At 43.5% G+C, this 509,515-nt stretch overlaps 7 protein-coding genes, 1 non-coding gene and 1 pseudogene across 17 annotated transcripts in view; 4 read left to right on the top strand and 5 right to left on the bottom strand.

Moving 5' to 3' along the window:
• Positions 1–127: 127 nt before the first annotated feature.
• Positions 128–25,463, bottom strand: Mall (mal, T cell differentiation protein like). Of its 2 annotated transcripts, XM_027421865.2 has the most exons (4): positions 25,353–25,463; positions 5,150–5,317; positions 3,789–3,911; positions 128–1,562 (listed from the first exon to the last, which is right to left on the bottom strand). In XM_027421865.2, exons 1-4 carry the CDS (start codon positions 25,461–25,463, stop codon positions 1,500–1,502), a joined length of 465 nt encoding a protein of 154 aa, XP_027277666.1. In that variant the 3' UTR covers positions 128–1,499. The 2 variants fall into 2 exon arrangements, with proteins under 2 accessions (XP_027277666.1, XP_035302648.1); XM_035446757.1 differs by lacking the exon at positions 3,789–3,911.
• A 9,645-nt stretch (positions 25,464–35,108) lies between these two features.
• Positions 35,109–82,197, bottom strand: Nphp1 (nephrocystin 1). 5 transcript variants are annotated; one of them, XM_027421861.2, is made up of 20 exons: positions 82,061–82,197; positions 77,299–77,372; positions 76,475–76,535; positions 72,524–72,648; positions 70,624–70,828; positions 68,243–68,344; positions 66,174–66,286; positions 65,022–65,064; positions 64,261–64,348; positions 61,239–61,336; positions 58,536–58,664; positions 56,199–56,273; positions 54,304–54,414; positions 52,751–52,833; positions 51,130–51,206; positions 49,044–49,143; positions 43,208–43,320; positions 40,338–40,411; positions 37,125–37,169; positions 35,109–35,570 (listed from the first exon to the last, which is right to left on the bottom strand). In XM_027421861.2, exons 1-20 carry the CDS (start codon positions 82,127–82,129, stop codon positions 35,298–35,300), a joined length of 2,058 nt encoding a protein of 685 aa, XP_027277662.1. In that variant the 5' UTR covers positions 82,130–82,197; the 3' UTR covers positions 35,109–35,297. The 5 variants fall into 5 exon arrangements, 4 of the variants coding, with proteins under 4 accessions (XP_027277662.1, XP_027277663.1, XP_027277664.1 ...); XM_027421862.2 differs by having other exon boundaries at positions 61,239–61,333; XM_027421863.2 differs by having other exon boundaries at positions 64,261–64,345.
• A 2,612-nt stretch (positions 82,198–84,809) lies between these two features.
• Mtln (mitoregulin) lies at positions 84,810–86,070 on the bottom strand. Its single transcript, XM_035446081.1, has 2 exons — positions 85,784–86,070; positions 84,810–85,264 (listed from the first exon to the last, which is right to left on the bottom strand). The coding sequence occupies exon 1, from the start codon at positions 86,015–86,017 to the stop codon at positions 85,847–85,849; it is 171 nt and encodes a 56-aa protein (XP_035301972.1). The 5' UTR covers positions 86,018–86,070; the 3' UTR covers positions 84,810–85,264; positions 85,784–85,846.
• Positions 86,071–89,348: 3,278 nt separating this feature from the next.
• On the bottom strand, positions 89,349–120,639 carry Bub1 (BUB1 mitotic checkpoint serine/threonine kinase). Of its 2 annotated transcripts, none has more exons than XM_027421859.2 (25): positions 120,512–120,639; positions 118,483–118,542; positions 118,258–118,396; positions 115,879–116,075; positions 113,506–113,549; positions 112,410–112,510; positions 111,083–111,135; positions 110,813–111,000; positions 108,587–108,741; positions 106,416–106,642; positions 105,280–105,338; positions 104,045–104,173; positions 103,841–103,951; positions 103,008–103,104; positions 102,053–102,134; positions 99,475–99,649; positions 97,319–97,406; positions 95,962–96,167; positions 94,139–94,282; positions 93,082–93,197; positions 92,619–92,780; positions 92,279–92,436; positions 92,010–92,178; positions 91,075–91,181; positions 89,349–89,669 (listed from the first exon to the last, which is right to left on the bottom strand). In XM_027421859.2, exons 1-25 carry the CDS (start codon positions 120,535–120,537, stop codon positions 89,474–89,476), a joined length of 3,189 nt encoding a protein of 1,062 aa, XP_027277660.1. In that variant the 5' UTR covers positions 120,538–120,639; the 3' UTR covers positions 89,349–89,473. The 2 variants fall into 2 exon arrangements, with proteins under 2 accessions (XP_027277660.1, XP_027277661.1); XM_027421860.2 differs by having other exon boundaries at positions 106,416–106,600.
• A 33,940-nt stretch (positions 120,640–154,579) lies between these two features.
• Positions 154,580–422,626, top strand: Acoxl (acyl-CoA oxidase like). The gene is given in 19 exon segments (XM_035446222.1): positions 154,580–154,732; positions 164,795–164,878; positions 167,869–167,955; positions 168,496–168,594; positions 174,722–174,836; positions 175,634–175,720; positions 177,391–177,463; positions 181,316–181,448; positions 207,478–207,512; positions 267,516–267,632; positions 276,555–276,708; positions 310,780–310,869; positions 331,052–331,161; positions 337,997–338,108; positions 365,892–365,979; positions 376,816–376,886; positions 401,712–401,813; positions 419,326–420,091; positions 422,421–422,626. Coding segments are annotated over 18 exon segments (1,899 nt in total). The 3' UTR covers positions 419,515–420,091; positions 422,421–422,626.
• On the top strand, positions 217,540–217,611 carry LOC113834098. The gene has a single exon (XR_003486636.1). It is a non-coding gene; the product is annotated as a small nucleolar RNA SNORD50 (small nucleolar RNA).
• LOC113834095 lies at positions 380,498–380,648 on the top strand (annotated as a pseudogene).
• Bcl2l11 (BCL2 like 11) lies at positions 419,998–462,381 on the top strand. 4 transcript variants are annotated; one of them, XM_027421855.1, is made up of 5 exons: positions 423,986–424,209; positions 425,007–425,143; positions 425,312–425,401; positions 446,029–446,138; positions 457,821–462,381. In XM_027421855.1, the coding sequence occupies exons 1-5, from the start codon at positions 424,001–424,003 to the stop codon at positions 457,920–457,922; spliced, it is 648 nt and encodes a 215-aa protein (XP_027277656.1). In that variant the 5' UTR covers positions 423,986–424,000; the 3' UTR covers positions 457,923–462,381. The 4 variants fall into 4 exon arrangements, with proteins under 4 accessions (XP_027277658.1, XP_027277657.1, XP_027277656.1 ...); XM_027421857.2 differs by lacking the exon at positions 423,986–424,209 and adding an exon at positions 419,998–420,091 and having other exon boundaries at positions 425,007–425,401; XM_027421856.2 differs by lacking the exon at positions 423,986–424,209 and adding an exon at positions 422,493–422,626 and having other exon boundaries at positions 425,007–425,401.
• A 46,428-nt stretch (positions 462,382–508,809) lies between these two features.
• The window catches only part of LOC103160491 (40S ribosomal protein S18-like), a 183,651-nt gene continuing 182,945 nt past the window's right edge, over positions 508,810–509,515 (bottom strand). The window contains 1 exon segment of the mRNA XM_035446112.1: positions 508,810–509,515. This exon segment is cut by the window's right edge and continues 62 nt beyond it. The gene's annotated coding sequence lies outside the window, so the exon portion shown is untranslated.

Here is a 509,515-nt window from a genome sequence, read left to right as displayed (position 1 = left end):
AAAAAAAAAAAAAAAAGATGGCTGGGCCCAGCTTCTAGCAATATCAAGGGGACAGACTCCACACTTGCCACTATACAAACATGTTTTATTTGCATGTGGCCATTCAGTAAATATTCCATGGTGAACATCACAGACAGCTGCCAGGCTACAAAATAAGAGATAGGTGTTGACTTTTCAAGATATCAGGGCAATTAGTGGGTGACTGGTAAATAGTGAAGCCACCTTGCACCTCTCCTACCTCCCAACACACCCGAATGGAGAAAAGCTAGATTCAGTTAATTACCTTTTGGCAATTATCTATTTAGGCAGCCATAGGGCTGTGTCCTGTTGGCCTGTTGGGTGAGGAAACCCAGTCATGCAGATACCCTTGGCAAGGGGCTGAGACCCTCCCAGGTGGTGATAGGACAGAGAGCCCAACTTGCTCTGGGAATGTTGACTTGACTTCATACTTTTCTTCTCATAAGGCCTGTTCTTAGAAATATGACCCCAAACACAAACTCCCTTCCATGATGAATCCTGAAGACTGGTCCCACCCAGAGGGTCCCTAGGAAGAGTTGGGGCCACACAGAAGTGAGCACAGACCTCCAGAGGGGTCCTTTCAGAGCCCATGCAACAATATAGCAACTGCTTCTTCCCACTGTGTTTCTGGGAGGAGCTGGAAGGTGAATCCATGGTTGTAACATCCTATCTCCTTTGTTGAAGTCTTTCTTGAAGGAGGAGGAATCTTCTGGTCTTTAGGTTGGTCTGTGAGACTCCACGCAGGCGCGCTGAGCCCAGCAGTTTCTGAGGGACCTGGCTAACACATTAACTGGCTATGTCTTTCCCATTCTGACTCCCCAAACCCAACTGTGTATTTCTCCCATAAACTTACCCTCAGAATTGGTTTTATGTACATTTTCCTTGGATCTTTAATGTGGAGGAAGTAGGGGTGGGGTCAGAGGAAGTAGGGCTGGACAACTGCTCCAGGGCAGCAGCAGAGGCTACAAGGAAGGTCTACCACAAGGGCATTAGACCTCAGGCCTTCATGGAGCTTTGCCTATTTTAGAAAATAAGATCTGATATTCCTAAACCTATTGTGGGGAGCACCATTGCCGAGACAAAAGATCCTAAACAGGTGTGATTGGCAGAGCTGGTATTTTGAACCATGAGGGGTTCAAAGCTGGCTTTCTCAAAAAGTGAGTTCATGGTCAGGAAACTTCAAGAGGCAGTCATCTTCAGGCGTGGGTGGGGTGAATCTTCAGGGTAGGGACCAGTCATCGATGGTGGCAGAATAGTTTCCTCATAGTCACCATGAGGAGTAAGAATGTCCAAAGAGAAAAAAGCCAAAGTGAGTCTCCTCACGTGTTCCAGAAAAAGATAGTCTGTCTGTTGACCCCGTGGGTGGCTTGGTGGATCTTCCATTTATCACCTGAATGACAAATGGCAAGACCTGCTTTGGGGGATAATCACACACGGCCTCCAGAAAGGGAGTCTCTCACTGGGTTTGTTTCTCCTGTGCTTCAGTGGTAATAGATGCTGAAGGCATGCAGAATATAGAGCAGGGTGGTGAGGAAGGCGAAGAACTGGAGGAAGACAGGGAGAGTTAGAGAGGGTCAGTGTAGGACCCAACCCCAACCCCAACAGCTCCAGATCCCCACTGGGCTTGTGCTCCCTGCATGGCCTGAGAGCAGCAAGCACCGGGCAGTCACTCCTTCCTCTGGGATCATCTCTCCTTAGGTATTGCTAGGGCTATGTTTTCCAGTTGTTCCATGCCTGAACCCCCTCCAGTTATACAACCTGGGCCTCTTTACCTGTCCATAAATCTACCCTCCCTCCCTCCCTGCCCTGGGACCTGTGACATGCCGAGCTGTCTCCCTGAGCCCATTTCCAATATGAGCCTCTGTGCTCAGGCCAGTCCCACAATCACTGGCCCAGAACTCTGCTAGGATCACCTGTCTGTGAAGTCTCAGGTTCTCCTAGAGCTCTTAATGGCCCACACTGGTCTCCTAAAGCCACTAAGCTTAGTCAGCCCAAGGACCTCCATCCCTTCCAGCTACCAATGACAAAACCTGTGATCCTTCTCACTCCTTCCGTCTGTTATGGCCAAAGCCAGCCTCAAAGTCTGCTGTCTGACTAGCTCTTGGTACATCCCCACCTCCTTTGTCTTGGCCACCATCGTCCCTCACTAGGACTTCTCAGGTCCTCAGTTCATCTCCTGCAGAGTCTGCCTCTTCTATTCTGTTCCATCAGAAAAACATGACCATGATTAAAACTGGGCTTAAAATGACACAGTGGCTCTCCTTAGGATGGAGGTCACTCCACCCTCACTGTCCTTCTGTTCATCAACCCTCTGTTCCTATCTGTCATCCATTCACACACCCATTCATCTGTCCATCCATCCACCCATCCACCATCTATCCATCCATCCATCCACCCACCCATCCATCCATCACCCACTCACCATCATCTATCCATCCATCCATACACTCACTCATCCACTGGCTCATTGATGCATCCATCCATCCATCCATCCATCCATCCATCCATCCATCTATCAAGTAGCTTCAAAGCACAGTAGTGCTTCAAGAATAGCTATTGCTAAAGTAGTAAGCAAGACATGAAAAAGTTCTTGCCTTTAAGACATATGTGGTGACACATGCCTTTAATGCTGCACCCAGGTGACTAAGTCAGGAGAATGACAAGTTTGAGGCCAGCCTGGCTACATGGTGAGACACTGTCACAAGTATGAAAATAAGTAAAGAAATAACACCTGCCTCACAGAGGTTACATTTATCAGCAGGAAGCCAGGTGAGCAGGTCCTCTACAAATAGTCCAGATAGGGATTAGGCCAGGAGAGTACGAGGCAGAGAGGGCAAAGGGGGGGATGTTGGGTGAGGGTTGTGGAAGGGTAGTGTTTGGGGGGAAATGAGCTTGCCTTGCTAATCTGAGATGTGGACAACCTTGTCTAGATCCTGAATGAGAGAGTATGTGTTTCTGGGGACAGCAATGAAGCCTGTGTAGTACAGGACTGATTGGGAGCCAGCAGCAGTAGCAAGGCTACCCGAATACCATCTTTGGGACTAGGAGTTTAATGAAATCCAAGAGCCTTGACAAAAAAAGAAAGGGGCCAGGGAGGCTGGAAGGCAGCTGGGAAATGCTGTGGCCTTCCCAGAGGCCCACAATATCTGTCTGGTACCCTGTTCTGACAGTGCCCCCCAATGCAGCCTTTGCCTGTGGCACGGCGTGGGAGCCTGTAGAAGCCAAAGGGTGACATGGGTCATTTCACACTTGGCTTCCTGTCACAAGAGGGCATCATTTCACAGTAGAGAAAGAGACAGGTGGGCTCAGAAGCCTACCGCTTGGGTGCCACCACCTGGGCATCACGCTTTTTCCACAATTTACTGTGTCCATCTGGCCTTGGCTTCCATTACTTAGCAATGACATTTCTGTGGACTTTTCTGTCATTGAAACAAAAGGACCCAGAATAGCTGACTGTGTGCAGCAGCTCAGGCTCCATTGCAAGGCAGCTGAACCACTTAGCAGACGTCAGCGAGAAAAGAAAAATGTGGTCCTGTTTATCAGGAGAAAGAACAAGATTTTGATGACTGTGGGGAGCAAGCTGAGTGGGACAAACACAAGACAAGAGGTGGCCCTTGTGCGTTTGGATGCATCCACACACACATACTGTCCTTCCTTCAGGCCCCTGTAACTTGACACAGTTGTACAAAACACTCATGACAGCATTGAGGGCATCAATGCCCTCCATGTGCACATGTCTGTGTCATTGCCATAGGCATGCAACTACTCACTGAGGCTGCAGTGTTGATGTAGTATTGGCTTGAGTTACCACCTTCAGAAATGATAGTGGCGTGTGCTTGCAGGACAGCGGCACTCATGTACAGGATGCCTGTGGTTCCGTGGTACAGACTGTCCTGGAAATGCAGAGCAGAGACAGGGGCCAATGTTATTCAAGCGAGCAACTCCTCTCTCTCTTCCTACACAGCAGGGAAGAGGGGGAGAGAGAAGCAAACCCATCCCCTACTGCCCTTTCTTTGCTGTGTGTGTGTGTGTGTGTGTGTGTGTGTGTGTGTGTGTGTATGTGTGTGTTGGGGAGGGGACACAGCACACGTGTGGAGGTCAGGGGATAACTTGTGGCAGTTACTGCTCTCCTTCCACCATGTGAGTTCCAGGGATTGAACCCAGGTTTCCAGGCTTGGCAGAAGACCTTTTCACTTGCTGAGACATCTCGCTAGCCCCTGATTTCAGTTTTGATTCTCTATGTTCTGCTATAAACACAACAGGAATGTCCTACAGAGACTGAGATGCTCACTAGCTCTTGAGGGAATGTACATCATCGGATCAGCATTTTGTAACCTCCAAGAAAGTGTAGGTCACACGTGCTGTGGCATGCCCTTGGAAGGCAGAACTTCTCCTGTCCCCAATGCCCATCTCACCATGGGATCACTGAGGTTACAGATGTGGCCCACTGCACGGGGCTTTTTGTAGGTTGTAGAGATCAAATGTAGGTCTTCACACTTTCACTTTACCCACCAAGCCATCTCCCCAGCCCAGAATTACTTTTAAGAAACAGGGCTTTCCTATGTTGCCCAAACTGGCCTTGAATACCTAGGTTCAATATATCCTCTTGTCTCAGCCTTTTAAGTTACTGGGAGACTATAGCTATACACTGCTTTACTATATATATATATATAATATATATATATATATATATATATATAATCTGTGCACCACATACATGCCTCGTCCATGGAGGCCAAAAGAGGGATGTCAAGATCCTCCTAGACTTGAAGTTACAGAAGGTTGCACACCTCCATGTGGTTGCTGGGAACTAAATCTGGGTCCTCTGCAAGAGCAACAAGTGCTCTTTACTGCTGAGCTTTCTCTCCAGGTAATATTCTTAACTTCAGGAAAGTGTGTACAATCCTAACTAGGATGGCAGTGGAGAGAAATACAAGGAAAGGTTTACAAATGTGTTTTCACTTTGAATTAGTAATCAACACAGTAATTTTGATTCTGTGGTTTTCTAGGAATCTATTTCCAGTAGGGTCTCTAATCCCAGGACTTCCATTCTCCCTCTCCACCTGGAGAAGCTCACGGTCCTTTCAAACCCAGGACACCAGTACAGGGGGTGCCACCCTCTGGTTCTTACCAGGACCCTCCATGACTCGAAACGTTTGTAAAATCCCAACAAGTAGGACATCAAGAACATCAGGGAGATGAGAAATGAGGTGAGGGACACATATAGCACCCATCCGTGCAGCAAAGGATTCGCTATGTGTGTGGCAGCCACCAGAGTCCAGACCAAGAACCCAAACACCTGTAAGAAGAGAAAAGCACAGACGGGCTTTGTTTGTGTCTTAGTTAGGGTTTCGACTGCTGTGAAGAGACACCACGTCCATGGCAGCTCTTACAAGGAAAACATTTAATCACTTATGGTTTCAAAGGTTCACTCATCAGGCAGGGAGCATGGCGGCATGCAGGCAGCGGTGGTGCTGGAGCTGAGACTGCTAGATCTTTCAGGCACCAGGAAATCAACTAACTGGGCAGTATCCTGAGTATATGAAACCTCAAAGCCTGCCTCCACAGTGACCCACTTCCAACAGAAGGCATGGCCCAGATTAAAGGTGTGCCCTCCAGCCTCAAGGTCTGGATTAAAGGTTTGTGTCATCCAGTCTCCTTCAACAAGACCGCACTTCCTCCAACAAGGCCACACCTTCTAATAGCGCCACTCCCTATGAGTTTATGGGGGCCAAATACATTCAAACTACCGCAGTTCGCTAGTGTGTGGGTAGGAGGAGTCCCTTTGCAGAGCTTCCCTGGCTAAAAGCTGAGCTGGGGGTCAGAAAGTGGACTGAGGAGTTTCCACTCAACCCTAACAACCAGAGTTTGATCTCTGGAACCCACAGCGAGCACCAACTCTCCCAAGTTGTTCTACACATGTGTCCGTGTGCACACAGAGGAAGGCTGGCCTCACTGAATCATGGTCAAGTCCAATCCTGTAAAATTAAAGGCATTGACCAGTTTTGCAAAAGGAGAGAACTCCAGTCAAGTCTGACCATGTCTTTTAGCCTAAGCAGTGTTGATAAGTAGTAGTTTTTAAGACTGTCTGAACAAGTTGTCAATATCTAAAACAGGGATTTTCACATGAAAAGATTACGGGTTTTTTTTTTTCTTGAGAAATCCATGACTTAGTGACTCAGAATAAGTTGTGACTGCATCTTTTAAAAGGACCTGGAGGAGCTGGAGAGATGGCTCAGCAGTTAAGAGCACGGCCGCTCTTCCAGAGGACCCAGGTTTGAGTCCTAGCACTCCCATGATGGCTCACTATCAGGGGATCTGACACCCTCTACTGGACTCCTTGGACACCAGAAATGCCTGTGATGCACAGACACATGTGCAGGCAAGACACACATATGTATAAATAAGAGAACCTACAGTCCATAGCAAGCCTCGTCCTCTCCACCAACCCCATGTCACCCTGTGGCAGGCTCCAATCGGTTGCTTCTTCCCCTACCTGCCTTTGCCCACTGAGGGCCTTCCTGGCCCTGGAAGCACTTGGCTCGGGGTCCTCAGGTCATAGTGACTGATGTTCTGGGATCAGTTGCCAGTGTTTAGTGTAGTTTCAGTTAATAGCCTCTAACTCTGTCCAGGTATTTGTTGTTCCCTTATCAGGGACACTCACCCTATCTCCCTCTTCTTTCTGCAAGTGTCTCCTTTGCTCTAAACTGCTCTCAGCTGTGGTGGGTGCTGCAGGCCTGTGGGGTGGGGGGAGCCAGGACTGTGTGGGGAAGCCAGGGCTGTGGGGTGAGGGGATCCAGGTGGGTGATCCCCTGCTGTGGTGGGTGATTCAGGGCTGTGGAGTTGGGGGAGCTAAGACTGTGGTTGGGGAGCCAGGACTGTGATGGGTGATCTCAGGCTATGGTGGGGGAGGGTCAGGGCTGTGGTGGGGGACCCAGGGCTATGGGGTGGAGGGAGCCAGGCCTGTGGGGTAGGAAGAGCCAGGGCTGTGGTGGAGGGAGCAGGGCTGTGGTGGAGGGGACAGGGTTGGAAGGTTCACTTGAAAGCCTGGAGGGAGAGAGTCCACATAGGCACTACATGGTTTTGTTGGTTTATCTCATTTTCTTAGCAGATCTGCTTCTAGGTGCCTCTCTGGTGGGCCACTGAAGTGCCCTTGACTCTTCATCTCTTCACTTTCATTAAAATGGGGCCTTTTTGTAAACGTTCATTTACTTTTGTTTTACATGTATGGGTGTTTTACCTGCATGCTATGTCAGTGTGCTATGTTTGCAGTGCCCTTGGAGACCAGAAGAGGAGAGGATGTTAGATCCTCCAGAAATGGAGTTACAGACTGCTGTCAGCTGCCATATGGCCGCTGGGAACCAAACCCCGGTTCTCCGGAAGAACAGCCTGTGTTAACGTCAGAACCGTCTCTCCCTCCCTAAACTGTGCTATTAAGGAGAACATTGACTTGTGACATCCAGAACTTGTCTCTGTCCCTTTCTCTCTGTGACCTTCAATACCACACTTGCACCTGTCCACTGGAGGTCTCTTTTTAGAACTCCCTCTAAAGAAAGGGCTGACTCACATAGGGACTCGTTCACTTCTGTCTAGTTCAGCTGAAAACTATGCTGCCTTCAGGCTCTGCTTCTCCCAAAACATCATCCACCTTCAGGAACTAGCTTGGCCCACAACTAACCAGAATGCAGATATGGATACCTGTTACAATAGATCTTTCTGCCATAAGCCCCCGAGCCCCACTGCCACGTGTGCGCTTTACCCCCGCCCACCTGAGTTAGGGCCCAAATTAATACACAGAGAGACTTGTATTAGGTTCAAATGCTGCTTGGCCAATGACTAGGATTCTCATCTGTTAGCTCAGTCTTAATTATCATAAATCTATATATTTTATAAGACATCTTATTGTACGCCTTATTGGCGTCCCTCCTTGCCGGTGGCTCACATGGCGCCGCTGGAGGAAGAAGGGGAAAAGGGGACACGTTGCGATGCCTCAGAAGCAGAATCACTCCAATCTGAGGCACCTACTCCACCCAGGTATCATGACTATTCCTCTAAGGTTGTTACTCGTACACCATTAGTGTACCCAGCTACCATGGTAGAAAAGCCAGCTTCTAAGAAACACCCTCATGGACTTATGGCTTATGAATGGCAACCTATACAACTGAAGGATCTTAAGAATATTAAAGAATCAGTTGTCTCATATGGTCTCCATAGCCCATACGTAAAACAGCTATTATATTCATGGGCAACCTTTAACAGGGTGACACCCACAGATTGGGGACAATTGGTAGCAGCTGTACTTGAGAATTCATGCCAAATCCAGTGGAAGGCATTGGTGAGGAAAGAGGAGAAGCTCCTTGAGTGTCAGGGCGTAAAAGAAGGTTTTGAAGCCCCTCTAGATAAGATTCTTGGTGAGGGTATTTATGCTGACCCACAGGCTCAGGCTGAATATGATGATGATATACTGTCCCTATGCATTAAAGCAGCATTGTACCTAATACAAGTCTCTCTGTGCATTAATTGGGACCCTAACTCAGGCGGGAGGCTGGCGTAGAGCGCACACGTGGCGTTGGGGCTCGGCGGCTTTTGACGGAAAGATTTATCATAACAGATACCGCCACTCAGGCTATCCCTTGTAAGATTTTCATGACTGCTGCCTTGAAGAAAAGTACTTTTGTCTTTACAGAGAACCCTGGGCTCTTAAGGAGAAAACAGGATGAGGGGGGTGAGAAGCGACCTAGGACAAGAAGCTGACCACAGGCGAGGAGTGAAAGTGCCCTCTCACAGGGTGGGACCAGCTCCAGCATCCTGGCTGCCTCTTAAAACACACGTTCTTTGTGAAGATGCTGAGAACAAGAGACTGTTGTACTCCGTCCTAAATGAGACATCTACATCACCTGCTTTAAGACCCAAAGAACATGGTGCATGAGGGGTGCGGAAAAAGTGTAGGAGGTCGAGGAAGGGGAGGAGCGTTGTGAACTGTGGTCTTCCAGACATGACACAGTCATTGCAGTCATGAATGCATCACCACTATAATTGCCTGCACAAGACCTACACAAGAACGGGCCCATCCATGCTCTGTCATAGACAAGGAAGGGACTCACAAAGGTCTGTCCTTGCCTGTGGAGCTACTAGTAGGTAATGGTTGCTGGGGGCGGGGTGGCGTTTTCATCAGCAGTGTAGCTCATGTTCTGGCAAATAATCCTCCCACCCATGCTTCTGTAAGCCTCCCTGATTAAACTCAATTAGTGACCAAAAGCTAAACAAAGCGCAGGAGGGATCCTGTTTGGGAAGATGACCAGTAGGAGTGGAGCGGGAAGTGACAAGAGGGCAATGTGGGGTGGACGTGTCCAAAACACACTGCATGTGAGTATGAAATTTTCCTAAAATTTCAAATTCAACTTAAAAGGCCATTAACTCTGGGAACAAATTCCTCCCACCTTAAACAATCAATGTCCAAGTGAGGTTTTGGAAGTTCTGGACTGGATCTGGAAGTGTCTATGGTGAACAGTGTTGACTTGTCATAGGGGAAGGGTGTCTGGGCACCGGAGGCCTGTCCTATGCTCCCCCACCCCTGCCACATCCCCACTAATGAAACCACAGGGAGAGGATAGCACTCCAAGGCACTTGACAAGTGTCCTTCCTGACAAGCTGAAGGAGTGCTGGCATCACAGCAACACCCACACTGTGCTTCCTGTTAGTGGGAATACTATTTGGGGCTTGTAAAACCAGTGCTTACACCAGGACACACATTAGACCTTAGAGGCAGCAAGTGGTCTGTGTTACTGACTATAAACCCAGGAAGGGGCCTGAACTGGAACAAATCATATATAAGGGTGAGGGCATGTTTGGAGTACACTGCCTGAATGAATCTATAAGAAAAGCATCCCTACCTCACACTCACTAGGATCTTACAGTTTGTAAAAATCTATCCTCTCAAACCATCTCATTTAATCTGTTGTGAAACTCTCAGCCCACCTGTATCAGGCTTGGCCATCAGCCAGGCTGCCTCTGTCCCCCTGCCCCTGTCCAAGCTGAAAAGGACTCCCCAACCCTTTCTTGCCATCAGAAGCTGCCTTGGTCATCACCGCTGTGTGTACATTATTTGTCCTTGTGAATTTGGTCACCACCACCATCTAGAGGGCCTATTTGGACCTTTGTCCTCAGGTTTCCAGCCAAGGATTGGGAATCCCTGTTCCCACTATTCAATTTTACACCAGTCAAAGACCTCCAAGTGTGCGGAATCTACTCAAGTTACACGGAATTTTTTTTTTTTTGAAATAGCCCTGCTGTAAAATTGCAATACAGAGGAATGTTGTTTGGCTCTTACTTCCACACCCCTCTGCCTTCTACACTGCAGATGGGATCAGGGCCAGAGACTAGCTCCAGGTGAGTGAAAGTCCAGAGGTGTTTGGTGTCTCACCTGTACCCCAAGAAGTCTGGGTTGGGAACTTGATTTTCCACTTCTCTTTAAACGCTCATATTTAACTTCACAGATTCTCTTGGCCGCCTACATTGTTCTCCCATTTTAGCCCCCATTTTACATTTCCCAAGAGCAGGGCATATTTTTAGCTAGTGTGACCACACACACACACACACACACACACACAGAGAGAGAGAGAGAGAGAGAGAGAGAGAGAGAGAGAGAGGGATATTATATTACAGTTAGACATTTAGAGTAAGTGTGCCTCAAGTACAACCCTGGCAGGGTCTTTTTCTTATGAAGAAAATGTACTTTCCTCGTAGATATCCTTCCAAAAGGACTAAACTCAAAGGCCCTTTTAAGGCCGCATGGTAGCTCATGCCTTTAATTCCAGCACTCAGGAGGCAGAGTGGATCTCTGAGTATGAGATCAGCCTGGTCTACATAGAAAGTTCCAGGAGGGCGAGAGCAGCATACTAAGACCCCATCGCAAACAAAGAAATGTAGAATAGAGTTGAACCAAAGGCTTGGTCTTGTATCTTAGAGTATAACCCCTGTTGTTGGGAGCTGGTGAGGTGGCTCAGTGGTTCAGAACACACACTGCTCTTGCAGAGGACCTGAGTTCAGTTGGACCATGTTGAGTAGCTCATACTTTTGCTACTCCAGGGAGAGGGGCATCCAACACCTGTGGCCCCAGTGGGCACTCATGAGCATGTACCTGCCTATCTACACATACACACTTCGGGGAATGTCGAGGAGTGGGTGAGATTGAGGGGGCAAGTCTGGGCACGGTATCAATAGATAGTGAGAAAACCCCTAGAGGCTCATGGGTTCAGACCAAACATAGGGCCCTTTAAGGTTCTATTGGACACAATAGCTGCAAGTGTCAGCATCAGTTAAGTTGAAATACAAGAGTTCAGAGAATAAGAATAATTGTTTTTGTTTTGTTTATTTTTTTTTGAGACGGGTTTCTTTGTGTAACAGTCCTGATTGTTCTGGAACTCAATCTGTAGACCAGGCTGGTCTCAAACTCACAGAGATCCACCTGCCTCTGCCTCCTGAGTGCTGGGATTAAAGGAGCATGCCACCATGTGTGCCACTTTTGGAACATCCTTACTATCTTTGAAAACAGCTTAATGAAGGAAAAGAATCCAAACATGGCACAGTGATAAAGAGCTTCTAATATATTGGGGGGGGATGGGATGCAGCTCAATAGTGACATCATCTCTGCTGTGGGTTCAGTTCCCAACACCACAAAACAAAACAGAAAACAACAAAATCAAAACAGAAACCCGGAGAAGCTTGGCACCACCTTAGGGCAGGGCTCTGAGTCCTGTGGGTTCCTGGAACTCTCTGGGGACTCAGACAGCTCAGCAGTCTGGATCAGGTCCTACAGATGCTGCCTGAAGTGGCCAGGGAAGCTGTGTTGTTGGAAGCTCTCCAGATGGTGCTGCTGAAACCAAAACCCTCCGCCAGTTTTGTTTGCTTCCACTTTGCCCCATTCAGTTCTCTGCACGTCATACGTCTGGGTTGGAATCCCAGCTCTACCAGGGGGTTGTGTAACCCACCTGTGCCTCTGCATCCATCAGACAGAGGAGGGGGTCTCTCTGGTTCTGGCCATTAGGGCTCTTAGATAAAGCTAACTAGTCTGACTTTGGCTTGTGGAGAGTGTCAGATAACCACTAGCCAAGGCAATTACAACCACTTGAAGGGCACACGAGGACAAGAGGAATGTTGCATGGGAAAGAACCAGAAGAGCAGGTGCCCTAGCTGGTATTGTTGAGGGGTGGGAAGTTGGCATCCGAGGGTGGGGGTGAGTGCAATATTATTTGGGGGGGGGTTAGACCCCTTTCTCAGAACAGATGAAAGTCTTTAAAAATGCACTTATGTATACACACACATATGCTTGCACACACACAATTTTTTGCCTATAAATTTAAGAGACTCACAGACCACCCCCCTTCCTCCATGCCCATCTGTAACCTGTAATTAAAGTTCAGGTTAAAACCTGATTTTTTGTTTTTTGTTTGGTTTGTCTTTTTTTTTTTTTTTGCTTGTTTGTTTTTGTTTTTGAGACAGGTTTTTACTATGTAGCCATAGCTATACTGGAATTTACTAGGTAGACCAGGCTGGCCTCAGGTTCACAGAGATCCTCCTGCCTTTGCCGAGTGCTGGGATTAAAGGCCTGTGCCACCATGCCTGACAAACACCTGTGTTATTAGCAACCCTGCTACTTTGGAAACATTGATCAACACATTAATTTGAATTGTTCCACTCAGTAACTTCACTTTTCAAAGCTGTCCTACACATGGTATGGGTAAACAAACAAAGAATGGACATGGTTTCTTGTTGCGTCTTGGTTAGATACAGAAAAGCTAGGAATTAACCCAAATGCTCATCTAGAGGACACCAACTAAATCAGCCATGCCTGCCAGAGCGGGACCCTCTGCAGCCTTCCGAAAGAAGAAGGAAAATGTTTACTTCCGGAAATGGAACCAGACCCAGCAGATCACAGCATGCCCAGTAGGTTCAGATTTATGTGCAACTGGAGGAAAAGGAACAGAGTATTTCTGGACTGAGACCTTGTCTCGGCTTCAGGGAGAACCAATTGGTTTGAGTTCAGGCTTCTCTCCCTCTCCCCACAACCAGCAAGCAGGGGACAAAGTTTTCAATATGGGACCACGGTCATGTTTAAAATGATCCAAAACAAATAACACACACACACACACACACACACACACACACACACACACACACACAAAAATTAAAAGCATGAGAAGAGAGTAGCTATGCTACATGAAGGGGGGTCCTAAAGTACCCCAGATGAGATCTGCCTTCCCAGGCAGGAGTGAGTAGTGGTGTTGATGAGGGCCCTGTCCAGTCAGTCAGTCAGTCTACCTGAGCCGTGGCCCCATGAGGGGCCCAGGATGTGGCAGGGATATACAGATCTGCACCATGGGGTTCCAAGCCAGGGTGGCTTCAGTGTGTGGCAGACAACGGGCTGAGAAGGGGAGGCACATGGAAGGTAGAGACACTGGTGGCAGGTTTCTCTGCATAGCTGGGTGGCATTTCAGTAGGGTAGGTCTCACGAACTGCCAATACCACATTCCTTTCTTTCCTACCTGTCTTAGTTCCCAAGACAGATTCCTCCCTTACTTGGTTCTTGGGTGACAACATAGTTTACCATGAATTCCCATGAACTGAGAGGAAAAAGTCAAACCAAATTATGGGTGAGGCTCATCAAATAGGGTCAGGGTTCCCATAACTACTGACAGCATGGGAGGAGTGGATCCCATATAGAACTCATTCAGGTGTGGTTCACAGTGGGAACCCCAATGCCCTGAAGGCTCCCTGTGATACTGCGATTCTTCAAGATAAAGAAAACTATGGTTCCTTGAGCTGAGGCTGATGGGATCCAGGGTCTTTGGGATATTTCCTTTAAAAAAAAAAAAAAACTGTACTAAGTTACATTGATTCTCAGCCTCTGGGCTAAAATAAAGTGTAAAAATCATACTAAAATACACAAAATCCCTCCTGAACTATTTGGTAGATTGCAATTTAGTGGCATTATGTACACACACACACACACACACACACACACACACACACACACACACACACACACACACACACACACGTATGCTTTATGTAACCATTGCTGTAGCCCAGCTCCTGATCACAAAACAGAAACCAACCTCCTGCTTCCTCCGTGTCCAGCCCCAGCAGCCATCACCTGACCACTCCGGGTCCCTCAGATAAAAGAAGTCACACAGAATTTCTCTCCTGTGACTGGCTGATTTCACTTAGCATATTTCTTTCAGGCTTTGTGTTTAGCATGTGTCAGAATTTCCCTTGGTTTTAAGGCAAACTAATGATCCATTACATAATGTAGTCCTTGCCTGAGAACAAGTCAAAGCTTATGATTTCCCGGCTTTACCACGTGCAAACATGACAAGCATCTGGGAGAAACTTTCAGTTTTGCAGTTATAGATCTCCTCAGCCTAGTGCTCTGTGATTGGATGGGTTTTCTGCCTTCCCCTCAGGCAGCAAAGTGAGTCAAGGCTCCCAGAAAGCCAGGAACTCATGGACACTCTGCAGTGGACCCATGCTATTAAGTTAGAATGTGCTGAAGGTGACGCATACTCTGTGAATTTTCAATTTAAGGTAGTTTGAGCTTACATGGTACTCAGCAGTGCAAGACTCCCACATAAACCAAGAGGCATCGTGTTGCTCTTTGTTTATCCTCTCATCTGTGTGGGTTGCTTCCACCTCTTGGCTACTGGGAATAATACTGCTATACACAAAGGTGTGCAAATATTCCTTTGGTGGAAGAATGAGGCACCATTGACCCTGGGCTGTGTCTAGTACTCATCAGGTAGTGCCCTTGCAAAAGGTCTGGAGAGTGGTGATCCATCAAACAGGTATTCCTGTTGCTGTGGACGTTGCTTGAAGGTTTGTGACATCCAATCAAAATGCTTCAACCCCAGGGAGACTTTAATGAAAGCAAACAGCAAGAATTTCCATGGAACAATGAGATTTTACACTGAATGGTAAAACAGTGTGAATGGTAAAGGAATTTTTCATCATGTCTTGTTTTTCCCTGGCACATTTTTTATGAATATATATTTTCCAGAGCTGGAGAAGAAACCCAGGGCTTTGTGTGTGCCAGGTAGTATTCTATTACTGAGCTATGTACCCGGCCATCCCCCATTTAAAAACTTACTTTGTTTTAATTATGCATATGTGTGTGGGTGGGTGCAATGTACACTTGGGAGTTCAGTACCTTAGGAGTCCAAAAAAGGATGTCAAATACCCTGGGGCTGAAGTTACAGCAGTTGTGAGCTGCCCAGTGTGTGTCCTGGGAACAGAACTCAGGTCCTCTGCAAGAGCAACCCAGGCTCTTACGTGCTGAGCCATCTCTTCAGACCCCTGGTTACAGTGAACATTAAGCCTGGCACCTAACCAGGGAGGAGTTAGGTGCCAGACTCCTCAACTTCCAGCAGTATCCTCTCTGTGTAGCCCTGTCCTGAAACTGTCTCTGCAGAACAGGCTGGTCTGGAACTCAGAGATCTGACTGCCTCTACCTCCTGAGTGTCGGGATTAAAGTTGTGCACCACTGCATCCAGCTCCACACTGGAGCTTTCAAATGTGGACCCATTTGAAGGTTATGACTTCATGTTAATGCTTCATTGACCAACATGAAGAAATCAAACAGACCAGAATGGAAAGTATGGGAGTGCAATGTCCAAGGAAAAGGAAATACTGTTTCCTGAGTCTTTTGTTTCAACACACACACACACACACACACACACACCAGTTGCCATGGAATTATGTCTCTTTCTGTGAAGCACAGTCAACTGTGGAAGACCATTCTCTGGCATGCCTCCCTGACTCTAAGCCAAGGGCTTTTGTAGTATCCTGCCTTAGCCAGCCTACCCTGGATGTGTCTCCCTCACAACAGTAACCCTGTGGGTAAGGATCTCAGGGCCAGGGGCATGAGGGTGGAGGGGTTGGTGGGAGGATGAGAAATGCTGGGACTTGGATGACAAGAGTGAGCCACCCACAGGGTGGTAAAGGTAACCAAAGCCAGAGCAATGGGAGGGGCCCTGGAGTGTGCGCTTTCTACACATGTCATGGAATGCAACACGTTGGCTTCTTGAAAGAAGCAAAGCCAAAATATAAACGTGGAGAGTTACAACCTGCAACAGACAAGGAGAGTGCCGGGGTCATGTCTACAGCTCCATCTGAGCGTAGGAAGCCTGGGGATTTTATTCAGGGCACTTACATATGTTCACATGGGGTGGGTCCACACTCAAGCACTCTCAATTTAAGGTCATAATTTAAAAAGAAAAGAGTAGGCACATTATGATAGGGGTTGGTATTTAGCTCAAAATCCCAGAGCAGGTAAGCAAAGATTAAAAGGATGGACAGGAAAGCCCCTGAGCATGCTCAGTTAACACCAGAAAGCTTTAGCTGGAAAATAAACAGTATTTTGGAGGTGCATTAATAGAGGTGACTGACTTGCTTAGTCATTAACCCAAGGACTACACGCAATGGAATGGCCCCTGGTGGAGGCAGAGGCCCACAGGCAGCACTGGCCTTCTTCAGAGGAGCTGGGTGTTCCTGGGCAGGCCCTGCTCACTGCAGGCCTCTGTGGAGTAGATAGCTCTGAGACATTAGTCTCCACTGTGTATAACCTAACACACAGCTTTCCGAAGCATGTGGTCAGATAGCCACATTTCCTTTGCCTGGGAGGAAAATAGCTCTGAGAGGCCAAGGGACTTCGCCAAGGACCTCACCTCCATCAGGGTCCCAAAAGAGCAATCATTGTATGGCATGTCCATGTTCAGTAGATACACACAGGACTTGCAAATTCTGAGTCATTCTGCCCTGACTCATGGGGAGAGCATTTTTCTCTTTGTGGCTTTAAGGTTAGCAGGAAATTGCCTGCCCAACTTGCCCAGGCCTCCTGTGAGGCCATTTCTTATTCTGGCCTCTTCAGATAGTGTGGGCTGGAGCCCCATGAGCCACTGCTTCTTACAGAACCTTCACATAAGGGCCCTGTAAGTGCTCTCCAGACCTGGCTGCAAGCCCAGGAAACCTGGAGCAAACCGGCCTGCACTTCCTCCCTGCTCTGGGGGCTTCCTGCTCCAGGACCACACCCTCTCATTCAGACCCAGACTGACCCGAGTTTTATTGATCAAAATGCACAGATTTACAACGTAGCATAAAATAGAATGATAAAAACAGTCTTATCTACCCAAAGGCTGAGGGCACTTTCTTTCGTGATTCTTCAAAATAAATTAAAAATAAAACATTAGGTGTTAAAGAGGACTGTTTTTAATTTTTCTTGTCCATTTGTGGATTTTAGGGAGTTAAATTTGCCCCTTGTTTAGGGCTTCGCCCCTCCTAGCCTTCCCACCTACACTAATCCTTTCTCACTCTTTGGCCCAGGTTCCATGACTAAGTTCTCAGGAAACCCTGGGCTGTGCTCTAGACACCCACCGTCTCTGGGAACCCAGGCATCCTTTGTGACAGGGACTCTTCTACTTTATTCCATCAGGCACTGTGTCCCCAACCACTGCCACTGATGCACCCCCAAAACCACCTCTGCTCAGCTGTGACCAGACCTTAGAGGGCAGGGCCAGCTGAAGTCACCTCCAGAAAGCCCCCCTTTAAGCCCAATCTTTTACTATTACTCTTTGCTTTGTTTCTTTACTCTGCTGGTTGTCAGGGTCCTGAGTTTCTGAGGCAGGACTGGGTCTTGAGATCTTCATGTCCCCAGCATCAGGCACAAAGCCCAGCGCCAAGCAGTCCCAAGCAGAGATTGTCACCTTAAGGAAGACAGGTCTCTGGGTACACTCGTCTGGCAGTACCACCTGATATCTTCTGGGCCTGCCTCTGTGGTCCAGCTATAAACCAGCACTTCTTCCAAGAGCCTCAATTGATGGATGGATGGATGGATGGATGGATGGATGGATGGATGGATACAGAGGCTTATTTGCTTCACTGTCATCCACATCCTGCTCTGTTCCCTCCCAGATCCCTGAAATTCTTAGAGAATGGCTATAAGTCTGTGTTTGGATTTTCCTTCTCCAACTGCCTCTTCCTCGTCCATTCCCCACATCCTTCCCCATCCTAAGTTGACCCAAAGTCCTGGCGTAAAATTGTGCTATTAAAGATGATGGTGTTTAAATAAATCACTTGGGCAGAGGACATCTAGATGGGTGGGGGTTGAGGGCTATAAACTCTTCTGAGGCAGAATCGAAAGGAAAGCTCAGAAAAACCCACCCACGGCAGGAATTTAGATGGGCTTGTCTAATATAGATCAGAATACTCTAGGGCAGTGGTTCTCAACCTGCCTTATGCTGCTACCCTTTAATACAGTTCCTCATGGTATGGTGACCCTTAACTATAAAATTATTTTCACTGTTACTTCATAACTGTAGTTTTATTACTGTCATGGATTTGCACCTGTGCTTTCTGATGGTTTTAGGCAACTGTTGTGATACCCCCACAGACTCCAGACTCTAGAGCCTACAGCCTAAGACCTCTGGCTGGGAATCCCCCTGAGGCTTCACTCTGGGAACCTATCTGGTATTTTGTAGGTGCAGCAGTGGCCAGGCAGTGGGAATCAGGAATCCAGATGGAGAAGGCCCAAGGGGGTGCAGCTGCAAGGCTGGCTGGCAGGGATGGAGGACAAAGAGGAAGAATGGCAGAGGCAGAGACCAGAGTGTAGTTGGGGGCAAAGACCAAAGTCTTGGGCTTCTCCTTAGTCTGGCTTGCTTCCTCCTTTTACTAATCTGGACAACTTTCTAGAAACTCTCCTGACTCTCCCAGTTCTGCTGTGACTGAGGGGGAAAGTCACATAGTGGAATGAATTAAGTGCCTAGGCTAGCCCTTCTTAACTCTGAGACTACATCCTGGGCCCTCTGATCCTGGTCCCAGGTTATTTCCTTCAAGTCTGATATTTGCATGAAATCATTCTAACCTACTGGCCGGATTCCAGAACTATCCACGGCTGTCTGTCTTGCTTGTACTGAGGCAGACCACTTACTTAGAGAAAGTTACTGGTGGTTAGTTGGATCACGAGGCCAAAACAGACCTAGAAATTTCCAGAAGGTAGGAGGGGTGGTGGGATACATGTTGAAACAGGCAGCTTCCTAGTGTATCTCTGCTTGGATCCTGCCCCTACATCTTCCTCAGGTCACAGACTTTCTGGGGCATCCTTGCCATGTTCTGGTGATGGGGAGCTGGAGGGAGGCAGGTGAGCAGGTTCTTTCTGTGACCTTTCCCAGTCTTTCCTTTTCTTTCCATCAGCAGATGGCTTCACCCCTAGGACCCTGTCTGGGTGAACACTGTTTTACAAGAGTAGCCCTGGGCAGTGATCTGAACATCACAAGTCAAAGGTTCCTTCCAGAGTTAAAGCACCAGCCACTACTTCCCTTTTGTTCACCTAATCTGGAGGTAGGCAGTGGTCTCTTTCTGTGTTTGCTATTCTCTGGATTGCTTTATTAACCTTGGGGTGCTCTTGGTGTGTGTGTGTGTGTGTGTGTGTGTGTGTGTGTGTACAAACATGCTCTTGTGTGCTCCCATTTGGAATCCTGGTGTTTGGCACTGGGAAGTCTTCATCAGTGGTTTCCTTACTTTTCTGAGATAGTCTCTGCCTGAGCCTATAGCTGCCTGAGCCTATACCTTAGCCAGTGAGCTTCCAGATCCACACATATGCCCCTCAGTGCAGGGGTTGCTGGTGCTGCTCCTCTCGCCTTTTACCTGAGTCCTGAGGATTGAACTCGGGTCTTCATGCTTTCCCAATGAACACTTTGCCCCAATCCATCCATCCATCCATCCATCCATCCATCCATCCATCCATCCATCCCCCACTATAGAACAGAGCCTGAAGCTCAAGCTGAGGTCACTGTAGAAATGACAAAGTCAGTCTGTGAGGAACAGGCTTCACTATAGCTGCTTGCATGAACCAGGGCCATTGGAAGGGGAGCATTGGATAGCTAAAGACAAAAAAAAATCCCAGCTTCTAAGGAAATCCCCCTAATTATTTCTCCCTGCAGACCACCCGGTCAGCTTCAGTCCTGGCAGGGTTGGCTCTAGCTGGGCTCTGCACAGTTTCAAACTCTTAAGTATGGCGAAATAGAAGAAGGAACAAAAGCAAGTAGATTGGAGTCAAGGGGAAACCGGGGGAGTAGAATAGAATGAACTTCTGGGGCATCTCAATGGAGGTGAGCAGTGAGCAGAAAGAGCTTCCAGCATCAAACAGCAGGCTCGGGCCTCCTCTCCTTTTAACTAGCTGGCTCTCTAAGAATCTTCTCACTCTATGCTTTTTAATTAGGCAAAAATCTAATTAAAGTGTAAGCTAATGAGAAGGGTAAAGTTCAAGTGACTTCCTTAAACTCCCATTCATAAAACATTCCCCAAGGACAGCCACTGGGGTGAGCTCTCAGCGGCCACCTTTCAGCTTGCCAAATAGCTCAGGAGTCAACTGATACCACCCAGGTCATGATGTGATGGGCTCTGTGCTCTCACAGTCATTAGCCCTGCAGAGAGAGGCAGGGCTGGCTGCCATGCCTACCCCCGGCTTAGCCCCCAGTGCTGGCATGACCCAGAGCCCACACTCTGCATGGGGTGGGAAAATAAGTGGATGTCTGTTCTCATCTCAAAACCCACTGAGTTCCTCACCCTCAGAAGTTATTTTCTTTCTTTTTCCTTTTCCCTCTTTTTGTTTTTGTTTTTTAAAGACAGGGTGTCTTTGTGTAGCCTTGGTTGTCCTGGAACTCACTCTGGCCTCAAACTCATGGAGATCTGCCTGCTTCTGCCTCCTGAGTGCTGGGATTAAAGACATGCACCACTACTGCCCAGCTAAGGTTGTTTTCAAGCAATACTTTTTTTTTTTTTTGGCAAAACAAAATTTTGTATTTAAAATTTTTTCATTTTACATACTAGCCTCAGTTCCCCTCCCCCCTCCTACCCTCCACCTTCTTTCACCCCTCTGAGGGGCTTAAGGCCTCCCTTGGGGAATCAACAAAGTTTGGTATACCAAGTTGAGGCAGGACCAAGCCCCTCTCCCCTGTATCAGGGCTGAGCAAGATCATAGGTAATGGGCTCCAAAAAGCCAGTTCATGCACCAGGAATAAGTCCTGGCCCCACTGCCAGCTCCCCACAACAGATTAATCCACATAACTGTCACCCACATTCAGGGGGCTTTGTTCAGTCCCGTGCAGGTTCCCTTGCTGTCAGTCCAGGGTCTGTGAGCACCCACTAGCTTGGGTCAGTTTTCTCTGTGGCTTTCCTAATCATGATCTTGACACCCCCCCCCTTGCTCATATGATCCCTCCTCCCCTTCTTCAACTGAATTCCAAGAGCTCAGCCCAGTGCTTGGCTGTGGATCACTACATCTGCTTCCATCAGTTACTGGATGAAGGTTCTATGATGACAATTAGGGTAGTCACTAATCTGATTATAGGGGAAGGCAAGTTCAGACATCCTCTCCACAATTGCTAGGAGTCTTAGCTGGGGTCATCCTTGTGGATTTCAGAGAATTTCCCTAGCACCAGGTTTCTCCCTAACCCCACAATGGCTTCCTCTATCAAGACATCTCTTTCGTTGCTCCCTTCTCCATCCCTTCCTCAACTCGGCCATCTCTAGCCCTCATGTTCCCATCCCCCATCCCCTTTCTTCTACTCCCCTTCCCAGTTCACCCAAGAGATCTTAACTATTTCCCTTTCCTGGGGCCCTCCATGTGTGTCCCTCTTAGGGTCCTCCTTGTGACCTAGCTTCTCTGGGGTTGTAGGTTGTAGCCTGGTTATCCTTTGCTTTATGTCTAATATCCACTTATGAGTGAGTACATACAATGTTTATCTTTCTGGCTCTGGGTTGCCTCGCTCAGGATGGTTTTTTCTAGTTCTATCCATTTGCCAAAGTAGTACTTTTAAATAAGAAATCTAGATTCTCTACTATATTGAACAAAACCTCAGTTATGTTAAAGTTTCATGCCATGCTAGGGAAGAAGTAAAAATGTAAAACAAACAACAAAACATTTTCCAACCACCCTGGAAAACAATTTGTTAGTCTCTTAATAACAACAAAACAGACACACACTCTTCCACCTAGCAAGCTACGCTTAGGCCTTTCCCTCCAGAGAAGTGAAAAATGTACTCCAACAAAAGCCAGAACATGAATGCCAACAGCAGCTCTATTCGAGACTGCCCAGAACTGCAAACATTCAATAGAGGTGGTTAGATTATGAAAAATCCTTATCGTGGAATATTACTCAGCAATAAAAAGGAACAAACTGTGAATCCAGTCTCAAAAGGTCCTATGCTGTTCAATTACATTTATTTATATAACTTTCTTGAACTAAAAAAATTATCCGTAGAAGTACTTATTTCTAACAAACTGTTGGAATAGTGATAAGGAACATGGGATGGGTTGGGGTCCCCAGAGAGTAGCAAAAGGGGGGCTTCTGGTGTGATGAGACAGTCCCGAACCTTGCTCTCGGACAAATCTACAGGGGTAAACTGAAGATTTGTCTCGCCAACCTCAGTTTCCCAGTTTTAAAACAACTCTAGTTAGGAAAGACATGGCCACTGGGGAACTGTAGGGAATGCAAGTTCCTATAGAACCACCATTATCACAGAATAAAAAGTTTTAAAATGCAAATATTAATGCTGAAGATCGGTAAATAAAGCATTGTAGGCAAAGGTCCTTAGAGTAAGCTACTGGAAGCCTGAGCTACCCTACCTGGCCTGTCATCTTCAAGAGCCACAAAGAGCCAGAGGCGTACCTCCATGATAGCCAGAGTGTGGCTTATGGCCATCAGGGAAGATCCCAGCTTGTTGGATTTGATCTGACAATGAATCTGCCCACCGGCTCCATGTGGTGCTCCACAACAGCTGCTGGTGGCTGGGAAGGTCACTGAAGACACCATTGTGTGATGTCACCCCGAGCTACTCCACCGCAGAATCACTGCACCCTAGTTCCTGGGTGTAGGGGACACAGTAACCACGCCTCCTCGGGGCTGGCTACAGGTGTGCCTGACCACGTCCTGGCAGGCATGGTCAGGGTGACGTGAGGGACGCGCACCTGGGAGCCCCTTCTTTTTCCCTGCTTCATTGGTTTGCTCTGCTTACTCCGTTTCTTTCCGGCTGGCTAGGTTGCTCTGTGAGTAAGGCTCTCCCTAATAAATATACCCTAATATCTCTACTGGCTCCGTATCGGTATTCACCTTATACCTGGGTATTGCTTTCTGTGCTCTGCAATGGTGTCCTGGCCTCGCTGCTTTCTAATCCATTCTATAGACCCTTGTCTCAGACCAGAAGACTAAGGAAGGGTCAGGAGTACCTGGAGGCATGGTGCTTTCACATCGATCACATGGATAGCAGAGGGGGATACATCAGACTGCCCAAGCCAAAGACCGGTCTGAGCCAAACTGGCTCAGCACAAATACACGTTTTCCTAGCTTCCGTTCATGGAATCAAAAGTTGATCCTTTCCCCAACCTGGTCCCCTCTTTCCCCGTCTTTCATCCAGGCACACATGATTCTGGAGTCCTTGCTCACAGCGGGTACAAGTAGCATGTGCAGAATGATGCACTCAACACACACACACACACACACACACACACACACACACACACACGCTGCACATGCTCCACCTGTGAACACATGCATACATACAGGTCCTGCCCACTTCTGTATTTTCTAAGTTTTAAACAATGAATAAGGTTGACTTGCAAATTAAAAATTTGGGGCAAGGCTAACTGGAAGGGTACTGCCCTAATGGACTAATCCCTTCTCTAGAACACCAAGATGAAGGCAGGGGAGCCGCCCCAGAATGAAGGGAAAAGGACAACCAAACACAATGAGGAGTTTTAGCCTGGACCCTGGGTCAGAGAAAGGCCATTAGTGGGGAAATGAGCAAATATGACAACAATGGTCAACAGCAGAGTGCTAATGTTAACTTCCTGGCTTGGGGAGATCTGTGGGGTTCAGAGTGATACACACTTCCTGTACTGCTACTGTGTCTTTAAGAGAAATCTAAAATTATTTAAAAATAAGTCAAGAAAACCAAACCAATGACAATGTCCTCTTTTCCTCCAAGTCCCAGGACACCTTGATAGTACTCTTCTAGGAATCCACTGCAGAAGGAGGACAGGTGGGGACATTTGTGGGCCCCTCAAGTGCCAGTTCTCTACCTGGCTGCTTTGCTGCCTCAGCCATCCAGCCTTCTTCGAGTGGCAACTCCCAGGGACAGCCCTGGGCCCTCCCTGACCTGGGACTGGCCATCTCTTCTTGCTGGTGCTGCATTTAAGCCACCCAGAAAACACTCACAGAGACCCCTGGGAGGTAGCCGCCATTCCTACAATGATTTGTGTGACTGGCAAGAATATGCTCAATAAAAAGTGGCAGAGACAGCTCTGTCCTGTCATACATGTGGCTGCTCCAAAGTGAGGGCCACACCCAGGGCCTGGCACACAGAGTTCAGAATGTGATCAGCCTGGCAGGATGCCCACGTTTGTGGGGGATTGAAAGAAACCTATCTCTTAGGTGGGGTCTCTGCCAAAGCCACCCAACTATGGGGCTCAGCTAGCTTGGCTTCCCTTTCTTGATGAACAAGAATGGCTGTTTTAACCAATTTGCCTAAAATTCACTCCATCAGTCCCAGCCTTTCGAGGAGACCAAGAGAGTGGAAAAGGTTGGCCACTGGTGCCAGTTTTATGTACTATTCTGAGTCTTCCTCCCGACACAGAGGCAGCACTGTCAAATTCAGAGCTCAGAAGAAAAAATCACGCACAATCTAGATACTGCAGGAGCAGAGGGAACCTGTTTTCTACTGGATGCATGGCTGAGCCCAGGCAGGGAATAAAGCCCAGTTCTGCTGTGGGGTGCCCCAGAGTCCGGCAATAACAAGTTCTCTGGGGTAACTTGGGCGTTTCAGGAGATTGTTTTATGGACGGTGCTGTCATGAGCTCCCTCCTCTGTGGAGACACATAAATCAAAGTTCAAAGTCAGCTGATGTACTTTGAGAAATACTCGGAGAACTTCTTTTAGAAGGCCTTTTAGAGAGAGAGTCCTCTGGTTCTTTGAACTTTAGGAAAGTACAAACAGCTAGGTGGAAAGAAACCAGGTAATAGAATATTCCGAGACGTCTGGGTAATCTAGAAGGTGGCTGCACACCTTCAATAAACGAGTGTCCTGGGGAAGGTTCCTCTTTGGGAAGGAGGAAAGTTCGCTCTAGAGGGACACAGCCTGGGGTCAGGCAGATAGTATGGAAAGTGGGCACCCGTAGCTAGCTGCCTTACCCCATCCCCGGATGGGGGGTGGCGGGTGGCGGTAGGTCGGTAGCACAGGAGTGGTTCCCAGCCCCTCCCTCCCTGCTGGTGGCCGAAGCCGCACTCACCAGCTCCGGTAGGAAGAAGGCAAAGGGGATGGTGAGAAACACAGCAACGACCCCCGAGGGCACGTCGGGCGGGGCATAGCTGGTGGCCGGCGGTGTGTCCCGGGAAGCCATGCTGTCACCTATGCCGGTATCCTTGCTCCACAGCACTCGCCCGCGCCCGCAGCTGTTCAAGTATCACCTCCCGCCCGACAGACACACCCATCGGACGAGGGACGTCGCCTGGGAGGGGAAAAGAAAGGTTCCAGAAGAGCAGGTCCTTCTGCACAGAGCCGGCCAGCCAGCCAGAGAGAGGGAACTGGTGCTGCCTCGTGAAGGCTCTTTTCTAGACTTTCCCTGGAGCAAACGACTCCAGGAGGTATCCAGCCATGCCCCTGCTGATCTTTACACTCAGGATGTAAGCAGTGTTTTTGTTTTTGTTTTTGCTGATATAAAATACATTTATTGAGGACCTACTATGTGTAACCATCCACAGACACCTCTGGAGCTCAGACAGTCCAGCACGTGGCTATGTTATACTTTTCCAAGAGAGGAGACTGGATAAGAAAAAGGTACAGTCAAGGTCACAGAGTGGTCACACAGATTGCCTTTCTTCCCATCAAGGCGACCCTGGGATTCTAATTGAGGGATTGAAGCAGCCAGGCATTACACCTCCCCTCTTCAGGGATTTGGTGTTGTCCCAACTGAATCACTCTTTGGGGTCTTGCTCTTGCTGTCTTCCTAGTCGAGCTAGGACCCAGGGTTGGGGCCAAGCAGTTCCTTCCCGAGTAGAGCCCAGGGCTGGCTGCCTTGCTGTGTTTCCACACAAAGCTGTTTCTTTCACACGCAAGCCAGGTCTGGAGACTGGACCGATTTCTTCTTTACCTTCCAACCCACTAACCTTCATTTTTCCACCGCCCTGAGGGAAGGCCTGGCGCCCCAGAGTCTTCTTCCTTCCCTCCTTGGCTCCAGCAGGCCAGCTGGAGAGCCTCCCCGGGCAGAGGAGAGGATGCACGGGAGAGTTGTCCCGAAGACTGGGGTGACAGGATGTGTCTTGTTCCTTAGCAACAGCAGGGAGTTCCAGGGCCTGTCCTGGGCAAGGTGGGAGGAGTAGCCAATTGTCTCTGCCAGCCAGGGAGGTGGATTAAATGAAACTCAAAGCCAAAGCCTTGCAAGGAAAGGCAACAGGTAGCCCCCAAACAGCCTATCCTCAACTCTTTCCAAGTCCCAGAGCTTACAGGCCACTCTCAGGTCCCTACACTGTTGACAGGATGGTGCCAAAGCTACTATGTTCTGCTGGAATCTCACCTCTCACCACCTTTTCTGAATATCAGGGACAAGCAGCACACCACTCTTTGGGGCTGTGGGCCCCCTTTGATCTGACCATAATCTACATGGGGCAGTGGGAAGCTGCTATTAAGCTGTAAGAAGTTATACACCGGCTCTAGGGATAGAACTAGGGTCATCAGGCTGTAGGGACAAGTGTCTTTACCTGCTGAGCCACCTCCCTGGCCCAGAAACTATTTGTTCTGAGTCTACTGTGACGTTAGCTATGCACATCGTACTTCCTAGAGCAGCTTCTAAACAAATACTAATGACACAGATCCAGAGAGTCACTGGTGCTTTTGGGGATGCCAGCCTCACTGCAGAGTCACTGAGAGAACCAGTCTCAAGGGAATATGGCAGTGCATGATAGAGCCAGCATAAGTGTGTGTACACATATGCACATTGTGCACTTGGGTACAAGTTCCTGAATACAAACACACACACACACACACACACACACACACACACACACACTCACACACACACACACACACACACACACACACACACACACACAAAAGTTCTGGCAAGGGAGATTATTCCAATAGGGAGCTTGGGACGGTAGAAATGAAGCAATAGAGACATGGACGGGAAGTATCTGGGTAAAGTATGGTTGAAAGCAAAAGCTGTAGTTCTGTTGGTGATATTTTTTAACTTAGATATATCTAATACAATGACCTCCTCATGGGGCAAGTGAGAAAGGGATCATATGATAATAAGGTTTTTTTATTCTATCTGAAGTGGGAAATATTTTTATTTATTTATTCTTCTCTCATACAATACATACCAACTGCAGCCTCCTCTCTCTCTACTCCTCCTAGCCGGCCCCCACCTGTCCTTTCCCCCAGATCCACTGCTCCTCCATTTCCCTTCAGAAAAGGGCAGGCCTCCCAGGGATATCAACTGACACAGTATAACAAGATGCAGTAAGACTAGGCACAAACCCTGGTATCAAGGCTGGACGAGGCAACCCAGGAGGAGGAAAGGGTCCCAAGAGCAAGCAAAAGAGTCAGAGATACCCCGCTCCCACTGTTAGGAGTCCCAAAGACACCCCAAGTACACAACCACAGCATGTATGTATGTGGAGGGCCTGTGCAGGCTCTGTGATTGAAGCCTCAGACTCTGAGCCCCTATGAGCCCTGCTCAGTTAATTCTGTAACATTTTTATATGTGTTTCCATCTCACACACTGTTACTGTGCGTGTATGTGTTTGTGAGCATGGAGGCTTGCCATTTTTAGAGCAGTTTCTTTTTCTAAAATTCAGTTTGGTTCCTGGTTTGCACTTTATGCTCCCTGTTGAGATGGTTTGTCTTCTGCTAGCTACAGGTGGATTTGCTGTTCCTTCTTGGAGCACGGTTATAATAGCTGCTTTGATGCTTCAGTTCCAGGAGCTACACTGTCTTGGACTTGTTATTGCTTGGTTTTCTTCTTGTCTTTTGTTTTCACAAGTGTTGATATTTTCTCCCATCTTCAAAAATGAAGTGATTTCTGGATTGTCTCATGGACATCAGCAGTCCTGGGATCTGAGTCTTGTTTAAATCCTATATTGAATACTAATCTGTTGTCTTGTTTTATCAGGCAAGTGAGCTTTGTGCCTCCTTTGGGCTGTGGTTTCAATGTTGGTTCAGTTTTGAAGGTTTTGCAGTGGTGTGCTAGCCTTGAACCCACAACCAGTCTGAGGTGCTCTAGTTCTTTTGTGTTTTGTTTATAGTCAGTTTTGGGGTGCACTCAGGCCATACAGACTATTTTAAAAAAATTCTTCTCATAAAATACATCCCGATCACAGCCTCCCCTTCCTCCACTCCTCCCAGTCTCCCCTCATATGGACTATCTTACGGGGTGATTTTCTTGAGCTATCTCTCCGCTCTGATCTAATGCCTTCTAGAACCCAGAAGACTTCAACTTCCACTTTCATCTTGATCTTCTGGGTAAACCCAGTTTTTTTCTTTTTCTCTGTTATCTTGAGGACCAAAAACACAGTAAGACTGAAGTGGGTGAGAGTGTGAGTGCCCAGGGGCTGGGGCAGGAGAGGTGACAAGCGCTAGGGGGATAGTCAAAATTGTTGATGTAAAAAAAACACAGCTCTCATGCCCTCCCCTGATAATGAGATTGATGACTAACTTATATGCCACCCGATAGCCTTCATCCAGCAGCTGGTGGAAATAGAAGCAGACACCTACAGCTAAACACTGAACTGAACTGGAATCCAGTTGCAGAGAAGGACGAGTGATGAGCAAAGGGGTCCAGACCAGGCTGGTGAAACCCACAGAAACAGCTGATCTGAACAACGGGGAGCTCTTGGTCCCCAGACTGATAGCTGGGAAACCAGCAAGGAACTGATCCAGATCCCAGGAATGTGGGTGTCAGTGAGGAGACCTTGGAAATCCATGGGGCCTCCTGTAGTAGATCAGTACTTATTCCTAGCATCACAGGATGTTAGGTCCGACAGAGAAGTGGGCAAGGAAATGCCTGTTTAGAAGGCTAAAGCTGAGAGACAGGATAAGATATAATTAGGCTGTGAGCCTGCAACATCCCAACCTTTCCTTGTCACTCAGTTCCAATCACTCAGTGTTTGCAGTCATGGTTTCTTTCCAGGAATTCTTCATAGTACTGATTGCCATCTCACCAGAATCTACTCAGAAGACAAATCACCTCTGGGTATGTCTGTGAGGGAGTTTCTACATTGGTTGAGGTGGGAAGACCTGCCCTAAAAATGGTGCCTCTTCGATGGGTAGGGTCTTGTGCTGAATAAAAAAAGGGGAAAGTGAGCTGAGCACCACCGTTCTTTGATCTGCTTCCTGCCTGCTGATGCGATGTGGCTGTCTGCCTTATGCCCTTGCAGCCATACTTTCCCTGTCATGATAGACTTTCTTCTCAAACCATGAGCCAAAGCAAACAAAATACTTTCTTCCTTCCTTAAGTTGCCTTCGTCAGGCATTTTGTTGAAGCTCTGCACATGCTCTCTGGTTCCTAGGTTCTTTCTTCTCACCAGGCCAGGCATCCTTGACTGTTTTTGGAGATGTCTTTGCATCCCATATCCAGCTCTGGGTTTCAGAAGGCCTCTGTGTCCTAGTTGGGAGGTAGCAGAGGAAAGAAAATGGGAAGGTCAGGTGGGTATGGTGGTTTATAGCTATAATCCCAGACCTTGGGAGGCTGAGGCAGGAGAATCGTCCATGAGCTCAAGGCCTACCTAGGCTACAGAGTGAGTTTCCTTGGCTACAGAGTGAAACCATGCCTCAGAAAAAACAAAAACCAACCAACTAAACAAATAAATAAAACCTACCAAAGGAGAGAGAGAGAGAAAGAGAGAGGAGAGAGAGAGAGGAAAGGCCCCCAACACCTAAGAAATACTTTGAATTCTGCCTGTCTTCCCCTGTCCCCCACTCACTGTGTTTGTTGGGTCCTGATCTAGAGTCTCAGCTCCACCCAGTGGGCAAGAAAAGGCAGACTAACCTTGGCTTGAGCTAGTGAATTCTCTGCAAACACTCACTGTGAGTTTCTTCTACTTATTTACTACTGGCTGTTTGTCTCTGACCCTTGACCCTTGCCCTTCCTTAGGCTGTGGGCTTCAGGAGAGCAGGAGAGTGGGAGTATTCTTGTGGCTGACCACTGTGCTGTCTTGAATGCTGCCTGGCAACACGGAGGACCCCAATCGATGTGCTGAATGATGAGCTCTCTCATTTCTCTAGTCATAAACATTCTAGAGACAATTTTTCCCTTCTCATTTCCCCCTTCCTCCCTTTCTCCTCCTCTTCCACTTTCTCTTCCTTCTCCTCCCCTTTCTCTCAATATTTTGTTAACCTCCAGGTTGGCCTCTGAGAAAGGGCAAAGTTCTGCATTAATCTTTGCTGTCAGCGTAAGACACAGATGAACAGGGTAAGGTCCAAGTGGCCTTGTAGAGTGGAAGAGAGAGACTAAGGTAGAGTGTGCTACTAAAGTCCTGAGTGCGAGCTGCATCCCGTTAATAATTTCCATCTTATATTGCTGCCTGCAGCTCCACACACCCTCATTAAGTGTCAGCCACCACTGAGTCAGACACCATAGGCCACCAGTGTCCTACCTGTGTGGCAGTTCTGGCCTGCCCTGGTCATTCACTTATCCCTTACCCATCCCTCCCCAAGTTGATGCGATTACTGTGCTGGATACCAGGAGCTCAGCTGAATTTTGACAGCTAGTGCTATCAGACTTACGTGGTCTGGAAACGGTTTTGGAGTGTGGATGTTGGAGTTGAAATGGCCCCATGGAAAGGGAGTGCCCCCCCCATAGGAATGTATATTGTACATATACTGATGGCTGTGCTGCCATCCGGCCATTGATGCCTCGGTTATAGAACTATTGCAATTGATTGACCTTGCAGGTATATATGGATATGCACATGATACCCAGAGGGCGACCTCAGGCGCTGTCTACCTTGCTTTAGAGACAGTCTTTCCTTGGCCTAGAGTTCACCAAGTGGGTCAGACTGGCCTTTCCAGACAGCATTTTCCATGTTGTTGCTGTACTTGGCACTTTTTTATGCGAGGACTGAACTCAGGGCCTACTGTTTGTGTAGCAGCTGAGCCACAGCCCAAACTATTAGAATTTAAATGCCACAAAAATGAGACACCAATGTAGGACCTCATAGCCATCATGCCCTTCCTTTTGAGGTTGTTTCATGTGGTTACTGGCCACTTGTTGAGCACGCCTAAGATAAGACAGAAATAGCACTCAGCTTGGTAGTATAGTAGTTGCCCCAGCAACTTTCTGAATAAACAAGGGAGTACACGATGACACCCCTCAGATGTGCAGGCACCTAAGGAAGTAGGGTTCTGTCTCCAGCTCTTTGTATTGGTGAAAGAGAATACACGGCAATGAGCCAACAACAGTCTGGTCACTGCCCCTGCCAGAGAACTCCTCTGCCTTGGGAATGCTGTTCACAAAAGGAAGTGTGGGCACTCTGCAGAGGATATCCTATCACACTAGAGACAGAAAACGCACTCCCCTCCCAGATGACACCTCTGCCTCCTTGTTTCTTTGTTGAGATGCTGGCTTTCCAAGATGCTCCTGGGATGGGCAGGCAAAGCTGCCCTGTTCATTGGGATGCTATAGAGTCTGGAGACTCCACAGGAATCTACAAGACCACAGAATCATCAAAGTCCTAGACTTCCTGCCTTTAGCATAATCTCAAGCACCCAGACTTGGGGACCTCCAGCAGACCTGATGATAGAACACTCAACAGTGGCCAGAGGGGCAGAGGAAACAGCTCAGTGCTTTCTGTGCAGGTGTGAGGCTCTGGGTTCAGATCCCTAGGACCCACATAAATCCAATGCACTGTGTATCTGTAATCCCAGCACTCCTAAATTGAGTTGGGAGGCAGAGGTGGGAGAATTCCAGTAAGATCATAGTCCAGCTAGCCTAGTATACAGAGCAGAGAAAGAGAGACCCTCCCCAAACGAGGTGGTCTAGGACTGACATCTGAGCATCGTATACACGCACACACGCACGCACGCACGCACGCACGCACGCACGCACGCACTCTAAAAGGCAGTAGTAATAAAGACACTGAGGAAGAACAGGCCTTGTGATTTAGTTTATATGCTTCTGCTGTAGGTAGCCTCCTCACCTTCCTGGGAGGCCCTGAGGAGAAGGCTTGTCCTGGCCTGCCTTCTCCCACAACTCCTCTCCCCTGCAGGCTTAACTCAGCCTGCTGCTGAGCTCACTTCTTGACACACATGCACCAGGACTGTTTCCAGGATGTTTTTGGCTCCTTGACAACCCTTTCCTGTTTTGGAAGCTAAAAAGTGACATTTAAAAAGCAAGAGAGGTTTTGCTGAAAAAACAAGATTCCACTGACTGAAAAGGAGGAATTTCTCACCGGCAGGGGTGTAGTACGTCACCCCATAGTGCTGTCCTCTGTATTCAGGCTGACTGACCATGTCTCTCCCTTTCTGACCCATCATCACCCAAATTGTCTGCAGCTGTCCCTGTACTTTCCTCATGTGTCAAAAACCATGAAACTGTCCACAGGTGTCAGGTGTCAAGTCCTGACACACTTCAAATGAGCAGGGGAGACAGACAGCCTGAGAGTTCTGAAAGCCACTCTTCCTCCTGGCCCCACATCCAGTGAAAGGAACTTGCCAGCATTTATTTTCATCCCAAATGTCCAGCCCAGGTCAAGAATAAGCCAAGTGGTTAAAACAAAAACCTGACTTCACAGTGGGTGTGGTGGTGAGGCAGGTCCTTTCAAAAGGGGCCTCCAGGAGACTAAGTGGGGGGCAACTCAGGGCTGGGTAGAACAGAATCCCTGGAGACCCTGTGCTCATCTGACCAGCAGGATCCCCAGGGAACAGCTTCTGGAGAGACCCTGGGAGGGAGAAGAGCCATCTAGGAAGTGTGGGTTAGAGTGATGGGCAGAAAGGTGTCCTTAACAGCCCCTTAAGGTTGTGGAATATTGCTTTAACTGTGTAAATATGCATTACTTTTGTTTATACTACATAATGTTACTTTAAATTGTGTAATGGTGTGTTACATTTGTTTATGCTGTATTTGTTTAGTCATGTAAAGATGTATTACATTTCTTTGTGCTGCATTTGTTTAATTATGTAAAGATGTGTTGCATTTGTTTCACCTTGCCTGCCCAAGGCACCTGATTGGTCTAATAAAAAGCTGAATGGCCAATAGCTAGGCAGGAGAGGGATAGGAGGGGCTGGTGAGCAGAGAGAATAGACTGCAGGAGAAATCTAAGAACAAGAAGAGAAGATGAGGGAGAAAGAGATGGAGACCCCCGGAGCCAGCCAGCAGCAGACACAGAGTAGGACACGCCCAAAGAAAGGTAAAAAGCCCCGAGGCAAAATGTAGATGACGAGAGAACCAGGTTAAGTTATAATAGCTAATGGGACAAGCATAAGATAAGGCTGAGAATTCATAATAAGAAGTCTCTGTGTCATGATTTGGGAGCTGTTTGGTAGTCCAAAATAAAAAAGAGGGCAGAAGGGGCTCACACAGGGGGTGCAGTGAATACTTCTTTTCAAGGCCAAGTTTCCATGTGTCTGTCAAATTTTGGGTCAGGAATCCTGCCAGACCATGTTAATTTCTGAGATTAAGGACCATGTAGTTTGGATATAATTTAAGTATGTCCCCCTAGATTTCACAGGTTGTAAGTTTAGTCCCAGTGTGGCAATGTCGAAAAGGATTGGGACCTTTAAGACCTTGGGCCTAGTGGAAGTTGGAATAGCTCAGAAGTGTCATACTATGACAGATTTCTAATAATAAAGGTCTCTTATAGGGCAATACACAATTTAAAATGTATTTGGGGACTCTAACAGTTTAGGTTGGCCTCTTCATTGACCCATATTTTTCTTCAAAAACCTTTCTTAAATTTTATGTGCATTTTTCTTTTAAAGAATATACTGCATGGGGCAGCAGGCTGGCAGAATAAGAACTGCTTTTATGCACATGTAATTCTTAAGTTTGCATGATGAGGTAGAGCCTGAGGCAGCAGGCATGATACATGGCACATCAGCTATGCTGCTCACCAGCTCTGACCTTATGCAAGTCACATAACCTGCTTGGATCATCTCTTCAGTGGCGATGATCTGCATCCTGCAGTAGCTCAGAGATCTCCTAGCTAACACCAGTACCAACAAGCACAATCAGGTACCCAGGAATGGCAACTGGTACTTCACTATTAACCAAGTTACCCGGCAGCACAACTAGGCACCCGAGTAATGCCTGGTACTATTATCACTAGTGATAAAGGTTTGAGACATTTTGCAGCACTTGTGAGTTTATCTGAAATGGACTAAGACCTGGGTGTTCCATGAAAAACCATGTCAGAACCACTCTTCAATGTGGATAATAATTTTTTTTTTGACAGAAGACATTTTAGACAAGGACTCTGCATTTGTTCCAATCTGGGGTAAATCAACCCAAATGTCAGACTAATTAAATAACACAATTTCTCAAATGAACCTATACATATCACTAGCAATATCCAGCAGTTTATATATTCTGCATATTAGAATGTTTGTCTTTGCAGTGTTGGGGTTGGAGCCCAGAGCCTGCCATGTACTAGACAAGCAGTCTACCACCGAGCCCCACCCTTGGACACTAAACTTTTAATTTTTTTTTTTTTTTTTTTGGTTTTTCGAGACAGGGTTTCTCTGTGTAGCTTTGGAGCTTATCCTGGCACTTGCTCTGGAGACCAGGCTGGCCTCAAACTCACAGAGATCCGCCTGCCTCTGCCTCCCGAGTGCTGGGATTAAAGGAGTGCGCCACCAACGCCCAGCGGACCCTAAACTTTTATCAGTCTTATGACTTGGAAATATTTCCTCCCAGTTGGTGGATTATATTTTCACTTTCTTGAATAATCACAAATTTAGCCTTTGATAAAAACTTTGCTTTCACAGACATCTGTACTTCAGCTTAATACTTTAGTGTTTTGAAAAAAGTAATTCAAACTTACATATAACAATATTCCTTATAAAATTTATTTTATTGCTTTACATACAATAAAATTATTAGATATTTCTTTGAAAATATAATTTGCACACAAAAGAAAACGACCTAAGTTCTAACCAGTCCATTTCTTTTGGTTCTATTATTTGAGCCAAGTCATCATGGGAGTTTGTGAGGTCCAGTGGGAAGCAGGAGCCATGGCCACTGTCAGGCTGAGTTCTTTCTTATTTCTCCCAAGAAGTCGTAGGTCTGCTCTGAAAGGTCAAATGGTTCATGAACCCCATCTGGTGACAGCAGAGCCTTCAGGGAACCCTCATTCTCTCTGCTCTGCTTGAGGAAGTCAGCAATGGCTTTCCATCGAGCAGCCTCGGTCTCTTCTTCCGCCCATCTGAACGGGGGCAGCAGTGTGGAATGCAGGAGAGGGAGCACACAGTCATGGTAGACCAGGAGGAACTCGGCCTTCAGGAGCTCTCTGTCTCTCTGGGAAAACATCACCACAAAGGAACTATGAACAGACTGGCATCATTGCTCGCTAAGTACAAAATCCTGTGAGCTGTCCCCTAAAAGCCATCCAGGAGTAGGATAGAGGACCTAGCAGGGAATGGGCTCTGAGCTGGTGGGAGTGAGAGTCACTGTGGAGAAGAGCTTAGCGATTCTCTGCAAGAACTCTGCAGAGGCTCTGAGAGACCAGGGTGCCTCCTAAGTGCCACTGAGAATGCCACATGTCACATGGCCAAGGAGACCAACGTGTTTCAATCTACTCTGCTCTCTCTCTCTCTCTCTCTCTCTCTCTCTCTCTCTCTCTCTCACACACACACACACACACACACACACACACACACCACAATGCAAGGTGTCTATGTAGACTTAGCTGTTCTGATATGCCAGAAATAACTGTCTCAATGTCAGAAAGAAATGGGGCTGGGCATGGTGGCACACACCTTTAATCCCAGCACTCAGGAGGCAGAGGCAGGTAGATTTTTGTGAGTTCAAGGCCAATCAGGCCTACTTAACAAGATCTAGGCCAGCCAGGTCCTGGACAGTAAGACCTTAACTCAGAAGCAAAACAAAGAAGAGAATTGGCAAACATTCTGTGGGATCTGGAGAAAAGAGGCCCAAGCAGGAGGAGACTACTGGGGAGGAGTGAGGGTTCATCAGTCCTGGGGCTCAGACCCTCCCCAGACAGTGAGAGGACCCACCTGGCCTGGAGCTCACAGGCTGGGGACCTCAGAGCACCACACTGCCGCTGAGCGCAGAGGGCTCTGCACACAGCCAATGCTCACATGGAGCACCCGTGCACACCATTTGTGTGGGGCAGCACCTCATTCACTGCTGTTCTAGATTGGGTAAAGTGCAGTGTTACGGCTGTGTGGAAGCTCAGGTAAAGACACAAGGGCTGTAATTCCTGCTCCTGCCCCAAGGTTTAGGCTTTTTTCCTTTTTTTTTGTTCTCCACCCCCCTTACAATTCTTGAAAGCAATTGACACTTTGAGGTGTATCCAGCCTTCTGACATTGGGATAGAATGTGTCATCTACAAAGTTAACTCTTGAAAACCATGCAAAGAATTCAAAAGAAAATATTGTGTATTTTGTGTTTGAGCACATCCATAGCTATCCCAGGGCACACGTGGCATATGGGCTGGGTACACCTGCTAGAAGTAGACAACCGTGGGCTAAATGTGCTGTTGCCTGCTTTTGTAAGCAAAGTCTGTAGAAACACAGAGCTCTGTGCTTCCCCACACTGTCCAGGGCTGCTTTTTCTCGATGACAGTAGTCTCACTGTGGGAGGGACAATGAGCCTTACAAAGCCTGTCTAAAGTCACTACCTGGTCCTAAACAGAAAACGCCTGTTGAACTTCCTGTTTAGTGGATTCTGGCAGCAACATCCCACCTTGCTGGTCAAGGCCAGGCTTGCCTGGCTAGACCATGTTTCTGTAGCGGCATAAGCCCGAGTCAGGCATTCCATTTAGTGCATCCTACCACCTTGTTACAAAGTGTGGGAAATCAGTTTTGAGGTCAGTGTGAAAATTGTTACCTTTTCTGATCGTTTTAGTGTGCTTTCTTTCTCGGCCCACGAACTCTGAAGATGAAAACAGAAATACTGTATTAGTCAGAACACTCACAAGTCCTGGCAGCACCTTCTGCAACTTCACCCTGTAGTTAAAGTTACAGGCAGGGTCAGGATTGCTGCACAGTGACACTGTCAATGGCATCTATTGCCAGCAATTCAGAACCAGCCTGACAGGGAGGGCAGGCAGGCACTTCGGTAAAGGACACCTCAGAAACCTGTGGTTATTATAAGGCAAAACCAACTTACAAAAAGAATGGGTAAAGCAAATGCCTGTGCCAACCACACACAATGCCTAGAAGTCATGAGCTTCCAAGGTGAGACAGCAACAAAAATAAGAAGCCCTGACAAGTACCCCAAGCCAGAGACACTGCCTGACATACTGGTGACAAGGGATAGGATGTGACAGACAAGTCAATTTGCAAGTAAACATTCCCAGCCTGTCCACAGGCTTCACAAAAAGCTTCTTTAAATAGAGAAGCCGGAGATAATGGGTCCCACACAGGGATGAACTGAAGACCTTGGCAAAGCAAGTCCCTGGCAGTCTGTAAGGCTGAGGTAATGTGCCCAGCCTCCAGGCTGTCTGTCCAGGGCTGATTATGTATATATTTGTAGGTAACTACCTATTGGTACCTAACTCTACAGGTAACCTGAAAGCATCAGCCCTTCCTGGGCAGGGCAGGCCCTAGTGCCTATGGTTACATGGTGCTGAGACAGGGGCCCCCTACTTCACCCCCTGGAGAAAGGATGTGCTGATGGGTTGACCATGAAGTCTTGGTATGTTCAGGGTTATTACTGACTCCTGGGACTGTGACATCCTACCCAAGTAAGTTGTACCTACGTGCCTCTGGGTTGAGAGAACACTTCCAAGGCCACAGCATTTTACAGCAGGCCAGGTGTCATTATTATTAAAACACTAATCACAAACTGAACTCAGCTAAGCAAAGTAGGGAGACTCACATACTTCAAATGTAAATCTTAAAAGACAATATGGCTCATTGTGAACACCATTTAGTAACTTAATCTGGAAAATTGCCAATTGTTTGTCAGTCAGGTAGGAAGACTCCACCTTAGCTTTTAGTCCACAGAAAGTAGTGCAGGATTTCACACAAAAGAACTTGGTGGGGATAGAAAGCCACATGTGTGGGGGGTCACTGCCACCTCACCAAGACCCAATCCCTTCCTTCTGAATCAAACTGAAGCCTAAGAAGATCACATGGCTGGTTCTGGCCAATGAAATGTGAGCAGAAGTGATCAGGCTCTTGAAGCAAAGATAGTGGAAATCCTAAGGTCAATGTTTGCCTTTTCCTGAGGGGCAAACAGCAAAAGAGCCACCTCATTCCAGGTGACTCGAGAAGAGAAGAGGGCCTTTATCGCCTTCACCCTTGGGTGGCTATGGAATGGAGTCTTGCTGGACGGCCACCAGGAGTGAGGGAAAAACCTTTTCTAAAGACACCCTTCTCAGACCTCCATTGTGAAGCCTGCCTGCTTTCTTGACCTCGGACTTGGAATGCACGCCTGGACCTTTCCCTCTTCCAACTCCCTCCTCCTGCATTGGCCAAGACCTCAGTTTGCTGGTCCTGTTGTTTGGTCTCTCAGACTCCAATAAGAAAATATTCTTGTTCTGCTGTTTCAAGCCAGCAGAGACATCTTCAACCAGAAAAGCCCCACTGTTCTAAAGGCTGTGCCATGAGATGGGATTATAACTGGGCCATGGCTTCCCTCTGGGAGATCTGCTATGTTCTTCAAGAAAGCTGTGTCCAAGAGCACTGGATACAGCTTATTTCATGAACAAACCCCCATCAATCTGTCCTCAAGTTTCCTTCCGGGTCTGTTTTAAAACTCTTTTACCTAAAGACAAAGAACCTACAAAGGGAGCCTATGCCTCTCTGCCTCATGATATGACTGCAGCATTTTCAACTGACATGGCCACGGTTGTAGGGAGTATCTCCACCTACCTGTAGCCCCATTTGGGTGTGGTCACAGGTACGCAGAAGGGATGGGATAAAAGGGACTAAGGAGGAGGCTCTTGCTGTCTTTTGGGGTTCATGCCAGGTCTCGGAGTGTGTCTGAGACTGGGCTGCTCGGAGTGCTAATCTGGTTATCGATTACAAGTGTGAGTTGTTTTCATCGTTGTCATTTATAATATACCATCAATAACCATATCTTGTATACAGTTGTATTCCTTTTCAGCTGGTTCAGGAGTGCCGTTCTGCCTCTCTGGACTGCCGGAAGAATCATCCCTCAGTGAAAAGTCCTGGTCGCCCATCACTCCCTTGCTCTCCACAAGCAGCCTCTGGTCTTGGCTATCTATGGCCCCTCCACATACATCACACCAACCTGGATCCAATCTGCCTCAAAAGGTTTCTGCTGATCTCCCCACACCTGTGGCATCATCCCTGTCAGCAGGTCAAACTGCAGCCCTAACCTTTTGTCAGGTCCCTCTCACCTAAGGATCTTTAACGAGACAGAGTTCTTATTGTCATTTGTTGCTTTCATTAAATCTGAGGCCTCCAAAACAAACTTGGCGATGGCACCTACTGTGTTATCTGTGTATGAGCCTTGCACCATCACAAGGCTTCTCTCTTTGTTGACCCTAAAACTTTCAGGTTGAGACACATAAAACAGTGGTTTTGGAAATTCAAATTCAGCTGAAAACTGGAGACAGGGTTTTCGAGACAGGGTTTCTCTGTGGCTTTGGAGGCTGTCCTGGAACTAGCTCTTGTAGACCAGGCTGGTCTCGAACTCACAGAGATCCGCCTGCCTCTGCCTCCCGAATGCTGGGATTAAAGGTGTGCGCCACCAATGCCCGGCTGTGAAAACTGGAGATTTCAAACTGTTCACTTTAATACCCAGCTGCCGAATATCCAGTGTGCCAAATTCAATTAAAGAATGCTATGTATGCCCTGACTCTCCTGAAAGCTCAGCTGACTGACCACAGACTGTTCTGGAGTTTTGCTCTTAGAGCACCCTCTTGGGCATCTCACATGGAAGAATATACCAGGCAGGAAAGTACAGTGCTGAACTCAGCAGTCCCCCACGGCCACTGCATCAGGAAGGTCGCCCCTGGGGAGTAATATTCACCATGCTTGGACGGATGAAGCTGAGTCAGCTTGACAATGAAGAGGGACTGGGAAATACCAGGCTACAGCAGGTTTCATCATGGTATATGGTACCCACCCTGAGAGCATCCATCACGTCCGGCTGCTCCAGGAGCATAGGGAAGGTGGCCAGCACTGGATGACTAATTAAATCTGAAACACACAACAGGAAGAATTCAAACTTCATTCTGATTTTACTATATATCTCAGTATATCCAGGTTAAAATGCTAATTATTTGCTGGTAACACTTTTTTTACACCCTTTGACCTCCAGGAGGCTTCAGAGGCTCAAAGCTATCCCCTTTAATCTCGATGTGTCTCTACATCTGATCCTAGGAAGTTCTGAAATGAGGTGTCCAATGAGGGTGGCTACACTGTGTCTTCTGTTGTGGAAGAAGGCAGAAGGGCAGTTAGGATTCCCTGTGTCTAGCCCTTCTACAAAGACGCCTAAGCCCATTCACAGGGTCATGAGCAGGGCTCTTGCCCTGATTACCTCTCAAAGACCCTTCCTCTTAATACCATCACAGAGGCAACACACGAATTTTTAAAAATTTATTTAATTTATTTATTTTTGTAATTTTATGTGCATTGGTGTTTTGCCATGGGTGTTGGGTCCTCTGGAACTGGAATTACAGACAGTTGTGAACTGCCATGTGGGTGCTGGGAATTGAACTAGGGTCATCTCAAAGAATAGTCAGTGCTCTTAACCACTGAGCCATCTCTCCAGCCCAACACACGAATTTTTAAAGAGACACATTTTAAACAGTAGCATTTGTTTCTGAAATGCCAAGTGCAATATATTCCACAATCCTGTGCCTCAGCAAAGAACCCTGGACAGAAGAACCTCCCTGTCTCCAGGAACAGCCAGTGAGCCTGCTCTTGAGCAGTGATGCTAGGGAAGGTTCCTAGTTGTTAAACCCAAGGGCAAGTGATGGGTAAAGCTCAAGTGTCACTCCTTGGAGTTACAAATATTCCTTTGGACATTTCTGTGCAGCTTTCGGCTCTGTTGTACATTACTGGGGCAGGACTCTGGTGTAGACCCCTTTCTAACAGGAACACAATTGACCACAGAGTGAGGCATCACTGGGCTGTCCTGCTCCATCTGCTCCGTCCATGCCTGGCTGACCTCAACGTCAATCTTGCCAGCACAGATGGGTTTCCTTGCCTTGGATCTCCAGGCACATCGGTTACTCTAATCGGGAATGCTTCTCTCACATCTCCCCGTGGATCTAACCCCTTGCTTGGGTTTCATCTTTGATATTATCTGTTCATAGAAGCCTTTCTTCTTGCTACATATTAATTCAGGTCTTCTTGGGGCATGTTCCCTCTGTGTATTTTCCTGATGACTAATTATTCTAAAAGGCTGAAGGGCGTACTCGTGCTATTTTACTTTAAACCTGGTTGTTCCATTAGGGTGGGTACAACCACACTGTTCTCATTCACCCCACAACAGCACAACATCATATACCCAGCAGGCAGCAGGTATCTGGACACTTATTGATTTCTGGAGTTTGGGTGAAACACAAAAGAATTAAGATGTTTTACCTTAGGGCTAAGTTCTTATAGCATATGCACTCCTCTGAGATAGTATGGCAGTTGGTTGATTTTTAAAATTATTTATTTTATTTTATTATTTCTATTAGTTCAAATTAGAAGCAAGCTTGCTTCACATGTCAATACCTTCTCCCTCTCCCTCCCCTCCCCCAACCTCCCCAACCTCCTACCTCATACCCTCTCTCTTCCCCAGGGAGGGTAAGGCCCTCCATGGGGATTCCCCAAAGTCTGTCATATCATCCTGGACAGGGCCTAGGCCCTCCCCCATGTGTCCAGGCTGAGGGAGCATCCAGACCCCTGAACGTGGACATCCATGAGGAGACCTCAGCACTCTATGGGGCCTATGGTAGTGGATCAGTATTTATCCCTAGTGTAAGAAGGGACTTTGAGAGCCCATTAAAATTATTTTTTTAATATTTTACTTGGAAAAAGTTTCGATCCCAAAACAAACAACAAGCAATGAGGGGATGGTTGAATGGTTGAATCACGTGCTATACAAATGTGAGGGCTGGAGTTAGGACTCCCCCGTGTATACCCATGCAAATGTCAGTTGAGTGTAACAGCCTACCTATATTCCAGTAGAGAGAGTGGATCCTAGAGCTAGCCAGTCAAGTTGTATGGGAGAGCTCTGGGCTGAGCTGAGAGGCCTCCCTCAGTGAACACAGTAGAGAGTGATGGACGGAGATGCCCAACACTAAGCTTGGACGGCCACATGCATGTGCATTCATGTGCACATGTACCCTTGCACATACACTATGCATACATAAAATTAACTTAAAGAGAAATACCAAGAATAAAAATAGTGCATAGTGGGCTGGAGAGATGGCTCAGAGGATAAAAGCACTGGCTGCTCTTCCAGAGGTCCTGAGTTCAATTCCCAGCAACCACATGGTGGCTCACAACCATCTGTAATGAGATCTGGTGCCCTCTTCTGGCCTGCAGTAGGTATACATGTAGGCAGAACACTATACATAGTAAATAAATAAATAAAAATTAAAAAAATAGTGCATAGTAACTAGAGCGCTATCTGATTTACTGACTTGTAACTGATAGATGGACACACTTCACTATTTTAAGAACAGCTATTTGGTATGATTGTGGCTTCTTCCTGAAAAGATGACATACATAGGTCACAGGAGAAAATAGGCGACTCCAAGGCCCAAAAGGAAACTGTTTCTACATAGGCTCAGGATCTTGAAGCCCCAGAATGGAAAAGAAATGGGAAAGAACAGAATACATGAGAGCTCACAAAGCTGTTCCTAAGTCATGTGTTGACTCCAGTGCTATTTAATGTCTTAGTCCATGTGCCATATCAGTAGGCAGGAGATAGAGGCTGGCACAGAACACATCCTTCAAGGTTGCAACATTAACACACAGGAAACAGCCCAAACTTACCAGCACTTTGCAGATTTGTCCTGTCTCTCAGGAGCACATCTCCAAGAATTTGTCGGTAAAATATCAGTAAGTGAGCGGAGCACATACTCCCCACCAAGGTTTCTGGCAGCAGACTAACAGGAGAAGATAGGCATTCATTAACAGACCCCTTCAATCCAACATCCTGGATTTTTCTTCCATATATTACTTGAATGAACAATTCCAAGTTTTACTTTATTATTGGGGAAAAAAGATCTTACAGTTTAAAGGAAAACTTACATCACAACTTGGGCACTTTGAACCAGAGATAAGTGGCCCTCAGATGTGTGTTTTTATGTCTCAGCACTGTGCTGCATGCCTGTGCTTCCATGCTAGCCCACACACCCATGTTTAAATGTCAAGTAAAAAGGAAAGTCATTAATGCGTTGTTTTGGAAAGGGACTAGTGAGCTACAAGCTTGAACAAAAACATGTTGCTGCCAAGCCTGGTGTGGTGGAAGAAGAGGAAATGCCAGTTCAGACTATTCATGGGCTGGGTGGGACACAGGAGGTGTGACAGATCTGAACTGAGTCCTGACTTTGCTACTTCCTACCAGTCAGACGAGGGATTAATTAATCACTCTCCATATGCTTTTGTTTTTTTTATTTGTAGGATGCCAAGAGTAATACCCGAATTTCAGGTTACTGAAAGAATTAAAATGAAGTGTAGCATTTAATATACTGTCTAGTATATTAAGCAAGGGCTTAAAAAACAATTTAATATTGAAGTTTAGATGGTATCAGTTTAAAATAGATTATTATAACTTTGGGATGTAATATGTAAAAGATCTCCATGGTATACACACACACACACACACACACACACACAAATACACAATCTACAGACTATATACCAAAGGAAGGGGAAAAGTATCAGTGCCAAAAAAATCATTTAAACAAGAAAGAAAAACAATACGAAAAAAAGCTACAAGACACATAGAAAATAAGTAACAAAAGTGCCAAAATGATTGCACTCTCCATAGGCAACTATATTAAATATAAGTGGATCAAAACTCCCCAATCAAAATGTATAGATTGGAAGAAAGAATTTAAAAAGATAAGTCCAGCCACATGTTATCTACAAGAGGCTTGTTTTAGACTCCAGAAAAACATAATTCAAAGGTTACAAAGGTTGTCTCAATTCTTATGATCAATCCTTTATTTTAATATCTAGTAAATTTTAGAAGGGAATGGGTGTGGCCAATGGGCTGGTGTGCAGGAGCAAAGGAGTCCACAGGTAACTAGCTTCATGGAATGAAGATGAGCACCCCCCCCAGACCACTCCCTATTCCTGCATTCCTAGGGTGTCTTACCATAGTCATATGCACTATTTGGTTCACCGAGGATGCCAAAATACTGATTTGTTATAATTAAAGCTAGATTTCATGGATTGAATGCCAAGGACCACTTACAGTGTCCCAATGACACCATACCCTATACGTTCATGTTGTGACTCCTACGGGTATTCTCCATCTGGCTGTGGCCTCTGTGGGCAGTGCTCCATGGCGTGCCAAGACAGGGCTGAAGACCTGTCACTGATTTTGCCAGGGGAAGGGGTGGACCCTTCCTTCCTTCTATTGCCCGCCCCCCTTTCTCCTACAGACCTGTCTGCTCCATCTGTCCGGAAGGCGTGAGTACCGCCTTAGTGTGGGCACTCCTTTCCTCCCACCTCGCTTCTGCTTGAGGCAATGCTATCTCATTTTTTTTTTCTTAGAAATTTTCTCTTTTTTTCCAAACCTAAGATGACCAGAAACTTCTAAGATACTAACGGCTGAGTCAAAGAAGTGAAAACAGGCTTTACTCTAACTCCACCTGGAGATGAGCACACAGGAACAGAGTGCTGGAAATGCAATGAATGGGTCCAGCAGGAACATTCTTACTGCACTTTTAACAAGAGTAAACTGTAAGTAAGAGAAGGGATGGGAATGCATCAAACAGACAAGGAAAGTAACTCCGTAGGAATTTATACAGACAACTGCTCTGGGCCAATGTTTCCTGATATGCAGAACCCCCAAGAGCCCAAACTCAGAACTCTTTCTCCTCAGGACCTCACAAGTATGCCTTTGGTCAACTGCATCTAGTTAGACCCTTTTGGAAAATGGCTCTAAGTGGGGGTGGGAGTGGGGTGGGGGTGGGGGTGGTCCAATGTTTTAATGTCAGCATTCGGGAGGCAGAGGCAGGTGGATCTCTGTGAGTTCAAGTCCAGTGTGTCCTACACAGTAAGTTGCAGGGACAATTCAGAGATACATAGTAGAGAGACCCTATCTCATGGGAAAAAACAAAGAGAAAGAAAGAAAATGGAACAAGTGTTGATGGAGTTGAACATGGACTTACGTCAGGCAACAGGCTTACCATAAACTGGGGCTGGGGACCCAGGGGGCAGGGCCCTTCCTTATTCAAAGAAACTGGTTCAAGAGGTGGGGCTTAGCTGGGTGGCGGCAGCACATGCTTTTAATCCCAGCACTTGGGAGGCAGAGATGGGAGAATCTGAGCTCAAGGCCAGCCTGGTCTACAGTTCTAGGACAGCCAGGGTTACACGGAGAAACCCTGTCTCAGACAAACCAAAAGAGGCGGATCTACACTTTGTATTTTCATGTCTTCTGATAGACAAATGACACCTAGGGCAAATGCAAGAACGCTGGATGTGTGAGAGGCTACAAGCACGCTGGAGCTGGGTCTTGGGTGAAAATGGGCGCCAATGAAAACTTCAGGCTGGGCTTCTCGCCAGTGGCCGAGTGCCTCCACTGTGTGAGCTCCACTGTGTGAGCTCCACTGTTGTGAGCTCCTTGGCATAGTGGAAAGAGTCCCATTAAGCATCTCTCAGCACTGAGCAGAACTAGTTAAACATGGGTGAAGCTGGTTAGCAGGGGAAATGGGTTAGATATGGGATATACCTTTGAAAGGGAGGAGAATAATGTGTGTGGTGTCACCACCCTTCTGGAACCCGTGGAGAGTGGCTTGTCAGGGAAGTAAGGATGCTGACCAGGATAGGCCTGCCTGTCTTCACAACCCTGGGGTGGAAGCTCAGAGAAGTGTGTGTAAAGCTCGCTGCTGGTGCCCAGCCTCTCACCTTGAACCCAGAGCACAGGTCTCGAGGCTCATAAGCCTCTGGCCCTAGAAAGTCCATGGCCTGGTTTCCATGAGAGCCAGCCAGTGCTTGAATCACACCGACAGGGTGCTCAAAGTAGAGTGGCAATTTCAAGATACAGCTCAAGTCTGTGGGGCTAAAAGAAAAGTACACACAGCAGACAGGCAGGAGAGGCTGGGGACAGCAGGAGTGAAGTCCCTGAGAAGCACAAGAAGACACAAGCAGGAAGACTCTACTTGGAAATCATGTCACATATCCATTTTCATGCCTATTGTGAGCTGCATTTTACACCCCTCGGTGGGCCCCTGACCTCTGGGGGCAGGGACTAAGGACTTTTGCCCATGACCCTACAACATGGGGCAGTGTTTAGTGCTTCAGACAGATGGCTGCCTTCCTGACCTCTGTGCCACACAGGCCAGTTTGATCCTGAGACAGTAAAGAGTATCTGAGATGCAGAACTGGAGCCAAGAAAGCAGCATTGGGAGCTGTCATGAGCCCTGGAGGTCTGGCCACAGGTGAGTGGTAGGGAGTAGCAAGAGGGAAAATGATGACAACAGGATTTGTGCGGAGCAGCAAGAGGGAGAATGACAGACGGGATTTGGCTTTTCTCTTACGAAGGCTGCTACTGTGAGCTTTTGTTTTCTTCACTTTGAAAAGGAATAATTTTTCAAATAAGATTGGCCAAACAGGAGGGTGGATTAGAGGCTCTATGGATATCTAGGGAGAGAAAGAGAAAGCCAAGAGTAAGTAATATCCACGAACACATTATTAATGGTTGCTGACAGACTGAACTGTAAAGTATACCTCACATTTCAGCACGAGGCTACAGCAAGGGCTGTCTGGACTCACAGGACTGAAAACAGCCATGTTCGAGGGGCAGACCAATCCTTCTTCCACTTCCCTACTTCATTGAAAATTTAAAATGATATTCACTTATTGTGTGTGTGTGTGTGTGTGTGTGTGTGTGTGTGTGTGTGTGCACACCATAGTATGCAGGAGAAGAAGATGATCTTTAGGAGTTGTTTCTGTCCTTCCACCACATGGACCCTGGGGATCAAACTCAGATGGTCAGGCTCAGCGGCAAGCACACTGACCTGCCGAGCTATCTTTCTGGAACCTCTTCCCCACTTCCTGTTGACTGGTGAGCAGTAAGCGGGTCCAGGCAGGGAGGTCCTATGCAGCAGGCTCTGCCTTACATGCCTTCTTCCCTTCCCCTGGTTCCCTGTGTGCCTCACAGTCCCTTCCCTTCAACCCTTCAAAGCCTATTTCAATTCCCTGACCTTCCCAGCTAACACAATGCTCATATGAACAAATCCTGGAATTGCATTTACATGTATCTAGCATAAAATAATATTAGCACACACAGAGAGCACCACTATGTTTTGGTGTGTCACACATTAGAAATAGGGGATAATTGCTTTTATATGCTTCCTTTTATTAAATCTCATTAAAGCTCTGTAGGGCTGACATCAAAGAGATCCTGGGAGAGATGCTTAAATGACCACAGGGCAGTGAGGGAGGCATTGGTAGACCTGAGATGCCACTCATGTAAGATCAATCTCCCTGAGGAAATCCAAATTAAAGCAAGGGGCAAACATTTCTCACATTTAGAATGGGCCATCCAAAACAAACAGAGAACCTGTGCTGTCAAGAATGCACAGTACTTGACACACTGATGCTTTGCTAGTGACAGTGTGAATGGCACAGCCATACGGACAACAGTCTGGCAGCTTCTTATCAAGTTAAAGCAATCCTGTATGAGCGAGCGATTCCATTCCTAGGTATTTTTACCCATAAGAAATATAGACATTCTCAGTATGCAAATATTATATGCAAATATTTGGACAAGTTTTATTCCTTCTGATCAGATTTAGAAACATCAGGTAAAGAATGGATAAGCCAAAAGTGGCCTATCTACCAAGAACAACACCATTTAGAATTAAAAAGATCAAGTTACCAACACACCCACAGCATGGCTGAGCCTCAAGTGCATTTCACCGAGTGAAAGAAACCAGATCCCAAGTCTATACAAGTACCATTCATGATGGTTTGGGAAACACAGGCACACTAAGGAAGAAGATGTGAGTGGCTGCTTGAGGCTGGGGATGGGGAACCTAACTACATGAGAGAACTTTTTTCCTTTTAAGAAAGAATGAGATGTTCTCCATCTTGCTTGCAGGGACTATTACATCATCATGTACATTTGAGAGCTGCTTGATAACAAGGTAATTTTACTACACAGGAACCAGGCCTACCTACACCTGACATGGAAAAGAAGGAGAGTCCTATCCTTAGGCTAAGACTACACGGGTAAGCCCCATCTATTCAAGAGTGTCTACATTATCTGGCATGGTATCCATCATCTAAAAATTTAGGTGTGTATATGTATGTATCACATGTGTGCAGGTGACCATGGAGGTCAGAAGAGGGCATTGGATTCCCTGGAGAGGGAGTGATGGATGTCTGTAAGCTACCCAACATGGGTGTTTGTTGGGAAACAAACCCAGGTTCTCTGGAAGAGCAGCAAGTGCTGTTAGCCACTGAGCCATTTCTCTGGGCCTTGCATCCACCATTTGAGCTAACTGGAGAGGTCAATCTAAGGTGTATTACTATTCTGTGGCCTGTCTGGATTTTGGCAGAGTATGCAAAGAGACAAAGACCAACTGACAAAAGTCAACCAAGAAGCCCCCATCCCAATTATTCCCCAAGAGAGGCCACACCAGCCACTCACCTGAGCACGGCCCTTGACCTCCTGTTCAGAGACCGAAGTTTTACCAGCAGTTGAGGCTGCCTCCGCATGCTTATCATCTGACGGAAAACACTGCCCTGTGCTAGGAAGACATCAAGAGTATGGCAGTTTAAGTGTTTGGGATGGTGTTCATTTAAACAAACAATGAGAATCTGCAGCCAGTGGTGCTGGATTACATGAAGGCCCAGCTTCTGCAAGCATGTCTTGACATGAATGCCTATGTGTCTCCAGAGGACACCTCACAGGCTACTGTGACAGGTGCTCTGTAACATGAAGAAAGAGAGCTGACAAAGCCTGCCTGGATCCAGATAGACACAGCAGATCCACAGACTCCAAAGCCCAGTCTGTTCTGAAAGGTGGGACCACACACTGTGCGGCAGTGGCAAGGGTCTGGAGCACCAAATCAGGACCAAGATGGTGGAGTGCCAAGGCACTGCATGTCTGTTGGACTCACGCTCTATGAGAAAGGACTGTATCTGTCTTATTGTCCATTTTCCTGCTTCTCCAGCACACTGCTGGGTAGATGGTATTCACTCAGTTTCTTTTGGAGGGCAACTTGGAATGCACTCAAATATCCTTTGAGTTAGCTTTTTCTACTCATTCTACATTTGTCACGCATATTACACTGGCAGTTTTTATGTCAACTTGATCCAAGCTAGAGTCATCTGAGAGATGGGAACCTCAGGCGAGAAAATGCTTCTATAAAATCAGGCTGCAGGCAAGCCTGCATGGCATTTTCATATTTAGTGATTGATGGAAGAGAGTCCAGCCCATTGTGAGTGGTACCATCCCTGGGCTGCTGGTCCTGGGTTTTATAAGAAAGCAGGCTGAGTAAGCCATAAGGAGCAAGCCAGTAAGCAGCACTCCTCCACGGCTCCTGCCCTGTTTGAGTCCTGTCTTGACTTCCTTCCATAATGGACTACTGTGGTGGTTTGAAAGAAAATGGCCCCCAAAGGGAGTGACACTATTAGGTGTGTCCTTGCTGGAGTAGGTGTGACCTTGTTGGAGGAAGTGCGTCATTGTGGGGGTGGGCTTTGAGGTCTCCTAGGCTTCAGCTATGTCCAGTGTGACAGTTCACTTCCTATTGTCTGAAGATCAAGATGGAGAGCTCTCAGCTCTTTCTCCAGCACCATGTCTGCCTGCGTGCTGCCATGCTTCCTGACATGATGATAATGGACTAAACCTCTAAACTCTAAGCCAGCTCCAACTAAATGTTGTTCTATATAAGAGTTGTCCTGGTCATAGTCTCTCTTTGCAGCAATAAATAGGAACCCTAACTAAGCCAAGCATCAATCCAGGTCCAGTAAAAAGGAACTGAGACAGGGTCCCCACGCTTCACAATTTCCTACCTTAGAGTTTCAGATGTGTTTACAAAAACAAACACTTAGAAACACATGGGGTAATTCCCATATAGATGACACATTAAAGACTGTGATTCCAAATGGAAAGTGTTATCCCTTTAGGATACAGTTGCATTTTCAACAGTTTGGATTTAGATGTCACTCAAAGGCCTATGAGTGCTGGAGAGATGGCTCAGTGGTTAACAGTACTGGATGCTCTTGCAGAGGACCCAGGTTCAGTTCCCAGCACCTACATGGTGGCTCACAACCATCTGTAACTCCAGTTCCAGGGCATATGACACGCTCTTCTGGCCTCCATAGGCACCAAACATGCATGAAATGCAGAGACACACATTCAGACACACGTAAAACAAATACACCTTAAAAAAAAAAAAAAAGACCTGTAAAGAAGAGGTGATGGGACTTTTGGGGGGTGGGGCCTTCAGAGACACATTTAGGCCACTGGGGCTGTGGCTATGAAGGAGATATAGGGACCCTTGCCCTTCTGCTTTGTTTCCCCGCTATCATGGGGTGAAAGACTTCACCACACACTTTACCGTGATGTTCTTTGCTAACAGAGGCCCAAAGCAACAGGGCCAAGTGACCACAGACTAAACCCTGTGGAAATGTATACCCAGATTAACACCCCCCCCCCCTTTAACTTGCTTGTTAAAGGCAGGGTCGTGGTGCTCAAAAGCCCCTGACAGAGGGTTACACATAGGCTGTACCTCTTCTGGACACTGAAGGGTCCACTTCAACACCTTTTTCATAAGGAGTGCCACCATTCAAGAAGAGTTCATATGTTCTGTAAAACAACAGCATACATGATGAGTACATGTCATGGGCATTTGTGAACTAGACTCAGCCAGGAATACTTTCCAGCACAAAGGTATTGATGGGCACTTTATTCAACTCATGGGTAAGTGAGAATCAAGGTGCTGACTCTTCCGTGAGTAGCATCTCAACAGACAGATGTCCCCCTCAGCACTAACTGCAGAAAGTATAGTTTTCCACACGAAGAGGAGGAAGATTCTGATCACTAAAATGATTTGACGTTAATGACATGTATTTCTCAAATGTACTGAGTCATTATGCGCAGTGAAGTCATTATGAATTTCTACTATATTCTTCTACCCCGCTTCCCTCCCTCTCTCTTGCTAGGTAAGCACTGTATCTCTGAGCTGTTGCCCCTGGGGTCCCATGTGCTTCTCTTTTATGGAAATGTAATTTATGTGCAGAGAGGAGTTACAAGTTATTCCCACTCTGCTCCTCGGAGCAGTTTACCTGGATCCACCCACACAGCCTTTATGAACAAGAGTCTAAGTGTTCATGTCATTCTGCAAATTTCCTTCACACGACACTCACTGGAGGTGATTAAAAATAGCTGTGACTCCACTTCTGCCAAGGGGACACGCACATTTCCTATTTCCTCTACTAAGCACAATGGAACCCTAAGCTATATTGCAATATAATTTATATATACTAAGCATAACATAAACTTTTTTTTAAAGTGTAAGAATTCAGGGTTCCCATAACACTCCAGTGGAAACAAATGTCAAGGTGATGTCAGACAACCAGAGGCAGGACTCTTAGCTCTGCCCAGTGGTGAGAAGGCCAGGGGGAAGTGTTGTACAAAGTAATCCTCACATGGGGCTCTGAGACAGGAAATAATCTCCAGATTAAAGATGGAGGAAACTGAGACCTGGAGATGTTAAGAACCCGAACAATCAGCCAGCTGGGCCCAGAGCTCTGGATGGTAGAACTTCCCATCCAGAATCCTAGTACCGGTTTGTCCCTCTGTCTGCCCACCTGTATCCCTCCTGTGAGTTTACTTCTCGAGTCCTTGACTTAGGTCTTTTATTTCCCCAGTTTAAAAATGAGATCATTAACTTTCTTGTTAGTTTATGAGACAGGGAAGCAATCCCCTCATCCTTGTGTGTGGAACACAGGTATTGGCCCAGTCTGCTTTTGCTCTTAGAGCTTCAATTTGTTTGCCGTTACCACTGCAATTTCAGGGAGCTGCCTGTTATGAAGGCAGAGGACTGCAGACTCAGCAGTGCGCCCCTTCTCTGAAGAACACCAGACTGTTTTCAGCATGGTGAGTGCGGCAACACCATGAGGACTACAGACTGAATGTTGTCAGCAGACAGCCCGTTCAAACAGCTTTTAAAACACTGACCTCTGAATGTGTCCTTTTTTCCCATGCTCCCTCAAACACTAAGATCAATATGAAAAGGCCCCTTCCCAAAACTTGTTGAAATATTAACAGAATAAACCTGAGGTTTATTATTCCCTAGGAATTGTCTGCACAGTTGCGAATTTGTGAGGAACAATAAATAAGTCACTTACTTTGCTGGAATGGGAACTCCGCTGGCATCGAAGAGCTTAAGAAATACCCAGCCACAGCTTAGCTCTCCTCGTTCGCCAGTAGACTAGGAAATAAAACAGGCACATAGACACATGTCTCAGCTAACCACTCACAGGCACACACCGAGTACTCTGGGAGGAACACAGTTAACACTCAAAGGCCTAAGCTGTCCCTCAAAGAAAATAAGAGGCATTACATGCCAGGGTTCCATTTTATCTGCAGGTCAGATGCTAAAAGTGGCTCTTCAAATGACAATCCTGCTTTGTCACGGTTGCTTTGAAAGTTCCCTTAAACCTGATCCTTAGGTAACTGTTGCTACTGGGTCTCCAGTGCTATACACAGTTTGGGGACAATGTCAAATCACAGGATTCCACATGACATTCTGAAGCTTTGTTTTGCAGGAGGATGGAATTCAGGAATCAATAACTCAAGGATCCCCTTGCTAGGAAGCTCAGCCCTCCTGCCAATTGCCAGGGACCACTGCTGCTCACGTGGCTCCTCTCATGTCCTACCCATCTGTCCTGAAGATGTACAGGACAATGCAGTAAATTAACATGATCTCCCGGCGACAGTGCTCTGTATAGCTGCAAGGCCAAGTTTATATGTCTACACCTCTCAAGCTATGACCAGAATATGGATATGTGGAGTCACCAGTGTGGTGCACACCAGTGGGTTTAGTATTTCTCATGACAAACATTAAAGCACATTTGTCATGTTCCGTTGCCACTCTCTCAAGTCCCTGAGCAAGAACTGTGACCTACAAAGTTAAGTGGACTTGGCCCCTGGAGGATAGGACTTTCTAATTACCTCTGGAAAGTCCCATGCTTTAGGGGTTTTTGTTCTTTAAAAGTAACTGGAGTTCTATGATGCTATAAATGCCAACAAATACCCCTTTGCCTTAAATACCACTTAACAGTACCACATAAAAATCAAGAATCAGGGCAGTAAGAAGGCTCAGTGAGTCCAGGTGTCTGTTGCCAAATCCGATGATTGGAGTTCGATACTTAAGACCACATGGTAAAAGGAGAGAGGTGATCCCCACAGCTTTTTTTTTTTTTTTTTTACCTTCATATTGTGCCCACCAATAAACATAATACTTTCTAAAAATGAGAATCATATCACTCTGGTTCCTTCATAGTTCCATTTCTGATACACAGAAATCCCCCATTGTGGTTTAAGTGTGAATGTCCCTAGGCATGTGTGTTTGAATACCTGATTCCTAGCTGGAGACGCTGCTTAGGACTGTGTGGGAGGAAGTGGGTCACTGGGGTGGGCTTTGAGGTTTCTAGTCCAGTGCCACTTCCTGTTCATAGTCTGATGCCTGGCATGCCTTCCCTGCCATGATGGAATGAGTCCCTAGAACTGTAAGTCAGAATAAACCCTTCCCCTAAGTTGTTTTTGTCAGGGCATTTTACCACAGCAATAGAGTATAGCTCACCCAACTTCTATTATTTTGCTTGTAAATCAGATACATTTCTAATTGTTCCCCTTTGATGCATCCAAACAGTTTGTCTTTCAACTTTGACATACATACATTTCGAATGTAAGAAATTCCAAGTTCAAATAATATCCCAAGGTCTGGAGTTGAAGAATTGGACCTGATGAAACAGTCACCATCCAGCAAGCAAGGTAAGATGCCAGTTACCTAGGATGATAAGGAAACCAAGTTACTGACAAAAGTGAAGAGTGGGCAGGGTTTCCTGCCGGCCAGCCGCATCCCTCTGCAAAGGGCTTGTGCCTCTGCACTATAATAGAGGGAGATGGGGGGGGCGCACACGGGGGAAGGCTCAGCGAGTACAGAGCTTGCTGCCAGGCCTGAAGACTTGAGTTTGATCTCGGCACCCACATGGTACAAGTAGAGTATTGACTCCTACAAGCTGCCCTCTGACCTTCACTTACATGCTGTGTCAGGCATGCCCACATGGATGTGCTAAAATAGACAAGTGTAAAACAAACAAACAAACAAAAACTTTCTTGAAAGTAGATGAACCAGATTCACATGTCAATGATTACAAGCAGAAACACTTAGCTTCCCTGTTGACAGGGAAATGACCTTCAACTTTCTTCATGTTTTGCTTAGAACAGGCAAAGAAGCAAACTACTATATATGTCAGTCCCCAGGGGTGTGACAAATAGATCCTGCATGTTCTATTTACACTAACTACTGCTGTTTGTAAGTAAAACTAAAGCCAAAGACCAAGGCATACTTGTCCTCATTCCTGCCTTACAGACTTCCCATTCCCTTTGTTCAGTCCAGTCCACCTCCCCGGACAACCATGACCTCCCTTCCTGCCTAGAAAACCCTATGCATTCCCCAAGGTTCCTTGTTCAAAATCTTCCTTGGGCCTAAGGAATGAACCCACTTTTTCTCTCATCGCCATGCTTCCAACATCCTTGGAGCCTCATAAGCACTGCACTCTACCGGAACGGTACACAGAACCCAACTCACAGGAGGCACCGAGAACTAAATACCACAGTGCATGTGGCCTGTCCATGTCCAGTGCTCATCAGTAGTGGAGACTGCGGCTATTTACAGATGTATATGTATGGATTGTAAACTCCCACATGACCAGAACATTCAATAGGATCACTCACACGTACTCACTCCTCCCAGCAGAGCATCCTCACATCCTTGGAAAACAGAAAATCCTACCCTTAACACTGCACATGTACAGCAACGAGGGAGAAAACCATAAAGGTCTGAACCAAGAGACAGGCAGTGCTCCCTGGGGCAGGTGTGAGGGGAACCAAAGGCTTGGAGGAGTTGTGCCACAGAGGAGGACACATGCCACATCAAGCAAGGTGGCTGAGCCTCCAGCATAGCCTGTGCCCTCTCTCTGACCCTACAACTTGTGCTAAGACCTGATACAGTAAAAGGGAGGGGAAGGAAGGGCTTCTAGAGTGCAGTGGAACAAAGGAGTTGGCTGTGGGAGGGGAGCGAATGCTAAAATAATGAGTCCTTGGAGGTAGGAAAAAGTAAACCACAAACAATACTGTAAAAAGTACAAGAAGACATCCTTGACTCACCAGCGTCTGTGTGAGACTGACTCAGGGGTCTGAAGCCCTAACCTCACCCCAGCCCTGACAGGATCTGGGTGTAATGCACCAGTCCCTGAGGCGTTGCCTTTGATTTTTATCTGAGGAAAATACAAGTGCCATTGGCACAATTGGAAGAGTTCATTTTTGAAAAATATTCCAATCCTAATCTTACTTTCTTGCTTTCTGATCCATCAAGGGACATTTCCTAAAATTGAAATCCACTGAGAGGTGACTCACAGTCTCAGTGATTCAGGGGCTTGGGGGATTTTTTTCAAAATCATCAAAGAACAATAGAGACTGTAAAGATTCCCATTTGACCCTATGTATTGCATGCTCCATGCACCACACTTTGAGAGCCTCATGCTGAGTCACACACTTCAGATGACTTACCTGGGGAGAAAAGGTCCATGTCTTGGGCTTTTTGGGCTGCCATACTGCTCGGACTGTGTGGATGTTGCTCAGAACCTGAAATGAGATTTTCTCATTTGAAACCACACTGTAGGAGCCTGAGATCCCCGCACTTAAGTCCCAAGGCGTCAAGAACGGCTGCACTGGATAGCACAGATGTACATTCTCTCATTCTCTGTCTGTCTCTGTCTCTCTGTCTTTGTCTCTGTCTCTCTCTCTCATCCCTCTCTGTATATAGAACAAAGAAAATCAGAAGAACAACAGATTAGGAAGAAGAGAAAAGCAAGCACACAGCTGAGGGTGGAAGCCCTGGGCAGAGCATGTGTTTAGCACATGGGAGGCCCTGGGCTCCATCTTTACCAACAAGACGAAATCAGCAGAGAAGTGTCCAGCTGAAAGCTGAGGCTCCTCTCCAGCGTGTGCCTGCTACCTTGGGCACTGCAGCCCTTTGGTGAACTGCTCAGAGAATTCGGCTGTGTCAGGAGGCTATCTCTACAAGTGCCATGTCCTTGCTTGGTATTAACAGCAGCACTTCTTCTTTTTGGCACTTAGATTTACAGTGGATGAAGTCAAGTAAACAGTGTGAGGATGTGCATTCCTACCAGATACACCTATAACATGAAATCTGTTATAAGTCAGTTTCACGAGTTAATATCTATGATTTTGGTATAAGTTTTACTACTTTGATGTATTAGTAAAAAAAAAAAAATCAAACTTCAAACTGAAGCATGGTGTGGTGGTGTCTACCTGCAATCCCAGCAGAAGCAAGAGGATGAATTCCAGGCTAGCCTGGGCAGGACACTGTCACAAACAAACAAACAAACAAAGCTGGGATCCTAGTTCTTAGGCGAGGACAGACTGGGGGTGTGCATCTGGGAGACTGTCTCTAAAACAAACAAACAAACAAACAAACAAACAAAGTAAAAGGCAGTTTGTCTCCTTTGGTCACCAGTGGTCACTAGTGACACCTACTGGCAGTGTTCTGAACAGAAGTATGGAAATGAGGATCTCAGTTATACACTCCAAGGTCACATGTGGAAGTCTAAGGCGTCCTGCCCGCTCACCACTCTGTCCTCCCAACTAGTCCACCACATTTGGCTCAGTCATGCCTCCTCCATCTCCCTCTGCAGCACCCTCCTTCTAAGTTGTAACTCCTGTGCTCTGAGTGTGGTCCTAAGTGCTTCACTCCTATGAACTCACTTGCTCCTCACATCAACCCCTGAGGACAGTGTGAGAATGGCCATGCCATTTGGCCAAGGTCTCATGACAGCAAATGGTGGAGCTGGGTTAATCATCCTAAGTGAGCTGGCTCCATATTTTGTTCACTTGACAATGACAGCTGGCTGTCCTGACCGCCGAGTATTGCAGGATTTCTCTACTTATCATTCTGTTATTGTTGCTTATAGCAGTTACATTTCTCACTGCTGTGACAAAGCAGCTGACAACAGAGATGTAGGAAAGCAGGGTTCATCTTGGCTCAGTGCTTGAGAGTGCAGCCCACCATGCAGGACTGTGGTGGTAAGAAGTGTCTCTGGATGTGGCCACAAGATCTTGAGGCCATTGGTCACACTGTGACCTCAGCCAGGGAACAGAGAGAGCCCCATTGCTGCTCAGCTCACATTCCCTTCTCCCTTTCATTCAGCCTGTGACCACAGCTACGGGATGTGCCACATCCATTCTGCAGGGCTCTTCCCTCTCTGGCTTACCTAACTCACTCTTCTACTCCTAGGTTTTTAAGTTAAGTTGGTTGCTTGGATAACTGACTTTGAGTCTTTATTCTTCGAAGTATTTGTAGGTAAAGCTACAAATTTCTATTTAGGCACTAAGAATTTTCTCATAAAAGATATATTTGTTTTAGAACAATCATGCAGACTCTTTTGGTACTGGATGAAAAGTAGTCTCTAGAATCAGGGAGAAATACAATGGGAAGCTTTGTTGTTTACACCGGTGTATATATTTATGAAAAACACAGTACTATAGTTAAACCCGGGCTTAACTATAACAGTAGGAGATAAGCATTAGTACCTTAGATACATTAGCTCAGATACATTATCTGTGATGTACTAATAACACATTCAACAACTCAAAGAACCAGAAGTTAAACCTACATAATCAGAACCAGTGTGGTGCATACGGATATGTGTATATATAATTAGGGGAAGGAGAGAAGGCAGTAGTTGCTTAATGTGTATACGTGTGTGTGTGTGTGTGTGTGTGTGTGTGTGTGTGTGTGTGTGTGTGACATACATGGTACTAATAAAATGCTTTCCCCTTACCCTGGAGTGACCTGACTTAGCTCCTAGCGGACTTAGTTCTTACCTTACTACCGTCAAACAGACAGAGGCGCACGTGTCTGCTGAGAACCTGTATGCTTGCTCCTGGGAGAGGAATCATTTTACAGCTCCACAGGGTCAGAATCAAAGAGACACGGCTTGGCCTTGACATAATCTGAAAAGAAAATTAAGCACACGTTTCATTATTATTGTTATTTATGATTTATAATAAAATCAATTTCACAAAACATCTTTTACAAATATAGCTTAAGAAAATAAACACAAATCTGGGAGTAGCAAGTCACTCTGGAAATCTCAGCACTTAGGAGGTGAAGGAGAAAGGCCAGCAGGTATAAGAAAGCAGACCACAAGGAGCAAGCCAGTAAACAGCACTTTTCCAAGGCATCTACTTCGGTTCTTGCCTCCAAGTTCCAGCCTCCAGGTTCCTGTCTTGAGTTCCTGCCCTGACTTTCCTCCATGTTGGAGTGTGACCCGAGAGTTGTAAGAAGAAATAAACCCTTTCCCTCTCCAAGTTGCTTCTGTTCATGGTGTTTTATCACAGCAACAGAAACCCTACTCAGAACAACCTCTCTCTGAAGTTATAAAAACTAAACCCATGCTGGGGTGTGGCTTTTCAGTGACATGGCTACACAAGTCACCCATGCTCTTGTAAGTGACCCCATAGACTGACTGGTTCACACTAGACACCACAGAATTATTTCTTTGGTCTGCGATGGCCCTCTTTATCTGGGGTGAGCAGACATATCTCCCCAGTAAAATCACACAACAGAGATACTTCAGCAAACTGTAACACTAACATTTATTGAGTTCTTATTGCCCAGCATTGTTCTTTATCATTCAATTCCCACAATAACTCAGTGTTGAAAGAATTATTGTTATTATTATCATCAATAACTCCTTTTTTACCTATGAAAAAATGAGGTAGAGAATCATTAAGATAGAGAGCTGGAGAGATGACTCAGAGGTTAAGAGCACCAGCTGATCTTCCAGGCATCTGTGGTTAGATTCCCAGCACCCCCAGGGTAGCTCACAACCATCTACAACTCCAGTTCCTGGGGACTCAATTTCCTCTTCTGGCCTCTGCAGGCACCAGACATACATGTGGTACACAGATATACATGCAGCCAAAATACCCATGCACATAAAAATTATATAAAATTTTTTTCTTCAGAAAAAAAATGACAGAATAGCCAGGGCTATTTGTCTCAAAAAAAAAAAAAAAGAATTAAAATATAAACCTAGATCTACTACAAGACCCAGCTTTACCACTCTTGGGAGTATACCCAAAGGATGCTTAATCATACCACAAGGACACTTGCTCAGCTATGTTCATTGCAGCTTTATTTGTAATAGCCAGAACCTGGAAACAACCTAGATGTCTGTCCCTCAGCTGAGGAATGGATAAAGAAAATGTGGTAATTTACACAATGGAGAATTACTCAGCTGTTAAAAAACAAGGACACCAGGAAATCTGAAGGCAAATGGATGGAACTAGAAAAAAAAAATCATCCTGAGTGAGGTAACCCAGACTGAGAAAGGCAAACATGGTATGTATTCAGTCATAAGTAGATATTAGCTGTAAAGCAAAAGAATAACTATACTATAATACACAGACCCAGAGAGACTAGGTAACCAGGAAGGTTCATGGGGGGGCCACCCAGAGCCAGAGCTCCCTGAGAAGGAGAAATACAAGAGATTTTGTGAGTGAATTTAGGGTGGGTGGGGATGGGAACATGAGCTACCAGGTTGGGGGGGTACAGAGGGGAGGGTGTTGAGGGAGACTGCTGGGGGGCACATTCTGGGGTCTGGTGGAAGCTTGGTGCTGGGGAATCTCCCAGGAGTCCGCAGAAAGGACTCCAACTTAGACTCCTAGCTGAACTAGGAGGATAAGTAGCCTGAACTGGCCATCTCCTGTGACCAGACTGATGCCTGGCTCAACTGTCATCAGAGAGACACCATGCAGCAACTGATGGAAATAGATGCAGACCCACAGCCAAACAATAGGAGGAGTTCAGGGACTCCTGCAGAAGAGTGGGGAGAAAGGATTGTAGGAGCCAGAGGGGTCAAAGACACCATAAGAAAACTCACAGAATCAACTAACCTGCATTTGTAGGGGCTCACAGTCTGAACTGACAACCGGGGAGTCTACATGGGACTTTCCTAGGCAATCTGCATATAGTTACAGATGTGTAGTTTGGTCCTTTTGTGGGATTCTTAACAGTGGTAACAGGGGCCATCTCTGACTCTTTTACTGGCTTTTGGGACCCTACTCCTCATACTGAGTTGCTTTGCCCAGTCTTAATACATGGGAAGGTGCTTAGTCCTACTGCAACTTGATATGCCATGTTTTGTTGAGACTCATGGGAGACCTGTCCTTTCCTAAACAGAAATAGAGGAGGAATGGATAGTGGGTGGGTACAGAGGGGAGATGTGGAGGGTAGGGGCTGGGAGGAGAAGAGGGAGGAAAACTTCGGCAGGGATGTAAAATGAAAAAAATAAATATACTTATTTAAAACAATTATATAAACTTAGAATTAATTCTTTTGTAATAAGAGAAAAACAATAGAAAAGTGAAGAAGATAAAGTTGAAATACGAAGTTCAAATTATAAAGCATCTTTCAGAAATACAGAGTGTATTCTCTGTGATGTATTTGTCAACTTCCATTTTACATGCTTGCCACAGGACAGACACTAGCACTCTCATTTGACCAACAGTAAACACACCTACCGTGCCTGCCTTAGCGTCCCACAACAGATCTCTGAAGGCCAGTTGTGATGTCGTGAGATCTGGCTGTAAGAAGTAGCTTGCTCGAAACTGGTTCCCTGCTAAAACAACACCCCTTTTATTTTCTCACAACAGAGAAATGAAAGCCAAACCCCCAAATCCATACTGTTACATGACAAACTTAGCAAAAAATTTCTGAAAAGCCATGAACTCACTAAGAAATCAATTTCCAAGGCAGATGTACCAGAATATGTTAGTATATTAAAATAAGGCACAAAACTTAAAAGATATAAATATATAAAGATCACCTCAAGGCAGCTCTAAGGGAATTCTAAAGATTTTTAGACAAAAAGCATGCCTGGTTATAATGACAATTCATTCAAATACTTGTGTAAAATGGAAGAAATCTGTAATCATGTTTAAGAGATTTGGGGAAAACATTACATAATTAGCTTTATTTTTAAGTTAATATTTGAGACAATGTCTTGTATAAATAGCAGGCTGGTCTCTAACTCTCTATGCCACCAACGATGACTTTGAACTTCTGGTTCTCTTACTTCTGCTTCCCACATGCTGGGATCATATGTCTACAACTGGACTGTTAATTATAGAAACCACTACTCACTCAAGAAATAGTTTTGGAGCCCCTGCTTTGTGCCAAGTGCTATGTTAAAAGCCAGAAACAGAATAGTGAACCTGAGAGATATGTCCTGCTCTCATTAGCTTACAGCTGAGTGAGGGACTGACAAACAAAGCCTATGCATGAGGTTTAAGGGTGCTCAAGTTGTTTCAAGGGTGCAGAGGAAACCAATACAACCATGGCAGGCATCCTGGGGAAGGATGGAAAGGACACAAGAAAGAGCCAGTCCATCAGAGGTGACCTCAAGAAGTCCTTCCAAGGATAACTAAACAGCTCAGGTACACATGAGACACCTATCACCATGGTTCTTCTTTACAAAAGCTCACAGACAGATGCCAAGCACTGGGAAAGCCCAAAGTAAACAAGGGAGCAGAAACACGAGGTGTAGAGAATGCTCCAGACAAGTCTTTCTACAAAGAAGGGCTTAATAGGATGGGGCTTGGGGGTTGGTCCTTAAAGGCTGCAGGACTAGGTGTCCTGTTAATATTGAATGGGCATGTACCAATAGGAGGAAGGCTAGGAAGGGTTGGTTAAAGATAAAGGAAAGGGCACCTGTCTTGGGGTTTCCTTATGAAGGAAAAACATTTGGCTTACATTTTCAGAGGTTTAGTCCATTATCATCATGGTGGGAAGCAAGGCAGCACACAGGAAGACACAGTGCTGAAGAGGGAGCTAAGCATCCTATATCTTGACCAGCAGGCAACAGGAAGTGGTCTGTTAATGGGGGAGGTCCTTCTGTATATATATGTTTGTCATATTGGTTGATAAATAAAGTACTGTTGGCCAATAGGAAAGCAAGATACGTGGGGCTAGGAGTCAAGGAGGATTCTGGGAAATGTAGTAACGAGATCCAGGCAGGAAGTGACATAGCAGGCAGACTCAGAATATAAGCAGGGACAAGAAGGAAATCGTCCTCTTTCTCTTCCTTTTCCTCTTGCTCTCTGCTCTGGAGCTACCATGTGAGCTTGGAAAGACAGGACGCATTCCGCCGGCATCCTTAATAAGATAAGCCTTATAAAATATATAGATTTATGATAATTAAGACTGAGCTACCATATAAGAAATCCTAGTCATTTGGCCAACAGCATTGTAATTAAAACGACTCTGTGTGTTATTTTGGGTGTCCACATGGCAGCGGGGCTTGGGCCACTGGCATAAAGATTTATCGTTACAAAATGGTGTTAGGAGTGGGATGATGGGGGAGGTTCTTCTGTGTATATGTTTGTCTTATTGGTTGATAAATAAAGTACTGTTGGCCAATGAGAAAGCAAGATAGGTGGGGCTAGGAGTCAAGGAGGATTCTGAGAAAAGTAGGAACAAGATCTAGGCAGGAAGTGACATAGCAGGCAGACTCAGAATACAAGCAGGAAATTGCTCTCTTGCTCTTGCTCTTCCTCCTGCTCTCTGCTCAGGAGCTGCTATGTGATCCCAGGAAGAAGATGCCAGCGGAAGGTGTCCTCGATAAGATAAGTCTTATAAAATATATAGATTTATGATAATTAAGACTGAGCTAGCAAATAAGAAATCCTAGTCAATTGGCCAGCAGCACTGTAAACTAATATAAGACTCTGTGTGTTATTCTGGGTGCCCATGTGGCGGTGGGGTTTGGGCGGATGGAGTAAAGACTTATCGTAACAGTCTGGCTCACTGGGCATAGCTTGAGCATATATGAAACCTCAAAGCCCAGCTCCACAGTGACATACTTTCTCCAACAAAGCCACACCTCCTGATAGCGTCATTCCCTTTGGGGGCCATTTTCTTTCAAACCACACAGCAGAAATTGTGTTTGTGAAACAAGGAAAGGGGCTGGAATCCAGAGCACCACACACAGCCTGGCATCCCTTAAAGCTACAGAGAGGACAAGGAAAAGGTGAATACTCAAGAAGGTGAGAATCAGGGCTGGGGAGACAGCTCAGTCAGTAAAGCACTTGCCACGTGAGCATAAGGACCTCAGTTCTATCTCTCAGAACCCAGGCAAGAGCCAGATGTAGTGCAGTGGTATACACCCGTGGTCCCTGTGCTGGAGGGCAAAAAGGGGGATCCCTGGGCTTGCTGGCTAGCAAGTCTAGGCACACTGAGTGAGCAGCCTTGCCTCAAAAAATACAGTAGGGAACAATTGAGGAGGGTACATGGTGTTCACCACTGGCCTCAGCATGTGTACACACAGGAACACACACAGGAACACACACATACACAGACACACACAGACACACACAGACACATACAGACACATACAGACACACACACACACACACACACACACACACACACACGGGGTGGGGGTAGATTCAGTATCTTCAACTTGTTTTGCCAATAACAGAAAAATTCAACTTCAGCATTGACTGCTTAACTACAAGAGTACAGAGGCTGAAAGTCCCATATTACCTTCATCTAGCAGCTGGGAGAGCGTGGAAGGCCGGAACCCTGCAGGAATAGCTCCCATTGTGGCTAGCACATCAATAGTGTTTATCTGCTGAAGAGAGGAAAATGAAATAGACTTGTTTCCATTCCTCTATTTGTCTCTGTAAGACTTCAACACCATTGCAACCATAACCCCAAAGAGGAAAACACAAAACACAGACAAAAGAAATATTGCAGTGTAACCCCCAATTGCTAGAAGGTGACACTCATCATGAACCCCGGTCTCTGTAATGACTTTGACCCTCGTGGAGACTAGTGTATAGAGCTCTGGGTTCTATGCCAGCTGCTTCAAGTGCATCCTGCACCAAAATGTCCCCACTCCTGTCCAGTTCCACAGCACATGCCACTGAACCAATGGCTATGCACTTTAGAGTCAGTGGATGTTCTGTGTATGTGGATATTTGCCCACCCACTCACACAAGCATGACCTTGTAACTGAGGAAGAGAGTAAAGAGTCAGGAAGATGACTCACTACACTGCTAATGGGGATGGTTTATGGGATTGACAGGAAGGATTTTCACTTAGTTGTATAATTTCTGGGTGATAGAATTATGGGTAATTTCTTACTCTGATGTCTTTCCAGCAGGAGATATGCCTTACACTCGGCACTTTGCACCTGCTGTGACCTCTGCTGACCTCCCGTCTCTATTCTGCTCTGAACCCAATGTATCTTGTCAATCACAACAATATTATTAGGCACAAAGCACTAGACAGGAGTCACCAACCTCTGAGATAGCTTTTCGGACAGCACTCCAGTGGGAATCGGTTCTAGGGAGACAAAGCAGTAAGGTCAGTGAGGAACCAGTTACACCTATTCTAACTGGGCAGTCACAGAGCAAAGTGTGTCATCATCAATTAGTTCTGAAAACTAAACAGTCATCTTCTCAGAGGAAGCCAAGCTAGGACTAGATGCCCTAAAAAATCATTACAAAATTAAAGTAGCAACACATGCCTCCATTTCAAGAAAGTGCTGAATTATTTGTGATAGTAAAAATAAAGTAAAAAAAAGAGTCAAAAGTTTTGAAGATGGTTTACTTGCTAAAATGCTTGCCATGCAAGTGTGAAGATCTGTGTTCAAGCCCCCAGAGCTGACAGAAAGCCAAGCTTATGCCTTATAATCTCAGAGTTGGGGAGGTGGAGACAAGAAGGTGTCTGGGGCTCACTGTTCACCCAGCCTAGCCTAATTAGCAAGCCCCAGGTCCCAGAGAGACCCAGTATCAAAAAGCATGGTTTCTGAGGAACAACATGCAAGGTTCCCCTCTGCCTACACACACACACACACAGACACACAAGACACACACACACACACAGAGACACACACACTCACACAAGACACACACACACACACAGAGACACACACACTCACACACACACACAGAGACACACACACACTCACACACACACTCACACACACAGACACACAAGACACACACACACACACAGAGACACACACACTCACACACACACACACACAGAGACACACACACACTCACACACACAGACACACACACACACACACACAGACACACACAGTGCACACACACACAGACACACACACAGACACACACACACACAGTGCACACACACACACAGACACACACAGACACACACACACACACACACACTCACACACAGAGACACACAAGACACACACACACACACACAGAGACACACACACACTCACACACACAGACACACACACACACACAGACACACACACAGTGCACACACACACACAGACACACACACACACACACAGTGCACACACACACAGACACACACAGACACACACACACACACACACACACACACACACACACACACACACACACACAGAGGTTTCTTTAGCTACCCGATGCCCTGTCTCCACTTCTTACCTCTGCTTGACTTCGGCTCCGTTTGCTGTTTCATCCACCACCTCCACATCCTCTTCACTGCCCTCCTTGCTGCCTTCTTCACTCGATTCTTGCTTGTCTTTTTCATTATAGGGCTGGAAAATCGTGGACATACAAAGTGATTTACAGTCAATACAAAATCAACCAACAAAAATGCCAGTATTTTAAGGAAAATTTGTATGTGATGGGGAAATCTTGTAACATGTGTTTGCTAATTTCACTATTTGAAAAAAAATGACAGGCATGGTAATTCCAAAACCTGAGTTTGGGAACCTGAGTTAGGAGGATCATGAATTCTAGGCTAGCCTGGGCTCCACAGCCAGATCCTGTCCAAGATGGGTGAAAAAGGAGACAAGTTTAACCAAAATTAATCACTTATCTGTTTATGTTCAATGGAATTTAAGTTAAAAATGGAAAAAGAATCAGTAAAAGTGCTGGAAGAAGATAATCTTGGAATAAGAAAGCCCTTTTCAGTCAGGTGGCACACACCTTTAATCCCGGCACTGGGGAGGCAGAGGCAGGTGGATCTTTGTAGCCTGGTCTACAAAGCAAGTCCCAGGATGGGTTCCAAAGCTACACAGAGAAACCCTGTCTCAAAAAAAGGCCCTTTTCAGAAATAATTTCAAATATAAAACCAAATTTCTAATTGAAAAGACTGACAGATTTCCCTAACAAAAATACCAAATACGAATGTCTGAAAGTTAATGTCCTCATTAATAATATTATAGTGAAGGGACCAGCCATGACAATAATACGTGCTCGCTATGACTTTGCCTTGGTCACTAGAGGTTAGGTGCCTGCCTCGTGACAAGGAACCAATCAGAAGTTAGCTGGTGGCACTATGCTTTATGGCTCTGGGTGTGCTTTACGGACAAGTGCACAGCAATGACTCGCAGAGCATAGCATCCACCCTGGGAGGGCCTATGGGCCATAACAACCAATTGGCCAATCAACACAGGTCAAGCCCTCCAAGCCTGGAGGCACACCAATCCTGAGCCTGTTCGTACCCCTAGACACTCCCCTTACGCTGCCCTACAAGATTGCTCAGCAGCCGGTTCGAGGGGTCTTTGCTAGCCATCCGCCATGGCAGGTGGGTGAAAGACCTGAGCTAACATGGGGTTAGCTCGTTAAAAAACAATAAAGCCTCATGCAGTTTGCATCAAGCACTCGAATCTGCCTGGTGATTGGGGTGACTGCTGTTGTGGCCTGGGACCCCGGATACCTGAGTTTTTCCGGGGGTCTAACAATAGCAGCTGTTAATTCAATAAGGAATGATATAAGTAGGAAACAAGGAGTATAATAAATGCAAACAAAACAATAATGAGATTGTTTTTGCCCCGCCCCCCTCCGCAGTCCACATAAAAACCACAAGTATATGGGTTCACCAGAGTAAGCTGGCTAGCTGGCTAGCTATATCAGCTAGATTTGGTGAGTTCTGGAGTCAGTGAAGGACCCTGCCTGTGTATGTAGAGTAGAGGTAACCTCACTGAAGACAATCAGTGTCAGCTTTGGGCATGAGATTGGTTTTGATGAGCCACAGCCAGCACTGTCAAACATACAAGAATACACTCTCAGGGAATGGCAAATTGGTGAAATAAATCAAATCCAAAGATGTCTGTGTGGATTATCACCACAGTGAATGCTTGTTCTCCAACTCTTCATCTTAGGGCTGAAAGAAATTTGGCCTGCAATAATGATCACTGGGCAGTGGGGAGGCTGAGACAGGCAGATCCCTCGGACTTGGTGATCTACTTGGCAACCCAGTCTCAAAACTGAGGTGGGCGGTACCTGAAAACAGCACTAACCCACAGCATCTTCATGATGGGAGCATTCCTTCCAGAGCTCATGTGCATGCCCCAGGGGGCAGGAGGTTAATGCACAACACTTCCCCTACTTACCATCTCATCAAAAAAAAAAAAAAAAAAAAAAAGCCAGTTCTCTATCTCAAGAACCATTCACTTGCTGACAATTCAGAAGTACAGCTCCACGCCTCATTACCATCTGAATGGGAATACTTTGTAGCAGGAAATGCATAAATGACCAGGACTAACCTCCAAGTAGGTTCTGGGAATGAGACCCTCATTTCCTTCAGCGTCCTTAGCCAGCCACCAACCATCAGGCTTTTTTTCAATTATATGGAGAATGTCCCCTTTCTTAAATAAAAACAAAGTAGAAACTGAACAAGAAGTCAATAACCATGAACAATATTTCATTACAAATGCTTCAAAATAAGTTTCTACAAAAGTAAAATAAGCTTTATTAATTAATTAGCCCCATTTAAAAATAAAGTCCATAATATTCTATTACTGACTCTATGTATAGACTATAAATGAACCAATTCATTTGGCTAGTTAGCACTACACACACACACACACACACACACACACACACACACACACACACAATGAAGAGGTGCTTCTCATTTGAATATAAGCTCTGTGTGTGTGTGTGTGTGTGTGTGTGTGTGTGTGTGTGTGTGTGTGTATTTTGCCTGTATGAATGTCTGTGTACAGCATTAGTGCCTGGTGCCCACGGAAGTGAAAAGGGCTTTGCATCTCCTAGAACTGGAGTTACAGGTGGTTGTGGGCCAGGTTTCCACCTGTGGGAGCTGGAAACCAAATCTGTGTCCTCTGTAAGAGCAGCAAGTACTCTTAACTGCTGAGTAATCTCTCCAGCTCCTCGCTATCTTTTTTAAGGCATCATGCTTATACCAACACTGTGATTATTAGATAAGAAACTCTGAATTTGTGGATCTCTCTTTGGAAAGCACATTCCAGAAGCAGCACGTGACTGATTGATGAAAATCAGTTCTATGAAATTAAGATTAAACTATATGTTGAGGTGAAAATAGTATTTGCCTAATACATACCAATTCATATTTTGAATGACATTGATCCATACATAAAAATATAATCCACCAGCCAGGTTTGGTAGTGCACACCTTTAATCACAGCACTGAGGAGGCAGAAGCAGGTGGATCTCTTGAGTTCCAAGCCAGCCAGAGATATACAGTGAGAACATGTTAAATATGTTTGTCCGTTTTTGTTTGGTTGCTTCTTCTTTTTTTTTTTTTTTTTAGAGACAGGGTTTCTCTGTGTAACAGCACTGGCTGTCTTGGAACTCATTTTGTAGACCAGACTGACCTTGAACTCACAGAGATCTGCCTGCTTCTGCCTCCTGAGTGCTGGGATTAAAGGTGTGCACAGTGCCAGGCTCCTGAAGAATTGCCTCTGACAGCATGAAGCATCCTATTGCTTCAAGCTACAGGCTCTGCCTGAGTTGAGTGATTTTATGCACACACAATTAAAAATGTACCCTTACTTAGGAGTTTTCAAAAAACTTTAGAAGGGGAAAATTTAATAGGAGAACCTCCAATTAGTGCTACTTATACGCTATGGTTATTTTCTAAAGAAAGGTTTGCTCTCAGAACTGTGACACAAGTGTGCACAGACAGTTCTCAGGACTATGACACAAGTGTGCACAGACAGCTCTCATGACTGTGACACAAGTGTGCACAGATAGCTCAGGACTGTCACACAAGTGTGCACAGACAGCTCTCAGGACTGTGTGACACAAGTGTGCACAGACAGTTCTCAGGACTGTCACACAAGTGTGCATAGACAGTTCTCAGAACTCTGACACAAGTGTGCACAGACAGTTCTCAGGACTGTCACACAAGTGCTCAAGACAGTTCTCAGAACTGTGACACAAGTGTGCACAGACAGCTCTCAGGACTGTGACACAAGTGTGCCCAGACAGTTCTCAGAACTGTGACACAAGTGTGCCCAGACAGCTCTCAGGACTGTGACACAAGTGTGCACAGACAGTTCTCAGGACTGTGACACAAGTGTGCCCAGACAGTTCTCAGGACTGTCACACAAGTGTGCACAGACAGTTCTCAGGACTGTCACACAAGTGCTCAAGACAGTTCTCAGAACTGTGACACAAGTGTGCACAGACAGCTCTCAGGACTGTGACACAAGTGTGCCCAGACAGTTCTCAGAACTGTGACACAAGTATGCACAGACAGCTCTCAGGACTGTGACACAAGTGTGCCCAGACAGCTCTCAGGACTGTGACACAATTGTGCCCAGACAGCTCTCAGGACTGTGACACAAGTGTGCACAGACAGTTCTCAGGACTGTCACACAAGTGTGCACAGACAGTTCTCAGGACTGTCACACAAGTGCTCAAGACAGTTCTCAGAACTGTGACACAAGTGTGCACAGACAGCTCTCAGGACTGTGACACAAGTGTGCACAGACAGCTCTCAGGACTGTCACACAGTGTGCACAGACAGCTCTCAGGACTGTGACACAAGTGTGCACAGACAGTTCTCAGGACCATGACACAAGCATACAGACAGCTCTTTGGAATTTTCTTACTGTTAGGGATGCACTTACCCTGGCTAAGTAGCAGACTAACTGCTTACCTTAAATGTCAGGTCTCCGGCCTGCTGAGCAGCGAAGTCCCCAAGAGCAAAGTACTGGACAATTTCTGCTTGTTCTGGGGAGGCTTGTTCCTGCCTTTCTTCCTCGTCTCCTTCTGATTCTTCTTCCTCTTCACCAGTTTCTTCAGTTTCTTCTTCATCTTCTTCAGTCAAGTCATCTTCCTCTTTGTCACTGTGTGCCCCATTTCTATGGAAAACAAATCTATCAATAGGAACTTGAAGTCACATCCAGACACAGAGTGAGTGAAGAAAGCTTTTATGGACAAAAGCTGCTCTTATTTGGAGCTGGAAGGGAAAATAAGCAGAAGAGTGTAGATGATGTTTCTACCATCGAGCTGAGTTCAGGGTTCTAGAGGGACTGAGGGTGAGGGAGAAACTGAGGCATGAGACTGTATTCAAACCCTGGAGTCATCCCTGCACACACTGCTCAAGCATCTTTATACAGTGCTCATAGCATGGGCATTATTTTTAAATTCTGCCTCTACCCATTCTCCCTTGAATAATCTTGGGTTAGGTTAGTTGGTCTTGTATGCTTATAGTGCTAGGAATCAAATCAAAGGAGATATACATATATATCCCAGCCCCGGTGCGTGGCCACTCACAGTCCTCTGACCTTGGCCTCCCAAGTGTCATGTGCCACCATGCTCAGAAAGAGTTGTAATTATTTTTCAAAATAAAACAAAAAAGAAACCAAGACTTCTGTCTTTGATGATCTGACCCATTGCTTATCTGTTCTCATCTTCATTGCTTTGTTTCCTTTCTTGGGATGTGTGGTTCCTTCCTTTCTTCTTTGGCTTTGTAAGTTAGAAGCTCTAATAATTGATTTTCAATCTTCTTTCCAAACTACTCATTCAAAGCTACACATTTCCCCCTAAGCACTACTTTGGCTATAACTCAAGTCGTATTCCTTTTTTATTCACAGTATGTTCTAATTGTCACTGCAGTATTTACTTTGACTCATAGAGTTATAATTATTTAATTTGTAAACATTGGTGATTTCTCCTTTTTTGTCATTGAATTTTAATGTAATTGTTGAGGAATAGCATTTGAAGAGCCTCAATAATTGTTTTTTTTCTCTCCACAGCTGGGTTTGTTTATACCTACAGGGTTTTTGTTCTATAATTTGTAAAAACTATTATTATTGTTCTTTTCAGTAAAAACAAAAACAAACTGCATGTTTCTGCTTTCAATGTTTCAGCAACCTTTAAGTTCTTTGAAAGAGGTAATGATGTAAGTAGACAATTTAAATCACTTCCCTTGTCAAGACTCACTTTAAAGACAACATGAGTATTTTCTAACACAGGCTTACTTGGCTTTTCAGATCTCCATCTATTGCCCCAGTTAGAATACAGTCTGAGTGTTAGTATTCAGGCATCTGTACTGGCCTCAACTTGAGATTCTGACAGGATACGCCCTCAGCTGCAGCCACTAAGAGCACCACCTGTGCACATTCGCTACATTCCTTTTTAAAAGGGCCCTGCCCACCTTCCATCTTTCTCTTTCTCTCTGCTTCTCTGTCTCTCCTTTTCTCTCCCTCTCTCTGCCTCTCTCTTTCCTGCTGCTCCTGTCTCCAGAGGCCAGTCTTCCCCCTCTCCTCTCTACTTTTCCCATTCCTTTTCCCCTAATAAGAAACCCCTCCAAGTGAGCTCTGTCACATGGCGTCATTTTCTCTCATGCCGCTTTTTAAAATTACCGCACGGAGAGCAGGGATGATGATGCCTCTCTGCATTGCTCACAGGAGCTAACATATTCTAAAATCCACCACATACACCTGTTAATTGCCTGCACTGTTTTTGACATTTTTGTTTGAGCTGCCATTGTCTCTATTTCTAACCAAATACAGAAGGTGGTGACACAGGCCTGAAGGGGAAAGGGAGCATACTTGAGTGTGTCCTTCTTGCTGACGCCCACAGCAAGCTCCTGCAGCTGGCAGGTCAGCTTCTCCAGAAGACTGTACTCCTCCTCCTTTCGCTTCTCATAGTTCCCGACAGGTGCAGATTCATCAGCCTGTAAGAGAATAGGAACCTGTTTCATTGGAAAGCCAACCCCAGGTCCCCTAAATATATTTAATTTAAAAGGACAACAACAGGGCTAGAGAGATGGCTCATTGATTGACTGCTTACTACTCTACAGAAGAAACAGGTTTGATTCTCAGCACACAACTCTCTATGATTCTAATTTCAAGGGATCCAATGGCCTCGTCTAGTCCCCAAGGGCACCGCAGACACAAGGGTCAACATACAGGCTGGCACACATTCATACACATTAAAGGTGTTTTAGAGCACATCGTTAATCCCAGCACTCAGGAGACACAGGCAAGCGGATCTGTGAATTTGAGGCCACTTCTGATCTACCTACTGAGTTCCAGGACAGTCAGAACTATATAGAGAGGACATATCTCAACAAACAAACAAACAACCTCAACAAACAAATAAATAAGTAACAGCAAAACTCCAATAAATTCTGTAAGACAAGATTATTTACCTAGGAGAATAAGAAACAGTTGTTGATTGACTTGGAATTCAAACCAAATGAAAAATAAAATTATACAACTCAAACCTTTTTGGGTTTTCTTGTTTCCTTGTTATATATTATAGATCTTGTATAGTCACTATGAAACATGTTTTGGTAGTAAGAAAAAAAAGAGAAAAAAAATGGGTATAGACAGTCATAGGAAAATAGTTTAAACATATAAGGAGACATATAAACATATAAACATTTAAAGAGAAAGTAAAATAATATAAAAGGAGTAAGCCACATAAAGATGGGAAATACACAGATGTCTGGATCCTGTATGGTACTTTGTTTTTTTAATTTTTAAAATACTAATGTAAAAAATCAATAGCTGCTGAGAGACATTGGATTATGAAAACTGCTAAATTAAACCAACCTATACATTTTAAGAATGTCTTAACTTTAAAATGGAAGTAAAAAAATATGTTGCATTGGAGGAGATGTTATGCCTTTGTTTCCATAGGAAACAAAAAATTATGGTTCTCTTCAAAATTAATAAAGACCAGATTTGATCAGGGGAGACCTCCTGAGGATCTTGGCTACAGACATGAGGGAAAAAACTAAGAAGACTACAGGACAGATGACATATATGTTGATCCTTCTATGTGGGAACAGCTCCGAACTGGACGAGATATCATAAATCCTGTTGGCTACAGAGTTCTCATAACTTTTATATGCCATCCTTTCATATGGCATGGATAGAGTTTTGGTTAAACAGTCCAAACAAACTTATAAAGTTAACAGATGCCTTTTACCTCCTCAAACATAGAACAATCATCTTTAACTGACTTATACATACCACACATTCCATACTTGTTTTAATGCAGATATATATGTTACTTTTAAAAGTTTATGTGTTTTGGGGGGGGAGGGGAGAGGACCAGATACCAATGAAGACAAGTAGCCCAGGTGATCCAGCCTCTCAGAATGCCTCTGTTAGTTTTCTCAAAGTTCTTCATCCAGAACAACTTCAAAGCTGCTGAGATGGTCAAGACTATTCAGTCTTGACAGACTATTCAGTCAAGACTTCAGATAAGCTCTACAGCTTCTCATCACACAGAGACTAAACAAAAAATAATATAGCTAGCTCTCCAAGGACTTCACCATTAACCCAGTTGTCTCAGGGTCCTCTAAAGATGCTACCACTCCCAAACAACAGGAACTATTCTGGAGAACTGCCCACATTCCCAAGAGGTGGAGTGGATGACTTTTGTTCATCTTGTGGGTTATGAGTATTTGTTATCATTTAGGGCAGCCGGCTGCCAATTGTTACTGGTCATGGTAAGGAAGGAAACTAAACAAAGGAGGCTGGATTCAAGGATCTCTTTCTGAAAAGAAAAAGAGGGATATAGAAATGATAGGATAAAAGAGTAGATTATTGAATTTACTTTAAACTAGAAAAGAAACTATTAATCTCAAATATTTTAGATTGGTATGGATTTTTGTATACTGAGACAAATTTAAGGTTGTTTTTGTTAGAACATACTCTATATATGTTTCTACTCTTGTTTAAGCACTCAGGAGGCAGAGCAGAGGCAGGCGGATCTCTGTGAGTTCGAGGCCAGCCTGGTCTGCAGAGCAAGTTCCAGGACAGCCTCCAAAACAATACAGAGAAACCCTGTCTCCAACCCCCACCCCCGCCCCCAAAAAGATATTTTTGCATATTGATGGGAATTTAAGATTATTTTTGTTACAATATATATATGTTACCACTCTTATTTAAGGTATTGTACATATGCAGCTCATTTAAAATTTTAAAGTATAATTAAGAAATACAGGTTAATACAGGTTAATAGTTAGTCATCTGTAATAAAACTTGTAGTCATGTCTGATATGTTTTCAAGGTTAAACAGATATAGATAGATAGTCTTCAAACACTTCAGAGACCTGTAGAATATGACATTTAAGATGTTTTAATAACCTAAGGCCCTTCATGCAATGAGACACATTGGCTACTGGCAGCACCAATTTACTTCAGAGAAGATATTGGACATCAAAGAACCTCCATATGGAGTTTGCTTTCACTGTGGCAAAGTTAGCCATGGGGCAAAGAAACTGTTCTTACCTTGACTGATGACAGTATTTGATACAAACTGGACAAGCAGGACACAGAGGAAAAAGATTGTTGAACTTTGTCAATGCAAGGTGGGATAGTCATTTAGAATTCTTTTTTTAACAGATATTCTAGGCTGTAGGTCAAAGATGGATGCCCCAATGTTACAGAGGAACCTTGGGTGACTGTCCAGGCAGACAGATGTTTCTGTCATTTCTATAGTTTTGGAAATTGTTTGATCTGAACTTCCTGTTTATTAAGGTAATATTATATTCTTCTGGGGTCTTTGATGGAGTTGAAGACTTCAGTTTTCCTAGTTACCAAATTCACAAAAGAAACTCACAAAAGAGGTATAAAGTATATAAGGTTAAGAGACATAAAAGCTTAAATTGTTTATCTAAGAAAATGTTTCTGAAGTTTAAAAAGATAGTTTTAGGACAGTAATACAAGCTATAATAAAAATGGTTTAGGTATAACACTTTGGACTCATCAAGATAGGGTAGATTATAGAGTGTTTTCTCTGAAATTACAAATACAAATAGACTGGCCATTGTAAATGTAATTCTTACCTGATAATTGTTCTTATTGTATATAGTTTTACTGTGTTAGAATTAAAACCAATCCTTTCATTTAGACAAAAAGGGGGAAATGTCCCAAGATATTTGAATACATTGTGTAAGGATGTGTCACTGTGATTGGTTTAATAAAAAGCTAAATGGCCAATAGCTAGGAAGGAAGAATAGGCAGAGAGTAACTGGGGATGAGTCTAAGCACACAGAAGATGCAGAACAAGTCAGAAGTACAGAAAAAAAAAGGTAAAAAGCCACATGGTAAGATATAGATTAATAAAAACAGGCTAATATAAGTTATAAGAGCTAGTGTGACAAGCCTGAGCTATAGGCTGAGCTTTCATAATTAATAATAAGTTTCCAGGTCATTGTTTGCAAGCTGGAAGCCCAAAGAAAAATTCATCTCCAGCATTTCTCTGTGGTCTCTGTTTGTTTCTGCTTCTGAGTTCCTGCCTAGAGCTCCTGTCTTGGCTCCTCTCTTGATGATGGACTGTAACCCATGAGTTAAATAACTTTCCTCCTGGAAGTTGGTTTTGGTCACAGCATTTATCACAGCAACAGAAGCAAACTAAAACAGCAATTCAGAGCTGACTGGTTAGACTTCCGCTCTAATGCAAACCCAGGAACTTCTCAACTGAAATTCATTCCCATTTAAAGTATTTGTATAAAAGGAGAGCTCTGTGATTATCCTACTTACCTTGTTTAATTTTTGAAGAGCACTTTTATTTTCATCTACTGCCTGTTTTAACTGGATACATCTAAATTTTTTAAAAGATAAAGTATAAGTCAGTTCTCTATTGTCAGAACTAGGCAGCTATTTTTATTAAATCATTCAGTCTCTGAGCAGCAAGGTGCACTGTTCACCTCAAATGCAGCTTGTCACATGAAATTACTATGCTGAGCAAAGACAAATGGCTTTTAGAGATTTGTGACCAGGTCACTAAATCTGGGCTCCTCAGGCCAATCACCTAGGGTAATTCTTCCTAGGCCATGGAGGGTCACTCTGAGCAGTATTTACAGTTTCTGTCATGAGGCATCAAGTCCACACTGTCAGGTGTGGTGTGGTTCTTCTAGATCTGTGCTACATCACTACATGCAAATTCTAGGCTCATTACCACACGGTGCCGCTAAGTACCTTCTTTCCCTTCATAGAACTCATCTGTCTCAGCTGCCATAAAACATTTGTATTGTCTTCCTACTTCCGTATCTAATTTGATTTTCTCATTCATGTTAACAGGCATCTCACAGTGTTATTGTGGAAATGAATGAAGAAAGTTTGCAAGTATCGAGTATGAGGCTTAGCACAGAGAACAAAATGTAAGCAGGCTTCCCTCTTTCTAACGCAATTCTGTCCTTACCTTCTCCATTCCAATACAGACCCGTTGAAAGTGATTTTTTTTTAAGATATATTTTTGAAAAGTTTGCCCAGTTACTTCCACATCATTCTCCATTATTACTTTATTTTGGGGGAAAGGAAAAGAGTAAGAGTTGGGGTGGGATTGAGCCTCACTGTTAACTTACCTTTGGAAAATGTCTCTCCTTTTACTCGGTTCCAGAGCACCTGTCAGTTGGCTTTCAGTAACCAAACTATCAACCTATGACAAATGGAGACAATTTAAGACATCATGTTAATTACTGTACAGCCTGAGGAAACAGAATTTTACTAGTCTCCCCGCCCCCAATATATAATGAACAGTTTTGAACATGGGCATACAATAAAGTAGAATTTTATAGCAAATCCCACTACTTGGATCCTATTAACATCTTATTATACCTGTTTGTTTTAATCTATCCAGTTTTTTTTCCTTGCAAGTCACCAATACACTGTCCTCAAATATTATACTATTGGCCTCACTGGCTGAAGTTCACTGCTTAATGTAAAATTTGCATGTGGAGAAGCACAAATCTGAAACACACACTTGCTGCACTTTAACAGATTTATACACTTTATAACCCAAACTTTATCAAGATAGAGTAAACTGACCTGAAAAAAGCGACTATTTCCTTCCTAATAAATCTTCATTCCATTTCTCCTGAGATAAGCATGCCCATTCATTTTCTCAGTACAAGTGAGTTTTCCCACCCCATGGACATTTCTGTAAAGGGAGTTGGCTAACAAGGCTCTGTCTATGCTTCCTGGGCCCTGTACTTTTGAGGTAGTTCACATTGTACGTCTCGGTATATTCCTTAATGCCAAGTAAGACTCATGGTCTTGACTGTACCAGGACTTTCTCTTGACAGCATTGTGCAATCAAGCACCCTCTTTACCTTTGTCAAGTACCCACAAAGAGACACACGTTCTTTTGTCTTTTCTGCAGTGTGTGGAAAAGGCAGTGTCAGGGAGGGGAGACATAAAACCGCACTAGCTTCCTCTTCATTCTTGGTGTTAGGTGCTCACAGAGTGCTATTAAAATTCACCCCCAGTGACAGAGCCAGCCATCAAAGGCCCAAATGACAGGTGATTCTTTGTTCTGTGGACATGGAGATGGAAATCTATTCTGGGTTTTCCCTTCAGGTATCCCTGTGGGAACAGGGAAAAACTAACGGCCAACACTATCAGCAAGTCCTTTCCAGACACAGTGTGATAAAGGGCTCCTCGCCCTGGACACTTCATTACAACCAAAAGACCATTACAGAAACCACAACAGATCAGAATGTAGAGTTGTGGAGCTCAGTCCCCGCTGATTTGTCTACAACACAGCTCCTGCTCCTAAGGCTCAGGGAACATTTCAGAACCGAGGACGGAAAGATTGCAAAAACCAGAGGAGCAGGAAGTTTGCTGTGAGACAGTGTCTCCTACATTGATGAAGTCTCACCAATATGGCTGCCAAAACAAGACCTGAACAACCAGAGGACACCAACAGACATGCTAATGTGAAAGGGGTAAAGCTTAGAGGCTTCAACCCTAGGGCTACAAAGAACTACACAAGGAATGCCGAGAGCTGGAGAAATAGTTTGTCTCCAGAGACGAGCACACCAATACTGTCTAATACCACCAAATGGTCAGCTCTGAAAATATATACAGGCAAGAAATGCTTTACAGACTGAGTAGGCTATATTTATATATTTAGGAACACACACACAGATGTAACAATGATTAAAGAAAAAGAGGCAAAGAAAGAAAGAATGGTGGTGGTACATGGGAGGATGGAGAGGGAAGGGGTAATTATAATCTCATATATATATATATATATATATGTATATATATATACATATATATAATTTAAATCAAATACATATAATTTAAATCATACACACAGATAGATAATAGACAGACAGACAGACAGACAGACAGATAATTTAAAAAGCAGGGCTCCTGAGCCAATCTGTTTCCAGATCAAATAACCCTGAAAATAGCAACTGATAGTGTCCTGCTGAAAGACTACATTACCCAGCTTCCCCTGTAGTCTGGGGAAGTCATTTCTACCTCGATATGGGCCCATGTCATCTTCTTGTATTCACATGGGTGACAAAGATGCCCCCTAGCTATGAATAAACATGGCCCCACCTGACCAGTCCAAGCCTTTCTTTCCACCTTCCATCTCTTTACAACTCTTTAAATAACCTAACATAATGGTGCCCAAAGCCAAGTTAGGAAATCGGAGCCTACCAGTCGCTCAAGCCCACACCCATGGACAAGCCTCCCTGGCTCTCATACGTTCCCTGGCCCTGGGCTTAGAGGGCCAGGCAGGGCCACCTGTTTCTCTCAAGCAGTCTTTTCTTTTCATTCTCTGTCTCTTCCCTTTTTCCTCTCACCTTACTGTCTCGCTCTGACTGGCCCTGTAGATTTTTTTTTTTTTTTTCGAGACAGGGTTTCTCTGTGTAGCTTTGGAGCCTATCCTGACACTCGCTCTGGAGAACAGGCTGGCCTCGAACTCACAGAGAGTTGCCTGTCACAGCCTCCCAAGTGCTGGGATTAAAGGCGTGTGCCACCAATGCTTGGCGGTCCTGTAGATTCTTAACCCTGGAATCCAGGCATGTTTGGTCATTTCGAGACTTAGAGGCTGCTCCAAGTGACTGAATATTGACCCCTGTTTTTGCCTGTGTCCCTCATCCACTCCAAGTTTCCAGAATTGAAACCAGCAATTCTCCTTTCTGTATTTTAGGAATTCTAAGTTCATTGACTATGATTTTAAAAGGATGTTTAGACAATCTTGATTTGTTATAGCATACCATGTATACAACCTGACTTCAACTCTTGTTTAGGAAAAGGGTAGTATTTTAGATAAAAAGTCCTTTCTAAACTCTTGTTTAGAAAAAGAGCCCTAATGGAGTCAACTTCGAGTACCATGTGGCTTGCAGCCATCCTGGTGACCTCATGAGGATGGGAACATGCCATGTAACTCCACCACCATTTGGTTAAGGTGATCATGTGATGCTCCTCTTCTTACTATTGTATCCCCCTTTTCACTCTAAGGAGGTGTTTTTGTTGTTGTTTTTTGTTTTTCAAGACAGGGTTTCTCTGTGGCTTTGGATGGTGTCCTGGAACTAGCTCTTGTAGACCAGGCTGGTCTCGAACTCACAGAGATTCCTCCTGCCTCTGCTTCCGGGGAGTGCTGGGATTAAAGGCGTGCGCCACCACCTCCCAGCCCAACACCAGGCTTCTAGGATGGTTTGTTTTAAAACACTTGTCTTGAAAAAAATATATATATATGCAAACAACCATTAGCTGTTTGCCCTACATACTATCCTGCCCTGCTTTCTTCTACATATTTTATGTATAATATACAAAACAAATGTCATTGGAGTAGAGTGTATTCTATTTTACGTTCCTTTTCCTATTCACATTTATTTATTTATTTTATGTGTGTATGAGTGTTTTGCCTGCATGTATGTGTGTGCCTGAATCAGGCATCAGCTTCTCAGGCGTTGTGAGTCACCGTTGAGGTTTGTGCTGGAAACTATGCTAGGGGCCTCTGGAAGAGTAGCCAGTGTTCTCAGCCACTGGGCCATCCATCTCTCCAGATCCTGACATTCTTTGGCTAACTTGATATCTTATCACAAATACTTACCCCCAAACACCAAAAGATCTAGCAAAAATCTCCTCAGCACTATCATATTCCATCAGACAATACTAGGTGGTTAGGAATTGGAAATGACATCACCAAGGAAAACTGCAGCCCTGTTTGGTAGCTGTGTCTCCTGACAGAATGCCACTTTGTGGTTAAACATTCTTGAAGCTGCAGTTAGATTGTTCCTGTTCTAACAGAACCATGGAGGCCAGAACACTATCTCAGTTGCCACACAGGTACCATAGCAAAGCGCTGTGTCCTCGGAAGAACCAGACTCCATTATATTGCCTACATTGTAATTTTGACATTCCCCTCCACCATAGATGGGCATTTCTAGAGGATCATCATCAGAAATACCCTAAAACGATAGTCCAGTCAACCATGATTTGGGGAGAAAGAAGGTCATGGATATGCCACTCATGCCATCAATATTGATTAAAACTTGTTTACAATCTACAATGGGGGGACCCCCAGGCTGTGCTCTCCAGCTCCTGAAGCCCACTCCAGTCTCTCGGGAGCAGATCCTTTGTTTCCTATATAAACTTCTGTTTAAGCTTTGTGTCCTGCCACTAAATCCTTTCCCTCAAAAGAAGAACTGAGAAGCCCTGTATAACATTAATCCATCTATGGATTAGTTTATCCATCCCACTAATACCTATCATTTATTCATATTCAGCTTTTCTATTATAAGCAAAAAATGTGGTGAACACATTTAAATATCCATCTCTGTCACACTTTTAAGTTATTGTAAGTGGGAGATTGCTGAGAATGTAATCAACCAGCCTAGGAGGATCAATGCTCGCTATATGTTGTCAAACTGCTGTCCAGAAATGTAGACTATATACCAGGGCATCGCCTGTTTCATCGAGTCTTCCTCAGCACTGAGGGTTATGACTTAAAATCGCTACGATCTTACCTCTTTTGCAGGTGCTTGACTACCTTTGAAATTAACTTAAGTTACTAATCTCCTGTCCTTGGCTCGTTTATCGGATCTCAGGTATTAACACTATTCTTGCTACACTTGACACCTGTTACACTTGATTTTTGAGAAAGCGATGACTTTCAAAGCAGAGTGGCAAAGGACTGGGGTGGATCTGACTAGTCTAGACATGCGCGGGAGGGGTGAGAGGGGTTAAGGACTGAGGTGTTAGCTGACTAGCAAGGCTTTCTGGAGGTTTTGTCTACGGCGGGGATCGAGGTTAGAACGCTGCGGCCCAGCGCTCGGGTCCTGGCGAGGGGCTGGGATGTGGGGCCCCCTCCCATGCACCTACCTGAAGCTTAAGCTCCTGCCCGCGGCGCCTGAGCGCCTGCAGCGGGTCCCGCGGCCGCCGGGCGAGCATCGGCCTAGCAGCCGCCGGCGGGACCGCGCCGGTTGCCAGGGAAACCAAAACGGGAGCTCAGCAAGATGACGCTATCAGCGGGCGCCGCCACCCAGCGCCACCGGATTCGCTAAACGGCCTAAGAACAACTACTGTGGATTCCTAAGGATGGGGACGTAACCCGGGAGTCCTCAGACTGTGCGTCTCGTCACTATCACGACCTCGTACCATGCGTTGCTCTGTTCTATGCAGCTTTCCGACGCCTGTTCCGGGAAACTAAACTTTGAAATAGTTTAAGCATGGTAAACTCCATAGCTACGAGAGCTTTCCTGTGGCATTTGTGAGACTCGCGATTTGGCTTCATACTGTCACCCTATGGCCGGTGTTATTATTTTTGAAATAGCCTCATTGTGTAGCCCTGAACTCAACAAATATCTACCTGTCTCTCTGCCTCCCTAGTGTTGGGATTAAAGGCGTGTGCCAGCACACTTGGCCCAGAGGCGTTTTTAAATTCTTGCCGTTTGGGGTATTGCTGAAGTGTTTCCAAAGTTTTCATGTAGTCCACCCTGAATTCTATGAAGGTGGCGATTCTATCTTGTGCGGCAAGCCTATGGCAAATAGATATTTTTCAAGAGCCCCCACATTTTTGTTCACTCTCGGGAAAGGTGGTAATATTTCCCCCTAGTGAGACTCAATCCTCTAAATCCAATTCTCAAACTTCACTACAGCAACCCTGGATTCAGGAATGATGATGATCCAAGTTCAACAGTTGAGGATGCCATTCCCAAGGTATCTGATTGCTATTGTGACTCCGGCTCTCAATTTACTGATTCCATTTTGACTAAGATACAGACTACCATTTCCATGGAAGACTTTTCCAGTGTGGGAGAGAAGGCAACTTCATACATTTAAGTAAGATAAGAAAAGGAAAAGAAATGTTGACACAATGATGTCAAGGGGGAATGGCTCACTACAAGGCTAGGGACACACAGGACATAAAACACCAACAGGTAGAAAACAAGACTAGTATGGCATAGGACAACATGTTTTGAGAGGGATGCCCAGAGGTGACACAAAAAAGGATGAGTATACCTGGATGCTGCACATAAGCAAAGAGAAGAGGGCTGAAGACATGGCTCAGTGGTTAAGAGCATCGACTGCTCTTGCCCAGGTCCCAGGTCCAATTCCAAGCATCCACATACAGGTCAGCTTGTAACTGACTTATAACTCCATTTCCAGGGGATCTGACACTATTTTATGGCCTCTGCAGGTAGCAGGTGTGCATATGGTACACAGACATGCACTTGGGCAAAACTCACACAGACAAAATTTAAAACAAAAACCATAGAAAATGCCAAGTCTTTCAGAAGCTGGTCCAGTCACAATTGAGTTTAACCCCAAATTTTCAGTTTGGGACAAAATGTGCTTCAAGACCACCTACCTCAACTAAGCCTCAATGAGGGATGTTGACTAAAACAAACTTCTACCCTGGGCTGTAGAGATGGCTCTAAAGGGACAAGATACCCCAAGACAAAGTTCTCTAGAGGAAGAGGAAGGGTTATTTGTCTGTGGCAGGGGGAGAGGGGATGGGATGGGACACAGCACTAGGGACAAAGGATTGCCTCTGGTTAGAGACAGACATGGCCCATAGGAAATGGCACTTTATAAAGGCGAAAATGGGAATTCACCATATTGGGATGAGGTGTGCAATTTTAATTGGCATGTTAAAGGAGGCTTTTTATTGCTGGACCTTGGTAGTCAGCCTCAGGAGAAAGAGGCTAAACAAGGGAATAGACCTTGATGGCTAGCTTTAGGAATATAATCTAATGGTTTTTAGCAAGGAAGTGGGAATTGGGGAGAAGGGCAAGACCTGCCAGTCATATTTGCCATGCTTGGGCTGCCTAAAGTCCCTTCAAGCTCAATTAGGAAAGCGCCTACCACACATGCATGAAGATCTGGCATCAAACAAACACCTAGCATCCATGTACAAACCTGAGTGGGACAGAAACAGTGTGTAACCAAGTGCTGAGGATCAGGGTCTTGGGTTTGGAAACAGGCAAACCAGACCAGCCAAATATAAATTCCTAGCTTCAGTGAGGGATCCTGTCTGAAAAAAAGGGGGGGAGGGGTGAATGGGTCCATGGCTAAAGTGCCTGTTGCAAATGTAACTAGAGTTTGGATTCCCTGAACCCATGTGCCAAGCAGAGTGGCAGTTCCTATGACAAACTTTGGGTCTACACCTACATATATAATCACATGTGAACATATATACATTCCAGTACATACTACACATACATGAAGAGAAAGAAAAGGTGGAGAGCAACCAGGCAGGCACCTGAAGCCAATCTCTGGTCCCCACATAGATGTCCACCACCACCACCCGCAGGCAGAAACCCCTACTTATTCTATCTCAAAGAGCATCAGCTAAGTTGAGAGATATTGACTGGAAAGCTTCGGCCAACTAAACAGGATAGAGCTCTAAGAACCAACATTTCAGCCCTTGATGGAATTCACAAAAGAAGACCACGTTAGAAATAATAGGGCACAATAATCCTAGGAAAACGGGCAGTGGGATTTTCCTGAAGAATGAACTTCCTGAATTTTCTTAAGTTAAATGGGGCTGAGACACAAAACTGATATTCTTAAAAATGGGGACAGTGCGTCAGAAATGCATCCTACAAATAGACAACCAGGGACTTGGTCACTTGATATGACTGGCATTTATCTTTAAGCTCTACTCAAAGGTTTCTCTTTCACATGTACATTTCCATGTTAACACATAAGAAATATTTACACTCAGCACTTGCAGTAAACTTTCATTCTTCAAAGTGCAAATATCTTACATCTATAATGTTTACTTCAGTCATTTGCCACAGCGCCTATCTTTTCTTAAGATATCTAGAAAAAGGACCCACAATGGTCCCCAGAAGAAATCTGACTCCAGGTTGTCCCAAGGATGTGAACGATTGCATAAGGCCTCTGCTTTCAGGATCCAGATCTCTTGCTGCAGGAACTGAACGGTAGGCAAAATACTCCTTTCCTTTGTGAGGAGGGAAAAGATTCAAAGATATTTACATCTTTTTATTTTAAAAATAGATTCATAAAGTGCAAGATGAAATTATTTCTTTCCAGTGCTTCATATCCATCTTCGATAAGCTGTTGAAAACAGAAAGAAAAAAAAAATCAGTAACACACAATCTTTAACTTCAAATTACTGTACTGGGAAGGTAAACCACGAACAGCAAGAAAACGACAGCGCTGACGAAACGCAAGGCTCCTGACATTCACTTTTTGTATTCTATCTGGCTACCAACAACGTAAAAGACTTCGAATTGAAGTTTGCAAAAACATCAAAGCCACAGTACTACCCGGGGACCTAATAAAAATGAATTTGGGGGTTGGGGCGTGAAATACTTTACAGTTCCATCTCTCTTTTTCCCCCATTTTTTTCTGTCCAGTAGTCTCCATTTCGAAGTTAAATGTTAAGGTGCAACTGCATCGCACGTGGTAAAACATTCCCATTAAACACCCTCAGTTAAACTGAGTTGCAACACCGCAAGAGTAAGTAGAGAAGACAAAAACTATTTTTTCTCTGAGGTCTAGGAGCAAGCCACGTTCCTGCAAGCCGTGCAAAGGCGACCCGGGACTCTCCCGGGCGTGTGAGCGCCGACTCACCCAATCCGGGCCGCGTGGGGCTTGAGGAGTGACGACCCGGCGGGCTCGGGCCGCGGCGCGCGCTCAAGCCAGGTCCAGCTTCTTCTGAGTCATCGCCAGTTTGTCCTGAAGCCTCCGCTTCCTCCAGTCCAGGTAACGTCTCCGCAGCCGATTCGCCTGCCAGCCCAGGACCACTCCAGAGGCGAAAGCCACTAGCACTGAAACCTGAAGTGTCCTTTCAGACACGTCCGCCATTGCAGCCACCCAGAACGGAGAATAGACTACGGAATGGCGCAAGGATCAAATAGGGCAGTGCTCGCCCAGGACCGCTTGGAGCATGCGTGAGGCAAGGGAGCAGCGTCCTGTGGCTCTTCGGTCAGCGGAAAGTGACCAGTACAGGGTCTCACCATGCTGCAAGACTGTTTTGATGTCTGGATAGATAGGCTCCGTATTTCTTCCACATTTCTTGTTTGACATTAGTCGGGCATTGCCTTGCATCATAGATGAATTGGTGTCATCTATTCCTGTTCGTTTTTTTTTTTTTTTTTTTGCAGCTCAATAACTAAGCTTTCTGGTAACTTGATTTTAAAGTAATAAACGAATAGAGAAAAACTTTAATAATACATTTAAATGAACGTATGTAGACGAAATTTCCTTTAATACTACATTTTTGTTTATCGAAGTACCCAGCTTCCAAGTTAATGGCAATGCAATAACCACAGCTCTCATCTTAAAGGAAGTTCAGACTTTTTTCTTGAGCCATTATGAGTGACCATGGCCTGGGAACACAGATTTAGGTTACTCCGAACTCCATGTTCCAACGTGGAAGCAGTTTCATCAAGTTTTATAGTTTTACAGAACAAAGAAAGTCATAAATGAAGGCAAGTTTAAAATACAGTGGCAATTACAGTAAGATGGAGGCGGCTTTTCTATAGACCTAAGAAAGCACATGTTTGAATCATTGCCTTGACTGATACAATCCAGGACAGAATGGTTTGTTTTGTTTTCAAAAATAAATACCTATTTGGGATCTCCCCCAGTGCACATTCACTTACCTTTTTATAGCAAGGCAAGTGTGAAACCAATTGTGTGTCATTAATAGAGGGTTACTATACAGTTGGATAATACAGATGTAAATTTGGGCAAGAAAACCAAGAGTGTCAATAGATATTTGCATAATTTAAAATAGCCACATCAAGAGAGTATCATGAAGTTTAACTGGAAGGGTTCCCACTGAAACAGAGTGTCCAGTAGCACTTCACCGTTATTTAACATCATTTTCAAGGTAGTAACCGTTAACACAAAGACACAGAAAAAGCAGAAATGATACACACTGCTTTCATAAAGATAGTAACATGGTGCTAGGTGGTGGCAGAGGCATGTGGGTCTCTAAGTTCCAGGCCAGCTAGGGCAACACAGAGGGCAACCCTATTTTGAAAAAAAAATAAAAAACCAAAACCAAAACAAAAAGCTACAAAACCAATTCCCCCCAAAACAAAAAGATAGTAATAGGGAAACTTCAAAGAGTCTACTGAAATCAACAGGCTTCATAATATTCAAACTACCAGCTAACTACAGGGGAGGGGCTGATTTAAAATGCACAACCAGGAAATATAATCCTAAATGTTTAAGTTAGTACTAGTTTTTGAAAAAAACAATATTGGAGCCGGGAAGAGGTGGCACATGCCTTTAATCTCAGCACTTGGGGAGCAGAGGCAGGTGGATCTCTGTAAGTTTGAGGCCAGTGTGGTCTACAGAGTGAGTTCCAGGATAGCCTCTCTACTACTACACAGAGAAACCCTGTCTCTAAAAACAGTAACAAAATGAACAAACAAAAAACAAAACAAAAACAAAATAAGAAAAGAAAAAAATAAAGAACATTTTTCAGATGAGGGTAACATTTTAAGACATAGAAGTCAAAGGCCATTTAAGACCATAAATCAGTCTAGGAAGCAGAATTCTAACTTCTTCACAGAAGTAGAAATCTTTATACTAGTCAAAAACAGATGTCAATTTGGGATAAATAATTTGAAGTTATATACAAATCTTACAGAATAAAGAGGACATATAGAAAATGGACTAATAGGCTTCACTAAAAAAGAACACATGCCTACCCCTCCCCCCCCACAAAGTGGATATATTTGGCCTAATCTATAAGAGAAATACTGCCAAACCAACAAGTGAAAAGCCTGATGTACGTGGTAATGGCACAGGAACAAGGCCTTGTGGACCCTGGCATAAGCACCATGGTAGCTAGTTGCAGATACTCCCAGCATTTGGGAGGCAGAGGCAGGAGGATCTCTATGAGCTCCATGCCAGACAGGGCTACCTAAGGAGGCCCTATCTTAAACCAAAAGCAAAGCAAAGCAAAACCAAAAGAACAACAACAACAAAACATGGACATAGACAAAAACTCTCTGAATAGAACTCCATTAGCATACAAAAGGAAACTTCAGCAGAGTGAAGAGACAGCTTACACAATGAGGGGAAAACTTTCCCAGCTATGTTTCAGACAGGGAAGAATATATAAGATATTCAAAGTACGGTTAAAATCAAATGCTCTCTCACACACAATCTGCCAGTCAATAAATGGGCCAAAGTGAATGTTCCTAGAAGAAACAATGGCCTTTAAGTACCCAAAAGAGAGCATCCAATATTCTTACCTATGAGGGAAATGCCACCCAAAACTACTTTGAGTCTCTCACCCTCATCAGAACAGCTATCACTAATGAGAGACAAAAATGCTAGTGAGGATGTGGAAAAAGAATCCTTTATTCTTTGCTGGTTGAAATGTGTCCTCTTACGGGCATTGTGGCAGTTCTCAAAAAAGTGAAAACACAACTGTTTATGACCTAACTGTACCACTCTTGGGTATACAAAGGATTCTATCTTCTACCAGAGAAATCCAAACATCCATATTGATTGCCCTTCTATTCACAATATCAAGGAAATGGAACCAGCCTAGATGTCTATCATCCGATGGATGTGTAATGAGAATGTGGTATCATACAGAAGAGAATTCTATTCAGATATACATCATGAAATTTGTATGAAAATAGATGGAGTTAGAAAGCCTAAGTAACTCAGAGTCAGAAAAACACAAAATGTGCTTTCTCTCATATGCAGACCCTAACTTAAAATGTTTATCATATAAGTGGGGTCAACAGTAACTGTAGGCTATGAAACTAAAAAGACCTTGAGAAGGAAAAAAAAGATGTTGAGGGAGGAGAAAGGGACATGGACAGATGAAATATGAAAGCAGAAAGTAAGCAATGGGGGAGGGTGTGTTATATAAAGGGGTCAGAAGGATAGGGAAGAAAATTCAACAAAAAACTAATTTTGTCTGAAAGTACCATAATGAAACCTAACCCTACCTATGCTAATTAAAGATGAATTTTAAGTACTTTTGGTCTACTTTGGACTTAAATAGGTCTGTATTAGAAAGGTGATTTCTAGAAAGCATTTAAACTTGAATCATTCTCAATGAAAACTTGTATACAAAGAGCAGCCCAACTAATTAGCCTGCTTCACATGGGTCTCCTTACTTTGTCAATTTTGTTAGAATATTTATAGCAACTAGGTCACATGGGTGTATCTTATGGGCTTTATTTTTTAACATACATAAATAAAAGTGTGAAAAAAATAGGATTCAAAGTGGGAGGGAGTTTAAATTTACAAAGTGTTTTTTTGGATAAGGTCCAAATCCATATTTTATTTTCTCATCCGCTTATATTCTGAGAGCAGCACAATTAGCCTATTACGAAGGGTCTTAATCTTGTTGGAATACTGTTGTTCAAATACTGTCTTCATTTTTTGTCTCAACAAATCCAAAGATGGAAGATGATGACAATCCGGGATATTCAACATGATGTGAAAGAATTCCTCCCACATATCCAAATGAGGAAGCCTGACAAGACAAAATATCACAATGAAAAACAGGCAACCTTCAGTATCCACAGCAACCTGTTCCTGCATCTATTTTCCACAGGCATGGACATGTCAAAAGAACAGCTCTCACCCATTTGCATCTTAACCAAGAATCCATCACAAACAGGAGGAACTAAAAATCCAAATATACTTTGTTCTAAAAACACGATTTAAAATAATCTTTTAGCAATAGATCTTCAGTAGAAGTACTATCTTTTAAAGAAAATCTGTCTTCTTTTGGCTTCCTGTGTACTGCCAGAATCTGATGATATAGTTACTTGGTTCTGATAAGCCTAACTGCATATATGGCAAGATATCTGGACAGACAGGCTGCACTCTTTAGTATAGAGCTCACACTTAAGGGGGCTTAACCACTTATAGTGGTTAAAGTTAACTGAAAAAAACTCCAAAAACAGGGAGAAAAAGCAGAACAAACTAAAATGTCACACTAGATGGAAACTGAGAAGGAAGCTTTGGGCTTTTTTCTATGCTACTGACAAGAGATGGAAACCTTCTGAACCTTCTGGTCCTTTGATAACAAGCATGGGAAACAATAAAGCAAATAAAGTACTTGCTGAATTTGATGGCTCTGTACAGAATAAAAAACAACTGTTGTAAGTTTTCTTTTGGGTTCTGAATCTACTCTACATGATTTGTATAAAATTTATGCAAACTCTTTCCCTTTTCTGCTTTGTTAGTGGTGGGGAGAATGAGGGGAACCTCAGCCTAAATTTTCTCAAGAATGAATCAACATGTAAAATTCCATTAGACTAACACATAAATGATTTTTTAATGTATACATTTTTATATCTTAGAAAAGTTAACGATATATGGAAATATGCATGCATAGAATAATCAGCTTCAATTCAATACCACCAGTGGTACATTTACAGATTGTTACTTTAGGGACGATGTTGACATTATAAGCTCCAAACCAAATATTAACCTTTAAATATTTTATAAAGTAAAGTCACACAGGGCTGGAGCTTGAAACCCTGTCTTGTAATAGAAGGGTTTCATTCTATTTATAATTTATAAAACAGCTTCACCTATATTATTTTCTTTGCTTATAAGATTTGAGCAAAGCAGAATCATCATCATTCACATTTACATAAACAAGAAAACAAGCAAACAAAACCCCAAGGCTTACCAACATTGACTTCACTTACAATAAAGAGAAACAGTCAAAAACAGGATCTAACCTACATGGCCAGGGGCTCTCAATGGTTTCATGAGGCACTGAATACCAGATTTGCTCAGTGCGTAATGTCAGGACTATGCTATTACCACACTGCCCAAGCTCATTTTCTGGCTAGGTAAACTCTACTATTTTGCTGTTATTTTTTTTTTCTTTTTTTATTGTAGCACCAATGTTAGTAACCTACCTTCTAAAAAGACCTTCAGGTTTCCAGACTCCTCCTTCATTTTTTACTTTCATGTAAGTCCCAAAGAGCATACAGTATATTGTTGCAGTAACTCCATAGTAATCAATCTATGAAGAAAACAAGTATGTGCAATGTAAACAGTAATTTGCATGTGAGTATATCAAAATATGTCTCCACTGCAGAGTTTTACATTTACAGAATTCTGAAATCCAATGATTTGCTTCACTGAGTGCCTATCCAAGTGAAGTTTCTCTGAACACAAAACACTATTGCCTCTGAGCTGAAGAAACTCTTTGAGAAGCTCAGTCTTCATTTAAATAATGTCTTCTTCAAGTCCTCTATCCTTTCACTTGGTGAAAACACAATAATCTCTCAGCTTGGCAGTTCCTCCAATTCCATTCCCTGGGACTCTGGTGGTTATTGTATAATTGCACATCAATGCCTCTGTGTGATGTGTTCATTATAGAAAAGTACATTCTAGCATAGTCCAAATCTGTAGGATAGCAAACTACCTACAATCCACTTCAGATAAGCATTCATCTACCTAAAGCCTCACTGGGAGTAACTGACTAAATAGAAGGCCCCTTTATCATTCATGGTCTTCTGGAAGCCACAGCTGTTAGCTGGAAACTGGGCAGCTTAGGCTCAAAACCTTTACATGTATCCTAATTAGCAGTACGTTCTTTACTTGCTAATGAAAACTCTGAAACTTTCTCACAGAATGTATTTGCTTTTCTGCTCTGTTGACAGAATCTCTCCTAAGAGAGGAAGACTCTTCAAAAGTAGAATTGCTTCTTCCTATTCAGCCTTACATTCCACCTTTCTTTCAATGTCCAAGAGACCAGTCCAAACTACCCGGAGCTCTAAACTCATTTTGAAAGTCTGGTAAGTGTAATAAAGAAAATGACTTCAAACCTCTCGCTTTCTTTCCATACCTGGTAGTTCCATGGCTTGTTACTGAGCATCTCAGGGCACTGAAAACCAGATGTTTCACATTTTCCTGTAAATGCAGTTCCTTTAGGGAAAAGTTTCATATCTATACTCTGACCCAGGTCAATCAGTGCCAAGCCAGTAGCTAAATCTTCACCATCCTGTTCCAAAAACCTACATTAAATACAAACAAGGGCCAGGATCCATGAGCACAAATAACAAAAGGATACCAGTGAAATGTTAGGGAAGAACTCCACTCAAGTGTCATACTTACCTGTGGCCTAGTATGAAGTTATCTGGCTTAATGTCTCCATGAATGATTTCACAGCTGTGGACTTGTTCAATTATGTAAAGCATTCTGATAGCAAAAATGATGACGAGAGCCTGGGGCATCACTTTTTCAGGGGTATTTTTATAGAGGTTAATGGCATTCTAGAAATAATGCAAATGGTATCCTAAGTTGGTAGTAAAGGATTAATGACATTTCAAATCAAGGGCTTTATACCTGCTTTCTATTCCAACAAAAGTTCCAATTGTGAAAAATAGTGCAGGTTAAAAACCAGAAATGCCCATGCATTCATTTCATGTTCACGTCATGACAATCAGACACTTACTAGTATCGTCCCATAGCTGTAGAGCTCCCCTACTAATATGCTCCCATTCTGGAATAAATGAGCAGAATAAAACTTGATGATCATGTGATGCACTGCTGGCTTTAGTCTCGCCATCAGCTGTGTCCCAATGTAGAATTCCCAAGAATTGGCAGGTCTCTGAACCTGCAAATCAAATAAGGACATGTGACACGTGTATCCTTATCCATATTCTGTAAAATAGCTAGAAAGCATCTCCTCCCAGTTAAGGATATGGACAAAGAGTGAGGACAAGCTAAGCACTAGTCAGCAGTATAGGGCTTGTAGGATAATCTTAGTGGTAAGACAATTCTGAGTCTTCACAGGACAGCTGTATTAAATTATTGACTAAGGCCTCATTGACATCAGTATTTAAAGGCGAGGGGGCATGGGAAGATAACTTCTAAAATTCACATCTACATTATACAAGAACTTATATATCACTTACCTTTAATATACATTTCTGTTTACTTTTGGTATCATTCACATCACCATGAATAGCTTCATAGACTTGGGCAAAAGCCCCTTCTCCAAGAAGGTGATTCACATAGACCAGCAAAGAACCTTGGAAGACAAGCATCTCAAATTGACAAAAAGCCGTAAGGACTATCAAAGTGAGGAATTCCTGGTACCTGAACTGCTTTAATACATTAAAATGGGTATAACCTGGGGAACTTTTTGCAGACTTAAATGAAAGTAAAACATATACCTGCCATGAAAGAGCCTTAATAAATTATTTTTAAAAAAGGGGTGAGGGCAGCTCTGATGACCCAGTATATGGATATGTGTGGCCTTGGGTCCTGGCCCTTCCATTACCTGTGGTGCCTGCTCTGAACAACTGTTGAGGTATTAGGAAGACTATCTAGAAATCAGTAAAGTTTTTTGGAAAATGTACATGTTTTATAGGAGAAAAACACAAAACAAAAACATTTTTACAGGAGAATTTAAAAAAGGCAAAGCATAACTGTATTAATATTTGTAATAGTTTAGAATGGTTAGGCCAATTTTATATTTCAGGAGTTTTTGATTTAGGTGGTTGTGAGCTGCCCATCATGGGCACTAGAACCCCAAACTGAGGTCTGAAAGTACTTTTTTTTTTTTTTTTTTGGTGATGGTGTTCAAGACAGTGTTTCTCTGTGTAACAATCTGGCTGTCCTGGAACTTGCTTTGTAGATCAGGTTGGCCTCAAAATCACAAACATTCACCTACCTCTGCCTCCTGAGTGCTGGGATTAAGGGTATGTGCCACCACAGTGGCTCTGAAAGAGCTTTTAACCTTTGAGCCATCTTTCCAGCCCGGAGTACATGTATTTTTAACTCTGATAGATTACTGCCAAATTAAAGTCCCAACAGCAATTACAATTCTATTATCACAGCTTAATAAAATTTCTCAATACTATAGATATTAACTCTTTCTTAAAGGTGAAAAGGATAGGAGAATATCAGAGTTACTGTCTGTTTTTCACAAACAAGAATTCAAAGTTCTATTATCCATATAATTCTTACCCAGTTGGAATTCTGTCTTGGGCTTGATGGCTGGAAGTTTACACTGCCACTCAAAAGTATTTGAATAGGAACTCACTGGTTTAGGAAGCCCAGAGAGAAGTTTAACAATCAATTCATCATCCCATGGGTTCTCAATAGTAAAGTCTTAAATAGGAAAAATAAAAAGGAAACAAATTCAGCATTCAAATATTTTAATGTAAATTTTAGATAAATAAGTAAAAGTATTCATTAAATAAACTTTCAAAATCTTACCCTATGTAGAGCATTGGTCCAATAATAACAGAAGCTAAAATTGGTAGTTCTGTCATTATTATCACTTTAGGTCTACAAATTTGGGTGAATATCCAGTTCCAACAAAGGGAATCAACTAGCTACTTCCTGACTCATCTGGAGTTGCAGGATTTGTGCCTTCAAAAATTATAGCTGCATATCTTGAAGTACACTTGCATATTATTAGTTAGTTGCTTCTAGTGTGCTCAGACATACCCTTTCACTGTTTCCACCACCAGGATACACAAAGCACATGACCTATATACAATTTGCATGAATGAGAATACTGTGTACACAAAAGGAAAAACAATTCCTAAAGGAGAACAAAGCCTTCTCTCCAATTTCATATTATAAAATACTCTATCACTGGTGGTTTGAAAAGGCTACTCTCCAACACGGCTACTACTTTCTTAGCATATACAGAACATAGTTCTGAGACTTATTAACTCATTTAGTTCTTACAGTAATCCGCTAAGGTAGTTACTAGTATAATCTGCACTTTAAGATACATTTGTTTATTTTTGGGGGGTGAGGTGGGGTGGGGTTTCAAGACAGGGTTTCTCTGTGTAACAGTCCTAGCTGTCCTGGAACTTGCTTTGTAGATGAGGCTGGCCCCAAACTCACCAAGTTCTGCCTGCCTCTGCCTCCCAAGTGCTGGGATTAAATATGTGTACCACCATCGTCTGGGCTAGTTTAATTTTTTAAAGTGTACAGATTGTTTTGCCTGATGTGTATATTTGGGAAGGCATAGGATTCCCTAACAATTGTGAGACAGCATGTGGGTGCTGGCCAGTGAACCTGGGTCTTCTGAAGAGCAGCCAGTGCTCTTAACCTGAATTATCTCTCCAGCTGACTTCTATTTTAAAGAGAAGCACCATAAACTTAGTTGGGGAGCTGGGAGTCGGAGCCTTGCCTTAGAATTTAGTCTGTCTCCAGATTCAATGTTCTCAATCACCATGTAAGACTTTCTATTATGACAAGGGACAGAGGAAGACATCTTGTAATATTCGGTCTTGACCTATCTGTTACATACAGGGGTGAGGGTAATATTAGATTATATGTTTGACACATAGTAAACTCTCAACTTTGAACTCTTTAAAAAAAAAATTTTTTTTTTAAAGATTTTTTGCTTTATGTGTATTCATGTTTGCATGCATGTGTGTATGTGCACTATGTGTGTGCCTGGTGCCCAGAGAGATCACAAGAGGGTTTCAGATTCCCTGGAACTGGAATTATAGATGGTTTTGAGTAATCATGTGGGTGCTGAAAACCAAACCTGGGTCTTCTTGAAGAGCAGTCAATAGTTCTCTTAACCAAAGAGCTTTCTCTCTAGGCTCCTAATTCCTTTTTCTAAACATAGCAATCTCAGTGTCTTTCAAGATTAAAATGGATTTCAAATGTGTTAGTAGTGAATTATTTTGGGATGCAGCTACAAGTTTGTGTAAGTCTATTTTCTATTTAGTGTATTTAAGTCCTACTCTGAGTTCTTTTATGGAATAGCTTTTCTATGCTATTGTTCTCATGGCACAATTGAGATGAGCATGTGTGCATACTTGGAGCATTGACATTCCCAAGTGAACTAGTCTGCATCCATTCAACTTGGAGTCCAGCGCTGGCATCTGGTATGTCCTCCATGGTCACAAGGTCAGTGCTTGTGCATTTATAAGCCTCAAAGCCGAACACTGCTTCCTGGAGTATACCACCTGTGGCAGGCTGGCTAGGATAGTGTAAAGACGCTGAAAATTTGTCTCGAATTGGACTGGATGTGTGAAAAAGAGAAAACAAAAACTTCATGTGTTTAGAAGCTTATAAAACTTGATAAAAATAAAATAGCTTCCTTTCATTCTAAGAATAGCATTTCAAAATTATCTCATAGGTTGAATTGATCAAATAACTTTCATTAAACAAGTATGTGTAAATACTTAAGCTACTAAGATATGAATATGAACAGAAATAAAACCAGAGTCATTTACTGTATTAGGTAAACCGGTAAGGCGATATATTTTGTACTTAATAGCAACTGTGGGAAGGAATGAGTTTATTCTCTAAAGCTACATCTAAATAGCTTACTGTAATCAAGACTGAGTATTTTTCTTATTCATATATTTGTGAATTTCACCTATGGGCTAAATTGGTAAAATCTAGATTAATACTTATGTGATTTTTCTGTCATTCACAGTCTTATAGAACAATGAAAAATTGTCAGTAAAAATACATATTCCTGGGTCAGGCCAAATAAAGTGATAATCACCTTATTACTTCAGCTCTCAGCTGTCTTTGTGTGTGTGTGTGTCATATGGAATTAATGTGCTTTTAATCAAAATTCCACAAATTAGAAGCTCTGTGACTTTAGACCAGCAATATGTTCCCAAGACCGGATTTCCTCATTTGTAGTAAGGGTTTAACAGAATACTGTCATAACTCAAGTTATTGCAAGGATTAAGCACACACAGCACACAGAAAGCATAAATATCATTCCTGGGTAATAATGTATGTATCTGTTACATGCACCAGCCTAATCAAATACAATGGAATTTTACTTTTGCAGCAGTACCTAAAGAAACTTAAACATCTACCTTCTCTTAAAAGACCCTGGTTTTCTCAATTAAACGGGTGTGTAAAGCACAAATTTGCATTTTCTCAGTTTTGCAATAGTTGACCCATCAAAAGAGGATACAGTTTGAATCTTGGAATGAATTTCAGAAAAAATGAGCTCAGGGATCTGTTTCTCAAGCTGCTTCTCTGACTACCCTAATACACCAAGTGTTTAGGTTCATCACTGCATTTACATTAACAAATAGTACCTTCCAACTTAAAGCTACCACTTTATTATTAGCCTTAGCCCATTAGAATACGATATACTACTGTATCTTAAAGAACAATGGAGGAAGAGAGTGACAAACACATTACCCAAGCTTTCTGTCTTTTGAGAGGTCCACCATATTTTCTTTACAAGAATCCAAAGCCACATGAGTATACTGTGTGGCTACCATGTTTTCTGAAATATAAAAAAATTATAGACAGACATATTACATATACATATAGACACAAACAGCATTTGATATGGTTACAAAGGCTGGAACTCCTCTTCATACTGACTTTCACTACAACTTTAAAATAGTGTTCCACAGTAAAAAGTGCTATGGTTGAAAAAAGAATTATTCAGGGTTCAAAGAATAAATAGCAGATCCACTATAGGCAGGATGACCAGACCACAGGAAGTCACTGGCATTGGGGCAGGGTATACCTAGTTTCAGAAGAATCTGCTATGAGGACACAGAGGGAGAATAAAAAGCTGCAACCCTTCCAGAGGGCTTTAGTTAGGGATATGTGTGACTTTCAGTTTAATAAACTAATGAGTCAGCATTTAGTTGACTGAATGGATTTAGATACTGGCAGTACTTAAATCACTGTCCCTTCTAACCTAAAAAAACAAAACAATTCATCTTTATTGACAGTAGATGGGGCAGAATTATAGAGTAAACTTTACCAAGTGGTTTAGTACTATGTAATACTATAGCCAAGTGTTATACTGGATTAACTTTTATCTGATGGTTGCTTATAAACAAGTACAAATACTTATTAGTACTAGAACATATAAAACCACAGAGGCAAATACTCTAAGAACAGTAACTATTGGCCCTTTGAAGACCATTTTATGAATTAGTTTTTCTCAATTTGAAGAACATAAAAAAAATTTATTTGAGTGGCAAACTTGTGATGGCACTTAAAAATAGTTCAAGTGTAAAATATCTTCTCTAAGATTTAGAAAAGGAATAAAATAAAACAAAACAAAAAAAGGGACTAAAACATACTGGGTTAGTACTTTTAAGAAAATATCCTTATTCCTTAGTCAATGTTTAGGCTTTTAGGCTTATAATCCCATTAGAATATCTTCCATCTAGTGAAGTAAAATTCTCTAGCAGTTATTTAATTACTTTTTTAAATATTATGTTTATTTGTATGTGTGCTCAAGTGAGTGCATTCCATAGCATATGTATGGAGGTCAGAGGACAACTTGCAAGAGTCATTCTCTCTTCTTACCATGTGAGTCCTAGAGCTCAAGCTCAGATCAGGCTTGACAGCAAGCACTTTAACCTGATGAGTACCAAGTCAATACCTTCAGCATTCTTTCTAAAAAGCCCTGATAGTGATAGAATTTAGCTAATAAACTGTCAGTTATCCAAATGGCATAATGCTTCCAGATATCACAGTTTATACCTTTTATATTGGAAATTAGTACCTAATATCTGTGTTCAATGCAGTGACAGTAGAGTTAAATTCAAACATAGATGATTTACATAGTTTTAAAATTACTTATGTGCATCGTTGTTTTACTTGTACATTGTATCTGTGCTTCTCTGTGCAAACAGTATCTGCAGAGGCCACAAGAGTCTATCAGATTCCCTGGAACTGGAGTTAAAGATTGCTGGGAGCTTCCATGTGGACCCTGGAAACCAAACCCTGGATGACTGAGCAGCCAGTGTTCATTAACTGTTGAGCTATCTACAGCTCACACATGTATATCTCTTATATAAAGGTTACATTAGGCAGAAGGTTGAAAAGAGGACTAATAGGAGCTTTATAATTCCTCTCTTGAAAATCAGATAAAAATGTTAAAATGTGATTTTTCTTTGCACAGTATACTTGTCCATATGTATAAAGTGGTAAATATTGACGATAGATCCATCATGGACAAAAACTGTCTATTTATTACTTATTAATATATGTTCATTGTTTCTAATATTTAAATAACTTAATCTTTTTGTGGTAGCCCTTTCTTTGCTATCACAATACAACATACTCCTGTTGGATATAACGTTTAAGTGACTGTTCAGGTTTTTCCACTCTCTACCTATTTATTAAAATTTAAAAATATAAACTATGAAGACAGAATGTAAAAAAAAAAAAAAACCAGCAGAAACAAAAACAAAACCATGCATATACACATAAGTGGATTTTAAGCTTTTGTACAGTTTTTAAACTTCCTCTTTAGAATTTTCAAGAAACCATAATACTAAACAGTTTATTTTTTGCAGAAGATACTAAAATAATTGAACACACACCTTTATCTTCTGGAATCTGCACTGAATCTGCTGGAAATTTGTGGAATGGTGTAGACGAAAGCTGGGCAGCAGATGTAAAATCTCCTGTACTTTTAGAACAGGGAGCTAGGGTTTTATTGTATCGAATACCACATACTATTGATTCATCCACACACTCATCAGTGTGAGGCACTTCCTACAACAGAATATGAATTGAAAAAAGCAATTTATTTGCCTGCTTTGTTGATGAAATTGAACCAATCAACACTTTAAGTCAGCAGTTAGCATAGTCCTGAGTACAAACTACTCAGGAAGGTGAGTATGTAAAGAGGTTCACTTGAACTTAGGAGCTCAAAATCATCCTGAACAACACAGCAAGCTCCTGTCCCAACAAAACAAAACAAAACCCCAAACATTTTAAAATTGGAAAAAAGAGGACTTAAAGAAACATAGATATAAACCTCTTCATTTTAGCATTCTTCAACAGAGCCACACAACAATTAAACATGTTTTTATTCTTTAAATTTGAAAAGAATTATAAAGATCGTAAAGAGCTGTTCTCCTTCATTACTTTCCCTCTAATGGTAATCTTGTCTAAACTGTAGTTTATTGTAAAAACAAAACAAAAACCAATGATACTAGTAAATGGAGCCCTTATTTGATTTCTCTATTTCTTCCCCAACTTCCAACATAGGTCAGCACATTGCACATGGCTGTCCTGTCCACTCAGCTGTTCTGAAGATAGCCACCTATGGATCCTTCCTACCCTTTATTGCATTGATTCTTTTGGATAGAGGTCAGGATCTGTGATTGTGCCACTAGTTTAGGCTTTTATACTAGGGCTATCTATTTTAGAGAGTATTCAGGGATTATCTCATTAAACTTTGGGAATATGTGTCATAAACACAAGTTATTTCTGGTGAAGTTAACCCAATCACTTAGTCAGGTACACCTGAGGTTTTCTTCATGAATTGCTTTTCCTCTCCCCACTGTCTTTTTTTGATGAAAATCACCATGACCTGCCTATACTGAAAGGGAAATAAAGTAAACCCTATCTTCCAAAGGGCATCATCAAAGAACTAGTGGAGAAATATTACATTTACTTATTTGTGAGTGTGTGTACTTGGTACACACATGTATTACCAGCTCACATGTGGATGTCAGAGAACAACTGTGGGAGTCAATTCTTTTTCTAACACATGGGTCCCAGTGATCAAACTTGGTTCTTTCAGGCTAGTGGAAAATGACTTTACCTGCTGAGCCATCTCATTGGCCCTCTTGGAGAAATGTTAAACCAGTACAGTAATTGGTAATTTTGAAAAGATGCTTGTAAGCTATGCACACACTGTTTCTTCTCAGTGACACTAGTAATCATCCATTGGCCTTGCCTATAGCAGTTATTATCTTAGTGTTCTAACAGTAACCTACATTCCTTGGAGTGCTTCTGTAAGGTAGATTTGTCCTCTCTACCCTATTGTATAAATATGGATATTCATTTTATTTTTGGGGTTATAATTTAATATTACCTTACTTATTTTCTCTTTCAAAAAGTCTCAGGTTTGATCACTGACTTCTTCAAGTTGGTTCCTGTGCCACCCACCCCACTTTACAAAAGCAAAAAACCAAAACAATTACATCTTTAATTTCTGGCATAGGAGACCCCAGGCTCATCTTCTGTTTACCCTGACACGGTCTATAGAACCAGACATTTCTTTAAGAACATAATTATAGGATAAGTTTTAGAATCTGTGGGGAAAGAGAACTAAAGTTTCATCAGAACTAAACTTGATAAATCATTGCAGTTCTTAAAATACCACATATACTTTTTGCACATCACCTTTTTTTTTTTTTTTTTTTTTTTAAATTCCACCACACCTTCCTGTATTGAAGGGAAAACAGAGACAGTTTCTGCTCAGCACCAGCATATATAGAAAGTACACCTTTTTTTGTTTGTTTATAGTAACACTAAATCTAAAATCCAGTCCATTATTCTGGAAAATTGTAAGGCTAAGCATATCATCAAAAGATTGAAAAACACAGCAAGTTAATTCAAAAGAACCTTAAAACAGAGAGTTAGGGTTCAGTAGCATGTCTCAGAAAGGGTAAATTAACAGCAAGGAATCCTTAACTGGTGTACCACTGTCACAGGGGCATGTGGGCATAGACTAAAAAGCATACTTGGGGACTACTCTGGGCCCTGGTGAAAGTCTAGATACAATGGCTGTTAACAGACAAGAACACTGGGGGCCAATGAATGGGTGAAGCTTGGGTGCTGTGGTGTACTGTTAATCTAGTTTCTTCAATTTTCTGGGTTTCTCATTAATATCCCCCTGTAGTTCTCAATTCTTATGTCTAAGCTACTCCTGGGTAGCACCCTCAAGCTAAAGGAATGACTCTCCAAAGTTAAGGATCACATAATTATTTTTATTTTCTCTACTTACTATAGAATTAATTTTTGTTGGTGAATACATTTTTCATGCAACATTGGATTTTTCTAGGAGTTGTATATACCTTATGCCATTTGATGAGCATAACCATTTGGTAAAATTAAGAACAGATCCTAACATCCATTTCACTGATAAAGCAGAGATTTACTTACATTTGGTGTTGACGGAAATTTGCTGACAGAGCGTTCTCCAAAGGTTCTGGCTCCTGTGGGCTTATTTTTAGGCTGTGGTAAGCTAAAGAAAGATTTGTATAATTACAAATCATAGAACATACAGATGAGATAAATAAGCTTAAAGTGTTAGAAAAATTTGTCACTTCTCCTACATAATGAATTAATGAGTGTTACAGAGATTCCTTACTTTCACAGCAGCTATAGCAAAACTGGGTCTAAACTAAATTAACTGTAAATAGAAGATATTTTTATTAGACTGGGTTCCAAATTTTAGAAGCAAATGAAAACAAGGACCTTGACCAGTAGGATGTCCTGGGTATCAGGTAACATTTTAAGTCTTATTTATAGTGCCTGCTCTGGATATGGATATCATTTCTGCAAGCTGGTCATGTTGTCTCATTTCTACCTCAGCAAGAAGTTCCTCCATGCCAAGATACCTATAACTCACATAGCTTCATTTGTTTTAAATAACAGTGACGATTCCTGAAAACATCTCATTCTATGCCCTGATGTCTCACTGATGGGTTGTTGTTCTACCTTAAAATATTTTCTCTGTCGTTATTACTCAACATAAGCCATTTTCTGTTCTACTTTATCTGCCCTGCACTATATAGATGCACAGGCAGATTCATCCACATCTAATACAATTTCAACACCAGAGAATCCATCTGTTCTCTGACAACTTATAACTAGACTGCATTTCTTTTTCAGCTGTGCTTCTGCTACAGGAGGTCTGTTGTCTTGGAACTCATGCATAGCACATAAGAGACTCATTGGTGGCATCACTGGAACTCCAACCTAGACCACCCTATCTCCTTACTGCTGAACAACGTTCAACTCCTAAAGGCCTCTCTGCAGCATCTTATGGCACTTGCTGACATGTATTTCCCTTCTCCCCGCCCACCGAGTTTATTTTAAATAGACTTCTCTTTACCCATAATTTTCTTTGTTTCCATCTTCAAAAATAGAAAAAGCAGATGACAAAGACATGATCTTATGATCTCCCCAAGCTCCAGAAGATACTGCATTTTCTGCAAGAAAATAAAAAATAGCATCTCATTCCTAGCTTGTGAAAAGGCATTATCCTTTAGCAACTTCAGCTACATATAAGAAAAAGTACTAAAATTTTTAAAAAATTAATAGGTCCTAGGTAACGACCTAAGCTACTTTGCAGTGAGGTGAAGTGACGGATTCATGGTCACTGAACCTAGCAGTCAGGGCCCAGTGGAGATCCTGTCACATACAGAGCAGTGTCCGCCCTCCTATAATGGTGCTACAGAGCTCACTCAACAAAAGCACACAAAACAAAAGTTGTGGGGTTTTTCTGTTGTTGTTCATGTCATTTAAGAAAAAAATTAATGTTTGAGTGTTAATTTCCAGTCTTCCCAATTTTAACTAGACTCTACTTATCTTTGTCAAGATTTTTGGCTTCCAGCATGCTGGGCTCCAAACTCCACCTAGATGTCTTTTTCAGGAGTTGCTTAAGTCTCATGTTGAAAACTTACTTTCCTGACTGTTCCTACCCATGATGCTTTTGTCCTTTAGCACTCACTATTAAATAGTAACAAAAATATCCAACTTAACAAAAAAAGTCAAACCAGTTTCACACATAATGCAACCCTTTCAAAGCATCATACGTGAAATTTATTCATTCCCTGCTCTTACACGGCACACTATTCAAAGGCAGGGCCACATCTAAATCTAGATAATGCCTATAGCAACTTCCAATGATACTGTATACTTAATAGTTTTTAGATAAATCATTACTTTGAAACTGGGCTTCAAATGCATCTTCATTTTGATCTAGAGAAGAGCAATCATTGTTATCATCCGAAATGTCAGGAAGTGTTGGAGCTTGAAACATATTCATGATGAAACCTTATAAAACAGAAAAAAACATATGTCAACAGGTTGCAAATCAGTTTTTATTAATTTGCTAGAGGAAATATGCACACAAACAAAATACTTTACCTAATGCTTCCTTGGTGTGCACAGTTGGTGAGGGCTGCACTTTGGATGGTGTTGCTTGGACTATTCCCAATGATGTGTTTGGAGTTGTATGAAAAGAATTAATGCTGGCAACCTTATTTGTTTCATACACTAGCAAAGGAGTGGGACAAAATGTACCATCAGTATGCCATTCAGAACACATTAGAAGGCACATGATTACAGTAATTACAATTAAAAAGTTTACCAATGCCAATAATTATCATTTCCATTATCATTGACTTGGCTTTCAATAATACCTTGAGGTAAGGTCAAGAACTGTCCTTTGATAGAAAAAAATAAAGGTCACATCAACTTAGGAGTTTTGTCATGAAAAGAATCTTTAGCTCAAAACACACCAAGTACTACCTGTGGTCCCACTGTCAATCATTCCCTCCTACTATGTTATGAATCTTAAGGATGTTTTTCATTTCACTCAGCTGGTGCTTGCTCAGACTTCATTTCTCTTTCTCCTTGTCTTTCCCCTGCTCATCTGGAAGCACTGGCATCTTTGGTGCTTAGAATGTAACAGGAATGTTGCTGCCTGAAAGTTCCACATTTGTCATTCATTCTGCCTGAAACAGGTGTACCAAGTTTGCTGCATGAACAGTTCCCCTTTCTAGCTTTTTACCTAAATCTTACTCTATCAGTTCTTCCATACACCTTCCTCTCCACCCTAATATAAACCTCTTTTCCTATGGAAATTCTTACCTTTTTCATCATGACTACCTCAATAACTACTTAGAACTGTGCTTTGCATCTAGCGAGCATGAACCAAGTCTTGGTGCAATAAATCTATATTTCAAATAGCCCTGTTCCTACTGTTAGTGGAAAGGATGCCAGTCACATAAGGAGAGGAAGTGAATGACTAAACTGTGCCTTTATTACTTAATGGACAAAATTATCTTCTATGAAAATGCCTTCACTGTGGTACCAAACAGAATATAATACTAACTAAACTTTGGATCGCTTTTTCCATCTAATGCATTATGACTTTCAGATTAATACACTGAGAAGCTAAAAGAAAAATGCCCAAGGATTAACTAGGAAGATGTGACTAATGAGTGAGTTTCTGGTTTTGACCAAAATTGTCTAAGGCTTTATGACCTTCTTACCTTCTGAAGAGGAAAGCCTTCCTACACCACAGTCATAATATAGACACTGAGCAAACCAAGAGTTTACCCAAACAAGTTGGATAAATTATTATAATGCAACACTACCTTCTTTTGTTTCTGGTCCACTCTGTGGCATGAATTCATGAATACTTTGACTTACATACCTGGAAGAGAAATCTCTTGAAACACACTGAAGAATAAACATACTTTACACATTAGAATTTTTAACTAACTCTCAAAAAAGAATAAATTGCCAACAATGCTAAGTCTGTTAGGGTGAGGACAAATTGCTTAGGGCCATGGTAAGTAAATGAAATATTTATTGTCTTTAAGAATACTAATTCTTTCAAATAAAGATAAACATTGAACATTTTTGTGAAACCCAATGGAGCTGCATTTTAGCACAATAACAACCATCCCTCCATTTGACAGGACAGAATAATGGCTTCCCAAATTCAAACATCTTTCATTTATGGTTTATGTTAAAGGCCTAAGACCTAGTTGCAGGTACTATATGTTAGTGGAACTAATATCTTTCTTGTACTAGTTACCTGAAACCACTAGTGATGTCCAGATTTAAAATTAACAGCAAGGAGATTGAAGGGGAAAGATAGAAAACCACTTATATAACAACTTGCTTTTAAAAACACTGGGGCAGTCAACCTCATCTGCCTAATACTGCTAGAATTCTCTTAAGGAAATGTATTAAAATGATAAGCAAAGAAATGCAAATCACTTTTAGTTTTACAAATTCCTATTAAATTGCAAGTTAAGCAATGAATAACCAAAGACAAAAATGTAAAACAAATAAAAAATTTGTTGTTATTATTATTTCTGAAGCCTAGAAAAGAACCATTGATATGGATTCCAAATAGCTTCTGAAGGAAGACGAAGAAAACATGAGAACATATGTCAAGTAACTTTCTGTACAGTAACAGTATCTAAGGTATGTAGTCAAAGCCAGTAAGCACTTTCACTTTGCAGTTTACAGATATATATTCTGAAGGTACAGAGAAATTGCTTAAAGTTTATAATTCAAGAAAAAAAGTACAAAATAAAAGAAGTGTGGAATTAAGTCTGAAAGATTCAAGGCCAGTATTTTGAGACTCTTTCAACATACTCACAAAATTTTAAAAAACAAGAACCATTCATCTTTTATACAACATGATATTGTAGATCATTAAAAGAAATTATACATGCAATTCACATCACTATCACCTCCAGGACAACATTTAGCTTACCTAGAATCTGTCTCTGACTGGCCACTTACAAGAATAGGAAGAGATGGCTGGCTGGCAGTTGGGATCATCAAAGCTTCAGTAACAGCATTTACCATAAGAGGAACAGAAGGTGGCTCCTGTGGTTTCTCTCCTGAGTTCTCTGAGGTCTGCTGATTGATGGAGGGAAGGTTTGGAACCCTCAGTTCCTGCAGGGAGCACGTATTCCGTTCTATGCATACTGGAATAACCTTTCATGTTAATCAAAAGGATACAAAACAAAACAAAACTTGGAAGTCTTGAATATTACCAATCAGTCATTAGAGCTTTTCAAAGCACAGCAACAACAACAACAAAACACTAGCCTCTATTAAGGCTTCTTGTAGCTTCTTAAACAGTCACACCAAAAGCTTATATTTAAATTTTCCTTATTGTTATTTATGTGTGTGTAGGTGCATACATATGTAAGTCAGGGAACAACTTTTAGAAGCTTGTTCCCTCTTATTTGTTGTGCCAATGTCTCTCACAAGCATCCAGGCAATCTCCCTGTCTCTGCCTCTCAGCTCATGGTATGAGAGTTGGGACTGCAGATGTGCGCCACTATATCTGGCTTTTTTTTAAAAACGTGTTGCTGGGATCAAACTCAAGTCATATGGCTTGTACAGCAAACGCCTTTATTGGCTGAGCTATCGCTACAGCCCAGCATCTTATACTTTAAACCACTGAAAAATAAATTGGATTCTATAATAATATCAGTATTTATGAAGTAGCTCAGTTGGACATAGCGGCTCCTGGAAGTCTTGACACATAGGACTGCAGTGAGGCTGAGACAAGTCTGGCTATCTAGGCCAGTCTAGATAAGTGTGAAACTGTCCAATAAAACAAAAACAAGAACAGAGGAGTGAGAAACAATGCATGTTAGATCAAAGCGGAAAGAAAACTACAAGGAGCAAAAGAATACATGGTAAAGCGAGGGTCACAGAAAGGAAAAGGAGGATCAAGAAAAACAAAGTATGACAATGTCATAATGAAACCCATTACTTCATATGTTAAATTATAAAAAAAGACAGTTGAATCACAAAGCAAACTCTTTACTTAATTTTGGGAAAAGACTAAAATTAATGTTATCAAATATTCCTCACAGTGCTCTACTCAAATCTTCTTTGTATCTATTTTCTATTTAATGAATAGGATACATTTATATTAATTTCCACAAAGGCACATGGTCCACAATAGGAAGAATAAACAAACTCTTAGAATATCAGCTTTTCACCGGGCATTGGTGGCACACGCGTTTAATCCCAGCACTCAGGAGGCAGAGGCAGGAGGATCTCTGTGAGTTCGAGGCCAGCCTGGTCTCCAGAGTGAGTGCCAGGATAGGCTCCAAAGCTACACAGAGAAACCCTGTCTCTTAAAAAAAAAAAAAAAAAAAGAAGGTATATAAGCTTTTCTATTTACAAAGAAATAGAATGTAATAAAAGACAGAAAGGCTAATTCCTTATCTTACGGAAGCATTCTTACAAATTCTAAGAGTTAACTTTAGCTGGATATGGTGGTATATGCCATTAATCACAGCTCTTTAGATGCAGAAGCAGGGGCATCTCTGTCAGTTCAAGGTCCATCTGGTTCACGTAGCAAGTTCCAGGTCAGCCAGGGCTACATACTAAGAATCTGTCTCAAAACCAAAACAAAAAATCCAAAAGCAGTAACTTAAATGATCTATACTAATGCCTTACCTAGCAAGATAGTAAAGAGTAAAAACAGTCACGGCACAGAATAATTACCCCATTAGAAGTACCACAGACCTCAGGGTTTCTCGTACTTTGGGAGTCTACAGAGACTTGATTGAGCTAAGCATTTCCACCCTGTCTCTGTATTTCTTGCTCATTCCATTTTTGTTATTTGTTGTTGTTTTGTTTTTTGAGACAGGGTTTTTCTGTATAGTCTTGGCTGTCCTATAACTTGCTCTGTAGACCAGGCTGGCCCTGAATCCACAGAGATCTGCCTGTCTCTGCCTCCCAAGTCCTGAGATTAAAAGGGTGCGCCACCAGTCTGGCTCATTCCAAATTTTATACATCTTTCTGTATCAAATTATTTTAAAATTCAGTAAGATTCCTAGCTAAATTAGAATAACTATAAAAACAGGGCAGAGTAGCATTAGGGATAAACTATAGCAGTGAAGAACGTGGACATACGTCAGGCTTGTTCTGGGAAGCAGGCAGGTCCTTCTTGTAAGACAACTCTACCACTTGATGCAATTTCTTGTGAAGTTCATCCATTTTCTGTTTTAAGAGTTGCTCTTCGAAAGCATTTGCTTCTTTCCTTTTCATATAGTGTCTGTCTTCACTAACTTTAAGAAACATTAAAAAAGCATGGTTTGCTCTCAGAGTTTCATCAGAGTATTGCATGGAAAATGAGCAAAAGGTCACAATTTAGGATATATTTTTTTTAATTTATTTATTATGAATACAACATTCTGCTTCCATGTATATCTGCACACCAGAAGAGGGCACCAGATCTCATTACAGATGGTTGTGAGCCACCATGTGGTTGCTGGGAATTGAACTCAGGACCTCTGGAAGAGCAGTCGGTGCTCTTAACCTCTGAGCCATCTCTCCAGCCCCCTAGGATAGATATTTTTAAATCAAAATTTTCCATATTTTTTTCGATTTTAGAACTGAAACTTATATTACCTTTTAATTATTACCTGTCCTCATCATGGTTACTATTAAACATAGGTCACATGTTATAACATAATTTTAAAAAACCTGTTATGTGATCAATAATATTCAGCAATGATAGTCTAACACTAAACCCTTCTTCAAAGAGCCTTAGGAGGCATCCCTTAGTTTTGTTGTCACTGGCCTGGAGTTAATCAAATGGTCTAGGCTGCTTCTGCTATCCCACTTGTCTTTTTAATGTGGTTCCTGGGAATCAAACACACATCCTCATTACTGCATGACACATACTTTACTAACTGAGCTGTCTTCCTACCCCCAGTATCACCCACTTCAGATTTTTAAAAATGTAATTCTAGGTACTTTTCAAAAAAAATATTAAAGTATGAAAAGGCACAAGTCTCAAGCAAGGTATATATGTGGAGGTCAGAAGACAACTTGTTGGTTTTCCCGTCCTACCACGTGGGTCTTAGGGTCAGAACTCAGGTAGTCATACTTGGTGGCTTTTGAGTTTTTCAAATTGTGTGTGTGTGTGTGGGTGTGTGTGTGTGTGTGTGTGTGTGTGTGTGTGAGAGAGAGAGAGAGAGAGAGAGAGAGAGAGAGAGAGAGAGAGAGAGAGGGAGAGAGAGAGAGAGAGAGAGAGAGAGAAATGTACATGTATGTGATGGTGCTTACAGAGCTAGAGGTGTTGGATCCCCTGGAGCTGGGTGGTATAGGGTGTTGTAAGTCACCTGACATGGGCATTGATCACTGAACTCAGGTCCTTTGCAAAAGCACCACCAGCTCTTGTGGATCACCTTTACAATTCTAGCTCTTTAGGAAATAAAGTGTGCTAGGGTCAGAGTTTCAAGCAAAACTTTGGATAGTTCTATGTCTACTAAATATCAAATATGGGTACACTCCAAACAAATCACTTTGTCTAGAGACTACAGTTTTGGTACATGAAGTAAACTACCCATGGACAATTCAAAATGGGTCCTCCACAAATATTAATTGACTTTTCTCTATGGTTGGTTAAATATAAAAATAATGAACACGGGGGCTAGAGAGATGGCTTAGCAGTTAACAGAGCTTGTTGCTCTTGCAAAGTTCAGTTCAGTACCTGGTACCTGCATCAGACAGTTCACAAACTACCTCTTCTGGCCTCTGAGGACACTGTGCTCATATGCACAAACCCACACTCACATAACTTTAAATAATAAAATCTTCAAAAAGGTAATGAGCAAAAGGCTCCCATAGTAGATCTTGTCCAAATAACCTAGAGGGCATAAAACCCTGAGTGGAACAAAGGTTCATTTTCCTCTCTCCAAGGTGCACATTTCTTGGCATGCTGATCAGAAGACTACTTCTGCAGGCTTTGTTTAAAGTATATGCAAACTTGGAAAAATCTCTTCTGATTTCAGTTCTCAATTAAATCCTTTCACACAACAAATAAATGCTCTAAAATTTAGGACTACTGCATAAAGAGGTTCAAATTCACATAGATCGAAACACTATACAATTCACTAATGCAAAGGCAACACCAGAAAGGATGTTTACTATAGCGCTGTTTTAACTGTCAGCTGTGTTCTCAGCTTAGCAGTGAAGCCTGTGGACAAGCGTTGCTGCTACGCTACTGTCTAACAAAGACTTCTAGGCTTCTGATAGAAGGAGCTCAAGACATTCTCTTGTCTTTCATTCAATTATGTGATTACTCATCATTAAAAAGACACAAAAATAAAGAAGCTGTAAGAGTGCAAATACCCCATTGTTCATGCTTCCTCCGTTGATTGTATTTCTGGGCTCTTAGTTCTTCGAAGGAAAATTCTGAATCCCCACGAATAAGCTTTTCCTTGCAGTACATAACAACCTGCTGAGAGTTAGCTTTGGGTGCCACAGATGAGCTCACAGAGCATTCTGATTTGGAAATCATGATCACTCTTTGTTCCTGACTGGGGAGAAAGACACCATTTACAACAGTGTACTAAAGTAACTTGAAGGAAACTTAAGTGATAATGTATTCATTGTACTTACATATTAGACCCTTTGTCACAAGCGGAAGGTATCACATCAGAACATTCTGAGCCCTAAAAGACAGAAAACAATTACTTACCAAAGAGAAACCTTCACACAAATTACTTCACAATTAATTGGAAAATGCTCCATGGGAAGGGGCCTCTTAATCTCAAGTAGATTTACATGTTTATATAAATTATGATTAGCTAGAGCTTTAGTTAGCATTAACTTTCCAAACAGAGGTCCCCCAAAAGAAAACATTTAATTTAAATTTAAGAAATTAAAATTTCCTTCTGGTATTGCTTTACTTGCAGAAGTTCCTAAAAGTGGCAATAACCCACTAAATAAATATTTATTGATATTTCACAAGTATCAACAATGAGCTAGATCTGGGGAATATGACCAGAAATAACACCCATTTTATCTGTCTAAAAATTTATAGTAGAAAGAATGAGGATAGAAAACATTGTAAGATATATATTCGGACAATCTGTCAAAGTTAGACATGCACGCTCTACACCTAGGAATGTGTTGCATTAGTAAAACAGATGTCTTCACATTGGATTAAGCTATAAGAAGGTCCAAAGACAAAGATGCTAAGAAACATGAAGCTGAAGAGGAGATCTGAGTATTTTTTATGTTTATAAACAGGCAAGGCAGAAGAGCTTTAGATGGGTGAAAAATATTTATGGGGATGAAAAGTAGGCACAGGTAGGAAGCTACCTTTTCCCATGCAAACAGCAGAGAAAGATGCAGCTACTTATATTATGGTTGGTAGCAGAAAATGAGAAGGTGTCTTCTGTTACGTTGCAGAAATAGTATTTCTTTTTTATGGCTGAGAGTGAGATATACACATCCCAAATTTTAGGACAATGAAGTTTAAAATCACAATAATTTGGTATTAAAGAATTGACTAGTAAATATGTGAGACATATAATATTAAGAGTGATGTGGAACACAGGGAAGAAATGCCTGAAAGTCCTAGATCTCTGGTTGAGGTTATGTGTATAAATGCATAAATGTTTGAGGTTCTGGGTTTCTTTTATAAAGCTGAGCTCAAAAAACACCAAATGTGATCCAAAATAGGGATTTCCTGGGCCTACAAAGATGCCAGCAGAAAACATAGAGAATAGGAAGTAAGACGCTGCAGACAGGCAGTCCTTAGGTCTGACAAGTTATTGAGCAGAGATAGAGGATGAAAAGGCTGCCATGGAATGGTGGCTGAAATGGAGATCAGTTATAGGAGACAGGGTTAATGGAATAAGATGCAAAGATAGATATAAAGACAGCCAGAATGGCTGTCTAATAACATCCAATACAACATACAAATAAATGTCCTTGTTACCAGACTCTTAGGAACATAGGCTGAGTTTTGTCCTGGACTTGACTTTGTTGTCACAACGTGGTTTAAAATCTGTGCACTATGCATAGCTTCTGAGGTTGCAGCTATGAGAGAAAAGAAAATGAAATAAGTGAAAAGTATCATTAAATCAAATTAGCATATAATACATTCCACTGTTCTTTCAGTATATTGTATTTAAAAAATCTATTTGGAGCTGGAGAGAGAGCTCAGCAGTTAAGAGCCTTTGTTCTTATGGAGGATTGAGGTATAATTCCCAGCATCCACATGGTGGCTCACATCCATAACTCTAGGTCTAGGGGATGTGATGCCCTCTTCTGACTTATATGGGCACTAGGTATGTATGCAGTGCAGACACATGCAATCAAAACATACATACATATAAAATATCTGACACATAAATACAAAAATTACTTTAGAAATAAGCCCATTTTAAACTTTCAGAAAATGGACTAATTTTCAGTTCAGAAAAATATTAGAGAAACAGTTTTCTAAACAACTCGAGAAGTTAAGGTAATACCTGGATGGATTATAAAGCCTAAGTGGTTATTTTAAACAAGATGACAGTGACTTGTTGAAATGGTATCTTTATTTCTAAGTGAAAAGAAAAGGCCATGTTTTTAAAAGTCACATTACACCTATTTGATTTAATTTGGAACAGATGGGGAGTCCAGCAAATCCTCTCTTTGGGACAATCTTTTTTACGACAGTATACTGTATGTAGCTGTGGCTCAAAACTTATGTTCCTTCTATGTTAGCCTTCCTTCTGAAACTGGGATTACAGGTGTGTGCCACTATACTATATCTAGATATTGGCTTATTATTTTTTGAGGTAAATTCATTAAGCTATGCTTTCAGGTTTGCTCTATTACAGTGCTAAGACACAGCTCCCCTGTTATCCAGAGCTGTTTTAAGAGATTATTATGAGAGTGCTTTCCTATTACCCAGAACAATAATTTGGTTTTCATTAAATATTACATGAGGCCTTTTTTATAACAAACAAAACGAAAAACACGTAATGCAAATTACAGTCTAAAATTTTCAACAATCTAGACATATTTTTAAAAAGTTATCATTTTACCTTGAGCTGGAAAATGGGTTCCAGTAATACGTGCCTGGAATAGACTAAATGATAATACAAAATACATAAATATAGATTTTAATCTTACAGTTTAATATACATATATTGAAATGGAAATTACGTATAACAGGCAATAAAGGCAGAAAAAGAAAAACTGAATTTCAAAGTTGCTTTAAACTTTAAAAATAATATTCTGGGAATATTTACATTAGAAAAGTCCTTTTTCATACAATTTACATCAATATTTTTCAAATTCACCTAGCACACACAACTTCTTTCTCCATGAATCAAGTCTGCAGATATTAAAATTCAAAAATGCTTCAACTACTATCTGAAATAAAATGACTACAATATTTCAAAGAAATCAAAATATAAACCTTAAACCACTGTTTCACAGGGCATGCTCTGTAAGAACTTCATATATACATCATTTCATAGCACTTTTACATATCAATTCGACCTTTTAAAAACTACGCAGTGCCGGTCATTGGTGGCGCATACCTTTAATCACAGCACTCAGGAGGCAGAGGCAGGCAGATCTCTGTGAGTTTGAAGCCAGCCTGGTCTATAGAGTGAGTTCCAGGACAGACTCTAAAGCAATTCAGAGAAACCATGTCTCGAAAAACCAAAATAAATAAATAAATAAATAAATAAATAAAAAAAAAACTGTGCAGCTCCCAAGCCTGACATTTGTGGGTAATGAAAGCCAAGAGTGTATACTGTATAGAGATACACAACTAAGCACTAAATGTTGTTTGATTCATAATTCAAACAAACCAGTGGTAACAAAACCATTTTACATGATGGTTTGAAAAGACACAAAATTAGATAATATTAAGGAATTACTGTTAACTTTATTAGGTGACATAGATTAAGTCTTTAGGTAACACTTTTAAAGAGGACTGCAGTGTTGTTTGAGAAAAAAGATTTTGTTGTCTAAAAATCTGTCAGTACAGGGACAGTGAGATGACACAGCAGGTAAAATGCTTCTGCCAGGCCTGACCACCAGAGTTCAACCTCCTCAGGAACCTCTGACCTCCACACACTTGCAGTGGTGTGCCCCCAAGCAAATAAGTTAAAAAGACAAACAAATATTAGTACAGAAAAAAAAAAAAAAAGATTAAGGGGCTGAAGAGAAGGTTCAGAGGTTAAGAGCACTTGTTGCTCTTCTAAAGTACTCAGGTTTGATTCCCAAAACCTACATGGTTCAAACTGGATCGAATGCCCTCTTCTGGCCTCTGTGGGTATCAGACACACATCCAGTTCACATACATACATTCAGACAAACTATTATATATAGAAAAAAAAAAACAAACCTGTTAACAATAAAACATACTGATTTTTCTTTTTATGTATATTTTAAAATTCTCATAATAAAGTTTTTTTTAAGCACAAATACTATAGTAAAACTGAAAAAAAAACAGGTAAGTATATTTAATGCTAGTAAGGGGTGTAATGCACAGTAGGTCTTCAATTCTTCTAATGAGAATGCAGAAGAAAACCTTTGAATAGATTGGCTTGGTTGTATGTTCTACATGCCTTGAAACTCTTTAGACACACTTTTATTCATTTATTCCAATTCTAGATGTTATCAAAACTAGATAAATGTAAGAAACATATTAGCTTTAGGGCAAGATCTTGACATATAGTGTGTATATAGGTTGACTTTGTAAAGCATGTTTACAACCCTGTAATACTGCAAGAAAAACTTTTTTGCATTTTCAAGTTTTCCTAAATGAGGCATTTTTAATAATAGAAAAGTAACAGAACAAACATGTATTGGGGGGGGGAATTGATTGTATTCATTGATATGTACTGTTTACTATGGTTTGAATGGTTACCAAAACTCATGTTGAAACTCAATCCCCATTGTGAGGATTTATAAAATGTTATCTCCAGCTGGGCAGTGGTGGCGTACACCTTTAATCCCAGCACTTGGGAGGCAGAGGTAGGCGAATCTCTGTGAATTTGAGGCCATCTTGGTCTACAAAGCAAATTCCGGGACAGCCAGAGCTGTTACACAGAGAAACCCTGTCTTGAAATACCACACACACAAAAAGTTATCTCCAAATTGTGATTAGATCAAGAGAGTTCTGTCTTCATGAATGGACAATTCTATTCATGGCTTAATGGGTTATTCTGAGGGGACAATTTGTTCTGTTTCTTGTATGCACCCCCTTTTTTTGATGTGATCTTTACCTCACAATTCTACAGTCTAAAGTGACATTATAAAATGTCACACACTATCCTAAGAACAGTATAAAGCTCCATACCTGCATTCAGACCTACAATACACATACAGTATGATTCACAGTTAAGGTAGATATACACAAAAACACAAAGAAAAAGATGAGTTATACACGTTGACACTACCTGTATTGTTGTTGTAGTAGTTCTTTAGGTTCAGCCTGGTTTTGAATTCCTCTCCGAAAAACAGCACTGGCATGTTGCAACTCTCCCTGGGCTTCCAAATGCCCCGCCCAAGATATATAGAGAGGAGATGACTTGGTTCCAATTCCCTGGTTGTACAGAAACTCAAAAAACTGATGAAGATCACTGTTGTACTCAGCCTACAGAAACCCAGAGCAGAATCACACAAAAACAATGAGGCACAAAGAAATAGTTAATGGATATAGGGGGCAGCTAGATAGGGAGAATGAATTCTTTTTGTTTGTTTGTTTTTTGATTTTTGTTTTTTCGAGACAGGGTTTCTCTGTGTAGCTTTGGAGCCTATCCTGGCACTCGCTCTGGAGACCAGGCTGGCCTCGAACTCACAGAGATCCACCTGCCTCTGTCCCCCAAGTGCTGGGATTAAAGGTGTGCGCCACCAACGCCCGGTTGGGAGAATGACTTCTAATCTACACTAAGAAACTATGATTGATAATTTTATATTCCCAAATAGCTTATAGAGAGGGTTTTGATTTCAAACACATAAAAAAAGATAAATATTGGAGGCTATATACCAATTATTCAGATCACAAGGTTATACAGTGTTTAGATGTTACTCTATTCCATAATTATGGATAACGTTATACAAGAGACAACCAAACGGGTAGGCTAGGTCTGTCCCAGAACCTAGGAGCCCTACATTGTTTAGTCTTCATGAAAATCTAGGAATGTACTGTATAGGTAAAAACATATGTTGTTCTCAGATGGTGAATTTAAAATTAATCTCTTCCCGTGATATTCAAGGATTATGATAGTATTTCACAAAAAATAGTAGGGCCTATGATTCATTACATGAAATATTGCTTTGGTTTTAATCTAAGGATACTCAAGTTCCACAGGGTGCCTTTAATTATAGTATCTTATAATTTAGGGAACAATTTCAATTTCACTTTATCTATTCCATATGAATACTAGAATTCATAGCCTCAAGCTTTCATTTCAGATTAGACTGAAGAGTCCTGTCCTCTTTTTTTTTTAACAGTTGAATATATATATATATATATGTTGTTTGTTTGTTTTTTTGAGACAGGGTAGGGTTCTCTGTGAAACAGTCCTGACTGTCCTGGAACTCACTCTGTAGACCAGGCTGGCCTTGAACTCACAGAGATGCCTCTGTTTCCCAAATGCTGGGATTAAAGGCATGCACCACCATCATTTGGCCTTGGTAGCAATATTTTAATTAAAAACATGTTCCCACTAGGGGTTATTCTACCTGTACTGCATGATGTACAAATCTTAACTAGTTTTCAAATTCTTTTTAAAACGTGTTGTTTGTTATTTTATTATTTACAACATTTTTTAAATATAAATATATTTTGATCATATTCTTCCCCTCCCCCAAGTCCTTCCAGATCTCTCCTCCTCCCTACTCACCCAACTTTAAGTTCTTTCTCAAGAAACAAAACAAAAACCCAATACAAAACACCCAAACCTAGAAAACAAAATTCATCAATGCCCAAAAAGAAAGAACAAAAAAGGGAAAAAAAGAACAACAACAACAAAAAAAACCCCAAACTGTAACCAAATAAAAGCATACAAAAAACTGAGAAGTCCATTATTTGTTGGTTAATTACTCCTGAACATGAGACCTGACATTCCACATTGAAGTTGGACAAGACAAACCAAGAAAAGGCGCAAGAGTCAGAGACCTACTTGTTCGAACACTCAGGAATCCCATAAAAACACTAATACTGGATGCCATAATATAAACATAGAGAGAGAGTCCTACCCTATTAAAGCCTGAGACTGCCTTCTCCTTCTCCTTTTAGTACTGTATTTAGTCTATGAAGTAAAACTCCCAGAGACCTTAGCATCTAAGAGCTTCTGCTTATTTTCTTTCTCTCAAGCACATTTCTTCCATTTCTTTCTTCCTTCCTTCCTTCGAGACAAGAGTCTCAATACATAGTGTTGGCTGGCCTAGAACTCACTGTGCAGACCAGTCTAGCCTCAACTCACAGAGATCTGCTTGCCTCTCTCTTCCAAGAGCTGGGATTAAAGGTGTTAGCCACCACAACTGGCTTCCATCACATTTCATAAGCAGCAATTCATTTAACGTTTTGTTACTATCTCATGTTGGAATGTATGTATACAAAATAAAGAGGAGTTTTAAAATTAAATCACTGATTCCTCAATATTTCAGAAGCTAAGGCTCTAAAATACATACCTTTGACTATATAACTTCTAAAAAATTCATGACTATAAACAAGATATTGATATGAAAATGCAGTCTAAAATGATCTTAACAAGGGAAGGGGACCAAAAGTAAAACATTGTATTTAGTTATCTACCTGAAATTATACTCACAAAGTTTAAGCAATAATGGATGAATCTTGAGTCATCATGGTACCTCTTCTTATCTAAAAATTCCTTTATTAAATTTTGCAATAATGTCATCAAGTATTCTTTATTGTCAGGAAAATTCTCTTCTACCCACTTCATAAAGCTGGAAAAACACGGATATTAGTTTTCCACATGGTAGCATATGGTTCCCTTGTTTGAAGGAAAATAAACAAACAAATGCACACTAACCTTTCCCATTCTCCAAGCGGGTCATTACCCTGGTAGCTTTGCATATGTGCTTCAAACATGCTAGAACAGAAAAGTACATACATGAGAGATTAGGACTAATTCCTAGAAGCCAAAGATACATTAGATCGTACATTATGTCATCTACATGCTTGAAGGAAATCTTGAATATCAACCCAAGCATCACAGAAAAGAACAATCATTCAGAGGTATTCAGAAAAATCAGAAGCAGTATTTGCCCCCAGGTCTATCTAGATTCGCTAGTCTCCAATGTCACTGCCACCCAGTGGGACTGAGATAGGTCTATTCTGGTCCTCCCCCTTACTTCTCAGGAGCATAGGTAAGATAGAGGATTAGAGTAAGGGTCAAAGAAAGGCTCTCCTTTAGTGTGACCCCAGAGATAGTTTGCTTGAGCCCAAAACTAACATTGACCCAGAGGAAAAGCATATGACAGTGCTGGTAAATACCCATAGAGCACCTAGAGTACTTTGCTTTCCTGACTTCCATAACACCCAACCACAGCTTAAGAAGTCAGGCAAACAAATTAAATTCCAATGACCTTAGATGCTAGTGCGATAAACAGACAAAAAACATAATTAGGGCCATTTTACATGGAATAAAAGGAAAGGGGGGGGCAGACTTAAGAGTACTAGTACTCGTAGGGCAAAGGCTATCTTTAAGGGTGTGACATGTGCTACATAGCTAAGACAGCCATGTGAGGGAAATTATCAAGGCTGACAAACTTGAGGAACAAAGTCGAAGTACCAGGTGTGCCGAGCACAAGAGGTGGCAAGTTCTATCTGCATTTTAAAACGTCTTTGTTTTTTTTCCCCCTCAGAAAGGAATAGGGATGGAAGCACAAGTAGGAATCAGGAAGCTATAGCAGAGTCCTTGTGGGTAGTACTCAGGACGGGGGGTGAGAATGGTCCCTGTACAATTTCAGAGGCAGGGAGTATGGGAATTAACTGTATTCTGAGTACAAATCAAGTTGGAAAACAATCATAGGTTTTTAAACTGAGGAATGATAAGATTGGGGGGAAGAATTTTAAAGCAATATTTTTTCAGAAATGACCAGAAAAATCAACCTCAATATAATTCATTGGCATACTGAGATGGTTATTCAGAGAAACTACAGACAATAATGGCTTTTTCATAATTTCGTGGACAGTAATAAAAATTTTAGCAATTTTAGTATTTTTTAACATTAAATCAAGGGATTTCACTTAAAAGGAACACATTTCGGATTCTTTTCGGCATGTCTAAATTGCCAGCACTACTTTTGTCTTTTGAAGTTCTTATTTAGCAAAATAAGAATACAACTATTTGTCCAAAGTAAACATTTTTTAATAGCCTCACACCAACCTTACTACCTGGGAAAGGGGCTTTCAAAAGAGAATATTTAGTAGATCTGATTAAAAATTAAGCTGCTTTACGACAACTCATTGGATTCCCAAAGGGCTGATAAAAATAAAATTTTATTTCCTATAACATGATTTAACGGTTTTAAATCACAGGATGGATGTCACTTTAAGCAAAAAAAAAAAAAAAAAAGAAAGAAAAAGAAAAAAAGAGACAGAAACAAATGACTCAACAACAAGCATTTTTCTCCCATAAAGTTCAGCTTCAGGTTTGTTTGTTTGTTTGTTTGTTTTTGACATACCAAGTGAGAGAGAAATAGTAAATTCTTTCCCTAGTTGACTAGCGTTTTTATTAAGAGACTGAAATTTTCTCCTCAAACCTCCACCACCTCACAAGGTTTGGGGATTTGAAGGCGGGCCGTCTGTTTCGAGGGAAGACGCTGGACTTCTGAAGGTCCTGCAAGCTGCCCAAATCCCGGCCCACCAGAAGGCAGCGGGAGGCAGCTGGCCGCTCCCACTCGAGCGACCCGGGGACGGCCGCCTGGGCTGAGACGAGGTGAAGATCTCCCAAGGACGCCCGCTGAGGAGAAAGCCCGGCTGAGGGACCGGGACTCAACCGCCCTGGCCGGCCCTCAGCTCGGCTCGCGCCCTCACTCCATCTGAGGGACACTTACCGAAAGGCATTTTCTAGGCTGTCCATGACGAGAGGAAGCGCACGGCGGCGAAACACGGAACTCAGCCGCCGCCACTAGTCTCCAACTCCGAGGCCGATTCGAATGCCCCGCGCAGCCGCAGTCATACGCCGAGCGTTGGCAGAACGCCTGATCATTGGCCGCTGCTAAGGGAGAGCCGACCAATCGCCGGGGCCGTTGCTAGGAGACGAAGTCCCGCCTCCCCAGCACCGGCAGTTCCTCCCACTTCCACCTAGCCTTCTGGTGAACCTTACTTTTTAGGTGCTGTTTCCGTTCTGGTGAGACGCAGACCGTTTTAATACAGGGGTTATTGTTGTTATTTTAAAGACAATATAAATTGAAACTGGGCTACAAAATTACACTACCAGGCTGAACTTGACGACTCTGTGGCACGAACTGCTTTGAGCCTTCTTGGATCCTGAGAGTCGCGAATCTTTGCTTAAATAACAGAGATTGCTTAGCTGGTAAAGGCTCTTGCCACCACAGCTGACATTCCCCGGAATCCACAAGGTAACAGGAAAGCAAACCGACTTCCTCAAGTTGCCCTCGGATCTTCACATGCATGCTGTGGCACATACTCAAATTAACAAATGAGGAGACGGTCATCATGCACATAAACGCACACAGTCATACACCCACACATATGCATAAAAATAAATAATTTTTATAAGAGTCCAGATATCCAAGAATAAATACATAACATGTTCATGTGCCCTAAGAGTGAGTTGAGAAATCGTCTAGTCTTCTCTGCTTCTTGAGTTTTGATAACTTCCCACTTTGCCTCTCAAGGCTCACTTGACCAAAGCAAGTAGAACACAAAAAGCTCATGTGATTACCTTCCTGTGTCTAGTGGTCCACCGAGTGTTACAGCTCCCTTAAGTTGCTAAAGGTATATTGCAGCTCTGGACAGGTAGACGTTTCTTAATTTAGAGAAAAAAAATTAAGTGTGATCTTCCATGTGATTTCTTAAAGTCATCTAACTAGAGAAATAGTTCTGAAATCTTTTTATAACTTGGCATTAACATATTGCCCATAATCATGGTTATTGGCAGACATCAGAATATGGTAAGCACTACTAGGGGGAGTTCCAGGTTCTTGTGGTCCATGTGGAAAGTAGCAAGCAGAATAAAAGTTTAAGAATACACGTCCCAATCCCAGCACTCAGGAGGCAGAGGCTTGGAGATCTCTGTGAGTTCAAAGCCAGCCTGCTCTACAGAGCAAGTTCTAGGACAGCCAAGGTCACACAGAAACCCAAGCTCGAAAAACAAAACAAACAAACAAAACATACACTTTCCAAAGGAAAGAGCAGAGAAAAAGCTTAGAAGCTCAATGAAGGCTGTACAAAGGAGTGGGGCTTCCATGTCACATTCTCTGGGCTTTTGGGTCATTTTCATAGCATGAAATTTCATGTGCATGCTCTGTTACATGTAGTTGTCTTTATAAATCCATGCATGACATGTGCCATTAGCATTTTAGTGTTACAGTGTTACTACCTTCAGGCACTCGGGGGTTCAGTGCCAGTAGCTCTGGACAGTTCTAGCTGGCCTCAGCCTAGCAGTTTCCAGCCATCCTTTTTGCCAACAGGTTGTCCTCAGATACCACTTTAGTAGCCTTTGTGTAAGACCTTCTGGACTTTAACTCTTTTGCCTGAGTCAGAAGCTCACTCTTTAGTTTGTCTTCTTGGGACCAAAGGAAAGGCCAGAGGAGAGGTAAAGTGAACCTGAGTTACCTATGGACATGCCTACTAGATGTTTAGTTTGGATATATGTAGTGTCCATTTTCTTGTATTTTACCCAAGTGTTCTTTGTGTTGAACTGAGGATATCTCTGAACAAAAGTTTCTAGTTAAGATAAGAGTGGAAATCTGTGATGGCCTTAGTTTATCATAGAGTAGACATTTGTGCTTTCCTATTCAGAATCTTGTTTTACATGTGCTGAGAGGTCTAGGGGCACTGTAAAACATGTGGCTGAGTATGACTGCTCAAAATTAACCAAGACCTGCCACCACAGAGCTGCTGCTCTTTAAACCATGCCTCCAATCAAACATCTACCAATCAAAACTGTCCTCATGACATGGTGGGAATCTCCAAAGAGCAGATCTATATACAAACAGCCATGGGTAACCCTGCTTCTTTGCACATTGCTACCTTGTAGTTTCCTTAAAGGAAACCTGCCCACTCAATAAACTTGTCATTCCTGAAGATACTATTGTGGCTGTTTCAGAAGTCTGTCCCTCCCCTCTCTCTGGACGTTCGTCTAGAATTTGGGATAAGAGGTTCCAATAAGTAAAAAATGTTCAAGGTTTCCCTTTGTTCACCCCAAAGCAATACCATAAAGGAAAGCTGTAATTTCTGTCTATTTTGTTCTACATAGCAGCTTTTTTGTCCCACTCCAAATTTTGCCATTTTTGATACCTCAAGTTTCTGAACAATGGCCAGAGACTACTCCATTTGAGGATACCCCCTGCAGTGTCCTCATCTAAAAAGAAGGCACTGTCTGGATATGCTCCAGTATGTCTTTGAGCTCATGGCTCTACTATGGTTTTATGATTTCTAAGATTCACACACTGAAATGCTGAGGACAGGCTGTACCTTGCTACAGAACCACAGCCCTGAGTTGCAATGTTCATGCCCTGGGGCTTCCGTAAAAGCAGCATTCATTAATGAGGCCCCCAAGTCAGTCCCATAGTGTGTAACTCAGTTATGTAAGACCTGGATAGGGTGTTCAGGAGGCTACCAAGTGCAATAACATTGCTGGTATTCATTTGTAGAAACAGCTTAAAGGAAAACTGCCCACCAAATGCATATGGCTGTGCCATAACCCACCATCAACCACTGCATATGGGAATGTCCTCTAAATGATCTTGTTGTGTTGGGGGGGGTGTCAGTTTGCTGTTCCTGCCAGGGTCAAGAGGCCAGGTACAATGCAGAGAGAAGCCAGAAACAGTTTTAACGCCTTGCTCTTGTACTGAAGACCTGGACAGCTCTTGGGGTCTAATCCAGATGCCATCTTCGGTCTACTAGAGACCAGTTCATTCTTCTGCAAGGCCGATTATTGTTGGCTTCCTTCACTCCAGCTTTTCTCTTCAGGTCTTCATCTGGTATCTGTCATGGGAGAGATTTCTGGGACTGCCTCAGGAGTAACTGGACCATCTGCTCTGCTGCCTCTGACCTGTCCTATCCTACTGAAGGCACTGAAGGACGCCCAGTCCCAGCTGAGTACTTTTTGGGTACTCTTTGTAGAGCGATCAAGAGGCTCTTCAGAGTTTTGGAGAGGGTAGCATCTTGGTCCAACTGTGCTGCCTGTCAGATTGGAGGCTTTTCAGGAAAAGGAGAGGACTGGGGAGGATCTTGGAAGGCAAGAAAGGTGGCTTTCAAAACCAACTCTTAGGAGGCTGCTGGATGGGATGGCAGAGTAGGCACCACCTCCACATTAGACCCATATAGCCATAGCAGTAGGATGTATCCTCACAGAGGTTCCTGTCACACACTCAACTGCATTTGATTGGTTAGCAGTGGGTAGCTTACCCATACAAAGCCAATCAAAGTCCTAGAACTGTTGCTACACCTAGAAATGAGGGGGAAGTCAAGGTAGTTTCTTTTTTTCTTCTTCCCCTCCTCCCCCCCCCCTCTCTCTCTCTCTCTCTCTGGTTTTTCCAGACAAGGTTTCTCTGTGTAGCCCTGGATGTTCTGGAACTCACTCTGTAGACCAGACTAGCCAGGAACTCACAGAGATCCACCTGCCTCTGCCTCCCAAAGAGTGCTGGGATTAAAGGAGTGTGCCACTACTGTCTGGCAAAGGTAGTTTTTTTATGGTTGGAGCTGAGAAATATTAAGTTTGGGGGCCTGTTGATCTCTGTAGTTCCTACTTATGGATGGGCTTTGGTCTGCCCTGAGAATGGAGAAAGAAGACAGGGAGAGACAGTGATAGAGAGAGGGAGGAAAAGAGAAAGGAAAGATTACAAATATAGACACACAGAGAGAGTTGAAGCAGCTAGTTCCAGTGGTTTGTGATGCTCTTCACACCAATGACCTTCTCTAGTTATGCTCAAGTGTTCCTCGAGTTTTGTGAATCGAAGTGTTTGCAGTTTGCTGAAGAGAATTCAAACAGGTTTTCACCAGCCAGATATATAGGAAGCAGGACATGAACATGCTGTGCTGAAAAAGAGTATAGATAAGAAATATGGGTTGATTTAATATGTAAGAGCTAGTTAGTAACAAACCTAAGCTATAGGCTGAGCAATTATAATTAATAGTAAGTCTTTATTTGGGAGCCCATGGTCCTGAGGAAAGACTCCACCAACATGGGGTGAGGTCACATATATCCACATAAAACCTAAAAATTCTTAAGAAAAGGCTCCAAACACACAAAACCAGAGTCAAACACAGATTCTTAGTCTCACAGTCTCTCACACAGCTGCCTCAAGAGTTGGGCCCACATTGTGGCAAGAGCCCCCCTAGCACACCGTGGAGTAAGCTGTGTGGCAGGGTTAAGGTTTTGCTCATGCGAATAGAAAAGCCTTTACATGGTTAAGACAGATCCAGATTGGGGAAAAAAACTCTTAATATGTTAGTGTGTTTAAAAATGCACATAAGCTTGGGAAAGAAAAGAGAAAGGATATAGACAGTCATAGAAAAAAATAATTAAAAAATAATGAAGTCTTTAAAGAAAGAAGTAACACTAAAAAAAAAAAAATAAGCCATGTAGAAATGGAAAATACTCAGGGAGTCTGTCTGGATCTTCTATTTTATTGTACTGTCTTTAATCTATCAGCTACTAAGAGACACTGGATTATGGACACTAATGGATTAAACCATCCTAAATATGCATACACAGAGATGAGTACACACACACACACACACACACAGACACACACACACACACACACACACACACACACTTTTCTGACTGTTTGGAGGAAGTTGTGCCACTAAACACTTTAATTTGCTTTCAAACACAGAATAATCAATATTCACAGTGCTGTGATCAAAATCAGAAACCGACATTGGTACAGGTAATATTACACAGACTATCTTATTTATCTCAAGGTTTCAACAATCCACTGTGTAGTGGTGTAGGACCACTCACTTAGGGGGAAGAGGAGGTTTCTGAGAAGTTAAGTGTCTATGCTCAACCTTTAGAATATGGGAGGAGTGCCACTGAGCTTTTAAAAAAAATCCTAGGTTCTTTGGTACATAGTTAATGCAGAAATCAATTATCTAAACCAACAATGGTTACTTTTTCCCACTTATTGTCCCAAAATTAATATGGGTTGAGTGTAATAGTTTGAATAGTATCCCCAACACACAAAATATGTTTATTTGGAACCTCAGAATTTCTCCTTCTTTGGAAATAAGAATTTTTGCAGATGTAATCAAGTTGAGAAGAGGTCATACATATTGGATTAGACTGAGCTCTTAACCCAGTAACTCGTGTGATTGTGAGAAGAGGGAAGTTTGAAAATAAACACGAGGGAAGGAGGGTCACATGATGAGTAAGACAGTTATTAGAATGATTGGCTGGATGCAGCTACAAACCAAGGAATGTTGGAGATCTTTGGAAGCCACTAGAGTCTATAAAGAGGTAAGGAAGGATTCTTCCCTAAAGGTCACAGGGACAAGGTACTGCTACAGACACTTCAGCTTCAGACTGACAGCCTTCATGTGAGAGAATAAGTTTCTATTGTTAATCTATCAGTTTACAGTATTCCTTAGCAGGAAACTAAGACAGTGGCCATTGGACCTATTTAATTTAGCCAACGTGACTCAAAGGCAATTTTCCTGAGTCATTTATTTCACAGCTTCTCCTTGTTAATATTAAAAGATTCGCAAGAAATTCCTTGGAGATGCTGGGGAACTTTTGATTCTCACTGGTCTGGGCACAGAAGAGGATTATGTTTCTCTGGCTCTTGGAAGTAGTTGTGACATGTAAAAAGATTCTTCTCACATCCTCCAGGATGGTCCAGATTATGGATGGCATCTCTAGTGTCTTTTGTAAGTTTGTAGGGGAGTGGATTCATGTTAGTGCTCTGATGTAGAAGCCTGAAAAGCTTTACTCGGGTATTATTTGGAGCAGTGTGGCCTGAGAGTGAGGAGGGGCCTGTTTGTCAGAGTGAAATCTGTTTGTCACAAAGGTTCAAGCTGAACTTTTGATTCTGTCTTCTTCACAGTGTAGAGTTTGGGGGTCTTGAGTCTTATATACCTTTGTCCTAAAAGCAGCCCCTGTTCCTTCCTGCCCAAACCTCTCTACTAGCCAGGTTTATCTTTTACTAGTAGAAAAGAAGTTATGAAGCAGTTACCTCTTCTACCCCTAAAGTTCCTAAACTCTTTATTCCCTTTACCCCATTTGCAAAATGATTGTGTCTTTCTTTTGCTTTGTTTGTTTGTTGAGAGAGGGTCTCATGTAGCTCCTGCTGACCTTGAATTTATGACCTTCTGCCTTCATCTCCCAAATGATAGGATTACAGGTGTGTGTCACTATGCCTGGCCAACTGTGTCTTTTCTAAGCCCACGTCTTGCTAACAAATGGCTGTCAAACATAGCAATGGCAGCCAATATACAATGTTCCCTTTGTGCATTTGGTGTCTCCTGGAGTCATGCGCTGATTAGGTATGCCGTAAGCCAATGACAGTTTTCTCTAACTCCTATCTATTAAAAATTTAAAATATTTACTTTATGTGTGTAGTATTTTGCCTGCGTCTATGTATCCACCACATGTGTGCCTATAGAGATCATAAAAATTCATTGGATCCCCTGGAACTAGAACTACAGATGATTGTGAGCTACCATGTGGGTTCTGGGTACTAAACCTGGGTCCTCTGCAAGAGTAACAAGTGCTCTGAACTGCTGAGCCATCTCTCTTTCCTCATCACCTATCACTTCTTAGAATGGACTTCCTTCCAATACCATCCTTTCTGCCCATATATATGGACACACACACACACACACACACACACACACACACACACACACACACACACACACACGTATGTATATATCTACATATTTAATTTCACCAGCAACATCCTTCCAGTATCCTCCATAGACAAATAATGTACAATTCTCCAAAAACTTATGGTGACTTGTAAGAGCAGAAGGTTCCCCCGCCTCTATTTGAGCTGCATGCACTGGAAAGTAGCATAGTCATTTGTCTTTCTAGTTTCTTGGTCTTTAGGCTAGGAGAAAATACATCCTGACTGATGCAGTGACCACTGTGCCTCCTGAAGGGACTTTGGGCTCGATGCTGTGACAGTATGGGGCCTTGTTGCCTCCTTTTCAGAGAGGGGAGTGCACTTTACCTGTGGAAGGAAGAGTAGCAAGAGTAGTAGATTCAGTAGCCACTAGCACTGCTCACAAATTGATTTGGGTGTTGGCCTTCTGGGCATGCCTAGGATGTTACTTTCCCAAAGTCAGTAGTGAAATGCTCTACCTGATGGAGAAAATCTGGATATTTCCTGCATCCTTTCCAGCTGTAAAAGCCTGTGTGGCAACACGATGGTGATGGTTCTATCACCTGGGACCTGAAGTGAGAGGACAGGAGTAGAATTCCCAGGTAGCAAGAGTGAGAAGTAAACTTTTGTCTTTAAAAGCCCTAAGATTTGAGTGCTAATGGTGACCACACTATGCAGAGCTATGTGGTACCACTTGCCATGAAAACCAGGAGAAGATGCTTCCTCAGTTTGGCACATGTGGTACTTGGCATCATCCATACTGTGGATTGGAAGAGACAAGTGTAAATGAAAAGATAAAGGTCATACAGAGACATTATTGATAGATGGGTAAAACAGAAAGAATGACCCCAAGCCAACCACTTTGTCTTCCGAACGCTCCCACCTCCTGGATTCCTATTACATAGGAATAGGGATATTACTCTTTGCCGTCAGCTGGGTATCACTACATGAAGTTACACAGATGGTGTGGTAGACAAACAAATGGCCCACCAATAATGTTTATGTCCTGATCTCTGGACCTAAGAACATGTGATCTTCTTTGGTTTGGTGACATTGCTGATGTGATTTAAGGATGTTCAGATAGGAAGGCTTTTCTGTAATTACAGGTGGACTCAGTATAAATGAGTCCACTTAAGAGGAAGTCAAGAAGGCTAGTCAAAAGAAGAAAAGAAAGGTTGGAGAAATGGCTCAGAGGTTAAGAGCACTGGCTGTTCTTCCAGAGGTACTGAGTTCAATTCCCAGCAACCACATGGTGGCTCTACAACCATCTGTAATGAGATCTGGTGCCCTCTTCTGGCATAATGGTGCACATGCATATAGAGCACTCATACGTAAAATAAATTTTTAAAAAAGAAGAAGATGGAGTGCTGGGAGCAGAGGTCAGAGTGACCACAGTCTTTGAGAACAGAGAAAGGAGCTGAGAGGCAAGAATATAAGCAGCCCCCTAAAGTTAGAAAATGGGAGCAGATTTTTCCCTAGTAACATCCAAAGGGAACCTAGCCCTACCAACACCTTGATTTTAGCCCTGGAGAATCCAGTTTGAACTTCTGACTTCTGGGACTATAAAAAATTGTATTTGTGCTGCCTGTGGTAACTTGTGAGTCAGAGGAAACTCCTTGAGGTGGCATCCCTTGCCCTAAAGACAGCACAAAGTAGCCTTCGAAAGGAAGGAGAAGCTAACATTCCCTTGTATATGAGCATAGCAATAATGGAGAGAGGGAGAGAGAGAGAGAGAGAGACAGAGAGAGAGAGAGAGAGAGAGAGAGAGAGAGAGAGAGAGAGAGAGGGATAGGAGAGGGATTCCTGGTAGGTGAGTTATGTTTTTTTTGGGGGGGGTCTGGGCAGACAGTGAAGGTGGAAGATTAATTATTTCATGTCTGTTGTCCCAACTACCTTGCACTGCCATCCTGTAGGTTCGTACCTCCTCCAGATTGAATGTACATGATGGCCAGTCTGGGGTGGTGGGATCTGAGTGAGACCAGACCACCTTGGGCCCTGGGAGCCTGGCAAAATGACTGGATGTGTGGTTCTGTTGAGTGGATGAAATGGCTTAGTGCTGAGCATCCATCCATCTGTGGCCCAGAGAAATCAGACCAGCATCCCTTTAAGGATCTGACACTTGCTTCTAGTGACCCACTGATGGGGATGTCCTTCTGTGTGCTGTGAGTTGAAGACAGATAGTTATGGTTTTCCTTAGTTATGATAAAAGATAAGTTACATATAAAACTTTAGATTCACAAAGATAGGATAGATGATAGAGTATTTTCTTTAAATATTGCCAAATGTCAATGAACTAAATATTGAAACTATAATTCTTGCTTGATAACTTTTGTTATATATAATTTTACTATGTTAAAGTTAAAAACCTTCCTTTTTATTTAGATGGAAAAGAGGAGATGATAGGCATGTCCTTCTGTATGCTGTGAATATATGTTTCTCTTATTGATTAATGAATAAAACACCGATTGTCCAGTAGCCAGGCAAGAAGTATAGATGTGGCTATCAGACAAGGAGAATGCTGGGAAGAGGAAGGCAGAGAGGAGCCACCATGGGTCCAGGCATTCTCTGGTGAGCCAAGAGCCACATGGAGATACACAGATTAATAGAAATGGGTTAATAATTAAGAGAGAGCTAGCCAATAAGAAGCCTAAGCCATTGGCCAAACAGTTTATAATTAATGTAAGACTCTGTGTATATTTGGGATAAATGTCTGCAGGACCAGGTGGAACAGAAACTCCATCTACAAAAGCCACAAATCTGGAGGGGCAACTTACTGGTGGGTTAAAGGGTTAGAGTTTAATGGGCAGTTCCTAGTAAGGGTGGGAGAACATTGGTGGAGCTCAAATGTTCTGGACAGCCTTTTGCCTCAAGCCTAGGAGGGAGGGTGCCTGAGAGGGTGTGTGACAGGTGAATAGGGAGGAGACATGCCTGTGAACTGGGAGGAAACCAGTCTGGTGGAATAAGTAGGAGGGCCCATAAGCCTGTAGTTGTGAGGTGTGCAAAGAACAGCCTGTAGCTGCAAACACACAGATGGAGCGGACTCCCGACCTGGGGCTTGGGGACTCATCCCTGCACCGCTACCTGGATGGAGAATTCTGGAGTCTCAAGAATGAACTGCGCAGAGCCCTAGGTAGCTCTCCTCTCTTCCAGCCCAGGTATCCATTGGAGTAGTAACTCCTGTCCCAGCCGGGGTTAGCCAGATTTGCCCCTGGCGAGGCCGGATGGAGTGTGATAAGGGCAGCTGGACTCATCCTCACCCCTGGGTGAGGAAGGGAATCTCCTATTAGAAGTATGGTCACAGCCTGCTGCTGCTGCCTTCTGGAGCTCCTTAAGGTGTCCTCCCCATCACACCTATCTGAAGATGCTGGGTTAAAGTGTGGGCTCTGTAGGGGTAGGTGCTCAGGCTCATTTTGCATTTGAATCTGTTTCTGAGTTTCCACTTGGTTGGAGTTTCTGCTTGTTCTGGCAGAGTCCCACCCGAGGCGGGCAGACCCGACAGAAACAGAGATGGGGTGTGCTCAACTGGGACAGACGCCCGCAGTCTCTGGGAGTCTAGGAGTGCGTTCCTGTGAGACAGTGCCCAGGAATGGCAAAAGGGCCGCATTGACTTGGAGAGGGAGGCGCTAGGTCCTTGACAGCAATTGATGCCATCGCAGGTCAGACTGGGAGATCCAGGGGTTGTTTCAGCGTAAGTTTATGGGTGTAGAAAACCTCCCAGTCAGGAGGGTGAGGAACCTACCCCAGCACTGGGACTCTTTTCTCCTAGGTTCTGCTGGGTCACTGACCCTGTTTCCCGAATTCTGAAAAGCCTGATTACATACACTGTGTAGTTTTAGCATAGGAAAAATCCTGATTTAGAATGTCAGTATCACTCTTGTAATTCTGCTAGGTGGGAAGTGGAGGCAGGAGGATCAGGAATTCAAGGTCATTCTTGGCTACATAGGTCCAGGCCAGCCGAGGCCACAGAGACCCATCTCAAAAACAAAACAACCCCCGATTCAAAAACCCTAAAACAAACAGACAAAACTAAACAAAAGTCAGTGTGTTCCAAAGAGAATTGATTGACTCCCTCCTACCCAGTTAGCTCAAGTTTAATTTGTCTCTTAAGAGTACTATGGTAGTGGCTCAACCTTTAATCCCTGCACTCCAGAGGCAGAGGGAGGCAAATCTCTGTGACTTTGAGGCCAGCCTGGCCTACAGAGTGAGTTCCAGGACAGCCAGGGCTATGTGGAGAAACCCTGTCTCAAAAGAAGGACTGGGCAGAGAGTGATGTGGAAGGTGATCTGAGTATGTCTCTGAGTGTCCCCCTCACTTTTCATCCCTTTTTGCTAACTAATAGCTCTCTAGGTCATGGTCCACAAAGTGTGGTCCAGGTGTCTCTAGACTCTAGAGGGTACCCAAGACTGCTTCTACCAGGGTCAAGATTATTTCTATAAATTTCCAAATTTAATTTGTCTCTTAAGAGTGTGATGGTAGTGGTAAGAGTATGATGGTATAAATTTCCAAGGTGTTATTGGCTCTTGTCCTGCGCACGTTATCACCAATGCATAGTAACAGGTTCCAGTGATGACATGAAGTGCAGTATCTCCCAGACTAATTGGGAAAGCAGTTGGGAGATTCTACCTATTTTCTACTAAGACAGACATTAAAGAAATTTATGGAAATGCGGAACAGTTTCAGTTTTCTTTTTAACTTTGTTTTGTTTTGAAAAACAGTAATTTTTTTATAAAAACACACTTAATGGATGTATTACATTTACTTTAAAATGATTTAAAGCTTTGAAATCTTTTCTGTAGTGGTGTCTAGGAGGATAAATATCGGTAAATATAACTCAACCAAACAAAAGGAACTGAGGGACCTCATTTTAGGGGGCTCAGGGATCCCTTTAGCCTATATTCACTTCTGTATCACCAAGCTTCTGTTTATTTCTGGGCAGTTGACTCCTGGCCTTCTGTTTGTGCAACTGCATTTTAAAACATGTGACAGAATTTTAAGATCCAAGCCGCTGATTTGGGCCATATAGAAAGTCACTTCTTTAGGACAGAGGGAATGGCAAGCCTGGGTTGCAAAACCACTGGGCAGCTGACTTCCTGGGTACAACACTAGGGTGCTTCCTCACCCCTAGCCTCAGCACTGAGCCTCTGGCTGAGGGTGTAGCTCCGTTGATACCACAACAAAATAAAAACAGAAAACACACCCAAATGGAGATAATGTCTGATCTCCTTGGCTGTTGTGAAACATAAATGAGAAACTGTTGAGTAAGCTTTCAGGAAACATTGATTGAGTGCTATCCTAGTTAAAGTTACTATTGCTGTAATGAAATACCATGACCCAAAACAAACTGGGGAGGAAGAGTTTATTTGGCTTATACTTCCACATCACTGTTCATCATTGGAGGAAGTCAGGCAGGAACTCAAACCTAGAGGCAGGAGCTGATGCAAAGGCCATGGAGGAGTGCTGCTTTTTACTGGCTTATTCCCATGGCTTGCCCAGCCTGCTTTCAAATAGAACAAAGGACCACCAGTCCAAGGATGGCATCACTCACAATGGGCTTGTGTTCTCCCACATCAATAACTAACTAAGAAAATGCCCCACAGGCTTGTCTACAGTCCTATCTTATGAAGGCATTTTCTTAATTGATATTCCCTTCTCTCAGATAACTTCAGCTTGTATCAAGTTGACATAGAACTACCAGCACAAAATGCATCCCTTTCTCCTTCCCTTTTACCCACACAGGAGAAAAAAGACAAAACCCCACTATTCTAGTGTTTTGGAATTCTTTGTTACTTATTTCATAACCTTAGAATCATAATAGCATAGATAACATTTTTATTGTTTTTCCCCCTGAATGGTTCAAGATTCAGATACCTATATGTAAGTTCACTTTGTGCCACCAGATTTAATCTTTATGGGGTTAGAAGGACAGGTTTCTTATTTCTGGATGAATATTCATTCTACTATTGCAAAATCTGCCTGGAAAATATAACTATGAAACCTGCCTGTCCACCGAAGTAGTGTTAAGTCTCCAGTAGTCAATACCTATCCCCACCCTCCCCCAATGGGCCTTTGATGTTCAAGTAGGTATTGGGGGTGGGGTGGGGATTGTGACAGCCAGTTCTTTGAGTGCTCTGTACACAGTGAGAAGTTTTGTGAGGTCAGACACTCTCAAAATAAGTCCAGGAAACAACTCTCTCCCCAAAGAAAATAGTTACGAAACTTCTTATATACTGAGATGCTCCTCAGGGCAGGTTTTTGTTCTTAGACTGCTGGACCTCAGCAATAAGAAGCAACATGGGCCTAAACCCCTGTCCCCCACCCCCCGAAAATGGTTCTTTCTCTTTCAAAGACTTGTTTCCAAGGCAATTTCCTCTACTAGAGTCCTCCAGACTCTGGGAATTCCCTGACATCTGTTCCTTCTCTGCCATGTGTGTGATAATAGCAATCTGTTTTTTTCTGAGAACAGGATTCTAGGTGACTTAAGGCTTGTGTGGTCTGCATTGGTTTTGCTCTGCAAGGAGTCATGTGTTAGAAGTTTAGTTCCCCAGTGTGGATATTGAGTAGAGAAAGGACCTCTAAGAGGTAGAGCCTATTGGACAGTCATAAGATTATCCCCATGTTCATTGTCTGTCTTCCTGTTTTTCTGTGTTTTTTGGTTATATTTCCTGAAAAAAGGCAACTTAAGGAAGGTTTATTTTGGATAACAATTTCATGTTTCAGTTTATCACAGTGGAGGAGTCAAGGCAAGAAGAGCTGGAGAAGGCTGGTCATATCACATCCACCATTAAGAAGTAGAGAGTGACAGATAATCTGTGCTCAGCTTCCTTTCTCCTTTTCATACTGTTCAGAATCCCAGCCTGGGGAATGGTTCCACCCACAGTAGACCAGTCTTTGCACTCAATTTACCTAATCCAAACAATCCTCTAGAAGCATTCCCAGGGGTTCATCTACCAGGTGATTCTGGATCCAGTCAAGTTGATAACTAAACCTATCACACCGTGTGTGGCAGTTTAAATGAGATTGACGCCCATAGGTTCATACTATTTGCATGCTTAGTCCAGAACTGTACCTATTTGAGAAGTACTATAAAGATTAGGGGGAGTGGCCTTGTTGGAATAGGTGTGGCCTTGCTGGAGGTGTTGCTGGGGGTGGCCTTTAAGATTTCCCAGGCCCAGTCTCTCTCTGCCTCTCTGTCTCTGTCTCTGTCTCTGTCTCTGTCTCTCTCCCTCTCCCTCTCTGTCTCTCTCTGTGTGTGATGTGTTCATGTGTGAGTCCAGGTGCATGTGTGCCAAAGTGCACATGTGGAGGTCAGGGGACAAACTTTAGGTGTTGGTACTTCCCTTTCTATACTGCCTGAGTCCCTTGTCTCTGCTTTCCACTTCCCGTAGGCATGCTGGGATTATAGACTGTCATGCTACTGCATCTGGTTTTATGTAGGTTCCAGGGAGCTGCACTCAGGTTATTAGGCTTGCAAGCAAGTTCTTTTACCCATTGAGCCATTTCCTCAGCTCAAACCTCTTTTTCTTTATAAACTATACAGATTCAGTTATTTCATTGTAGTAGCAGATAATGACCCCATACAAGACTTCTCCCTGTGGTTTGAAGGGAATGGAAAAAAGCAGTGCTGGAAATGAGATATGCTCCTAAATATTCATTTTGTTTACTTCAAACAGAGGCTCTGTCACGGCAGATTGGCTGGTGAGTGGGTGCTTTCACTTAGGGATATGTCACACTCTTCAGCCTTACTTATCCATGTGAGTATTTCATAATACTCAAATACACAGAGTCAAATAATATTGGAAATAAAGTTTTCTTAATTGTTCCCTTTCCAACCATATTTTTAAATTGTGCTAAAATATACATAACATAAATTTTGACTACATAAAACTCTCTCTATATATATACTTTACTACTGCAAACTTTATATATACAGCAACATTGACCACATCTGCACTGTTGGGCTGCCCTCTCCACCATCCATCTCCAGAAATCTTTTATCTTCCTGAACTGAAATTCTACCAATTAAACCTGACTTCCTCCTTTCCTCTTTTCCAGTTCCTGGAAGCCATCATTCTAATTTCTCTCTACAACTGTTGTAGATACCACATGATACAAAGGAGATGTGCATGTTCCAGAATTCTCCCTCTCACCACTGGATGCCCATCCCTTGAGGGCTATTGCTGCCTCCCAAGGCTAATGGGAACGTGTGTCTGCATTTGTGTTTTAACTGGGATAAGGATGCTCCTGGCATCACCTTAGGTTGTGAAGTAGTCTCTCAGCAAAGATATTCCTCTTCCATATGTGTGTCTCTTTTTTAGGTAGCCTGTGTATGTATGGGGAGTGATATACCTACATTAAAGCTTTTGAAGGCAGATTCTTCTCACCCCAGCTCTCCTTCGTTTCTTCTTCCTCTGTCTTTTCTGTCTTTCGGGGAAGAGATGAAATTTAGAGAGCATACAATTGTTTATTGTTCAGGTGTTTGCTTCAGGAGCATTTAGTGTATTCAATGTTGTGCAACCAACACTTTGACTTCATTCCAAAGTTTAATCACTCCTGAAAACATTCTATAACCATTAACTGATCACATTCTGTTTCTCCTTTAGTATACCTGCTGGCAACCAGTGATCTACTTCTGTCTATGAATTTGCCTGTTCTGGAACTGGCAGCCTTCTACATCCATCTTTCTTCACTTAGCACAGTATTATTGAGGTGTTTTCATGCTGTAGGGCTTTACAGCCATCACCCATGTAATAGCACTTTGTTCCTTGTTTGTGGTTTATTGATATCATGTTTAATGTATGTATTAGACAGATGATTCAAAGGTCAAGTCAAGCAAAGACATCTAACTTATCTTGTTTTGGGCATGGAGAAAGATGCAGAAGGATGTGCCTGTTTCTTTTAGATTCTAGAATTAATTTTTTATTAATCTATTTATTTCTAGAATTTTATTCATTATTTATGCAATTTATTCTTCTGGAATCTAGACTAAGTTCCTTTTCTTAAATAGTCACTCACAATTACTGTTCTGATATATTCTACAAACATTTACTTATTTTCTATGAACTTACTCTATAAAATAAGAATGCAGTGGTTTTGAGAAAGAGTCTGAGTTCATGGAATTGGTGAAGAGGACTGGACAGTCACTGAGGTGTTTCCAGGCGTCAACTGTCACTAGGATAGAGCAGAAGCCACTCAGAACACTATACCCCTTTCTCTAGGTCACCCACAGTCTCTTTGTCACTGCTCTGGTTTTAAGAATTTTGCTCCCTAGCTACAGACCTTAGACGTCCACTCTCCTGCATTTTCTGATGGTTGCTTCTACAGAAGCCAGGTCACCAGGAGGCTGATTCATGTCCTTTTTCCAGGTGTCTAGGGACCTGTGAAACCAGCTGGTTGTGTGCTCTAGGATTTTCATTGCCTCCAGGCTTCCATATGCCCAATTAATTGGGAAAATGTCATGCTCAGACTTTGGACTTCCCCTTTTACAGTCATGAGTGCATATAGTACTTCCCTCCCTCTGATCCACAGAGACCTTTAACAGTTTAGTAACTGAAAGGGATTGGGATGTAGCCCAGGATGTTTGTTTAGCATGTACAAGGTCCTGGGTTTAATCCCAGTACCAACGTAATGGTAATTATAATAAAATTGATATAATAATAATTATTATTATTTGGCAATCGAGAATCATGTTTGGTCACATCAGCTAAAAGAGAAATATATATTGCTCCTTTAGTTCGGAGACTGTTGGGGAGCAATTCCCTCTGAGATGAGACAGTCCATCTTTGTGGGAAGCTCCTTATGGCTCAGGGATTTCTAAAGGGAGGTTCTTAAAGATTTAGAAAGCAGACAACTAACATGTCTCAAGGAAACTTACAGATCCCCAAAGGCCACTCTCTCCAAGGTTGTATAAGCAGTAAGCACTGCCTGGGAGAGGAGACTTTCTGATGGAGCTGCTGCTAAGTCATTCGAGAGCTGCAGGGTCTCAGCTACCGGCTAGGCTGGGCTGGGCTCCAGTCTCCTGTAAGCTGCCCCTCATCTATACTCCTGTAAGTAACTCCACCCAGCTCATGGGTTTCAGTTGGACTTTGGTGATACTGTTGCTGCGATTTGTCATTTGTTCCTTATCTGGGGTGAACAGATGTTTGTCCACATTTCCCCAAGAATAGTGCCACACCACAGACATAAGGATATATATGTTTTTCCAAAGAAAGATGCAGAATGGACATTAGAACTAGAATATGGAAAACCTTCCAAGTACCCAGTGGATGTGGGTGGCCAGGGGTAAGATTCTGCTTCACGTGGGGAAAGCAGAAGTCAATCAGTGAGAAGATAGGACTCTACGGACCAGTGTTCTTTCAATCTTCTACAAATCTAGGGCTTAGGAGGATAAAGAGGTCTGGGCACCTTATGTTAATGCATTGTGAAAGTCCCCCACCCACTCTGCTCTTCTCATGCAATCCTGTCCACTGATCAGGCGACAGATAGGCACTTACTGGCCTGCCCCAAGGTGTCATTTTTGGAGTGATAACATTCAGTCTCTTAGGGAACTCTCCTACATCTGAGTGTGATTCCTAGGATAGGAGAGCTGGCTGAAGGCTAGAGCATTGCCCCTAAGGTTCACAGGGACTGACCCTGCACCAGGCAGGGAATGTCCTATCTTCAGTCAGGCCGGGTCTCTGCACCTGTGCAGCTAAAGAAGCTGGGGGTGGGTGAGGTGTGTGAGGTGTGGGGTGTGGGGTGTGGGGTAGGAGAAGGAGAGGAGAAAGGAAGTGGTGGAGGGAGTAGGAGTGGGGGGATGGCAGGAAGGGATGGAAGAGGAGGAACCTCCAAGTGAAAAGGACTAAAATGCCTGCCTATGAAGGCCATTTCATTGCCAAGCGGCTCTAGACCCAGAATACATAGACCTATATGTGTCAGCATAATGAATATTTTTATAATTTACTTGGTTATTAAAGATGGCTATAAGGGAGAACTATTGTGAAAAATGCAGACAAGGCAGATCAAATAACTGGGAAGGGGACTGATAGGATTTGGTAATTATAAAATGCATTTACATGTTTAATTTGAGGAGTTCCCTTAAAGGTGCTGATGAAGCAGTGTTCATTTCCATTGTTTCCCACGAAGCAGTCTACTAATGTAAGCATTTGTCCTCCCACCCCACCCTTCTCAGCATCATCTAGCTTCTCCTTTTGGGCACACTGTGTAATTTGGGGAAAGCTGACTGGTCACCTCATTGCCTCCTGATACTTGTAACCTTGTCCTCTCAGCCCCCTTCTGCCAGAAGCTACTTCAGGCATAGCCATTGTCTGGGTATAGGGTCATGGTCCCTGGTTGTGGTCAATGAAACAGGAGGGGTGGCTTTGGGCTGCTCCTGGGAAAGAGATCTGTCAGAAGTGTGTGCTTCATTTTGGACAGGGTGAGTTTGAATGTGAAGCTGGTCCTCCTGCAGAGTTACCACAAGGGAAGCCATCCCTAGGATGAAGTGGCCCATAGAGGAGAGGAGAGAGACATAGGTTTTGAAATATCCTTGAGCCACAGTCAAACTGCCCCAGGGCCTGCCTCAAGGAGTTTAGCCTCCTTAGTTTTGTAAGGAAGAAAGTTCCTTTTGCTGTCCAAGTGCCTGAGGGTTGGCCCTGAGTTACTCACCCCTGAAAGCCTCCTTGTTAGCATTAATTAGTGACATGCCTTCAGGTACAGAGTTGGAAACTCAGCTTCCAGTAGCTCCAGGAGTTCAGCACATGGCTAATAGTGTCAGCAGTCCTCCGGTTCTCTCCATCTCCTGCCTTTAGCTCTGAGTACATGGCCCAGACTCAGCAACAAGGCAGGAAGTTAGTGGCACTTTGTGAATTCTGCCTTGGCTGCAGTCTACCCTCACTGATGCATTTGGCAGCCACCTTTCCTTGAAATGGGCACTGGGGCTTGGAGCAAAGACTGACCCAGGCTTTGCAGCGTTTGCTCACCTCTGTAATGGGGTCACCAACTAGAGCCATGAGATTGGGAGAGAAGAAATGAGCACTTGCTGAAAGACCCTGAGGGGATGCAACTCAGGTGAGAGAGCAGATGCTAGTACACTACTTGCCGCATAGTCTCCAGGGAAGCTAGGTGAAGCTTTCTTTGCTATGATCTTCATTTGAAGATCATGTAGCAGTTGTTACAATCAAGATGGAGTCACTCCTGTTAAATCCTTACCAAAATATAAATAAATTAATAATCCAGGGAAGTTGAAAAGAAAGATGTAGCTCAAAGAATAAAAACCCAGAGACAGATATTGGGCTTCAAGCTGAAGATCAGAAAAGCAAAGCAGCCAAGCCACTTGAGAGTTCTTACCTCTACCAAGGCTCAGACCAAAGGGGGGCCATCCTGTCCTCAGAGTGACTGCAAACTGCAATGCCCTCCTCCAAACCTCAGGGTGTCCTGAGACTGCACTGAGCTCCTGCCTTAGATTTGTCTCTGGTGTTGGGATCAAAGGTGTGAGCTCTGTTTCTCTTCTAGACTGATTCACTCTCATGTAGCCCAGGGTGTCTTTGAGCTCACAGAGATCCATCTGCCTCTGTCTCTTGAATGCAAGCATTAAATGTGTAGCCACCACTGTCTGGGTCTGTCCTCTATGGGTAACTAGTGGCTTAGGTGTGTGACTAACTAGACTTAGTGTATGTGTGGCTAACTAGTGGTTTATCTCTTAACTAGGTGTGTGGCTTACCAGTGGCTTAGCTCTGCATTCTGATCCTCAGGCAAGCTTTATTTGTTAGATTACAAACAAAATATCACTACAAAATGTTCATACCTGCCTTTGATAACAGCTATTACAAAAACTTTGTGGCTCTTAGGAAGCAGAACCTATAGCAAGACCTTCTGCTAAGGATTTTCTCAACTGCAGCTTGCTCAAATGGATTACATATACTGCCTTCATTGCCTTTAAAAGCTTCCATTTGCAGTCACTTCCTTCCTATAATGTGTACAACTTGTATTATAAAACCCTGCTACTCCAGAAAAAAGTCCCACTGGGCATTGCTCAGAGAGCACCCCTCTATTTGTTATTTAGGACAGTAATAAACAAGATATCTGCTTTAATAGACGGAGCCTTCCTGATGGATTCCAAGAGACCAGTGTTTGGGTAAAGAGGTCATTGAGACCCATTCCTATCTGCTTCTAGAGACGGGTGTAATTGTGAACATTTGGGGGCTGTTTCTTAATTAAAGACAGCACTATTCTGTTGAGATCATAAAACTTCAAGCCCCTATTGGGACCCTGCAAGGGGTTGAGAGTCTCCTGCCACCACCAGTTAGGATGTTTAATGTTCATTTTGTTTGTTGCATGGAGGCAGGTATTATGTGGTGGGTGGGTATATGTTTGTGCATGGCTGGGTATACAAATGCACAGATGTGTATACATGAGTGAGTATGCATGTGAATGTGCTTGGGTGTGGAGGCCTGAGGACACATTCTGGTGTTGTTCATCAGGCGTTGTTCACTGTTTTGTGTCAGGTGGGGTATTCCTAAGAAGGCCTGGAGCTTGCCAAGTAGGCTAGAGTGGCTGCCCATTGAATCCCAAGTACAACCTATTTCCTCTCTTAGGGAGTACTTGACTTAGCCTCGTCATAGCTCTAAGCAAGCTCAGGCCTTGAGCCCAGTGACTCTTGAACTGCCATGTCCATCTTCCCACTTCTGAAATAAGAAATGAAAAGGCAAATGGACAAGTGACTCTCAAGGGTCAGTATGGACCCTGGCTCCTGAGCACATTGTCTGACTCATGAAGGGGCTTCCTGTATGTATCTGTCAAGTGGATTTGTTGTTTAAGACAATGAGCATCTGTCTTCTGTTCTGTAATGGAATGTCTGACATAAGGTAATTTACAGAAATAGGAATGTACTCCATTCACAGTTTTGGAATCTAGAACTTCAAGAGCATGGCACCAGCAACTGGTAAGGTCCTTGCTTCATCATTGCACACTGGAAGACATTGAATAGTGAAATGGATCAAGTATGCTAGCTCAGAATTCACTTCCTTGACTCATAAAGTCACTAGAATTAAGATTAAGACTCCAGCTGACAAATGAACACATAGGACACAGCCAAAACCACAGTGAGTTTCCATGGAGGGCAGCTGTAGAATTAGTTCAATGTTCCACTAAAAATATTCTCAGAGGAGTATAACTGTGCCACATTTGTATTATAGGAGCCCCACAGGTCAACAGATTCAACCATCCTAGGGGCAGAGCAGCCGTAGATGGGTCTAAGAGCCTCATGAGGGCCATAGCTGCAGTGCCTTCTGGCATTCCCCACTGCTGCTTGACAGCCACCTCTGTTTTCACAACTGGTATTTGTGTGCCCTTCTCATCAGTTTCACCGAAATGCACCCAAGAGTATCCTTGTTGCAAGCATCATTGTTTATTTCCTGGAGGTTGGGATCCTGGTGACACCTGAGCTAACCAGGAGCTCACCTGAGGCTGGGCAAGGAACATCCCCAGAATTCCAACAGGAGAGGAACACCCCAGCAGCAATGGCCACATGGCCACAATGTTTACCTGGTGAAGAATTATTTCTGTATTTGTTGACAACTTTGAACACCCCCCCCCCGTGTGTGTGGGGGCTTGTGGGAGTATGCTGCAAGCCAGGGTATGGTTGCAGGGGCAGTGTTTACTAGAAGACAGATAGCTTTTCTGCTTGCTGCCTCTGGGGCTTTGTTCTTCATGGTCACCTTAGATTTGTGTGAGTGCGTGGCTCCTTTTATAATGGAGAGGGAACATTCAAACAATAGTGGTGTGTGTAGTGGGAGTTAAACTCAGGACCTCATGAATGTGAAGTATATATGGTACTGCTGGACTACACCCCCAGCCCTGGAGCATGTTTTCATTCCTGATGTTTTCAAGAAGGGATTAATATAGGGAGTTACAGTTGCCTGGATTGAAGGTGTCATTGGAAGTGAAACTGTAGAAGGAACTAGGCAATGGGTGCAGATCATGCTTGAAATCTGGGTTGAAAGTTGATATTAGTGCATCTATGCTGCCAAGAAACATGTGAGTGGTCAAGGACTAGACACCAAAAATGTTTCTTGTCATGAGAGCTTTTATAATTCATGTCTGAAGGTGTGTTTCCCACCAACCCAACACATGGACCAATGGGGGACACTGAAGCCACATCCAAGGCATAATAGCCAGGTTCTTCTGTGGGACCTTGGAACCTGGATTTTTGAGACAATCATAGAACATTCGCTTAAAAGTATTTATATTTTTGTTTGTTTGAATAGAGTTCTTTTGGTTGTTGCTATTTACTTGACTGTTGTGTTTTTAATTTTCTATTTATTTTATTTTTAAAACAATTTTATTTTACAAACCAATCCCAGTTCCCTTTCCCTCCCATCCTCTCACTTTCTCATCTTCTCCCCACCCCACTCCCCAACCACTCCTCAGAGAGGGTGAGGCCTCCCATGAGGAATCAACAAAGTTTATCACATCAGTTGAGGGAGGACCCACCCCCCCACTCTGTGTCTAGCTGAGCAAGGTAACCCTCCATAGGGAATGGGCTCCAAAACAATCCAGTTCATTCAGTAGGGTGGCCCCACAAACTGCCCAAGCCACCAAACTGCCTGGTTCTGTCCTATGCAGGTTCCCCAGCTGTCAGTCCAGAATCAGTGAGCTCCCACTTACTCGGGGTCAGCTGTTTCTGTGGGTTTCCCCACCATGGTCTTGATCTTTTTGTTCATATCATCACTCCTCTGCTACAGACCACAGAATTATGCAGTGAGAATGCAGCTGACAAATCAGGGAGTTAACCCACTGGGATCATTTTCCGATGGAAGAGGCCCACACACAGGACGGTGGGAGTATTTGCTTTATGAATAGTCACTGTCCTTACTGTAAAATCCCTGTGAATCTTTGGCACTCCTTTTCTATGATGAGATTCATCCACCAAACTCCAGCAGTGTATTGATCATTTACTGGGCACAATTTTCCCTATTCATTGGTATATTGGATGACTCCTTCCAGCAATGCATGACTCAGGTAATAAAGCAATCACAGTTAATACCCTTACTCTCTCAACCCAGTCCTTGCATAAACTTAGAAATCTGCCCCCTGCAGTTAATTTTCTTGGCAGACAGTTGGACAGTGTTAGTGTCCAAGCAAAGAGACCCCAATTGAGACTTTCACAGATACCCAAGCACAAGAATTATGGTATGTCTTAAGTTTTGAGCCATAGCCCTCAGAGAGAAAGAGAACAAGAGTGTCCTGGATTCTCTCTGATGGTTAAAGATGTTGAACATTTCCTTAAGTGCCTTTAAGTCATTTAAGATTCTTCTGTTGAGAATTCTCTGTTTAGATCTGTACCCCATTTTAATAGGATTATTTAGTATTTTGATGTCTAGTTTCTTGAGTTCTTTGTATATTTTGGAGATCAACCCTCTGTCAGATGTGGGGTTGGTGGAGATTTTTTCCCATTCTGTAGACAGTCATTTTGTCTTGTTGATTGTGTCCTTTGTATTACAGAAGCTTCTCAGTTTCAGGAGGTCTCATTTATTAATTGTCAATCTCAGTGTCTGTGCTATTGGTGTTATAGTCAAGAAGTGGTCTCCTGTGCCTTTGCATTCAAGGCTACTGCCCACTTTCTCTTCTATGAGGTCCAGTGTGACTGAATTTATGTTGATGTCTTTGATCCATTTGGATGTAAGTTTTGTGCATTGGGACAGATATGTATCTATTTGCATTCTTCTACATGTCAACATCCCGTTATGCCAGCACCATTTATTGAAGATGCTTTCTTTTTTTCCATTGTATAATTTTAGCTTCTTTGTCAAAAAACAGGTGTTCATAGGTGTGTGGATTGATGTCAGGGTCTTCGACTGGATTCCATTGATCCACCTGTCCATTTTTTGTGCCCATATCTAGCTGTTTTCATTACTATAGCTCTATAGTAGAGCTTGAAGCCAGGGATGGTGATGCCTCTGGAAGTTCCTTTATTGTACAGGATTGTTTTGGTGGTCCTAGGTTTTCTTTTCCTATGAATGAATAGGGAAAATTGTGCCCAGTAAATGATCAATACACTGCTGAAGTTGAGTTTTGTTCTTTTGAGGTCTGTGATGAAGTGTGTTGGGAATCTGATGTGGATTGCATTGAATCTGTAGGTTGGTTTTGGTAAGATTGCAATTTTACTATGTTGATCCTGCCTATCCAAGAGCATTTTCTGCTATCTTCTTCAATTTCTTTCTTTAAGGACTTGAGGTTCTTGCCATACAGGTCTTTCACTTGTTTTGTTACTGTTACCCCAAAATATTTTATGTTGTTTGTGGCTATTGTGAAGGGTGATGTTTCCCCGATTTATTTCTCAGCCTGTTTATCATCTGTATATAGGAGGGCTACTGATTTTTTTTGAGTTAATCTTGTATCCTGAAACATCACTGAAGGTGTTTATCAGCTGTAGGAGTTCCCTGGTAGAATTTTTTGGGGTCACTTATGTTTACTATCATAACATCTGCAAATAGTGAAAGTTTGACTTCTTCCTTTCCAATTTATATCCCCTTGATATCCTTTTGTTGTCTTATTTCTTTAGCTAGAGTTTTAAATACTATGTTAAATAGATATGGAGAGAGTGAACAGCCTTGTCTTGTTCCTGATTTTAGTGGAATCGCTTTGAGTTTCTCTCCATTTAATTTTTATGTTGGCTGTTGGCTTGCTGTATATTGCTTTTATTATGTTAAGGTATGTTCTTTGTATCCATGATCTCTCCACGACCTCTATCATGAAGGGGTGTTGGATTTGCAGAAGGCTTTTTCAGCATCTAATGAGATGATCACTTTTTTTTCTTTTCAGTTTGTTTGTATGTGGATTACATTGCCAGATTTTCATATGTTGAACCATTTCTGAATCTCTGGGATGAAGCCTACTTGATCATGGTGCATGGTTTTTGTGATGTGTTCTTAGATTCGGTTTGCCAGTATTTTATGAGGGAGATTGGTCTATAATTCTATTTCTTAGTTGTGTCTTTGTGTGGTTTGGGTATCAGGGTAACTATAGACTTTTAAAAAGAATTTTGTAGTGTTCCTTCTGTTTCTATTGTGTGGAACAACTTGAGGAGTATTGGTATTAGCCTTCCTTTGAAATTTTGGTAGAATTCTGTGTTGAAATCATCTGGTTCTGGAATTTTTTTTTTTTTGGAGACTTGTGATGACTGCTTCTATTTCCTTGGGTGTTGTAGATCTGTTTAAATTGCTTATCTGTTCTTGATTTAATTTTGGTACATTTCCTTAAAAATTTCCAGTTTTGTAGAGTACAGGTTTTCTAATATGACCTAATGATTCTTTGGATTTCCTCAATGTTTGTTGTTAATTTCTGATTTTATTAATTTGGATATTCTCTCTCTGCTTTTTTGTAAGCTTGGATAAGGTTTTGTCTATTGTGTTGATTTTCTCAAAGAACTAACTCTTTGTTTCATTGATCCTCTGTATTGTTCACTTTGTGTCTATATTATTGATTTCAGCCCTGAGTTTGATTATTTTGTATAGTTATAGTCTATTCCTCACGGGTGATGTTGCTTCTTTTGTTCTAGAACTTTCAGGTGTGCTGTTAAGTCCAGAGTGTGAGATTTCTCCACTTTCTCTATGTAGGTATTCCATAAGTTTGGGTATGTTGTGCTTTCATTTTTATTGAATTCTAGGAAGTCTTTAATTTCTTTCTTTCTTTTTTTCATTGACTCAGGGGTCATTCAGTTGAGCATTGTTCAATTTCCATGAGTTTATAGGTTTTCTGCAATTAATGTTGTTGTTGAATTCTAACTTTAAGTCATGGTGATCCAATAAGATACAGGGGGTTATTCCATTTTTTTTTTTTTGTATTTGTTGAGGTTTGCTTTGTTACTGAGTATGTGGTCAGTTTTAGAGAAGGCTCCATGTATTGCTGAGAAGAAGGTATGTACTTTTTTGTTTGGAAGGAATGTTCTAGAGATGTCTGTTAAGTTCATTTGAGTCATAACATCTGTTAGTTCCCTTATTTCTCTGTTAAGTTTCTGTCTGACGGACTTGTCTAATGGTGAAAGTAGGTATTAGACACTCACCTGTCCCTCCAGGTGGAAGAGAAGCCTGTGGGTCTGTTGGTTGCTGGTGCAGTGCTAGGGATGTTTGGTGGGAATGGGTGCTGTTGCATGGTCACTGGGGATGGCCTGGGTGGAGGAGGGGTGGGGGCTAGAGCTAGGGATGTTTGGCTGACTACTGTCCTTTTTAGAAGTGGACTTTAAAAATATTTTTTTTATTTATAGTATTATTTTTTTCAAGGTAGGGTCTCTCTGTGTAGACATGGCTGTTCTGGAACACACTCTGTAGACCTTGAACTCAGAGATCCACCTGCCTCTGCTTCCCAAGTGCTGGGATTAAATAAAAATATTTTATTTTTAATTACACATACATGTGTATGTTAGTGTGTGTTATGTACACATGAGTGGAGATCCCTGTGGAGGCCAGAGATCTTGGAGCTGGAGTTATAGGTGGTTATGAACTGCCTCACAAGGGTCCTTTGTAAGAGCAGCAGCAGCAGCAGCTCCTAACTGCTGGGCTATCTCCAGCTCCAAGAGTTACTTTATTACAGAACACCTTCCAGTGCTCAGTAAAGCTACAGAGATCAAAGACAGTTCCCATGTGCCTCTCGCCTCTTAACATCTTACACAGCAGTCTGATTCCCAAAACTAATGACAGCACTGACATGTTGCCACCTATTAAACTCTAGATTCCATTGGTGCCGCCTTAGTTTCTCCACAGGTGTTCTGGTCCCATCCCAGGGTTCCCATCCAGGAAGTCAGGTTGTGGTAATGAGTAAATATTCAGTAATGCTTTTCATCCAGCTCTGACTTCTTTGATAACTTTGTCAGTTGAGTTGACAGTTCATGTAAAGAACAAGCTCCACCTAGTGGCTGTTTTAAGTATATGCTTTGAAATGTGTTTTATGGGTCAGCTTGAGAATACTCACATTTACTGCCAGACCTGATGACCTTGGTTGGATTCCCAGAACCCAAGTGGTGAGTTCCAGGCCAGCAGCCTGGTCTACAGAGCCAGTAGATAGCCAGAACTACAAAGAAAAGAAAGCAAAGGGAGAGGACACAACTCTTCAGACCTACTACTTTCTCATGGGGTTCACAGACTTGCTCTCTATCACCTACATAGATGTTATTTTCATCAGAGAGGTGTTTTTATTTTTTTTAAATTAATTTTGGCTACCATATTTTTCAGTTACATAACTTCTATGTAATGCCCCCGTCCCTTAAAAACAACATATTTCTTTGGTGAGAATTTTTCCTATTTGTTTTAAGAGAGCTTGAATCTGCTTACTGTAATATTATTTTGATGCTTGTTTTAAAATCATGACTCTAATATTTCAGAGACTGATTTGTCTTGGTATTACCATCATACTATCAGAGACAGAGGCTAATATCAACCCTGGATGAGGCTCTTCTAGGTGCCCACTGTGATTTGCATGGAAATAGTAGATGACACAGGAACGTCTCTTCCTAGGTTTAGGCTTGTTGGGAAATAAATGCCAAGATGGAGCTAGATATGCCAGAGACTTAATGGAGGAAAATACCTGTGAAGGACAAACGTATTGGGGGATTGGTGAAAGATACCTCCAAAATACAGATGGGCAGGATGGACCCTGTGATAGGAGACAGGAAGGAAGAGTGCTTCTTGGATAGTTCCAGATACAGCATAGCCTAAGTCTTAGCCACAGCTAGGACAGACTGTGGGTAGGATAAGAGAAGGGTAGAAGTTTCCTACTGGGCAAGTTTCCTACTTTTGACGCTACTAGGACCTTGTCAAGCTCAATCATCTGCCTGGTCAGCCAAATAGGAGAGTAACTTCCCAGTGACTCTGCATTTCATTCAAAGGCATAGCAGTGGAGCCAGAGAGTCACTGATTTGACCCTGAATAATCATCTCCACACTATCACAGTCCAATTGTACCACACAGGTTCTACTCTCTGCCCCAGTCTCCACAGATTCTGCCCTTGGGTCTTCCAGTCTATGAAAGTGTCTGTAATCTTTTTAAAGTTCTTTAGAGGAGATAGAGGGCAGCAGCTTTATTTTAATATCATCTTATCAGGAAACCCTCCCCTTTTGCCTTCCAGCTGACCTCTGGTGTTGTTACACACATAGAACAAAAACATCTGTTCTCTCCGAGCTCTGGGTTCAGTTCTGGAAGTTGACAGACTCAGTGTCCTAATGCCCATGTGGTATGTGTTGTATACAGGTATGACTTAAGTTTGAATGAAATGAGAGCTTTGACCAACCAGCGGGTGAAGTTTGTCCTGAGTCTCCCTCTGCTAAAGCATATACTCCAGGAACAGGTGAGTGACATCGTTATTTTTTTCAGGAATGTGCATGTGAGTGTCTGTATCCGTGTCTCCATGTGTGTGCCAGTAAGAAAGGGAGACATGCTTTATCTGCTTTTGTGACTGGTGTGAGCTCATTAATCATGGCCTGATGTACTAACAAAGTTATAATGTGCTGTGTGTTCTGCAGCCCCCTTTCTGCCTCAAGCCCCAGACTGGGTCAGTTTTCCTGGACCACACATTTACTCCTCCTAGACTAGAGAAGAAAAGAATCACATAAGTAACAAAATGTCCATTCATAAAACTGATGTAACGCAGGTCATCAAATAAAAATTGCTGACAAATGAGAAACAACTCATTAAAAAGTGTTTAAAACATTTTAGACTCGTCCAAATTTTATGAGTCTTGGTCATCTAAAAATTGCCATTTTTATTTCACGGATACTGTTTTAGACAGCTTCACCTCATGACAAAGAAGGAAAGGAAGAGAGACTACGATATGGGAGGTCTCCTGTGTAATGCTAGTGTTAGAAACGTGTATTTCAGTAGTTCTGAACCCACTTTCCTTTTATTCAGCTCTGTACTTCCTAAAGACGTCACACAGGGAAAAGGTATTTTCCTTCAGGAGAGAGCCACAAGGGAGGGGCCTGAACTGAAGCAGACCAGTGTGGGAGAGGCTGAGAGCTGAGAGTTCCTAGCAGGAAGCTCAGCCTCTTCCTGCCCGGGGAGTGACTGAAGGTTGACAGGTGGGTTCATCCGCTCCATATCTCTCATGGGGTGTCAGTCAGAGCTGGAGTAGGGCTCAGATCCAAATAGGAATAGAACCCCCAACCTCCTACCCCCTAGTAACCATCCTGAGGAGATGTAAGGGATGACTTCAACCTTTAACATTTCAGGAGGGCATTTCAGTGCCTAAACACAACTTCCCCTTAAAGTAGTTAACAGCCTTGAAGCTGAAGGCAGTGCCCTGCAGGAGAACATGTGGAAAGATGTTACTAGGAAAAGACAACCTCCCACATAACAGAGCACATGGCTGGAAAAAGCAAAACAAAATCATGTTTCATTGCAACCATTGCTCTAGATTTTAAAGCTAATTAATTGCCAATCAAGATACACTTAGAGCTGTGAGTATACCTTATCACTCCGCCCCCATTGTAGTTATTTTTCAATTGACAATTTATAACAGGAAACATTTAATTTGGGCTCACTGTTGCAGAGGGTTAGAGTCCATGGCAGTCATGGTGGGGATCATGGCAAGGCAGACCTGGTGCAAAAGCAGTAGCTGAGAGCTTATACCTTGATTCACAAGCACAAGGCAGAGAGAACTAACAGGGAATGGCTTTTAAAACCTCAAAGCCTCTCCCTCCCATCCCCCTGGGTCCCCCCCCCCATCCCTGTCCCCGTGACACACCTCCTGCAACATGGCCATTCCTTTTAATCCTTCCCAGAGAGTTCCACCAACTGGGAACTAAGCATTCAAATATATGAGCCTATGGGCAGGGGGCAGCACCTATTGCTTGCAACCCTGTCATCAGAGACCAGAATTCATTCATTCACTGTGGGGCTGATGGGATGGTAGACTCCTGGCATGAGACCAGCCTTCTACCCCCTTAACCAATCCATTATATCTGGGGCTTAAACCAATGCCAATACTCAAGACACTGATATGGAAGTTGATCCTGTAATGAGGCTTGATAATTGCTTTCCTGCCTGCTGAACCTGGAGGATTAACCTTTGTAATCAAATTCCTAATGAAGTATGTTAAACCCTGGATTCAGTTGTCTTCCAATTTGGGTAATTTCCCCAGTGGCTTTAGGCAGTCTGGATTACTTTCTGTCCTGGATGAATGGATCTAATTCTTCCATGAGGCACAGGATTAGCCCTGGAGTATCCTTCTGGTTCATCTTCTGTTAGCTATTTTGACACATTTGGCTCCTCTCTCTGCACGAATCTACAAAAACCAATGAAATCAAAGGAAAGCAAACTAGTTGTCAGTACAGCGGGCTCATCTCATTGGGCAGATGTCATGAGACTTGGCAGTACATCTGCATTTGAAGGTTCTCAGGTCCCACCCTTAGACAGCTGGACAGGCTGTCTACATCCTAGAATTCTACAAGTGTTATATGATTCATTGTGCCTCTCAATAAAAAATATTGAGTCATGGCTGTCCTGCCCATTCAGAAAGCAGACTGGGCCTTTCCATCTTTCCCTGGCCCCTGTGCCATATTGCTGTTAACTTTCATGGGTGAGCCAGTGATCTCAGAAGCAGAGTGCAAGTGTAATGATAATGTTTGTAGGCACACATGAGTAGGGAGCCTCACTTGTTCCAGTTCTCCACAGACTGTTCACAAGCCAAGAAAAAGCCATTAAAAATATTTCCATTCTGTGTCTTCTCTGTAAGACGAAATGTTTCAATAATCTTGAAGGGGAAAAGCATTATCTGAGACAAATTAAAACGTGTGTGAGTGTGTGTTCTCTCTCCCCCCTCCTTCCCTCCCTCCCTCCCTTCCTCCCTCCCTCCCTTCCTGTCTCCCTCCCTTCCTGTCTCCCCTCCTGTATCTCCCCTGTATCCCTCTCTGTCTCTTTCTGTATCTCTCTCTGTATCCGTGTCTCTGTGTGTTTCTCTTTCTGTGCCCCCATCTGTGTGTGTGTGTGTGTGTGTGTGTGTGTGTGTTTGTGTATACACAGAAACACATAGGATACACAATGTTAACACCATCATTGCATACTGTACTGGTACCTCCTAAACTGATTTCTAGTAACATCAGCTTTGTGTACCTCATCCAAGAGCTTTCTTGTCCCCTAGCAATTCCAGGATTGGGTCCTAAGGTGGAGGAACTGCTGACTCTGTATCCCGATGATGAGATTAAAACCTTGGGGCCGTTGTCTTTGTGGCAGGACTGGGATGGGAGCTTTCATTCTTTCCTTTGGAGCTGTTATAGTCTGAATGTGAAATATACATGCTCATGTACTAGAATCATTAGCCCCCAACTGAGTTTTATTTTGGGATGTTGAGAAACCTTTGGAACACAGAATCTAGGTGGTGGACTAGGTCACTGGGGCAAGCCTTGAGGATTCCAACCAGACCTTCTTCCAGTCCTGTTCTTTTTTAGTTCCTGATCCACTCAAGTTCATGATGGCAATTAGTCTCTAGTCACATTGAGATCAGGATTGCCCCAGCCTTGGTAGAAGTAAGAACTCTCTGGTAGCTTGGCTGCTTTGCTTTTCTGATCTTCAGTTTGAACCCCAATATCTGTCTCTTAGTTTTTATTATTTGTGCTACAAATTGGCTTTCTGTCTCCAGCCACGCTAAGGATTCATGGAGCCAGGATCACCCTTTCAGTCTGAGGTAGAGGTAAGAGCTAGTGGCTGGCTGCTTTGCTTCTCTGATCTTCAGTGTCTTTATTATATCATAAACAATATATTGCCACATTATGGTTTGTAATTTTGTATTTTTATAGAATTTCTGCGTGTGTGAGTGTGTATGTTTCTGAATTTGTATGTCTTTTTTGTGCCCCCCATTTGTTTTGTTGTTTTGTCCTAGTCTTGTTTGTATTTACTTTATATTATTATTATTGTTGTTATTTTATATTCCTGTTTGTTTTCTAATGAGAGAAAGAAAGGTTATAGATCTGGGTGGGTGGGGAGGAGTTGGGGGAGGAGAAACTGTAATCAGAATATATTGTATGAGGAAAAAAATCTATTCTCAGGCTGGAGAGATGGCTCAGCCATTAAAGGCTAGGCTCACAACCCAAAAAAATCTGTTCTCAATAAACTGTTTCTTCCAATTAGACTTTTGCCCTGATCAATGAAATTAGCATTTAAACCCCTCGGGTGATTCAGAATGCACCTGGAGTTTAATACTGCTACACCACATTTTCTTCCTGGGGCCCATGTAGTATTCTTCTTTACAGTATTGTTCCCATTCATCAGTTGGTCTTTCTCCCAGTCATGGTGCAGGGATTGCTCATAGGGACATTCTAACTCAACATTTTCTTCTCCCAAGAAGGAAGCAGTTGGGGACAGACTATTTGGCCATGTTTGGCTGGGGATAAATTCTTGGATAATGAAATACCCCTCACCTACACCATCTCTGCTGAGCTTCTGATGGGAAGTGGTGGCACACGCTTTTAATCCCAGCACTTGCAGAGGCAGAGGCAGAGGCAGAGGCAGAGGCAGAGGCAGAGGCAGAGGCAGAGGCAGAGGCAGAGAGGCAGAGGCAGAGCAGAGGCAGAGCAGAGGCAGAGGCAGAGGCAGAGGCAGAGGCAGAGGCAGAGGCAGAGGCAGAGGCAGAGGGATCTTAGTGAGTTTGAGGGCAGCCAGGTCTACAGAGTGAGTTCCAGGGCAGCCAGGGCTGTTACACAGAGAAACCCTTTCTTGAAAAACAATAAAAAAGAAAACTTGTGTCTATAAGAACCTATGCCATCATCATTCTGATAATCTGCATGGGGAGGGGCCCTGGCACCATGGTCCTCAAGATTGGTCTGAAGATCCATGGACATCTCTGGGATATTCGCAGGTGCTACCTGAAAAGTAAATGCCCACTGCCCTATGTGTGTGATGCAGGATTTGCATTACAAACTAACCCAGATGGCACCTCACAACAAAAGCAGATATGGAAGCCAAGGTGTCTGTAATTAGGCCAGATATTCAAACGGTTTGTAAAATGTAATAGCTCTCTCTATTCTTCTTATTGATTTTTTTTTTAATTTTGGAAATTGTGTTACTTACAGAGTTACTTTGGTATGCAATGACTTTATTGTTATTTACAATGAATAAAGTATCAAATTTATCCGTTTTAAATACCAATGTGGTAAATTCCCACATATAACCACAAGAAAAGCTCCTTGGTATTCTCAGTAGTTTTTCTTGTTTTTACATTTATTTATTTACTTAATTATTTGTTTTGCATGTGTATGTGTGTGGACACACTTGTACCACAGGATGCAGGTAGAAGTCAAAGGCAACTTGTGAGAGTAGGTTCTTTTCTTCTACCATGTGGGGCCTGAGGATCAAAGTCTGGTCGTCAGGTTTGGTGGCAAACTCCTTTACCCACTGAGCCATCTCACTCACTGGCCCCTCAGTAGCTTTTAAATGTAAAGGGGTTCAGGGACCTTGAAGTTTGAGAAGCACTGATTCAAATCATCCACAGTTTCCAAGAAGCCCACTCTCAGGAGCTTGGAGGGGACCTGGAGAAGACCGATGGCCTGATACCTGTGTTTCTTCTAACTATATATTACTTTGATGGTAAAACTCACTTCTGAGTGTTTTGTATTTAGAGAGAAGCAGGTTGTTGACTATGATGGAGTGACATTCTGAGGTCAGGTTGCCTCACCTCAGAAGGTGTTTGAGAATAAGGAACACGGTTACCTTCCTGATAACCTCTGAGAAAGAATATGTGAAGAAGTCAAGGAGGTCAGTCTGTCATTGGTCCTTCATGACATCCCATCCTGTTCAGGCCCCAGACACTAACCCCGGTCCATATTGATCATTTGGATCCTGACAGAGAAGTCTTTTCCCACTGTCCCTGGCTGGCTGGCTCCTGATTTGCTCTCTCTGAGATCTTTCCTCTTTGACCTTGGCCTTGGCTTCATTTTTGGCCCTCTGGCTTCTGTTTGTCCTGGAACCTTGGCTTTTCTAGCAGGCTGTGACAGCCTGCCCTGGATCTTGGTCCTCTGTGCTGCTTTTGGCAGGAGTCTTTGTCCCAGCTCCAGCTCCACAGACTTGGATGCTGGCCACTTGGCCAACACTCTGGCCAGGCAAGCCCTGGCCCCATGGGATACTGTGGAAGAGTTGAGCAGAGATGACAGGATGGAGTGGACTGTTTATAGAAGTCCCTCTGTGTAGATTGGCATTCGAAGTGTGTTGTCATCTGTGAAGACCACAGGGATTTCTTCAAAGAGCCTGCCAGGGAGGGAGTTGCCTGCCAAGGGACTCCAGAGCAGCTGGGATCATGGTGCAGTTTATTTCTTGATACTGTGACCACTCTTCATAAATAAAATCTTTTTATTTGAAAGCTTAATTACAACTTTTGCAGTTAAGTATTGTGTAAATGGTAACAATAATTATTACTTGCTACTATTTGTTAGGTCCTTCTGTGTGCCAGGTGAGGTAATTCACTCATTTTACAGTTATTTACTAGCTCCTACTGTGAGCCAAACACCAAAGGGGAGGAAGTAAAGCAGGTATTTGTGGAGCTTGTATTTTAGTATAAGAGGAGACACTATGAAGTAACAAAAATATACATTTATGACACACCAGACAGTGACAGACCTGTGACTAAAATCAGACAATAAATTGGAGAGAAAAAAGGATACATGGCAGATGACATGATCTTATAGTAGAAAACCATAATAAATTCCACAAAACATGTTAGAACTAGTAAATTCAACATAGTTGCAGGATAAGGTCAATATGCAGAATTAATTTGCATTTCTATATGTTAAAATACATGATAAAAAGAAAATTGATAATTTTATTTACAAAAGCATGAAAATAAAACTCTGAGGAATAAAATGAACTAAAGAGGCAGAACACTTACATATTGGGAACTATTTAGAGTGCATCAAATTTTAAACCTTTCTTTCTTTCTTTCTTTCTTTCTTTCTTTCTTTCTTTCTTTCTTTCTTTCTGAGACACAGCTTCATTGTGTAACTTGACTGACCTGGAACTCTCTATATAGACCAGGTTGGCTTTGAACTCACAGAGATCCACCTCCTGCCTTTGCCCCCAGAGTTCTGGGATTAAAGACATGCACTATCATGCCTGGCTTACAATTTAAAACTTTTGTACACCAGGATGATATGGATTGAATGTATCCCTCCAAACTTCTGTGCTGAAACTTAAAGTCCACCGTAGCATTGTTGAGAGGCAGGACTTCGAGGATGTGGTTAGAATATGAAGACTTTGCTCCTGGATTAGTCAGGGTTCTCTCCAGGGGAACAGAACTGACAGAATGAATATCTATATATAAGGGGGATTCATTACTGCAACTTTCAGGCTGTGGTCCAGCTAGTCTTATAAAGTTCAATAATCCAGTAGTTGTTCAGTCCACCAGGATGGATGTCGCAGCTGGTTTCAGGATATGCCAGGATCCTGAAGAAGAAGTCTCTAATGCCAGTGAAGGAATGGACTTGCCAATGAGAGTGAGGGCAAACAGATGAAGAGCAAAAGCTTCCTTCTTCCAATGCTTTATATGGGCTGCCACCAGAAGGTGTGGCCCAAATTAAAGGTGGATCTTCCCACTTCAAATGATTTAAGAAAAATCCCTCACAGGTGTACCCAGCTGCTTGTTTTTTTTTTTTTTTTTTGTCAGTTCCAGATTTAGTCAGGTTGACAACCAAGAATAGCCATCCTAGCTTCCATCAAAGGACTAATACCATTGTCTCAGCAGTTGGTTGGTTGTGGGAGCTGGTTCCTCGTAAAGGGTGTATTTTTGTTTTGCCTTCCACCATGGGATGGTACAGCAGGATGCTCATCAAATGCAAGACCGTCAGCCTTGAACTTTCTAGACCCCGTAACTATAAGAAATAAATTCCTGTTCTTTAATAAGTTGCCCAGTCTCAGGTATTCTGTGATAGCACAGGATGGACTAAAGGAGTACTGGCATCAAAGTGAAGAGACAGTCCATGGGGCAGGAGAAAATACTTGCAAATCACATTTCTAAGGCAGATAGCAATAAAATATAAAGAACTCCTGCAATTCAACTACAAGCAGCTTTATTAAATAACAGGTGACATGATCTTACATGTAGAAAACAATGACAACAATTTGCTTTAAAATGGCCAAAGGACTTGAAAAGATTTTTCTCTAGTGAAAATACAGAAATGACTTTTCTCTAATGAAAACATGCGAATGACCAATAAATACACAGAATGATGCCTGATATCATTAATCATTAGGGAACTGAAGATCAGACCTGCAGTGTGATACATATTACTTTACACTAGTAGTTCTCAACCTTCCTAATGCTGTGACCCTTTAATACAGTTCCTTGTGTTGTGGTGACCCTAACCATAAAATTATTTTCATTGTTACTTCACAACTATGATTTTTCTATTGGTACGAATTGTAAATATCTGATAAATATCTGATATTCAACCCCTCTGACGTGGTCGTTTGACCCCCAAAGGGGTCGTGACCCACAGGTTGAGAATCATTGCTTTATACCCTTTAACATAGCTGTCTATAAAAAAAATGAGATAATCCCTCAAGGATGAGAAAGTGTGAACCCTTACATGTTGCTGATGCTGGGTAAAGCCATGTGGTTCAAGACACTATGCTATTTCCTTAAAAATTAAACATTCCATTAAAAGTTAATTCACATGATACAGAAATCCCATTTCTTAGTATATGCCACAAGAAGTCAAAGTAGAGTCAGGCAAATATTTGTCTATGTGTGTTTTGGTCAGTTATCCAGAGGAATGGGGCTTTCTTTGTGACTTCTTTATATCAAGGCCGCTCAGAAGGTACTGCTATTCAGTTAATCCTTCCGGGAAACACCCTTGGGAGCTTGGTTCTTAGTTGATTCCAGATCCAATCAAGTTGGTAACCAACATTTACCATCACACCAGGCTAACAAAATTGTTGTGCACAATAGCCAATGTCTGTCAGCAGAGGGAAGAATGAACAAAACAAGGCATGTAATGCAAAAAATACTTAGTTTTCAAAAGTAAGGGAAATTTGACACCTGTTACATGGATGACTCTTGCAGACATAACACCTAAAGAGAATGAGGCTGTCAGAGGACGATTACTGTATGACTATTTGTGTGGTGTATGCAGTAATCAGATTCAGGGAGACAAAGACTAGAACAGTGGTTATCATGGGCTGGGGAAAGGAGGATGAAGCGTTTTTAATCTGTTTGGTTTCCTCAGAGTGGATAAAATGGGAAACTTCTAGAAGGACTGAGTGGAGCAGGACTCGATCTGATCTGATGTTTCACCAGGAGCCTTCCTAGCTGCTGGGGCAGGACTGAAAATGACAAGAGTTGAGAGATTTTTCAGTCCCCTAAGAGAGAGCTGGTGCTGGCCAGGACAGACTGGCTGTAGTCAAACTGACTAAATTAGAGATTCTTCTGAAATCCCATTGAAAAAGCAGTAGGATCTGCTGACGGATGGCTAGACACAAAGGGGAGACTGTTCTGTGCTTGGCTTGACTCTGAGTCAGGAGTTAGTCATTAGCTACGATCAGAAATTTGAGGTATACGGATGGGATGCAGAAAATCACCAGTACAGGGATGAGTTAAGAGCTGTAAAGCTGGATGGAGCCCCACAAGGTGTGTTGACAGGGAAGAGGAGGCTCAAGGAGGGAGTCTGGTGGATTCTGGAAAAGGATCAGAGTGGAGACTGGGAGAGTGGGTGGAACTGGCCAAAGAAATAGGTCACAAACAGAAGAGAGTTGCAAGTATTTTTCATGTTATATGATATGCTGTACAAACTGGGCATGGCGGTATATGCAATGACCCAAGTAATCTAAGCATCAGAAGGCTGAGGCAGGAGGATAAAAAACTTAAGGCTACTTTGGGCTGCACGACAAGGTCTTGTCTCAAAAACAAACTCCTCCTAGGAATACCCATAAAGTAAATCTGATTCCCTGTCTTACAGGCCTCACTTCAGGCTGTGGGGCTAATGGCTAGGGACAAAGGTTAACCTACCTAAAGTTAAATGCTAGAAGTAACAGGCAAAGATCAAGCTATATCTGCTTGATTTCCTAGCCCAAATGTGGTAAAGCTCTGTTGTGATGAGGCAGAAACAAAGGCTGGTAGAACAGAACGCATAACTCAAGAGGAGTAGGAGGCATGCTCAGTCTTTCAAGTGTCCCTGATCTATTGGAACAGGGCTAGTGTGGAAATGGCTAAGTGAGAGTCTGTGCAAAATCAGCCCACCTGGCAAGCCAGGATGGATGCCAGGCATAGGAAGCTGCAAAATCTTCGACTTGTAACTTTATGTAGTTACATGAGGGTGAAGAGAAGCTACTCTAATGAAGGTTCCTGGGTAGAAGTCATCCTGACTTTTGGGTATGCAGGCAAGCTGTTGTGATTTGGGATAATCTCAGCATGGGTATGGATAACACTGGTGGCATCCTTCTTGCCACGTGGCAAAAGCAGTCTTGAACACAGGACCCAAGGCCAATGGAATCTATCATCAGAACCAGTGAACAGGCAAGGGATGTCACACAGGTGGAGAAATAAGGTTTCAGATTCATGCTGGCCATGTCTAGCTGAGGTCATGAGTTCTGGGCCATATTGGGTTTACCACTACAATGTCAATTTCTCTGGTTGCTGTACTGGGATCTTTTTTTTTTTTTCTTAATTCATGTTTCAAGCCCCCTTCTTCACCTTCTAGTCATACTGTGAGGTTTGGAGAAGTCAAATAATTAACAGATAGAGATTATAGAAAAATACACAAAACTCACTGGAAGAAATGTTAAAAATTCACATTATCAAGGTAAGATATGTCCACCAAAAAATTAAAATTATACCTATGCACAGACTCATAATACTGTACATAACTGATGATAGGCTTATGTATTCCAGTGTTGTCTTTTTAAGTACACTTCATATGTATCTGTATATTGCTTTTAAAATTGATTTGGGGTAGTCAAAATGTAATTTTCTGTCCTATTTTGGAATCAGATAGACTAGGGTTCATACTTGGCTTCTTCATTGAGAAACCCAAGCCCTTGGATGACTTTATTTCTTCTCTGAGCCTTGGTTGCCTTCACTCACTTTAAAGTGTTCACAGAAAAGATCAAATGATATCCCATGTGTTAGGTTCTTCAGACAGTACTTTGAAATATTAAGTGCTAAATGAGCACTCAATGATATTATGATTTACTACCTAGTTTTTTAAGAAGAAATCTTTTCATCTTTTAAAATGTGAAGTGACTTGAGCAATATTTGTCCAAGGACAAAAATGGATAAGCAATCATTAATTTCCTTTAAGACTACTGCCATATGCTGTGGTTTGCACTCTCAGGAAGGAAACCTCATGTATTGAGCTGGTAAGGCCAGTAAGAGAAATTCATTATTGCATGCTGTCAGTCTCGGCTAATTCTGTGATTACTTATTTTATTTTATTTATTATTTTTTAAAATTAGTAACAAGCTTGCGTCACATGTCAATCCCAGCCCCCTCTCCCTTCCCTCCTCCCCGCCCCCACCAGTCCCCTAAGGCCCCCCATCCCCCTCCGTTCCCCAGGAAGGGTGAGGCCCTCCATGGGGGATCTCCAAAGTCTGTCATATCATCCCAGGCGGGGCCTAGGCCCTCCCCCATGTGTCCAGACTGAGAGAGCCTGTGATTACTTTTTAACTGGAAAAATTTCCAAATGTAGGAACATGGGTAGGGATGGTTGGCATCTGTTGCCAAGGGAATGTATATCATATTTGAGGCAAGAATTTGGAAGAATCTTACTTTGTCAGAATGCTGAAATAGTGTTTTCATGAAATGAAAAGTACCCATAGATAAAGCCATGGGAATGTCACTTTTATCAGTCCTGTACTGGGTTTTCTGTAGTAGTCAAAAGTTCCTCGGAAAAGTACATGAAGTACAGGGCTAGTTTTTGTTACCAAATGTTTCCAGCACTCTGTTCAGACACTACTTTGTGATCCTAGTAACCATCACAGGACATGAAAGCCAGACATGGAGGCTGCACTGAAATGACTAGATTTTCTTGAGATGGTAACAGAATCATTGGAGGCTCCCATCATTGGGAAAGGCATGACATAAGACTGAATCTGGAGGTGCTCTGGTGCCATCATCACAATTTACTGGTTGATTCCAAACACATGGATGTGCAAAGTACCTAGAATGTTTAACACAATCTGTAACAGAGTAAAGCTGGTAGGCTCTCATTCATGAGTTCAAGGCTCATTTGAAAGCTTCTAAGAAGATGTGACTGATAAAAAGATAAACATATCAAGGCAATAGAATAGAGATCCCTGACAGAAATACACATTTGATCAGTTGATTTATTCTTCATAGTGTTGCCAATGCAACTCAACAAGAAAAGGAACATCTTTGTAATAAATGACACTGAAGCAAATAAAAAAACGTACACCTAGATCACTACTTCACACTACATGCAAAAATAATTTGAAGTCTATTATACAGCTTTAAAATCAGCTCACAAAAGAGCAAAGAATAATAACCTTTTGACTTTAGGATAAGCAAGGGTTCCTAAGAGAGAGTGAGGGGGGGGGAGCACATTCCCTAGGCCCCACTGAACATTCATAAGCAAAAAGCGGTAAATTGGTCTTCATTAAAAATGGAAAATTGGTGATGACCTCCGATGAGGACATGCCTCTCACAAATGATCTTAATCCCTCTCCTGAAAAGAAGAAATACAAGAAAAGGTGCCCATTGCAGGCCCCGATTTCTACTTCATGGATGTGAAATGCCCAAAATGCTAAAAAATAACAATGGTCTTGAGCTGTGAGAAAATGGTAGTCTTGTGTGTAGGCTGTTCCACTGTCTCCACCATTCCACAGGCGGAAAAGCAAGGCTGACAGAAGACTGCACCTTCACAAGGAAACAGTACTAAAAGCACACTAATTTACAACTGCAGGCTGCCTGTGGGTGCAGAGAGGTCCTTGTGGGCATGTTGACATCTGAGGAAAGGCAACACAGATTCCACACTTTCAATAGTTCTGAACCTTGTTAATTTTCATTGAGAAAATATGCATGTGTTTCAGGGACATCTCTGGGTTAATAGAGATGTTTTTTTTTTCCTCCCCAGAATTTGTAGTAGAATATCACAGCATCGAGATCTGCTATATATAATGCCCTGAAAGAGACTATTTTAGGACAAACTGTCTTCCTTCTGTTTGAAACTGACCTTACTACTCAGATGTGTTTGATGGCATAGGCTGCAATTTCAGATGTAATAAAAGTTGGAATTTTTATCTGTACACTTATGGATTCACTATTATTTAAAATCGTGATAAATTTACATGATTACATAATCATTAGGTTTGGTTTGAATATATCAAATGTAAATGAAGTAGCTGTTGACATAGCAGAGATATTAAAAAGATGCAAAAAATACATTGATTAATGATTGATCCCAATCAACATAGACAGTCCAGCTAGTGTTGCCAGTTCAATGAGAAGATAAATTTGCCAATAGTAAATATTAATTAAATAATTAGCTAATCAAAGTCAAAAAAGAGAATCCATGTGTGTAGATGATGTTAGAAATATATGCCAGCAATACAGTCAATCATATCGAACCCAGTCCAGGTTTCAGCACTTTGATCTGACTTCTTGAAAAATGAACCAGCCCAAGTGTATACTCGAGTTAACACCAGGGGATGGCAAACTCCTGCTGACGTTTCCCATCGGGTCTAATAATAAACATGGCTGTCTCCTGTGGAGACAGGGGAAGGGAAGTCTTCATAATAAACAATTTCAAATGCTCCAAGATGGATGAATTCAACACATGTGCTTGCAGTTAATTTCAAACTTGTGAGTAAAAATGGCCACAATTGGATGTTACTAGTACAAAATTATATTCCTGTATCAATAGCATGAATTATCAGAATGAAGAAAACCATCTGCACTTGATATTTCTAAAGGATTTGCTATCTATTTGTCTGTCTGTCTGTCTGTCTGTCTGTCTATCTATCTTCTACCATCTATCTGTTATCTATTATCTATCATCTATCTACTATCCATCCATCCATCCACCCATCCACCTACCTATCTATTTATCTAATAATTACTTAGAGACTGGTTTTTTTCTATATACTCTGACTGGTGTGGAACTTCTATGCAGACCAGATTGACCTGGATCTTTCCTCTGCCTCCTGTGTTCTGGGATTTCAGGCATGTGCCACTATGCCCAGCAAGTGGTTGAAGGCAAAGAGATGTTTGTTCGTGTGACTATAGATAGCATGGCTCAGAAAGATGACATGGAGGCACCTTGGTAGGAAGATGTACTCTCTGATGGTACAAAGTAAAATGGATCAGTGATAAAGATTGGGCCACTAGAGTCCTTAGTAATTAAGGGCAGTGAGAAGTAGTAGCAAGACATTCTCATAAGAGCTCTGAAGTTCTAGTTTCTGATCCTTGTTTTAACATTCACCAGGTAACTTGGGTTGGTTAACTCACTTGATTTCCCTGAGCATAAGCTTTTCTATCTTTTATGTGGTGTCTGGGTTGTTCTAAGGACTGGTAAAATTGAGGACACTGGGCTCTTCGAAAAAGTCTCTACTACAGTTGTTTTTCATTATCTGCTTGTAACTGACTCTTCGGTACAATCCCAGGCTGGAGCCATGCAATAGTTTCTGCGAGAGCCTAGAGGTATTTTAGGAAATAATCAATTCAAGATGTGTTGGGTTGTAGCCATGTTGAGAAGCATAAATCTTGACAGTATGATGTTTGATGGAATTAATAATGCTTGAGAGAAACACTATAAAAACCTGTGGGAGGGAAAACATGGAGGATGTCTAGGGAGAGAGTTGAAGCCAAAGTGGGAACAGTCATTCAGAGAAGGTTGGTATCCTGCTGCTGATGGGGCAATGCACACACACACATCACATGTGACTATGTGTATAGAAACACACTTTAAGACATGCATGAGTGTATAAAGAACCATGTACATGTCCACATATGTGTATATAGGAACATGCACACACACTCAAACACAGTTCAAGCACACAACATATACAAGATATATGTGTCCACACCTGGATACACAAATACATGTGTGCACGTTCATGCACATATGAACAACCCGTACCAGTTTTGTTGGTGGGGGTCTCAGAAGAAACTGGCTCATGAGAAGACAACAAGCATGAATTTCGATTATTAATAATTGCAAATTGTCCACTCCAAGGGCTACCACCTTCTCAGGAAATGCTGCTTCTGGCTCTTTTTGAAAAGTGTGTGTGTGGTGTAGGCCAGAGGTCAATGGTGGTGTCTTTCTCTGTCACTTCCCACTGTATTTTTTGAGACAAGCTCTTTCACTGACTGTGGAGCTCAGTGCTTTTGCTAGGCTGGCTGGTTAAGATCCACTAGCATTCTCCTGTCTCTGCTACACTCTCTAGTGCTAGAATTCCTGACACCCACTTGTCACTGCACCTGGCCTTTTACACAGGTGCCAGACCCCACACTCAGGCCCTCATGTTTGTGCAGCACACACTTTGACCCACCGAGCCCTCCCCTAAGCCTGACTCTGGTTTTTATAATTAAACATGGAGAACCGTGAGCTCACTGAGCTTTTTAAAGTTACTAATGTTGTGACAGGGAGAGAATCAGCAGGGATGAGAGACCAGAATCTCATGGTTTTAAAATCATAAATCACGCCCAGGGGTGGCCTATGCTTAGAAAGAGAAGACCAGGGCCTTTTCTTTATCTAAAATGTTGCCAGATTTTCTAAGTGATTTTATTCACATCTGTGCTGCTGTGTGCACACTTAGAGAAGCTAAGCAGGATGTCTTAGCGGCCTATACTGCAGGGGAAACACACTGGGAGGCCAGGGACAAGGTTAAGTAAAGCCTCGGGAAATGGGGGATGGGACAAAGCATCTGTCCCCAGGCTGACTTCCAGTTAGGAGCAGTTGACTGCCTGTTGTGTTAGAAAAGAGACTGTGGGGCTCTAGGTGGTGAAATCGCAGGTAAAGGCGTTTGCTGCTGTCCCTGACAACCTGATTTAGATCCTCAGGACTCACACAGAGGGGGAGAATTGACCTTGCAAGTTGGCCTGTGACCTCTGTACATGCACTGTGTTTTTGCATATATCCCTAAATAATTTTTTTTCTTAAAAAAAAAAAAACTAAAAAAAAGGAAAAAAAAAGTCCTTGAATACCACACCCAAATGGCTAGAGACCAAAGGCCACATTGACACAAGATGAAAGCATTTACTTTCAGAAGAGTGATGAGATTGTTTCCTGACTTAAAATTGCTTTGTGTTATTCTATTGTGAAAGCATTACATAAATCACATATTATTTAAAATGTGTATTTCGAGGTCAGAAGACCAGAAGTAAATCTTGACATTGGGTCTATTATATTTTCAGGAAGAAAAAAGGAAGAATTTCATCAGCCGAAGCCTTGTCCTGGGAGAGGTGCTCTGCATGGTGGATATGGCCACGTGTCTGAAGGTGGGAGCACTGGGCAGCTCACCCTTCAGGAGCTGAGGAGGAGTGAAGTGATGCGTTCCCAGTGTAGTTTATTGAGTGGGTGTCTGTAGCGAAACCACATCATGACTCACCTTCATGCTTTTTCACTGTCATTGTCCATCCTCTTGTCTGCTTTTTGTTGTTTGTTTGCTTTTGAGATAGCCTCCTATGGCCTAGGTTGGCCTTGAACTCCTGCCTCTGTCTCCCAAGTGCTGGAATCCTAGTGCATATCTGATAATTTTTTGCTTGGTTTTTCATATTGTTTTCATTAATACACATATCATGTATTCATTGATTATTCTCATTTGTCTTAATTTCTTTTTCTTTCTTCCTTCCTTTTTTCCTTCCTTCCTTTTCCTTCCTTCCTTCTTCCTTCCCTTCCCCATTTCTTCCTCCCTACCTTCCCCCTTTCTTCCTTCTTTTTTTTTTTCCAGAGACAGTGTTTTTCTGTGTAGCCCTGGCTGTCCTGAAACTCATTGAGTAGGCTAGGTTGGCTGGCCAGTGAGCCCTGGAGATCCTCTGTCTGCTTTCCCAGAACTGTGACTACAAATGCTTGTCATGGGACTTGGATGATTCTCTCAGAGGTTCTGGGGATCAACCTCAGGTCCCTGTGGCAAGCACTTTGCTGACTAAGCTCTCTCACCATCCCACCCAGGAGCCTGCCTTAATTATCTACCAGGTGGTGGTTTCATTGGTGGATTAAGGTGTGGTCAACCAGTACTCTGCTCTGATGACTGGAATCACCTTCTTATCCCCAAGTGTGAGGTGAGGCTCTGCTAAGGCTCACCGTTTGTCTCTTGTTACTGTCCTGACTTCAGATACCAGCCTTTAGGCGTCTCCAGTGGTAGCCTGTGGGGCTGTTGCCAGCCCTTTCTGGGTATGCTGTGGTTATTGCTTCATACTCCTGATGCTGCAATCATCCTTTTTCTTCTCTAGATTATGGAGAAAGGAGAGACATACCCCAAAACAGTACATGTTCGCATTTTGGGTTTGAGGTCAAAACTACTTTCCTCGGTTTGTTCCCATACAAATAGGCTTCCTGGTGTTCTGCCCCCTGAGGTTTACTTAGGGACAGGATAATGGATGGTTTTGACAGCAGTGAACAGTGTCTTTTGGGACAGCAGTTTGGATAGAAGTCCATTTCTTGCCAGTTGCAATATCTCTGTCCCAGTATCTTCATTTAAGCATCTCCTCCCTGGTTCCTAGTGGGAACTTTTGCAAGCTCCAGTATCACAACTAATGGGATTTCACACACATGGTCACTCTGCCAAAGGCTAGGTATCTCCCAGAGTGCCCCCTTGTCTTCCCAAATTCAATTCATCAACTTGTCTCCAGAATACACACTGAATCTCTCCACTTCTTTCCTCAGTGACCAGTATATTCTGCCATCACCACTACCTGCCTGCCTGCCTCATTTTTCTGGCTAGAAAAATGTTTATGCTCCTCCTAGGAGGCCACCTGCTCAGGACCCCTTCCCCCTCCACTCTTCCTGCCTTGGTCTCATCTGCTGTTTGGAGACTGTGGTTTTGTGAGGGGAAGTCCCCATACATTTCTTGATTTTGTGAGTGCTATCTATGAGCTGGCCACTTTCCTTCGAAGGTACAGGTCACTCTGGCATAACTGCTTACTAATGTAGCTAGTGAATGGAAACTTTGTACAAAACATCCCAGTTTTTCCTATTCCCAAGGAAGAGGAAAAGCCTAGAAAAGAAATATATGATAGTGTTTACATTTGCCACCAGCCAAAGAGGTTTAGGACAGGAAAATCCAACTTGTTTTAGTTTGTGTGAAATAAATTTAGTTGAGTAAAAAAAAATAGTTGTCTTTTAAACTAGATGGAGAAAAGGTAAACCATTTAGGATTGATTCCATTTTCCAGATGTGTGGACGTGGGTAACTCGTTCAGTTACTAGTGACCCTCCCCCACAATGAGCAAGATAGGCTTAATTGCTATAATTAAAGAATTCCATAAGTGATTGAAATCTGAGTTCTCAAACCTCTTGGCTGTCTTCTTTCTTCAACCCCATCAGCGTATGTTGGCTTCACTCATTAGCTCATAGTGAGATGGTAGTCAGCTGCCTCAGGTCTCCATCTCTCTGGATTGTGTCTTGGTGGCTACTAAAATGGTCCCATTGAGATCCTTTGGATCCCATGAGATCCTGAAGCTATATCCTCATGACTATGGGGATGATGTAGCTCAGCTATTTGAAGGTCACACTCATCCTAAAGCCATCTGTAAGGCATTCAGACCCATTCTAGGGAAGGAATGTTGAGCCCAGCATCAGCAAATGTCTACACACCTCCATCCTTTTGCCTTTTCTGTCAGTTGTCTTGCTCCTTCCATGTGGCTTTTTTCTAGATGTCTCTTCTTCCTCTTTGTGTTGGCAAGTTTTTGTCAACTTGACATATAAACTAGTCACCTGGGAAGAGGAAACCTCAACTGAAGAATTGCCTCTCTATCAGATTGACCTGTGTGGCATGCCTTGATTAATGTTTGACATGAGAAAGCCCAGCTCCTTGTGGGGTAGTGCCACCCTGAGCAGGTGGTGCTGGCGTGTATAAGAGCAAGATAAGAAAACCATGGGGAGCAAGCCAGTCAGCAACATTCCTCAGTGGTCTCTGCTTCACTTCCTGCCTCCAGGTTCCTGCCTTAAGTATCCTGCCTTGGTTTCCCTTGATCATGGCTGTAATCTGGAAGCTGAAAGAAACCCTTGACTCCCCCAAGTTGCTTTTGATCATTAATTATGTCTATCGTAGTAGCAGAGATCAGACTGGAACACTTCTCTTCCTCTTTCTTAAACCCCTGCTTCCTCCTCTTCTCCTCTCCCCCTTCCCTGTCTGATAAAAGGGCAGATAAAGACCTGTGTAGCATGAAGGATCCTAGAAATACCCTCTGAGTGGATTTTGACCAGTGTGTCTAGTTGCTAAGCAGTTGATTGTGGCTAGTCATTGTTTGTACTGTCCTTGTTTCTAGTGTGGAGTCATTTCCTTGTTATTTGGCGGTGCCATCCACAATCTTGGAAGTCCTGAACATGTTACCAAGTGGTTTCAGCAACTCAAGGTATGATTCTTGCCTCAACAGATAGCTTTTTCTATGGAGATTTAAAAAAAATCATAGTACTTTTGTGTGAATGTGTGTCTGATTTAAAAAAAATGTTCCAAAGAGAATTTCAAGACTATCTTTTAAAATATTATGCTACACCTGTCATGTTCATTTTTTAAGATTAAAAAAGTTAATGTGTATGGATGTTTTGCCTGAATGTATGTCTGTGCACCACATGAGTGTCTGGTGTTTTCAGACACCAGAAGAGGGTGCTGGATCCTCTGGAACTAGAGTTATTGGGTGGTTGTGAGCCATTATGAGGGTGCTGGCAACTGAACTGAGGTCCTCTGCAAAAGCAAGAAGTGCTCTAAACCACCAAACCATCTTTCCAGCTTCACCGGTTATATTCGTAACCTCATAATAGATGTCAACAAAATACATTTTTATGGTTGTCTTCAGATTTCTGCTTCCTTTGTTGCTAATATTGTTAATGGCCTGAGGTCTTCAGCTAGAGATCACCTGACCATCTAATTCTCTTTTACTATCTCCTGAACTTAGGAGCAGAAGTATACCGGGATGTTTGCAATGACTGAGAAGGGCCATGGGAGCAACGTGAGAGGGATCCAGACTGAAGCCACCTTTGACCTTGACAATCAGGTGAAGAGTCTGTTTCCTGTTTCATGGTTCACTGCAACAGGAGACCTGCACAGATCGCCCCATCTTCCTGAGCATGTCTGACATGTGCTGTCAGGCTTCACACCTCTGACATGTGCTGTCAGGCTTCACACCTCTGACATGTGCTGTCAGGCTTCACACCGCTGACATGTGCTGTCAGGCTTCACACCTCTGACATGTGCTGTCAGGCTTCACACCTCTGACATGTGCTGTCAGGCTTCACACCTCTGACATGTGCTGTCAGGCTTCACACCTCTGACATGTGCTGTCAGGCTTCACACCTCTGACATGTGCTGTCAGGCTTCACACCTCTGACATGTGTTGTCAGGCTTCACACCTCTGACATGTGCTGTCAGGCTTCACACCTCTGACATGTGCTGTCAGGCTTCACACCTCTGACATGTGCTGCTGGGCTTCACACCTCTGACATGTGCTGTCAGGCTTCACACCTCTGACATGTGCTGTCAGGCTTCACACCTCTGACATGTGTTGTCAGGCTTCATATCTCTGACATGTGCTGTCAGGCTTCACACCCTCTGCATGTGCTGCTGGGCTTCACACCTTTGACATGTACTCTGGTTGAGAATCTTAGGCTCAGAACAGCATCTGGTTGTTTGAGAGATGGACATGAGCTCAACCTTTGTGAGCAATACCAACCTACACATAGACACAACTCAGTACATGACTTCTTTAGTTATTCCCTCTTACTGTTTCCATGGTAACAACAATAGCCACATTGTTCTTTCCAACAGTAGTCTGTGAAGAAGGGAGGAGATGTCTTTGCTGTTTCTGTTTGTTGCACATGGCAGCACACCCAGAGCTGAGGTTTCCTGATCAGGAGATAAGTCCTCTATGCTGTCACAGTTGTCCCCCAATATTTATGGGGTATCACAGCTTCTAGGAACCTCTGATAATTCTAAAATACACAGATGCTCGATTTCCTTGTATACATGGCATAGTATTTGTGTAGGACCTGCCACATCCTCTTATATACTTTACATCATTTTTGATGACTCCTAATACCTAATATAATGTGATGCTATGTATCTGTTAAACTTATCATTTAGGGAATGATAAGAAAACGGTGTCTGTAGGTAATCAGTATAGATGTAATTAAAATGTATCTCAATACATAGATGGTTGAATCCAGTGATGTGGGATTCATGCAGATAAAGGGTTAATTAATTGTATTAGGCAATGTTGTGTGTGTGTGTGTGTGTGTGTGTGTGTTAGTTTGAATGCAACTGACTCTCATGAGCTCATGGAGAGTGCACTATTAGGAGATGTGGCTTTGTTGGAGTGGGTATGGCCTTGTTGGAAGAGGTATGTCACTGTGGGGGTGGACTTTGAGGTCTCCTATGTTCAAGCCATGCCCAGTGTCTCAGTTCACTTCCTGTTATCTTTGAATCAAGATATAGAGTTCTCAGCTCTTTCTCCAGAACTCTGTCTGCCCCCACATCCCACCATGATGATAATGAACTAAACTTCTGACTAAACATCACGGTGTCTCTTCACAGCAATAGAAGCCCTAACTAAGATACTGTGTGTATGTGGTATATGTGCACACATGTGCTCCCATGCCTATGCATATGGAGGCCAGAAGATGTAGAGTTTCCTGCTGTACCACTCTCTATCTTATTCCCAAGAGACAGAGTCTCTCACTGAATCTGGATGGAGATAGGCTAGCAGCCAGCATGCCCCAGTGATACTCCTGTTTCTGCCCAACACAGGATGGGGTGACAGACAAGTAGGACCACACTTGGCTTTTTATCTGAGTCCTGGGGATTTATGCATAGGTCCTCATGCCCAAGCAGTAAGTGTTCTTCCCCACTGAGTCATCTCCTAGCCCCTATGTGTTGTTCTTAACCATGGCTCACATGGATTTTACTTGACAACCTAAAGGCACCTCAGTGTCACTTTTTCTCCCTCATGTGATAACTCTGATCTTTTCCTTTCCATTTCATTTCTCTTTTCTTTGCTATTACTCCTTCCTCTTTCCTTTAAAATGTTTTTTAGCATGCATGTATGTCTCTGTGTGTTCACGCATGGGTGCACATGCGCCCACTCGCCTGGCTGTGCCACAGCATGTATGTGGAGGTCAGAGGACAACTTGTTGGATTCAGTTCTCTCCTTCCACCATGTGGGTCCCAGGGATTGAATTTAGGTCATCAGGTTTTGTGGTAAGTTCTTCTATCCACTGAGCTATCTCACTGGCCCTCTTTCCCCTTCTTATTCATTAAATAAAGATGTTGGCCAAGACCTTCTAATTTGATGTCTTGCTCCATAATGGACTACAGACAAAGCAACGTGGAAGCTCTCCTTTGTAGCTCTCCACTACTGGACTCACCCTGCCCCCACCGCCGGATAAAGAAAGCCACTGTGGTTTTGTGGTTTCTTATTTGGTACTGGATATTCCTAAGGACTACAAGGGGTAACTGAATTCTGATATGCATGGCCATATGTTTGTGAGTGGGGTGGGGAGGAGACATTACATTGATGTCTGTGTGTCCAGTTCTATTCTTTCATTTCCTGAGTTTGCCTTCTGAATCAGGACATCTTTAAAACAAGTTTTTTTGGTTGTTTAGAATGTCATATTCAGGTGACAGGTGCCTTAGAGGATGGTGTTCCCCTGCCCTGATGTTCATTCTCTATAGCAGTCAATGACATCCCAGGTCACATTATGAGCAAGGGTTGTGCCTTGCCATGCTGTCCCAGCTTCTTCTCTATGGGGTCGTGTATTCTTTCCCATCAGCACTCCCTGTCAATAGGTTAAGCAGTTCCCGCTAGTTGAGAATTCGAGTGGTAGTGGGCACTAAGCTAAGCACTGAGATAAGCAGCCAATGGACCATTGTTGGTGGTGTTTTACAGATGGAGAAACTGAGGCTCACAGAAGTCAGGGACCTGACTCTAGTGATAGTTATGAGGAGTCTTAGGCTGAACTGGAGCTGCCTTTAAGAGTGTGGCTTCCCTGTCAAGCGATGCTTTATTGACCTGGTATCTTGTGGGTTTTGGCTGGCCATTTTTTTCTTTCCCCAAGCTGTGATATTGAGATGACCTTGCAATCGTTACTGTGAAAGAAAAACCACCCACAATTCTTACTTGTTTCTTCTTACAATTTTTTTTGACAAAAAATAATTTCTTGCATTGGTCCCATTTTCCCCAAACAGCATAAGTGATTTTGTCACCTGATAGGCCTCTGCTGCTGCCTCTTTCTGACAGGGGAGTTGCTGATGAGGAGATGGCGAGCACTGTCTCTCCAGTGGGTGGGAGAGAGAACGAGTCAGTCATAAACTTCTGCCAGGAGGGAAACAGGGTAGCGGGGAAGGAGGAGGGGACTAACACAGTAGGGGGTGGCTTTCTCCCTTGGATTCATTTTTCTCCTTCATTTCCCTTTGAAAGTTGTATAGCATATCAAATGAACCTTATTTCCCTCTTGTACTTTTTTTGGTTTTTGGGTTCTTTTGTTTTCATTTGTATAGGAATAGATTAGCCAGTAATATGGTTTGATGTGAGATAAGAGTTTTATTTTCATACTCCATGCTAAATAGCAAAAGTAAATGAGGTTATGGCCAGAACCTTTTAACTCACTTATTTATTTATTTATTTATTTATTTATTTATTTATTTATTTATTTTGTATGTGTGTGCACACACATGTGTACACATGTATGTCCACAGCACTCTGTGGCAGTCAAAGAACAATTTGCTGGAGTCTCTTCTCTCCTTTCTACCATATGGGTTCCAGGAATTAAATTCATGTCACTGGTCCCTTTTTACTTAAAAAAGATTTACCTTGTATTTTACATTGTGTGTGTGTGTGTGAGTGTGTGTGTGTGTGTGTGTGTGTGTGTGTGTGTGTGTGTGTGTGTATGTGTGTGTTGGGGGGGCTATGTGTACAGTGTGAGTGCAGGTATCCTCAGAGCCCAGAAACGTGGGCTCTCCTGGAGCTGCCCGACAGGGGTGCTGAGAACCAAAGTCAGTTTCTTTGTAAGAGCAAGGGTGGCATGTGCTCTTGACCACTGAGCCACCTCTCCAACCCTGTACTTTCCTATTTATTTATTTTTTACATTTCTTAGTGTTTGCAACTTTGACCATTTTGCTGGTCTTCTACAAGTAATCATAATTGTAACCAGCACACATGCTGGGCATTGTTTAGATTACAGTTTCAACTCCAGCATTTTGGCTGATACAAACTTTCCACATCAAGCCTCTTGCCAGAAGTGACAAAGCTCTTCCCGGGGTGGATTAGATGTGTACAGGACTGGTGGCTTCCCACCTTCTCCCCAGGCAGCCCCATGTTTCCAGGGCTCTTTTCTGCCTGCCCATCATGCACATGGGTTGTTTTGTCACTCTTGCCCATTGCATGCAGCCTGGAGTTACTCCTGCTGGCCAGATAAGTCAAGAGCAATCTCCAGAGACTTCTCTTACAGCTATTCAACTCGTCCATGTATTTTTCTGAAAAGCCCCTGCACATGTTAAAGGTTTTCCTGTACAAACTGATGTCAGAGATTGTTTTCTTAGGCCTCAAGACTGTGTTTCTTGGCCCGGCAGAAAAGCACAGTCTATACACTTTATAATCTGAAATCTGAGATAATCCTTGTGTGACCAAGAGCATGTTGGTTTAGCTGAATCATATCTTCTACATTGTCAGCTCCAATTAAATGGCCAGTTCAGCCTTCTTCCATTTCCTCTGGGTCCTTGACCTGTCATAGGTACCCTGTATTCAGAGCTAGCAGTGTTGTCAGTACCTCCTTGGTAAGAGATTTAAGGAAAACTCATGAGCTGAGCAAGACTGGGGAGATCTGAGCCTCGATGGCAATATTTCCACTAGTATTGGCTTCCAGACAGTAGGAAAGAGAAGCCTGGGCTTAAGGAGAAACTGGAAACCAACCCTGCATGCTGTCCCCATTTCTTCAGGCTGGAGTTAGTTTCAGGGTGTTTGGAGCTGGCATCTTTGGCTATTACTGAGACAAAGTGCATAGGGCATTCTAAGATTCCCCTTGGAAGACTGAGGCTCCTTTACAGGTGTTTCTGTTCCAAGGGACTGGTCACATGACTCTAGTCTGGGACCTTGGGGGCTTTATTGCAGTCACTGACTAGTAAGATGTTCACAGAAGATTCTGAGACAACTAGTCAAAGGCTTTGATGGGTGTTTCCTTTAAAAAATAAAAATTATTTTGGAACAATATGCTAAGCAATGATAGGAATAGATCACAGGTACCTGTTTTGCTCACAGCCAAGCATGTGGCTTTGGCCTCTTGATGAGTTGGCTGTCATTTAAACAAAGTTCTCATCATGGTTGCAGGCTGGCCAGGCCTGTGCAATAGCAGAAGGCTTGAGAAGTTCTAGATTTATCCAGAAGAGGAAGATAAAGTGAAACATACATTTGTGTAGTCGGGAACAAACCATCCAGGGCCCTGGATCATTGGGCTGTTCCCTTTTTTCATGGGTGCCCCATAGGTGAGGTGTTTGAGGGTGAAGAGTGTGTGGAACTGAGCTATAACCTCATCTTTTTATTTTTATTTTGAGAAAGATCCTTGCTAAGTTGCCTAGGCTGCCCTTAAACTCACTGTGAGGTCCAGGCAGTCCTTGAGTTTATAATCTTCTTGCTTCAGGCTCTAAAGTAGCTGGGGTTTAGGCCTGTGCCATAACATCTAGATCTTGTAGTGGTTTTTGTGTTGGGTTCTTTAAAAGTGGAATCCTCATTATTAAGTAGTTGGATGATAGAAATTGATAATTGAAGAAATAGTTAGCACATTGAAACCTGGCAGATGAACAGGACAGCACATATCAGCCTGACACTGTCAAAGACAGAGATGAATGAATGAATGAATGAATGAATGAATGAAAGAAAACTGGCCACTGATTTTTCTGATTGAATTATGCACCAAAAAAAATCCATTTTAATCTCCTGTCACCTCCAAAGCAAAGATGGAGGTAAAGTACATTCGTAGAGCTACAGAAGAACACAAAGTTGAGACAGTGGCTTTCCAGGAGCCTCTGAATCTTCTTTACCCTGCAGATCTGTCTTGTGGTATTCATTGTGTTGAGCTAGGGGTTGAAATGAGCCACATGGAGGTAAATACTCTGTGGCTTACTCTTCTCTGCAGGAGTTTGTGATTAACACGCCATGTGAAGATGCCCAGAAGATGTATATTGGCAACGCCATGCATGGGAACTATGCTGCCGTCTTTGCCCAGCTCATCATTGAGGGAAAGTCTCAAGGTGTGTTACCAACATGAAAGAATTCTCTTTGCTATTGCTGTTTTCTCATCAGTTCTTTACACTAAAAATGTGCTTCACAGGGCCAGTTTTGTCTTATAAAAATATGCACTACTAACTTTTTCTTCTATATTACAGTGTTGATCAGCCAGGCGGTGGTGGTACACACATTTATTCCCAGTACTCGGGAGGTAGAGGCAGGCGGATCTCTGTGAGTTCGAGACCAGCCTGGTCTACAAGAGCTAGTTCCTGGACAGACTCCAAAGCCACAGAGAAACCCTGTCTTGAAAAACCAAAAAAGAAAAAAAAAGTGATGATCAAATTTGTTGACATTAGTCCCTATTGTATGCAGTGCCTAGAACTCAATTAATTTGGAGAGTAAAAATAATGTCATACTGCTCCAGAGAAGACATGAAGTTTTATTCTTTTATTGTTATTTTTTGAGACATGGTTTTATTGGATATTCCTGACTATCCCAGAATTCTCTATGCAGACCAGGCTAGCCTTGAATTTACAGAGATCCACCTGCCTCTGCCTCCCAAATGTTGGGATTAAAGATACATGCCACCATACCCAGCTTGAAGGTTTTTTCTTTACAAGGGTGAGTCTAGGGCCAGGTATGGTAGCTTCCTCTTGGAATTCCAATACTTGGAAGGCAGAGGCAGGAGGATTAACTTGAATTAGAGGCCATCTTGCCCTATATGGTGACTTCTAGGCCATCTAGGCTTAAATATTGAGACTTAGTCTCAACAACAGTGAAAAAGGGAGACCTAACAGGCCTGTTTCTGTGCCTTTCTTAGGGCCCCACTGTTTCATCGTACCTATCAGGGATGAGAACGAAAACTTGTATCCAGGAGTGACAGCTATTGATATGATGCACAAAGAAGGTGAGTCCTCAGGTGACCTCCTCTGTGTTGATCCATGCCTCCTGTGGGTTCTCTAGCCCCCACCACAGCCAACGAGAATCTAATCACCTTCATCTCCAGGAAATCATGGCAGCGGACTAAGCTGCCAGGGAACCATGCATTGATGCTGTATCTCCTAGCTTCTCAATTTCTCAGTGACAAAGATGCTTTGTCTTCAAAGGGTGCTTCTGCTTCTCTCTTCTTAGACTTAGGGCAGGCTGCAGCTCTTTGGTGACTCTTCACTTCCAGATAATGTTTTCGGCCTTGTAGCCCTTGGTGAGACTTGAGGATGACTCAGGACATTTGTCACACAGCCTGGTCCTTACAGTTTTGGAGGATAGAGGCCTGAGATGAGGGAGCTGCCAGCCTTGACTCCTTCTGATGGGGGCAATGGAAGGTTCTGGACCAGGACTCTTGCCTCAGCCTGTGAATGCCATCTTCACAAAAGCACGTAGTCTCCCTATATACACATCTGTCCCCAGGTTTCTTACATGAACTTCTATCATTTATATTAGGGCCCACCTTAATGGCCCTGTTTTAACTTGATTGCCTCTGTAATGCCTCTATTTCCAAATGAGGTAGCATTGTAGATATGGGGCTTAGGACTTCAATCTACAAATGGGATAGGTAGAGGACACAATTCATCTCCTGGCACCAGGTTTCCAAGGTGATGCCAGCTAAAGAAAGGATTATAGGAATAAGGGTAAAAGAGAGAAGAAAGAGAGGATGGGGTAGGGGAGACACCTTGGACAGTGGAGGAGTAACCTCATCCTACCCTTAGAATAGAAAACCACTGCTGCTAAGCATGGCCCCTGAAAGCACCCGGAGTGTCAAGTGCTGCTGAGAGCAGAGGGACAGGCCAGTGCTTATGAAGTCATGCCACATTTAGAAAGCATAGTCAACAACAGAAAGACTGCTGTGGTTTTCCCCAAGTCTTCTGTCATTACTTTCACTAGTCCGTCTTGTGCCCAAGGAGGATGCTCCAAAGGGAGGAAACATCAGCTGTGTATGGGGAGGGGCTGACTTCTGTTTTCAGTGTCCCACGGTTCTCTTCCCTGGAACATCCCCTTTTAACTTTGATTCACTTATCTGGCTTTGACTTTTATTTTGTGTGTATGAGTGTTTTGCCTGCATGTTCATGCGTCACATGTGTGCTTGGTGCTGAGGGAGGTCAGAAGGAAGCATCAGTCCCTTGGAACTGGAATTTCTGATGGTTGTGAGCCACCATGTGGGTTTTCTCAGAACTGAACCCAGGTCTTCTGCAAGAGCAACACGTGATCCTAACCACTGAGATGTCTCCTCTGGCCCTGAACTCTTTCCTTCCTCCTAATAATGTTTGCTTCTGGGGAGGGAAATATCCTATCAGACCCTGAACCTGAGTCCCTAGCACACTGTGTGTGTGTGTGTGTGTGTGTGTGTGTGTGTGTGTGTGTGTGTGTGTGTGTGTCTGTCTGTCTGTCTGTCTGTCTGTCTGTCTGTCTGTCTGTCTGCAGTGTATCTGAGACAACATCCTTACTATGCCCCTAACAAAAGAGCACCCACAGTTCTGGAAATGTTGAAGGTTTATGTTTTAGGCCAAGAAGTGGCTGAGACTATCTTTGGAATGTTGCATAGCTTTCCCTTGCATCTACATTTGAAATCTGTTTTCCCAGGTCTGAATGGTGTGGATAATGGAATTTTGATATTTGACAAGGTTCGGATTCCAAGAGAGAACCTGCTGGATAGGTGAGTAGTTTTCTCCTTAATAGGATAGGTCTGTATAGATGATCTATATGTTCCCTCAAATGAGGCCTCTAGTTTTGGGGTCTTACAGACTGCATGACCAAGTAGTCTTCCCTCAGGTGTTTCCACAACTAAATGGAAAAGGTAGATAAGCAAATAGAGAAAAATCTAAAAGCTCCAAAATGACATTGGCCAGACATTATGATTGTTATGGTAGACTTTTCCCTATGCCAAAATGTGTAAATCAAGAGACCTACATTAGAATTTTAACACAGAGGATCCATCTAGAAATTCTGTTTTTTTAAAAATAACTTGTAATTTCCATCTAACATTGCATATCAAATGTACCATAACCCTATGCTAAATAATCGATGAATTATGTATTTAATTCCTTGTTGTTGGGTCTAACTTCTTTTTATTTTGACAACTTATAAATAAACTGATGTGTGCTACTTGCTTCCCTGTGGGTATGAAAGGTTAAGATGTCACCTTTTGATCATAATCAAAATATACTGTATGCATGCATGAAATTCTGAAAGAATAAATAAGAAAGCAGGGGGTGGTGAGTTGTTAAAACCAGCACCACCTGGAGGAAAAATGCCCAGGTGACGACCACAAGGCAGTCAAGGTGAATCAAACAGTGAGGTGGAGGTGTCTTTCTCTGGTGTGACCCATGGGTGAAAGTCAGGGTTAAAGATGTATTTTGCAGATTCTAGGAAACACCAGCTACCTCATTGCCTCAGTCATGCTTCCTGTGAACTCTAAGTTCTGAGGCACAGCTGTACTTAAATCACTGGTAAAGCCAGCAATCTGGGTACAAACAAACCGTCTTTTTGCCTTGCAGTGGATTTTCTCCTTTGCTTATCTTTGCTACTTACAAGTTCTTGTCGATAAATAAATGTAGTTAATTACAAAAGTCAAAGAAAATTGAGTGGGAAACATACTTAGAATGGACCAAATTCTCTGTCTCCCACCCATGTGAACTGGTGGTAAACAGAACAGAAACAACCAAGACATCTTTACAGACCTCCTGGGAAATCTCAGCAGCCACCAGTGCTGTGAAAATGGGTCTGGGGCCCATTAGCCTTCACTAGAGGTGCCTGTCCACTTCCTAGGCTCCTGTCAGCATCATTCACTCTGGAGGATGGAAGAGTGTAGGAAAGTCACAATGGGTAGCTCCCATTTTCCATCACCCTAATCAGATCCTAGTGGCTGGTCCAGCCTTAGAAGACCACTGGCCAATGGGAAGGACTCAGCAAAAGCGCTAGAGATTAGAAAGTCAGAATCAGTGAGAAAGCAGAATGACAGTGTGCTTGTGCTGTATGTAGCTTAATACATCACTTTGATGAGCAAGATTTGATTTATAAGATTATTTCATTACCATTTAAGTTGTTCCTCATACTACAGAACGGCAGTGGCCACATGGGGTTTTGAAGGAGTAGTCTTCTGGGGCCTTGGTTCATCACTTGATTAGAAAGTGAGCCAGCTAACAGATGTAAATAAATGATTCAATAAACCTCTCGGAAAAAACAATCTCAGCTGCCACTTTTGAAGAAATTAATAAACTCATCCTAAAATTTATATGCAAGTATAGGAAACGCAGAGTAAAGAAATCCATCTTTGTAAAGAACAAAGTGGGAGGATTCATACTTGGAATCTGAAAGCTTATGACCACAAGCTGTGGTAATCTAGATTGTATGGCATTAGCATAAGGGTAGTTTTATGGACAATGGAATAGAATAGTCTACAAATAAATCCTCATGTTTATTGACAATTACTAGACTTCTGGAGTACCAAGACAAAGAGGAAACAATAGTCTTTTCAACAAGCGGGTCCAGGACATGTAGCTATCTAATTCAAAAATGTTAGGCTGAACTGTTATCTCACACAGAGGATGTAGCAAGGGAGTCCACAAGATCCCAGAATAAAGGGAAGTCGGGAATTTTTTTGGGAATCACTCACACAAAGAAGGTAAAACTGCCACCGTGGTCTTCTGCTCCTGCAGGTGCAGGAAGCTGTGTCCTGATCTGTGACCACTGCCCAAGAAAGCAGCCAGGGGCTTGCTGCCAGTCCACACATAGCCTCTGGGCCCTGCCTGGAATGGGCTGGTACCTCAAAGACTGTTGGCTGAAAAAATTCCCAAAACACACACCACCCAACATATATGCACACAGTTCTTAAAAGAGACTTGTGGTATACAGTTAGTGACCTTGGTCTCATCAATGAGTTATTAAACATGACACCAAAAGTCAGGTAATGAAAAACCAAAGAAAATGTAGGGCAATTGGAGTTTATAAAAAAAATTAAAATTTAGTGAAAATAATCTTTCAAGTTGAAGAAAGACTTATAAATCAAAAACAACATAAGGGCCTAGTTTTCAGAATGGAAAAACTATCCCATTTGATCAAGACAGACAACCAGTTAAAAAATAAACAAAATATGAATAGACATTTCCCCAAAGATATTCAACTATCTAATAAAACATGGAAGAAAAATCACCAGTGCCATGTCATTGAGAGACTGCTGTCAAATCACAGTGAAATACCACTCTGTACTCCTTGGAATGACTTTTGTAAAACATTCAGACAAAACCAAGTGCTGTTGAAGACGAGGACACATTAGAATCACCACACATCCTTGACAGTGTTGTAACATGTCTTCATAGATATGGAAACTCACTTATCAATTCCTCAAAAGTTTTAAGTTTGCACTGGAGAGATGGCTCGGCTGTTAAGAGTGTTTGTTGCTCTTGCAAAAGAACCAGATTCAGTTCCCAGTACCCACATAATGTCTGTCTAACTCCAGAGGATCTAATGTCAATCAGATGCTAATTGCATCTCATCTCATCTTCTTCTGGCCTCCACGAGCTCCTGTACTCAAGTGGTGTGCACTAAATTCATGCGGGGCACACACACACACACACACACACACACACACACACACACACACACACAAATAATACACAAATATTTTAAAAGATGTTTGAAGTTGGATGATGTAACAGTTCTATTTCCAGATGCACATGTATATCTTTATGTATGTGTGTGTACATACATGCACATACACATATATGATATATATGCTCATTGAAATGTAAACATCAACTTGTCCCAAATAAACTTGAGCACAAATATTCATAGCATAATTATTCATAATATCCCCAAAGTGGAAATAACTCTGCCATCTGTTAGCTGATAAATGCTAGCAACGATTGAGTGCAATATTCATTCATAAAAAATAAGAAGTACTGATATAATCTAAAGCATAGGTGAACCTTGCAAACCTTGTGCCAAGTGAAAGAAGCCAGACACAAAAACATATTATATATTTTGTTCCCATTGATGCAAAGAGTAGGCTGATCCATAAGGACAAAGTTGGTTGCTAAGGACTGGAGGGTGGAGAATAGAGAGAGTGACAGCAAGTGGAGTGGGGTCTCTCTTGGGATGATGGGAGTTTTGGAGTTGAGGAGTAATAAGGTTGTAGCTTTGTGAATATCCTAAAACCCACCAAATACAAATGCTGTAAACAGGTGAATTTTATGGGATGTTAATCATGCCGCATTGTTTTAAAAAGGCAAGTCGGTTTGTGTTTGCACATTTCAGGTATGGGCTTTGGTTTGATGGTGGTGGTCTTCCTTTTTGGGAGTTGCTACTGCACTGCAGGCTAGCAGTGGTAGAAAACCTGCCCTTACCTTCCACAAGCCAAGCCCTTCTCAGCATTTCCATTGAGAAGCTTCCAGGATTCCTATTTCTGTGTTTACATGGGAGTCACACGATTTCATTTCTAGTAGTGCCATACTTCCTTTTGCCTTAAACTTCATCTTTTTTTCCATCCTGCTTTTCTACATCCTCACAGGTTTGGTTCTGTGGCTCCAGACGGACAGTACCATTCACCGATTCAAGGAAAGAGTGCAAGATTCAACGCGATGCTGGCAACACTGACCCCTTCAAGATTAGCGGTGGCTTTCAAAGCTATGGGCGCCATGAAGGTAGTGGGCTTTACTTTACTGCTTGTTGTTTCTAGGATGAGTAACAGCATCAGATGCTAAGATCCTCAAGCCACAGTTACATGGGGCCAGAGATATCCATTATATGCTGAGGAGGGCAGATTGACCATGAATACAGAGCATCTCTGCATCCTCTAAACTATATTCCATCTATCTGCATCTCAGATGTGTGTTGCTAGGCATAGTTGGAGAAGCAGCAGAATCACAAAAGTTGACCCAGAGGGACTGTCTTATTTACGATAAGTGTAAATGCTATTCTAGCTATTCTGCTAAAAAGCAATTAAGCATTACCTCACATGGGAAGGTCATCATTCTGTGCTTAGCTCATTGATGCTTGTTCTACACCTGCTATCTGGGTGTGACATTCACCATCACAGATTAGCATCCACAGGCCAGATATTTTAAGCCATCTGTGTTTCCTGTCCCCATCCCTCCAGTGCATTGCTTTGGGCAGAGCCTAGAGAGTGGAAAGCTCTGGAAGAGTCTACCTCCTTTCTCTGTATTGCTTTGTTCTCTGGGCATTAGTCTCTGCATGAGGGAAAATTCTGCCCGAAGATTCACCGAGTTTGGTAAAGCTGGAAGAAAAATGCAGACTCCCCAGTCATGTGTATTTGTGGCTTGAATCCATTTTTTTCATCAAGAAGGAAGAAATTTCATTCGCCTGACTCCAGGCCTGACACTGGCCTGTGGATGACTGAACAGCATAAAACCCCTTCTCACTCACTTCTGCAGGGTCTGCCATGCTCCCCGGGATCCCTGCCATGACCCCAGCTTCTCTAAATGGTGCTCCTTTTGTGGGTGGATATAGCTATCACACTGTGAACCCAAGTGCTCAGGACTAAGGCTGTGACCTGATGCCCTGTGCACATGCTTGTTCTGTGATGACTCTTACCTGAGACTAGGTGGCTGTTCTGAAGTCTCCTGTCACCAGTGTCTTGTCAGCACCATCTGACAGGGAGACCCCAGGAAAATCTTGTGATGAAACACTGGTTGGGCAGCGTTCAGGTGTTGAGGAATAGAAAGCTGATTCAGGGTTGTCTGGAGTGTAAGGGGAGTGTCTGTACACTATCGCTCCTATTCATGGAAGTTTTCCAACAACCACTATTCAGTGATCTTCTGGCAGAAGTTCTGAGTGCATGATGATATGCTGGTTGGCTGATGGCAGCACAGGCCTCTGGGAAATCCTGCACTGTAGTCAGATTTTTCTTTGGTCCCCCAGTTCACAAATAACGGCATGGAGACTTATTATTAATTATGAAAGTTTAGCTTTTAGCTTAGACTTGTTTTCAACTAGCTCTTATAATTTAAATTAACCCATATTTTTATTAATCTACATTCTACCATGTGGCTTTTACCTCTATCCCATTCTCTGTGTCCGATCTTCCTTCTGAGTCTTTCTGACCTCTCTCTGGCATAACCAGTCACCTAGATTCCTCTTCTTCTTCTCTCTCCCCAGAAATCCCACCTATCTCTTCTGCCTAGCTATTGGCCATTTATCTCTTTATTAAACTAATCGCAGCAGTATATCTTCACACAGTGTACAAATACTCCACAACACTGCACCCTAGACAGTGCATGTGGAAGATGGCCTGAGGACATCCACATTGCTGGAAGTTCCTGTCAATATAGATATATGATGGTGAGTGTGGGCCCTGAAATCAGGGGACCTGGCCTCTAGTCTTATCTCATATGTGTCATGAAGTGGGGCTATAGGGAAGTCTTTAGTGCTCTCTGAACCTCAATTTTCTCATCAATAAAATGGGACTGATGATGATGGTGAGGTAAAAGTGAAGGACCAAGTGTGCCAAGCTTATGGCATAGAACAGCAATTCTGTAATTCAGAGTTGTTGATTAGTGTGCTGCTGTTACTGGCAATACAGAAGTTGGCTATAGCAAAGGAATAAATGATCTTTCTCATGCCTAGAAAGCATGATCACTTGTATGGCAATCTGAAATGTCTTGGGCTCCTGGGTATCTAGAATAAACAACAGAACTAGATAGAATCTTCCACTGGTATGACCAACTAGACTTTTTCAGCCAGTGGGATTATCCAGTGTGCTAGTCAACTTCTTGTTGCTGTATGTAGGGTTCTGAGACAATTAACTTTTAAAAAGAAAAAGGCTCTGGAGTTTCAATCCATTGTCAAGCATCCAACTGCTTTAGGGCATTGTGGTTTGAGTGAATGCTCCTCGTGTCAAGGCATCTAGAAAGCAAAGAGAGACAGGATGGGGCTATACCAGTTACTTGTCTCTTGCTGTGACAAAGTAGCTGATAAGAAGCAAATTGGTTGGAGGAAGGGTTTCTTTTGGCTCTACACTTCAAGTATATATGGTCTAGCTTGTGAATGTCGTGGTGGCAGGAACTTGAGATAGCTGGCCACATTGTGTCTGCAGTCAAGAAGCAGACAGTGAGGAAGGCTTATGCTCATTCTCATTTTTACTCATTCCAGGACTCTAACCCATGGAATATTATTATTATTTAGAACAGATTGTCCCATCTCTGTTAACCTAGATAATCCCTACAGACATGCCCAGAGAGTTGTCTGCGTGGTGTTTCTAAATCTCATCAACTGATCAAGACTAACCATTACTGGGGCTGAGCTCATGGTACATTCTTCAAGGCCCAGTCCTAGTGATCCTACTTCCTTCTGTCAGGCTCCACAGTTTCCTGTTAGTGACACAGGCTAGATACCAAACTGTCAACACATAAGTTTGGAGGGTAGCATTCAAGATCCCAGCTGTAGTGTCTAGGCCATGAGGGGTGCTTCGCAGATCTTGGTGGGGACAGACTTGTGTATCCTGCTGTGTTGCTCACTGAATGGCATTTCCAGTGGCTGTGTTGCATAGTGAGTGATTCAGAGTGGCAACTCCTTTTCCCCTGCAGCTCAGACATGTGACGGGTGTTTCCTCGCCTGGAATCTAAGATGCTTCTGTTCCTTCTGCTCTTGCTGATGAATGGAAACTGGATCCTACCCTCCTGCATGCATTCTTGATGTAGTAGGGAACTGTCACCAGGGCTGCTCACAATGATATTAGCTCAAGGCTCCGAATGCCCAGTCCTTTTAAACTTTGCCCAGATGTCTGACTTTTCATGACTATCTCTCATTTCCATGACATTCCTCAGCACACTGAGATTTCTCTCAAAGGTTTGCCGCAATAGCCATCCTCTACTTGGTGCCCAAAATGCCATGCTCAATTAAATAGTCAACAAGGACAGGAGGGAAAAGAAACTGAGATGTTTGGGGTGGGGTGAGGGAGGGAGGCTTAAAAGACCTTTGAAGCCTCCTTGGGGTTAGTCTTTCCCAGCAAGGAAGGGAGATAAGGACAGTATTGTGAGCATGGAGGGTGGAAACACAGGTGGGTGAGAATGTAAATAGCCAACTTATCATTTTTGGATCGATTCTGTATGGAGGTAAATGTTTTAGCACAAGACACGTTGTTCCCACTTGCAAAGGCATCTTTCCCAAGGAGATTCTTGGGAGCTATGCCCCATCCAGAAGTGTCTTGTCTGGGGTGATGCTACAGGCAAGGGTTTGCTCTTTGAGAATGCCTTGCACAGCACGTAGGCACAACTGTACATGCATAGCATTGCTCCAGCTACTTTGATTCCCTCTGTGGCCTTCTAATGTTCAAGCATCAAGGGCCAAGTTCTTGCCTCATCTCAAGGGTCCCATATGACTCCCTACTCCTGAACCCCTTCTTCCCATTCAGCCCTCTCTCCTGATGGCCTCATTGCAAAGTGTGTCTTGTATTTCCTTATTGTTGGTGGGGTGCTCACAAATGATGCTCTGCCTATGATGACATACATTTCAAAGCTCTTGAAATTGTGTCTTCTTCAGAAGTGCCAGGACTGCACATAATCCCGATGCTGTCTATCTCCAAGACATGGCAGCTTGCCATGTGATGTTTCTTTTGGTTACAACTAATATAAGGTTAGAAAATTGACACCAGAATTTAGAGATTCACATGAATTTTGAGAGATGGGTCACAGTTCCATTCAGAAGACACAGACAACCCCATTGTGTGTGCAAAAGGGCAACTCAAAGGAAATGGAGCTTACAGGGATAGGGTCCAAATTTGCTAAGACTAGTGTCTGCCAGGGATCTCAGTGTGTCTGCACCAGGGCAAAGTCCATGAGAGGACAAAGTGGGAGTGGCCTTCGGCAAACCGCTGGCACCTCCATCCCAGGCTTCAAGACTCCAGACTGTGAGGGGGAAATGTCTGTTATTGAAGTTATTTGGTCTGTTTTACTACCTAAGAAGACTGATGTATGTGCCAAAGGACCCAAAGGGTCAATGAAGGACCTCCTTGACAGGTTGTCAGTCATGACTGCAGCTGATAGGAACCATCTCTGCCTCCTCGGCCCTTACCCCAGGGCCCAGCCCTGAACTAGGCAAAAAGAGGTGGCCTTGTGTAAAGTTGTCAGGTGTGACCGAGTGGAATTGTCAGGAATGGAAACAGCTGGAATGTCATGTCTGCTCCAGATGCTGTAGCCTCTCTGGGTTTTCATTCTGCCCACATGACCTAAAAAATAACAGTCTCTCTCTCTCTCTCTCTCTCTCTCTCTCTCTCTCTCTCTCTCTCTCTCTTTCTACTTCTTTAAAAACAGAAGTGCTGTAATACCTGGAGGAGTCAGTACATGGAACGGGCTTGCAGGAGTACCTGCCCACATGAGGCACACATATCTTGTTAGTCTGACAGGGATATGGAAGCTTGCAAGATCCAGTCAAGGACACTGACTGTGAAAGGTGCATCTGAGGTTGTGAGGGTGACAAGTAAGGGGGAACACAAGTCCCCCCTGGCAGTGGCTGCTCTGAGCTTAGCTGAATGATGAGCCCAATCTGGTCGACAGGAGGAACTTGCAAATGAGCAATGCTGACTGTGGGGGCAACAGTAGCCATGCCACCTGAGGACCCTCCTGGAACCAGTGAAGTACATGGTCTAGAGAATAGGGGCCGAAGGAGCCTCTTCAAGTCATAAAAAAAAGCGTGATACGAAAGATGGTGGCAGCTTCAAGGATAGTGAGGGTCAGGGTGGGAGTGGGGAGAATGCTTTCAGGAGGGCTTCCCACAGCTTCCCATGGGCTTACAGCATCTGCAGTGAGCACTAGGATAGAGTCTGAGTAAGGGCTTAACTCCACTTTCACCACAATGTTTCTGCCCCCCACCCCCACCCCACGGTAGGCACCATCCTTGAATGATTTTGTAAGACATGATTGTAAGAAGAAGAAGGGTATGGGAGTCTCTCAAATCTACAGTGGCTCACCAGAGGTCAGTGAGTGCCCTTCAGCTCCCAAGCAGGCTGGAGATGGAGCAGTCCCTTGGGCCCAGCTCAAACAGATTTTATTTATTGTTATTGATGGAATATTTAGTGGGACAGGGACTATTCCTTTTTGTTCAGAACCTTCCCACGCACATTCATCTGTCTATTTCCCTTCCAGCCATCATTTTTAGCATTATTCTATCTCTTCAATCACTTATTGACATACCTATACATCCCGTTGCATACTTATACCCATTTGCCCATTCCTCCATGCACCCCTGCCTCCCCCCTCTTTCCTTTCCTCCATCTATCCATCCCTCCACCCTACTTTATGCTTTAGTGGTTAATGAGAATCTGTGCAACAATGCAGAGAAAATAAATCCCCTATCTGGTGATACCACGTTTTAGAACCTGCACCCTAGTTGGGTGAATGGAAGGGGAGCTGGAGGTAGCAGTGCCTCTTTGAGATTTTGCATACATGAAGGCTTAGGGTGGGAACTCCATTGAATGGGCTTGGTTCGAGTTGAAAGCCTTTTATAATGTGCCTGTAGCATGGCCTAAAGGAGGGCAGGGCAAAGAGAGGTAGTGGGTTCCTGCGCCAATGCCCAAGACACACATGGTATGTGTTTTGCTAAAACTGGAGGGGAAGTCAACTGATGCTTATTCTCTTTAACACATGTACACGGCGAGCTATCACTCATCTGTTTTCACTGAGAACAGTGTTGGAGCATTGTAATCGGTGCCTCTTCTCCTGTTAGTTATTTATTTTAGAGGAAGCATGGTCTCAGTGCTCATTTAGCAGCTTGGTCTGCATTATTCTTTCTCCAGTGCACACATGCACACATGCTCATTTACGGGCACACGTGCACGCACAGGCATATGCACAGGCGCGCGCGCGCGCGCACACACACACACACACACACACACACACACACACACGGAGAGCAGAGGACCAGGACCTGCTCTGATGCTCAGAAGTCTAGTGGGATGATGGCTTTAGCCTAGATGATGTGGGGTTGTGGGGGTGGGGGCACACATCTGTGTGAAGAATGCACTTCCAGGTCTCCGGTTTCGAAACTTCCCAGGATTGATCACCAGAGGGCAGCAAATACCAATTTGCAGATTGTTGCCTTGCCATTGTGTGTTTGCTCTGTGTTGGGTGTCAGAGTGGCTGGGATTTCGCCGCTGCCATCAGTTTATTTAGCTTCTTATTGTCACTGTGAGCACAGGAGTGCGTCAGCTGTGTGGTTGCCGGGCTCAAGATCAAGCTTGTAAATAATCCAGAGTGATTTTGATGACTTCAAGGTATAATTTGACTCATAAATGTCTCTTAGGAGAACAACCAAACAAAAACAAAGCCCTTTGTATCACCTTGGGTGGATATGAAAATAATTACACATTGCTGTGTTGTCTCTGTGTTTACATTTTTCACAACAGAAACTTAAACATTTGTCTTTTCTGTTTGAGCCAGGATCTCACTATGAAGCCCTGGCTGGTTTGGAACTCCCTTTGTAGACAAGGCTGTGTTCCAAGTCACAGAGCTCCTCCTGCCTCTGCATTCTAGTTACTGGGAGTGTAGGTGTGTATTCAGCAACACTAGTCTTTTAAAAGATTTAACTACTGTATTTTCCCATAAAGTCCGAGGTGCTGGAGATAAATACAGCTAGAGATAAGCATTCGTGTTTGAAGTGGGTGTTTGGAAGAATTTCCTTTTTGTACTTAGCTCCGTGCATATGTGCTGAATACCTTCCTTTTCAGCGGGACAGCGGTGGTAGATGTGACCTGGAACAGGCGCACGCCCCACAGAGACTCAGCGTGCACCACAGGAACTGTAGACTATGAGAGGGAACATCCAGGGTTATCCTGGGAGGCGGATAGAAGTGGTGGTGATGGAGACAGACCTGAGGCTAATACATCGTAAAGGGAGAGCCTTAAGAGTATTGTGGATTGAAAGGAACCTCAGAGAACATGATCTAATTGAAGCCCTACACTCTGCCATGTTTGGGATTGAATCTAGGGCTTCTTACACAAAGAACACCAGTTTGGCCACTGAGCGGCACTCCACCCCCATTGCATTGTGTGTTATTTCTGAGTGAAGAAGCCTCTTGATCGCTGGCAGAGTAACCTATAGTTGGCATGCAGCCCATGCCTCCTGAGTCACATATCCAGGTCATGTTTACCAGATGGACACCCTCAGAGCACGTGGCAGGGTTGGAGTTTTTCAGTGCTGAAGGAGAGGGAAGTCCTGGGGCATTACTCCTTGTCTGATGTGGCAAAGGGACATTAGATGCTGTGACCATGCCAGCAGTTCAAGGATCAGGGCTCCTTGTCAGTGAGTCACCAGAGGCTGAGTAGGCCTTTGGGAACCCAGCTTTCTGAGGCCCTTGGTACAGACACAGCAGCTGTAAAGGAGACTGTGACGCTGCCATGGCTGTGAACTGTTTACAATGCTCCTTGCCTGTGCTCTGCTAGGAAGGGAGCTGGCCTTACCTAGCTTGGAAGCCTACTTACCTGGGACAGAGTACCTGGGCTGCAAGCTGTGGGGAGCTTCATTGCTTCATAGAAACTCTGTCTCCTGTCATTGGGGGATCATTGTCTGTGCCACCTAGAAGGTTGGATAATTGATGGCTGTCAGGTTTTTCTTAGTGTTTCTGCCTGAACCCATTTCCATGGAGGACGAACACCTGTGAGGGCCATGGTCCCTTTTCTTCACAGTTCACTATTCCATGCTCCTGTCCATTGCTTTAGTAGGTTGATAGATAAAGGGGCCCAAAGAGAAAAGCCACAGTCGGACTGTCACTGGCTATGTTGGGAGCCTCCTGTTAAGGGACAATGTTTTAAGCATTTTATGTATAATCGCCCATTTTGTCATCTCAGCTGTCCTGTGAGATGGATGTATTTATGATTCTTATATGTTATGTAGAAATAATGGATCCAAAACAATATAACCATTTTCCCAGAGTTTTTCAGGGCTCACAGTTCACTGGGGTCCAGTTCTTACTCAAAAGCAGGGTCATTCTCAAGTGATAGGCCTCTGAGTGTCTTGCACAAGCCCTACCCACAGCTGCTCCTGGATCACTGTGATACACAGTCATATTTCCTTGGAGCAACTGAGCTAAACCAAAGATTTAAAAATTGACCATATTGAAAATAATGGAGATTCTGGAATTTGTCAGATGTCAGATGACTAGTGGCTGGGCTAGAATCCAGATCTCTACCCATCTAATTGATCTTTGGTGGGATGCTGACTTTTTCTAGGAGTGGTAGTTTTCCCTGGTCCCCAGCATCTGTGCACCAAAACGGTTAAGGGAGGGACAAGGCTGAGGCAGTCTGTGTACTGGTGTTCTTTTATGGGGAAAGGGACCATTTATGATGGGCATTTATGGAAGGTTTCCAGAGGAATTTTTAAAAAAACTAAATCCATTGTAATAATTTTGAATTTCTCTGCCTATTATACTGAAGGGACCAGCTCCCCTTTCGGCAGTCATAGCGGCCGAACACGTGCTTGTTTGACCTTGTCTTAGTCACTAGAAAGTCAGATGCCTGCCTCGTGACAAGGAACCAATCAGACGTTAGCTGGTGGCGCTATTCTTTACGACCCTGGGTGTACTTTACGGACAAGCACACAACAATGACGAGCATAGCAACCACCCTGGGAGGGCCTATGGGCCATAACAACCAGTTGGCCAATCAACACAGGGCAAGCCCTCCAAGCTTGGAGGGTACACCAATAGTGAGCCTGTGCATACCCCTAGACACTCCCCTTACGCTGCCCTATAAGATCTCGGTCCTGTGGCTTCGCAGAGTCTTTTGCTAGCCATACACCATGGTGGGTGGGTGAAAGACCCGAGCTAATATGGGGTTAGCTCGTTAAATTACAATAAAGCCTCATGCAGTTTGCAGCAAGCTCTCGAATCCGCCTGGTGATTGGGGTGACTGCGGTCGTGGCCTGGGACCCCAGATACCTGAGTTTTCCGGGGGTCTAACAATACAATAAAATTTAATAGGTCAAAAAGTTTACATTTCACTAGATAAATTTTAAAATATCCTGGGCCATTTAAATCAGACACTACAAAGCTCTGCTAAGAGAGGCAAAATGAGAATTTGTGGATTATTTGTATTTCTGAGATTCTTGATTTATTAATTATAGGCATTTCTATATCTCTGTTGTGAGAGATGAGAGTTCAGTTCAATTATACAAAACCCTGCTCTTATTTCCCATTCCACCCCTTTCCTTTAGTTTCTGACTTTTACATTATTTTTAATTTTTATGAAGACTACCAGATCACCTATATATATCCTGCAGCCTCTGATTTCCTATCCTGATAACTCTATTTCAAGATTCTGTCTACTCCCCACTTTGGTATGCAGAAATATTAGTCATTTTTATATTGTGAAAACTAAAACATTGATTTTTTTCCTTCTGTACTTATCACCTAGCTTTTGATTACATTAGTAAGGCCAAGGCTATGCATTTGTCCACAATAGAACTATATAGAATATAAGCACATATTTTCTCTCTCTATATCCAATGTCAAAACATTTTTGCAACTTGAAGAACAATATCCTAGCATCAAAGTCAATGGGGTATTAGTAAATATCTATAATAATTAATAGATATTAATAGATATTTGTTAATATCTGTTAATTAATCAAATCACAAATGCTTGATATTTACATATTTATATTTTTGTAAGGCTTTTGTTTTCTCCTGTAGTTTTCAGTTGCCTTTTTTTTTCTTCATTGGGAGAAAAAAAAAAACTAAGCAGTTATATCTTCTAGTTCATTTTATTTTTTTGTTTGTTTGTTTTGATAGACTTCTGGTAGTAGTTAATCTTTTTTGTTTGTATTTCAAGACAGGGTTTCTCTGTATTGCTTTCAAGCCTGTTCTGGAACTTGCTCTGTAGACCAGGCTGGCCTCGAACTCAAAGAGATCCACCTGTCTCTGTCTCCCGAGTGCTGGGTTAAAGGCGTGCACCACTAACACCCAGCAAGTAGATAATCTTTTTTTAAAAAGTCCCCTCTTATCTTTTGGTTAGATTTCCTCTAGTTTTGTTGCAAAGCATATTAAATATTTGGGAGGGTATGAAAATGGCAATATTTTGACTCCTTGTATGTCTTTGGTGGTCTTTATTTTGCCTTTACTTAAAGTGATAGTTTAACTGAGACTTGTAAATTGAAAATAACTCCACCACAAACTTTAAAGGTCTTTCTCCATTACAATTCTGCACCCAGTCTGTTCACAGGAAACCCTGTGCTTCCCTGAAGTGTGTCTGCCCTGTTTCTCTGTGAGCTGTTGGTCTTAAGTCTCAAGTGTGGGAATTTCTTAGTCATATGTCTAGGTTTGGATTCTCATTCATCCTATGTGACACCTGGCAGGCCCTTTCAACTTTAAAGCTTATGTTTCCTTTCATTCTGGGAACTTCTCTCTTAGTTAGAACTCTCCTGTTTGGAGTTTAGGGCGTTTCACCTCGTCATCTCTATTGTTCATGTCCGCTCATATCCCTACAGAGTTGTTCTATATGAAATGTTTTCCTGATTTTAGTTTTATTTGCATGATTATTTTTACGTATATACTCCTTCCTGTTGTCTATTTTTTTTAAGTCTGTTGTTTTCTAGGTGTAACTGCTGGCTGAAGATTAGAGTTCTGTTCCCTCAATCTTTTTTTCTCCCATATCAATGGGGTTGACCAAGGAAATAAAAAGTTTGAGAAACAGAGAGGATACCAACAGTTATAGTTAGTATGATATAAATGCTAACATGAGCAGGATCTAAGGTTAGCTTTGACCATTCAGGGAATCCCCCAAAGACCTTACACTGAGTTTTGAAACCCGGGTAGAAGTTAGTTGACTAACAAAGTAATGGGAGGACATTCCAGGCATGGGAAAAATGCACAATGTCACAGAGTAGGTGATCAGTGTGGTCCAGTTGTGGTGCCATATAGGAATTAACATGACTTAAGTTTCCAGGAGATGCTTGAGAGGCTGCAAATGAGGCTTGTATTCAGGAGGAAGATGTGAGGAGATTTACATTTTTGCTGTTGTTTTTATTTTTGATACAGGGTTTCTCTCTGTAGCCTTGGCTGTCCTGGAACTTACTTTGTACACTAACTAGGTTGGCCTCAAACTCAGAGATACTCCTGCTCTGTCTTCCAAGTGCTGGAATTAAAGGTGTGCACTACCACAGCCTGGCTGAAACTTACATTTTTAGACTTACTGTCCTAACAGGTGGCTAATGGATGGAAGAACAAAGCATTGACAATTGGGATTACCATAATGATCTGAAGAAGACACAGCATATCACAGATGTAGAAGTAGTAGGGAAAGGAAAAGAATGTCACACATGTGGAGGGGCCAGATTAAAGAGGGCCTGGGGTCATTGGAGTGACAGATCAAGGATAGGCTGGTCTGGGCTTGGTGACTGTGTGACTTGAACTTGCCTAGGGAGTTAAGGAGAAGGGTATCTTCTTACCTCCATATGCAGAGACATTTTCTTAAATGTTCACCTGGCCCCTTTTACTCCATCTGTCACATAGCCATTGAGCGATTTACCTCACCAAAGACTTTACGAATAAGAGGACAAATCCTGTCTTGTCTTGGTTGCCATTATCCCTTCTGAACTTAGACCACGGCTCGATACTTAGTGTCTAGTAAATGACTGAGCAGATGATGAATGGATGGGTGACTTACCGTGGTAATGAAGGGAGGGTCTCCTTGCTAGAGAACAGATCAGTTCAGATCTTAATGCTATGGGGATTTTGTGGGCCATTTGGTGGCTATTTATTTATTATTTATTGATTAGTATTATTTATTATTTCACATGTGAGTATTTGGTGACCTTCTATTTATTATTTTTTGGTATTATTTATTATTTATTTATTTCAGGGATGAAACCCAGGGTCTCATGGCATTTTAGGCATGAATAATAACACTGAGCTACATTCTCAACCGGTATGCATGGGCATTTAAAATGTCTTAAGAGCCCTAGAATCCTAAAATTAAAGTTTTAGAAAAACAAACAAAATGCTTCCATTGTCTTGTGTGCCAGTCCAGAGCTATGTTATGATCTTGGGTCTAGCCTGCCCCAGGGCATTACAGTCTGGGCAGTGTGTACACAGGCAGAGACCTTTGTGTTTATTTCCTGCAGTGCTCACTTATTCCTTGGCTACCTTTGCAGACTGCTCGTGGGTGAGCCTCCTGGGCCTGACGACACTGTCAGTGTGACTGAATCGCTATTCTGGGCAGATGACACATAGCCCAGGGACTGTGTCTTGTTCTCTAAAGACTCTGTGTAATAAGATTACAGCTTCATAATGCAGTTCAAGCCAAACTTTAGAGCAGCTGGGCTAAGGGGAATTATACCTGAGTGAGAGAAATTAATCCTAAACCCCAGCAACACAGACCTTGTTTCAACTACTCAAACAGGCCACAGTGTCACCTCTGGGCTCGGCACAGGCTGGCCCTTCTGCATGTGACTCTAATGTTTTCCTTTCTTAGTCACTGGTTTTACGTAGGTGGATGTTGTGTCTCCAGGAAAGCTCTCTATCCTGTGGAGAGCCTTCCTTTACAGAAGTCTCAAAGTGCTTTGTTTATTTCAGTCCCTGATGTCAGCTCTGTATTTGCCGCCGGAAGGTGTGTGGGTGTGTGGGGGGCATCACACAATACCAGGCACAGCGGAGGCCTTCAGGAGATGTCTGTGACCTGAATGCAGCCCCATCACAGCGTCTCAATGCTAAGGAAATCCCAGAGGAGGGAAGGGAGCTATGCATACAGTCATCTACGATGGGCTGGAATTCTCTGAACAGGTGTTCTTACTCAGTGACCACTGCAGCTCCCCCTTGGTGCCTCCTTATAAATGGAAGACAAGGGGCTCTGGGGGGTGGGGCAGCTTGACAGGGGAGTGCTGTGTCCAGGCCTGTCCTTCAGTGACTTCAGTCTCTACAAACTTCATGTTATAGTTGGGCATGGTGGTGCTTGACTAATCCCAGCACTCAGGTGGCAGAGGTAGGAGGATCTCCATGGGTTTGAGGCCAGCCTGGTCTACATAGTGAGCTCTAGGATAGTTAAGACCACATAGACTCTTTCTCTCTCTCTTAAAAACCAAAACAAAAGCTAACCAATCAACCAAACAAACACCCCTGCCTCCCAGCCTACACACAAACAAAACAAAAACAATCTTCCTTCTGTCAATGACCCTTTGTATTAAGGCTTTACTAGAGACAGAATTTATGGGCCTATTGGGCTCTGAAAGAACAGTGGCTTGGGTTTCTAGAAACATATTTGCTTCTTGCTTGGATGACAGCTTCTTTGACTTTTGGGCTGAGCTGACCCACACAATATTTCAAAAATTTCATCCTGCCCATCTCCATGATTGTGTGGCCTGACACTTGAACTTGACTTTTGTTTTCAGGGATCTTCCAGATCAGGTAGTCCCAGTCAAGGACATTAGCTCTTTACTCAGTCTGTCAAGTCATGTTTTCTTGATGAACTTTCATCTGGTAACAATGTTGGAGTGAGTAGACTTTTAAGAAAATATTTGCATATCTCATTTCCTTGTCTAATCAGTGTTGTGAGAATAATGGCCCACTTTCCATGCTCGAACGAATAGCTGTGGTAGTGTGATGCACCCAGGCGCTGGCTCACGGCTGCAGTTTCTCTTTCTTACATTTCCCATCTCTTCCCAGCTTTGCTGCAACCCATGCGCTGGACTTTCTTAAAAAGAACCAATCTCTTTAGCAAAACTGTCCTTATGTATGACATTTGCCCGTGGTTTAAAGGGCACCTTTGTCACAGTTGCAGCACGGTTCTAAGCATCATCCTTGGACGAGTTTAGTGAAAGGTGTACTGTGCCTAGAGTCCACTTTTAATGTGCTTTAGAGAAACAAGGGAACAATTAGGTTTAAGGATGGATTTTCCTTTGACATGTCCCCATGGTTACCCATGGCCTTCAAATTGTCTTGCTCATAGGTAACAAATAGGCTAAAGATGTCAGATGTCTTTTTTCAAAAGAAAATATAACATCTCCTCCTCCTGAAGGTGTTGATGGGGGTTGGTGAGCTTTTGTGGTAAATAGAGCCATTTACTTGAGCCTTGCACAGGAGTCCGTCTGTAGATTTTAGCACAATCTTACTTATTTCCTGACAGCATCTAACGGAGGGGTGGACTTGAGGCTTGAACCCAAGGGTCCTATTCTGTGTCTTCAGCTAAGGGAGTTACTAAGATGGGATTTGAATGCTTGCCGAGGATGGCCATTTTAAAGAGTGTGCAGAGGGAAAAGAAGAAATAGAGGAACCATTGCTGTCGGAGAGAGGAAGAAGAGGAAGGAAGGTTAACTGAAGGAAGAATCATTGCGTTCGTTCATTTTCCTGTTGTGGTGACAAGCTATCTGATAAAAAGCAGCTTATGGGAGGAAGGGTTAATTTTGCCTTACCATTTGAGGGGTTCCAATCCATCATGGCAAGGAAGCCAAGGCAACAGGAGTCATCACATCCACAGTCAAAACACAGAGAGTGATGAGTGCTAGCGCTCAGTCCACCTCCCCCCTTTTATTCAGCCTATGGGATGGCGCCATCTATAGCTAATGTGGGTCTTCTCACTCAGGCTAACCTATTTTGGATGGTCCCTGACAGGAATGCCAGAGGACTTTCTGTTGGGTGATTTTAGGTCCTACCACATTCACCATAGTCTCAGAGACATAGGAGGCCTGACTTCAAACACAATTGGAAACTTGACCTTGATATGAAAGTAGATATTTCTTCCTCAGAGGTGGGGAAGAGGATCAGTCTAGAAAGAGGAGGAGGAGCTATAGAGAAACGTTCAAGGTGGGGCAAGAAGGTTGAAGACAGGTCTTATGACAACTTCTGTCCTCAAGGTCTAAGGAGAAGAGGTTGTGGTGAGATTTAGGAAGATGCGTGGATTAGTCAGCTCTTTGTTGCTAAAAACAAAGTACCTGAGAAAGCCAACCTAAAAGAAGAAAAGTTTGTTTTGATTCATAGCTTTGGAAGCTTCAACCCATGGTTGATTGGTTCTGTTGTTTGGGGCCTATGGTGAGGAGTGTTCAGTGGAGCCAAGCTGCTCACATCATGGTGGCAGGGAAGTGAGAGGCAGGGAGCACTCAGGGAAGGGGCCATGTTCCCTTCAAAGTGTATCTCCAGTGACCTAATTTCCATCTGTTAGGTTCTACACCCTAGTGGTTCTACCACCTGCCAAGAACATCACAAATCAGTGATCAAGCCTGTAACACATGGCCTTTGGGGGATATTCCAGATCCAAACCATATGTATAGAGGCTCAGCTGTTTAAGTGACAGAATGCGGGGTGAGAGATAAAGAACAGAGAGTTATGGGGACCATTGAACATGGAGTCCAGAGAGGCATGCACTGGGCTAATCTGTGTCCATGGCAGTCCCACACAATCTGAAGATGTGATTTTTCCTGCAGATAGAATCTGGAAATGGGACGGTTGGGTTGACCCAGATTTGGAAATTTACCGGTGAGTTTGCACAAGGTACAGAGTGTGGTAGTGGAAGTGCTGCCTGTTGAGAAAGTTTGAATCAGTGGAGCCTGGGAGAGGCATGTGGAGGGGATGGAAAAAAGGAAGATGGGCCAGAGGAAGAAAATCCCCCTTCTTACTACTGTTGGGTACCCAGAATATGATTAGAAACTTCTAATGAAGGACATTGAAGATCTACCTTGAAGTCTCACCAACAAGCCAATCCAAGGTATCCGTATGGAAAATGGTGTGGAAGGAATGTCTGGAGTTTATCCAAACTGTGATTTCAGTTGCAGTCCATTAGCACTGTATTCTCAACACCCCTGCTCTGTTGGTGAGGGGAGGTACATTAGTGACTTTCTGTCACAGGGACAAAATGCCTGACAAAAGCAGCTTGAGGTAAAAGAGGTTTGTTTATTTTGGATTATGATTTTAGAGGACATATAGTCCATCATGGCAGGAAAGACATAGGCGAAGGCTTGGTCTGTGGTGACAGGAACTTACGGAGCTTGTTCCCATCTATTGCCAGCCTGGAGCCAGTGGGTCTGGCTATCACCCTCAAAGGTCTGCCCTCACCTAGTGACTTACCTCCACCAGCCACACTTTCCTTCCTAAAGGCTCCACAACTTCAGCACCATCAGCTGGGTACTAAGTTTTCAAACATAGCTGTGGGGGGCATTTCATAAATCCTAGCAGGAAGCTCTTAGCTTTCTGTCCTGAATGTTGGAGGGATGCAGGTGAAACATTTACAAGGAGGAAATCTCTCTTGAGGAGCTTTTCAGGGTGTTTCCCCTTCCCTTCACTCCTTGGTTTCTATTCATCAATGAAGATCAGACGATTTGACTGAGTTGCAGATGGAGCCTTCAAGCAGGCTGGTCTGGGACCTATGGAGAGTCTGGGTCACTATATGTATTAGGTTGAGGTCGTCTATCATCTGGGTAGAGAGGCTCTCCTCCCCTAGGGGTATGGCTCAGAATCTGATGCTTTTGAAGCTAGGTGGTACAATTGATGGAACCTCTAGGACCCAGCAGCTGCCCCGCCCATCTCTCCACTGTCCCAGGTCAGGTGTCATTGACTTAGCATGACTAAGGTAGTATCTGTAAGCTTTCTCTGAGCTAAAGTTACTGCCTGCTCTCATATGAGAAGCTCATGCTTAAGATGTGGGTGGTTATTCTATACTTCCTTAAGGGTGGACCATCGACATAAATTACTTGCAATTTTTCTACATCAAAATTTGCTTCTTCTCATTCATTTATTTACTTATCTAGTCACTTCTTTTCCTTTTCATTCTTTGGCTTTTTGAGACAGGGCTTCTTGTAGCCCAGGATGACTTCGAATTCACATGTAGTCAAGGTTGACTTTGAACCTTTGCTCTCATCTCTCCAATGCTTGGATTACAGGTGTGTACCACCACATCTTTTTTGATCATTTCTTTGTATCATTATACATTTATGCATCTTTAATTTAGCTTTGGGTTAGAATCTAATTCTACTCACTTTATTTGTTGCTTAAATTATTTAACTTGTGCCTACTGGGAATTTTTGCAGTTGGATTATTTCTCTTTCACATTGGCACGGTGTGTGTGTGTGTGTGTGTGTGTGTGTTAGATCTTTCTTTCTAGTGCATCAGGGTACTCCACACTCATCTTGTATTTTCCCTGCCCCAGGGTCAATCATTTTGCCTGGTTTCTCTTGTTGGAAAACATTTTGAGAAACCAAGATTTGGTTGCTATGTGGTTTTGTTGCTACAAGGGAAATGCTTGTATATACCCATGTGTGAATAAATGTATTCACTTGTATCTCTATTAAGCCAAACATGAATTCATATTACATCTGAACTCACATCATTATCACATACATATTCTAGATTTTTGTCATGACTTATGTGTGAGTTACCTGCTCCAACATTGAGAAACCTGACTCCAGTCATCTGCCATCCATGGCAGTGGTAGCTGGCTTTCAGAACTGTGGACCCCATGAGAAGCATTTAGTTACAGCTTGGCTTTACAGTTTCCTTAGCCCACCCTGATCCGCCCCACTCCTGAGTTAAGTTGTTCTGTGCTCTTAGGCCCTTTCATTATAACCCGAATTCCTTCTGGACTCTCCTCACCTCATAATGTTTTATTTACTTGTTTTGGATCTTTCATTTTCATTGTCTCTCTGTGCTGTACATTTTTTTTGTGGGTCTGCTGATGTAGTATCAGACAGGATAGCTCCACCAATCCTAAATGCTGCATGCTTCTCCTAGCCAATCTTCTTTCTTCTCCAAACCCTTTCAACCAGAATGTCCTACATATAGAACTATATTGCAAGCGGCCTTTCAACAGTGCACTTTAAGTCTCATCTGCCTGTTCAGGCTTCCCATATGTTCATGTTTTCAAATTATTTGTGTAAACACATAGAACTCACTAACTGGTTGCTTATGCTGGGCCAGCAAGCTCAAGGGAACCCCCTGCCTCTGTCTCCCCACTGCTGGGATTATAGGCACATATTGCTCCCCCCTCCACTTTTTACATAGGTGGTGGACATTATACTCTTTTCAACATCAGAGACAAAGCTACATGAGATGTCCTTGTGCTTTTCACAATGCTTTGAGGCCATGGTAGATAAATGTTGGGCTTCAAGCCACAGTGGAGACTTTTCTTGGAACCCTGAAAGGCATTCATTTCCCTGGGAGTGATCTGGCTTCTGCCTGTCTTTGTGGTGGACCAGAGGCCTGGGCTGAGCTTCTGGGCATTCAGTGCAGGAAGGTGTGTACCAAAGGATGCTGATGAGGGGCTGAAGGTGCAGAGGTTGAGCACTTGCTTCAGGGTGCTCAGCCAAGTGGGGTTAAGCATCCTGATGCTGTAGACAGTGACAGGCTCAGCCATTCTCTTAGAGCAGGGTGGTTTTCTTTAATTACCTATTTCCAGTTTGGTAATTTTTTTTTAAATCAGAAATAATGAAAGGCCTCTTTGGAAAAAAAAGTAGCTCCCCTTGGCTTTTTCTCCATCTTATGTAGGGGTCAAAAACTTTCCAAAACTATCATTGACTATTCCTTCTTTGTTCGAACATCTTCATCTGTTTCATAACGTCTCTATTACCAAATTCTCAGCCCTCAAAGGAAGTCTGCAAGTGAAGGGACAGACTCCTCTGACAGAATGGGAAAATATAGACATGGAGAACCTGAGTATTTGTTTACATGGGTAGGAAAGCCTGGACTGGGCCTTGGGGATACTCTGGACACAGCCCATCACCAACTCATACTGACTTGTGGCTCAATGTTCATTTTTTTTTTATTTGGGGATATGTGTTGGGGAGGATAGTGACTCTTTCCCTACATGCTTGATATTCATATTTCTTTGTTTAGTGACTTTTCCATTTATACCATTTGGGATTCTTATTTGCTAAGTGTTTTTTAGTTACTTTTCCAGTTGTGGTAATAAATACCTCAACAAAAGCAAGCCAAAGGAAAAGGCATATTTGGGCTCCCACTTGGAAGGTGTAGTCCACCATGGCAGGGAAGTCCAAGCTCGGGAGGTTGAGGCACCTGGTCCCATTGCACCTATCTTTAGGAAGCAGATTATGATGGATGCTGTGCTCAGCTAGCTTCTGCCTTTTATGCAGCCCAAGCTCCATGTCCAGGGAACCATGCTGCCTTTTTTTTTTTTTTTACAGTGATTCTTCCCACTTTAGTCAGCCAAAACAAGATGATCCCTAACAGGCACACCTAATCTAAATAACCCTGCCCAGGTGATTCCAGGTGCTGTCAAGCTGACAGTCAAGACTACCACAGTGAGCTCTTGGCACCCCATCCCCACCCCAACATGGAGTACCAGTGCATCCCCGTCATCCATGCCAATGGTGCTCCTCAGGCCTTTGCCAGGCCAGGGTGGTGATGGGAACTGCTTCATGCCTCAGAGAAAAGCTGCAGCTTTTAATTTAGAAGGCAAAGCTTAACTCTGGTTTAAGGCCTGGGGCAGGAGAGTGAGGAATAGAAGTGTATGGATTCCTACATTTTCAGTTGTTTTGTGCCTGTTTTTTCAAGTTAACCGAATGGCTACTTTTTGTGTTTCAGTGTCATTTCTGTTAACAACCATCATTTTTTGACTTGCCTTTCACACCTGCCTTTCATAGTTTCATATATGAACTACTAGGTTTTTCAAAAATTGAGTAAATGTTTACTTATCGCACACACATACATACACATACACACATACCACATGTACACATACACAAACATACATGCACACACAGACACATATATGCTGTTCTTTTCCTAAGCACAGTTGTGTTACTTTCTTCCACTCTCTAAAATGGTAATTTCTAGGAATCAAGGAAAGATAGCATCATGAAATAGACTCAGTAATGACAAATGAATTGCTACTTTTCTTCCATGTCCTGCCTTGCTGTCTGTTGTCTCCTGTTGGTAAGAATAACAAAAAAGAGGTGGGGGCTGCAGTCCAGGGGCTATGAAGCCTGCACTTGGCTTTGATGTAGCTGGCACATCCTTGCTTGATAACTGGGTGGGAACATCCCCCCCTGCTGAATGGCTGGTTCCCTGCCAGCACTACAAGGCCTGAGTTCACAGTGACTTCAGTCTTGAAGTTGAATTTAGGACACTGAAATGCCATTTAAAGGGCACAGATGGGAGATGTTTCAGTCTGAGCTGTTAGATCATTTCCATCACCAGCACCTGGCAGTCAGTGCCGACTCATCAGTGCTAAGCGCATGGCTGAGATAATTCCATACATCATCGCGTCATCAAACTTGACCCTTGGAGGACCAGAGAAAACATTGGAGGTCCTGATTCAGTGGACTGGAGCTTGAGTTCCTTGGGCAGGCTAATACTTGGTCTTTAAACTAATCTGAGTAAATGATCCCTATGAAGCAGGGAATGTGGTCCACATTTCACAGTAAGGAGTTGGCAGTAAAGGTCAAGGGACTTGGCCCCAAAGCTCCTGCCTATTCACCATAAGCAGCCCAGCAAGTTAGCCTATCAAAGGAGGTAGGAAGAGCCTAAGTAAGCCAAAGGAAATAGGAAGAGCCTAAGTAAGCCAAAGGAAATAGGGAGAGCCTAAGGAAGCCAAAGGAAGTAGGGAGAGCCTAAGGAAGCCTGGAGCAGAGGTATAGTGTGCTGTGGAGGACTGATGGAGAGTTAGCAGAGGCTCAGAAGAGCTGAAGGACCAGCCTGAAGGTGCTGGGGGGCATCAGGAAAGCAGGGAAGGGGTTAAAGGAATCTGTTCTGTGGATCATTTTTCCCATACCCAGCCATTTTTGCTATTAACATGTCATGGCTCTATGTGGAAAAGCTGTCTACACTGAGGCTGTTTATGGGAGAGCCTGTCTACACCACAGCTGTTTGTGTGATCTCTTCATGCCATGGCACTGCTTATGAGTCTTTTCATGCCATGACTGTGTGATACTACCCTGCCCATATTGTAGCATTCTGTGGGTGGCATTGTCTCTTTCTGCTGTGACTCTTTGTGAGTAGCACTCTCTCTCTATGTTGTGACTGTATTAGTGGCTTTCTCTGTGCTGTGACTCTGAGTGGATCCCCCCCCCCCCGCCCCTCATTGGCAGTGTAGAGACGTGTCCAGTGAGGTTGTAGATGGGTGGTCGGTCCCCTTGGCCAAATTTTAATGACATTTTTATGGCTTGTATAGTATTTGAAAAATGTTCAAATTATTTTAAAACACAGGCATTTTCATAATAAATCCCCTAATGTTAGTTTTTCTGGAGAAATAGGGAGCTCTGGTTTAGAGGTTATAGCTGCTCCTGAGGAAGGGTCAAGCTCCTGGTCATGGCACCTTCACCACAGGTCTTGGAGCCCTGGAATGTACTGTCATTAGTTTAGAAGGTTCTAGACTTGGAACACCTTCCACTAGGTTGAGTGACTCTGGGGTTTGCTGGAGTTTCCCTTTTCACCTGTCAGCCATGTGTATATGTGTACCAGGACTGTGGTAGGGTGGGTTTTTGGAACAAACACTTCCTGGTAATCCATGGACTTGGAAGAAAATCTCCCCAGCACCTTTGGTGATAATTTAAACCATTTCTTTCTTTCTCTCTTTTTTAAAATTATAATGTGTTTTAAAAATGTGATTTTATAAATTATTATTTTACAAGGGCTACGTTGTCTGCATGGTGCTTTATAGGGTCTATCTGGCCACAGCTGGAGCAGCACTTCTGGGTGTTTTATGGCAAATTATTCTCAGATTACCCTTTAATGCAGGAAGGGCTGCCTGTTGTCTGAGCTCCCCGGGTCATACAGAAACCCCAGCCTTGATACAAAACAGCTGTCTGTGTTCCAAGGAGGGGCATTCAGGCAGAGACAGAAGGGAAAAGGTTTTCATAGCTGGTGGGGGTTTTGAAAAATGTTTAAGTTACTCTTTCCTTGCCATTAAAATGTGATTTAATTTTGTTACCAACAAATTGTGTAAATCTAAAGAAAGTACTGTGAAAGGAGTTTGTTAAAAGTGTTCTGGCAATACTTACACCGTGTCCTGAGGGGGTGCTCCCCAGGGAGGCCAGCATAAAACTCCTGCTGACCTCTGTGTCCCTGGGCCTCAGTCCGGCTGGGCCAGGGTCAGGGGGCAGCCCACAGACCTCCCTCCCTTTTCTCCTCTGGGCCCCTGCTGAGACCAGCAACAAAGGGGCCAATTGTCTGAGGCATCCCCTTGTCTGTGGAGCTCCAGGAGTCTTTCTGAATGCCAAAGTGTATCCATGCATGTTGGCATGTATGTATATACATATGTATACGTGGGTATGTACACATGTGATGGTTCTTGCCCACATGTGCATGAAGCATCTGCGCAAACACATACATTCATACATATACACATTTGAGCAAGCATGTGGAGATACACACACACACACACACACTGTGAAGGTATGTGTGAGTATATATACATGTATGTACATGTATATGAACAGATGTGTCCATATGCACACTAAAGCCTTTGTGCATGGATGTCTGGATGAGTGCATGTGTGTGTGGGTGCATAAGATACATGCAACTTGATTAAAGAAATTTTGAGTCACTGGTGCATTTAAGCAGAGCCAGTGGCCCCAGAAGCTGGAGTGGCCAATGGTGGCCCCTAAGGCTGAGGGAATAAAGGTTATGGCTCCCTTCTCGGCAGGTTGCATATATTCCTTTATGTGGTGTTCTCTCTGGTATGGAAAGCTTTGAGCTGTTTCTCCTCACTTGCTTTCCCTGGAGGAAGCGGGAGAGCAGATATAGGGAGAGCAGGTATAAAGTCTCCTCATGTAGTTCTTTGCCTACTTTGCCTCATTGGCCTGTCCTGGCCTGGGCTTCCAAGCTAGATTGGAATTCCACAGAGATTGTCTGCTCTCTTCCTGTCACTTCCCAGGGCTGCCTGATTGGATCCAGTACATCCTGTTAGAACAAGTATGAGATGGCCTGTCCTCACTAACACTGTGTATTAGTCCCCACTGCACCACAGGGCTCGTTTCTGTGTCCCATCATTTTGGTCCCTAACACAGACTGCTCATAGAGATCTGTAGGGATCAATGGCTGCACTGGCCTTGAGTGTATGCCAGCCTGGTCTTTTGGAGTCTTCAGGGCTCAAGTTTTCTTCTTTAATAAAATTGTCCTCCTAAAAATGACAACAAAACACATTTGACTCTGAAGCTGGGGAGAGAGAAGGAAAATGCTTGAGTTTTCTGGTCCACCTCTACAGTAGTTCTTCCCAGCCCTTTCACCAGCACAGCTGCCATGGAATAGCTTTCGGCTGCTTTTCCTTCTTGTCCCTCCCTCCTGGTTTCCTCTCTGCTCCCAGCAAGGGCTTATCTTTCAACTGTGGAAGAGGCACCAATTAAACTTTACTCCAAAGCTTATCAAAATATTCAGTCAGTAAAATTATCTTATAATTAGCTGAACTGTAATCCAGAGTCTTTAACCACAGGAAATGTAACGTGACCCAGTGTGTGGAGTCTATAAGTTGCTCATCCCGACCTTGGCTGCAGTATCTGCTTTTCATTATTTTCCCAGTCATTTCCTCCTTGTTCTGTGTGCTCTTAATGGTCCCCAAGGCCTCAAAGAAAATACACTACAAATTTAGCTGAGATAGATCATGGAATAAATTCAGTTAAATGTAATATAAGATCAACTTGATTTTTAATATCTTAGGCATGCACATTTATGTATTCTCTGTGTGTATGCATGCTCGTGTGTGTGTGTGTGTGTGTGTGTGTGTGTGTGTGTGTGTGTGTGTGTGTGTGTATTTGTTGGGGCATGTGCGTGTGTGGAGGCCAGGAGACAGGTGCTGTTCACCTGCATTTATTTATTTATTCATTTATTTATTTATTAGGCAGGGTCTTTCTCAGACCTGGAACTTACCATGTAGGCTAGTCAGGCTGACCATAGGAATCTGCCGGTCTGCTCCTTCCTGAGGTGGGGGTTACAAGTGTCTACCATATCCAGTTTTTTTTTTTTTTTTTAGTGTGATTTCAAATGGGGTATTGAAATCAAGTCCTTCTGCTTGCAAGACAAGCACTTTTTCAACTGAGCCATCTTCCTAGTCCCTGCATGCATTTTTTCCTGTAAACTTATGCCTACTTTCCTGGGTTTGCTGATGTCTTGCCATGACTAGGTCTGTATTTTGGATGACTGCAGTATTATTTTTGAATTATTCTGGAGTTGTGCTGTTCCAGCAATATCCAGGGGATTCTACAGCATGGCCAGCTGGACACAGTTTCAATTATTTCAGTTTTCTCTCTTTCTCCATCTCTGTTCTCCACTCTTTCTATAATCCCATGGCTTGGAGTCCCTCCTGCCATCTTGCACCAAATGTGGCAGCATCAGACATATCAGCTGTCACCCTCACCCTCAACTCTCCTGGGGGATAGCAGGGAAACATGGATGGTGTTTGTGGATCTTAAGGTACAACTTAGGCTTTCCTACAGAAACAATATTACAGGGGTGGTACTCAGTTTCTTAGTTGCTGTGAGTTTCTTAAACTGCTAATGCCTGGGCTGGGCATAAGAAAGCTCAGGAAGCTTACATAGGTTCGATGTACAAAGATCACCACCTTTTCTATAATGAAGTACTTCCAAAGTTCTAAATTAAGTTTTGGGGTGCGGTAACATTTTCATAGATGGGTATTACAGATAACAGTAACAGTAACTACTATTGGTAGTTTTTTGCATTTGTCAGAGAGTAGGCACACAAATTTACACAGCTATAAACACAAATGTAGAAAAATTCTTTATCCTTGTATTATTCTGGAAAGGAAACAATAGTTCTGCTCATTTTAAAATTAGGAAACTGGCATCAAGAGCCTCAATAACTTACAGTTGCAACTGAACTCGTCCCGCTAACCTGACTGTTTTGTCATCTACTCTTCGCCTTGTGTGAACTGGCTAAGGGTCATGCCTTATGATTTTGGCCATGTATACTTGAGGTGTTTCTGTGATACCTCTGCAGAATAAGGAGGAAATCATGGTTTCACCTCAAACCTCCTGTTGTTGCTGTGCCCCACATATACCATCTCTTGAAGTTACATTTGCATTTTGGGCTCGATTTCTCTACTGTCTCTAGAATGAGGCTTGACTGGCCTTGAGCTGACAGGATTCCTGTAAAGTTTAAGCTAATTCCCAGGAAAGCACTGGCCTGGGTGTCCAATCCCTCAGTGGTCTGGTGTCTATCTGATGCTCCTGTGGAAGAGGCGATGAAGGAATCACTCTTGGCTTTGCTGTCCCAATGCAAACCTTGGTAACAGATGCACCTGACACTGCATCCTTCTGATGCTGCCCCAAGAGTCCTAGCCTGTAAGTTGCTCCCAACTATGGTTGCTTTCTGTCTGATCCACAGTGAAATGTTCTTGGCCTTCTAAAGGCCTTTACAAAATAGAATGATCCTTTAAAGGCAAGGTTGGAATCAAGGAGCTATCATTAAAGGTATTATCTGTGAAACAAGGCCCATTAGAAAGCTTTTTAAGACTTACTTTTGTTATGTGTGTTATGTGTATGAATGTATGTATGTATGTGTATCATGTATGTGTCTGCTGTCCATAGAGACAGAAAAGGACACCAAATGCCCTGGAACTGGAGTTACTGCTGGTTGTGAGCCACCATGTTGGTACTGGGAACTCTTCAAGAACAGCCAGTGCTCTTAACCCCTGAGCCATCTCTCCAGCTCAAGACATTAGGAAATGTTTAAAAATAATTGACCATTATAATTGACAAAGAATAATTTTCTTGTGAATTTAGCATGTTCTTTATACTATTTAATTTGTATTTTTCCTCTTTTTTCTTAATTACAGCTTGGACTGACGATAGCCATCTGCTACAGCCACAGGTAAAATTTTAAAATCTTTTTTTTTTTTTTAAGAAATGTGCTTGCGGTTTAGAGGTTTTGGTCTTCTTAGATCCTGAAGAATTTTGAGGTTTGCATTTTGTTTTGGTGTCTTTTTGGGTGGCTTCTTTTCCATGATGTGGATGGCGCATTTGAAATCGTTGTTTGGAGGAATATGTGGCAGTGGTGGAATGGTTTTAGTTTTGGCTTACGTCTTGCAGTCCTGCCTCAGCCTCCCTAACACTGGGATTACAGGGTGGTGCCCCAGTACTCACTTCTGCCCTCAGTGTTGTTTACACACAGTCTCACTTGTGGCTCAGCTTGACTGGTTGACTTAATGTCCTCCTGCCTCAGCTTTCACAGGTGTGACCACTGTGCCCAGCAACATGAGAAGCTCTATGTCAGGGCACAGATGCGATTTCTGTGCGTCATGCTGAGCCGGAGTCTGAGAACCAGAGTTAGGGATTTTTACCTGTGAGGCCAGGCCAGGCCTGTTTGTGGAGCCCTTTCCCCACCCACCAAGTCTCTCCCCTTCCTGCCTTACTGCATTTGGCAGTGGCAAAGTGCCTCTGTTTTGTCTTGCTTCATGATTACCACCTTGGTGCTAATCAAATCACGTCAATGAAGAAAACAAACAAATATCATTTTCTAGTGCCATTATTGCAGTCTTGTTCTGTGAATGTTTCCAGTATCATCTTTCCTATTTCATTCTCATACACACTGTGTTTGCAGCTTCCCCAAAGTGCCCCCCTCAGATCAAAGGCTTGCAGCTCAGGTTTATCTGGTCATCTCTCCGCAAAGAACCTGAAGGTATATCAGGTTTCAGAACAAAACTCCATCCTAGAAATGCATGTTACAAGTTGTATGTGCAGTTTTGATCTGAGTGTGACACTCAGGCAGCTACTGAGAAACAGAGCAGGTATGACCAGGAAGAGGGCAGGAGTGGACTTGAACTTCATGGAACTCACGTGTGAGAAGAAAGGTGTTTTAGGAGACATGTCTGGAGCAGATTGAAGAAGGCTGCTCCAGACAGGTTCTTGGCTACTCGGGGATAAAGAAATAACTTTTCTCTGTCTGTCACATAGGATCATGGCTGAGGTCCCGTAACAAAAGGCATATAATGAGAGGACAGGGTACATGTTCATTCAATATGTTTTATATGAGTAGAAGCTTTCTTAGGGAAACTGTAGTTGGAAGGTTTTTCTCTGGAAGGTTCTACTGGACCAGTTTCTCTCCCACCCCCCTCCTCCCCGGGTCCCTGTTGTCACTTACAAAATAATCATTCAGAGGCTAATATTAAAATTGTAATTTTTTGGCCAATAGCCCAGGTGTCTTACTGGCTAGCTCTACCAATAAATTATCCCAGTTCTATTAATCTATGTATTGCCATGAGGCTGTGGCTTACTGGTGATGCTCTGGCATGTTACTCCTTTGGTGACTACATGGTGTCTCCCTGACTCTCTGCCTTCCTTCTCTCTGCCTCTTTGTTTGGATTTCCCACCTAGCTATATTTTTCCTGGCCATTGACTGAAACAGCTTTATTCATCAACCAATAAAAACAATGCATATTCCCAGCATTCAGAAGGACATCCACATCAGAAACAAAGACCTAACATGAAGAAGTATGATTAGATAGGAGTATGGTCTATAGCCGTGGTTCCCACGGGGACCCCTTTGAGGGTCAAATATCAGACATCCTGCATATCAAATATTTACATTATGATTTTTAAGAGTAGCAAATGAAATAATTTTATGGTTGGGGTCACTACAACATGAAGAACTGTATTTAAGTGTTGAAGCATTAGAAAGGTTGAGAACCATTGCTCTAGTGGGAATAAACTGACAGACCTTTTTTGCTCAGATCTTTGCTGGGCTCTGGTGTCCTTAGAGGTCAAGACGCTCCTTTGGGAATTAGAAGGGTGCCTCCAAAGTTTCTTACATCTGTTTTAGCAATCTCTTCTGTGATTTTCTCATGCCAAGAGGCCATGTTTCAGAGCACCAAGTTCCAAACCCTGTCTTTTGCCTGTGTGTTTCTGAGTCATGTGTGTGATGGTGTTTGGATGATGTGTGCATACATAGAAACACTGTCCTGAAGAAGCATACTGTTTCTTCATCATCATAGGTTGCTGCAGCTTGTGGGATGCATTTCATTGTATCCTTAAGACACATGACATGTACCACACTGAGCTTTAGGCCATGGAGTCAATGGGATGCTGGGTGGATTGTATGGGGGAGGGGCATTGAAAATATCGAGTGGTGGTGCACACCTTTAGTTCCAGCAGTTGGGAGGCAAAAGCAGATGGATCTCTGTGAGTTCGAGGCCAGTTTGGTCTACAAAGAGAGTTCCAGGACACCAGGTCTTTTAAAAAGTGAAAGCCTGTCTCAAAAAAGTAAAACAAAACAAAAAACAAGAATGTTCCAAATGTAGATTGCTTTAGAATGAGGTAGGTGTGTGTGTGTGTGTGTGTGTGTGTGTGTGTGAGAGAGAGAGAGAGAGAGAGAGAGAGAGAGAGAGAGAGAGAGACAGAGACAGAGACAGAGACAGAGACAGAGAGACAGAGACAGACAAAGATACAGATAGAGAGACAGACAGTCAGGCAGATAAAAAAGACTGTGTCTTACATTTCTTCTCTCAAGTACTATCACATTCACTTAGAATCTGTGGCAGATGGAATTTTCCAAAGATGGTGTTCTAGTGTCATTTCTGTTGCTTTGATGATATATCCTGACAAAACCCAACTTAAGGAAAAAGGATTTGTTCTGGTCTCAGGTCCAGGTCACAGTCTGTTATCATAGGGAAGTTAAGGCAGCAGAGGGCTAAAACATCTAGTCACATCACACCCATAGTCAAAAGCAGAGAGGAATGAGTCTATGTGCACTTAGTGTGCAGCCAGCTCTCTACTCTTGCACACTTCAGGACCTCAGACCAAGGAATGGTGCCACCTGCTTGTAGGCTGGGTCTTCCCACATCAGTGAAGACAGTCGAAAAACTTTGGTCTTGCTCAACCTGTGGCCACACTTATGGAGTATATTCCAGTTCCCATGGCTGCCTGCTGTCACTTATGTCCCATTTCTCTGACAGGTGTATTCTATAGGTCTTAGGTTTTGGATGAGCAGTGGCAATGGATTCTCTCTGCTTCACAGCGTCTGGATCCTCTGCTGGAAGACTTGAGGACTGGGAGCCCTGTTATCTGAAAACTGGGATTCGCTTCTCCAGAAGGAGGTCCCGACTGAGATTTTATCATAATATTTTGTCACAGCAGCATAAATGAAGCTAGGACACATTCTTTGGAAAGTACAGTCTGCCATAGAGTCTTAGTGAGTGAGGAATTACTTGAGGGAAAAATGTAAGATAGCATCTTTTCTACAAAGTTCTTGCAAGAGGGTGCCCAGAGGTGCTTGTGAGGTGTAAGACCAGGTGCAAATGTTAGAGGAGGGAAAGGTGCCAAAGGAGGCTTTGCAGATGAAGCGACTCCCAAACTGTTCTCATTCCCCTAAAGTGAGAGAGCAAGACAGAAGCCTAGCTGGCTCAGGAGACAGCCCTGGCAGGCTGGTCACATGGATCCTGTAGAATGCCCGTGTTGGTTTTGTTTTTTTTAAAATTGTTCAGCATTTATTTGAAAGAGAATGTTGGTGTGGGGTTGAAGGTATCATATGAATTCTGGTTGTTTCCAATTGCCTCTACAGTTTTAGTGGTTCCATCTTGAAACCGAACTCAGATCCTTTTCTCTTCCTTCCTTCCTTCCTTCCTTCCTTCCTTCCTTCCTTCCTTCCTTCCTTCCTTTGATTTTATATCCCTACTGCAGTTTCCCCTCCCTCCTCTCCTCCCAATTCCCTCACCCCAACATCTACTTCTCCATTTCTCTTCAGAAAAGGGCAGACCTCCCACGGATATCAACCAGCCATGATATATTAAGTTGTAGTGAGACTAGGCACCTCCTCTCCTATTAAGGCTGGATGAGGCAACACAGTAGGAGGAAAGGGTCCCAAAAGCACACACCAGAGTCAGAGACAGCCCCTATTCCCACTGTTAGGAGTCCCAAAAGTAGACCAAGCTACACAACAGTAACATCTATATAGAGGGCATAGGTCAGTCCCATGCAGGATCCCCGGTTGTCAGTCCAGCTTCTGTGAGCTCCTATGAGCCCAGGTTAGTTGGTTCTGTGGGTTTTGTTGTGGTGTTGTTGACCCCACTGGCTCACACAATCCTTCCTCCCCTTCTTCAACAGGGTTCTCTGAGGTCCACCTAAGGTTTAGCTGTGGGGCTCTGTATCTGTTTCCATCAATTGCTGAGTGAAGCTTCTTAGATGACAATGGAGCTAGGCATCAGTCTATGAGCATAGCAGAACATCATTAGGAATCATGTCAGTGACTTTTTTGCTAGTCGCGTTTGGATCTATCCTAGGTCTCTGGGCTATCCTGCCTTTGTTTCTGGCCCGCAGGGATGGGCTCCCTCTCATGGACTGGGTCTCCAGCTGTGCCAGTCATTAGTTGGTTACTCCCACAATTTCTGTGCCACCTTTACCCCAGCACATTTTGTAGGTGGGACAAATTGTAGGTCGAAGGTTTTGTGGCTGGGTTGGTGTCCCACTCCCTTCACTGGAAGTCTTGCCTGACTACAGGAGATGCAGTCCAGGCTCCATAGCCCCATTGCTAGGACTCTTAACTACAGTCACCCTCACAGATTCCCGGGAGTTTCCATTGTGCTAGGTTTCTAGCTCTTCCCAGAGCTGCCCCCAGCTTCCAGTTGTCTTTCCCAGCACTCTGTCCCTCCCCCTCTCCCCAGCCTGTTCCAATCCCCGCTTCCCATCCAAACCTCCCCGCCTCACCATCCCCTGGTGATGTCTAGTTTATTTCCCCTTCACAGAGATTCATGCATCCTTCTCCCCCCCCCCCCTTGTTGTTATTTAGCATCTTTCTGCAACAGAAGCTTCTCAGAGTCCTAGATGGAATTCAGGGAGGAAGTCTGACAACTATCACATAGGAGCATGATTCTTCAGGGCCGAGGCCCAACAAAACGTTAGGCCAGCTTGCCCCTGCCAGCTTCCTCTATGCTCTCAGGAGATTTCCTGGCAAATGTGGCTTTTGTGCTGTGTTTCTAGGATGTGGCCTATATGCTTTCCTGTATTCTGTTTTGGTTCCAAGGTGTTAGAGTTCTGTCAAGTTATGTAAATGCAGCAAAAATCAACCAACTGGCCAGCAAATCAATAATAAGCAAGATGGAGATGTTACAGCAGAAAGAATAGAAGCCGATGAGGAAGAATGACATCTGCTGAGACTCGTTTGCAGTTTCCAAGGCTCCTTACCTTGGGTCTAACAATCTGAGATGGTGACTACATAAGCCAGTAGTCACACAAGGCTGACCAAGCATTTGACATCACCTGTCCAGGAGCCAGAAGTTCATAGGACCATGAGTACATGCCTAATAGATTTTATTCAACACTATTATCTATCTTTTGAACCTTTTCATTCTATCAAACTGTAACTGTGTGCCCATTAAATAATAAAACCCTTCTCCCATTCCTCCCCCTTCACAGCTATGGCAGCTATGTGTTACTTTCTGTTTTGATGAATTCAACTCCCCTGGGTAACTAGTATTAGTGGAATCGGATTGCATTTGTCTTTTTTATGTCTATATTATCTTACTCAGCATAGTGTCAAGACATCATTCGATGTAGCATGTGCCAAGGATTCCTTCTTCATTAAGGCCAATATTCCGTTGTATGTATCTGCCTATTTATTCATCCATCAATGGACTCATGGGTTGTGTCTACCTTTTAGCTGCAATAGATGTTGCTGTTATAAATACAGTGCACCAATGTCTGATCCTTGCTTGCACTTCTTTTGAACTTATATCAGAATTAGATTCCTAAATCGTGTGGCAATTCTAGATTCAATTGATTTGAAGAATGTTCACACTGTTTCCTTCTCATTACTACTTGAAATAGAGTTGTGTCAAGTCCTCACAGTTCTGGTTTCTTCTGAAACCCACAGTTGTGACTGAGAAGAATTTCAGCAGAACCCAAATACTGGAGTGAGAGTTTCCTGGGTCTTCTTTGTTCGAACAGAAAGACTTTGGTTTGGGGCTCATCCCTAGACCTTTTCAACAATTCCCACTGAAAGGCCAGCCCAAGAGCAACAATGATGAGGGAAACCCCAGTAGACATCTGTAGTGAATGGAGATGGATTACAGAGTCTGGAAAAGGTGAATGTGGTTCCAGGATGGCAAATGTGGAGGGATGGCTTCTCTGTAGGGCAACGGACTGGAGGCGTCTTAAGGAGATGAGTGTGAGGAGGAGATAAAATCATGTCACCTTGGTAGCAGGCAGCACTTCTCAGACTCTGTGGACAGAGATGGGGATAGAGCTGTTCTAGAACAAGAGGGGACCCTGCATAGTAACTAAGGTACTTGAGGCTTCAAAGCATACAGAGGTGCTTCAGCGGCTAGCTCTCTCCCATTAAAAAGGGGACGACATTCAGTGTCAAGAACAGCCCCCCCCAGCACATAGACATGCACATTCGTGTGTGACTACATGTACATAGAGACACATACATGCACACATCCACAGGCACACACCCACAGGCACCCCCCCACCACCACACCACCCACTTTCACTTCTGCATCCATTCCTGTATATCCATCATTCCAGATCTGTTTGTGCAGCACAGGGCTGTACATGATATGCCATATAGAGTTGGTGCTGTGGTGTGGGGAAGTGGAGGATAATGCAGCCATATTCAGATAGTAGAAATGTATCAAGCAAGAAGAACACCTGCCAGTCCATTTATTATCATGGTGCCTTAATTTATTTGTATAAAGTCAAGTCTTTTTTTTTTTTTTGCAGAGTGGAAAATCGTCTCTTTGATGCTCATTTCCCATTGTTTAGCTTGAGGTTTTGGGTGGAATCCACACAGTGTGACAACTGGGTAACCCCAAGAAGTGCCCTTTGCAGATAACAGCTCTTGGGGCCCCACCACCCACGCAGTAGGGAACAATTTCCCCAGTGTGTGGGTGTTCCGTTTTGTTCTTTCTCTGTAAGGTTGAAAGAATTGCACTCTTCCTCCTTTCTGACCCAGTATAACAACCTGAAGTAGCATGTTCCCTCCTGGTGGATACCCTGGGGCAACCATGAAAGAAGAAACAGGCTTAGAAATGGCACCTCACCTTTAGCTCTCACCCTCTGACACAGGAGCAACCACATGAACTGACGGTGTGGCATTTTTGTATGAGCTACTATACTCATGTTTCGAAAGCAGAAGATAACAGCAGGGGAGAAGCCTGGGGTAGAATGATTTTGTTTGTTTGTTTTTGTTGGTTTTCTTCCATAAATAATTAGGAAAGGAAACAAATTTTCCATCTTAAAGTTACAGGGAAGACTTCAGGAACATGAGTTTTAGATAAAACTGAAACAATGATGCTTCTCTGTAACAGACTTACATCGCCTGGCTTTGTTTGGACCCTAAGAAAGGCCAACTTAGCTGTCATTGAGGCCAGTGCCAAAAGACATTGGGGTTATAGGTGACAATTCTTTTAAAGGGTCTGACATCTCCCAAGGTGTTCTGGATAGTTTTAGGTAAACTTGAAAGAGGCTAAAGTAATCTAAGAGGATGGAACCTCAATTAAGAAAAATGCCTCCAAAATATCCAGCTGTAGGGAATTTTTTAAATTAGTTATTGATGTGGGAAGGCCCAGCCCATTGTGGTTGGTACCATCCTTGGGCTGCTGGTCAAAAAGGCTGAGCAGGCCGGTAAACAGCACCTCTTCATGGCCTCTGCATCAGCTTCTGCCTCCAGGTTCCCACCTTGTTTGAGTTCCTGTCCTGACTTCTTTCAGCAATGGACTATGAATGTGGAAACATAAGCCAAATAAACCCTTTCTTCCCCAACTTGATTTTGGTTATGGTGTTTCATCACAGCAGTAGTAACCCAAGCTCAGACACTGTTCCTGGTTTGGACCAGGGACAGAGAAGGAAGAACTAGAGGCCCTGTATATAATCAGTCCCAGAGAGGTGAGGAGTACCTGTGACCAGTGTGGCCACCCTTAGATGAACATGCACACCTATGGCTGAATGCTCACCTCAAGGCTGTTCTTGTTTTTGTTTTGAATGGCTTGGCAAGGAGTGAAGGGGTCATGTACTCTTCTGTGTGACTTGGATTAGAATCAGAGTCTGAAGTTGGCAGATGAATCAGAAAGCTTATTGAATGGACAGTTGACATCAAGTAAGAAATGAAATTGTCACCTTGGAATACAAAAGTAAAGAAAAGACAAGAAACAGGGTCATCGGGGCCATTGGGTTTTGATTTCGAGTGCTGGCACATACCTAGTGACTCCCATTTGGAGCTGATTTGATCTTGTGGGGTCAGCTCAGGGAGAATGTTGTTCTCCAAACTTTGTAAAAATAAAAAAATAAAAAAAATGCCTTTCTACCCTTTTTTCTATTTTCAAGAAATAGTTGTTTCTGCCACCAGGGCTCTGGCCAACTGCTTTATCTGTCTCTTTCTCAAACTTCACAGTAAGGGTCTGACCAGATTTATATACAAGAGTTGCCAAGAATTATTCAGCTCTGATGGTAGAATCTTAAAAGTTAAGCTATCTTTAGAAGGATGCATTTTTAAATAACCTTCCTACAAGATATTATTCCCAAGGGGCAGACTACAGATCTTCATGGAGTGTTCAAGTCATGTGTTTTTACTTAGTGTTTTGAGGGTGGTGGGTTATGTTGTTGGTATGTCATTGCAGAACTCAGCACAGGCTTGGAGATGGGTCTAGAGACTGACAGATGCTCTTCATGCTGTACCTTCTGGTGCCTCTTCTGTCCACCCTCACCCACACTCCCTTGCCTTTTCTCAGGTTAATGACCTTATCTTTCAGAGGCCTTTCCATCCTAATTCAGACCTGCTCATTGCATGCCATCACCACACTCACAGAGTTGTCTCCGAGGGATCTTTTGTTGGAAGATCCCAACAAGGGGATCTTTCTCAATCACAGATCTAACCATTCTTTTCTACTCAGAAACCTCTTTGGGCTGCCAGGCCTCGGGTGTGAAATCCGGATCCTTAGCATGGGATTTTGGATTCCTTCCTGGTCCAGCTCCTCTCAAGCCTCCTTTGTCCTCTCACCCTTGATTCTGTTGTTGCCTTTGATGAATTAGCTTTCCTCCTCTCTTCTTCATCAATGAACTCCCACTCCATTTCAGGCAACCCCTCGGAATGCTGTAGTCTTTTTAAAGACTTGTGGAGAACCCATTCTCCTTTTGGTTAGGTCTCAGGGTGTTTCTCAAGACAAATTCGAACCCTGTGTCTACTTTCTGTCTTTATCCAGAGATGTGAAGGACAGATTATATTCTTGTCACTTCACATTGGACCTATCCTAAACTGTCCCCTCCCCAGTTAGCACTTGACCAAGAGCTAAGACCATGGACAACAGTGGGTCTGAGAAAACTTAGATTTTCTTTTATAATAACTCACTGGAAAAAGTGACCTTTCCCTTTTTTTCAAAAGACTAAGATAGCTGTATTATTTTCCTCATCACTATGATAAAATATTCAGATGAAGCAACGAAAAGATTTATTTTGGCTTACTGTTTGTGGGAACAGTCATTACAGAAAGAAATGAGGCTAAAGGAAGGCATGGAGGCAGGGGTATAAGGCAGGGAAAGATGAGTGCTGACATCCAGATGGCCTTTTCTTTTACCATTTTATTCAGTCCCAAACTCCAGCCACTTACCCCCTTAGCCAGTCCTTCCATAGGCATATCCAAAAGTATGCCTCAACAATTCCCTAGGCATTTTTAAATCTACCAGAGTTGACAATCAAAAATAACCATCTCAAGTCCACCCTTGTCAAGCTGGTTCTCACGCACAAGACTTAAACCATAGCATCCTACCGCTAGACCTTAAGTCCATGCTCATCCCAGAATGCAAAGTGCATTTAGCCCATCTCTAAGAACCCTCAAAGTCTAACAATTCAGTGTCTTCCCTGAGATCCAAGATAGTCTCTTAACTCAGAGCCCCTTTCAAAACAAAAATGAAGATCTAAGATGATCGTATCCCAAACCTGAATTCCTGTTGAAAAACCAAAATTACGGATCTGGCTTCTGAGACATACCATTTTAAAAAAAGTGAAAATCACATGCTTCCAATATAAATTAGCCTGGAGTAGATAGTGGTATTCTAAAACAGAAACAGGAGGATAACAAGGAAAGATCAGATGAAAGTACAACCTACACCAAGCAAAGAAAACACCAAACTCTGAAGCTTTGTCCAGCATTTGGGGCTTGTGATAACATCGTGTGGGCTTGGGTAACTCCACATATTCAATTCTGTTGCCTGTGGCAATTGTAGCTCCCCAACCCCCAGCTGACTCCACTCATTACCTGCCACTTTCCTTGGCAAACACCCCACATTTCTGGAGTCTCTAATATCCTTGGGATCTCCATCGCAACCTAGGTTTCACTAGGTATAACCAATCTAGGTATAACCAACTCAGAAGCTATTTACAAATAATCTGTCCCTGCTCTTATCACATTACATAGAAGTTATTGTAGAACCTTGGTGAAAGCTTCCTTGACCCCTCTCACTGTTGCATCTCATATACTTATGAAACCAGCACAATATGGATATCACCTCCAAGTTCTGCTTCTCCAGGTGGTTGTTTTCAATAAAAGAACCTTTTCAATGACCTTCTCATCTTAAATTCCCTCCTTTCAAATGAGTCTACATTGATACAAATTGAAACCTTTGATGGGTAGGATTTTGTTCTCAAATCATGTTTCCCACTGATCCAGTGCAGAGTAGGAGGTTTCTCTTTAAAAGTGCTAAGTCCTTATCTCAGCTGCTTGTTCTACGCACACCTTCTCCACAGGGTCTGACTTGCTCACAACTTTCTCCATTAAACTGCTCATTTACAGGTTTTCTTCTCTTTCTCTCTGTAAATACTACTAACACCAGGCAGTAACCATGACATAATAGTAACTATACCATAGGCAGTACATAACTAAATGTTTTCAGTACATAACTGAAATATTCATGTCAGAATATGACATGAATAAACTTGTTGGAGTCTGGTGTTGGGGTAGGATCAAAGACATGGTGTCTGTCATTTGGGAAGAGGGACACACTCACTCATACATACACACACACACACACACACACACACACACACACACACACACTTGCTTTCGTTGGAACGCTATCTGGGCCCCTTGTTGGAAGATACTGCCCATCTTAAGGGTAAGCCTATTCCCTTCAGGGTAGCCTCTGGAAATGCCCTCACAGACATGTCCAGCGGTGAGTCTTCTAGGTGGTTCTAAGTCCCATCAAGTTGACAGTCAAGATTAATCATCATAGCACTCAAATCAAACTGATCAAAATTCAACATAACTCAAATTAAAATCCCAATATTCTCTCATGTATAAATCAGCTATAAAAATCAATTACTAACCTCTTTTGTAAAGACAAAGATCTAGAATAACTTTATCAATCAGACCCTTGTCACTGTGGCCAGATGTCTGACAGAAACAATTTACAGGAAGGAAAGATTTTCTTTGGCTCACACCTTCAGTCCATCATGGCCAAAGGGTGTGGTGGAGGCAAGTTCCTTACCGAGGTAGCTCAGGGTGGAAAGAGTGTGTGTACTCTCAGGCTTTCTCCTTTCCCCCTTGGTTTCATTTGGCTTCCTGCCTATGTGATGGTGCCTTCCATAGCTTGACGAATGCCTTATGCTAGGTTAATTCCCTTTGGAAACCACCACAGACTCTCCCAGAAGACATTCACTTTATTAATCTCCTTCTTCACGCAATCAAGTGGACAACCAATATTAGCTCATTACTCCAACAATCTTAAGAACAAAACAAAACAGAATCATAAAGAGCTTTATTTCAAGACTGACTGTAATGTTACAGTAATCACAGTACAGTGTGGGACTGGTCAAAGGGCAGGCTTATAGTGTGTATATATGTACACACACACACACACACACACACACACACACACACACACACCTTACCACATATCATCCCTAAATGTAAAACCTAAAGCTACACACCTGGAAAGAGAAAATTGTTGTGACTCTGGGCAAGGCACAGCTTTCTTCAGTCATGAAAATATGCAGTATAAATGAAAAAGGTTGGAAAAGTAGATTTTATTAATTAAATACAAGTGCTGCCCAAAAAGGCAGGGCTAAAAGATGAAAAGACAATCCACAAATTGGGAGAAAAATATTTGTGCAATGCACATCTGACAAGAGACTTGGATCAAGGACGTATAAAAACCGTCATGGCACCCCTTGACAAGAAAACAAAGGCTCCCCAAGCTTAATTTATGAACAGAAATCTTTGAACCATGAGGAGATGTTTGACACCATCAATTACTAAGGAAATGAAAATATACTGAATGTACTTTAGGATGACTTAAAAGAGTCAGTATCCTCCAGCCCACATAAACTAGCTGATGAGATGTGGGAGAGGGCAAAATAGTACAGCCACTTTGGGGAAAGATTTTGGGAATTTCTTGTAATGTCATACACTTACTTCTGGATATCTACACAAGGGAGATGAAATGGACCTGTGTGCAGATGATGTTTACAGCACTTCTATGTAGAACAGCTTCAAACAGAAACCGGTCCGCAGCATCCCAGGGAATGATGAAGGCTAACACAGCCATGTAATGAAACACACTTAGAAACAGAAGGCACTGTAATCAGTGAAAGGATGCAGGCGCAAGGGTACATATGCCATGTGATTCCAGTTCTATGACCTGAAGCGGTGTCCCAGGAGGGTGAAGGGATTGACTGGACTCTTCTGAGGAGCTGGTGGAGTGAGAGGTATCTTGAATCCTGATCATGATTGTCACACGGGTTTAAAGGAGCCTTACTGTAATAGGATTTTGGTCAATGAATGTTAGTTAAAGAGCTATGGTAGGGAATCTTTGTAACACTTTTGCTGGGGGCTCTTTCTAGAAGGTGGTGGTTCCAGTTCTGTCTTCCAAGGTTCCTGTGTGGGGGTCAAGGGGCTCCTTCATTTGGATCTGTGGTGTGTTATGTGCCCTGGGGTGAGGCCTGGGGTTCATGTTTTGACTCACCACTTTCCAGGAAGCTGTTAGATGCATAAATGCACTCAGTTCTTTCTGTCTTTCTAAGACTTGCCACATAAACACAGGTGCAGCCAGGTCTTTGTCAGCTGTGGACATTCCAGATGGAACAGAGCTTGAAGCCTTCTCACTGGGGCACTTCAGCCTGCGGTAATTGGATTTGACCTTGTTCCTCACCCAGAAGGCTGCTAAGTGAAAGTCTTGGGGTCTCCTGAGCCCTCAGGGGCGCTGGGCCAATGTGCTGGGCTTGGCTTAACTTCTCTCCTTGGAGCGGGTGCAGGTCCTCAGGTCACATTCCAGGATGTGCAGCTCATCTTATCCATCTGGAAAACTCACCCTGAGCTGACCTCTCCCTGGAGACGGAGGAATGGGGTGCAGCTGTTTGCAACTCTCACCAGGGTAAAGCAGCTCCATGTTCTGCTCGGGTGAAAGTGGCAGGTGTCACTCCAGTTTCCACTTGGTTGACTGCCACTGAGTGCTGGGCAGAGGGCAGGCGGAGAAACGAGCCCAGAGAAGTCAGTCCAACAGCATGCTTAGCATCGCACTGAGCATGCGCGGGACTTCACCAAAAGAGGTTGCAGATCTTCCAGGGCTATCTCCATAGTGCTGAGGATAGCCAGACAGGGAAAACATGGGGTTAGAGCACAGCATGGAAAGAACCTGCAGCTGGGTAGGGGAACTGGCTCATACTCTAGTGTATTCCGGCCTTACCTGTGAGCCCTGTTCTACTTATAGATTCTCCAAGGATTTTTTCAAATTTTATTGCATGGTGAGACCGGCGTCACAATTTGAAGAGTCTTCAAAACTAGCTGTAGAAAGTTTTACAATTATCTCCTTCTAATCATTTGCATGTCCCCCTTTTTTTTTCTGTACGAATCATACTTTGGTCACTCCTGTTCCTAAAAATCCTGAAAGTTATCTTTAAATCACATGGAGGTTGACCGTTGGGGGTGCTGGGCACCTCTTAGGAGGGGGCATATTCATACGTCAGCTGTAGACCTGTTGTGAAGCAATGGTGCTGAGGCAGCTTTCTCTTCTTTCCTGAGGTGTCTTACCACATAGCCTTTGTTTCCTGTTGAGGTTGATGGAGCTCCAAATGCCATGCAGAGAAGCCACTGTAGAAATCTACACCCTCTGCACTTTGCTACAGTGGGTATGCCTACTTCTGTCAGCATCTGCCTCTGATACTCAAGCTCATCTCTGTCCTCTGTAGAGTCCATGGCGGGAGTGGATGATGAGTGGGTACTTGAGGGTGTGGAAGGGGCCCCATCTGTGTACTTCATGCCAGCATCTACAGGTTGCCATCTAGGGATCAAGTATGTCTTCCTCCCCATTCACATGACATATGCTGGGCTAGTGTGCTTGGCCTCTTAGTGGTATATGGTGTGGTTATTTATTCATTTGTGTGTGTGTGTGTGTACAAGGGCATTATTACATGTGTTTATGTGCATGTAGAGGTCAGAGGTTGATGCTAGTTGTCTTCCTTTAATGTTCTTTGTCTTAATTTTTGAGACCAGGTCTCTCACTGAACCTGTAGCCCACTCACATAGCAAGAATAACTGATTAGCAAGGCCTAAGAGATCCTCCTGCCTTTTCCATGACACTATGATTAAAGGTATTTACTATCATGTCTGACTTTGTACACGGGTGCTGGGATCCAAACTCGGGTCCTCATTCCTGCATGGCAAGCATTTTACTAACTGAGCTCTCTCTCTAGCCTTAGTATGATTGTTTGTTGATGTCCCTCCTGGGTGATTGTTTCTAAACCAGAGCGATGATTTTGACCTCAAGGGATGTTTGCTGATATTTTTGTCTAATTCAAGGTCAGAGAGGTTACTTGTTTAATGGGTAGAGGCTAGGGATGTACTTGCATTCTATAATATACAAATGTGGAACAGCCCCTAGAACAAGAATCATCTGACCCAAAACATGAATAGAGTCCAAGTGGAAACCCACTAGAGAAGAGATTCTCCAGGGGCCAGCACAGTGAACATTCTTCCTTCATCTTCAGGACTTGGAAGGTATCATGTACTCAATTGGCACAGACTGAATCATGCCTGTTATTCAGTGGCTCATGAGCTGTGTTGGCTTTTGTATTAATAAAAATTCTCCAATAGTCACCGAAATATTTTATTTCTTGAATTTGTATTGTTTAAACATAAAGATTAAGTTAACTTTCAATAATTATGGCAATGAGTGGGCCAGGATGGTTGTCTCTTCAACATGGTAGATAACTCTAAACCAACCTGTGGCAGCCTGATAATGATTCAGAAGCAGATGGCAGCAGCCTTCCTGCCTCCCTGGTTTGGTTTTCAGTGGAGGCTCATGGGAAGGCACTATTGTGTTAGTTAGTTTTCTTGTCCATATAGCAGAAGGCTCTGCATAAGCTTACTAAAAGGAGGAATGGTTATTTTTGCTCATGGTTTCAGAAGGTTTTGTTCATGAACACCCTTGTGCCCCCTGTCAGGGAACAGGTGCTCCCCTCTGACCCCGTTAGCTTTCTATTGCTGTGAGAAAGACCGTAACCAACAGCAACTTGGAGATGAAAGGTTTTCCTTCATCTAACAACTCACAGGTCACACTTCTTCACTGAGGGGCATGAGGGTCATGGAGGAGTGTTGTTTATTGGTTTGTTCTCCATGACTATATCAGCCTGCTCTCTTCTATAATACAGAACTCCCCGCCCAGGGAGGCACTGCCCATAATGGCCCGTGTTCTCCCACATCAATCATCAGTCAAGAAAAAGTTCTGCAGGTCTACCCACAATTGAAGTTCTCTCTTTCCAGAATATCTTAGTTTGTCTCAAAATGACAAAAAGAAATATAACCAGCATGCCTCCCTATTTGTATCATTGTTATGATTGCAGATTCCATCCTAATTCTAAGCAAAACCTCATCTGAGGTTCAAAATGAAACCCAAGTCAGCCACCTAAATAGCAGTTTTTAAAATAAAATGTTCTAACGCATCACAATCTAAAGAGCTACTTACTATTTCAGTACTTACATATGGAGGAATGATGGTAAGAAAATGGTTAAAAATTTTTGCTTTCTGTAATTAAACCATTATGTTTCTGCAAGAGCAAAAACACCCACTATGTGTTAAAAAAAATAAAAAACAAACAAAAAAAACCCACTGCACTCAGTAACACACAATGGTCTTGAATCTGAGTGGAGGTGTTTCAGGCAGAGGTCCTTGACTTTGCATGAGGTGTTCTGAACCAAGGCTGTGGTCCTGCAATTTAATGTGGATGGGCACTGCCAGGAATGCCTCTGATTCCTTCCATGTTTGATTCTGAGTTGGTCTTTGGTTGTTGGAACTGAAGACAGCTTTCACTACTACCATTTTTTTTTTTTTTTTTTTTTTGCAAACTACATCTTCAGTTATGTGGCCCACAGCTTCAGAAGCTGGTTTAAATAACAAGCAGTTGCTTAAATTCTGTCCCCATAACTACTACAGCCCCAAGGTAGTATAATCAATTCTGTTTTGAAGGCAAGGATGTCTATTCTCAGAGGTCAAAGAACCTGTCCAAGGCCACATGGGCCCTTAATGAAGGTCACCGTCTTCCAATAATGTTAGCAATCTCTAGATACCTTGGAATAGTAGTGACTATAAGATCCATTGGAGAAAATGTTCTCAGAAAAATCAAAGGGCTCCTTCATAAGAGAAAATACAAGAAATAAAATGTACAATTTAAGCTATGGTTAAAGGACTAGGACAAGGCTCATGAGGGGACATGGAATGGAATCTAGCTCTCGTGCAGGGTCATGATTTCTATGACTGTGACTGTGTTGCGACTCGTGATGCTGCTGAGGACCTGCTGTGCTGGATTTCATTCAGAGTCTTCATTGTTTCTTTCGTTTCTTCCACAATTACTTTTTGTCAGGTAGTATGCACTTAAATGTGAGTAAAGAGAAACCCTAGCCCCACTGCTGTAAGCAGTAACTGTATATTTTCTCACTTAATGATTCTTGAAGTGGAGCAGTTTCAGGGTGGTTATTTTGTGGCTCAGTGACATCCTCAAGGACCAGGGTTGCTTTGATCTTTCTTCTCTGCAGCCCTCAGCCTGTCAGTTTTGTCTTGACTGACTCCCTTGTGGTCACAAAATGGCTGCTGGGGTTCTTGCTGTCACATGCCTATGTAATGGGATTTAGCAGCAGAGGAGGACCCGTGCCTTCCTCTCTGTTTCTTTTTAATAGACAGAAACCTTTTCCAGAAACCCTTCAAGAGACTTCCTCTCATTTCAAATCGGCCAGATGGACCCATGTGGTCATTTCTAAGGCTGGCGCTGGTGAGGAATCGGGATGCCTATGGCTGGATTAGTAAAGCACAGCAGATCCACAGAGAAGGGTGGGTTGGGAAAACAAAAATGACAGTTCTGTTACAAAGGAGGGAGGGGAGAGGGGTGGGGCCAACAACTGGAAATATTGATATATATTTAAAAACTATTTTTATTAAAGACAACCTCAAACATGTGAGAAAACAACAGCAGATTTTCAATTTCTTTTTTCCCCAGTTTTTGCAGTTATCCCACTTTGACAGTGTTTATTCATCACCATTCTTCCTTTCATCCCCTGGAGTATTTTCAGACATCCCAGACACACATTGATGTTTAATGAGCTACATATGCTGAAGACCTCCCTTATACCTGGGCCCAGATTCAAGGCAAAAAAGCTACTTTGTGGGCTAGAGATTAGGAAGGACTAGAAAGCATCAACTACATTTTGCTAGAGAAAAAACCAGCATTCTAACTAGCTGTAGGGTCCTTCTCCCGGGAGGGTGAGGAAGGAAGATCTTGAATTTGGGGCCTGCCTGCGCTACATCACAGAAAAACAACAACGGCAAAAGAAGTGAGAAACTTCAAGGGAGAAAACAACACTCAGAGGAGAGAGTTCTCTCTGCTTTTGTTCTGGCTGCTTCTGGAGTCCCGGGGAAGCAGCTGTCCTAGGAAGTCTGAGTTGGGGGGGGGGCGGATGAGGGCTCCTCCCTGCAGGCAAATTCAGGTTCAGCCTCAAGCGTGTAGTTTGCACTCTCTGGCTGATGAGGCCAATGCTTTCTAAGAGTGGGTTTGGGTTTGCTGACACCTGTTTCTGCATGTTAATAGATTTCTGGGGTAAGATAAAGCCAGTGATGTCATCTGCAGGTGTGTGAGCCTGTGGTGGCGGTCTGCTGTTTGGCATTTGTTTCAGGAGGCATTGTAGCCACATCTGTCCTCAGCTGCAGCGGGCTGCAGGGTGAGCTGTTTCCCTGCAGAGTGAAAGCCAGAGGCGGCGAGAGTCACTGTGGCTGTGCTGCAGACACGTGTACTTTCCCCAAAGCTTTGACTGATTTCACTTAGTTGTGGAACAAAATACAAATGTTGTTTCTTTAAAATGCCACGGTGGCGGGCAGGGTGTATTTCCATATACCCTTTTCTGAGTGTCCTGAGGCCACCTGCCTCTCCCGGAAACAGGAAGCTCGCCTTCTTATTTCCCTTCAGTTTTAAAGCCGTCCCTCTTTGAAGAGTTCACACACTCCCTGTAGGGTTGCGCCTTTGTTTATAGCATTAAAAAGAATTCTCCATTTCTCTACATGCACTGTTTCTTCTCTATAAAGGTCACACAGCACAGCACAGAGCTCCCTGCTCAGCATATATCAGCCTGGGCTGATTTTATCCATGTGTGGTTTGTAAAATGTTTGTATTTGCATAGGTCATTTAGATGCAAAAGTGCTTTGCATTACTATATTTGAGAGAGAGAGAGAGAGAGAGAGAGAGAGAGAGAGAGAGAGAGAGAGAGAGAGAGACTTGTGACAGTCCATGCCCAGTCTGGGTGGCTACTGTAGCAATTACACTAGTCCCTTAGTGTAGGTTTGTAGAGCACATGAGCTGCAGTGAAGTGTCCTTTGTTTGCACGATGTACAGTTCAGTATGGCATAAGAATCCATCTGACCCCAATACATTTTGTTTGACATGCACAGCTGGGGTGCTGGAGGATAGTCCAGGCCATTAAAAAGAATGCAAAAACAAAACACACACAATCTATTTGTCAGGACATAATGAAAGGGAGACTTGTTGGGCCTGGATCACACCAGGAGCAAGGAGAAGAGGAAAACCAACCTGGCACCCAGGGAGCAGACAGGGAAGCACAGCTGTTGTTGACTGCTAGGGCTCTCCCAGCAGTGCAAACTGATGCATGCCCTTTCCAAATTGCAGGACTTTCCCCAAGGCTAAGGGGACATAAAGCTCTCCTGGCGTCTAGGAGCAGCTTCTAAGATTTCTGACCTGTGAAGACCTTCTATGCCTCCCCAGGTGCCCCTGGGTTTCCCTTAGAGGCAGAAGAAGAGGCAGTGATGAATCCTGAGGAAGCCGATTCCTCACCCTTCCCCAGCCACAGGGGTGCTGCCCTGAGCCCAGCTCCACTTCCCTCCTGCCTGAACCCTCGGCATCTGCCACTTGTTTCCCATCTGTGACCTTACAGTGTTCTAGGAGGAACTGGAAACAATAAGTTGATTTATAAAGGGTCTACTAAAGTTGTTTAGGCAATATTAAGATTCACAAAATAAAATTTTGCTAAAGGAGTACTCATATTTGTTTAAGAACTTGGGAAAGATTTGTTCCTCTAACATAATTAAAGTCTAGGTTGCTGGGAAAATGTTTCTGCTAATGTTTGGCAATTAATTGCCTGCCACCAATTAAAGCCCATTCCCATTACACAAAGAAATGCCCCTGGCCCACAGCTGCCCTTAGGCCCTTTGTGTCCTGCCGTCTCCAAGGTGTGGCATCAAACACAGAGGCACAAACTGGCTGTGTAGGAAACTTTTGGACACTGCCTCATCGCCAGAACTCAGGTCCTGTAGGTAGCTGGTCTGCTCTTCATCTTAGACAAGCTGCCCTTGACCTCTCAGCAGGTCTGGCATTGCTAGTGTCAGGCCAGGCTTCTGCAGGAGCCCATGTGTCCATTTTCCAGATGTTCCTAAGAATGATTTATAAATTATGTCCTTATTTATAGTTGATGTAATAAGTAAACACTGTTCCAGAGGGTTGTTGTTTTCCAACCGCTAATAGTGGAAACATGTAAAAATTAACCCTTTGAAGTAACTACAAGGTTGGCATGTCTCATAAGCATACAGAATTCCCTATTCCTGTAGGCTCATGCACCACTTGGCTACCACAGAGAGCAGACATGATCAAGATCCCCTCTCATTTTGGAAGGTCATTCCCTGTAGCATACCCAATTGATGCTATTGTAGTTCTGATAAAACACTGGAGGCCAGAAAGGTCCCACTGAATGATCCTGGGCAGATGAACTTTGATATAAAAGCAAAACTGTTAAATTTGTGAGTGTCATCTGAAATTTCAGACCACCTTATTGTGAGGGTGGACATCGGCTTCCTTTAACATAGTTTGAACGGGACCTGTCCATACTGTACACCACAGGGCACTGGTCTTCAGTTCACTTTCATCCTTCACCAGGTTCTCATATTCATGAATAACAGCCAGAGCCCCAGTTCTGGACCCAGGCTTGCACTCACGCCCCAGGATAGGCTTGTGACCCACAGCCACTGAACATTGTCCGTTCAGCTGAGGCTGCTTCTCCTCTCCAGCTCAGAGACTTATTCATTCAGTTTAAAAGGATTTCTGATTTGGTAGGAAATCTAGTTTTCTTTTTAGATAGTGCCGAGTTTCAGGAGGGAACCTGGGTACACCTGCAGGCACAGTATGTAGTGGTCACTGTGTCAGGCTGAAAACAAGGGGCTGAGACCTCTGGGTTATGTGAAGCTTGTGGGGACCAGGAGGGACTATGTCAGGAGCAGGTGTGTTCTGACACTCAGTGTCCTCCTCATGCTGAATGGTCCCATTGTGTGTATGTGTGTGTGTATGTGTGTGTGTGTGTGTGTGTGTGTGTGTGTGTGTGTGTGTGTGAGAGAGAGAGAGAGAGAGAGAGAGAGAGAAAGACAGAGAGACAGAGAGAGACAGAGAAAGACAGAGAGAGACAGAGAGACACACAGAGAGAGACAGAGAGACAGAGAGAGACAGAGAGAGAGAGATGAGAGAGACAGAGAGAGAGACAGAGAGAGTCAGAGAGAGAGAGAGAGAGACAGAGAGACAGAGAGAGAGAGTGAGCGCACAAATCCCTCCCACAAAGCCCATGAAGGTACTTCTATGCTTTGGCCATCTGTCATCACAAAATTCACAAGCGCTCCCTCAGTCTCATGACACAAACATTTCTGTGGGGTCACACAGAATGGTTCAGATGTCCTGACAGAGAACAATGCATGCCAAGGTGAAGGCTGGTGAGAGAAAATCCTGCTGAACAAACACCGTGGGTGAATGGCTGGGAGAGCCAGATGTGCTCAAATGCACGAGCTGGAAATCCTTCCAAGTTGCTCAGGCATTACATAGTGACAATCCGGTGCAAACCCTGGATTAGTGACGTCAGAAAGATAAGGAGTTTGTGCTGTCTTCAGAAGAATGGGATTCAACTGTGTTTTGAAATTCCCATCAACTACTCAGTGTGAATTGAAAAGTTTACCATTTTCGAATGTAGCCAGAGTTAGGTTTTTGAGAGTCTCCGTTCCAGGTCAAGAAGTAGACTGTATGTGGGGGAGAAGTGGGGAGCTTGGAACAAATGCAGCCATGAAAGCAGCCAGAGGGGACCTCTTCTGTTCCCTCAAGAAATCAGCTACCCAAACTGGCACCTTAAACTTCTGCCCCAAAGGGAAAAGATGCACACATTTCCTGTTAGTTTGGGGGGTCTTTCAGGTCGAGTTTCACTTTTTCCTCTCATAGCCCAGACTCCCTGACAACAGGACCTCTGTTCATCTCTCCTCACAGTCACACATAATTCTGAACATTCATTTAGAGAGACAAATATCTAAATAATTTAAAAAATAAATATCTTAAACAATTCCCCAAACATGTTACTAGTTGATAAGTATTTAATATACTTTTAATGATTATGCGCATCTGTTCTCCCTCTTTTGCTGTCTGGGCTTTTAAGGTCAGTACAGTGACGGGCATTTATTTCCTTTCAGAAAAGATCACCCACCCTCAAACCCCATTGCTGGATGTGGGCCAGGGGTGGGTATCCATGTCACTACAAAACCACCCCAGTATAAAGATATGGGGGATGGGATGGGGAGTGTTGAGGGTCAAGTTCTAGCACAAGTGTGGTATTTACATGTGTATGTGCATGTGTGTGTGTGTGTGTATGTGTATATATGTGTGTGTGTGTGTGTGTGTGTGTGTGTGTGTGTGTGTGTGTGTGGTATATGTGCATGTGATATGTGTGTGTATGTGCATGTGATTGTCATTTCTTTTGTTGTTTGTTTCAGACTCTTGCTCTATAGCCAAGGCTGGCTTAGAATTCACTTGCAGCCCAGGCTGTCCTTGAGCTCATAGCAGTCCACCTGCCTTAGCCTCCCAAAAGCTGAGATTAAAGCATGAGCTACCATGCCCTGTTAAGCAAATGATTTTGAATGAGAATGGCCCCCATGGGGCTCACATGTTTGAATGCTTGGTCCCCAATTGGTAGAACTATTTGGGAAGGGTTAGGAGGTGTGGCTTTGTTGAAGTAGGTGTGTTACTAGGGGCAGGCTTTGAGGTTTCAAAAACCATTCCCAGTTAGCTCTCTGCCTGGTAATTATGGATCAAGATCTCAGCTACTGCTCTGACACCATGTCTGCCTGCTGCCATGCTCCCCATCATGATGTCACAGACTCTGGTTCTCTGGAACTGTGAGCCCCAAATTAAATGTACCAAACCCACTCATGCTTCCTTTCCCTCATCCTTCCCCTGGGGTCTGTTGCCTTGGTAATGGTATCTCATCACAGCAGTAGATATCAAATGGTATCTCATCACAGCAGTAGAAAAATATCAAAAACATGAGTACATCTATCTGTCAAAGGATTACTTTGTGGATTAACTTCTGTAACTCATAGAATATAGTAGAGTGGTCATATGGGCAGTGGGGACTCTTGTTCCATAATCTTTACTTCCTGTCTTTATCCAAAATATGGGTACACACAGCTGCCCTACAAGAACCAAACTCTTCTCACCTTCTCCTTTCCTAATCCCCCAAAATGTCAGTGGACCACGGAGTGATGGGACCAAGATTCTCATGGACCCCAGTAAGAGTCCCCCAATGTACTTGGCTGTGTTTGTCTTGATAGTAGTGACAGAAGTTGTTCACAAAAACTGTAGCTTGTACAAGAGCCTTGGGCCCTCCTACTTCCCAGTATCTAGCTTAGTGACTCTCTCAAATCTTGGCTATGTCAACAGGGCAGCAGAACAATGATCTCATTTGAACTTAAGTTCCTTTTGTGGTTTGCTTATGGGAAAGAAATTACATATTCAAATTGTAATGGAACTTGGAGGAAGTTTTTAGTATCTGGGGGGAAACCGTGACAGAAGGTGCCATTTAAAACGTATGAATAATGTACAAGCAAAAAGGAATTCACAGTTACAGGAGCAAACCTGTCTATTGGAGAGAATTACCATGGGAACCAAAGATGCCAGCCCTATAGCTTCCCTTCAACAAATGAACTTAATGCTGCGGCTAAATTTAGAATGCTTCTTGCATGGAGTGCTCCTGAACTGCGTCCTGTCTTCTATTTCAGAAGCCTTCTATTTTGTCATCAAAATGAACATCTGGGGACATTTTAATTGCTGTTTTGCATTGCAGTCTATAGAATCATCCAGCACCCCATGCCTTTACCAGCCGGCTGCACACACGCCTCATGGAGGTCTGCACGTCCAGGATGAGAGGCAGCCAGTGCTAGTGGCAGCAGCAGGTTTCTGACTCTGTGGAACTGAAAGGTCAAGTGCTCACAAAGAAGTAAAATTTACAGCCTCAACTGCTTTTTTTTTTTTAAACAGTTTTACTGAGATCAGATGCACATACATGAAATGTACCTATTTAGCATATACGGTGGCTGTTGGTATCTCCACCAAGTTGTGGAAGCAACTTTTGTCAATTCTCTACCCATTAGTCATTGCTCCCAATCATCTCCTCTCAACTTAAGCAAGAATTCATCTTTCTCTCTGTATAGGTTCACCTGGTTTGTTCTCATTTTGATAGTGGCACTATTCACCCAGCACACTGCTTTCCAGACACGGTATAGCATGTATGGGTTGCACCTTAATTCCTTTTCATGTTCCTGTGCACGACTATGCCACATTTTATTGATCCACTCATCAATCGATGAGCATTGGTTACTGCTACTTTGCATCTCTGGTCGGTCGTCATGATCCTAGCATCAGACATACACAAGTTTTCATGTGGGTTGCTTTTGTCCTTCCTTACAACAACATTGCTAGATTGTACAATAACTGTATATTTACATTTTGAATTGTTTTTCAATGTGGCTGCATCATTATATTTTGTCAGTTCATAAAGATTCCAGTTTCTCCACATCCCACCTCAGTGCCATCTAGGCGTATCTGATTGGGGTTTTGATTTCCTATTTCTCTGTGACCAATTTTAGTAAACATTTCTCATGTGTGCATTGGCCATTTGTATGTCTCTTTTAAAGAACAACTCCTTCTTTGGTGGAGCTAGAGAGATGAGTGAGCAGTTAAGGCTGTTTGCTGCTCTTGTCGAGGACTTGAGTTCAGTTCCCAGCACCCATGTCAGACAGCTCACAAATGCCTGTAACTCCAGCTCCAGTGGATCAGGCACCCTCTTCTGGCCTTCAACACTCAACGTGTCCATACACAGACACAAACATTTATAAGTCTTTTTAAAAAGTGACTTTGGAATCTCATATCTACTCAGCTGGTCTGTGTTAATTCCAGTTCACCTTCTCCTGATTACTGTAACTATGTAACAAGTGTCTGGATTGGGAAATGTGAGCTTTCAAGACAATTTTTTCGTTCAATATGGGCCGGGCTCTTCTGGGTCTCTTCTTGGGAACTTTAGGAGCTGCTTGTTAAGTTTGGAAAATATGGTGACTTAGGCACAAGATACATTTGACATGTTTTCTCCAATTTGCAAATGTTAGCTTTGAATCACAGAATCGAAGCAGTAATATATTTAAACCCACAAAGAAAACGAATAAGCCTCAGTAAGTCCTATACCTCTGATATTGGTTACTCTATTTGGTCTTGTCAATTGATGATGCTTCCCCGATATGTTTTCATTTACCAGTTGACTCATTCTGTTAGTTCTTTCTTAACCTCTCATTTCCCTTTAGTGAGTGTGCTGACACTTCTTACCCAACACCTGCTGTGTTAGCTTTCTTGTCTGGTCCTGATTTTCTGACTCATTCAGCTGCTTATTTGAGCCCTTTATCTGGTTGTCAGTCTTGTTGGAAATGGGACATTGAACTCTTCCTGGTATTCCAGTCATTTCACTGGGTTTGGCTTCTGATATAGAATTGTGAGATCCCGAATGTGTTGTAGTACCTTGTTTTATACTATTTCTGTGTTGCTTTGTTGTGTTTTGTGTATCTATTGAGGCAAATATAACTCTGGTTTTTATTGTTCTCTTTCCCTAGTCTTTTTGCTTCTCTGCCCTGTTTTATTTGCTTAGGTTTTTCTCCCCAGTGTTATTTAAGGGGAAAATCTGACCGCTGTAATAGAAATAGTGGTTTGACAGCAATTGTGGTCTGTGGGTTCCTCTTTGGCCATGCTTACTTCCACTCTAGGGCAGAGACATCAGAGGCTTGACACCCAAGCTTATACTTCCACCTGTCCCCCAAAATGAACCTGCCCTATTACTCTAAATGTCATGTTAAACGTATAAACCACACCCCCAGTTCATCCCTCACAAGAAAAATCAGCAATAGCTTCATTTGGGGGGTTATTATTGCAAACAAATTTTTAACTTGAAATCTTTATCTAGAGCAGGTTTTTTGGGGGCTTTTGTTTTTGCTTTTCACTGAATTTTTAGTGGGAAAATTAACACATCTATAGAGTTTAAAATTAAATTCTGGGTTTTCTGAAGACTTTAAAATGCTATTGAATATTTCATAATAAATTAGACATCAGGTTTTTTTAAATGTTTATTTTTTTCTTTTCGGTATATGTTCATTGTTAATTGTAGTTGGTTTCATAAGACAATTTCTCTAAGTACATCTTAACTTTGACCATATTCTCCCTACATGCCTTTCCCTCTCATCCAGTTCCTCCTTCCCACAGTTTTCTCCAGGATCATTTGTGCTTTCTCTCTCTCTCTCTCTCTCTCTCTCTCTCTCTCTCTCACACACACACACACACACACACCCTAGGATCCACAAGGGAGAGGACACATGTGATATGGAAATCTAGCATATTTCAGTTAATATGATAACCTCTAGTTGTGTTCATCTTCTAGTGAATGGCTCTCTTTCATTCTTCTTTATGGCTGAGTAAAACTACACTATGAGTATGAACCTCATTTTCTCTGTTGATTCATCTGCCGATGGATATCTACCGTGGTTCCATAAGTGAGTTAATGTGAATAGTGCTGCAATAACCCTGATTTGCAAGCCTCTGTGATATGCTGACCTAGGGCACTGTTGGTTTATACCGGGTGTGGTACAGCTGGGTCACATAATAGTCCCAGTTTTACTGTTTTAAGGAACCATGATACTTATTTCTGTAGTGGCTGTACCACTTTACATTCTTACCAGCAGTGTATAGGTGTTCCCCCTTCCCTGAATCCTTGCCAGTATTTATTGTTGTTCATTCTCTTTAAAAAAATACATTTTGTGTGTGTGTGTGTGTGTGTGTGTGTGTGTGTGCGCGCGCGTGCGTGCGTGCGCGCGCGCGCGCGCGCGAGCAGTGCCCATGAAAGCCAGAAGAGGGCATTGAATCCCCTGGAACTGGAGTTCCATGTGACTGTGAATGGCCCAATGTGGATATTGGGAACAGAACCTGGCTCCTCCGCAAGAGCAGCAAGTACTTTTAGCCAGCTCTCCAGCCCTAGTTGTTCATCTTCTTAATGACTCATTCTGACTGAGATGAGATGGAATCTCAATGTAGTTTTAGTTTGCATTTCCTCAATGGCTAAGGATGTTGAATGTATTTTCATGGTTTACCATTTATACTTTACCTTTTGAAAACTGTTTTTTATTTCACTAACCCATATACTTATTGGGTTGTCTGCTTTTTTCATATGTAGTTTTCTGAGTTCCTTATATAGTCTAGATATTACCCACATGTCAGCTGTATAGCTAGCAGTTTTTCTCAGTTGCGTAAGCTGTATCTTGGATCTGATGGCTGTTTCCCCTTTTTTTTGTGTGCAGAAGCTTTTAAAATGAATGTGTTATGACTTGTTAGTTCTTGATCTTGTTTCCTGAGCTGTAGAAGTACATTTTATTATTTTTAAAATGTATTTTAGTTTTTTTATGTGTATGGGTATTTTGCCTATAGATATGTATCTGGGCCAACATGCATGCCATGCCTGTGACGTCCAGAAGGGGACAGTGGAGTCCTTGGAACTAGAGTTACAGACAGCTTTGTCCACTGTGTGGGTGCTGGGAAATGAATTCCAGTCCTCTGGAAGAGCAGCCACCTCTCCAGCCTCTCATCCCTACACCTTGAAGTGTTTTGTCCATGTTGGTCTCTGACAGTCTCAGAACTTGAGATCTTTCACTGCGGTCTCTCACCCATTTTGAGTTGGCCCAGATGATCTGTGATTGGATGAGGGAAGAACACGGTTTCATTCTTCTCTGTGTTGACATCCAATTGACTTGGTATCATTTGTTTGAGGTTTTCTTTTTTTCTGATGTACATTTTTGGGCATCTTTGTCAAAACTATGTAGCTATATTGTGAGTCTAGTTAAGGCTATTTTATTCTATTCTACTCATCTGTGCATGTGTCTTGTTTTTGTTTGTTTATTTTGAGCCAGTACCATGCTGGTGTTGTGACTGTGACTCTGTAGTATAGGTTGGAAACAGGTGTTTTAACAGGCAGGGTTTGGTACCTCCAGCATTGTTCTTTTTTTTTTTTTTTTTTGCTCAATATTACATTTTCTATGAATATCTTTAATTGTGAATGAGATGTTTGCCTGACTTTTTCTCAGCATGTTCCTGCTTGGTACAAAGGAAAAGTCCTGATTTCCATATGTTGATTTTGTATCCTATTTATTCATTGGGCCTTGAACATATATGATTAGGCCATTGGCTTGATTTTTTTAATTATAATATTTTATTTAATCCAAACATTTTCAATGTTTAAGTGGGGCTAGGTGAAAATAGGGTTGGTTTCATTCCTTCTCACTGGGAGAGTGTATCTCAATGGTTAGGCCTTAAGTTCCCACCCTCAGAGCACCAGATATGATCTCCATTCTACTCCAAGAGTAGAATACTAACTTCAGAAGCAACCACAACGGATAGATGGGCCTACTATGAAAGTAGAGTCATAGCCATTAAACATCATGGCCCCTCCACTCTAATTGTTTTGTTGGTCTAAAGGAGCAACAATGGCATGGTTGTATGCTAAGTTACTAGCTATTAAAGTTAAGAATGGAGAGTGACTAACAGTATGAAAGCGACAGGAAAAATTAGAAAAATATGAAGTAAATATAAGGGGGTGTAATGAGGAAAGGAGGGGACAAGGTGGTGCCAGTTAAAGGTATGATGACAAGAGAAATACCAACCCCAGTCCTTGGGACGACAAGGCTAGGAGACCCCAGTCCCCAGGCCATCTTTTCTTTGGAGAGCAGGACAGAGCACACAACTAAATTAAACTTAGATCTCTCTTCTGTGCCAGTGCAGTTGCTCACCTGAAGGCGGGCCCAGGCTGTGTATGCAGACTGTCTCTGTGAGATCACTTACCAATGTGCCCAGCTGCAGAGAGTCTCCGTGTTGTCACTCATATGTACACAGGTGCAGAAAGTCTGTATGCAGTTACTCACATGTATCCAGATGCTGGTGCCTCTATGCAGTCACTCCTGTGTGCAGGTGCTAACTGACATTGTGTGGCTTCATGCCTTAGCACAGGTGCAGTCCCTGTGCCAGCCCTTGCCTGAGTGCAGGTGCTGGTTATGTCTCTGTGCATTCTTGCCTTTCCTTCTCTGGCTATTTGGGCTGGTGTCCTCCAAAGAGAGCAGAGCCTTAGGGGCATTAAGTGGGTTTCTGTGTTGATATTTGTGTGTTGCTTATCCCCTAACCTTGTGGGCTAGGTAGTGGGCACTAAAACAGGATCTCTTAACCTCCAGGCACCGGAAAGGGCTATTGGCAAGCTTCCCACCAGCATGTGCCCTAGTGCTTTTAAGCACTTGTCACTCATCCTTCTTCTGGGGAACTACCAAGTCCCACTCCAGTCTAAGATTGCACCCTATAGAACATGGCACTGCTCTAACTCAAATGTTCTCCTTTCTAGCTAGAGGTAATATGCACACCAGCAATACCCTTCATCCCTGAGTCCCAGAGAGGGCTGTCCACAGAGGGATTTTACCTCTGGAGTTGCCCAACTACCACTTAGCTGGGGTCGTTTCAAAGTGGCTTCTTGCAACTGCTCTGGTGAAATGCTAGAAAGGTGATTTTCCTGGCCCTGCTATGGTATGCAGGCCCCAAGATTCCCATCTGGTTAGAATGCAAAGCTGATCATGAGGCCAGGTTGGTTGTGCTTTTAGATTCTCTGATCTGTTTTGTTGTTTTTCCTTTGCATTCTGCCCCTTCTTCTGCTTGCTACCATGCAGAGCCCTCCCTCCCCTCCCTCCTCCCTCCTCCCCGCCTCCCTGCCTCTTCTCTGCATTGATTAGGGTGTAGGCTTTCTGAGACTCCTCTCTTAGCAAAGCCCCGTGTTGCCCTCTGCTGCTTTAGGAGTGGGGCCTGAATAGGCTGAGCCCTGCAGGAGGGAAGCTGGGTCTTTCTCCTGTGCTAAGTAACACAGTTTCCTTCTTTCTACTGAAACTGGTGTCTGTTTGCCATCAGCTGTGCCACTGTGAGAAAGCTATTCACGAAGCATCCCTTGCTTGTTCTCTAGAGACTGAGAACATGGCTGTGGGAATGAGTATCATTACCATCTTCTGGTCCATTAAATTTATTTCTATGTATTTTAGTCTGTCTGATGACAAATAAATGCTTTCTTAACCTAATTTCTGATTTGTCCATAGAATACATATAGAGGTACATATGGATTTCTATGTGTAGGTGTCATATTGCGCAGCATTGCTGAATATTGTTACTTCTACTGATCTCTCAATGGCATCCTCAAGACTTTCTTTAGGTAAAGTTGCGTCATATGCAAGTAAAGGCGATGTTCTGAATATCTAAGTGGGCTTTATGGGTATTACTTTCTATCTCTAGCAACATTTCATCTTGAATTGCTTCATCTGCTACTAGTGTGGACTCAATCCAGCTTCAGGGTTGCTACTTGCTACTGTTTCTACCTCTTTGGCTTTTAGTTTGCTGCTTTGATTAGAAAGAGTGTTTCTTCTATAGGGTGTGTAGTCAAACCTTCCCTTTAAATATAGTATAATGACCCTTGCTTTGTTTCTTGGATGCTTAATATATTCAAGTTAAAATTTATTATTGGTTATGTTGCATTTACACCCGCCCTTTATTCTTTCTTATTCTACAGCTCATAGATTCTTTCATCTGTAGGCATAGGTGTTGGTATGGGCAGATGTGTGTGGGTGAGCTTGTGCAAGTGTGTACATGAACTGGAGATCAGCCATCAACATGAGGCATCTTCTTCAATTACTCTCCATTTTTATTCTTGGATACAAGGTGTCTCTCGGAACCCAGAACTCACCAGTTGATAGATGGATGTATGGCCAGCAAGCCCCAGAGCTCCTCATGTCTCCGCCTCCCTGGTGCTGGGATTACAGGGTACACTGCTGCAGCAGGCTCAGCTCATGGATTTTTAAAGCTCATGGATTTGCTTTTTCTGTATTAAATAAATATTTTCTATTATAACATTTATTCCTTTAAGTAATTTAAAAATCACATTTTATTTATTTATTGTATGTACTTGTACATGTGCATGCTGGGGTGCACATGTGGAGATCAGAGGCTAACTTGTGGGAGTTAGTCCTCTCCTTCCACCATGTAGGTTCCAGAGATAGAACTCAATTCTGGCTATCAGATTTGGTGGCAAGTACACAAATCCACTGAGCCATCTCACTGTCCATCTTTTAATTAATTTTTATATAGTTCTTTGCCTACATCCCCCCTTTAGGGTTTTTCTTTTATTGAAAATAGATTTTTATATCATTTACTATGATTATAGTTCCCTCTCCCACCATTTCCCCTTTCTGTTATATTATTTTGCGTATGCCTCATATATGCTTTATATAATTTTCATGACTTGTGAAAAAGCAATAACAAGCCTGTATTTGTATGGTTTGTTATATCACCCTTCTTTTTTTATTACTTCTTTTATTTCTTGAGATTATGATATAATTACATCATTTCTCCCTTCCCTTTTCTCCTACCAAAATCTCCTAAATATCCCCCCTTGCTCTCTTTCAAATCTATGGCCTCTTTTTTCATTAATTGTTGTTATATTCATATACGTATATACATTCTATTCCTAAATACAAACATGCTCAGTCATATAATGTGAGTTGTATGTATATTTTCAGGGCTGATCATTTGGTTATTGGGTAACCAGTTGGTGTGCTCCTCCCCGGGGAAAGTTCCTTGCATAGGATTGAGGCCCTGCCCCTTCATGTCGCATGTCTGATGATGTTATCTTAGTTCAGCTCACGGTTAGGCAGTCATGCTGGTGAGACTTTATGGGTGTAGCTTCTGACATTCCTAGGAGACACACCCTCATAGCAAACTCCGTGACCCTCTGGCTCCTACAATCTGTCCGCCCCTCTTCTGCAGCCTTAGGTGGGGGCACAATATGCTTCCTATTTAGCATGCCTGGTTCTTCTGATTTGTTCTATGGGTTTGTGTTACAATCTGGTGCATTTTTTTACTCCAAAAAAGCACTCTTCCCAGTTTACTCTTTGGCACCCTTATTGTGAAATATATTATATTTGTATATGTTATATCATCCATAATGAAATTATTTTCATATTACTCTATTTGACTGGTTTTCCCATCGGTTAAAAGAGGAAGCATAGGGCTGTAGAGTTGGCTCAAAAGTTATTGGTACATGTTGCTTTTGCAGAGGACCCAGGTTCAATTCCTAGCACTGACATATGAAAGCTCATAACTGTCTACAACTCCAGTTCCAGGGGATCCAACACCCTCTTCTAGATTCTGCAGGCACCAGGCATACACATACGTACATACTGGTATATACATATATCCAGTTAACATACATGCATACCGTTCACATACATGCATGCAGGCAAAACACTTATTCACATAAAATAAATTTAAAGTATTTTTTAATAAAGAACTGTGCAGTTATATTGTGTAACTGCCAACATAAATCACAGTTACACGTGTGATTTCAACTGCTATTTCAAATCAAGGAATTTCAGTTCATGTTTTTTTTTTTATGCTGTTAGTTCTGAATAGCTGTTCTCTTTTGTTTAATTGTGAAAGCCATTACTTCATTTTAATTTCTGAAAGATAACTTTATTGGCTGTAACACTGTTGTTTGATCTACCCACCCACAACACTTTGAGCTGGGTTGGGCTTCCATTGCTTCTTATGAGAATTGGTTTGTTAATCTTATTGGTATTCCCTTATATCAGTGGGGGCCAAGGTAGGGGTTGTGACCCCTTTGGGGTTGAATGACCCTTTCATAGGGGTTGCACATCAAATATCCTGCATATCAGATGTTTATATTATGATTCATAACAGTAGCAAAATTATAGTTATGAAACTTCAGTGAAATAATTTTGTGGTGAGGGGGTCACCACAACATGAAGAACTGTTTTAAAGAGTCACAGCATTAGGAAGGTTGAGAACCACTCACTGCCTTACACACTGTTGTTTTCCTTCTGGGTTAAGATTTTTGCTTTGTCATTAGCTTCAGTATTTTTACTATGTCCATCCAGTCTGTGTTTGTTGTATTTGAGTTCATTGAGTCTCATCAGATGTGGTGATTATTTTTCAAAATATCTGGTCAATTTTTAGCTGTTTGTTTTTTTAACTTTTAAATATTTTTTATTTTACCCATTCATATTGTGTATATGCACCATGGTGCTCCTGTTGGGGTCATGTGGAGGTCAGAGGACATTTGGAGGAGTCAGTTCTCTTTCTGGGGATGCAGCAGCAGGAGTCAGCTTGGCAGCAAGTGTGGTTACTCAGGAAGCCATCTCTGTCTTCCCCTTCCGTGTTTCTTCCTTTGCATGCATGAAGATACCCTCATGGGCCTCACTCTGCTTCGAGCCTTTGCATGCTTCTAACTATTATTTCTTCTCTTTGAGACTTTTTTAGTTTCTCCCAACAACTCAAATTTATTATTGAGCTACTCTCATGAAAAATTTTCATTTCAGTTGTTTTCAACTTCAGAATCTCAATTTTAAAAATAATTCTGTATCTTTATTGACACTAGACATTGCTATCGGAAATACTTAAAACTTTAAACATGAATTGTTATTTTAAAAATATACTTGTAATAATTGATTTGGATGTTTGCTTCCTAGGTACAAAATTTGTACTTCCTCAAAAGCAAATTGGAGGGCCTTGCTTTGTTCTCCACCTTGTGTGGCTCACATTTGAATGTTTTATAATCAGTTGTCTTTGAAAACTGGGTGTTTGGGGTAATATGCTGTAGATACTCTGGGTGCTTGTTTTCTCTCCTAGAGCTTCCTGTTGTTTATTTATTTAGTCCCTCATCCCCCATAGAGCCTTGTGATGTCACTTCTGAGCAATCCAGCCTTGAGCATGTGACTGTCTCCCCGACTGCCTGCCTTGACAGCCTTTTACCAGTCTGTGCTTAGCTCTTTCTTATCTTTTCATCAGCTTTTAGGTGGTTTGCTTCTATCTGTTGCAGGATAGTTAGTTAGTTAGTTTCCATTGTCATAAGCTAATTGCTGTAGGATTTTCAGCACTCCTTAGAACTATGCCATGCCCCAGTCTGCTTCACTTAGGGAAATCCTTTGGAAGGACCAGGGTGTCTTCAATCTCTGTGGGTGCTCAGGCCACAGAAATTCTTTATAGATCTTTCCACAATCCCCTTCTGTAAAGCTTTTGGCAGACATACTGCTTAGTTTCAATTCATTCTTTCTCTTTGTCACTAAAAGGATTGTGAAGTTATCGGGAATTCTCAATTGCTCAGCAACACAATCTTCTGCTTATGACAACACTGGTCTGCATAGTCTTTCATATGCTTTGTACCAGGTGAAGCTCCTCTCCTGCTGTCATGGCTTGCCTGTCATTGTGGTTCTAGCTTGGCAACATTGTAGCAGAGCTGTGGAGAGGCAGTGGCTTTCTTCCCCTGAAGTGACACCCTTTACAACAAGAGTAGGGTGAGATCATAGCTCCTGGTCTTCCCAGCTGTCTTACCTAGAGTGAGACCTTGACCCTAGAAGCAAGCTTGGGCAGGGTGCTCTGGGCTAAGGTCTACAGTGAAGCTTCTGCCCTGGGAGCAAGGAGTTGCTGGAGGAGAAGAGTCCCAGGCTCTCTTGCTTGCTGCTGTCTGGAGCAGGGCTTTTGTACTATTGAGACTGGAGTGGGGAAAATAAGAGAGGCCAGCGTCTTGCTTCCACTGCTAAAGTCATATTCTCAGACCATGACCAGTGAGAGTCCTACTTGGCCACACCTTCCTAGAGTAGACCTTCCATCCCGCTGAACCTGTGGCGGGGAAAGAGCAGATACAAATGTATCATTTCTCCAACATCAGACTTTCACACCCACCCCCCAAGTTAAATTTTTTTCCAAAGATTTTACTGACTATTTTTCAACAATTGAATTGTAAATGCTTTGGTATTAGCACCATCAAATGTAGGCCAGTAGAAGTGGAGTCCATCCAGAGGTGAAAATTATATTTTCCTTTGAGAAAAGACTAAAAGCATACTGCCATCTCAGGTCCAGTTGGTGACCTAGGTGAGCAAGGACTTGCTAGCTCTTGGCAAGAATTCCGTGCTCCAGCCTTCATTATCCTTCCAGAACCTTCTGAAATGCATCTACAAGGCTGTCATCTTGAGTTGCATTCTTTGGCATCCAACGACTTAGATAATTTCCAGCACCCTAAGATCTTACACATAAACTCAAACGACCTTGTAGAAGTTTATTTCCATGCTGTATCCGTGTGAAGCAGATGGATTGATTTTGTCACAGCCATAATACATTGTTAATTTTGGAAATGGTTTTTGTAAAGAAAACAAGCTGGGTTATTTTCTTTTTAATTTTCAATTATGCACAAGGCTGTATCAGTATAAAGAAATAAAATGGGCTTTGCACAACTCAGAAGACAGCATTGTCTGTAGGAGGTAACCGGAGTCAGAAAAGGGACAGGCAGACAAAGCATGGTATGAAACATGGGAGGGTATGGAAGACCATCTCACAGTGAAATACTGGCACACACTCAGCTGTATCGCCCACTGCAGATATCCAGCTGTGTTTGGGGGTAGAAAACCAGTGGTGGGTCCTTAGGCCAAGTCCAGCAGAGGATACTTTTTGTTGCTATGTTCTAGACATTGACATCAGATGTGGTCAGTCAACACCTGATGTCCACATCTGGAGCATTGTTGAGGCCAACAACCGGGTAGCCCACGAGTTTTAAATAGAAGATGAAGTATGTGATTTTGTTAAGAGGGATGGTCATTACAACAGAGTTAAAGAGAAAGTTAAAGAGTTAAAGAGAAAGAAATTCCCTAGAGAGAAGTATTCCCTGAAGCTTTATATCCTGTTGCCAATGGAACAGTAAAGTCGCTTTCACTTACTATTTCAACTGCAGAATTAAAGATGAAAAGAGATGCCTGGAAGAGGTTGTGTTGGTAGAAGCCAGGACTTTCATTAACTTTTTGATAGATTAGTGAATAAAGTGGGGGAAGGGTTAAAGCAAGGGCTCGTCTGCTGAGGTGATTGGAAGGAAGGCCAGGGACTTGTCAGAACTAGGGAATGGCTATTTTAAGCATCAGAAGCCAAGAGTCCATTCACCTTCATAGATGCTTCTTGGGTCAGCCAGTGCACTTGCTGGCAACAACTAGGCTGATTGAATTAATGTAAACCTATTATCTCTCACCTCTGTTCATTTATAAAAGTTAAACCAAGTCACAAAATAGTACAGATGAAGGCAAAACTTGATCCACACTCTTATAAATTTGAAAGTTGTCCTGGCAGAAAAAAAAAGTTAGATTAAATTGGTTATATAAAAGTTCAGACTTGGGCTGGAGAGGTGGCTTAGTGGTTAAGAGCACTGGCTGGTCTTCCAGAGGTCCTGAGTTCAGTTCCTAGCAACCAATGGTAGCTCACAACCATCTGTAGTGGGATGTGATGCCCTCTTCTGGCATGAAGTTGCTCATGCAGATAGAGTGCTCATACATTAAATAAATAAATAAATAAATCTTTAGAAGTAAAAGTACAGTCTTTAAAAACCCTAATTTTAATATATAAAAGCTCCAATAAATAATTAATAAATGATGCTTATGCAATGCCACACATAGAGATAAATGGTATTTAAATTTAGAGACATTTAAATTTAAAGAAGATTCATACATTGCTAATGCATATTGTTTTTGTTACTTTTCTATTACTGTGAGAAAACTTCATGACCAAGGCAACTTACAAAAGAAAGCATTTAATTGGACTTATGGTTTCAGAGGGTGAGAGTCCATGATGGCTGAGCAAAGGCATGGTGGCGGAACAGCTGAGTGATCGAATCCTGATCCAAAACAGAAGGCAGAGAGAACATACTTTTGAAACCTTTAAGCCCACCCCAGTGACACACCTCCTTCCATAAGGCCACACCTCCTAATTAGTCCACTAATTGAGGCCTGAGTATTCAAACATATATGTATGTATATGCATGTAATTAGATACTATTAAAGAAAAGCATAAGTGATACAACATTTTATTTTGATGGCTTAGCAAAGACAATAATACTCAGATCTGCAGGAATGTTTTAAGATAGGCTGACTTACATATTGGGAGAAAGAATTAAAACTGGTAGAATTGTTCTAGAAAGTATAGCTGGTGATATGTCTCAGGGGCTTTAAAGAGAGCTTGTTATTTTTTTATGTAGTTTTTCTTTTGCTTGGAAATTTACACTAAGAAATTAATCACTGAAGGTATAGCTTCAAATATATTTAATTGCATAGGGAATTAATTAGTGATAATGCTTTAGGTGAAAAGAAAAGCACATATAGAACTCTTATAACATATTCATAACTTATTATGCTAGTATATGCTGAGTATTTCATCACCCTTTTTCTTACACAAATGTCCATGTGTTTTTTTTTTTTTTGTTGTTGTTGTTGAAATTAGGAACAAGCTTGCTTCACATGTCAATCCCTTCTCCCTCCCCCTCCCATTCCCCAACCCCCCACCATCTCTCCACCACTCTCCCTCTGCTCCCCAGGGAGGGTAGGGCCCTCCATGGGGGCTCCCCACAGTCCACCACATCATCCTGGGCAGGGCCTAGGCCCTCCCCCATGTGTCCAGGCCCAGAGAGCATCTCTTCACGTGGGATGGGCTCTCAAAGACCCTTCTTACACCAGGGAAAAATATTGATCCTCTACCAGGGACCCCATAAAGTGCCGAGGCCTCCTCATTGACATCCACGTTCAGGGGGTCTGGATAAGTCCCGTGCTGGTCTCCCAGACATCAGTCTGGGGTCCATGTGCTCCCCCTTGTGCAGGCCAGCTGTTTTTGTGGGTTTCACCAGCCTGGTCTTGACCCCTTTGATCTTCATTCCTCCCTCTCTGCAACTGGGTTCCGGAGTTCAGTTCAAGTGTATATCTGTGGGTGTCTGCCTCTGTTTACATCAGCCACTGAGGGCTCTAGGATGGCATATAAAGTAGTCATCAGTCTCATTATAAGGGAAGGGCATTTAGGGTAGCCTCTCCACCATTGCCTAGATTGTCAGTTGGTGTCATCCTTGTAGGTCTCTGGAAATCTCCCTAGTGCCAGATCTCTCCTGGGACCTATAATGGCTCCCTCTGTTATGGTATCTCTCATCCTGCTCTCCTCTATTCTTCCCCCAACTCAACCTTTCTGCTCCACCATTTCCTCCTCTCCCCTCCTCTTCTCCTCTCATTCTACCAGCTCCCTCTTCCCTACCCTCATATTTCCAAATAGCTCATGAGATCCTGCCCCTTCCCATTCTCTGGGGTCCATGCATTTTTCTCTTAGAGTCCTTCTTGCTTTCTAGTTCCTTTGGTGATGTGAATTGTAGGTTGGTAATCCTTTGCTCTATGTCTAAAATTAATATATGAGTGAGTACATACCATGTTTGTCTTTTTGTGACTGGGTTACCTTACTCAGGATGGTTTCTTCTAGTTCCATCCATTTGCCTGCAAATTTGAAGATTCCATTGCTTTTTTTTTTCTGCTGAGTAGTAAGTACTCCATTGTATAAATGCACCACATTTTCTCTATTCATTCTTCAGTTGAGGGGCATCTAGGTTGCTTCCAGGTTCTGGCTATTACAAACAATGCTGCTATGAACATGGTTGAACATATGTCCTTGTTGTACGAATGTGCATTATTTGCATTTATGCCCAAGAGAGGAATTGCTGGATCTTGAGGTAGACTGATTCCCATTTTCCTGAGAAACCATCATACTGATTTCCAAAGTGGTCTTACAAGTTTGCATTCCCACCAGCAATGGGGTAGTGTTCCTTTTTCTCTACATCCTCTCCAGCATAGATTGTCATTGGAATTTTTGATTTTAGCCATTCTGACAGGTGTGAGGTGGTACCTCAAAACAGAGTTGTTTTGAGTTGCAATTCTCTGATGGCCAAGGATTTTGAGCACTTTCTTAAATGTCTTTCAGCCATTTCAGATTCCTCTGCTGAGAATTCTCTATTCAGTTCTGTACCCCACTTTTTAATTTCATTGTTTGGTGTTTTGGTGGCTAGCTTCTTGAATTCATTGTATATTTTATAGATCAGCCCTCTGTCAGATGTGGGGCTGGTGAAGATCTTTTCCCATTCTGTGGGCTGTCATTTTGTCTTACTGACTGTGTCCTTTGCCTTACAGAAGCTTCTCAGTTTCAGGAGGTCCCATTTATTGATTGTAGATCTCAATGTCTGTGCTACTAGTGTTATGTTCAGGAAGCGGTCTCCTGTGCCAATTCGTTCAAGGGTATCTCCCATTTTCTCTTCTAGAAGGTTCAGTGTGGCTGGATTTATGTTGAGATCTTCGATCCATTTGGACTTAAGATTTGTGCATGGTGATAGATATGGATCTATCTACAATTGTCTGCATGTCCAAATCCAGTTGTGCCAGCACCATTTGTTGAAGATGCTTTCTTTTTTTCCATTGTATAGATTTAGCTTCTTTGTCAAAAATCAGTTGTTCATAGGTGTGGGTTAATATCAGGGTTTTCAATTCGATTCCATTGGGCTATCTGTATATTTTTGTACCAATACCAAGCTGTTTTCAGAACTATGGCTCTATAATAGAGTTTGAAATCAGGGATGGTGATGCCTCCAGAAGTTCCTTTATTGTACAGGGTTGTTTTAGCTAGCCTAGGTTTTTTGTTTTTCCATATAAAGTTGAGTATTGTTCTTCAATGTCTGTGAAGAACTGTTTTGGGATTTTGGTGGGGATTGTGTTGAATCTATAGATTGCTTTTGGCAAGATTGCCATTTTTACTATTTTGATCCTACCTATCCAAGAGCATGGGAGATCTTTCCATTATCTGGTATCTTCTTTAATTTCTTTCTTTAAAGACTCAAAGTTCTTACTGTACAGGTCTTTCACTTTTTTTTTTTTTGGTTAGCGTTACCCCAAGATATTTTATGTTGTTTATGGAAGGGTGATGTTTCTCTGATTTCTTTATCATTGCATTTATCATCTGTATATAGTAGGGCTACTGATTTTTTTTTTAGTTAATTTTGTATCCTGCTGAAGGTGTTTATCAGCTGAAGGAGTTCCCTGGTAGAGTTTTTAGGGTCACTTACGTAGACTATCATATCATCTGCAAATAGTGAAAGTTTGTCTTCTTCCTTTCCGATTTGTATCCCCTTGATCTCCTTCTGTTGTCTTATTGCTTTAGCTAGAACTTCAAGTACAATATTGAAGAGATATGGAGAGAATAGACAGCCTTGTCTTGTTCCTGATTTTATAGGAAATGCTTTGAGTTTCTCTCCATTTAGTTTGATGTTGGCTATTGGTTTGCTGTATTTTGCTTTTATCATGTTTAGATATGTTCCTGTTATTCCTGTTCTCTCCAAGATCTTTATCGTGAAGGCATGTTGGATTTTGTCAAAGGCTTTTCCAGCATCTAGTGAGATGATCATGTGGTTTTTCTTTTTCAGCTTGTTTATATGGTGGATTACATTGATGGATTTTGAACCATCCTTGCATCCCTGGGATGAAACCTACTGGATCATGGTGGATGATTTTTCTGATATATTCTTGGATTTGATTCGCCAGTATTTTGTTGAGTATTTTTGCATCGATGTTCATGAGGGATATTGGCCTGTAGTTCTCCTTTTTGTAGTATCTTTGTGTGGCTTGGGTATCAAAGTAATTGTAGCCTCGTAAAAAGAGTTTGGAAATGTCCCTTCTGCTTCTATTGTGTGGAACAATTTGAGGAGTATTGTTATTAGCTCTTGTTTGAATTTCTGGTAGAATTCTGCAGTGAAGCCATCTGGTCCTGGGCTTTTATTTTTTTGGTTGGGAGACTTTTGATGACTGCTTCTATTTCATTAAGGGTTATAGGTCGATTTAAACTGCTTATCTGTTCTTGATTTAATTTTGGTACGTGATATCTATCCAGAAAATTGTCCATTTCCTTTAGATTTTAAAATTTTGTGGAGTACAGGTTTTCAAAGTATGACCTGATGATTCTCTGGATTTCCTCAGTGTCTGTTGTTATATCCCCCTTTTCATTTCTGATTTTGTTAATTAGCGTGAGCTCTCTCTGCCTTTTTGGTTAGTTTGGATAGAGGTTTGTCTATCTTGTTGATCTTCTCAAAGAACCAACTCTTTGTTTCATTGATTCTTTGTAATGTTTTCCTAGTTTCTACTTTATTGATTTCAGCCCTCAGTTTATTTCCTGGCATCTACTCCTCCTCTGTGGTGAGTTTGCTTCTTTTTGTTCTAAAGCTTTCAGTTGTTATGTCAATTCTCTAGTGTGACTATTCTCCAGTTTCTTCATGTGGGCACTTAGTGCTATGAACTTTCCACTTAGCATTGCTTTCAAAGTGTCCCATAAGTTTGGGTATATTGTGTCTTCATTCTCATTAAATTCCAGGAAGTCTTTAATTTCTTTCTTTTTTTTTTTATTTCTTCCTCGATTCAGGAATGGTGCAATTGGGTGTTATTCAATTTCCATGAGTTTGTAGGTTTTCTGCAATTTGTGTTGCTGTTGAAATCTAACTTTAAATCATGGTGGTCTGATAAGATACAGGGGTTATTTCAATTTTTTACCTCTTTTGATTGATTTTAGTTTGAAGTCTAATTTGTTGGATATTAGGATTGCTACACCAGCTTGTTTCTTGGGTCCATTTGATTGGAAAACCTTTTCCCAACCCTTTACTCTGAGGTAACACCTATCTTTGAAGTTGAGGTGTGTTTCTTGTATACAGCAGAAGGATGGATTCTGTCTTCGTATCCATTCTGTTAGCCTTTATCTTTTTTATAGGCAGGTTAAGACCATTGACATTGAGGGATATCAATGTCCATTGCTTGTTGGTTCTTGTTTGTCTTGGATTTATTGTTGGTGATGTCTTTGTGTTTGGTTTTCATCCTCCTTTTTCTTTTCGTGTTTGGTAATGTTGGATTATCTATTGCCTATGTTTTTGTGAGTGTAGTTATCTTCGTTGGGTTGGAGTTTTCCTTTCAGAACTTTCTGTAGGGCTGGGTTTGTGGATATGTATTGTTTAAATCTGGTTGTGCCATGGAATATCTTGTTTTCTCCATCTGTAGTGATTGAAAGTTTTGCTGGGTACAGTAGTCTGGGTTGGCATCCATGTTCCCTTAGTGTTTGTAGGACATCTATCCAGGACCTTCTGGCTTTCAAAGTTTCCATTGAGAAGTCGGGTGTGATTCTGATAGGTCTGCCTTTATATGTTACTTGGCCTTTTTCCTTTGCTGCTCTCAATATTTTCTCTCTATTCTGTAAGTTTGCTGTTTTGATTATCATGTGGTGAGGGGACTTCTTTTTGTGGTCCAGTCTGTTTGGTGTTCTGTAAGCTTCTTGTACTTTCATAGGCATATCTTTCTGTAGGTTGGGGAAGTTTTTTCCTATGATTTTGTTGAATGTGTTTTCTGTACCTTTGAGCTTATTTCTTCACCTTCTTCTATACCTATTATTCTTAGGTTCAGCATTTCCACAGTGTCCCATATTTCCTGGATATTTTGTGTTAGGGATTTGTTGGACTTGAGATTTTCTTTGGTCAACGACTGCATATCCTCTAGTGATCTGCAACAACTGAGATTCTCTCTTCCATCTCTTGTATTCTATTGGTTATACTCACATCCTTAGTTCCTGATCGTTTATCCAGCCTTTCTATTTCCAACATCTCCTCATTCTGTGTTTCCTTTATTGTTTCTATTTCTGCTTTCATGCCTTGAACTGTTTTGATTGCTTCCTTCACTTGTTTGTTTGTTTTTTCTTGGCTTTCTTTAGATTCTTTAAGAGAATTACTTATTTCTTGAATTTTTTGTTTGTTCGTTCTTCTATTTCTTTAAGAGGTTTTTCTTGTTTCCTCTTTAAGGGTCTCGAACATCTTCATAAACTAGATTTTTAGGTCTGTCTCTTCTTCCTTTGTGATGTGCTTTTCAGATCTTGCTGGTGTATAGTCCCTAGATTCTGGTGGTGTTATATTGGTCTTTCTGTTGTTGAGTGTGTTCTTATTCTGTCTTCTTCCCATCTCTTCTTCCAGTGGGTGCAGGTGGGGTCTCTCTATGTCTTCTTGTCACCCAGTGGTATATGTGGGCCAAGACTTCAATGTCTGCAGCTCTGGATGGTTTTGCCTCTCCCGGTAGTCTCCTCACTCAGCAGAAGTCAGGGTGGAGGGGGAACGAGAGTAAGGTGTTTCCGGGTTTAGGGAGGTCCTCCCTGTCTGGGCGGGTCCACTCTATGCCAGGCACAGGTCCAGAGAGATCGGGGAGGGGGGGTGATGGTGGGAGTTGGACAGGATTTGGGCAGGAGCAGAGGGTACACTACATCCATGTTTTTTTTTTTTATTACTGATGTGTCATATTAAATTGGTGGTGCATCTTTAAGATGTGACACATTCTTTATTAAAAAAAGAGGATATATGCCATATTCCTTCTGTTTAGCACCAGTGCACAGTCTTATTTCTTCCTTCTGTGTCTGTCCCTCCCTATTCAAGGCAAAAGGTCTAATGTAGCCACTCTCCATGCTTCCAGCAGCTGAAGAAAGGTAGACTTGCTAAAATTTTATTCTTTCCATGTCACATGTAGAATCTTGAAGTAAGGCTTACACCTTCAGGAAGATAGACTAAATGTGCATTTCTCTGCTCCTCCCACTAAGGAAACTGTGAAATCTGCATGTTACATAAGAAATCTATGAAGAATGAAAGCTGACAAGAAGGCAAGCATTTGGGCCCTCAAAGTCTGAGGGGTGACTGTGTTGGGGGAGTTCCTGCTTTTTTCTTTATATTACATGTCTCAGAATAGTTACTGGGGGAGCTGATGGCCCAGAAACACCAGTGGACACTCACATGTACATGTGTACACACATATATAAACACATACACACAGATACCTCACAGATACACACAGACACACACACACACACACACACACACACACACACACACACACAGCACAACCTGAGCCAGTTTTCCTTAATTAAAGAAGTCAAGAGACACTTATCTAGACAGAAAAGTTTTGTGTAGTCTAATACCTAACAAAGAACTGTGACACCATCCCTACCCTATGCCAACAAACGAGGTCTTTGCCTTCTGTGTCTATAATGTATTTTTTGAAGTCTGTCACCAGGCAGAGTCTACCTCTTGTGTAAGCAGGATACTGTGAGAGACCTAGACATCTACTCCACCTAGCAGCTCCATCTCCCTCCTGCTATGGGAGTGTCAGGGTCCTGGTGGATTTATATTTTCATTGTTCCCAGCAGAGGCGACACTGCACCCTCTGTTGGGCTGGTGATGATCAGATGAGGGGCTATAACTCTTGTCCTTGCCCAAAGAGAAGACGATATCTGACCCATGCATGACTTGAGAGTCAATGGAGGCCAAGAAGGACATTAGGTTTTTACTTTTACTTCTTAATAATGATGTATTTCTAGGCCACAACAGGACAGAGAAATCGAGAATTTTAGATAGGACCTGGTGACTACAAGATAGCCTTAAAATGTATGTATTCCAGTTGAAAATTACTCAATGTCCTATGAACCATGACATTCCTTTCAAACAGAAAGGAAAAAGAAACCAGCACATACCAACACAGGGGTCATAGAGATGCTGGAATGATTTGAACAATCATTTATTATTATTATTCATGTGTATGAGGGAGGGAGGGAGGGAGGGAGAGACAGAGAGAGAGAGAGAGAGAGAGAGAGAGAGAGAGAGAGAGAGAGCTGCTTGTGTATATGTATGTGTGTGAGAGAGTGCTTGTATATGCGTGGAGCCAGTAATTGATTCTCCACCTTATTTTTGAGACAAGATCTCTCACTGAACCAGGAGCTTGCAGCTTTGGCTAGACTGGCTTACCAGCAAGCCCCTAGGGTCTGCTCGTCTCTGTCCCCATCTCCCAGCACTTGGGCTATAGATACATGCTCTGCATGCAGATTTTACCTGGGTGTGGGGATCCAAACTCAGATCCCTATGCTTACAAAGGAATCACTCTTCCTGCTGAGTTATCTCCCTGCTGGAGATGCCTCAGTGAGTGTAGGTGCTTCATGTTAAGCCCTATAGCTTGAGTTCGATCCCCCGGACACACATAGTGGAAGGAGACAAACCGAAATCTCACATGTTATCTTTTGGCACCCACACACATGCACCATAGCACCTCCTCCTACACACACAATGAAGCAATACAAGTCATTTAAAATTTAAATGTTAGACCCCATGGATGTCTTTGAAAGCACAGGGGGAGGACAGAGGAAAGAATCAGTGATCTGGAAGAGAACAGACTAGCAGAGAGAATGGAGCTTCGGCAGCCTGCAGAACTTCCACAACAAACCCAACGTGTGTGTCCTTAAAATTCCAGACAGAAACGAGGATGAGGGCAGGGGTGAAAATGTATTGGAAGGAAGAAAAAGAGTCACAAAAAGACATAACTTACAGATTCAAAACATTGAGTAGACCCTTAAGGGGTGAACTCAGAGAACTTCACATGCACACACTTCGTGGGAAAAATGGAATACTAAAAACAAAGGAAAGTTCTTGAAAGCAGCAGAGAAAAACAATCACAGCAGATTTCTCATCTGAAGCCGATGAAGGTCACAGGAAGTGGCTTGCCATTTCTCAGCCATTAAAGAACCATTAAACCAGAATTCTGTATGCAGCAGGATGACATTTCAATACATTCTCAGGTGAAATAAAACTGAATGTATTTCTCACTCAGATTAAAATGAGAGCTGAGTCAATTTCCTGCCGGCATGGTTGTGCTCATCTGTAATCCTAGTAGTCAGGGAAGCTGAGGCAGGGGGAGTCATTACAAGTTCAAGCCTACCCTTGGCTACACAGTGAAACATTGTCTCAAAAACACCAAAACAAAGAAAACAATTATAAAAGGAGAGGAAGAAGGGAGGAAGGAAGGAAAAGAATGAACAAGAAAAGAGGGAGTTGAGAGATGAGTCAGTGGCTTTAATCTCTGGAAGAGGGCCTGGATTTGGTTCCCAGCACCTACACCTGGAGGCTCATGGCTATTTCCAAGTCCAGCTTCTGGGATCTGACACCCCTCCTAGCTAGCAAGGGCATAGCTCTGGTGTGCACACCTGGCTCACATTTATACATATTAAAATAAAATCTGAAAACAAAAATAAAAGAAGAGAAAAAAAAGTAAGAAAAAAAAAGGGAAGCGGCCCTTAAACAGAAAGGGAAAAATAAAGAAGACATTCTGGAATATCAGGAAAGGAGAAACAACAAAGTCTTCGAAAACATAGATAATATACGCTCCTTCTTTTGACTTCTCTGAGTCATATTTGACAGCTGGGGCAAGTGTTCTGGCTTTAGATGAACTGTGGGGCCTACTCAGGACAGTCATGCACAGCAGAGGATATTGAGCTGTAAGAGAGGCCAGGTTTCTGTACGACACTTGAATTCAGTTAAAAAGTAGAGCTTGATAGGGACGAAAACCCATCAAACCCTATACTGTCTGCTCATTTCAAATATGACAGTTTAGACAGTTTGTATTTTACAGAGATTAATCAAGTAGAGCAGAAGTAGCTGTATTAATTTCCTATGAAGTCAGCATTAGAACAAAGATAAGGAGAGACATTCAGTTACAGGAGGTGCCCATCCGTGAGGGAAGCACAGCAATCCTATATATGTGTATGAAACACAAGATGCTGTGATACGGACATCTAGAAGAACTGAAAAGAGAATGAGACCAACCCACAGTTTCAATTAGGAAATGCCAACATCCGTTTCTAACAACTGATAGACCCACTGCAAAGAACGCCACGGAAGATGGAGAGAAAGCAGCAGTGCTACTAACCAGCAAGAACCAATTTGCATTTACAGAGGACTCTGCTCAGCCAACACAGACCACATGTCTTTTTCAGGTACCACCTAGACAGTTCAAAACAGACATTCTCCTGTGTCACAGAAGAAACTGCAGCAGTTTCTAAATCAAAGTCATGCCAGGCGTGGTGGCTGATGTCTGTCATCCCAGCACTCAGGAGTCTGACTACACATATTCAAGCTAATAATCGATAAGAGGGAAATTTCCAAACACTCACAAACTAGGTAACCCACTCCTTAATTACTCACAATAAAAGAACTCAGAAGCAAAATTTTAAAAATATGAAAATATCACATCAAATTTTGTGCAGGGTGCTAAGAGAGAAATTAGTGGAATCAAATGCATATATTAACATATCTAATATATTATCTAGATATTAATATATCTAATATAATATGTTAACATCTAACATATATTAGAAAGATCTAAACTACTATCTGAAGAATCTAGAAAAAGAACAAAATAGACTGAAAAGAAGCAGAGAATAAAATAAAAAGGATAAGAGCAGAAATCACTGGGATTGACAAAACAGAACTATAGAAAATACCAAAGAACAAAGAGCTGGTTACTTGAAATAATAAAACCCACAAGTTTCTAGCAAACTGTCAAGCAAAAAGAAAGAAAACATAAATTGCTGACATCAGAAACAGTCTGGTAGTATTTGTACTCACAGTGAAACGGACCAGTTCCTCAAGAGCCTCAAAATACTATAGCTTATCCACTGTGTATGAAATTGGGAATAATCCTAGAACCAGTAGTGAGTTGAATTCATTATTTAAAGACTCCTGAGCAGACCAAGTGTGATGGTGCGTGCCCAGATCCCATGCTGAGGCAGAAGGATCGTAAGTTCAAGGCTTACTTAAGCTACAAAGTGGGTTTAAGGCTCAGCTAGAATTGTGGCTCCCTCTCAGTCACCGATTAACATAAGGAGACCCTGACTCAAATATAAGAATGTGCTGGGAATATTGCCCAGAGGCAGAGTGTTTACCAAGAATGTGTGAAGCCCAAGGTTCAGTCCCCAGGACCACAAAACAAAAAGAGCAACAACTAGGATCCTCTCATTTAAATAAGAACAGAGAGGATAGAGATGGCTAAGGTAAAGAGCTCTGACTGCTTTCCCAGAGAACCCAGGTTCATTTCTCAGCACCCGCGTGGTTGTTCACAACCATCTGTGACTCCAATGCCAGGTATTCAGTGCCCTCTTCTGGCCTCTGCAGGCACCAGACACACATACATACATGCAGGCAAACACTGACATACAGTAAAAGTGAATTTAAAAAATAAGTTAAGAGTAGAAATGACTGTGACCAACTTGATAAAGAACACATCAAAAAATAAAGATTAAAAGTACAGCCAACATCGTACTTAGTGAAAGATTCTTTCTCTAGGAGCAGGCATGGCAGGCATTTGTGATCCTGTGGTTCCCTTTGAACACTGTAGAAGTTGCAATCACTTCAGGAGGGAAGAAAATAAAATAAGATGAGCATATAAATTGGACAGCAAGTAATCAAATGATTTTTATATTCCTATGACAGGACTGTGTAGAAAATGCTGAAGTATCCACGGAGACATCTTAGCAGTGTAACTTGCGGCAGAGACTGCTTGGGGTGAGCTAACAAGTTCACGGTCGAGGTAGTCTATTAGTCTATATTTAGGATCCTGTGGACAGGGAGATACTTCCCTCATCACAGTGTGTCAGGGATAGTGCTGCATCTTAGGAGAGGTGTCCATTCCCTTTGGGAGTCAGGCATTCTGTTTTTTGGGAGAGGGGGAGTCAGGTGTTCTTAAGACGTGAGTTCAGCAAGCTCAGGCAACACAGAAGTCACATGTGGACCTTTCCCACCTGCACTACTGCACAGTTGTAGTGAATGTGATGATCTCAGGGCTAAAAAAGATGAACCATAATATTAGTTAGTCATACATTGCTTAATTATAGGCACACTCTGAGAACTGTGTGACCGGCGATTTTATCACTGTTTAACATTGTCTTGGGGATTGCTGTCATAGACAGAGGTAGTCGTTGGCCATGTCATTATGTGCCATAGGATTGCACAATTCCATGAAACCGTAAGTACTAGGTACACATTTAAGGAAACATCCGTGAGACCTGTATTCTGAAGACGCTGATGACGTGAGATAAAAATCTAGCTCAGTATTGAGCTAGTGCGTGTTTATGGGTTGAGGGGCTGTGGTTTTTTTTTTTTTTTAAGATTTTATTTATTTATTATGTATACAACATTTGCTTCCATGTATATTTGTACACCAGAAGAGGGCACCAGATCTCATAACGGATGGTTGTGAGCCACCATGTGGTTGCTGGGAATTGAACTCAGGACCTCTGGAAGAGCAGTCAGTGCTCTTAACTTCTGAGCCATCTTTTAAGAGCCTAAGGACACCTTTCACCTTCAGGCTGTGGATTAAGAGCGAAGGTGGAGATGCCATCTATCCTTTAATTTTCTCAGGCAAATATTCCCACTGCCAGGAGTAGTCTGAAGCCATTCTGAGGCTTTGTGATATGGATGTGCACTGTAAAGAGGACTTCATGCTTGTCTGTCACCCGGTGTTCAGCTTTGGTGATAGGCTTGGCATTTGTCTCTGTCGGATCACTGCTGATTCATGGTCAGGCTCACTGTCTTGGGAGACCAGAGTCTCTGGCTGGCTGCTGAGGTTCTTGAGGCACACAGTCACTGCTGCACCTGCCTCCATTGGAGAAGAAAGAGAAAGACAGTCTGACTCCCAGCAGGAGTCTATCCCTCACCTGAACAGCTGAGGTGAGACAATATCCCTGAGACAGTGTGGTGAGGGGAAGTGTCTCCCTGTAAACAGGATCTCGGATATAGACTGCCTCAACAGTGAAGTCATCAGTCCACTCCAGGCAGTCTTTGCTGTAATCGAGCTTTTCACATTTTGCACCACATTTTGTAGATTTGTTTTTCATTCAGTAGCACGCATTAAAAAAAAATCTCAGGGAAGTTCAGTCCTGATGCTTAACATTAACCAAATCTTGTTACTCATAGATATTGCTAAGGTTGTAGTTTTGAAGAAGTAAATTAATTTCCCTTGTGTGGTAGCCAACTGAGTATTGCTCAGGTTCCTCACTAAGGCTGGCTGATTGGCTCTGGGATGAATCTGCTGCTTTCATGGCTTTGCCCATACCACCCTCAGGCTATGTTCACCTTGTTTCAACCTGGAATTCAAAAAAAAAAAAAATCACTGGTTTTCCTTGATACATAAAGGGGACAGTTGACAGTAGTTTTCCACCACATGAACACACACGCGCACACACACACACACACACACACACACACACACACACTACACCACACACACATACCACACATGCATAAACCAGACACATACACCACACACACATTACAAACACATCACACACACAGACCACACACACACACATACCACACACAACACACAACAGACACACAGCATACACATCATATACACACACAACACATATATGCCATACACACACAACACACAACACAATACCACACATACCTTTTTTAATGTTAGTAGTCTTAGTATGCCTTCTTTCTCAACAATTTCATTATTTTTAATTGAATGTTGGAAGCAGACTTTCTCCTTTGCCTTAAGATCTTCCTACAGAAGCTTTGGTGAGACAGAATAAAGAAAGAGTAACTTTTGGGGAGATTTTGTAATCACTTCTTAGTTAGGGATGAGGAGACTGACAGATTATCTTGAAGACTGTGGGTTGGATGATAATGAGTATGATGGTGACCCCTGCTGTTCCTTGGAAACGCTATGTCAGGCATATAGCTACACCTCTCTTGGTTCTGGTTGTCATTCTAAGCCCATTTACAGTTGAGAAACCTGAGACTCACAGACTTCCTGAACAAGATAACCCACTCACAGGTGGCAGCATCTGCATCTCTGTGCAAGCCAGGTGTGCATGGTACCAAGCCAGGTGTGATGGTCCAAAGCTAGTTGTGCATGGTCCCAAGTCAGGTGTGCATGGTCCCAAGCCGGGTGTGCAGGGTCTCAAGCCAGGTATGCATGGTTCCAAGCCTGAGAATTCACGATCATGTCTTTTGCCTCCTGCCCTGAGTGATGTAAATTGGGATGCAATAGCTCCATCCTGGGATGGCCACCCACAGGCAACAAGAAATGCTAGTGAACAGCATGAGAACATATTGAGCAGAGACAAAGCCATGTTCCTTGGTATTTGTTTGTCTTAAAGAGGTTTCTTTGAACCATAACATGATAGGTCAGATCTACTCTTGTATAAATAGTTAAATCCTCAAAGAAGAACCGGGACTTGGCCAGTCTCTGATGCCTGCTTTTGGTGATCAGATGGTGATGTTGGTCAGAAAGAACCTACTCAGTAGAAATGTGGTAACAGTGCTGTGGGTCCACTTACTGTGTCTTATCTCTGGTCTGAAGGGCATGTGTGTTCTCCAGGTCACCTATTGGCTCGTAGGAAAAAGTGGCTTGTTTCTAATCACTGCAGACTCATGCAGGATGCTCCATTCTGTGCTGCTGCCACAGTGCCAATGAAGAAAATGGCCTTCACTGTCTCAGAGAGCAGGGGCTTGGGCCTTGATACTGACCACAACTTCAGATCCATGTGCTGTGTGTTGGATAGAGCCTTTACATCCCTAGGTCTTTGATCTGGCATGATCTGTGAGAAAGGGAGATGGGGACAACGGAAGCAATGGCTCTTTTCCAAAGAGCTGCATGCTGGCAGTGGCATGTAGCCTTCAGCATCTGTGTTTGTAGGCTTGGGCCACTGTCCTTATTTGCCATGTAGCCTTTCTAACACTGACATCAAAGCAATAAACTAACTAACTAACATTTCTTTCTTTATAGTCTCACCAAATATCCCATGTTTAAAACTTGTCATTGTCATTAATCTCACATTGGAAGAAGAGCTGTGTGTCTAGCATCTGCCCTTGACCTTGAGATGCCTTGGGGTGGAAGATCAGTGTGCATGCTGGTTCACAGGCATCCCTAGAGACAGAAAGGAGGTCAAAACCCTCCTCTGTCACTATCAAGATGTTTGGAGACACAAATATTATTTCTAGAGTGTTTACAAGATTAGTATTTTGAAAGCTTTCTTGGGAGCAGTTTCCATACTTAATTACAGTCAAAGTTATTTTGTGTGTGTGTGTGTGTGTGTGTGTGTGTGTGTGTGTGTGTGTGTGTGTGTATTTGCATTTGTGTGCATTTGTATATGTGTTTGTATGTGTATTTGTGTGTGTATGTTTTGTGTGTGTGTATATATATTTGCATTTGTGTGCATTTGTATATGTGTTTGTATGTGTATTTGTGTGTGTATGTTTTGTGTGTGTGTATTTGCATTTATGTGCATTTGTATATGTGTTTGTATGTGTATTTGTGTGTGTATGTTTTGTGTTTATTTGTGCGTGTATGTTTTGTGTGTGTGTGTGTGTGTGTGTGTGCAGCACCCATGCATGTGCATGTATAGGCTAGAGGCCATCACCAGGTATCATCCTTTTAACTCTTTTCACGTTGTTGTTGTTATCATTGTTGTTAATACTATTACTATTATTTGAATCAAGATCTCTCACTGAACCTGGAACTTACCATTTTGGTTAGAGACCTGGATCTGCATGTGTCTCCCCAACCCCCAGAGGTTATATTTGTCCAACTTTTACTTGGATGAAATCCAAACTCAGGTGTTCATGCTTACAAAGCAAGTGCTTTATCTAGTGAGCCCAGCTCCAGGCCACTGTGAAAGCAATGTTTATCTATGGCCTGTAGACACATACTTCTTCTGTCTGCTGGATAGACAGATGGAAAGTTGTCCAGTTGGAGAGTGACAGCTCAAACATGGTAGATCCAACATGTTGCGTATGATGTTTGGTGCAGGATTGCTCAGAGTCCAAAGAGAAAACCATTAGGCATTCAGCTTCTAACAAAAAGAATGTTATGGGAAGCCAGTCCCTATTTTGATGCCAAGCATGACCCCACAGGGAATCAGATGGGGTTGAGTGTGGTGAGGCTTGAAGCTGGGAATTGGAGTGTTGATACCCGAATAATTATTTGATAATAAGAAGCCAGGTTTTCTATAGTTGGAAACCCATCCCCAAGTCTTCTGGGTCCAAAAATGCTTGTGTTAGTGTAGCCATGCCCAAAATACTCTAGACAAACAACTAAGGAAATATATGTGTGGGTGATTAGTTAGGTTTAAGGTTTCAGTCCATCATGGCAAGGAAGGCATAAAGGCCTTTATTGTGGAATTGTAGTAGTTTCCTTCCATTTACAAAGGAGACAATGCTGGAACCCAAGACTTCTGTAATCTTCAAGTGTCCATCCTAGTGACCTGTTTCTGCCAGCTAGGCTCTACCTCATAAGAGCCCACGGCTTCCTAAAATAATGCTGCTAGCTGGAGGGAAAATGTTGACACAGGAGCTCATGGGGACATTTTAGATTCACACAGGGCTGTGATAGTGGCCTTAACATGTTCTGCTTTGATTCTGGGGAGATGGTTCAGTAGGTAGAGTGCCTGATATGCAAGCATGTGGAACTGAGTTCAGATCCCCAGAAGCCACTTAAAAGCCAGACATGGGTGGTATATGTCTGTAACTCCAATTGAGGGGGGGCGAGCATAGGATTAGGCAGAGCCCAGGGGCTGGCTAGCTGTGCAGCCTGAGCACAGCATCAAGTTCCCGTTGAGTAAGAGACCCTGCTCAAAATGTAAGTGTGAGAGACCCTGCTCAAAGCATAAGCAGAAAACAATAGAGGACAGACACCTGATGTCACCCTCCAGCCTCCACATGCATACACATAGACAAGCATGCCCATGCTTATATGTGTACTGCACACACACACACACACACACACACACACACACACACTGATTTGTACAAATAGTTGCACTCTAAGTTCTATATTTAGGAGTGTCCCCCAAAAGAGGAGAAACAGACAAAGTTTGGCTGAGGACTCTCCGAGAGGTTGAGATATCTCTGGGAAGTTATGGGAATGGTATGTAGGTGTTCCACTGAGGACACTAACCAGTTCCCTTGACTGTAGCCTGAAATTGAATTATTAATAAATCCCAGTGGCCATGGATATGTGTCTGGGGCCCAGCTTCTGTCTGCAGAGGTCAGCACCTTGACACTGAAGGCGGTGAGGTTTTCTCTCCTTCCTTCTGGCTGAGGAGATGTCTGTGAACTAGCTTGTACCCTTAGCTTGTACCCCAAGACATCTCAGGGTCAAGGACAGAGGCTCAGTCACACAGCCTTTCTCCTTCCAGGGTGACTGGATGTCATCCACAGCAGACTGATGCAATGATGCTTCAGAGCAGGAAACATGGAAAGCAATTATCTTTTTAGTAGGTCACTGGCCTCCTTTGGGAGAAGAGACCAGAGGGAGAGCAGGGAAAGCAGGCAGCACGGTTCCCCCAGAGGCTGCGCCTGCAGTAGCTGCCTTGGTGATTAATAGCCATGTCACTTTCCACGAATGTTGCTTTAAGCAGCCGTGTTCAAAATTGAGTGGGGATGAAATACAACAACCCAAAATAAATGTTTCCTCTATCCCTTAGTTGTTGCTAGAGTCCAGAAATAGCTTTTCAGATCTGTAATTTTAAAAGGCATCACTTGCAACTCTCTCTGAGCCCTGGATTGATTTTTCACTTGGATATCATTGTGCATACATACACCGATCCTAGTTTTATAAATATCATGAGAAAGCTAAGTGATTTGGGTTCTTTTCCTTTGGGGGGAGTGCTGAAGTAAAAATTGTGTTTACAGAGAAAAATATACCCTTTACATGTGTTTTTAACAAAAAAAAATATAGTAACCCAGTGGAGGCAAAGACAGGAAGAATATTGTGTCCATATAGATCATATTTTGGAACAATAAAAATGTCTGGCAGGCAGTAATTGCTGGCCAGCTGCAGGGATTATAGCCCAGTGAGCTGTATTCAGGGCAGCATGCCAGGATACTGGCAACCAGAGAAGGAGTCCTCAGTATGCCCAGCTAAGTTCTGAGAGCATAAACAAGAGGGTAACGTCAGAATGGCTGGTCAAGGTTGTGTATGGGCCATGCTTTCCATGGCCCAGACTCTTGAGATTCCTTCTCCCTGATGCTTCTCTCGAAGCCAGGCAACCAGCTTGGGGCTAAGATTGGCAGTCCCAGGGCTGACCTTATTGACATCTCTGAGCAGAAGAGTCATTAATCTTTGGTGTTATATTCCCACCTCTAAAGCCAGATAGAACATCAGATAGGTAAGGAGCCAATAGAAGCTCCTGTTCAATGCTTTGGAGACTGTCGGCATCTGAGGCCAGAGGGAAGGAGTGGGCATGCCCCACTTTCTGCTCATCCACTGATCTCTTTCTGCTCTCCTGTAAGAAAGCCAGGGTAAGGCTGCTGGCATTACAGGGACTTGCTTCCTCTCTTCTGCTTTCTCTTTCTCCTCATTAATTTCTAACCTAAGTGTCTCCTGCTTCTATCAGTGCTCCACTGTCAAAGTTACTTCTTTGTTCATAACAACTACAAATAAGCAAACATTTCAGGAAAAAGTGGGGTGGCACATGGTAAGCTGAGTACAGTTGCTGCAATGGTGAGGTATCCAGTGTACCCTCCTTTCTTAATTATTTAATTTCTTCCTTCCTTCCTTTCTTTCTTTCTTTCTTTCTTTCTTTCTTTCTTTCTTTCTTTCTTTCTTTCTTCTTTTCTGAGAGTTCTTATTCCCAGCCAGGCTGGGGCACATGAAAATGAGCAGGTGTGAGCTATGGGGCTGATGACAGAGACCATGAACATGCAGGTTATTCTGGCTTTCAGATATGTGGAGGCTGGCTGGTCAGGAAGATTGCCATCTTTAGGTGGTTCATTGTTCACAGTGCTCTAGAAAAAAGTCCACCCACCAGGGCCACCCAGGGAAACACTAGTGTCATTGAGAAAGTAGAGGATGCCAAAGGAAAGGATGGACCATGCAGGCTATGTAGACTAAGCAGATAAGCAGACTAGGATTGACTAGTTGGATACTAGGGCTCTGATAGCTTGGGGCTTTCCTTAGTTGTCTGACACCTGGCCCTGGGTGTCACCTAGGATGACTTGTGCTGGACACCAGTGGCCTACATTGTGATAGCCTTATGAAGGAGGTATTGGAGCTTCCAGATTTGTTAGCTTACATTTGAATGATGCATTCATGGGGACATCATTTGCTATCTTTAGGAATGAGCTCACCCTGAGAGGTGGGGCTCACACTCCAGGATCAGCAAGACTCTGGGTGGAGAAGCATCAGCAGCCGTCAGTACAGACTGAAAGAGAGAGACACTGGCAATGGGGGCACCACAGAGGCATCCTAAGGCACTCTAAGGCGAAGTCACTTTGCTTTGATTGGTTTGGTTCTGTTTGGGTTTTTGAAGAAAGGGATTAGAGAGAGGGAGAAAAATCAAACAAGTCTCCATGTCAGGAGAGAATGTGTGGCTGAGCCACAAGTGAGTCTAGTTATGTATATGAGAGTTGGGTGTGAGGCTGGCGGAGGCAGTGAACCCTGCATGGACAGAGAGGCCCCAGATGGGGAGAGTGTGAATCATCCTTGAATGTTCAAGCAAAGCCCAAGTGGGCTCCTAGATGCCAGGCAGAGGCATTTGGATTAGATTCCCAACTATTTGGCTACTATATTTAAATGCCTGTAGAATACCTGTGTGGGGCTATATGTCTCAGAACTAATCAACAGGTTAGGAGGTGGTGATAAATTATTGTGGCTGAAGCAAAAACCCCCACCATGATAGGTGTGGTAGTTTGAGGGAAATTGGCTCCTATAAGATCCTAGGGAGTGGCACTATTTGAATAGGATATGTGGTCTTGTTGGGAGTAGATGTGGCCTTGTTGGAGGAAGTGTGTCACTAGAGGCAGACTTAGAGGTTTCAGAAGCTCAAGCCAGGCCGAGTGGCTCACTCTCTTCCCCCCTGCCTGCTGAGATGTAGAAACTCTCAGCTATCTGCAGCACCATGTCTGCCTGTATGTGGCCATGTTTCCTGTCATGATGATGATGATGGACTAAACCTCTGAAAGTAAGACAGCCCTAATTAAATGCTTTCTTTTATAAGAATTGCCATGGTCATGGTGTCTCTTCACAGCTGTGGAACTTTGACTAAGACAATGGGGCTAGAAAACCAGTGCCTTCTGAGCCATCAGCTAAACTCAATGAGCAGATGGAGTACTGGAAGCTCAGAGAGCAGAGATAACTATGCCCTGGGCAAGCAGTTTGGTGGCCCTAAGGCCCAGCATAACTCATCATAAGAGTAGACTCCACAGCTGCTGGATCATGCTATTTAACAAGGAAGGTTGGAAATGCATATGCTCTTGTGAAATCGCTCAAGTTTATGAAACCACCTAGAATCCTGCAGTGGATTGGCTGATCTCCCGGTCACATGATGAGATACACTCTGAGGCCTGCTGTGTGGACGGACTTCTGGTGGTCTCGCTGGCTTGCACCTATTATTACCCTAATTGAACTGTGAGGGTCAAAGAGGAAATGGGATCATCACAAATTTTGCCTACACTGGGGAACTGATTGTATTGGTTTTGCTTTCTGTTGTTGTGATGAAACGCCCTGGGGGTTGGGAGAGCAACTAAAGGAAGAAAGTATTTATTTTAGGTCACAGTTTAAGCAGCAGTCTATCATGGTGGGGAAGGCATGCAGCAGGAGCATGAGGAAGCTGGTCACGTTGTTTGTGTAGTACAGAAGAAGGAAGTGATAAAGGACCCCAGCCCATGGAGTGGTGTCCACACTCAGGGTGGGATTCCCTACCTCAGCAAACCTAAACAGAGAATCCCTCACAGGCTTGCCCAGAGGCTAGTCTCCTAGATCTGTCAAGCTGACAACCACTGCTAACCACCACACTGATCTAGCATCCAAAAACCTTCCCTGGGCCTTGATCAGGCCACTCTGCCATGTTTGCCTGTGTGTCTTCATTTGAAAAATCCATTCATTCATTATCGTGCATCCACTGTGTGCTGTGCCGAAACAAAGACTTGCATGAAGAAACAGAAACTTTGATAGGATGCTGTTTAAAATTGTGTGGATATCATGACTTTTCAGCAAATCAAGATCTATTAGATGTTGTCATTAATTATTTCCTTTGCCATCTTGGTGTGACTAAAGTACCTTGAATTGATATTTCGGAAATCCATGATGAAATACTGGTGACTGACAGGGATGGAAGGCTGGGTCATCCTATCTGGGTCTTCTCTGTGAACTGGGCTGTGAGCTCCATGTTTGGGACTTGACCTTGAACGTGGTAGATGCCGGTAACCTAATCTGCTTGTGGCACCAGTCAGACACAGCTCTCTCTTTGAGGAGTAGGTTGCATATGGCCATGTCTAGTGTGGATTAGATTTTGGCTTGAATAATTATAAATAAAGCTACAGTATAATTATAAAACTTAAAACTCAAGAGAGTGGGGACAAATAGAACATTTTAAGTAAATGCAAGAAACCATTTCTGCTGCTATGACAAAAACACACTAAACCTGGTGACTTAAACAACGGACATTTATGTCTTGTGGTTCTGGAAGCTGGAATGCCAAGGTCCAAGAACTGGCAGATTCAGTGTCTGTGTGGTTTGCCTTCCTGATCTGCCTTCTTGCGTGTCCTCACCTGACCCTCATTCAACACATGGAGTGGAAGGAGGGTTTGCCGGGTAAATCAGATTAGCACCACACCCTCATGATTTCATTTAACCTTAATTACTTCCTAAAAGCCCTATCTCTACACAGTCACTTGGGAATTAGGGCTTCAACATATGAATTTTGTGGGGACACAATTCAGTCCATAGCAATAACCTAACATTACGATGACACCATTATTGAAAATGCAATTTCTTTCCATTTTTGGGTCCCATCATGATCCAGTTGAAGCAGAGAGGTTGCCCTACATGCTGCTCAACCTCTCATTTGAGACCACACCCTGCTGCGGTTGGGTGGAGTCGATGCAGAAGAAAGGGCATGGACCCAGGGCAGGGGATGATGAGATTGTTCCTGGGACAACCATCTGGAGTGGTCAAACTCTGCCCAGGGATGTCTGCTCTCTCTGCTGTAGCATCTGCCCCTGTGTATGCCTGGTTTTGTTTGCCTCGTCCCCTCCCACCAGTGTGACACAGCCAAGTTGTGACTTGTAGATGCGTTATGCCAATGGTTCTCAATCTTCCTAATGCTGAGACCCTTCAATATAGTTCCTCATGTTGTGGAGATGCCAACCATAAAAGTATTTTTGTTGCTGCCTCATAACTGTGATTTTTCTACTGTTATGAATCATAATGTAAACATCTGATATGGAGGATATCTGATATGAGACCCCCAAAGGTGTTTCGACCCACACACAGGTGGAAAACTGCTGTCTTAGGCACTAAAATGATCAGGGTATCTTTCTTTTTATTACAAATGAAAATAAACTGAAATACAAAATTGTGTTGAAGAAAGTCTGTGTCAGACACGAAAACTGAAAAATTTTGCGCTTAAGTGTGTGGGTATCCTTGCTCAGTAGTGTCTACAACACAGACTTGCTTTGGGTGCTTGATAATGAGTGTGTGTGTGTGTGTGTGTGTGTGTGTGTGTGTGTGTATGTGTGTGTGTGTCAGTGTTTATGTAAAATGTTGTTTTTTAAAAAAATTAAAACTAAGCTCTTGGTTATTTAAAAATAGAATGCACTGACCCCAGAGTCAGAGAGTATAGGTCTGCACCAGGATTTACCCATGGGCATCGCTGCAGGGACAGTCCCAGGATTTGCCCCCAGAGATGTCTCTGCCCCCAAGTGCCCTACAGCCACTGTAACAAGACACGGGGGGCTTCAGGATGTGTGGAATGCTATTCCATGCAGAACTGCAGGGGGGCTTAGGAGGGCTGAACGTAATGATCAGCCTGTGAATCTGACAGGAGCATGGAGGCCACCGCCACCCTCCTTGTTGAGAATGTCCATTTGAAATATGTTCTAGGCTTCGGCTCCCGTCCTATTAATTATGTCACAAACCTAGTAAAGCTGAGTAATTAATGATCACGAGGTACTTGGATCTCTAAGATGTCATGTAAATGTTAAGGAGTACAAATTACTGCGTGTAGTAGATAGATCTGTCGCCTTATACGGATCCCGTGGTGGGAAGCTTCATTTCTAGGAAAGCTAAAAAGCTTTCTTTGGGCTTTCCTCAGAAGCCTGGACTTTTTTAATTTAACCACATTTTAGGAGACTTGGGTTTCTGTATCCTGCAGCATTTGAAACACCGATGGCTGGCTGCCACTTGCAACTGTGAAAATGAAGTCAACTACTTACTTCGTTTTGGTCAACATTGAGTTTGTTCATTCTCTCTAGCCGAAGGCAGTTTGGGCCCAAGGGCAAAGAAGAGGTGAAGATCATTGAGCACCAAATGCAGACACTCAGGCTGATGTCTCACCTGGCCACCGCACTGGCCCTGACCTTCACGAGCAGGTAAGAAGGTTCCGGGAATGCTTCACCCCTGGGAAGCATTTTGTAGGTAGAGCACAAGGCTTATTTTCTAACTGTGAGCAGGAAAGGGCCTGTGGGGAAAGTCTGATGCCCAGATTCAAGGTGAAACCCCAAACTTGACTTGGTGTCCAGAAGAGTGGAACCTGCCAAGAATTGAAGAAGAAAGATTTCAATTGATGCTTGTCTACATATATTAAAACTAACAGTTGGGAGCTGTAGAGATGGCCCAGCAGTTAAGAGTATGGCTGATCTTCCATAGGAGCCGGGTTTGATTCCCAGCACTCACGTGGTGGCTCATAACCATCTGTAACTCCAGTCTCAGGGGATCTAATGTCCTCTTCTGGCCTCTGTGGTCACAGACACTTGCGTGGTGCATAGACATGAATGTAGGCAAAACAGTCACAAAAGAGAAAAAAAAAAAACAGAAATAGTAACAGATTTGAACAGTTTAAATACCTCCAACTTCTGGTAAAGTTTCTAAATGGACAATAAAGCTTTGAAAACTAGAGCAAGGTGTGTGTGTGTGTGTGTGTGTGTGTGTGTGTGTGTGTGTGTGTGTATGTGCCAAGTGTGTGCTGTGTGTGCTGTGTGTGTGTGTGTGTGTGTGTGTGTGTGTGTGTGTGTGTATGTGTGCTGTGTGTGCCAAGTATGTGTTGAGTGTGCTGTATGCTGAGTGTGTGTTGGGGGAAGAGGCAGGGAACTGAATGAAATAGTGGAAATGGTACTGTAACTGCATCACAATCACCTTCACCACAGACTTTTAAACTTTTTGTTTTAGATTTATTTATTTTATGTGTATGAGTGTTTTACCTGCATGTATGTATGTGTACCACATGTGTGCCTGGTACCTGATGGGGGCAAAGGATGGCATCCGATACCAGAACTTGGGTTACAGATGTGCCGAACTGTCCTATAGGTACTAGAACCAAACCTGGGTCCTCTGAAAGAGCAACAAGTGCTCTGAACTTCGGAGCCCTCTCTGCAGTCCTCACCAGCGGCTTAACAGATAGGTGCCTTCAGATGCTCTGTCTCCCAGCACTTGGGCAGGGCCTGGGTTGTGTGTTTTGTGTTATTGTCACTCCTACATCCTAAAGACGAGAAACTGAGGTTTGCCTAAGATCACAAAACCCAGGAGGATATAGACTGGGAAGAGAACGCCAAACTTTAAACCTTTCTCTTGTGTTCTTTTTTCTCTAACATGCTAATTCTGTTTCTCAGTGGGGTTACTGCAGCGGGCTTCTGGATAACTTACAGCCCCACACTGATGAGTGAGTGTGTGCTGGGATTTGTAAGACAATGGTCATCAGAGAAACCCTGCCATGTCTGATGTACTGCTGACCTGTGGGGTGCCACAGTCCTTGGGCCTGCCTTGAGTGTCTTCTCATAACACAAGGGGAGTGGAAGTGCAGGATTCCAGGGATTCCAAGAATGAATACTGTGGAAGGAAAAACAAGCTACCTGAGAAAAAATATAAATCACTCACATCCAGCACCTGTTACTTAAAATTTTGTGAAATTTTCTTTTCAGTACGAGGGGGCCTAATATGCCACTCTGTTGCTGTGATAAAACACTAACTAAAAGCAAACTGGGGAGGAAAGAGTTCATTTGGCTCACACTTCTATATACTAATCCATCACTTCCAGAAGTCAGAGCAGAGATTATAGAGGAATACTGCTTACTGGCTTGCTTCCCCTGTCTTGCTCAGCTCGCTTTCTCACACAACTCTGGACCACCTGCCTAGGAATGGCACCATCCACAGTGGGCTGGGCCTTCCCACATCAACCATCAATCAAAAAAAAAAAATGGCCACAGACTTGCTTAGAGGACAATTTGATGAAGGTAATCCCTTTTCCTAGCTGACTGTATTTGTGTCAAGTCGACAAAAACTAACATGGGATTAAACCTTAGGCTGCTGAGATTATCACTAAACTACTTGCTCACCTTTATTTCTGGTATTTCTGAGGTTCAGTTTAGGTAGAGTAAAACACAGAAGTTGTAGTGTATCATTTAGTGAGTTTGGACAAATATTAACAGCTGTGTAGCAAACACATTTTCATCACTCTGGGAAGCTTTCTGGGTCCCTTGAACTTGAACCCCACTTCACCATAGCTGAGACAACACACATTCTGATTTCTATTCCTGTAGCTTGGTTTGGTTTGCTCCAGTTGAGAGAGGCCACTGTTCTAGCTTTGAGTTTCAAGGTGAGAAATGACAAGTGATTGACACTAATTAATATCAAATCACAGAGCCATTATTGTTTGACATGTGTAGTGCTGTGTTGTTGAAGACATTACCAATCCAATTGATCCATGGCCCTTTAAATTCTTCACTATTGCCTCTTTGCTGTGTGTATGAGGAGGTCAGAGGTCAACTTCAGAGGCTTCCCCTCCCTTCAGCTTCTAAGGAAGCAGCCAGTGCAGTTTGTTGCAGCATGACCAAAATCTGTGCCGGCATCCCCCCCCCCCCCCCCCGCCTTTTCATTTTACTTCTCCATGCAGGTCATCAAACCTGGCATGGGGCTTGTCTTCCAACTTCTATGGGTGCATGCTGCTGCTAGCTAGCTTCAGGTCTCAGGGGCTGGCTAACCTGAGGCTTGACTGGTGAGATACTCAGGGCTTTGGGTTCTAGTCAAACGGGGGGGGGGGGCAGATTTTTAGGTATACAAGCCTGGAGTTAGTAAGCAGGAAAAACAGCTCTGCAGCCAGAGTCAGCTGGCCCTGCCTGTCCTCTGTGTCTTGTGATGAAATCACAAGCCATCAGTAGAAAGGCAACAGCAGAGGTGAGATGGGATAGGCTTCCCTTGGGTTATGTAACTTGATCCCATCATTTGCTACTTGTGTGACTTGGAATTCTGTCTCAATTTCTTCACATACAAAATAGCAATAATAAAACCTCACTTGGGCTTTTTGTAAAGATCAAATGTGTGAAGATTTGGACGTGCTCCGAGTAAAGTACTGGATGCTCAATAATGTTGGTTGTTGTGGTCATTACCCACAAGATTCCTCAAACATTCCTCTTTTTTAATCTGAGTATCCAAGTTTATGCCAGCATTAGTCGTGGTTATGGAGTCAACCTTATTGTAAATCAACTGGAGATTAGATAGAGAAAATGTAGTACATAGTCGGCAAACCTTCAATTCTCCCATCCCGCTAGTGCTCACCTTCTGACAGTTTGATTTCCTTCCCCTATCATCTCACCTGGCCCTCTTTGGTTCCACTGTCTTACCATCCATCTCCAACCCAGACCTCTTCAGAGTCACCACCTCTTGCCTGAGTTCTTGCTGGGACCCTCAAGTATCTTCTGCTCTGGGGAAGCTCCGGCTCCTTTGTGTGGCCTTGGAGGGCCTTTTCCATCTGTCCCTCTCTCTCCTCTGTTGGGCTCTACCTCTGGAGTCAAGCTCAGTCCCTTAGCTCACACTCCTCCCATCGGGTTCCTCCTATAGGTGCACTTGATGTACCCATAGCGCCTGTCCCTCACACTCTTGCTTTCCTTACTAGGACAGTCTTCTTAGACAAGGCTCTCCCAAGCCACTTCCTGGAATAAGGAATGGCCTAGTCCCCTTCACCATTCCACCATTATTCTTGGTTGAAGTTGAGGGTCCGTAATTTGGCTTCTTCCTGTCTCATGGTGCCTGACTCTGCATCAGTTAATTCAACTAAGGGGATAAAATTACCTTGTTCAATGACATCACATTTGCTCAAGGAAACTGTCCTGATAATGTGTGGAGCCTGGACTTCATGTTGTGAAGTTCAGAAACTGGTGACTGACACCTCCCTTCAGAACCATCTGGAGAGCTTTGCTATAGAAAGTAATCTCCTAGCTGAGAAGTAACTAACAACTTTTAAAAACGCTATTCACAGTGCCCAGCTCAGAGGATTGTTTGGGTCTGCCTCTTATTTACTCCTGGCCAATGGTCATCTCAAGCAGTCCAGACTGGGTACCAGACCAGGGTAGAGGGAAGGATGTAGAGATGCTCATGTATCTGTCTTTCAGCTGGATTCAGTCATTCTTTAGAGAATTTTTTCCACTCAGCACCTGGGAGGCTAAATTTCAGATAGCTGCTAGTGCATATACAAGTGTGTATAGTGTAGCACGCCCCTAAGACTTCACATGTACTGACTCATTCAGCATCTCAGTAGAGGTTTGGGGTGTGTGTGTGTGTGTGTTCAAATGCAGAGGCCAGAGGAGCACATCAGGTGACTTCTTCCATCTCTGTCTACTTTATTTACTTGAAACAAAGTCTCCCACTGAATGGGAAGCTCCCTGTTTGGGCTAGGCAGGCTGGTCAGCAATCCCCAGGGATCTGCTTGCCTTTGCCCCCAACACTACCAGCCATTTCATTGCTATATGTTTACTTGAGAGAAAAGAAGTCATGTGCTTCCTTTAAGATGAACACATAAATCTTCATAGCAATTTTAATAGTTCCAAACAGGAAATAAATGAAGTGTTCATTAAACAAGCAAGTATACATTAAACAAGCTGAAGTACAGTATATATACTCCATAAAATGGAATACTAATTGGCAGGAGAAAATAACAGTGACTAATAAGTGCTGTAACAAGGATGAATCTCAACCTTACACAATAATTGAAATAAGGAAGGTACAACACATACAGTTTAGTCCTACTGTAAGTAAGTGTATATTGAGTGGCAAAGAGCATGTCCGTGGTGACTTAGGGATGCGACCTGAGGGAGGGAAAGACTGTAGAAGCATGAGGGGTAATTTTGGGGTGCTATTGAAAATGTTTTGTGGACTGATAGTCTCATGAGAATGTATCGCCATCAAATCTGTATGCTGTGAATGAATACTAAATTATTCCTCAATAATGTTGATAAGGAAAAACCTTAAGATGAAACTAGTAATGAAGTTTATAGCATGTGTAGATGTTGTTCCTCTCTGTATATGGTACATTTCTATCCCTCCTCCGTTTTTAAACATATTGGTAACACAATGGATGGGAAAATGAGATGGAAGCACACTGTATGGGAAAACATTCCTGCATCACCTACGCAGGCACACAGCACTACATGAAGGAAAGAATATAGCCAAAATACATATTGTAAGCCCTAGAACAATCACCAAAAATAATGTAGCGTGATGGGGTAGGTCCTTCTGTGTATATGTTAGTCTTATTTGTGGATAAATAAAGCACTGTTAGCCAATAGGGAAGCAAGTAAGGTGGGCCTAGGAGAGGAGGATTCTGGGAAATGTAGGAAAGGGACAGAGTTGCCACGTGAGCCCCGGAAGAGAGGACACATGCTGCTGGTGTCCTCGATAAGATAAGTCTTTATAAAATATATAGATTAATGGTTATGGTTGATACTTAAGACAGAGCTAGCAAATAAGAAATCCTAGTCATTGGCCAGCAGCATTGTAACTGATATAAGACTCTATGTGTTATTTGGGGGCCCTAATGTGGCAGCAGAACTCAGGCAGTTGTCTAAAAGAGTTATTGTTACAGTAGTGTGTACTGGCTAATTGCCCAGATGAGAGTGTCTTCTGGGGGCACTGTGGTAACTATTGTGGAAGGGCCCAGCCCGCTGTGGGTAGTGTCATCCCTTGACAGGTAGTCCTGTGTTACAAGAAAGCTGGCTGACATGAGCAGGAGAGAGCCAGTATGAAGCTTCCTCCATGGGTTTTCTGCTCTGGATTCCTGCTTTGAATTCGTGCTCTAACTCACTTGGTAATAGTTTGTTATCTGGAAGTATGAGCCTTGAGTTCCTTCTCTGACTCACTTGGTGAAGGACTGTTATCTGGAAGTATGAGCCCAATAAACCCTTTATCCCTAAGTTACTTTTCTTGGTCATGGTGTTTATTTCAACAAACCAGAACATAGTTTAAAAGTTAACTGTGGATCTCTGTTTTCTCTTCAGAGCATATAAATATTTTCCTTTTCAAAAGTTAATGGTGGGAGTTGGGCAGTGGTGGCACACGCCTTTAATCTCAGTACTCGGGAAGCAGAGGCAGGTGGAGCTCTGTGAGTTTGAGGTCAACCTGTTCTACAGCGCTGGTTCCAGGACTGCCAGGGCTATTACACTAAGAAACCCTATCTCAAAAAAAAAAAAAGTTAATGGTGGGATATGATGGATGGAATAGAATAAGATGGGAATAGAGGGTGGGGAGGAACAAAGAATGTAGGAATAAACTGTTGTAATTTAAGAAAAGCAGCACCTGAGAGAAAGATGCCATGAGACATGGGTCAAGCAGAGGGTTTTTTTTTTTATTGGGGAAAGGATCATAAAAAGGGGAAAGGAGAGGGGTGAGACTGGCCTCCGGAGATAGGTGCAGCAGGGGAGAAGAGAATGGAAAGAGGGGGAGAGAGAGGAAATGGGAGAGAGACAGGGGGGATGGGAAGTGGGCAGAGCCCTTTTAAAAGGGAACATAGTGAATATGTGGTGCTCTTAGTGGCTGTAGCTGAGGGCATCTCCTGTCAGAACCCCAAGGATAGGCCAATACAGATGCCTGAATATTAACATAAATAGCAAATAATTTCAAGGTAAGAGTTTTAAACTCATTTTGTTGAGAGTTCCAAAATGGCTACCTAAACAAGACCTAAATAACTACAACACCAGTTAATATCCCAAAGTGAATATGGGAACATCACAGGAGGCCATGTGACCATACTTCAGTGTACCAGTCTGGAAATTTCCAGTAAGTCTTAAATCCTGAGAAGAGGATCCACACTTGGTGTTGGCCACCCTTGACTTTAATGCCCATGCCTAGGGCCCTTTCTGTGTCCTAGAGTTTGACTAAATATAGAGAGAATTCAGGAAAATCTTTACAGAGAACATTAGTTACATGATAACTTGTTAAAAGAAGCTAAAGATGGAACCACAGTAGAGAAAGGGAGAGAGAGAGAGAGAGAGAGAGAGAGAGAGAGAGAGAGAGAGAGAGAGAACCTGGCCCTCATCAAATATGGCATTTTGAAATACAGAAAGAGTGGAAGGATTGAGTAGGTGAAAGGACACACAGAGGAGACATCGTATAGAAGTCAAACCCACAGACGGCTAAAAAATAAAGGAACATGGTGAAAACACTTTGAAGAAGGAACTAATCAAAAGCTGCATTAGCTTCCAGCTACTGCTGTGAGTCTAGCAGTTGCCATCTCTGGGAATCCATTCCAATACCCAATGGATACCTACAGCCATGGATGATATCAGACCCAACATATACTGTTTTCCCATGCACACCTATAATAAATCTACATAATTTATAAAATTAGGCAATGTAAGAAATTTGGCACAATCATAACAAAATTGTACAATTGTAACTAACTATATATTGTAAAGATGTTCTGTGGGTGTCATCCACCTCTCTTTCCAAACGTCTAACTGCACTTCATTCACCGTTTTTATAACGTGAGTGACTGCAGTGCCTGTGAGTGAGATACAGGCATCAGCAGTGTCGGGCACCCATGTTACAGTCAGTCAGAGGACTAACACTCCCACAAGTCACTAGTGAGTGGCTAGAATGGATATGATGCGGATATGTGAGAGATCATTTGTGTTCCAGGAAACGCACAATGAGATGCTGTGAGGTTTTAGCTTGCTGCCCAGAATGGTGTATAGTAATGCGGAACGCAATATGGAGCCAAAATATAGATTGATAAAGGGTAGTTGATTAATAAATTATACTCACGCGCATCCACTAGCCAGGTGGCAGGGAGCCTGCTTAGCCAGGCGTCAAGGAGCGAGAGGAGGGGCTCCATGTGTGCACCCCTAACTCTTAAAACCTTTCCCACATCACTCTGACCACGCCCACTTGGGCGTGGTCAGCGTCACCTGTCTCCAGACCCAAGGGGGCGTGGCCAGGATTTCCCCCTACAGTATAGCTTAAAACTTGTGACCTGTTTATTTTGGAATCTTCCATTGAGTATTTTCAGATCCTAGTTGGCCACACTTAAGTTAAACTGTGGAAGGCACAACTGCAGTCCACAGACTTGGTGACACAAAACAGCACAGCGGTGTAATCTTACAGTTCTGGGGGTTGGAAATCAAAATGGGTCTCACTGGCTTAAAGTCAGGGAATCAGCAAGTCTGCCTCCTTTGGAAGGTTCTAAGGCATATCCCCATATCCCCGTCCTTGACATTTTAAAAATCTTCTTGGGGCTGCCCCCTCCTTCTGTCTGTAAAGCCAGCAATGTCTGCCTGCTCCTAGTTATATGGCACATTTGATTTTTCCTTCCCCTCCTCTCCTCTTCCTCTCCCTGCCTCTCCCCTCCCCTTCCCTCCCCTCCCCTCTCCTTCCCTTCCTGCCCTCCCCTTCCCTTCCTTTCCCTTCCTTTCCCTCCCCTCTCCTCCCCTTCCCTTCCCTTCCTCCCATCCCATCCCTTCCCTCCCCTCCCTTTCCCTTCCCTTATCCTCTTGCCTTTCATACACACACCTGTATTCACATTGGCCCAGCTGTATTCCCCCAGGACCCTAATTTAGTCACATCTTCCAAGTCCCTTTTGCCATATGAGGTGACATTCCAGAGGTATGACTATGCCCTTCTTTGGAGACTATTATTGTACTTACTATACAATCTATTGCAGAATTTTCAGTAGAGGGGGACTTTAACAAATGACAGATTCACAAGGAAGGCGTGCGAAGCATTTTGCATAGTAGGTAGAAGAGAACAATGTGGAACATGGCCCTATACTTAGAGAGGAGCTAAGGTAAGCATGGTGCAGAGACAAAGGCCGGCTTTAGCAATGGGACTCGGGAACTGGCCGCAGAAAGTGAAGGAGAGCTTTGCAAGAGGAGACCAATGTGGTGGAGACGGGTGGTTGCAGATTTAGCAGTAGTGAAGCAGAAGACAGTTTTGGAGGGGATCTTGGGTAGCAACTGGGGCTCACATGTGCTTCTTCCACATGGGTTTGACACACTGCTGCACCCACCACACACTTCTGCTTTGTTTCACAGGCATGCAAGCTTTGTCCTGGATGAAGACATTTTCCAGGGGAGGGAGCTCATCAACAGACGCTCCCTACAGGCTCTGGTGGCCGGACTGAAAGCCTACAGCACCTGGGAGACCGTCAGCTGCCTACAGGACTGTCGCGAGTGCACCGGAGGCATGGTGAGCTCCTAAACTGAGCAGGCCTGTGGGCCCCATGGTCACCGAATTTGCAGGGCTCTGCACAGTACAGTATGAACAGGGGAGCACCATGTGTCAGGCAAAACAAGTCTTTGAATCTGAAGGAAACTGTCACTGTCCCAGACTGTGGGTACTTAATATTAGCTTGTGACCTGTGCTTGTGCCCTTATATGGTGTAGGAACTTACGTGGACCATGTTGGTGAAATTCTTGGCTTGCAGTGGCTGGCCATGAAGATCACTGGTGAATGTCATTGAACTTGTGGTTGACAGGATAGGAAATGGCAACCAAAGATTCAGACAATCAAAGCTCTGATCCATTATTCCCATGGGGAGAACACAGGAAAGGAACAACATTTACAGACTGTGGCAATGTTTCCAGCTCTAGGTTCGCCTGGGCTATGCAGTGAGGGGAATTAGGAGGGAGAAAGTGTAATGTGAGTCTCTGGAAGCTGAGGGGACTCAGAAAACAGCTGAGTTGTGTTGCTGGGGAGGCATCTGTTCATTCCAGATAGAGCATGGATGGCAGACCAAAGAAATCATGCTACTGAAGTCCAGCTTGGTGAACCAGTGATTAAGTTTAGTGGGGTAACTTATAGGAACATGGGCGATGCAAAGGCATCCACATCACTGAGAAGCTCACTACTGGATTATGGATGCATGCTAACATGTTTGGCTTTTACGTAGCTTCTGGGATTTGAACTCAGATCTTCAAGCCTACAAAGCAAGCACTTTTACCCATTGTTTCATCTCCCTAGTCCCACAATGATGTCTATTCTTCACAAAATTCTTCCTAATTGGACTACTCTTATGTCATGGTGTATTCCTCTCCATCCCTCTTCCTCCCTCCCCCACCCCATTTACTCCCCAGGCATGAGTGACAACTCATGAAAATTGCATCCCTGGGGTTCCCCATAGCCTCCCCAGAACAAGTCTTCTCTCCCCAGCAACTGATTTTTACTTTTATGACTTTTGGGCAGGATCTTGTGAATTGTGTGACTTTGTCAGATTTCTGGGCCTTCTTTCTCCAGGAAAGTGTGCTTCAGTTTAGAGAAGCATTTATGCAACAGGACAGGATCTATGTCAGGCTCTCCCATGATCCTGAGAGCTGATAGGATTCAAAAACAACAACAGCAACAACAAAAAAAAACCAAACCAAAACAAAACAAACAAAAAAAAAAACACTCTGTGTTGGACAATGCCAGTGGGAAAGTGAACACCAAATGCTGTGTGTGTGTGTGTGTGTGTGTGTGTGTGTGTGTGTGTGTGTGTGTGTGAATAGGGCATGTGGATATGGCATTGTACAGTTGTCAGGCATTGGCTGTGGCAGTAATTTGGGTTCAGCCACAAAGGAATCACCGCATTGGTAACCCCAAGAAATGTACCACTTCAGCCACACATAGTCTGGACTCAGTAGCCCCCACAGTTCCCAGAGGATACCTTCCAGGGAAGATGGAAGGAATGAGCCCCCGATGGGCATTTGGTCTGAATTTGGTTGAAGATCAATTAAAACAATTATATCTAAAAAGGAAGAATGACAGTTTTAGCTTTAATTGAGAAACATCAAGAGAAAGTCAAAGAAAGTTCTAGAAAATCAAAAGGGAATGGTTTGGAAAGTGTTTCTCAGAGTTGGGGAACCCTGTGGAGAGATAAGTGGAAGGGGAAGCTGCTGGCACTCTGGAGGGCTTCTCCCATGAGCTATTGTTCTGGCGCATCAGAAAGCCAGCATGGCTGAGCAGGGTTATACCCCAAAAGGCAGGGGTGCTGGAGGGCACGAGTGCATCTTCCCTACAGGATGTTTTGAGGGAGGCCCCTGGGAAAGGAAGAATGAAAAATAGTGACCACTGACACTGGAGTACACCTGTGCCCGGTCCTCAGGGCAGTGGCTCATCATGGCCTTAAGGACCCGACAGGTCAAATGCCTGGTTCTCACCAGAAGCTATGGGAGTCGGCTGTCCCTTCAGATAGGAGGATGACAGCAGCTGGGAACAAAACTGGGATTCTAGAGTAAGGCTGGGTGAGCAGGTGATGGCAGAGATCTGTAGGCAGTGGCTGTTCACAAGGGGGTGATCAGGACACAGCTGGAATTCTCAACGGGCTCAGACAGTGTCCCTCTGAGAGATACCTCAACCCCAATGTCTGCTCAGCCACCTGTGACTTTCTAGTCATCATCTAGTTCCTCCCCTGGCTCATCCTCTTCACTGTGGTTTGAATGTGGTTTTGTTTCCACTAAAGCTCATGTTGGGCCTTGGCTCCCTGATGCATTGATATTGAGTGATGGACTGTTAAGAAAAACTAGGGATCATGAATGAATGTTTTTCTTGATAGACGGGATGGATTAGTTCTCCTAGAAGATGGAAGTTATACGCTCCAAATCATGCCTTGGTCTTTCTGGTTATGGGCCCCCATTCTGAAGCTGTCTAGGAGCCCATTTAGGGGTTACTTCATGAAGACAAAGGGTGCCTTCAATGGTCAGGAAATCCCATAGAATTTATGATCTCTGTGCCAGGAACCAGGGTCAAGGACCAACTTTTAGAACAAAGGGTGTTCTGAGCAACCTACTATGTAGGAAATCACAAAGATTTAGGAGACCTGTGCCATGAGCTTGAGGTAAAGAACCAATAATATACTTGCCTTATTACACAGGAACTCTGGGCCTGGACTAGGGTGAAAACCAACTAAAAGTGTGTTTCTTATTGTATCATAGGCATTGGTCACCCCCACATGGGATGAAGGTGGGGTGTAGCATAACCAAGGACACCAGATTAGTTATGAATCTGAATGAGGCAAGAATTGATGAGAGAAAACTGGAACCAGACTGGAGAGAAGGACGAATTGATCCTGTGCATTGGTGTCTTTGGTAGGCTCTCCAGTGCACCCACATACACAGCAGACTATGTCCACAGAGACAAGGCCTCGGCACTTGGCCTGGAACGCTGCAAACCCTCAGCACAGTAAGCTGTTCTCACTGGCTGTTCCTCTGCAGAGGAGAACACTGAGATTGGACTATGTGGCTGTGGGAGCTGGGGTTCAGTTCTTCATCAGATACCTCTAGCCTAAGGCTAACAAGAGTGTTCAGCATGCAGAATGCAGCTGAGGACTCAGCAGTGGCCAGCTGATAGACTGGTGGACAGATGGAGTGATGGACAGAGGGGAGTAAGTGGTGAAAGGAGTGAATAGATGCCTGTGTATCCGTTTTTCTCATTATTAGGACTTGAGATTAATCCATAAAACTTGCCCCCTTTCTCTTTTTTTGTGCATTGTTACTATTTTACTTCAGATACTTAAAAAATTTGGAGTGTGTGATTGTTCATGTGTGTGCATGTACAGGCTAGTGGTTGATGTTGCTATCTTCCTCAGTCTCTATCCTCACCTTTTGTTAATTAATTCAGTTTATGTTTTGACAATTTTGCATATGGCTGTGATTATCTGGTTACTCTCACCCTGCTGCCACTCTTCCGTCTCCCTCTTCCCTAAAAGTCCCTTTCTTACATTTGTATCTTTTGTTTTGTTTTGTGACCCACTGACTTTAAACAAAGCCACCTATTTAACTGTGTTTGTAGCTTTGGAACCTGGTGGACACACAACTGAAGGTAACGGTTTCTCCTTCCCCAATAGCCATCAACAGCCAGTAGTTCCCCAGGGAAGAGTAGGGGACTAACCCTCTGAGTCCTTCTCCATCCACAGATGATGGTTGAAAAGCCCAGTTTTGTGCAGGCCCTGTGCAGGTGATCTCAGCTGCTGTGGGTTCATGAATTGTGTCAAATCAGAAAATAGTTTATTTTAGCCATTCTCTCTGTCATCTGGTTCTTATAATCTTTCTACCACCTCTTCTGGCTATTCCTTGGGTCTGAGTAAATGATATAAATGTCTTGTTTAGGGCTGAGTGCTTATCAGTCATGGAGCGAGCAGCCATGAGTCTCTATATTCACTGCAAAGAGAAGCGTCTCTAATCCAGGTTTAGAGTAGCATGCATCTATGAGTATGAACATAAATATTTAGAAGGCAATATTATGTGATGTCACACTATGAAAACAACAGTAGTGATTCCTCCCCCAACCCCAGGGCTATGACCTCCTTAGCCATGAGTTTTGAATGGGTTTATAGAACCAGGTATGAATTCTCTTCTGTGGCTTAAGTCTATTTAGGGCTCTGTTACTTAATCCCCATAACCATTGTGCCACTATTTCACTAGTAATTGCATTTTGCCTGGCAGGTTGGTATTATGGGTTGAAGGATTCCCATCTGTATAGGGCTATTTAGTGACTTTTTTCCTCTTGCATCTTACATAGCCCCTTCCAGCAGGCAGTAGCTATGCTAGCCAGTAGAAAGGGGGCTCCCAGTTCAGTTCCAACTTCATTTCTTTACATCCTGCCATCAAGGTGTAGCCCACCTTGTGTTTGGAGACTGGGTCTTTCTCTGAACACAGAAATCACTGAGTTGGCTGGACAGGCTGCACAGTGAGCTCCAGTAACCCACCTTCCTCACCTCTCCCATGCTGGGATGACAGGTGCATGTGACCACACACAGCTTTCTGCATGGGTGCTGGGGATCTGAACTCAGGTTCTCATGCTTGGACAGCAAACACTTTACTGACTGAAGAATCATTACTTTTTAGAGAGAAAACACCAGTACTGGGCTTAAGTTAGTCATATTCAAAGCATGAGTGACCTGTTGGCAGCTCATTTGTTGGGAATGACAAATTTAATGCCATGTCTAGTATGGAGTGGGAAACTTGAGAAGAAGAGAAGAAATCATACAATGTGCCAAGATATGAACCTACCTGGCACTAATCTTTGCCTTGTCCCTCACCACAAGCAGTCCTGCTAACTGCTGGCTTTTATATTTGTCACCTGGTACGAGTGTCACCTAGGGAGGGCACCTTATTTCCTCAGTGAAGCCATTTTATAACCACATGTATTAGGTTACTTTTCCTAATTACAAAAGCAATGCATACCCACGGTAGAAGTTTTTTAAAAAATATAGAAAAGCACAAAGAAGAAAGTAAATGTATGCTACACCTACGTTTGCAAGCTATGGCTAGTTTGGGAGCCTCATTCTTTCTATGCATTGTGTGTGTTTAAGGTTTTATAGCTGCTCCTCTCACATATTGCTTCAGATCTCAATGACTGGTACCGTTTTTTTTGTTTGTTTGTTTGTTTTTTGTTTTTGTTTTTTTTTTCCGAGACAGGGTTTCTCTGTGTAGCTTTGGAGCCTATCCTGACACTCGCTCTGGAGACTAGGCTAGCCTCGAACTCACAGAGATCTGCCTGCCTCTGCCTCCTGAGTGCTGGGATTAAAGGCGTGTGCCACCAATGCCCGGCCTACTGGTACCATTTTATGATGTAGGTCTAATATAATTCAGCTAACCAACTTTCAGCTATGTAAAAGTTTTCATTATTATAAATATAAATTTCATTATTATAAATAACTTTGGAGGTGATTTTTGTGTATAATCTATTTTCTTGGGACCCTGTATTTATCAAAATTGGTACTATGAACAAAAGTTATACTTATTTCCACTCCCAACAGCAGTCAAACATGGAAGCTTAATAGGTTCTAGACAGTGGCTTTCAAGTTCTCTTGATTGAGACCCCAAATAAGAGGTATATTCTTCATTACAATCCAAAAATTCTACACATAGCTACACGGAATTGGAAAAGTGTAAGAAATTTTCATGTAACAACACTGGCTTTTGTACCCTGATGTGTTCTAGTAATTTCTTTTAATTTTAAGAAAAGCAGGTCACCATGCATTAACTTGACTTCATGACCTGCTGGTGTGTCACCACTTGCAATTCACAAAACACCACCAGACTCACTGATAAAACCTAGAGTCTTGCTCTAGTTAGGTAAGGCCTCCCTACAGTGTGTAGCCCCTAAGCTGCAATGTTGGGGGATACATTGTTTGGTCCAGGCTATGGGACACCTTCTGTGAATAGAATGTTTCACCTGTTGGTACTTAAGGTTTTGTTCTTGAAGGTGAGGAAGAATGAGGGCTCCTTATTATCTCCTGAGATCCAATACAACACAGTAACCATTTTTTCCATACCTGCCTGGATGAGAGTTCCCCATCTCAGTTGGCTGCTCTTGAGTATCCCTGTGAGAGTTTTGAGATCCTGAGACTCCTTTTGTCTACAGATGGATATTCCCATAACATGCAATGGCTGACTTTAATATCATAACCACTTTGTGTTGGGAAATGTTGAGAAGTCTTAGGCCTCTGTTTTTATAGTGTTTTGTCAGTTCTTGCTTTTGTCGGGGGTGGGGGGCGGTGAGAGGCTACACTTGGAAGAGTAGTATTTTGCTGCTTATAGAATCTTCTCAATGAAGTTGATAGATGCAGGATGCAAGCAGAAGGGAGACTCTCAAAGCCACTTCTAATTCTTTGCTTTTAGGTTCTCATTTCTCTATTTGGTTCTGCCTCTGCAGCATTGTTGGTCACTTTTTGTGTGCAACACCTAGGATACATGGCTTTCATACAAAGAAAAAAAGTTTCTCTAGTCTATTATCAACTGAGCCATGCTATTTGGAATTGTCATAGTTCAATTCATGTGAGCACACTGTACCCCTAATGGCCAAGGATGACTGTGTGGAGTGCTAATCTAATTAATTTTACCAATAAAAACCCAGAGTCAAATATCAGGGTAATAACCTGGAAGATCAGAGAAACAGAGGAGTAGCCCCCAGTGACCCCTTACCTGTCCGGATCCTCTGACCAAAAGCTGAGATCCTGCCTGCACCCCACCTTATCTCTTCCGGAGTGCTGGGATTAAAGGTTCGAGCCACCACCACCCAACTTTTACCAACTGCAGATTGAAAATATTCAGAAAATAATTGCACCTGAACTAGACATGTTCAGACTTTTCTTCTTCTTATAACGACTCCCTAATCAATATCATATAACAAACACATACATGACATTACATAGCACCAAGTCTGAAAACCAATCTGGAAGTGATTTAACATATATAGGCGGCTGTGCAAAGGTTAAATGTAAACACTATGCCATTTTACATAAAGGATTTGAACAACCAAGATTAGGGTACCTGCAATAGGTTCTGGAGCAGAGATTCCTCCACAGACACCAAGGGACAACTGTACTTGATTCTTCCTCCTTTCTCTTTTATGGGAAGACATAACAGATCATACTGATTAATCCCAACTCCCCCCCCCCTTCTGTTCTCCATCACAACTTCTTGAACACAAGTGGGAGCCATCTGGTTGGAGTCCTAGGGATAAGGCTTTGGACTATAGAGGCTGAGTCCAAAGCCCCAGAGCCTACAGAAATAGGCCTGGAGTTCTGATACAACTTGGGGTTCTTGCTATCTCCTTAAAAGGGTAGAACCCTTGGTGGCAACTGTTCCTGGATACCCATAGCCACATTGAGTGCCCTCCGTCTTGGCCACAGAAGGTACCAATCCTGTGTTCACTGTGTCCTTGAGACCAGTTTTGCCAGCAGGATTTTATGGCCCAGTTCCACCCATAGAGCCTCTCACTGCTCCATTTCTCCTCTGCGTGTTCCAGAATCCCACACAGAAGAACAGAGTTGGAAAAAACAGAGTAAAGAAATAATGGAACAAAACCAAGCAAGACAAAGTCTCCGAGGAGATGTGAGATCCAACATGAGGATAAGGTTATCAGCAAACATGCCTTGACCCGGCCTTTTATGTTTCACATGGAGCTGCTGTTTGCTGTTTGGGGATAAAATGCAGCTGGATGAAGCCCGAGTGATTATATTCAGTGATTGCATAAGAAAACACTGAGCCGATGCTTGTAAACTAAAAATGAGAGGAGTGTGATACATAGGCCCTGCTCATTCAGTAGACTTCGTCCTAAGGCTAACTCCTCAGGGAGACTCAACACCACCTCATTTATCCGGTATCAACCAACCTTGGAACAGATCCAAGGCCTGACATAAACAGAACTGATATCTCCAGGAAGCCCAGAGATGTCTAGAAGCCTGGGCTCTGGAGTATAAGCCCTACTCCACTCCTGAGGGAGCCTGGCCAGTCTCTGCTGTGAGCAGTGTTGGGGCTCACTTGGCTTGGCTTCAGGTACTCTGCAGTGGGAAGATGGAGGCTCTTTGAGAGTAGGTGGCTAAGGACACCCATGAGTACCTGCTGGTGGCTCAGAAATTTCCAAAGGACCAGACTTTTTTTTTTTTTTTTTTTTTCAAAACAGGGTTTAACAGTCCTAGCTGTTCTGGAACTCAATTTGTAGACTAGGCTGGCCTCAAACTCACAGAGATCTGCCTGCATCTGCCTCTTGAGTGTTGGGACCCGGTGTGTGCCAACATACCTGGATAATAATTATACTTATAAAAATTGCTTAAAAACCCAACAACATAGAGGACCCCTGGCTGGCCAGCACTGGAAAGGATTCTAATGTCACAAGAAACAGCAGTGCAGACTCTGTTTGGGCACCAGAAGGAGCAATTGCTTGATGGTCACCTATCCTTTGCGGCTCTATTGGATGTATTATCTCAAACTGTGGGTCACATCAGACATTTACATTACTATTCATAACAGTAGAAAAATTATAGTTATGAAGTAGCAATGAAAATAATTTTATGTTTTGGGGTCACCACAACATGAGGAACTGTACTAAAGGATTGCAGTGTTAGGAAGGTTGAGGACTACTGGCCTAGAGTAAAAAAGATAGCATTTATTTAAATCCTTAGTTGTCGCAGTAATCCGAAGGATGTGTACCTTTCAAAACAGACAAGTAGGTCAGCCCGACTCAGATCTGTGATGACAGAGACCGTTTGGCTCCCTGTCCAAATTGTGAAGAAGAAACAGCCAAGAACAATCCTGGCTGATGCCTGGGCCACGTGTTGTAAGTAGTGCTGCTGAAGGATTCTGGCTCTGAAAGCCATGTTGGCTGGGACTGCATTTGTGTGTAAGATGAGAACATGCTGCAGGTTAATATCTGCTGCTGTGTGAGGGCCTGGTGCAGTGTGAGGGTCTGCTACAGGTTAGGGCCTGGTGCAGTGTGAGGGTCTGTTGCAGTGTGAGGGTCTGTTGCAGTGTGAGGGTCTGTTGCAGTGTGAGGGTCTGCTACAGGTTAGGGCCTGATGCAGTGTGAGGATCTGGTGCAGTGTAAGGTTCTGGTGCAGTGTGAGGGTCTGGTGCAGTGTGAGGGTTTGGTGCAGTGTAAGGGTCTGGTGCAGTGTGAGGTTCTGGTGCAGTGTGAGGGTCTGGTGCAGTGTGAGGGTTTGGTGCAGTGTGAGGGTTTGGTGCAGTGTGAGGTTCTGGTGCAGTGTGAGGGCCTGGTGCAGTGTGAGGGTCTGGTGCAGTGTGAGGGTCTGGTGCAGTGTGAGGGTCTGGTGCAGTGAGGGTCTTATGCAGTGTGAGGGTCTGGTGCAGTGTGAGGGTCTGATGCAATGTGAGGGTATTCTGAGGGTTAGGAACTGCTAGGTTACCAAGTTACTTACCATAAGTAACTTGGGGCAGGGGGACGAGTCTTTACTCAGGCTCAATGCAGGAAATGTCAAAGTGTCAGAGAAGGGTTTTTCTAGGGTCCAAGTGTTGGTTTTGTTGTGGTCAACACTTGCAACTTTATCAGCCACAGTCTGCTCTGCCTTATACCCACTCTTTTAGACTTCATCACGATTGCTGACCAACTCTCTGCCTTTCCAGTTATCTGTCAGAAACCCGTTTCCCTTACTGAGGTTCCTCCAGAAGAATTCATTACTCTAAGAGTTCTGAACTGACACCTAGACTCTCTGTCATTCTGAACATTACATAGACAATACCTAGTTTGCTTGCAGTAATATCTAAAGACAACACAATAAAAATCACCCTATGGTTTAAATGACTTCTCAGCATTATTCCAAGAAAAAGGGAATCAACTCTTGCTTTTCAAAAGAACGCCTTAACCCGGCATTCAGTTCATCCGGCAGCGCCAGTTCTGGGTACCAAAAGTCGCCCACTAGGCACTCGCATTCCACGCCCTGCTCCACGCCAGCAAGTCGAGCTTCTTACCCATTTAAAGTTTGAGAATAGGTTGAGATCATTTCTGTCCCAAGACCTCTAATCATTTGCTTTACCAGATAAAACTGAGTTGGGGTTGTTGCCAGCGCGCCAGCTATCCTGAGGGAAACTTCGGAGGGAACCAGCTACTAGATGGTTCGATAAGTCTTTTGCCCCTATACCTAGGTCGGATGACGGATTTGCACATCAGGACCACTACGGACCTCCACCAGAGCTGGCTTCGCCCTGCCCAGGCATAGTTCACCATCTTTCGGGTCCTAAAGCGTGCGCTCGTGCTCCACTTCCCCGACATGGCGGGCGAGACAGGGACAAGCACCATGTGTGGAGGCCTGAGGACAACTTTCAGGGCTTATTTCTCTTTTTTACGCAGGGATGGGGGATGGAACTCAGGCTCATTTGCTACTGGATCTTTTTATCTGCTGAGCCATCTCACTGGCCCAGTTTTCACTTTTGCCTGTCTTATTCTGAGCCCCTGAAATGTCAAGTACCTGGGGCTATGCCAGTGTCCAAGGAGCAGGGACTGTAAGTTATCTGTGACTCAGCCACAGCTGGAATGACAAAGGGTAAGACACCATCTCCTCAGATCTAGTGAAAGGAGGCAGGTTTTCTAATCCAGACCTTCACCTGGCATCACGTGTGTGATACACACTTGTAATCCTGGTTTGAGAAACAGAGGCAGGCAGGAAGACACAGGAGTCCAAGGCAAGTAGCCTGGGGTACACAGTGAAACTATCTCAAATACATACATACATACATACATACATACATACATACATACATAAAACATACATGGCAAAGAGTGGCTCATAAGTGGGACCAGTTTCTCAGGATGGGCCCTTGCACATGGGCAGGTGAGTTCCCAAGGAGGAGGGTTCCATGCAGGGGTAGGCTTGGTGAGGAAATAAAAAAAATGAGATAAATACATAATATGTTTGAGAATTTAAAAACAAATATCAGACCTTCCAAATCCAAGGATCCTGTCCCTGATTTAGGATTTTGCTTTTTAGTGTGTATGTTGGGAGGCCATGGATCTTTGTTCCTTGGCTCTCTATGTTAGTTAGTGATTTACACTTAATTCTTATTTAGCATAATGCATGTTTTTTTTACATGTTTTTCAAAACAAGCCTCTTTGTCTTTTGTTGTGACTTTTCAGTTCCTAAGGGGTGGGAGTCATCCCTGTACATGAAAGTGCCTGTGTTATCACTGTGACAGTCTTGAGTTAATGGGTCCAATCTTGTTAGGCAAATCAGAGTGTGCATTTAACAGGCAGTAAAACTGACCCTTGTTACTGATAAAGGAAAGAGAAATTGCTACAGTGACCCAAGGAAAATTGATTTCATTGGCAACATTCCTCAGAAAATCTCAGCCCAAACTTCTTAAGGGCAAAAGTAAGGTGATTATAAATTTTATTCAGAGTGGAGAGCATCCAGATGCATGGGTGAATAACAGATGTGGCTGGCATGGAACCTGAGCTGCCTTGCCAAATTTGGAATCTGTTGTGCAGTTCTTTCTGTCTTGTGAGATAACTTGTGACTCTCCAATGGATCCACCCTGTATCAGGGTGGAAGCAAATGGGGCAGAGGCAATAAGGCTTCAGAAGTGACTTCCGAGAGCTGATCCTATCAGCTAAGATCCTGCTCAGTGAACGGAAGAGAGACCCGTTACTACTTACTCAAGCCAGAAGAAGAGTCCGTCTTAGGAGGGGAGGGGGAAAGAGAGTAGGAGAGGAAGGGGGAGGGGGAGACGGAGGGCAGGAATTCGGATCTCATGAGCGCTAAGGAGGGTTGGTAGCCCTCACATGCCTCCTACCCATTTCCAGGTTCAGCCTTTGTGTCTCTTGGTACCTGCCTGTTCTTGTTCTTTCCTGACCTCCCTTAGGCTGTGGAATATATAGGCTGAGCAGTGTAATGCAAAACCCCCCAAATCTGAAATGCTGCACAACAGAAAACTTTTTGAATATCAGCACAACACAAGGTGAAAACAAAATCTCACACCCAACATTCCTGACTGTTGTGCCCAAATTCTGAAACCCCAGGATCACCAAGAAGCCCATTTTGATGCAAAAGTGAAGAGTCTTTTATTGTAGTTTAAGGAGTTAACCCCATTAGCTTGGGCCCTTCATCCATTCATCCCAGCCGATGACTGGAGAAAGACCCCGAGAAACCACGGGGCTGGGAATATATCCGGTAGTGTAAGGGGAGTGTCTAGGGGAGTCTCAGGATTGGTGTGCTTCCAGGCTTGGGCAGCCTGTCCTGTGTTGATTGGTCAACTGGTTGCTATGGCCTATAGGCCTTCCCAGGACCGTTGCTATGCTCTGCATGTCACTGTTGTGCACTTATATGTAAAGCACACCCAGAGCTGTAAAGCACCCTCCCCCCCCCACCAGGTAACTTCTGATTGGTTCCTTGCCACAAGAGTATGTGACCTCCTAGTGAGTAGGACAGGAGGGGCAAGGTCAGTTGAGCATATGTCAGCTTGTTATGGCTGCTATAACAGGGGGCTGGTCCCTTCACTGACAAGTGGAAGCTAGAAGGCAGGCACACTAAACACTGTATAAAATGACCTTTAGACTATGTGCACAAGGTACATATGACATATACATTTTGTGTTTTGAATTGGGTTACCCCCCCATCCTAGCTTGCTTTCTATGGTAAGCCACTCACTGAAAACAACTTACCCATCCCAATCAGTGCAGGGTGCAGGGCAGGAACGCTGAAAACTGAGCATCTGCCACACTGTAGAAGAGCTTCTCCGGTGTATGTAAGCTAACCTTTGTGACTGATGCACAGTCATGTTGATCTTGTGTCCAGTGACCACATTAAGTTGTCTCAATTGTCCTAATCACTGGTTTATAGTTCTCTGGCTTTTTCTAGGATGATGATTGTGTCTCCTGTGGAAATTGATAGCTTTGCTGCTTCCTTTTCAATTTTGGCTTTTATTTCTTTGTCTTTTACCATGGAAGTGGTGAGGAAGTGGTGGAGGTAGCTGCTTAAACGCTACATTCACGTTTTACTCTTGACTTTAAGGTGGATGTGTTTAATGTGTTGGTGTGGGAGCTTTGTACAAACTATTTAGTCTCTTAAGAAAGGTTTGTGCTGTCTGTTGATCACCGCAGGTTCCCCCATAGGTCCTATATTTCAACACTTGCTTCCTAGCTGTTGGTGCTGTTTGGGAAGATATGGAACCTTTAGGAGGTAGAGGCTTACTGGAGGAACTGTGTCAGTGGGCGTGGGCTTTGATGGTCCCACTTGCCGTGCTCTCTGCTTCCTGTGTACGGATGCCATGTTCATGTTCAGCCTGCTTTCGGCACCTGCCACCATGTCCCCCACCCCACCCCCACCCCACCCCCCCCCCCACCCAACCCCTGTGTGATAGGTTCTATCCCTCTGGAACTGTAAGCTGAAACAAATCTTTTCTCCTCTGAGCTGCTTTCTGTTAGGGCATTTTATCACAGCAATAGAAAATAAACTAATATAGTCTGTTTTACTCCTTGTTTATGAACAAGTATGTGTATATGTGGGTTTATATTATTGGTTAGTTTTTAAATCTGGTTGTATGGAATTATTATATGCATTTTTATTGTGATGATAACATCTTTTTCTCTCTGAAATCTGCAACATGGCAGATTTATGTTAATAGAATCTATATGTTATTAGAATATTTATGTTAATAACAAACTTTGAGCTTGTGGATATAAATCCACTTAGCTGTCCTATTGACTCATAATAAGTATGCTGTTGACTTGCTAATAACACAAGTTTAGAGTTTTCTATCAGCAGTTGTGAGTAAGGTTAGCTTGTGTTAGTCTTTTCTGGTAGTGCCCTTATCTTAATTGGATATCAAAATGTATATTGCTCTCAGGGACAGGGAGATGGCTAAGAGGGTAAACGGTTTTTTGGACAAGCATGAGGTCAAATCCTTGGCATACAGATAAAAGATGGGTAGGTATGAGGCCAACTGTAATCCCACATCCCAGGAGGCAGACATGGGGGATTCCACAGAATAGCTGAATCAGTGAGCTCTGGGCTTGAGTGAGAGGCCATGTTTCCTGAGGAAGACACCCAACATCAACTTTGGACCTCTATATGTGTCCATACATGTATACATCCCTTCCTCCCAAAAGATGTGCCAACACACATACATGTGTACAAACATCTACACAATCAAAAATACTATATCATCCCCACTAAATCACTTTTAAGTGTTGCTCTTTTTCTCCTGTTATCTGGAAAACTTTTCATAAAGTTGAGTATTGAGTGATCTGTCCTTGAGTATCTGGGACAGACAGCTGTGTATTATACAGCCTTGTGGTTTCTTTCTAAGAACACGTGAAACAAATGACTCTGCTCCTTTGGTGGCTATAATCTACTTCTATTTTTTTCTTTGTTCTTGGGTCTGTTTTTGATAATTTCCACTTTTCTGTAATGTTTCCATTTCTTCTTAGTTCTAAACTTTCCTGTCAGAAAGTTCATAACCCCCTGTTATCTTTTTCTTTTTTTCGAGACAGGGTTTTTCTGTGTAGCTTTGGAGCCTGTCCTGGCACTCGCTCTGGAGACCAGGCTGGCCTCGAACTCACAGAGATCCGCCTGCCTCTGCCTCTCGAGTGCTGGGATTAAAGGCCTGCACCACCAACGCCTCGCTATCTTTTTAACTCCTTATGTATCTATAATTACGGCTCCTTTGCCGTTTCTACTGGCATTTGTTTTTCTCATTATCTTATCTCCAAACCTACTTCATACTTATTATTTAAGTCACAAATATCTCTTGTTCACTTTATGGCGTCTGGTTTTTCTGTTCTGCAGACTTTTTATTATTGTATTTCCTTCCATCTTCTTTGAGTTTGTTTTCCTTATAGTATCTTTCTAAAACCTTTGTAGTTACATTTTTTTGCATATGTATGTGTGGTGTGTATGAGCATGTCTTTGTGTCTTCTCGTGTGTGTGGATGCACATGTGTACACAGGTGCACAGGCACGTGGAGGCTTATTGTTAGTCACCTCACATGTTGAAGCAGGCACTCTTGTTGAACCCAGGGTTCACTATTTTAGCTAGTCTGGCTAGTCAGTTTATTTTGGAGTTCTTCATCTCTTTGTGATTCCCAGAACCCACATAAAAGCATGTCAGCTCACCTGTAAGCTAAGATTTGGATTACACCTGGATAACAGGTGGGCTGGCATGCTTTTATGTGGCTCTGGGGTTCTGGTTCTCATCACAGCTGAGCCACTGCCCCAGCCCTCTTCTAGTGTCTTCCTTCCTTCCTTTCTTCCTTCCTTCCTTCCTTCCTTCCTTCCTTCCTTCCTTCCTTCCTTCCTTCCTTTCTTCCTTCCTTCCTTCCATTTTTTGTTTTGTTTCTCAAGGCAGGGTTTCTCTGTGTAGCTTTGAAGCCTGTCCTGGAACTTATTCTGTAGACCAGGCTGGCCTTGAACTCACAAGAGATCTGCCTGCCTCTGCCTCCTAAGTGCTGGAATTAATTATTATTATTATTATTATTATTATTATTATTATTAATTATTATTAATTTTCTTAGTTTCTCACTTGTTAGAAGCATTTAATGCTATAACCCTTCTTCTGAAATACTGCTTTGACATTATCAATTGTGGTTTAATGAAAAAACAACTTTATTAATTCTACTGGAATTAATTCTAAATATATTTTAATTTCTACCAATACTTACTGACCTTAAGTGTTTTTCAGTTTCCTGATGCTATACTTAAAGATGGTAAGAAATGTTTAACTGTTATTAAAATTTTAATTTGTGTCAAGAATCCATCTTTGTACCTGGCATTACTTAACATAAATTCTGACAACAGCCATACAAGGTAGAACTAACTAGTATGACCCCAGTATTGTGTATGTGAAACACAGGGCACAGGGCATTTCAGCCAGTTTCCCAAGACCTCAGAGCAGCTGAGCAAACAGGTTCAAACCCAGGCTATTCAACTCAGGGCTAACCACTTCACAAACAGCCATCATCTCGATTACTTTTCTTGTTGATATAATTAGTCTTCATTCATTTTTTTCTGCTTAATTCTGCCAGAGTAAGAGAACATGTCCAATATAGCACATACTTTCAAAACTATGTCATGACCTACACATCGGGAGTGTGGCATCCGGTGAGGTCAGGTTACAGGTCTTTCTCCAGGGCATGTGTGCTGTTATCTGGTGAAGAGTCTCCAAGATGACCAATAGATCAAGCATGTTGGATAATGGCTCCTTGTAACTATCTTGACTTCAGATTTTAATCATATTAAAATTATGTTACTAGATGATCATACAGTCAGGCTTGCCTTATCTTCCTGGTGAATCAAATGTTTGATTTTTAGACAGTGACTCTATCTCTAAAAATGCCTTAAGGTTGGAGTATGGTTCAGGCCCTTGAGCTGTGATTGTAATTCCAGAGAGTATACTCCCCTCCACCCACTGTCAGAGCTGCACTAACAAATTCCCCATATTCTTGGGTGGGCACAGCCTCATCATCCTCCATGGTAGTCATCACTTTTGGAAGGCTAGGTATTTGGAGTTGACTTGCTAGAACCCACCACCTGGCCTTAGCACCTGCTGCCCTCTTTGAAGTCATGTCTGTCCTTTACTCTGAGTCCTGACAGTCCCACTTAAAAAAAAAAAAAACTAGGTCTTGCTGTGTTGCTTAGGTTGGCTTTGAATTCCTAGATTCAAGCTACCCTCCTGCTTCTGGCTCCTGAGTAGTTAAGACTCTAGGCACATGCCACTTTGTTTGGCTTTCTCTTTCTGTCCCCCCAAATCCTCTTAGAACTTCCATTTTTCTTTTCCAGAGCTTGTTGTGTGTGTGTGAATGTGAGTGTGTGTGTGTGTGTGTGTGTGTGTGTGTGCGCGCGCGCGCGTGCTATGTATGTAATGGAGGCCAGAGAACATCCTTGGCTGTTGTTCCTCAGGCATTGCCCATCTTGTTCAATTGACCTAGGATCTTTCACTTACCTGGCTTTTGCCAACTAAGCTAGGCTAAGTGGCTACAGAGTCCCAGGGACTCACCCATCTCTGCTTCCACAGTAGAGGGGTCACAAGTGTACCATGCTGCTTTGTTTTGTTTCTGTGGGTTCTGGGGGACTCACTTGGGTCCCCGTGCTTGCAAAGCAAGAACTTTACTGTCTGAGCTGTCTCCCCTGTCCTATGACCACTTACTTTTAATGACCAACTTTATTTGACTGGTCTATCTGACTTATGTCTGTCTCTCTTGAGGGCAAGACCATGTCTAATTCATTTTGGAATCCTAGTGTACATTATACAGGGAAGACAGCTGGTGACAGGATTCATGAAGGGATATCCTCTCAGCTTGACCAGTCTCTAAGTTCTGAGAATGCAATACAATAACAGAGGGGTCAAAGCATGGAGGGCAGAGCAGGGAAGCTCATCATCAACTCTGTTGGACCCAGAGCTCTGGATTCAGAAGACTCAGCCCAGATCTTGTCTGCCTCCAGAAAGGTTATAGTCACCCTCCATACACCTCTTTCCTCTTGCCTATAGGAGTGAATGCTGCAGGCATGCAAGAGCAATATTAACACAGCTCTAAGACAGTCTCCTGGCTGGGAGGATCTATTCCTATGTGTTTTTTATTGGCCCTCTCCTTACAAATAACAAATAATGATTGCATCTGTTTCTTCTTTAAATTAATAAAATTTACCCTCAGTTTGTTTAAAAAGAGGGAATAAAAACCTGTTTCTAATTTGTTCTGATACATTTATTAAATGTAATCATCCAGTAAAAAAAAATCAGAGATGTTGAAAACAGCAGGAAAATATTAAGCTTTCAAAATGCAGAGCTTGAATCATAAAATATGTTTCATGGGGCTTTCTCTGAAATGGGACACAACCTCAGTGACATTTGCAATTAGCTGCTAGGCAGCTCGATGCAACCCTGAAGACTGAGAGAGGGTAGTGTATCTATCCAATATGCCCCCTCTTCTCAGAGATGAGATTCTAGGTTGTGTCACCCCCAGAGGACTCTGTTGGCTTTGGGAGCATGGGTTTAGAGTTCCCTCTGTCTCGTCCACATTTCTTCCCTTCGTTCTCTGTTGTTTTATTAAGAGTGAAGTCAGCTAATGGAAAATATTACTCACTTTTGGAGGCTGGTGGCTTTTCTTTCCCCCACTCCCTTCTTCTTTCCCATTCCCCCTATAACCAAGAATATATAAATGAATGTCCCACTTGGGAGGCCCAAATAGAAGGAAGAAAAATTTCACTCTGTAATAAAGCCCCAAGGTGCTGTTGAATAGCTGAGAGGATTCCTTCAGATTCCAAAGGATTTATTCACATTCATGTTATTGATATATAGATATAGCATAAACACCAATATGTATTTTGGAGATTTGTGTGTAGATACATGTGTAGACATATGGGGTATGTAGGATATAACTATATGGATCTCAACAAGATGCTAATAAATTGAATTGAACAGCACATTAAAATATCATTCACCATCACCAAGAGGAATTCATTACAAGGATGCAAGGATAGTTTGATGTATTCAAATCAGTAAATGTGATGTCACATTACTAGAGTGCACAGCAACAACATACAATCATTGTCATAGATACAGAAGACAGTGCTTGACAAAATTTGATGTTCCTTCATGATCAAAACAAATCAGGCAGAGAAGGAAACATACTTCAACTCAATGAAGGCAGCATGGAAGACTCATAGTTAACGTACTGGAAGGAGGAAGGTTCAAATATTTTTGTCTAAAATCTGGAATAAAACAAGGAAGCCCATTGTTACCATAAATCTTTCCTCCAAAAGCCACTCGAGCCCTACCGCCACATGGGTGGTCTCTGCCAGCCACCCAAGTTCTGCCCGCTGAGTTAGGTCCCAAATTAATGCACGGAGACTTATATTAGGTACAGTGCTGCTTGGCCAGTGACTAGGATTTTTCATCTGTTAGCTCAGTCTTAGTTATAAATCTATATATTTTATAAGACTTATCTTATCCGACACCTTCCATTGGTGTCCTCCCTGGTGGATCACATGGCTCTGCTGGAGGATGCTAAGGGGAAAAGGGGCCACTTCCCACTTCTCCTTCCTTAAATATGAGTCTCCTTGCTATGTCACTTCCTGCCTGGATCACCACTTCTCTACTACATTTCCCAGAATCCTCCTCAACTCCTAGTCCTGCCTAACTTGCTGACTCATTGGCCAAACAGTACTTTATTTATCATCTAGTAAGACAAACACATACACAGAAGCACTTCCCCCATCAGCCCATTTTCACCACTTTTAGTCAACACAGCCTAGAAGCCTTAACTTGAGCAACTAAACAAGAAAAAGAAATGAAGGGACATCCAGATTGGAAGGGGGAGTTAAACTGACCCTGTTTGCAGATGACAGGCTTATGTGGGAAAACTGCAATAAAATATTTAATAAACATTTTGTAAAGTGGTAAATGAAATTAATAGAATCTTAGGAAAACCAACACACAAAATCAGCGTCATTTCTACATATTAATGCGAAGCTATCTGAAAAAATAAAGAAAACCATCTCATTTATAATAGTTGCCAAAAATGACTAAGGATAGATTTAACTAAAATGCTGAAAAACCTCTATCAAAAAACAAACAAACAAAACAAGACAATAAAACATTGGTGAAAGCAATTGAAGAAGACCCAGTGCTGGGAACGGGGCTCATGCTCTTGAATTGGAATAATTATCATTAAAATGTCCGTGGGACCCAGTGTAATTTCCATTGTGATGCTTACCCAAATTCCAATGCAGGTTTTCACAGAAATGCAGTGAACACTACCACAATTTATATGGAGAAAAAAATCTGAGTAGCCAAAGTAAACTTGATCAAAATTACTAAAAGCTCAATCACTACATGACTCCAAATCCATGCAACCAACAGCAAGATGCTCACACCAAATCAGGCAGAGACAATGAAACAGAGTAGAGAGCTGGCCCCATGCACTTACAGCCAAGTAATTTTAGACACATGGGAGAGAGGACAGTCTCCTCAACCAATGGGAAAATGGGAGGGACACACACACACACACACACACACACACACACACAGAGAGAGAGAGAGAGAGAGAGAGAGAGAGAGAGAGAGAGAGAGAGAGAGAATTAGGTCTTTATCTCTAACCATATACAAAATAGGTCAAAACTGATTGAGGCCTTAAAATTGAGACTCCAAACTATAAAACCATCTATAAGAAAACAGCTCCTAACTTTCTTTCTGTCAGACGTTGGATCACGGTAACAACAAAGTAACAGATTCACTAGACTAGGCAGAGGGGTGAGGTCTGCAGTCAATGAGAGACTCTGCCTCAATAAAGTGGAGAGCAAGTGAGGAAGACAGCATCAACATTGGGCCTTGTCTTAGGGTTTTTATTGCTGTGAAGAGACACCATGAACACAGCAACTCCTATAAAGGAAAATATTTCACTGGGGCTGGTTTATAGTTCAGACGTTTAGTCCACTGTCATCATGGCAGGAAGCATGGTGGCACACAGGCAAACATGATGCTGAAGAAAGAGCTGAGTGCTCTACATCTGGATCCAAGGGTAGCAGGAAGAGACAGTGAGCCACTAGACCTGGCTTGAGCTTCTGAGACTGCAAAGTCCATCCCCAGTAAGGTCACACCTGTCCAACAAGGCCACACTCACTATAGGCCTATGGAGGCCATTTTTATTCAAGCCACCATAGGCCTCTACACACTTGTACATGTGTGTATGCACATACATTTATGCCCACACACATGCAAATAAACATACACACAGTATACTGGACACATACATGCACATGCAGAAAAGAATTTAGACAAAAGACTTAAATAGATGTTTTGCAAGAAATGAGATAAACAAGCAGCTACTAAGCACATGAAAAAATCACAGCATCATTAATCGTTAGGCAAATGTAAATCAAAACTGCAGTAAGATATCACCTCCTCCAAGTGAGAATGGCTATTATAGAAACGATGGATGCTAACAAGTGTTGGTTAGGATGTGGGGAAGGGGGAACCTTTGGATGTTGTTGCCAGGAAAGTAAATTAGTGTAGTCATTATGGAAAACAGTATGGTGATTCCCACCTAAAACTAAAAATCGTGCCATAATATTCTACAGAAATCCCACTACTGCATATGTGCCCAAAATAAATAAAGCCACCATGTTGAGGTATGTCTTAATTCCATTTTCATTATGAAACTATCTGTGATAGTCAAAGTATACAATCAATCCATGTGTTCATCAATGAATGAATGGATAAAGTATGTTTGTATTTATGTGTTCACATATAACATCACACATATATTACTCAGTCTCAGATATTCTACTATAGTAGCAGAAAAGGGACCAAGAGATGCTCCCTGATCACATTTAATGATACTTATCCCTGTATGCATATATGTGTATATATTTATATACACACATGCTATATTTTCTTTGCCTGTGTACATGGCCATAAAAGGATGAAAATCTGATATTTTATAACACTATAGAAGAAACTGGAGGACATTATGTTAAGTAGTTATGATCCAGGTACATAAAGACAAATACTGCATGATCTGACTCATGTAGAATCTAACACGTTTGCATTATAGGAGTGGAAAGGAGAGTGATACCTACTGCAGCTGGGGGTGGTTAATGGGATGTGATAGCAAGACACTAGTCAAAGGCACAAAATACAGCTAGAAAAGGAAAATGGACTTTTAAGAAGTTACTTGATGATGAGGTAGTGTATTCTTCAAAATGTAAAGAGTGTGGGTGTTATGTGGTTTTACCACAAAAGTGGTGACTATGTGATGTGATATGTTTGTTAGTGAGCTAGCATCACTGTATCACCATGTGTGTATACTAAGAATACCTTGTATATGATAAAATCACATGCTATCTGTCCATTTAAAAAGTGCATTTAGGGGCTGTCCAGCCCCTAAATGCTCAGACGGCTCAGAGGTTAAGAGCACTGGCTGTTCTTCTAGATATTCTGAGTTCAATTCCCAACAACCACATGGTGGCTCACAACCATGGGTGTTGAGGTTTGGTGCCCTCTTCTGGCCTGCAGACATACACACAGGCAGGACACTGTATACATAATAAATAAATTAATCTTTTTTTTCTTAAAGTGTGTTTAAGGGGCTGGAGAGATGGCTTAGTAGTTAAGAGCATTTCCTGCTCTTGTAGAGGGCTGGAATTTGGTTCCCAGCACTCACATAGTGGCTCATAGCCTACCTGTAACTCCAGTTCAAGGGGCTCCAATGTCTTCTTCTGGCTTCCTGGGTGCCAGGCATGCCCATGGTGCACATACAGACATGTAGGCAGGACAGTCACATACACAAAAGCAAAAAATTAAAACCAGAAAGGCTGAAGTACCGTTGTGGATGGGAGTTGTTGTTTGGTGTGGTTAATGTTCTTAGGGCTGGGAAGATGGCTCAGCAGTTAAGCAAACTCACGAGTCTTGCACAGAACACAGCACAATTCCCAGCATTTATTTTGGAATAAGAAAAGCAAAAGGGAAGTAAGAAAGGAAAAGGAGAAATTAGATATGGGAAGTGAGAAAGGGGGAAGAAAAACAGGAAGTGAGACACTTGAAGTAAATGGAAAGGGAAAACCAAAAGAGAGCAGTGTGTGTTGGGGGGATGGGAAGTAAATGAACAGATGGGGAATCTAGATAGGTAGGAAATTAGCCTTAAACATAACTGGGGAAAATAAATAAAGGAAGTGAGAATTGTGACATATATGGGGGTAGAAAGGAAACCAGATGTAAGACATGAGCAAAGGGAAGTGAGAATTGTGAAGTACATGGGGGTAGAAAGACATCTACATATGGGGCATGGGAAAAGGGAAGTGAGAATTGTGAAGTACATGGGGGTAGAAGGAAATCTACATATGGGGCATGGGAAAAGGGAAGTGAGAATTGTGAAGTACATGGGGGTAGAAGGAAATCTACATATGGGGCATGGGAAAAGGGAAGTGAGAATTGTGACGTATACGGGTAGAAAGGAAACCAGACGTGAGGCATGGGAAAAGGGAAGTGAAAACTGAGAAAAAAGAAAGGGGAAACTGAGTAGTAAAAAAAAAAAGGGAAATGACAATGTGAGATAAACAAGAAGGGCGTCAAGTTAAATCAGAAATCTGAAAAAACAGAACTGGGGAAATCAGACAAGGAAATGAGAATGAGAAATAAACGTAGAAAAGGGGGAACCCAGATAAGTCAGAAATCTGAAATCAAAGTGGGGAAACCAGATGAGGAAGTGAGAGTAAAACAAGTACAAATGAGAAAGAGAAGCAAGATAGAGGAATCGAGAAAGGAGACATTTTATACAGAATAAGAGAGACCTGAGCAGGAGATAAAGGAAATGAGAAGTGGGAAGTAAGAAAACTGGAGAGATCTGATGCCAGGGTTCTGCTCGCCGGATCTGAACTCAGCAGCGGAATCTGACACAACGGACACTCCCGAGGCCCCGGTGACAGTTCCGACTCCATCCTCTGGCCCAGCGGGACCCAACACACCCGAACAGTGCCGAGGCCCCGGTAACAGTGCCACCTTCATCCACGAGAAGAGGACAGACATCAGAGTATTGGATCTGTTTGCATCTACCAGAAGGGAACCTTGGTTCCATACCCATCAGGAGAGGAAGAGACTCCTGCTACACCCACAAGAAGAAAAGATAAGAAGAGGACAAGGTAAAACCTCATTCAACAACAGAAAACCCAATATGACACCACCAGAGTCTAGCGACCCTACACCAGCAAGACCTGAACATCACAATGCAGATGAAACAGAAGAGAATGACCTTAAAAACATCTTCGGGAAAATGATAGAGGACCTCAAAGAGGACAAGAGAAAATCCCTTAAAGAAATGGAAGTAAAAACAAACAAAAATTACAAGATATCAACAAATCTCTCAAGGAAATAGTTCAAGACCTAAAAACTGAAATAGAGACAATAAAGAAAGCACAATCCGAGGGAATGCTGGAAATAGAAAAGCTGGGTAAATGATCAGGAACTACAGATGTAAGCATAACCAACAGAATACAAGAGATGGAAGAGAGAATCTCAGGGGTTGAAGACACACTAGTGGAAATAGATTCATCAACCAAAGAAAATCTAAAGTCCGACAAATCCCTAACATAAAATATCCAGGAAATATGGGATACCGTGAAAGACCAAACCTAAGAATAATAGGTATAGAAGAAGGTAAAGAAATCCAACTCAAAGGCACAGAAAATATATTCAACCAAATCATAGAAGAAAACTTTCCCAACCTAAAGAAAGACATGCCAATGAAAATACAAGAAGCCTACAGAACACCAAATAGACTGAACCAAAAAAAAAAAAAAAGGTTTCCTCGCCACATAATAATCAAAACACCAAACATACAGAATAAAGAGAAAATGCTAAGAGCAGCAAAGGAAAAAGGTAAAGTAACCTATAAAGGCAAACCTATCAGAATCATACCTGACTTTTCCATGGAAACTCTGAAAGCCAGAAGATCCTGGATAGATATTCTACATACACTAAGAGACCATGGATGCCAGCCAAGACTACTATACCCGGCAAAGCTTTCAATCAATATAGATGGAGAAAACAAAATATTCCATGACAAAACCAGATTCAAACAATACATATCCACCAATCCAGCCCTACAGAAAGTTCTGGAGGAAAACTGCAACCCAAGGAAGTTAACTACAACCAGAAAAACATAGGCAATAGATAATCCCACTTTACCAACAGCCACAAGGAAAAAGGTATAGAATCCCACACATAATCTCGCCACCATCAACAAATCAAAAAACAAACAAGAATGAACAATCAATGGTCATTAATATCTATCAGCATTAATGGTCTTAACTTACCTATGAAAAGACACAGATTAGCAGAATGGATAAGAAGACAGAATCCTTCCTTCTGCTGCATAAAGGAAACACACTTCAACTACAAAGACAGATGGTACCTAAGAATTAAAGCTTGGGGTAAGATCTTCCAATCAAATGGACCCAGAAACAAGTGGCTGTAGCAATCCTAATATCCAACAAATTGGACTTTAAACTAAAATCAATCAAAAGAGATGAAGGAGGTCACTTCATACTCATCACAGGAGAAATCCATCAGGATGAAGTCTCAATTCTGAACATTTATGCCCCAAATACAAAGTCATCCACATTTGTAAAAGAAACATTACTAAAACTCAAATCACACATAAAACCACACACACTTGTTGTGGGAGACTTCAACACCCCACTCTCACCACTGGACAGGAACACCAGACAAAAACTTAACAAAGAAGCAAAGGAACTAATAGAAGTTATGGCGCAATTGGACTTAACAGAATCTATAGAACATTCCATCCAAACACAAAACAATTTACCTTCTTCTCAGCACCACATGGAACCTTCTCTAAAAGTAAATGGCATACTTGGCAACATAGCAAACCTCAACAGGTATAAAAAATTGAAATAACCCCTTGTATCTTATCAGACCACCATGCTTTAAAGTTAGAATTCAACAACAACACGAATTACAGAAAACCTACAAACTCGTGGAAATTAAGTAACACCCAATTGCACAATTCCTGGTCCAGGAAGAAATAAAAAAAGAAATTAAAGATTTCCTAGAATTCAATGAGAATGGGGACACAACATATCCAAACCTATGGGACACTTTGAAAGCAGTGCTAAGAGGAAAGTTCACAGTCCTAAGTGCCCACATGAAGGAACAGGAGAATAATCACACTAGAGAATTAACAGCATAACTGAAAGCTTTAGAAAACTAAGAAGCCAATACACCCCAGAGGAGCAAACGTCAGGAAATAATCAAATTGAGGGCTGAAATCAATAAAATGGAAACTAAGAGAACAATACAAAAAAATCAATATAACGAAGAGTTGGTTCTTCCAAAAAAATCAACAAGATAGACAAACTTTTATCCAAACTTACCAAACAGCAGAGAGTGAACATGCAAATTAATAAAATCAGGAATGAAAAGGGGGACATAACAACAGACACAGAGGAAATCCAGAGAATCATCAGGTCATACTTCGAAAACCTATATTCCTCAAAATTCAAAAATCTAAAGAAAATGGACAATTTTCTGGACAATTTTCACTTACCAAAATTTCATCAAGAACAGACAAGCAACTTAAATAGACCTATAACCCCTAATGAAATAGAAGCAGTCATCAGAAGTCTCCCATGCAAAAAACGCCCGGGCCAGATGGCTTCAGTGCAGAATTCTACCAGAAATTCAAGATACAGCTAATACCAATTCTCCTCAAAGTATTCCAAACAATAGAAGCAGAAGGGTCATTGCCAAACTATTTTTTTCTGAGGCGTCAATAACCTTGATACCCAAGCCACACAAAGATACAACTAAGAAAGAGAACTACAGACCAATATCCCTCATGAACATTGATGCAAAAATTCTCAATAAATACTGGCAAATCGAATCCAAGAACACATCCCAGAAATCATCCACCACTATCAAGTAGGCTTCACCCTAGGGATGCAAGGATGTTTCAACATATGAAAATCCATCAATGTAATCCACCACATAAAAGTACTGAAGAAAAAAACCATATGATCATCTCACTAGATGCCGAAAACCTTTGACAAAATCCAACACCCCTTCATGATAAAGGTCTTGGGAGAAATCAGGGATAACAGGAACATACCTCAACATAATAAAAGCAATATACAGCAAGCCGACAGCCAACATCAAATTAAATGGAGAGAAACTCAATGCAATTCCTCTAAAACCAGGGACAAGACAAGTCTGTTCACTCTCTCCATACCTCTTCAATATTGTCCTTGAAGTTCTAGCTAGAGCAATAAGACAACATAAGGAGATCAAGGGAATACAAATCGGAAAGGAAGAAGTCAAACTCTCACTATTTGCAGATGATATGGTAGTCTACATAAGTGACCTGAAAAACTCTACCAGGGAACTCCTACAGCTGATAAACACCTTCAGCAAAGTGGCAGGATACAAGATTAACTAAAAAAAAATCTGTAGCCCTACTATATACCAATGACACATTGGTGGAGAAAGAAATCAGAGAAACATCACCCTTTACAATTGCCACAAACATCATAAAATACCTTGGGGTAAAACTAACCAAAAAAGTGGAAAGACCTGTACTGTAAGAATTTTGTGTCTCTAAAGAAAGAAATTAAAGAAGATACCCGAAAATGGAAAGATCTCCCATGCTTTTTGATAGGCAGATTCAATGCAATCCCCATCAAAATCGCAACACAATTCTTCACTGATCTTGAAAGAACAAATCTCAACTTTATATTGAGAAACAAAAGACCCAGGATAGCCAAAAACTACCCTGTACAATAGAGGAACTTCTGAAGGCATCACCATCCCTGACTTCAAGCTCTGTTACAGAGCTATAGTCCTGAAAACAGCTTGGTATTGGCACAAAAATAGACAGGTAGACCAAAGGAATAAAGTTGAAAACCCTGATATTAACCCACACACCTACAAATACCTGATTTTTGACAAACAATCCAAATTTATACACTGGAACAAAGAGAAGATCTTCAACAAATGGTGCTGGCATAACTGGATGCAGACATGTAGAAGACTACAGATAGACCCAAGCCTATCGCCATGCACAAAACTTAAGTCAAAGTGGATCAAAGATCTCAACATAAACCCAGTCACACTGAACCTATTAGAAGATAAAGTGGGAAATACCCTTGAATTAATTGGTACAGGAGACCTCTTCTTGAACATAACATCAGTAGCACAGACACTGAGATCAACAATTGATAAATGGGACTTCCTGAAACTGAGAAGCTTCTGTAAGGCAAAGGACACAGTCAGCAAGACAAAACAGCAGGTCACAGACTGGGAAAAGATATTCACCAACCCCACATCTGACAGAGGGATGATCACCAAAATGTACAAAGAACTGAAGAAGCTAGTCTCCAAAACACCAAACAATCCAATTAAAAAGTGGGGTACAGAACTAAATAGACAGTTCTCAGTAGAAGAATCTAAAATGGCTGAAAGACACATAAGAAAGTGTTCATCATCCTTAGCCATCAGGGAAATGCAAATCAAAACAACTCTGAGATACCATCTTACTCCTTTTAGAATGGCTAAAATCAAAAACACTAATGACAGTTTATGCTGGAGAGGATGTGGAGAAAGGGGAACACTTCTCTACTGCTGGTGGGAGTGTCAACTTGTACAGGCACTTTGGAAATCAGTATGGCCACTCCTCAAGAAAACGGGAATGAGTCTGCCTCAAGATCCAGCAATTTCACTCCTAGGCATATACCCAAAAGAAGCACATTCATACAACAAAGACATCTGTTCAATGATGTTCATAGCAGCACTATTTGTAATAGCCAGAAACTGGAAGCAACCTAGATGCCCCTCTACAGAAGAATGGATAGAGAAATGTGGTACATTTACACAATGGAGTACTACTCAGCAGAAAAAAAAAAAAAAAAACAATGGAATCTTGAAATTTGCAGGAAAATGGATGGAACTAGAAGAAACCATTCTGAGGGAGGTAACCCAATCACAAAAAGACAAACATGATGTGTACTCACTCATATGTGGATTTTAGACATAGAGTAAGGGATTACCAGCCTACAATCCACACTGCCAGAGAAACTAGTAAACAAGAAGGACCTTAAAAGAGACAAACTTTGTCCCCTGGAGAAGGGGAAAGGGTCACGATCCCCTGTGCAAATTGAGAGCACGGGAAGAGGGGGGAGGGAGCCAGGAGAATGAGAAAGGGAGAAGAGTAAGGATGCAGAGGTCATGGGGGAGCAGAAAGGTTGAGTCAGGGGAAGAATAGAAGAAAGGATATGTGATAGGTAGGGCTTTTGGGGGGAGGGTAGGGGAGGAAGGGAGGGAGAAGGGAACTGGGATTGTCATGTAAATCAATCTTGTTTCTAATTCAAATAAAAGTGATTTAAAAAAAGAAAACTGGAGAAGTTAAAAAAGGGGGAGAGGGACATGTGACGTTTTGAGAAATGAGAAGACAAATACAACGTAAGCGAGAAAAGGGTAGACCAGGAAATCGAGGGAGAAATGTGGAGGAAAGGAAACCCCTCACCCCAAACCCTCACACACTCTCTGCAAGGAGGGGCTGGTGGCTGGGCAGTCAACTGGGTTTTACAAGAAGACGACGAGCATCACGTGCCATCTAGATCCCAGCCCCAGCGCTGTCCTGGGTGGTTACTCGGGGCAGGGACCTGTGGAGACACACTGAGGCTGGGAACCTCTGATAGAAATACAGAGTACACATTCCGTGGACTCTGACTAAAACCAGGAGCCCAGGGACAGTGGTAGAGGAGCTGATGAGAGGACGTGCAAGGATCCCCTTGCAAATCTCAGGGGATGAAGGGAATCCTACTCCAAAATGCCAGGAAAGGGGCAAAGCCAGTGCGGTCAGAACAGCGGCAAACCTCACTGAACTTCATCTCTTTCATCCTTCAAGGGGGCATGATGAGATTTGAGAAATGCTGAGCACAGGGCACACAGCAGAGTTGATGCTTGGGTATGGTCTCTGGGAACATCCCTGGAGCTGGGGTTTCAGACTTGAGGAGGTATCCTCTGAGTGTTCCTGCCATGGTCCGCTATATCCCTCCTCCTCTTCCTCCTGGAACACTCCAGGGTTCGCTTTAACCCAAGTCTGTTCTGTTGTTTACCTATCTCTCTTTCCTTTCTGCCATCCTCACCAACTCCTACCGTCAGCCGTCTGATGCCAGTTTTTCTATCCTAAGCCATGGCCTCTGGATTATTCTTTCCCAGGCACTCATTTATCTCTGGTACTATAGATTGTTATTTTTCATTCCTCTTTTCTGCAGGATGGCTGTAAGTTCTGGGCGAGTCTGTACCGCCATGCCTTCTTTGTGGAGATATATCACTTATGATTTAATAAAGATTGCCTGAAGAATCAGAATGCAAAGACAGCTACACTCATTATCTATAGAAGCTAGGCAGTGGTAGCACACTCCTCTAATCCCAGGACTCACGATGGATCTCTGTGAGGTCAAGGCTACCCAGGGAGAATCAGTCTAAAAGATGAACAGAGTTCACGCCTGTAATCCCAGCTCTAGAGAGGTATACAAAAGATAGGAGCCCAGTGTCTCAGGCTGCATTCTGAGATTTAGTCTCCAGCCAGCTGAGGAGAGGCAGCAGTCTGAGGCTTGGTAAGAGCTTGTGGAGACAGGATCAGCCCTTTCAGTCTGAGGTAGAGGTAAGAAGCTAGTGGCAGCTGCTTTGCTCCTCTGATCGTCAGCTTGAGGCTTGAACCCCAGTATCAGTCTCTGGGTCTTTATTATTCATGTTACACTCCTTATCTTTTCTCCTGATTTTTCTTATTTTCTGTCGTTTTATAGTGATTACTTATTGCTCCTAGTAGTTAATAAAAATCAAAATTTTTATTTTTCATTAAAAATACAAGCAAACATAACTGTGAAACCGAGATTCTTTTTTTTTCCTGAGTTTTTCATCTCATTAATAAAAGAATTTGAAAATTGACTCAAGGAAATTCAAGGATAGTTTTATTAGAATTTAAGAAAAACAAACAAACAGCAGTATAGTCAAGCTGCAAATCTGAGCAACTGCAGGAGGGCAAGTAGAGAAAAAGTCAGGACATTTTTTTTTTCCGGTTTGTATGGTGGTTTTTTTTTTTCTTAGTCATTTGTTTATTTCGTTTTATTTTTTTTTAAAAATCTTATTTTACATACCAATCCCAGTTCCCTCTCCCTCTCATCCTCCCACTCTCCCCACCATCTCCCAGCACCATCCACTCCTCACAGAGGGTGAGGCCTCCCAACGGGAATCATCAAAGTCTGTCACATAATTTTTGGGAGGACCAAAGGAAGCCCTCCCCTTTGTATCTAGGCTGAGGAAGGTATCCCTCCATAGGGAATGGGCTCCAAAAATCCAGTTCATGCACTGGGGACAATGACTGGTTCCACTGCCAGCGGCCCCGTAGACTTTCCCAAGCCCTCCCACTGCCACCTACATTCAGGAGGCCTAGGTTGATCTTACCAGGTTTCCCAGCTGTCAGTCTGGAGTCAGTGAGGCCCCACTTGCTTGGATCAGCTGTTTCATGCCTTTTAAGTTAGCCACAGAGGTCAGAGAAACACCGAGAAAGCTCAACTTGCACAGGAGTGCCTAGCTCACCCTGAACTTGCGTGGGAAGAGTGCCTATCTGCAGATCTAAGTTCAGAGGACAACGGATCCCGGCTCTGTAAAACTGACGTGTAAACAGCCTATTAAGAAAGGAGAAACAGGATCTGGAGAGTTGGCTCAGCAGTTAAAAGCACTAGCAGCTGTGGTAGAGGACTTGGATTTGGTTTCTAGTACCCACATGGTGGCGACTCCCCTAACTCCAGTTCCAGAGGGTCCAATGCCCCCTTCTGGTCTCTGTAGACCCTGCATGCAGGTGGTGCACAAACATAGAAAGCAGATAACATTAATATACACAAATCAAAGGAAGTATTTTTGAAGAAAGGAAAAGAGAGGTTGAGAACAAGAATGGGCTAGTTAGCTAAGGAAAGAGCCTCTGAAGCATGCTCCTTTAAAGGCACTGCCTCTACTGTGTGTAGTGCCTGGACTTCTTGTATTCATGTATGTGCTCCACTCCACTCTTTAGTGGAAGCTGTGAAGAAACGGCTTCCTCTGAAAACTGGCTTTTAAAAAAACAAAAAACCATCAAAACAAAAAAAGCAAACAAAAACAGTCTTATCTTGAGGCACCCTACTCTCTTTCTCCTGCCACAAAACCCTTTATAATCATTTGTTCCTGAAGGATTTTGGACCTCAAATTTATAATTTAAGCCACTCAATAATATGGTTGCAAAATCCCTTTTAGCAAATCCAGTGCATTGTGGGTCTTTAAGCTCACACACACTTTATGTTAGGTCTTTCCCAACACAGTTAGCTTCTAAACAGGTCACCTTAGATGGCCTAAGGATTCAGACTTCAGTGAGGCCAAGCTTTTCTACCCTGTTCTGAGGAAATTAGATAGTATATGCAGGATTAGTGATTCCAGAAGAGAGGACAGACCAAAGCTCACACAAGGTGGACATTGTATTCTTTTTGCTTTCATTTCTAGGTGTCCAGATCCCTGGGCGGGCTTCTGGCCAGGGTATATATAATTCCTCGGGTCTGAAGGTGCCCGGTACACCTGCAGCCATCACACACTTTTATTTCCCTTTCAAACCAGATGGGGAACTCAAAGCAGGGACTGTGAGCTAGGAGATAAATAAATGATACTGCATTTGAAGACCCGATAGAAGAGGGACCCTCTCATGTTCACAGAATGCTGTGGCCTGCCCACTGAGAGACTGTTGCTGTCTGTGTGAGTGGATTATGGCTGCTGTCTCATTACTGCCTCCATCGATCACCCGGCTTCCAGGGCGGTAAAGAGCCCGTTTCTTCTCTTTCGCTGTGGGAAGGCAGAGCAAAATGCTTAGGAGAAAATGAAAAACAACCCACATTTGTTTCTTCAGCATTGTGCGTCCTGGATGTTGTTAGCAAGGTCTGCAGTGATCAGCCTGTGTGTGGTGCAATCAAAACGGTGAAACTGAGTCAGCCCAGGGTGGGAAGGCCAAAGGATGTGAGACAGACTTCTTGTGTTGGCCAGCAGAGTAGCTCAGACGTGTGCGTGTGCGTGTGCGTGTGCGTGTGCGTGTGTGTGTGTGTGTGTGTGTGTGTGTGTGTGTGTGTGTGTACAAGGGAGATAACATTTCTCCAGGTTGGAAATGTTACTCCTATTTTTGAATCCATGAATAGGATTGGTTTAATTTTGTGAAAGTTATTAAGGATTCTATCAGGTTTCTGAAGATCCTTTTGCTTCTGTTAACTGCAAATGGTCACACCCCAAAGTGAGACACTGAGGAAGAGAGTGGACTAGTGCCCAGCCTTAAAGGGTCGCTCTTCCTGCAGGAAGGAGGGCTGAAATGCACAGGCTTTCATGGCTCCATGGGCAGCAGGAACCCAGGTGTCCAGGCTTCTAGGGCTCCTGTAGCTACTTTTAGAACTGAAACAGGTCCCCCAGGTATTGAGGGTCTTTGAAGATTCAGGTGTGTTGTTGACATGTAACTACTCTTCTGTGAATGTGTGTCTCATGCGGCTTATACACTCTGACAGAGGCGGAAGGAAGCCTGCCTTTCCCTACTCCAAGAGGATAAGCAAACTGCAAATACCATGAGAAGTAACAGGACAGTCACCTCTGATATGACAGGCAGGCTGGAGTGACAGAGGGCCAGAGTCTAGATATTCTGTGGGGAGACCCCTGAACTGAAGGAGATGGAGAGGTCTTGGCAGGGGAAGAGCTCTTAGACCAGAGACAAGTCATGCTTCCCTCACATTTACCTGGACCCAACCGCCTTTTTCCCAAGGGAGCAGTTCTGTATGTGAGGAGACAGCCAGCACTTGGATAACTGTGAGTTAATACCTTTGAAACAGGATTTCAGAAAATGAAAAGGAGGAAGAGGAGGAGAAAAGGGAAGGTATGGAGGGGAAGAGGAAGAGGGAAGGGAGAGAAGGGAGGGGGAAAGGGGAGGGAGAAAGGCAGAAGAGGGGGAGGGGAGGAAGAAGAGGGAAGGGAGGAGGAAGAGGTTGAAGAGGAGGAGGAAACTAATTAAAGAGTGAATTTTCAATGCAAAATAGTTAATAAAATTAAGCCTTGGAATGTCAGTGTGAGGTTAGTCTATTGGTCAGCTTACAGAAGGAGCATTTTAGGGTGGAGGGAGGCATCGTTCCCTTGAACACTAGTAAAGTTCTGTAAGTCACTAGTAAAATTCAGAAGAGTTGGAAAACAGAAAGAATATTGGTGTAATTAATTGAAATCTTCTGGCTAAATAGGAAATGACCATTTGTAGATGTTTTGCTATCAATAAAGATAATACTCAAAATACTATTTGTGACCTCAAAGCTAATATGATAGATGAAAATTATTCGGAGTAAGAAATACATGGCTATTTTATTCTTCCCAGTGTTCTGTGCTTTTAATTTCAAATAAACTATTCTTCCTATATAGTGGTGGGATTGCAAATTTAAAATGTTTTTAATTCTTCTTCTTCCTCTTCCTTCTCCCCTCTTCTTCTTCTGCAACAGGGTTACCTGATGGAAAACCGAATCTCAGGCCTGAAATGTGACACTGATGTGTTTGTGACCTTTGAAGGTGATAATGTAGTCATGCTTCAGGTAAGATTCATGACATGTTTATTCATTTTAAACAGCGTGGTTTTTAAAACCAAGCGTTATCCAAAGAAGCTGAAGTGTTCTGTATGTTTTATCTTTATCTGATATCTCCATTTAATCGGCAGGTGTTTCCCTGTTAGGCAGTTGAACAGGAGATTGGGTTATTTCTCTTTTAGGTAGACTTTGATGTTGAAAAATGTCTTTGTAGTTTCAGAAAACTGCTTGCACGTACTAAGTCAGATTTTTCTACTAGCAAGACTATTGCAATAGAGTGTGTAGGCCCTGGAGAAAACAAGTGGAAGACAGAATGCTAAGTTATAAAAGGATGGGCAGTCAGCCTCACTAGGCAACACAGAAATGCACACTATGACAAACTGGGACACTGTTCGCCTTTCAAGTTAGCGCATGTCTGAAAGCTCGTGGAAGTCTCATTGTTGGTTAAAGTACAAGAGGGTTTGCTTGTTGCTATGGGAATATGTGTAATTCTACCCCAGAACCCTACCCTAATAATCATAAATATGGAACAAACAAACACACAAAAACAAATCAAACAAAATCCACATTCTCATCACTACATAATTTACAATAGTAGTGAAAACCAATAGCAAAATGATTATGTAAATCATACTTTGACCCTCTGACCACTCAGTGGGGAATTATATTCACCTTTTAAATTGTACTTGCAAGCAGTTCTGCTTCTAAGAGAAACATAAAAGTTATGGGAAATAAAGTGGCATAAAAATGTACAGACAGTATGGAGACTGGTCAAGTCACTGAGTAAAATGCTTGCTACACAATCATGGAGACTCAAGTTCAGAGCCCCAGAACCCATATAAAAATCTGGGCAGGTGTGACAGCTGCCTGTAATCCCAGAACACAGGAGACAAAGATAGGGCCTCCATGTGACAAGCAGGCTAGCTAAACTAGACAAAACGGAGAGCTCTGGGGTAAGTGAAAGACCCAGACTCAATATAGAAGGTGGAGAGCAATGAAGAAAGACACCTGATACCAACCTCAGGCCTCTGTACTTGCTCATATGCACACCCACATACATACATATGCTCATATGGACTCCCACATACATACATATGCTCATATGCACACCCACATAATACATGTGCTCATATGGACTCCTACATACATATGCTCATATGCATACCCACATACATGCATATGCTTATATGGACTCCCACATACATAATATGCTCATATGGACTCCCATATACATATGCTCATATGCACACCCACATACATAATATGCTCATATTCACACCCACAGACATACATATGCTCATATGGACTCCCACAGACATACATATGCTCATATGGACTCCCACAGACATACATATGCTCCTATTCATGCCCACATACATATGCTCATATGGACTCCCACATACATAATATGCTCATATGGACGCCCACATACATAAATTATGCAACAGAACAAAAATAACAATAACAATAGATGAATAATGGGGCTTGTGGTCTGTCAGTGGAATAGCCACATCTCCCTGGGTCCTCTTTCTTAATAATTCAACATCCTGGATAAGACCCAGCAAACAAGCAGGGCTGGACTGAAAGGGGAAAGAAAGGTACTGGCTGCTGAGGGACCTTGGAACTTGAGACATGAAAAGGCAATTATTTGCCCAGGATTTTAAGAAGCCTTGACAAAATACACTCCAAAATGAAAGATGCTACCATAGTTGAAGAACCAAGAAGATAGTGGCCTAATGGTAGAAAAATTTGACAATGTGTACTTTGAATCAGTTAGGCACAAGAAAAGGAGACCCTAACTGTCTTCCCAGCCTGCTCACCAACAATTTCAGTGGGTTCAGGCAGGGAGCTGATGTGTTTTCCATGGCCCAAGGAAGTAACATGAAATGGTAGTGTCTGTGTATCTATTAGTGGTACACAGGGAGCTATTCTCTATTCCTCCCACTGGAAGCAGAGAATGCTCTAGATCTCACTATTGGTAGTGTCACTGGAGCCTATTATGAGTGGAGTCTCTATATCTACCAATCAGGTGATTAAAGTGATGTCCACCCTAGTGCCAGGTGTGGGAATGAGGGTAAGAGACACCACAGTCATCTCTCTGCTTCCCATCACCATGACAAAAGGCCCAAGAAGATAATGTAAAGTGGGAAGGATTTATGTTGACTCAGTGTCAGAGGTGTCAGTTTCTGGTCACTTGGCTTCATTGCTTCCAGGCTTTGAGACATAACATCTTGTTGGCGACCATATCATGGAACATAGCTGCTTACCTCATAGTGACTGGGAAGCAGAGAGTGAACAGGCAGGAGCAAGGGGGAAGGAGCATGATATAGACCCCAAGAATATAGGTTCAACTTTATCTCCAATAGCCTATCAAATTATGAATCCATCAATGAACTAGTTGATTATCTCAAAGTCCTCATGCTCCAGTCACTTCCAAAGCCATCTAGTGGCAAACAAGCCTTCAGCACATGGTATTCAGTAGTAGTTTAAGGTTCAAACCACAACTCTCACCCCCTGCCAACCCCTAAAATGGCTAGGTGGAGAGTTGAGCCCCAGCATCACTTGGTCTCAAAAGAATGATGTGAGATAATACTTGACTTTCTCTTTCTTAATGAGAGACAGAGAGCTGAACCCCCATCCTCACCCAACATCAATAAGGGACACGATGAGGGGGTGGGGAATGGGGCAAATTGGCATTCTGTCTCCTTGTTCCCATGCCCAGGTGGTGTAAATTAGCGGTCCATCTTTGTTAAGACACTATTGAGGGAATAAAGTATAAAGAGGAACACCCTTTACCTTTGGAAACCCAGAATGAAATAGGAGCTCATTATAATAATATCCAAATACCCCAAATACAAGCAAGACCAAAAGAGCATCATTCATCATATGACAAGCCAGGAAAAGCATGAAGGAAATTAGAAAATCAGCAGATGCTTAGTGAAAAGAATCAGATGCTGGAATTTTATAACAAGGATTTAAAAGTAGCCACCACCAAAAATGCTCCTATGATAATAAAACTGCACAACAGCAGGGAATGAACAAGCTGGAAACTCAAATTAAAAGCATGATAGCATTTGTAGTTTTTCAAAGGAAAATAAAATATCTTGATAGATATCTAGCAAAACATGTATAAGATTTATATGTTCAAAATTACAAGTTTTCCCAGAAAATAACAAAGAAGACCTAAATAAATGTATATGATAAAAATAGACTTTTAGGAGGAAAATGATGACTAGACATGCAACTTAGTTGGGGAAAAAAAGGAGTATGAAATAAAAATAAATACATTGGTATGGATTTTGGTTTAATGACACAAATTTAAGGTCAATTTTGTTTTATGTATATTTCTCCTCTTGTTTAGGTTTTATGTTTATACAGCTCTTTTAAAAATGGAATATATAATTAAACACAGATGATAGTCATCTATAATAGTCAAAACTTATAGTTATGTTAATTAGATTTTCTAGATATACAGAGATATATTTGAGAATAATACATATTCTTTAAAACCTTCAAAGACCTTCAGAATATGACATTTAAAATGGCTCGGGATTTTTCATGACAGTGAGACACAACTGCTCCTGGCAACACCAATTACTTCAGAGAGGAAGATAGGCATGGAAGGAAAACTCATTATGGAGTTTGACATAGCAAGACTAGTCATTTGGGCAAGAAACTGCTCTTGCCTGGACTGTTTGACTGTATGCTGTACAAATTGGAATACAGGACTCACAGGAAAGTGAGTGATTGCTGAAACAAGATGGGACATTGCTGCAGGGTTCCTCTTTCATGGAAGAGTCTGCCAGACATTCTACAGGACACACACACACACACACACGCACACACAAAATGACTGACAAACTGCCAATACAGGTGGACAGTTTAAAATTTTATGCTTCGCTGAGAAGTCTGCCCAATACACTAGGCCTATGGGCTAAAGATGGATGTTCCAACATCACAAAGGAACTTTGGGTGACTGTCCAGGCAGCGAGATGTCTGTCAATTCTAGAGTTTATATATTATCCTCCTGAGGTCTTTGATGGACTTGAAGACAGACAGTTATAGTTATGGTTTTCCTTAGTTATGATAAAAGATAAGTTACACCTAAGACTTTAGGCTCACAAAGATAGATGATAAAATACTTTCTTTAAATTTTGCCATATGTTAATGGAATATTATTAACTGTAGTTCTTTCTTGATAACTGGTTTATTATATATAATTTTACTTAATATATAATATATTAAGTAAATTAATTATAATTTTAAAGTTAATATATAATTATATAACATATAATTATAAAGTTAATATATAAAGTTAAAACTCTTCTTTTTATTTAGACAGAAAAGAGGAGATGATGGGGGATGTCCTACTATATATGTGTTTCTCTTACTGGTTGATGAATAAAACACTGTTTGACCAATGAGGCAGGAAGATAGGCAGGACTAGGAGACAAGGAGAATCTGGGAAAGGTGGGCAGAGAGAGATGGCAGAGATGCCATGCTACTGAAGGAATAACATGCCAGATTACGGGTAAGCCACAGCCTTGTGGCAATACATAGATTAACAGATATGGCTTAATAATTTAGAGAGAGCTAGCCAATTAGAAGTCCAAGCCATCATCCAATAGTTTAATAATTATTATAAGTCTTTGTGTGCTTATTTGGGCCTGAGAAGGGTGATGGGACCTGGAGAGACAAGAAAACCAACAACAGCAATTGGTAGAGTGTTGCCTGGTATACCTGAAGCTCTAGACTTAATGCCCAGCATGGAGGCAGGAGTGTCAGAAGTTCAAGGTTATCCTTAGCTTATATAATAAGTTAGAGGCTAACCTGAGCTACAAGAGACTTGTCTCAACACAAAACAAAAAGTGGGAAAATCCATGAGACCTATAACAAAGGAAAAAGTCATAGATTTGGCATCAAAAGCATAATTCATAAAAGAAGAATTGATAGAACAAAACTGTGTCTGCCCCACCTGTTGCTGACCACTGATTTCTAGTAGTGGAGAGTGATTTCTGTTCCCCCGTTTCCTGAAATTTCTCTACTTCAGTTAGGATCAAAGTAGGATCCAGTGCAGATAGGAGCAACAGCCTCACAACTGACTGATCCTCAGAGTGTCTCTTCCTTCTCAGAGGAATTGCTCTGACCAGCGCAGTCAGCCAATACCATCTCCACAGTCCTTATCTGAGGAGTGCCTCTGGAGGCCATGCAGCTCAGAAACTCTGGGCACACAGCCGGGCATGCTGAAGGTGTCTTTCTGGGGTGTGACTGATGACAAGCTGGCAGGCTGACCCTCCCTCCAGTGTCTGTACTGTCAGCACTTTCACAACTCTGCTGTCAAGCACAGGGTTTTCAGATCACTTACTGAAGATGAAACTCCCAATTCCACCGATGCTGGGTGGCTGTCCCAGAGCACAGATATGTCTTAGAATTTCTGCGGCCTTTTCTCATTTCCCTTTGAGAAAAATGGTAGGTTTTCTGACCCTTCCATTATTTTCTAGGGCAGAGGTTTTAGGCTTTTAATGAAATTTAATTACACCCTCCACCAAATCCAATTATGATCTGAATCCATGAAATCCCATTAGAACTTCCTTTTGCCTCATTAGGTATACACCAAGACAGATCCCTGTCTAATCCACTCTGGCAGGTTTCCTAAATAATGGCGTCCGGAGACTTTGCATATATTGTTTATTACCCTGAAGTGAAAATATGCAAAACATGCCAATGAGCCGCAGGGAACTTGCTTAAAGACCAAATGGCGGCATTCTGCTCCTACCTGGCTGGAGTGACTTCTGTTCTAGATAGTCTGCTTAGGAACACTGAGAGCGTTGTCTGTTCATAGGTGAGAAGCCTGCAGTGACCCTGGGAGTCCTGGGATCCACAAGAAGAAACATTTTTTTCCCAAGCAAGTGATAAGTGGCTTGCTATAGCCCTGGACTGCTGTGGGCAGCCATGAGCACAAAATTTCCCTTTTGTGTTTTTGTTAAAATACTAGATTTTAGGGCTGGAGAGATGGCTCAGCAATTAAGAACACTGGCTGTTCTTCCAGAGGGCCTGGGTTCAGTTCCCACCACATGACAGCTCACAACTGTCTGTAACTCCAATTCTAGGATACCTGACACCCTCATGCAGGCAAGATGCCAATGCACTTCCTGGCCAAAGTGATCCATGCTGCAAATGACAGGGTTTCATTTCTTCTATAGCTGAGCAATATCCCATTGTATACATAAGCCTCATTTTCTTTGTCTGCTTGTCGGTTGATGGGCACAGAAGTTGATTCCATGTTTAGCTATTTTGAATGATTCTGCAGTGAACACTGGCATGCTGGTGTTTCTTTGGTATACTGGCTTCATTATTGGACGTCCCATAAGAGGGATAGTTAGCTCAAGTGGTCATTCCATTTTTGGCTTTCTGAAAAGCTGTGATGGTCACCTTAATAGCTGTGTGAAAATATATTCTTTCTTCACCTCCACCAGCATTTTCTCTGTTTTGTTTTACTACTAGCTATTCTGAATAGTGAGCTGATACCTCTGTAGTTTGATCTGTATATCCAGAGAGCTAAACCTATTGAGTATTTTCATGTATTTTTTGGCCATTAGACTCATTCTTCTAAGAAGTGTCTATTTTAAAGTTGAATTATTTGGTGTGTTGTTCTGTGAGTTCCTTCTATATTCTAGATGCTAATCGTTTGTCAGACAAGCAGTTGGTGAATGCCCTCTCCCATTCTGTGGGCTGTCTGTTCACTCTGGTCTTATTCCTTTTGTGATGCAGACAGTTTTTAGTTTAATATAATCCCTCTTTTATACTTTCCCCACACTTTCGAGGTCATATTTTCAAAATCATCACTTATACCACTTCTTAGAGTGTTCCCCTTATATTTTATTCTTGTGACTTCATAGTTCAGAGGCTTAAATTTAAATCCTGGATCCATTTTATGTTGATTTTTGTATAGTAGGGAGACAGAGGCCAAACTATCCCCATTTGGAGATGACATTATTCCTAGTATAGAAAAGTGTAAATACACTGCCCAAGGTGCAATGGGGCTGCTTAACAAACTCAGGAAAGCTGCAAGACATAAAACCAATGCACAAAACTCTAGCATTTTACACATCCAATGACAGGATCCCTAAGGAAGAAATCATGAAAGTAGGCCTATTAAAAATTTCCAAAAGTATAAAAATAAAGTGCACAGGGAAAAATTGAACCAAAAAGGTCTTTACTTTACAGATTATGAAACATCAATAAATGAAGACAAAGAAGGCATTAGAAACTAGGAAGAGCAGCCATGCTGGTACATAGTAATGTTAAGATGTCCAGAGAACTCAAAGAGATTTACAGATTCCTAGTAATCTCCATCAATGTAGTCCACAGAACTATAAAACAAAAATAAGAAACCAAACAAAACCACACACACACACACACACACACACACACACACACACACTTAAATTCATATGCAAGAAATCTTGACCACAAAGAATACATCTCCCCACCAGATTTCAGAAGACCACAGACAGCGTGGCACAGGCATAAAGCCAGCGTAAGAAAGCAGAAACCCAGAGATAAATCCAGTCATCCACAGCTGACAGACACCACAAGGGGATAGAAAATGCAATGGAGAAAGAACAGCCTCTTTGGTAAATGAGAAGCCTAGGTAGCTAGGCACACAGAAATCAAGAACTGAAAAGACAATGACTTTCTGGACCGTTGTTCCCAAGAGGAGTCTGTGTAAAGAAATACCAGGAGACATTTAATCCAAAGGAGAACAGGAAAGCCCCGGGGTCAAAGGATGGCTTCGAACAGGAAGTGGTTTCTGTTCAACAAAGAGCACATGTAAAAAGCAGGAAGACTTAGCCCGGTGATGGGGAAATGAGTGAGAAAGAAGAAAAGCCCATGAGGACAGCTAGGCTGCAATGAGGGGCACTCAAGAGCCCATGGGAATCTTTGACCTTGACACCTTCCGCTGGTTTGACCAAAACTACCGAAGAAGAAGTGTCCATTCTGGAATGAGACAATGGAGACAAAGCATTGAATAGGAGCCTTTTATTTTTACATAAGGTTTTTAGGTTTATTTTTATGTGATTTTGAATTTTTAAGAATCAAGTATACTTGAAGTATAGTCCCTTTCTGGACATGACATGACTACCACAGTCATGAACTCACAGTAGCTGTGGTTACCTACACAAGACCTACATAAGTTCAAGCCCAATAAAATTTCAGCATAGATGATCCTTCCCTTTGGGGGAAGCTATTTTGCCAGTGGATAGTCTCTGGGGGAGCAAGTATCATTATTTTTTGAGGGTGTGAATACAGGTAGGTTTTCCATACTTTAGTGGATGGCCCCACATTCATGCATATATGGGTAGTACTAACTGGACTTATCAAATATCCAAAACAAAGCAAAACAAAAAGCCCACAAAACAAAAACTAACAAAAAATGCACACATACAACAACAACAACAACAACAACAACAACAACAAAACCTCCAAAAACAAAGACATGAAGTTTGTAAGGCACATGTTGGGGAAAATGTGGAGGAATTAGAGAGGGAAATGAAGGGAATCTATATTTTTTTCTCAAAAATAAAGAAAAATTATAAAAATATATAGTTCCTTCTTGAAACATAAAATGTAGGTAAGGAAAGAGAAGGATGAAAAGTTGCAGACAAGACATTTTTTTCCCAAGGGATCATCTACCATGTATGTATGTATGTATGTATGTATGTATGTATGTATGTATGTATTCATGCATCTATCTATCTATCTATCTATCTATCTATCTATCTATCTATCTATCATCTGTCTACCTATCTACCTATCCATCCATCTATCTGTTAGCCTTACTTGTCTCCTTCCTCCATAGCAGGGAGAGTTAGAAATTTTTGCCCAGATAAGTAAGATACTGTGAACTGGAATGAGTTCCTTGAGGCAAACCTGGATTGACAGTAAAAGCTGTATCTTGGTCTGAAGTTTTGGAGTTCCCCTCTATTCTAGGGGAGCACTGTAGTGAACCAGAAAGCAATCTCACAGATGCCAGTCCTCTGACTTTGGGTGAGTCCAGTGGCTAGCAGGTGATGTTAAGGGACCCAAAATGGGAACAAGCATATGCCCACATCAGAAGGTGGGATCAACTCAGTCACAGCCCATCTAAAGGGCTGAGATCTGGTTGTCAACAGGACCTGGGCTGGCGGCCACTTCTGTGGATCGTATCTCCTGTTTTCCTGGAAGATCAGCTTCCTACCTTCTGGAAGGCTGGGGGTAGGATGGAGAAATAGTTCAAGATCCTTCCCTCAGGCCTGCAGATGAGAGACATCATAGAATTACCCGTAATGTAATAACAGCAGAAATATTAGTGGTAAATAAGAAGTGTGAAGTCAGGGTGTGTAAGATGAGGCCGGAGAGGCCTCCAGACCTGGTTAACAGATGCTGTGAGGGCCATGGTATAGTTGGGCAGCCAGAACCGTCCTAGAACTAAGCCACAGACTTCAGTAAGGTGGTGGAGTCAGAGCTAGGGTGATGGCATGAGCATATAGAAGGGTATCTCCAATATCTGTTTAGGCTAGAATTGATCCCAAGCAATTCCAAATGTGATCATTCTCTCTGGGAATTAGAGGGACTTTGGAGAAGTTTTTAAAAAGGTTGACCAAGGTAGTTTGGATAGGCATTGTTTTTCTCTCCCCAAGTCCATTGACCCACACACAAAGCTGGTACCCAGTTTTCAAAACCAGATGTTACATCGTCTAAATATTTAAAGCTCCCTTCAAGGACTCCATGTGTGCACTTTTGGAGAAAGGGAGCTTTCGAAACCCAAACCGCCCTTTTATCTTTGCTTCTCGGCTCTCCAGAGAAATGCCTTCATTTTCTGCACAGACTGCAACAGTTTTGCAGTGAAGTTGATTTTAGCATTGTTGCACAGTTGATGCCCGTGGGTCCTTGACAAGAATGTGTTAATTGTGTATTTTAATTTTGATGATAATCTAAACAGAAATAGTCTAAGTAGGGTATTTCAACTGTTAGAATAACAACCATCCAATCAGGGGCTCACATGAGCTCCCAGCCTTTGTCTTTGTACACAATTCCCTGCCATCCACGAAACCACCTCTGATCCATGGGGTGAACATCCTGAGATACTTAGCTGATGCCTAAAGCCACCAGTTGTACACAGACTACCAAATTCTGGCTATGCTGTTTGTTCCTGGACCACAAACACCTATGGTGAGATTTTATTTATATGTTCGGTTCAGTGAGATTAGCTAAAAATAACAATAGCACAACGATAACAATATACTGTAGTAGTTATTACCAAAGCTCAAGACTGTCTCCGGAATTTTCCACCTAATATTTTCTGCAGACATGACCATGAATAACTGAAATCTTGGAAAGTCACTGTGAATAATGGAGGAAGGACTGTGGGATTTGTAAGCTCTCTGTACCAAACCCCAACACCTTGATCACTAGTAACCAATGAAGGGAGAAAAGGCATAGATTCAATTTAAGTGAAAAAAAATGTGTGTGTGCCAAGGAAAAGCCAAAGGACAAGGGACAGCATGGTGTGCTGCTGTTGGGAGGGCTTCACGGGCCACAGAGCGGGTGAGGAGGTAGACATCTTCCCCAGCCTGCAGCACCAAGAGCACACTGTCTGGAGTTCTGACACAGTCTAGGAGGGCCAAGTTTCTGCCACCAAGCATTCTACCCCTTGCTATTGGGACAGTTGAGACATGAGATTCATTGGTGTTTGTAGTGTGGTTTGTATTTAATTTTATCATTTGTAGTTGGACAGATCTATAAACATAAGGTATTTATATCTAGTTTTACATTTGAGCATGTTTAAGTAACATAATTTGAAAAAGTAAAGTCAACATTGCAGGGGAATTTATTTTTTTTTCCCTATGAAGGTTTCCACATCACTCAAATTCAAGAAAACTTGAGAGGATTTGTTTTTAACAGTCTCCTCGCTGTTTGTTTATTTATTTTGTCACTGATGTTAAACTTCATTTGCTTTTATTTTGAGTAATAAAAATTATACACGTGTAGTGTTGGAGTTGTTATCATGGCCAGGATTGGAGGGGGGCTGACACTTCCTTGAACTCAGGAGCCTGATGGAAGTAGAGGACATGCCCACTTGAGACCACTTGAGATAGGGTGGGGGTGGGGATGAGGAAACTACAATCTGGGAGGGGCTCTCATTTGCTTTGGAGAGTTTATTCTGAACCAGTTGCTAATGGGTCTATCAATCAGTACATTCAGTAATGTTGCTAAATCCATCCAAACACCTATCATTCTCATGGGGACCCCAGGGCCAGCTCTGTAGCCCATCTGTCCTTGAGGCCTGATCCTCTTTCCAGAGGTCAGCTTCACTGAACTGATATGTAGTAAGTAGTTCCTGCATCATTTCCTGGGTCTCAAAGCAGCCACCTCAAATCTGGAGGAGGACAGAGCCTCAGGAAGACCCCTGCCTCATGAATCCTTTGTCTGGGTTCCTCTCTGGTCCCTTTGGAATTCACAGTGCACAGGCTGGAGCTTTAGCTTTGGCTATGTAGAAGGCTAGGCATGAGAATAAACATGTCTGTCTCCCAGTAGGACAGGCTTTGGACCTGAACTGGGGTGTAGAGGCACTGTACCAGCTGATGGCAAAGCAGACTTGCTCCTGAGCTGGTCTCCACGGCACAGGGTGAACTAGCCAGCCACATAAAGTACATTCTTTAGGATGGTCACAGAACCAGCAGGGCCACACTCCCGGCTCCTCGTACCAGCTGCTGTGGGGCCCTGGAGGATAACCGAGCGGTGGTCTCTACCTTCAGGGCCAGATGGGCCCTTTAACAATGCAGCAGGCCCAGGGGGCTCAGAGTGGGGTGGGGCAGCAGGTAATCTGAGGTCCTTTTGCTTCTTCCTAGGGGCGCACAGCTGCTGCTTAGCTCTCTCTGATAGCTGTCCTGGGGAATGTGGGTTCAGGCTTTCCAGAATTTCCAGGGTTTCAAGTGGTGAGCACAGTATTTTTAATGTGAGATGGCTAGCATGGTGGGATCAAAGGAGCCTACCTACCAGGAGGTGTGTGAGCCACCCACATAGTAGGCGTAGGCCCTTGGCTCCCAAATTGATAACTCTCCTGGAAGTTTCTACTCTGAACACTAGCTTTGGAAGAGGTTGGTGGCTCTTTGGGGAGGGCAAAGGACCAGGATTGAGTCTCACAGGTTCTTGTCCTTAGATCCAGGACAGCCTCACATGACCGTTAAGTCCCTTGAATTGGCAGTGACTATAAGAAGCACAGAGCCGGAAGTACTGGAGGGACAATGCTCACTTAGGCTAGACAGCCTGGTTGTTTTATTCCTGGTGTGAAATCTCTAGTTTTCCTTTTCCCAGAAAAGGGGGACATCATCTACAATATACATAGGGTTGCATGTATGTCGTATTCTATATTGCCATACACCTCTGGGTGCACAGCATGAATGCAACTATGTTATATTGTGGCCATTCTGTGCATATAAATAAGCTTTGTGTCTGTTCCCTACACCAAAGAGGGCTTTGGTTTCTGTACAATGAGCTGGCTTGGTCTTCAGACATCAGTGCACCAGCCCTTCTCTGGCAAGGGAGAGTCTGAGCAAGACCCACGAAGGGGAGCCATATGGTCCTGATGTAGTAGTGGAAGGTATGAGCCATGTGCTGTGGCAGGACTCTGACTGCGTGATCCATGTATGTGGGGAATGGAAGTGGGGAAAGGCACTGCCCACAGACCTGCACACGCAGAGGTGTCAAACCATAGCTGCCATGTTACACTCAAAGAGTCTACATAAGAAACTCCATTAGGAAACAGCAAAGGTGCTTTTCCAGAAGCCTCTCTGCCCTCTGAGGTGTTCTTCCCACAGCCCTGGAAGAGGGAACTGTTTCCTTCCCTGCCCTGATGATGGCAGTGTGAATGGGTGGTGCCTCTCTATGCCTATATTGTTGTGACCTATTGTCACCTGCCACCTCCATGCCAACTGTGGAGCTACGTCTCTACCATCTGTCCAGTACTCATCTGTTCCTGGATTCTGTATGAACCCTGGTAACTGTCCGTGTGCCTATCACATAGAGTGTGCAGTGAGGGTATAGAATTATTAAAAACGTGAACTCCAGTTTAAGTTCCAATCCTTGCACTTCCTAGCTCTGTGATGATGGCAACCTGCTTGAGTTGTCTTCTTTTTTTAATTTATTTTTTACAATTCCAATGCCAGTTCTCCTCTCTCCTCTCCTCCTGCTCCCCCCACACTGTCCCCTCCCATCTGCTCCTCAGAGAGGGTAAGACCTCTCCTAGGAAGTCTACTAAGTCTGTCCCATCATCTTATTGAGGTAGGACCAAGGTACCTTTCCACCCCACACATGCCTGTGTCTAGGCTGAGCAAGATATCTCTCCATATAGAATGGGCTCCACTAAGTCAGTTTTTGCATTAGAGTTAGATCTTGGACCCACTGCCAGTGGCCTCATATATTGTCCCAGTCACACCATTGTCACATATGTCAAGGGAGTCTAGTTTGGTCTTATGTAGGTTCCCCATTTGTCAGACCTGAGTCAATGATTTGAGTTGTCTTAACTAGACAATCAGTGCCCAAAGATGCCAAAGCATGAAATGAGCTTTCTGTCTAAAGAATTTAGAACGGAATCAAGGTAGACACTCAGAGGAAAAGGCCATTGTCATTGTAAGTGTAGCATAAAGAATTAAGGGAAGGAGGGAAGGAAGGAGGGAAGGAGGAAGAGAGGGTGTAGCAGTAAAGAGAAAACCTAGAGGCAGATGTTGGGTTCAGGCTTCAAGATGAAGATCTGAGAAGCAAAGCAGCCAAGCCACTAGCTCTCACCTCTACCTCAGGCTGCAAGGGCTGTCCAGTCTCCATGAGCACTCACCAAGCCTCAGACTGCTGCCTCTCCTCAGCATGGCTAAAACATGATCCTGACACTGACTACCGAAGACCCTGTTCCTATCTTTGATACCTTTCTAGTGCTGGGATTAAAGGCATGGGATCACAGGTGCTGAGATCACCTTTGTGTGAGCTGTTTCTTTTAGGACTGGATCGATTTTGTGTAGTCAGTATGGCCTTGAACCAACAGAGATTCCTCTACCACTTAATCCTGAGTCCTAGGATTAAATGTGTGTGCCGCCACCACCTAGCTTCTATAGCTAACTTGTGTGACTGCTTTGCTATTTTGATCTTGAGTGTCTTTAATAAATCATAATCAATATATCACCACAGGAAGGAAGGAAGGAAGGAAGGAAGGAAGGAAGGAAGGAAGGAAGGAAGGGCGAGGGAGAGAAGGAGGGAAGAAGAAAGGGAGGGAGGAGAAAGATTGGTTCTTTGCCCTTTAAAGTTCACGTCAACCCACCCTCCTCCCTGAAGTGCTCCTCACAGTGGAAGGATGTACTCTCCACTCCTTGAGCCTCTGGGTCTGTCATGTCCTTGCTGGTGCATCATGACCTTAATGGTTCCACCAGTTCAGTGTGCACATGCTGACCTCTCAAGAGCCAGGTGTGTCTCATTCATCACTGTAGTCTGCACTAAACTTAACATGAGCAGTAGATACCGTGCACATAGTAGGTGCTTCATAAATGTGGTAGATTGCAGGAAGGACACCATTAACCTGCAGTTCATTTAATCAGGAAGAAACAGAGAATATAAGGTAAATTGGGTCCAGACTTGGGTAAAAATAACAAAAATCTCATCACCCCCCTCCATTCTATTGAAATGTGCTTTTTTTTTTTTTTTTTTTCTGAACCCAAATAACCATTTCCCTCTGCTGAAAAAGTCAGGTACATGTTTAAGGAATTACTCAGAATCACACCAGTCATGTTACAGGTTAACTTAAAATCTTGTCTCCTTCTTCCCCTCCCTTCCCTCATCCTCTCTCTCTTATTACTTTACCTTCCTTTCTCTCCACCCTGAGGATTCTGAATGTTCTCCATGAAGAAGTCTTGCCTGGGTGGGTGAGCCAGCCCCTGAGACAAGGGAATTGTGATGGTGTCTGGTGAAGAATAAAGCCTACTTGCCCTTTTCTGTTATTCATGCACAGAGGTGGCCCCTGAACTGCACCTTAGGAGCCCAGTGTTGCTGCTATCACACAGAAAGTGTTAGGACAGTCAGTTCTATGTGCATTTTGAGGAAGGACAAATGATGTCTTAGCACACATGCCATGCAATATTGAGTGTCTGAATGTTAACAAGGAATCCCACATTCTCCATGACAGTTCTAACCAAAACTCCCATGGCCAGGACCAGCTTTGTGGGGGTGAGGACTAGGCAGTAGCACAGGACCCATGGCAGAAGGACCCCACTTTGTTTTCTGTCCTCTTGTCACCATCTAGAAGTTAGTAAAGGAATCCTCCTTTTTATTTTGCCCTTGCAGCTCTGTTTGGACCTCTGAAGTCACAGGTACTACTGCTTCATATGAGTCTGTCACCACAGCTAATGCAGCCCCACTGTGTCTGTCTCTCCCTTCTAGAGTTATTACCTACAAGTTTCTCCTTAGAGTCATATTTTTCTAATTGGCTCAAATGTTTCTGTCTTGGCAGCAAACACTTCCTGTTAGATGTTTTAACCCAAGCTCACTGTACCTGGCAGGAATCCTTAGCATGTGGAAATGCAAAGTTGCTTCATAGATGCTTTGAAAAGCAATTTGACCTAAAAATTTATTAGTGTTATACAATCAGTGTTCCAGGATGCATGTGATATTTATTACAAATGTGTGTTTCTGTTGTCATCTTTCTGTGCAGTTACTCACAGTCATAGTCTTGAATATTGGCTACAGATTAGCTTAATTCCTCCTGTAGATGGGGCTTTTTCTTTTTTTAAGAAAAAAATGATGTCTTCTCTGACTCTTCAGTCATTCCCAACTTCTAATAAAGGACTCTTGGATAAGCATGCAAGAAAATAGGGTATTCACACTTAGAACCAGAGAGCTGCGTAAGTGGCCAGAGACATAACCCCAGACAGAAACTATATGACCTTTCTTAAGGATATTTGGTATAAGGACAACATCAGACCTGGAGAAAGATGTAACTACTTGTATTAATTTTTTTCATTTTATAACAGGATATATTTTAAGCTAGGCTTAAAATGGTGGTACATGCCTTTAATCCCAGCGCTTAGGAGGCAGAGGCAGAGGTAGGTGGATCTCTATGAGTTTCTGGACAGCCTGGTTCTACAGAATGAGTTCCAGGGAAGCCAGGGCTACAGGGAAAGACACCTGTCTTGATAAACAAACAAACAAAAAGCAAAACACAAAACAAAATGAGAGAAACAAGGATATATTTTTTCAATAATGAAATACCTACTGTGAATAAGATCCTGGAAAATAAATATGTGGCAGAATTTCCTGCTTTTGAGAAGCACTGCTGTTATATATGAGATCACTTTCCTCATATGTATCTCTGTGCTACTTTGACTTTGTAACTTGTGTGAATCTGTGATGGTTTTAAAGTGGAAAGCTTCAAAAAGAGTGTAAATACAATAAAAATATAGAACATTCTATTATAGTCTATTCGGGGACATATCTCATTGTGGGGACGTTCATCTCAGCTGTATGCTCAGCTCAAGCCTCTGACTTGTCTTGACCTTGTCTGTTATTTTGTTTGATAAAGTATTGGATCTAGAGCTCCCGAATCTCAGAAGCTGAGAACTTCTATCACTAATCTTGGGGTCAGTCTTGACTTCCTACTAAATTGGATTTAAGAAGCATCTGGAAGATTATCAAAACACATCTGGGTATGCCTATGAGGATTAACCTAGAAGGAAGACCCTTAATTGTACCATCCCATTGGCCAGGGGCCCAGATGGAATGACCAGGGGAAAGAAAAAGTCAGGCAGTGAGCCTCTGCCTTCTGGCCACCATGATGCCTGCAGCTCTGCCTACCATGATCTGCGTGCTATGAAACTTCAAGCCCAAACCAATCCTCCCACTATGTTGCTTTGTTTGATATTTGACACAGTGACAAGAAAGTCTACTAACACCTGGACTCTCGCTGGGAGCCATCAGCAGTACAAAATAATCCATTTGAAAAGCATATTGATTTGTCTCATGACCTAGAAAAAGAGCATAAACCCCCAAGTGGGTTACCTGCTTCTGTGGTGCTAGCCACGGGGCAGTTTTTCTTGGCGCTCTTAAATTTAGCAGGAAGAAGTTGATTATTATATCATTCTAATTTTATTCTAATTAGGGTGACTTAATATTCTCAGTTTAAATCACTTAAATCAGCAGTGACAGAGTTAGAGGGTGTTGCTGAGGGACCGGAGAGGAGGTGAGAAGAACCGGAGAGAGGAGGTAAAGGCCAGAAGGGAATGTGCCCGTTTGTTTATTAAAGAGCGAACTTGAATCCAATGGCTTTTTGACTCCCCAGTCTGTTCCTTGTCCTCTGGTGAAGGACAAACACATCTGCCCTCCTGGTACCTATGTTCCAGGCAGTAGGGAGGAGACTACAGCATCCACCATGTGCTCTGTTCTGGGATGGCAGTAAATCCAAGGAAAACTGCAGTGAGCAGGAATCAGAAATAGTCATTGTTTAATAGCTGGAATGCTATTGTTTTTGGAACTAGAGGGAGATCAAGTTAGAACAATCATAAATTAAACAGAACAAAACTGTAAATGTTCATCTTGATGATACAGTGATAGAACCTGAGCTTGGCTACTGGGTCATTTTAGTTCTACTTTTACTTATAGTTAGTTGTTCCCCTAACTGTTGGCAATGTTTGATTTTCACGCTTATATTATATAGCTGTAGCTGTCATAAAAATACTCATGTTACTTGACCCCGTAATGCAGTGATTCCCAAGCCCGTTAGACTTAATGCATTATGCTCTATATTTCCCCCAACCCCTTTATCCTAAGATAAAAATCTTGGGCCATGTAGTCCATCTAAAGATATAACTTATTTTTGAAAATATTTATTTATTTTTATTTTATGTGTATGAGTGTTTTCCCTGCATGTCTGTCTGCGCACCCATGGAGGCTAAAAGAGGGTGTTAAATCCCCTGGAACTGGAGTTACAGAAGCTGTAGCCTGCTGTATGGGTGCTGGAAATCAAACCTGTGTCCTCTGGAAGCCAGTGCTCTTAACCTCTGAGCCATCTTTCTGGCCTCTAAGGTTATAAATTTGAAGTTTCAAGACAATCTTCAAGGAACCAAACAAAAATGGCATGTCCTTGCACAGCTCCAGGGGCTCAACCTGATGAGGAGATGTGTGTGAATAAAGAAATCAGAGATACACAGACAGAAATCCTGGTTCGGGGTGGACTGGACTCCCTGCTGGAAAAACTGCCCCAGGGTAACTCTGTGTGTTTATTGTATAGCACTGAACAGGGAGGCAGGGTTATTGCAAACAAATGGAGTCTGGGCTTATTTACACTGCTGGATTATGGAGGTAGATTTGGCTAGTCTTGTAGAAGCTGTCTCTAAAGGAGAACAATGTTCCGTCCATAAACATGGTGGGGCTGGGCAGGGGCGGGGGTGGGGGGCAGCAGGGGGAAACTATGGTGTCCATTTTCTGCCCACACCATCAACTCTTGCACTCACACCCCAAGGGAAGGCTTTTGTATTTTGCTGAGCCTTGCCCCCTGTCTCGGAAGGTTTTACCATTTTCGCATGGGTCTGAGGCTTTATGGTCCTTGGCATGGTTGTGCCTATCTCAACAGCACACATTTATTTAGGACTACACTCACTCTTCTTCTTCCTGCAAGAAAATTTGGAGATTAGAGGACAACTTGTAGCAACTGGTTCTCTCCTTCCACTGTGCAGAGAACTGAACTGAGGTCATCAAGGTTGGCGGTGAGTGCCTTTACCCACTGAACCAGCGTGATGCCTTGAAATGAATTATAATAAAGCAAGATAAAAATCTCAGTAAGGCATAGCAATGTCTGCATCTCTACACAGAATTGCCTTGATAGCCGCAAATGCAGACTACAGCCCAGGCTCAAGCACCAGTTACAGCTGGGAATATTGCAGAGTGCCATCAGTAGGGAAGAAAAGAGCAGCTGAGTTACTGTGTGCTGATCTAAAGCACCTCTCCCTTCACTCCTTTACCAGGCAGCTCTATCTTTCCAGAGTCTGGCACCAGAGAACCCAACAGCTTTGATGTAATTGAATTCTGGGCTCTCAACAGCCTACCAACGATTGAACGTGGCCCGTGGTAGAGTGTTGCAGTGTTGTAGTCCTCTGCTGTCTGAGGTTGTCCCATGTACTGCACACCTGATATTATACACCAGTGCTAACAAAGTTCCTGCCAACAAGCTACAAAAGTTGTGAGAGCTTTCAAGACCTCTCCCATGAGTAGTAGTATGGTTCTCTCTAAAAGACCTGTGTTCACTTGCATGAGGATTTAGTCTCTGTGATCCAAAAAGGAATGAAGGACCTGGGTTTAGATCCCCAGCATCCATGTAGAAGCTGAGTGTGGCTTTAACTCTAGCACTTGGGGAGTAGAGACAGAGGCTCCCCACCAGCCAGCCTAGCCAAAACGGCAAGCTCCAGGTTCAATGAATGAGGAAACCTGACACACACACGCGCACACACACACACACACACACACACACACACACACACACACACACACACACACACACACACACACAGAGAGAGAGAGAGAGAGAGAGAGAGAGAGAGAGAGAGAGAGCGCAGGGGGCAGGGTAGGAAACCTGACATTTACTTGCACCCATGGGTGAGTGTACCCACTCACACGTGTGCACTATACACACTATGCACACACACACATACATACCACTGAAAAATATCAAGCTTATTATGATAGCATGCAGCTAGAAGCGACCTAAATATCCTACTGAGTGGAAATTTGTGATTAGTTACGATTTGTCTAAACAATATTACACAGACATTAAGCAGATAAGTAGGTTCCTATGTCACAATGAGAATTGAAGGTCTTCTTACAATGCTATTGTGAATGAAATCATATATCACATCCATATGATCCATGTAAAAACATTTTGTAAATTCGGGTCCTGAGCATTTCCTCAGAATTAGGACTCTGCCATGGGGAGGGATCAGAGTGGTCTGGTAAATGCCACATGTCTATCAGGAGATATGGAGGCCCCCAGAAGGATGGGGTCTTTGATGTCTTTCTTTGTTTGCTAATGGCAAGTGGCCTTAATCTGGCTGTGTCGTTTGAGGACACTGATAGGTCCTACACTTTTGAGAATGGCTGATCCAGGATAAATTCTGTGCAGGTGGTGGCCCGGGAACTGCTGGCCCAGTACAACAAGCAGTATAAGAAGAACCCAGTCTTGGGGCTGATCCAGAACTGGACTACAACTGCTGGTGACAAGCTGAGAACCAGGTACACACGACCCAAGAAGGCATCTTTACCTCCTTAGGGTTTCATTCTGAGCCTGTTTATAGAGCCTTGACATGGGCCATCTTGCCCTTGCTTGACAAATTTAGTATCTGATGTTTGCAAACACAGTAGGGAATATGCAAAATCAGTGCTTATGAGCCTACCACCCAACGTAAGACCTAAAATGTTTCTGCCTCTACCCTTTCTTCCACGTTCCTTCATTATTTATTCTCTGAGTTTAAAATCTTAAAACTTCATTCAAGTTTCCACCTTTGATTGATACTTGAGTTTTGTTCGACATTTTGACTTTTTTTTCTATTTTTGGTTTTTCGAGACAGGGTTTCTCTGTGGCTTTGTAGGCTGTCCTGGAACTAGTTCTTATAGACCCGGCTGGTCTCAAACTCACAGAGATCTGCCTGCCTCTGCCTACCAAGTGCTGGAATTAAAGGCATGTGCCACCACTGCTGGCCTACTTTGACACTTTGTACAAATTGGTAAAATACCATGTTCATGTTTTCCAATGAACATGGGGAAGATGTTTTTTGTTTGTTCGTTTGTTTTTTTTTCTGGGAAACATGGGGAGAGTCTTTTCAACTTAGAGCAAAATGTAGATTCTACAAAGCCACAGACATCCATAGAGTGAGCCCACCACCTCAGATGCAACTGAAGCCAACTCCATGCAATAACCTGACCTGCCCAGCACTCATGATGTTCTCTGGTGTCTAAAACAAATGAAAGGATATTGATCTCAGTCTTCCAAACTGATTTCATAACTCATTCCTGACTTATAACCTGTTGTTTGAAAAACACTCCTCTAGGGTCTGTTACCCAAGACTGTAATTGTTCTATGGTAGTGTGTGCCAATGTTAACTTTACTAGACAGCTCAAAATAGTTTTCATGCTACAATTGCTACCATCAGCATGCAGAAGTCTTCAGATTTGGCCTTCTCTGGATCACACTGTCATCTACAATGTTCACACTTGAGAACCATGTTTTCAAGTAAAAAACTTCATGACAACACAAACCTCTATCATGTTTTGAGTAAGTTTGTGATTTTATATCAGGCTCACAAACATCTTACCTCTAGCTCCAGAGAATCTGACACCCTCTTCTGGCCTTGTTGGGAACTGCACTCACATGTGTTTACCCACACATAGACACATAATTAAAACCAAGAATAAATCTTTAAATAACATCAAAAGTAATATGAGTGTGCTGAAGGCCACTGAACTCTATGTATAAAGTAGTAAAATCAGCAAACGTTGTTTAGAGCACAAGTTGTCTTCTCACCTCCAATACATAGACACATGCACACACATGCACACATGCAGACACACTTACACACATGCAGACACAGGCACACATGTTCAAAGACACACACACACGTAAACACATGTACACATGTACATGCACACACATGTATACACATGCACACACAGACACACATGTGCAAAGACACATGCACACATACAAACACAAATAATAAGCATGATAAAATTTAAGAAAAAATGCTGTTTTCTGAGAGATACAACTTCTTTAAAATCTCCCTTTATTATTTTAGTGCACATTTGTTACAACCACGTTATAAACATTAGGAAATCTTTTTGCATCAATGGAAATTATGTGACATTTATCCTTTATTGTCTTTATTTGATATGCCTTTGTAAAATGTCTTACATTTTGTGTGTGTGTGTGTGTGTGTGTGTGTGTGTGTGTGTGTGTGTGTGTGTGTGTGTAGGTACATGCGTGCCCAGAACATGTGGAGGTCAGAGGACAACTTGCAGGAGCAGGTTCTTGACTTGTGCCTTGTGACTTCCGGGGATTGAACCCAGACCATCGCTCTTGGCAGCAGGTGCTTTTACCCACTGAACCATCTGTTGCTTCCCATTTTACACTTAGTCGCTTTAGACAGAAGTCATAGTTTTATTGTTGAAGTGTTTGGGGGAGAACTTTTTATTTGGTTGGAAGAAGTAAATAAGAGAGTTAAAATGATCTGGGCTTGGGAGAATATTTAACCCTTGACTTAACCCAATGGTTTTAGGACTGTTAAAGCTTTTTCTTCATGGGTCACTTTTGGTAAGTTCCACCATCGGCTATGTCCTCTCTGTCATCCCATGCTTTCTATTGTGGTGTCTCTTTGCTTTATTGCTGTTTTGTAGTGGGGACATCATGGAGTGTTTGTCACAAATCTGGACAGTATAGATCAGTGTTCATCTTGGATTTTTGGTGAAATCACAGGACATGGTACCACCATGTGTGAACCAGACCATCACTGATGGAATGTGACATACCATGTAACATTAAGTATTTTAACAACTCTATTTTACATTATATGCTGAAATAATGATAAACTATGGCACAGTAAATACATGAAAGTCTAATATAGTTATTATTATATAGCACTAAATCTTATACCTATTTGCTGATGTATTTTTATATGACTTTGCCGAGTTTTTATATGACTGCCAGGCAGCACAGTAAAGCTGTTCTCAGCAGCATCTGCATAAACACATAGGTTCTGTGGTGTGCTGTGATCTTTTTTCCTTTCTTTATTTTTATTTTAAGATAGGGTTTCCTCTGTGTAGCCCTGGTTGTCCTGGAACATGTTCTGAAGCCCAGAGTAGCCTAAAACTGAGAGATCCACCTTCCTCTGCCTCCTGAGTGCTGGGATTAAAGTCATGCACCACCATACCTGGCTGTGATTTTATGATGGTCATGGTACTAATGGCAATGGTAAGTTTTCAGCTCCATTGTGAGCTTGTGGGATTGTTATTATATAGTCAGAACATCATTAACTGGAATTCACTGATGATGTCACTCATTAGTCATCTCCTTCCTGTGCATTTTAAAGTAAACTGCAGACATTAGCACACTTTGAAATAGCATTGTTTATTCAAGTTCAACCTGTGGGGACAATTGTCTTTGCTCTTATGTAGGATTTTCCTTATGATACCTCTCACATGTTTTAAATGTAGACTTGTTGAGTTTTGGCAAATGCATACACATTATTCTGATATTTTTCCACTGAAGACTAGAGTTTCCCATTCTAGGATTTTATGTAAATGGAACATACCATCTATACTCTTTTGTAGCTGCCTCAATAATTCAACATAATGCTTTCTGAGATTTACTCATGGTGTCATATGTATTACTTTTTCCCTTTTTATTACTGAGTGGTATTTTATGGATATACTATGATTTGTTTTCCATTCTCTTGTAATGGATAGACACCTGGGATGTTTCTAGTTTTTCACTGAAATGAGTAGGCCAGCTATGAATATTCTTATATAAGTCTTTTTATGAACGTTTCTCTTGGGCATGTAGGAGACATGGAATTGCTAGGTCATAGCGCATGTGCTTATTTTATGAGAAACTGTGTGAGATTTCCAGAGTGGATTTGACCATTTGACATTTTCATGAGTAGGTATAAGAATTCTGGCTTCTCTGTGTCCTTGGCAACATTTGACACAGTATATTTAATTTTGGACACACTGCTGGATGTAGTGTGCTGTTTCACTCCAGTTTCCATTTGCATTTCTCTGATGACCAATGATACACATTTGCATTTACTCTAGTTTTATTTCTTTAGTCATTCTGACTTCCTGTAAAACAGGCAGTTATCTGAGAGATCCCCTTTAGCAGTGGTCCTGGTTTCAAAGCTTTCTACTTTGGGTGACTTCCTTGGGCTCACAGGGGACACAGATGTGTGGGTGAGGTCTTGCACACACAGTGCACAGCCTCAAGGGAATGAATAGACATTGACCTATGGTAAACAGCCCAGGATACAATGGCAGTTTCTCACACAAACATTCACAGCTCCAGGTTTCATAGAATAGCCTCCAGGATGACTAAGACATGTTTTAAAGATAAACCAGGTAAGTTCTTTATACCTTTTATGAGCTAGACTGAGTCAGGAACTCGGCTTTCTGAAGCAAGGTTCAGAATGAGCATTGATTTGTAATTGAAATTTCCCAGGAACTGGGGTGTAAACATCCCGCTCTGCCTTCTGTCTCCATGAAAGGCAACTGCTCACCATTCTGGCTCATGAAGGATGCTCTTCTACTTAAAATGAACAGCAGCTGCTTAGGATTTTAAGGTTGAATTAGTGGTAATCTGACTTATTTGGGTCTTATAATCATTCACTTTTCCAGAATGTAGGGAAAGGGGAGTTGAACTATGGGAAAAGCTTAGTATGAATTAACTTCATACATACTGGTTAGTTTTTAGTCAACTTGACATAACCTAGGGTCATCTGGGAAGAGTGAAGCTCAATTGCGAAAATGCTCTCATTAGATTGGCCCACGAGCAAGTCTGTGGGTGATTTTCATGATTAATGATTGATGTGTGAGGGCCCATCCCTCCAGGAATGGTGCCACCCCTAGACACGTGGTCTTGGGTTCTATGGAAAAGCAGGCTGAGCAAGCAAACTATGAGAAGCAAGCCAGTGAATGACATTTCTTCATGGCCTCTGCTTCAGTTCCTGCCTCCAGGTTCTTGCCTTGAGTTCTTGCCCTGACTTCCCTCAGAGATGGAGTGTCACCAAGGAATATAAGACAAATAAATTCCTCCTCCCCCCCCCAAAAGTTGGTTTTTGTCAGTGTTTTATCACAGCAATAGAGGGGCAAGCTAGTAGAACACATCTTTTTGTAGTTTTTAATCTCTCTCTCACCCTCTCTCCCTCCCTCCCTCTCTCCCTCCCTCCCTCTCTCCCTCCTCTCTCTCTCTCTCTCTCTCTCTCTCTCTCTCTCTCTCTCTCTCTCTCTCTCTCTCTCTCTCTCTGGTTTTTCAAGACAGGGTTTATCTGTGTAGCTTTGGACCCTGTCCTGGAACTAGCTCTTGTAGACCAGGCTGGTCTCGAACTCACAGAGATTCTCCTGCCTCTGACTCCCAAGTACTGGGATCAAAGGCGTGTGCCACCACCGCCCGGCTTAGAACATATCTTTCAAAAAAATTATATTTAATTATTTAATTATCTACTTGGGTGGGTATGTGTGCACGTCGCAGCATTGTGTGGCAGTCAGAGGACACTTACAGGTGTCTGATCTCTCATTCCAACATGTGGGTCCCAGGGTTGAACTTGGGTCCTCAGGTTTGATGGCCAGCACCTTTCCTTGCAGAGCTACCCCTGTACCTTGTGATCTAGGTTATTGGGAGGTTCGTGGAGGAAGAAACACTAAATCGGCACCAAGTCAGACTTGTGTGAGGAAACCCCGAGGTGGGGCCATTTTGACTACTGGCCTTTAAATCTACTGATGCCCATGGTTCAGTTTTCCCACTAGCCAAATGGGGAAGGCATCAATGGCTACCTCATGAGGGAAAGCATGATCTATCTACCATGGGCTTGCCTGCAGCTCTGTGGGACACTTATTCCCTCTAACACTGGAATACCCCAAAATAAAATCCACCAAGTCTAGAAGGTGTTCTCTCTGTGTGACATCCAGCAGGTGACTGCATCCTTCTGAGCTTCAGTTTCCTGAGCAATATGTTAATTATGACAGTATCTGAATGCTTGATAGTAGCTCAATATAGATAATTCTCAGTAAGGACTCAATACTAGATAATAATAATAATAACTCAAAAATACTGAATGTTGTTATAAGCTTCACTTGATGGAAGTTATATAACTGTTAATAAAGAAAAGCTGCAGAGAAAATATGGACCCTTACTTAAGATGCCATAGTCAGTAGGAAAAGCAGGATACCATATTACTTTTATATCACAAGGGTGAATATGTAGAATGAACCAGAGCCACGTGCTCACCAGCAAGTACTGAAAAAGCACATATTGCCAAGGGGAGGTTGGATGGGAAGCCATGTTCGTAATGCCTTCCTGTAGGAAGAAAGTGCTTTTTGGTTCTTAAATATGTATTGTTATCGTTAGTATTCAGGCTTCTGCACTGGCCTGCCTTTGGAGTTCCGACAGGATACACCCTCAGCTGCAGCCACTAAGAGCACCACCTGTGCACATTCACTGTGTTCCCTTTTAAAAGGGCCCTGCCCACCTCTGGTCCTTCTTTCTCTCCCTCTGCCTGTCTGTCTATTCCTCTCCCTTCCTCCCTCTCCCTCTCCCTCTCCCTTTCTATCCCCCCTCCTCCCCCTCTCTTTCCTCTTTCCCACTGCTCCTGTCCCCAGAGGTTGGTCTCTCCCATCCCCTTTCCCTTTTTTATGATCCTTTTCCCTTAATAAAAAAAAAAGGGATTGGTATGTAAAATAAGATTGTTTTTAATTAAAATAATAATAATAATAAAGAAAAAGAAAAGACCCTTCTGTTTGAACTCTGTTGCATGGTGTCTTTCTCTTTTGAGCCGCTTTTTAAAAAGTACAACCGTTATAATAGTAATAATTATTGTCATCACTAGTGTGTGTGTCCATGCGCCAATGGTGTATGTGTGGAGGAGTGGACAAGCTTTGGGAGTTCATTTTCTTCTTCCACTACAGAATCCAAGGCCTGAATCCAAGTCATTAGGTTTGTGTGGCAAGTGCTTTACTCACTGAGACATGCCTGGCTCTTTTATTTTCTTTTGGTATTTTAAAAAATTATCTGCATATGCATGTGTGTCTGTGTGTGCATCATGCATGTGAATGTGGGTGCCTGCAGAGGCCAGAGGCATTGGCTCATTTGGAGCTAGAGGTACAGGCAGTTGTTAGCCACCTGATGTAAGTGCTGGGAACTGAACTCAGGTCCTCTGTAACAGCAGTGTGTGCTCTTAACCACTGCTGAGCCATCCCTCCAGCTCTCACTTGCCTTTATAAGTCATCCCTGTGGGAGGGGCTCTTTAAAGTGAATTTTTTTTGAAAAGCCAAACTAACAACAATGGTCTCTGCATTTTCTCCCCAGTTTCCTGGCGTTTAAAACTGACACGGTGGGCAACCTCACCTTTCTCCTGAAAGCAGTGAATTTTCGAGAAAGGGTTCTTCAGCGGAGTCTGGTGTCCAGACTTTACTATAAGGTAAAGATACTGTCAGATTTTTTTCCCCTTTTGATGAATGTGCAAGGCCTATATAGCTGAACTCCATGCTAAATTTAGTAGGGGATGAATCTGTATACTCAGAAGCTTGGGAAGTGGTCAGAACTCTACAGGTTGTCTTACAAGGCAGCTTTGCCTGCTCCAGAAGCATGAGACTGCTGTTTAACCCTTTGTGTCCTGGTCTAGAGCCCTACCTGTGAGCATCATCTGGCACCATGGCTGGTGCAGAGTATAGTGATTTTCATTGGAAATTAAAAAAACACTCTTCAGATGTGTCCTCTGGTGAAAATATGTACATCGAGCATATGGAAATTTAGCATTGTTTTAGTCTGAGGTACAATGTATTTCCTGTTAAGAAACTTATGGATTTCTGTGAAAACAATACAAGATGGCTCCGTTCTTAAAGTAGTTACCACACAAGCATGAGGACCTAAGTTTGTGTGTCCAGTACCACTCCCACCCATGCACACACGCAAGGTTGAGTGTGGTAGCACACGCCTGTAATCCCAGGACTGGAGAGGTGGAAACAAGAGTTTCCCCAGGTTTGCTAGACAACCTGTATAATCCGTCAGTGGACTCCGTGTTCAGCGAGAGACCGTCTCAAAAGTAAAAGAATGGAAAGAGAAGGGATTAGGGCAAGCACCTCAAGTTGATTTCTGATCTCCACGTGTATATGTACATATATTCATAGGCATCTACGCACCCACACAGACATACATACAGGTACCCACATACATGTACATATGCAAAAAATATAGACTATCATTGATAGATATCAAGAAGGGATAGCCATCATAAACAGTGCCAGAGGGGTTGGTTTGATGAAACACTCCAGCTCTGCATGCTTCACCATTTGGTCCAAAGCAACTGGTCAACAAGATCCCAGAAAGTTTCATTCATCCACTCTTGGTCTTGAGTCAGTGCTCAGGGCTGAAGAACCAGGATACAGAGAGCGGCTCTTCTGCTGTACTGGAACTAGGTGCTAAAAGGACCAGAACTGAGTCCCTAGAGCTCTCTTTCAATCCACCTCATTTCATATCAATTGCATAGTGGTGTTGCCTGGTCCAGCACAAAGGAGACAGGAATGAAGAGAGTGCCATGCATATAGAGACAGGCGTTGTCTCAGGAAATATGCTGAAGGCAGAAAAGTGCTGGAAACACATAAGCAGTTAAGACTCACACTTACGGAACAGAGCCACACTGGGTAAGAACTTATAGGAAGCTGGGCTTTGGGGTGAGAACAGTCAGTCTCTCTGGCAGAGATAAGAGGTGACACTCTGCCAGACCACAATGTCACAGTCACGTGGTTTACGTCACTCCACACACCCCGGCCTTTTCATAATGGAAACAGCTGCAGAGAGGGAAGTCTATAACCAGGGCAAAGATGCAGCACAAAGAATGGAGACAATGCAACCTTTGAACCATCTTTTGGACACTATAGAAGAGAAGGTTGAAGATGAAATTACAAGAGAGGAAAAAATGATAAAATCCAACCAGTGGGAAATCCCAAAATGCCAGAACAAAGGGAGCCACAATAATGATCGAAGACACAATGGAACAATATTTCTTCTGCAATAAAAAACGTGCTCATGGGTGGAAAGGCCATGCCTATAGCCTGTATGTTAGTTGCTTTTCTAACTGCTATAACAAATGACAAAAATTGCATAAAGAAAGGTTTGTTTTGGCTTTCAGTTTGAGGGTTCTTATAGCAGTAGAGGCATGGCTACCAGAGCTTGGCCAGCTAGTCACCCTGTGTCTGTAGTGAATGCTTGGCTCTATATTCAGCCCAGGACCCAGCCCTTGTGATCATACTGCCTGCATTCAGGGTAGGCATTTCCTTCTCAGTGAGACCTTCCTAGAACTACCCTCCTAGACACACATGCAGGTGTGTTTTCATGGTGATTCTGCCACCCTTAATTCTATTCCCCACGCAGTATAGGTGCTAAATATTCAGAAATATTTTCTGTTTACAGTTCTCTGCCAGAGGAGGAACAATCATTTTCATTAATGTCTATTCTGATTTTGAGAGAAGAAAACTTTCACACATTCGAGTGTGTTTTCCAAACATCAAATAAACGTTAGGCAAAGGATGTGCTGAAAAAAATTGGAAAGGGCTTTAGAACGTGGCAGTTAACATTCTCTGCTGCCAAACTTCAGTGTCCTCTTCTGTAATTTAGAATAATAAGGCTGAATACAATGCAAATGTGCTGCATGGCTAGAATACCACTGGATATGTAAAGTAGCTGTTGAAGCTCTAACTCTTGCATTCGTGTTAATTACCTAAGTTTCTACCATCCAAGTAACCTGTTTATAGACAATATGATTAAATATTCATAGCACACAGACAGTTTCAAGGGCTAGTTAGGGGAAAAAAGACCATGAAGATTATCAAGCAGACTCCTGCCTTGGGGAAAAGTCCACATCTAGTTTTAGCCTGAGGCGAAATTAAGACAGAACACATAAGGTTAGTAGAAAGAATATGAACATCTCTTATTTTAGTTTGTATTTTTCACTCCTCAGCTGGCTACAGGTAGGCTTATGTTTGCTTCATAAATTAATTGTCTATTGTAATAAAATAATTCTTATCAGCAGTTTGAACATCCAACCTAAACAGAGGTCGGTCAATAAGCTTTGACTTGTGGTCAAAAAAAGGAAAGTTTATCTAGCATCCATCATTATCCCGAAAACAACTGTAATGTTTGGCTCAGAGCTTTCAGATGAAAAGGCAAAGCCATGAGTGCTTCGGGACCTATGTGTCTTCCTAGTTCTTTGGTAAAACTTTGACTTTCTTTTTTTTCAAAAGCACATTTCATTATAGACATGGTTAGCCAACCTTCTCAGTGCATTTGACAGCCACTCTGCCCCCCACCCTGCAGTGATCAGGGAGTCGCACAACAGAACCAGCCTTTGCAATCATTTGACAATGTGTTTCTATCCCCAGAGTAGTCAGGTTTTCACTCAAAAGGAATCCCAGGGAAGCCTTTGCTTTGCTGGTAGCCTCGGAGAGCACTTAGCTCCAGTGGGGGCTCATTTCTCAAGTTTTCCAAACCTGTGTTGCAAGAGCCGTTCGTAGTTGCTGCCTCAGTCCCCACTGGCAGGAGAAAATACAAGCCAATGAGCAATGGCTTGTCATATTGTGAATACTGCATCACAAAAAGCTGCCATTCTGCAGGGAAACTCTGTAGACAAGAAGATGAACCATCAGGAATTGGTATGTTTGAAAAAAACTACTCTACTTATAAAGTAAAGTATATTACAGAAGCTGGATGGGTAGTGAGTTGAGAATGTAGGTAAGTGAACTAGTCCTAGCTAGTCTAGAGTAGAATGTAAGTGAACTACTCCTAGCTAGTCTAGAGTAGGTTCATGGTCTGCCTCTCATCATTTCTAACATTCTCTCACCTTAGCTGCACATCTACTTTATTTTCTGTCATTTCTTTAGTTTTTGAGCATTTCATACATATGTATTTACATTATTTCTAACCACCCTTTCCTACCTCTAACTCCGGCCTTTCCCCTTCCTCTTATATTCACGACTTCTCTAACTATTGTTACATAGATGTAACGATACGCTTAGTGTTTAGTGCTGACCACTGGGACCCGATAACCTATCAGATGACATATGCTGGAGAAAACCAGTTCTCCCTCTCAGAAGCTATTGGAAGCGTGGAGCTCTTCATCCAGGGGTGAAAATCTCTCCCATTCCTGCTGCCATTAGACAGGGCTTGTTTAGGCCACAGTAGGTTGAGATTTCATGGGTGCAGCATCCTGTCAAGTCTAGAATGCACCATCTTTTAGTAGTCCTGGTCCTCTGAGTCTTACAGTCTTTGTGTCCCCTCTGCCACTATGTTCCCCAAATCTCAGATGTAGAGGTTGTGTTATTATGTGTACCAAGTGGGGTTAGATATCCCTGGTCACTTATTCTCCCCATTTTGACCAGTTGTGGATCTCTGTAATCGCCTCCATTTGTGGCAAAAAGAAGCTCCTTTGGTGAAGGCTGTCTTAGTTACTTCTACTGCCATGATAAAACACCATGACCAAGGCAATTTATAAATTATTTGTGGCTTGTAATCGCAGAGTGTTAGAGTCCATGAGCATCATGGTGGGGAGCGTGGCAGCAGGCAGACAGGTAGGGTGCTGGAGCAGTGGCTGAAAACTCACTTTATTTGCAAGTAGGAGCAGAGAGATAATTGCGAATGGAATGAACCTCCTCTGACAAGGCCATGCCTCCTATTCCTTTCCAAACACTTCCACCAGCTGGGAACCAAGCATTCAAACATATGAGCCTATGGGGGCCGTTCTCATTCGAACCACCACAAAGGGCAATAGCTGCACTTATCTGTGGGTATAAGGGTAAGTATTTAGAATATGGTTAGGAGCTTTATAGATTTAGGAAAATGGCAATACTAGGTTCTCCTCTAGGGTCTATGACTCCTCTAGACACAGGTAGTTGGTCAAGTTTACAGTACATGCCTCCACTTGAGAGGATGTAGGAATCAACTGGGGAGGATTGGTTTCAGAAAGCTGGTGCAGGTTTCCCTCCACCACACCCCAAGACCAAGTTGTAAGGAAAGAGAAGTAGTATGCAAGCAAGCATCAGGGCTTATCATCAAATCCAAGGCAGTAAACTAATTTGGAAACAAAATGTTAATTTTCTTTATTTGGAGTTGTAGATGGAGAATTAGTAGAGGCTAGAAACAAGATTGCTAGAAGCACGACTATGTAGCACTTTCTGTTTAGACAAATTACTATTACTCCAATTTTTATTATTGTGAATGCACAACCTGAGTGCCCGACTGTGTAGACTTTAAATGTGGACCTTTAAAATGTAATAACACGGCAGAGCTTCTGCAGGCAATGGCAGCTGTTCTGCTTGTTACAAGTTCAATACCTTTGTTCGCGTCTAACAGTTTAAGCTCTTGTCTGTAGAAAAGGCAAACTGCCCATGTTGGCAACTGGATGGCCCACGAGATGAGTGGCACATGCCTGGTAGAAGGGCAATTAGAGCATCTCTCAACCAAGGGTCTTCACAAACACTGGTCAGGAGGCAGCTGATGGATCTAGGAAGATGTTATTGACAGTCAGTCCAGACAGAGAATCCTCCACTGACTGTACCCCTATGAGGGTCCAGACAGAATGGTGATCATCAGGGTTTGTTAAAATTAAAAGATTTATTTTTATTATTTTCATTTGTGTTTGCTTGTGTGTTGGTGAGGGGGGGCAGGAGGTTTGTGCAAGTGAGTGCAGAAACCTCTGGAGGCGAGAGAGTTCTCTGTAAGAGCAGCACTTGCTGGTAACTGCTGAGCCATCTCTCCAGCCCTGGTTTTTAAATTTTAAAAACAAACAAATAGGCTGGAGAGATGGCTCTGTGGTTACAAGCTCTTTCTGAGGGTCTGGGTTCCATTCCCAGCAGCCATGTCAGGTGGCTCATAACAGCCTGCAACTGCAGCTCCTAGGCATCTAATGTTCTCTCCTGACCTCCACAGACACTGCACCCACATGCTTATACATCATTAAAAGTATAATTAAAACAAACAAACAAAAAACCCTGTATGAAACAAGCAGATACTTCCCTAAAAGTCTCTTGAAATAGAAATATCAAGCACTCCAGACACAGATCATTAGAGTCAGAAAATGGAATGAGAAATCAAATGTCCTGAAACTCAATGCAGTTTCTTTCTCCTCACGGTCTAGTTGTGCTGGGAAGATGGCCTCATGAAGGGACCTTTCTGTGTTTTTGGAGCATGGTGACAGCATCTGCAAGGACCACTTTGTGTAAAACTGCAACTTCCTCTCAGCTGACTAGTACCTAAAACTTCTGGAATGTGTAACAGATTCCTACTGCTCAGTGAGAGACTAGGGCTTTAATCCTGAAACTCCTGAGACAGGGAAGAGGTGTCATGGCCCAGGAAGGGGTAGGTGGTGTTCTAGAAATAGAGAGGCAGGATGGGGCAGGCTGTGCTCACCTCCCAGCTTTCAGTGCTCCAAAGCATTTGCATAGCCCCTCCTCCCTCTTTGTTATAGCCATCATTACTATTTTAAAGCCCACCTAATATAATAAATCTCTCTCTCTCTCTCTCTCTCTCTCTCTCTCTCTCTCTCTCTCTCTCACACACACACACACACAGAGAGAGAGAAAGAGAGAGAGAGAGTCATAATCATTTATCCCCTTGTCCTGTTCCTTAAAGAACTCCAGCTAAAACATGTGTCATGAAAAATATCCCTGTTGTGTGTTCTTTTTCTCTCTATCTTGCTTCCTTCCCTACCCACAGCAACCCGGAAACTGGTTAATATTAGGAGCTACATTTTCTTTTTCTCCCTCACTTCCAATTCTCTCCATACTTGGCTTTTCCTGGAAACACATTAGCAAGTGTTTGTTCACTCCAGGCAGGACACCATGGTAGAACAAAGAGATGATTCTACCCAAGTCTAGCCTAGTGAATGAATGAGATTTTGGGCTTACTTACAGCACAGTAGGTGAGGACTGACTCACAGACAGGACATCACTGAAAAGCCTATCAGAACAGGTCATGACTTGGAGTTCCCTGCACAGCTCCACTGGAGAGCTTACTCTCTGTAGCAATTGTTCCAGCTTATATAACCTGTGGAGAGACCTTGTGAACTATAAGTTTTAGGAGCTTCCTGCACCTTGTAAGTTGTGTTTGCTTCCTGCGTCTTATGAGCCTCCAACCTTGCTCCAGGAAGGAGTGTTTCTGCTTGGAAGAAATAGTCACAAATATCCTCTTTTTCTCATACACAGAACCTGAAATTATCTTTCTGAGGAGGGACTAGAAAGATAAAGAGGAAGTCAAAATAAAGAGGAGGGAAGGGAAAGGAAATTGCACTCCTGACAATCACATGGGAGGTGTGGCCATTTCCACGGAGTACAGGAGCTTGGAAGGGATCCTTGAGATCATATAATCAGGCCCATTAGTTACAGGCAGTCAGTCTGGGATCAAAAGTCCATGGTTTCCTCGTGTGTCAGTCCCAGTGGCAAGGATGGGACTTAGGAAAGTCCAGAGATGGGACTCTGAAGACAGCCAACTTTTCCTGCTAGTGGTTCTTCCTTACAAGTGTAGGTACTGGCTGACTCCTTGGCTAGGAAGGAGTTTTTGTTTCCCCCATACTTGCATGTACTACTAGGAAACCAAAGATTCTCCCCAAATTATTCATTCGGTGAATTCCTATTTATATCAGAATGGATTCTTAGATAGTTATTTTATGTTTTGTGTTATAATCTAATATTGTTGATTATTTTCTTGATCAAATTGTTCCCAGTTTTGGCCATGGTGGGCTTCTTCTTTGAGGTTGGTCTCTATGTCCCTTTGATGCACACCCCACCACCTCTGCCTTCCTTCCTTCCTTCCTTCCTTCCTTCCTTCCTTCCTTCCGTCCTTCTTTCCTTCCTCCTCCTCCCTCCCTCCCTCCTCCCTCCCTCCCTCCCTCCTCCCTCCCTCCCTCCCTCTCTTCCTTCCTTTCTGAGCATTTTCTTACTTCCTGGTTTATTTTGCTTCATTACTGCCAACTCTGTACCATCAGTCACTTTTCCAAGGAGCCCAGGCTACTTTGTGGATAACTGTATTTAAAATCCAGTATCTTGTCCTCTGGTTCCCTTGTCTTCCTAGTCAAAACCATAGAATAAATATAAATATATATATTAAGTCCTATATATTAAAAATCACAGGTGTTTAATGATAGCTCCAACCTCGGTATAAACAACAGGAGTCATTCTGATGCTACTGTCCCATTTGTTGTTTCTTGCCTGTTTTCGAATTCCCAGGATATATGTTAAGAACTTAACAGAATTGCTCCTGATGAAGAACACATTTACTAACCAAAATGCAGTACTTTTCTCTGTAACATTAGCCCTACATCACAGAATCAAAACAGTATTCCTAACATTTAATTATTCATTCAACTCTCTACATGGTGTCTATTCATATATAACAAACAGACACTTTTCTAGTTGTAATCTTCTTTCAATTCCCCCCTATATCCTGGCTGATATAGATCCTCTTTCTCTTTCCTTTTAAAATTATTATTATTTCTAGGGTCTCCATGAAAACCTGTGAAGTTCTCTAGCCTCACCTCTCTAAAGAACACTACATTCAGGGAACTATTACCCCTTTCTCATCTGAATATCCCATATCCCAACTCTTTGGCTTTTATCACTGTTACGGTTTGAAGATGAAATACCCACTATGCAATCTGAAGTGTTGAAGACTTAACTCCTATCATACAGCTCTTGAGAGGTAGTCCACAGAGTAATCCAGTGATGGAACAATAGCTTGGTGGCATTGATCAGGGGTAGATACTAGGAGGTAGGCCTTAGTTGGAGGAACTGGGTCACTGGGGCTGTATGCTTCAAGACTCTCAGTCTCTCTCTCTCTCTCTCTCTCTCTCTCTCTCTCTCTTCTCTCTCTCTCTGTGTGTGTGTGTGTGTGTGTGTCTTTCTCCCTCCCTTCCTCCTCCCCTCCTCCCTCCCCCTCTCCCTTCCCCACCCCTTTCTAGTCACCATGATGTGGGCAAGCTATGATGTTCTGTTTCATCATGACCCAGGAACAATAGACCCCTTGTTTCTCTCAGGTATTGTGTCCTGATGAGGAAGAGCGTGGACACTCACCTTTCCCATGCTCACTATTCCATTTCCAGCTCTTCCTTTCTCCGTCTGCTCACCTTTTAATAGTATTTCTATCCCACAAGTGAGTGTATTGTGCGTGCATGCTGCTCATCATGCCTTTTTCTCCTATGAGGGGTAGCCTACTACAGACATGTTGTTTTTACTCTCTTAACAGCATACCCCAAATGTTGCACGAGTGCCTATCAATCCACCATTCATTCTCCTGTGCTGCAGAGTCATCTACTTTGTGGTTGTACCAAGGCTCACAGAGCTTCCCTTGCTTATTTGATTTCCCTGCATAGCACTTTGTCATTACCAGAACTCCACACAGAGGGAGATGGTGACATCAGCCATGTCTGCTTCCTTATCATCTCATCCACAGGACAGACTCTGTTCTCATGCTTTTTCTTCTCGATGGTTTGATGGGTGGTGAGTGTTATCTCCATGTTGCATGTACATGTGAGCAGCTTTTGTCTGTGTAAGGGCCACTTAAACTTTTCTTGTGTTTTCTGCGCATGCCATTTTCCATCCTCCATAAAATTTTGATATTTTGCCCATTGATTTTTTTCTGTGCTGAGGACTGGACCAAAATATCCTTTTTCAAAATATCCAACAAAACAAAACAAAACAAAACCTCCAAATATTTGGATACTAAGCAACGCATCAAGAAATACCATGTGAAGAAAAAAACATAAAAAACAATAATTAAAAAAGAATTGCTAAGGGAGAAAGCATGAATCAGAATGATAATGAAAATACAGCACACCAAACTCTATGGAAAAAAATTCTTAGAGGAAAATGTATAGATTGAAATGAAAAAGAAAGATTGAAATAAATGATGTAAAGTGCTACCTTAAAGAACAGAAATAGAATAACAGATAAATAGAGATAGCAACAAAAATGAGAGAAATATAAAACACAGGGAGAAAATCAACAGACTTAAAAGTTTGTTCTTTGAAATGATTGACAAAATTAATTGACCCATAGCAACACTGATCAAGAAACAGAGGGGCAAAATGCAAACAAATGACATCAAAAATAAAGAGGGGATACTCTGACACCTTGATACACAATCCAGGCTCTACAGTGTGGCCTAGCAGAGACGAGCATGAGCAATGTGGTCAAGAGAGTGTTAGGAGAAAATCCCAGAGAAACAACTCCAGCTAGGAGCATACCTTTAATCACAACACCCTGGAACCAGAGACAGGTGGGTCTCTGTGAGTTCAAGGCCAGCCTTGTCTACAGAGCAAGTTCCAGGACAGCCAGGGCTACACAGTAAGACCCTCTTAAAACAAAACAAACATAGCTGGTTGGTCATGTCGCAGGCCTTTAATCCTAGCACTCAGGAGGCAGAGGCAGGTGGATCTCTGTGAGTTTGAGGCCAGCCTGATCTACAGAGAGAGTTCCAGGACAGCCAGGGTTGGCTACACAGAGGAATCCTGTCTCAAAAAAACAAAACAAAACAAACAAACACAAAAAAACAAATGGCAACAAAAAAAATCTCAAAGTATTTATTAAATGATTTTTATTTTTAAGAAAACACTACTATAAATGAAAAACTCCAGGTCTGTGACATTTTATTGTTGAATCCTGTCATTCATTTCAAACACAACAATGCTATTTCTGCTAGTCAGTGTTTTGACACTGTCACACAAAGACAGACAACATAACAAGGAAAAGGTCTTGGCCCACAGCTTCCAAGACCTCAGACCATGCTGACTGGCATTCTCTTCCAAGCTCTGATGAGTCAGAACATTGTGGCACAGGGTGTGGCAGCTCACCCTTAGCAGCCAGGAAGCAGAAGAAAGAGGAAGGAGAGGCTGCAGACAGCACCCCACTCAAAGTGCACTCCAGTGGCATTCTTCTTCCAAAGGCCCCGTCTAGAAGTTACCAACACCTCCCCAAAATTCCATCCCGAGTTCAGGATCATGCCTTCAACAGGAGGTTGGGGTGGGGGGGTGCTCTTCACATCCAGACCACAATACCAACCTGCTTTTAAAGACAATGCAAAGGCCGTGTGGTGATGGTGCAAAGACCGGGTGGTGGTGGCACAGCCTTTAGTCCCAGCACTCGGGAGGCAGAGGCAGGTGGATCTCTGTGAGTTTGAGACCAGCCTGGTTTACAAGAGCTAGTTCCAGGACAGCCTCCAAAGCCACAGAGAAACCCTTTCTCAAAACAAAACAAAACAAAAAGACAATGCAAGACTGATCAGTACTTGTGGAACAGAAAAAAAATGACAAGTGAGTGTTCTTGGTAAATAAAATAGGTGAACATATGTATCAGCATCCTAATGACTAGCGCCAGGAATATATTTTAAAAACAAACCACATCATAACCGAGAAGTGTTTATTCCAGGACTGTAAGATAGGTTTAATGTTAAACATCAGTCAGTGAAATCTATAATATTAACAAAACGAAGGAGATGATGTATATGAAAATTTATTATGAAAACAGTTTTTTGAGATAGGGAGTTCACTGTGTAGATCAGGCTGGCCTAGAACTCACAGAGATCCCCGTGCCCCTGCCTCTCAAGTGCTGGGATTAAAGGTGAACCCTGCCATGCCCAGCCATAAAAACTTTTTGACAAAACTGATTAAAAACTAAAATCTTAGTAGTAATATGAAAGAATTTCCTTCAGTTTGAGAAGGGCATATTTATAGGAAATGTAAAGCTAACATCATGTCTAATGGTGGAGAAGTACACAAGTTCTCCTAAATGAGAAGAGTGTCTATTTACCTATTTACCACCTCTATTTGCCATTGTACTTCAGAGCCTTGTTGGTATAACAGGCAGGAGAGAGGGAGGGAGTCAGGGACAGAGAGTAGGGTGGGTAATCGGGAGAAAAGAGAGGGAGAGAGAAACCGGAAAGAGATGTAAAGGTTGTAACAGAAGAAATAAGGTTGTCTTAATTTATGGGTGAAATAAACATTTCATTTTTTTGGTAGAAGACTTAAAAGGTGGGCCAGCAATGTGTTTCAGTGGGTTAGTGGGTAAAGAAGCTTGCCACACAAATCTGGAGACCTCATTCAATTCTCAGGACTCTGTAAAGGTAGACAGGGCCTGGGCCATGGTGGTGCATGCCTTTAATCCCAGCACTCGGGAGGCAGAGGCAGGTAATCTCTGTGAGTTTGAGGCCAGGCTAGTCTACAAAGTGAGTTCCAGGACAGATTCCAAGGCTATGCAGAGAAACCCTGTCTCAAAAAAACAAAAATCAAAAAACAAACAAACAAAAAAAGATAGAAAACCAAATTCACAAAGTTGCTCTTGGGTCACTACATGCATGCCGTGATACATACCGCATCAAGCACACACACCACACAATAATAAACTAAAAAATGAAAAGAAGACCTAAAAGAATGTACCAAGCAGAACTCTACAGAACTGAAAGAGGTATGACAGTAAGATGCAAACTCAATATTCAGAACAAAGCTTGTTTGTACACACTCTCAATAAGCAACTGGAAAATAAAAGTCGATTTATAGTACACTAACAAACATGAGCTTCTTATTCATACACTTAGCAGTAAAAATTCCAAGGCATGAAGGAACTGCTCACAGGGCACTATAAAATGTACAGAGTAATTCAAGAAATATTCTAAATAACACAGAGGCACACCACATTAGCGTTGCTGGGAGATGTCCAAACTCCTCCTACAAAGTCAGCTCCACTTCAGTCAAAAGCTTGGAAACACTGTTTGTAAACTCACAAGCTCACTTGACAGTTTATATGGAAATGTGAATGATGTAAAACAGCCCACAGAGCTTTGAAAAAAGTGGAAGTCACTGGAGGGCTGCTGCCAACTGATTCCAAAGCCCGTGCTGAGGCTGTCCTGGTCCAGTCATGGGAACGTTGGCACGAAGTTGCACAGACCACCAGAGCGCTGCCAGGTCCACTTAGCCATACATATTTGTTCACTCAATTTTTCACAAGCATGCAATAAATTCACTGATGAAGAGAGGATTTTTTTTTAGTAGTTAGGTAAAGTAGATTCTGAATAGAAAAGAAATGAACTGTGACCTGTCAATACACAAATGCTCATTTAATACCCATCATAGACTTGAACAGAAGCAGGGAAACTATTAAATTTCCAAAGAAAACAGGGAAGTGTCATCAGCAAACACTGGAAGACAAAGTAAACAAAGATTTCTTAGAAAAACAGAAAGCACCGATCGTTTACACTAGCTATTGATAAACTGTTATTGTATGAAAGCCTCCCATCAGAACAGAGGCAAACTCTAAACCTTGGAGAAATTCCTTGCAGTGTCTGATCTGGCACACACTTTTATCCAGAATGTGTGAAGGACTCTCTCGATGCAATAGTGAAATGACACAACCTAAGAAAATTTTGCACAAAAAAACCTTGAAAAGACACCTCATAAAAGAAGAGGAAAGAATAGCTAATGAACACGTGAAACTTTACCTAATCTTATTAGTCAGAGAGAGCTAGAAATCAAAACCACAACCAAGCACCAACACCCACCCACTGACGCATTTCAACCCAAGTGCTTGATGGCACACAGCCCCATCTGTGATGCAGGGCAACTCTGGGTCTCATAACTAAGGCATTCAAAGATGGAAACACAGGAGCTGGGGCTGCAGCTCAGTGGGAGAGCATTCATTCACTTTACATGCACAAGGCCCCGGGTTTAATTCTTGGTTGTCTGTCTCTCTGTCTCTGTCTCTGTCTCTATTTCTCTCTCTCTCTCTCACACACACACAGAGAGAGGGGGGGAGAAGATAGTTTGGGAGTCCCTCACAATTTGAATGTACACTTATTCTGTGACCCAGAAGTTCTGTCCCTAGAGATATGGCTGAGAAATGAAGCTATGTGGTTCATAAATAGCCTTATGCAGGACCATTCACAGCAGCTTTATTAATAACCCCAAGTTGGAAACTGGAAACCAAGTGTTTATAGATATGAAAACTAGACAAGTAAATTGTGGTTGATTTCACATGGTGAATCATGTGAAACAGCGTGTGTGAATTTTACAGACTTGCTTCATGATATGAAAGAATTGATACTAGAAAGTCGCGTTTATGTGGCAGCCAAGGAGGGGGGAAACTAGCTGAGGGTGGTATCACAGTCATCATCAGAGAGGGAGAGAGCAGTGGTGCATGGGGAGGCTCAGCAGGATCTGGGAAATGCTGTCTCTTGATTGGCATGGTTCCAGTGGGTATGTACAAAAAAAAAAAAAATCACTGATGGGCGTTGGAGAAATGACTCAGTCATTGCAGTGCCTGCTGTACAAGCAGGAGGACCTGAGTTCAGTTCCCAGTACCCACTGTATTACACGCCTGTAGTCATAGAGGGGGAAGAAACAAGGATCTCTGGCTTCCTGGGCAGTTAGTCTTTCCAAATTGGGGAGTTCTAGGCTAAGCAAGAGAGGCTGTCTTAAAAATCAAAGTGGGTGGGGTGTGCTGGAGAGATGGCTCATTGGTGAAGAACACTGGCTTCTCTTCCAGAGGACCTGACTTTAATTCCCAGCAACCACATGGCAGCTCACAACCATCTACAATGAGATCTGGTGACCTCACATGCAGGCATATATGCAGGTAGAACACTGAATAAATAAATAAATAAATAAATAAATAAATAAATAAATAAATCTTTTTTTTTTAAGTGAAGGGCCATTAAGGAAGATACTGGCATTGTCCCCTGTCCCCCCCCCCCACACACACTCTCATTAGCATGTACACATGTGCGTGCCTCCCCCAAACACTTTGAAAAGCATTGAGTTGCAAACTTAAGGTTGACACATGCTACACATCTCACTGTGCGTACGTTATATCTCAGTGACAGGATTCTAAGGTCTAACTCAAACAGGGCATCCTGGCAGTTAGGCCACATGCACACATGAGAGTCACTCCAGTTTTCTATATAAGTTAGAAACTTTGAAGTCCAACAGGTGGCCCAATCTATTGTCTCTGATAGATTGAGTGAGAAAAAGAATCAATGACAAATGGCATCAGTGAGGATTCTCTAGGGTCTATTCTGTGCTGGGCTCTGTGTTAAACAATTTTCAGTGCCGTGTGGAAAAATAGCAGTGGATCCCCCACGCCACCCAGCAGCATGGAATCTAGACAGCATGGTGACAGACCAGACTGAAAGAGGTGATCTGTCAAGGGTCAACCGTGAGAGCAGACAGATAAGCAAAGAGCCTGGACACTCTACAAGGATCTTGACTTGAGGTCAGACCTCAGGAAACAGGGCTTTGGTGATACGGTAAGGATGGGGCCAGTCTTGATAGACCTATAGTTCCTTGGAGAACTCCCCGACCAGGGTTGGCATAGGGACAGATAAATTAGTTCATGCAAGAATGCACTTGTCAGCTGGTCCGTGGTGGCACAAGCCTTTAGTCCCAGCACTCGGGTGGCATAGGCAGTTAGGTCTCTGTGAGTTTGAGGCCAGCCTTGTCTACAAAGTGAGTTTCGGGACAGTCAGAGTTGTTACACAGAGAAACCCTGTCTCAAGAGAACAAATGCACCTGTCACTTCACTTCAGACCCCTCTCTCCAAAGGCAGTAGGCAGATGCTTGTACTCGGCTGAGATCACAGTCCTTGGTGGAGTTCTTGCCACTGTGATCCTGGACTAGATGAAGGAAACCAATAAAGTGATCCTAGCACATGACCTCAGTGGTTTGATGCCAGCTGAGTGGGGCAGCAGCCCTCCAGCCTGTAGGGTTGTCAGTTAGACCACAGGCAGGCAGAGAGCTTCTGCTTCTAGCAGCCAGGCTTGAGCAGCTGGTGTTCTTGGGGTGAAGCATTTAAGACATGTGGCATCAGTACCCAGCCTATGGAGGGCAGAGTCAGACTGTCCCCATCCAGGGGCACACATCTGGCCTTCCCACTCAGAAGGCCATGCTAACTCCAGATTTATTCCTTCATTTCAGAGGCTGACAAGGGATCTGAGAGCCCCATTGCCAACTCAGCATCCTTTGTGGTAGTGCTTGTGGACCTGCAGATTCCTGTTGCCTTCCTTCTCTGCTGACTGGCAACTCTGGGCAGTTAACACTGGTTCCAGTGGATGGGTATTTAGCTTAGTAGATAAAACGCTTGCCTAACAAGCATGAGGCCCTGGGTTCGATCCCCATCACCACATGTGACCAGTGTGGTGAGGCACGTTTGTAATCCCGATTACTTTAGAGATGGAGGCAGTTGGTCATCTTTGACTGCCTAGGAGTTTGAGGCTGAACTGAGTACCATGGAAAGAAAGAGAAAGTACGTTCCTTAGTTCAGTGAAAGAAATGTAACTGCTTAGTTGAAACTTAGGATGTATATTTGAGTAAGGATGGATGGAAAGGAAAGACCTATGGTGCTTTTATGTTTAAAATAAGTTCTCGCTCTAAAATGTTGTTATAGGGACTCACATATAGCACTGTGGGAGTTTTAGGCTGTAAAGGCATAATCCCTGTTCTTTAGGAGGGGGTGGCTTGAGTTCTATACACAGAGAGATATGGAGTAGAGAGAATGCTACCGTGTTCTCGGTTCTGGGCAGATGGAGATGGCAAGAATGGAGATGAGTCTTAAATGATAAACGGGCACCTGTGCTTTTCTTGGGACTCCAGGCACAAAGTGAGCCTGGACCTTCCAGGCAAGACATGGGGAGGTCAAGGAACAACTGTTGCAGACACCCTAGCTCCAAGCCAGTCAGATTTTCATGCCACAAGGAGAGAGACCAGTAAGGGAGGGCAACATTCCTGGTTGGTGGTCCACCGCCTTATGTATCCTGCACATGGCATTGGGGACCCTCTATGTCCCTTTCGGGAGACTACTGTGACCTGGTCACACAGGTGTCCTGTGAGGATCCTCCTCTTGTCAGTGCTACAACACACAGTGATCTGTGTGTTGGCCACAGTCACGAACAGCCCAGGAATTTGAGCCTCAGCTGAGATGTCAGCATAGAACCCAGAGTGTTGGTTGATGGAGCTTTGGGTCATTTGATAGAGAGCAGAGGTGCACTGGGGCTCCATCTTGCATCTTAGGAACGTAGGTTGTCATTGCCAAAGAAGAAGGACCCCTAAGAACTCCCACATTACAACAGGGTTGGTGATTTCCACTCCAGATGTCTCCTCTCTGAATTCATGCCCAATCTCTCCAGTTTTCTGTACACGGTATCCATCTCTTCATCCTCACCTCATGTCTCCCAGGTCCCACACCAGCATAGAAGTTTCAGGTTCAGAAAACAAAGGTTTCAAGGCACAATTTCTTTCCCATATTAAAAGTACATTTCCCTGCCTTCTGTAGATTTGAAGCAATCATTGAAGGTATCCAGATCCGACAACACAGTCTTCATCTGAATGGGAAGTATATGCCATTGAAATGTGATCTAGCTGACCAGACTCCAGATGCATGTGTTGGTGCCTGTACAATGTATTTAAGGCCCTGAGTTTGTATCCTTCCCCTTCTCTCTCTAACAGCTAAGGAGGAACTTTGAAAATAAGGGTGCTGTTAGGCAAGGAACCAGGCAGCAAACATTTATTTACAAATCTGTTACTGGAAATTATCAAGATCCATCTCAGGAGTTGAGCTTTCAAAAATACTCTAAGTGACCAAAGAGAATGCATTGCCCATAATCATTTTCTATCCCTGATGGCTCCGTAATGAAAAGCAGCCTCTTCATTGGACATGAAAGCAGAGGAAATTAGGAAATAATACATTCAATTGTAGAAGCCCTTTGCCAAGAATGTATTGATTTCATGTTCTGACAACTTCAGTTAAGCCTCCATGGGGAAACACTTTTGAAGCAGGTCACATCTAAGACATGCATGCCTCCACTGTGTGGGGGATGGGAGTGGTTAAGTCTCCACTGGGCATGAGCTCCTTCTTCTCTTTGTGAATGACCTGTTCATACTGTTTGTGGGAGAGCATGGGCTGCAAAAGCCCTAGCAGGATCATCACAGCCACATTTGGAGACACTGCCTCTCTCTGCCAAACCCACTGTTCCTAATGTCTTCCTCCAATCTCAGCACCCATCTGCAATGGCAAATTCTTTCATGTAGCCATCAGTTCTGGTCAGGTACTCAGACTTGTGTTAGGTGCTGGGGTCTCACAGTCAGCCAGAGAAGTGCTGATACTTTCAGGGATGGATGTTCCAGCTTCGTGGGAAGGTAGAGAACACCTAAAACACTGAGGAGACCACATTTGGAGAGAGAAGATGCTGCAGAGCTTCCATGAGGAATTCTTGAAGTCAGGAGGAGTGGGCAGAGGAAGAAGACATTCTTGTAGAGAGAATTGCATGTGGAAATATCTGGGCCAAGGTTGAGTATTTAAGCTCATTTGGTAGAGTGCTTGTGTAGCATTTATAAAGGCACAGAGCCATTCCCCAGCTCCACACAAACCAAGCATGGTGGCACAGGCTTGTAATCCCAGCGCTCTAGAGGCGGAGGAAGGATCAGAAATTCAAGGCCATCTTGTGTTACATAGCAACTTTGAGGTTGATCTTGCAGACATGTGACCCTGTCTCAAAAAAATATGTTGGAAGAAGAGAGAGATTGTATGTGTTGTAGAACTGGACACAGATCTGGTAGAGGGGAACAATGCACACAGACATAGGTGTGTGTGTGTGTGTGTGTGTGTGTGTGTGTGTGTGTGTGTGTGTGTGTGTGTCTGTGTGTGTGTGTGTCTGTGTGTGTGTGTCTAAATTCACCTTTTAAATTGTTGCTGTTTCACTCTGCAGTCAGGATGGCCTGGAACTCATTGTGTGGCTTATGCTGTCCTCAAACTTGGAGCAATCTCCCTTCCTGCTGCTTCATCTGAGATTACAGGTGTGAGACACCAGATTTGAGTCCACCTTTATGGAGTACACTATAACATGAATAATAAAAACTCAGCAACTGATATTGGGGTTTTGGTTGAAGATCAGAAAAATCAAAGCACCCAAGCCACTAACTCTTAACCTCTACCAAGCTGAAATGGCAATCCTGTCTCCCTGAATCCTCAGAGGCAAATGTCCCAAGTTCCTGTCTCCTCCTGCCTTATATTCCTTTCCACCCAGCATATCACTGCTGTCTGCACTTCCCTAGTGCTGAGATTAAAGGTGTGTGATCTCAAGTGCTGGGATTAAAGGCATGAACTCTGTTACTCTTTTGGACTGATTCACTCTTGTGTAGCCCAGGGGGTCTTGGACTCACATAGATCCATCTGCCTCTGTCTCCTGAGTCCTGGGGTTAAAGCTGTGTGCACCACTACCTGGCTTCTATGGCTGTATGAATTATACAGTAGTATAATTGCTGGAATTATATGTATGACTGCTGGAATTTTAGGTGTGTATCACTACTGCCAGGCTCTATGGCTGTGGCTAGATTTGCATTTTGAACCCTCAGGCAAGCTTTATTAAATCATAAATAATATATCACTACAGTACAGACTCTCCTTGGCACTGTTGGAAAGATGGTGTCTTTTTTGCTATGAGCAGTACAGCAGACTGCCGTGTGAGTGATGATGTGAGTCTCTGATAGACTAAGGACAAGGTGCCCATATAGTCATATTCTTTGGGACCAGATACTCCCGTGTTCCAGAATGTGACTTAGGGACAGTTTCTGGATTCTTCTAAGCCTCCTCTGTAAAAATCAGTTTCTTAGGCACGATAAGCACATCATGCCTGTAGGTGCCAAGTCTTGTAGGTGCCAGAGGCTATTATTGTGACATAGTTTCTCTGTGTTTCTCTCTGAACAAGTACTGTGAATTCCAACTCTGCACCTCAGGGCACTCCCCTAGCTAAGGCTGCCACATGGTGAGAGAAGGCAATAGAGACTGGCACTAGGCCAGGGAGGGGAGGGTATGCACAGGGGGAAGAAAGAGCAAGGTGGCAGAGAAAGTGCCCTGGGAAGAAAACTGCCCCGGTATCTGCATCACCTGAGGTTTCAGAATCCAACCAGGAGCCAGGAACAGTCTTTTGAGGCCATTTGGTTTGGTAATAGGGCACTCCTAAGGCCAGTGTGACAGCGCAGCAAGTGCCTAGCTTGGAACAGATTGGGGAGGAACTGACAAGAAGAGCCCTGAACTTACCTTCTTGGCTGAACAACTTGGTGGGCACAGGGCACAAGGGCTAGGAAAAGACCCAGGCTAGGCACTTGCCTAGCCTAAAGATCTGAGTTGGAGTCCTAGAAATCCACACAGTGGACAGAGAAGACCAACTCTCTCCACAGTGACTATGCCCCCCACCAAAACAAAACCCAATAGGGTTCTACAGAGGAACAAAACCAAAAACCTGTATGTATGGTTAAAAGGTTAAAAGGTTGTCTTACATGCTCAGAATGGAGGATTTTTTAAAAATATTTATTTTTATTGTATTTTCATTGGTGTTTTGCTTGCATGTATGTCTGTGTGAGGGTGTCAGATCTTGGAGTTACAGACAATTGTTAGCTGCCATGTGGGTGCTGGGAATCGGACCTGGGTCCTCTGAAAGAGCAATCAGTGCTCTTAGCCACTGAGCCATCTCTTCAGCCCCCAGAGTGGAGCTGAGTCATTGCTGTAAGCCCAAGAAGCTAGATGCTTCACAAAAAGTGACACCAACAAATAGTGTGCAAGTACTTGAACCTCACGTGGATCCAGCCAGGAGCAGATTGGGGAGGAACTGACAAGAAGAGCTCTGAGCTTACCAGCCTGGCTGAAGAACTTGGTAGGCACAGGTCACAGGGCTAGGAAAAGACCAGGGCTAGGCACTTGCTGCAGCCTTGTTGGGGAAGCCATTGTAGGAGCCTTAAAATGGATTTTCAGGGAGAAGGAAGGCAAAGAGGGCCCTGTGACCTCCATATCTTTGGAGATACGGAGGAAAAGCCCAGAGTTGAGATGGTAAAAGGGGATTTAGGGTCAGGAGACCTTGGCAAGGAGAAACCCAGCATCTGTTCATCCAATCCACTGTTCCCTTGGGCCACGTGCAATGCTAGAGTTGAAGTACCCACACTCCCACTAATGGGGTCAGGAGGGAACAGAATGGCCCTTAAACACTCAGAAGAGGAAGAATCTCAGCCTCGATGCTGGCCCACAGTGGTTTATCTAAATGTGGTCTTGTTCTCTCATAACAGGAAAACAGAGACAGGCAGCCAGGGCCCCCATTGTGGCTCTGTGGCCAAAGCTTGGCTGGGTTCTTGCTGTAGCTCCATGGCCAAAGTCTGCCAGGCTCTTGCTGTGACTCTGTGGCTCTTACTATGCTTCCTCTCCACTCCCATGTTGTGAGTTAAACTGTTTTCAACATAAGGGTATATTCAAGCCCTAATCCTCAGGATCCATGAATGCCAGATGAATTGAAAAATGGTCTGTGTAGCTGTAATCAAGTTATAACCCGGGAAGTCATCTTGGAGAGCAGTGGACTTATACCAGTAGGCCTGGTGTCCTCATAAGAGGGGAGATGCACAGAGCCAGATACAGGGAAGGAGGCTTGCAGCAATGGCTACCAAGAGTTGAACCATGCAGTGGCAAGCCAAGAATACCAGAGATGGCCACTGCCCAAGAATGAGCAAGGCAAGGCAGCATATTGGACAGACTGGTGCCTGCTGACACTTTGGCTTCGGAGCAGACTTCTAGAGCTGTGAGAACATCTACTTCTGCTGTCTCAGGCCCCGAGACTGTGGTTGTTTTGTACAGGAGCCTCCAGAAGCCAGAGAATCTCTGTAGCACAGTTTCTACCATTCTCTCAGTATGCAGTGGCCAGGTTGCAGACAGTGAGAGGCCAGACAAGAAAGCGTGGATCTGCTTGGGTGAGGCCTTTTTATCAGGGAAGTGGTGGCTTTCACAGAAGCATAACCAGCAGACAACTCTCTGCTCTTGCTGGCCTTGGAGGCTGTGTGCCCAAAGTGACAGGAGTACTTTTTTGTAGAAAATCATCTTCTATATACAAATGTGCATATGAAAACACATAAATATGGAATTAATATTTTTTATGTTTTTAAATTTACTAATCTCAGGTGTTTGATCACTGGGTTTGAACAGACGCATGTGCTCAAATAGCTGTCATCAAATCTAGATGTGGAATACGCCCATCACCCTAGAAGGTCCCTTCAAGCCACTTTGTCATCTGTCAATATCTCCTCCCAAACAGTTCTCGAGAAACTCTGATCTTTGCTTTGTTATTGACTCATGGCAGCATCACTTGCCTCTTCATTTCGCATAATTTATTATAATCAGAACAATAAGCCTTTTGATTCTGGCTTCTGTCACTTTGCAAAGTGCTTCTGAGGTCATGCAGCTGTATACCTGGTTGTTCCTTGTCACTGCAGAGTAGTATAAGGCTCTATACAATCTGTTTGCCCAATAGCTGATGGCCGGATATATGGACTGATGATACCTGTTTGTTGATGATGAATAAAGCTTCAATGAACATTATCTTACAACTCTTTACAGAGATAACTGTTTTGACTCATCTGTGTAACTACTGCAGAGTGGAATGACTAGCTTCTCTGGTGACTACATGCTGAATTGTTTTAAGGAACTACCAGACTGTTTCCAAAGTGGCCACAGCATCTTGTATCCCTCCCAGCAATGACCGCCGGCTGCTGTGCATCCTCGGTCACCCTCAGATTGCCAGTCTTACTCATTGTTGCCATAGTGGGTGTGAAGTGGCATCCCACTGTGGTCTTGATTTGCATTTCTCAAACCATCTTTGTGTGTTTATTTTCCATTTTAGATACAGATGGGTAAAGATTGGCAAAGGTTTTGCCAATGTGTTTAAGTGGGTTTTCCTTTTCATGGTGTGTTTTTGTATCTGTGCTTCCTTTCCCACTCATTTCTATTGACACACACACACACACACACACACACACACACACACACACACACGTAGATATATATGCCACTATGCTCACGACAGCTTTGTAAAAGCCCATCATAAGTATGCTTTGCAAATTTCTGCTAACCCTTTTATGACAGTGTGATGTCAGAGGAAAGAATTATTAATTAAAGCTTTTCATATAGCTCATGGGCTTTTTGTCTAACCCAATGTGGCTAGGATTTTCCTCCTATAGTTTCTAAATTCATGTGAGTTTAACCATAACATTTAGATTGCACCTCACTTTTGCAGAGTGTGAGGTAAGGGATGAGGTTTGTTTGGGTTTGCATGGGGTGTGCACTGATCCTGGAAATGTTTGTTCAGAATGTTACTTTCCCGTCTTCAATTACCTTGACGACTGTGGATGCCTGGCTATATTCCTGGACTCCTGCCTTCTTCCATTCCCCCGTATCTCTATCCTTATCCCTGTCACTTTATCAAGGTCTTCAAATCAGATCATGCGAATCTTCCAAGGTTTTCCTTTCTCAAAATTGCCTTTGACTATTCTAGGTCTTCTGTTGTCCTTATAGCTTTTGTAGCCATCTCACAATTTTCTACCAAGGCTGAAAGTCTTGGAATTTTGATGGCATGGGTTGACACTACAGATCAGGATGAGAAGTGACAGTGTAGCAACATAAAGGGTTCCCATTTGTCAACACAATAGCTCGTCCTTGCATTTAGGAGTCTTTGTAAATTTCTCTACGCAATATTCTTTTTTGTTTTTGTGTATAGGTTGTACATGTTTTAAAAGTATTTCATGTTTCTGATATTGCCATGATATTTTTTAAAAAATTTATTTTATTTTTGTTTATGTATATGTGCCTGTGTGTATAACTATGCATGCATGGAGACCAGAGAGAGTGATGGATCTCCCGGAGCTGGGGTTACAGGCAGTTGTAAGCCTCCCAGTATGGGCACTAAGATTCGAATTCAGATCCCTGAGAGAGCAAGTCCTTTTTAACCACTGAGCCTTCTCTCCAGTCCCATATTGGATTTTTATTCCACATTTTTGATTGTTCATTGCTGGAATATAGACACAAGGTTGACTTTTAAAGTACTATTCTTGTGCCTTGTGACTTTGCTTAATTCTCTCATAAAGTCTAGAACCTTTATTATACATTCTTTGGCATTTTCTTCATAGACAAGTATGTGGTTTTTTTTAATATAAAGGATTTTTCTCATTCTTTTCATCTTTTTCTTGCCTTGTTGCCCTGGCTTGCTCCTCCAGCACCGAGTGAAGGAGAGTGGTGATGGCAAACAACTTTGTCGTCCCTTTCAGAGAGAAAACAATATTCATTCTCTCACCATTAAGCATGATGTTAGCTAAGGGTATTTTTTTCTTTTAAGTTTCTTATTTATTTTACATACCAGCCACAGATTGCCCTCCCTCCCTTCCTCCTGCTCCCCCCCCCCGCCCACTCCCATCCACTCCTCAGAAAGGGTAAGGCCTCCATGGGGAGTCAACAAAGTCTGGCACATTAAGTTGAGGCAGGACCAACCTCTCCCCCTATCTAGGCTGAACAAGGCATCCCTTCATAGGGAATGAACTCCAAAGAGCCAGATCATGCACCAGGGATAGATCCTGGTCCCCTTGCCAGGGGTTCCACAAACAGGCCAGGCTACACAACTGTCACCCACATGCAGAGGGCGTAGATTATGCGTCATCTATAGGGAACTGTTTCTAACTGGCTATATTGCTGCTGAAATCCATTTGAGGACGTTTTCTAGAAATGAAAGGGGAACGGGTATCATCTACCTTGTGATCAGTTACCACAAGAAAGGCGTTTCTCTGTGTCTTCAGCTCTGTATTTTGATCTTGCTATGGGTAGACGCTTGAAGGATGGGCTGCTGTTTACAGGCATGTGGTCACCTGTGGTCACATGAGCAGTACAAATGGGGAGGGTGGAGCTTCAGGTACTTTCCCTAGGACCATTGGGAGGCAGTGTAGTCCCTAGATGGGAACCTTTGAAGTCTGTGTGTCCGGTTCCTACTCCACTTTGCAACAAGTTAGACAAATTGCTCAGCTTCCCTGGGTCATCATCTTCTGCCCATGAAATGAAAATACCAGCAAACATCTGAAGGCTTCTGAAGATTTAATAAGTGAAGCAGTAAAATGAAATGCTTACCACAGTGCCTGTTGCCTGGCACATTTTAAGGACTCTGTTTGGATGCGCCTAGTTTAAACTCAGTTTCTCAGTAGTTGCTTACTGCCTCAGATGAAGGACAACTGTTACTTTAAAAGGCTTTTTTTTTTTTTTTAACCTGAAACCTCCCACACAGGTGCTTAGACAGGGGGGCTGATTTCCTTTGTTTTGTAACATTGCTTGTGTGATAAAGACTCTTCAGAATTCCCTGCATCTCCAGACAAGCTGTTACACCTGTGGGCAGTGACATTCTCAGAGCCAATGCCAGAATACAGGGGAGCCCACTGGGTGCTGTGGAGGGGACCCACTGTTTCCTTGGATTGTCTTTTCCCTCTTTCTTGTGCTCTTTGAGGAGGAAAAGAAGCCTCTGGTGGCTTTCCAGTCAGTTATCTGTCCATTTTTCTGTTGCTCAGACCAGTGAGACACTTACAACCCCATGTCATGTCAAACTGCCTTTAAATAGTGCCCTCAGTTCTATTTGGACCATCTACACAGTGGGTTTTTCTTCCCACTGCCTCCTATGTGCTCTTCAGGAGAGCCTATCCCTGACATTATTTTGTAAGATGATGGATATGTGGTGTTTACAGACTTTCTTTGGGAACTTCCAGAAATCCTGTGAATGTTCCACAAAGGGCTCAAGAGAGTGACCAGTCTCTGCCCTGCCTTGAGAGTTAGAATACTGATACCAACTCAGGGCAGTACTGACTCAGGAAGCATCCACGCCAACACCTCTGTCCTTTCCCTTGAGTGTCACATGATGCCCTGTTAGATGGGGAGCTGGAGAGTCACGTGACCTGGCTCTCCTGACTGCGCCCACCGCCCCAGGTGTTCATATTGAATTATACATGGCAGAGGCTTTCTGCAGAGCTGTTTTTCCACCAGTGTACAAAACACCGTTGGAGGACTCATCAGACAGTGAGAGAGCCAGGCTCCACAGAAGCGAAGCCACCACAAAGCTGGTTACTTTCCAACTAAGAGGCCTGTCAGCTTGGGGTGACACAAATGGGAAGTCGATACATCAAGTGTGACTTTCTATTTGAGTCTTAGTTCCTTGAGAACACACACAAAATCACTAAAAGTTTAATATCAAATCATTCAGGTTTTGAAATGAAGAAAGAGAAGGAGGAACAAAGAAACAGTCAGCAGTGCCAAATTTAACTCTCCTCTCTGGCGAGATAAGACGTGCTTCATGCTCACTCGCCATGCACAGGAGACCCACACACAAGGTGGCTCATTTGAGTGATGTTACTTGGTGGGTACCAGTGAAGTAATAGTGCACACAGACAGGCTGTGGCTCCTGTTTCCATGATTCTGTTCATTCCTCACATGGATCAGACGTGGAGACCACTAGATACCGATTTGTGAGACATTACAGGTCTGCAGGAAGCCACTGACTGAAAACAAAAGGAAGCACCCAGTGACAGTGGAAGCAAGGAGGGAGGGGGCAGCTCACCCTGAGAATTACATCTAAATAGTTTGTCACCCATGGCTGAACATATGCTATGACTTTGCTAAATGGACAGAGTATTAAACTGTCCCCTAAGTTCCTATCTGTACCTGTAGACTAGGGCACCTACAGTTTCAGACGGAAACTCACAACTGGCCAGGGTGCAGAGGATAAATGTCTGTGGAGTTCTCAGCCACAAATGGAACAACTGTATCACTGCCCCCATCCCCGCAAAGTTTCGGGTGGTTGAAGAGGGGGAGAGGTAGGGAGGAGCAAAGTGACATGGCAGAACCACCACATGAACCCCCAGCAGCTGTGGTTGCCTGCACCAGACCTTCTCGTGATCACTGATCACGCTACTAGGTATTCCAGCCTGGAGGGGAGAGGGGCTCAGGAGCCACACACCTGACCAGGGAGCTATAGACAGCTAATGGCTTCTTCGGGAGGAGGAGTCAATTTCCTTTAAGGGTGATGGCTCTAGGTAGGTTGACCACACCATGGTGAGGGCCCCACACCCATGAGTATATGGACAGCACAAATTGTACTTGGTGGTTATTTAAAAAAAAAAAAAGAGGGCATCAAGTTGGGGTGGGGAGGTGTCAGTCAATCTGGGAGGGCTAGGGTAGGACTAGAGGCTCAAAATATGTATGAAAATTCTCAAAGATTTAATAAAAATATTAAATGTAAAAAGAATTGTCAGTTTCAAGTGGGACATCTGTATTACACCCCCTCCCAAATCTCTGGGGTCGTTTCAGGAAAGGGGACAAAAGATTGTAAAAGACAGAGGTGGTGGGTGACTACAAGGAAACAGTATTTTCTATATACAAATAGGAATTTGAGGTGGTTGTGACAGCATGCACAAGGCCAGACAAGACCCACCGTGGAGAGGGGAACTGGGCATGAAGCCCCATCCCTAGCAGAAGGGCTACTGGCAATTGTTAGCAGCTGGAAGAGGGGGCATTTTCTTTAAGGGGGTGACCCCACACCCAAGAGAATTTGAGAAACACAAATTTGACTGGATGGGTTTTTTTTAAAAAGACATAAAGTTGGGTAGTTAGGAAAGTGGGGGTGAACTGGGGAGGAGCTGGGGAGATTGGGATCAAGTATGAACCAAATATACTGTATAAAATTCTCAAAGAATTGATTAAAGTATTATTTTTAAAATTTCTTCAAGAAGTGAATTATCCCATGCAAACAGTCTTACTGTGTTTGGGTATGGGCCTAGGTCTCTCGCATTGTTCTCTTTTTTTGTTTTGTGGTACTGAGAGTTGACCAACACACACACACACATACACACACACACACACACACACACACACACACACACACACACACTCACACACATACACACACACTGGACACCTTCAGGAAATTCATTCTGCTCACAAGTTTCTGTCACAGGTCATGCAGTGAGCCTCTCAGTGACTCCACAGTGCCCATGCTTATGTTGTACTGACAGTTTGGATATTTGCTGGGCTGGTTGGTAAAGGCCTATAAGCCTAGGTAGTTGGGAGGCTGGGTCACGAAGACCAACAGTTTCAGCCCACCATAGACTCAGTGAGGTTCTGTCTCAGGATATAAAGTAAGCAGAGGGCACTGCTGGGTGGCATCACTCAGCGCATGGTAGAGTGCTTGGCTAGTACAAAAGAGGCCCTGGTTTCAATCCCCAGCACCCCTCCCCCCATCAAACACACACAGACCCAAAAAGCAAGAAAACAAAAGAAAAAGGAAATTTTCACGTTCACTTTTCTCTGAATAGTATTCATGGATGTTTTCTCCCATCATTTGACAGGTGGTAACCAAGAAGGGGGATTTCTTCAGTGCCTGGAACTCCTGTATGCACCATGTCACCTCACTGTCTCTGGCACACATTCACAGAGGTGAGTTGACTCTTGCTGAATGTTCATGGTTGGGCGGCTCAGGGCCCTGAAGGCCACAGGGGAACACACTCTGTAGAAGGGAAGTTTTGCCACCAGTCTGAGCCTCCTGCTAGTTGTAGGACCCCAAGTCCCTTCAAGAGACTCAACTCCTGGTTTGTTAAGAAAACTAACCAGACAGACATGATTCTGTCTGGAAACAGGTGGTCCACAGGAGGGCCACAGACAGCCCGCAGGACCCGCAGGACCCACTTACCAGACAGGAGCTGATTTGTATACATCAGTCCTCCCAGGCCCTTGTCCAACAACATCTGGAATTCCTGAATAAATAAACAGGGGGAGCTACATACACTAAATAAAAGCAAGCCTGATAAATGGCCGCCATCTGAAGAGGTCCGGGCCCCATTCCGGCTGCTTAGACCATATCCCCAAATTTAGCAGCAGTGTGAATCCACAGTCCCTGATTCTCAACCAACGACAGTTTTAGCCTCAAGGGAGTGTTTGGCCATATTTGAAGATGTTTGGATTGTTTGATGCGGACACTGTTATTGGCAGGTGTTAGGTAGAAGCTAAAATATCATTAAATGTCCTCTACCTCACACACCAGTCCCCAGTAGTCCAGTATGTAAATAACACTGAGCCTAAGAATATTCATTTTGGTCTACCAACACTAAAACAACACAAGGAAATGAAACATTAAGCATCTGGATCCACGATTTCCTATCACTGGAATTATTTAATATCTAGAATCATTCCGTTCATAACATAACATGTCACTGTGTGAGGGAAAGGTATAAAAAGAGAAAGGCCAGGCTCTCACCAAGCATGCTGGCTACATGGGGCTTCCATCACATGGGACCACTGATGGTCATGTAGAACAGGATCAGCCTGGTTGGTCCCCTACACAACTGCGGGGTCCTCACTCCTGGTGCTTCTCATCTCATAGGAGGGAGTTCCTCAGTGGATCTGTTAAGAGTCAGGGCAGGTATTGTGGCCATCAACCCAGGAATGAATATGTTTGATCAAACTTCCCAGCCTGCTCACCACTCTCTCTCTCTCCAACCAGCATGCTCCAAAAAGAACAGAGTGTGCTGTGGGATTCTGTGCTGTGTTCCAGTAGCTTCAGGGATACCCAGCATCTCACTCAGAGCTGAACTAGGGGGAATGCCTTCAGCTCAAATGAAGCCTGACTTCTTCCCTCCTCCAGAGTCCAGCTCTGGGAACCTTGTGTGTTAGAGTATCATAATTCAGGCCTAGCCAGAACAGGCTGGAATGAGGCTGTGACAGAAACATAGGTTCTTCACAGAGAAAGGAAACAGGTGGTCCACAGGAGGGCCACCCCAGGGTGGCTTGGCACACAGCCACTCAACCCTGAAATAGCCAGTGCCACATCAGCATTTCTGATTGAATTCTACACCTTCTGCCCCCTGGGAGAAGGAGGAGGAGCAAGGAAGGAACAGTGAGGAGGGGGAACGGGAGAAACAGTCCCATCTCTATGAGTTACTAAGAGACAGGATTGGGTTCCCTCATTTGGAGATCCAGAAATTTTGTCTGTTCATCCTAAAGTGTGTTGGCTGTGGGGAAACTGATTCATAGTAAGCTGGGTGGTGGTGAAGCATGTCTTTCCCAGCACTTGGGAGGCTGAGGCAGTCAGATCCCTGTGAGTTCAAGGCCAGCCTGGTCTACAGAACAAGTTCCAGAATAGGCTCCAAAGTTACACAGAGAAACAAGAGAAACGCTATCTCAAAAAAACCAAAAACCAAAAAAAAAAAAAAAAAAAAGGAAATGATTGGTATAAACCCCAGAATGCCTGTGTATTCATCAAGTTAAAACCCAAATGCTGGGTTCATCTGCAAGTCATCCATGTGGAATTACATAGTAACTGAGGGTGTAGGAGGTCATGCCATCTGCATGGCTCATGCCTTCGTGGCTGCCAATCTGAGAATCCAGGGTCAGCTGCCAGGGATCCTGTAGGTCACAAGCTGTTGATGTCCCTGCACAGTCTTGGTACCCTCGGCTCCAGGCTCATTTCTTAAGAAATTTGGGTAAACCAGATTCTCCTATTGGAGGTTTGTTTTTTTCCCCATATTTGTTGATTTGGCTGAAACTCACTGGAACACAACCCCCCCCCGACACACACATACATACATACATACATACACACACACACACACACACACACACACACACCCTAGTTGAAGGCAGGTATATCTCAGACCTCTTCATCCACAGCATGCAACTTGCATTGGACTCATTCTTGGAAGTACGAAGGCCCAGGTGCTAGGGATCTTCCCTCTGAGCCCCTGTATACTGACCACAGATACTGTCCATCCCCAAACCGGGGTCTAAGGCGAAGGCGTGGAGAGCCTTTGACCCATTTCCCCAACATAGTCACATCTCTGAATAGCCATCCACCAACTTTTCATCTGGAGCCGGATGGTTCACAGGAGATGCAGGACTGTGAGTCTTCCAGGGACTCTGCACACTGCAAGTGTGGCTGAGCTTTGTGTGAGGACTGAGAACATGGGCTCTGGGAGCTGGCTATCTGAGTTCATGTCCTGGCTGTCCTTCCACCAGCTCTAAGGCTACAATGGAGTCACCCAACCCCTCATTTACAGAGACCGTGAGACTATGGCCAATATTAATCCAGATGAACCCCTGAAGTCCTTGTCCTCATGTCTGACTCATTCTACATAATGAAATGAAAAATGTCGTTAATCACTATCCTATAAGAAAGCTCAGCTTCTCTGTAAGTGAAGTAGATCTTGTCCCTCAAGAGGAAGTTAAACAAGTTGAGTGGTAATGTTTGAGGTCTGAATGCCAGGAAGAAGCTTTGAAGCTTTGCTGTCACCTCAGCACTAAAGAAATCCAATCCATTTTGAACTGTCAATGGGCAAATAACAACAACAGTAACAACAAAAGTGATTCTCAGCAAATTACCCCTTAGGTTTAAAGACCAGATAGGCGTCTATAAAAGAAAATTAATTTGATGACAGTGTTTGGGGGGCTCAGGAGTAATTTGAAATAGAAAACTCTTATCTGTAGGGTAAAAGTCTAGGAGCTGGAGAGATGGCTTCATGGTTAAGAATGCTTATTGTGCACACATGAGGATCTATGTAGCTGGGTGTGGCTGCATGTCCCTGACTCCCAGTGCCTTGGTGGACAGTGACAGGAGGAACCCTGGGGCTTGCGGGATGCTTGCCTATTTCCTTTGAGAGGCCGTCTTAAGGGAATAAGGTGTGTGTTGGGGGGTGGGGGATGAAGCAGGGCACCAACATCCTTGTCTGGCCCCTGCTTGTACAGGTGTGCCCATGTGCACACACTCCTGTGCCTACACCACCCACAAAACCAAAACAGTGGGTGCAATGCAGAGGTTTGAACAGATAGACATGCAGCAGGTCCTAAAGATAGGAGAGCCCTGAGCCTGTGGCAGCCAGGAGGATCTAGCCCAAACATTGCCACATTCACATCCTGTTGCTCTCTAGCAGAGGTCTCCAGGGGAAGGGACAAGAGCTCAAAGAGCCCAGGTCTTTGCTCACACCTGCACCGATGTTTCAGGAAGAGCAATACTTTTGAAGGAAGAGCCCACAGAAGGGGAGAGGGGAAATCAGTCTGTTAAAGCTCAAACCTTAACATCTCCCCAGGCAGAAATGAACTCAGAATCGAGCCAGGTTTATTAGGAACAAATGGGGGAGAAAAAGCCTTCTGGCATCAGTATCAGTTTGTCACCTGAAGACTGGGGAAAACTAGGCTTGAGATAAAAATGTTAAGCAGTCTCCAGTGGCTTCTGGAGTAGGATGTAACCATTACAGTGATAAATTGGCATTTTTCGGTGATGCACATATTTATCTTGCCCCAGAAAGAGCAGCTCTGAAACCTCATGGTATCTAAGCCCCTAAGGGTGTACCCATTCCAGGCAAAAAAAGAAAGCAAGCATTCATTAAAGAAATGGCATCATCCACGCTTCCCGGCTCTGTGCAGAGCTGTCTGTGACGTCTCTCAAAGCTGGTGAGCTTCGTGAAGCAGGAAGCCCCTTTCTACTTCTTAATAAAGCGCCTGATAATTTTGAATGTCCGTGTTAAGGGCAGGTTGTAATTATAATTAGAACACAGAATGCCGTGGGGTTCTGCCTACTGAGAATTAATTTCAGATTCCTTTCAAGGACGTGTGTGTTTTGAAACGAGGCTTTCTTTGTTAATAAAAACATGATTGCATGCATTATTTAAAACAGTGTGTTGTGTTTTGCCTATTAGTGCTGATTCCAATATTCTTCATGGTGTTAGCACTTTCCTCCCATTTGGGAATGGGGTTAGTCTTTGGACAAATTGCATTTGCCTTGTTTAGCTTAAGTTTGCATCCACTTCTATGAAATTACGAAAATAAAATTTCTACCACCTTGAATGCCTTTTAACATTATGGAAGCACTGGATGCTGCCTCCTCACCTGGAAATCCTATGTGGGTCTAGGAACTTATCACCCTTTACAACTACCAAAGTGTCACCCCATGCCACTGTCAGCCCTTTCAAGTGAAAGATTGTCCTTTGTTAGAACCAGAGGTTTCATCTTACTGTTTGAATAACAGGATTTGTGCAATGTTTTGTTGTTCCTGCTGGAGTTTGAAGGATGGAGGAGTGTGTCAGCGGGGGAGAACCCAAGGCCCTGTGCCAGCTGGGACAGTGAATCCCTTCTCTTGCCACTGGTCCTATCAATGTGGTAGCACAAACTTTACCACAGTGGCCTATGTAGATTCTATGTGTCTTGGTTTCTTTACATGTTACTGTTGATAAAATACCCTGACAAAAACAGCTCAAGGGAAAAAGTTTTATTCTGGCTGGAAGTTCAAGAGCACAGTCCAGCAGTCCATCATGGTGTCAAGTCAGGATAGCAGGAGCTGGAAGCAGCTGCCTGCATCGCATTCACAGTCGAGAAGCAGAGGGAATGAACACAAGCTGCTACTTATCTTTCTTTGTCTCTGTGGTCCAGGAAGTGAGAGCTTTCCTCACCTCAAATGTCACAAAGATAATCCTGCAGAGGGACTCCCCAAGGCCCATCCCAGAGGATACCAGATTTTGTCTAGTTGACAATTAGACTAACCATCACACCAGTGAGATTCAAGTGGCTCCGGGGAGGGAGTCCTCAGTATGACTGTACCTGATCATTGCTTCTCTGTGTGTCTATGCCCATCAAATACACAGATGGCGAGGCTGGCCAAGGCTCTAGGCTTCTGGGAAAGGGAAGGTGTAATTGGCTGATGGGTCTCTGCAGATACAGTCTCTTGGAGGCCTCAGGAAGGGAAGGAATGCACCAGCTTTGTCTCCCTCTCCCAGTCAGACATTCAACTCCGACCCATGAATGTGTTCTGTGAGCAAAAGGTGCTTCTGAGGATGGAGGGTCCACATGTTACAGAGCCTACAATGCCTGGCTGGAGGAATGGTTACATACTCTAAAAAGCCCAGGAAGTCCTGGACCCCTGGGTCTCTCCCACTCAAAATCAGAAAAACCCAGAAGGTGACAATGTGGTAGAAAAGAGCAAGAGCCCACTGTCTCACTACACACATTCAACAGGAAGAGCCAGGGCAACCCCCTTTCACAGAATCCATCCTAAATGGAAGCATGAGGTACTTTGTGCTCTTCAAAGAGAACATGATAAAAGACTGGAGAGATGGCTCAGTGGTTAAAGGCACTTGCTGCTCTCCCAGAGGGCCCGAATTCAGCCCCCAGCACCCACGTGGCAGCTCACAACCACCTATACTTCCAGTTCCATCCAATGCCCTCTTTGAGCCTCCTAAAGCTCTTCCAGACACATCACACACACACACACACACACACACACACACACACACACACACACACACACACACACACACACACACACATCTTTTAAAAGGAACTCACATTTTGATTGGCTATGGTTTTCTGCAATGGTCCCTGCTGCCAATAGAAGTTTCCTTTATGAGGGTGAAGACTACAGTTATCTGTATGAATAAGGACGGATATTTACAATGAAGTTAAAGATTTGCTGGTTTAAGAAAATGGTGGCTGTGGGTTCTCCTTCAAGATTCATGATGTCACTAGCCCTGGGGAGTTACCTGGTTTCCAGTGCCAGACTTGATTTCCCTTCCATTGAGTGGATCTTAAGTCCATTCAGGGAGCTGTTAGTAAACGCCAAGGTATGATTGTTGTTATGGCTCATAGGTGTTAAAGCTGCATAGGGTCGTTGGCAGCTGCCTTCCTTTGGAAGTTTTTGTGGTGCCTTCTGGTACCATGAAAGCTGGTCCTGAAGGAAGAGGATTTCAGGTTGGCTCCAGCTCAGGGACACCTGGCCCTGTGTCTCAAGTACATGGTGCCCATAGCAATAGGTATTATTAACCTTCCACCTCTGGGGAGCAACCAAGGGCAATAGCAATAGTTTGTAATTTGGGGGATCTCTTGGACAACACTGACCAACAGCTCACAAAAGGGCTTTTCATGCCTGACGTTCAGGGTTCTGTTAGTTGGTCTTGATTCTTGGAAGGAGCATTGCCAGCCTAGACGAGAAGTTTTCATTTGAACTACATATGTTTATTTATAAAATGACTCTCATTTTAGGAAGATAGTTAATATTGTGATTCCTTTTAAATTTTTTTCCAGACATCTTTACTGCTATTTTACCTCTTATCCCTCCCCAACTGGAAACCTCCCTTTTCCCATTTTCATGTTCAAATCACTTGTACTCTGCTATTCTCTTCTCTGTTGCTCCCCCAAACCCCTCCATGACAATGGTCCCCTATTATTTTTTTGTGGTTTTTTTTCTTGCAGTTACTCCAGGCTATGCATGCCCATCTGAAGATTTGGAACTAGGAGCTCTAGATGAGAGAGAACATGTGACATTTGTCTTTCTGGGTCTGGGTTACCTCACTCAGTGTGTTCTTTCTTAGTTCCATCCATGTAGCTGCAAAGCTCGTGATTTCATCTTTCTTTACTGCTGAATAGTATTCCATAGTGTATATGGAGTTTTCATTATCCGTTTATCTGTTGAAGGCCATTTAAGTTGCTTCCATTTCCTAGCTACTGAGAAAAGAGCTGCAATGTAGCTCAAAGGCTGAGCAGGTGTCTAAGGAGTCCTCTGTGCACTTGCTGAAGGGTGGCACATCTGGGTCACGTGGTGTCTGGATGCTCAAATCTTCCCTCCCTGGTTTTGAAATATGCTCCTGCCCATTTGTTTCCCACCCTGTGATTTAAAAATTATACCTTGTACAGCAAACTGCAAAGATCTGTGTCAGCATTCTGGGCTGAATATAAGTAAATATATGGGGCGGGGCAGGGGGAGAGGGAAGGGAGGGAGCACCAGTCATCTCAAAATAATTAGTATCCATTAGTATCCATGTTGATGGAGGGAAATGTAAAAGAGTAAAACAAAATAGATGGCTTTGTTTCCATTAGCATCAGGTTTAAGAAGAAGACCTTCAGGGGACAGGCAGAATTCCTGAAGTCCTTTGGCCAACCAGTCTAGCCCAGTCAGTGAGCTCCAAGTTTAAGGACAAAAAATAGGGTGACAAGCAGTAGAAGAAGAAACCTGACATCAACTTCTGGCTGCAACATGCATGCACACCTGCATGTATATACAAATACATATACAAAACATTCAAAATCTTTAAAAAAAAAAGATTAAGACTTCTATACTAGCAATAAAAATAGATGTGCAGAAACTTGTCTTGCCATGGCAATTCTGGATCCAATGGTATATTAAAAAAACATTACCCTATAGTGCACTGTAATGTTAGACATATTTGCAAGGAACACACACTTAAACACGAGTTTTAAAGGGCAGCATATTCTAGTCTCCAAAACACTTAGCAAATAACCTTTGAGTTCACATGAGCCACCCACACAAAAACCAAAATGAACTAGACAGAAAAAAAATTGCAAAAGCAACTGTCTGTTGACAACCAGATTTTCTTTCAGCCCTTGAGTTTTTGTCTATAAATAATCTGTGTGTTTCGAGTCTGACCATTCTCCTCGGTGGCCCCTCCTGACATGTTCTCAGTTCAGTGTGTCTTAAAACAAATATTAAATGTATAAATCGTGGAAACTATTATGTTTTTAAAGGGGAGCTGTTGGAGATAGGGGCTTTTAGATACCCAGAGTGTCAAAATGAAACATTAAGATGATGTATTCTTTCTTTGGAGCATCTGCTTATCTTTTGTGAGATCTTGAGCTTGATAAATCACCAGAGATAAAAACTTCATTTTAACTTATTGTAGATCCCAAATGCCAAGAGGAAAAATAGTGCTGTGTCTTCTCTCCATGAATTTACCTCTCTCCCTGCTGATGCCTTTTATTTGCAGAGAAAACATAATGCTCTGTTGACTGGAAAATGGTGGCTTTTACACAGAAACCTGAGAACCAAAGGGAAAAAAAGAGAAACATAAATTGACAGATATGATAATTTAACATGTTTTAATATCTGCCTAATGTGTCATAGAGTGTTAAATAGGGAAAGACCACAAGATAATTTAAAGCAAAGTTTTAAATTTTTTTGGTTTATTTTTCAATCTGTGCATTTTTGTGAGTTCTGTGTGAGTGTGTACCACATGTGGGCAGGCATCAGAGGAGTCCAGAGGTGTCAGATCCCTGGAGCTGGAGCTACGGGTTTTTGTGAATCACCAGACATGAAATGCTAGGAACTGAACTTGGGTCATCTACAGTAACAAGGGCTTTTAACTAATGATCTCTCTGTATAATGTAAAGTGAGGTTTTTACCAGGATTTTATCTTCATCTGTTGACCATTAAAACCTTTGAACAGATGTAGCAGAATGGATTTTAGATACTTGATGGGGATATGACTTTTAGATTAATCTAAATAACTGATGAAGGAGGTATCTTTGGAAATATATAGATAACATATATATACATATATATATATATATATATGTATATATATATATATATCACACGCACAGAGAGAGAGAGAGAGAGGAGAGAGAGTTTTGTATCTCAAAATCACTCCAAAATTCTCTCTTAATTGGCAATCTGGCTAATCAATAAATTCCCACAGACTTCATATGCATTTGTGAATATTCGTCTGTATCCAAGAGGACCACACAGAAATACAGATGGCTTCTCAGCAACTTTTACTGTGAATGTGAGGGTCAAAGGGCATGACTCATAAATGAGTCAATCAAAATGGCATGACATGAATGTTCAAACTGACCGAAGCTCCATGTGTAGAGAAGTCCCTGCTGCAGTGAATACCCCCAATATCTTACTTTGCCCTTAGTTTATTGTTCTTCATCCTGAGCAGGTCAAGACATATTTCTTTGCATGCTAGCCCATTCTAGGCCTCAGGCACACAATGAGCTTTCCTGATAACTGCCATAAAGAGCTGTTTCAGGAGACAGCTTCTGTCTTAGGCATCTGTGAGCCGGTGACCTCTCTCCTCTGGAGAGAGGCATTAAAGTTGTGATAAGGAGCTGGATCGAGGCATTACCTCCTACCATGGAATTAAGATGGCCAGTGTTCTAGAGTTTCAAGCCTCCTATTTTCTCACTGCAACAGTCACACAAAGAACTAGCCTTTAGACCGGGAAGTTATTCCACCTGAATGAAGAATCTGCTTACTGTATCAAAGGGTTGCAGTCCATCATGGCAGGGAAGGGATGGTAGGCAGGTCTTTCCACAGGGGTAGAAGTATGTGGCAGAAGCTGTTCTCGCAACAGACCAAAAATCAGAGTAGGGTGGGGAGGCGGGGCCAAGAATCACCCCTAGTGGTCTGATTCCTCCAGCTAGACCCAACTCCAAACATTTCTAGAATCTTCCAAAATAGCACCTGGGGACCAAGTATTTATACAGAGGTCTTGAGGCAACATTTCAGATTTAAATCATAAACCTCTGGCTGCACACACAGGGTCTGTGCAGGTCATGATAGAATCTGGGGTAGTCTATTGCTTTCCCCAGTTAGATGGGCCAGCCTGCAAGGCTCAGCTGGGATGGCAGAGCAGCAGTGCAGGGCAGGCAGTGTGAAGCCAGCCCTCAGTCCCGCAGTAAGAGGACGATCTAGACAGGTTAGACAGAAAAGTCTTAGTCCCTGTCACAAGAAGAGGACTGAAGTCCAGGGATGCTGGGGGATTATGCATCCATCTTTAAAAGTGAAACAATACAGTCAAAACCACATGCAAGTAAGAAAGTCTGTGTTCCAGTGCTTATTTAGATTAAAAATGGCGCTCACACAGCACACCTTTGATGACTGACTGACCGTGGGTACAGAGAAGAGGGGGTACTTTACAGAAACTGTAACATGCCCAGAAACATTAATACCAGTTAAAGCATGTTTTGTAAACCATCTTGTGCTTCCCTTAACCATTCCGTCAGAGAAGGTTGGTTGAGGAAAGATGACTAACTGAATTTGGAGAGTCTGGCGCTTGCTTGGGTCATCATTGGGGTCATATCATGTGTCCACCCCACGGTGAACTAATAATGCATGCAGATCACTGTGGAAGAGGGTGGTTGAAAGTTGACACCAAAGGTACGACAGCAGTTAGGATTCTTTTCATGGAGTCCCTGGAATGGGGACAGGGTGTAGTCTCTCAGGGTGGCTCACACAGTGGCTGAACCCAGGACTCTCTGGTGGTCCCCATGGAGGTTGGCTGACTCTAGTGGTCCTGTAATCTCCCCAGCTGACTGTGGGGAAGTCGCTGCACACAGATCCCAGCCCATGCAGTGGACAGGCAAGGAAAGCTGCATGTCCCCAAGCAAGCATGGCTAGCATGCCCTTTGCTTCGGCTATAACCACAAGGTTCCACATGGATGTGCTGGCAGTCACCAGGGAAGCCACTCACCTTTCTCTCTCTTCCCTTCCAGTTGCACTAGAGCAGTTCTCGCTGGCAGTGAGGCGCTGCCCTGACAGGGAGGACCAGGCTTTGCTAATGAAGGTAGGTTTATCAGATAACTCTTTATTTCCTTAAAGCCCCCTAGCATTCTGATTGCCCAGAGGAGAGTGCTGTTTTGGTTTTGTTTTTTTTTTCCAAGCGGGAGTGAATTTATCATCTCTGAATTTTTTGTTCCATGGGGATACACTTGTCAGTGGCTGGCGGGAGGGTGGCTGGTTAATGAGCACAACCACTGTCTGTGAAACACAGAAGTGACAGGAAAGTGGGTGTCGATGACTAGCAGGGAGCCTACGTGAATCTCAGTGGATTTGGTTGGTTTTATTTAAACTTATCTGACAGTCTCGATTCTTTTAGCAGATTTATGAGACTTGGTCAAATTCCACGTCTTCAACTATATTTTTTAATTAAGACAAAAGATCCCACACTTTCCCAGTTGGCCCTATCTTCCCTTTTGCCACCAGAGGGAATGCCATACAAATTAGACCACTTGTGTCAACCACTGAGATAATCAACTCATGTCATAGGTTCTTTGTCCTTGAATTGAAAAGAAACTCCGTTCCTTCTCAGGAACAATCATTTTATTTCTTCCCAGATAGCATGGACAGAGGTGTGCTATAACCTATATTAAGATTGTGCATCTAGGAGAGCCCGAAGAAGCCAGGCAAGCAGATTTCCAGATTTTAATAAAAACTGTCTGGAGGCAGAAAACGCCTCACTAGGGTAGAGACACACACACACATTTCCACTGATGACTAAGCCTCCTGTTGTCACTTAGCAATGTACAGACTGACCTTGAACACCAGTGTTTCCATGATGTCATTTCCATTCTGTGCCATCAGGAAACCGTATGTACCAGGAGTTGCATTTCTTTACCTAAATACAGTCTCTTTACCAGGTGTCTTTGGACTTGAGAAATGGGTGGGAAAAAAAATAGGAAGACACTCTAAGGGATTTTCAACTCATTTGCCTAAGGTGTGATATTTTTGGTCTGTCTATTTTTTGTTTTTGTTTTTGTTTTAAACTTTCAGTGAAAAAAAAACTTTCAGTGATGTTTATTTTATAATAAGGAAGGGCTGCTGATTCCAAGTGTTGGGTTGGTTTGGGAGACCTGGTTCATCTGAGACCAGGCTGTGTAAAGCACTGACTTGGCATGATAGATCCAAGCATAGGAGCTTGCTGGCTTGCTAGTCTGAGGTCTCCCACACTGGTTTCATTCCCCGCTCTGAGCTCCAGTCCTCAGCCCATCCGTTCAAGTACAGGTTGGCTTCCTGTGACCTTGAAGCAAGCAGCCTTGGGTCACAGATACTCACCTTTTAACCGGCACTCATTCACTGTTCAAGACCCCCGAGGCTTTGCCCTCTTCCTTTGCATTCTGTCTAGCATCTTCTCCAGTCTATTCTTTCCTACCCCTCTCTTCTCCATGCTTGATCGCCCTGGCCCTTCTTCAGAGGGAGAAACTCTTGGGCCCCACTCCATCCTGCTAGTGAGCCTCCCTTGAAGCTTGTGTGGACATCTCAGAGGCGGTTTGGTTTAGAGAACAGAGCCACTTAGCTCAGGAGCCCATATCACCAGGCCGACTTCTAATTGCCCTTGTGGTTACAACGTCCATGTCCCTTTCTAGATTTCTTCTGTTCTAAGACAAGTAGGTAAAAACAAGCAAGCTGAAGGCCCCTCCTCCCAAACTGCCACCCGTTGCCTCTCGTGCTGACCTGGCTTCTCTAGTTCACTTAGAGACAATCATTTGGATATGGGAGAAAAATCAAGCTTTCCCTAGATGCTCGGGAATGTGTGTACCTCTGTGCATTTTGTGTTTTCCCTGGTGTTTCTTCAGCCTGTATGACCACAGTAACAGAGAGAGATGTCTGTGGTGTTTTTACAGTATCTTCGAGATAATTGAGCAGGCCTCATCAAAGGAGGTTTACTGAACAAAACTGTGTGCTCAGCTCATATCTACCAAAACTACTTTGTGATTTTTTTCAAGAAATTGAGGTTTCTTTCATGTCACCTATGAGAGGCCACCATGTGGGTGTAACAGGAATGTGTAGGATTCTTTGTGGATATGTGTAAGAAAGCAGTAGGTCGTTTTGAACATACTTGATCAGCTGTCCATTGTATGTTCACACGTTCGTATTAGTTTTCTTTGAAGTTTATCTGTAGTAAGGTGTGTGTGTGTGTGTGTGTGTGTGTGTGTGTGTGTGTGTGTGTATGTCTGAGAATTTCAATAATGTATTTTGACTATATTCATCTCCCTCCCTCAACTCCTTCCAAGTCTATCCCCCTCCTTTACCCACCCTACTTTGTGCTCCCCACTGAAGTCCAATTTGTGCTGCCCAAATATTCCTGCAAGTATGGCCTTACACTGAAAGGTAGGCCACTTACAAGGGGCTACTCCCTTAGAAAAACAACTGACTTTTCCTCTCCTGGCAGCTACCAGTTGCCAGTCGCTCCTTGGCTAGGGGTTAGGGCTTTGTGCCTGACCCCCTGTCCATGTTGGGATTCAGTTTGGGTTTGCACAGGACTTGTCACAACCACTGTGAAGTCCTATGTGCAGCTGTCCTGCTATGTCCAGAAGACACTGTTTACTGAAGTCACCCACTCTCTGGTTCTTACAATCTTTCTGCAGCCTCTTGCTATAATGACCTCTGAGCCTTGAAAGGAGAAAGTGTAGTATAGATGTTCCATTCAGGGCTGAGCATTCCAAAGTCTCTAATTCTATGTACCTTGGCTAGTTGTGGGTCTCCGTGTTAATCACCATCTATTGTGAAGTAGAAGCTTCTCTGATGAAGGCTGAGGATGCATTGATCTATATGTTATAAGTTATTAAATGTCAAATTAATACTATATCCCTTTAGCAGAATAATAGTAGATTCTCACCTAGTACCTGTGACCTGTGTAGCTATAGGCTCTTGTCCCATTATCAGGACAAGTATGGGCTTCAACTTATGGATTAGGTCTTAAATCCAATCAGAAAGTGGCCTGGTTACTTCCATTGGGCATGTCTTACCAAGCTAATCATTACTGTAGCTGGAAAGATTCACAGCTCGATAGCATTAGTGATTACTTTTCTCCTCCAATAGTGTATATAGAATTTTTGAGAATGATAAAATTTAGCCAGTATGAATGAAACTTCCATGTTAGTACCAGCTTGAGTCCTCCATATTCATAGATGTGGTTGGTGTCTTTAGAAATAGGATTTTCCTGTTGAGTTCTGGGGTTTGACCAAGAGTATTGGAGATAGCCTGTAATATTTGAAGTCTGTGGGACCTCACTGGCTAACAACTCCAAAATAAGTAGCCCATTCCTAGTCCTGGGCTTTTTATTTGTAAGACAATGTGTCTAGTAGGGACATCATCACTCTGTTTTAGAGTAGCTCTATTTCAACTCATTTTATGAGTGGTTGTGTGTATATACGTGTGTGTGTGTGTGTGTGTGTGTGTGTGTGTGTGTCTGAAGCCTCTAGAATAGTAGGTTTCTATATGAGTTATTTGGAAGGTCCCTAGTGTTATTTATCCTTCCCCATAATCCCTCCTCTACCCTGCCCTTTCTTCTCCCACCCCAATTTAACACTTTCTATTCATTATATAAATTTCAAAATTCAATTTCACCTCACAAAAATTTGTTGGAGGCCAAAGGCAACAACAACAAAACCACAAATATTTACTTGTCAGGGAGACTGTGGCCAACAAGGTGATATTCCCAGGATAACACTCATTTACTGCACTTGGGATTTACTGCTCCTTCTAATTTCTCCAAATATGGGAAACTTGACTGTATAATTTGTGACAGTGGAGGAGTGTACTTCCAACACACACACACACACACACACACACACACACACACACACACACACACGACAGGGGGTTGGACCAAAGATGATACTACATTTTCATGCATGTTGTTGATTTCCATTCTGTTCAACATTACTGTAACCAGAGGACAGGGCCTTTGGTCTAAGCTGTGAAGGTGTTCCCGTACATAGACCTCCAAGAAGATATAAGAGATGAGCACAGAGAAGCATATGGCTACACCAAATTCAAATTCCCCTGGAAGAAACAGAGGTATTAGGCTCAAGATGGTCAAAGCAAGAGCTTTTTTTTTTTTTTTTTTTTTTTTTTTCCTTGATTAGAATAAGCAAGAGGGGAAAAAAGACAAGACTTCTGGATCCTTTAGCTGCTCCCTGTGCAGCCACTAGGGTAAGAAACCTACAGATAAGGCCTGCTCCCACTGCCTCCGCCTAGCTCCTTAAGAGCACATACAGGAAGCCAGGCTTTGATGGACACAAGACACAGTCATGACTGGCTTGGAGTTCTGTCTTCCTGATTTGTCAGTCACGTCCTCCTCTGTCCTAGCAGATGTGTAAGAAGCTCCGCCATGTGGCACAACAAGGAGAAGGGGCAGCTGCTCAGACTAGAACACGATGGCCCAAATGCAGACTGTCACGGTGAGATCAATCAGGCATCTGTTCTACTGCCTGCTGTCTAGCTGTGCCTCAGTCGTGAGTCACAGCATCCTCTTCCTCCTGCTGTTCCTGATCAAGGGCAAGCTCTGGCTTCTACCATTTTATCCTGGCACATCGTGGAGTTTCTTACCCATCTTGAGGGAGCCATAAGACAGAGGAGAGTGACTCTGTGACTCAGTTTTTCCCACATGCCAAGCAGGATCAAGGCTAGCAGTAATTTTTTTTAGGACTGCTCCTACCACTTCAGCCTTGAAAGGGCTGGGAATGGGGCACTGAGTGGAGAGACAAAGGTGGGGGGTAGGGTGGGGGGAGGGGCTTGTTACCTTTCCCCACTATTATCAGAACGGAGAAAATACTTAGATTCCATAAATCACTTACTTGACCTAGCCACTGTTTTATTGCCCCCTTTGCTCACCTGTCTCTTCATCAGTTTGGGACCTTGACTACATTAGTCCTTCCAGGTCATGGTGGTCACCATCCTCCCTGGGACTGAGACCTCTCAAGGCTCCCCCCTTTCAGACCTCCAGGCCTCCCGTGGATAAGTAGGATGCTCATGGAACAGTGGCAGTTCCAGGAGTTGCCACTGCTCCCCAGTTCAGGAGACAAGAGCTAGTGCTAGGGGGTACTTGGCTTATAGGATCCTTGAAGGAAAGCAGTAGAGTAGAGCTTCCCCAGCTGGGGAGGTAGGGTGAAGACCCAGAATGTTGCCCATGCTAAAGCTCCCATCTTGGACCTGGCTTAGTTTCCCTGCCTAAGACCCTGGCTAGAATGGTGACAACAGACCTTTATGTAAGGAGAACCTGACATCATAACAGATGAAAAGAATAACAGGAACCAAGCTGCCTATGAAAATAAGTAAATAAACCAACGGGCAGCCAGCTGGGCCTGCTTATCACAGAGCTTTGCACTTCTGCTCCCAAACTGCAGACCTTTGGGAGAACTGCCCATGGACTAGCAAGCACAGCGTGCTGGCTGGAAGGGGAGCTGTCTCCTAGTGGGATGGTGAGCCTTTGCCTTAAGGAGGCAGGATGAACATCTCTCCTGTTTCCCACCCACCAAGCACCATATGCAGGGCCCACTGAGGATGATGGGCACAGCGGCCAGGTGCAAGACCTAGGCTGAGCAAATGCAGAGATCATGGTGATTTGGCAGGGCCAAATGCTTCTGGAAGCTTCCTTAGCATCATACCCAGGAAGCATCAGTGCTGCCCCAGGTGCAGAGGAGCCTGTGGCAGAACGCCTCCCTCTCACACATTCTCTTGCCACTAAGTCTGGCCAGATGCAACTGTTTTTTCCATCTACCAATGGTCTAAGAAACCAGAGACACCGAAGCCTTTCTTCAAGCTAGAAATCTCCCAGCAGCAGACACCACCTGGCTCTTCAGCCTGCCACATTTGCCAAGTCAACCTCTTCCAGAAGCAGGCATTTTCTTCTCGCCCAATGGACCCCTTTCAGGAATGAGGGCTTTCACCAGGAACACAATGCCAGTGCCTTTGCTTGGAAAGGGCTGTGCTGAAGAGAAAGGACATTTTCCACATGACGGCTTCACTGCTCTTCCCCCGTCCAGAAAGTTCAGATGCACCCAACAAGGGGGTTGTCTAGTGTTTCTTAAATTGTCATTGTCACAAAGATTCTTTCCGCTTCACTTCTTTCCAAGTTGCCCATCCCCCACACCGCCTGGCCAAAGAGGAGTGACTGAGCCATTCAGCGTCCAGTGTGGGGCTTGGTGCTGGACCTCCACACAGGTGCCCTTTGTGTCCCTTTGTGCTCAGAGGAGACCTTTGGTTCCCAAAGGGTACTCACCACGGCAACCAAACCTCTGAGCAGAGCATTCGGAGGGGACTGTCCCACCCTTGCAGGCTTCTGGCAAGCAGCAATTTGCGCCTGTCAAGTGGGCGAGGTGGGTTTTTCCCTCTTTCCTGCACTCTAACTGCTCTTTCTTCCTTTTCTCAATGTGTGTAGGAGGTAGCCAGTTTAAGCACCAAACCTAGCAACTGATGGTTCATTGCAAACACCTCTTCTTGGGCACATGTTCTTTCTTCTGCAGGTGGCCCCCCTTTTAGCCCCTCAAGACCCCATCTCAGCTCTGTGTCTTTGAGAGTGTCTCTAGTCTCTGGTCGGCAAAGGTTTCCTTCCACATCTCAAGCTGGGGCCCTTTAGGAGCTATCACACAGGATGCATACCCCACATATGCCCAAGGCAGCAGTCTGTCATCTGGGGTTGGTCATGGGATTGAGTCTCCCACACAGGAAGGAAAGGGTTCTCATCTGGGACTTGATTGCGTTTCCAAATTCAGTCCAGGATGCATAGTACCAGTCCATATTCTGAATCTCATCAGTGCCAATGACTAGTGTCAGGGACTATGATGGTGGAACCCAGCCTTCAGCCACTGTTCTGTGCCCATGATCTTCTCTACTCTTTGCAATCAAAGGCCAGGTAGATAGGAGGGGCATGAGTGATTGCAGTGATTCAAAGAAAGGTTATCCAACAAAAGCTGCCTGAGTTCCTATTATGGGGTTGGTAGGGTTTAGTGTCTAACTCCTTTGCACAATTTTGTGTGTAGGCTTATGCATTTCAGAAGGGAAACAGATACCAGTGCTACAGAAATCAGTGTCAGACCTTGGCTCCCAGAAACAAATGGTTTTCACTCCTTCCTGTATCTCTACGCCACTGGACGGTCCCTGCTCATCTCACAAGTGGTTGTGACAAAGCTCTTCAAGGCTCTGCTTAAATCACATCTGCAAATCTCAGTGGCAGTTATTCATTAATTTTGGAAGTGATCTCTGGTACAGAGAATTAAACTTTCACCCCACAGGACATTTCAATTCAAGGGATAATGGTGGAATACTGGGCTCCATGATGAGAAGACAGAAGGTTTATTTTCCTGACTGTTGCACATAGTTGCTACAATCCACTTTTTGTTTGCTTTTCCAAGACAGGGGTTCTCCATATAACAGTCCTGGCTGTCATGAAACTTGCCCTGTAGATCAGGCTGTCCTCAAACTCATAGAGCTCCACCTGCCTCTGCCTCCTGAGTGCTGGTATTAAAGGTGTGTGCCACCACTGCCCCGCCACAATCCCACTTTTAAAGCATTTGTGAGTACCTGTTATGTATCAGGCTCTGTCACCTAAGACATCAGCTACTTTTATATAGCCCTAGGTAAATAGTTAGAAACATCACTGCACCCCAAATACGCAAAAACCCTGGAGTAAACTAATCCATGAGAAGGATATTTGATCATAGGAGAGCACTCAGCTGTTCCCCAAATCAGCGTAGATTTAGGGAGGACTCCTCAGAGGAGGTGACATTGGAGTTAAGTCTCTGCATCTCTGCAGGAAATTAAATTTAGCTGACTGTGTGGGTTCCACAGCACTTACCAGCGTTGTTGACGTGTTCTGAGTTTTCCATCTACAGAGTGCATTAAGTGCACTGAAGTGTGTGCCCTGAGAGCTGATGCCAGATCCAGATCCCTGACAGCTGCCTTGCCAGAGGAGGGTGGCCCGTATACCATCCCGAAGTGCACATTTCCCTAACCCACCTAGAGGTGCCTTTTCTCAAGTGGATATCAAGACAGGTGTTCAAGGAGAGAATCTAATGGGAGCTGCCATGAATGGTCACCCTAGAACTGTTCTGAGAATGTAGTCTCTAAGCCCGAAGCCAGGGGGGGGGGAAGGAGGGTGTCTCTTATAAGGGGTATGCTCTGCTGTGGGATTCTGCACTCCCACTAACTCCTCTCAAAGCTCCCTGCTTAGGAGTAAGGGGCCAAAGTCATTGTGGTATGAATGGCATGGGGATCAGGCTGTCTGTGTGCTTCATCACCCAGAGGAACACACGCATGCAGATGACAGCAGTTGTGGCGACATCTCACCCGTTCTTTCCCTTGGCACTTTGTTGTCAAACATCTAAATCAATAGCTAAGGGGAAAAGCAGCTAGATGGCAGAAATCCTCATGTTTGGAAATTCATCGATCTGCCCCATCAAGCATGGCAGGCCCAGCTCTCTGGGGACCTGCCCATGCATGTCAGACACAGGGTCTGTGATGAGGTAGGCCTCCTGGCATACTCTGTCCCCCATTTCCTCTGTGCACAGCTGTACAGAGCAGATTTCATTTCAAGCAAGGGCAAGATGGGGGGGGGTGATCACTTGGGACAAAAATGAGAAGTATTTGGTGGGAATCACGTACAGGAAGCTGAGAGAAGCATTTGGCGCTAAGAGACAGGTCAGTGTAATCAGGGCAGAGAGCCTGGCTGACATTCGCCATTGAACCAGTAAAATGGGGAACAAGATCTGAAGTGCACAGGGAGCTCCCTTCTGCACCCGCTCCGAGTGGAGAAATTCATCAGCCGGTTTCTGCACTGCGGATGCAGCCTAGCAATCGCACAGTTGCCCTGTGTCTAGAAGAACACACATTTCCCAGAAGACAGCTAAGGGGACATCAGTGCTACCGTTATGGGAAAAGTCACACTGTGTGGCTGACGAGGCGGCAAACCCCAGCACCTGCAGAAGGCAGCTTGCCACCTGTCACATCGGCACCCTGAGTAATAACGGGAATTGCTTGAGAGTTCGTGACTTCTGCTCTCTACGCCCGATGAACTCTTCCTTTTGTCCTTACTAAATTTTAGTGGCTTACTTTTGGGTAAATGTCCTTTGAAGAAAAAAAAAAAAAAAACACCCACCAGGATATCAATTATACTATGTGGTGGGAAGGACAAAGGAATAGTTAGGTCTTATCCTTCCTTCTGCCAGAATCTAGGCAGGTGAGGAGAAGAAAGAAGAGGGAAGAAGGGAGGGACAGAGGAAGGAAAGAAAGTGGATTGTTTTCAGGCTCAAATATCAAGGAAAAAAGTGGTCCACATGAAGGCACCAGCTAAGCAATTGCTGTCCCTCTCAGTATCCTGGTGCAATCTTTCCAACTTTGAGGAAGTCTTGCAATTTTTTTTTTGTCCCTTCTGGACTGTCAAGGATTAGCTGGAGACAAGGTAACATGTATTCAAAAGCCTAAGCCAGATGGGAAGGACAGCTAGGCACAGCCCACCCACAGCTGTCTGATTAATAGATTACATCCTGAACAGGCTTTCACAGAGCAGAAAACACTAAGTGCCAAGATTAGGAGCAATTATAGGAACGAGACTAGCCTACCTTTCAAAGTATTGTATGAAAAGTCAGACTTCCTCACACCCATTATTACTGTTCTATGTCACTTAAAATAGACATTAAAAGACAGACAAGCTGGGAGAGCTGGCATGCATAGAGTCCTCTGGGTTCTCATGAAGCTTCATATCCCAGAGTTGCTGGAAACAGAATAGAAAGAGAAAGAGCTCGAAGTCTGGAAAAGGCTGCTATACACTGCAACAGCAGCCTGAGGAAGAGGAAGAGGAAGAGGGGAGAAGAAAGAGGAAGAGGAGAAAGAGACACTGCTTACTGAAAGGTCCAAGGAGGAGGCAGCCTATAAAGACAGTGACTTTTACTTTGGTTCTGGGAACCAGTGCAATAAGGTAAGAAACAGAAAAATATAAACTGTATCCTTTTAGACAAGAAAGAAGAAAACAGATGTTGACTTACATGTGACATGCTTGCTTATCTGTTTAAAAAATACTAGCAGATGTGTCCAACCAGCAGTCACATACTACACATGCCTGGGACAGCCATGAGTATACCCAACACAGAACACTAAACTTACTTACAAGTTCATGTTTTTTGTTTGATTTGTTTTTTGACTTTTGGTTTTTATAAATTAATTGCACTCTTGTCAAGTATAAGCTTTGTAGATGACAGTGTTGTGTCATAATGTCAAACGGTTAGACACACCTGTAAGGTGTTTCAAAACAAGAAACAAGGCGGGGGTGGGGGGGGAGAAAGAAATTCCTGGAACTGAAAACTAAGTCCACCAACGTTACAGATACAAGGTCAACATGAAAATATTGATATTTTTGAATACTAGTAATGAGCACCTGGGCACTGAAGTTTTTAAATACATTTTAAATGTACAGTATATTAACACACACACACACACACACACACACACACACACACACACACACACACACAAACCTAGTGATAAATCTGCCAAAACATGTGTGGGGCTTGAAAGTGTGGGACTGATTTGAAATGCTGATGAATCAAGCCAGATTAGATCTATATAAATGGAGAGATTGATCAGCTAGAAGTTTCTACACAGTAAATATATAAGTTCTTTTGATATATGGGCATAGTTTCTATTAAGAACTATCTCTTATTGCAAGGGAACAAAATCATCCTGAAATTTTAAGTAATGTCAAATACCCAGAAGAGCCCAACAGATCTCGAAAAGAATATGAAGTGAGAGGCATCAGTCAAGACAGTTTCAACTATTGTTATTAGAGTAATCAAGACTACATTGTTGGGAGATGCATGGATCATGCCCGAGGAATACAGACACACGAAACACATACACGAATAGGGCCACCTGGCTTGTTGAAATGGCAACAGCAAACACAACAGAAGAAAGACAGCTTCTTCAACAAATGGTGCTGCGGTAATTGGGCACGCATAGACAAAATAAGATAAGGAGGAAGCCAAAGATGGTGAAGAATCAGGGATGGCAGTAAGTTAAATCAGGACCAGTCTGATTCTGGATTAAAACACTTCCTGGAGAAGAGCCTGACAGAGCTGAGCACTTACCCGTAAGTCTCCAGCTTCGATGTGTGCTTCTCAGCCAGTGTGAGTCAGCTTTCTGTGACTATAACAAGTACCCAACTAAGCAACTTATATAGAGAGAAGGTTAGTGGCTATAGAGGTGCAGGCCTGTCATCCTGAGAGCTGGGGATGTAGCTTAGTGGTAGGATACTTGCCTATAATGCATGAGGCCTCAACTGGGGCAGGGGTGGAGAGGCAAAATCTCTATTTTTGGCTTATGGTTCCAAAGATTTTGGTTCAGGATTGGGTGGATGCCCTGATTTGGAGTGCCCGATTTGGGAAGCTGTGTATTAGAGCAAAGTCATTCATCTGTGTGCCAAGATGCTAGGATGGACAGAAGAGCCCTGCTCCCCTGTAGCACGAATAATAAAAACTCAGAGACAGATATTGGTGTTAAACTCAGAGAAGCAAAACAGCCAGCTAGTAGCCCTTACCTCTACCTCAGACCAAAGGGGTGATGCTGTCCTCAGATGGCATCTCCAGACTCCACTGCTCCTCAGACTACCCAAGACTGCCTCAGACTGCCATGCATTCCTATCTCCTCCCCCCCCCGCCCCGCCAATCACTCCTGTCTCTGCCTTCCTAGTGTTATCAAAGGTGTGAACTCTGTTTCTCTTTTAGACTGATTCACTCTCATGTAGCCCAGGGTGGCCTTGAACTCACAGAGATCCATCTGCCCTTGTCTCCTGAGTGCTGGGATTAAAGGTCTGTGCCACTGCTGTCTGGCCTCTATGGCTAGCTAGTGTGGCTGCTGGGACTAAAGGTTTATTTTTACTCCCTAGTATACCTTCAAGGGTGCATGCCAATGATTAGAAGATGTGCCCCCATGCCCTGCCTCCTAAAGGTTTCAAGTTGGAAATGAAACCTCTAAGATGCAGGCCTTTGAGGGATATTTAAGATCCAGCCATCCTGCTACACCCTGGAGGTGTAGCCTAGCCTGCATGGCTAGCTTGCTGAACCTGCTCACTCCTGTAGAGTGTGTAAACAACTCTACAAGGCAGAGAATGGGTTTGTCAGAGTACGGCAACCCCAAGCCAGCATATGACACCAGGTTACAGGAGAACTCTTTCCCTGCCATCCATCCCTACTTGGTGCACAGACCCAGCAGGGCCCAGGTCTCCTGCTGTCCAGACCATTCAGTCCATCATAAAAACATAGTCTCTGTCTCCTCCAAAGCTTTCTCTCACCTCCCTTTGCGTTTGCTGATTTCACTTTCTGTGCTTTTGATTTTCTGTCGTCTGGAGAGCAGCATGCATCTGTGTCCAGGCAGACAGCAGAGAGCTCTGGGGCTGTCCCTGCCTTTTGTCAACTCCTGTGTTTTTGATCAACCATGACACCAGCATGTGGTTCATCCCTAGGAGAAGTCATCTCTACCTCAGAACATGGTGCTAAAGAGAGAACCATCCAAAGAGACACATGAAACTCCTTCCCCACCTTCCATTCCTAGAATAAATAGGCTTAGTTTTTTTTTTTTTTTTTAAGTAGAGACACATCTCCAGATATTTTGGAAAATAAACTTTAATTATGAGAAACTGCCTCAGATGGTCAAATAAAATGACACTAAAGTTGACACAACAGTGCCTTCCCGTTTGGGTTAAATGTGATTAAGACTGCCTGATCTGAGCTCACAGCTGGGACCAGGAGGGGACTGAATGGGAACTAGGTGGCTCAGAGGTAGGCATTGCTCCAGTCTGGTCCAATTTAAGCCACTTTCCTGTTGTAAGGAATGCTCTGAGAAATCTCAAAGCTGGTACTTTCTTGCTAATGCTGACAGAAATTCCTTAAACCAGGAGAGCGCACCATGGCCCATCAATTTTACAAGGCAGTGCCAGGGATCCCAAGCGGCTAAAGGCTGAGGCCAGAGGCAGACCACTTCATCACGGTGAGAGAATTGGGTTGCTGCTGGGGGAAGCTGTTCTACGCTCACACTGTTCTTCCTGTGTGTTAATAAGCTTTGTTCATCTTCTCTGACAACATAAGCCAACTTGGCCCATTCATTTCATCTCTCTGCTTATTATGCAGCTCAGGCTATGTATGTCGGCCACCGGCTTGTCATAAATTGCAGGCAGCCCCCCTCACCCCCCACTTTCTCTCTGTTGTGAGTCCCAGTGGGCCTAGGCTTCAGAGAAACTCCTTGGTTTCACCAATGCACATGGGACCCAGAAACTAGCTTGGGCACAGTGGGGCATTCCAAGATGCATGAGCTACACCTTTCTGATCATGTTGTAGTCAAGGAGTAAGTCACAGGACCAGATAATTACACCAGCAGGCAGATTGTGTAATGGAGGGGAAAAACACATGGTTTTGAGAACCTAAGAGGGAAGAAGACAAGGTTTGAATACAGAGACCTTCTGAGAATGTGGACATTTTAGCTTGGAGTTTACCATTTCAAAAAAGGGGGCGGGGCTTGGACATAAACTGAGATGCAGAAGCTGTGTGTGTGTGATAATCATTCACTCCACATTGTTGAGTTGTGGTCTGAGAAGTCCTCTGGACCCTGGCACACTCAGGAGATAAAGCAAATAGGAGATTCCTGCAGCTGTGGCTGGCATAAGGGTTTTGCTGTCAACCGCTTTTGCAAGAGGGAAGCCACTACACAATGATGATATATACTCTAGTCAGTGCCACACACCGCACATGTTAACTATTGCAGAGCACCAGGAAAGACATGTAAATTCATTGTTAAACTTTCCAACAGTGGGTAGCACCATAGATGCGTTCACAGTTCTGTCACTCAAACAGGTGAGTGACGCTTTGCTCTGCAGTGTCAGAATGTGGGCATCTCTGAGGGGAAGTCTCCAAATCAGTGCACTATTTTGTTTTGTTTTGAGACAAGGTCTCGAGCTATACCCAGGTTGGCTTGGAATTTGCTATACAGCTCATGTGGAACTAGAGCTAATGGCAATCCTCCTGTCTCAGCTCCCTAGCTTCCACTATAATCTTATGGGCTCATGGGTGATCTGCTGAAGACTGGAATGTCAGACTGGAGTTTTTAAAAATACATATTTTTTTAAGTTACTATGAAGTCACATGATTTTGTTCAGAAATTTATAGGAATATGAATTTTAACACACATAGATTTGTGTTAACTCTCACAACCAGGATTCAACACAATTTAACCTTTCTTAAAAATAGTCTTCTGCTATGGTTTTATCATTCTTGTTTCTAATGAGTCCTAGAAACCAATGATCTGTCACTATAGTTTTCTCTTTTTGAGACTGTGTAAATGGAACCCCACAAAACTTTTTATATTCACATCTTTCTCTCGGCATGATGACTTGGAGATTCAGTTGAGTAATAGTCTACTGTATGGATCTACCCCAATTTGTCTGCTCACCCACTGCAAGATGTTTAGTTGCTGTGAATATTCGCGTGTAGGCCGTTACGTGAACATAGGCCTTTATTTCTCTAAGACAGCATTTCCATGCTTTGGTGCATCTTTTGGATCGTAAATGTCCCACATGTGTTGAAGGTTTAATGCCCGCGTTGACAATGTAAGACAGGAGGCCGGTGGAGATGTTTTAGATTATTGTGAGCATGTTCTGGGAAGGGGAGGTGTGACCCCAGTCTCTTTTTTCTTCTCACGTCTCAGCAAATTGTACCATGTCACATACTCTCCATCAGAGGCCTAAGAGTAATATCTCTACCTTATCCTGGACTAAAAAGTTCAAAGCTGAGCCCAAATTAACTTCGTCTCCTTCTCAGTTGGTACCATTAGGTATTTGTTACAATAGCAGACAACTGTTGTGTACACATACTCAGCGCATCCAGACTCAGTATATGGGGAGGGAAAGTGTCCCTGGCCACAGCGGGATGTTTGGTGGTAGCCCCGGCTTCTGTCACTGGATGCTAATAGAATCCCTCAATTTTGATGAGCAAAACATCTACAGAAATTGCCAAGTGCAAACCCCATCCATGGCTGAGAGCCTCTCCAACTAAGCGCACTGAGGTAAACTGAGAATTAAAAGAAGAAATAAACCCTTTCATCCTCATGTTGATTTTGATCATGGTCTTTAACACAGGAACAGGAACCCTAATTAATAATGAAGGCAGCAGGGTTCCCTGCTCTTCCATTTTCTGGAAGACACTATATACACTTAGTGTTATTTATTAGATACGGTGTAATTCACCAACAAGACCATCTTGTTTCATGATTGTTTTCCAAAAACTTTTAAGTGATGGATTCAACTTCTTTTATCTTTGTAAGACTGTTCTAGCCTGATTCTTGGTAACATACAACATTCTATAAATTGCTCTATTTCTTCTAAATTGGGAGATTTGCATGAGTGATTCCCATGGTTTCCATGCTTCCTGCTACTTCATATATGATTTTATTTTTAAGCACATGACTGCACACCCCTCTTCAGGACCTGAGTGACTATAGTGTTTTATTTCTTCTTCTCTCATATATCACATCTGACCTCAATTTCCCCTCCTTCTTCCCGTCCCAGTCCCTCCCCCTTCCTCCCCACCCCCCATTCACTCCTCCTCTGTTTCTTTTCATAAAAGAGCAGAACTCCCATGGATATCAGTCAAATATGGCTTAGCGAGTTGCAGTAAGACTAGGCACCTCACCTCATATTGAGTCTGGATGAGGCAACCTATTAAGAGGAAAAGGGTCCCAGAAGTAATCAAGGAGCCAGAGTCAGCCCTTGAGCCTACTGTTAGGTGTCCCACAAGAAGACCAGAGTACACAAGGTTCCTTGATTGTCAGTTCAATCTCTGATCCCTATTAGCCCACGTTAGTTGATTCTGTAGGTTTTGTTGTGATGTTCTTGACCCCACTGGGTCCTACAATCCTTCCTCCCCCTCTTCCTCAGGATTCCCAGAGCTCTACCTAATGTTTTTCCGTGGGTCTCTGTATCTGTTTCCATAAGATGCTGGATGAAGCCTCTCTGATGACGGTTATGCTAGCCCCGTCTATGAGTATAGCATAATATCCTTAGGAATCATTTCACTGATTTTTCATTTCCCCCTTTTGTTAAGTTGGATTTTCTCTCTTAGCCTTTAGTTAGTTTGGATAAGGGTTTGTCTATCTTGTTAATTTTCTCCAAGAACCAACTCTATTTTGTTAGTTCTTTGTGTTGTTCTCTTTGTTTCTATTTTATCGATTTTGTCCCTCAGTTTGATTATTTCCTACCATCTACTACTCTTGGGTGAGTTTGCTTGTTCTAGTGCTAGAGCTTTCAGGTGTGCTGTTAACTTGCTGGAGTGGGATTTCTCTAATTTTTTTTTTGAAAGCACTTAGTGCTGTGAACTTTCCTCTTAACTCTGCTTTCATTGTGTCCCATAAATTTGGGCATTTTGTACCTTTATTTTCATTGAATTCTAGAAAGCCTTTAATTTCTTTCTTATTTCTACCTTGACACAGTGATCATTCAGTAGAGAGTTTTTCAGTTTCCATGAGTTTTTTTTTTTTTTTTTTTTTTAGTAAATCAAAATCTTTAATATTTTTCTACCATCATTACTCAACATATAAGTATCAATTTAGTTTATTTTTGGATTGTTTCATTTTAGAATACTTTATTTTTCAGAATTACTGTTTTTCAAAATTGCTGTTTGACGTGCTTATTTGAGTCAAGGCCTCACCCTCCCTGGGGAGTGGATGGGTAATGGGATTTGAGTAGGAACAGTGGGGTGCATGGGGGGAGAGGGAACTGGGATTGAGATGTAAAATAAGATTGTTTCTAATTTAAATAAAATTTATTAACTTAAAAAAAAGGTATTTTCATGAGTTTGTATGTTGTTTCTGTTGTTGAATTCCAGCTTTAATCCATGGTGGTCTGATAGGATGCAGGGAGTTATTTAAATTTTCTTGCATCTGTTGAAACTTGCTTTGTGACCAAGTATGTGGTCAATTTTGGAGAAAGTTCTATGAGGTGCTGAGAAGAAGGTATATTCTTCTGTTTGGGTGAAATGTTCTGTAGATATTTGTTATGTCCATTTGAGTCTTCATGTCTATTAGTTCCATTATTTCTGTGTTTAGTTTTTGTCTGGATGATCTGTACAGTGGTGAGAGTAGGGTGTTGAAGTCTCCCATTATTAATGTAATGTGTGGGGTTCAATGTGCGTTTTAAGTTTTAGTAATGTTTCTTTTACAAATGTGGCTGCACTTCCATTTGGGGTGTAGATGCTCAGAATTGAGATGTTGTCTTGGAGGATTTTTTTCCTTTGATGAGTATGAAGTGTCCTTCCCCATATTAAGAGAAAATAATTAATCTCTTTTAATTAATTCTCATTGGAAATCTATTTCATAGATATTAGAATGGCTACAGCAACTTGCTTCTTGGGTCCATTTGCTTGGAAAATCCTTTTCCAACCTTTTTCTTTAATGTAATGTGTATCTGGGTGTCTCCACTATGGTTTTGGCAGCCTGCCTGACCTCTGGGGTTTTGGGTGGCACTGCTATCTTTGGGGTTCTAGGAGCTGGCATGGCCTCTGGGGTTCTGGGAGCTGGTGTGATCTCTGGTAGAGCAGTGGGTTTCTGCTGGAGTTGTGGGCTGGAGTCTTCATATCAGATCTTAGTAATTCCATGTTCTTAAGCTCATTAGAATTTTGCTAATTATGTTGATCATATAAAATAACAAGTGTGGTTTTCATTTATTTATCTTGATTGCTTTTCCATTGTCATTTTTACTGTTGTTGTTTTTTATATCTTACATTTATTTTTTGTCAGTTTGCTCTGTCAGTTTAGTCTTGTTTTTTTTTTTAAGGTTCTTGAGGTGAAAGTTCACATTAGACTCTTTCTTTAAACTAAAAATTTGGTATGTATTTGCCTATATGAACTGCTTTCTCTACATCCCATAATATTTGCATGTTTTATTTTAATTTTCTTCACTTCCTTTGAGATTCATTTGCCTGTTTATGAATTATTAAGAAGGGTACAGTTTAGTCTTCAAGTGTCAAAAGACTTTCTTGTTTGCTATTATTATTGGTTAACTGGCCAGTCTTATGATAATTACAGGATATACATGTTTTAATATCAGGAAAATCAGACTTCAGAGAAAAGAAAACCTCTGGAAATAGAGGAAATTACATCACAATATGAGACTTGATGTAGCCGAGAGGTGGTGGCACACACCTTTAATCCCAGTACTGGGGAGGCAGAGGCAGGCAGAGCTCTGTGAGTTTGAGGTCAGCCTGTTCTACAGAGTGGGTTTCAGGACAGCCAGAGCTACACAGAGAAACCTTGTCTTGAAAAACAAAACAAAAGCAACAAACAAACAAACAAAACAATAAAAAGGCATGATGAAACAAAAGACATAAACTACTATTGTGAATTCACTCACAGGTATTTAAATACATGATGTGGAGGCTGGTGTAATGTCTCAGTGGATAAGAAAGCTTGCTTTGTAAACATGTGGAATTTAGTTCAAACCCCCAAAGCCCACATGAAAAGATGAGAGTGGCTATTAGTACCTGAAATCTCAGTATTGAAGGTCAGAGAGGGCCAGATCCTGAGAGCTCACTTGCTGTCCTGCCTAGAATAGCAAGCTTCTGGTTCAGTGAGACACTCTGCTCCATGACAGTAAGGTCAAGGTTGATAGAGGAAGACACCCATCATCCTCTCTGGTTTCCATACTTGTGCATGTGCATGCCTGTACACTCAGGTGCAACACACATGCACACACACACTACAACATATAGAAACAAATGTATATATTTGGGAGAGAGAAAGAGAGTACATGTGTAATACAAAGCCCAGACGGAACTAAAGAAATATGTAATATTTTCATTTTGATTGTTAGAAATGTTCTTATTATCCAGGATATGGTCTGTCTTTCTGGTTCATATACTATAGTATGAAATTACCAATACGGAGTCAGGTAGAAATATAAGGGTATTTGGAAAAGCCTTACTTACAGAGCGAACCAGCCAGCTGGTGGTAGTCTGTACAGCAAGAAGCAAAGAGAGACCGAAACCGAAAACGCAGTCCCCCTACTCACTCTGACCACGCCCTCACAAGCCCTCAGGTACTCCTGTAGCCAGCCCCTAAGAAGGCGTGGCTACAGCTTCCCCTACAATATACCCTTGAAAAACAATGTGTTATATGGTACGGTGGGGTGGAACATTATGCCAATAAGATCCAATCGGCTAATGAAAAGGATTTAGTTCTGTGGTCTTGCCGATCTGTCCATCAACAGTCTCTTGGCTGACATTCTTATCTCTAAAATTCTCATTGCTGAAAGACCAATATTGACACCTCCAGTTACACTTGTGGATCTGTCTGTATTGGCATCTAGTCTTGCCAGTGGATTTGTGTTAGTGGCCACACCCCCTTTGGGCGTGGCTTCAGGTGTGGACATGACCAGAAGGCAGAGAGCAAAGGGTGGGCTCTCTCTCTCTGTCTTGGGTCTCGGATCACTTTAAAAGGGCAGAGACTGCATCTTCTGGAGCAGGAACGCAGCAGCGGTTCTTTACTATTGTCTGTGTAAGTTGTGCCCCAATAAAACACCCATTTATCATTTATATTGGGTCTGGTGAACGCATTAATACCCTGCCTGCCTTCATCTGTCTCCTTGTCCCTTTGGTTCTGTCTGAAGAATTTGTCTTGAATGTCTGTTATTTGCATCCCTTGGGTTCAGCAGCACGTCTGTCCTCATCCTCCTTATTATGTGATTTCCTCTGCACTCTTGGATATTCTCTCTGCTCTCAAGTCTAATTTGGCTGATGCTGACAGAGCCACTGAAGGCTTCTTTGGATTTGTTTTTGCATAGGTTAACTCATTCCATCACCGTGGCTTTAGTTTACCTGTATCATATCTAAAGTGATTTGTATACAAATTAAATTCTTAATTTTGAGGGAGCTGGAGAGATGACTTGGTGTTAAGCACATAGACTTTTCTTACAGAGGACCCTAGTCCAGTTTCCAGCATCTACATCAGACAGCTCACAACCATCTGTAACTTCCGCTCCTCTGGTGGCCTCCTCAGGCACTGCACTCACGCACACACACACACACACACACACACACACACACACACACACACACTTTAATTATTTTTAAAATTTAAAAACTCATTTTGGAAACCCGTCTTGATTATTGTGTTTAGACAACTTACATTACTAATGTATATGTCCATGTTACTGTTGATGCTTATGTCCACCATTTTATTTTGTTTCTATTTATTTTATTCCTCTATTTGTTCCCTTGTTTTCCCTTATATATTATATCAATCTGTCGTGGTCATTCTATTCAGATTGTCTGCTTATCTGCCACTCACTGGCCAGTCTAGTTCTTGTGTTGATAGTCTTTTTGGTGATTAGCAATGTTGGTTCATATATGCAAACCTATGGCTGAGCTCAGAAGTTCACAAACAGTTTTGTGGGTCTATTTCCCCAAGCCCACCCTCTCTATCACCTTCTGGTTTTGTCTGGTCCCCTGGGTCTCCCCTTCCATCTAGAAAGCAGTGGCTCAGTTAGCCTGCTTCTGGGCAGCTGCCTTGACGGATGAGCAGCATGAAGACTAAAGAGGGAAAAGATTCAACTTACTGCCAACTCAGCCTTATGTGCTTTGAATGCTGGTCTCATGGTTGCCACCATTTATTTTTCAGAGTTTTCATGTAGTCTCTCCGTTCATACTTTCCAGGAAAGGAAGAAAATCACCCACTCCACTATCTTAGTTTCTACTCTGTTGCAATGACAAAACACTCTGACAAAGGTGGCTTAAGAGAGGAAGAACTTATTCTGGCTTACAACTCAACAGTACAGTCCATTCTGGCCAGGAAGTCAAGGCTGCAGGGCTTAAAGCAGCTGGTCACATTGCATCCACAATCGGGAAGCAGACACCAACCCTTGACACAATCAAGATAATCCCCATAAGCATGGCCAGAGACTTGTCTCCCAGATGATTTCTAGATTCTACAAAGTTGGCAAGTCACATTAGCCATCATGGTCATGTCACACCAAACCAGAACCCATAGGTTTTTAGAATAAAAGAATAATAGGTTTGAAGAATAAAAGTTCTATCCTATTGGTAAGCCAGACTTTACAAACTTGTATGTCATATGGTATCAGGTGATTGAAACAAAATGCACAGTGATTTTGAAGGGTTTGAGGTAGGGCACACTATGGAGATGACTTTAATGGAACAAACTTATAAGCATCCCCTTAGGGACATAGATACATCTTCATGGGTTTGTTTCAAGCTGTTCATAATAGGGTGTACGTGCAAGTGTTGAATGATCAAATATTTTTCATAAACCAAATGCAGATGATACTTTCCCCACTCATTCATTTAAAAATAAGGGCTGTGTGAGAGTACATTGTATCTTACTTTGCATATAAAAGCGCAGATTCCAAACTCAAGGCAGCAATGAAGCTCCACAGACCACACAGATGAAACAGCATCTGGAAACATTTCCTTCTTTCTGGCGTCTTAAGAAGAGAATGAAATATTCAGGAACCATTGGGTTCAAGACAGCATAAAGACTAAAGGCTGAAGAGATGGCTCACCAGTTAAGAGCACTTACTGTTCTTCCAGGAGCCTGAGTTAGGTTTCCAGTATCCATATCAGAAGATTTACAACCTCCTGTAATCCAGTTCTAAGGGATTCCACACCCTCTTCTGGTCTCTATGAGTACCATCACCAATGTGGCACGTACGTGCACACACACACACACACACACACACACACACACACACACACACACACAATTAAAAAAAACAAAAAACTAAGTTTGTGTAATAAGAGGAAATAACAGTTAAGGCTGATTATACTACAAACAAAAAGGCCAGGGTGGTGCACTTGGGAGGCAGAAGCATGTGGATTTATAGGAATTTGAGGCCAGCCCGATCTATGTAGCAAGTTCCACGCCAGCAAGGGCTACATAATGAAACTCTGTTTCAAACAGAATAATAAATAAACAAAAGACAAAAAGGAGGGGCTAGAGAAAGGACTCAGTGCTTAAGAGTGCTTACAGTGCATGCATGAGGGTCTGAGGTTAAGTCCCCAGGATAAGCCACTAGAGGATGGACAGGCGGATCACTGGGGACTGCTGGCCACCAGCCTCACTCCTGGTTCAGTGAGAAACTCTGTCAAGAGAATAAAATGGAGAGTGATAGAGCAGGATACCCCTCAGTCTCTGTATGCACATGCATGGGTATTTACACCAAACCCACACATACACACACACACTTACACACACACACACACACACACACACACACACACGCACACACACACACAGAGACACACAGGTTCACAGGCACATACGCATGCACATACAAACACATGTACCACCGGGGGAAAAGAATGAAGAGAAATATGATAGTATGGTATTGAGCAGTTGTCACAGGCAGCAGAAGTTACAAGGTCAATAGAAAAACAATATGAATCACTGAGACTGAGTCCCTTTATTGGACCCTAGACAGAACCAAGCAGGAAGTCTCCATACCTCTTGGAGCTCATCCAAGCTCATTCATAGCCTCACACCCAGAATAAAGAAAAACTTAATATAAATGATTCTTCCAGCACCAAGAGTCCCTGAAGAGCTGGACACAAAAGGGACTGAGGCTGAGCCTTTGGTACCTCTCTACCTAGATGTGCTTCTTCTGGTAACCACAGAGGACAAGCATCACTCCTGTTTAACAGGGCAAGCAGGGAGGGCAGCATCTTCAGAGTCTAAACTATATTCATAACACAAGGCAAAACTTGAAAGCCAGCTCCCAGAGTGTCAGCAGGAAGGCAACTCAAGAGCTTAAAGAAGGAAAGAGCAGACACAGTAAACTCTGTGTTGAGTCTGGTATAGCTGGCAATGTGGAACTAAGCCTGTGTGGACAGATGCGGGCTTGCTAGGAGCTTTCTGCGATTCAATGAACTTTGACTTGAATTGGTAGGACTGGACAAGAAGCTGACAATCAAAGTTAAATCTGGGATGTGGGATGAATATCTTGTCTTCTCTCCAGTTCTCTTCCCTTCTTCATCCTGTTATATCCCTGGGAAAGTTGACCTACTTGGTTTGCATGGATACAATGTATCTTAGTTTCTCTCCTATTGCTGTAACAAAAACATCTCAAATGGATACTTTATAAAGACTAGCAATTTATTTGGCTCACAGCTGTGCTGGAGGCTGGAAAGTCCAAGAGCATGATGCAGCCATCTGCTCAGCATTGGTGAGGGCTTCCTTGCTGCACCCTAATATGGCCAAGACCATCACAGGACAAAGGTTCTAGCTAGCTCCCTTCTCTCTTCCTAAAAAAGCTGTCAAGATGCTCTCATCCTCAAGACCTCATGTCATCCCCATTTCCTTTCCAAGGTTCCACCTCTAAGTACCATTTACATATGAACTTCAGGATTATGTCTCCAACAGGGGGACTTTCCGGGAAACATGTTCAAATCATGGTAGAAGCCTTGCCCTCTCAACTCTGTTGAGTTCAGGTAACAGCTGGAGAATCGAGAGGAATAGTGCACTGTTAGAATTTCCCGGTGTCCTTCTTACCTCCTCGGGGGGAGTCATCTCTGCTGAGGTCCAGGACTCTTCTTACAGTAGCCCTGTTCACAGAGTTCTTTCAGACTCTAGTAGCTTCCCTCTGCATTCATCTTCCCACCTGACTTTTCTAAGCAGAGTTGCCAGCTGTAAGGAGCCCACTGTCCCTTGTGCTTTTACTACATCTTGCTCACACATATCTTGTATGTGTGCACACGAATATGCACATGTGTGTGCATCCCTATATGAAGATACACTCACCCATTCATGTGTATACATGGGGGGCAGAGGTCAACAGTGGGCACTGAACCTGGAACTTATTGGTTGGCTAGACTGGCTGGCCAGTGGGAACTGTCCACCCCCTGGCCTCTGCTTCCCAGCTCTGAGATTACAGGCATTCTCCACCAAACTCAGCTTTATTTTTTTTTAAGTGGGTGGTGGGGATCCAAAATGAGCTCCTTCACATGCAAGGCAAGCACCATGTCACTGAGTTGTGATGGCAACCTAAGACCATCTTGGAAAAAGTCATTATCTTTTAGAGATACGAAGGTGAGGCATGTTTGTGGATGAAGTGGCAGGGCTGGGCTTTGTGCCACAATACCACAGCAAGGACTTGAGTGGGAGCTGAGATGAAGCGAAAAGGCCAGAGCTGGGGCTGGAGACTTGGAGGCCCTTGCACAGCCCTCCCCCACTTTCTGTGTGATTGAAGATTATGAAACTTTAAATGATGAATGGATGAATGGTTAGATGAAAAGTCACTCTGCCGCTGGAAAACTGGTTTATTTTTGCTCAGTGGCTGCCTGTGATGTCATTCAGGGTGCTCAGTTTCAGAAATGTAACAGAAAAAACATACTGAGGCAAGATGTAAATGAGGAATGCTATTTTTGTGAAAGTTAATCAAATGCTGCTCAGTGGAAAATATCAAGATGACATTGCTGAGTATTTTTCATGAATGAGAAGGAAAGCAAACAGAACTATGTATGTATTTCAAAATCTACTCTGGGTGGCTTCTAAGTCACCTGAGCAGAGAGGATACAAAAAAATTACTTGTGAACCAAGGTTGACTGTGTGTTAGTATTTCTTTAATGGGATTGATATGGGTGACCTCATCAAACTGTCTTTTAGAATTGCTTTCAAGGTTTATTGGGAAGTTAAAAAAAAATAAAACGTATAACTTTGTATCCAAAACGTGGCCATTTTAATTAAAGACTTTCTGGCTTTAGAAAATGTGATGTGATGTTACCTCTGACTCCTTTCAGCCCCTGTTTTTCTAACATTTGCTTCCTTCCTGTCTCTCACTCTTCAGTTTTGTCTGTTGTATGGCACAAAGCTGGTGTTCCAGGAGCGGGGCTGGTACTTAGAACATAACTACCTGACTCCCACGGCCAGCATGCGGATCAGGGCTCAGGTAAGAGTCTCCAGCGCAGAGGAAGTACTTAGTGAACCAGCCTTTGGTTCTTTGCTTTCTTAGAAAACAGTCCTAAAGTTTCTGAGCACTGACTTTTGGTCTCTAGGACTTTGTGTTTCATAGTCTCTTATGATTTTATTAAGTGACCAGGATAGACTCTCTGTCTGTCCATGGACTTCCTGACATTGAATGCAGGGATGGGAATGTATGTTTTCCTTGTTGTGTGTGTATGGGGGAGGAAGCTTATGGGAGTATTAATACTTCTTCTACTCTTTCCAAAGTATATTGACTCATTCTTTATAATCAGAATATCCTGTGGTATTTTTATGTTAGTAGCAACAATGGAAGTGAAGAGCTATTGGGGGGGAGCATAAATCCATCCCAAAATGATACTCTAAGGATAGAGAACACAGACAGCAGCAGCGTAAGTGAAGCTTGTTCCTAGCACATCTCCTCTGAGAAGCACAAAGAGGTAGAAGACTCATTCTGAGCAGTGTTCAAAGGGGCTTGTTACAGTGAGAGTCCCAGTGCAGACTTTTAAAAACACAAATAGTGTGGTTAGTACGCTCAGTGATACTCAACTAGAGAGAACTGATTTTCCCTTTGCCAGCAGTTATCAACTGTAAATAGCTTCTTGGTTAGGGGTGAGACTTCTCCCTCTCAGTGCTGGGACCCCATCTGGCTTGAACCCATATGGGTCTTGTACATGAGACCACTGTAGGCAGAGTTTTTCTATCCCCGAAGCCGCTTCCAAATAACCACTCTGAGACTTATATTAATTGTAAATGCTCAGCTAATAGCTCAGGCTTATTACTAAATAGCTCTCACATTTTAAATTAACCCATATTCCTTATTTATACTCTGCCACGTTCCGGTACCTTTATTAACATGGCACATTCATCTCCTGCTCCCTCTTCATCTCTGGCAACCCTCTCACTCCCCACTCCTTCTTCCCATAATTCTCAGTTTGGCTTTCCCATCTAACTTCCTGCCTGGCTACCAGCCTTTCAGCTTTTCATTAACTGATGGGAGTAATGCATATTCACAGTGTGCAGAAGGGTCATTCCACAGCAGATCGCAGTCTCTGGGAGTTGATATGTGCGTCAATTCTGCTGTGTCAGGAGGATGGTGTTCCTTAGACTTATCCATCACCTCTGAACCTCACCACCTTTCCACACAGATCCCTGGGCCTCAAGGGGAGTTGTTTGATAAAAGCATCCCACACTAGACTGTTTCAAGACTCTCATTCGCTATATATTGTCATGTTGTGGGCCTCTGTTAAGTCCCATCTACTGCAAGAAGATGTGTCTCCTAAGGAAAGGGAAATGCTATGGGAACCCAGAAGAGGGGGATGAAACAGGGAGGGAGATTGGAGAGCATGGTAAATCTGGAGAATTTGAAGAGGGACAGCTAACACTGAAGGCCATTTGAAAATGATATGGAAACCTGCTGCCATAGAGGCTTCCTAACATATATACACATAGGAAAGGAATCTAAATAGAATCACCATATATGGGGAGGACTGCGTCCCAACTAGACTTCTTATGCCACCAAGGAAAACCTTGTGCCAGAAAAGGGTTACATCTTGTTGATTTGTTGGCCAAATGGGTACCATGGAATCCCCAAACAATTCAGACTGTTGCCAAAGCTATAGATTGTGCTTCACAATCTGATGGTAGAACCCTATTGCTAAAGAGAACATGTATGTCATTCATTTTTATCTTATATGTATGAATGTTTGATGATTAATGTGTCTGTGTACCATGCGGTACAATGCCCTCAGTGGTCATAAAATGGTATTGAATCCCTTAGGACTGGGTGTCAGACAGTTATGAACAACCATGTGGGTGCTGAGAATTGAACACATGTCCTCTAGAAGAGAAGCCAATGCCTTAGCAGTTGAGCCATCTCTCCTGTGCTCTGATACAGAAACTCTGAGGGCATGCTTGAATATAAGAGAAGCAATGAATAGCTGGCAACTGTCTTTGGTGGGGACATTTCATAAGGACAGTGCTCACTTTGGGGATAAGCAAGGAAACCACATATTTTGTTCTTGTTTCTTGTTTTTGTTTGTTTGTTTGTTTGTTTGTTTTGTTTTATTTTTCCGAGGCAGGGATTCTCTGTGTAGACCTGGCTGTCCCGGAATATGCTCTGTAGACCAGGCTGGCCTCAAACTCAGAGATCACCTGCCTCTGCCTCCCAAGTGCTGGGTGTACACCACCACTGCCTGGCTAAGGAAACCACTTTTTAATTTAAAAAAAATACACACAGAAGAGAGGCTAGAAATATGTAAGATCCAGAGAACCAGAATACTACTTAATAGTGCCTTCTAGACAGGACAGGAAAGCTGCACCCATGAAATCCCAGCAGTGTGGTCACCTGAAAAAGACCTGTACAATGACAGCAGTTGGCATGCCAATAGGGATGGGAATCTCACCAGCCCCCACCTCTAGGGGAAGAGGTATAGGCAGTCAATGGCTGCTATAATGAGGGGAATCAGTTTTCTCCAGGGACAAGCTCATGATTGCTTATCTAATCCCGAGCAATCACCCCTAAACACGTGTAAATAGAAGAAACACTGAATTGACTCAGATTTTTACATATATGTGAGTGTGTGTGTGTGTGTGTGTGTTTATATATGTATGTAAGTAACAATAATAATTAAGGAAGAGGTCATGAATTTGAGAGGGAATGGGGGCCATAAGAGCAGTTAGACTGGGGAGAGGGGTTGGATAATGTAATACAGTACTCACGATGTTCTCTGAAAATTTTTTAACAAAAAAATTATATAAGGGAATATTTGAACCCATGCCACCAGTAGTGCGAAATTAGAAGGAAAAATACAGCAAAGGAAAGCTGAATAAAGACCACCTTTTATGTAAGACACGGAAGTGCTCTAGTATTCTCATAGTACAACATGACTTCCACACTTGTCAACCGTGGGACCCTCACAGCATCCTGGGAAGTGAGAGGAAGCAGCCAGCCTCCTCAGAACTAGCTTTCCCTGGGGTTACTCAAAGGCTTCCTTGTCAGATTTCTAGGCTGCCAACCTGGAACGTGCAATTGTTCTCAAAGGGAGAGAACAGGGAAGGTGGTATAGCTCCACCATGTCCCGCCTGCACCAAACCCTTTACAGGAGCCTCAAGTCATTCTTAAAATCATGAACTTTGCTTCACCAGTAGCTTTGGGGTCTTCAGTCAATTGAAGAGGCCCAGCAGAAGAAGGGTTCTGAAAATTCCATGAGATGGACGGGGGCTCCCTGTGTTCCTGAAAGCGGCCTACGTGTTTCCCTCAGTATTTCAAGTTCCCTGACTCCTCAGGTGTGATTGTCTTTTGGGGGTAACCCACCCCCCTCCCCTGGGTTTTATCCCAGGTGTTAAATTTTTATCTGAATGGGTCCCTTCTTTCTTTGTTGTGTTACCTGTGGCACATTTTAGTCTCTACTCCTCAAATGTATTTCACATTGCCCTTTATTTCTCTATACATTAACATACTGTTGCTTTATAGCCTTTAGCCAACAATTTCAAGTTCTTCATCTTTAAGCTTTTGTTCCTACGATGTCAGATGTGTGTCTAGTTATCTTCTGTTGTGCACATTCATTGTTTTTGACCTCCTGCCCTTTCCTCAGTCACTGTCCTCCTGTCAAAATGAAAGTTAAGATCCACTGGAAATGATATATGGCTTCAGTGAAAATGCAATTTCTTTTTTATTTCTCCAGATTCCCTTTTTATTAAAATTGTCTTTATTGTTTCATCAAATCATTGATGCTTTGAAGGTGTTTCCCATAATTTCCCCAAATATTTTGATAATATTCAACAGAAAAGTTGGTGTGGGAAAACAACATCTACTCTCAGAAGCAGTTAGTCTATCTGTATCATTCCTGACAATCCTACCACCCGTGAATGGTTTTTGTTTTTCCACACCCACTGATGAGGAAACCGGAGATCAGAGTGAAAAAGTCCCAGCCCAAAGTCAGAGAAACCTGTATCCTCCCAACGCCAGCCTTTATTAGTATGCTTGCTAGAAAATGGTGCCAGCAAGCACCAGAAAACAGGCTTCAAGTCCATGCTTGGCTTCTAACCACTTGTTGATAAAAGGAGCAAAAAGTCTTGGGAAATGGCTAATTCTAAGGTTAGGACAAAAAAGTCTAAATGATTGGGGCTGGAGAGATGGCTCAGTTATAAAGAACATGCAGCTGTGTGAGGAGGCTCACAGAGGTGTGTAATCTGGTTCCAGGGGAATCTGACACCCTCTTATGGCCTCTTAGGACATGGCTCTCGAGACAAATACACACAGACACAACATTAAAGATAAATCTTCTTTTTTAAAACAGAGAACATGCAGAAGATAAACCTGACAGATATTACTGTACGGAAGTGAGTAATGCTACTCTCACCAATAGCAGGATGTGTTCATAACATGTGCCTCCAATACCATATGCTAAGAAAGCACTTCCTTCTTCCCTGAAACCATAACTTTAAAAGTGGGAAAATGAACAGCAGGCAAAGCCAAAGTGAAAGGTGGTCCATACAACGTGACTAATGTGCCCCGAAATGGGGAGTAGAAAAAGACCAGGAAAAACTCTAAGAGACCAATCAGACATCGTGGGAGCAGAAAAGGACTTCAGTAGAAGAAATGGTGACATTGAATGACAGCTGTAGTTTAATTAATAGTCATGCTCAAATGCTGCTTTTTAGTTTTTACAATGGTCTAGAGCTTTGTAAGACATTAACATTAGATGAACTGTGTAAAGGGCATAAGAGAACTCTTTGGATGTCTTTGGCACTTTTCAAGAAATATAAAAGCATCCCAAATTACAATGTTTACCAAGACAACAACAAGGCAAAGCACAATGGGCCTGGACTCAATCCAGGTGCTACGGCCTCCCAGAACGCCCAGAAGTTACAATGAAAGCTATGGTCTACTGATTACTAGAAATGCACATATTTGTACTAAAAGAAAGTTTTGTTCATTCTCACAAAGACCTTCAAGGTAGATAGAATCCCCATTTAATAAGTAAGAAAAAGTAACAAACAGAGAAGTTAAGAAACCATCCAAGACTCTAGCTCAGCACACAGGACTAGGGAAATGACTCAGTCAGTACCTGCCATGTAAGGACAGAGACCTGAGTTCAGATCACATGTAAAAACCTGGGCATAGTAGCACTAGATACCTATGGCTGTATTGCTAGAGGAGGGATAGAGGTAAGTGGAAACCCTGGAGCATGGTGGCCAGCCAGTCTAGCTGGTCAGAAAACTGAGAGAGAGACACTGTCTCAAAATAAAGGATGGGGAGAAATTGAGAAAGAGAGTTGATGACTCTGGTCTCCACATGTAAGCACATAAGCACTTAGGGTTTGTGTAGGTAAAGTGTTTGCTACGTATACACTGAACCATCTTTGCAGCCCCAAACTTCATTAACAACATAAAATTCTGACGTTAACTTCTGAAATCAGCAAATTTAAATTCATGCGCAGTTTTCTAGTTTAGGCCCAGTTCACGGCACCCTTTGAAGTAGACAAGAAGTGAATGGAATGGTGTCGTTTTGCTCTCTGACCCGGGCACAGCCACCCTGCTCTGTCAGTTCTACCAGCTCTGAAACTGTGACCCTCCCTCAAGAACATACAGAGTCTTCTCTCCAAGTACAAATGGCTATGTGGTCAGATCACACTGCAAAATCAATGCCCAAGGGAACTTTCCAATTGGTGTGTGTGTTGAGAGAACCACAGCCTAGCTGTGGGCTGCTGGTCAAAAGAGGACCCTCTTCAGTGTGGTGGAGATAAATAGACAGAATCTTTTGTCCTGCCTGGTCCCACAGCCGTTTGTTCCCACATAAACACACAGAGGCTTAAATAATTATAAACTGTTTGGCCAATAGCTCAGGCATATTATTAACAAACTCTTACAGCTTAAATTAGCCCATAATTCTTATCTTTAGCCACATGGCTTAGTACCTTTTCTTAGCAAGGCATTCTCATCTTGCTTCCTCTGTGTCTGGCTGGCAACTGCCTCTCTGCCTTCCCACTTCCCAGAATTCTCCTAGGCTGGTAGCCCAGCCTATACTTCCTGCCTGGCTACTGGCCAGTCAGCATTTTATTAAACCAAAATGAGTGGCAAATCTTTACAGTGCACAAGAGCATCATCCAACATCAATTCTGTTTCCTGCTGAACTGGAAATATAGATATCAATGAGTATCAAGGATTTGCCAGGCATGCAGGGGAGGCTTGGGAAACCCAGGCCCATCGAGAGGAGGGTTGACCCTCTACCTCTCAGAGGGAAATCACCCGTGAGAGTCACAGTGGTCAAACACCAAAACCTCGTTCATGAAATGAGAAAAGAAATACCAGCCAGGACTATGTCCGAGAATTTTTGACACTCTTACCCCTACATTCAAGCACATTGCCCTACTTCGAGCACACATTGTTCTATTTTGAGTTAGTACACATCTCTGCTGGAGCTTAGCCCACCTGAGTCTTTCTCCCATGATCTTAGGCTGTTTTCTTCAATGCACCCACAGATGTGTCCAGCAGAGCCCAGGTCTTGCTTTGCTTCAATAGCAAGAGGAAGTAGAGCAGACCGGCAGCCTCAGTCGGCCTCGCAGGAAGGGATGATTCATTCTCGTGGAGGCTAGTGTCATCAACTCTCTTTCTTAATTGCTCCCCATCCTATATTTTGAGACAGGGTCTCTCAGTTCCCTGACCAGTGAGACTGGCTGGCCACTAGGCTCCAGGGTTTCCACTTAACATCTACCCCTCCTCTAGCACTACAGCTAAAGTAGCTCGTGCTACTGTGCCCAGGTTTTTACATGTCATCTAAATTCAGGTCCCCATCCTTACATGGTGGGTACTGACTGAGTCATTTCCCAGCTACCTGAGTCTGCTGATGGTGTGTGATCTGGGCCCTTGGCTGCGGCTGCTCCTACTAGAATGACCCCCAGGGCTAGAGTTTCAGTTTCATTTCAGTCAGTCAAATAGTTGAATTGCTGAGAAGGAAAAGCATTCAAGGCTGGTGATTGATGGACCCTTCCATTAGTTCCCAGTGCCATCAGCACAGGGCTTTGTTCTTAGATTTGGCTTGGAGTAAGGATGTGAAACAGTGTGGCCAACCCCATGTCCCTAAAGCAAAGATCCCTGGCTGCTGTTTGAATTCAGGAGATGGGTAATGCTCATTTATTGCATTTGTACTTTATTTATTTATTTATTTATTTATATGTGGTGTATTTATTCATTCAAATTACTCATTAATTTTTAACTAATCATAGACTATAAATGCAAATACTGTCTGGTGGCTAAAAGGTTTGGGAATAAAAACTTAGAAAAGAATTAGGGGAAGAGCTGCAAGCAGGAAAGATGATGTCAGGAATACCAGCTCTTCTCCTTAATCTTAGCTTCCAGGAGAATGTATGCCACTCACTCGCAAAGCTCAGAAAGGGCACATGGAGCCTTCCCTTGCTGTAGATACCTCCTCGGTTGCTTTCCATGCTCCATGGGATGTTCTTTCTGAAGAACACTTAGATTTCCCATCTCTGTTTCCCTTTGCTCAAGCCACCTGGATGAAGGCAGCTCAGCAGATGCTCAGATGGGAAGAGCCAAGGCAGCATGAGCTGAGGTTTTGAGCAGTGGATGTTGAAAATACCCACAGGAGTAGGAAACTGAGGCAAGGCTCCTTGGCCCTAAAGCCCACAACTCTCTTTTCCTTTGTAAGAAGTGTGTGGAACGATTCCTGCTTCCTACCAGTTTAAAGTCATCTGGTGTGCCTCTGCAAAGTGCTGACGTGCAGAAACACTGCCGTGACATCCCCATCAAAGGGTAAAGGCAGTGGGACTATTTGTCTGCTAGGGAAAGGAGACACAGGGCCTGCCCAGGGCCAGGGTCAAGGACTGGGATGTGATGTTGGGGTGGCATTGCTTTGGAATGATCTCACTGGACACGTAACTAGAAAGGCTTACACTCTGGTTGGAATTGAAAGGATAACCAGAATGGGGCTGAACCCTCTGATGATCCTGTAGGACTACTTGTGTCCCTCCAGGTGATAGCAGGCAACAACTAGAGCATTGCTCCTAGCCAACCATCCTTTCCTCAGACCAAAGCTTGAAACAGAGAGATTGAAAGACTATTAGTGCTGCAGATCACTGCTAAGGTCAGGGGATCTTTCTTCCTCCCCCTTCCCCTCCTGACCCCTGCATGCACCTCAGTGGCACGAAATACAAGCTTGAACTGATGAATGGAGTCATTCAGCTGAGGTTAAGAAAATAAGAGTGGGGTTTGGTTTTTTGGGTTTAACCAGTAACAGGAGATTGTGAGGTCATATCCAGCCCCCCAGTCCTGATGTTCACCTGGCAGCCACCTGGTCAGACATCATGCCCACAGTGGAGCTTTGTGGATCATTCTATTTCCTTCGTTCAAGAGCAGAGTGTTGTAACTGCAGCGGAGGCAAGTTGTTTTGCAGATCTCCAGCCTCTGGGTTCTGCCAGAGGCATCACCCTGAGCCCCCCAGGGAGATGCTTCATGTGCTGGGCATTTGGGACACTCTTCTTCATCAGGGTTCACCCCCTCAACCCAGGATTCACAAATTCCTGATGGTTGAAATTTTTACCTAAGAATGACTGTGTTGTATCAAAAAGACCTTTCAGGAGATGAATCCAACCAGACCCCAGTCTCAGCTATGGACAATGATTTTATCATGATTCCTGTAAAATGTAATGGATTTCACTTGAAACAGAAACAAATAGTCCCCAGTGTATCCATTTTGATGTAAGTTAACACACTTACAAAAGCAAATCTGTTTGTTGTTGCTTTTCATGTTCTGAAGGTTAAGTCACCTGTTCCCTTCAATTACTATTTTTAAGATTTACTCATTTATTTTATGCACAGGTATGTGTGTGTGCCTGCAGGGGTTTTATGTGTGCCATGTTCATGCTCTACCTAAGGAAGCCAGTAGAGGGTGATGGATGCTCTGGAAGTGGAGTTATAGGCAGTTGTTAGCTTCCAGATGTGGACGCAGGGCCTCTGCAAAAACAGTAAATTCTCTTAACCACTCCCCAGTGCCCCTGCCCCTCTGCCTCCCCCTACCCTACCTGCTCTTTCATCTTAGAGAAAAAGCATTGCTGTGCAGAGCTTAGAGTTTCCACTTCCCTGGGAGACTCAAAATTCGTGGGACTTAGCAACCAGGCAAGGCTATCATGTAGGGGTGACAGAAAAGGGACAAGATTGATTTGTGGGAACTAATACATCTGTGGGCAACTGGAGCTCTTGAATCCTCCCTTCCCAGACAGCTAGTTGCTCAATGCAGCCATAGGCTCACATCATAGCCATAGCCACCCATTCTGTTAAGCTGATGGGTTAGTGCTGAGCAAATGTAATAAAAATGCCAGGTATGAGCACAGGAAACTTTTTGAAAGTCTTTTGGGAGGCAGATGTTCTATTTTCTTAACCTTTGAGATAGGTAAGTGTGTTCATTCTGGGATAATTTAGCCAACTAAAAAGCATTAAGAATCAAAGGAGGTGGCTTCTGGGTCATACATAAAATTCTCTTGTTAGAATCTAACTTGAAATTTATTCTGTGATTTATTTGGTTTTCTTTTTTTCTTTTGGTTTTTCAAGGCAGCGTTTCTCTGTGTAGCTTTGGAGCCTATCCTGGCACTCGCTCTGAAGACCAGGCTGGCCTCGAACTCACAGCGATCCGCCTGCTTCTGCCTCCCGAGTGCTGTGATTAAAAGCGTGAGCCACCAATGCCCAGCTGGTTTTCTTTCTTAATTAAATGTTTTATTTGGGGAGAATGACAAGTTCACGTGTAGCTGTTTCACAATTCTTTACCTAGTTTCCCTTTTTGGTAATATCTTGCAAAGCTTTAGAACATCGCATGCAGGATTTGGATACAGTTGCCTTGACACAGAAAAGATGCAGTGTGCTTCCATCGCCATGGGAATCCCCCTTGTGGCTCTTTTATGGTCATACTCTCTTCCTTTCTCTCTCTCTCTCTAGTCCCAGGTCACATGCATCAATCTGTTCTTCATTTCATAATTACCATTTTAGTGTTGGCTCATATAACACACACTTTAGAATCAGCTCTCCCCTTCTGTACAATTTTCTGGAGATACATCAAGGCTGTTTTATGTATCAAGAGTCTGCTTTACAATTACTGAGTAATGTTTCTCACTATAGTTATATGTCAGTTTGAATAATCAGCCACTCACTGAACGATATGTGAACTGTCTTCAGTTTTTAACAGTTAATACTAAAACCACCCAAACATGGGGTGAGCTGTGTCTAGAATGCAGACAGGTGGCAGTGTGGGCTTTTCAGGCAGGAGAGACTCTACAGGATGAGCTAAAATAGCTAGACTTGGGAAACATGAACCACAGTAGCAGAAACTGCTCCAGCAGGTCTGTTTGCTGACTGTTAGTCTGGCAAGGACATGGGCACAGGGATACTACCACATTTCTAGCTTAGAGACTTAAGCACCCATAGATTTTGGTATCTGCAAGAAGGTATCCTAGTCTCAGAAACTCTCCCTGGGGACACCTAATGGATGGCTATATTTAGTTCTGGTGGTTTGTGAGGCTTCTGCCCTTGAAGAAATTTTTACAACTGAAAATCACTCCCTCTTGGTTATGTACTTATCAGGTTAAACCATCAGTTGATTAAAATACCATATTCTTTGGTATTAAAACATGTGAAACTAATACAGCAGCTCTATGATAACCACCTAATTGAATATTCTTTCTCGTTTTGTGTAAATGCCTTTGTCTGTTAAAAATGCTACCAAGCGCAGCCCTGTGGTTACTTTAATTCCATTGCCAATACTTTCATATGGTTTCCTGTATTCTGAAGAGAAAGCGATGCGCACTTCTTTAGAAACTTGTCCTCGTATGAATCAGCAGCAGTTTGAATCAATGTCAGACACTTTTATTAAGTGGTTAAAGTCGATGCCTCTGTGTCAGCATTCTTGTTCTAGGTAGTGGTGATTAAGCACTCTCAGTAAAGGAAATGCCAGAGAATATTTTAAAAAGTCATATTTATTGCTAACTAGAGAATCTGTGGCAATAATCACAGAAGGGCTGGGGTTGTAGTTCAGGGGTGGAATACTTACTTGGCACACATGAGATCCTGGGTTCAAGCCTGTGAATCACAAATCAGCAGCAGCAGCAGCAGCAGCATCACCATCACCATCATCACCATCACTTTTCCATCTTCATGTGTATGTGGCATGTATGTGTATACATGCCTGTTTTTACATGTATATGGGCACATGTGTACTCGTTCATATGTATGCGCATGCATGTGGAGACCCAAGGTTGATACCAAAGTCATCCTTAATTGATCCTTTTCTACCTTATTCATTGAGGCAAGGTCTCTCAAAGAAACCCAGAATTCATTGCTATGGCTAGTCTTGCTAGCAGGCTTACTCTGAAGATCCCATTTCTGCCTTCTGAGGCTGAAATTGCAGATGGGCCTCCATGACCAACAGCCATTCACATGGGCCCTGGGGTCCTCCAACTTGGTCAGCAAGCACTGTAACCATTGAGTCATCTCCACAGCCCAGTAATAATGATATTTTTGTGCTCAATCCATGCAAGCGTCATGTGACACCTCTTAGTGATGAGAAATGGACCTTGTTTAAAATGACAGTGTTGAGGTTCAAAGCCTGCTCTTTCACTGAAGTGGGCATTTCTAGGAATTCTTAGTAAATAGTTGAATGCTATTACTCAGTTGAAAAGCATTGCAATAGGAAGAACATTTTGAAGGTCTGAAAGTCTGTCCTCACACTCTCTACTTAACTTGAGTGAAGTGATGATGCTGCTGTCAGGTTAGAAGGTGGCCCCTTCAAATGTCACTTTTCCAAGTATGCAAAATGCTGTCCTCTAGAATTTAAATGGATATAGAGAGTGTCCCGCTGGAATTCTGTTTTGTTCTACTGGATCTTCACTATAGAAGACACCATGAGCTAGCATGTGCTCTTGAAACAGGGATGTGGGTGGGGGATGTGGGTGTTCCAGCAAGCTGAAGCTGGATCCTTCCATTAGCAATGGGCCTGTGGCCAGTAGAGACAGGAGAAGAGCCCTGTCTCCACATGGGTGGGTAAATGGGAGAGAGAATCTCAGAGTCCTGTGAAAGGCTATGTTTTGTGTGAGCATATTGGGCATGTCAGCCTTTGTGCTGGCTAACAAAGAGATGGGTGGCTAAGGTGATGGGTTATCTGTGGAAGGACTTAATCTCCAGCCCCCCATGAGACAGTGTTTGCCTTTATAAGGGCTAAGCAACTTGAATTACTTCTCTCATTTCTGTGACCAAATACTGGACAGGAGGCAATTCAGAGGAGGAAGGCTCACATCTTGGGGATACAGTCCATCCTTGTAGGGAAGGCATGGCAGCAGGAGTTTGCTTACATCTTAGTGGATGGGGATCCTGGTGCCCAGCTGGCTTTCTCCTTTCTCCCATTGTTTTCAGGCCAGGCTCTCCAGCCTATGGGGTGGTTCAGCCTGCATGCAAAGCAGCTCTTCTGGCTCAAAAAAAATCCTTTCCTTAAAAGTCATCAGAACTTGTCACCCCCACCCCCACACCTCACCTCTCACACATACATACATGCACATACACAAAGGTGTATCTCGTGAATGTTATAGAAGTTTATTAATTCAATCAAGTTGACAGAGTTAACCAAGGTAGAAAACTTAAGAGTAGTAAATGGGTGGGGAATGAGCCAGAGCAAGGCCTCTGGGTGTTCAGTGAAAATAGCAGTTATATGTCACAACACGAGCAAAGATATTAAGTGACAGCCACAAATAATACATAAGCTGGACAAGGGGGCACACAACTTTAGTCCAGTACCTGAGAAGCAGAGTCAGGTAGATGTCTGTGAGTTTGAGGATAGCCTGGTCTACATGGGGAGTTCCAGGCCAGCCAGGTCTACACGGTAAGACCCTGTCTCAAAAACAAAACATAAGTAATACAGAAATGTCATTTCACCAGTAGCTTGAATTTTATCCCCATCACATCTTTAGATAAAACAATGTTTCTCAATTATTTGAAGATTCCTGTTTCTTTGTGTGTGTGTGTGTCCTTGTGTGTGTGCGTGGGTGTGCATGTCCATATATGTGCGCCTGTGATAGCCAAAGTCCACATCCAGTGTCTTCCTCAGTTGTTTTTCTTCTCTTTCTCTTTTTTTTGAGACAGGATTTCTCACCAAACTTGGAGCTCACTGAGTGGGCCAGACTGTCTGGCCAACAATCCCTAGGAATCCTCACCTCCACCAGAAGTTCTGTCATGGCAGATGCTTCCTGTAGCAGTATGTGCTATCTCTTGTTTATTAGCACAGGTGTGGGTCCTCGTGTGTGTGTGTGTGTGTGTGTGTGTCTGTGTGTCTGTGTGTGTCTGTGTGTGTCTGTGTGTGTCTGTGTGTCTGTCTGTGTCAAGCATTGTGACAAGTGAGTCATCTCTCCACCCTTGAGGATATTTTTGCTTTTTAAAAAGATTCATTTTATTTTTATGTATGTGCATGTGTATCTCTGTGTCTGTGTGTATACATACACATGGATCCCATGAAATTGAAGTTACAGGCACTTAAAACCATATGTGGGTGTTGAGAACTGAATTCGGGTCCTCTGCAAGAGCAGGAAGCACTCTTGACTGCTGAGTCATCCCCAGCCCCAATTCCTCCTCTTTTTTTGGTTTCTCTCCAAATAGCCAGGTTCATCAAAAATCAAGTTGGATGAAAATAATGAACTAGAAATTACTCAATACCAAATAGTCCTTTAGATGATGGAAGTCAACTCCAACTGGTTCCTTTTAAAAATAGGGGTATAATTGTTATAGCAGGTTTATTTGCTTTGCATTTCTGGCCATTAGCCATCAATAATGATTAATTCCAATTCTGAGGCTGTGGCCTTGGCAGTTCTTTAGGTCTTAAATATGATCAATCCTGGGGTTACAGTCAAGAGGGTTCAACAGTGCTGGGAGGGGCAAAGTGACCTTTTGACAGCATCAGCAGTGGCTGTTGGTCAAGGCTCCTTGTTCCTTCTTCATTAGGTTTCCATCCCCCAGCAGATGATACTAGACAGAAGGTGGTATCAGGGTCATAGGAAAACAAGACTAGGAATGCACCAGCATCTTTAAGGCCTAGGTGGTGGAATTGTCTTTTTCCTCATTCTACTGGCTAAATGAGCCATATGTCCTCTCAAATTCATGGGATAGATATAGACACCCTAGCACAACATCCAAGCAGGAAAGGAACTCATCTGATTAGCTATTCATCTCTCCATGCATTTAAACTTGGTTTCCCCCAAAAGCATCTGGAGCTGGAAACAGAGGCAAGACACACAGAAACAGGAAAGTTTTGTGTACAGGGTACAAACAGTGATGGGATGCCACACCCTGCAAATTCATATATTGTCAGGGTCTTGCTGAGAGGAAATAAGAGAGCTAAGAGGGTGGGAAGGTGGTGCTAGGTATCCTATCCTATTGGGTATGGCAGTGCTGGGAGAGTCAAACAGGGGAGAAGAAGAAACTAGTGCAAGCAGGTGGGCACAGGGAGCCAAAGAAGACAGGAATCCTTTCCCCTAGGTTACATAGTAATATAATATATCCACACTCTAGATCCTCATATTTTTGCTTGCTTTCTTATTTGCTACTTATTATCTTATGTGTCTCTGTGTCTGTTTGCTCCTCTGTATTTGTACCATATACATACATACAAGTACCTGCAGAGGTCAGGAGAGGTAATGTGAACCACCTGACCTGGGTGCTGGGAACCAAACTTCTGTTCTCTGTCTCTAGTTGATTATGTTGTGTGAAAGGCGCCTTCTGATTGGTGTAATAAAGAGATGAATGGCCAATAGCTAAGCAAGAGGGACTTCCAGAGAGAAATGGTAACTCTGGCAGGAATCTGAGACATGGGGAATTCACCAGCGAGACATGGGGAAGTTGAACATGTAGTATGGAGGACAGGTAATGAGCCATGTGGCAAAATGTAGGTTAACATAAACAGGTTAATTTAAGTTATAAGAGCTAATTTGGAACAAGCCTATGCTAAAGTCAAGCTTCCATAATTAACAAGAAGTCTCTGTCATTATTTGGGAGCTGGCAGCCCAAAGAAAGTCTGACTACAGTTCTCTGAATGAGCATGAAGGGCTTGTAACCCCTGAGCCATCTCTCCAGGCCCTACTCAAGGACTTCTTTTTTTGTATTAAGGGGATTGTGTTTTTATTTTATTTTAAGATTTATTTTTATTTTATTGTATTAGTGTTTGCTTACATATATATGTACCATGTGTGTCCCTGGTGCCCAGGGATGTCAAAAGAGAGCACTGGATCCCCTGAAACTGGAGTTACAGACAACTGTCAGTCACCATTTGGGTGCTGGGAACTGATCCCAGGTCCTGTGCAAGAATAGCAAGTATGCTTGACCTCTGAGCCATATCTCCAGTCCCTGCTCAGGTTTCATTTTTGAAGCCTCTGAAACTTTGCAACAGCTTCCTGATGTAAGAGGTTATGACTGTCTTCAGTGTGCAGTGTGCATGTAAGCGTTTCAAGTCCATTATGGCCCACAACAAAGGACAGGACTACAATTTAAATATTGGAAGTGAAAGGAAGGTAATGATTATGATCTTACTAATAGGTGAATCTGGATGAATGTGGGGTGGGTTACAGAGCGCTTCCCCGTCCTTCTATCTATATACAGCCAGGGTTCTGTTGCAGAAAGGATGGAGAAAGCTGAAAGGAGACCTTGAGATTTATAAACTATCTTGCCAGTCAATGTTTGGTGTTCCTAGGCAGTCTAATATTCTTTTCCAGTGTCTGGGGTAGGGTCAATCCTGGAGAATTATGAGTATAGAAATACTCTTCCTCACCACCCACTTCCTCCTCCTCCTCCTCCTCCTCCTCCTCCTCCTCCTCTTCTTCTTCTTCTTCTTCTTCTTCTTCTTCTTCTTCTTCTTCTTCTTCTTCTCGTTCTCCTCCTCTTCCTCCTCCTCCTCCTCCTTCTCCTTATAACAAATAGAATCACTTTCTGTAATTTCTACCTCTGACATATATTATATATATATTATATATATATTATATATATCATTAGATAAACCAAACCCATTATGTTCTCTCAAGCTTTCTTTCAAAGTGAGTTTTCCCCATTGGTGATTATATAACAAGAGTTGGCCTAGCTGACTTAATGAAACCTTCGGGTTTCATTAAATTCAGCGGCCGTGTATACCATCTCATGGTTTTGAAACGTGTTGTTAAAGACATCAAGAGTTGACAGATTAGTTGGGGATTTGTCAAGAGTATTAATTACAGACTTGGAAATCTCAGTCAGTTACAGTCTGTCTTGTCGCACCTTGAAAATGTGATCAAAGTCTTTTCAGTACTTATTTGATGGTTCCTAACCATGGTGTGTGAAGAACGAAGCTTTTCACTAGAAATCACTGGTGCAATAAGGCACATTTTAAAGGAAGAAGCCCTTGAATTGCCCCCCCCACTTCTTTCCCATTTTTCAATTTTATTTGGAGAGCCACTATAGTTTCTGGACACCCGAGATGTTTTCTGGGGGCGGGGGGGGGGGCGTCTTGTTGCAGGGCAAGAACACTCTTAAAATATGGACAGCACATAAGGACAAAGGGAGGGCCCAGAAAAAGTGGTTTTTCAAACCATTAAAATAAACCATGAAGTCCAGAGGATGTTGAGATTTAGTCAGTCAAAGAAATGTATAGCTAGCTTTATGAACACTTGAAAAAAAGTCGGAGATGCAGTATGTAGCTGCTTTGGGAAAAGAAAAACAGGCCACTGCCCTTGTTCAGATCTAGAAAAATAATCCTTTATTTTGGCTGCCTTGAGTGTGTGTGTGCTGGCATCTAAATCATGGAAAATGAAAGAAACATAGCCAGCCAGTGCAACTTCTTCAAAGCTCTGGCCGGCCACAGACCCTCCCTTCGGTGAAGTCTATTTGGATGTACCTGCACTAGCTAGCAGAGTGCGGGCGACCGCTAATCCATTTTACATAGTTGGAGCTCGCAGAAAGTGATCAGCACCTAGCCTTGGCTTGCTTGGTGGTTCATTCCAGTCTCAGGGACCCTTGCCTGCTGCCTTTCAGTCTCTGTTAGCACTCTTCTGGAGAGATGGGGCTGGTCTTTTCTCCCGCTCCTCTTTTCAGAGGCTCTTCTTGTCAGTTGCCTTTGAGCGCCAGAGGGTGGCACTCCAGAGGTGGAGAAGAAGGGCGGGAAGAAGAAAAGGGAGGGAGAGGAGGCAGCGTTAATTCTCAGACCTTGGTCTCTAGTTACCAGGATAATCTTGAGAAAGAACCCTTACCCTGAGACCCTTCACGGAAAAACCTAGATTTCGGCCGGACCTGGCGGGGTGGGGGTGGGGCGGTCAAATAGTTAGAAATTTTAAAGAAGACACAGGTTGTTTAGAAACAATAACTTCCTGTGTTGTGGGGAATTTCTGCCCTTCTGAGTGATTGGGGGCGGATGGAAAGTCTTCCGTGAACGCTCCCACATCCGACCTGTCCCTTTGTGTCGTGTTTTGCAGTTGCTGAATTTGTGCGAGTCGGTGAAGGATGACGCCCTGAAAGTGATCTCTGCCTTCAACATTCCACACACCAACCTCCATGCACCAATCGCTGGAGTACTCAAGCCCTGGGCTGCCTGGGCCTTCTACCCGGCGCCTACGCCAACACTGGTGCGGGAAGGGGCACGCTCCCAGCCATCCAAGCTGTGAGCCAGGCGTATGGAGAAATGTAGTGGCTGGTCCGCAGCTTGCCACCTAGTTCTCTTCAAATAGCTCCCAGAGCTGGAGCAGAGGCCTAAGTGGCAGGTGCAGGGCCGCTACCCTTGGGGGTTTTGGTCACACAAAGGTGGAGGTCCGGCTAAGTCTGGCAAGGCTCAGGACAGGTTGTCAGGGAGGAGAATAGGTGGACGCCAGGGAGTACTGTAATTTATCCCGATCTGGTAACTTTTCTTGGCCCTTGCCTTGGCCTCTCCAAGCCGCGGCGCTGGATCCCCAGACAATCGGGTGGTCTTGCCCAGAGCCCGGTGCCACCAAAGATCTCCGCTGTCATCGGTGACTCAGATTCCTAGTGACTTCGAAAAACTCGGGTGCTGGGTGAAAAAAAAAAATCAAAACATAAAAATCAAACGCCCTCAGGCAAAAGGGGTGGAGAAAAGCTCCACCCACTCCAAGCGCGGGCAAAAGTTCAGCAAGGGATGATTAGTGAATCAGACTTGCTCCGGCTCTGCTAGGAAACACGCTGGCGAGAAAGGGGAGCGTGACCCTGGAGTCGAGCTGGTCCTACCAGGTAGGCGATCTCCGGACTGCAGGACGACACGCGACAAGCGTTTCACCGCGCTAAACTGTAATCCGCCCTTTAGAGAAGCGTAGATGTAAAGTTTAATAAATTAAGCAATAGAAAAGTGCTCCCGCGGCTTGGAGGGGGTAGGAGAGGGAGGCCTGGGGAATAGCTGCAATAAACTGGTTTTGGAATTTGGAGAGATTACACAGGCGGAAATGAATTTCTCATTTATGTCCTGACTTTGGGGTTGCCCAGTTTCATTCTCAAATCGAGCCATCATCTCGCTTCCCTCTCTCTACATCCGGTTGCCAGCATCGGGAAGGCACGGGTGACCCACTGACCCTTCCCACGTAGCTCTTCTCTGCTGTCAAATCTGATCCCAGGAGTTCTCCTGACGCTGCAGGAGAAGGGTGCAAGGGCCCAGCATGTCATGAGACACTTAGTGGAAGCTCCCTAAACTGCCTGGTTCGCTGGTGATGCAAGAGCCTCCACTTCCAGACCGGCTTCCTAGTTAAGTCCTACTAAATAAGAGCACACCCAGTGCCTGTATTTTTCTTTTAGCGAGCTCAGAGTCGCAAAATCGGAAAACTCCGGGGCAGACTCCTCCTACAAAGAAACGGGCGATAAGACTTTTTTTCCCCCTTGTGTGGTTCTTTTCTAGTCCGATTCTGAAGTGCCTGGCTCCCGGCTGAAATGCGGAGCCCGCAGACTTGTTGGCTGGAGGCTCTCGGAGCAGCGGTATACCCGGTTGCATGGGTGGGATGCGGAGTGGCCAAGTCACAGGACTAGCTTGCAGCCATGGCCAGGATAGACCTGGAGTTGCCGCTTACTTGGCTGCAAATGCCAATGCCCTGTGCGCTCTTGTAGCGAACACCCCTGGCCCACATGGCTTTGCCGCGAGCCTCCCAGCTCCCCTGGGAACCAGTAGCTTCTTTGATCTCCCTCAATCACTTGAGAACCAAGACTTTAACCTAAGGCTGTGGTGTGTCACGCTGACGTTAGAACCGGTAATAAACACCGAAATTACCAAGATGGTCCGACATTGGTGCGATAGGTCCTGTCACTTGTTCATGAAAAGGTCACTTCCTTCTCTCTGCCAGCCTGGATGAGGACTGAGTAGCCCTTAAATCGAGATTCCTCAGTCTTCACACTGAGGATGCCCGGCGCTCTATTTCCAGACCAACTTCTCCCGGCTGTTGTGGCGAAAGAGAAGGGGATGGGGTGGGGTGTGTGACACCATTGCCTTCGAGACTTCGATTGGGGACAGGAAAGCCTCAGGAGGGTGAAGGCGAGTTTTCGACCCCCACATGTCTGCCAGCACGACCTGAACTCTGCTGCTCCGCGGTCGCCAGCTTCAGTCGGCCGATAGTTCTTGGCGGTGAGCCCAATAAATTGCGAGGCTCCCAACACAACGCATGGCACAACCGTCTTTCCTCGGTAGTCCCATCTTTCCTTATAATTATTCTTTTGTAGTTACTTTCTCATTCCCTATTTTATTTGCTTGTCATTCGCGCCCATTGCGACCCGAAGCTGCGCTGTAGACCTAGGATTTCCCTTGCCCCTTCCTCAACTGTCTTTCCCACCAGCTCTGTCTCTTAAGTAACCGGGCACTGGGGAAAATACACACACACACACACACACACACACACACACACACACACACACACACACACACACACACACACACACACACACCACGACCAGGGAGAGCCTAGATGGCGACAGAAGGCAGCGGTGTTGAAGAGTCCCGCATGAGGCGCGGCGGAAGAGGGGTGAGCATCTTGCTCAACTGGGTTCCCCGGAGGCCATGAATTCTTGGAGAGGACAGTCAAAGGCCAGTGCCCATCCTGGTCCCCCATGGTTTGGGGCTGAGAAGCTCCGCAAAGGAAGGGCGCAGAGGCTCCTCCTGAGACTTCCCACTGGTGCCCGCGGCCAGCCTGGACACAGAGCAGTGTGCCCTGAGCGCCCCCTAAGTTCCGCTCTGCGAGGTGGCCGCTACCGGCGGACAGGGAGGGGCAGGGAGGGGCGGTACATTCGAGGGGGTTGGAGGATGGGCTTGCATGCAGCTGCCCGCAGGCCAAGTCACTAGGGTAAACATGTTGGGGTGGGCGGCGTGCGCGCGCTGCAGGGAAGCTGCAGGGCTACCCTCGCCAGTACCTGTCGCAGCCTGCACGCGCCAGCGGCCTGGGGGCCGCGGGAGGGGTGGGGCTTGCTTTCCGGCTCCCCGAGGGCCGGACCGAGCGGGGGGCGGAGCCCGCGGTGATTGGGCACGGGAACGGGGGCCCAGTAGGAGCAGAGTCGCTGGGCCAGGCTGGTTTCACTTCGCTCCCCGCAGGCACTGGGTCACCAGCTGGTTGGAGCTCTGCGGTCCTTGCCGCTGTCGCCGTCGCCGTCGCCGAATTCCTGCAGCCGCTCTGCGAACTGTGCCTCACTTGCATCTGCACCACGTCTGCTACTCCCCGCCGCCAACGCCTCGGCGCCCTTCCCCTGGCCCTCGTCCCCCCAATGTCTGACTCTGATTCTCGGACTGAGAAACGCAAGGTAAACACTCCGCGATTCGCGATTCCCGGGGCGCAGGCCGGGGACCGATGGAAGACAGGCGCCGCAGCCGCAGAGTGCCTTCATCTGTCTCTGGCGTCGCACGTGCGGGTGGAGGCGCTGGTTGGTCCCGCTTGGCGCGCGGCTGCAGCAAGCGGACGGAACGAGTCAGGCCGAGGTCCCTGCCTGGCAGGGCGCTTCTGGGATAGGGTTGTGGGGACAGAAGCTGCGGGCACTTCGCCTTAGTCTGGCTTGGGCCGGGATGCCACACGAAGGGCTGGTGAGACATCTCTCGCGAGCCGGGAGGGCGCGTAGTCTCAGTTTGGAGCCAAGGACCGGTTCCGTGGTGCCCGGCAATGCCTCCAGTTGGGAAGGTCGCCGCGAGCCAGGCGACCCGGGAGAAGTAGCCGCGCGTTAGCCGCGGGCCGCTAGGCTCAGCTCTGCGCTGGTGCGGGTTCATTGCGGAGGTTTGGTTATTAAAATCACAGGCGCCCAGACTTCAGTTGTAAATTCATTCAAGCCACGGTTTGGCCACAGTGGCCGATCTCGCTTTCAAGGAGGTCCCTGGAGGCCCTGTCCAGTTTGCGAGGGTCCTGTGGATGCTGAGGGCCACAGATTCTACAGAATCCGAGACCCCATAGGCCTCCCAAGACGACTTAGGCCACGCGTGTCCTGAGCCGCGGCCAGCTAAATGCCCGGTTGGTTCTGGAGCCGGATCGCACCGGGACCCAGTCGCATAGGCTTGCGACTCGGTGAGCTACCGGGCCTATTGCCCCCGGGCAAGCGCTGCTTGTGGAGGACTAACTGGACATTGGGGGCGGGAGTTTGGATGTACACACCCGATACCCGAGATGATCGTTCATATATGGTGCATGGCGGTGGCACATGGGACACAACAGGTGAAGTTGCGGAGAAGTTCGGCTCGGGACTGCAGAGGCCGATAGGGTCTTTGCCCCGAGCGGCCTGGAGTGGGATCGTGGCCCCGCGGATCCCAGGAGGGAGCAGGTCCCGCTTTGTCTCTAGTGTCCCGCTGCTCGGGCGGCGGGAACTCCCGCAGGGCGCGCGGCGTTCGGGCCGGGCCCAGGGGTGGGGCGGGGCGCGGAGCGAAGCAGCCCGGCCCCCTAACTTCCAGCCAGAACCGCGGCGGCCGGCACAGCCGGAGCGGCGCTGGGCGGCGAGTTTGTCAACAATCGCCTCGCCTTCGGCTGCCTGACCCGTAGGCGCCGCCCCCGCCGCCTCTGCCCATTGGCTCCGATGGGAGCCACCGAGCGTGGGCCAATGGGGAGCACTGGCAGCCGGCGCCAGCGGCGCAGGGCTGGCGGTGCCCGCGCGGCGGCGGGAGCTGCGCGCGAGGGGCGGAGCGGGAGGCGGCGGAGGATGATCCCGGCGGCGGCCGGTGCAGCGCGGGCCAGAGGCACGGCGCGCGAAACCTTGGGCTCCCCGGCAGAGCGTGGCGGCGGGCGGACGGGCAGGCGCGGGGTTCTAGAGCCGAGGGCCCGGCTTTGTTTTCCTTGTCTCCTCGGTGGCGACACTCAGGGGTCATCCGATCGGCGCAGGACACCGCGCTCGGAAGGGAAGGGGAGGACGTGAGTCTCGTCGTGGTGGCCCGGGGAGGGAAAGAGTCTACGGGGTGGACCAGCGCGCCGGGTATTGCCGAGAGCACGTAGCTAGGTGTGGAGCTTGCAGAGGGATGGCTCTGAAGGCCCCCATTTGGAAGTGTACACATTCTGGCAAGGTGGTTTCGTGTTTGGGGTGGCGCGCAGGATCTGGGAGCCGGAGGGACCTTGTGGCCGAGGGCGCTCGACCCGGGCGGAGCTGCGCTCAGAGTTACAAACTCTATTGTGACGCACTTACTACGACTGACGGCCGCTGCCAAACCTTCTCCAGACTTGCTGCCCTCAGCATTTTCGGCAAACAATGGGGCCGGAGCAGGGAAGGCGGCCAGCCGCCTGCAATCTCTGCATCTGCGCCCGCTCCCTTGCTCCAGCGCCGCGTCTGAACCCGGGAAATGAGAGCCCGCTGGGACTTTCAGACTTGATTCAAGTTTGTCCTGAACGAAAAGCACGAAATGTTGTAGGCTTCCCACTGAGCTGCTCCTCAAGAAACTTCTGTGCTTGTGTTTATGCGGGAGAGCACCGACCTCACAAGCTATGGAGTTGATACTTTGTTTTGTTTGGTGGTCTTACTTTAGTTCCACCCGGCACCAAAATAAACACCTTAATTATTTTGGGTGTACTTTTAATCTTACTCGGAAGATAATCAGAAAAGTAAACAACATAACAAACATATGAGGTTGATTCTAGAATTCTTAAGGAGAAGGTGAAATGATTTTATGGTTTAGTTTGCTGAAGATAATCTTTTTTTTTTTCCGGTTTCCTTGCAGAAAAAAAGACCAAATGGCCAAGCAACCTTCTGATGTAAGTTCTGAGTGTGACAGAGAAGGTGGACAATTGCAGCCTGCTGAGAGGCCTCCCCAGCTTAGGCCTGGGGCCCCTACCTCCCTACAAACAGAACCGCAAGGTAATCCAGACGGTGACGGGGACCGCTGCCCCCACGGCAGCCCTCAGGGCCCGCTGGCCCCACCGGCCAGCCCTGGCCCTTTTGCTACCAGATCCCCACTTTTCATCTTTGTGAGAAGATCTTCTCTGCTGTCCCGGTCCTCCAGTGGGTATTTCTCTTTTGACACAGACAGGAGTCCGGCACCCATGAGTTGTGACAAGTCAACACAAACCCCAAGTCCTCCTTGCCAGGCCTTCAACCATTATCTCAGTGCAATGGGTAAGCCATACCTGGGTAAGAATAGAGGCACTTGGTGTGTGCTTGTTTAAATATTAGTTTCAAGGCTGTGGGTATCATTTTAAAGCCTCGGTTGAGTGACTTATTCTATATTTTGATGGAAACAGAAGATGTTTGGAGATGTCAACATTTTTTTTTAACTTGGAAAGTTTGTGGAATGAATTTATGGAGGTAGAAGCATCACCCTATTGAGCTGCAGAGTTTGATATCTGCAGCCTTCAAGCCAAAGCTTATAACCATGGTATAATTAGTTTTAACCATTAAGCTTAGATATTAATGTCATTGTGTTGGAAAGAGACCTGGTCATACATATAAAATAGTTTAATAACCACCAGGAGTATAAAGAAAGAGAAGGACAAGTTGATTATTTCCCAAGAGAGTGTCCGAAGAGATTGTATATCATCAGAACCAACACAGAACCCTGAAGATGCTTTCATGCCCAAATTCTCTGTTAAGCTCATTCTTGCTTCAAGGGATTGGATTTAGTATGGATGAGATTAGATTGAAGATTTTTATTTCAAGAGCTAAAGACATTGTTAGAATCTTTTTAAAATTATGTTCTTATTTTTGAGATTTCATGCATGCATACAATTTCATTTGATCAAACTCATCCCCTCCCCCAACTCCTCTCCCTATAACAACTCCCAGATCTGTGTGAGAGTCTTAACCAGGAATGGCAGAAAATATTCATGGGGATGCACAGTAAAAGTGGTAAGGGAATAGAACTGGTAGGGTCGGTGATATTTTGGAGAATGACTGCCCTGTCAGCATTAAGGTTGTCCCCAATTATGGCTGTGGGGACATGAGATCTTAGAGTGCAAGTATTTCAGTATCTCGTTGTAACCAGGTCTGCAGATTCTGAAGTCAAATATCCCTAACATTTAAACATTGACAACTTTGGCTCCTTTTGTCACTGTTAAAAGCCAGATTGAGACATCTGTGGACTTGATTTGACTCTTAGACCCCAGGGAAGGGATGGCTCTGCATGTTGCTTCTCCACTAAAAGCAAAAGTTTTTATTTTGATCCTTATCGTCCACAAAGATGTTTGGTGTATGTCAGGCTAGCCTGTCCTGCAGAAGACATCAGGAGCTCGTTCATGGTGTCACTTAGCACATTTGGTATCTGAGCCATGTGTATTTGTATGTTGCCTGAGTTCTGGGGACTGTTAAGCTCTCCTAACTGAAAGGGACTGGAAGTCTTATGTCCGCTATTACTTTGGCTATTACTTGTAGTAGTGTTTTTCTGAACTGGTACTTGCCACTGTTCCACCATAAAGTAGCCTTGTGTATGCAGAATCTACAGCATATTCTGAGTTAACGGGGCTCCCTGGCATATGTGCTTAAAACCCTGTGCATTTGAAAGATCTTCTGGAAGCTATTAGAGTTTTATACTGCTGACCAGGGTAATGGTCTCAGCAGGTGGTGGGATAATCTGGGGAGATATTTTCTCCTTCCCTGTTAACTAGAACAGTGCATGAGTTAGTGCATTTTCTAATGTGAAGATAGTCACAATTATTTTGTTTTGGGTCCTGTACTATTTAGGAAGCCAATTGCAATGTCATTCACCATGATTTGAGATGACAGATGCGGAGCTTTAAAGATCACAATCTTAAATTCTAAGGCAGAGTTAATGGCTCTACCTATGTGGTGTTAACTACACTCTGCTAGTTTGGGAAATAGCTTAAAGGTTAATGCATGGGTTTAAACAATAAGTTACTGGGTTTGGATGAAGTTAATGCGCCAAGGTTGGTTTTTAACAGTAAGTTCTTGAGAGATTTGTTTGGGGAGGGGATATGTTGGGATGGGGGGGGCGTAGAAATTACTGGTGGCTAAGAGGACTTAGCCAGATATGAGGTTATTAAATATACTTAGAATGTTGGTCCACAACTGATTTTTCTTTCCCCAGCTGTCCTTGGCTGTCCTCACAGTCTTGCTTCTGCCCATCCATAAACTCCTTAGGCTAAGCTGAGATGGGGTCTTTATCTTTTTGGAGTTGTTTAATATTTTTTACTCAACCATTAAGATCTTCAATGGTGCTTTTGATAAGTTACTGCAAAATGCGTTTTTCACAAAGGAGCCTTTATGATTGTATGACCCAGTGGAACACAAATGGGAGGTTACACAGAGGTCCTGCTTAGCTAGGGGCTCCTCTTCTCCACTGGCAACACGTGATAGGAGACAGAGTGTGTCTGAAAGGCTGTGTCCTTGTATCCTTCCCCCACTGATGTATTGAGATTGAACCTAGGACTAGGGCTTGCCTCATTAAGGCAGAGTCTCCCATTACTGAGCTGAACCCCACATCCTTGTATCTTTACTGTACTGGAAGAGCCTCATTAGAGATACACAGTAGGTAGATACTGTATTAGAGATGTCTTCACAGTTTCCTCCATATCTGATTTTTCTGAAAATATCTTGAAAGAACATTTTGTTTACCCTGTGGAGGTCAGTGTAATGAATTGCCCTTTTACTTAATATTTGCCTCCATATGCTCTGGGAAGATTGATTTGCCAAACCATTTCTTGGTGAACTGACTGTCTCAATAAAAACCTTCCACAAACCCACTGGCTGACTTTTCTAGTGTTTTTATGTCATATTTGTTTTTCCCTCACACTAATTGATCTTTGTGCACATTCTCAATCTGAAGCATAGTCAGTATGAAGTAGAAATGCAAAGTAGATGAATGTCATTGATTGACAGTGGCGTCTCTGTGAGGTATTTGTGAACGTCTTACACTTTGGGCTTGTGCCTCCCTCGCAGAGCAGAATTCACGGGTCAGAGTTAATTTTCATTCTTCTTTGTACCCCTCGTCCTATGGCAATTGGCCCCTTCTTTAGATTGAGAGCCTATCTATGCCACAGTGTGTCTAACAGAAGACCCCAGACATTGGGATCAGTGCGCTGTGTGTGTGTGAGCCTGTCCGTGGAGCTGTTTTTTTACCATGCTGAGAGTGGAGTCCTACATAAAGCAGGATTTGATAGCACAGATCAAATCCAGAGCATCTGTAACGAGATGGAAGGGGTCCTCTGACCTCTGAGTTTGTGCCCCCCATCATAGACACACCCCACATGTGCGTGTATGTATACACACAAGTAAATGAAGTTGCTTCTTGGGCGATCCCTGTAGACACTCGTTTCATCTGCATATAGGGAGTGTTTAGTTTCTTTCCCTGCCCTATTGCACTGACTAGAACTTAGTAATTATGTTGGATAGCAGTCGTAAAGGCAGCTTTCTGTCTAAAGAGTAACATCATTAACTATATATTAGCTATAGGTGTTTTGAAGATACTTCTTTAAAGTAATAAAAATTAGGAAGTTTTACCTAGACTCCTAAGTTCCTGAGACTTTTCAGAGTTAGGTTTTAATGATGTGTTTGTACTCTGATTCTGTTAGTTTGTTGGTGTGGTGTATTACAGTGTTTGATTTGCATTGTTAAATTCTCTCTGTATGCCTGGGATAAATTGTATTTGGGCAGAACATATTTGTATACACTGCTGGGTTGAATTGAGTATTTTATCGAGAGATTTCTACACCTTGAGAGGTATCTGTTATAGCTGTTTGCTTTTGATATTAAGGCCTTAATGACTTGAGAAAAGTCCCTCTCTTATATTTCCAGAAGAAACTATGAAAAGTAGCATTAACGCTTTGGAGTTTTGTTTGTTTTCTTTTGTTTTGTTTTTTGAGACAAGACCTCATATAGCCCAGGCTGTCCTTGAATTCACTGTGGCCAAAGATGTGCTTGGTGCTTGATCTGCTCTCTCTGCCTCCACCTCCCCAGTGGTGAGATTACAGACATGTGCCACTATGCCCTTTGTATGCAATGCTGGAGATCGAACCCAGGGCTTCATGCATGGTAGGCAAGCATTCCACTAACTGAGCCACAAGCTCAGCCAGTGTTGACTTCTCTTGTGAGACTGTGGTCTTAGACTTCTGGGCGGGTATATACATTTTAGATTCTAGACCTATTTCTCTGTGTTTATGTGCTTCTAGGACTACTCTGGTAGCCAGCTTCATCCTGATTATACTTTGGTGGTTTGTGGGTTTTGAGGAAGGGGCACGGTTTTTCTAATTTGTTGAATTTATGGATGTAAAAGGCATTTGTAGCATTCTTATTGTTTCAGATGAACGTGGGTTCTGTTGTGATAAGCTACTGCGGCAGCCTCCTGTAGGCTGGTCTGTTTGAATCCTTGGTTCCCCTTTGGTGGAACTGTTTGGAATGGATTAGGAGGTGTGGCCTTGTTGGAGGAAGTGTGGCCCTGGGGGTGGGCCTTATTGTTTGAAAAGCCTGCAGGTAAATAATAATGTGCCCTTTGAGAATACAGATGTGAGCTGTCAGCTGCAATTCCAGCTGCCACATCCTCTCTCTGCCATCAAAAACTTTGTCCCTCTGGAACCTTAAACCCCATTAAACTTTATTTTATAAGTTGCCTTGGTCTTGGTGTTTTATCTCAGCAATAGCAAAGTAACTAAAATAGCTTCTTCTTGATGTTGATAATTTGGGCCAAAAACAAACAAACAAAAACAACTGTCAGCCTTCTTAAAGGTTTATTTTCTTGCTTTTTAAAAGAAATGATTTTTGTTTCATTGATTCTTTTTATCCTGTATTATCTCCTCCTCTTTGCTTTTTGTTAGTGATTTCTAGCCTAGCTTTTTGAGCCTAGGAACATAGAGGGTGGTTTGAGGCTTTCCTTTTTGCTGGCATGAAGCACCCAGAGCTGGAATTGTCCTGTTCACCCATGCTGGGGCTGTCACCCTTGACACATGTTTTGGTGTAATGGTTTTCATTTTCATTAAACTTATGTGCTTATCTTTGTTTTCTTTGCACTGTCCTCTTCAGCTGAGGGCTACTTAGAAGCGTAGTGTTTCCTTTTTAAGTATATGAGGTTGTCCTGAGGTCATTCTGTTACCCCTTTTATAGTTTTGTTTAAGTGATCAGAGTTGTTTAGTTTTTCTTTCATTTTGTTGTTTGTTTTTGTTTTGCTGAGGTGTCATCTACTTTGGAGAATGATGCAGGAATTCTCAAAATGAAACAAAAACCTACATATTGTGTCTGCTGCTAGATTGGTTTTTTTGTTGTTGCTGCACATTTTGCTTTATGCAATGCCAACATACTGGACTTTTTTAAAAGGAAAAATTGGTGGTTAATATCTGTAGAATCTGTCTTCCTCTGTCCTTCATATTTTCAAGATACTTGTGTTATGTTCAAAGTGCACTGTTTTGTGTACTGTGTATGTGTAGGTTGACCTACTGAGGGCTGCAGCATCACTTTACACTGGCTCCTTTGGTGGGTGTGTATTGTGTAGCTAACCCTACCTTGTAGCCTCTTCCTTGCTACTTAGCAGGAGACTTGCCTTGCAGCTAGAATCAGCTACTGCTACTTTGATATAGGACTGAGGCCTTTGACTGTGTCTGCTGATCAAGAGATGGAGTCAGGTGGCCAGTACTGCCCCACCATTACTACCCTGGCAGGGCAGTAGGATTGCTTCTGCCAGACAGGGACTTGACACCCAGCCGCAGTATCTCCTGGTGGAATCTAAACACCCCAGTTTATCTGGACTGAAAGATAGTTCTCCAATGGTCATGCTTAAACTGAATAGGTTTTCTTTGCTACAGTTGGTTCTGTGTTGTTCAGCCATCCTTTCCCTGGGCCCCTTGGTGAGTACAGACAGTTGTGGAGCAACCTGTCTGGGCTATGTGAAGGCAATGAGAAAACTAATTACCCCAGTGTCAGTCTTTCGGTGCTAAGAGCCCCAGAATCCGTCCTCTTTCCCCCTTTCCGTTTTCCTGTGTTTTACACACAACATTAAGGCTCTCTTATGACCTAGGAGGAGAGCCCAGGGAGACAGGGGTCTGTATCTTTTAACTAGGTTTTGTTTTCCATTTGTATTTGTCTTACTCCATTTAGGATGTCATAACAATCCCAGGCTGAATGGCATAGTGGCCATTCACTTCTCATAACTGCAGAGGCTGGGGATCTAAGATCAAGGGTAGATTTGGTGTCTGAAGAGACTCAACACTTCTTGGCTCAACAGCAGCCACCCTCAGGGTGTCATCACTGGGGGAGAAAAGATTATGGGGTTTCGAAAAGCACTCATCACACTTAGAGGCCCCCACATTTTAATACTGACCCTTTAGCGGCTATGGAACATTAATTTAGACCAAGGTGATGTTGATTAGCTTTGACCACAGAGAATTCAGAATTTTATAAATCACCTCTTTTGCCTTTTGCTATTGCTGTCTGCATGGGATAACATTAGAAAGAGATTAGTCACAATCCTTTTTAGTAACTACAGTGTATGTTGTTACTCTCACTTGCCCTATGTGACTGGGGGCCTGGCCCCAGGTTGTGCTCTGTTGCTTCCTGTATGTGTGGATAACCAGATCTAATTTCACAATAGGTAATGCCCCTAGGGGCATTTTGTAAAGAAAATTCCAAGTTTTAGTTGTATGTGATTGGATTGTAAATAGAAGAGATGGACAGGAGAGTGGTTTGTTTTAGTTTGTATGCAGGGTGCTGGAGGCGACACATTGCAGAGTATGTATAGCTGGTGCTCTGCCCTGGACAGTGGTGCCTTGCTGCCTGGGACAAGGCTTTTCATACATACATACATACACTTAACATAAGTCTTTTAAAAAATCAATAATGGCATGAGGGACATGCCCTGGCATGTTCCTTTAAAAGATGACAGAGCTGTTGATAGCAAGTTTGGTTTTAAAGAGGTTCATAAGCCTAAAAAAGATGATGAAAATGTGTCCAACTGTATAATACAGATGTGTGACTTGCTACTCCTGAAAAAAAAAACCTCATCATGTGGACAAATATAACAGTGCCTACTGTACAGTTGGCTCTGTAACCTTTCTTTTTGGCATTTGCAACAGCCCATCACGTTTGTGTAATTTAGCACTGACTGTTACACTCTTGGTGATGGTGGAACAACATCCAGCCCCTGTCATCAGAGGTCTTCCAGGTAGACACTTGTCCCCTGATAGACTTCTTTAGGGGCTGCTTTTATATACTGGCAGGATGGAACATCTCTAGCCCATGGGACTCTGTCAGCTGCCCTTCTGGGTCATCTCTCTCTTCAACCTTGTGCAACCAACCACTCAGAGCAAGTCTGGGCAGGATCATGGAGTATATACCATAGTAGGAGCTCATCACTTCGCCTTGTGTCCCTGGAAATTCCCATCCCAGCTGGTTGTAGGCATGGCTGACTTACAGTGTTCTCTACTGATGTCTGTGGAAAGGAGCTGTCCTTCCGGAGCCTAGGAAACTCACAGGGAAGTGTATTAGTGGGGATGCCGTTGTGTGTAACTCAAAAGCCCTCCAGTTCCAGACTAAACAAGCAAAAAGGGAAAGTATTTTCTAGAAACTCACTTGAGTGGGAGGTCTAAACCTCTGCAGGTCTGCCAGTGGACTTGAACATCACCCTGAGATCAACCTTGGCTTTTTTGGCAAATCTTTGGACCATGGAGGGACAGACATCTGGAAACCCTGCCCACACCAGCTTTACCAGGCTTGGGATTTGAGCCTAGGCTACCTGCTGGAGATGGACCATTAGATGTGGCAGAAATTTACAGTTCAGAAATGTGTATTTTGAAAAGAGAATGGTTGTGAGACACAGACGGAGAACCACTTTCTCCTGCAGGTCAGAGTTCTAAAACAGCTTTCCAGAGTAAGGGAGACCTCATCTTTTTACCACTGAGAAGGCACCTTGTCTGAACAGTCAACACTTCCCCCATCCCTTACGAGGTAATGAGATGCCTTAGCTAAGTGTTGGTATAGAGTGTTTCAAGGCCTTCTAAATGAGGTTTTCCTGTGCTGTGGGGGCCCAGTGTTCACAGCATAAAATGACATCTACCTAATGGCAGGCTGAACCTGCAAAAGGCCAGGCCTCTTCAAGTCCCTGGTGTTTTGTGGGAAGCCCAGGCTTGACTTTGCTTTCTCTAACCCTGATTTTCTTCTTCAGACCAGAGCTTCATGTTCCTGAGGAGAGCTGTGGCCTGTTCCCTGCTGATGTTAGCGATAAAGGGCTGCTGGCTCCTGTTGCCCTGACCCCTTGCCAAGGGACAAGAGAGGGCTGTGCTGGTGACTCATCTACCCCTAGGGCCCATGTCCCTCTGGTTCATGGGTGCAGTCTGTGCTCACAGTTGATGCCTGCCAGTCAGAGGCATGGCTTGTTTATGTGGACATGGGAGTGTTGTTGTTTTTGTTTTTTTTTTTTCCCCTGCCTTTTCCTAACGTGAGCATTCAGGAGTGGGTTGTCTGACGTGAAACCTGGCCTTAGAATTGTTGGCACTGCTGCCTCGCCTTCTGCACAATATGGACTACTTGGTGTGCTTGGACTTAGCTCTGCTTCCTTAGGAATGAAAGTGTGTTTGAAGCTGAAACTGAAAAGTAATAAAAACCAACCATTTCAGTTCAAGATGAGTGTACATGTTAAATGGAAACAGGTTGGATGTAACAGGTTTCAGCCTCAGACCCTCCCCTCAGGACGGATTATATTCTCAGGTACCTGTTCTTGGCCCTAAAACATTTAAATATAAGCAACTTAGAGAGGAGTAAATGAGAAATTTGAGACTTCGCAAAGGTTTTGATTGTAATTGTTTTGTGTGTGTGTGTGTGTGTGTGTGCCAGTTTGTGCACATGCCTGTATAAAGGTCTGAGGAAGCCAAGCGAGGGCAATGGATCCCCAGAACCTGCAGTTACATGCATTTACAGCTGCCTGATGTGGGTGCTGGGAACTCAGTTTGGGTCCCCTGTAAGAGCAGCAAAATGTTCTTAACCACTAGCCATCCAGCCAGCTGTGTAAAGGGGAAAGGCTCTGTTTATCCCTTAGGAATGCGTGTATCTGAAGGTATACAGAGCACATTGTGCTACTACGTTTCTATAGACTAACTGTGCCAGAGAAAATGCAAGGAAGTTTCTTGGAGTTTGGGTGTAGCTCAGTGGGATAGCACTTGCTGGCACATCCAAGGCCCTGGATTTGATCCCCAGCCCCACAAACAGTGAGAAAGGCTTGGTTTCTGTTTTGTTTTTAATTCATCTGGCTTTTGGATCTTTCAGAAGTTCCTTAGCATAAAATAGTGATGATGAAATCAAGGTAAATATGACGTTAGTATACATGAGAATACAAACCTTAGTACTTAAACTAGTATGTAAATTCTGCGGAACCAGTTGAAGCAACTCAGTGACTTAAGAAAAAGACTGTTTGTTGATGATGAGCCAGTGGTGTTTTGCATGCTGTGCCCCATGGCAGCTCACCTTCTACTTTTGCTTGGATTTTAGCTCTGTGTGGTTTCTCCACTGCAAGCCTGGCCTATGCAGTGTAAGTGCCAAGTGTTAACTTTATGTCCTGTGCTGATAGTGTGATGAAGTCTGGTGGTGGAAAGTTTTAGCCAGTGACCCCCCCTAGAGTCTTGGTCCCTCCTCTATGATAGTCCCATTATCTTAACGGGTGACTGGAGCTTTTGCCTGAAATAGAGTGTGGAGGCCACTCTAGTGTCCAGAGCACCAGACAGCAACCCCAGTGTCCTGGATTACACGGGGGATTTTTCAGAATGGGCTCAAGCTGTCGAGCTGCCAGCAGCTGTGTCTGCCCTGCCTTTGTGGGCGAGAGAAGAGGCATGTCAAGGGCTTGCTCGGATGAGCTGACTGTCACCATAAACTCCCACTGACAGCAGTTTTTCGTGTCTTCCTGCACCTGCAGTCACCATAGCTAGCGTTTATAATCAGAACAGACCTATTAAGCATAGCTATAAATTTCACTCTTAACTTTGATCTTTATTTCAGTCTGGTGTTTTCCCGACTGAGAAGTCACCTATATGGAGGTGGGGCACGGGGCACAATTATATAACATTTGTACAGTTTGGGCTGTTTCTCTGCAACCTCCCTCAGGTTTGTGCACTGTGCAGAAAGTTAACTGTCGCCTGAAGCCGGCCGTCAGGTCGGTGGTGAAGGAACTTGGCTCCCACCATCTCTCTGACTGACTAATCTTACACTCACTTTGTCATCTCATAAACCCTCAAGTCTTTCTTCTTTTCTTTCTTTTTTTCTTTTTTCTTTTTTCTTTTTTATTTTTTTGCAGCCTCTAGTTCTTCCTATGTTTCTTTCTTTTGTCATAGAGCTAGCTTTGGTCTGTGTTGTGTCCCTCAGTGGCTCGATGTCATCTTCAGCCTGGATGTGTCTAATATGCTTATTCAAGGTACACAAGCTTTTGGGGTTGTCTGGGGAGAGTCTCAAAGCCCAGCTGGGACAGACATTGAAACCATTAACTGTCCAAGCGCAATGACTGCCTTTGCAGTTATGCAAAGCGGCGTCTGGAATTGAGGTAGAAGGGTTTATTCTTTTTCTACGAGATGGGTAAGAGGAGGCAGCTGTCTTTGTGCATGGAAGTGGGAAGCTTTTTGTTGTCTCTGTCCTTACGGAGAGTTACCCGCGACGACCGTACATCTGTGTTGAATTACTGCTTGAGTTTGTATATGGCTATTATAAATGCTAAGTTTGTAACTAAGGCTTTCATTTAAAAAAACAAAAAGCCAAGGGGTGACTTTTGCAGATGCTGTTTTTGCCCTTGTTTTTTTAGCCCATGTCTTCGTCTTTGTTGTCACTGAGATAAACACTCGAGAGTGTAACCTTACATGAATTTAGGGGGAAAACTATTGTCACTTGTTTGCTGCTACTGGTCTTAAATTACATACAGGAAGCCATAGTTAACTCTGGAACCTAGGAGTTTTTATATTATAGTATACATTCTTATCTCCCCCTACCCTTGTCCCAATATAATTTTTATCTAGAAACCATTTATAGTTACTGAAAGCTAGTAACTTTGGGTTTTTAAATCACTTACTCTGGAGAATAGTCTTAAATGATAATGTATATGGAGCTGGATGTTACCTTTGTAGTTTGAATGGGAATGCTTGCCTTGTTGGGGGCAGGGCTTAGACTTGCCCTCCGTAGCTCAGGTTGGCCTCAAACACAGCCTGTATAATCCAGGTCTTCCTAGTGTTTTGGGCTATCTGTGTAAGCTACCAGCTAGAATCAACCTGGGGCCTCACTCGTGCCAGGGGGGTTAAGTATCCTACCACTGAGGTATGTCTTCAGTCCAGGCCATACTTAAGGTTTGGGAGTGAAGCCTAGGGTTTCCTGCTCTCTATAGAGATCAGGGTTTCCCACTGAGCTACATCTCCAGCCCTTGTGTTTAAAGGGTCCCATGTGGTTCTTTTGACTGGTTAATGGAGTATTTGGTGAAATGAGCTGTCTTGATACAAAGGGATATTGGTTTTATGTTTTTGTCATAAAGCAAATACAGGGCTGGTCTTCATTTGACCTATTGAGTTTTGAAGTTATTTATGCTTATTAAAATAATATGCACAGTCAGATCCCCATAACCTTCTGAATATAAACAACAACTATGGGCAGAGATGGAGCTGTCTTAGAGACTTCGTGGGCAGGATCAAAGAGACCAAGACACAGGAGTGTCAAGCGTCATGGTCTAAGCAGTGAATGTGAAATGCTGCCCTGTACTGCTCAGAGCATTGGTTTCGGGAGCATGGCATGATGTAGAGCCCCCCCAGGGCATGTTGTTGTTGAGAGGAACTGGCTTAGGATCGGATTTGGGAAGTGCGATGGCAGCTTTGTTGATTAAAAAGGGGATGATATGCTGGAGAGATGGCTCCAGGGGCTACAGCACTGGCTACTCTTTCAGAGGACCTGGGTTTGATTACCAGCATCCACATGGTGGCTGATAACCACCTAACTACAGTTCCAGAAGGTCCATTGCCCTCTTCCCTCCACCACATACATGTGGTACATAGACGTTCATACAGGCAAAAACCCATATACATAAAGTAAAATCTGAAATAATTTAAAGGAGGGGACGTAGAGGTGATGATTGAGAGGGATTGTTAAGGGTTGTCTTGCAGCCCTAGGGGCAGAATCCTGATTGGGATGGAAGGTTAGAAAAGAGCATTCAGTTCCCCAAAGAGCGCTCTGTGATACTTAGTGGCTGTCAGTGGGGAATGCAGCACTATGAGAAAAGGGCACCTGGCCCTGGAAGTGAGCAGAAAGGCCCAGAAAGCAGGTGGCCTGTCACTGAGGGCTCCACCCTGTCTCCTACTAGGTGCTGTGCTCTTCCTGGGACTGAGATGGCCCTGGACATGGGCATCACAGCTCGGGCTCCTGGCATGCCTCCCGTGTCTAGTAAATATGTTCGTGTGTGTTTGGGGGACAGCTCAGATGGAAGCAATAGTGGACTCGGAAATGAATGAAAAGGCCCTGGATCTTACTTGCCACTACGTTTGGACTTTATTGCATGAAACAGACCTTGGTGAAGGGGGGAAAGGCCTTGTGAATACTTGTTTCCACATCTCTGTCCAACTTCAGCCTTGGTCAACTGGGCTTTGCAAACCATCCGGCTGGAAATGGATGAAAGCAGCCCGTTAGGACTTATTAGCTCAGGGCTACATGAAGGCACTGGGGAGGACACACTGGAAGAGTGAGTGGGAATGCTCTGGCTTTGGGTCGTGCACTTCATTACCGAGCATTTTATTCTAGCGGCTGTTTTTAAGGTGCTGCCTTGAATTCATGTGACAACTCGGGCTTGACACAAAGGTGCACTAGAGAAAAACAGATTGAGAGAAACTGGAGCTCTTAGGTTGCATGCTGTTGCTTTATTTTTCTTTGTGCTTTTAATTTTATTTGTGTGTGTGTGTGTGTGTGTGTGTGTGTGTGTGTGAGAGAGAGAGAGAGAGAGAGAGAGAGAGAGAGAGAGAGAGAGAGAGAGTGTGTTGTACGAATGCATTTACAGGTGTGCAGAGGCCAGAGGTGTTGAGTGTTTTCCTTAATCATTCTGATACTTAGACCTTGAGACTGGGATCTCACTCAATTGAAGGTCACAGAATTCCACTAGGCTGGTCAGCCAGTGAGTGCTGGGGTCCTGCTGTCTCCTCCTCCCCAGTGCTGTGTGCTAGGGATCCAAACGTGTGCCTGAAGAGCAGACACTTAAGTGACTATGCCTTCTTCTTCGAGCCCCCTGAATGTTTTTATTTCTAGTAACTTTCATTTTTGTCAACTGACTTAGTGGATTTGTTAAATTTGTCTATCAAATAAAATAATGAAAGTTAAAAAAAAAAAAAAAAACTAGAACTGGAAGGGAGTTGAGGGAGGGGATGAGCCAGAGGAGGAAGACTTAACTGGTTTCTGGGTGGCATTTTTTGAGTACACATTTAAAAAGGAGCTTCTGGTGGCCTTTAATGTACCCTGGTGGCAGTGGCTCTCCTTTGCCTTTGCCTAACTGGGAAGAGATGGACAACTTGACCTTTTAAGTTGGCTTTGTAAGCTGTCTCTGCACACTGGCTGCTTGCTCTATTCCTCCTGTGACCTATGGGTATGTCTGAATGGAGAAAGATTGTTTCTGAAAATATTTAAGTAAGCAGATTACTGTGTTGGTCCAACATTCCAGAATTTTTTATTTGCCCCAGTGAACATTGAGCATCAAAGTGGCCACCTGCTACCATCCCCCACCCACTTCGCCATATTTGGAGTATCTCTTTGGGGATTATTTTGTAGCTGGTTTGTATCTACAAGGAAGTGGATCTTTGGAGGGGCCTTTATAGGTGTGAGTGGTCCAGTCAGAGCCTCAGCAGGGAGAGAGATGGACAGCCCTGACAGGTCTTCTCTCTTCCTACAGTCCATGGACTGATTACACTTGACTGTCTTCACTATATTCTCTTGTGTCTTTGAAATAAGCAACGGTTTCTTCAAAGTCGCACATTCCGTGTCTACTTGGATATCAGGATATCCTTTCCCTGTCCTGAGTTGATAATAGATTTGGTTTGGTTCATGTTGACTACTTTCAAATCAAATCTTTGCAGATTAGTGACCATCCAGAGACACTGGGCTAAAATTCTCCTGCAGGTTTCGAGATGGCTTCTGCTACTGCTACACTGTAATAATGCCAGTGGTAATGGGAGCACCAGGACAGGAGCTGCCCCCTAGCCAGCCATAGGGACTGAGCTAGTCTGCTCCCCGGCTACGATTGCAGTTGAGATTGTAAGTCGATATGCTTGGATGCATGTCTGTGTTGTTTCACAGCACTGTTCAGGCGAGGACAACTGGCAGAAGGGCCATGAATGCCACAATGTGACTTTAGTTCTTTGAACCAGTTGCTATTCGTGTAACAAAGTCACAACTTGATGATACCCCCAAGCACTTATCCATGGTATTAGTCCTTCCAGTTACTGAGATTTGAAGATCTTGTGTTACTTTATAAGTTGGAAAACTGTTAGCCAAGTGACCCACATCTTGTCTCACTGAGGCCCTTTGGCATCAGGAATGTCCTTTCCCTCCCCTCCTCCTGCATAGAAAAATGAATTGGTATTGTGCCATAGAAAATCATGTTTCGGATTTCAAAAGATTATTCCTTGGAGTTGTATGAAAACTCAGCAGGCAGAGGACACTTGGCAAAGCTGCACGTGTCTGACCCAGCACATAAGAAAGTTTTAATAGTGGCATGTGTTAACAGTAAAGAGGAACAAACCTGGGCCTGGGAAGTCCCCTTGGGTGCCACACTAGTGGCCTGCAGGGTTGGAGTCTTGCTGCAAGTCACAGCTTCACAGTACATGTGTGGTCTCAAGCACTCTGCTTCATCTGGTGTGTGTGTGTGTGTGTGTGTGTGTGTGTGTGTGTGTGTGTGTGATGTGTGCATGCACACTCAGACCAGGTTCCCAAGAGTGAAATGTTTCTTAAATACTGAAACTATGTTCTGAGGGTAAAAATGTGACTTGAGTTTCCCCTTTGAAGAATTTTTGTGTGTATGCCAAATGCCCTCGTTGGTTTAGAAGTGTGGCCCTCTTGCATAGAGAAGCTTTTGCAAACAGCTTTCTCATGAACATGGGTGAAGATTTATGATTCTCAGGCACATCACTAGTAGCAGAATAAAATATTTACGGTTGATGCTTTCCCATCTTAAAGACTGAAAATGTAACAGCGATTATCTTTTGACAGGCTGACTGTGGGAGTAAGTGGATGCGTGCAGGACAGAGTGACAGGAGTCAAGAAGGTGGGGTGGGCATGGTTTCAGAGCATTGTGTATCCAGCCACAGACTCCAGGTGCACCTTCAGAAGATCAACAACTGTGGCGTCTCTGTGCCACAGCTGTGGTTGTCTGTGCTCAGGGGTGACTGTGGGAGGAAACTAAGCTACTCAGTGTTGGGAATGAAAACCACGCTTCTAGCTCACCTGCACATCGTGGAGTGGATGAGCCGGACCCCATTCTTTGCTTGCTTTCTTCTCACAAGGTACAGGACCAATTATGGCATTCACAAGCATAAAAACTTCTTGGGGAGCTCAATGGGTGGCTTCTCTACACCCCGTCCCTATACTCCAAAGAAAATATTTTGTCTCCTGAGAAATAAGGCTTAAGCATTTTTTTAAACAGCATATACCATATTAATTAAAACTAGTATACCTTTCATGTAGAAGAAGATGATGCCCTATGAAATACTCTAAGTAGGATTGGGGGCTGGATATAAACTTAGTATATTGTAGCTGAAGGGATGACTCATTGGCTAAGAGCACTGGCTACAAAATCATCAAGTTCCGAGGTCAGATCCCAGCATCTGCACCCATGCCTGTGACCCTGGCTGAGTGCAGCAGAGACAGGATTTCTGGGGTCTTCTGCCTTCCAGCCTAATGGAGGAAAATGTGAGCTGGGTTCAGGGAGAGACCCTGCCTCAAAAAGCAATAGGCAGAGAAGGATGGATTCTGACACTCACCTCACTCTTCTGGACTGTTCACACACCAGCATATAAACACATACTCACACACATCGACACATCCACAAAGGTCTTTTTTTTTAAGTGTACAACTAACTAACTAACCGTAGTGTCTAGCTTAGTGCCTATCTACTGTGTGCATATTACCTGTGCCTTATGGAGCAGATACTAGCCGTTAATTTTCAGTTTAGATCAGAGGAATAGTATTTGCTTCTCAGTTAAAAAAAATACCCAAGAGGGCCAGAGAGAGATAGCTCAGCGGTAAAGAACACTGGCTACTCTCAAATAGGACCCAGATTCAATTCCCAGCACCCTCATGGCAATTGACAGCTGTCTGTGACCCTAGTTCTAAGGGGACTAACACTCTCATCTAGTCTCTGCAGACACCAGTCATATACACAGTACACATAAATTCATGCAGGCAAAAACAGCTATCCACATAAAATAAAAAATACACAAAAAATGAAAAACACAACTATCCTGGAGGTTGTGGCTCTGTGGTAGAACACTTGCCTATCACATTGGATGCCTTGGGATCTCAAACATCACAGACAAAAGGAAATAAACAATCTTTTTTTTTTCTTAAAAAAAAAAAAAAGGCAACCAGCCAGGGGGGTATACATGTCTTTAATCCTAGCACTCAGGAGGCAAGGACAGATGAACCTGAGTTTGAGGCCAGCCTGGTCTGTATAGCCAGTCCCAGCTCAGCCAGGGCTACATAGTGAGACACCCCCCCCCAAAAAAAAAAAAACCAAGGCTGGGTGGAATGTTGGAGTGCACTAGACTCCTCTGTTAGTGGTGTTTATACTGTACAATACTGTTTTGTAACAACTTTTTAAAATTACACCTAAGTACAGCTGGTAGCCTGCTTACTAACCCAAGCTATTGCCTGCCAATTACAGTGTAGACTAAGCTTAGTCTAACCATTATCTTGGGTTAATACACCCTCTTGGCTCTTAAGTGCTCTCAGAAATCACAGATCAGGGCCACGGACTTAGCCACTGCTTCTGATCCTTTGTTCAGTGTTTTTTCAGAATCTGGTCTGTGGACCTTCCGGCTTCCATGCCCTCCCACCCTGAGCCTCCCTGCTGGGCTCTGGAGATCTGTTTATATCTATGCACCTACATGTACTAACAGCCGTCGAGCTGTTCTTTATGGGAGAAACAGGCTATCTGCTTATCTACTCAAACAACAGGGCATTTATCTCCTAACAAGTTGAGTTTGGCCACCGGAGACCCATAGCTGCTAGCAGCAGTATCGGTGTGCTTGCTAAGTGCGAGTTTTGATAAGTCAACTTGTGAAGTTCCCAGGCAAGCATGAAACAGACTACCTTCTGAAGCAAGCATACCTGTGAGGGAAGAATTAGATAGAAGGCCAAAAGGCTTCCTTTCCAATGTGGAGGCATTAGTCAGAGTTAGTCATTGTTTTGTGCTACAATGGAAGAAGATGGCTTTGCTTATTAAAGCCTAGTTCTCTCCATAAAGAGCAATATAGCTTCAGACAAGAGACACATAGGAAAGGCCATGCTGCTTCATGAGAAGGTCCAGTCAAGAGAAAGGAAGTCGAACCATCCCCAAATGCCCTTTGGCAAGGGACATTAGGTGACTCACAGAAGGCAAGCTTCCTCTAGTTCAGAAGGGCTTGCTAAGAGCTAACGTAATTTTTTTGTGTGAAGGTTTTGAACAGACCAAGACACAAGTGTGAACCGTGTTGTATGGATCTTGAGTTTGGACAAATGGTGACACACACCTGTAGTCCCAGCACCTGGGAAGTGGAAGCAAAAGACCAGGAGTTCAGTGTCAGCCTGTGCTACATAAGACCTTGTCTGTGGTGGGGAGGGAGAGAAAGAGAGAGAGAAGAAATTTATTATGTTAGTCCACCAGAACTTCAGGTCCATGAGACCTCAGCTTGGCCTCCTAGAACGACATGGCTTGTGGTCATTCCTCGAGTAAATCAGTGACTCTTTCCCCATATTGAACATTGGGTAAGTTGTCCCACAAGTTTGATCACCCCACCAACTTTATAAATAAAGCATATGATTTCCCCCATTGTTTTTCAGCAATTGGATTTTCTTTATTTCCAACTCCAGAGTTGAAGCTAGATATCTCTTCAGTGTGTATTGGGTGATGGGATCTTTCAGGGTGGCACAGTACCTCGTTGCCCTGCTCAGCTGTATAGGTAACAGGTGCCTCCCCATAAGGACACGCATCAGAAGGGCCCCTAAGTCGGAGAGAGTGCTTGATGGCACATGGTATAAAAACTTTAGTCATGACCCGGGGTGGTGGTGATTGCTTGTCTTCTCAGCACTTAGGTGACAGAGGAGGACTGAGAGGTGTCTGAGCTATATAACCAGATTGTCAAGCAAAAATAGTGATTTGTCTCCTGTGATAACCAAGTCCTTAAAAAGCCAAGAACCCAGGAAGAGACAGGGAACTGATGTCATCACCTAGCATGGTGTCTACTGTTGATTTTTTTTCTTTTTTTGCCAGTTATTTAAACTTCGGTTTTAGTAGCATTAATAGTAACATTAATATTAGAAATATTTATGCTAAAAATGTATGGATGTGACTTACTCTAAAAATTTAACTCCTCCATAAGACTTCCTGTCTCTATTAAAACTTCCTGTGGTTACATCCCCTCTGATGTTCTGAGGCCTTACAGAATATCTGCTTCTCTTTCAAGCACTTGATATTCTTTTTCTTTTCTCATGTCAATAAAACTTTACTATGTAGCCCAGCACTGTCGTCCTGCCTCGGGTTCTGTAGCGCTGGGATTGTATGCTGAGCCCATCCTTCACTCTGCTGGCCCACTGCTGCTCCTTGCTTAGGGATGATGTGACAAGAGTTTTGGAAAGAATTATCTTGATGTGTTCGCATGCATGTCCTTTTGTAGAGTTATGATTATGCAGTTTATGGACCACTTAACAAAATTAAAAAAAAGATTTAATGTTTTTATGAAATCCAAGGATCTTAGGTTTTTTACTGCTTTACTGAGTGAATGGGAAATTTAGTTGGAAGTTCCTTGGGCTTATTTTTTAAATGAGAGGTTGTAAATGGATTCTAGGAGCCCTGTCTCTTCCTGGGCTGTTACCTACTCTGAGCAATGTGTGTTCTTGTGTTGTTACAGCATTAACTTCCTAATGTGGTTTGTTTTTTGTTTTGTTTTGTTTTTTTTCTTGAGACAGGGTCTCACTATGTAGCTCAGGCTTACCTGAAACTCACAGATGTATATATGTTGATCAGGCTGGCTTCGAACTCACCCATATCCTGCTAGGATCCAATCTTTTTGTCTCTTGTCAAAAGTGCCTTTACTCCCAGATCCAAAACACCTCCTCCCCTGGTGTGGTGTTTTCAGGCTTGAGTCTATCTTTGTTGATAAGTAATAATTACATCAAAGCATGCAGTTATGCTCCCATTTGGATGAGTTTTTGGTATTGCTGAACCTGCTTCTGTAGAAACCCACTTCCAGAATTTTTCTTGGAATATGTACCTTGTTCTAAGATGGGTACTTCACTGAGAAACTAAAATTTTATGTTCTCTGGTGTTTTATTTATTTTTTTCCCTAGTGTAGTTCTTGGGACCCCATGAATACTAGGCAGATTGTTTTTATTTATTTATTTATTTATTTATTTATTTATTTATTTATTTTTGAGACAGGGTTTCTCTATGTAGCCCTGGCTATCCTGGAACTTCCTATGTAGACCAGGCTGGCTTTGAACTCAGAGATCTGCCTGTCTCTGCCTCCCAAGTGCTGGGATTAAAGGCATACACCACCACCACCTGGCTACTGATTTCTTTTAAAAAAACATTATTACTTTTGGTTTGTGTGCATGTGTAAGACAGGAGGCAATTTGTGGGAGTCAGTTCCTTGCTTTCATCATGTGGATTCTGGGGATGGAACTCAAGGTTGTCAGGCTTGGCAGCAAGTGCCATTGTGACTAAGCCATGTCACCAGTCCCTATCATGTTTCTTTGGAGAGCTTCATTGGGCTGTTGAGGATTCTTTTTGAAATAAGGGTATGTATGGCTGGGCCAGGATGTTTTTAATTCTTGTAAATCTGAGTATCCAATTCTGTGAAGTTATTCTGTGTCACTTAGACACTGATTGCTGGTTCTGTTTTGTTTGTTTGGTCAACAAGCTCCAGTCTCCTGGGAAGAGGAAATCTTAATTGAGGAATTACCTCAATTACCATCAGGTTGCCTACAGGGAAATCTGTGGGGTAGATTCTTGATGAATGATTGATATGGGAAGGCCCAGCCCACTTTAGGCAGGGCCAGCCTGAGCAGGTGGTCCTGGTTGTATAAGAAAGCAGATTTAGGTGGTGCACACCTTTAATCCCAGCACTGGGGAGGCAGAGGCAGACATATCTCTGAGTTCGAGACCAGCCTGGTCTACAGAGCTAGTTCCAGGAAAGCTAGGGCTATTACATAGAGAAACCCTGTCTTGAAAAACCAAGGACTGAAAGAAGGAAGGAAGGAAGGAAGGAAGGAAGGAAGGAAGGAAGGAAGGAAGGAAGGAAGGCAGACTTAGCAGGCCATATTGAGCCAGCCAGTAAGTAATATTGCTGCTTTTGCCTCTCTGCTCCTTGAGCCTCTGCCTTGACTTCTCACAATTGATGGACTGTGATCAACTGTGTGAGCCAAATAAACCCTTTTCTCAGTAACAGAAACCTAACTAGGACATTGACTAAAATGATGCTTCTTCACCATTCTTAACACTAGATTGAGAGCTTCCAGAAGGATGAGTGTGTGTGAGATGGGTTTGTTCCTGGAAACTCATGTATGATGTTGTCAGTGCTGTGAACCCTGGCGTGATTTCTGGTTTCTTTGTCCCCACACAGCTTCCATAAGGCAATCTCAGGAGGAACCTGCAGATATCCGCCCGGAGATATGGATTGCACAGGAGCTTCGGCGGATTGGAGACGAGTTCAACGAATCTTACAGAAGGAGGGTAAGGACCCCTTCCCACCTCCATAAAAAAAGGAGACTGGCAAGCTACTTCACTTCTCTCCTTATTTCTGCTCCTGCATCTGAGTTCTTGCCTTTAATTAAGATACATGGTGAAGCTGCCAGAGGTATTTTATGTGTGTGAGACCTCAGAGTATCAGTTCTTAAAGTTCTTTAAAAAGGTTATTTAGTTGCATTTTGAAATAGTCCCACATAAATATGGAGCATGTGGTTTTTCAATGCATGGAAGGTGCTTCTCCCTGTAGTTAGAGCTGTTAAATTCTACACTGTCACTCAGCCAGGACTCCCAGAAAGGGGTGCTGAGGGCATTTCATGTTTGGCTATTGAAATGTATGAGGAGACCAGTAATCAATAGTTTATGATGTGAAGGTTCAATAAGGATAGCTGGCTGCTCCTTAGATTTCTCAGGTGTGTTCTTGACTATATATACATTTTGATGCTTTTCTGATGGAATGAAGACATTTGTCTGTTTGGTACTCCCCAGTTGGGTGACCAGTTACTTAAAGTGTCCTCAGGTAACTTTGGCTCTCTGCTCTCTGGAGAGATGCCTGGCATAGGACCCTGAGGTGTTTATATCTTTACATAGACATTTCCTGTTTTAGCCAGTTGGTCCAGTGAGTGTTCATCATGAACTGTTTGGGGTCTTTTTTCCTCCCGCAGGGCTGCTCAGGCCTTCCTCAGACACACAGGGATACCACCACTGCCACCGCCCTAACCCTTCCCACCCCCCCACTGAGGATCCTTCTTTCTTCTGAGTAGCAAAACTGTCAGGGAGTCCTGGACCTTGAGAATAATTTCAGTTCCCCTTCCTGCTTTTCCGCGGGGTGTGTTGGGGGATGTGTAGTGCACCACAGCCATGCTTCTGTCATTAAGTGGGAACTGTCACGTTGATGAATGGACTGAGGAGTTTTTTGTGATATTGTGTTTAGCTGGCACAAGCCTGGCATCCCCCTCCTGACATGGATCACTTCACAGAATTTAAATTCCTTAGCCTAGATCCAAAATGGCAATCTCTTGGGAAGATTGGTTGATTTCATAATTTACCACTGAAGTTATATCCACTCATCCCCCTGCTTCATATCCTTTATTGGGATTTCAGTGTTTCTGTGGTAACCGAGATTGTTGACTGCATGTGGCCATGGTGTTCAGGAGCCTGGTCCTTCCGTTGAAGGCAGGGATAGGGGACATGGGGTTGTTTAAGAAAGTGGGGAACTACATTTGAGTCTTGGACTGGAGTTGGGTCCAGAGGGACATGCTGCCTTAGGGTTTTATTGCTATAAAGAGAAGCCATGACCACAGCAACTGTTATAAATGAAAGTATTTAATTGAGGGGGGCTCACTTACAGTTTCAGATGTTCAGTCCGTTATAGTGGGTAGCATGGCAGGAGCCTGGCAACGTGCAGTCCGATGTGGTACTGGAGCTGAGAGTCCTACATCTTGACTAGAGGCAACAAGAAGTTCTCTGTCACACTGAGGGAAGCTTGAGCAAAAGAGACGTCAAAGCCCATCCCCACCGTGACACACTTCCTCCAATAAGGCCACACCTCCTTTTCTTCCAAACCACCGCGTGCTATTTCTGATGAACATAGAGACATCTAAGTCTAGATAGGAACTGGCTATGATGCTATATCTGTCTTCAAGCACTGTAGATGCCCTCAGGGCTGGATCTGGTGGGTGGGGATGCCTCAGGAGGGACTCGGCTTGTGGGCAGGTCTTTGTACTGCTGGGACTTGTACACTGAGATGAGCTGGCATTACACCCCACTCTTGGTTATATCAAAGCCTTTGTCTGCAGAACCAGGCGTTTGATGGATTATTTTGTACAACTTTCATGTTGCACCATAAGGTGTGGACAGAGGACTAGGAGGCCCTCCAAGATAGGCCTGCTTGATACAGCTCCCTGGGGGCTGTGAGTGGTTAAGGATGGTCAACGTGAGGGATAGCTAGTGAGAGTGCAGTCACATCCTATGGCTGGCCCCTCAAGGGAGGCATCCAGGTGATGAATGATTCAAGTTCTATGATGATGACATATGGACCGTCCGAGATCCTTCGTTCACCCAGCTGACCTTGTAGAGGAGACCATGAGACCATGACTATGTGTGGTCTGCCTCCTGCTTTCCTGATAGTGTTATTGTATAGTTTCATGTGTATTGTGATGGTTACATCTGTTTTGTTGCTTTTGTTTGGTTTGGTTTGGTTTTTTTGAGACAGGGTTTCACTGTGGCTTTGGAGGCTGTCTTGGAACCAGATCTTGTAGACCAGGCTGGTCATTATTATTTCCCATCTTTTTAATACAATAAGAGTAAATAAACATCACTGCACCATTTTACAAGATTTTAGACTTTATTTTGTATATCTTTTATCATGTGCATGTGTGTGTGTACACCTTGTGGGCCACTATGCATGTGTAGAGGTCAGAGAACAACTTTTGGGAGTAGTTCTCTGCTTCAAATTGGCAGGCCTGCCAGCATCTGGGCAATTGTCCTTCCTTTGCCTCCCATCTCCCCAGTCCTTTGATTACAGGTGCACATATAGTCATTCCCAGCTTTTTTATGTAGGCTCCGTTGGGGGGGGGGTCTAACTTGGACTACGAAGCTTCTGTGACAAGTGTTTTTACCAGCTGAGCCAGCTTGCCAGCCCTTAGCATATCTTAACCCAGTGCTGAAGTGCAGTCACGGAGAGAGGATTTTATAGCTTTCTCAATTGGCTGGGGAGGAGGGGAGTGGGGGCAGGGATAGATTCTAGCTTAGACTCTAATTCCTCTAAAAACGAAGGCATATAGTCTCCAAATGGTAGGTGTCAGCAGCCAGTTCAAAATGTCAAACTCAAACTCAGGGACAGTGACACAGTGACCTCTAAAGCCACAGCCACCAGTCTTGCTGGTTAGAAGAGCAGCCCGTTGTCTGTCATCACACGAATGGTCCATTGTTGAACACTGGGGACAGGAAGCCAGGCAGGAAGTGGGAGAATAATGACTTCAGATGCCCCGTTGCTGAGCTGGTGTTATCCCTCACCTACTTGTGAGGGTGCACGGAAGCTTCTAAAATTTAGTGTCCGTACAGGGGTAGTTATCTTCTCTCAAGTGTTAGTTAGCTTTTATTGCCATCAGCCTTACAAAGCCTGATGGGATACCTTCCCAAGTTGCCTGTTAGGAGAACAGAGATGCTGTTTTTTATAGTTGTTGTAGATAGAGTACTTTTAAGAACAAGGGGGCAGCATGAGCTGGAGTTGTGGAGACTGAACCCAGTGAATGCCCGGTCCTGTACACCCCAGACTGCTGGACTCCTAGGGCAGCACTGCTGGCACCCATCATTAGTTATGCACACAGCAGGCAGCTGTCATTAGAACATGTATGTGCACTTTGGGCAGCTATCATTAGAACATATATGCACACTGCGGGAAACTGTCACTGGGAACATGTATGCTCTATATTGTAGGAATCGGGGCAACTTTCCATTTTGATAAATTTCAATAAACACACAGAGCACTTTCTTAATATGCCACCTCGGCACACAGTATAAGTGTCTTGTCATATGTGCTTTCAATGTGTATTGTGTTGTTTTCTCCATGATTCCCTTAGCTTATTCTATTTTTAAAAGTTTATTAATTCTTTGAGACTTTCATATATTTGTTTTCATCATATTTCTTCCCCTCCCCTTATCCTCCTCCATCTCCCTACTCATCCAATTTCATGTTCTCTTTTGCTTTAATACATAAGATGGTCAGAGAACGTCACTGGGTGATGGGTTACAAACCAGAGGAACAGGACATTTGCTGGGAGATTGTGTCTTCTAGGACAGGGAAGCTGCCCCATGAAATCTCAATATGGTCACCTAAATAAGACACAAGCAAGGGCAAGCCTGCTTGAAATGCCAGTGTGGACAGGGACTCTCATAAGACCCACCCCTTATTAACACTGCAGCATGTGTTACCTGAGAGTGAAAACATCTTCCCAGCCACCTGCAACAGTCATGATCAGCAAATGGATAGTGTCCCCATGCTGTCTTAGAACTGTAGACTTAAACTTCTCATCCGTCCCAAAGTGACAGGTCGGGGGTGGACACTGATCCAGGCCCCAGTATAGACTCCTGCATTGAATTATTAAGGTATACTTTGGCTGTTACTCCTCTGTCTTTGGAGAGGTAACGCTTGTGGAGGCCCAGACAGATTGGGTGTATAGACTCCCTGCATTTCTCTTACCTGCTGCTTCCACTGGATGAGAGTTAGGTTTAATGTATCTGTAGGAACACTGCAGAGGCAAGTCGTCCTTGGTCCCTTTCACTGGTGGTCCTCTGCTGGCAATAACAGAGAGCCAAAGTGATGTCTTCCACTGTGGACTTAGTACTTTATCAGGCGCTTAGGAGGGAGGAGACAAAGCTGCAACTGGTGAGGGGTTAGGCCTCCTGAAAGCTGTTTCCTGATGAAGTTATACCCAGGTGGTGTACCAACTGTTCTAACCCTTGGAGTCCACTCTGTAGTGTGGTACCATTTGGGAGACTCGGGAGGATGGCAGAGGCCTTATGGGAAGCGGACCGCACAGGGAGGGAAGTCTGTGGGTCCAGAGAGAAGTTCAGAGAACCTGGTTGTCTGGAGGTCACGGGGAAAGCAAGAAGTTTGGGTTTAGCTGAGTGGTGCAGAGGCACTGGATCTTGCAGCCTACGTTTGAAACCTCTTCATCCTCATGAGGGGATGTGACAGTGTGAGACCACCCACTTACCACTCACCTCCAGGAGCCATCCTTGCTGCTGGCTGCATGCTCCTATGCCCTTACCTGGGCCAGCACTGACATCAAGTGCAAGTGCTCAAGCACCTGCAAGCACTCATTCTAGAAGCAAGATATGCAGTCGTGGGAGTTTTGGCCATGGGCCGAGGTTGCTGTGAAAGACCTGTCAGCCCTTGAGATAGTTGTTCTAGGAGTAACTAAACTCATTCTGCAACCCACCCCCACCTTGAAGCTGAGATCCATGACCCTTCCTTAGGATTTCAGTCATAGAGGATGCTCTTGATTAATGGTGACCTGGGGGATGTCCTGACAGTGCACAGTCTAAAGCTAAGAGAGACCCTGCAGATGGGACAATGAGTGAATGGAAGCCCTGTCATTGCCTGGTCACAAGAAAACAGTGCATCTTTGGTTTGCACTGCCTACTTCCTCCTCCATCCAACATGTGCAGGCATGAATTGATTGAAGTGCCTGCAGACAACAGCAGGGCCCTGCGTCAGTTACAGTGGAGCCGAAAAGATGGCCCACAGATCGGTTCTGATAAAAACAAATTCCTCTAACGTGTCACGCACATGAGCATGTGTGCATTTTAAACATCAAGCCCGGGTGTCTCTCCTTCCTAAGGAAGGGAACCCACTGTGCTCTCTGAGTTCATGCTTTTAGATAGAAATGAAGGTGGCTCCTATAAATCACCAACAAGGGAGAGGCCTAAATTATAGCCTGCTTAGATGAAACCAACCAAAGATGGATGGCCTCGGGCCATGTTCTCCAGAGGCCTTCATTAATTGAAAACTGAAGTTTAATAAGATACGCTGCTTTCTCAGACTGTTGTGAAAGGTACCATTAAAGACATGAATATCAAGTGGAAAATTCACACTCGGCCTGACTCACAGGAGGAAGGGTTGCTTCACACCGTAGTCACAGCAGTTTATAGATGAGCAGGACTCTTGTAGCAAGAGCAGTCACTAGGAGGTTAGGTGAACTGGTACCTGACATTGTCTGAGACACAATTACATGTGTTTCCCTTATGGTTGGAGGAAGCGGTTTGGCATTTTGGTTCACACACCTGACCTGGGCCACACCGTTTCTGTGCAAAGATTAGGGGTGGTGAACGCTTCAGTTTCTCATTTGAGGCAAGTGGAAGGAGTCTGTGTTAGAGTCACTTCATAGTGTTTTGTTGTCCTGTTTTTCATAGTAAACTACTCTGAAACCACTGGGGCCCTTTGGTTCATAAGCAAATGCACCCACCAAGAGGCATGGATCCACCCTAGTATCAAACGTTGAACTTTGGGGACTGAACGTTGAACTCTGGGTGCCATTATCAGTCCATTCTCTGTCACGTTGAGTATTGCCAGGAACTCTGTCTGCCTGGCTGCCTTTATATGCTTTGGACGTGCTTCTGAAGCAAGTGCGCTCGACCCTACAGGCACAGGCTGCATCTGTCTGGGTGTACGCAAATATGAGAGGAGATTGAGGCACTGGGGTGTGTTCGAATGGCTGGCTGGGTGTCGGGCTAAACATCCTTGTGTTGATCTGCACCACGTGTGAGGGTTCTGTGGGACTGGCAGGTGCTACACCTGCAGGGCTACCCGGCAGTTGTGGGACGGTGAGCCATGAACATGTTAACTAAGAGGAGATACAGGTGCCTGAGGGGAACTTCAGGCAGGTTTACAGGGTAATTTTTTTTTTTTTTTTATCTCTGTAGGAGGAAATGAAGATGCAAAGAAAGGAAGGTTTGGCCCTTCTGCAGACACATAAAAATAATAAGGCTGTTGCATCATCCCTTGCTAGACTTCTCCTCGCTGAACCAAAGCAGGAGGTTTGAGTTGTGGTTAAAGTGTGTTACATCCCACTTAGCATTTCAGAACAGCATGTTCCTGCTCTGAATCGAGTATTTTGTCCCTTGTGTCTCTCACTGGAGACACAACACCAATCACGAACCCTGTTGGGCTGGCCATAAAGCAGGACTCAGCACCAGTTCTGAGGCCTGCCTGGCAGGATTCGCATCAAGAAGTGTGTGTCATACTGCCAGAATGGCTAGATAGGTAGCCCCCACTGTGGATCAACCTGTGAAGTGGTTTTTCTGCATCCTCATAAAAGACCTTCACTTTTCAGTTTCTGTTGTATGATACATAGGAGGAGGCAGAATACAAGTTTGGTTTTCAAAAACGTTTGCAGCCTGTGTGTAACTTTGAAGCCAGTGTGGCCAGGATAGATCTGTAACGGCTCTGCCTGATTGCAGGGCTTGGGGGCTGAGGGTGGGAGCACATTTGTTCCTCTCGTGTTCAGAGGCCTCACATCCTAGTGGTGCCTCTTGTGCCTTTTCTCCAGCTGTTGTTATCACTAAGCTATCAGACTCAAGCTGTTTAAATGCGCTTGTTCCCTTGGTGACAAATAGAAAGTGAATGTGGCCTTTGGGCAGCCGTCATCTGACCTGAAGTCAGCAATGGACATTGAACCCACAAGGAAATCTCATCAGCTTTTCTGTCTGAAGGTAGAGAGGAGCTAAGGTCTTGGGGTTACTTTAGTAAATGTTGTTTTGATGGTTGGATTCAGATCCCATAGAGGTGGTACAGCTGTATTCTGGGTACCCTCAGCCTCCTGGATGGATGGCTAGTTTTGAGTGGCAGGGATGGAGAGCAATGCAGCATCCAGGTGAACATGGCATCCCCTTCTTCAGAGCCAGAGCTGGCAGCAGGGGCTACCAGAGTCCTTCCTGGTCTCATAGTTTTAATTCAATTTCCTAAGGATTTCTGCCTACCTATAAACCTGTTAGAAGCTGAGGACAGCTGGAGCCTTCAGTGCTTCAGTGTGGACATTCTATGTGAGACACACTTTAAACCAGTCAAATTCCTCTATCTCAGAGTCCTGAGGGGGGTGCCTATTCTGGGATGCTTTTATCTTTAAGAACTTGAGATAGAGTACTGTCACTTTTTGAAAGGGTTTATTTTTTTATTTATGTGTATGTGTGCATGAGTTTATGTGCGTCTTGTGTGTACAGGTGCCCTAGTGGACAGAGGGCATTAAAGCCCCTGTAACTGGACTTTGGGGCAGTTATGAGCCATCTGATTAGGGCATGGAGAGCTCAGGTCCACAAGAAGAGTAATACGTGCTCTTAATTACTGAGACAGCTTTCCAGCCCCAATACCATCATTCAGGAAACATGACTTGAAGTGTGGTTATGTTGCCACAGATCTCACCCCTTGGTCTCACAGTGTCTCCTCCTTGCTGTGATTTTAAATCTTCATCAACCTTTAATTTTATTGTGATGTGGTTATCACTCTGAGCCCCCTCAAGTCTGCTGTGTGCATGGTGTGTCATGCTGAGCATGGGCTCTACAGTAGAGACTGGTGTTTGTACCCGACTTTAGCAGACATCTGAGCTGAGTTGCTGCGATCTCTCAGAGGGTCTCTATTCCCACTCCACAAAGTCCACTCTGAAACAACCTTGAAGCCAAAAGGGAGGTGACCTTGAGCAATGAAAGGCAATGCTAGTAGGCCAAGGTGTATTGACTGGAGTTATCCCTGAACTTCTGTCCTGTTGCTGGCATGCCAGTATCCACATCATCACTCTCTATTCTGGGAGCTTGAACGTGTGGTCCTAGGTGACACATGCCTTCTAGGAAGGTGTAGTATCCAGGGTATCTGTGCTGGCCTTGCCACCTCTTGCCCTGCTACTTCCAGCCAATTGCAGCTTGAGGAGAGCCAAACTGGCCCTGTGGGTTTGTTTAGAAGGCTTAAAAGCCTGTCCTTAGTCATTTCATTTAGTAGTGGCATGAGTGATTCTTCTGTCCCCAGGCCCATCTTAGCACCTTTTCAGGGGCCCGCCTGCCTCTGAAGCCCTTTAAATAACCTTCCACCCAACTGCATCAGCGTGATAGATCTCCCACGCATCTTTGTGATTTAGTCAAAAAAAACAGTTGCTAAACTTGTGTCTAAGAAGTGTTTTCACTTAAAGGGTAAAGGACTGAGAATGGTCATTCAAATAGGATGAAAGGTTGACCGGAGCTGCAGTAGCAGGGCCACAGACGGGAAGCTATAAACAACAGAAGTTAGTCACTCCAAACTTCTGGGGACCAGAAGTCCAACATCATTCTCAACAGCACTGGTGTCTTCACATACACTTCTCTTACCTGTTTGTGCTATGTCCTCCATGTCATCAAATGCTGTCTCTCAGTCACACCTTGCCCCTACCCTACACCCCAACCAGTGAATTCATTTAAATCACCCGGCTGAAGGTCCTGTCTCCATAGACAACCACATTTTGAGGTACTGGGGCCAGGACTGCAGCCTGAGAATTTGGGGGACACTGTGGCCCATGTGGAGGGAGGCCTGGCTTCTTTAATTATTGTATTTTATTTTCTTCGAGTGGCTGTAATCAGGAAAAAGCATTCTGTTTCGTACTGGGCGGCATAGGTGTGGCACTGAACTGTAAACCCTCGGTACACAGATGCTGCTGGGAGTGCCTGAGTGTGAGTCACTGATGCAGACCCACTGGACTCGGGCCAAAAGGTGGCTCTGCCAAGAGCTGCAGGCCCAGGAAGAAAGATCTGATGCCCTTCCTCCCCTGCATTTTCTCTTGTCTTTCTAGTTCTGCGTAAGTTGTGAGGGGCCTTGCAGCATGTGTGTGGCTTCTCGACGTATACCGACATTTAGCCGATGACTGACCCCCCACCCCCCACCCCCACCCCCCGCATTGCAGATGATGGTCATTTTCAGAGCTGACTTTCCATGGGGTCCTGGCCAGAGTGCCCATGGGCCTGTGCTTCCTCTGACTTCTCACCAGGTGCTCTCTTGTGTGTGGGGGTGGCAGGGAAAGGAGTAGGGGGAGGTGGAGAGATGGGTAGGTTTGCATGATCCTTTCAACTCTCCCGACCCTGAAACCAGATGAAAACTGAAGCTCAGCCTTGGGTCCCCCTGTATGTGTCACAAGGAGCTTCTTCTTGAGAGCCCTTGTCCTAAGCATTAAGTCCTGGCTTCTTCATTCGGCTTCAGCTCTCAAATCTCCTGCCACACATTAGCACCACCGCGCTCAGACTGAGGCACACCTGCAGCAGCCTCATTGCTGAATCTGATGTAAGTTAGAGCCACCCATCCTCCAGCTGTTTTCCGTTGTATGGGCCACATGTGCTCGGCCAGAGGCACTGCTCCAGCCACTGTGCCAGCTGTCAAGGGATTTCTGGACTGGCACGGTACTCTGAATCAGTGGTAATGGCTTCCTCCGTTGAATGTTGTCCAAAAGCAATTGTTCACTTGCTAGAGGCGCGTGCCATGCTGTCACACCAGGGCCCGAGAGGACGGCACACCACCACCACTACCACCTCGAGGGCCTGGGTCTTTCCTTTGCCAAAATTTCCAACATTCCCACATCCATGCCACCTGGCATGATTTTACTTGTCCTTTGTGCATGTCTTCTCGTTAATCTTGACCACAGCCACCACTGTCCACCTGTCATCCTCGTGGTTAGCCAGTCGATGTCTCCCCAGATGATGTCAAGACTAGAACTGGAAGCTTACCAAGTATAAGCAGTTGAGAAGGCCCATCCCTTGGGTGACCCTTTCTTGGTGTGTTGACTGTGGATACCCAGTCATCCCCATTGTCTGGTTACGCAAAGGTCCACAGTGACACCAGGTCTGTTTAAGTCTTCCCACCTTGGATCGATGGCTTAGTCAGTCAGCACATGCTTTCTTTGTTTTAGTGAGTTGCGGTTCTATTTTGAATAAGTGCCTTTCGGCTTATTAATATTCGTCTTTGCCAAAATGAACCTTCCCCTGAGTTATTCTCACACAAAAGGAGCAAAGTAATTTTGAAAGTTAAATCAAAACAAAGCAATCTTGTGTGCAGAGCTGATAAAATCGCAGCCTGTGGTCACGGGGGCTCCTCCACAGGAATCCTGACATAAAGCCGATTTCCTCCCATCTTGTTATGGAACGAAAGGGGAAATGCCCTGGCCCGTTGAGCTTGTGAGCTATGTAAACAGTGGGGAGGGGGGAACTCCCTTGCAGCTGGTGTCTGGGGGGACCTTTGGAGTCTCAGAGGGGACAGACAGTCCTAGTGTGATTCATGGTCATTCCCAGACAGTCCTTAGGAGCACTTCCCACCAGAGTAAAGTGGGGCGGACTGGGGGTGGTCACATAGCCAGGTCCCGTTTGTGGGTTAGTCATTAAGGAAGCCACCAGGGCCTACTTCAGACTTGAATTTAAACCAGGTTGTGGCTGATGGTATTGAGGCAAATATATTTCCTTGCCTTTCGTTCTCCAAGGAGACGGATTAGATCCCTCATGGATCCCTCTGGAGGGGTACACAAGGGGCTCTGAATTCTTCACATAAATCCGAGGCTTCCTTCTGAACAGATTGTAACAAACCTACATATGTCACAAGCAATGAGGCTTTGCTCTAAATTGCCCTTTTCTTCCCAGGCCTGATGTGGGATGGATGGCAAGGTTGACTCAGCCTCTTGTCTGCGACAGTGGGCAGCCCCTCTGGGTCACTGTTTAGCCGTCACTGCTTCACTTTATTTAGCATCCCTTAACAGCTGCCAATATCTACCGTTGAGGGGTTCTGAGCTAAATATCAGTGAATGTGGTCAGTAGTAAAGGAACCCAAGTTCATCCTTTCTTTTCTTCTGCCCCCCTCTCCCACCCTTGGCTGCTTCTACACCAAGACATCGAAACCATTGACCTGGCATGGCTCTTGTCCTGCACCAACCTGAAGGGTTATAGTTCTGGGATGCCTTTGGAGTAGTTTGATGGTCTTCTCTTCACTTTATTTTCTCAGTGATGGACAATTCCTTTGGTATGCTTGTCCTCTGTGGTGTCACACCCTCCCCCTGGCAGAGCAGATGGATTGAGTTCCCCTGCGATTCAGACGGGATGCATCTCTTGCTTTCAGTGTGCCCTGTCCAGATTACTAGGGAGTAACTAGGAACTCCGCTTGTATCGTTGCAGGCAAATAATTACCAAGAGGATGAAGACCACCCTCACCACCCTCAAATGGTTATCTTACAACTGTTACGCTTCATCGTCCGTCTTGTATGGAGAAGGCATTGACAGGATCTTCACGCCGCCAGGATAAATGTGGACACCGATCTTGTTCAGACCACCAGAACCCCAGCACCTCAAGTCTCTTGGCGCCATGACAATGCAGCCAGTAGCTCTGTCCCAGAGAGGTGCTGAGGGTGGCCGACACACTGCACTGTGTCGATGCGAACTTAACCTTTCGGTTCATCACCACATGGCAGAATTTCCAGTAGACATTTGTTGTGAATGTAAACAAGGGATGGCTCTTCTCTTATTAATGTACAGATCCTGGGACTTTGTAGTAGCGTCATATGCAAGAAAGGTGTTTACATGTGGTGTGTTCATTTGTTTTTTAAACCTGCTTTCTTTGGTAACCGTTTGGTTGGTTGTTTTTTGTTTTTTGTTTTCCTTTGTTTTGGGGGTTTTTGTTTTTTCAGAAAAGAAATGAAAACTCTTTAGCCAACTTCTGGATGATTTTTATACTAAACTCCTAATGCCCTGTTGCCTATTCTCAGAGGATATGTAAACCTGCAGTGGGAACTGAGCCAGCTGATTTCTACGGCTGCCTTAGTTTATTTTTGGAGATTACTGTACAGAATTTTTAAACAGTGAGAGTATGGTGTTGCCCTCTCTCCTCCGCCGTGGCTCCTTTGAGTTTCTTTTTTAATTATTGCTACCAAAACAGTTCTTACAAAATGGGATGGGTTCAAGTGGCAAAGGGTCTGTTTTGGTGTGCCACTCTCATTTTGTAAATGCTTACCTCCTTAGCCCAGTTGCTTCTGTGGCAAACTTTCACACTTTCTGTGTTTTTCCTCATCTCCCCGTACTCCTCAGTCTGTCTCCACACTGATGCACAGGTTTGGCCCAGGGTATTCTCATGATGCCATGTGTTTGGGTCAGCAAGGGCTAGGGGCTGCCCGGATTGTTCCCAGCCCCATCAATCAAGCTGACTCATGGGAAGGGCTTTTGTCCACCTCACTTCATTGTGGTGGGTTTGTTTGTCTCTTACATCTGGAGAGAATGCAGACTCACACAAAGTTTACTGAAGCTGTTAACTCTTTTGGTTTCAGGCTTGGCTACAGTCGTGGGCTCTGCCTTGCTGCATGTACCAGATGGGCCAGAGCCCACACTTTTCTTGGGGATTGACCAGGTCATTTCGGGAGCAAGGGGCTCAGGTAGTCATTTTCCTTGGCATGCTTCTTGAAATTTAGCCCTGCTCATCCCACCTGGCCCGTGATACCTGAACTCCATCCCTATTCCTTTGAACCTACCTTGACATAGAGACTGGCTCTGCCTCCCCAGTTACCATACATAGGAAACCTAACCTCAGTTACATCAAGTGAAACATTCTTTTTGGTCTTCCAAAAGATGGCTAACTACTTTTTCTCCATTGTTTAACAGTTGGATCTTGGTGGGCCACCCGTGTCTGGGGTGGGGGGTGCTCTCTCTTGGTACCTACCCCTTAGGGCCATGTGCACCAGAAGCCCACACACTGGTCAGCCATTTCAAGAGCTGGAGGAGTATAGCCTGGTGAAGGAGCCTTCCCTAGCATGTGCAGATGCCCTGGGCTCCATCCCCATCTCCTCCCATAACAAACAACACACATGTAGGCAGACAACCAGGGAAGACACAAAAAGGACAGAAGAAAGAACATCAGAGGGGTGGGGGAAACTGTGAACCCTCTAACTTGTGAAAACGTCAGTCATCAGGCAGCTTGCTTAGAGGAGAAGTGCATGCAAGCAAGTCAGCAGTGCCAACAACTGTGTTTGCTTTTGCCCAGTAGAGGGCCAGTGTTTTTACGTTATTAAGTAGAGAAATCCATTCATTCCCACGTTCTCTCTCTCTCTCTCTCTCTCTCTCTCTCTCTCTCTCTCTCTGTGTGTGTGTGTGTGTGTGTGTGTATGTGTGTTTATATGTATATATATGTATATATATAATGTCTATATGCTTTTCCTTCTAGATTGAGATCACTTGATTCCAAATATTCTTCCTTTTAAAACCACTTATTCCCCAGCTTCCTTAGATTATTGTTTGAAAGCTGTGTTGGTGCGCTCACCTTGTTTCCTGATGTGTTGAGCCTATAGAGGGTTCCTATATGGCACACTGTTACAAGGTGGTATTAAGAGTGCAGCCATGGTTCTGATACACACACACACACACACACACACACACACACACACACACACACACACACACACACCAAAGACATACTTGGTTCTGGGCCACCCCACTCCTAGGACCTCCATGCTCATGTGCCAGTCTCCGACTGGAGCACTTTACTGTCTCAGCCCTGTGGCTCTGTGGTATCTCTTTAGTAGGTGCAGAAGGCTCCCAGAGCCAGGTGCCGGTAGCATGTGTGGCCCTTCAAGCATGCTTACCTCTGGCCCATTGGCCTCCAGCCTGGGGCTGGCTATCAAAGCAGCTCATGGGGAAATACAACATTCTATGAATTGTAGAAGTATTCAAGAACAGGATGCGGCACCCAGAACTTAGACATGACTGGATGTCCCTGTACTGTATCTGTTTATTAAAATACAAATAAGAAAGTATGTTTGCCCACTGTGGGTAGACCCTTGTACTTAATTTTTATTTTATTATTGTTATCTCTCTTCTTTTTTTTGTTAGAACAGAAACTCCCGTGTGTGTGTCTGTGTGTCTGTGTGTCTGTGTCTGTGTGTGTGTGTCTGTATGTGTGTGTATGTCTGTGTGAACACAATGCGGGTTTTGTGCCTTGACAACCTCCCCATGTGAGGTTTGTAAAAAGTGAAGTCCTGTGACTTCACCCCAAGATGCAATAAACACACGAAATGACTTCCTGAATAATTCTTCAGATTTCCTTCCCAGAAACAATTTGATGAATTCGGGGGAGGGCGCGGGAGGGGCTAAAAATCAGTTTAAAATCTCTTTTCATTAAAGTATATAATGGATAATGTACACAACCTCTCCTGTTTCCTCTTAGTGTTGTATATATTTTGACTATTTATTAGATTAGGAAGTCGTGTTTTATTCATCAACTGAGCCAAATGTCTGTGTGCAATTGTGTTTCCTTTACTTTCTTTGTAAAATTTTGTACGGCATAAATGAGTGTAAAAAAAAAATCACTGTTTTTCTAAACTTCTCAGAATTAAGGATTGTAAATATCGTAGGTTCTTTTTCTGTGTAATGTGCCCTACTGTTTCATAATGCTGTAACTTGTAGAAATGGTGTATATTTATTTTCTGCTTATTTAATGTCTTAAGTTCTTGAAAGTGTTGACATCCCTGTCCCCCATACCCCTGCCATCCCGTGAATTACTTCAGCTCCTGAGGTGTGGGGAGTGGTGACTGGGTCCACTCTCCCAAGGTGGCCTCCCGCTTTGGCTCCTGGCATTCAGTTCTTGGATTCTGCCACCTTTCTGATGAAATTAGTATTTTGCTGCCCATGAGATACCCTAGATGTGGTAAGCTGAAAGATTGGACTCTAAAAAAAAAAAAAAAAAATACTCCATCAAATCCATTTGTTGTAAAGCAGGTGGCTTCTGAGAAAAACAGATTTACCAGTAAGTTGGCCATATCTAGAGAAGTATTATCAGCAGATGGGAAAGGATTTTTTTTTCTCCATTGAAAGAGTATCTGTGACAGCTCAGTGTTGAGAAAATACAATCCTGCCACCTCTTGAGGTGCTGCTGTGTGGCTGTCCTGGGTAGGAGGAGGACTGGTGGGGCAATATCACCTGTCTCACCAGGACACTTGCTGGCTACTGTCCACACCTGCTGTGTGGTTCCTAGGTTGCGGTGTATGGGGTGTATGGCTGTGGTAAGGAGCTCAGCCATTCTGCTCCCTCCCCCATTCACTGCATTAGTCCAGCCTGCTTCTGCGGGTCCATGCCTTTGCTCCAACTCTTCATATTCCTTAAGAAGAGGTCAGGGTCCCTGCTGGCCTGGGTGTCAAGATGGAAAAACTCACTGAGGCTCTAGGGGCATGTTACTTAATGTAGATGGCTCTGTCCTCCCTGCGGATTTAGCCTGGTGCCTGTGTGTGTCGGCTCGGTACGGTGGCGTGTGTGCGGGTCGTGTCCACACGTGTCGCTAAATTAGCGGGGAATCCCTCCCAAACAGCATTTGCAGAGCATCCTCAAGCTCCCAGCAAAGTACTTGACTGCTTTTATTTGGAAATTTCGAAATTCAGTAGTTCAAATAGGTTTTCATGTCTAGGTTCTTTGACCACTGGTTACTGTATCCAAACCTGTCAGGTACCCTTTAATAAACAGCACTGATCTCTGTGTATAGTGCCCTATCACTAACGTGTCCAAGGACCCAGCGTATGTAGCATTTGTATTGCAGTTTCCCTGGCTTCCTTTATGTTTTTGCACTGATGAATTTTGACAGGGTAATTGCCACTGTACTTGTGCAATACTGCTGTAAATAACTGCAGATTTTTTTTAAGAAACTCAATCTTTTATGTTCCTAATGAATTTTATATAAATAAAACTTGCAACTAGCTTCCGTGAACTGTTTGATTTGTTTTCTTAAAAATAGCCAACAACTGAGGGTATCTTTAGAAATACACAACGGCCTCCTGTCGGTCAGAAGATATTAGTTGTGTGTAGATCTTCTTGCTTGAAAACAAGTCTGTGTAGTATAGTTAAAAGCAAACCATTCTGAACAGTTTTGAAGTGGATGGTGGAAACTCCTGCCTATAGAGTCAGCCATGGCTCAGTACTTGGAAGGAAGAGGCAGATCGGGAGTGGACTGTTCTCTGGTCACCTCACAGAAGAACTGCTAACCCCTGTGATCTTGGGTATCCACTGGGTATAGACTAAATCAGGAAGGAGCCAGAGGCACTGATGCATGGTTGGGGGAACACAAGTTGTAAGGTCCATGTCAAAGAGTTCAGGATTTGCCTATTTCCTTCTGAAATTGGTGCTGAACAGTTTTTAACCAGGGATCCATTCATGTTGTTAATTAAGCAAGCAGCACATAAATAGGGCTTTGTAAAAATTCATCAACTTATTGCAAAGCAGGTTGTTTGAGCTACCACTCTCAATCCTCATCCAGGTAGGAGGCTGCATTTTTCCAGAGTGCTTTTCCTGCGCTGTGGGTGTGGGCATTTTGCATAAATGCTGGTAACTACATCCATTACCTAGCAACTGGTCATAGATCTTTCTAGAATGATTCCATTTCACCCTGACTACTGCACAGGATACTGAGAACAGTGCTCCAGGGCCTAGCTCATCATCGGTAGTGACCAAAAGTGCTCACCCTCAGAAGCTTAGTCAGTGACATGCTAGTACCTGCCTGGTGTGTGAGGAAACAATGGCCTTCCTGGTTTAAATTAGACCATTCTGTTCACAACTCTGATGACACCAGGCCCTGCTGGCATTGCCATTTTGTCTGGAGGGAGTGTGCTTACTGCCAGCCATTTGTTTCATTGTCCTATTGATGACCAACTTGTTATGCATAATAGTCCTTCAGTCTGTTGCTTCTTTTCTCTCTGAATTTCAGTGCAGAAAAATTTCAAGCTCATGAGAAAGTCCACAGGATTTGATAGACTCCTAGCTCTGATTTGGAACATTTTGCTGTGGTGGTATGCAAGCATCTTCTGACATTTTTTTTTAATTTCTGCATATTTCAAAGTAAGTCATAGTCATCAGTAAACCTGTTCCTAAATATTCATCATACATGCCACTCATTTTTTATAGCTATCATTCAAGATAAAATTTACACACAATAAAGCACAGGTTTGGGGCTGAGGATATATGGTCCAGCAGTTAAGATCCTGTTCCTGCAGAGGACTCTAGTTTGTTTCCCAGCACCCATGACCAGTAGCTCACAACCATCTGTAAATATATTTACAGGGATCCAATACTCTCTCTGGCCTCAGGTTTTCCCCTCCCCCAAACACACACGCACACGCACGCACACGCACACGCACACACGCACACACATGCACACACACGAATAAAATACAAATGCATGCATTTGTTAAGATTTGGTTAAGGGAATAACTGTTGCCCATGGGCCTATCAAAATAGCATTACCACCCCTTCAGAAAGCTCGTTCCCAGGCAGTGATGTCATTCATCCCCAACCCCTCTGCTCCCAGGCATGGCCTCTCTTGTTTTTTCTGCACTGTAACATACTTCTGCCTGTTTCTCAACTTCATATGAATGGAATAATTTGTGTTTGGTTGCTTTTGGTCAAGGCATGTTCTGGAGATACGTGTCATAAGGACTGGTAGTTGATAATCCACTGTCTAATGGACACCTGAACTTTGGCCATTAGAGGTGACAATAAGCAAAGTTTCTGTGACCATTCTCATATAAGCGTAAATTACCAACTGAGAAACCAGTTTTAACCCTCTTTCTTTAATTTCTATAATTTGTCTTCCTTGCGACACCTCTGTCAAAGTTTTCAATATACTTTATTCACATAAGCCCACAGTTTGGTTTTCATTCTTAACCAAACTGGAATTGCTTCTTAGTGATGAGCAGTGTTAGTCTCTTCCTACACCCCGTGGCGCTGCTTCTGTCTTAACTGAAGTGGTCCAGTGCATCCCAACCCTCTCACACACCTCTCTCTCTTCCACCAATCTTTCTGTTCGTATCAATTACTAGTTTTATGTTTTCAGTGCCCCCCAACCCCACCAACTTTCTGTTCCATGTGAATCTCCAGAAGCTCTTCGGGAGTCTCACTTGGGATTATGATTCTACAATAACTTAAGGGCAATTTGCCATTTCTCCTACCTGCTCTCCAAGGTGTGTGGCTTTTTGTCCACAATTCATTAGAAGTGGTTTCCTGCCCGGTTTCTAAGCCTGTGGTCATGAGAGTTTGACAACAGTGAAAGCTGCTTTTCTGAATGCTCAGTGATCAAAGATGAAACACTTGATGAGTGGGACCTGGCACCGCTCAGCTATGTTGAGCCTTACGATTTTCCTGCAGCCTTGGTCGCACATGGTTATGTCATGCTGTGCTGTGACCAAATACTACGCCAGCTCATATCCAAGACTACCGGATGTTACGCAGGCAGTTTTTACTGCACTTGGTAATTTTGCCCATGATGGCTTTATCGCAAAAAATAAAGGAGTTTAGTATTTCCTCACTTCATCCGTCAACATGTTAAGTATCATGAGTATATCTTTGGGAGGGATTATGTCAGAATGTTTGATTTGAAAAGCTGCCATTTGAGATCTTTTTCGTGGCGCCTCCTAGGCAGTCAGCCGTGTCAGGAGTATCTCCTTCCCAGCCATCAGCTGTCAGAAGTTCCTTGAAGTGGGTGATGAACGCAGGCTTTGTACTTTCTATGAAAAGTGCATGGCCACAGAAGTAGCTGCTGGTGCTGTGGGTGAAGAGTGGAAAGGTCATGTGATAGGAATCAGTGGTGGGAACAACAAACAATGTTTTCCAATGAAGCAAGGTGTCGTGACCCATGGCAGTGTGCCTGCTGTTGAGTAAGGGGCGTTCTTGTTATAGAGCAAGGAGAACTGGAGAGAGGAAGTGCAAGTGGGTTCTGGGATGCACTGTGGATTCTCAACTTGGTTATTAAAGAGACAGACAAGCATGAGAGAGAGAGAGAGAGAGAGAGAGAGAGAGAGAGAGAGAGAGAGAGAGACTCCTGGAGGGACAGATAACTACTGAGCCTCAGCTATTGGGCCAAAAAAAAGCTCACATAATCTAAAAGCTTTTCAGTCTCTCTAAATAAGAGGATGTTTACTGTGGTAGTTTCAATGTAATTGCCCCCATAATCTCATAGGGAGTGGCACTATTAAAAGGCATGGCTTTGTTGGAGTAGGCATGGCCTTGTTGGAGGAAGTGTGTCACTGTAGGGGTGGGTTTTGAGGTTGCTCTCCTATACTCAGGATACTACCCAGTGTCTCAGTCCATTTCCTTTGGCCTTCTGATCAGGATTAGCCAATACCATGTCTGCCTGCCTGCCACCATGCTCCCTGCTATGATGATAATGGACTGAACCTCTGAAACTCTAAGCAAGGCACCCCAATTAAATGTTTTCCTTATAAGAGTTGCCGTGGTCCAGGAAGATTTGGTGGACTTTGCAGAGCCCCCGTTGAGGGTCCTACCCTGCCTGGGGAGTGGTGGGTGGATGGGGTGGGGGGTGGGCTGGGATGGTGGAGGAGGGTTGGGGTGAGGGGTGGGAGAGGGAGAAGGGACTTGAAACAAGCTTGTTCCCTAACTAGAATTAATAAATAAATTTAAAAAAAAAGAGTTACCGTGGTCATGGTGTTCTATTCACAGCAATAAAACATCCATCAATATGTTGGCTGAAGGCCTTAAACAATGAAGGTAAGAAGCTTAGGACAAAAGCACCCTTTAAACCTCTTGTTACTCCATATGTCCTGCAACACAAACACCAGCATGTTGCTCTGAAGAAACAACACGCTAAGAAAAATGAGGCTGCACAGTATGCTAAGAATATGCTAAAGGGGGAAACAAAAAAATAACCAGACATTGAAAAGGCAAAAAGAGAGAGGTGGAGAGAATTACTGTTTGAGTTGCTGACTTGAGTTTCACTCACATGTCAGTGCCCATACCACCCCACAACTCACTCTCTCTCTCTCTCTCTCTCTCTCTCTCTCTCTCTCTCTCCTCTCCTCTCCCTCTCTCTCCCTCTCTCTCCTCTCTCTCTCTCTCTCTCTCTCTCTCTCTCTCTCTCTCCTCACACACACACACACACACACACACACACACACATTTTGGCATGGGATTAGAACAGAATTTCCAACAATTTCTAAAATGGCCCCAAATAAGCTTCTGCCCTTTTGTACTATGTATTTATCTCAGGCAGTGCCCTCAACACGATTATAAAATCACAATATTGGTCAACTGAAAAAAAGTTGAAGAAGTTCTATAAACTCCAGGATCGGATATTGAGCCAAGATTGAACTCCTTGTGCAAAATCAAATGAACACACTTCTTAGTATGAAAGTTTGCTTTTTCTAAGTAACTAATGTGTGTCAAAAGTTGTTTTAAATCTCCATGATTTATTGCCAATAAATGGTTTGCACACATATATTATGTACCTGTGTGCCCTGGGTTGTGTAAATAATTCTGCAATGACAAATGATCACAAGCAGAAAGGTTTGAGAAGTGTTGGCTAATTCAGTAGACTTAGATTTTCTTCCTCTAACACCTCCAAGGGTCTTAGCTTATTCCAAGAATGGGCTGGCCATCATCTGGCATCCAGCCTGCTGTTTCCTTGCACAGCTCTCCTCATGTGCTTGATACCCAGTGTCCCCTCTGCCTGTAAAACTCTCCCCTGCCCCTGGTGCAGCTGAGGACAGGCCCAGGGCAAAGCCGACACTCTATCCCAGCACTTTGCATCTGGAACAGGTGTAATCATGAGGGCAGCATCCTAAAGGTTGCCAGGGGCATATTGCCCCCTACTTGGCTATGACACTCTGCTACTCAGCCACCAGCAACAGTTTCTTCTTGGTCTGTGGGGCAGGTGCCTGCCCCTCCAGCGAGTTCTCTTCATGCTCAATTAGCCAAAGTTGGCCTCTGTTGTTGGCAACTGAACTGCTGAGTCATTCCTACCTGTCCAATAAAAGGGTTGCAAGAAGTTCTCTACAAACAATATGAATTCAGAGGGTTTGGGGCAACAAGCTGATGGTTTGAAGTGCCCTGAGGGGCAAGACCAGAACAGGGTAGTTAGGAGTAGCAAGGCATGATAATGGTATCTAATCTTTGGACAGTTTACTACTTGGTCTTTTTCTCTTGTGAACTTTTTTTCTGAAGCAATCCTGAAATCAAGCTGTTTAAGCTGTCACAAGCCACAACTTTCCCAGATGCTACTTCATTACAGGTATTGTTGAAAGGGACCCAGAGAAGCAAGATCTTGCTAACTGCTTGACTGGCTTCATCTCCTTAAAGCAAGTTTGGAGTTGATGAACTCTTAATAACCCTTTCAAGTGTCTAAAGAGCAAACTTAGGCCACTATCTTCTGAAACTACACTAAAAATGGAGGGATGGGGTTAGAGAGATGGCTCAGAGGTTAAGAGCACTGACTGATCTTCCGGAGGACCCAGGTTCAATTCCAAGCACCCACATTGTAAATGGAGGTTACTCTCCCACCACCAGTTCCAGAATAAACACTCAGAGGCTTAATATTAATTATAATTGTTTGGCCAATGGCTCAGGCATATTACTGACTAGCTCTCACTATTAAATGAACCCATTTTTACTAATCTGTGTATCACCATGTGGCTGTGGCTTACCAGTCATGTTCTGGCATTTTACTCCTTTGGTGACTTTATGGTGTCTCCCTGACTATGCCTTTTTTCCTCTTCATATCTCTGTTTGGATTTCCTGCCTAGCTATGTTCTGCCCTGCCATAGTCCAAAACGTCTCAATTCATCAAGCAATAAAAGCAACACATTCACAGTATACAGAAGAACATCCCACACCACCACATGGCAGCTCACAACTTTAACTCCAGTTCCAGGGGACCCAACACGCATGACAAAAACACCAGTGTAGATCTAAAAAAGAAAAGCCAACAAAATAAAGTTGTATTTTAAAACATGGAGAGATGGCTCAGTGGGTAAAGGAGCTTGTTTCCAAGCCTGATGAACTGAATTCAAAACATGGTGGAAGGTGGGAACTGACTCCCACAAGTTGTCTTCTGACCTCCACACATACAGGACATGCAAACAATCACTGGAATGCACATTCATATGCACAGGAGTGCACACACACACACACACACACACACACACACACACAGAATAAATACACAGGACATCAATTTAAAAAATAATTTAGATCATCGTCTTCCTAAAAATCATTAGTTTTAAGTGCCTACTATATGTCCAGCACAGAAGAGAATATAAAGGGTTTTAAAACTTGGACATGCTAGGGAGGCTGTAGAAGAACCACGGGAACAGTCAGAGGCAGAATTTCCAAACAGGAGGCTGCTTCAGGAAGTCAAGAAGTAAGTGTAATGGGACTATGGATTTATGGGTTATTTCTCTCCTTCCTTCCTGTCCTCCAGGGTCTGCTCTAATGACACCCATAATGACCATTAATCTCTGGACACTTGCTATGTGTGAGACAAGCCTCAAAGTATCTCATTGTCCCCTCGGAACAAACAGTCCTTTCAAGTAATTGTCATCAGATGGGGAAACTGAGTTATACAGGTTAAACCACTTGACGGAGGTCCCCGGGCTGGTCAGCGCCAGAGCCAGGATGCAGTGAGGCATTGTGGTTCTGCTCTGCCTTAACATGCATGTCTGATCACTTCCCTCTGTTCCCTCTCTGGCCCAGCAAAGCTGGAGCAGGAGGATGAGGCAGCTAGGCTCTGCCTCCAGCAGGGTACCAGCAGGCAGCTTCCTGCAGAGTTCCAGGCATTGTGGGGACCTTGGACATGGTCCTCCAGGTTAGGTAAGGAAGTAAGACCTTCCCTAGCTTAGTAAAAACCAAACCCATTGACCCCTCTCATGTCTGGTCCTTCACATGCTTTCTCTTTAGACCTAGAGCAGGGAAGTATTTTGAACCCAGAGATTCCCCAGGATTCAACATCCCCACAGCACCTGCTGAAAGGGTCAGTCATTATGCTGGCCTGCCCCTGTTACCTGGCAGAACAGGTAGTACTCTGGTCAGCCCAGGGTTCCATGGGAACTAAGTCTGCACGCAGGTGCAGAGGACCTCTTTAAAAGACAGACCCTTGCCCATTGCCCATTTACTCTCTCTCTCTCTCTCTCTCTCTCTCTCTCTCTCTCTCCCTCTCTCTCTCTCTCTCTCTCTCTCTCTCTCTCTCTCTCTCTCTCTCTCTCTCTCTCTCTCTCTCTCTCTCTCTCTCTCTCTCTCTCTCTGGCCACCGGCGATGGCAGTCATCCATTAACCCTGTTCCTCTTCTCTCTTAGTCTCTTTACTCTGCCGGGCGTATAATAAACTGGTTAACATGTCTAATATGTCTCATCTTGTGCCTCTTTTTATTTTATTTCTAATTTAAACAAAAATCTAACATTTGGCGCCCAAACTAGGTTTAGGCTCTCCCCAAAACCTCTCCCTCCAGGGGTGCAGGAAATTTCGGGGATCCTAGAATCTGAACTCATAACCCACTTTCTCAGTTTTTCCTGGCACTTCCTCCTGTCTGCAGTGGCCTGAGATGCCAGAACTCTGTACACTTCAACTCGACGCTTTTCCAACTAAGCGGCTTTGGAACCCACTCATCTGCCTGTTCGCTACAATCCGGTAAGATATCCTTTGAATTTCTCATGGGTCAGGTTTGCTTTTTCAATTAGGACCGCTGTGTCCTTTTTGGTTTCTGGACAGCTGTGTTCCCTTCAGGGCCAGGCCCCTGGCAACTCCCAGGGGGCAACGGGCATCCAGAGAGGAGCTTTTTGCCAGTTTTTCCACTTGCCTCACCCATGGGAAATGCATAAGGAACCTTTCTGGTTGCAGCCAACAGATGGTAAACTGACAAAAAAGTGGCTTATGGTCGCCATCATCTTGGCCATGTGACCTACCTGTAGGCATGCCCACACCAGCGGCCTGTGCCAGCAAACCTGTCAGACCCTTGCTTTCTGTCAGATTCTTTTTTGCTTTTTATTTATTGTTTTTTGTCTGTGATTTCTTCTTTCAGTAGTTCTGTTGCTCATGGCTTGTTTACAGAATACTGTGTCTTTCCAGGGCCCTCTGTTTTTAAGTCTACTCTGTCCCTTTAAATCTCCTGTCTGTTTGCTACAATGTACGAATCAGAGATTGCATTCTGGTTCCCCCTTTTACTGTTATCCAGTCCTGCTTGTCTCTGTACCTGTAATTTAACTTTATACTTACCTAACTCTATATGCAACTTAAATTAAACTGTGCTAAGTCTCATATTTCTAAATTGCTATGTCTAATTTAAAGGTCTAATTTAACTATACTTAAAATATAAGCTAACTCTATACAACTTAAATTTAACTCATGTATCTTTAAATGATGATGAAAGTTTAAAATCATAAAGGTCTATTTCAAATTAACAAAATATTTATACCGCTCAGTTCATCCTGTAAGCCGTTTACAAAGGTACAGCTTTTTTATTACAAAAAGGGATTTTTCTCTAACTAAAGGCAGATTTTTAACTGCTGAGATACTAAACAGACAGACAGTCCTCAAGTGCTCAGAGATCTAGAGAACATGGCATTTAAAATGTTTTGTTAAAAAGCTTTCTATAACAGAGAGATAGGCCAGCTGCTGGCCCCACCCCATTCCCTCCAAGAAGACTGATGGGCGCTAAAGAAACTTCATCTTGAGTCAGTGACAACGCTAGTCACTGAGCAACCCTGCCCTTCACCTTAACTGCTACAAGTACTCCAGACCGTGGACAAGAGGACAGTGGAATCGACTTTCCCCAAGTTGCTTGGGCCAATGGTAGGAAGCCTTCCTGTAGTCTGTAATCCACAGGTCACATGCTATCATCAAGAAGGCAGGTGTCCTGCAGCCCCCTACTATGGATGGAGGACCTTGGGGCTGGCTGTCCATGCAGGCTGCTGGCAAGTCTCTGTTATTCTTTAATTATTAATTCAGATAAAATCTTATCCTTCTCAAGAACTCTGATGCTTTTGATGACTGGTAGTCTTGCCAGCTTAAAGCAAAACAGATTTTAGCAACAGGTATTTTAGGGTTTATCTATGTGAAGATAGGAAAGAGTAAGGTGTATGAAGGTCTGGGAATGTAGTTACAAAGGTCTGAGGATAAAAAGACTTAAGTGATGATAAAGTGAATTGAGACATTAAAAAGAATGAAGTATGTTCCTTATTTCTCTATTTCTCATGCTACTGTTCATAATACAGTTATACAATACCACTATAGGATCATAACTACAAGGTCAAGATTAAGATTCTTTTCATTGTCCTAAAAAAATCTGTCAATTTTAAAATGTTAATGCTTTCAGCCAAGTTGCTTCTAACATGAATATGCTGCTAATGTGTCTAATACTTATGTTTCCACAAACTCTAAGGATTCTTGTAAGTTCCAGGGAGCTGAATTGGATCTAAACAAACAGATCTGATTCACTCCAGTTATTCAATCTTTCCCTGGTCCCAGGACTCCCTTCCCTCATGTTGGGATACCTCGGGAACCCCTCCCTCATCTTACAATCTTCCCCTCAAGTGACAGGACCTAAGAAAAAAATTTTTTTCTAAACTTAACCTTGTCCTCTGCTCTGCCAACATCTTGCCAGGTCTAAGAGGCACCAGGGAGTTCCATACAGCCTGGACTGTGATGAAACAATCAGCTACTCCAGGACGTGGCAGCACCCCAACCTTCTCAGGTCCGCCAAAGATGGTCAACGACCCCCACCTCAGCAGGAAGCAGTCTTGAGAATTCGATGCCTTTATTCCTTAATCTGCCATGTCTAACACCCCATCTTTTTTTAATAATAAGTAAAGGTGGGATTGGAAAGTTCAGGCATTATGCTGGCCTGTCCCTGTTACCTGGCAGAACAAGCAGTACCCTGGTCAGCCCAGGGTTCCATGAGAACTAAGTCTGCAGGCAGGTGCAGAGGACCCCTTTAAAAGACAGATCCCTGCCCATTTACTCTCTCTCTCTCTCTCTCTCTCTCTCTCTCTCTCTCTCTCTCTCTCTCCTCTCTGCTTCTGCTCTTCTCTCTGTCTCTTTACACTCTCTCTCTCTATGGCGACAGGCCATGGTGGTCAGCCATTAACCCTGTTTCTCTTCTTTCTTAGTCTCTCTACTCTGCTTGGCCTATATTAAACTGGTTAATATGTCTCATCTTACGCCTCTTTTTCTTTTATTTCTATTTTAAACAAAAGTCTAACACCTGCCAGACAGATTTGGAACACTAAGGCCACAGCCCTAGTTGACAGAGTTGTCCCTTTTTGCTTGTCTTATGCTGTCCTGAATTCTGAAGGAGAGTGAGGGTCAGGCTTTGGGTTATTGGGAGCCTAATGTGTCCTACTCAGGAGTGAAGGTGTGGAGCTCAGTCTGACATGAGCACACCAGGGGTGCAGGCAGGCCCTGGAAACATGCACTGCCCAGTTTTCCTGTCTGTACAGAAAATGTGCTGAGGTCCATGTACATATAATGCAGGACCTGGGTATGGTTTGCCCAAAGTCCCTTAGGCATGACTCCAGCCAAGGTTTCATTTCTACAGTGGTGTGTCTTAGTTAGGGTTCCGACTGCTGTGAAGAGACGCCACAATCATGGAAACTCTTATATAGGAAAGCATTTAACTGGGGTGGCTTACATTTTCAGAGGTTTAGTCCATTGTCATCATGGTGGACAAGGTGGCGTGCATGCAGACTTGGTGCTGGAAAAGTAGCCAAGTATCCTACATTTTGGCTTGTGGGCAAAGATCTGAGACACTGGATGTGGCTTAAATATATTTGAGACCTCAAAGCCTGCCTTCACAGTGACACACTTCCTCCAACAAAACCACACCTACTCCAACAAGGCCACACATAGTGACAGTCCCTTTGGTGGCCATTTTCTTTCAAACCACCACAAGGTAAGAACAGCCCATCCTGCCTGCCCATGACCCTGTTTCATCCCTGACCTCTAGGCTTGCTTCTTCTCTGGCACCACAGCTGGGAGCTCCATGGGAGATGATAGAGGTCCAGGCCTCCAATCTCAGTCTAAGTAGGTTTTCCAGGCCTTTGTGACAGGAAAGGAACCATCTTAGGCCCTGGAATGGATTCCAAGAATTCACTTCTTGGTGTGTCTCAACTCTAGCTTCATGCCAGTATGTTTCCTTCTTTCTGCTAAGAAGTCTCTCACACAAAGCCTGAGATGTAGAAGATTTGTCATATCTTCTTTAAAAGTTTGCCAATTCTATTATCTTTACTCCTAGAGGCTAACAAGAGGGAGCTATGGGCTAAAGCCTTCTTGGTCAGGGAATGCCATTTTGAGAGGCACATGGGTGCAGAAGGAGGTTTCTCTTCCATCAGCTCCTGCCAAGTACTGATCCCATTTAGGTGGAGGTGAAAGGGTTTTCTTGTCTCTAATCCAATCATCTGAAAAGACTTCTTGTTTATTCGTACATTTATTCACCCTACAAATGTTGGTTAATTGCCTATTATCTGGCAGGCACACATTATTCCAAACATTCGGAAATCACTAAGGACAAGACTCCTGCACCCCTGGAGATTATCTTCAGTGGGTTTATAAAATAACAAACCGGTGAATGAGTGAACTTTCCACTGTCTAGTGAAAGTGTAAAAGACAAACAAGGCCAAGCTCTGTGGAGAGGACTCAGCCAGCACAGTCTGTCCTCTGTGACCCCAGAATGAGCAAGAAGCAGCCAGAGAAGTGTAGTCCAAAAAGACAGACTACAGACATGCTAATCCTGGGCCACCAGAAGGCTGGTACTCCTGGAACAAATGGGAAATAGAGCGGGCATGAGCATGAGGAACAAACCGGCTGCAGGCTCAGAGGACATGTCCAAGATACTTAGTTAGCTCCAATGTTGGGGTGTAGGGGAAGACTTGTCAAAGAAGTACTACCAGCTGCTAGAAATTATTTGGCAAGATTCCTCCAAAATCCAGAAAAAAGGAGAATGAGGAACCATGATGACTGAAAGCCATCTGTGACCTGGGATTGTCTACTGCTTATTAATATGACATTTAGGGGGACAAATGGGAAAAAACCTGAATAAAATGCATGGGTAGATAATATTGATTTATTATTCAGAGACTGTTATTATTGCTGTCAGTTCAATGTCACCAAAAAGTACAAGAGTTGGAAACTTGTCCCGGAGTCATATGGTGCCGTATTCAGTACTGAAGTCTTTGTAGGGAATTGGGATTAGGTGGGTCACATGGGTAGTGCATGAATTACTTTCCTATCCTGTAATAAAACCATGACCAAAAGCAACTTGTAGAAGAGTTTGTGCATGGCTTACAGTCCCAGACAGAGTGTGAGAAGAAGCATAACAGCAGGTAGCTGGAACAGAAAACTGAGAGATCACATCTTCAACCACAAATATGAAGCAGAGAGAGCTCACTGGAAATGGGACAAGGCTAGACACCCTCAAAGCATGCCCCCCACCCCAAGTGATATAATTCCTCCATCAAGGCTCCATCTCCCAGGGGTTCTGTAACCCCCAGCCAGGGACCAAGTGTTCAAATACCTGAACCTATGGAATACATTTCTCACTCCAACCACCACAGGGAAGACTCACATAACTTATAGTCACTTTATAAAAAGAGCCCCTAGCTAGCATGCCTGTTTTGGCTCAGCAAGCTATTTCCACCATGTTATGATGCAGGAAGAAAATCCTAGCCAGATTCTAGGCATATGCTGGTGGTACCATGATCTGGAACGTCCCAGACTATGGAACAACCAATCAAATAAACTCTCTTGTGTAAATTACTCAGCCTCAGGCATTTTGTCATAGCCACAAAAAATAAACTAGCCTGGTCTACAGAGCGAGTGCCAGGATAGGCTCCAAAGCTACACAGACAAACCCTGTCTCGAAAAAAAAAAAAAAAAAACCAAACAAACAAACAAACAAACAAAAAAAAACAAAAAAACCCACCTCCCCCAAAGAAACTAAAGAGATCTTTATTTTTAGGAGATGTGCACTCAAGTATTTAGAGATAAGGGAACATCACCTCTCAAACGTTCAGGGGCAAAATGTGCTTACCGGTATTTCACGTCTCAGGAGTAGGTTGGTGCTTGGTGGCAGGAAGGACAAAGGATAAAGGAAATGTAAAAAAAAAAAAAAAAAAACGGTATAATAGCATAAGAGATCTGAATCAAGGCTCTGAGTAAATTGCCTACACCTTTTGCAACCTCCTCTGAAATACTCAAGGTAAAAATCAAAATGTTGTCCAGATACTTCAAAGGAAAAATGTGGGGGTGAGGACAGAAACTTCAACAAGGTAGCAGTATGTAATTTAGGCATGCGTTACAGTGAAACACTCTCATAAAAGAAACCTCCTGAAACAGCAACTCCTGTGTTTTCATATACATGTGTGTGAACATTTGTGTATATGTGTGTGTGCATGCGTGTGTGTATGTGTGTTCATGTGTGTCCACATGGATGGAGGCCTGAGGCCAATATCGGATGTCTTCCTCAGTCACTCTCCACTTTATACTGCAGAGTCACTCATGAAACATATGGCTCCGGGATCCTCCTGCTTCTTCCTCCCCATTGCTTATCCACACTGCTGTGCCTGGCTTTTTACATGCTTGCAGGGGAATCCAAACTCAGGTCCTCATGCTTGCACAGTCAGCATTTACTGACTGAGTCACCCCCACAGGCTCCCAAACAAATTGTTTTTTAGTTGTGATACATGAGTGACGGGCCAATGGCCAATCTTAAAGCCCATGTGGAGCAATAGTTGTGCACAGGCCAGACAGTACGGGCATGGGGCAACCTCAACCCCAGCGTTTTGTTTTGCTTGTTTACAATATACCAGGGTTAGGGGCCCATCTTTCCAAATCTCTCAGAGGCTCTACTATGAAAGTGACTGCAAGGTGTGTCTGGACCCCACAGCCTCTGGATCAGATCTCCCCCAAATTCCCATGGATGACTCCAGAATCTTAGGGACAGAATTACAGTTGGATCAAGTGCTTCTCTCCGGGGAAAACACTGAAGACAGGTGCTCTCTGTTTGTTTAAATTCGTTCTAGTTGCAAAATGTTCAATTCTCATCTCTACTTCCCTCTGCCAATTTGCCCTGGCACAGGCACCCATGCCTCTTGCCAAAGGCAGGGTGAGTAGGAGGACAGAGTGGGCTGGAGGGCCCAGGGCCAAGGCCATGGTAGGAGCAGGTGAGGCAGCCCTGAGCTGTGTGCCTGCCTGGGGAGAGCCCAGGTGAGTCAGAGCCTGCTGTTGACAAACCTAAAGGGCTAGATGAGGTCAGAGAGAAGGAGGAGCCATGAGTGTGCTCTGGGAGGTACAAGAGGCAGACAAGGATCAAATGGCAGTGTGGCTCTCTGAGGGCTTGATGTCCATCTTACACCAGAGCTTGATATCAGGGAGGCCTTGCACAAGGAAGGTATCATCACCCCCTGAGAAACAAGGCCTGGAGGTCATGCTGGGGGTTCTGAAACTCCCTTCCAGGTACGCATACAGAGAGAGAAGAAATAGGTCCTTTGCACTGAGGTCCAAAGGCCAATATTGGCCCCAGTAGGAGAGTCTTTAAGGAGATCTAGAGCTATTTATAATCACCCAGTTCCTCATAGACCCATCCAGAAGTGAGTTTTTGTGACAGCTACCTGTCCCAGACCAGACTCTGTCCCACCCACCCCTGCAGGGCTGGGCTCAGGTGACCCTTAGGTCCTTTTGGTTGTCCCATGCTGGTCTCCTGTTGACTTGTACACATACCTCACTAATTATATGTGAAGTTGTCCTCTGGGCTGAGGGTCAGCCTTCTGATTTTCAGGACCTGAGGGTACTAGCACTTTCTGTAGGAACTCAACACACTGTCTACTAGGTGGCTGAGCTGCAGTTCTATGCCTGGTTAGAACTCTGTGATAAATCCCCTTTGTGTAAGTCTAATCCCCTCTTGGCTTCTTGACTGTCACAATAGACACCAAAAAAAGTAGTGCAAGGCCAGCAAGATGTCCAGTAGGGAGAGGTGCTTGCTGCCCAGCCGGACAATTTGAGTTGGATGGTAAGAGTACTGATTCTCGCAAGTGGCCCTCTGACTCTCATGCTTGGACATGTGTACATACAGGTGCACATAAATTCAATGTAATAACTTGTTTTTAAGGAGTGAGGACAATGGGCCCATTCAAATGAACAACCTCTTTCTGAAATGGTGAGCCTGGACTTTGTCAAAATGGCTGTTCTTTTGGAGTTGTGGGAATATTCCTCTTCTGTCCACAGCCAGCCTGCCTGGGCCCCAGGACCTCTGTGTGTCCTCCGTGCTCCTCCCCATGATAGCCCCTGCCCAGAGTGCCACAGAGTCAGGATTCAGTGTGCGAACTCCCAGAGAGACTGATGGATAATGTTCACGCAGCCTCTCCTTTCAGATAAGTTGCTATCTGAACCTGGTGGCCACTGTAAAGCAGCAGTTTTCATTTGTCATCAGGAAATGACACTTGGGGAAAGTAAATCCCAGTAATCCAGGCTCTTTCCTGGGGCACACCAGAGACTGCTTCCCACTCCCACCTGACCCCCTGCATGCTCAGTGAACCTCTTCCCAGGCAGCCCTGGGATGGGTTCCCCAGCAGTTTCCTGAGCAACCACTCGGTGCTACCTGCAAGCTGCATCCTCCCCCCTGCTGGCCTTGTGCACACTCACTCACATATGAGTGCATGCAGTGCCTCGGGACAGTGGAGGAGGACTCAAGCCCAGGGTTCTAGTGCTCCCAGAGAGCAGAGCTAGATGAGCCCCATTCCTTGTATTTCCAGCACTCCTTGGAGGACAGAGTTCTGCCTTTAGGAAAACAGTATAACTCCTCCTAGGATAGGTGAACAAACACCAACAGGAAGGAAAGAGAGCAACTTCACAGCTCCCCCCAGACTTCTGGTGACATGGTGGGACTGTCGGCTGTGGGGCCTTTCACAGCACAGCCCTAGCCTGGGGCAGGGGACTAGAAAAGCCCTGAAACCCATGTTTCTTTGAACTCTCTTCCACAGGAAATTGGCTTCAAATCTTTGTACACCAGAAGGCCGAGACAGCTTTGGGACACCATGTCTCTTATCTGATGGTGTCTGGACAAAGGACTCTGGAAGCTCTCCTCAGAGCATCAAAAAGACTCAGCTGGTGACCTCATGGGTCACAGCCTTATTCCCTCAGCTTGATTTCAAAACATGGGACTGACCTTCCTGGCGGGGCTTTAAAGTTCAGAAATGCAGACAGACAGACAGACAGACAGACAGACAGACGTGTGAGGGAGTACACTTGCTCCTGTGACTAAAATTCCACGGAAGGTCAGGGTGGCTGATTACTCATGGACCAGGAGAGGAAAGGGGCCTGTCCCTGAGGTAAAGCTTAAAGCCAGGTGTTTAAAGCAGGGGACAGCTTGTTACCAGATAGCTGACCATATCCCTGCCAACAAATCCCCTTTCCTAAGAGCATGAACACCTGAGAGGCAGGTGTGAAATCTGAAGGGCTTTGTCCTCCTGAGTCATACATGTCAACGTGTATAAGCAGCACCTCTGAGACAGACTAATGCACCAGCCAGGGGCAAAGCTATGTTCTTCTGTTGGGCCAAGATTCCATTTCTCCCTCTGGCCACCAAATATTACTTTCAAGGTGCACAAGTCAATCTTACAAAGACTGGAGGAGGGAAATGACAACAGTACTGAGCACAGTCCTGTAGAATTTATTTTTGTCTGACTTTGAAGAACTGTAGGTCTATATAAAGTAAGTTAACCGCATCAAGTGGAACTCCATGTTCAGAGAGACAGAAGGCTTTGTCCATGTTCCTAAATGTGGAGAACCTTCACTGTGTGTTATGTGGCTGAAAGCCATTCTCCTAAAACTCGACAGTTTTCTGTTGAAAGTAGCCAGGATGAGAGCAAGCCTAGCCCGGCAAGTGTTGTGAATGTGTATTTCTGTTAGGGAGACACACCCAAAAAGAGGACTAGAGCAGACTGAAGCCATCCTGGTTCATCATCTGAAATGGACAAGACACAGACCTGTGCTGAGTGTTGATTGGTGGAACTGCACACAGACAACTTGTACCCACCTGTTGCTGCTCTCTGTGAATCAGTTCTAATGAGCGAGTTCAGCCATCAGAGAGGCTAAACTCCAAAGAGGGATAGCCCCCACCTCTGTGGCTCGGTCTAGCTTCTTTGTGTCCATTTGGGGCCTTGAGTCAAGCTGATGCTTGAAGAAGGAACTCCCTCATCTATCATTTGGTCCACACAAATGACCAAATGGCCAATCTGATGATGACATAGTACCCATTTTTCTGATATTGTCACATATGACAATGGTGTCTACCCTGGATATTTGTCTCGTCCATGGAGGTGTGTGTGTGTGTGTGTGTGTGTGTGTGTGTGTGTGTGTGTGTACATACCTATGCTAGCTGCTGCCTATCTCTGGCCACTAGCGGCAATGTGCCTTTTGAAATCCCAGGTTCTGTGTACCAGGAATATACCTAAGGAAATATACAACTGAGCAAAGCCACTGCATAGAGGTTCGTGCCTACAGCCACCAGTGTGATGAAGGTTGGAAGGGTACTATGATAGTTACTTAGTTTACAAATTATCTGACAAAAGCGGCTAAAGTAAGGAAGGGTTTCTTTGGACTCACAGTGTGAGTCCGTCATGGGACAGTCGTGGCGCCAAGGGTGGGATGCAGCTGGCCACACTACATCTTCAGTCAGGAAGCAGAGTTAATGAATACTGAAATTCAGCTCTTTCTTTCTGTTTATTGGTTTGCCTTTTTATTCAGTTCCGGTGCCCCAAGTCATGGGATGGTGATGCTGGTACTCAGGGTAGGTTGCCCTTCTTCAGCTAATCCTCTTTGGAAGCCACCTTACAGACAAACTCAGGGGTGCATCTCCTAGGTGACTCTAAATCCAATCAGTTTGAGAGTGAAGATGACTCACAACTGACCACAAGATCTGCCGACCCCTGTGTACCTGACATGTGTATACAGCTCAGTCTTTTAGTGCTCAAGTCAGTCTCCATAGCTGAGAGGGCTGAGGGCTAGGCATATGAAAGGACACTCATTTCCTGGAGCTGCCTTAGCTGAATTGCCCCAGTGGCCCGCTTAGTGCAACTCACTCCAAGGGCTGCTGTTTAGCCCTGTGTGTGCGATGTTCAGTGCTTTACCTGGATCACCTCCTTTTGTGCTCACATAAATATTAGGATGTAGCTACAGATTGTCATCTCTGCTTCTGCAAAGAAGGGAAGTACACAGCTAGAAAGTGATGGGACCTGGCAGGGGTATGGCTCATAGACTAATCAGAGGCAGCATCACTGACTCCTCCTCCCTCACGGTGTCTTAGTCCCTCGTCCTTGGGGACAACTCTATCCTGTCCAGTGGACTGTGTAGCATGTAGTCTACGCTTCTCTGGAGCCCCACCCCCACCCCCGCGGCCCCACTCGAGATGCCCTATTCCTGTAGCCATCGTGGGACTCTTAACCTCAAATCTGTATCCCAAATGCCTCTGCCCTCCTACCAGCCCTTCAAGATCCTTGCCACCCCAGTCCTTTTACTTCGTTCTGCTTTTCTCTCAGGCCTTCCTCCTGTCTTCTTTTGTCTGTCCGGCTTCTATTCCTCAGAATCTTTCTAAAGGGAATTCCCTCAGCAAGTTGGCCTTTGTTATAGCTACTTGGCAAAATCCCAACCCCAGAGAGCCCTTCTGTCACCTCTCCATGCCTGCACCATAGCTTCTGGCTTTTTGGGGAGATAATTACACAGTCAGGCCGGGTGCTTTTGAACTGGGCTCTCTCAGCCTTCACATTGGCCCTCAACACTGCCAAGTCAGGCTATAGATTCCATTGTTCTCTCCAGCCATCTCGCCTCCCTGGGCCCAAAGCACCAGTTCCCTTTCCTGTCTCTGCAGCTGAACCTCACTCTGCTCCATGGACCCCTGCACTCTCCTCCCTCCAAGTAAGCATGCTACTTAACTGAACTTTCATCTTCCTGACACCAAATTGACCACATCATCTAGGCTGTGCCTCTCTCCTAGCTGCCTGAATGGCTGGTCACCCAGCTGGACTCTCAAGTCTCTGGCCTCTTGTTCAGGGCCCTTCTGTTTCTGGAAAATTCCAACCAGCATAGAGCAGTGCTTCCTTCACAGCCCATCTGGCACAGAGACCTCTGAGCTCCTTTCTGCCTTGGAGTCACAACTTTTCAAAGGAATCGGATTAGTTCACATTGTGTCTATTTTCTTAACTCCCATGCACTCCTGGGCCCACTGCAGCCTGGCTCAGCTCCCAATGCCTTCCCTGGAGTGCCTGGTCAAGGTTGCCCGTGACCTGTCTGGCTGGCTCTTGGACTTTATCCTCGGAGTCTGGACACACTCTGAGCATCTGTCAACAGGCTCTCCCAGTTCACCTTGATGGTCCTCTGTCAGACTCCAGAATGGGATTGCTCCCTGGGCCCCCTGGACTTCTTGTCTTCATTTCCCTGGTGGTTTTCCCAAGACCATGGATTCAAATAGCATTCTCAAGCCGGTGATCCCAAAGCCACCCTGCGCATTGAGCTTCCTTCCAATGGATCTGTAGATGCTATAGCCTCTCCTTGTTTCCTCCAGAGACCCCACTATCGTGTGATGGCACATTCGGATTCTATTTCCCCAGCAGTGTGGTTCCTACAGGAGCCACCACCCCAGAAGCTGACACCCAGCTCCCTCAAGCATTTCTCCAGCAGTCCCCTCTCTTCCTGTCATCTGAAATCTATGCCCTATGGTGGCCTGGAGGGCACAACCCTTTCCTCCATGTTCTGCTCAGCAATTTTCTCAGTTCCTGCCCAAATTCTGTCCAAGTGAAGATCCTGGGTTCATAGCCTGCCTTGCCCTGAATAGTTTTCCCTTTTTGTCACATAAGAGCTGTTTGTCCTTACTGTCTCTCTCAGTTTTAAATGCTGTCTATTCAAAGTGATCATCATTAACCAGCTTTATCTAAAGTAAGCCCGTTTTATATTCTTTATCTCAAGCCTGTTTTCTTTATTTCCAATATCACAGCTTAAAATTGATTCTTCTTTGTTTTTTTTTAAATCCTTTTAAAATTTGATTTGATCTTTATTTTTTGACATGAACAAATACGCATGTATAAGAAATAAAAGACACATTTTCAAAATATGTTTCTACTGGCTGGCATTGTCTGATCATGTTAAGCAGCTGCACATCTGCCTCAGATGTTAAAGTCCGTTTCTTTGCGTGTCTGTTTCACTCGTTTTAATGTTGCTGTTGACCCAAGAAAGCCCGAATCTTGCTTCATAGGGCACCCCTCCAGGATGCAGAGTGGTGCATCCCTCATACAAGAATGGATGAGTGAAAGACAATGTGACCCATGTGGGAGCTGGCTCTCTGGCTGCTTGAACAGCTTCCTGCAGAAGAGAGAACACAGTACTGGAGTTGTCAAGAGTGGGAGAAGGCTATCTGACCCTGCAAATGGTCGGGGACGGCTCCCTGGAGGAAGAGACTTGGAGCTGAACAGCTGAGAGCCTTTCCTCTGCCTTGACATCACAGCAGGCCTTGTGCAACTTAGCCCTGATAATGGTGGCCTGACATTAATTTTGAATTCATCTTGTTTCCCTTGTGTGTCTGGCCTATGGAAGAAAGGGTTAGGATTTTCCAGGACCCCTGTAGGCATGCTATTTGGAACAGCTGCTTTTGATCACCTGTGCTTCCTCCCCACCCCCCCCAACTCCACCACCCACATGCCCCTCCCCCCACTCCATGTAGCCTCTTGGCCAGGTCTGTCTTCTTCCAAGGGTTCTTGCCCGGTCTTCTGGGGGACCCTGCACTCCCTGACACTGCTCCCTGCACTGGTGTCTCTGGTCTTTGCTCTCTGCCTGTTCCCACCTTTGTCCACACTCATCTGAGGGTGAATCAAGTTGACTGTGGCCACAAACCTCAGTGCCCCAAGGCTCACAGCGACTGGTGCGTGTGAACTGGGAAAGGAACCGGGTCTAATACTATTCCCCTATCATGGTTTTCCCATGGTCTCCATCAAAGGACACAGGCTGGTGGAGCCTCTGCCATCTGGACTGTTTCCAGGCACCACAGGGGAAGGGGAGGAAAAACGAGGAGAATTATGAGTCAGCTCTTACCAGCACTCATCCAGAAATGCTTCATGCCTCTTTCCCTCTCATTTTATGGGTCTGTGGGCTTTTCCGGGCGAGGAAAGGTAGGCATTGAGCAGTACTCAGGAGCAGAAGCACGCTAGCATTACAGGGTGTCCACTCTAACGAGGCTGAATGCTCTCGGAAGTGGGGGTGGGGTCTTCCCATGCCCAGCTTGTAAATTGTGTAAAGATGCTGAATGAATATGAACCCTTTTCTGGGCTGGGATGCTCCTTTTCCGTCTCAGTGGTCTCTAACACATACAGGAGTAGTTGGTGATTTTTGAGGACTTTGGCTGAAGAGAACATTGGCAAAGTTTTGGCTAAAGTTTCCATTAGTTGACCTCATTTTGCCCCGTGCTCTTTAACCGCAAACTCTATTTCTCTCCCTTTCAGTGTGTGTTCCTCTCCCTACCTCACCTCCTCCTCCTTCCACCCAGCTCTCTAGAAACTGAATTGGTTCCTTCTAAAGCTATATGAGAGGTTTCTGAGAAGTTCTCTATCCCCCCCTGAGCAGTGGTTCCTCAGCTCTCCTGTGTTGAGCCCTTCCCAAAGCCCAACTCTGGGGCCAATGTTTAATCATTTTTTCATGACTTCTTGTCACAAGCCAGCTGGTAAGGAGACAATTGTCCTCAAGCCACTTTTATAGAGACGAGGAAACTGAAGTTCAAAGGAGATTTAAAACCTCCCAGCTGGTGGGCCGGACCTTTGGGCATTTCCCTAGTCTGTGCAGCAGGCGCACCTGCCTCCTGACTGGCTGTCTCCACTGCTGAAGGGGTGAGCCGGTGAAGGTCAACCCTGGAGCCAGCTGCCAGCTCTCCTGGGAACTAAGTGTTCTGTGTGGGGGTTGAAGTGCATAGATAATGGTGGAATTTACCTCTCAAGATGGCAGGGCCAAGTGTGACTTTGTTTGATAAGCTTGGATTTTATGTCTTCAGAAGCAAACAAACAAACCATCAAGTGGCAGCAAGCTGGCCAGCATCCCAGAAGCCTGCCCCAGAACTCTACCCCAGAGACAGGCAGGGCTATGGTGTGGGGAGCTTCATGGAGTTCCCCACCAATATTCAGGTTCCCCTAAATTCCAGATTCTCCTCATCTCCTCCATGGCATTCAGGAACTATGAACCCCCCTACAGTGCCTCCACTTACAGGGCTCAACGCATTGATAGAAATGACGGTGGCCAGAGTGAGTTACACTGACACCACATGACAGGCATGGAACTAGGAACTTTATTTGTATTGTAATTTCTTTTTTAAACTTTCATTAATCATAGGGAACTAAGGTAGAAAGATGGTGAGTTTTGTGGCTAGCCTGGGCTATATAATGAGACTATCTCATAGGTATGAATTTTCTGTAGGTTGGTGTAAACCACTTATTTTTGTACTTGCTAATAACAAATGTTTTTTTTTTCTACTCATTTTATCTTAGTTTTTAAAATTGGTGAGTAACATTTTTAAATTGTAGGTAATAGTGGGATGTCATGTGAATTTTCCCCTTACTTTTGAGATGTTTTGTTTTGTTTTGTTTTGAGACAAGGTCTCACTATGTAGACCTGGAGCTCACAGAGATCTACCTGCTTCTGCATCTGGAGTGTTGTGCTATGTCACCACACCCAAAAGTTATGTGATATTTTAATATATGTATCCATGTTTCTACCATGAAGAAATAAAAGATGATTGAGGACCACTGAGTATATATATATATATATATATATATATATATATATATATAGTCACCACACTGTGAAACATATTTCTTGAATAATCCCTTTGGTCTAAAGCCTTAACCACTGTCTCCTTTAGCTACTATCTCCTTCCATGAACCCCACTACATCTTTTTGAGTTATCCCATTTTATATGTGATGAATATGAGGCTTACATTAACTGTCCTCAAGCTCCCACCTATGGAGTGATGGAGCTAAGCTAGCAACCCGCAAACCCTAAGGGACTGTAGTCCCCACACTTTACTGTGAAGAGTCACTGAGAGTATGCAAGTGTGAACAGTGGTGATAAAGCTGGTGATGGTGGTGGTGATGATCATGGGGATGACACTGAGGACTGACGTGCCCCGCTGTGAGCTGCAGGTGGTCTGAGCATGTCCTCTGAAGACTATTTTATTAGAAAGTTAAGCTTTGGAGTGGCAATGTTGATTAGTGATGGGGCCTTTATGAGGTAGAACTTAGTGGGAGTCAGATAGCTATGGGGGATGATGTCCTTGGGAGGGATTAGTGTAGTTCTCAGAACTCTTGAGTAGTTCACACAAAAAGAAATTACTATAAACAAGGCAAGCCCTCAATCTCTGGCTTCCTGTTCTGCCATTTGATCTCTCTCTCTCTCTCTCTCTCTCTCTCTCTCTCTCTCTCACACACACACACACACACACACACACACACACACACACACACACGCTTATGCCATGATGTCATCTGTTCTGCTGAGATGCAACCACACAGCCTTGTTAGAGACAGAATGGATGGGACCACTCAAATTTAGACCTTCAACCTCCAAAACTATAAGCTAAATAAACCTCCTTTCTTTACAGAGTATTTAGCTTCCAGTATCTGGCCTTGATTGCTATGGCAACAGAGAATGAACTGGAAGGCTAGAGAAATGGTTAAATGGTTAAAATACTGACTACACAAGCAACATGCATGAGGACTGCAGTTTAGATTCTGGAACCCATGTGTCTTAGTTAGAGCTTGCTTCCGTTGCTGTGATAAAACCCTAACCAAAACAACCTGGGATTTATTTCACCTCACATATTACAGCCCATCTTGATGGGAAGTCAGGGCAGAAACTTGAAGTGTGACTCTGGAGGCAGGGACTGAAGCAGAACCATGGAGGTACTCTGCTTACTGGCTTGCTCCTTATGTCTTGCTCAGCTTGCTTTCTTACACAACCCAGGACCACCTACTCAGAGGTGGCATCATCCACAGTGATCTGTGCTCTCCCATATCAACCATCTATTAGGAAAACGTACTGCAGGCTTTCCCACAGCCATTCTGATGGAAGCAATGGGATTCCTGGAGCACTTTGGTTAGCTAGACCAGCTCTGAGTTTAAATAAGAGACTCCGATTCAATGAAAAAAATAATAGAGAATGATCAAGAAAAACAACTGACATTAACTTTGGGTGTCCATATACATCACTACACAAATGTGAGCCTACACATGAACACACAATATACATGGAAAAGAAAAGAAAATGAACTGATAAAGCCCCGAGTAAATATTAATGAGTTCCCCGATTCTTAGCCTCTTAAAAGTCAAAGCCTCTCTGCTTGCATGGCCACAGTGGAAGAGGCTTTACCTGCAATGGTATGCCAGATGAGTAGGAGCTGCTGTTTACCAATTCAGTCCCATATCCTTCCCCGGGGAGCCAATCCTGTGCAGCCACAGCCTAGAAGGCCACACACACAGGCTTGCTACAGAAGACCCAGGATCCCACTGAGGCCACCTCTTCTGGCACAGCTTCTCCCAGGCTGAGGCATCCTCCTAGTCCTCTTCTCTGCCCTCATCTCTCCAGCATGGCCCAGTTCCAGGAGCTCATCTCACTGGCCCAGATTGGCCTGCCTGTCTTGGCTTTCTGCATTTTTATACAGCTCATCCTAAGGACCAGCTCCAGAACTTGTGGCTGGTGGGTTCAATTGTCTTTTTCAGCCATGTTTGTGAGGCACCTGTCATGTGTCAGGTGTTTGTGGCGTGGAGAAATGAGCTAGGGCTAGGACAGACATGAGTTCTATCCCATCCCTTTTCAGTTATGTGGCTAGACAAATAACCATTCGAGGTTTCAGTTTGCTCTTCTGAAAAATCTTGATCACCGTTGGTGTGGCACTGTGGGGAATGTGAACTTAATGGTTCATCACAGCCTTCTGTAACCCTAACCCCTTGCTCAAGTCCTCACCCCACTCTTTCTCTGACTGCAGCTCTTCCCCAGTGTTCAAATGAAGCAAGCAACTCAGGCAGCCTGGGACTATGTGGAGGGCTCTGGGTGATTTGAGGCCAAGACAGGGTTGAGGCCAAGGCCCCACAACAGCTGCCAGGTTCCCCAGTGTGTATTCCACCAGGTCTTCCAAATAGGTATTCCCAGGTGTGCTGTCTGGATGGGGAAGAAGAGAGCTGGACACAGCCCTTCCTTCAGGCCTGTGGGCTGTTTTTTGCTGAGCTGTGTCAAGAAAAGAGAGCACAGCTTTCTCTTGGCTCCACTGGAGTCACGATTGTGGATGGATTCCTGAGACCGTCCTGGTAAGAATTTTTCCAAACAGAGAGGGAGAAAAGACCAAAGAAGGAATCAGGGCAATAGCAGGTGCTAGTGTGAAAAGGGGGAAGAGAACTCTATCTAGAACCCAGAACCTTCTTTCGTGTGCCTCACTAATTGGAGCTTAGCTGGGCTGAGTTACTGCCTCAGGCTGCAGCTAGAAAGGGCTTGGGGGCTTGACATCAGCAACCTGGGAGGAAGCAGGGCCACGGAGAGAATGGGCAGAGGTAATCGGAGCCAGAATGGTCACTTGACATTCCTGGAGCACACACCAATGTGGCTGAGTTAGGAGAGTCCAAGCAAGCTTAGGACCCTGTGCTCAAGTTCCAGCACTATGTAAGCTGGGCACTTGCCTGGAATCCCAGCGCTAGAGGGGTGAAGACAGGATCAGGAGTTCAAAGTCATCCTTGCCTACATTGCAAGTTTGAGGCCAACTTGGATTACATGAGCTCCTGAGACCCCCGTCTCAAAATAAAACTGACCATCAAAGGTACAGAAAAACCTGGGTGCTCAATAGTACAGCAGGTCCTAACAAGTAAGAGTGTGTGTGTGTGTGTGTGTGTGTGTGTGTGTGTGTGTGTGTGTGCACGCGCGCGTGCGCGTGAGCGTTCCTCCTTGTTTGTTGAGAGTTTTGATCACTAAAAGCAAAGACTGCATGGGCACAGTCACACATTCAAATACGTATGCACACCACACACACCTTGTTAATGACCTGGCCTCAGATGTCACAGAGTGTCACTTCTGTCATAGTCATTAAGCATGCCTGGATTCAAGAAGATAAGTAGATCATTAGGAAAGTGAGAGGGGAATTTGGGGTAGGAAATCTCACTGTAACCATCTTGGCTAATAACATAGTGTCTAAATATTTGTCCTGTTAATAAAGACAAATTACATAATTTGTGTTCTTTCTAAGAAATTGTCACCAACTATTGTGGAACCAATGTTATAATGAGCAGTACAATGAAAATTCCCTGTGGTCTTCAGACTTAAGTGCCTTTCTCATCTCTGATTACTCTTGGCTTTCTCCCCTACAAATGGAAGAGCTAGTTTTGACCCTGAGGCCCTCTGAGTGGGTGAAGGGAGCCAGTGTTGGCTGAGTCCTGCTTATGAAGACTTATGGCTGTGGCTACTTCTGTGTGAGATAGACCAGGCATTTGGTACAAGAGCAAAGCTGGGGCTTGGCAGGGTCTCCTAACTTGCTGTTATCCACCCCCTGTCAGCAGTGCTGTGTACTGGGCAAGACTAAACAGCTATGTATCCTCGGCATGGGGAACTGGGATCCATTTAGGTTGCCCGGTCCAGGGAAAGGGCCTCATGTGAGTGTGTGGAACAGAAGAACCATGTACTTTAAGGGGGAGATGCCTGGCTGGGGACCTTTTAGTTTCTGTCGCAGCTTCCCAGAACTGGCTCTTCCAGTGTCTCCATGTTTGCTTCACAGTCCACAGTACCTGGATACCACCTCTTCTCAGGATAGTGCTGGTGTCCAGAAGTGAGGCTAGGTTGGGCTATGCAGAAACACAAATTTGGTTTTCATCTTAGAGGAGATGGGCACTTTTTTAAAAGTTCCTATCACATTAATTTACCCAGGAGATTCAAACGCAGAACCCTAGGCCTCAATCTCCCCTTCCTACTGGTCATACTGCTCAGGTGTATGCCTGTGAACTTTCTTGAGGACTCTGCATGGAGAAGCACACAGTAGCCCAGCAGAGTGATCAGCACTGTGGGTGCTAACATCCACTGGCGGGGTTTACATCCTGGGTCTTGTGCTTTTAACAATGGTTACACCTTAGCTACCCAGTGCCTCAGTTTACCACCTACCAGATAGGTGCAATGGTGGCTGTGATCAGATTTGCTCCAGGCATCTCACAATCCAGTAGGAAGATCTTCGTTGGGGATGGGGTGGGTGTTACTTCTTCCCTGGGCTGATGAAGCCAGAGTTCTGGCCTCCACGGAGGATGTCAGCATAAGCCGTTCTCCACCCACCCTCCAGGATGAATATTGTTTCTCTGGGATGCCAGAATTCAGTGGAGGCAACTTCAATCAAACACACACATCTTTCCAAACACAAGTGAGGGCAGAAGGGGTTTCAGTGGTTACTATAAACACAAAATAGAAGGGCTGTGGGAATGGCTCAATTAGGAAAGTGCTTCCTTATAAGCATTCAGGTTTGAGTTTAGTACTCAGAACCCATGTAAGAAGGCCAGCCACGGTGGCACTCGCGTGTAATCCCAGTAATCCCAGTCCTGGGATTGCAGAGACAGGGTGACAGAGTCTTTGGGCACACTGGCCAAACCCCCCTATGTGGCAACACACACACACACACACACACACACACACACACACACACACACACACACACGCATGCAGATGAGGGTCTTCTTTTCTCTGTTTTAAAACATAAGATAGGGTCCAAATGCAGCCTGGAGATTACACACAAGGGCAGATCTGAGGCCAGGCAGGACTCACACCACACTCCCTTCAGCTTGGCCCTGATCTGCAGCCACTTCAGAGGCTGAACCCGGAAGTGAGAAGTCTCATCCAGCAGCGGTTGGCCACATGTACAATGCTTAGGGCCAAACGCCTTCCAGGCAAAATCACAGAGCGTGATAAGACTCTCCAGTTAATTTTAGTCAGCCCTGAAACCTCAGTCCAGCTCCAGTGATGGGCAGAACTTACCATCTGTGTGGCTAGTGACTACCACACATTTCCTAATATGTAACATGCTACTTCTTTGTTCTGGAGTCTAAAGTGACCAAAAGAGGAGCCATTTTCTCTGAGGCATCACTCTGTGGAAAGGTGAGTGCTGGGGCCCTGAGGGCAGCAAGAGGCTTAATGAAGGTACAGGCACGTGATCTACAATCTCAGCTCCTTGACAGATACTCAAGATGGAATCAGCATGCTTCTCCTGTGAACACCTGTCCATGTTCCTAACTATCCTTTCACAAGAGTCCATTTAGGACTGCATAGAGTCCCCCAGAGTGGGAAACTGAAGTGTATTTTCAGCCAGGTCTCTTCCTAGGATTAGCATCAACAGCAGCCTTATCAAAAACAGGTTGATTTAAACAAGAACTCTCTTTTTTGCTTTTTACAAAACAACAACAAAATGTTGCTGATGACTACTGCTTAATAAACTTGCTCTTTGAAGGGTCTAATTTTCATACTCTCAAATTTCTCAGGAAAACACACATGGGCACAGAATCAGCTTGGGTCTCGAGAAGTAGGTGGCTTGAATGTCTGCCACTGGGATGCTATGAACTTGATAGTGATGGGCAATCAAGCTGTCACCACAGACAAAAGACACTCATTTCATCCGAATTATTTCTGGGTTACCCAGGGCCCTGGACCCTGACCTTTCTCCACAGGGGAACAGTCTCTCTTATATTTTTGGTTGTGAGCCTAGCCTTTAATGGCTGAACCATCTCTCCAGTCCAAGGGAACAGTCTCTCAATCCGTAAAAACCCCTTCTTCCCCAGCCCTAGGCAAGAACCTGGTGTTTGTATTTTGTTCCAGTCTTGCCCCAAATACAAGCATAGAATCAACACAATCATTCAGAATGGGAAGCAGAGCCTGAGCTTGTTTTGAAAATACCTTCTAAAAAGAAGAGTTTTAGAACAATAAAAGTATTGATAAAAATCACACAGCTGAAGCGAAACACTCTCATCTACCTTCCTGGTGCTTCCTGTTTTGGTTAACACATTATCGTCAGCCTCGGTGGTATTTCCACCCTCTGCTTCCACCCGCACATCTGGACAAAATGTGTACTCAGTGGGAAGGGTCTGGAGTCCTCGCTTGTTCTGCTCAGGTACCAATGCTTCTGCTAGTTGTTGCCAGGAGCGGGGCAGTGAGGCTTTGGCCACCTTCTAGACCACCAAAGCCACCTGGACTGCTTTCTGCTCTGGACCCTGGTTCTAATCCTGGTTGCATCTTTGTCATTGGGGAGGCATGGTATTTGTGTTTTTCCCAGTCCTGGGGCAGAAAAGAACATTCTTTGCATCCTCCATCTGCAGCTGATTATAGTTAAGCGATGGTTGGCTATGTTCCTCAAGTCACTGAATATCACTGTGAATCCCAAATAGGACACAATAAAAAGGTGACCAAGATGCTGACAACAGCAGCCCCTCTTTGGCAAGTCTGGCACCTCTTTCCAATGGATGTTAAACTACATTAGTGAAGCTTTGAGAGCATTCTCCCTTGCTCCTACCTCTCCATGACTACGTGGATTTCTTTCTTTTGCTATTATTTTGCTTTATGAGGCAGGGTCTCTTGTAGCCCAGGCTGGCCTTGAGCTAATTATATATCAAATTTGAACTCTTGATCCTTCTACCTATGCTTCTACTTATTGGGATTATAAGACAGCTCCCACTGCTTGTCTTGCTGTATCTTTTTATTTTGGTAGAAGCAGTACTGATGATGTATTATATTTGCTCAAAGCTACTACAGACCCCTTTCAGAAATGAAAAGAGAATAAATGACAGATAAACCGTTATTCCTCAGTAGATAAATAACAATGATGTTTAAGTTTTTGCTGGATTTTTAAAGACAGTATGGGGGAAATAGGGAAATTTTGTATAGTTGACAGTTTCCAAAGACGACCACCATCTGTCTATACACTCAACAGGCCCCCAGACCCTGACATTATCCTCTCAGTCAGGACTGGCCCCATAGCTGCTCTGACCATTGGGAAGAATATCCTGGGTGTCTAGGTCCAGGCCTTAAGTGGACTGGCAGCTTTTGTCTCCTTTCCCACTCTTGGACATGCTCCTCCTGCTGCTGAGAAGATCCGGCCACGTGGAGAGCCACATATAGGCTAGCCCAAGTACTCTTTGACAGCACCAGATGGGACTCCTGTAGATGGAAGTTTTTGTCCTGCTGGTTCCCACAGTCATTTAGTCCCAAATAAACACACAGAGGATTATATTAATTATAAACTGTTTGGCTGATGGCTCAGGCTTCTTATTGGCTAGCTCTCTCTTAATTTTTAACCCATTTCTACTAATGTATGTATCTTCACATGGCCACATGGTCTTGACTTACTGGAGAATGAAGAATTCCTGGCTATCCTATCTTCCTGGTAGTTACATGGCACGTCCCCACCCCACCCCCACCCCGCCACCACCGTTACACACACTCTCTGTGCTCCTTTTCCCAGAATCCTCCTAATCAGGTCACCCCGCCTATACTTCCTGCCTGTCTACATCCTTCCTGTCCATTGGCCAAAACAGCTTTATTCATCAACCAATAACAGAAACATACATTCACATCATATAGAAGGCATACCCCATCGGACCCCTGCCAGCAGCAGCACTAATAGTTAGCCACATAACGGGTGTGGGGGCAGCCAGGCCATCTTGTCCAGATAGAAACTCCTGTTTTTCTTTCAGAACCCATCTCAGCAGTCACCAACTTCACCAGGTTTTCTCCAAGCACCCTCCTTTGCATGAACCAGGGCAGAAGTGACCCCTCACCTGTGGGCCTCACACAAACCTCAATTACAGGGGACAGTGACAGCAGCTTGATTGTTCTATACGACAGATTTCATCCAGCATGCTATCTCTATTGGAGACACAACCTGAAGCCCATGGGCAAAGTGAAGAGGAGACTACACATTGCCCAAGGTATAGTCTGAGTTCCTCATCAACTTGGGTTTCTAGACTACATGGAAAACACAACCCCTGGTTTTCCATGCCCTCTCCTGGTCCTCCAACTTCTGTGACCTCCTAAGTTCTGTTCACTGAAGGGGGAAGACAAGCACAGGGCCATGTATCTGTGTTCTCCTCTAGAAGCATAAAACCCTTCCCTCTCATGTGTTTCCCTCCCAGTAAGAGCATCCTTTCTGTGCTAGAGAGATGAATCAGCAGTTAAGAGCACTGGCTATTCTTCCAGAGGACACAGGTTCAATTCCCAGCAACCACATGGTGGCTCACAAACATTCCATAGTGGGATCTGAGGCTCTCTTTTGCCGTGCAGGTGTACATGCAGACAGAGCACTCATTAAGAAATAAATAAGTAACTAAAGAGAGAGAGGGCATCATTTCTGCACATGTCCCACCAAAAAGAACATCTATTCTTTTCTTTAAAAAGAGCCTGGATCGGTAGCATTGTTTTTGCAGAAAATAAAACAAATAAACCAACACCTGGAGCTGCAGCCTGGGGTGGGGTGGAGTGGGTTGGGGTGGGGATGGGGTGGGTGATGCTGGTTAAAGGGGGTGGGGTAGGTGGGGTGGGGGATGCTGGTTAAAGGTGGAGACTCAGATCAAGACTGTTTTCTTTTAAAGGAGCAGGACCCCACTGCACAGGGTCTGACCCTCTGTGTAAAGGGGTGCACAGGAAGGCTTCTGGGGTTCTTCACCTCACATATCCTGATCTGTAACAAGCAGTTGCTCTGAAATTGAAGATCCTGGTAAGGTGACAGTATCTGGGTTCGGGCCTTTTGTTGTCTATCTATGAAATGGGCACATGCAGTGATCATAGATCACTTCTTCCTAGACAGGGCTTGGGTGGCTTTATAACTGTTATTTTTTACTCAATTTTAATCTGCATGCGTGTTTTGCCTGCATGTATGTCTGCCATGTTCATGCCTGTGTCTCTCAGAGGATCCCCCTGGAACTGGAGTTACAGATAATTAATTGTGAGCTGTCTTGTGGGTTCTGGGAATCAAGTCAAGGTCCTCTGAGGGAGCAGGGATTGCTCTTAACCACTGATCTGCCTCTCCACCCACTTTGGATTTTTTTAACCCTGTCTTTTCCCTGCTGAAGGTGGTCAAGGGTAAGCCACTCTGCTCTGTGGCTAATAACTGTCTTTTGGGGTTGGGAAATAAACTTGGGAAAGGGAGAGTCTCATTCTGAAATCAGAAACGTTGAGACTCAAATGTGGTCAGGAAATGAAAGCCAGCCCAGGAGAGAGTAAAGTAGAAGAAAGGGGAATGGGGGAGAGAGGGGACAAGGACCTAGGGTATACTTTCAACTTGTATGTTCATCTGAGGTGGAGAGTAAAGGCCCAGGCAAGTGAGGACCATAGTGCTTAACCAGATATCTGGGCCAGAGCTGCCAAGAAGTAAGAACCTTCTCATCACTGGACTCCTGCCAGTTCTGCTGGGGAAGACTGTAAAGTGAAGATGGCCATGGTTAAGTGCATTCCCTAAGAAATCTGCTCCTCTGTGGCAGGTCACTTGGTGTTTCAGAGTGGAATAGACAAAACAATGCAGTGCAGACCACACGGGAAGGCAAGGGTAGAGGAACCAGGAGCCTCCAGGATTCTCCAGGATTTCTACAGATAGCCCTCCTCACAAGAAGACTAGCAAGCTGGGGCTAGGATGGCTACCTTGGAGAATGGAGAAAGGTCAAGTCACTCTTACTTACTGCAAGGGCAGCCAAACTTCTGTTCCCAGCTGGCTCCTGGCCTTGAGTAGTGCTCTCTCTCTCTCTCTCTCTCTCTCTCTCTCTCTCTCGCCTCGGTCCCTCTAGAGCCATTCTTCCTCATCCAGGAAGAGAACAAAGTGTAGCTCCTTGCCTTGCCCTCCACCTTGACTCTGCTCTATAATTTTCAAAAAATAAAACACAAATTACCTGCAGTAAATAGCACACATCTTGTTTGTCTATTTCCCTAGGCAATCACTACCCATATGAAGACTCAGAACGACTCATCCCCAAGCAATAGTCCTCCCTCGTCCCTTCCAGCCACCCATCATTCCCCATCTCCTGCCTTCTGTTACCATAGGTTAGTTTTTCCTAGCCTTCAACTTTATAATAATGAAACTGTACAGCATAGAGCAGTCTTTTTGTGTCTGACTTCTTTTGCTTAGCAGAACATTCTAGAGATTCGTGCAAGTCTCTATATTCTCTAGCTGCTTGTTTCTTGCTGTGGGGCAGTTTGATGTTGTATGCATGACTATCCCTCAATTTGGGCTGTGTCTCACATTTACTAGAACTTTGGCTGTGCTCTGGCTTTTCCATCACCAATAAAACTTAGGAAAATTTGGGTGGATGCTTACAGCCAGTCACCATGGATAATACTTCAGAGTGCAATCGCTGGGTGACTTAAGGATTGTGCCAATTAGTGTTGATTGCCAACCAGATAGAATCTAAAATCACCTAAAGAGAGTCACAAAGATGAATTGTCTAAACGAGGATGGCCAGCCCTGTGAAGTATTTTCTTAATCCTGGTAACTGAAGTGAGGAAGCCCACCATGAATGAGGGAAGCACCGTTTTCCTTGTTTCAGTCCTGGACTGTTGACACAGGAGAAGTGAGCTGAGCCAGCATTCATTTCTTTCTGCTACTAACTGTGGATGTGATGTGAGCCACTGTGACCTCCCTACAGGATGCATGGATCCTGGAATCGTGACCTCCAATGAACCTCCCTTCTCCTAAGCTGCTTTTCATCAAGGTATTTCACCACAGCAATGGAAATTAAGGTTGGATATTTATATTTATTAAAAAATATCAAACACTCTCCCAAAGATGCTATACCATTTATTGAATTCCTATGAGCAGTTAGAGATCTACTGATTCTCAAGTCTTTTCCAACATTTGATGCACTGCCTTGTCCATCTGGGCACATATGTGGATAAAACCACGCCATAGTTTTTCCTTTGCTTTTCCTTATGTAACTTCAGCTCCAGGACATCCAACCCACACCTTCTTCTGGCCTCCATGGCACCACCATTCATGTGGGCACATTCTCACCCAGACATACACACAAACACACATAACTAAAAGTAAATAAATCTTTAGAACAACCTTCAGTTTAATATAAAAAAACAGAGACACCAATTTCTCTGATTATGATGGAAGAAAACAAGACACAATTTAAGCGATAACTAAAACAAAAGTTTCAGATCTTTGATCAGGCAAAATATCAAAAGTTAGCTTGAATAATTTCAGGTAGGTAGCATTATTTGTTGATTTCTTTTTAGGTATATGGTTTGTTTCTAGAAAAACTCATAGAAATTCTGATAGTGTCAAAACATGGATTTGGGGCAAGCAATTCATTTTACTAATTGTTTTGTTTTGTTTGAGACAGGGTCTCACTAATTCAAGCTTACTGTGAACATTTTTTAAATTTAATATAATTTTTTATTACACCCCAATTTCAGTCCCCCTCCCTCTCCTCCTACCGCTCTCCCCAACTCCCCACTCCACCCCCATCTATTCCTCAGAGAGGGTTTTGCCTTTCATGGAGAGTCAACAAAGTCTGTCTCATTGCTATATTGAGGTAGGACCAAGGCCCTCCCCGCTGTGTCTAGGCTGAGCAAGGTATCTCTCCATAGGAAATGGGATCCAAAAAGCCAGTTCATGCACTAGGGATAAATCCTGGTCCCACTGTCAGTGGCCCCACAACCTGCTCAAGTCATTTACTGTCCCCTGCATTCAGGGGGCCTAGTTTAGACCTATGCAGGCTCCCCAGCTGTCAGCCTGGGGTCAGTGAGTTCCCATTAGCTCGGGTCAGCTGTTTCTGTGAGTTTCTCCCTCATGACCTTGACCCCTTTGCTCATCTTATCAATCCTTCCTCTTTTTGACTGGGCTCTGGGAGCTCTGCCCTGTGGTTAGTTGTGGATCTCTGTATCTGCTTCCATGGACGAAGGTTCTATGGTGACAATAATGATAGTCCTCAGTCTGTGTACAGGGGAAGGCAATTCAGACACCCCCTCCACTATCGCTTAGGGTTTTATCTGGGGTCATCCTTGTGTATTCCTGGGAATTCCCCTAGTGCCAGGTTTCTCTATAATTCCATAATAGCTTCCTCTATCAAGATATTTCTTTCCTTGCTTTCCCTCTCTGTCCTTCCCCCAACCTGAACATCCTGTTCCCTCATGTTCCCCCCCTTCCTTCCCACACTCCCAATTTGTTCAGGAGCTCTTGTCTATTCCCCCTTCCTAGCTGGAACCATGCATGTCTCTCTTAGGGTCCTCTTTGTTACCTAGTTTCTCTGTGGTTGTGACCTGTAGGCTGGTCATCCTGTGCTTAATGTCTAATATCTACTTATGAGTAAGCACAAACAAATTTGTCTTTCTGGGTTGAGGTTACCTCACTCAGAATGTTTTTTTCTAGTTCTGTCCCTTTGCCTGCAAATTTCAAAATGTCATTGTTTTTTACCACTGAGTAATACTTCACTGTGTAAATGTACCACACTTTCTTCATTCATTCTTCGGTTGAGGGGCATCACCGTTGATTCCAGGTTCTGGCCATTATGAATAATGCTGCTATGAACATAGTTGAACAACTTTCCTTGTGATATGAGTGTGCATCTTTTGGGTATATGCCCAAAAGTGGTGTTGCTGGGTCCTGATTCCCAATTTTCTGAGAACCCCCATACTGAATTAGAAAAGGCTGTACAGGTTTGCACTCCCACCAGCAACGGAGGAGTGTTCCCCTTATTCCACATCCTCTCCAGCATAAGCTTTAATTAGTGTTTTTTATCTTAGCCATTTTGACAAGTGTACGATGGTATATCTGAGTGGTTTTGATTTGCATTTCTCTGATGGCTAAAGATGTTGAGAAATTCTGTAAATGTCTTTCAGTCATTTTTAGTTTCTTCTGTTGAAAGTTCTCTCTTTAGATCTGTGCCCCACTTTTAATTGGATTATTTGGTATTTTGGTGTCTAGTTTCTTGAGTTCTTTGTATATTTTGGAGATCAGCCCTCTGTCAGATGTGGGACTAGTGAAGATATTTTCCTATTCTGTGGGCTGTTGTTTTGTCTTGTTGACTATGTCCTTTGCCTTACAGAAGCTTCTCAGTTTCAGGAGGTCCCATATATTATTTGTTGCTCTCCTGTGCCAATGTGTTCAAGGCTATTTCCCACTTTCTCTTCTATGAGGTTCAGTGTGGTTGGATTTATGTTGAGGTGTTTGATCCATTTGGACTTGAGTTTTGTGCATAGCGATAGATATGGAGCTACTTGCATTCTTCTACATGTTGACAGACCATTATACCAGCACCATTTGTTGAAGATGTTTTCTTTTTTCAATTGTATAATTTTAACTTCTTTGTCAAAAATCAAGTGTTCTTAGGAATGTGGATTAATATCAGGGTTTTTGATTCGATTTCATTGGTCCACCTGTCTGCTTTTATGACAATACCAAGCTGTTTTCATTACTGTAACTCTATAATAGAGCTTGAAGTCAGGGATGGTGATGCCTCCGGAAGTAACTTTATTGTTCAGGATTCTTTGGCTATCCTGGGGTTTTGTTTTTCCATATGAACTTGCATATTGTTCTTTCAAGATCTGTGGAGAATTGTGCTGGGATTTTGATGGGGATTGCATTGAATCTGTAGATTGTTTTTGGTAAGATTTCCATTTTTACTATGTTAATCCTACCTATCCAGGAGCATGTGAGATCTTTTCATTTTCTGATGTCTTCTTCAATTTTTTTCTTCAAAGACAGAAACTTAAAGTTTCTTTCATACAAGCCTTTCATTTGTTTGGTTAGAGTTATCCCCTGATATTTTATGTTGTTTTTGGCTATTATGAAGGGCGCTGTTTCTCTAGTTTCTTTCTCAACCCATTTGTCATTTGTATATAGTAGGGATACTGATTTTTTTTTTAGTTAATCTTATATCCTGTCACATTAATGAAGGTATTATCAGTTGGAGTTCCCTGGTAGAATTTTTGGGGTCACTTATGTGTACTATTATATCATCACCAAAGAAGAAGTTTGACTTCTTCCTTTCCAAATTTTATCCCCTTGATCTCTTTTTGTTGTCTTATTTCTCTAGCTTGAATTTCTTCAAGTATTCTATTGAATAGATACGAAGAGAGTGAACAGCCTTGTCTTGTTCCTGATTTTAGGGGAATTGCTTTGAGTTTCTCTCTATTTAGTTTGATGTTGGCTATTGATTTGCTGTATATTTTCATTATTATATTTATGCATGTTCCTTGTATCCCTGTTCTCTCCAAGACCTTTATCATGAAGGGGTGTCAGATTTTGTTAAAGGTCTTTTCAGCATCTAATGAGATGATCATGTAGGGGTTTTATTCCACCTTTGTATATGGTAGATTACATTGATGGATTTTCATATGTTGAACCATACCTGCATCTCTGGGATGAAGCTTACTTGATCATGGTGGATGGTTTTCCTGATGTGTTCTTAGATTCATTTTGCCAGCATTTTATTGAGTATTTTTGCATCAATGTTCATGAAAGAGATTGGTCTGTAATTCTCTTTTTTAGTAGTGTCTTTGTGTGGTTTGAGCAACAAGGTAACTGTAGCCTTGTGAAAAAAAAATTGTCAGTGTTCCCTCTGTTTCTATTATCTGGAACAATTTGAGGAGTATTGGTATTATCTTTTTGTTGTTGTTTTTTGAAATTCTGGTAGAATTCTGGACTGAAACCATCTGGTCCTGGGCTTTTTTTTTTTTTGGTTGGCAGACTTTTGATGACTGTTTCTATTTCCTTGGGGTCATAAATCAATTTAATTTGTTATTCTGGTCTTGATTTAATTTTGGTATGTGGTACTTATCCAGATAATTGTTCATTTCCTTTGAATTTTCCAATTTTTCGGAGTACAGGTTTTTGAAGTGTGACTTGATGATTCTCCAGATTTCCTGTGTCTGTTGTTATGTCCCCCTTTCACTTCTGATTGTGTTAATTTGGATGTTCTCTCTTTGCTTTTTGGTTAGTTTGGATAAAGATTTGTCTATCTTGTTGATTTTCTCAAAGAACACTCTATCTCATTGATTCTTTGTATTGTTTTCTTTTTTCTATTTTATTGATTTCAATTTGATTATTTCCTGTGGCATCTGCTCCTTCTGGGTGAGTTTGTTCCTTTTGGTTTTAAAATTTATAGTTGTTCTGTTATTTTGCTAGTGTGTGATTTCTCCAGCTTCTTTATATGGGCATTTAGTGCTGTGAACTTTCCTCTTAGCATTGCTTTCATTGTGTGCCATAAATTTGAATATGTTGTGCAGTTATTTTCTTTGTACTTTAGGAAGTCTTTAATTTCTTTCATTTCTTCTTTGACCCAGTGGTGATTCATTTGAGCGTTCTTCAATTTCCATGAGTTTGTGGACTTTCTGCAATTGTTGTTGTTGAATTCTATCTTAAACCATGATGACCCAATAAGATATAGGAAGTTATTATAACTTTTTTGTATGTGTTGAGATTTGCTTTGTTACCAAGCATGCGATTAATTTCAGAGAAGATTCCATGAGGTATATTGAGAAATATACTGAGAAAAAGGTATATTCTTTTATGTTTGGGTGGAATGTTCTATAGATGTCTGTTAAGCCCATTTGTGTCATAACTTCTGTTAGCTCCTTTGTTTCTCTGTTAAGTTTCTGTCTGGCAGACCTGTTCAGTGGTGAGAGTCTGGTGTTGTAATCTCCCACTATTAGTGTTTGGGGTTTGACATGTGATCTAAGCTTTAGTAATGTTTTTTGTTTGTTTGTTGTTGTTGTTGTTGTTTTACAAATATGGGTGCCCTTGTATTTTGAGTCATAGGTCTTCAGAATTTAAACTTCATCTTGATGGATTTTTTTCCTGCAACAAATATGAAATGTTCATCTTCATCTGGTTTTATTACTTTTAGTTTGAAGTCTATTTTGTTAGATATTAGGTTAGCTATGCCAGCTTGTTTCTTGCGTCCATTTGATTGGAAAATCTTTTCCCAACCCTTTACTCTGAGGTAATGTCTGTCTTGTAGTTGAGATGTGTTTCTTGCATGCAGAAGAAGGATGGAATCTGTTTTTGTATCCATTCTGTTAGCCTATGTCTTTTTATAGATGAAGAGTCCATTGATATTAAGGGACATTAATGTCCTGTGATTGCTAGTTCCCATTATTTTTGTTTTTGGTGGTGGTGGTATTGTGTGTGTATTTCCCTTCTTTGGTATTTGCTGGTGTGGGTTTATCTATTGCCTGTGTTTTCGTGGGTGTAGCTAATTTCCTTGGGTTGTAGTTTTCCTTCTAGTACTTTCTGTAAGCCCAGATTTGTAGATAGGTATTGTTTAAACCTGGTTTTGTCATGGAATATCTTGTTTTCTCTGTGTATGGTGATTCAGAACTTTTCTGGGTATAGCAGTCTGGGCTGGCATCTGTTGTGTCTTAGTGACTGCATAATGCTTGTCTAGGACCTTCTGGCTTTCTTCATTTCCATAGAGAAGTCGTGTGTAATTCTTATAGCTCTGCCTGTATATGTTACTTGGCCTGTTTCCTTTGAAGCTATTAATATTCTTTCTTTATTATGTATGTTTAGTGTTTTGATTATTATGTGTGAGGTTTTTGTTTGCTTTTGTCCAGTCTATTTGATGTTCTGTAAGTTTCTTATACTTTCAAGACATGTCCTTCTTTAGGTTGGGAAAGTTTTCTTCTGTAATTTTGTTGAATATGTATTCTGTGCCTTTGAGTTGGACTTCTTCTTCTATCTCTATTATTCTTAGGTTTGGTCATTTCATGGTGTCGCAGATTTCCTGCATGTTTTTTGTTAAAAATTTGTAGGATTCAACATTTTTCTTAACTAATGAATCTATTTGTTCTATCCTATCTGCAATGCCAGAGATTCTCTCTTCCATCTCTTGTACTCTTTTGTTTATGCTTGCATCTGTAGATCTGGTCCTTTTTTCCCAGATTTTCCAATTCAAGAATTCCCTCAGTTCATGTTTTTTTTGTTGTTGTTGTTTGCTCACTTGCTTGCTTGCTTTTTTTTTGCTTCTATTTCAGTTTTTATGTCTTAAATAATTTCCTTCACCTTTTGATTATTTTTTCTTGTTTTCTTTAAAGGATTCATTGATTTCTTCTGATTTTTGTTATTCTTCACCTTCACCTTTAAGGAAATTTTTCATTTCCTCTTTAAGGGCCTCAATCATCTTCAGAAAGTTATTTTTCAGGTCATTTTCTTCTGTTTCATCTGCATTGGGATGTTCAGGTCTTGTAGATCCACTAGTCTCAGGTGGTGCCTTATTGCTCTGTATGTTGTTGAGTATGTTCTTACACTGTTGTCCATCCATTGCTGTTGCTCTTCTAGGTTCAGGTGGATCTGAGGCACCCATGGTCACTGATATGGCAGTGTATCTCGTACAGAAAATGGCACTGAATGCTGCCTAGGTCACAGGTGCTCTTTCCCAGAGGAACTTCTTCTCTTTTTTTGCAGTTTTTTTTCAGATTTTTTTATTTGAATTAGAAACAAGATTGTTTTACATGACAATCCCAGTCCCTTCTCCTTCCTGTCCTCCCCTACCACCCCCCCAACTAAAACCCTATCTATCACATATCCTTTCTGCTCCCCCTGGATGATGAGGCCTTCCATAGGGTGTCATCAGAGTCTATCATATCCTTTGGGATAGGGCCTGGGCCCACCCCCTGGCTCAGAGAGTATTCCTCTAAGTGGAATGGGCACCCAAAGTCCACACCTATGCTATGGAGAAGCACTGAACTACTATAGGAGGTCCTGTTGATTTCTGAGGTTTCCACAATGAAATCCATGTTCCTGGGGTCTGGATCAGTCCCATGCTGGTATCCCAGCTGTCAGTCTGGGGAGCAAAAGTTCCCTGATGTTCAGGTCAGCTGTTTCTGTGGGTTTCACCAGCCTGGTCTGGATGCCTTTGCTCTTCACTTGTCCTTCTCTGCATCTGGGTTCCAGTTCAGTTCAGTGATAAGTTGTGGTGTTGGCTTCTACTTCCACCAGCTGCTGGATGAGGGCTATCGGGTGGCATATAAGTCATTCATCAATCTCATTATCAGGGGAGGGCATTTAAGGTAGCCTCTCCTCTGTTGTTTAGATTGTCATCCTTGTAGATCTCTAGACATTTCCCTAGTGCCAGATTTCTCTGTAAACCTAAAATGTCTCCCTCTATTATCTCCATTCTTTTTATCTTCTATTCTTCCCCTGACTCAACCTTTCTGCTCCCTCATGTCCTCTGTATTCCTCCTCTTCTTCCCTTCTCATTCTCCTAGCTCCCTTCCCCCTCTTCCTGTGCTTCAATTTGCTCAGGGGAACTTGACCTTTTCCCCTTCTCCAAGGGACCACCGTGTTTGTTTCTTTTAGGGTCCTCCTTGTTTACTAGCTTCTCTGAGAGTGTGGATTGTAGGCTGGTAATTCTTTATGTCTAAAATCCACATATAAGTGAGTACATACCTTGTTTGTCTTTTTGTGACTGGGTTACCTCGCTCAGAATGGTATCTTCTAGTTCCATCCATTTTCCTGCAAATTTCAAGATTCCATTGTTTTTTTCCGCTGAGTAGTACTCCATTGTGTAAATGTACCACATTTTCTCTATCCATTCTTCGCTTCCAGTTTCTGGCTATTACAAATAGTGCTACTATGAGCATCGTTGAACAGATGTCCTTGTTGTATGAATGTGCTTCTTTTGGGTATATGCCTAAGAATGGAATTCCTGGATCTTGTGTTAGATTCATTCCCATTTTCTTGAGGAGTCGCCATACTGATTTCCAAAGTGGCTGTACAAGTTGGCACTCCCACCAGCAGTGGAGAAGTGTTCCTCTTTCTCCACATCCTCTCCAGCATAAACTGTCATTGCTGTTTTGATTTTAGCCATTCTGACAGGAGTAAGATGGTATCTCAGAGTTGTTTTGATTTGCATTTCCCTGATGACTAAGGATGTTGAACACTGTCTTATGTGTCTTTCAGCAATTTTAGATTCCTCTATTGAGAAATGTCTGTTTAGTTCTGTACCCCACTTTTTAATTGGATTGTTTGGTGTTTTGGAGACTAGCTTCTTGAGTTCTTTGTATATTTTGGAGATCAACCCTCTGTCAAAAGTGGGGTTGGTGAAGATCTTTTCCCAGTCTGTGGGCTGTCGTTTTGTCTTGCTGACTGTGTCCTTTGCCTTACAGAAGAAGCTTCTCAGTTTCAGGAGGTCCCATTTATCAATTGTTGATCTCAGCGTCTGTGCTACTGGTGTTATGTTCAGGAAGCAGTCTCCTGTACCAATTAATTCAAGGGTATTTCCCACTTTATCTTCTAATAGGTTCAGTGTGGCTGGGTTTATGTTGAGGACTTTGATCCATTTTGACTTAAGGTTTGTGCATGGCCATAGGCTTGGGTCTATCTGTAGTCTTCTATATGTCTGCATCCAGTTATGCCAGCACCATTTGTTGAAGATGTTCTCTTTGTTCCAGCGTATATATTTGGATTGTTTGTCAAAAATCAGATGTTCATAGGTGTGTGGGTTTTCAACTCTATTCCATTGGTCTACCTGTCTATTTTTGTGCTAATACCAAGCTGTTTTCAGGATATAGCTCTGTAATAGAGCTTGAAGTCAGGAATGGTGATGGCTCCAGAAGTACCTTTATTGTACAGGGTAGTTTTTGACTATCCTGGGTCTTTTGTTTCTCTATATAAAGTTGAGATTTGTTCTTTCAAGGTCTGTGAAGAATTGTGTTGGTATTTTGATGGGGATTGCATTGAATCTGTAGATTGCTTTTTGGCAAGATTGCAATTTTTACTATGTTGATGCTACCTATCAAAGAGCATGGGAGATCTTTCCATTTTTTGGCATCTTCTTTAATTTCTTTCTTTACAGACTCAAAATTCTTATGGTATACAGATCTTTCACTTTTCTGATTGGAGTTACTCCAAGGTATTTTATGTTGTTTGTGGAATTGTAAAAGGTGATGTTTCTCTGATTTCTTTCTCCACCAATGTGTCATCGGTATATAGTAGGGCTACAGATATTTTTGAGCTAATCTTGTATCCTGCCACTTTGCCGAAGGTGTTTATCAGCTGTAGGAGTTCCCTGGTAGAGTTTTTTGGTCATTTATGTAGACTATCATATCATCTGCAAATAGTGAGAGTTTGACTTCTTCCTTTCTGATTTGTATTCCCTTGATCTCCTTTTTTTTTTTTTTTTTTTTTTTTTTTTGTCTTATTGCTCTAGCTAGAACTTCAAGGACAATATTGAAGAGGTATGGAGAGAGTGGACAGCCTTGTCTTGTCCCTGATTTTAGAGGAATTGCATTGAGTTTTCTCCATTTAATTTGATGTTGGTTGTCGGCTTGCTCTATATTGCTTTTCTTATGTTGAGGTATGTTCCTGTTATCCCTGATTTCTCCAAGACCTTTATCATGAAGGGATGTTGGATTTTGTCAAAGACTTTTTTGGCATCTAGTGAGATGATCATGTGTTTTTTTTCTCCTCAGTCTGTTTATATGGTGGATTACATTGATGGATTTTCGTATGTTGAACCATCCTTGCATCCCTGGATGAAGCCTACTTGATCATGGTGGATGATTTCTCTGATGTGTTCTTGGATTCAATTTGCCAGTATTTTATTGAGATTTTTTGCATCAATGTTCATGAGGGATATTGGTCTGTAGTCCTCTTTCTTAGTTGTGTGTTTGTGTGGCTCGGGTATCAAGGTTATTGAAGCCTCAGAAAAATAGTTTGGCAATGACACTTCTGCTTCTATTGTGTGGAATACTTTGAGGAGAATTGGTATTAGCTGTTCCTTGAATTTCTGGTAAAATTCTGCACTGAAGTCACCTGGCCTGAGGCTTTTTTTGATTGGGAGACTTCTGATGACTGTTTCTATTTCATTAGGGGTTATAAGTCTATTTAAGATTCTTATCTGTTCTTGATTTAATTTTGGTAAGTGAAAATTGTCCAGAAAATTGTCCATTTCCTTTAGATTTTCAAATTTTGAGGAATATAGGTTTTCGAAGTATGACCTGAAGATTCTCTGGATTTCCTCTGTGTCTGTTGTTATGACCCCCTATTCATTCCTGATTTCATTAATTTGCATGTTCACTCTTTGTTGTTTGGTAAGGTTGGATAAAGGTTTGTCTATCTTCTTGATTTTCTCGAAGAACCAACTCTGTGTTATATTGATTTTTTTGTATTGTTCTCTTAGTTTCCATTTTATTGATTTCAGCCCTCAATTTGATTATTTCCTGGCATCTGCTCCTCCAGGGTGTATTGCTTCTTTGTGTTCTAAAGCTTTCAGTTATGCTGTTAGTATTCTAGTGTGATTATTCTTCTGTTTCTTCATGTGGGCACTTAGCGCTATGAACTTTCCTCTTAGCACTGCTTTCAAAGTGTCCCATAGGTTTGGGTATGTTCTGTCCGAATTCTCATTGAATTCTAGGAAATCTTTAATTTCTTTTTATTTCTTCCTTGACCCAGGAATCGTGCAATTGGGTGTTACTTAATTTCCATGAGTTTGTAGGTTTTCTGTAAATCGTGTTGTTGTTGAATTCTAACTTTAAAGCATGGGGGTCTGATAAGATACAGGAGGTTATTTCAATTTTTTATATCTGTTGAGGCTTACTTTGTTTCTAAGTATGTGGTCGCTTTTAGAGAAGGTTCCATGTGACTCTGAGAAGAAGGTAAATTGTTTTGTATTTGGATGGAATGTTCTATAGATATCTGTTACGTCCAATTGCACCATAACTTCTATTAGTTCCTTTGTTTCTTTGTTAAGTTTCTGTCTGGTGTTCCTGTCCAGTGGTGAGAGTGGGGTGTTGAAGTCTCCTACTATAAGTGTGTGCAGTTTTATGTGTGATTTGAGTTTTAGTAATATTTCTTTTACAAACGTGGATGTTTTTGTATTTGGAGCATAAATGTTCAGAATTGAGACTTCATCCTGATGGATTTCTCCTGTGATGAGTAGGAAGTGACCTCCTTCATCTCTTGATTGATTTTAGTTGAAAGTCCAATTTGTTGGATATTAGGATTGCTACCCCTGCTTGTTTCTTGGGTCCATTTGATTGGAAAGTCTTTTCCCAACCTTTAATTCTTAGGTACCGTCTGTCTTTGAAGTTGAGGTGTGTTTCTTGTATGCAACAGAAGGATGAATTCTGACTTCTTATCCATTCTGCTAATCTGTGTCTTTTTATAGGCAAGTTAAGGCCATTAATGTTGGTGGATATTATTGACCATTGATTGTTCATTCTTGTTTGCTTTTTATTTGGTGATGGTGGTGAGAGTATGTGTGGGATTCTATCCCTTTTTCCTTTTGGCTCTTGGTAAAGTGGGATTATCGATTGCCTATATTTTTCTGGTTGTAGTTAACTTCCTTGGGTTGCAGTTTTCCTTCCAGAACTTTCTGTAGGGCTGGATTGGTGGATATGTATTGTTTGAATCTGGTTTTGGCATGGAATATCTTGTTTTCTCCATCTATATTGATTGAAAGCTTTGCTGGGTATAGTAGTCTGGGCTGGCATCCATGGTCTCTTAGTATAGGAAGAATATCTATCCAGGACCTTCTGGCTTTCAGAGTTTCCATGGAAAAGTCAGGTGTAATTCTGATACATTTGCTTTTATATGTTACTTGACCTTTTTCCGTTGCTGCTCTTAATATTTTCTCTTTATTATGTATGTTTGGTATTTTGATTATGATTATTATGTGGTGAGAAGACCCTTTTTTTGGTTCAGTCTATTTTGTATTCTGTAGGCTTCTTGTATTTTCATTGACATGTCTTTCTTTAGGTTGGGAAAGTTTTCTTCTATGATTTTGTTGAATATGTTTTCTGCGCCTTTGAGTTGGATTTCTTCACCTTCTTCTATACCTATTATTCTTAGGTTTGGTCTTTTCATGGTATCCCATATTTCCTGGATATTTTGTGTTAGGGATTTGTTGGATTTAAGATTTTATTTGGTTAATGACTCTATTTCCACTAGTGCGTCTTCAACTCCTGAGATTCTCTCTTCCATCTCTTGTATTCTGTTGGTTATGCCTACATCTGTAGTACCCAGCTTTTCTATTTCCAGCATTCCTCAGATTGTGCTTTCTTTATTGTCTCTATTTTAGTTTTTAGGTCTTGAACTGTTTCCTTGAGAGATTTGTTGATATTTTGTATTTTTGGTTTGTTTTTTCTTCCATTTCTTTAAGGGATTTTCTCATGTCCTCTTTGAGGTCCTCTATCATTTTCATGCATATGTTTTTAAGGTCATTCTCTTCTGCTTCATCTGCATTGTGATGTTCAGGTCTTGCTGGTGTATGATTCCTAGTCTCCGGTGGTGTCATATTGGCTTTTCCATTGTTGAATGTGCTTTTACATTGTCCTCTTCTCATCCTTTTTTCTGGTGGGTGTAGCAGGAGTCTCTTCCTCTCCTGGTGGGTATGGGACCAAGGTTCCCTTCTGGTAGATGCAAATAGACCCAATACTCTGATGTCTGAACTCTTCTCTTGGATGGAGGCAGAACTGTTACTGGGGCCTTGTCAGTGTCTGGGTGCACTGGGTCCCGCTTCGGAGTTCAGATCTGGTGAGCAGAACCCTGGTGTCAGATGTCTCTGAGCAGGGCCACCGAACTGGCCCAGAGGAACTTCTTAAGATAGTTTTTTGGAAGCCACAGCAGGCCATGCTTGGGCTTTCTGGTGGGCTGTGCTCTCTGATTGCTCCCCAGCAGGGAGTGACGACTCACCTCTGGCTTTGGAGGCTGTGGTGGAACTAGCTCTTGTAGACCAGGCTGGTTTCGAACTCACAGAGATCCACCTGCCTCTGCCTCCTGAGTGCTGGGATTAAAGTTGTGTGCCACCAACGCCCCGGCTCTAATACAAATTCTTAATCCTGCTCCAGCTCACTGGCTGTTCCAGCACACCAGCAAGCTGTGTGACAATTTACAGGACTTTTGTGTATTAATTATATGAATTACATATATACAAAGTAAGTGAGGAACATTGTCAGGCATCCTGGTGAAACGCCACCAATGCACTCTATTGCCAGGCATATGCAATGTAGCATTGGTTCTTCCTGGTTCTCCAGCCAGTCAGCTCACCCTGAAGATTTTCAACTTGCCAGACTCCATAATTACATGAAACACAAAAATTTCTTCACA

Source organism: Cricetulus griseus, chromosome 6 (genome assembly GCF_003668045.3).
Source record: "Cricetulus griseus strain 17A/GY chromosome 6, alternate assembly CriGri-PICRH-1.0, whole genome shotgun sequence".
Taxonomy (NCBI): Eukaryota; Metazoa; Chordata; class Mammalia; order Rodentia; family Cricetidae; genus Cricetulus; species Cricetulus griseus.
This window is presented reverse-complemented; position numbering and strand designations above follow the sequence as displayed.

What these genes read in the sequence shown, in the direction of transcription:
- Mall (XM_027421865.2), bottom strand. Translation starts at nt 25,463, where the DNA reads ATGGCTTCCCGGGACACACCGCCGGCCACCAGCTATGCCCCGCCCGAC. An exon ending in TCGAGTCATGGAGGGTCCTG is followed by an intron (nt 3,912 to 5,149) that starts GTAAGAACCAGA and finishes CTGCATTTCCAG; the next exon opens with GACAGTCTGTACCACGGAAC. An exon ending in ACATCAACACTGCAGCCTCA is followed by an intron (nt 1,563 to 3,788) that starts GTGAGTAGTTGC and finishes GTCTTCCTCCAG; the next exon opens with TTCTTCGCCTTCCTCACCAC.
- Nphp1 (XM_027421861.2), bottom strand. Translation starts at nt 82,129, where the DNA reads ATGCTCGCCCGGCGGCCGCGGGACCCGCTGCAGGCGCTCAGGCGCCGC. An exon ending in AGGAGAGACATTTTCCAAAG is followed by an intron (nt 76,536 to 77,298) that starts GTAAGTTAACAG and finishes TAAAAAATTTAG; the next exon opens with ATGTATCCAGTTAAAACAGG. An exon ending in GGGACGCTAAGGCAGGCACG is followed by an intron (nt 58,665 to 61,238) that starts GTAGGTGTGTTT and finishes TTTTCTTTTCAG; the next exon opens with ATTATGTCAAGGCCAAGCCG.
- Mtln (XM_035446081.1), bottom strand. Translation starts at nt 86,017, where the DNA reads ATGGCGGACGTGTCTGAAAGGACACTTCAGGTTTCAGTGCTAGTGGCT.
- Bub1 (XM_027421859.2), bottom strand. Translation starts at nt 120,537, where the DNA reads ATGGACAGCCTAGAAAATGCCTTTCG. An exon ending in GCACACCAAGGAAGCATTAG is followed by an intron (nt 103,952 to 104,044) that starts GTAAAGTATTTT and finishes CTGTTTTATAAG; the next exon opens with GTTTCATCATGAATATGTTT. An exon ending in AACTTCATACTAGGCCACAG is followed by an intron (nt 92,179 to 92,278) that starts GTAAGTATGACA and finishes TATTTAATGTAG; the next exon opens with GTTTTTGGAACAGGATGGTG.
- Bcl2l11 (XM_027421854.2), top strand. Translation starts at nt 424,001, where the DNA reads ATGATCCCGGCGGCGGCCGGTGCAGCGCGGGCCAGAGGCACGGCGCGC. An exon ending in TCGGAAGGGAAGGGGAGGAC is followed by an intron (nt 424,210 to 425,006) that starts GTGAGTCTCGTC and finishes GTTTCCTTGCAG; the next exon opens with AAAAAAAGACCAAATGGCCA. An exon ending in ACGAATCTTACAGAAGGAGG is followed by an intron (nt 446,139 to 457,820) that starts GTAAGGACCCCT and finishes GTATCGTTGCAG; the next exon opens with GCAAATAATTACCAAGAGGA.